Source organism: Balearica regulorum, chromosome 6, assembly GCF_011004875.1.
Source record: "Balearica regulorum gibbericeps isolate bBalReg1 chromosome 6, bBalReg1.pri, whole genome shotgun sequence".
Taxonomy (NCBI): domain Eukaryota; kingdom Metazoa; phylum Chordata; class Aves; order Gruiformes; family Gruidae; genus Balearica; species Balearica regulorum.
The window spans coordinates 34767920-35327776 of NC_046189.1; the positions used below are offsets into that span (position 1 = coordinate 34767920).

A 559857-nucleotide genomic window follows, 5' to 3' on the forward strand; every position below is an offset into this window, starting at 1 on the left:
TATGGGGCCTGGAGGTTATAGCATTAATTTTTTCTAAGGCCACTGAAGGCCTCTTCAGTTACAAGTACTGGAAGGAGTCTAAGAGTGCGTTTAAACTGTGCATGACCCTTTTGTCTTGATCACTGTGTGACTTCATTTGACTTGGGTTTTCCTTTATTTTTGTTAAAGATTGCAATGTTAAAGGCTACAAATATTAAAAATGTAGAGAAAAGGGAAGGTGACAGGATGCAAAGGGTCTTGTTAAGGATCTGTAAAACCCAGAAAGGCAGTTTCTTCCTTTTTTTTTTTTTTTTTTTTTTTTACACTGAGGTAAATGAGCAATAAGAGGTAAATTAGATGGACTTCTTGAAGTTTTATCGTACTCCTCCATTGAGTAAAAAAGCATGTGCAGAATTACAGGAATCTGGGCTCTCTGTACAAGACCTATGGAGAGCCATCATGTGAAGACAGTGTAGAAATGAATATAGGTGGTAGTCATGACCTAACTGAAAACTACCTTTTTGATTTGCAAGAGGTGGCAGTACAGATGGTAATGTTCAGATTGGAGGCTTTAATGGAATGATTTGTGCTGCATCCTTTGATGTTTGATAACAATCAACATCCTTTTATGTTTAATAATATAGAAAGAGCAGCCACAAGCTGTTATTGAATCCTGGTGAGGTCTGAGCCATAGGGCTAAGCCCATCCTCCTCCCCCTCCCTGCAGCTGTCCTGCCCTACTGAATCTCATCTGCCTGATGCCTGGTTCGTGCAGAGGCTTGTTAGCTCAGAAGAGCCCATGGGTGTATACATTTGGTCTCCCAATGGCAGTGATGTGAGCTGGAAACCCCACAATTCAATGAGTGAATTTTGTACCCCAACCAGTCCTAGAACCACTGCACTACCATGCAGAGAAATCCCTTTCTCTTCAGTGAGGCTTGGAAAAAGCTGGCACTGTTTTGTGAGGCACTGGAGGTGAGGTGCTCTCTGGAATTCACCTCCTTAGGGAATTTTTGGGGAAAGGAGGAGCCCCTTCCTGGATTCCCAAGGGACTGAGTCCATGGATATGACCCCAGTTCATTTCAGACTGGGGAGTCAAGGTAACCCTATGGTGCCCCATGTGCTCCCATGCCTGTAACATCCCACAGTGGCCTACCACGCTAGAGTTGGGCACCTGAGCTTGGAGGGGCTTTGCAGCTGCTCTGTGGCACTGGCATCAAGTGTTCCAAGCTTGAGAGGCCTTCCTAACTTTCGCTTATCCCAGGTCTTTTCAGATAAGAGTCTGCTAACCATAATCTTTGAGATTTAAAATTTTCAATTTAAATAGAGCACTTGGTTCTCATACCAAGAAAATAGAGAGGTCCATGACAAGTATGTCTGCTGTAAGCTCATGACTTACAGAGGGCAGAACTGCAGATGACCTACCTACAGCTGCAGGGGTTTCCTTCAGGCTTCTTAGCAATGAGGCAAATGTGATCCAAGATCAGCATTCCTGAGAAGTTGGGGTCATGGACACTTTTTCTGGCAGTGGGGTTTCCTCTGGAATATGGTGGGGACTTTGGGGGCATTCAAGAAAGGGACTCCAATGGAAATGATGCCAGGATGATCACAGGGACGGTGCAGTTTGGTTGGACGAGGGTATCAGAATAGCCTCCTTATTTATCCCAGCATAATGAAAGTGGAGAGTGGATGTGAATTGCTGTCTATAAATACATCGGAGAAGTAAACACCAGGGAGAGAAAGGAGCTAGTTCAGCTAGAGGACAGTGCTGGCACAAGAACAAATTGGTAATAAACTGGCTGTGAATAAATTTCAGATGGAAATTAGAAGCAGCTTTTTAATCAGTAAAAAGGTGAGGTTCTGGAAGAGCCTTTCACTGGGATTTTGGAGGCAGAAACCTAACTAGTTTGCAGATGGATCTTAATCAGTTTATTAAAGGGATTGTGTGATGTGGTTGTCTCCAATATCAAGGGACTGGGCTCCTTGACCTATACATCCCTTTAGTGCTATGTTCCTACATATTATATTTAGTAATTCTCTCTGAATTGCTGAAGTGCACTGAGGACAGAGAAATGCTGTATTCTTCTGATGCAATGTTATTTTTCAAAAACCATATCAAACTTTTTATTTAACCTACTTTAAAATGAAACCTGGGGACTAAATGGCTTTAGTCACTCAGAGGACATTGGCCATATCTCTCGCCACTTTATAACTAATTTAATTTCTGAAACTTGCACTTCCAGAAAATATTGGTTGCTTAGAATTGGAAGTGCTAGAGGATATATAATATTCAAGGTTACTGTATGATTAAGGACAGCAAGCTGCCATCATATACACTAGGTGTTAGCACAGCCTTGTCCACAAAAAGGCCAGAAACTAATCATTACTGCTTGCTGCTTCTCATAGTGGTAGACACTTCAAGTAATAGAGAAAGCAATTTCTTACCTAGAAATTGTTTTACCCTTTTTCCTTTGAACATCTAGAACCATCACTCTCAGGTCCCTCCCTTCTGATCGATTGATTGGCAGTTGCAATGGAAAAAGCAGCTGGCTGCTAAAAGAAGCCCAAACCCCTCTCTCTAGTTTTGTACTTGGGAATGTGAGTTTTAAAAAGAATCCTGTGAGACTAATTGAATGTGATTGGCATCTACTACTGGTACAGTGAGGAGAGGAAAGACCTCCATTCCCAACTGGGAGAAAACTGACACCTTGCAAAAAGCTATTCTTTTTCCTTCATTCATCATCTCTCAGAGTTCACAACAATAGCTAAATAACAGAAAAAAAAAATTCTAGATTCTGAGTCTGCTTTTTGAAATGCTAAAAAGCAAATCAACAGCCCAGTTCTTCCTAGGCTAAGAGGTCTCAGAAATTAAGTCGAACTGTGATGAATGTGCCATAATGCTGAAATTCCAGCAATGATTACTATGTAAACATTATAAACAACTAGTCTGAGGGAATAATTTGTTTTGCATTGAACAGAGTGCTCTGATTGTGACTGTCAGCAGAATCTAATACTGATCCCAAAACTCATTTTTATTTTAAAAAAGGTGTAATAAGCAGATCAAAGAATGTGAGAGAAGAAAGAAATCTAAATACAACCGCATATAAGCTCAGAAAATATCCTCTGCACGAAGGATGTGCAATAATAAAACACAATTTGTTTATGTAGGGTTTATAAGATTTTGTGCATCTTACTGACTGTTGTGTGTAACAAAGCTTTTTGCATTTGAGCACTGAATTCGGCTTTGCACCCTGGTGTGGGGCAAAGCACGGTGTGGCACAGAGCTGCTTGCATTGGCAGGTGTAAAACTGGAGGGTCTTGTTCATGCAAGTTGGATCAACTTTGTGTCTCCAGTCGATAATTGTCTCAAATTTTGACAGAGCTCTGATACATCAGATTTGTGACATTTGTGCCAATTGCCTCTGTAACACATACAGTGCAACAACTGCTCTGCACACGTGGAAAGGTTGCTGGCTTGGGGCTGTACCTCCAGTAGATGCTTGCTCAGAGCACTATGGATTAGCAGTTCAATTACTGAAAAGAAAATGGTAATCTACTGTCAAAGTACATTGAATCTCTAGGTCTCCTGCGATGACTGGAGATTAGCCCCAGATTTCCCAAATGTTCTAGTCCCTTTAACCAAGTTGTTATTTGTTGGTGCTGGAGTCTGTTTTCCTTTTAACCAAGGGAAAAGTGTTAGGAGGGGAGACCCCAGTTAAATGGTGTTTTGCAGACTTGATATTCTGAGCTCTTTTCTATCTGATCCTCTTATTCTCTGAACTGGATGGCCATCTTCTTCAAATTTAGTTTGTTGAGCATGATATGCAAATAAGGAATAAACCACTTATTTTTAATCTCAATTTTCCAGGGGAAGACAGGAAATATGGCCCAATGCGTGTTTAGGACTCAAAGTGGAAAGTAATCACTCAAACCTTAAACATTTTTTTTAATGTAGGTACAACTCATTTCGTTACCTACTAGACCAAATTAATGTATTTTGAGCATTTCTGTTTGGTGATACTAGTAACACTCTTGAGTCCTTTAGTATTTGCTCTGTGCCCTTTGCAGCCTGACCATGCTGCAGCAGTAAACTGAGCTTGTATAAGAGTGCAGCTGACGGATTTTGACGCAAGGAGTTATTTCTGAAAAACATGATGTTGGACTAATCTACCATGGAGCAATCTTCTGCTGCAATGGATTTTCCCTGTCCCCTGGCAAAGGCTTGTTAGGAATAGGGAATGAGAGGGTTTCAAAGCATTGCTTTGAGGATGCTATGGGAGAGGTGCTGCTGCAGGAGAGGGTACCACAGGGACCATAGCTCCCACCACATGAACTGTTCTGGCCCACATGTGTAAATTCCCAAGTCAGGAGTTCATCCTGGAAAGTTGTGAATGGTTGAGGCTTTATTGCGCTTTTGATTTTCGGAGTGAGAAAAAGCAGAGAGGAGCTGAGATTTCATCTGGGCACTGGCCCCTGGAAATGAGTGCTCGAGGGATGGTTAGCAAATGCTGTGAAGCTCACTGCCCTTGGAGGCACTGTCCTCTGGGTTGCTGTTGCTCTAGTTAAACCCCACTTCCTTGAAGTATATTGATTCCGTTTTCATTTCAATGGTAAAGAGTGTCAGTATTACAAATGTGCAGCACTGAAGCTCATAGCAGTCCTGGTCATCTAACCAGGTGCCATGTTATAGGTACAACAATGAGTTTTAAACCGAATGTATCCTGGGCTGCATCAAAAGAGGTGTGACCAGCAGGTCGAGGGCGGTGATTCTGCCCCTCTATTCTGCTCTTGTGAGACCCCACCTGCAGTACTGCGTCCAGCTCTGGGGGCCCCAGTACAAGAGAGACATCGAGCTGTTGGAGCGAGTCCAGAGGAGGCCACAAAGCTGATCAGAAGGCTGGAGCACCTCTCTTATGAGGACAGGCTGAGAGAGTTGGAGTTGTTCAGCCTGGAGAAGTGAAGGCTCCGGGAAGACCTTATTGCAGCCTTCCAGTACCTAAAGGGGCTTACAGGAAAGCTGGAGAGGGACTGTTTACAAGGGCATGTAGTGATAGGACAAGGGTAATGGTTTTATTGTGAAGGAGGGTAGATTTAGAGTAGATATTAGGAGGAAAGGCTTCACCATGATGGTGGTGAGGCACTGGAACAGGTTGCCCAGAGAAGTTGTGGATGCCCACTTCCTGGCAGTGTTCAAGGCCAGGTTGGATGAGGCTTTGGGCAACCTGGTCTAGTGGAAGGTGTCCCTGCCTATGGCACAGGGGTTGGAACTAGATGGTCTTTAAAGGTCCTTTCCAACCCAAACCATTCTATGATTCTATGATTCTAATGTAAGCAACCAAATACTGCAGAAATTTCTATAGGGATTTGAAATGTTTCTGGAATAAGTTAGGTTCAATTTTGCAGATGTTCACAGTGTGAGTAGACTCCTGGGACAGAATAAGAATTGCTAAATAAAACCAAGAAGAATATGAGAAAGCCTGATGCTATAGGCAGAGGACATGTGGATACCAGCGTCTCATCAGGTAGTGAGGAGTAGAAACAGGCTGCAAACTATGTCCCAACTTGGCATCCCTTCTCTTTTGTAAGGGAGAAGTGGGAGGGAGAGGGGTGAGGTGTTCATCTCAGCAGCCTGGGAAAAAGCTCTGTTAAGCACTTTGAATGGATGTGAGCAAAGCAGAGCAACATTTGCTAAGGCTGAAGAAGAAATGAGCACAATGCATGCTGTATACTGAGAGCTCAGGTCAGTCTCAGGCATTCAGTGAGGATGAAGCCCAGGTTGGCCAGCCCACCTGGAGTCAGGACAGGAGGTTGATCTGTGGGCCAGGGAGATGGGCAGTGAGGCGGCAAGGTCTGGAAAAGATCAGGAAAAGAGGTGGTGGTGAGAGGGGGACTTCAATTTGCTGTAGCCAAACTGCTCACAAGCTGACAGCTGCACATCCAGGGGTACGTCAGGGAGACAGGCTGAGCCTCTTGCTGGGACACACTGAGACAGGTCTGTAATGGAGAAGTAGATCTGAGTTGTCAGCATGGAAATGGAAGCTGAATTTGTGCTGGCAGCAGAGGGGGGGCCAATTGCACCAATCTGTGCAATCCTACAGGAAGGAGAGTGAGGAATTAATTGTTCTGGTGATTAAAAGAAGCAGAAAAAAAGTCAGAGTCTGAGCTACTTGGGGGTGTGGAATATCTTCCATTTAGCAAAACTCTGTAAGATTGAAAATATTAATTTTGCATTTTTAGTGATTTTTTGGGAATTGCATTCGCCAGATAACCAACAGTCTCACACTTGCTAGAAGGACGCAGCACCCAAAAGGAGTGTCCTAACCTGAAAATCCACCCCGCTACCAAAGAGCTCTTTCCCATCATCAGCAAAACCAATATGGCACAGCTATAAGTGCTGTGGACAAAACTTCAGAACAGAACTGCAGATGTTTTCAACATGCTGATTTGTTGGGACCAGCTCTGATGATCGGTTATCTTCAGCTCATTTGTGCAAGAGTGCCCGCAGCAAGCTCGGTGGGCTGTTTATGCCCTTGCAATAATGCAGATTTTCTTTTCGTATAGCGGGAGCTAGAAAAGTGGAGAAGAGAAAAGTAGTGTGGTTGGTAAAACACCCAGCCATCACTCTACTGCGAGTACTGTAGTCAAACATCAAAGCCTACAGATGTATTAATGGGGAGGCAAAGATCAAGGAGTACTGGCAGAGCAAATAGCATGGTGGCAGCTGTACGCAAGCAGGCAGGCTGCTCCTCTCAAAGTTGTAATCTAAAAACGAGAGAAATGCCCTTGCGTTGACAGGAGGTATATTTGTCAGCATTCAGTAGCGTGACATGGCTTTTAGCTGTGGCATGTTGTGCTTCCAGCTCTTCAAAATCCCGTGCCTTGTCTTGCCTTAGGTTATCTCTCCTTATGCCTGTACCCACAGATCCTTGTTATGTTTGGCAAGTGGAACGATGGCTAGGAGCTGGCGCCTGCTGAGCTTCTGCATACGCCGGCTGGGTGCTAAACCCCATGCTCAGCTTCCACAGTGGCTGTCAGGCTCGTACACTGTAAAGAGCCACAATAACCAATGCACTCAATAAGGAGAGGGAGTGCTCTGATGCACTATGCAAGGTCCTGCCCATGCACCAAAATTCCCAGCTAAACAGGGCAAACGGGTGGCCAGACACCCCAGGCTGAGCAGGGCTGTGGGCAGGATTCCTTGCTGAGCTATAGCTTCCTGATGCTGGGAGGGAAATTTGCCTCATATGCATCTTCTTGTGCCACTTTGCTTTGGATTTTTTAAAAACTTTTTGAATAACCTATGATAGCTGTGTATTATTAAAGCCAGTTAATGCAGAGTGCTTGCTGGTGAGAAGGCAGCATGGTGCTTTGCTTTGGAAGATGCATGAGTCTGGCAGTAACCTCGGTGAGTTCACCAGCCATGGCCAGTGGGAGGTCTGTGGTGGCAGTGACGTAGTAAGGCATGAAATGGATGCTGCTGCCTCCCTCTTCGGCACTAAGAGCTGCCTTTGGCTTCAGTATCTTGCTGTGCAACAGACCGCAGAGGAAGGGATACTGAGCTGCGTGCAGTCTGTCCCCCAAACCTGGGTAGGAAAGTCCACCAAAAGTGGAGCACAGAGACCAAGAGTGGACAGAGAGTGCAAATGAGTTTTAAGGCCAAATCCTATGACTTTAGGAGCATCATTACCTTTTCAAAGCTATTTCTTAGAAGGAATTCACAGAAACCCAGATGTTTGCATGCAAATCAGTCTGTCAGAGGAAATCAACAGGAAATAAAAGACTTGCTTAGCATTTTCCCCTCTGACCCTATTCTTCTGTCCTGGCATGATCGCTTGGAAAGGCTGTGGAGTGCTTGGGTCTCCCTAGCCACAAAACCCAGCACGGTTGCCATATAATCAGACAGAAGTGCAGCAAAAATGTTGCCAAACTACCTTGCGATCATTTGGTTTACTGGGGAGGCAGCAGAGAAAAAACTGTGAAAAGCAGTTACTTCAGCAGCGGCAAGAACGGTGCGTACAGAAAAGGGACGAAACTGTCATTATTAACCTAATGGTTGCATTGCTGGAAAATTGCAGGCAGGGTTTTCTCTATAGCAATGCCAACTGCTGGTTTTATTTACACTATCTTAATTTTTTTATGCTTCTTGTTTTGTTCTTTTTTACAAAGACACATATGAGGCTTCCAGCAGCATTAGCTCAGGGACTGTCTCTTTATATTTCCCATTGCAGTTGCAGAATGCCATGGAAACAATTCCTGGTCCAATTGAAAGGCCTTTCTTTTTAAAAAAAAAACCCAACTTTCTCCTGGGTCCTCAGTTATTTTTACTTTTAAATATTTTGATGTGTGGGAGAATTTTTTATAAAAAGTAGTAGCAATTGACTTATGGAATGTAGTTTTAATTAAATTGCAGAAACAATATCTGCTACAGTACTAACAAAGTATGTTATTAAAGTAATAAAAGTGAAAGAAACAATTTATTGAGGACAAAATAGAGGAAAGTGCGAGCAGAAAGATAGCTAATGAAAGGCAAGTAAGGGTTTGGCAGCCCTCTACAGGGCAGAGTGGAGCTGGCAAAAGTCCAGCTGGAATATGTTTCCTAATTAACTTTAATTCTCCGCTTTTAAATTCAGACTGGATTGCAATATTGTCATTTCTCTGTCATGTGCATTTCTCTTGCTGAATTCTTCTCCTGAACAGGAAGTTTACACTGAATGCCAGCGAGTAAATAAATAAATAAAATCAATTGCCATGAACCATTTCAGTTTTCAAGACTACAGGATATGCTTTTAATGCCCCTCTCAGAGCTCGGCGTTCAACTGCGGGAACTTCATTAACACGCTCATTAGCACTATCTGATTCACTGCTGCAGCCTCTCACTGGGAGCTGCGAGCAGCAGCTGGGAGAGCGGATCAGCTTGATAATGCATATGTTAATAACAGTAATGTTGTAGCATTTGGTGTTGCTGAAAGAGAGAGACAGTAAAGTATCTACGCTGTCTCCTGCTACACTTAAAAAGAAAAAAAGACCAAAGCAACATAAAATAAAGCTATCTGCTAGGAATGTTTATAGTCAGTATTTATAGATTAGTGCAGTATGTTGGAAAATCAAACACTACAATGCACACATGAAGACCCATTCAATGAATTATTCAGGAAGATCTATTGTAAAGTGCTCCACTGACAAGGAAAGCAAACTAATGTTTCAGCAAGTTGTGCTGAATCTGCCACCTCTGACCTGCCAGCCTTACACCGTCAATAGACCTCCACCAGCGTAAACTCAGTTTTCCATCTGCTCTCTACACATTGCTGGTGGAGGCACGAAAGAGGTGCCGCTGACGCAGCTGCACCTTGGGTTCGCGCTGGAGGTCCTGCAAAGAGTCAGACAAATCAGCAACTTCTCCGCGGCCAGTGGGGAAATGAGCCAGGTTGCTCCGGTCCAAAACAGACCTGTGTGGCTCTGTATTTGTAGATTTGAAAAGTATTTGGTCTAGCCCTGTGCATTTGCTGTGCTGAGTTAAATGACCAAAGTAGACAGAAAAAACAACCTGTTCATATTTCAGCAGCATTGTAGGCTTTCCAGATTTGTGGATGTGTGTTGGCCCATTTGAGTCCAGTTTGCTGTGAATTTCAGTGTTCCCACCTTGAAAGGTGAAATTAGGATCCAGGGAGCTGGGTTTTTTGATTTACACCTCCTAGGCTTCCTTGTGTGTGTCCTTTTCCTATGGCCTTAGGATGTCAACATGTGGGTCAATGACCGGTGTCTGGTGTCAGGAGAGTTCCTCTGTTCCTCTTTCCCACTCACTAAAATCACATCAGTGTCGCGTTAGCAAATTGTGCCTTTGGACAGCATGGGAGAGCTCTGTCAACAGTAAATGCTTAGGAAGGGGACCAGATTAACTGTGATTAATAGTTTAAAAAGGCAGGTTGACTTTTTAATAAAAAGATCTTGTACATGCTGCCTTATAAATGTAACTTAATTCTGGTGTGAAAGGTGGTCTTAGTGCCTCTGGACACTCATCAGGGCTGAGATACCATGTAATGTGCACCTCTCAACTCACAAATAAGTGAAACATTAATTTTGCATGAACTGCTTAAAGCTAAAATAGGTTATCACCCCTCTTTGCCTGATTGCAGTATTGCTACCTGGTTCCTCTTATTCACATGGGATAAATCTTCACTTCTGGCCTTCCGTGTATGCTTGAACTTGTGGATTTGTCATGCTATTTACTGTGGTTTCATTTTCCTGCACATAGTCTCTGCTAAATACTGATACATTTTCAATTATTTTTTTAATCTGATAAAGCTTTCAGCTAATTTTATTTGAGCTAATAAGCAATTCACCCTTCCAAACTGTGTTTTCACATCTTTTATCTGCAATCCCGATCGCCATTGCAAATGCTGCTTTCTGCTCACCCGCTGAGGCTTTGCACACCAAGATGATGTACAGCACACTTGAGTGACTCCGTGATTGTAGATTTGAAAAATATTTGGTCCAGCACTGGGTGTTTTTTTCCCCCTCCATATCTTTATATTCCACATTTGAAAGTATCATAGTGCTGTATTGATATTACAGTGATACTGCCTTTGTACCTACAAAGTCTTTTATTGCTGTACATGAAAGACGCGCTTCAAGTTGTGGTGTGGTGACAAAATCCAAGATGCTCTGTAGAGCTGCAGTATGTGAGGAGGACTGGAGTGAGAGGGATGTGGAAAGACTCAGCTCCTTCCTTCTAATAAATTCACACCTACCCTGAGTATCATTTTGGTTTTAACCTGTCAGGAGAAGGCTTAGCCAGCGGCAACTCTGAGTCAACAGCAAATTCCTCAGTGACCTGGATACGCTTTTCTTGGTACGGGGTGAATGAGTTGTGTTTAATGAAAATTATGGGGGCTTTCCTATTTACTTTACAAAGTAAAGTGCTCTGATCTTCCTCATCAGTCTTACATGGACAACTTGCCTCGCGCCATAGCTGTAAGCCTGGTTTGCGTGCTGCATGGATGGGATCTCTCGCTTACAAACAGTTGATATTTTCAATTTCTTTTCTGCACTCTGTAATTATCAAGTTAAAATAAAGGCTGGGAACTCCCACTCTGCCCCTGGAGCAGTGAGAATATTTATGGTACGAGGGTATGTATTGTGTGCGCTGAGCTTTGCTGTCAAGAGGACCTGTACGGGAGGTTAGGGTTGCAAAGCCGGGCGCAGCGGCTCCCATCCATCAGAAAGTCACTGCAGGGCCTGCTGCAAGCTGTGTGTCTGGTCTGCTGAGGTTGGTTCTCTGGGTTTTTTATTGTGCCCCATCCTACACATATAGCACTGCTATTAAAGCCAGCATGATTGTACCGTGTTATGAATTACCCACTGTTTCTGACATGTATGGGGACCTTGCATACAAAGTATCATCATGGAGCCAATTTTTACTGTTGAATCAAATCCCTTAGAAACTACTTTCTAATGGAAATGATAATGAAACTTTAATTATAACTGTGCTACTTGGTTCCCTGAGCGTACACATCCCATTAGATGGTTTCTGCTACGATAGTGACATCTTTCAAGCTCATTTCCAAGCATATTGAAAAAAAAAAAAGATGATATTTTACCTGTGACATGTTACAACTGTTGGTATTTTTTCAGGGTTCATCAAAATCTCATTAGCATTAATCAGAGATGTGACCAGAGAATAATATAGTTCCTTGCGTTATAGAATGAACAGAAATATTTGTATGAGACACAAACATATTTTTTGATGAAGTTTTAGATTTTTAATTTTTAAAGAAATTTTCAGTAGAGCAGAAAGGCTTGAAGAGATAGTTGTTTGGACAGTGTGCAATACAGGTTTTATTCAGGTGATTAAGCATATTGTTCCCATGTGACTAGTAAAGGAAAAATATAGTGTAGTCTTTCCTTTCCTCACTTATATCTGTATCATCATCCTAGGCAATAATTTTGCAAAAAGGGATATTTAACTTACTTTTAACAAATGAACCATTCCATTAGCCTCAGTTGCAGGATCTGTGGTAGGACTAGCCATTATTGCAATTCAGAAACGTGCAGCTGGAACTAGACTACATTAACCTGTTTATTAATGAGATTATTTGTAGAGCAACTGCAAAACCCCAGATCTCTTGTGCGTGAGAAACAACAGTTTGTGGATTAAATGCAGATCGCCATGTGTCTCTGGTAAGAAATAACCCAGGATTATTTCAGGTGTCAGAGTGTGTTGGAATCTGATTCTTCCTAGCATGAGCGGCTTGTGCTCAGCTGGGATGTCCCCTCGTGCCATCCTCTCCTTGGTGGCTTGGCATATTGAAGGGCTGTGTGCACGGAGGCACTAGCAGAGACATAAACAGGTCTTGAAAGGGATTTGTCTCTTCAGCCTCAGCACTTCAGGGTGTAACCAACTCATGTAACGTTGCTAGCAACAATAAGCAGCTTTTAGAGAGGCACCTCTGTGTACTGATGCTGGGATGCAAACAGGCAGATTAGCCCAAGGCACCGTCTGCTCTCAGGCATTATGTGACTCAGCTTGCCCGTCCAAGGTGGCAGATGGCATAGTCCAAGTTTTAGAACCCAAGTCTTTGTCCTTTTCTATGTGGACTTGAAAAAGAAGAGGAAAAAGAAAAAAAAAAAAGTGGTGCAATCTCTGATACTGCTGGCTAACAGGAATGGGAGATGCCTTTGCAGCATTACAGCACTGGAAAGTTAGGAGAGATTTTTCACTGTTGATTTTTGAAAAGGGAAAGAAAAAAGGCAGCTGCTTCAGTGCAGGAGAGTGTAAGAAAGGCCAGTGTTCTTAGTTTAAAATAGCCCCAGAAAGCAATTACTCTTCTTATGGGAAGTGCAGGATTCCTGGGTACTTCTTAAGCCTGTCCTGCAGGTACAAATGTGCCTTTTAAAGTTTAACCTGCTCTGTGAATCCTATTGGGAACTCTGTTTTCTCTCCTTGGCTTTGTTGCTGTATCTTCAGCTTGTCTGTGTGAGCAATGCCAGATTGCAATAAAGAAAAGTTGACATTACAACTTGGAATAAAGCCTTCTTCCCTTTGCGACGTGAGGGGCTTGCTTTTTAGAGATAAGGTTAGCACCTTCGGCTCCAGCAGTACCCTCAAGTTAATAATTATCATATCCCAAATGCAGAACTAGGGGAATGAGTATGATGCTGGTAAAGGGAAAGATACTGGAGGGATGCACTGCCTTTGACGTGACAGCATGTATCAGCTGTGAGCTGGGGGCCTCTGAGCTGGGGGCCTGATCTGTCTTCTAATGCCTGCAGTAACCTGAGTGTTACTTTGAGTGCTTTCCCTCTGCTTTCATTTCAGCTTTGTATTCCAGCTATTAATTTATATAAAATCCTGGGATCAGGAGCAGCAAGGGAAGATAATTCAGCCCAAATACCTCACTATGAGATCAGGCCTTCGCTCCTTGGTGCTAAGCAAAGTGACAGAGGAATTAACACATGAGCTGCGGGACAAGGTAGATGCAATTTTTCCAGGTGTGTATTACCTGTTCTGTGTGTACCAAACCCAGCCAGTAACAGTTTAATCTTTGTGTATTTGAAAAAAAAAAAAAAGAAAAGAAAAGAAAGAAAAAACCTCTGTGTGCTGCTCAGGAGAATATTTCAACATCTGGAATAGCCATCCTGTGTAGATCCGATTCATCATCTTCCTAACAGGCACTTTCCTTAATGAGCTAATTGTTTGCAACACAAAGTGGCTAAATGAAATTGGTATAGCTGCACAGTGGCTGCACGAACATCATGGCTATAACTGCTTAAATCACCTCACTTCACAGTGGTGCATCTTCACAGGGTCTCAGAGTGCCTGATCCGTTCCCTGTCCGTCATTGTCGTCCCCCCTGCCGCCCAGCTCCAGGAGGGCTCCTCTCCTCTGAGGAGCATGCAGGGCAGCAGTGTGGCCTTGCTCCTCACTGCCCCAGGCCTGGAAACAGGCCTCAATGCCTCTCAGTTGCACAGGCAAGATATGAGTCTACGTACCGTTATTTTAGACAGAAAAAAAATAATCTCTGCACCTGACAGTCCATGCGCAATGGATTTTATGTCTGCACCATCTCAGGGGTATGGACTTAGTCATCTCTATTGTTCCTCTGTGCACAGGGAGATGGGCGTACAAAGACCAGGAGTTCAGGGAGAAGCGGCAGCTATGGGCTCACACTGGGGTCCAGGAAAAGGAGGGGAGGTGCCTATTAAGTTTGCACACACCACAGTCCTTCTTGCTTCGCTTGTGCAGAGCCAGATCAGGAGAGGAATGATGTCGAAATAATACCAGCTGGGTCCAGAATGGAGAGACACAAAATCAGAGTGGGGGGTCAGAAAGGAAGAGGTGCAAATTCCTCCTGCCTGCACACCACGGAGTTGGGTGCAGCACAGCATGTCCCCAGCCTGGGGTGCATCCAGGGCAGCCAGCACCCCGCACAGTGTGCCCGCTGGGCCAGATGGGGAAGGTGGAGAAGCAGGGGCACTCCAGAAGAATTGGTGACCAACTTTGTGAGCCCTTAGGGCCCTCGATCCTCCCCTGCCACACATTATGGGGACAGCCCTTCACCCATGGAGTGGTGGCGCGTTGCAGTGGGGATGGCTCTGTGCAATACAGTACTTGGTATGGAGCCTGTCCTGTGCTCCACCACCACAGAGACTTTCCCCTGGGAACAGAGACTGATCCTGAATGAAAGTGCTTTGCTATTTTATATATATTGGAGGATTTCTCATTTAAGAATTTTGTCCTTAACATGGTACTGTTCATCTGTACTTCATGATCTCCCACTTTCAAATGAACATGCCCTACAAAGCACCAATTTGCATGGAAATCCTTGCGCTTTCTGTCTGTAGTGCTCTTTCTGTCTGCAGTTTGACTTTCTACTCCAGAAACTTCCTTCAAACATAAATCTGTACAATTCCAGTAAAAAAATAATACTATGACACATGAATTTTGTTTTAAATTAGACTCTAAGGCCCAAGCTTTAGAACTGAGTCAGGCCAAGATCTTCAAGGTCTCAGTACCTGATAAGCCTAAATTCACGTTTACAGATTTACCCCTCCAAACTTCCCCCCCCTGTGCCCCTTCCTGCCCCAGATGCAGGCACCAGCAGCTGAAAAGCCCTGGCACCAGCAGCCTCCCTCCTCTTGAGGCAACAGCCTGGAATACAGAAGATTGCATATTTTATTATACAACCTCTAAATTGCAATTTAGAAAACAAAGTGAAGGCCAGCTTCTTTTCTGGCTCCTTAAAGCTGCTGTGAAGAGAGATGTACTTTGTCTTAACAAAATATCTAATCTTATCTACAATGTCCCTGTTTTTAATTGCTATGATAGTATGGGAATAACGGAGAAGAATACCCACCTGTAGGTTAGGGAAGAATCAAGGCAAAGCCACCCAGCTTTCCAGGGAGGCTCTACAGAGGCTGCAGGAGCTGATTTCAGAAGTACTGTGAAAGTGAAACCTGATGAACTGGAAGGACAACCCAATTTACAATGCAGGCAGGACCAAGATTTTAAGTTAAAAGTGTGTATTGGTACACAAGCAGATACAAATAACCAAAGCCTCTTCATTTGAGGGCTTGCAGAGGAATATCGTTCTAAGGTATGCTTTTATAAGCATTAAACAGTTTTTGGCACTCATGATAATCACAAGGTCCAAAAAAACCGAAGGTAGAAAATTGCCTTTTTCTGGGAAAGAGCACTGTTAATATTGAAATCATTAAAGCAGCCAAACTGTGTGAAGGGCATCTCTATTCCCCTTTGGCACATCATGACTACACTTCGATCAATGCAAGCTATGTCTCCACGGTTTTCTTTGTCTAAACCAGCTTTGATCAACTCAATTGCACAAATTTCTTCAGGCTGCCTCTGTAGTAAGGATATGTGCACTAGGCTGGTCGCTGGTGACCTGTCTTTATCCACATGACCCTTATGATGAAGAAATAAGATTTAGAAATGAGATTTTTAGATGAAGAAATAACATTTAGATCTCAGCGGATTCAGTGAAAGGACACGATTGTGAATTGCTGCCTGTCACTGGAGCCACTGGGGTTTATTCCAGCCAGCAGCATGGGGTACCCATTCCTTCGCATGGCCACTGGCAAAATGTGGAAACTTCATGCCTTTTCAAGAGGGGAGCCATAAACTAAAGACTGATGGTTAAATGGAAATGCCTCCTGCTGTTGTGGGCTAAGCAGGCTGGGTCCAGCCAGGTTTGGCAGCCTGAGGCAGGAGGAGAGGCTTCAGGGGCTGCTGGTTTCGCCAGAGCAGAGGGTCCCTACGGCACCAGGAGAGGGGGAGAGAGGTCTGTAATGGCAGGGAGAAGACGAGGATTCAACAGGCAGAAGAAAACAGCTGCTTTTAAGAGGTGGGTAGAGAGGAGATTCAGCTGATAAAATGCTTTTGGTTTTAATCTCCTGCTTGAACTGGTGACTTTTCTTCTCTCTCCCTCGTTGCTCTCCCCAGCAGGAGCAGGGTGCCTCACGGCCGGGCAGCCGAGCCTTTCCCTCTCACCTGCCCCAGGCAAAGCAGAGAAGAAGGGAGGAAGGACACAGGAGACATACAAAACTCTGGCATGCACAGAGAGAAAATCAGGGTGTTAAACAAAACCTCTGCACTCAACTGGCTAATATTTCAAAGGAAAACATTTCAAACGCTGAGAGAGATTGTGCAGTTAGCTGGTGATGCAATTACATGGCTGTAAGCTGTAGAAACTCTTTCAATGTGGCACATATTAAACCTTTCAGAGGTAGTGCTTTGATTTTTAATTTTACGCTGTTGGCAGGCAATCAGGGTCTTTAATAGTATGGGGGCCAGAGGGAAAATGTTTCAAAACAGCAAGGATCTTATCATAGTGTGCAATTAATGAATAATTATTAAAAATCAGAAATAGCTGGAAGAGCAGGCAAGAGCTGGCAATGCAATTCTCTGGTTTCAGGCCTATAATGAAACTCAAGAGAGGGAAGTATGATACGCTGCTTCATGCAATTAAAGCTGGGATTTTGTCCCTTAGTTGAAAGATCAGTGATCTCGAAAAAATATACGTCACTTGGTTTTGTTTTCAAGTCATTTAATTGTCATGGTAAAGTATTTAACATCTAACAAGCATGGAGACATTCTTCTATAAATAATGGAATTTTGGGGTTCTTTTTTTTAAACAGTAAGATTTTGATTTTGTGTTTGGTTGGTTCTTTGAAATGTTTGAAAAGAAGTCTGTCAGCACGGTCTGAATGTGTTAACCATGGGAAGGGTCTGCAGCAATGCTTTCCCATTGCTCTGGCTAATAAGCTTGTCCAGGAAGACATCAGAGCTGAGAAGGAAAGGCTTCATGTGGACATCCAGGTCTGTTTGATGCTCTGCCACAGGATAGTGGTTTCTCTGTGATGTTGGTGAAATTCCTTAACACCTGTAGTTTCTTCCTATTTCCAGTCTATTAAAAAAAAAAAAAAAAGAGCAAGAAAAAGTACCTGTTGCATTCTCTCCTGCAGGCTGCTACAGTTCACCTGGGTATTTACCCATTTCACCTGCTTTCCAGCATTCGGCCAGGAATTACCCTTCTGCCTTGGGTCTGTATTGTACCCAGCACAGTACAGCTGTGATCTCACTGAAATAAAGCTGTTCCTTGTCCTTGGTGCCCCTGCTAGGGAGTCCTAACTGTAAAAGTTTGGATGCGAGACACACGTTCACCTGGGGACTGGTGTGGTCTCCAGCCTGGTGCAATGTCCTGGTCCCAACAACTCAAACTATGTGTGAATTAGGAGGCAAGAACTGGTGTCTAAAGGACCTCGTTGCTCTACCAATCCAGGGAGTGCTAACATGCGTTGCGCTTAGCTTCAGCATGATGTAAGAGCACTTTAAACCAAAAACTAGCTTATGGCCTAACCAAAATAGCAAGAAATGTTAAATTCCTCCACCAAGGAGGCCTTTGGAAGGAGCAACCATGATCTTCAGATTCAAGGCTTTATGTTTTCTTTTTTTTTCTAAAGTGCAGCTATGGCTGTGTGTTATCACTGGTCTTGTATTCCTAATGGAAAGTGAACTTAGGGCTTGCATTTTCACTTGAAGGGAATAGCACCTTCCTGCTTGGAAGTGGGAACAACTGTTTTGCTTTTAAAGCTGCATAACAAATCTAATAGTTAAAGGTATAACGTGTTTTGGCACTGAAATGCATTAGTCTGTGGTACAGTGAGAGTGGCTCTGGCATGCAGACTTGAAGGTGCATTTGCTTGAGCAGCCTCTTTTGAGTACTGAACCACATTTGCTCACTGCTGTTTCATTATATATAAACTAAACATGGAAGAAGTTATTTACAACTATCAGGCATTTCTACATGCAATATTAAGAGAGATTTTCCATTAACTTTGAGATAGAACAGCTTAAAGAGTGAGAGAGAGAGTGTGTGTGTGTGTGTGTGTCTGTGTACGTGTGTCCTGTTTTTTGGCTGCTAATGTCTTGCCTTCATGTCCCCGGTGTTAACTCCTGTTGCATTGGCAGGCTGCAAGAGTGTAAGATGTTGCACCCTTCTGTACCAGTACCCTCTAGTGCATGACTGGTATTGACGAAACAATCTGAACTACTTGGATCCGCACTGAATGGGGAACAAACTCTCTTGGTTGCTTGGAAGGCTTTCTAGCTTGAGCACACTTTTGTGTATTTATTTAGACACTTTGATTGCCACAGAGCACGGCAGCTCTAATGAACTTCATGACCTAGAAAGTGCTTCAAGAAACAATTAGATTTCCCAGACACATTACACTGAAAACCAATGGCACACCATCGAGGAGGATGCCAAATTGGTCGGTCAGTGCAAGCAAAAACCAGAGTGGATCAGCATAAATGGGCTGTGGTGTTTTCTTCCTCTAGGAGGCAGGAGTCAATCTTCACCACTGCGCCTGGTTTCTCTGTGCTGGTGGGTTTTTTCTGGCCTTGCAGTTTTTTCTGATTTTCTTTTCTCCCAACTGTGATGCCCGTTCTTTGCTCCAGGGCATTGGTAATACAGCATAAATGTTTGCTGGCTTGCAAGAGAAGCTCCCCAGATCCCTGTCCTGGCTGGGGGACTGGGACTTCCCAAGGACACGTGGGAGGGGAGAGGCTTGCTGAGCTTTGCCAGTCAGCAGTGCAGGAAAGCAGCTCTTTGCTATGGACAACTGCAGGCACTAGAAAATGGACCTTTTTTTGGCAGAAATTTTGCTGTCCCTGACCTTATTTCCCAGGCAGAGGAGGTGGGTGCAGCAGTGTTCCAGCCAGTGTTGTGTGCCCTTGAGTGCTGTGGTACCAAACAGGAGCAGTGTGTGCACCTCTCCACACATCACACTGGTGTTGGAGACAGTCCCCACAGTGTTTGGCTGCTGCTTTGGCCCAGCAGCCCATCATCCTGGGAAGTGCTTTGAGCCTTGCTTCCAGTTCTCACCAGGCCGTGAGGGTGGAGGCCATTGCCCTTCTCCAGGGATTTGTCCCAGGTTTGAGAGGTACCTGCAGCTTTTGGGCTTGCTGGAAATTTTCTTTACCTGAAGAAGTGCTTTAATGCCCATGAAAATCAGGTTGCTAATATTAATTTGTTCCTGAAAGACCTTCTGAAGGCAGCAGCTTGCTTTTTCTTCTCCTTAAAAACATCAAGGCAGAGTGTGCACCAATGGCGTTCATTACAGTGTCATAACTGGCTTCAGCTCCTGTCATTAGTTGATAATCTTGCCGGATCTGCTATAATGCAGTGCCAGCTCAGCAAGCTCCAAGGAACTCTTGGGTAAAGTGCTCTCCATTTTGAGACCATCGTCGGCAGCTTATCATTTGATTTATCTCCTATTTCCAGGTGTGGAACTAAAAGTAAACTGTCATAGTAAATCACTAATTCAAGCAGAGTGAGAGAACAGGGCACAGTTTGCGTATTTCGATACCACTTAATTAGAAGAAAAATAAATCCCTTTTTCCAAACAAATGTACAATGCAAATCCTTTCTCTTAATGCTTCAGATGGGTAAAATGTCCTTTTGAGTCCCAAATGTTTAATGCTGCTGCTCAGCTTGTTAGAACAGACTTTTAATTTTGCCCCTGGGACCAGATTGGGAAGTAGCTTTCTTTAAAGCCCAACCCAGTATGTTTCTCAGTTTGAGAAAGAGTCCCTGCCTGCTGCTAGCACATACACCAGCACTGACACCTCTTAAGCCAGCCTTCAGTCTGCTGACTTTATCTATCTATCTATCTATCTATCTATCTATCTATCTATCTAAAAAACCCTTTTGTGCTTGCTAATTGCGTAACTGCCATTTTACGTCCTAGTAGTCCTAGATGACGTTGAGCTATGTGCCTTCCCTAAAGGTGTTCTTGTCTTACTCTTGTTCAAAATCAGCTTCCAACTGCAAATTGTGCTTTTGCATGACTAGACCTTCTCTACCAGCCCCTTATTTCCTTGAAAAACAGAATCATTTACTGGTTCAGTGGGAATAGCATTTTCTTGTGGCACGCCACTTCAGAAAAATAAGTGATTCTTGGTATCATCACTGCCTTCAACCCTCCTCTCTTACTGCCCCGCTCTCCCCTTCTTCCATTACCCTTTACGCTCCTGCTGTGCTGCTGGATGACTGCACCTCCAGCATTTGCATCTTGTCCCTCCCTCTGCTCTTCATCTTGGCAGTATAAATTGCTCCAGCAACCTCATAATTTTGATCTGCAATCATTTTGCTCCACTAGCTTATGGCAGTGCACAAACCAAACACTCACTTTCCTTTTTAGACCGGGCTGGCTACTGGTGTACTGATCCTGGAGTAACTTTGGAGCTGAGGGGTTTATGAGGTGCCAGGTACACCAAAATGTGGATTAAAAATTAAAGCCAGAAGAGAGAACATCCCTTTATAAGAGAATATCCCTTTATAAGAGAACATCCAATGTTTCCATTCCTGTTTTTATTTTCCTTTCAGCACTTGCCAGTTGCTATTTAAACACAAACTTATAAACCCACTATCCTGTTATAAAATGAAATATCCTGCTTTAAAAAAATGAGCAAACAAACAATAACACCATCTTTTGATTTATTGGTGAGACTTTATTTTTTTCAAGCATGATCTCTAACAGGCTTTTCTATTGTGGCTAAAAACATTGCATTGTACATAAGATTTTCTTGTTCAGATCAATTTGCTAAATTTTCATTTAGTTTCAAAAAGTGGTTCATTTTGTTGAGGCTTCATTTTGTTCAGACTAGGAACTCGAGAGGTTTCCTGTAGCTTAGAGAGATTGCTTTTGAATTGGTGCATTATTCAGTCATGAATTGTTTCTTTAGTAAATGAGCAGCCGAGTGGGGTTTTTATTACAACTATGAGTTTGAGTGCAGAACAACTACTATTTTGGCCAAATAAATAATGTAAAATTAAGCATGAGTCTTCATAGTATGCTGTGATGCTTTTCTACGCTGTGTGCATTGGGGGTTTTTTTAAGTACTTCGCAAAAACCTCCTGTAGGGCATGGTAATATGATTGACTGCACAGAGAATTTAAAAAATAATACAGTGTATTGTAGAAATATGGCTACACTAGTAAGAACTGAAACCGGTTCCCTATTATCAGAAGATGCAAGTGAGTAAATTTTGGTCTTTGTGATCAGCTAATAATTAAATAGGTCTTCAGCTGCATTCAGCAGCTGATCCTACTGTGATGTTCCAAGTGAGTGTAACAGGATTTCTGCAATCACTGAGGTAATGAGGTGGCGTAGGGTAGCAGAGCAAGTGCAATCCCAGTGTTATGCACCAGCTTTTTAACATATGGTTTTCCTCTGTGTTGTTTCTTGTTGTTTACCAGTGTACATGATTGCTTTCACCTACCTTGAATTAGTTTCCACCTCTGCAGGATTTTTTTGTCCGATAAAGTTAACTTGGGTAAATGGAAAGCAGTAGGAAAGAAATGTCTGGGGTTTTGTCTCTGGATTTAGGGAGATTCTGGAGATGGAAGATTCTTGTACCAAATCAGGTGACATTATTTGCTTAGTGTGTGGCAGAGAATTAGAGTGTTCCAGCTGCCTTAGTAAAGAGATCAAGGATCCTGTCAAACCTCACAAAACTCAAGAAGAAGGTATCTAAAAATCTCTTTTCCCAAGATTTCTTAGTTGATAGGTGTCAGTAGAAAAACTGATTTCAAAGTAAGAGACCATTCTGGAAAGAGGATGAGAAATGAAAGCCTAGTGGATATAGCTATGTTAATGGGGGAAGAGCAGCTACTTAATTACGTAGCAATGTCAGAAGCAATAGGATTATCTATTTCTGTCACGGTGCTGGTCAAACTGAAGACCAGCAGTTGAACTTAAGGTGCTATATAAATGTACAGAAAAGTTCCCAAATGCTTATAATTGCCCTCTCAGTTGCTGTGAATTCTGATATTTAGTGATCTTCTTTCTCTCTTTCATAGTTATATATTTATTACATGTGAAAGGGTTATTGTAAAAGTCTTTTCTCCATCACTGTGGTCCTGTGCATCCAAAGCTGGAGCCAGCTGCATGAGGCTGGAAAAAGAAATATGTTTTGTAATTTACAGTAGGGTAGATTTAGTCCTTGCTAAAATCCCCTGCATCTTCTCTGTGCTCCAGGAAACATCATATTTATCTCCAGATTCCAGAATTTAAATTAAAAGTGGCAAAACTGAATCAAATGCATTGCCACTTCTTGATTCCTCTTCTTTGTTTATAGGATTTCCTCTAAAAAGCACTGTGTTGTTCCTGTATTTTCTAGGAGAGAGGGAGAGAGCAAGCTGTCGGGTAGTTGGAGCTCTGGCTTAATTAGTTTTCTCAGGTCTGCAGTAATATGTTATAGTTCTTAGTGTTTCTTGGAAAGGTGCTACAAAAGATAGAGCGAGCTGCATGCTCCAATTCCACCTGGAATACTCTAGTTAGCTGTAGATTCACCTCAAGGAAATAAAAGAGAGTTAAAAGGCCAGCGAAAATGTACCCTGTATGGCTTGGATAAAGAAAGGACCATGCACTGGTTTTTTTCTGAACTTAAAAATCATTATAAGGGAGTTTACTTCAAACAAATTACATATAACACAATGAACTGACATCTTTTACTAATACTGAGATACAAGACTGAAATTGCACTTGTGGAGGAGAGGAAGAAATGCTGCCTGACGTCTGCTGTGAGCTATTGCTGCGTGCCGGCTAGCTGAGACATTTTGAAAGTCCCCAGCAGCTATCTGAAAGCAAAGTGCAAATATCACAGCATAGACACAAGGCTCCCAAACCAAACGGTGCCCACGTGCTCGGCAAATCCATGCTCAGGTGTTTATTTGAATGCCATTTCACAGAGCACATTCGCCTTCTCACCTGATATGGGGAGACTTTGAGTCTCACAGACTTTGAATTAGGCTGCTGCCAGGGTTGTGGCAAGGGGGAGGAATACTCTTTATCTTGTATATCTATTCCTTGAAAAGGTTTGAGAGAGGAGGTTTTGACATGTTTGCACTCATTACGATTCTCTGGACAGCTCTGAAATGTAAATAAAAGGAGATTCAGGTGTTAGCAGAGAAGAGACTTTGCTGCAATGGAAATACTACTGGTCCCCAAATAACCTTCTTGGAGGGAAGCTGCAAACAAACAGTGTTTGGCCAGGACATTTTTCTTAGTGCGATTTCGAGTAGCTTCACCACTACCCAAGGCTTTGATCCAAATTATCAAAGATTAGGCCTAATTTAAAGAATAGAACTGCCTTGTTGTGTAATAGTTACTTTATGGTTCCCCCATGATAGCCAGGACATGCTTCAAGAGTCAGACTGGAATTTGGTCTTCATTGACCTGCAGCGCTGGAATTGCTGGTGCAGCTGTGTTGGAGGTGGCTGAGTCGGAGATTCTCCCTCTCCCCACCCTTTCCAAAATATAGCCATCTGCAGCCCCAAAATACCTCATTTCATTTCTCACAACACTGTTTCCAGGCAAGAAAGTTTTCCTTGCTCTCCTGCAGGTTATGACCCTCCTTAAACCTTAAAACGAATTGGTTCTGAAGATGTGTGAAACTGGCTTTCATTTGACTGCATTTGGTTATTGTTTTCCCTCTGAAGAGGAATCTGTTCAGAGCAGAAAAGGCTTACTGTTGTCAGAAAGAGCAGGCTGTTGGTGTGTTTAGAAGAACGTAGGAGTCCTTCAGGCAGCCTTTCACCTGCCCATGCCAGATTTGTGGTGGATAAAAAGAAATATTTGTACTGTGTAGGTGCTTTCCTGGATGATTTTACCTCAGGATTAGTTCCTGGGCACTAGTGGCTCCAATGTGCTGGGGGGGGGGGGGGGGGGGGCACCTGTTTGTACCCACAGTTTGCTGCAACAGCCTTATCCCCTCTGCTGCCCTCTTACACCACACTGTGCCCCCACGCTGCAGCCTCCGCCCGCCTTTCCTTCGGCAGAAACGTACCTTCTGATCGAGACAGCCAGCCTCCCTCATATCAATAAATAGATAAAATATATTATGTTATGATAGAAGAGTTGCAAAGGCAAGCCATATGCAGTGAGGGTTAGCTCCAGAAACAGTTTGGGTAGTGCACGTAACTGTTGTTGCTAGATTGTAAATAAGAGTGAAGGAAGAAACGGGAGGTTTGATCCAATGCAGTGCGCTCACTTGTTTTCCTCCCATCAAGGGAAACTGAGGTACCAGTGTCTTACTGGACTGACACAGTCACCTTCCTCAGGGACAGAGGAGAACAATAAATTGGCCTTCAGGCCCAAAGCTCAGCCACTGAGCTGTCAGCCATTGTGCCACTGGTGCTACACCTGCCTTCGTACAGCTTTGCTCTTCCACTCCTTGCATACCGCTGCTTCTTGCGGGTTTTGGTGTAGAATTTAGGTAACTGCATGTAATTTTTATGGCAATTATTTGCCTTGGTTTCTCTTCTCACTTGGGCTGCTGAACATAAACTCCAATAGCATTTGTTTTTTAAAGCAGCTGGCAAGCATGATCTTGCTACCATTTGTGCATCAGTAATTCCATTTTCGTCTCACTTGCTACAAAACAGCAAGTTTTCTTCCTTTGAGGGTTTTTGATACAAGAATCTGACTTGGAGATTGATGATATCTTTCTCATTTAGGAAGAGCTTTGCTGATTCCCCCATGATGATCAGTTCCATGTAACATATAGCTCAAGCTTGTCTTTCTGGCAGAGCTCACAAGTATCTTATGTATCTGCTGAGCTAATATATTGTCTTTCTGTATCTGTATTCTGCAGTTGATTGTTCAATGATTTCTTCTGCTGAATTGCAATAGATGAGCTGTTTAATGTTGCAACGGCTGATTTTGTAAAGTAAAAACAAAAAAACCCTCTCAATTCCAAATTGTGTTTGCTAGTTAGAACGCAGAATTTAAATGAGATTTATATGGAAGATGTATTTTCTTCCATCGTTTCGCCAATGCAGAAAGAAAACAAGTCTTCACTCTTTCTAAACGAAAATCAAAGCAACCATGGCAAGAATTTGTTTTGCAAGGAAGAAGCATCAATAAAAACTAACCTGTTCCACACAGGGTCCATATTAGTGTTTTTTAAAAATCCTTTCTCAATGCAGAAATACCAGTTTCCAATAAGCATGTCTTTTCTGACAGCTGGAATGTTAAAGTTTCTAAAAATAATCAGTTTAAAATATACTTATTTTACCATGGTATGTCTTCTGGTGCTGAGTCTATGTATATTTCCAAAATATTCTTGATCTGCTTTTCACCAAAGTAGCCCTGATTAAAAATTTTGTTTATGTTTTTACTGGAGAATTGTTGTAATGAATGGAACTGAATGTCTCAAATATAGATCCTGGATGGAACTGAATGTCTCAAATATTGTAGCTTTTATTGACAAACCACATGAGATGGGCACCTAAATGAAACAGAGTCGACCATTGCTTGAAATGCTAAGTTGGTAATTACTGTAAGGTGTGATGATTTCATGACTGTTTAGCCACCTATGTGGAGGAAAGCACCAAAGAGGTCACGGGAATGTATGAAATTCTCCATTTAGCTGTTATGTTTCGCAGCTGCCTTGGCTGTGCAGTGACCAACTTGCTTCATCCACAGAGTTGGGGTCCCCATACAAGTGCTGCTCATGTTCAGTAACAATACTTGTGTCATGAAACTTCCTTGAGTATTTTTAGCTTTTTACTAGTGTTTGCACGGTGAAATGGCAGTATTTAAAAATGTTTGAGAAGCCAAACTTGACCCTGCTAAGAACTGAAGATAATTGGCAGATATTTTAAATTGCTAAGAAGTAAAACTGTTAACACTTGTGTCCTCACTAATTACATTCTGCATATCTGTGTTCCCCTGACAACTTCTGATGCATGTGGTATCACTCTACCTAATGGCTGAGGGCTGTTAAGTGACAGTGTGAAGCAAAAATAGCTTATTCCTTTCAAGAGCTCTGTTTGCCATGGCTTGTGGGGAAGTATGTGTGATGGGATCCCTGGAAGCTGTGATGTTGTAGTGCTGCAGAGTCAGAAAAGATTTTGCTGTAGTGGCCTGTAAGTCCCAGCTGGATGGATCAATGATACACAGGCTTGAAACTTTGGTTCAGCTCAATGTAAGTCTGTCATAATCTTCTCCTTGTTTAATGGGAATGTTTGTGTTTCTCAACCCAATATGCTGTTTATCACTTGTAGAGGACTGAAGTACAACAGAGCATCAACACTTCAAGAAAGTGCAGGTATTCTTCTGGGCAGGTTCCTTCAGCATTAGTTTCTGTTAGAGATCAGACTGCTGGAAACACAAAATTCACCTCACCCTTTGCCACAGAGTAGCTGATGTGATACTGCTGGGCTGCATCCAGCCTAGAGCAGCTCTCTGTTGATAGTCAAGAAGGAATGTGTGTAGCAGAGCAGGGAGGCCCTGAACTGACCAAACCATTGGGTGATGTAGGGATTTCATCCAGAGACAGAAGTTGTGGGCACACTGTTGTTTTGTTGTCATTGGGCCAAAAACCTCTGACAAGCCAGTTTGGTCTCAACGATCTCATAGCAGCGTTAAGGTTATTTGAGAGGGCCAGGGTACAGGCCAATCCAAGTGAGAAGATGTACGCTTCTGCTAACACCTCCTGGGTCTAAGTGATGATTTATATTGTCATGTAGTCACCTGTGAAATGAAGTATCAAAAGCAGCTGCGGGTGGTTTTCTGGTGCCAAGGGGTGTGAAATACTTCTCAGTATGCCTGACAACCCCAGTTATCTATGGAAGCTTTTAGTAAGGATAAAGGTAAATTCCCCATGTTGTCCGTGCCCCACACTTGAATGCATTGCTGTTTTGACGAAAGAATGGCTGTTTACAGGAAGAATGCATGCATCACTTTAGCATTTGTGATTTAGCAAGACCGTTAATGGTGTCTTCAGTTGGAAGACAGACAACTTTATGTACGACAGAACAGCAACAGATTTATTAAAACCTTGCAGCTTTGGCTCATTTATTGCACCAAGAGGCAGCTTGGTTCTTCTCAGTGCCTTTCATTTACTGTACCACTTTGTGGGACAGCACTATCCTATCACCCAATGTGCTCACTAATGAGACACAGCCTCATTGTACAGCCTTGGTGAGGCCAGGAGACCATCGTGAACACTAGATGGACCCAAATCCTTCTGAAGTCTATGGGAATTACTGGTCCATTAGTTTTTTGCTGGAAGCTGTTGACAGGATCAGATGTACATGGTGCTTGTTTTCAGCTCTTTGTCCCAGGCCATATGCTTAATCCTTCCAGCAGTATTTATAAAGATAACTAGTTCGTTACTGGCTTCTGTTCAGTTTAAACCCATTCTGAGAAGGGCTGCAGGTTGTTTGCCAGAGCTTTTCTATGAGTGCTTGGAGATTTGCCTGCTTGTGCTAGTGACAAAAAATGTTTTCTTGCTGCTTCCTTTGTCCTTGGTATCTTGCAGTACCAGCACAGGTGGGAGCAGGGGCTGAATTTTATCTGTTTGGCTTTGCCAGTGGAAGCCCTGTGTATGTGGTCTATACGTGAGGTGGCTCCATAGCAAAGGCAGCAAGTCGCTGATGTGCAGCGATGAGGAAACTCCTGTTCTCTGAGGAGGCTGCACGCTTAGCAGCCAGCCCAGATTCAGTGTCAGATCCCAAAGTGAGCCTGAGATCACTGGTGGTTAGAAAAACTCTGATGGGGAAAGCACTGGGAGATATATGCTGGCCATTTCTTCTCTTGTCCCTGAGTTACTGCCTGGGTAGGGATAGTTTACTTAGTGCCTCCTTCCCTTCCAGAGAAGAATTTTTGAAAGGCAAATCTGTGATTCTTAAAGTTGAGGATAAAAGGAACAGAGTTGCTGAATAATTTGAGTTTATACAAAATGTATGTAGCGATGCACGTATTGACTTGTTTCAGTGAATATCAAAATTTATTGTCCCTTGAACTAAATATTGACACAGACAAAGCAGTATCAATATTTATCTCTCAGGTTAATACATTTTTATATTCACCTCAACATGCATCAATATGTGCTTATGATTATTATAATGTTTGTCCTTCAGCAAAAGAAACTTGCCTGTGGTTGAGAAAGAAAGGGGACGTTTATATTAGTATTCTTTTCCTGTTTCAAACTTCATCGGATGCTTTATCCCGCACATGGAGCACACTGCAGCCCTCATTCAAGCAAAACCCTTATTGATGGGTGTGACACTATGCACTGAATACAGGATTGCACGATTGATTTTTGGGAAATGTGAAGTTAACTGTCACTAGTGGAAGGGGCAGCAAACCCACCATTTCTGTTTTATAGACTAGCTGTTTGGTGGCACTTCCTGTAGTAACTGTAACTAAGAGCGAGCTCCTCAACAGCTCACAGAAATGGAGGTGTAACGTAGAGTGCAGGACACAAATTGACAAGACTTTGAGTCAGAGATCCAGCTGTGAATCGCTGCCTATGAAATGACGCCGTTAGTGTTGAGCAGAGGGACACCTGCAGATCTGTTAGGAACCTTATGGTAAGCTTATCTCATGCCAGTGCTACGTGTGGCGCTCTGCCTGCACGCCAGCTGGAACTTTATTTATGGGCAGTCTTTAATACCATAGAGAACACAGAGGCCTATTTCGGCCTTTTGCATTTGTTCCAAGCAAGTGTGTGTGGGCAAGAAGAGTATGGCCACTTCACTGTCCCTGAAGGATTATCCTTCCAATATGTCCCATCACATTTTCTTATCCTAATTCTAGATCTCAGAGAACAAGAAGACAAATGTTTCTTAGCTAGATGATGAGGGCAGGCTGCACAGAAAGGGTGCAGGCATGATGGCACTGAATGTAACAAGACTTGTTTGGGGTCTACAAAGGCCTTTTAGCAGATGAGTTATGCTAAAGGGACCCATTTATGTGGGGATACCAGCTCTGGCCATTAGGCAGAAACATGGTAAGTTCCACAGAAGAACTGAAGAAATGCTGCTGTTCCTCTCTGGCTCTTGCTTTTAAAACTGCTGATCTTAAACACAAGAGAGATGAAGGGACAGGCAATAACTGGTCTGTGAGCAGTAGTAAAAGGTGTGTTCCTCTCTCCCACCCCCCCCCACATACCCTTCTGCTCATCAACAGCTAGTTGCTGTTGGTCAGAGATAGAGAGGGGTTTGAGTCACATGTTGATCTGAATGGTGGCTGAACACCAGATACTCACCAGAAGCTGTTAAAAGCTGAAAGTTTGGATCTGAAATTCTACCCAGCTGCTGGTAGACCAGAGAAACTTCTCCAAACTCTTACCTGCCAGAAGCAGCACTGGTAGGCAATCCTTGAGGCTGGAGAGCAAAGACAGTCCCCTCCTTGAGGTGCTCCAGGCTTCCTCAGTTTAACATCAGGTCCGAGGAAGCGCAGTCTGCATCAGTCCCGCTGCAGACAGCATTGCTGAGCAGTGCCAACAGCCATTCAGTATCATTCTGGTTGGTTTCTTTGCTGCACTTACACGTCAGAGTTGCAGCAATGAAAGTAACAGCTGTTTGTAAACTGACATTTAAATGACAATTGTCAGTAGTCAATAAGCATATGGTAGCTGACTTCTCACATGCAAACAACTGCAGCAGCAGAGGCAGGGAGCAGCTGCAGATGCTGGAAGACAGCACTGCATTGATCTGCAGTTGGGAAGGTCATCTCAGTGAGTGAAGACTGCATTTTGTGGCTTGTCTTTTTTCTTAAAAGCTAGAAAGACAATAACCTAATGACTTTGGTCCCTGTTTCTAATGAAAAGCAAGATTTTTGAGTCCTGGTTAAAATAATAACATAAATACATGCTAAAACATCACCTCCTGAAAGTCACATTCTTAATTAGTACTGGAGTCTTTGCTTTTTCCTTCTCCCAAGTTAATAGTGACTGATATTATGACCGTCAAGAATCTGACTAGTGAGAAGATGTATTTGCTTGTGTTTTCAAAGCTGTTTGTAGCAGAATCAAATGGGGGCCAAGTGCTTCCCTCATGATTGTTACTGCTTTATGATGGTAAACTTAATAATGAAGGATGGTCTCAGTATTTTCCTCTTTTGGGAGGCTATACCTCTGATGCACAGTTGGAAGACTTTGTGACTAAGGCATAGGACATTAATGTCACGGTATACCTTTGAGTATAGTTGGGCCAAGTACGTGAATGTGAAATGAGCACTAAAAAAAAAAAGTCTCGCTCTGAACCAACTGCATCACTGCCTGCACTTGACTCATAACTCAGTAACCATATGCTTATATTCCACTGACAATTGCCATTTAAATGTCAGTTTACAAGCAGATGTTGAGAACCCGCCTTTGTGCCATTAATTAAATCACAGAAAAGCAAAGTCAGAGGTTTAACACTGCTTAGGCTAACTGTGATAAGAGTAGCAGCAAAGTCCAGCCAACCTTGATGCACCAGGGCAGTCAGGGTTAGGTTCCATGGGCAAAGCAGCATGTACCTGAGGTCACCGTAACAGCCTCGGTTAATGGGCTATGGCAGCCAAATAAAGTGTGGTGTTGGCATTTCCTAGTGACAATGATAATTTTGTAGACAATTCCAAGTTTTGTGGACTGCTGGCAGTGGCCAGGATAGAGGGGAAATAAAGACAGATTTAAGTGCTCAGGTGCAGGAGAAAAAAAAGACAGAAATTATTCAGTAGAAGATCAAGCAAAATCAGGAAGGGTGGAGGAGGAAGCCCTCTCTACTCCACCAGACATTTGCATGTGTGTAAACTCCTTCCCAATAAAGTTCATAATGAATTTAATTTGGTCTCCTATGGCCCAGAGGAATGTTCTGAGTAATAAAAAAGTATTGCTAAGGGACAGATGACTGCCAAACTCCTGTCCTGTGACAGCAATGCGTATTTATATTATTGGCACTCAACCATTAGGTTTATTTTACTACATAAATGATCCTTTGTCACATATTAAGAATTAATGCTGTAAGATCAACTTTTGGGAAGTTACAATGACAATTCCCAAATTTAAATCGTTGTTAAATTTGTATGCTTTATTTTTATAAGAGGTTTGAGGTGGAAGGTTTTTTTCAGATTAAAATAGTAGTTGAACATGGTAATTCCTGTTTTGGGTAAACTTTTGTGGCTGGTTTATGGCTTAGCTTTATCAAAAAGGTTTTAGTCAAGGATCTTTTCAAGTCTTTTTTTTTTTTTTTTTTTTGTACCTTGAAATATCTACACCAATGTTAAATGAATTGTAAGCTCAAACACTTACCTAAAGATTGAGACATATTCGCTTGCACACAGTCAAGTAGACAACACAAGTCCTCCTGGCTTCTAACGCACTCTTGATGATTACACTGAGTGATTCAAACACGTGTGGGAAATTTCAAGCACCAGTGATGGAGGCCACTGGACCACAGCACTAATTTGTTTATGAACACCATTATTCAATGGAAGATAAATCTCTGCTCTCATCTAGTGTGTCACTTCAGCATAATAGTCAGGGAAATGGAAAAAAAAATGGAGCTACTGATTTTTGTCACTTTAATAAAAAGGAGTGGAAGGAAAAGTTGGATATGAGATGAAATGTGAAGGAGTTTAATTCCTAGCAGGCAGCAAGCTCAAGGGAAAAATGCATCAGTCCTGGAGCAAGATGCAGGTTGGTTTACATTCAAGCTAGTACGATGTTCTTTCTGCACCCTCTGCACATTACAGTACAACGCAAACTTCTACAGCCTGTGTACAAGTTCAGATTGATGGCAGCAGCGATTCAGTCAAAATATTAAATATGCTAAGGTCTGAACATCAAGCTTTTCTTCTGATGCTCTTCAGTTTACTTCATACCTCCATGTCAAGTGTGAACAGTTGGAAAAAATATTGTGACTTTTTCAGCATGTTTATTTACACAGTGCATCTCCTTTGAATCAACAAGCATTTTTTCCAAGTGTAAGAATGAACAATTACTCATCCCTGGGAAACAACAAAATTTTACAGACGTCTCCTCGCACTCCCCGAAAGACTAGCCTCACCATGCTGTGCAAGGGCAGAAGCAGTTCATTTTTCACTTGCTGTATGCATAACAAAATATTCAGTTCTGCAGAACAAAAGAATGCAAGGGGGGGGATCTTAAGCATTCAGCAGTTTGAACTAAAAAGAAAGGTCAATGGCAAAGAATTCAGATACAAGCAAAAAATCAGACAACTCGGAGCACTGCATTTGAGCTTAAAACTGAATGCACACATTGTTTGCTCAGTTTTTCACAGCAGCATTCATAATTTAGGAAACTATTAATCAGCATGACGAAGTATCCTGTTTCTAACCATGAACAACAAAATTACACCAGAGAGCTTATTTTCTTTTCCCTTGAAAGGGATCATCTGGTAAAATTTGACAAGAATTCTGCAGCCCCAGGTTTGTGGACTTTGCACTTAAGTTGCACAGGAGAAAAAGCCACATCAGAGCAGAAGCATCCTTTCGCTGCCGTTTGATAAGGCCTGTCACAAGTCACTGCTCTGGGCCCCTTATTTTCTGTCTCATGCCAGGACTGCTATCCCTGTGTTTGTTATGCTGACCACAGAGAAAAAAACCACCGAAGGCTAGAAAATTTGTAGGACTAATACAAAATTCAGATCAGCTTATGACAGAGACACAACAGGTACTGAAAAATGAGGCAAGGCGGCAGGGGAAGAGTAGAGCAGCCAAGCAAAGGGGTATGGGATTGTGTAGGAATGGGAATGAGAATAAAGAGGTTGTGGCTGAGGAGAGTTACAGTAGTTAGAGAACAGAAAAGGGCAAAGGTAGATGCATTTATCACCTGCCTACTAAGAACAGCCCTCCAGGGCTCCTAATCTAGTGTTGTAAGTTTAAGATATGCTACTTCCTCATCCTACCAAAATTACTGGGACATCAAGTGATTGCAGAAGCAAATGATCAAAAAGACAACTTTTATTTGGTATCTCATTCAGCGAGATCATAAATTTGTTAAAAGTAATTATAGCTTTCATTAAGAAATTTAATTTAAAAAAAAAAAAAAAAAGGAGACATTTCATACCTTTTCTTTGCTTGGGGATGGTGGTGGAGAGAACTTGGACATACCCTGTTTCAGCCCTGGCAGTTTCAAACTTATGAAGAAATCTTTCTTCTCTTTTCTGCCTCCCTTCCCCATTACATTCATGTCTTCCCCTGCTGAAGTATCATTTTCCTGGCTTGAAAAATCAGTGTGCGCTATTTCAGAATTGCCTTCCTACAGTGACCTGTTCAATGGGTGCTGTCCAACTTAGCGTAGACAGGTAAGAATCAAAATGTTTCTGTGCTTCTGTTGAGAAAGGAGGCTACACGGTGGAGGAGATTAGCAATATAACAAAAGTCTACTAGAAGTGAAAACACTGCACCATCAGGATACTACTCTATTTTGTGCCTCTGCAGCAGGGAAGCCAACCTCCAACTCCTGCTCCCTTGAAGCGTTCCTATAAGGCACGTTTCCTGCAAAGAGCAAAACAAAGTGGAAGCAGTAAACTGGTGGCTGCATTGTGCTTCAGAAGTAGTGCTTGGTGAGGGGAGCACTGGGAGGAATTATTTTGTGTACCTGGTAGTTCATGCAAGAGGTCAGGATTTCCAGCGCTGACGCACACAAGAAGCAGTGGATGCCAACAAGGATTTGCGTACCCTTCCCCTGCTCCACCTCCTGCCCGGGACCAGAACCTGCTCAAGGTCACCCACGCGTTTCTTCAGGGCTGCTGTTCTGGAGCCAGCATCACCACTGCAACCCTAGTGAACACCGGTCCACAGAGGCAGGATTTTCAGACATTCAACACTTGAGTCACCCCCTTTTTAATGCCATTAGTGATGCAGCAACATGTATTTATATTTACATATAAATACGAAATGGTCAGATACCACATTTCTAAGCATAATTTATAATCTGAAACTGCTTACACTTTCATGACTAGGCTTGGGTTTTTCTTGTTTACATTCATAATTTAATTCCACTGGAATTTGATTTTTAAGAAAGCCTAACATATCTTAATTACCATAAAAAGATCCATACATATTTTTACTTAAAAATATCTTCTGTAAGAGGAAATTTACCAAAAATAACACGAAATATATTATTATGCATACTTTTTTTTTTTTGTAAAGTACAAACAAGTATCTGATCTCTTCTGGGTATTGCCTGATCTAATATGGCTATAGGTTCTATTTATTTTGTTTGTTTTTCAAAGTAAAGGGAAAGACATAAGAAGTCTAAGAACATAAACCAAATAAAAATGCATTCTTTCCAAAGATACAGATATCAATGAAAGAACACTTTGAAAACTAAGAAATGACAATAGGTACAAAGAAACACTATCCAAGCACTATGCAGTCTTTTGTCAGAGCATGTGCTACAGTGACCTTGTAACAGTTATTAAAAACAACAAACAAAAAAATGCTACTGGCAGAAAAAGCTGTCAAGCAAAACATTGAAAAATTGGTACTATTTTCTAACAAGTAAGTGCAGCACTGATACTAAGTATTTTATGTTTTTTTCCCCTCATGTATCTTTCTTTCTGTTCACAGGGCTGATTGTTGCAACTCTGGCAATATGCTGGATGCCAAACCAGGTTAGAAGGATCATGGCTGCTGCTAAACCAAAGCAGGACTGGACTGTCCCCTACTTCAGAGCGTACATCACTCTTCTTCCCATTGCCGACGTCTTCTTCTACCTCAGTTCGGTGGTGAACCCCCTGCTGTACAACATCTCTTCTCAGCAGTTCCGCAGTGTGTTTCTGCAGGTCCTCCGCTGCCGCCTGACAATACAGCATGCCAACAAAGAGAAGTTTCTCAGGGCCAACCTGAGCTCCGGAGCAAGAAGCAGCCGGTCTCTACGCTCGCTACTCTTCGCTTCGTCTAGGCGCAATTCTTCTACAAGAGGCAATAACAAAGTTTTCTTCAGTACTTTTCAGAATGATACCAAGCCTGACTGCAGTCCACAGAAACCAGGTCTTGAACCACCGGAGCACAGCTTGGAAGTAGTGCCACTAGAGACTAGCTCAGAGCTCAGTCCAGACACACAAAACAGCCTTTGTGAACATCAAGTATGACTTCATAAGGCAAAGTTAACGATTAGCAATGAACTTAAAACATGGAAATAAAAATGACTAAGGAATTGACTACATCTTAAAAGGAATAACACAGATGGATTTGTTTCCAATTATGCAAAAAGAGCAGTTCTATATCCTGCTGCTGGGATTTTTAAGTGCACACTGGAAATTCAATCTGCTAACTGAATTCATTAGCTGCCAAAAAGATCAGCCCCTCTCTCCCCACAACCACTGAACTTCCCTCGCTGTTGACAGGGATTTGGAAACAAACAGAAAATAATTGCAGTGTCTTTAAAGAAAGGGGGAGACAGAGCAAACTGTGTCAGGGCAAAAAAAATTGCTTGAAGTTTAACAATACAAAACCAAGAGAGCCAATTTAAGGGCCAGAACGGTGGTTGTCATGTGTGCCCTCGGCACCACGCCAGAATTCCCCCTCTTCTTCGGCCGGGGTCCATTGCAGAGTGGAGTGTTGCAGCAGCTGATACAAACAGAGTTCACCTTCCCTGGAGAACAAAAGGACTGGTACCCAGCAGAGGCTATCAGACACGCTGCTGATGAGGCGCAGGATTTGCGATACATAATTCCTGTGACACAGAGCAAAGGTTACTTAGTTTGATGTTTGCTTTACAACACGATTCATGCTTGAAAAACTGTTGCAAAACCAGTTTACATTTCCAAAGCAAAGCACTGCTGGTGATTAAGCCAGACACCTCAGCTGTGACACAGCTAACAGCTCTGCACTGCAGAAGCACAATCACTCTGGTTTAGATTTTTCTTTTATTTTATTCTGGTTAGAACCAAAAATATTGCAAACTTGATTTACATAATGTATATCAAATGATGCATTTTATAACCAGAGTTCTTCATCTTTTGGAATAAGCTGTTTGAATGGCTATAACTGAAATGCAGTTAGTTTGAAAATGACTTTTATTTCTGTTGCTGAACATATCTGAGTTAAGGTGTCTAAGTAATTACAGTTTTCTACACCGTTAATTTGTCATTTGAGCATTTTTTTCCCCTTTTTTTTGTTCCTTTGCCACATAGAAACAAGTAACTAAGAGTAAAAGGAGAATGACTATCAGCAAAACTTTCATTCCTTTTTTTTTTTTTTTTTAAGAAAAACTAGAAATACTTTTCCAGGTAATCTCAGTTCTTGCTGTCTTTGAAGCTTAATACTCTCAACAACAACAATTTCCATTTGCACAGAAATGGCTTTTCCGAGTTGAAAGTCTTTGCTTTTAAAATGTAATTTAAATTAATCTAATTTCAATTAATAATCTAATTAAATTTAGAAATTCTCAAATTGTTTCTATCTGAAAAAAAGTACATTCTGATGCACATAGCTGTTTTTAAAAATGGTTTATAAAGGCTTTAAAATACATAGTTGCATTTTCCCCGTCACAGTGGAAAATGGTTGTGGCAGTTCCACCTCTCATTACTCTAAAATTTTCCTGCAAGTGATACAGTAGAAATTGTGTATTGGAAATACTCATAACAGAGGTTTGCTCTTAGTGCCTTGCAGTTACAAAAAGAGGTAAATATTTCTAAGGATAATAAAAGTCAGTATTCCTTCTGAATAGGGGATTCTCAACAGGGTGGGTTTGTTGCTTTTTTTTCTTCTGAAGCGCGTGCAACAGGATTCCCTTGGAGAGCTGCATCCTGCAGCACAGTCTCAGAATGTTTTTAAATACACAGCGATCGAGACTACTTTTGGAGCAAGCAAAGCAGGAATATATTGACCCATAGGTACTGAACTTACAGTACCTGCAGATCCTTGTTCAGTCCCTGGGGACTTTGGAAATCAGCACTACAGCACCTGCACAGTCCAGTAGATACCTCTGCAGTAGTGACTGCCACTGCATTACTAAGTGCTGTGTATAGCAACAAAACACTGATTGTTTGGGTTATGCTCGGAAAGAAGGATTTCCTGTCTTCAGAGAATTTTAATTAAAGCAATTCTTTTATACTGTCACAACATTGCTGCCATCCCAACAATGCAAGGGTTTCCCTGTTTTGTGTTCTCCCTCTGCAAATCTAAACTCTGAAACGTGTTTTATGGCTATCTACTTAAAGTTATGAAGAGAAGCCCTCAAGTCAGTGTTAAATCTTCCTCTTTCTCCACTGAGCTTAAATCAATCAACACAGCAGGTAGAGCTTTTTCTCAAGAAGGAAGAGGAGCTACAGGCTGTTCTAGCTGTAGCAGCAAAGGCATAAGATCAAAAGGCACAAGCTTTATTACTGTAGTTTGCAAAAAGAAGGGAGCTCTGTCTCTGTTGACAAACCACTGCTGTCAAGGAGCCTCAACTGTGCTGCCACTGATTGGCTTACAATACTGAAATCTCAGGTGATGTTTCCCACAAAGACCTGGTGCTTTGTCCGTGTTGCTCCTGCAGTCTTCTAAGAGCTGAGGCAGATGTGACCCACCCCACTGCTACAATTAACTTTTTTCCTTCCCCTTCCCTCTTGAGAAAGGAATCCTGTATTCAATGGAACTAGGCACAGTGATTGTTCTCCCATCTCTAACCTGCGTCTCCTCATCACATATTCCTTCCCTGCAACTACAGACACCCACCAAACTCAGACATTCCTCGGTCTTCCATATAAACAGCAGTGAATCTTGACTTTCCCCTTGAAGTCCAAGCCTCTAAAAAGCTTTTAACATTGGCAGATTTTCTGTTCCCATTGTTTTATAGATTACTTTCTGCTATTTCCTTTTCACAGGATTCCTGCAAAGCCCTGTTTACAATTGGAACTAGTAAGTGATTTATTAGTTTAGGTCCCTGAAATATCATATACTTTGCACTTTTCCCTGTAGACTAGGAGACTAGAATTGTTCAGTGCTGTGAACAATTAGATAATGCCCTCTGAGGCATGGTTTTCACCAGGCAACTCTAGGAGACCTTTCCTGGAAAAAAAAAAAAAATAAAAAAAAATCATCGAAGTACTGCACCTTAACTCCATGTGTTTATAACAGCTCTGTTCTCCAGGATAAATTCCACAGAATAATCCTGAGCTCCTTTTGAAGTCAAAACACAGTATTCCTGCACAGACCAAAATTTTAGAACTCAAAGTTTCATGCACAGGTGGACCATGTTCATGCCTAAATAGAAAGAATAATCTAACTAGTAGTAAAATCCCATTGTAACTCTTCTCCTGTGGCTTTTCTGTAAAATGTCTTACAATAGGAAATTCCACTCCCAAATGATTGTTTATTCCCATTCCCAGCTCTAGTAATCTGAATTGTAACAAAATTATTTACATAAAAGTCAGCAATTTATCAGGTTTTCAGTAGCTAGTTGTCTAAAGACATGCCCTTCACACCCAAGTTTGGTTTTTTTTAAGTACTGATAGATTCTTTTGAGCTCACAAATCAACTGCTATCATACACTAACTGTGGTTTTTTACATAGCATCAGGTATGAACTAAACTTGATCAACATAGAAAGGCTGTGCTTTTTCTCTAATTCTGCAGTATCCTTATAGCAAGATACAATGAAAACAGGCATAGAAGATCGATGGAAAAGAGAGAATGTTAGCACTACAGGAGTGACATTTTTAAAACACTTTAGCCATGACTTCACTTTTTTTTTTTTTTTACCATGAATGTGAAAAAAGCAATGACACTTTAAATAGTATGAGTTAAAAGAAAGGGAAAATACTCTTAACCCTTCTTCCTATCATATTGTGACTCCAGTTTAATTGTGGTAGGAAATAATACAACCAACTTCCATGGTTTGCTGCCAGGGACACTCCTTGCTCCAGCAAACAGGTCAATGTACCCCAGTTACTGCAGTTCACCCACTGAGCCCAGCCAGCACAGCAGCATCTTTTCTGGGTTATCGCTAGAGATTTTTCCTCGGAGTCCTCTCTTGCCATGGCTCATTGTACTGTTGAGCCAGTTCTGAAACTATTTCTGAGATCCTCATGAGTCATTCGCCACCAGCAGGCTGAACTGCAGACAGTTCTTCAAAGTGGTTATCTGCTTCCTCAGACTCATACCACAGACATAACTGCTAATTACCAGATATTCTTGCTTGAGCAATCAGCTTGATACATTCATTAACACATCACCTAGAAATATAATTGCAAACCTTTCTGGGAGCTTTTCTTGTACCTCAGATTGTTCTGAGTTGCTGGCTAGGCAAGGACACTACATGTTTTACACTCTGCTTTTACTGGGATGGGGTCATTCCCAGCTACCTACCCTCAACAGTTTACACTAGCGCTCAAGTAGTGTATTTACTAACATACAATTAGTGTATTTACTGCCCAGTCTCTTGATTGATGAGTACTGAACAATTCATCCTTTTACATGGATTCAGCAGCTCCCCAACAGCAGTGTGAGTTATGCATGTGTGTAGGTACTATAATGATTATTTACTATGAAGCACCTACAACTGACCAATTGATTTTCCTTCATTTTGGCTTCAAGGTTTTTGGGGTTGGCTGAGGATGTAGTTCAAGTACTTTTAAGAAGAGAGGAGAGTACACAGGGCTAGACTATCTGTGTGATAATACATCAGCATTTGAAAGGACAGGGTGTGGAATACACCTACCACAACTTCTAAAAAACCACACAAAACCCCAACACCTTTGAGCTTAAATTGGGCATTGAAAGTTTACTCCTAGGCTAAGCAGCTTGCCCATCACTACACCTGTCTCTGCCCCACATGTGATCATACATTTAGATAGTGTCAAGGCCCAAACTACTATTTCTGCAGGATTTCTGCCTTATTCCATGCAATGAAGTAATGGTGTAAATCTCAAGGCTTTTCTGTAGTTCCTCCTTGTAATATTGATTTTCTCACCTAGATCCATTCTATACACATGCCCTGCCCAACTGCCAAGTTCAGCGTCCCCTGCTTAGCTGCAGTCTGGTCCTGTGCACCCACACCCTAGCACTGTTTCGGCCACATGCAGATGCATTCAGTCTTGATAGCAGCAAACAATTCATGCCACAATTTATTCAAATCCAAAAGTAAGAGTTCTTCCACCTACCCTGTCTGCAGAGCCCAGTACATGTTCTCTTGAATAACAGCTTAACTTGTTACTAGGACAACCAAAAAAGGTGACATCACACCTACTTCTTACACTGTGCGTATACAGAAGGCACCAGAAGATCCAAGCTTTTTCTCTTACTGCTTGAAAAGGATCTTATTAGGCACCTCTGACTCTTCTGTTATAGCACATACAGACAAAAAAAGCAAATGTAAGCGTGACTCTCCAACTTAAGAGCCAACCATAATGCAAGCAGTGTGTGACTTTAGTTTGCACTTGTACCCTCAAGACTGTCCTTCGGCAAAATACAGAGAGTCTCTGAAGCCAAAGTAGGCAACTAGGATACCACCTCTGAGATCAAGGACCTAATTTCTAAAACAACCAGTCACCTTCCCATTCTATGACCCAACTACTCTGAAACTGCTTTCTGCAATAGCACACCTCAGCAGGAAATCACAGCCCTCTGCTTCATCCCAGAGCAGCCTATGGCCTCATGGTCACAAAACTCTTAGCTGTAAGTTTGACTCCATCAAGTAGAGGCTGTCCCTTTACCCAACGCTAACTTTTCCAAACCAAATGTTCTACCTCATGGACTATGACAGACACTCCTCATTTTTAAAGAAAGCTCTTGCTACAGTGTTTTGTACTTGTCCAATTTTGTAGGCATGCATAGTCAGATTTGTCTTCTGCAACTCATTCTACAAATACTGCTTTAGCAAAATCTTGGGTAGTACATATTCTGAGTATACCTGCTGCATCAAATCTTTCAGAGCATTAGAGAACAGCCTATACACAACTAGGGCCCAGGAACAAGGCCTCTTTGAGCAGTCACAAAACCGCCTTTTCAAGACTGAACCAGGAGTTGGAGGCATACAGAGTGCCATAGTTCACACATGTAGAAAAGTTTTGTATCTTAAGGTGAGTAACTCAGAAAGGTATCAGGTAGATCAAGACAAATTTTGAGGTGTGCTGTTACAGCTTTGGCAGAATTTCTCAACTCTTTTAGATTCAGTGCTTAATCTTGCCCGTCTCTACCAAGGAAAAGGCAGAAAACTGCCCAACAGCGGACAATTCATATTGTGGCACATGCAACCCATGAGAAGTCCCTAGAAGTTGCCCTAGCTCTAGCGTTAGCATGCTTTCATGATTTGTATGTGACTTATTTTGGGTGTTCTCTTAATGTTGTTGTTCATAAAGACAAGCCCGAGGACTGTGTTTATGAACAGATACTCCCCTTTTAATACCCTGAGTAGTTTCAGTGAAATACGAGAAACCGGAACTTTCAATTTTCTGGTCTTAGTGAATCTGCAAGTTTTCCTTCATGCTGTGCTTAGACATGATGTCTTGTCTGCCTATCCATGCTTGCTTTGTGATTTCAATTATATATTTCATCCTTTATTTCTTGCCCTAAACTGTTACTTCCTTACCCTCGACTTGAGGTACTTGACATTAAGTGCTTAGTAGGAATTATAAAAGCTTTTTTTGTGATGTCTGCTGAAATCTAAAATGAGAATTTCTACTAGTGCAAGAACAACACGTAAACATTTAATTTCCTTTTCTGAGGAACATAAAATATACATATGACTATTTCTGGATTTTACTATATCAGTAACGTTCAAAATTGGGTTCAGACTACACACAAATACGTTTCTAAATTATCTTTTTTAGAATCATAGAATCTTTAAGGTTGGAAAAGACTTCTAGGATCATCAAGTCCAACCATCAACCCAACATCACCATGTCTACTAGACCATGTCCCCAAGTACCACGTCTACACGCTTTTTGAACACCTCCAGGGACGGTGACTCTACCACCTCTCTGGGGAGCCTATTCCAATGTCTGACCACCCTTTCAGTGAAGAAATTTTTCCTAATATCCAACCTAAATCTCCCCTGGAGCAATTTGAGGCCATTTCCTCTTGTCCTATCACTTGTTGCTTGGGAGAAGAGACCAACACCCACCTCACCACAACCTCCTTTCAGGTAGTTGTAGAGAGCGATAAGGTCTCCCCTCAACCTCCTCTTCTCCAAACAACCCCAGTTCCCTCGGCTGCTCCTCTTAAGACTTGTGCTCCAGACCCTTCACCAGCTTTGTTGCCCTTCTCTGGACATGCTCCAGCACCTCAATGTCCTTCTTGTAGTGAGGGGCCCAAAACTGAACACCGTACTCAAGGTGTGGCCTCACCAGAGCTAAGTACAGGGGAACAATCACTTCCCTACTCCTGCTGACCACACTATGTCTGATACAAGCCAGAATGCTGTTGGCCTTCTTGGCCACCTGGGCACACTGCTGACTCATATTCAGCTAGCTGTCAACCAGCACACCCAGGTTCTTTTCCTCCAGGCAGCTTTCCAGCCACTCTTCCCCAAGCCTGTAGCATTGCCTGGGGTTGTTGTGACCCAAGTGCAGGACCCGGCACTGAGCCTTGTTAAACCTTATACAGCTGGCCTCGGCCCATCGATCCAGCCTGTCCAGATCCCTCTGCAGAGCCCTCCTACCCTCAAGCAGATTGACGCTACCTCCCAACTTAGCATCATCCACAAACTTACTGAGGGGGCACTCAATCCCCTCATCCAGATCACTGATAAAGATATTAAACAAGACCGGCCCCAAGACTGAGCCCTGGGGAACACCGCTTGTGACCAACCGCCGACTGGATTTAACTCACCATTACTCTCTGGGCTTGGTCTTCTAGCCAGTTTTTTACCCAGCGAAGACTGCACCTGTCTAAGCCATGAGTCACCAGCTTCTCTAGGAGAATGCTGTGGGAGACCATGTCGAAGGCTTTACTGAAGTCCAGGTAGACAACATCCACAGCCTTTCCTTCATCCATTAGATGGGTCACCAGGTCATAGAAGGAGATCAGGTTGGTCATGCAGAACCTGCCTTTCATGAACCCATGCTGTCTGGTCCTGATCCCCTGGTTGTCTTGAACATGCTTGGTGAGTGCACCCAAAATCATCTGCTCCATGACCTTCCCCAGCACTGAGGTCACGTTGACAGGCCTGTAGTTTGCAGGATCCTCTTTTGGGCCCTTCCTGTAGATGGGCATCACATTGGCAAGCCTCCAGTCATCTGGGGCCTCCCTTGTTAACCATGACTGTTGATAAATGATGGAGAGTGGCTTGGCAAGCTCCTCTGCTAGCTCCCTCAGCACTCTCGGTTGGATCCCATCCGGCCCCATAGACTTGTGAGTGTCCAGGTGGCATAGTAGGTTGTGAACTGCTTCCTCCTGGATCATGGGGGGTTTATTCTGCCCTCCATCCCTGTCTTCCAGCTCAGGGGGCTGAATGCCCTGAGGGCAGGTGGTCTGCCTATTAAAGTCTGAGGCAAAGGCAGCATTAAGTACCTCAGCCTTTTCTTCATCCTTGGTGGCCCTGTTCCCCTCTGCATTGAATAAAGGATGGAGATTCCCCTTGGCCCTCCATATTAGGTTTTATGCCCATCTTTTTATGGCTTAGTGGTTTTACTATGATACTTGTCTACTCCTTAGCTAGTACCTGTTCACATACATCATACAGTGACAGACTGCAAAAGATCCTATTGTGATTTGCTCTGTTTTCTAGAGAAAGTGATTATAAATATTTTATCTAATAAGGTCCTAAATATCTTAGAAGGTGGCTGAATGTTGAAAAGCAATCATTCTTCTGACAGTATGCTTACCCAAACAGTCATTGGTTTAGTCAGATCATGTTTTTATTGGTTGAAAATATGAAATAAGCTTTCTCAACACAAATCCTTTCATCTATGATTGTAAATGCACTGCTAAAAAAAACAAACCAGTTGTAAAGTATAACCATATCCAAACATGTCCTCTGTGTTTCACTTTACACTAACTCTTCCTATTGTCTTCTCAACTTTCTCTCTGGAGCTCACAAGTGGTTTAAATAATTTGCACCTTGCCAGAAGTTTTATCATTAAATTTACTAATTGCCTTCTAAACAGCTAATTAAATATTGTAAGCATCTACAATCAGTGTTCTCCAGATTAAAAAAACTGAGGCACTGAAATTAAGTGCCTCGAAACCTATTGCAAAGCTACGTCACACACTTCCTGATTTTTAATCCTGTGTTTTAGGACTGCAGCTATTTCATCCCGAGCCCTCCCTTTGATGCATTAAGTAGACAAGATAAAAGCATATTCATGCCATTAGGCTCTTTTAGAGTATAGAATTCTGTGTAAAAAAAAAAAAAAAAGTGCACCACAACCAAAACAAAACCCCAAATACCCCCTTCCCCTCAACCCCCACCTGGCTGAATTAGCATACTTTCCTCATAATTTTCTATGAAAACTTACTCATATCATCCCAACTCCTCCATACATTTGGCAATTTTTAAAAGTTGCAATTTTTTACAGAAACTAATAGAAGGCCTTTGACAATGAAATACTGGCCTCCTCACTCTCCTGACCCTAGCTGACACAACATCTTGCAGAAATTAACTCATCTCAGAAGAAAAGTGGACAATTGTTGACCGACAGAGGACAAGGGTTTGGATTACCATGGTATCTCTTTGTAAGTCATGCCTTCTAATTCTGGTACTGGAAATATGACTCAAAACTGCATTGTTAATAAGATAAAACCCAGCACAAAGTAGTCTTTGTCACTGCTTGCAGCAACACAAAGCAGAAGCGAGGCATTAAAACTGCTTAAAAATGCATAAGCTGAGAAAGTTAAGTACAGCTGCTAATAGAGGTATTATCAAATACTTTTTTTAAAGCCACAGGACGCTACAAACCAGAAGTCAAAGCTCAACTTTCACCTGCATATCTAATTCTTCTGTTTTCTACTGTCCTTGTTTATTCCTCTGCTCACTAATGTGGACTTACAGTCAAGCACATACAGTCTTTCAAAGCTGGCTCACAGCCTTCCGTCACCTATGCTTTCCTGATACAAAGCTATCAAGATCTAAATGGCCTTGGATATCACGATGTAAATATACTTGATCTTCTAGTAAGAGAGCTGATCTTAGACTTAATTTTCAGAATCCTGTATGTGCTTTTTTCTTGACAATCCTTATCTGCTGAAATGAACTGGGAAGCCACAGTCCTTATGCCTTTGCAAATGTTAAAATGCTACACCCTTGTAATAAGTCCCATAAATAATTTTACAGGTGAGTAGTCTTGTTGCATCCTACTAATTAATGTCCTTGCCAATTTCAATGGAATGGCTCACATGTTTACACTTGCATGCCAGTACCTTTGAAATCCATTCAGCTTTTATATCTTTAGGTATTTTCATGCTTACAGTTTTACAGCCCGTTCAACTTCAGAATAGGATTTGCCTGTTTTTTATATTACTTTTTCCATATTCAAAGACTTGTTGGTAATTTGGCAAAATAGGTTATATCAAGATTTTAAAAAAAAAAATATCCAGACTATGAAGGAAAAATGGAAATGAAGAGAGATTGGATTAATTAAAACATGCTTGCTAATGTTTTGGTAAGGTCACTGGGAGCTAAGACAAGTGATAGGGTCAAGCCACAAGACATATTTGGAAGCACAGACCTATTTGTGTGTGAAATGCAATAGGAAACTCTTAAAGGAGGTTTAAAAGACACCAGGCTGTGGGCACTGTATCCTCACAAAATTCATTTGTATACCTTTTGTACAAGTCTGAGAAATAAAATAACATAAAAAGCTATTGTCCATGTCCCATGAAAAATGGGATTCACTGGACCAGATACCACAACTTCCTTAAAATAATGCAGCTCTTCATCACTTCTGCACTTGGATCTTTGTCATGACTTTCAACTCAAACTGCTTGAATTGTTAACTCTGCTGTTGCTTTTCTATATTTAGAGGCAGCCAGAACAGCGACTTACTACATACTGTCTGTAATTTCTCCTTAGCTGATGCACTTAGTTCAGTTCATCCCATATGGGGTTGGAAGTTTTCTGACTAACCCAAAAATTGGAAGGCATTTACTAGTAAGGAAACAGCTTTGGCACTGAAGAAGTGTTTCTGAATGGGAACATATCTACAGCTACAAGTTTTCAGCATACAGTACAAATTAACAACATACATTGTAAGTCTTTTATTCAGCATCAAAAATGAGCTACATGTTTCCAGTTTGGTTACTACGTCTTCGTTTCATTGGGCACCTGGTAGCATGAGCTATGATGTTACAGGTAACAACTGTTACATGTCATGTTGTTATGGTTTGGTTTTTTTAAAATTGTCAGTAAAGATTTATTATATTATGCTTTACCTTGATTAAAAAAAATAATCAAGAGTTCTTTTGAGTTATGTTGATATGCTGCGATCAAAAGAGACAGTGCAGAAGAAAATAAAAATAAATCTACCACCAGCTCAGTGGATGTTTCTTACTGTTTCTAAATGGATACTGGGGATGTAGCTATTACCTATAAAACTTTAATGTCTACAGTGATTCTGAGGACATTAAAATTTCTTTACTGTTTTAATCATTTGCAAATAAGTGTACACCAGAGTATAATCTCCCCTTGATAGGGGTATGCAATTAGTATTACTACTAATGGATGCTATACATGAAAACAGAAAAAAGTGTGTGCTTCTTTAATCCTTAACAGCCATAAATGAAGCAGCTCCATCATGGCAGCAACACAGTGGGGGGGGGGGAGCCAACCCCAACTTTAATAATCCCAGGTAAAGAATTTACTGTAGGCCAACTCATCACACAACTGAGATACTGTTTTCCTCTGCCTGATAAAACCAATGACTGGGAAAGCAATACTGAGAAGAGATAAATAAACAGAATTCAACAGTGAGATAGTGATCTTGTTCATGATGTTCCCATGCACTACTTTTAAGCTCACAATTGCAGCAATTGCTTTAATTACACTGCAGGATTATATACTATGTAAACACATTAAAATGACCATTTTAAACCAAAAAATTCTTGCAGATTAATAGAAATAATGAGGTTGTTTCCCAATTCACTTGCAAAGGAAAATTCATAAACAATCCTGCTACTGTGGATAGTTGTTTTTTCCTTGCAAAAGTAAAAGTTTGTAGAAGTACGTTCACAACTACATTAGAGCACAAGATGTTCTAAACATACACATGGGCAGGATTACTTACAGAGAGTTCTGAGATATTTAGACTGGCTACCTTTCTGGGCTGATTGTCTCATCCTTCGTGCTTTATTCCTTTCTGATCTATTCACACTGCAACTCTCGTTTTGCCTTAAGTAGGTTTTAGATCAGCCTTTACACTCCGATATCTCTTGCCTTCAGTAAAAGGTAAACTTCATTGTCAGTATGTTTGCTATGATATATGTATCAAAGCATACATACATTATACATTCATCTACATATCATCAAGATGTTTCATCTGATGCCAATGTACTGTGGAATTTCTTTGTTCCTACATATATTCTAAAAACAAAGGAGCACTGACATTTCTAAGTTAAAAGTTGGGAAGGAGAGAGGGGAGTCTGCCACAGTTATTTCCACAAAGTATCTGCAAGTAAATTATAAGAACTTTGATCCTTTGTCAAACATCTCATGTACACTGTTTTCACACACCTGCTTACACAGTTGAAGAATGCACTAGAAATGTATCCTTTATGTTAATTTCTGTGGAACAAAAATTATTTGGTATAGTCTTCGGGGCCACTTCCCATTCTCACCATTCTACCTTCTAAAGGAAGAAAGCACTGAGGTTTGGGGTTTTTTTTGTTTTGTTTTGTTTTTGTTTGTTTGTTTGTTTTTTTGTTTTTTTTTTTTTTTTTACAATTAAATTAACAAATTAGTTTGTACGATTTTGCATTGCAGGCAAAATACTGTCTTGTCCTTCTGTCTCTCTCACTGGAACAGAATGTTAACAAAACTGCACTAAACTCGTTCTAGCAAAATTTTTGAATACAACTCTGCTTAAAGTGAGAAAAGTATTTTGTCATTTACTTCACAAAGTCTCCAATTCTGTGCACTGACAGATCCCAAGTGCAACTGAAAAACTGCCATAGCAAAGCACATGTTTGCAGGGGAGGCAGAATTATACTAATTCCACATAATCACTTAATCAGATACATACTGCTCAATTCTCAATTCATTTTAAGTTGTGCAACGGAGCAAATTTCTATCTGATACTACAAACAGCTGAGATAACATGCCTGCCAATGTAATTCAAAATATTAGTGGCTAACACCTGCATTCTTAGCTACTCACAGCAGAGGCTGTCACAGTAACAGCCAGTTTTTAAACTCTAGGTTAGGAACATGCTTATGCTGCTGTTATTTCTCACCTGAAGCTGAAAAGTATTTCATAAGATTGGCTCTCCAGAAATTGAGATGTTCCTGAGAGAACACAGTGACATTTAAAGCACTAACCCTAATTTTATAGCAACTGGAGTGGTTTGTGTAACTATGATCAGACATAAGGAACATAAGTGAAAAAACTGGACAGTTGTAGTCCTCCACTGCATTGTTTATGGAAAGTTTAATACAGAAATGCAGCTGAACCAGACAGCGGTCATCACACAACTCTATGAACACCAACAAATATGTAAGAAAAAAAAAGTCACTGGCTACAAGTTGGGGACTACGCTGTAGGCACACCACAGAATGTAAGTTAGCGACCCCCTTGACAGCAAAGCCAACACGCAAATTAATGCATACTGCAGAGGAGGGGTGACTGCATCAATAGGTTACTGGTTCAGACCATGAACTTTATCTCAAAATATTGCATTTAACTTTTAAATAACGTTTAGGAGAACTTGTAACATTTTGCTCACTGACACAGCTATATTTTATTAAGGACAAAAATGGGTTAGTCTATAAAAATTAAATTATACTCCTTTGACTGTATCTAGTCAAGAGGAAAAACTCTAATTATGAGATTGTGCTGTCAAATAAATGCAAATTCACATATTTCATATTCTGGGTTAAAAATTCAAACTCAAGTGTATTATAAATTAAAATCAATATTTGAAACATTTCAGTGATAAGCAACAACCAAAAGAATCAAGTTATGAAATATACTGGTAGAAGTAGAATAAATTATTAAATAAGACTTGAGAGAATAAGGCATTTATATTACACACATTTAAATATCAATTAGGAAAAAGAAACAATAAAGGATGATGAACTGAATCATCTCTGTTTTACAACCAATCCTCTCTAGAATTGATTGAGGATAACACAGAAACTAAGATTGCAATGTAAATTTCACTCAATTTGAAATAGGTTAAAAATTTAAATTTATTCACTAGCTGAAATTTACAATCTCTAAGCTTAAAATGAATAAGAACTGCATTTATAGAAGTAAATTAAATAAAACTGAACAGTGGTACCTGCTATGCACAGCATGCTAGTTACCTCCTAAACAGAAAATCCCAGGATCTGCTCAGAGACAATATAAAATTGCACAGGGAAAAAAAAAAAAAAAAACACCCAGAAGTTTCTTTTAAGAGCTCCTTATTTACTATATTGCAAACCAATTTCTTCATAGGAGTAAGGACAAGTTATGCATCAGTGTATGTCTAAAATCTATTAAACCAGTTCCAATTCGTATTTTCAGCATGCCACAGTCACACTGGCCAGACTGCAGTCTTGCCTGCCAGTCTCAGAAAAGCTGCATGACTGACTACCCCATCCTGCACACACAGCACACAAGTGCCTGTCTCTTACATATCTGCAGGCGTGCACATCACACATGCAAGCCCACTTATCTGGAAGACATGCACTTTAATCTGTGAGGGGTTTCCTTGACTGAAAACACTTTTCTAACATTCACCTGAAGGTAAGATTACAGATATGCTTCTGGAAGGCTGATACCGTCTGAGGTTGTACTGAAAGGAAAACATGAAGGAGCCAGGGAAGATATTTAAAAAAGCCAACCAAAACCCAAAAAACCAACTACAAAAAAACCACCCCACAAACAAACACCAAACAACTGTTTAAAATTAAATGAGAACTGACTTTTTTGTCTATGTTTACATACCATGTTTAGAGCCCTTCAAATCACCACAGCATCCATTCAAACCTATTGAAAAGTACTATAGAAGCTGTGGTGTGCAGATAGCAAAGCCTTCAAACATTCATTTGAGATACTCGGACTTTAAAAGTTCCTTGCAAGTTGTAACTATCTCCCACCCCCACCAACCTTTCCCAGTAAACTTGAAATAAAATACTCCAATTTATACTAATACATAGCTTGAAAGAGACTAATCTTCCTTTAATCATATAGCTTTTTTCCTTAGCCTGGAGAGCTTCTAAATATTTTACAGAAATACAATCACTGTGGATGGTGTTACCCAGGATGAAACAAATTGCAAGCAGGTCAGCTACTTTCAATAGTAACAACAATTGTTATTATTTATCTATGACTCATTACCTACTGATCTGAAACTACCAGCACAAGTGGAAACAGCTGATTGATAAGCACTTTGAAAATACCAGTGAATAGTTTTCGAGCGCAAAGATGGCTGTGTACGTTTACTAGGTAGAGAGTGATCCTGCTGTTATTGAAGGACTCGCTCAGAAAGGACAGCCTGCAGCTTGATTTGTATCGACAGCGTAACAGTCCTTTACGCCAGCAAACTCCACACTCTAAAGCACTGCCCTCAGTTGCAAGATGTGCAATCCCAGAGAGTGGCTTCCCCTTAAATCAGGGTTCTGAGGCCCCAACCTGCCCTCTGCTGCTTTACCCTACCACTTGGTACAGAGGTCACATCTAGGTGGAGGCACACCATGAGTTACTGCTAGCTTGCCCTTTTAAACACCTCGTGTCTTACCAGCTGCCTGCAGGAAGAGCAGGATGCTACCTGAACTCCAGCACCCGCTAACACGCTACCTCACCACCCTGCCCAGCCCTGAAGTCCCTAATAAAGCTGTAGTCTTTGACTCACATACATGGGTACAGAGCAACGTGGTGGTCTAATAAACCAAGACAGTTCTCTCTAAATCTCAAATGCCTTCCATCATGCTGAATAAAAAAAAGCAATTTATAGCACAGCTCAAGAGACAATAGAGGCAAGACAGAGAATCACAGCTAGTTTCCTCTTGAACACATTTATCTCCAAATATGCTAGCTTTAATATTAATTACATTAAGGGAAAAGCCCCCTTAGACTTAGAAAATGAGTATGGCAGATACATCCATTTGTGTCCTCCTCTCCCCCCCAAACTCCCCAAAACGTTCTTTTTATCCCTCTCTCCCTTTTGCTTGATGTTTTCTTTTAATGATGAAAGCAAAGACGACTACACTTTCTTTCCCTTAAGATGAACCTTCAGAGTATATGAATTGCTGGAGTAAATAAAAGAAAGGAGGGAATACTAATTTAATGCTCTCCCATCTCTTGGGGAAAAAGCCCATGTAATTAACTGTAATGAGATTAAACTAACTTGTTGTTATTAATTTCCCAGTGCTGGGAAACTAAATCTGAGACCCATAAGACTGCGTATTAACAGCTTTATCAACATTTGGCTTGCATCCTTCAGTTTTTACACCAGTTTTAAAGGAAAATGATTAACTTTATTGAATTGCAAAGTCACTCAGAAGTATAAGAAATTGAATTTGGTCCCTTTAGGTAGGAACGCCAGATTCATCTGTAGCTGAAGACTGTGAATGGGTGGAGCCAAAAGCAACAAATGCTATCCAACACAAATAAACAGAAGTATAATTATTAAATTCTTACCAAAACTTTTTTCCATTACTTCTTTCTGACACATATCTTGAACATTCACTGTACAATTCACAATGAACTCTGGAGCAGAGCAGTCATTATTTAGCTGGAACTCCTCACACTGGTAGCACTGTATCTGCAAACCCAAACCTGGAACAGATAGAATTTTGCTCAGAATAATAGTAATAATATTTAAAAAACCCAAACAACCGAACCCAAAACCCCCACACCAAAAAACAATCAACACGTGCCAGAAATCTTCCTCATCTTTCTCTCCTCACATGTTGCTGTTCTAACTACTCAACAGCTCAGCAAAGTACGACTTCGACAAAAATAACGTAAAATAAACGTGTCGCCCACTCAGCTGAGGCTATGCCTTATGTGCTCGGCACCTGGGCAAGAAGCGGGCTCCTTTCCGCGGGGACTCCGGGGCGCACAGGCGGCTGTACCGCCGCTCCGGCCCTGCCTCCCCGGCAAGGCGCTGGGGACGCTGCCGCCAGCAGGCGGCGGGACAAGTGGCCCCGCACCGCAGCCGCTGCCCCTCGCCCATCCGCCCGGCCCCGGGGCTGCCCTCAGCGCAGCGGGCTACAAACTATCCACGCTTCGGGGAGAGCAACCCGGCTAACAGATACGCTTCGGTTCTTATCTGTGCCGACGGGTTTACATAACTACTAATTAATTACAAATGATTTAATTACTATTTTGCCATGCACAATTACAGCTGCAGAGCATCCTTCACCTCCCTCCTTTATCATGCAAACGAGGTGCTCCGCACGGCTCGCGAGGAGCCGCTCCTCCCAGCCCTCCGCTAGGCTCCGCGCTGCAGCGTGGTGGCTCCCGGACCCCCGTCGGGGAGCAGCGCCTCGTCCCGCTGCGGGGACCCCCAGCCCGCGTCTCCCCTCCCCTGGGAGCGTTGCGGCGGCAAGACCCAGCCTGCTGCCCGCAGGGACTGACCGCCAACCCACCGCCCAGGAGAGGTGTGCGCGGCGCTGGCGGTCAGCAGGCGGCATCCTCGGAGTCCGGTGCCGGCTGCTGCGTTCGAAGCGCTCCTCGCCCCGCGGGCGGCCAGCGCCGGTGACACCGGGCCGGGCTGCGCCCTCGCCGGCGGCGGGGAGCTCTCCAGGCGGGCTCCGCTGCTCCGCGCGGTGTGCGCGGCCGCGAGGCTCCCGCTGAGCGCCAGGCGCCAGCTCCGTCGAGGGGCTGCGAGGGGACGAAGTCTCCCTGCGGCCGCTGCGGGCAGCTTCGGGCAGCCCGGGCTCTCCGGAGGCGCCTCCGGGGGAGTGGCGCGGAGCCCCTTACCTGGAGCCAGGCACAATCCCCAGAAAGTTGCAGTGAGGAGGAAGAGCCGCATCCTCCCGGAGCCGCGGCTGCCGGGCTGGCGTGCAGTCGCGAAGGGGCATCAGAATGAGAGGCAGCGGAGGCGCCGCGCACTTGTGCCGCTTTTCCGCCGCCTCCGCTGGCGAGAGGCGCCCCGGGAGCAGGCGGCGGAGCCCGCCCGGCTCCCGCCCTGCCCAGCTCCCCGCCGCTCTCCAGCCTCGCCGGAGTTGAGCGCTGAGACTGGAAGAAACTGTACGAGAAACGAGAGCTGGGGGGCGGCTCCCCCCTCCCTCCCCCAGCACCATGTGATGCCGGCGGAGCGGGGCGGGGATCCCCGCCAGCCGCCCCGCACCTGGCCTCGCCGGGCGCGCTTCGGAGACGGCAAAAGAGAAAGTTCGGCGAGGGAGGAAACACCCTGCTCCTGCCCCAGCACACAGCCCGGAGCCCAGCCCGCACCGCCAACTCGACGTCCAACTCGCACGGCACTGCGGCGGGCTCCAGCGACCCTCTGCCCGCCCGGGCGGCTCGCTCATCTCTCCTCCTCCGCTCCCCGAGGAGTGGCTAGGAGGCACGGACACCCGGCCTCCTCCGTTTCCCCGCCCGCCCGAAGCCCACAGGTGGGGTGAGTTACAGGCCGGGCCCCGAATACCGCAGGGCCCCGCTGCGAGGCGTCACCCGCCTCTCACAAGCGCCCCGCAAAGCCCACCTTCCTTCCCCGGGAGGACTGAGGGAAGGCGCGGCCCCGCGCGTGGCCCCTCACTCTGACAGGCGCCGTCCTCGGTCCCCTGAAAGAGAACTCAAGCGTCAAAAGGGAGGGAAAGGGGCGCGAGCGGCCACGTACGTGCCGGTGCGACAACCCGCTGCCTCCCCCGCGGACGCCCGTCTGGGCTGGGGTTCTGCCCCTCGCTGCCTGCGGGCGGACAGGCGGCCGTTCCGGGGCGCGTTGACGCCTCTCCGCCGGCGGGGCTGGCTGCGGCGCGAGCCGCGTGCCGCGCGGGGCGGGCTGAGGCGGCGGCAGCCGTTAGCGGGGGTGAACGGGCTGGCGCGGCGCGAGCGGCGCGGAGCCGTTGGCGGGCGGGCTGAGGCGGCGCGAGCGGCGGGTGCCGTCGGGGAGAGAGGCGGGGAGAGGCAGGGGCACGGGCACGGGCAGGCCGGCGCTCTGCCGCCAGGTCGTCGGTGCTGGAACGGGCTTTTTCGCCCGGTTTTAACCCAGCCTGAGGGGGTGACTCGCTCCCCCCCTCCCGGATAACCACGTATTTCTCTCTGATCGTTTCACAGCCTCCCCTGCAAGTGAAGAGTCTCAATTACGCCCAAACTGAGTCTTAACATCCATGTCGCGTCTTCATCTAAATTACCGAATCCTACCCGCACGTGCACTCTTCGCAGCGCGGCCGGCTCGTTGACTTGGCAGCGATACCGTTTGCATGTCGTCATGTCCCGCGCCGATCCCCATCCTGTGCAGCCGCGCTGCCTGCGCCCACCCCTACACTTGGGGTGTCACAACGACAACCCCTTCCAAAAACCCCTCTTCAGGCACACGTATGCAAGAGAAGTTTTATTTACGAAAGATGCTTCAATTAAAATTTCTTCAAAGTCGAAAAAAGACGATGCAAGTTCACGGCAGAAATGACTTAAAATATAACAAATTGCACAAAATTTTAACACTGATCATACAATATTTCGAAGATTAACAGGCATGTGCTAAAGAAACTGTAGAGTCTAGAAATATCCCAAATATATCTAGTTTACAGATTGCTGTACAAAAAGCAGTTATAAATACTTCACATCTAGAAAAAATACACCGAACCTTTGAAATAGACTTTCCCTTACATATAAACAACCTTTGTAGAAAAAACAAAAACACTCCACACACGCCAATCCCCCTGCTTCTAGGTATGTCTGAACTAGTACCAGTTAGCACCGTCGTCGTCTTGAAAGTGTCACAAACAGGAGCTGAGCTTTGATTTTTAAAAATTATTTTAGCATTTACAACTGAAGTAAGACCAAATGGGGACTACAAAAGATAACACAACACAGTCCATTCAGAAATGGATAGGAAATGAGCAGGGAGGAGGTGGAAGTAGAGAACCTACGGTGCAGTCAGAAGTAAAGGTCGGGTTGTGCAGTTGTGATTCCTACAAGACTCCGGTTTGTGTCAGCAGTGAATTACTTTAACCCTGATCTTTCAAACAGTTATGCACGGGATTGATGAAGTCAACACCGGCAGTATCAGGCCTTTTCATCTCCTCGTTTTCTCGCCCTGTCAAAAGTCAAAACCCGTTCGAAATAAGACACCTGTTGTGAAGCTGTGGTAACTGAAATGCTTATTTCCCTACAACACCTGTATGGAATTGCACTAGAAATAAAAAATAAAATATGTTTTGTAAAAGGGAGTCCAAGGAAGTTTATTACAGACAATTTGGCAGGCTCAGGTTTATGGTAATGCAGTGTTTCTACATACAGCTTTAAGACTAGAACAATTATAAATCTTTTTAAAAAAATCTACTAACTTTTGTTAATATTAACATCAATTTCTTTAAGTTAGTAATCTGCCATTACAGGAGCATAGCACCAATTTAATATTTATTGCTGTCATTTATCCCTACAAATATATTTTCCCAAGATATTTACAACTGTACAAATATTCACAAAAGTGCAAAATTAAGACTTTATTCTGTGTAACTGTCCGTTGTGTTCAGCGTTGAGTCTCACGCATCACGGTGACTGCCGGCTTGCCTTTCTTATTGCTGTGTGGTGAAAAGGCAGAACACCCTGCCACGAGTACAGCGATTTGCCGTGAGAATTTTCAATATCCACCTCTTCTCCCCCCTCGCTCCACACTTGCCTTCAGCTCCGTTACGTGCTGCAGTCACAGCCCACCGGAAAGCGTCTCTATACATCGTTCGAGCCTTGGCTGGTGCAAGAGGAGAAGCTATCATATAGAGAATCGCTCAAGGATTCCAAATTGTCCATGTCGTGCCTACCCGAGCTATTTAAAGAAGCTTCTTCTTTCTTTCCATTTTCTTCCTTTTGTCCGTCAACCTTGTTCAGACAGTTCTTCTCTTTTTCTAATAAAAGTACATTATTGCTGTTAAATTTATTGAGAGACTCCAGGGAAATTTTAGATAATCTATTCTGGGAATCTTCTTTTGTTTCTTCAGTTTGCTTCAATTTCTGTAATAAGCGAGGGAAATATTAGAAACATATTTCTTATAAAATAAAGTTATCCTACTGTGCACCATTAATTATCATCTTTCCAAAGTTCACGGGATTAAAGGAAATAGATTGTTAGATGCTTAAATATCTGTTATAATTAAATAGAACATTAGTGTCCATTTTAGGATAAATCATAATTTTAATGATTCTGCTGAGACAAATAGGACCCCATTTACAAAAGAGTTAAGTGCTATTAATGCCTGAAGTAGCAGATCCTGGGTACGCATGTGTTAAGCATCTCCAGCAGCTTCACAGTAATTTTCATCTCCTTTACGAACACTTTTGGGGGTTTGCTTAGACAGATATTTGTTTAAGTAGAGTTTGGAGTCTGCTAAAAAAAAAAGGTGTATAGATATCTTCAGAGGAGAAAATAGCATTCTCCATAAAATACAGACGCAAATGAAACTTCCTGGAGAATGACCTCACATTTTGCACGTGTAAGCCTATTGATTTCCACGGACCCAAACCCTCTCTAATAGACAAGAAAGCAAAAAGACAGGAAATTATACTGAACTGGGCCAATCCCCACAGACCAGAATCAATCAGATATTGGCTAGGCCTACTTGGAGAAGTGTTGTAATTCTGCGGAAACACCGGACGATGTATTAGCACATTATATTAAAAACACAGAGTAGGATTATACAAGAGTAATTGTATCCCTTTGTTAGCTACTGGTATTTTCAATCACAGATCTGACCAAGGAATAGTTCAGTTAACTGCATAGGGAGCAGTTCAATAAAAATCACCTGCCATTCATATACAGGGTGTTTCAAAATCAGTGTAACCAACTCCTCTTCCCGATAATATTATCACAGAAATAGGAGATAACATTCATTTTACATTCAACAGTCAACAACCTCTCGGAGAGGTAAGATTGAAGAATTCTGAGATGCGCTGTCAGAGTGCAAGCCATTCCTCCTTCTTGGTATTACCATCAGATAGCAAAGACTCAATCAGTAAATTACTGTCAATCCAAGACATTAATATTTTGGTTTAAATAGAAAATGAAACGGTTATTTTAAGCACACCAAAAATATAGCATGGCCAGATGTATGGATGATGTGGGTCATTAGAATTTTTTGAAAAATTCAAGTTTCGAGTGAAATGTGCATGCTGTGCTGGTTATCCTTGGAAATCTTGGGCAAGAGGAAGACAAATTGTTTCATAGTTTGATTGTTTGTTTTTATGGCTAGTTAGATAAAAATCGAAATGCCAGTCCAATTACTGTTTATGTTGTGACCTTGTCATATTTCATAAGCTAACAATGCGTGGATTAGGTTAGTATTTTCATCAAATGTTTCAAACAAACTTAAGTAAAGCAACAGGAGGTGCTGAAGTCCTAGTAAATGAAAATTTCCTGTTTGGTTCATTAATTTGTTCGTCAGTCTAAAAGGTTTTAGGGGATGTTGTGTTAGATACTGATTTTAGATGACAGTTAAAACTAAGGTTCTCAATATCTGTAATTACAATGTTTTCTGAACTAGAGGACTATAACCCTTGCTAATGGGAACAAACACAAATTTAGGACCCTGCAATAGAAATTCTCCACAATTTCAGCGTAAAAAGTTCTTCCCTTTGCCCTCATTTAAAATATTATACAATATTACTGAAACGGTTGTTTCACTTCTCTGTAGGCCAGATGAGAAAATTCTCAGACATGGCATCAATAACATACATATTAGCACTTTTTGCTCTTCAGAGTACTAAACCTAAAATACTTCATTATATGACAGACTAAATGATTTTTCTTTGTGTGTATTTTTCCCACTTCACAGCTTTTCTGTAGATAAATTGAATGTGGCTGCTTAGCACAGACTTGGGGCTGCAGGAAGTCAATACTGGTCTTAGTAAGGCCTATGATAAAAATTTTATTGATTCAAATGGGGCCAATTTCAACTCCTGGGTAGGAGAGGCAGAGACACCTGGAGTATTTGCTGCACACAGCAGTCCAGGTGAATATCAAAGTAAGAGCAGGGTCTTTTGGCTGAAGGATGGATTTAAACCACTGGACAGACTGAGTGAATTCGGTGGTATATTCTATATAGTATCAATAATTTATTACACCCTACAAGACCAACCGAGACTACAATCCTACTTTAATCACACCCTGGTTTGCCATTTAATATAAGGCTGTTTATATTAGAGAAACTGGAGGGAACAAAAGTATTCTCTACAGATATTAAGTAAAATCATTGAATCACATGCAATTGAAGTGAATTGAGGTGAAGCCCATCAGTGAAACCCATTGGCAAGAGATAAACAAAGTAGTAACAGTTCATCTACGATACATCAAGAATTAAAGAAAAAACTAATTCTTAAAGTTGTAGCAAAAATTATTACTAAAATAGAGACAGAATTCAGAAATAAGTTATGGATATTTTTTGGACATATATTTGTCCTTATTTAGATGTCTTAATGCGCAGGTACGTCCTTTTGTAAAAAATAATAATAAATCTTTTCCTTTCTTTAACACATTACTGCAACAGTATGCAAGTACGCAAAGGTAACCCTCATGTGATGTGGAAAGTAATACTTTGCGTTTTTTCATTTGATGTAGGTGTAATCTGTTTAGCTAGAATACCCTGTTTCAGGCACAGTATTATTCTAGGAGCTAGGGCCACCTAGTTCTAATTTTACAATCATGTAAGAATGTGGGGTCATCTGGATGGGACTTTTGGTAGGGAATATTAATATGCTAGAACTGTATTCAGATATCAGATGTACAATATGTACAATATGATTTTATCTCACGATTTTATTAGTACAGCTGCACTTAAATCTGTTCAATTTTCTGTTAAATCACATATGAAAAAAATATTTGTAGTTAGAAAATTAAAATATGATATTCTACTCCTTGACACATGGAAGAAAACTCACCCTGAGCTCCATGAGCAAAAATACCCCCCCCCCCCTTTAAGCAGAGATATTAATATAAGAATCTGCATAATCAACAAATCCTTTTCTCCCACAGTAACAAAATTATGTACATTCCTGGAGTTGAAAAGTCATGGATAATTTCTTTAAACCTGGTGTGTCAGAATAAATGTTACCTCAAGTTCTTTAAGAATTTTTTTTCTAGTTACTATAGATACGATTTGGAAAAACTCACAAAGGAGTATTTATTTAAATTCATCCTTAATTAAGTTTCTTATTTTTCATGGCAGTCACAACAGCTGCTAGATGAATCAAAAGGCAAAACCAAAGCACCTCTTATTAGCATTTGTTTGATAAATTGTGTATGTGGTTAAGTAGTGTCTTTAGTTTTGTTCTTGTAGATTTGTTACTGACTTCAGCAGCCACAGATACAACAAAGAACAAGGGTTAGCCCAAAGATGGAAGTGTTGTGCATTTTCAAGTGATTACCTCATTAATGCATTTGAGAGTCACACCGATGTGAGTCAGTAGCTTTTCCTGCAGAGAGGAACACTGGGCAACAGATCAGATTTGTTTTGTATCCACGAGAACTGGGATATAATATATAATTTGGCAATAGTATAGAGAGCACCTAACCTCTAAGTCATGGGTTCAATCACATCTTTCCTAATTAGGAGTGACTTTCTGCATAAAGAACAGGTGGTTTTATCCCCACAGGAAAAAAAAAATGACTTGGCCATCTTGTTCAGTGTTGCTAGAAGAGCTAAGATGGGACCAGCAGTACATGCTTGCTCTCAGACAGGATTCTTCTCAGAAGAAACACTTAAAGCCATTTCAGCCTGAAGGTGCTGACTTTGCTGCTGACTATTCTGCATCTGTTCTATGCATAAATAAGGTGTCTGCTGCATTCGGTGTGGTCACTATATGTGTTCCTAAGTACTAACTTAAGGGAAAATATAAAGAGATGTAGTCACAGATTTTGGTCTAAGCAGAAAAAAAAAAAAAGGCTCAGTGCAGAAAAGAATTGTGATTTTCACAGTGCGTCTGTAAAAGCATTGGCCCATCACCCTAAAGCAGATCAATGTATAGCTTGTTTTACTTACACTAACTATATTTTTGTATAGAAAATCCATACCGTTATAGCCTTAGGGTATGGCGAGCATTTGTTGTTCTGCTGTGTGTAAATGGAGAGCTTCCCACCACTGGAGTTTCTTAGCTAGCCCGTGCAGCGTACTTTATACCACCTGAGAGCAGTGACTGGTTGTCAGAAGAGGAGAAACTATCTGACATAATACAGACATTCATCATGAGTCACATCACTTTGAAATAAACTCATGAGTCATGAATCAGAATAATGTTTCCTTGTTGGCAACATCCTAAAGGGAATAACTAAAACCCATTAGTGATATAATAAAATCTGGCATGTCACTTCAAGCACAGCAAATTAGCAAAACAAAACTAGCCTGCAGTTACGCTGATACATTATAAATAGGTGTTATTTCTACATTAATACATCACATTAGATTTTTTTTAAAACTTTAAAAATGAGAGGTTACATGTGGGTAGAAAGCATTTTCAGTGCTGTGTGATCAAGGACTAGTCACAAGTGCAGCTGTTCCGAGTGGCACAAAGACTCTGCAGATCTAATCGGAAGGAGCAGGGAAGGATGGGCTGGTTCACAGGTACGAAGGACCCCAGAGCTGGCGTGCAGAAAGGAACGCAACAGCAAGTCCATTTCTTCTATATGGTAACATGCAGAAGCTCTGATTGCCTGCAGGTCAGGTTATGCTTATAAGGCATGCCAGAGACCAGAATTAGCAATGAACTGTTCTGCAGGATAAATGTATTTTCCAGCTGTCTAAGTTTAGTTAACCAGCACTTTAAAGGGCTCAGAATCAGTTACACACAAGAATAAAATGAATTTTATTTATGTCTCCCATGCACTGGGCAATTTAGTTTTTAGATTAACACAAAAGCAAGAAGGGCATTGCTTCAAGTGAAGTATAACTGCGAAACACTATTGGGTAAAAACAACTAAATTGCTATGAGAATTAAATATAGATCAACAAAATCAATACTTAATTGTATAACTCAAGGTCTTTCATTTCAGATCTGATCTCTAATAGGAGATATAAAGTATTTTCACTTTTTATTTTTTTAGTTATTATTTAAAACTTTATTGTGAAGGAAAAAATTTTCTAGATTTTAACCTTTTCAAAAATTATTAGTTCCTTTGTCTGCATACATTCAAGGTAAACTTGATCTCACAATGTCACTGTTTCTTATATGAAATTCAGAGTTTAACCAATTTAGATATCCTCTAGTCCTATGACTGCTTTGTATTTTTGACACAATGGGTCTAAGTGGGATATGCAGTTGCAGCATTACCTAAGTTGGTCATATATAACCTGTTTAGTAGGACATTATTAGTATGTTCACAGCTTCTTGCAAAATAGGTGTATTGAGATACAGAACAGTATTCTGATCAGAGATATACTGGTGTAATCAGAACTAACTTCCCACTGAATTCAGTGGTGTTACATGACCAGTTTGCCATAGAAAGGTGTAACGTAACAAGGGTTGGTTTTGAACTACCAGGTAGTAGCTTTCTATCAGCTGGTCAGGACAGAATGTGATGGTAGACCCTCTGTGAACAATCTCCAGATCTCATTTAACATCAGGTGGACAGGTAACACTCTGCAGTGAAAATAGTTGTACAGTCACATCCAGGAAACTACAAAGGTGCAAGCTGTAACTGCATGACCTCTGCTGTATTAGAGCTGAGCTAAAAATGTGATGTTTGAACTTCCTTCTCTTTAAAGCATAACCTTAAATAATAAGATAAGCCTTGTTCTCCCTTGTATATTGTCAGAAGCTTTCATCTATTTTCCGGACTGACAGTAAAATAATTTTTGAAATAATGAATCATTTTTCTTTTTTCTACTTGAGCAGAAATCCCATGATTATTTTGCTGTAGCAGACAATGATGTTCTCAAAGACACACCGTCAGATTTTCAAGATAAACAGTAAGTGCCAGTTTCTTTTCTTGGGAAAAAAATGCATTGATACGAAGTATTTTTAGGTTCATTAGTCTGTTCAGCAGTTCACAGGAAAGCCAAATATACATAGATACGTATCATCCACTTATGGCATTATAGGTAATTTAACAATGACAACAGAACCAAAGCTCGCCTACTGTATTTAAGAGCATAACAATCTACAAATATATTTTATATTGTATCACAAGGACAGCATTTCAATGATCCTGAATTGTAAGTAAATTACCTCAGAGGAAATCAAGCTGATTAGCATGAACTGTGTATGATTCATAACTGCAGATCTGGACAAAACAGCTATCGCTTAATGAATAGGTGACTGAGGAGTTGAGACTTATATTGTCTACAGCTTGAATTCTTAGGAGATAAAAGATAGTTTAGTGAATTGAACTTTATGCTTTCAAAAGCATAATTTTTATAAAATGATGAGATGACTACATACATTCAGCATTCTAATGCCAAGAATATCACCCTCATAATTTACAAAGTATATGATTATTTTGTTGCTCTGACAAGACTGTTTGACCTGATTAGGTATATACCAACCCTCTTTGAACTTTTGCATAATTTAATAAACCAGGATTTTCCAGGTCAGGTAAATCTAGCTTTTTACCTTCTGCTCAGTTATTAACTGAATGCCACAAATATGGTTGCTTTCTCACAGCGCCTCAGAATGGCCACTGGATGCATTGACTATGCATGGACAGAGTTTATTTAAAACAGAATAAGAAACTATAATTCTAAGTGGCAATACTTCGGTCACAATGCAGGTGCTCAGTCAAGTGTCTCGAGGGGAGATACTAAAAAGAAAAGAAATTAAACACTGGTACTTTCTCCAGAAGGTAAAGCGGGGCCTCAACTCTGTTCACAGTGGTGGAATCACCAATTTTGCTTCTCACAGAGGGAATCTACCCACTAAAAGCAATGCTTAGTGCAATCAGAGGCTCATCACAAGCCATTAAAGAAGAAATATCCATCGTGAGAAAGGAAGTTGATGCTCATTCAGTTTTTAGAACCTGATAAAAAATGAACAAGACCTGCATAGGATACACTTTACTTTTCAGAGATCCTTTTAGCTTTACTCCTAGAGGGAGTTAAATAACAAAATTGTTCTAAATTTCTAGTGATGGGAAAAAAATCACAGTGAAAAAAATTCATACTGAAAAGATAAGATTGCTGATAAAGTTATAGAACATGACTTAACCATTTGAAGTTCAGTGCTATTCCTTGACAAAATCATGTTGAGGGTTATGTTGCCAGTGATAACCTACCGACTGGTACTGGAACTATGCAGTCTGAAGTAACTTCACTGTTTCAGTCTTCATCAGACTGTATTTCACCACACAGTGTTTAAGTACAGACTTCTACCCTACTCAATGAAAGTAGTTGTCCTTACCTTGATGAAAGTATGGCTTGTTTCAATAAAGAAGGGGCTTTATAAAAAAAGGGCTACGGTTTTATCCTAGATTAGAGGTTTGGAGGATTTTTTTTTTAATCAGGAGACTTACTCAGAACTGAATCAAGAAAGGAAAAAAAGTATAGTTCAAGAAAGATTTTTTTAAAATCTAATACAAAATGCCATTCTTAAAAAGACAGATTCTATCCCGCGTTAGACTATAGCAAAAAATTTCTTGCAAACTCAGTAAATGCAGGATCATACTCATACAACATATAATCTCACTGACATTTTCAGTAATCGGGGTCATTTTTTTGTATGGCTGAACTATTCTCAGACTACTGTTCCTAAGTATTAGCTGTGTTCTTACCTATCTTCATCTTCCACCTTTGGCTTTTTTGAACAAGACTATTTATTTTGGTAATTACAAAGACACTTATCCTCTCACTCTCCAGTGATGTCTGAGTTCCTGGCCTGCAATGTCTGTGTGTCAGTCACCCAGCATACTGATGGAAAATGGAATTGTACTTCAAGACTGTACTGCAAATGGTAATTGGTAGCGGGTAATGATTTTCCACACTAGTAATCCTCTCTTTTGAATATTGGACTAGATTCACTTCAGGTTAGCCTGTGACTATCCAAGGTCCATCAGCTGACCGAAGGGCAGAAACACAGAAGCAGCAGATAGAGGAGCAATGTTATGTGGTAGCATCAAGAGCAAATCAGCAGTATAAAGGAACCATGTAGAAATAGTTCTCCCAGCTATGAAAATTGGCTTGTTGTATGCACTAAGAAGGCTGTGCTGTCTGCAGGGGAGTTCAAAGAAGATGAATCTCTGTGGGAAGACCTGCAGAGGAAAGAAAGGGAATGCCCCTTCTCACAAGTTTTAAAGATGATTCATAGAGGTCATTTAAACAAATGAGTGAGCTCCACAGCAAACAGTTTTCTCATTTTTAGCCTTTGAGGAGGACAGTTGGGAAGAGACAAACAATCTTTCCAGACCCATCAGTCCACCTCTGCGTGACTGCACAATTAGCCACTGTGGAGGGAGCCTCCATGTTCACGTACCTGGTGCATACACATCAGAATGAAATGATACGTCTTCCAAGCTCTCACTAAGCAGAAACACAGAGGCGACAATTTTCACATTTGGAAGCAGGATTTTCTTTATTCTTAAAAAAAATCTGAATTAGCATGCTTAAACCCCACCCCAACAAAATAGTTTACTTTAGGAGCCTGAAGTTGTCATTTTCCTTTCCACTCCAGATTTTCATCAACTGTCTACATATCAGAGTTCTAATGAATGTAACCAAAACCCATTGCCCCTTCTTTCCCTTCCTGTGACATCTGGCCTCCGGAAGGCACCAAGAAACCCACCAGGTGTGCTTATAAGAATAAGTGAGCGTTAGGGGATGCGGCTGGGCAATCATGCCACGTGTTGCACTGGTAAGTGCTCCTGGAGGGAGCAGAGGAAGAGGCTGTAGTCCAGGTTGCCTTCCCAGTAAACCTGTTGCAGCCTGAACTATTTGCATACCATTTTCTGACCCTGTGCAATGAGACTACAGAAGTTCCTTTGTAATCAGAGAAAATTGGGACAGGATAGATGCAAATAATGATGCTGGTTACATGACTGCACTTGCCACCTCTTCAGCTGACATTATGATCTCCACAATTTTCAGTACTGATTCAAGCAAAGCATGAATTGCAGAATGGAAACCTATGTTTAAGTTCATCTGCCATCAAATCCTACAGAACAGTACAGCTATTTACACATACTTTCTACATTTATGCAAATGGTTTATCTTTGTCGTAGGGCAGCGTATTTTGAGGGACAGAGGCACAGCATGCACAAAAATGAGCAAGAGTTGCAGAACCAAATTAAAGTAGAAGGATAAATCCTCTCTTGCAATTTTTAGTTCATTTCGGTACACCAAGTTGTATCAATAAAGAGCCCATAGTATAAGTCAGCTAGAAAATAAATGCTATGAAGGATGTTCCATTTTATGTTGTTTGAATTTGATTAGTGATTAGTCTTGGCGGTTAAACCACATGGGAACAGTAATCAAGGTTTCTCTACTGTGGTTCTGTAACAACTGGAAAACACTGTTGGCTTATGTCCTATACCATGATGGGATATTAACCTAAAATCTAATTAATCTATGAATGAATTACGGTTCTAGAAACATACTATATTATAATCAATTTTAAGTGAGTTCCTAACAGAAGATAAGATGAAGAAAAAGCTGTAAAATTACCAGAGGTTGATAAATTCTGTTTACTATGACTGATGATTTTTATGGAGGATAATTTTACAATCCATCAAACTTTTGTCAGTTCAAGAATCATGCTGCCAAACGTATGCAGTAAATTAATTTTTAAATTTACATATTTATTAAAAATCTTATTGAAAACAGCAGGAAGTAAGCCTTGTTTGAATAATAAAATAACTTGTTATTCTACTGGAAAGAAAACAAAAAAACCCCCAACCAACCAGCCTTCTATTAAGATGATTTTATAGTAAGGCAATAATTATAAACAGCTACACGAATTAGTTAACCAAACAATGTATTAAATAGCCAACCCAAAATTAATCAAGAATTAAAAAAACTGTTGGAAGATAATCAAGTAAAAAATGTAATTTAAAAGCTGAGAAATTCATGGCTGAGTTTCAGATGTGCTTGAGGACATGTTTGTTAACTCAGGCCCATTGGCAGGAGCTCCCGGATTCCCTGTGAAATCATGGGGAGCTGCAGGTGTCGGCCTGCGTGGCTTCCCCACTCAAGGACCTGAAGAGGAAAGGAGTGTTTGCAATCTTCTCATGCACGTGGCCACAGTAACGTGCCCAGCGTGATGTGCTGCTGGCTCAGGAAATCATTCTGTGACCCAAGCCTACGTTTATTGTCACAGAACAGAAGTCCACTGAAAGAAGGCACTACAGCTGCACCCTGGGCGCCTCTTGCTAAAAGCTGAACAGGAACCATAGAAACATGTGCTGAACAAGGGAATAAACAGAGACAACAAAGGAGCAAAGACCACAGCCCGTGGTAGGATGTGGCATAATCTATAAGGAGAGCAAGGACTACTTCCCCACCATTTATACAAGGAAGGATGAAGAAGTGTGCCAAAATGGTGGAATGGGGAAGCATGGTGATATGATCTGAGGCAAGTAAGGTACCTCAGAGACCAGCTAGGCAGAGTTCTTGGCTGTGTCTACTTGCAAAGCCTCATTTCAATGTTACCCATCACTTATGTTACAAAGATTTTTCTGCATCACCTTTGATGTATTACTCCACTGCTGTGACTCCTGTGCTGTCCATATCCCACAGACATGCTCCTGGTATCAAAAAAGCACCAGAGCCAGGTCTCATGCCCTCTTTGTTTCCTTCCCTGGTCTCACCTCCACAATTGCTGCAGTTTTATTTGACGACTACCACTGCTGAGGCCAGCCATTCACACTCTTAAAATGCCTACTCTGTCCATACAAAATACATAAGCCCTCCTGCCCGCATCCATCAGAAACAAGAGTTGTGTTAACTATAACAATAGTGCTTCCTCGCTCAGCCCTCTCACTTGTCTCATGAGAGGCTGGGGTCAAGGAACAGGCCTTCTCATTTGATTTCTGGATTAGGGCATACCTGGTGTATGTTCAAGTACTGCAGTATGCCTGGTACCTGAGACAATCCATGTCATTTAGGGCATCTGCCACAGTTACCAGGAGAAAGCACTATGCCTGTACTCGTGGTGACAACAGTGAGAACAGAAACAGGCTAAGATGAGATTTAATAATTTAGCCAGTGGACTAAAATATATCTTGATAGAAAAAATATAGATTGTAACTAATATCATGTTTACCAGACAACTCAAGGATACAGTCTTGGGCTGTGACTCAGTACCCGTGTGGATTAATCCAAAAGGAAATGAGATAGACAGGGCTACATACAGGAACAGGCAATTCATGTTATAAACGCAGACTGTAGATAATATTCCTTGGCCCAGCTCTAAAGGATGATCAAAAAGCAACATTATGAATTAAGCAGAGTAATGCTGGGCACTAAGATGACCGCTGCTGGAGATACAGATGGAAGCTCCTACAGCCAGAAGATTTATGAATTGTTCAACTTGTCTTCTCACAAAATTAAAGCAGTGATATACTTTTGATTAATACACATATCATTTGGCTGTGATCCGAGGGGAATTTTAGTTAATTTATGGGTTTAGATTTGTTTGCTTCATCTTTTAGATACAAGTACATCTGTTTCTGGTGACGAGAACCTCTATCCTACTTTGTCGTTCATCCAGGCATACCAAATGTCTCTCACTTGGATCTGGTAGGACGCATTAGTGGCTGCAAACTCACTGTGAGGGGCACAGACTTGAAATGGAAAGCAGTCAAGGACAAGTGTGCTGGACAGACCTTTGCCTTCCCTGGATACCAGCCAGGTTCAGGTTAAGCAGCTAACAGGATCTAAAAGGCTGGTAAACATTTGTTCTGAGTCCACCTGGGCTATAGAAGTCCCCTCTTAGAATGCGAGGTGGTATTTTGACAGGGCTTTGGAAGTTTTATCAGAGAAAGGAAGCACAGTGAAAATACATATTTGGAAGCCCAGATCTGTGGGGGTCTGACCCCCCCTATTCGGCTGTGAGAAAAACTTTGTTGGGAATGATCAGCAAACAAATTTGGTGTGAGGAACCAGGACAGGCTCCTGTTCCCACAGTGGGCTTCCTGCAGTGACAGAATAATGTAGTATTTTTTGTATTGATTTTGCTACAATTTGTGTATAAATAAAGAAATGTGTACATGAAGTGATAGCCAGCCACATGAATGGATTTGTTGGACAAATGCTTTAGAAGATTGATTGACCTTAGCAATACATAAATGTTACTGCAGTATTAACGCTGCAAACTGTTTGAGATACCGGTAACATGTTCTATGTATTATGGAACATGTTCCTATGCCTAAAATACAGATTATAATATTGTTAATATAATAGGCCACTAGGAGGACTAAAATACAACTGGAATTCATGCAGACACACTGTAGAGCTAACACACACTTATTTTTGAATGACCAAAGATGATACAAACAGGAAACTTGGGTAAAAATACAGAATAAAGCAGTTTCCAGGCCATATTAGTGAATGAATAATTTGAAAAGTGTTGCTGAAAATAAACAGGCATTTGATATTTATTGGAATAAAAAAAAATTCTTTAAAGTGTTGATTTCTTCGATATTTCAGATTATTTGGGATTCAAATACTTGTAAGAATGGAATAAAATTTTCCTCCGTACACAGACGTTGTTAGGAGCCCTGTATGGCCAGCAGGACTGCTGAAGGCGGTATGGTTCTGCTCATGTAAAACTCTTTGCAGGATCAGGGTGTGAATTTGCTTCTGACATTCTGAAAACTTCTCAGCAGAGGGGCGATGTGTTTGTGGTTAGCTCTTGTAGTGCAAGATCTCATCTTCGGTAAGAACGCTTGATGAGAATATTAAGTGATAATGATTATTTGCTTAGCACTGCTATGGGGCCTTCAAAGCCCTCAAAGCAGCCTGCTAACAGTACTGGATTAAATTCTAAATGCAGCTGGAAGGTATTATTTATATTCTTTATTTTAAAAAGGGAATGTAATAGCAAGAGAGGTTCAGCAATTTGGACAGTCAGCCAGAACATCACCCTGATCTCCACAGTCCTGCACTCTTAACTGCAAAGCTTTTTGTCACTATTTGATTTTTTTTTTTTTCCTTTGCAGGCAGAAAATTCTCTGTGGAAAGACAGAGGCCTGTATCATTCTCCTCACTAGAGAGCATGTGAAATGCTCTTCAACATGCAGGACCTGGCACTTTATCCAGTGTATGTGGTAGTTAATCAAATGTTTTACACTGACTTCAGTAGGCTTTGGATCAGACTCTTGATGCATTAGAGAGATAAATTATTTAACTTACTGAGTTCCCCTAGAAACAAAATATTGAGCTGCAAACAGAGCTAACAAACACCAAATGGAATACCATCTGCTGCAATGAACAGAACATGACCAGTTTCCCCCATGCTTGAGATTCTTCCAAAATACAATCTGAAATAGGTTTGTTAAACTCCCAACTGTCTCACAAAATTGGCTTAGCACAGGTTAGCAAACGCTAATGCCACCACCAGTAGCAAGCCAGACTCTGATACATCAAATGGAGTTGTCTCTGATTTTATTTCTAAAAAGCTCAGGGTTTTCTGCTATCCAGAGCCTCTGGAGCCTATGGAGCCATTTCTATTTGTGCCCTCTGTCCTAGGGCCTGTGGACACTGAGTAGTTTCTGTCCCTCAGTAAATATGAATGGTAATTATCTATATAATGATGCACTTACACATCTGGATTCTTCTACCTTTGACATCCAGACTCTATGCCTTACAACGTTCTGGAGGAACAAGAAATGGAGGCAAAAGCAGCTCTATCTCACACAGGAACAGTAGGAGATAATTGAAATCCCAAGTGCATAGCATTCTCTACTTGGTATCGAAGTTTTTGGCTGTTATGGAGAATGTGTGGGTTCCCAAACTCTTTCACAGGGACAGAAGGACACTGCTGAGCTAAATGCAGTGCATGTGACGCTAGTGGGTGCCATCAACATTAGCTCCCTTTCCACTTAGAAAACATACTAATTGAGCAACCAAGTAGTTCTTCCATAATGTGAGGAAAAAATCCAATAGTATTTGTCCTGTACAACAAGACAAGAAGATAAATGTCTTCATACCTAAATTTCCTACACAGCCAGGCACCTCACCTTCTAGCATCACCACTACAAGTGATGAAACTACCACAAACAGAACCTCCAAAGACTATTCAGTCTTCAGCAGTTACCCAGAAAGGCTACAGCTCTCCACACTATGTAGCTCTTTTACATGGTGACTGCTGTTCTTTGGCTTGCTTTGCTGCCTCTGTTTTTATCACTGTGCTACTAATGATCTCATAATATAGATTCCATGTTTTTACAATGGATTTTATTTATAGAAATGCTGTATTATAAATGTTGAACTCTCTGGTACACTGGCTTGTTAAGAGTGGTTCTCAGAAACATGAAAAGAAAGGATGATGTTCCAATAATAGTAATAATAAAAATATTTTGTAAAATTATATAGATGATAGTTTTAGCATTTTACAGTTGTCCATACTCCAATGGTATGGAAAAGACAATAAACAATTGGGTTTAAAAGTACAAACAGTTTCATTATGATATGATCTTAACTGTAACATTGTAGGACCAGATTAAAAAATACACAGGATTTGGTCTTCCTTTTAACTCAGCAGAAAATCCCTGCTGAGGTTCCATGACATTGCCCACAGAGCCAACATACAGAAGTAGGATGCTACAGATCAAAATGTGGCCAGACAGAGGGAGAGTATCTAAACCAATTTTCAAGCACCTATATGAACACCATGATTTTCACAGGATCCAAATATGTGAATGTCAGATACATCAGCAATTGCTGCAGATTTCTAGCACCTTTGAAAACTGGGCAGCTGAACTGTCTAAATATGAATTTAGGCATAGCCATTAGGAAATGAAACTTCAAAAAACTGGCCTGTATTTTTACTGATTAGGGGCCACAAGCAAGACTCTGCAATTCTTTCAACAGCGATCAGGCGGTGTGTGCAGGCTGCTTAGCTACTTCTATTCCTTAGTTTCAGGCATTGTCTGAAAAGCTCTTACATTTGAAATCTGTTTTGCATCTTAGCACATGCATTACTGACAAGTTCCCCAATCTGCTAACTTTTCTGTGAATACAATGTCTTGTTGAAGTTTAGACACTCCTGTTATAAGAAATACCATAGACTATTACTGCATGGTTAACATTTTACTTTCATAGTGTTCAGCAATATAATATATTCATACTTAATTTTTTCATTCCCACCCACTTCTGCTTTACTCTTCATCCACCCAAATTCATCCAATAATGCAATCATCAGGCACAGTCAACATGGCTTCACAAAGGGAAAGTGCTGTTTAACTAATTTGATATCCTTCTATGATAAGGTCACCCACCTGGTGGATGAAGGGAAGGCAGTGGATGTAATTTTTCTGGATTTTAGTAAGGCTTTTGATACTGTCCCTCACAGCATCCTTCTGGACAAGTTGTCTGACTGTGGAATGAGTGGGTTCACAGTGTGCTGGGTGAAGACCTGGCTGAAGGGCAGAGCTCAAAGGGTTGTAGTGAACGGGGCTACATCTGGCTGGTGACCGGTCACCAGCGGTGTTCTCAATTTACAGCCAGTCCTGTTCAATATATTTATCAACGATCTGGATGCAGGAATTGAATGCACCATTAGCAAGTTTGCTGATGACACCAGTGCTGTTTAATCTCTTGAGGGACAAGAGGCCTTCCAGAGGAATCCAGACAGACTGGAGCACTGGGCTATGATTAATGGGATGAAATTTAACAAGTCGAAATGCCGGATTTGGCACCTAGGATGGAGTAATGCCAGGCACAAGTATAAATTGGGAGAGCAGTGGCTGGAGAGCTGCCCTGCAGAAAGGGATCTGGGGGTGCTGGTTGACAGTAGCTCAACAGGAGTCAGCAGTGTGCCCTGGCAGCCAAGAGAGCAAACTACATCCTGGGGTGCATCAAACACAGCAACACCAGCTGGTCAAAACAGGTGATTATCCTGGTGTATTCAGCATTGGTGCAGCCTCACCTGAAGTACTGTGTGCAGTTCTGGGTCCCACAAGTTAAGAATGATGTGAAGGTCCTTGAATGTGTCCAGAGGAGGACAACAAAGCTGGTGACAGGGCTGGAAGGAATGTCCTATGAGAAGTAGCTAAGGACTTTGGGCTTGTCTAGTTTGGAGAAAAGGAAGCTGAGGGGTGAACCTCATGGCTCTCTTCAGCTTCCTGAGGAGGTGATGTGGAGAGGGAGGTGCTAAGCTCTTCTCCCTGGGGTCCAGTGATAGGACGCATCAGAATGGTTCAAAGTTGTGCCAGGGAGGTTTAGACTGGACATTAGGAAGCATTTCTTTACTGAGGAGATGGTCAAACACTGGAACAGACTTCCTAGAGAGGTGGTTGATGCCCCAAGCCTGTCAGTGTTTAATAGGCATTTGGAAAATGCCCTTAACAACATGCTTTAACTCTTGGTCAGCCCTGAATTGGTCAGGCAGTGGGACTAGATGATTGCTGTAGGTCCCTTTCCACTGAAAGAGTCCTGTTCTGTTCTATTCTATTCTATTCCTGAATAAAAACTGAATAGCAATTCCAGCTTGCAAGCGATCTGAGGTCTTGTTTTAGACTACACTTTACAGAGCATTCAATAATCCATAGGATATGTGCATATGTAATAGGATGTCAGGAAAAATAACTTTTAAATCTTTGACTGGCAATTATTCAGATAATTCTTCAAATAATCACTTGTGGTTTTATTTGCTGAGAATAACACTAGACTAGTTAAGGGAAGTTCTTAAGGCTACAGCTTTTTATAGTATGTAAATGTTTTAGTGACCTCTATTAATGATCAGGCAAAGAATGGAGTAATCCAGAGAAGGTGGCACTAATGGGAGCGGAGTTATCAGGATGTGTCTCAGTCATTGATAGATTGATGGGCAGTTCAGGCTGGGAGGACTCTGACATGTGCTATGAAAACTTATATCATTCTTCTTAGCCTTTGTGAAAGATAATTGAACATTGAAGTTACACAGCTATATCGTAAAAACTTCCCAAACTTCCCTGTGTCACTTTATTGCTAATAAGCCTGCTAAATCCCATGTTTGTTTCTCCCACCAAACAGAAGTATTACTTTCCATAAAAATAATATGGATGCTGCACAAGGTCTGGAATTCATGTATCAGGGCGTAAAAATACAGTGAGAAGTAAAATATTTCACTTTGGGACTTGCTATAAATTAGAGTGTTTGAGTTCAGAAAAAATACTTAACCAATATTTTTCTTAAGGATTTAGACAATCTGTGTGTCATATTGCACAACATCCAGCATAACTTCTCATTTAAATAAAAGGTGAATTACTTTTGGGAGATGAAAACAGCTTGTGGAACAAACTATAAACACCTGCAAATGATTTCAATATGATTTTTGTGGATACTTGACACAGAGTGTGTTGATTAGGATATTACTGTCTGTGTACATATGAAAAGAAAAAGCATCCTCTTAAAAAAAGAAATATTTTACTAACATATTTTCAGCATACTGCTACAGTTCCTGCTACCATCAGCTGTGTAACTTATTCCTTATGTATTCTGCACAGAACAGAACTCTTATACTAAAAGATCAGTCATTTCCTACCCTTCCCTGCATAACGTTTGAGTGCTTTATGCAAAACATATCACTGCTATAGATGGGGAAGGCAAGTTTCAGCTGGAAAAACAATTCACAAAAATATTAGACCACTATTCATCTCATTTAACTCTGCTAATCAGATGCTCCTTGTGGAGTCAAAATATTTTCCAGCTTCAGAAAACAAACAGTTCACTGAATACCTCTCTGCCCTACTGCTCTTATCTTGATTGAGTCAATCCAATGTTTATTGTATCCAATTTATTTTTTAGCTTTTTCTTTTATTACTAATATAATTTCTACCATTACAACAATTACACTATCTCACAAGCTTACTAATATTTATCATTTGTTGCTGTTAATGTGCCTTGAATTCCATTTTGGCCTACAGTATTATTAAAATACTCCAATCCAACACAGAGAGAAATGAAACCTAAAGCTTTATTTCCAAAGATGGAGGACTGAAGAGTCTCTGGTTACAAATGGCAGAAACATTAGCGCACTTTGGGCCATGCTGCAAATCACAGCAGCTCCATCTGTCAAACCTCTGAAAAACAGCTCAGAACATTTTCCACTCAGGGAAATCATTAGCAACTGATACTTTTATTCAGTATGTACTTTTGGTTCTTATTAGACTAAAGGATCTACCTACTTACACCTAAGAGCCACAGTGTCCATTAAATCCTTATGTAATCTTCAGTTATATAGGCAAATAGACATTATAGTGCTCAGGGTCTATCTGCAAGGCATGGTGCAGTGTGATGGGAAGATATCGGTGAGCAAGCTGGGTGGGCTGGGACCAAATGCAGTGGGGTCTTACCAACACTCCGCTTATTTCAGCTAGCCAGCCCTGCTGAGAAATAGCCTGGAGTAACCAGGCCACAAGGAGCTGCGCTAACACTGTGCCCGAGCAGGCTCACTGTAAATTAGCTCTGTACAGCTCTGCGTTGCTCTGGGTATTTGTACATGAGCAGTTTTGGATCCTTTCTCCGGGAACTCCAGCAAACGAGCTGCAGGACTTTTTGTGTGTAATGTGGTTATGCAGCTTGTACATGCTGCAAAGACAAGGTTCTCTCTGTAATTTGAAATTACTTGCTGAGACAGTGGGATATGGGGTTTCTGCTCCAGTGATCAAGTTTTTCCACTCAAAAAAGGGCAAAGTTCTTCCCTCCTTACAGTGCCAAAGGGGTTACATTCAGTGAGCGCAACACTCCCGCTGTGGCCACAGGACAGCTCAGTGTTGCCTTAAATCAGATAAGCCCACACATCTGCATCTGGCTCTCGGCAAACCACATAGGCACACTTCACTCAGTGCTGGGAGCTATTTGGGGATTTAGCGTTACATGACACTGTGCCATAGGCCCTAGAACTGCACCTACATGCCAGTGATGCTTCAAGTCCTTAACTTTCCATAGCTACAGCTTTTCACTTCCTCCGCGTCTTCCCTTAGACTCACATCCAAACTATTCTCCCGCTAGCCTTGCACACCATGTGTTTTAAATGCCACACAGCCTGCTGTACTATGCCAAAGACTTTCTGTCCCTCACCAATATCCAAATACTCTTTTAAAATACTGTGCTAAAAGATATTGAGTTAAAATGTTGCCACCTACCCATCCCCATAAATACACTAACCAAACATAAAATAGAGACAACTTTTACACCAGCTGGAGGGCTAGTCAGAATGGGATTTGGTGGCACAGTACTAAAACTACTGAGTTCATTAGTGCTAGAAGCAGAACTGTATCAGCAGATAACAGCTTCCAGTTTTTTAGGGTATGTTTTTCCTAAAAATATCCCTTGCATACCATTATAAAGTTATTTTCTCTGGCGGACTCTGCCTTCCAAATGTCATTTTGCCTTGCCAAAGCCTTTTAAAAACTTAAAAACTTATGGAGAATGTTATCATCCTCCTTGCTGAGCCACTCTCCATTGCATGATTTTTTACTAAAACTCTCAGCAGTGTAAGAAGCCTCAGTTGTTTCACCTAGAAGGCACAGGGAGAGAAATGAGTCTCTGTATAACTGCAGCTTTTTATTGTTGCCAAGCTGGTTCCTCAGGCTAACTGTAAGAATGTTCTTCCACACTACACAACATTTCTTTTAAGTGATACACGTCAAGTGAGACTTTGGTCCCAGGAGACTGCCTAGCAGTCTTCAAATTGCTTGTTTTGCCATCTTTTCACTTTACTTTTTGGACATAACTTTGATGGCAAGATACTAGAAACAATAAGACCTGATTAGGAATATAAGGCTTGGTAGCAGATCTTGGAATGTGAAATTGCCCTATGGAGGGGAAAAAAACATGCAGAGACGTGGGATTTGTTGATGTCTAGAGACATCCTAGCCTATTTCTAATTTCACATTTCCCCACATGAGTTGAATCAGACGTGAGGCTAGAAAAAATATTTTTAATTCTGTACTACTCCCATGGGTGGTATGGTAAAATCTGTTTTCTTATCAGACCATGCTCCTGTGGTTTTTGTCACTTACGTTGTCAAATAGTCCTATAAAATTCCCCTGACAATAGATCTTACATCAACTTGGGTAATTACTCAGACAGTCTTTGCTTTGACGGAACAAGCATTGCATCATTCATCTAAGAATCAAATCCCTTTGATTAAATACAAAGGAAGTCTCGCAGCCCCAAGCCTGTCAGTGGGTAAATTCTATTGAGACAGTTTTGACAAATGGAAACACATGTAGCTTAAAGACCTCCATACATACTGTGTTTAGGGAACATGGCAGGGCTGTAGTGCAGAGACCGGCTATTTCAGTAGTGCAGTCCATGCCCAGTAAGGCCTCGTGTGAATGCTCTCAGTGACCCCTCCTGCGGTGGCGGCAGACAGACGTGACCTTGCCCGGCAGCACCAGCTCTGGAGGCAGAGGTCCAGGGCAGCTCTGAGCAAGCATGCACGAGGCAAGCGAGCTCGGGGCAGCTTAGCTCCAGCTGGGCCACTTCAGGGCTACCATGACTGGGCTGCACTCTGGCCCAAGAGGGTACATGTGTGTGGCTTTACACCACTGAAGACTTCTGGCTTGGGTCCTAGCCAATTTGAGCACAGTGCTCAGAACATGGTCCCTTTCTTTGGGTGAGGTAGTTCGCTCTGCTTTCAAAACAGAGGTGCTGAGTCCTAGATGGACATAGGAGACTGCTGGGTGGTTTACTTTCCCTTTATAACATTGCCCTTTATAAAACTGTTGCTGGATCTTCTGTATATACCCTGTGCTAACGTGATGTGAGTTTTGAAGATCTAATACAAAAGCATAAATACAGTAAATGTTATTTTCAGTTTTTGTGACAGGGAGGATGAAAGGATATCTGATCCTGACTGAATTAGAACGTCTGGCTCTAGGCTGGCATCACCTAATGTTTACATTAATAGACCACCTCCCTAAACATATGCAATTATTTGATATACTAATTCCTTACAGGAAAGAAAAGCATTGACCTTAAAACAACAAAGACAGGTGAATGAGTCTGCAGACTTACTCCCTATCTATGAATTGTACAATGGCAGTATCTTCCTTAACATCTTAGGTTCATCAGGGCTAGGAAAGGAAATATAACTGATTCCCTCCTCACATCATCGTTTTCCTCTCTCTTAAGCCTGGCAAGGAAAAAAGGAGGTGAGCTTTCTGCGCTTGATACACAGTAAATTGAATTATACAATCAGTACACAGAAATCCATAATCAACTAATTCCTGGATTTGATCCAGCCCATCCAGATACTTTCTCTTGACAAGGGACCCCTTCTATCTTCTATTACTTTCTAGTATAATTTGTAAGAGTTGCTTCAAGTTATATTTGCCATGTCACACACATTGTACGAAACAAACTAAGACATAGGTCATCTAGAGCATTTGCTGTTTTCTTTCTGGTTGTAACATGAGATAAGTATTGCTGTCCCCAATTTACAGACAGTGAAACTGAGATCCTGAGACCAAGCAACTAGCCAAATATCACCCATTGCTGCCCCAACTACAGGAATTTCTGTTATTATGAAAGTATAAGCAAGGTAATTATTTAGTGCTTACCTGAGGGTACACTGAGATGTAATTTCACTCTCTAAAATACAACCGGTAGGTACAGTAGCTGCTTTTTGCTAGTTCCCCACAGAGGAAAGCTTGGGGCAATGTTCACCTTGCTAACTTTAGGTTGAAAGTCTGGTACTCAGCATAAGCTAGCTGTGTAAGGCTGCCTTTCTCTAGTCAAGGTAAGGAAGCAAGTAGTTCCACAGGTTAATACCCCCTTCCCACTTTAAACTCTTATGATCCAGATCTTCCCAATTGCTAATCAGACCCAAATAATTATCTTAGGCTTCTTCACATGTGATAAGCAGAATCCCTCACTAAGCATATCTGATAATGTGAAAAAAATAAGTTCTCTGTGAAAGCAGAGTGCACGCGGTCTCCCCGGAACTACTTCAGACACTTAAATATGGAGAGTCCTGGAGGGGCTCCATTTAAGAGCCTAAGAGCTTCTCTCTTTCACAGAGAATAAGGCACCTTCAGAAAGTGACTCAAAGAAGCCAAATCAGGCACATAAACTATGCTGGCACGTTCTCCAAGAGCTGCCTAAACAGGTGAACAGTGCAAAGTGCCCGGTGTGCTGCCAATTCATATCCTAGCTCAAGACTTACTGATCTCTGTAGGAGACAAGATGCAAGCAGGAACAGCTCATGCCTTTCTTTCTTTTCCCCTTACTCCTGTTTAGCGTAGCCGGCAGAGCTGTCTAGGCTGCTTTAACTATTGCCGTAATTCAGGAATGCTGGAACATCCTCTATAGTATCAGCTTAATGCTCTGGGATCCTTGAGGATGGCAAGTGTTGTGCAATTACCAAACTTTCTTATTCTTGTTTCTAGTCCTTTTATGCATATTCCCCTCTGTTAATATGATGCATTAGAAGGCTTGTGAGCACAATGAGTCAATCATATAGCATTAACTCCCAATCAGCTTACTCAGCTGTAAAAAACCTTGAGTTTATCTGGGAATGCTGCCACGATGGTCCCATTTGTAAGTGCAGCCAAAACAGCAGCAACTTCTCTAATTTTTCCTTTTCCTGTATTTGCCAGCAAGCACTAATATCTACTTGAATTGCAAGACACGGTGATTTGAGCATTTGATCTCCTTCATGAATCATCTGTACAACACATACAAACTCTGTGTGTTGAGTAAGACCATAACTTCACATTGCACATACAAGCCTCTTTCGTTGAATGAGCCCCCTAGTTAAATTGCTGATGTAGATAACATTGTAACTGTGCCAGAAATGTTAGATTTCTCATGTATGTCATCATAACTGAGGGAAAACAAGATGGGTACCAACCCCTTCCATAAAGGATCTTTTCTTTAAAGCGCTCAAGTCATGCCTTGAAATACAAGCAAGCCTTGGTGGTGACTCAAATTGAGTAATACATATGGACAAAAGAAAGCAAGGGCTGTATTACAGAAAAACAGTATGTGATGGACAGTTAAGGAAATTAAGGACAGAGAAGAAAACATTTTTCATGATGCTTTGGGATCATAAAGATGATTAAGTAATAAAATCTTTGACCAATTCAGTTACTTCTCCAAAGGAACAAAGAAGGCAAAAAAAGTCTTGTGTCAGTTCTCATTTGATCATAAAATAAGTTAATAAACAATGGGCCTGGGTGAGGGAAATTTATCTTGTTTTCTGAATTCTTATAAGAAAAAATAAATCAAGTTTTTTAAAGTTTAAGGAGTAAATTATTGAAATGTGAAATAAATTTTTCATTGCAAAAATATGGTAGCAATCATGATGTCAGCAAACTGCTCAAGGTGCTACCAGTTACTGGTACAGGGAGAGAAGCAGCTGTTTAATGCAGGCCTCACTGACCTTTCACTGAATAGGTGTCTCCATGGGCTGACTGCAGTGGACTTTGGATCAGGTCTTGCTTCAGAGAAGTTACTGTTTAATTAAAATTAATTCCATTGATACATATAAAAATTATTGTTTCTAGTTCTCAAAATCCTACATGAGAAAAATACACCATGGATGTTAATTTAAGTGAGTTTCATGTCCATGATTCAATGCATTTTAGTCCTTTGAAGTTGTGATTTGTTTTTCTTGTCCAACATTTTGCAGTGTACAAAAGGATGACATTATTTCAGAATATGTTTTGCAGGTCAAAATAAATGTAATATCAATTTGGTCTTAGTGCCAAGAGAATTTTACCAGGATGCTGTTTAAGACTTGGGAGATAAGAAACTGAACAATAAATATTTCTCTTTCAATGTGTAAAAGCCTTTTTTGATTCCTCAAACTGTCCATTCAGTGTCCCTTTATCATAGTAATTGCCCGTTGGTTGTTTCCTTTCTGAAACTCCTTCTGTGCAATACGTTTTTGCTGATAAAACTTGTTGTGTATATACTTTGGGGGGTAACACTGGTGAATATGTTCAGTGAGAAGGAGACAATTCAAATGACAATAAGTCTGGGTTAGAAGAGCTTCCTGCCAGAATGTCTCATTAGAGCACCCAGTCTGAAGCCACTATCGTACTGGTGCTGTACAGTCCAATTTAATTGGGCTGAGGGACTGATACAGCACACTGCTCTTTTGACAAGCAGCATAAACTCATTCTGTCCATCACAACACTTGGTTGTTTTTTTTTAAAGGCTTTACACACACCATTTGGGAATGAAATTCAAAGCATGTAGCATTTCCTTTTTCAAAATGCCAAATATTCTGCATGAAAGCTGCATTCCCCCCCCCCCCCCCCCCCCAATTTATCTGGGTTTTTTTTAGAGTTGTTAGCCATAAGTGTCTCAGTTTCTGGTGTCCCCCCTTTTTTGTGGGTAATGTTCCAGATCACACAGTTCTAATTTAAACAGACTGTGGATCTTCTTGGATTGGACAAATTGCAGCTCCGAAAAAATTGCCGTGCTGGTTCAAACAAGGAGTTCAGGACAACCTGCTTTTCATGGTTACTGCTTCTCATTTGTCATTCTGAAAAGTTTAATACTAATAGGCAAATCTCTAGTGCTTTACTGAGCTTTCACTGTTCACCAAGAGGCAATGCTGTTTTGAGAGCTAGTTCAGATCTTCAAAAAATAATCTCAAAAGCCCCCCAACATAATGCATGAAAAATGCTAGTGCTAAGGTATACCTGTTGCCTTCTAGTTTAATGATGGAATTTTACAAGGATCCTAAGGCTATTTCAATGAGTTTTGTTTAAGTTTTGATACTGATTGGGCACAATGCAGAGATGTCACATACAAGAAATGCACAAGAAGAATGAATTAAAAGTAGATGCAACTCTGAGCCACTTTTCTATAATGGAACCAAATCTAATTGCTCTGTTAACAGCAAAAGACCTTGGCCTTCAGAAGGCAGAACTGCTTTTCTTCTTCCCAACTATGAAGTCAGATTCTTTAAAACTGTTCTTTCTAATATGACCCAAATATATTCAAATGGAATCATATTCTGGGTACTAGTGAAATTTGGCTGATTGGGAAATGAGGCAGATACATTTCAGGATTTTTCTTTTGAAGTTTGTGAGTTAATTTAATATTCAGTTAAGTGGAGCTTTCATGCCAGCAGAGTTGGAATAAACAGGGGCATTGCCAGTTTGTTTCACACATTCCTTCTGCACATTTGGCCCAGACTCCTGAAAGCTGTAAGACTCTAACTTTGGTTAATCACCTCTGAAGTTACAATGCGCAGTGATTTTCTGAAGCTGAAAACTGGGGTCTGGGAAGAGATAAAAATTCTTTTTCACTTAGGAACTACACCAGTATGCTACAAAACAGCAGCTCATTCATTCTTTTCTGCTACTACCTTTGTTTATACTGCAACACACCCAAAATGTGCTGAGTGCTACATACAGAAACAAAAGAGCTTGTATTTAAAAAGAAGAGCTGGGGAAAGAGACTGAACATGGAGGCAAAACGATTACTGTGAATCATGGCTGGGTGACTCTGTTTTCAAACAAATAGACTTTTTAGAGCAAAGGAGAGAAAAAGTGAGAAAGAACTCTGAGGGTGAGAGGAGAAGGCATGAGAAAAGTGGAGGAAAGGTGCAGGTTCAGAAGTTGCTTTTTTCAGGGTTGTTGAGAGTGCATGATGTCAGGTTCAACATTTTTAGAGACAGAAATAGCAAGTGAATTCACATTAAGTAAGGGGAGAAAACAAATTTGTTTCAGTTAGCGCCAAGATCCACCAATCGGATTAGGACTGATCTTCATCAAAATAATGAACTCAATAATAAACTCAAATTAGGAGTTCCAGAGCTAACACCAAGAGTTATTTGAAAAGGGACCAGAAGATAACTGAGTTCCATAGCATAGTTTCATTTGCATTTTCAGGAATACTACTCCAGATGATTACATCATTTACTACATGTTGTGCTGTACATATTATCTAACTATATGTGAAGGAGCAGCCTTAAAAGATAAATTCTGCGTTTTCTTGCTATCCTTCAATTACAACTCCTCTCTAATGGTAGAGTGCTAGCACTAGACTGTCTCTACTTGTCAATTTTGGAAGCCTAATTCTGTGACAGGTGAGCATCAGAATATAACATTCTGTTCTAAAAATATTTAGATCTTTGTTCTTGTGCAGGTCATGCTTTTTTTTTCAAGTCTGCCTGGTTTTTGTAATCAACACACTGAGGAAAAAACAAGAGGTAAATAAAAATAATAATGAAGAAAATGAGAGGTAATGTAAAAATCACAGTAACTCACGCTTGGGCTCTCCTTGCCCTTGCTGTCTTTACTGGAAGCTCCACTCAGCTGCTCAATTAAACTGTAATGTGTTAATTGTTCAGGTCCATCTTCTCCAAAATGGCCGTAGAGACTGTGTTGGTATAAATCCAAGATTGACATCGGGTTCCCCAGAAATGACTTTCTCTGGTTTTGTTTTTCCTGCTCAGCTGTAAGAGATGTTAAAAATAATATCATTATGGTATTTTTTATTGAGGAAATGCAGACTGCATACATCGTAATGTAATTTTACAATTTAAAAATGTATTATTTCAAATGTTTAAATACAGCTGGAATTCAATGTAATAAAAGCATTAAAATACTAGCTCCTAACTCTCCAATCAGTGCATATACAGGGGACTGTTCATACTTGATATTCAAGGTGAAGGAGACAGTATGAGACAGCCAGAATTAATTTCCTTTCTTTCATAATTATAGACGAGATGGTTAATTTGGAGGGATCGTTCTACTTAGTTATTTGCTGTAAGTTTTTGTTCTTCTCTCTTAATAGCCTTACATGGCAGATGTGCTAGGTTCCTTTAGCATGTCTTTCAGTTTGACTATATTTGATAATTCTTTCCTTTTCACTACATTTTTAGCTAATAAATACAACAGTATAAAAAATACACTAATAAGGTAAGAAACAGGTCTTACTCATTTGTTATAGATCCTACTGTAATACAAGAACATTAGGAATAAACCCTCAGTTTCCAAAGTCCAAGACTGAAAACTCATTCAGAAGAACAAAACAAAACCAAAGAAATTTTCTGCAGCTTCATTAAAACACACAGGAGACAGAGGAGACAGACAATGCATTATCATTGGCTTCTTTCCTCACACTTCTTGTTACACAAACTTCTACTCTACCTTATAACCTATAGTGTTAGAAGAGCCTCTGCCTCCAGTGCCTCAAATCACATCATGATAAAGCCTTAATGAAATTGGAAACAAAACATTTTCATGGTTGAAATGGAAGAACCTGGAATATTTGGGTTATTCCCTGCTATTCTACTGACCTTCCCTGTAACACTGGGCAATGTACTGGGAGTCTCATCCAAAGCCCACTAAATCAATGAAGGTCTTATCATCGACTTTTAATAGCCTTTGCATCGGGCACTCAGTCTTTCAAGTCTTTGTTCCCTGCTTATAAATGGAAAATGAAAATCACTCCAACATCATAATTGTGCAACCAGTGAAAGTTCATTAATGTTTTGGGGACTCATCTAATGAATATAATTATCTATACATGTAAAAATATTCTCTATGAACTGGTTTGCTGCTGCAGCCCCTGCCCCAGGCTTATGTGGATGTTTTGAGGTTTTATCACTTGTGTGCATAAAGAAGCTGATGTCTTTGAACACAGAATGGAATAAAGTATTGTTATTAATACAATGTGAGAACTACATTTATAGAGCACAAAACAGAAATCCTGACCATAAGGAATGACCACAGCAGAAGTATTTTTGCAATAATGTTTTATAATTTTCTTTCCTATTTGTCCCAGCCACAATTATGAATTTTAGTCCTGTTACTGGCCCAAAATTTAGGCATATACACGCAATTAATGATTTGCTGTGTAAAATGGTGGCTTCAAGTCATGCTTAGGTATCATTAAATGTGGAATCTGCTGCCATTTAATGCAACTGCTTACACAGGATAAAATCCTTTTTTTTGCAAATTGCGATCAATACAGAAAAAAACGCTTATCTGCCTCTCTAACAAAACACATCTTTCTTGTATTAGCATATGATTTGTAAAAAGTGAAATCTGTAAAAAGAAGTGCTTATGGGCTGAGTTAAATGACTTGCAACATTTCATACAGATTAAAAATACAAAATTACAGGAGTAATGTAAATAAATGGTCTTAGCTTCCTATTCTGCTCTCTCTGTGGTGGAATCACAAAAAATGGATTAGCTCTGAAAATGCCAAATGTTTAACTCCCAGCAGACACTAAAGAACGCAGTATGCCTGTCGACAGTGCCTAGCCGTTCACGGCATTTTTAACGCATTCATCACTGTAGGTGCTAATCTCTGCTAGGTCAAGCTCACTGCTGTGCAGAGGGTCAGCACAAATCCTATGAATCACTGAAGTACTGCTTAAGCTCTCAGGGCGTCAGTGGTGCTGAGACCTTGCACTGGCCTTTGCACTCGCCAGAATTTATCTCCTGCAGGGAAGCCATCAGCTGCGTAGGCAAGGATATGAGCCACGCTCTCCTTCTCCTTCCAGAGGGCACGCATCTGCACTGAAAGGTGGCTTCCAGTACGGGCAAGCTGGTGGTCAAGACAAGACAGCAATTTCTTGGGTTATTAAACACAAAGAAAACTATTATCTCAAGAAACCTTGCTTAATGTGCTTTTATCTAGTGGAATTCAGTAAATTCCAACTTGCCATCAGTTCTTGCAGAAAGGTTTGATAATTGAAAATGGCAATATACACACAGAGGACACTGAGACATTTCACTATGGCACCATAACCAACATCACTTTGATACAGAGGTTGGAAAACTACCGCCTTGATCATTGGGTTATTATTTCGACTGGCTAATATAATTAAAAAGAAAAAAAGGGAAGCTATTGTTATAGTCACCTTTTAAATTTTGTAGTAATGTAACAGAAGACTTCTTTTTACTCACACTGCAGGGATGTATGCATAAAAACCTACAAGTTAAGCCCCTGCTAGCAAAAACTGTGGAAGAGAGGAAAAAAAGATACATACATAGAGTAGAAAGCAAAACAGTAATAAAAAGCTAATGGAAAATTAACTGAAGTAAGATCTGGGTTTAGAAGGTGAAAATTAGAAAGTTCAGTGAAGGACACTATCTGCTGCTGTATCAGAGTGGAGATGAGGGATATACATTTTTATGTACAAATTTTCAATTACCTTGTTTGTTGTTCTTTGTTAACTCCACTAAAGTCTCCTCTGCAGTTCTAAAATAATTTGTTTCATACTCTGGCTCCGGCTCAGTGTCACTGCTGCTCGCAGAATAAGTACACACTCTGAGAGCTCTGTCCTGTACAAATAAGGGTATTGCAATCATTCAGATGATGCATATACATCAAAATAATGCCGAAGATGGTATTACAAGGGGAACATTTCATATTCATCATGCAGTATAAATGGATAGTGCAACTGGAAAAAAGTCTGCATTACCAGTTTAACCAACCACTTCTCCTTCAAGTAATTAATCATCAGTCCGACATGGGGGAAATAACACATTCTTGTCCTGGTAAGTCTTCTAAGTTAGTCTGGCAGACATAGTCCAGATTTTCCCATTTTTTTCACTGTAAAATTGTTTTCAAATCTACCAACATTTTCAGATAATTTCATCCACCAAGTTAAAATTTAAAACTTCTCAAGTATGTTTAATACAGTTTATTTGTAACATGTAAAGTTATCACACAACAAATGGTTTGCCGCAGGCAATTCTAGTGGCATTTAGGATGGCCAGTAGACAATACTCATGCTTTCTGTACCAGTAAGTCCTGAATTCTTCCTAAATTCATGCCTCTTGTCCTGGTATTTACATTACAGTACTGGTGAGCCCTTAATTCCCAGCTGATTCCTATCCCTTTTCTCTTCAGGAAGCAACGCTAAGGATTTTCCTCTGGGAGTAAAGAGGAATGCTGAACAGCTCTGGACAGCTTCTAACCATGGAAGGCCTGAAGGCTTAAACCTTTCAGAAGCAGCAGCTCAGCACAACAAAAGCCACAAAATGGGTATGGGGAAGCTAAGTTTGATACTGTTCGGTTAATGGCATCTACAGGTACAAATACCAGCTACTATCCTAACCCCAATTGCCTATTAGTGGCTCAAAAGAGTTTTTAATTCTGTTTTTCAAAGAGTGGTATTAATTTCCATGTCTTCCCACATGCACGTGCCAGCTATACCCACACTAACCTTCTGACTCATAAGGCAGACTAATTAGCAGTAACACATGTATCATGAGTTAAGACGGTTTTGGGACTGGAGATGGTCAGTCACAAGTGGCTCAAGGTGAAGACCACACTGACGTGGTTGCTACTTGGAAGCCAACACTATTACACTACAGAGGATTCACCACCAGTCTGTCAATGATATACAAGACAAGTAATTTTATCTCTCTGTTTCTGTTCTAAATATCCAGAGCACGGGCCATTTAAATGTGAGATACTCCAGTCGGTAAATACATGGATAAAACAGACATACAACAAAGTTATGCCGCAAAATGTTTTTAGCCTGTTGTAATGTAAGGCTTATTAGCTAGCAGTCTGACAATTTCCTTGCTTAACATCCACCTTCTTGATAAAGTTTTTTTTTTCTCTTTGCTAACCGGCTGACCCTGTACTTCTCGTAGGGCTTGACAGCCTGGCATTCCTGATGATGAGTAACTTGAAAACCATCAGCAGTAGCTTTTATGCAGGTGTATGCATTTGCCTGTTTGCTCTTTCTGCAGTTTTCATGAAGAGATTGAAGGACAGACAGATCATTGCAGGGATTAACCAAAACCACACAGAAACATGTAAGAAGAATATTTTCCCTTTCACAGTACTTTCATAGCATATCTGCTCAAATGCTCATACCACACAGCCATACAGACAAGGAAACCTAGGCCTGGGGAAAAAAAGATATCCGAATCTCATAGAAAGCAAATGAACAAGATCAAGTTTCTCGAAGAGAAAAACAGGGTAAAAGGTCTCCATTTCCATATCTATAAAATGCCTGTGAGGATTTTAATTAACACATTTGTAAACCATGAAGACAAAGTACCTTTGGGTGCTGTATTATTATTATTATTATTAATAATAAATAATGGGATTGTAAATGAGGGGCAAGAAAGTAAATGTAGCTGTTAGATTGTTAGTTACTTTTCCCACTGTATTAAAAACATCCACCATTTCTGATTTTTTACACCACAATGCATATCTCATTTAGTAGATGACACTTCTTAATTTCTACCTTTGTTTTAGTAGTTTTCTTAGTGGTCCACTCTGGAAGAACTTTTCTGTTTTGCACAGTTTCTTCAGTATGCTCTAATGAGGCAGAGGTCACAGAACTTGCTACTTGTTCACTTTGCTTTGCAAGGTTAATTATTCCTGGATTAAGAGAGACATTATTTAAATTGTAGGTCTCATCAGCATCTTCATGACAGTGTTTCAATTACAGTTCAGTAAAAACTGGGGGGCAAGTCATGACACTTTCATTATGTCAAATAATATCTTACTACTCAAAGGAAGAACGAACTTACTTCCTGGAATAATTCTAACAACTACAGTAGCAGAATTTGATCCAAAGCCTTTTTACCAGTTAGTAAGAGAAGAGGAAGGCATAGACTTAAATCCCTCTAATAGTTTTAAAATGTATACTCTTTCAAATAAGAAACAACATTCAGTAACTACTTCCAGGCATTGTAGGATCTGCTTTGCTACTTTATGTTCTCAGAGAGAGAACAGTCTGTTAACATAAATATAATTAGAAGTACCTTTCTAGCAGAAATTCTCAATCAGCTAGCCTTTTTATTTGCTATATTTGCACTATGCAAAGTCAGAACACCAAAGAAGATAAATGGTGCATACGAAATAAAGTGATAATTGTAATTTGGATGAGAAAGTGAGGGAGAGAAGAATCAAATGAAAATATTCCAGTAAAGAATGAGTTGACCCCACCATCTGATGTATACTACTTTTTTTTTTTAACATCTCTTCATGACAATTTAATTAAGGTACAAACCTCACAAGGTTGGTGCAGTGAGTATTAGCATTAAGATCAGAACAATCTTACTGCTACTGACTTCTTATGAAGCAATTCAATGCTTGCAGTTTCTGTTCAATTTGTTATAATGACAGTGTTTAATCATGGACTCTATAGCACACTGCTGAATTGAGGTCACACATGTGGCTATTCAAGCATGTAGCATATAATCTATAACTAAGATTTCTCTTCTGAATCCTTCTTAGCTGTACCATTAATTAACAGTACATTTATTTAAAAAAATACTGAGTATTAAAGTATCTTTTATTTAGCTTTGATTTGAAATGAGCAGGGGAGTCTGCAATGAAGCATACAATGTGCGTTTGCAGTCTATTATACCATTACAATACTGCACTGGGAATATTGCTAAATCAACTAAGTTCTAAGATGTTTAATTAGAATTCTTACTATGCATCTTATGAACATATAAAAGGGGTTTCTTTCCTCCTAGGCTCACTATACATTAGCTCATTAGCAGAACACATATTTGATAGCCTTAAACTAAGCTTAAACTTGATATTTAACCTTACATACTAATTACATGGAATCTCTCTTATAGAGTAATACAGCTTTATGCAAGTTAAACACTCACAACTTTTATAGGAGCAATAAATATGCTGGCAAAGTGCTAACAACAATAACCCCAATAAATACATGACATCATTGCATTTGGTCACAATAAAACAATACTCTTCTCCACTAAACCAATTACTTTTACTGCATTTTGTACCATATCTATCATGCTGACTGTAAAAAATTACCTGGTATAAATGCTATACGTAATGATTTCTAATGCTATTGACATATAAAAATAACTCAAATATCTTCAAAAATGTATAGAAATGGTGTGTATTTATAAAAAAATGCACAGAGTTCAATGGGACTATTTACTAATACAAAGTTATTTGTTGGTTCTTTGCTGTATTGCTAGTCCTTTTATTCCTTTGACAGCTTTTGTTTTAGAGTTTAAACTCGTAGGTAGCTGATAAGTGAAAGTAAAGTATTTTATGTTTGTATATAGAAATGTATTTGAATAATAATAGTAAAATAATGAGAGTCTTGTCTGAGGTCAAGGCCATATATTCATTGGAACAGAATTTATGCACTGTGGCCAACTGAGTCTTTAGTCCAAATCTGGTTTCAAAAGCAAGTCTTTATGAATATATCTTTTCTATGTCACAACATGGCTATGCTTTGTACTTTGCCGCAAAGTCTGATCTTGAATATTGCTGAACATCTGCATTCTTATTCAAGTCAAATTCCAAGGCTGGCATATGTTTTTTCTTCAAGTACTGTTTCTCAAGAAAAGGATTTAAGTACTTAATACATTTTTCTTCCTCAGATAAGCATTATGTGTAACAAAATTTCCATATGGCTCAGGTCACAAACTTGTTAACCTTATGCATTCATAAAAAGAATATCTTCTGCTCTGCATTTAACATTTCTGTTATCAATTGTCATTATTATAGGACTTCTGCTAATCAAAACAGATGTCAGGGCAGAAATAATGTGATTTTCAGTGTAATTGACATTTTACCTGAGGACGCTGGTTTTGGAAGGCGACTTTGAAAAGGTCGTATACCTTTGGCAGTCATGGCTGGATCAGATGTTGAGTGACTAATTATGCTTTCCACAGAATCCTGGCTCTTAGCTGTTGAAGGCACTTCTCGCTCAAGAGTTTTGGCTTTTACTGAAGGAGCTGAAAGAAGAACTTGCTCAGATGGTGCAAGGACTTCTGTTTCCAAGGCTGATTCTTGCTTAGAAACGTGTCGCCCTGTAGATCGGTTCCCTGAGTCGGGGAGGGGGAAGGTTCCAATGCCGCTGTCCAGCGTCCTCATCTGGCAGGAAGACTCTAAGATACAGGAAAACTGTGATGGGGTGGAGTGTCACTGGTATTTAAAGGTATTTAAAGGCAGTGAGAAGGTCTACGGGAAAAAAAGGCATCTTCAAGGGAAGGTTTCAAGGAAAGAAAAACATTTTGCATTTTGTGAGTATGCTGCTACCTGTCATTTGTATGCTTTTGACACAATACATCTATCTAACTGAATACAATGAAATACCATTTTGAGGTGCAATTAAACTAACTAACAGATGCCAAAACATCGAAATTGGCCTGCTTCAGAGTTATGATGTGATAATGAATAAGAAAGGCATGTCCTAGAAAGTGATTACAGCTGTAATTTTTAAATGATTTAGTTTGAAGGGCCACAGAAAATCTGGAGAGTACCAATGCGAGGGATTGAGAAGCGTAATTTATTTCTCCCTACAATAACCCACACTCCACAAAAGCTTGGCCTCTCCATACATCTGCTTTCTTCTCTGTTTCTCTTATAAGAAGGTACCAATCAAAATGTATCATTTATTCTTACACAAAATTAAGATCTACAGAATTTCCTAGAGATACCCGTCTCAGAGTGACCTGAAAAATTTGGGTAACAACACTCATGCCTTTGTTTACTTTGCTACACTCTGGTTCTGCACATCCCAGTTTGGTTAAGTGTACGCTTTCCAACACAATGCCAGACACGGATACCTTAAGTACTTGGTTTGGAAGTGGTATGGTCATACACAGCCCTCCAGCTACTTAATCTGACTGGAAAGCTGCACTACTAACCATGGAACAGAGAAAGATGCAAGGGTAGATACATGCACGTTGCTATTCTAGCAACTAGGATGTAACAGCACCACCCTGCCCTGCCATTTTCTATTGATTCCCAGAGACTTGCCTTTTGTTTGTATAATGAGCAAACAATATCAAAGGGACTGTGATGTAAAGGTCCTTCTGAGAGGTATAAACACCAAGGAGGGTACTTCAGCACTAATGGTTGGAAAATGAGCATAATTTAGTTTAAACGTCTGGAAACATCCCTTGACAGTGAGATCTTCAGTCTGTGGCAGACACTCCCAAAGGAAGTAGAGGAATTTCCTTTGCTTTGAACAATTTAAGGCTACACTGGATAAAAGATATACTGCAGTGAACAATTGTACTCTAGCAGGAGACACAGAATATGACCCAATATATCTTTGCCATCTCTATTTTCTGTCTTCTTGCGTATTGATTTTTTTTTTATGGTATGTCCATTTGTTATTTAAGTCTGTTGTAGTTAGCAGTCCTCTGTAAAATCATTTTCACAATTTCTTCCTCTGCAGCGTTTCTAATACTCTCAGAAATTTGGAAATACTTCTTCTCTATGGGCTTTGCCTATTTGTTTTTGAAATAAGAACATTAACATTGTCATTTTGCATTAATATCTTAATCTCAATGGGCCTTATTTGATACCAAGTAAGAAACTACTTACAGATAAATTAAATGTCTATTTACGTTTCCTGGTTCTTGTCAAAAGAGAAGCAGTCCATATTTACATGGTCCTCATTACCTTATCCTCGTCACTCAGGATCAAAGAGATTGCAAGTCATACTGAGCACATTAAATTCACAGGGCCCAGATGACCTGCAACAGCAAAACAAACTATGTGCTATCTTTGAAAAGGGCAACAAGTGACTGATTTCTCTCACACAAGTACTGCATCCCAATTAATTTTTTCCATAAGTAAAAGGAGATAAGGTGTGGAAGCCACGGCTAGCTGGCAACTGTATTTTCCATCACATTTTTGAGCTAATATGTGCCACAATGATTTTAGAAGTTGCTGAAGGCTATCCATGAAAAGTGAAAAAGGAGAGAATTATATTTGGTTCTGCTGCAACAAAGGGAGGTATCCCAGCCATTGAACCCTCTTGCTCTAGTTATCCTTCCCTTAAGATATTTTTTGCTTTGTTTTTGAATAGTAAAATATCTAACTAGAAGTGGGTGAACTCGGGGATATAACAGAACGCAAAAAATTAAGTTAAAATGCTAGTTGTCTGCCCTTGCCATTTACTCGGTAGATATTCAAGATTAAACAGTGTGTTAGCTCATGGACAGGCAATACTTCAACTAATGACTATTAGTGACAAAATTAGTAAATAATGGAAAATATAGAATAAGAAAGCACTTCCATGAGTTTCCTCTTGATCAGAAGAAAGACACTTCTGCAACACTGGTTATGTTGGCGAGGCAGAGCTCTTCAGCAGAGACATGGAATAAACTGGAAGCACCATAGAAAAGAATGTCCTGAAAACAAAAATTTGAAGAGTCTCCCCTCTACTGACTGTACAGTTAACGCTGGATCTGATTTTGCAACTCAGTTTCACAGGGACTCTGAATAATTTTGTAGTGTTCTTTTTTGAGCATTCTCGAAGAAATTAAAAAGTCATTGCCTCCTAATTATTACAGGAAATTAAGTAGACTCAAAATGTAAACCAAACAGCAAAGCTACATCTTTTCCTCAGGGAGAACTGGAAGATGAACACTATTTTATCTTCTAAGGTCATGTTTCTTAAAATGACATAAGGATTTGTCTTGAGCACTGTTGTGTATGTCTAGGAACAGACCATGAAAGCAACAGCGTAACATCAAGAGGAATGAATATTGAGGGCCATACTGCCAAGAAAATAGAGTTTCCTGCTGTTTCCAAAATAAATGGGAGAGTGATGGAGAACAGCAGCAGTGTCACATTTAATTAAAAGATACTAAAAAAATAGTTTTTATCGATTATAGTCTTCCTTCATAGAGACTTTATCCATAATAAAGGAAATACACCAGGTGGAAAACAGATTTTAAAACAGCTCACTAATTTTTAATTCTGAACAACCACAAAAGGGCCTGGTTTTCTGTCCTGGCTTCAGCTGAGAGGGTTAATTTTCTTCATAGTAGCTAGTATGGGGATATGTTTTGAATTTGTGCTGGAGACAGCACTGATAACATAGAGATGTTTTTGTTCTATGGACCTGTTGTTGAGCAGTGCTTACACAGAGCCAAGGCCTCTTCTGCTTCTCGCACTGCCCTGCCAGCGGGATGGCTGGGGGTGCACAAGAAGTTGGGAGGAGACAGAGACAGGACAGGTGACCCAAACTGACCAAAGGGATATTCCATACCATATGGCGTCATGCTCAGTTTATAAGGAGCTTGGGGGAACAGGAAAGGCGGGGGGTGGGGTGGCGGCGTTCGGAGTGATGGCGTTGGTCTTCCAAAGTAACCGTAACGCATGACAGAGCCCTGCTTTCCTGGAGATGGCTGAACACCTGCCTGCCCATGGGCAGTGGGGAATGAATTCCTTGGTTTGCTTTGCTTGTGCATATGGCTTTTGCTTTACCTATTAAACTGTCTTTAGCTCAACCCACGAGTTTTCTCACTTTAACTTTTCCAATTCTCTCCCCCATCCAATGGGAGGGAGCGAATGAGCGGCTGCGTGGTGCTCAGCTGCTGGCTGGGGTAAAACATGACACTTTCACAGTGCTCAACGCTCAGCAGCTCCCATTGTGACACTTAAAGATAGATTTTTGAAAAATCCTGTGACTCAACTATGTTGAGCAATCCTCAGAAAACTAGTCCTAAATCTACAGAGTACACCATAAAATTCTTTATGGATGTTAATTTTTCACTAATAATAGTAACTAATTCACCCCTAAAGCTATATTATACAAATAAAAAAGTATCTCTCAGAACAATTTGTATTACTGAATGAAAGAATATACATTATCTTGTGTTGTTTTTAAACTTTTATGAAGCAACAGCAAAATCAAAAAATATGTTATACATCCCAGTGACAGCTTTCAAACCAAACCTTTCATGGCCCATCTGATTTCATCAGTTGCACTGACACTTCAAATGACTGTTATCAGCGAGAGCTGCACAAGACTACATAATGAAAATATGGTAAAGTTAAATTCCTGATGCTGCGACAGTACTACTCAATAGATGAAAAATCATTCTGCAAAACATTGAAGTCTGAAGAGAGTTATATATGAGCTTAATTGCTTTTGCTTGTGTATTTTTCCTGGCATATAAGCCAAATTCCTTGCCTGATTGGTTTTTTTTCCCCCTCTTTCCCCACCAGGGAAGAAAGAAGATCATGCAATGGTATTGATTCTTATAGTAGACACAGATAGACTCACCATCTGGCATTTCACTGAACAGTCAGACTAGAATCAAAAGTTTAAAATACTGAAATAGCCCCTTCCCTCCCTTCCATCACATGGATTTGAGTCTGAAGTCTCTGGAAGTCCTACTGTAGAGGAACATTTCTCAAAACAGAAAACAGAAATAAGGAAGAATTCAGAGAAATTTCTTGATCAACAACCTCCTGACTGCATGGGAATCTTCTGATGACAGAGTGTTGTAAGAGCTTTGTGGACATTTTGAGGATGACCTTTAATGTTACGAAGCTTCTCAGCCACTGAGCAAAAGGACTTAAAACTGCATACAAAGTTTTCTGAAAGTTTGCTGAACTCTCTACTCCTTAATAATTTTCAGGTTTAATATTTTCACAGGCAAGATGATCATGCAGTTCATGTCCTACATTAACTGGGCGCCATGGTAAACCGTACAGTTGGACCGGCTTTGGCATGTTCCAGCATCACTGATGTTTTACAGAGTTTTCTGGTATCAGCAGACCACCAAGACCTCTTCAACATGGGATCAGCACCCAAATTAGATGGAATAAAAAGGATCTTTGAAAACTGTGTGCCATTCTGAGGGTGTGGACAAGAGGAGAACAGAAAAGAGACATACACTCAGGCTGGTAGGTATCAGGAATTCTAAAAATGAGATCATCACTGGGGAAAATTACAATAACAGCTCCCTCTGTGCGTTTTTTTATATCTTCCTCTGAAATGCAAAAATTAAAGAGTTAGAAGTAAACATAGCCCACTGACAAGAACTGACAACCTAGAATTCATTAACGTCTTTTAGAGCATTCTCCTGAGCATAGATCATTTAAAAATGCATCTTAAATACCAGCAACAGATCATTAAACCTAATTATTTTTCAACTTTTTTACTTCTTCTGAAACATTTGCCACAAAGATATGATAAACACATCGCCTCTAGCTCAGAAACTACCCTACTACAAATCATTGGAGATATTGGGAGAGAATACCCAGGGAAGCTGACTGCTGACCTTGCTTTTGTGTTCCTTCAGAGGCATTGGCATCAGTCACTCTGAGAGTGAGAGGAGCTCTCAGCCTGACCTGGTACCACGCTGTTTTACATTGTTGTATAGCACCCTTCTCTGTTCCTCTTTTTATACAACACATGTGAAAGGAAAATCAATTTGGGGGAAAAAATAAAAGAAAACATAGAACAGCTATGATGAAGGGAATTGCTTCCAGCACAACACAAGGAACATGGGTCCAGCCTCCCTCAGGCTAAGTTTTACACTGATGGTTGCAAAATAGGGTATTACTCAAAATAAGCAATGGAGCAAAATCTGTCACACTTTTAGACTAGGTACATGTTAGTCTTTCTAATGTTGAATTTCTGTAAACCTATGTTAAGTCCTAGAGATTTAATTAATTTCATACAATAGAAGACATAAGGTGATGACATAGCTTTTAAACACAGCTTCTGATACACATTTTCTCAATAACATGAAAAGATACTTTTACTAAGGGAGATATAATGCCACATGTTATTGTAAACACATCTTTAACTGAATAACAGGAGAGTGTTTTGAAATGTTTCCTCAGGTAAAGAAAAGATTCATATTCTACTAAAGTCTTTTTATGTTGTATCTGAAAAAGTTTCACAGATGCTTCGTCTATTCACAAATCACATACTAGTCTTATTTTACATAGAGACTGTTATACTTTTAAGAAGTCTGTATATTCACTTATGCTTATTTTGACCATCTAGTTAAAACAATATGTAAGTTTTATTATGATGCTTAAATCATCCATGGAAATCTTTACAGAAACCACAAGATCCAAAATTTTACCCACCGAGCTGAAATAAGGCATCAATCAGCAATTCTATTAAGCAGGTATATTGTCTTATGTGCATATATAATGTCATTCAAAATGGTCAGGCAATTTACCCACTTTGAATTAAACATAGTAAGGGGAGACATTTCTGGATGTGGGCATACAGGGAAGGACTTGAGTTTTGCCACTCTACCAACTTGTGCCATGACTGACAGAAGGCAGCCACCTCTCAGTGCTGCTTGAGGACGTTCTGAAGCAGCTCAATAACCTCACCCTTCCCTGTCAGATAGAACCTTGATGTTACTAATGAAATATTCGGATGGGTACCAGATGCAATTACTACTAAGAGCCATTGTATCTACTTCAGATGACTGACACAAACTAACAGTGTCTGTTTGGAGGTAGCAAAATTACAGAAGTGTGTATGTTACTTAACTCTGATGTCTAATCTATCCTAACATTTAAAATAAACAGCAACAAAGAGGACAACTGCACCGCAGGTCAAAAAGATCACAGGTAGTTCTGCTTACATCAGGCTTTCTATGTATAATGGCAGGAGCACAGGGACATATTTTCTTTCAAATAAGCATCCCACCTCATGAAAAATGTGGAATTCTCCCGGGTGCTCACCACTACAGCTGGTTTGAGATCTTCCTCACATAAATTTTCAAGTTTTGGCCTACAAAACTGCACATGATTGACACAAATTTCAGCTGAAACCTTTGAGTAACCACCAGAATTTTCCACAGAAAGCAGATATTTTCAGGAAAAAAAAAAATCAGTCAAAAATAGCTCTGTATCAAGAACAGTTTCACTGGGAAATTTCTAGCAAGCTGTTTTCAGACATACAGATTCACTTCAGCCTTGAAAGAAGGCTTTGAGAGAGATGTAACACTGAATGAATGGGCTTTCTTCAAGGACACTAAAATGAAAGGGCATAATTCCCATCAGTAACAAAATACACAAATTCTAACAAATTACCTGTCTTTGCATTAGAAAGTTCAAGACTTTCTACAAAGCTGACACAGGGAACCACAGAACATGTAGTTGTTTTCTGAAACACAAAGGGAGTATAATTTTTCTAGTATTTTGAAACATACCAAATTATTAATACTTTTTTCTTTTTTTCAGAATAATATTTCAAATGTAAATAGGTCTCCGAAAAATTGCTTTATCAGTTAATAAACATCTTTAAGCTACATGTGGCATTGGCAGGAAGAACTTAAACTACAGATGGCAAAACAGATCTCTTTATTTGCACATCCTTCCCTTCATCTGCAATGCTAAAGCAACCACAAAAAAATGAATGTATTTCTGCCAAATCAATGTCAATTTTAAGTAGATTATTCCTTCTGGGTTTACACCGTAATTTGATCCAATTAGTCAAAGATGAATGCATTATTGTTTTCTATCTAGATCTGAAGTATAACCAGTACACAAAATGAAAAAACCCCAAAGGCTGTCCTAGGTAACACCAGAAAAGACACAAGTTTTCACAGCCTGGATACTCCCATGGGGACTGCACTGGGCAAATGGAATTATTTCTAATGTATCCTAAGGAAGGGTAAATGGCAGGAGGACTGTGCAGTGTATTTTCAAATGATGGATCTATGAGTGAACTTCATTTGTGGCTGCTTGAATCTGGGATTACAATTTATGCTTATTTATTAGTACAATAAAAATATCAAACACAATAAATACAGACTTTATGACTTATTTAGTGTTCTATTGCTTCTTCCTAGTCAAGCTTTTTTTTTTTTTGCAAAACACACCAACTTCAATATGTCATTTGTCCAATAGTTTGACAGTTGTCTTCACAGTTTTCCATGACCACAATCCCATCTTTGAAATGTATTTTATGAGTTGAAACAGATAATTGCTGCCTCATTTTAATTCCAGTCCCACAATTCTACTACTAAGTCAAAACATTAGTTTTAATTGATAGTGAGTATTAATAATCTTGTTCTCCAATTTGGAAGTTATCTATGGGTTATTTTTTTCATCAATAAGTACTTCCCATCCCCCTCTAGGGATTTAGATCCCTTGCATGCTAGAAAGAATGGTGGCAAACTACTTGGAACTGAGAACAAAACTTCACATGAGTTAGAAAAAGAACTTGGATAATTCTTGGAATTTTCTGCTCCACATCTCTCAGTGTCTATTAAATACAAAGGTCTACATGCAGCTTCCATCTAGGAAAGTCCCACAACCAATGACATCTGAAATGATCTCTCTGTATTATAATTTCTTTCTAAAAATCTGCTCACTGTTCCCAGGAGACAGGATATTAGAAATAGATACAACTTTAGTTCTACTGGAAAAGAAACATTGTGACTTACAATTAATGCAAAGAGCAACTTTAAGCTCTGTGTAAAAGGTAATCAAACGCACTCCAGCTGCAGCCTGGCTGGTAATGAGGCCAGCCTAGAAATACTTTGGGGAGCCACTTCTCTTCTTTTTTGGCTGTATGTGTGTCCCCCTCTTGGTTATATGGCTGCACTTGCCAATCAGTCTTACAGATTTCCAACTATCTTTAAGAAATCCTTATAGATGACTAACAGCTGAGAAGAAAGAGAAGTCCTCACATCTGATGCAAGGTGTGAATCCAAGGTAAGCAACAGATCTGCTGCAATGTAGAAATGTGGCTCTTCCAGGCTTTTTCACTGACAAAGAATAGCCTTCTTTTTCCCTTGGTACCCTAAAATGTAAAGGTTGGGAGATAACAACTGCACTGTCTAGGGAACATCTTACTGGGGATTGCTCATTCAAGGTGTAGATGGATGCTTCCCTTCATTTGCCTTTCTCTAACAGAAAAGACCTATCCCAGCTCTCTGAAATTGTACCTGTATGTAGCAAAGCCCATGAAAGGAGGGTTTATTATTTACTCAGGTGCTAGCTAAGGGCTGCCGCAGCCATGCCTTTTCCATGTAACCACAGGCCTATCTCTTTCTCTCTTCATATTAAAACACAGAGCTAATCACACCTCTCTGTTAAACAGTGATATCACAAGGATAAAGAACCTAGGAGTTTGGCAACCAGTATATAACCAACCTGCAATCACTTGAATTAATAATGTTTCTGTAGAAATACCTTTACTCTAGCTTTTTTAATAGCAAGTTGCAAAATATTTGCACAAAGAATTAAGGCTGTTATTTTTGCTAGTATCATTAGAGGTAGCTTGTTTTAGTTTGGGAATAACTGCATTAGACCGCAGTTACAAAAGAGAAGAGGTCACACTTGGCATCCCAGATACCTGGGCTGCAAACAGCGCCCAAGGGAACATTTGCTGCTGGTATTTGGCTGTTCCACTGAGGGTTTCTGTTCACTGAGTAGCGCATTTGAAGCATACAAGGATAATGGGATGGAACCACTGATTTACTTACTCTTAAGCAACTGTCTTATAAATTGGAGTTTGGTTTCACTCACATAGAGATATTGTCTTTGATTTTCTATTCCCAACAGATAAGACTAGTGATAGTGCTTTAAGCATAAATGCTGTCTCTGGTAGACACAGACCTATTTATAAGTACACAGGAAGCTCTGGGTTTTGCAAATGCACAGGAGAAAATACTGTATTTATTTTAGTAACATCACTGCTTTTTGTTTATTAGTACAAAAAAAGACTGAAATTAAAGCCATATTAATATTAAATGAAGCTTTAAATATAATTTATTTTCAGTTCTGCCCTGCAGATGGCTTTAGTTAAGGGTACTACTAATAAACAGTTACAAATATGCATGCACACCTGAAACAGACTGATTTTATTTCTTAATTAAAGAAGTGAAAACTCATTAACAGAATGAGCACAGAGAGCTTTGAGTAACTTTTAGGTGAACTATAATCCTTCCATTTCAGTATTCCAGTTCAGCTCCTCCAAACGAGCTGAATCACTGGGAAATAAACTGCATGGAAGTTGGTAATAAACCATTGTGATTTAAAGCCAGAAGAATGAACAGAGATTTTTTTCAGAAGTCTATTTTTTGCAAAAAAAAGTGTATGCAACATTACATGCTGTTTCAAAAACACCGTTAGAATGACCATTTTGAAACAACATACTGGATCTCTTTGCATGTTAAACACAGCAAGTAGGGAAATCATTCATTGTAAACTTATTTGTTGATTTCTTTTCCTTTTCCTCACAGTGGATTGTTCAAACACCGAGAAATTCTCAAGTTCACCTAGTATTAAAACCAAGGCACTAATTATATATGTATTATTTCTCTATTACAGTGATTTTTTTTAAGACCCTGTTTCTCTATGATATGCTATGATGGCTAGTTGGCTAGTTGCATAATCACATGTCAACAGTTCAAGTCTCTGACTGAAGACAATTAAACCCAATTAAAAATGGCAAAGACAACTACAAAATTGGGAATAGACATCCTATTCTCAGAGTGAGAATTTTGAAAGGCATATGCCTGTACAGCTCAAAAAGAATTGATAATTCAGGTGAAAATGTCTTTTTCATAAAAATTCTGCTAGATGTCATTGTAGAAAAGGAGCACAAAGTCCATGTGAGCACAGTTGAAACAAACGTTTAAAATAACTCAACACATTCAAAATGCTTTTCAGTTTGCTCAGTTCTACTTCAGGTATATGAATTAGAGTTAATAGGAAATGCATGACTGAAGCTCCATACACACATCTACAGAAGGTCCTAGCCAGAAGCAAAAGCCATGTAAAGTCGAGAAGTTTCAAACAGAGGGACTCATACTGTTATAGAGAATGTTGGCATGCACTATTCTGTAGTAAGTATGATAATCAGGCACAGTCCTGGTTTGAGTGATAAAACTGAACACAGATTGGACCAGACCGTAAAGTAGTGTAAATCAACATAGCAGCATTAACTTCAGAGTTGAAGAACCCGGCCATCCTGTTTAATTGACATTTTAAGCCTGAACGAGACCAGCAGACTCTCAATATCTTGAATAATAATTAGACCATATCCTATATATAATGTATAAAAAAGCCACACTTCTTGTTCTAGTGATAAAATTTGGTATTTCTGGGTGAATAAATGTAATGACAAAGAAGGAAATTAACAGCAAATCATTGTGGCTAATAAGGAAGTGTTGATCCAAAATATTAATTCTCTCCACAGAAGGAAGACAAGCTAGACAGTAGGCTGTAGCAGTGCTGCAGAAGAATTGGCAATTAGACAAGTGTTATGTGTACTATCTTTTAAAGCACAAAGAAATGATTTGTCTTTGCCAGACTGTGAAGAAGGTAAACTGACATAAATTAGAAGACACTAATGGATGGTAGTTTCTTATTATTCACATTGTCAAGGTTCTCCGTCATCTCAAAGGAACGTAAGTAACAATTAGAAAAATACACAGAAAGTTTCACTCTATTATCATAGACTCCTTCAGACCATCATTTCAAAATTAATCCCTCAAGAAATACCCAAATGCCAAACGAGTCAAGAACACAGTACAGCAGACACGATTCATTCCATTTCTAGTGGCCCAAACCCACATAATACTGTTCCTCTCCATTCTGCAGAGTAGCCTGTTCACCTTCTCACTCATATGAAAAACACATGCTAATAACATTCCACTGAAAAGATGCAGAGCAACTCAGCAGAAGGAGGAGGATACTTAATCAGCTTTAAGCACCAGTATGAGTTGTTTCTGATGACCAAGTCCTAGGATGGTAAATGAGGCACTGCAGAATGCTGCTTCACACCGCCCTGGAAGGCCACTCAACAGCATGACCACACCACATCTTCAGTAACATGAATACTGCAGCTTATTGGTGCATTGGTCATGGACAGATTTAGAACAATATCCTTGAAAATATTTGAAACTCAACCAATAAAGTCCCTGAGCAGGAAGACTTCCCACCTATGCGCTTCTAGGGGTATGTTTCTACACACAAGAGTGTCAGTTGTTTTTGCAATGCCTACTGGTTATTAAACAAGATTTCCCCTCAGTGATGCCACATTTTAGCTACTCTGGTTCCGAAAAGTAAGTAAATCACAGACACAGTCATTTCAATGGTGTTGAAGGATCAGAATATGAAGATAATTGCATTAAAATGTAAACGCTTTGGAGATATTAGATGGAAGCATGAAATGACACAAACTTTGAGGAACTCACAGAGGCATTTAGGTGAGTGAAAGTACAAATATAACTGGTTTTTACCCACCCAGCTCAGTTCTGTTTGTGCACTTTCACACATGCCTCCTTGTCTGAAGTATCCTGAGGACAGTGAGACCATGATAGATAAGGACGTTGTGAGGGTCTCCCTCATATCTTCCAGGCCCCTTATAGCACTAGGTTTTGAGGCTTTTTTGTGGGTTTTGGGTTGTTTTTTTTTTTTTAACGAACAAGTTTGGATCCTGATGTTGCTAGAGGCAAGCAGCTTATTTTAGTATTTATGAATTCATCATTGTTTTAGCAGTTGGGAACCTAGTCCTTTGGATTAACATCCAAGCTGGTTAGATATAGCAAGTGAGCATGCTGTTAAGCTGCCTGTTACGCTGAAGTCCCATGTCAAAGCTCCAGCCGAGGAAGCATGCGTACGAAAGCAATACAGTCAGCACCTACAGATTTAACACCTACCTCTCAGCTTCCACATGCACACAGGGCTTTAGAAATTGTCTTTGTTACCGATGTACAAATAAATGCACACATACTTGTACCATTGCTACAAGTACGATATGGGGGATATATATAGGGGGATTAATGAAAAAACTAATACCTTGTATCAAAAGATAACATTTTTGAGCATGCAGATTCAAAATAGGAACAGACAGACCCAGGCTGGAAACGGATTTGGTGTAACTGGTTTTGTTTGATGACTTTTACAGACAGCAACCTCACATGTAGAGACTTCTAGGTACTCCACAGCTTTACTGGGTGGTGTTGGGGAAGATAAACCAAACATTTTTCCTATATCTGATCCTGTATAAATGAATGACTCAACTGCTATATCATTGATAAGGTGATTGCTAAATGGTTCTTCTCAGCTTCTATCAATGGCCTGATGAAAGGAATTAACACTGACAGTGATAAGTTGTTTTCTCAGGCATTGAGACTTCATGACAAGAAAGGATTTCTTCTGTGGTCAGAAGACATTTTATCAGTTGAATATTGTTCTTCATTAAATGCATTAGAGGTGTCCAAGGATTTGCCTGACCTTTAAGCAACTTCTGGATTATCCTTTTGCCTCTCCACACTGATGTGGATCACCTTTCTTTACTGAATGCACAGGCTGTAATGCAGATCAATTTGTTCACCATCTTTCCTCTGTCAGTTACTCTGTTACATTTATCTCAGTAATTCATTACAGACCTCACCTAATCTGTCTCCAGGTTTTGAGGGTTCTTTAATGTAAATGTTTTTGCTCAAATATGTCAGGCTTAATGGACATGTTTTAGGATGATGCATGTCAGACTTAATGTATTTACCATATTAATCAGGCTTGTTCCCTTCACATCTATTTCCATTCCCCAAGAATGAGAAAATATGAATTCAATAGCTATTTACTCCAGTAAAAATACCCAAAGTTTTAGTAGTTTACATAATGGTGGATAAAACCAAGTCTTTTGATTGGCAGAGGGGGGTGTCCAGTATTTTTTCTTCTCTTCCTGGAAGCTTGGCGCAAGCTTATTAAACAAGCAGATGAACTGCTATTGTTTTCATCAAACTTTGGAAGAGGCAATTGGATAACTTATAATTAGGCATCATGAGTATGTACACTAAATGGCACATTCAGAAATAAAATCTGAAACATACTTTTTTAGTTCATCAGATGTAGATTTCAGAAAGAAACCAAGAGAAAAAAGGTAGATGACACTGGAGCAAGGATCTGTTGATTAGAAATGGTATTGGTATGGAAACAAAAAGGCAGGCTCTGTATCATGGTCTAGATTTGTGAGGAGTCAGATAACAAGCAATACTGGGGCACCACACAAGCAGTAAAGAGTAACCACCGGTTCTAAACGATGCAGGTGAACAAACATGAGGGGAAAGGTGAGAAAATAATATCTTGGCAGTAAATGGGTATATATGTGGTAAAACCATACAGAAGAACCAGAAAGAAAAGAGGAGTCAAACAAATTTACCTGGGGTACTAGAAAGAATGCAGGCCCTTCTCCTCATAGAAAAGTCAGCTTATGAAGTGTGTTTTTTTATTATCATATATATAGTTTCATAGTATGGCTACTGGGTGCTCAATAAAACAATATCAGAATACACAGATAAGGCTATAATCTTTAGTATTTTGATACCTCAATACAAATAATTATAATGCTGACATTTCATTTTAAGTCAAACCCACTTACATCTATGACATGTTACATGCCCTGCATTTGCTATCAGTATACCTGTTAAATTGCTATCAAGTTGCTACTTATCTAAAACTTTTAAGTTGCATCTTATGTATAAAATTTGCTGTGAAGGGCATTCCTGGTTTCTACTGAATACGTAGTTTGATCACTTTGCTGCATATAAAGCTTAAAGGGGTGGGCTTTAAATCACAACACAACATATAAAATATCAACCACACTTCCTTTCTAGAACATTAGGCATCTAAGGGATTCAATCAAATGTGCTCTAAAGAAGACAAATCTCCAAAAAGTTGCTTAAAACACAGACCTTCCTTTTTCTGACCAGACTGCCTTTAAACTAAACTGCAAAATCCTTCTGCAAGGTTGTTCTTGGAAAGTAGAAAAAAAGATGATAAAGCCTGCTATAAGGCAGGTGATTATCAAGAACTTTAATAGAATTGAGCGCTGGGCTACAGCAGAGCTACAAAAGAATCCCTTGACCTCAGTGTATGTTTTTGTTCTAGCATAAAGCAGCAAAGTCTACAATGTACTTCTAATGTTGCTTTGATAGCGTGGAAGCCCAACCCTCTATCTAGCTAGAGACTTTTCAAAACCCTTTTAAGAATCTGCAGGCATTTTCTCTGTATTATAGAAATGCCAGTATCTACAAGGTTCCCATTTAATGTTAGATGAATCAATTTTGAGCAACTGACCTGGACCTCTGATGAAAATTTGACAAAAATTAGACCCAAGTCTTTCTTCAAAGTTTCAAAAATTCTGACTACATTTATCTTCATAATCTTTGCCTGGCTCTGAATTTCACCTGAAATCCTCCAAACAAACAATATGGGTCAATGCCACAGTTAGATAATTTCTTTCCAAGACCTGTGAATCTGTCTACTGTGGATTCTAACTCCAGCCTGCCTCAAAGAGTAAACTCCCCTTACAACTACAAGTATGTAGTATCTTGTGCTTCCAGTGGAGCAGATAGTACCAACAACACCCTGATCATATTCAACATTGACTCACTTCTCTAGCGAATTTGTCACCCATTAGGGGTGACAAAGAGAAAAGGAAACTGGATCCAGAGAAATTATTATGCGGCTTTCAAACACCGGGTTTGGTAAATCACCAACGTATCGATGTTTGAGAAAATGGCACACTCAATTTCCTCCTTCAGCCTCAGCATAGGTTTAGATCAGTACTGAAGAATGATATGATGAATTATGACTAACTTTTTTCTTCATTACAGGTATATATTCCTTAAAAGAAAACAAGGTCAAGAAACTTTTAATTTGGGTAGGGACCTGTATAGCCAAAAATATTTTTTGTCCTTTAAGGAGCCCATATTTTAGCCCTAACAGATAAATACTATAATCAAGGAAACTGTCTTTGGTATGACTGTTACTTACTGTATACCATAGCACTCTCATGTGAAGTTGTCTGCAAGAGTGAATTATTCAGTAATTAGCATTTGTTTTCTTGTGCCATGGATTTTTGGTTTTTCCCTTGAAGCTGTTCATCAATGAAAACTCTTAATACATTATAATTAACACAATCACACTTTTCCAGGAGTGGCTGCTAATTCAAAAAACTACTTTAAATATGAAACTTTAGACTTTCTCGTAAATGCTTTTTTCTTCTCAAGATGTCCACTTATTAACTTCTCTATGTAAAGGTTTCATTTGTAACCATTTTGTAATTTTTTTGGCCATTGTGACAATGAGGAAATTCAAGACAAACACTGACATTTCTACTCCCTTGGGGGAAACAGAATTCCTTTTCTTTGTAAAATGAAGGCTTTTTTATGTTTACATGGGAACAATACTGTCAGGAACTTAACACATCGTCTTTGCATTCAATAAAGGAATTTTTTTTTCTATAAGAATATTTGGAGACCCTGCCGTACCTGTCTGAGACGGGGAATCTCTCATGACATGACGGGAAAGTCAATCTTTTTATCATGTCCTTCCTCTTATTAGGTACTTGGCATTTCCCACTTTATCACTTTATTGCAAAGGGCTTAAGGAAGGAGCTCTGAAGATGAGTGGACCTGAAAGGGATACTCCTGGATTCTTAGGTCTCCTGTCTGTGGGAAATGGAAGCACAGGTAGCATCTGTGCTGCCAGGGCCACACTTGGCATCCTCACTGACCGTACAGCAAAAGCATCCAGGGTATAACATATTTTTGTTTTAAAAAATTTAAAAATGTTCTAAATGTACATTTAAGTACAATATAGCACAATATAAGTGACTGCTTCATGTGGAATCATGTGTTCCTGAGACACAGGTATACTAGAAGGGAGATTTTATATTACTGTGCATTCTTGTATTCTTTCAATTTAGCAAATCCAGGGAGTCAGCAAAATACTTAAATTTGTTTAGATCACCAACTGACAATAAATTAAAAACCTAGCACCTGGCATTTTACACATTTTTTGTTTAACACACCCAGGAGTACCTCATTATTAGAAAGTGATGAACCAGCATTGTCTTACATGATACCAACCTTGAAGACTGTTCAGTTATATGTATCTTGTTTATTAGCTAATGGAGCAGAAGTGATGTCAATTTAGGTATCTTACAGTGACAACTACAGCAACATGTGTTTTTCCTATTATTTCTTTACCACAGTAAAGAACATCTTCCCTGCTTAATCACAGCTTTTCTACATCTTCTATACATTCAGCTCTATTTTGTTAACAATTTAGATCAAAACTAGTGAAATAAACCCATTAAAGTATAGCTACAAAACCACAGCGAACTTCGTTTTCTTAAAACAACTGTTTATGATGGTAAAGAATGCCTCAAGAAATTAATTTACAGCCCACTGAAATTTTCAAGATTTCAAAGATGTGGCTGTTCTGGAAGAACTCCCAACACTGTGAAACTGTTCCATGAAAACAACAGACCAAATGCCTCCACCAGGACATGAACTGCTCAGGGGACTGAACAACTGCCCTCTTTGATCAGATTAAGGGCCTGGCTCACTACCATGCGCTTGATGGCAGTGAGGCATAGCATTTTCCGAGCCATCCTTCCTGTATTATTCCCTTCTGCTTCTGATAACCAGAAGCTTAAGACTTGATAACAAAGCAAGCCGAATTTGGCTCTCACATCTCAGGTAATTCTCTATACTAAGTTCTTTAAATATCCACAAGTTCTTCCTTGTGTATGGTTCTGACTATAAATCGCAAGTTGATATGGGAAATGTTCCAAATGGAAGTTTCTTAAAGCTGCATAGAGTTTCAGTCTTGAAAAACAACAGTATCTTTCTATGAAAACCTTTATATCAGAAAAATGCCAGAACGTCTATCAAGGAATTTGGTAAAAGAATCTGAACGAGACCTAGGAAAGCTTGCTATTCACAAAGAGCAATGAGGACATACAGCAGCAAAACTACCAATATAAGATAAAACACAGCCGGATAAGAGTGGTATAAAACACAGCAAGATCCTGATTTAGGAGTATTCAGGAAATGCACTTAGATCCGTGCTTCTAATTTCCCAGGCTTGGGCTTGTCCTGCTGACATAAGTAATAACCGGCACATTTGGCATTAGGACCCACTGTGCTAATGTTAACAAATTTCCTTAGACTTCTATTATTTTTACTGTGCCAACACCACATATTGCGCATAATGTCTCCCATCATCAAGGAGTTTCCTGACATTAACAACTAGATCCTCAGAGCAAACTCCTTCAGTTATTCTAGATGGTTTGACAAGGCAAACAGGGATAGCTGGCATCCTGTGTTGAGCCTTTAAGAGATAGCATTGTCTAGGGACAAGAAGACGCTTTTGTAATTTGTGTAATTCAGATGATGGAAAGGTCTTTGTACAGGCTACAGGAATTTCCCCAAGGGCAGCACTGCCTGACATCTCTGTAGCAGTACATACTGTGAACTTGTATAGACCTGGGCCACAGACCTACCTGTCAGTTTATCCATGTCATCAGCCCTGAAAAATGTGAAGGAAAAAGGTCTCTTCTTTGCAAAAAAAGGACTCTGGTGCACAGGAGGGTTGGACCCACAGCGATGACCTCTCCCAGCTAACTGAGAGGGCCTCATGAGCCCAAGGCACAACTGAAGACTGACTTTGGGGAATGTCAGTCAAACTGCTCCATAACCACTATGTCCTGTCAGAGGCTCAGATTTGGTGCCTGTGGGAGGAGCAAAATATTAATGCCCTTAAAAGCCACCTGCATGACATATTACAGGACCCAATAACAAAGTAATATATCAAAACATGTAGCAATTAGGTCTTGGCCACAACCACCAATTACACTGATGAACACCAAGGAAGAACTGGAGTCTTTTCAAAAAAAGCTCTGCAAATAGCTGGTTTTTCTTGTTCAGTATCTGGATTAAAAAATTAAACCCAAACATTTCACATCAACTCAAAGTAAAAGTTTTGAGAATTTTGGGGTGGAGGCAAAACAATTATTTCAGTCCAAGGAAAAATAATTCTGAACAGTCTTAAGTGAGTTATTCTCTACTGTGCAATTTCTAATAACAGAAAGTAAGTCCTTTATTCACAGAATGAGGAGCATGTAATTTTCTTTTCAGGGCTAGTGCCTACCCATTCACGGAATCCCCTCAGAGTCTTACACTGCATTGTTCAAAGTTCTTGTTATCTAGTTGCTGTAGTGGAGCCAAGTTATGGCTGGGTTATTAGTGACGGTAGAGTTTAGCGATCTTTTCTGCAAGTAAGACAGCCAGAGTTTATTTGGCTGAATTTGGGACTGAAAAGGATCTACAAGTCAATAAAGCATGTAAACATTTTCCTGCTACCCCAAAGAGGAATGTGTTTTGACATGATACCTCTGTTCAGCCCCACTTGCTGAGTTGACAGTATTAGTGAAATGAAAGAGCTTCTGGCTAGCAAAATCACTTACAGGGTCCTGAAAACACTGAATCAGATTTTACCTGTTGCTGCAGTCTCTGCCTGCAAAGGGAACTTGCTAAAGGAGAATCTTTTTTGTTGAGAGTCAGTTCCTTATATTGGTGACATATTGCTCTAATACAGATCCCAGACAGACTTCTGTTTTGTCCTCCATTGCCTATTAGATATTATAACAGGTACTGAAGTTAAAAATTAGTACATGCCAATGAAGAAGCAGGGTGGATGGTGCTACCCTCCTGAAAAGCGTAAAGCAAAGGCAACTTTATTTTCAGTAACAGTTTTAAGGTCTTCTGCACAGACCTGGTTTGCTGCTCCTCCTGGTTTAGAATCATAGATTCATAGAATGGTTTGGGTTGGAAGAGACCTCAAAGATCATCTAGTTCCAACCCCCCTGCTGCGGGCAGGGACACCGTCCACCAGACCACATTGCTCAAAGCCTCATCCAGCCTGGTCTTAAACACTTCCAGGGATGGGGCATCCACAGCTTCTCTGGGAAACCTGTTCCCGTGCTTCACCACCCTCACAGGGAAGAATTTCTCTCTAACATCTAATCTAAATTGACCCTCCTTCAGCTTGAACCCATTACCCCTTGTCCTGTCACTACACTCCCTCATAAACAGTCCCTCTCCATCTTTCCTGTAGGCCCCTTCAGATACTGGTAAGCTGCAATTAGATCTCCCTGGAGCTGCCTTTTCCCCAGGCTGAAGAATCCCAACTCTCTCAGCCTGTCCTCATAGGAGAGGTGCTCCAGCCCCCTGATCAGCTTCGTGGCCCTCCTCTGGACTCACTCCAACAGCTCCACGTCTCTCCTGTACTGGGGCCCCCAGAGCTGGACGCAGTACTGCAGGTGGGGTCTCACAAGAGCGGAGCAGAGGGGCAGGATCCCCTCCCTCGACCTGCTGGTCACACCTCTTTTGATGCAGCCCAGGACACAGTTGGCTTTCTGGGCTGCAAGTGCACACTGCCAGCTCATGTTGAGCTTCTCATCAATCAATACCCCCAAGTCCTTCTCCTCAGGGCTGCTTTCAATCCATTCCTCGCCCAGCCTATAGTCGTGCTTGGGATTGCGCCGATGCACGTGCAGGACCTTGCACTTGGCCTTGTTGAACTTCAGGCGGTTCACATGGGCCCACCTCTCCAGCCTGTCAAGGTCCCTCTCTGGATGGCATCCCTTCCCTCCAGCGTGTCGACCACACCACACAGCTTGGTGTCATCGGCAAACCTGCTGAGGGTGCACTCGATCCCACTGTCTATGTCACTGGCAAAGATGTTGAACAGCGCCGGTCCCAGTATCGACCCCTGAGGAATGCCACTTATCACTGTTCTCCACTTGGACATTGAGACGTTGATCACAACTCTTTGAGTACGACCATCCAGCCAACTCCTTATCCACCAAGTGGTCCATCCATCGAATCCATGTCTCTTCAATTTAGAGACAAGGATGTCGTGCGGGACAGTGTCAAATGCCTTGCACAAGTCCAGGTAGATGGTGTCAGCTGCCCTTCCCTTATCCACCAATGCTGTAACCCCACCATAGAAGGCCACCAAGTTTGTCAGGCACGATTTGCCCCTAGTGAAGCCATGTTGGCTGTCACCAATCACCTCCTTATTTTCCATGTTCCTGAGCATAGTCTCTAGGAGGGTCTGCTCCATAATCTTGCCAGGCACAGAGGTGAGACTGACCGGCCTGTAGTTCCCTGGGTCTTCCTTTTTACCCTTCTTAAAAATGGGGGTTATGTTCCCCCTTTTCCAGTCGGCAGGAACTTCGCCGGACTGCCAGGACTTCTCAAATACGATGGAGAGTGGCCTGGCCACTTCACCCGCCAGATCCCTCAAGAACTGCGGATGCATCTCATCAGGTCCCATGGACTTGTGCACCTTCAGGTTCCTTAGATTTTCTTGAACCTGATCTTCTCCTACAGTGGGTGGTTCTGCATTCTCCCAGTCCCTGCCTTCTGTGACCTGGGCACTGTGGCTCAAGCATTTGCCAGTGAAGACTGACGCAAAGAAGTCATTGAGTACCTCAGCCTTCTACATATCCTGGGTAACCAGGTCACCTGTTTCATTTCAGAGGGGACCCACATTTTCCCTCGTCCTCCTCTTATCACTGACATACCTATAGAAGCTTTTCTTGTTGTCCTTGACATGCCTGGCCAGACTAATTTTTATCAGGGCTTTGGCTTTCCTAACCTGATCCCTGGCTGCTCGGACAGTTTCTCTGTATTTCTCCCAGGCTACCTGCCCTTGCTTCCACCCTCTGTAAGGGGTGGTTTTTTTTGTTTGACTTTGCCCAGGAGCTCCTTGTTCATCCATGGGGGCCTCTTCGTGTTTTTGCTTGACTTCCTCTTTGTTGGGATGCAACAAACTTTGTTTAGTTTATCACAGTAATTATTCTGCTATTCAGACTTTTATTCAGAATTTTACTAATTCAAGGACAGACGACACAGTTACAGTGTATCTGTACTACTCCCACTGAAAGTATTATGGACAACCACCCTCAGGTTAAGCCGCCATATGTAACCCCCTAGTTTTGGAGGCTGAAATGATCTTTCATAGCCAGATTCCAAAGTCCTTCTGTCAAGCATTGCATTGATCCACAATTGGTAATGGTATGGTACTCATATTTTATACAGTCAGTGAAATCTGGCTATCCAGGACTAGGGCTAAATGAATGCTAAAGCTGACATTAGGTGGGCAAGGAAATAAAGTAATGAGAATTAAACATGGTGGTTTTTTTCCCAAGAACTGAGACAGCAATAAAATTCAGTATAAAACATAATTTTGTACCTATCACATGACTCTGACATGTAGTCCTTGTCATGGTGTCCTCTTCTTCTTCTTGCAGGTTTTCTGTGACTACTTCAGCCTGTACATAGTACAACAACAAAAGTGAAGAACATCTCTGATTCTGTTTATGTTGCTTCATGATAACTACAGAATATTTTTTCAGAAATAAATAAACCAGAGTGAAGTTACACGGCAGTTAATAGTGGAAGTATATAGCCTGTCTCATTCTATGAACAGTATCTAAGGATAGCAACTTTAACTTCCTTCAAAGTCACAATGTGCAGCAGTCAAAAGTACCCTTGGAAGATACAATTCCTCAAAACCAAAATCTTTCTCTGCATTTTAAAAAAGTTATGAGCATAAAAGTTATGCTCATGTCTTCTGACCTCTTATTTGTTTCTCTGTAAAAATACCATGTTTCAGATTCTATGCTAAAAAAAAAATGTAAACTTTATATGTGATGTGGTATCTCTCTAGTTCAGTTTGCAAATGCTGAACTTAGGCATTTTTGTTTCCACCTCTGTTTAAAAGCATTTATTAGCTAAACAGAGAAACTTCATTTAAGAATGCAGTGCACACTAAGAGCTTGTATGTGTTCAAGTATGTGTTATTCAAATCCTCTACATATTCTGTTTTTCAGATTAAGGCATATTTTTGCTCTGTTCTGCATTCCTATTTCCCAAGTGTATATATAATCTGAGTATCTTCCTAGCATACAGTGAAAACCCCCTCCATTTCATGCCATCAGCGGCCATAATTCAGATATAGGGACATATTTTTCTGCTATGCTACATAAATCAAACAGGAATGAAAATACTTTCAGCGTGATGAAAGGAGGAAAGCCAGCACTGCAGAAAAAATTACTTTCAATATCTCAGAGATCTTAAATTATTTGTTAAGCACTCTCTGCTGTTTTAAACCACTTATAGCAGATTCAAAATAACATTAAATATGTTCTGTAATCTAAACCAGTAGAATTTATCATAATTTGCATGACATATCTTTGATCATGGTATATATTCTGTTTGTCTGGCTTACACAAGTAGCCCTATTGACCTCCTGTGACTAGCCTCAGTAAGACATGAAAGACTTGCTTTGTTTATTTATAAATGTGGATTTCTAATCTCTTAATCCCAGAGATTTGATTACATTTTTTTTTCTTCTGAAATGAGGCTCTTCAGGCTATGGAAAACAAAGAGGAGAGTATGTGATCATTTGGCATCGAATTATGGGTAGAACAATTTCTTACATTTGCAGACTGCATGGCGGTCTGTGGCTTGCTGCTGATGTGACATTTCACAATATTAGGATAGATCTCTGAGTATTCCCCAAACACACAGACTGCAGACAGACAGTGCTATACAAAACTCCTGGTGTCTTGATTTTGGTGCCACACTTCCACCTACAAAGTAAAGCCCATGACTTTTCTAAATTACACTGGGCTGTAATAAAATCACAAAGATGAAATGAAGCAGTGCAGCACAAAAATGATTGTATCTCATCTTAAGCTCCAGCCAAGGACATGAAAAAAGTATTGGAGAATGTGGAATATCCTTGGTGTGGGCTAAAGGATTATGTATTTCTGTTGGCTGGCCTTTAGAGAAAAGTGCCTTTTTGATGGAACACTAACGGGAAGTGTATCCCTCTGAAGGTGAATGCACAAGGCCGCCATTGGTGGACCACTGCTTTTTCCATAAATTCAGTGGCAGTCAAGCAATAACGTTCTTTCCATGAACAGAAATCAGAGGTAACTGGTGCATATGTTAAGGCATAATAGTGCCCCAAGTCTTTACCTGGCACATCATAAGAGAAGAGATTTAATAATCAAAAATTAAATAGGCTTTAAAGGAAAAACTTTCTAGAACATTAATGTTAAAAAATGTTATGGCCAGGATTTGAAGAAGCAGTATACATATGATATGCAGTTTTGAAATACAGCAGCTTCCGCACTGAACCCGTATGACTGAATGCACTTTGCATTGTTCAGAAAATAAATCTCCTTAGTTTAGGACTTTTCAAAAGATTTATGCTGGTTTCTCAAAAAATATTTGTCTTTACAAACAAAAAAATGCTCAACAGGCCATTCTACTGCATGCGACTGTTTTCAGTCACAGCTATGTCCCAGTCCTTTGTAATCTCCTTCAAAGTAAGCAGACAGCAAAGAATAACCATAAATGATAGTAATAAGATGCATGAACTTTGAATTTAATGACTTTACATTGTTTCTCTTGTAGAAGTTTGGAGGACAAGATGAAATATCACATACTGTGGAATCTTAAGGTATAGCTCTCATAAATTAGCATTAAGCACTGTAAGCATGTTTTTAATCTCATTATTCTAGATGTTCTCAGTCTTTTGGCACTAGATACTTCTTTCAGGAATTAAGTGCCACAAAAAACACAATATGAAACTCACAAAAATGAAGCATATAACAATCTTCAAAAACAATAAAAAAATATTTTGATTCCTAGTGAACAAAAGAGTGTATGGTATAGGACTTTTCACCATGACTAACATGTCCTTAAAAACTAAACAATATAATTAGCATTTCACCATTATTTATGCATATTAAGAACAATCTTCATAGTTTGCTGATAAAATGAAGTGTGTTTCTTGAAGATATACTTGAAGTCCTAAATGACTATTATTGCTGCATTTAGAAAGACTTCACAAAATGACAGACAAAAAGCACAGCAAATTATTGCAACATTAGAAAATAGTAAGTTAGAAAGAAATTGTAGAAGCAACGCGCAGAGTTTTTTGTACTTCTGTACAGTGAAGATATACCCTAAGCTGTCAGGACCATATTAAATGGGGCATAGTTAAACTGAGTGGCTCTGATAAGGGGCTCTGCTTTGCTATCAAAGTTCTAGATCAGTTGGATTGAATTTCCTGCATATTGCACATTTCCAGACTTTCATTCTCTCTCTTTCCGTTCAGTGACACTACAAGGACAGCCTTAGATATGCTTATAATTTGTGGTTTTATAATGCAGGAGACATCTACATTTTCAAAGAAGAGATGATACCACAGGAGTCAGGAGGAAAAAGTTTTCCAACACATTCATTCTGCATATGTTCCCTGCAAGTTTTAAAAAATGACCTTGTAGATGTTCTTAGGAAAGGCATCTGCATTAAAGTAAAAAAAATCCCATTTGCCTGAAGTTGAAACCATGTATGGGATACTTTAACCTTAAGCATCCTAAATGTCAGTACTAAGCTAAGAGTTTTTCCAGTTTCCATTATGAAGCTTTTTGAAATTTGTTTTACCCTTGAAACACATCCCAAAACATTCCCATTTCAAATTCTCTCAGATGAAATAGTTGCATGTGCCATAGGTCAGTAACTCAGTTTTATCAGAACAACAATAGTAATAGCCTCAACTTCATGTTCAGTATTTTATTTGGCACAAGTTTTCAGACTATTTTGTGAAAAGTGTAATTATTGTTAATAGTCATCATAATAATATGGTCAAGACAGCTATAAGGAATGAGGAAAGAATGCTCATCAAGTTAAAGGATCTCTGTTCTCCTGGTGCTTGGACTTTAAAACATCATGGGAAAGGCCCTTGCTAGGCAAGAAATTGCTCACTAAATTGTGAGGTTAATTATTAGAAGCTTCACAAGGAAGGGCACCCATTCAGTCTGACTTTAGGCTACAATCCTAGGCTCTGTGTGTACGCTTCTCGATGTAGAAAAGTTAGCCACTTACTTACATCACCTTTCAAGAACCAGAATATAACAGCTAACAGAAAAATTTTCTTCTAAATTGCAACGTTCCTACTCTCCGGGTAAATTGAAGTATCGAGTATAGTTAGTACCTCATTGAAGCATAAAACTACAGGGCATTAACAGGGTAATTTTCCATGGTACAAAGAGAGACACAGGCCAAATGTATGTTTTCACTTTTGAAAGACTTCCTCTTAAGTGACAAATATTCCCAAACATGGTCAAATACTTTGCCTTTTCCCCACCAGCAGAGCAATTTTTAGGCTTAATGATTTCTGTAATGTTCAGAGGAATGTTCAACACTAGCACGCAATTTTCAGGGACAGGGGAAAAAAATGAAAAAAAAAAAAAAAAAAAAAGAAAAGAAAATGGTCCCATTATTTCACTCTACTACAGTATGATTATAGCATCGTGCATATATCTCCACTGGAATTGAATTGCCAGCAGAAGCAGTAGGACCTTCATGACTAGCTGTATACTCTGGCCTATAGTCAAGCTGCCAACTTTTGTATTAATTCACAATTCTCTAGCTACACAAAATCTTTCTATCATATATAAACAGTTATCATCCTGTTTGCCTGTACTGGCAATAAGGAACACATTCAGAAGTTAAAAAGAAGGTAATAATGTTTTCATGTACTAAAGCACTTACCAAGGTCTGATCCTGTATTTCCATATCAGCTTTTGTGTTGCTGTTTTTCTTGTGGTTTCCTTGAGAGCTGATAGAGTTGCCGTGAAGAGAGGAGCCCTGGGAGCTGCCCTTCGACACACTCCTGTAGGAAACATTATTTGATCCACTTTCTGTCTGCTGAGCTGCTTTCTTATCAACTCTGCAGGTAGAGAGTGATTCCTCTGATAAATTACATTGCCCTTCTTCAATCACTCTACTTTCCCATTCCTTTAATGTTTAAAGTAACCTCTCTGTATCTTTCTGTCTCTAGACCTTTGAGTGATAAATGTTTCTAACTAGCCTTGATCAAATCTGTCACTTGCAATTTCAGGTAGTATATCAATTTAGTCTTTCACATATAATGATTTATATTATATTTGGGACTGCTGTGGGGCAAACGTGAAAACACAGTACAGCAATTGCTAAGTTCTTCTGTGACTGAAGGTTGTGGTAGCTAGAAATGTAATTAATTCTGACTAGTTACCAAATATATGTTTGCTGGTTACAATACATGAAGATGGAATACATTAAAACATGTTCCTAATTATCCTCTATCTTTACACACCATCTGCCTAGATTCTTGATTTCTGGAATCATTTCAATTTCTATCAACTTGGATGTAACTTGCCATTCTTTAATTTCAAAGACCATTGGTTTGGGTAACAAAGTAACATGAACAAAATTATCACCTCATTATTAATGTTTTTCCTGCAGAGATTAAAGTCCTGATAGTGTACCTACTGATTGCTACTATGCATTTTTAGTCTAAAAAGAACATACATTGAACTTAGCAAGTGAGCATCTGTAAAGCTACAGTGTACAACACATCCTGAATTGTGTTCCAGAGTTTTACCTGTTTAAAAGCTCTTTCATAAAACTGTCTTTTGGTGAGTATGTAGCTGTGGTGGAACCTTTGACTTGTTCACACTCAATCTCACCAGACGTGTCTTGTGAAGGTTGCATAATTTTGCTCTCCATGACATCAGCTAAAATGTTACCGTAGTCTGTTTTCCTGTTAATTTCATTTTCTGCTTCACAGTGTTGTTCAGTTTTCTTTTTTTCTTTTCTTCTCTCTAATTTTGCCTGCTTAATTCCAAATCCCGAAACTTTTGCATCTTTTTTTTCTACCTTTGTTTTAGGAACATCGGTTTTCCTGCTACTCAGTGCTGGGAGCTTACTCTTTCGAAAGCCAAACCAACTAGCTATAGAGGGCCCAGTCTTTTGTTTAGTCTCTGCAGTTGGAGATTTGGTTTGTCCCTGGCCCTTCTGCACATTTTCTTGGATGCATAACATGACTTTCTCCTCTATTGTAGGTTGTAGAGCTGGTGAACTCAAAACAGTGGTAACCTTCTCAGAAGCTTCTGTTAACTTTAAAGACATCTGCTGTCTTCGTGACTTTGTTGCTTCCAGTTTATGAGGACACTTTATTCCATCTGAGCTTTGAAAGGATGAAACTTGTTTGGAAGATACAGTAGCTGATGCTTCTAACTCCAATTCTGCTGGCAGAACACTTTTTTTACTTAGAACTTCGTGTTTACAACTTTCAGTGCTTTTCTCACTCTGGACAGATAGACTGTGTGCATCTTTCTGAGAAAATGGTTTGTTTCCATCACATTTTGAAGTGTTGTGAAACAAGTCTACTTTGGGAGATGATCTGAAGGGCAGTTTGCTTGGGCTTCCATGCTGGCTATTGCAACTACTCGTATTTCCAAGAGAGCCTTGCCTAGAATAGGAACTTTCTGTGGTTTTAGGAGTATATGAAAGAGTCTCTGGTGTCCCTGCTGACCCAGGAATAGCCTTGATTTGAAGTCCTTCCATGGCTGAATTCTGCCTTGTTAGAGAATTTCCTCTATCAGAAGTGTTTGTAATAATCTGAGTTCGTACTTTTCCAAGACCTTCTGTCACAGGGGCAGATGGCTTTTCGCCTGTATGAATGCTAAAACTCTGACTACGAGCTTTTGCTCCATTCATGCCCAGAGCGGGCTTCAAGTGCGACTTGTTGCTAGAAGAAACAGATTTCTTAACTAATTTGTTTTCTAATCCATCTACTCTGTCTACCACCAAGTTGCAGTTTTCATGTGAATGAGGTGATGCTGTATCCATACCAAGTCCCACAGTAAAATTATTTTTTACTTCGGTATCAGACTTAGAGTCTTTTAATTCAGCATCCGTTGCATCTCTGGTGGTTACACATATAGATTCATTTTGCTTGTACTTACTCGAACTCACATTACTTTTGGAAGCTGCATTTATACTGTCTTTTTCCTGCTTCCCTGGTACAGTGGAGCTCTTTCGGAGAAGTTGGGGAGATTTGACAAATAATTTCAGTCCTACAGGAAGACGGGTTTTCATTCCTTTCTCATTAGCGTTTTGGGTAGCATGTGCAGTGTCACTACCATGAAACAGTGTTGACAACGGGGAATTGTTTACCTGAGATAGTAAAGGCTCACTTGTGCTTGTTGTATGACAGTGAGGAGTTGCGGGGAGAATGTTTGGCATCTTTTGTGGCTGATTTGCCCCACTGTCACTAGAAACATCTTTTTTGCTGGAATATGCATCTTGTGAAGAAGTTGTTTCCAATGACGGACTACCTACAGAAAAGGACCTGGCTGTTTGAAAATCTGTGTTGGAAAATTCATGATTCCTGTGGAGACCCAGCTGATTAGGGTTTTTTGGGGAAACTTGCTTCGTGGAAACTTTGGAAAGTCCTCGGCATGCACTATGGGGTTGCTGAGATATGCATTTATTTTGCATAATTGCTTCTGCATTTTCTTGAAGGTAAGATAATTCAATTTTGGCCCCAGAAGATACATTTTTTGCTTGCATTTCATGACTAGATTGATTATGAAAGCCAGAGTTCACAGTTCCTTTTAATGGTGATGATTTCAGTATATTTTTTGCTGTTTCACTGGGACCAGCTCCTCCTACTTTTACTGCTACAGGTGGTGAATGAGCATAATTAGGCCGAATCAAGAGGGATGTTGACCTGCCTGGAGGAAGAGGTGGGGACGGTGATCGGGCTTCTACAGTTGCTAAATCACAATGAAAGTCTCTGGTTGGAGGTTCTCCATAGTCGCTGGGCTCTATAAGGTGCTGAGGCAACAGTGGTGATGCTGGACTCTGACTCTTTGGATGCTTTGACCCATTGCCTCTGAGTGGCCGTTTCAAGCCGGGCAGGGGGTTAGCAGGGGGCTTTGGAACCTGGAAGTCAACTTTTGAGTCAAAATGATGAGGTGGACTTTGTGCCTTTTTGAATCTTGAAATCTTTACAGGTGGCAGAGCAGGCGATTTTTCAAGGGTTGCGGGGCCCACTGATTGAGCTACAAGTGTCTCCTCACTCTCCGTCATTGCAGTTTTTTGTGGAGAAAATTTACCTCTGCTGGGTATTTTAGTCAAGTTTGGCTTTTGATTGATTCCTGCATGCACAGTGGAGCTTGAGTTGGCCTTGTATGATACATCATACACTGGCTTCACCAGTTTGTGTTGTGGAGTATTCTGCAATGTCACTCTTTCACAGCGTGAAGATTCACTGCAGGTCATGGGGACAACTGTATTTTTATTCCCTGTATTATCTTCAAGAGTCTTTTTCTTGGTTTCATCTTCAGGCCCTTCTAAAGCAGTGTAGTTTCTAGCATTGGTTCCTGTCTGCAAATCAGTTATTCCCTGAGGTATAAGTTGAGTATATTCTGCATTGGACCTAGTTTGTGGCTGATTGATTGAAATTTCATTTCTTGTTACAGTGACAACTCCAGTTTGATGTGAGCTGAATTCAATAGGCTCACCATCCTCAGCATCAAATATTACCGTAATGCACTCTTCAGAAGAGGTCTTTTTTATAACCTTTTGTTGTTTAATGAAATTACATGTCTTTGGTCTAATGTCCGAGTGAGCAGATATCTGTTTTTCCTCTTTGTCAGTAGATACAAACTGAGAATTCTCCATGACTTTGAGCATGCCAGAGGTCTTTGCATACTTCTCAGTAAAAGGAGTTGCTAGTAAATCTGATGGACTCTTCTCATCACTGCTTTCTATATGCAATTCATCCAAGACTTCATTGTCATCAGTATCTGAAAGCTGAAAATTAAGGTCCTTCCAGCCTATATTAGCATGGCTTTGATTTATCTGTAACTCGGGCAGCTTTGCTCTGGTGCATGATTTTACTTCTGCCTGAAAGCCACTGACAAAACTAGTCAATTTTTCAGGTCTTTCCTTTGAATTAAAATATGAACTTCTTTCTGGCAAATGTTTCCTGTTAGGATCCCAGTCAAAGAGACTGTCAGAAATGCTGTGAGTTAATTTGTTACAATAGGTCCTGCAGTCTTTGCTTGGTACTTCCTGCAGCAACAGTAAGGATGAAGAGTCATCATCTGCATCATCATGTGAATCTGAATCATAAGAGAAAGTTTTGTTATGTTCAATGCAAATATTTCCCATTTCCATGGGCTTACAATGAGTCTGTTCATTATGGCTGCCACATTTAACTCCAGGGGAATATATTCCTTCATTAGAGTTCATGCAATCTTTGTAACCCCATTTTGATATTACTGAAGGTGATTCAAGTAATATTTTTTGCTTCTGTAATTTCTTCAGCCCTTCTAAGATATGGTTTTCCTTGATACGAGTTGGAGGTAGATCATCTGCAGGACTTGAGAGGTTGCTTGGGAGTGAAGAACCAATGCTTATTCTTTTATCCCAGCTCACGGATGACTGTTAAAACAAAATAAACCTCACATATTACTCACAAGTACTGTTAATAAAAAGTGTTACCATTTTAGTAGATATTTAGGAGTTGCATAGGGCATTACATTTCATCCATTGCTATTAATAGCAACGTTCTTTTTTAATAGAGGATTTCGTAGTGGTGTGAAGGCTGCAGTGCATTTAAAACCTGTAGGAAGAACAATATGAATGGAAGGATTAAGATAAAGAAGAAGAACAATTTGGACTGTGAAAGACAGAATAAATATCAGAATAAATGAGGCAACTGTGAGCAAATGAGAGTGATAAAGGAATTGGTAAAAAAAAAAAATTAAAAGGGGGGAGAGTGAAAGGCAGGGAGACATCGGAGAGAGAACCCTGACTGAGTTTAGTGACAACTGTTTTAGATATAAAAGAGAGAAGAAAGTGGGAAAAAAAATCTGAAATAGCTTTTCAATTAATCTTATTTCAGATTAATGTAAGCTAATAAATGAAGAAAATTAATTTCATTTACCCCTTTGCTGCATGTCTTTCCATCATTCCAAGTGTAGGAGGAACCACTGGAATATTCACTGCAAGCACTTGAGAGGGAGAGTTCACTGCTACTGCAGCTGCTCCGGGGATACAGGCGGCTAGGACCTGTCATATTTAATTGACTCTGGCATTTCAAGACAGGTATACTGGATTTCACATTCTGCTGGCACTCCTAAAATATGAGAAGAAATAGAAATATCTTATGGGTGGAAAAAGATCATTTAACTTCCCTTTGATTAAAAAGGACAAAGCAAAAGCAAGTAAGCTACTTATACCTTCCTGTTATGCCATTAGCATCTGGTGAATTTAATACAGAGAACTAAATTAAAAATTGCTAACATTTTCATTTGTTGGGGAAAAAATCCACAGTCCCCTATGTGTTCTTCTTTATTCTCGAACCAGTATTCTGTTCTTCTTTTGCTAAAGATTATTCTGAGTCTACTTGAATTATGCTTTGTACATAAGCAGTGTGCTCCAGTAAGATACAGAAAACAAAGTTATAAGAATACAAGTACATCTTGACAACTGCGTTATAGCCCTACAATGTAACAGATGAGGCTGTACACCTTGGACAAGGTAAATTAATTTAGTATCCCACCAGAATGTCCACTGAGAATGGAATCTCTCCATTACAGTCTAATTTTGGTTTCCTATCTAGTTCAAAGCTTTGTCTAAGAAACTCTCTGACGTAGGACAATCCATCTTTGTGTCGCTCGCAGACAGCTGAAGCCTCTTGCTTATGCAATTTATTGACACTTTATGGCTGCCTTTAGTACTTGTGTAGTTATCGCCCTTCTCCAAATGCAATTTCAGCTGACTGTGACTAAGTGCCAGCTTTGAGGAAGAGAGTAATGAAGAGCAGATAGCACTTTAGGTAAAATATTAAACCTCTGTAGGAGTATCTAGGATGCCTTTAATTTGTTTTCAAACTAATACTCTTGTGCCTAACAGTGTTAGAGCTTCTTTAATGTTAAGTGCCTCCACCATTCTGTTATGCTATTCTCCAGTTTCCTTACGGATTCAGACATCTTTTTAATTACGTGGAACACCAGGCAGAATGACATGACTCTGTGACTCTGTTTCATAAAACTTTGCCTTGGATTTCATTAAGGCAAGCTGAAACAATATTTATTGATTTTTGTATGTAGATATACCCCAAATTAATTTTGCTTAGATGAAAATTTAACCTTTATGGTCATGAAGACACAAGAAATGTAAAGTTATTGAATCCACAAAGCAATTATCAAAACTGTATATATAGTAGACACAGCTTCTTCATGCAAATCTCTGGAAAAACACTCAGTTTGTAGGCACTTCTCATACACTAACATGTTTGTTGGCATTCTGTTAATTTCTACCATTTATTCCCCCATGTCCTTCCATTTACTACTACTAGGGTTGAACCTTTTTCAGTTAAATGGAAGAGAGCAGAATTTTTACTGCTGAGGAGTTCATCACTACAGCTGTTCATTGCTCAACTGGCATAATAATGTTCTGGTTTTGACAAACGTAACTACAGGGCAAATCATTACTCTCTGTCATAGGCAAAGCCTATGAATGGGAAAATCATTTAGAGGTAGCAAGAGCACATTTCACCTCTGGGAGTTATTGGTACATGTTCTCCTAGGAAGTCAAATGGATGTAGGAGGAATAAGCTTTAAATCCACTGGCTCTGGCAAGCACACATCTTTCAGCATCAGAGGCAGGCTGATGCCTGTGGTTTTGGCTCTGAAACAGACTTTCTCGCTTTGTTGAGACAAATTACTCTTTATTTCTGACATCGTGGTTCCCATGGGAGGCCTTCTCTCATCAGCTTCCTCAGCTATGACAGCGTCACTCCCTGTAAGGTTGACTGCAGAGAGGCCAATGGCAGCATCTGCTTGTTCTGGCTATTTCATTGCCTTTCAGCTGTGGCTTTGGGAAAACATGTCATGTCAAATTTCTGCCCTTTATACTAGGCTATGTCCCAGTCACCATAGTGTTTAAGGGAAGGATGCCTGTAAAATCCTTTCCTATAAGAACCTCCTGTAAGAGAAAAGAGGAGATCACAGCATACTGACAAGAACTGCCTTCCCTTCCTGTCATCTTCAGCTAGTCTGAGCGCCTTTCCAGGAAAAAGGCATTTGGTCCTACAGTTTTAGCAATGGGAAAAATGGCGATATCTAAGGAAAGCAAAAGAACAGTATATTACTGTAATCATCTTTATTGTTTAAGAGATGAGAAAATGTGCAAAAATTATCATGCCATTACAGATTCTGAAGTAGGATATCTGCTCAATTTCTAGATTGCATTCACATCACTGAAGAGAAAGTGGAATTTTCTCCTGCAATTTGCCTTTATTCTCTAAATTATCAAAGAAAGTACTTTGAATAGTATGTTTATGATGCATTAATTAAATATATTTAACTTGCATATGGGTCTGTTAACTGACATGGTGAAATTTTAATTTTTTGTAATCATGACTCTTAAGTCATTACCTTTAATGAAGTTAGAGTAAAAAGGCCTGAATGTACTATTACAATTTAAATACATAATTTTTGCTAGAAATCACAGAAAATGGAAAGAATCATGTTACTAAAGACACAAAACTCTATATTAGAAAAACCTAACCTGAAGGTTTAATTACATATAATGCAAAGGGTCATTAGCATTTTTTGAACCTTTGAAACAATGCCTTTTCATTAAAGTATGTATTACAAAGGAGATTACATTTGTGTTGACACTACTATACTTCAAGATCAAAGGCACACACAGATTCAATGTTCTGTTCTTGTCCTTTTTGTTTCCCTCTATCTTTATGTGGCATTTGTTTTTTAAGCTCCTTTTCTCTTTGACAATGAAACATGAAAGCCACACTGGCTAACGTTTTGCCAAATAAGCACAAAGCTAACCCCATCTGAAAAAAAAAAACGCAGAGCCCATGAATTTTTAAAAGTTCATACATAATATATCATAAAAGTAGGATGAATAATATGGTGTATGGGCTTTAATAAAAAGCTCCTTGACCATTTCTCAGAGATTCTGAGATGTAATCAATACCCAAAAAGGTATCTTGGGGACATTGCTAAGATTTACGCTTTTTTGCACAGAGTGACGCTATCTGCTTACTACATCAACTGAGGACACAATATTGAATTTCAGAGAACAGAAAGAAGAAGAAGTATTGTTATCTGCCTCAACAGTGTTTCAATTCAGAGATCAGCTTTATGGCTCATCCCTGACATCAGACTTCAGAGGCGAAAAGGAGGGTTCCAAATGAGGGGTACAAGGACAGCACAAAAACTCACATGAATCTGAGCATCAGCAGTTCGAGATTGCATCAGGCTTCTGTTTCGTTCTATTTCTGAAAGCAAATCCCCAGATGAGAGGTCTAAGATGCGTGAATGGAGTTTCTGGGGGGGGGCAGAAGGGAATGAGCAAAGCATAAGCATTTGTCAAATATGCAGCAGATCAGCATTTTTAAAATTCCAAACTCTGCTGTTAAATTTCAAGGGAAATGAAGACCCCGCGGTAAAAGAGGATTTGTTCTAATTCAAAATGTTGCTCTTTGTGCTTACTTTGTCCAAGATTTCCTGTTTGCAGAACAGATCATTCTTCATCCAAAACAAACTCTACTTTTTCTTCTAGTCACTGTTTTGCAACTTATCATTACTTCACATGCAACAATGACAAATGAACGCGAGTCCCACCATTATCCACAGAGTTTGACAGGTTTCAGGAAAAAAGCATAAAAATGAACTACAAAATTAACATTTATAAATCAATCAACATGTTAATGTTGTTTTATTTACGAGCTGTTACACCTTGAGTGAATGATTGCAGAAGTGACCCTATTTTTAAACAGCATTGATCTGCTGAAGGCCTCCTTTGCACACATTTTAACTCAAAGTCATTAATGTCATCTGTTAGGAACAATTAATGTGAATAGAAAATAATTGCATTGGGGAACTAGGGACTCAGAGGATTTGTGCATTAATATTCACATGCTGTTCGATTATATACACACTTCTTTTTTCTGTTTTGCTTGGAAGGATGGCTAAGCTTGTGCCTTTTTCTTCATGCTCACCTGTATACTAATTACTAAGGCTTTCAGTGTGCATTAAGCCTGATTTGTTTTAATTGCAGTTTCAATAAAATCTGTGATTTATGTGAATGCCTTGGACGATGACTTCAAAAGAAGAAATATCTGCAGTCTTGTCAGTCATTGGACCAACATATCATGTAACAGGCAGTATGGATCTGACTCACAGCCTACTGAAATCAATGAAAAAGGACTTAAAAAACCCCAACAAACAAAAGGACTTTGGATCAGGCTCTTGTCATTTTCCCATTAATTCTCCAGGCTCGCAACCTGAGAGACCACATCTACCCCCTCCTCAGCATCAGGGTGCTCAGCTTGGAGGAACAAATGGTGCAGATTCTGCCAGGGCTCTTTGCCAGGGGGACCCTGCAAAGGATGCAAACCATGGAGACGTGTTGAGGCTGCCTGAGTGGCCCATCACCCTGTCCATCCAAAGAGCCTGGTCAAAGAGGGAAAAAGAATCTGTAGGCACAAAAGCCATTCCACACTGTGCGGTACTAGTAATGCAAGACAGTTCTCTGCAGGGCCCTGAAACATCAGTCACGCAGTATCTTATGCCCAGCTACTCTGCAGCCCGTTCTCCTGGTACCCACTGCAGAAATTCATCTCCTAGAGAAAAAAGCAGGTGGCCATTCCTACAGTCTGCTATCTGCATGCCGTGCTTCAGGCATCTATTCCAGACAATCTGGATATTTTTTTTAAAAAAACCCTACTAATCATAAATTTGAGAGTAATTTCTCAAGAGTTACATATTCACCCAGGTTTCCTCAGGAGATACTATCTGTTTCAGACAGATTATGGAAAATATTTTCAATGATCAATATTCTGTATAAGCATATCTTGTCCAATATAGCGTTGAATAGATTAAAATGCTACAAGCACTCAGTATCCAGTATACTTTTAATTATAAATATTAACTACATGGAGGCTGTGTGTTTTTTAACATTGGTGATGCCTATCGTCTAGTTATTCAGCATGCATCTTTTAAAGTGTTACTACTAGAGTTACTGTCAGGTGTTTGTTCAAGATTTAAGCTCCAGGTAAAATGCCTTCCCAAACTCACAGATTTACTGACTTAGTACATGTGTTATTCTTGAAAATAATTCCAACTGCATCGCTGAACACCCAGAGAGTTCCACTGTTTTCAGAATGAAGAGCCACTGATGTTATTAACAAGTTGTGTACGTGCTCTTTGCAGAGGAATTACTTACTTTCTCCAGTGGAATCAGTCACCTGATTTTTGCTTCCAGAGATATTTTAGTGGAAGTTAATATAGCCAGATCTGTGCATTAGAGATGATGACCGGGGATATCTGAGATGGATGAACATTTATATTTGAATGTCTATTTTCCCAGCAAAATTATCCTAGAAATGGCGCTATAGGAGTTTTACAGTTGTAAAACTGTCTTTCCATTTTTCCAGCAAGGCATTTGAAATAACTTAAATGGGAACATCTATGCATCTCAATAAGGGAAACTAAATATAACCCTATAATGTCATTCAATGGAATTTAGTGTGTTGCTGTTATTGTCCGTATTAGACATAAGAGCAGAGATTAGCTGAAGTGGAACAGGCAGAAAACAGAAATGATTTTTGGCCAGCGATAAGACATAACCCAGCAGAGCAGCTTGTAAATGGCTCAGAGTTACGGGGGTCCCTCCACGCTGGCTCAGTGATCAGAAGGGCTGGGCTGCACATGGGTAATGCTGTGTTTGAATCATCTTTGCTAGCATTAAACTCTGACTCTATAAAACTATAATAACAAAGGTGAATCAGCAGACTAAAATGATTAACAAAGAACTAAAGTGTGTTCTCAAGATGTATAATGTGATTATATTTCTGTATCCAACAAAAGATCATCACATTGGGAATATTCTCCCCCCACACACATATGCAAATAAGCTAACAGACACACAGCCAGCACAATGACTAGCATTAACAAACAGCATAACAAAGTTTGAGATCATTAATTAAATATAGTCACACGGCACTGAAGCAAATCATTCAATTACAAAAGAAAAATGGTAAGAAAATTGTTTTTCTTTCATTTATTTTTTCTTTTTACTTCTCCATTTTCTAATTCAAAAATGGAAAAGACTACTAGTTGTTAAAAGAAACTCATCAATGATCCATTTAAAATCAAGTAACAGATTGTGCTATCTATCTTGATTCTGATTTCTTCTCAGATACGCAAAATGTACTGTGTCCTTTATGGTTATTTTCACATGACAGTCACATAACTAGATCAAGGAGTTACTGCTGCTTTGAAAACTGTACAATATTAAAATCACTGTTGATGCTATCATGATGCAATGCAACAAACGGTAGACCACAGCCCAGAATGACTTCCACAGAGAAGATCACATCAGTTTAAATGAATACTTAAATATGAAACTGAAGAGTTACAATTATAAATTCAAGTCACCTGCCTCATTTGTTGGTGCCCTATATAACAGTAAGGGGAAACTGGGCAATATTTGTACATGGTGGGGAACATCTGGGCCCCTCTGAGCACAGGAAACCACCAGGAGCACTGGATTGCAGAAAAGGAAACTCTTATGGAAGTGAATACGGCATGGGCTGGGCCAACTTGCTTGGAAATGACCCTGTACTGAGTACTGCCAGGGCAGGTGCAGACAAATGTTCATAGCATCTTGGCTGGATGGGACCCATGTCTCTACAGAAAGTGGGAGCTGAGAGGTACAGAGGCCAGGGCAGAGCAGAAAGGGCCTCCCTGGTGCTGCCTGTGACCAGCAGCAGCAAAGCTCCTCCTTCACCTGTGAGATTGATGCAGAAAAGGCCGTGCCCTTTGTGACTCAATGTCAAGATTAACTCATGTAACTCACATAAAAAATAAAACCCAAGCAATTGATAATTTAGGTGGAAACCTATTATATCAAGCGCAATAGGAAATACAATTATCTGGCAGGCAGATAACCAATCCATCAAATAGTAGGCCAGTTCCCCCTCACCCCAGCAGCATCCTTATTAAGGCTTTCTAGGAAGATAAAAGAAGGCTACTACCTGCTGGCACGAGGCAATATTACAGAGAGACTCTCCGAACTATTGTGCCTCTTGACTGTATCTGTGCAGAATATCTATCAGTTCCTATCTCCTTTTTGAAACGTCTAATGGCCTGCAGCATTGCCAGAACAATTTTCAATGAATTATGCCAAACTGTACACGGTTCTCCAATATTGGATGAGTTAATTGCTATTAAATCAATTGGCTTTGTTTTTCTCACATGAGCCAAAGTCCATCATTCACAAGAAAGAAATTCTCTCTCTAGGTTCCAAGGAGACATTTTCATCCTGGCACTCTGCGCCAGAGCTGTAAATGTTTGTTTGGTGCACATGGCCTCCTCCCGTCTTTGCTGTTATCTGGGGCATCACAAACCTGAAAAGGCATCCTCTGAACTGCTCTCCTATATAACTCGGCCATTGTCACTGGACTGGCAGGGAATACCTTTTCTGCAGCCTTCACACCACTCATTTTTAATAATCCTCTGCACAAAGAAGATTCCCCTCCAGTCCACAGGCAGCGACATCACCACTCTGATTCTGCCCCTGTTAATAAGTCTTAGTAACTCTACCAAAAACATGCAAAAATATGTATAACACAAGAAGAGTGCTGATATGCTGATCTCTTTATAGGTGTGAAAGAGGCTCATGAAAGACAAGAGCTCTTTCTAGCTGACTTTTTTTCACAGTCATCTGACCTGTCTCACTCTTCCTCTTCCCTTGTTCGTCTTTAAATGCTACATCCCTCAGAAGCAGAGAGCAGCTATGAATTAATCACATCTAGGATGAGCTTTAGTTTCAAGGGTCTTACAGAAATAGTATTCTATACTACATTTCCAACACATTAGAAGACAGAAGCCCAACAAAAGAAAAAAAATATGATTAGGTATGCAATTTATGTACTACTAGTTTATGCAGAAATATAATATGCCATGAAACTAAATCTTTATTCTTTTAGTCCCTAGATACACTGCAGAGGGGATGTTCAGCTGGAGATGAGAAACCATCCTTCACCTATTCCATCAGAAGTTACCTAGATTAAGAATATGCAGTATTCAAAGAATGAAGCGTGAACTTCTCATACACTAAATAGTCTGAAATAAAGGAGAAAGTTAAGTATAAGGAAAAAATAATAAACCCTCTGAAAGTAGAAACAGATTTTTCTTTTAGACAAATCAGAGTTTGTAACACATATGCTTTTGACATATAGTAATTCTGCTTTCTAAAGAGAGCAGAACAAGTGGTTGTCAACAGAAAACAGCCAGATATGAACCAGAAGTGAAGGCTGCAAAAAGATGCTTCCATTTTATTCAATTCTAGTAATCACTAACATAGGAAATGTACTTGCAATTATGCTTTCCATTTTCACAGTTTGTAATGGCAATAGCAATTGTTATACTGAGCACTTTCCACTAGTTAACCAGCTTGCTAAGGAATTTGCCTTCATCGTTCCAGCTGCTTGTGAAGAAAGGCAGCTTCCCAGTAGATTTCTTGTGCATGGTATATGCCATCCCAGATTCCTTTTTATCCTTCTATCCTTTAGGGTAAATTCAAGGACATTTCACAGTGGAAATAGCCATGCTTTTTTCCTTGTAATTCTCTAATAATTTGCTTTGCAATCATCATTTATCCTAACAGTGTGAAGTTACTTCTGACTGTGGCTATTTCTTATAAATATTTTATATGAAGTCCAGCATTACGGTGGTTCAGCTGCAGAATACAGTGTGCCTTTAAGAAGCATTCCTGTCCTTTTTACCACTTTTCACCAGTGCCTTTACATGAAATAAGGTCCACTATGCACAATCATATTTCTGTATTTCTGCCTAGAAATAAATGGTTAATAATGTGGTTTTTTTTTGTTTTTTTTTTTTTTTTTTTTTTGTGCCAGTTCTGGGAATAAAACATGGCCTTATCTATAAGCTACATAAGAACATCCATATAGGTGTATGTCTCTAGATTTTCACAAGTGTGTTAAAAAGAGAACAAGTTTTAAAGGATGAGGAAATAAGAAAACAACTGTTATTCCTAGGGGAAAAAAAAAAAAAGTTCAGCATTTTCAAAGGAAGAAACACTAGGTTCAGATACTAACTTTTCTTGCTCTCAGCATTAGAGGAGCATTCTGAGTCCATGTTCACATTCACTGATAGTAACATGACAACAATTTTTCTGGATTTATATCTTTTGTTTATAAAATTTGTTACACGTTTACAGGTTTGACTATATGATATTATTTCACAATGAATATTTAGATTCATATTTTCACCTGTACATATAGCAACCATGATCAATCGATCTGTACCAAAATTTTGCATCAAGCAGCCAGGGAAAAGAAAATGGCAAAGTATCAGTGAAGCATAGGAGCAAATAGAGGTTCACCACAGTCCTCTTCTGGCCCTGCTCTTTTGCTGCAGAACATCCCCTAGAGAAAGTGAATGAAGCTCTGCAAGATGGATAACGGGAGTTTGTCACAGGAGCCACCTAGGAGAACATGTGATATGCAGTCAACTTATCAAGTAACGCCTTTCTCCTACTGTTGAGCCATGTTTAACCATGTACAGGAATGGGGCTAAAATTGGAGTGAGAAACTAACAGCCTTTGACTGTTTAAAATACTCCTCCCTTGCCCAAAATACTTATATGCTCATCACTTCTTAGACCTCTAGAAGCTATTAATACACCTGGGGGCAGGCAAGAACATCTAACTTCTGATTATAAAGCTAATGCATCACACTAAACTATTTTCTATTTCTGTGTTGCTACAGGCACCATTTCCAACAGACCAAGCCATTAATGAAGATACTTGATATTTGGCAAAAGCGTGTAACATGAAACGTTATGCAGCTCAGTCTGGAATAGGCAAAGCAACTCAGAGCTGGAGTATTGTATTTAGTAGGAACACGTATGCTGTCTTTCATATTTAATATTCTGTTCTTTCTTCAGGTCTGTCTCACAGGTTAGCTAAAATTAGTTTGCCCTATATGTTGCTGCTAGAGTTCTCGATAGCTGTATTGCAGGAGACTTAGTACTATAGCTGGTTGGATTTATTTTTGGTGGGAGGAGGGTGTTAGTACACGGTAAGTGAACCCCAGGATAACTCTTACAGTGGTATGAGCACGCAGTTGGAGACTGTTATTTATTGGTCTTACCTACAGCTGTGTAAAATATAGGAAACAATTGCAAATGTGCAGTATTGCTCAGTGGTAATAGGAGGGAGAGTTATACATAAAATGGATATTAAAGGATTAACTGTACAATACATTTCAGTAAGATAAATAAGTTCTTAGTACAAAAAAAGGAAGTTTCCAGGTATTCCAGAAATTTCAAGTGCAGTGGATTTGAATTTTCCATTAATCTAATAAAAATACTTCCATGAAAGTTCTAATTTGGTATTTTCCATTTGTTTTTGTTGGTTTTCCCTCCTACTAGGCTGACTTTGCTAAAAAACCTCGAAGCCTGGTGATACAGAAGGTGCTAGACTTTAAATTCAAACTCAGTATTAATAGTGGTTTGTCAATTTTGCTGGCAAATCCTCCAGGCGAGTTTACTGAGACTTAACTGACAACATCCAAGACAACGTACAAGGGTATGATATTACAAACATTTGTATGGAAGATTAGGGTGCTAAAACTACATCAGAAAATCCTGTTAACAAGGCAAATCCAGCACAAAAAATAAAACAAAGGTTTCACTCGTGTCTGCTTCAGATTTTCCAGGCTTGCTGCTCTCTGTTATTATCGAGCCATCCAGAGATGGCAAAACCCAGTGAATTAGATTCCAAAGTAACTCAGAAGGTTGGAAACTTATATCCTAGGGTATAAATTGGGAAGTATTAAGCAGAAATTTGATGCATAAACATAAATAACATAATCTCTCTGTATTCTTCAGAGAATTGACAACATTAATGTAAGCCTAAAATTACTCCTGTTCCAAATCCCTTAGTTTTATTAATTTTTATAAACTGCTTGAAATAAAAGTTACACTGAAAGACACAAAGTAATCCTCTCTGATCCTAGTTTTCATTTTATAGCTCTATCAGTGTTTTCAAGCTCTGAGACTCCGAAGTGTTAGTTCTCATTTTAATAGCACTACGGTAGGAGTCTGTAAATATTACAGTAATGACAAAACGAGCTAATTTAATTTCTGAGGAAAATGTATGTATAAAGTTCCCTGTGGTTTGTAATTATTGTAAAGTCAACAGTTTACATCAATGACCTGGTAATCAGCTAGTCAGAATGTAAATAATTAATGAAATAAATGTTTTCAATGAGCATGCTCATGGAAGACTTGTTGGAGCATGGTAAAACAGCAGTTTTGTAAGAATAGTACTGTAGAAGAGTCGAGCCTCATATTAAGTACATATTTGCATTTTGTTTCTTATTAATTTGATACAAAACAATAAATGCTTTTTGTATATACCTTTCTATTGACCTCATACTAATATGTTACTTCCACTTTGCTACGTGAATGCCAACATCATGTAGGTGCTATGAATCATGGGAACATCACAGAGCGAAAGGCAGAACCCTGCACACCCTGACACCTTCTCTTGTTACATTGCTCGCAAACAAACCCATTTCTTCTTACCAGTTCAGCATGGTTAGAATCAGTCTGGGAAACAACTTTATACTGAACTCCTGTGACAAGGAAGAACTACACCATTAATCTTTTACAGCATGCCCTACACATGCTATCTATGCTTCTGCAGTAAAAAGGTGGGCTGTTTTTTATTATTTCACTGTATTTAAGAAATCCTTTAACCTGAAAACACAGAGAAAAAGTACTGATGTTTTGGTCTCACTTATACAACAAGCATTGCATTATCAATCATTATCTGATTAAATGCTACTCACTAATTTCAACATGCTGCTAAATTGCTGATACTATGACAGTCAGTGATATTCCTGGTAGCACAACATAATTTTGGTCTTTGTCTTTGTGATTCCTACAGTTTAAAATTCATTTTCACATTCACTTTCTGACTATGCCCCAAAATCATCTAAAGGAATTAGGCAGACCTCAGTACGATCTTGTTATTGACATTTATGTTGATCGATGTTGGCTCTTACAGAATTGGAATCTACAGATCAATTCCCTTATTAGATTCGTTCTCAGTGCTGCCATGATCATTTTATCACAGAAGCTGCTGCCATCAAATGCTGCTTTATCACTTTATAATGGGATAAGCTGAAGCTTTCCTCTAGCATATAGTTCGAATTGAAAACTGAGCTTTAAATATTTCGTTCACAGATTTTAAAAAATACCCTTATTAACTGCATATGTCTATTTTAAAAGCTATTTTAAACTCGATTTACCTAACCAGTAATAATTTTTGCCCACAAGAAAATTCCAGTTCTCAGGGTGGTAAAAAAAAAAAAAGGCTAACACTGGAGACTGCCCTGGATATATTAATCACTTTCTTCCAGCTGAGTGTACAAGTCAGATGCGAGAAAAAAATAAGGCTAAGAATGAAGATATGACAGAAAAAAAGAAATGGTCTCAGGAATGGTAAGTAGCATTAAGTGAACACACCAACACACCTGCAAGCACTCAGAAAGCACACAGAACAAATACATACACGAGTTTTCTCGCAAGTGTTTTATCTGGTTTTGAAAATATGCAGGGCCATGGTATTTTTGTAAGAGTGGTGTTACAGCTCCTGTTGAGAGAGGAGTTCATCACATTAATTTAAATCTCCGATAAAATAAATTAGCTTTTTTATTGCCAGGTTGAACTACAGGGCTATGATTGTTATGTATTGCTACAATCTAAGTCTTAATGGCATTTTAGCCCTGTGGTGGTCAAACAGAAACCATTTCAAACCTTCTAAAGGCTATTAAAACATGTGCAGATGTCTGGAAAATTAATACTATTATCTAAGTCTAACCTTTTGCCTGTAGGAGGAAAAGGAGAGAGAAGGCTCAGGGAAGATGTTTTAGATCAATACATGGCAACTGAGGAGGGTAAGCACTGTTTCACGTGGAAGTTCATTGGCTGTAAGCAGGTGATTCAAGTGAGCAGATTCATCCTTATTTGGATTTCATTGAAATCATTCATTTACTCAGAAAAATAATTTAAGAGAGATGAGCATAATTTTTACAGTCCTTCCTCACTGCTGTTTCCAAGGTCCAGCAAGCTAGGCACCGGAAAGGTTCATTCATTTAAATGACAAGAGCACGAATTTGTCAAGGTTAATGTTGAACAAGCCATATTTTCCTTGCCTCAGTATTATGCATTTAAAAGGTTTCTCCATCCCTCCACTCTTTTTTTTTTTTTTGTGTGTGTGTAATATTGTTGAAATGTCACATGAACTGAAAGGAGTTTAAAAGTAGGAGGGGGGTTTCAAGAAACACTTTTATCATTAGTTTAAGGCTTTTACATACATATTTTCTCCCCAATTCTACTGCATTGTTTGTGGCTCTGACAGAATAATTTCAAATAAGGAGATGCTTTTTAGGAAGGTTTTCTTGAATACCTTTATACAAGGTACTTTATTCTATCCTTACTTGATAGTACTTACTTGAGGTATGGTTTAGAAAGAATAAATGGGCAGATTCCCAGCTGGTAAGAATGATTGACTCCACTTCTTGTAACAAAATTAAAAGAATTTCTGCCAGGTCCAGGAATTGTCCCATAGACTTCCCAAACTTTTGCTGCTTTTCAGAAACAAAGCTTCTAGAGTGTCACAGTATGCCTATGTTGTGGTATTTCATTCTTAAGTCTCAAATCTGACCACAAGATCTCCAAATGGCAGTTGAAGTTCTGCAACATTTATTCTGATATAGAAAAATCACAGGGCAGGACCGAGTACAACTCTGTAGACCTGATGATCTGAATAAGCATCTCAAATCCTGGCTTCAGATCTCTGTAATTCCACTGACCTACTCTGGAGCAGTGAGAAACCGCAGAATGGTCTCACAATCAGTCTGGCCATGCAAGCCAAGAAATCTTAGTAAGGCTGAAACCCAGGTGAGGTGGGAGAGGCAGCGCGGGTACCAACAAGAAGGGCGCACCATACTGGACAATGAGGATACAGACCTGCACTGCCTGTGTTCATCTGCACCTCACTCCTATTGCTGCAGCCAGCAGGAATACCAGGAAATGAAAAACTAGAAATGTCAGTCATTGCTCCTGGGCCAAACCGTGCTCTTACAAGGGAAGGCACAGTGCCCTCTAAGCTCTATTTCGGACCTGGAATGGCCTTGGGAGTCCCAGGCCATGCCATACGATGACATTGAAGAGAGTCCCCTCTCCCATCCTGTGACTGGGATCAAAAAAGCAGCTGTGAGTGCTCAGAAGTAGCGGTGCCAACACTTGATCAGAAATCTGTGCCCTTGTGAATTGATTGTTTTTTCATAGTAGATAAAAGCAGGGCTTAGGAGGTATTATAAAGGAATTTCAAAAGGGGTCAGCTCCCAGTTTGGCACCAAATAAGTAGCCAGACTTTTAGAAGAGCTCAGTACAATGCCTGAACACCTGAAAGTCTGGTCCCATGGGCATGAAGGACCTAAAGACCTAAATTAAAGGTTAATTCCATTTGTTATTCCCTCATGAACCGGTGTAGACTGGTAACAGAGCTGTGAGTACCCATACTTCTAATTATTGTCAAGATCTCCTAAGGATCATTTAGTGGAATAAATTTAAGTGAGCCTCTAAAATACAGTGCTCATCTCTGATTCATGTTCACACTTGCAGTATCTATAATGCATAATAATTGTGCCTAGTCCTGTGCCTGTATCTACTGTACAGGAAAAATATGCAAGGCTTGTTTAGAGAAAAAAACTGAGTTAAGAGTAAGTGATAGGAAACTTAAAAAAAATTAATAGATGGAGCATTTCTGCTTTTAAAATATGACTGAATATAAAAATTTAGAATCAAAACACCACAAAATTAAGTAGTTCATCTCTGAAACTGTATACCAGAAAGATGAACTGAAGAGTGGGTGTATATTCAAGATTTTTAAAGCACTGATATTAATTCAAGATGCCATTACTTTGGCAGTCTGGTTTCCATACTTCTAATGCAGCAAGATGGAGTTTAATTCATAATGTTGAAGATGCCCTTGTAATGCACACAGGACACAGACAAATCACTGCTCCTCCCTGCACCCAGACATTGGTTAGTGACTAATGAAACACAGCTTGCTCACATCCAGAAGAAGAAATGAGCATGAATGCAATCTAAAAATGCTAAAAATACAGAAAGACTCGAATCTGTCAATATCACATTGTTAAAGATTTAATGACAAAGGTACCTTTTCCTTTTAGCTTGTCCTTATCAAGAGGATGGTAATTTAAGAGTTAAGGCACTAATGGACTCTTCAGTTTCACTGAGCACCTACGTGCTGATTTTATCTTGCAATACAGTATTTCACATTCTCAGCGAAGTCAACAGAGATTTAGTCAATAGTGTCATGGCCTTTGGATGAGGATTTGAATCTTACCAGTATCCAAACCATCATTAAAGAAGATAGGTCATTTGGGAAACAAAGGAGAGCATTAGTAAAATTCAATACTAAAAGATGGGGTTGGTTCAGTAGGTGTTTTATGATTCATTATGAATAGCATTTTATTCTAATTACCACTCCTTTCTTCTATGAGCAGTATCCAAAGAGTATACAAAACATACAAAGTATATCACAGGAGAATAACAGATGGCAACAGAAAATACCTATTGAGTAATCTTATGTGCTATAAACCACTTAGAACAATGTTAGTTTGATGCATTTGATGGAATGTATAATTTAAAATTACTAGCAAATTACACTGACCTGATATAATCTGAACAGCTTAAATGTTACCAAGTAGAGTACTTATTGGCACACCTGTTTTTAAGTAAAAGAGCCATAATTCTATATTGCTTCAGGTCTGCAAAGAGTCACTACACTTAAATAAGAGTAACAAAACAAGTTATAAAGTAAAATATAAATGAAGTTTTATATCACAGATGAAATTAATGCTTTATCTATTGTTTTTGTTTCACATACACACAATTTTGCAGTTATCCTTCATTTAAGTTTCAAGGTCTTAAGAAAACAAAACTGAACTACATACTTAGCTCCATTAGTGCAATAAGAAGAAAATGACACATCTGTAATAATAATGGTTATATTTCTATACTGCTTTAGAATTTTAATAGATTCCCACTTTACCACAACAAGAAGCAGTCCTCTAAATATTTGAATCATTTAGTTTTATGCATTCTTTTGGTATTTCATTTGGGAGTTATGGAGTGTGAAATATGCACCATGATGAGAAAACAATTATCTAGCACACCTGTTGTTTGTGCATATTGTATTTAAGCAGGGCTTGCAGTGGCTACTGTTTTATTCCACTGTGAAATCCAAAATGGGGAGGCTTTAAAAGTTGACTTGATGACATGAACTTACACTTTTATATGTAACACATGGCTTGTACTTACCACTTCCCATACTGTGATAACATTAGAACAAATCCATGCTAATTTTTGCTACCAGAATGTTAGTGAGAAAGATTTCTCCATTTAGAAAGTAAATCTGAATGAATGACTCTTGAGTTGAATACACCAAATGTATTAAAAAAAAATAACTGTAAACTTCAAAACCAGAAACATATCAGAAAAAAAAATTGATCTGTTGGTCCCACAAAACATAAACACATGAGTAACTCATAGAGTTTTCACAAAGTTCACAATCTAGAATAAAGGCTGCCTCTACCCAGTCTCTATACTTAGACTTGACCATTTACGCAGGGCTTTACATGAGAAGTTGCTAATACATCTTGCTAATACATTCAGCAAACAGAGCAGGCTGAAACAGCACCCAACAGGTTAAGCATTGTTATAGGTTAAATATAACTGCATGAAATAAAAAAAAAAAAGCTTATCTTTTTGATGCTTAGAAGCTTGAAGCACAGGGCAAGTTTGGAAAGAATATAGCGATTCTATTTTGTGGAACTCCTTCCTTTTTTCTTAAATTTATTCCCATAGTGAACATACAGAATAGTAGGAAAATTCATGAAAAACATTCTTGTACTTAAAGACTCTGCCCACATACTTGCTTAGGGTTTCAAATGCCTTATTGGATTCCTGCCATCATGTGTATCATCACTGATAATAAAAATCTATGCACAAAATAAAGAGAAATCTATGGTTCACCCAGTGTCAGCTGCGTATTTTTCTTTGTCTAAAAATTAGGCAGTAAAATCTTACTTTTGTTGTTAAGGCCTGTCACACCAGGACAGCCCCACAGTTTTCTTGACACATGCTTAGTCTGAAAAACTGTCTGTGCTCCTCAGAACAATGACTATATATTTCTTCAAAACTTAAAAAATATTGCTGTCCTCAGTCAAAATCATTCATAAATATTTCAACAAAGATCACTTGTGGCTTTCCTGAAGATTATTTGCTCATTTGATTTACTGTTTTTGGTATCTCCGTAGCAATTTATTATCATAGGAAAATAGAAAAAGCTCATTTTTAGATTTGGTATCTGAAAATTATATATTTAAAATTGTATCACAAAATGTCATGTTTGTGATATGGAAAGCCTTTCAGTGCTTTTCTTTGGAACCTCTCAAGGCTAGTTAAAGTACTGGGACACAGAAAATTATAGCAGTTGGGGGTAATTTTCTCTTAAAAGCATTATCATTCTCATCAGATCTACATGCCTATTGAGTTTTAGTTAATATTTTCTTTTCGTTTGAAAGCAAATTGGTAAGAATTTAGGTGCGAAATAAGGGACAACAGTCTAACAAGAAGGGATACCACCAAACACAAATTACAGATGGAGCAGACCTGTCAGGTCAGTTGATCTAGCGCCCTCATAATAAAACACTGTTCTCCACTGAACCTTCTAGCTGTGCTTTGTTTGCTTTAGTTTTAAATGTTGTGAGAGGTAATGCCCTACCTCTCCTCTCAGATATCATGCCACAAAATCTGTAACAAAAAATTTTGTGACGTTCCTTTATCAGCCTGGATTAGATTTAGATCCAGCAAATCATTTTGGCAAATGTTTTATTTTAAGAATGAAAGTTTTATAGTCTCTCTAGTCAGAAAACAGCACATCAGGATTCCCCCATGTTATAGACTGGTGTTCTTGAGGGACAAGAACAGCCACCTCAGCCGTTTTGCTGAAGGGATCTCACAAAGCTTCTTGGAGGTCTACACATCACGGCATGATTTACCTGCTTACAAGCATAAGTCCCTGAAACTAGAGATTGCCTGTAGAGAGCCACTGCTGCAGATGACATCAAGTGATTCTCAGCGCGCTCCCAAAAATCTGCTTATCTCAGAGCAGACCTTCCAGAGCTGGCTGGATATCAGATATCAGCCTAATTCTTCCAGGTATTAGGCTGCTGCCATTCATTCAGGCTACTTCCTTTTCTTCTCTCATCACTGACTTTGGTCATCTATTCATCTAACCAGTAGGCTATCATGAACACTTTATTTCTGTAATCTTTCTTTCGCATATACTTGGAGCTGCAAACAGGGCAAGTAAGAAATATGGTTTATAATGTATTATTACATGTTGATGATTTAAGCTGAGATGAAATAGATATTTGAAGCTTTATTTTTCAGTCTTCTCAGCTGTTAGTGGTGAGTGAGCACGATAGAAATAGAAAGTAGGCACCAGTTTACTAAGATAATGCAAGACTGGAAATAATGATATCAGCATCTTCACACGAAGAAATGTTCCTTTAATTTGTTCTTGAAAGTCTCAAAAATCTTTGAGTGTTCCTTACTAGAGCACTATCTTGATTCCTGATACACAGAAGCATTCTTACCATTTCTAACTGCTACAAGACTGGATGCTCTTTCTTGGGACAGGATCTTCATGACAGTAATTGTGCACCTGTGGTGGCCTTCATCTGGAGAAAGCACTCCAGCACAGCTATGGCCTGAAATGTTTTCAGAACTGCAAATGGTGTAAAAACCACTACCTCACTTCTTAGTAGGTGATCTACTGGCAACGTAATTCTTGGACTAAGTTTAATGTACTAGTTTAAACATAATATATCTCAAACATTTAAATTTAGGTGACTACCTTTTTGTTTGTTGATACAGCCCTTGAGATTGTCATAACTTTTTAAGCAGTTTTCCATTACTTCTGAAACCAGTAGCAGATCTGAAATTAATTTCTCCTTCAAGCCACCAGTCCTGATGCCTAAGTAAGTAAATATTACTACAGAGACTGCAACACCTAATTTATACTTATATGTTTACTGAAGAGAAAAGGACAGAGTTTGTTCTGGAGCTGGAATTTTTCAGAAGATTTGCAGATAAGAGTACCCTGACAATCTGATGGATACAAAGGATCAAATGTGAAGTAAGAAAATAAGTAGGTCAGCTGCAGGAGTTCGAAAACTTCAAATACAATTTGCTGATCTTGGTCTCAAGGCTGCCCACTCTCTGAAGAGCCCAGAGGCACAAGGCAGGACCAGTAGCTGGCATCTGTCAGCTGGGAATTATGCCGCTGCTCAGCATATAATGATCCAGTTATTTAAATATACTTTGGACTGGTGACAAACTGTTTTCTAATGGTGTATGATGATCTTTAGGTTTAATTTCAAACCCTCAGATACTTACTTTCTGAAATACTTAAAACATTTCATATATTTGACTGCTGTAAAGCAATGCAACTTCACTTTTAACCTTCTGCATTCAGACGACATCATGTCTAACAATGTCTGAACCTGAGGTCAGATTCTGAGGCCAGATATTCCATCTCCTTTTGTCAGGTGTTAGGGCAATTAATTGTCCTCTGTTTCTTCCCATATATAATAATGTCATTGGTGCAATTTACCCGTTCCTGCTAAGCTGTACAACTGTTTCCATCCAAGTATGCACAGCTATACTCTATCTCATATGTCAGGGCATAGTTGTCAGGTTATTAACAGAGCTAATATCAATGCAGTTATAACAGAGTGGTTATTATTTAAATTGACTTTCTGAGAATTCAGTGGACTGTGTTGTAGTATTCTAGACAAAATTTTAGACATAAAATTAAACAATATGTGGATGGTCCATGAGCAATAAATGAAAGTCATCTAGCTGGAGAAGAAACACAAGGAGAAAATAGATGCTTCAAGAGTGCTCCCTGATAAAGCAGAATTTTTATAATGGAAATAAAATGGCAATGAAAATATAGGATCAGAGATACTGTAAATCTTATGATTATAGAATCATAGAATCATAGGATGGCCTGGGTTGGAAGGGACCTTAAAGATCATCTAGTTCCAACTCCCCTGCCATAGGCAGGGACACCCTCCACCAGACCAGGTTACTCAAAGCCCCATCCAACCTGGTCTTGAACACTTTCAGGGAAGGGACATCCACAACTTCCCTGGGCAACCTGTGCCAATGCCTCACCACCCTCATAGAGAAGAATTTCTTCCTAATCTAAATCTACCATCTTTCACTTTAATGATGTCATGGTCTAACCCCAGCCAGCAACTAAGCACCACACAACCACTCGCTCACTTCCCCCCCTGGTGGGATGGGGGACAGAATCAGAAGAGTAGAAGTGAGAAAACTTGTGGGTTGAGATAAAGACAGTTTAATAGGTAAAGCAAAGGCCGCACACACAAGCAAAGCAAAACAAGGAATTCATTCACCACTTCCCACCAGCAGGCAGGTGTTCAGCCATCCCCAGCTAAGCAGGGCTCCATCAGCATAATGGTTACTTAGGAAGACAAACACTATTGCTCCAAACGTCCCCTCCTTCCTTCTTCTTCCCTCAGCTTTACATACTGAGCATGATGCCATATGGTATGGAATATCTCTTTGGTCACTTGGGGTCAGCTATCCTGGCTGTCCCCCCTCCGAACTTCTTGTGCACCCCCAGCCTACTTGCTGGTGGGGTTGGGTGGTGTGAGAAGCAGAAACGGCCTTGACTCTGTGCAAGCATGGCTCAGCAATAACAAAAACATCTCTGTGTTATAAACACTGTTTTCAGCACAAATCCAAAATACAGCCCCATACTAGCAACTATGAAGAAAATTAACTCTATCCCAGCCAAAATCAGCACATATGATTAGAAATATTATTTTATATTTTCCCAACTATGAAAATTTTATTACTAATTTAATCAAATAAATCAACTCAATAAGTATTGCTTGCCACTTTTTAACACATTTCACTGAAGGTTCCCTGCACACTTTATTGTCTGGGTTTCAGCTGAGATAATTTTCTTTCTAGTAGCTGGTATAGTGCTGTGTTTTGGATTTAGTATGAGAATAATGTTGATGACAGCCTAATGTTTTTAGTTGTTGCCAAGCAGTCAAGGATTTTTCAGCTTTTCATACTGGCCTGCAAATGAGAAGGCAGGGGGTGCCCAAGAAGCTGGGAGGGGACACGGCCAGGACAGCTGACCCAAACTGGCCAAAGGGATATTCTGTACCTTATGACATCATGCTCCATACAGAACTGGGGGGGGTGGGCTGGGAGGCAGTTCGGCTTGAGAACTATCGGCTTCAATTGGAGAGTAGGTCTGCTGTGCATCACTAGTTCTGTATATTCTATTATTATTATTATTGTTGTTGTTGTCGTCTTCCTTCTCTGTCCTATTAAACTGTCTTTATCTCAACTCATGAGTTTTACTTTTTTTTCTTTTTGATTGTCTCCCTCATCCCACTGGGGGAGGGGAGTGAGCTGTGTGGTTGTTTTAGCTGCCCGCCAGGTTAAACCATGACATTTATAAAAAACTGTGACAACAAACTCCTGGGTGAAAAATGAAAGCAAGTCTTCATCCATGGGAAGAATTCAGCCAAAAAAAATGTTGAATATATGTAAACAGAGATATGTAATACAAACAAGTTACTGCGATACCTATCAGAGGGCAAACCCTGACCTCTCTTATTTTCAGCAACTTTATACAAGTCATCATTGTTGTAAAAGGAGGATATGTAATATCAGAATCAGGTTCAATGTCATTAGTTACATTTTCAGGTAGGAGTAGAAAAAGAGGGCTAACTAGAAGGAAAAAATCTGTGTCTTAAGACTGAGCAGCCTATACCTGATAAAATAAGTCTGTGAAACAACATAGCTAAGAAGTGGAACAACTCTGTAATTTGGTGATTTTAGTAGTTTAAAGTTTCTTTGAAGGAAGCAATGCATCACTTAGCAAAAGCAAGGCAAAGAGAAATATAGTGATATTGACATTTACATTTAAAAATATTTCATAGATGCTATACATGGCCATGGGCAAAGCCGAAGTGTTAAGTTTCATCTAAGGCTTCTTACTCCTAGTCTTGTATCCTCTCTTTGGATTTATCTTATCCCTTCAGCAACCTGCTGTATATCACCTCCACAAATTTCCCTCTTCACTTCCAATCAGTTTCTCTCTACCCCGTTTTAAATCTTAAGTCTATTATTCCCACTATTTCTTCCACTGCCAGATGAAATACAGTGTGGCTCACTAAAATGGAGTTCCTGGGTTTCTTTTCCCAAACCCCTTTTGCTATGACAGGCAGAATTCATCTCTTTTCAGAAACCACATTGAGGAAAATGAAGGCAACTTGGGCAGAAGCTACTCTTGAGCTAGTTTTAACTAAAACTATTGCTCTTCTTCAGATGGTACTGAGACAGAAACACTTTTCCAAGGCTTCTTCATTTTAAGAAGAGAGATTGGCTGAATAAAATAAAATCTTTAAAAAATAAGCGTTCAGACTCCTCTTTATTTATCTACCTTAAAACCAGCTCTGTAAAACACACCCTTCAGCTAGAAAGAATATCCGCAGAGAGATAGGATAGCTCTTAAAATCATCTACAATACGAAAGAGGTGACAAAAAAAAAGAAAAAGCTTGAGTTATATATCTCTTTTTCCTCCTTACATTTTGCATCAGCATTATTTAATCTTTTCATGACAGGAGTGGCATATCCTCTGTGGGACTCCCTCTACAAGCAGTAAGCACACCAAAATTTCTAGCAGCAAAGAACTTACATGGCAAAATACATAATCACATACTTCAAGAAAACATGCATATTTCTTTTAAAACACTATTAGGCTCTTCAATTTCATGAGTACTTGCAGTTCTTGTAAATGCATGAAAGTGTAATACTTTTAGCAATAGTTTTACAGTGAAGGATTCCTGAAGCAGTGATGAATTTTTTTTTTTAAATTGGTAGCCATCAGTTTTTCTTTTGATCTGTGTGAGAAGCACGAGGAAAAACAACAGTGCAATTGGTACAGTATATGAGCCATTATTCTGCAATCAAATTCAGAACACTGGTACCAATCCTTTCACTGAAAAAAATGTGGATGAACTGATTTTTAAGAAGACATTCGAATCATGTATTATTTGCTTAAAATCAAATATACAAAAAAACTGGGCAATGGTGATTTTTTTTTTTTAAGAAATCAATGTTTCTCTTAAAATCTAAGATGTCAAGAATGTTTATGGTTTAAAAATAAACCTGATTTTTAATACAAGAGTCTTCTAATGTCAACTACAGAATAATTTGATGGTACTATACAATCAAATTGCAGAGTTCATATGCAGAAAAAATATATACTATTATTTATTTTTAGCTTACTCCCTCTTCTGCAGCATTCTTCAAGATTTTTAACTGTACTAAGCGTTAATACTCCTAGGATGAGATCAGCATGTAAATAAAATTGAACTGTACTGTATCAGACAGTACAGGAAAGGTGAAATTACACCACACACCCCCTCTCCGTTAGCAGTATTTGCCCATTCACTTTGATTTAACAGGAATGTCCTTAACCACTTATTTAGTACTCTTCTGTAGAGTGACAGATTTAAACAAATATTTAGCTACTGCTCTAAATCTGGGATGTATGCATTTCCAAGAAGACATAATCCAAACTGTGCTTCAATTCTATGCAGGCACACAACAATATTTGCTTAATTTCAGTCCTAAGGAAACACCCTTCTTCAGATTTTACATCTCAGACTGCAAGATCACAGACTACACTCCATTTATTTAACTCTGGAGTAAAGTTAGAGGATAAATAAGATTCTGGAAACTCACAAATTTACTTTTTTTGTAAAAATGACATATGAAGTGTTTTAACAGAAGCTCTTCATTTTCTTGTTCTCCGCTTTTTCCCCCCCAAGGGGGTTAAAAATTTGTTGATAGCAAGCACAGGGACATAACAGCAAATTTTTCTGCTGTCTGGGAGACCTGGACTTTGTGAATGATCTCAATTTTCTTTTTTCTTCAGCCAATAAAGACAAAGCAAGTGAAAAGGGGGTAAAAAAATCTATACACATTAGTTCCTGCCAAACTGTGCAGGGACAATGATGTAAACTACTTTGAATCCCTCAGGAAAACCTGCTAGATCATTTGGTTCTTTCACTTGATGCAGGTTCATCTCTTTCAGCTTCTTTCACTGCAGTGACACAATCCAGTTTCAAGAAACTCGAGTCAAAGCATTGATCCCACTTTTCAGATGCTATCTAACACTTCTATAACATTCCCAGAATAACCTGGCTTTATTGTTGCCACACAAGGAATTGGGAAGAAGAGCCATAGCTGTAATAAAGAATGCAATATATCATTTCTGCGGAATCTACCCCAATACTAACATAGACTAGAGTCAGACACTTTGGAAAACGAAAGAAAAGAAAGAAAAGAAAGAAAAGAAAGAAAAGAAAGAAAAGAAAGAAAAGAAAGAAAGAAAAGAAAGAAAAGAAAGAAAGAAAGAAAGAAAGAAAGAAAGAAAGAAAGAAAGAAAGAAAGAAAGAAAGAAAGAAAGAAAGAAAGAAAGAAACAGGAAGAAGGAGCAGGTGATGTGACTGTCAAAACCAGAAGATGTCAACAATAAAGGTCTGTGCTGTGGTAGATGTGTCAGAAACTCTGAATGGATAAAGATAAATCAGTCCTACCCAGGAGTCTATGAAGGATGAACAAACAGGAAAGCAAGAAGGGGGCAAGGGAGAAGAAATCAGAAGAGAAGGTCCTGCCCTAGCAATACCTAAATCAACACAAAATCAAGAGAGAGAACAAGAACCTGAGGATAACGCAAGAACCCAGATCCCTATGATGGTGACCTGGTACCATGCTGCCTGTGCTGTAGAGTTTCACAGTAAGTCAGTATAGCTATTTGTCCTCTCCATGGGGATTCCCTTGACTTTAAGCACCAGTTGGTGAGCAGACCATGTTTCCTCAATAAACAGCCCAAGCTGATGAGAGTTAGCAGCCCTCAGCTGTCGAACAACAGTGCAAGGGCCAAATTTTACTTTGAGATACAGATGCACAGCATCAGAGGATTTAAATAAGATACACATTTAGTATAATCTACCTAGCTGACATGAACCAAATTCCTCCTCCAAAATGAATGAATTTCTCTCTAATAAGAAATAACACACTGCTAAAACCAAAATTTGCCCTCTTGTTAGAAATATGCAAAGTTTTAATTAGTCCAAATTTACTGTTCTCCTAGGTCATGGTCAGATTTGTTGGAACTTCTGCAAAGCAATTCTACTTCTTCAAAAGGATGACAAAGTGATGGATTCATTCACAATAATGCACTTTGCCAAATGAAAAGGGATACTGAAACATCTCTTATTATTCCAGAACAGCAAAGGAATGGAAGACGGGTCAATTGGTTTCTCAGCTATATCCTCCCATAAAATATTGGGAAAAAAAATTCACTCTAAGCCTGTGAAGATGTACTTAAGTCCTTGTAACACATATGGCAAAAGTTAAACAAATGGGCTGTCTTCTCACAGGAAATTACACTGTTCACCATCAAGCAGAATGTTAAGGAATCTGAGCTTCTCCCCTGCAGAGGGATAATGAACCCATATCATTCCATTTATCATAGTGAAAAAGCACCTAAAAAATAAGTTACTCTGCAGGTGTGCTCCTTTCTCCACATTTGCACATAGTATGTAGTCATAGCTCACTGGTGTACACTTTCAGTTTCAATGGTATCAGATTACAGATAACAGATATTCTTCTAATATATTAAATCTATCAACTGTCATTTCCTGCTTATTGACATAACCTTAAAAAGAAAAAAAAATAATTGTGAGAAATATAAAGCTCATAGCTTGCTTTCTTCATTCCTACCTGAAGAAGGAGATCAGAAGCTGGTTTGACTTTCTGCTGGAAAAGCACACTTAATGTTCGATTCTGTTGTTCCAAATCAAAAACTCTTGTTTTTAGCTTTATACATTCCTCCCTCAGATCCTGCAGCACAAGGGAAAATAGAAAGATTAGAAAGCAGGTAACAGAAGCACTTAAAAAGCTTTAAGTAATGTCAGACACTAAGAAGAAATACATATACAACTTTTAAAATAGCACAAATCAGAAAAATGTGATACTTCATTTCCTCTGGTTGTTTGACCATCACAGGATAACATGAAAAAAATCTTGTAATGAGAAACAGTAGTTACCTGACACATCCTTTTGGAGTTGTCTGTTAGTATAAAAAGTGACTTTGCTAGCAGCGTGTTTTGTTTTGCAGCCAACACAAAGCAGAAAGCACCAATTAAGATATGAATATTGTAATAAGCATAAGCTAAGAAAAAAGCATAAGCTATGCCAAACCAGGAAGGAGTTCAAAGTGGTACTGTGCCTTCAAGGTACTCTTCTGAAGTCTGATCCCCTCCTTGCTTTTTCTGGAATAACCAAGTCAGCATTGCTGGCTGGCATATTGTGGATGGTCTGTATCTTCTCCACTTAAGTTGCTATTGCGGAGCTGGCTAGGCCACAGTGAGATGTTGGTGTACCAGCCACACGTGGTAATATGATCCTGCCTGACATTTCCAACATGAGGTACCAAAAAGCTTTAAAATAGGCCATTAGAAGCAGAGGTGGAGTTATAACCTCTGCATCTTAAAGCACAGGATGTTACTGTTGAAATTGAAAGATGCGGGTCTTTTAGCCAAGGCTGAATCAGGTTCATCATGAACAAGCTATTAATGGCTTTCAGATACACCAAATATCTATCTATCTATCTATCTACCTACCTACCTACCTACCTACCTTCAAGGCCACTTGAAGGAATACAGGATTTGATCAGAAAGGATTTTGGAGAGAGAGCAGAATCTGACACTAAGCCTTTCAGCATAATTCATGCAGTTTTCCATTTTGAGGTGTGAGAGCTTCATAAATCAGGAAGAGCTGTCTCCTAATAAAGATTACATATAAAAATAATAAGCTGCAGCCATATTTTTATTTAAAAAAAAATTTAAACCTCCAAAACACTTTCCCATATTCCTTTAAATTTAGGACAGTTGCTGCCCTGTGGTATTGCCTAGCTGATACTACTTTCCACCATATGAAGGTGGAGATATGGGCCTCTGGATCCCCATATGCTGTCCTGTCAATACCATTATCAACGTGATGACCTAGCCTTATGAGAGAACAACTCTGCAGAGAAAATTGTAGTCAGATGTAGCATAAATTCTTGCCTGCAGTTGCTCCAATCTCCACTGTAACCAGCACTGAGGTTATAAGAGGTGAACACACAATAAAATAAGCTCAAGACTTTCAGAAAATTGTAAACATCTTTTTATGCATATAGTATGTATCAGATTTTATGATACTACTGGATGAATGCAGTTCTTTTCTCTTGATAGTTTCTTAATATTTGTTTTAGGTGGCTGTCAAGTGGCCATTCAAGTAAAATTGCTACAGTCTTCCAACATGACACCCAAAAAATCTTGAGTTTGATGTTTTGTAAAGCCTTAAAGCTTTGATTTCTGTCAGTGACACCTCTTAACTCTGGTCTTACCCAAAGCACTCTCTATTGGGAAACTGCAAGCATCAAGACCCATCATTATCTGCCTTTCACAAATAATCAGAGAATTTAAAAAGGAGCCTTAGCTGTTACAACAGTGTTTAACATTTCAACACTGCTAAGTGCACTGAAAGGGAAAAATGATTCACAGAAACTGACAATGTAGAAAAAATTTAAATCTTAGCAATGCCTCTGCTCAAAACCTTCCTATGTTATAGTTTTAAAACCGTAAGATTTATGTTTCAAACTTTAGACTTTCTGTAAAAAGTGAAATATAAGACAGTAGATTACCTGCCCAGATGCTATAAACTGTGCCAATGGTAATGCCACACATAGTCCAGAGGACAAATGAGACACATTAAAGTAGTAGTCTGGTAAAATAAAGTCTGAGTTTAGAAAGCTGAAGTCCTAACGTTACCAATTAATACAACTACCAAACGTCTGAAGCATGTAATGCCTCTCCTGTGGGCAAAATGACCAGCTATTAAGATAGTAATCTTCCAAATATCTAAGGTATTCCTATGGTCTCACTATAGTAATAACCAAGCATCTCTCTATTCTTACTTTTCCTCTTCAGCACGAGACTCACTCTTCTCCAAAATGGGGTTCAATGTCCTCATTAGAGGTTCCAGAAATACACTGCTCTTCTTCTGAAGATGTTTCTTCTGTTTTAACACTTTATTCACTTCTTTTTTATTTCATTGATGAAAATGAGGAAGAAATAACTTTCATACAGAACCCAGAGTAAAAAAGTATTCTCCTGAACACACTCCTGTGGAGGAGGGTAATACGCAAAGAGCAGATACACAGATCACAGAACAATTTCATTAAGTGGTGTAACTCAAATTTCAAAGTGCTGATTCAGGTCTTACAAAGACAAAAACCCATCCAGTTCCTAGCACTACTATCACCTCATGTGATATGAGAAGTCTTTGGGTGGAAGGAGAAAGAATGGATGCTTCCAGCAAGTATAAGAGCATACAGGCTTGTCTGAAATAATTTTGTTGTTTTTCTGACTTCTTAAATTTCCCAGAGGTGAAATTTTCCATTAGTAGAAAATCCATATAATTTTGCTTCATAGAATTGTGAAATTTTGCTGTGTGGCTAATTCAGCACGAATCTCAATTTAATATAGTTTTTCCATACTCGCAGTAAAAAAACCCCCTCTCATATTAGAGAAATTCTATATGTATTGTAACACATTATATACTTCAAAAGTGCACATTTAAGACTGTAATTCCATTTCAAGGTTTCAGTGACATTGATAAATCACTCAAGCTTTGCTCACTCAATTTGTGTTACCAGAACCTCTCGGTGGAATCACAGTCTTTCCACATACTGGCGAGTACACAGTGCTTTATTCGTTACATTACAGCATGTACTTAATTTAAACAAAAATTAGTCCTTGAGGGACAATTTCAAATTCACAGCAAAGCCTACGCAGTGTGCGTTACTGTACAAAATCACTCTTCTCCATTTTCTGAAAGCTCTCAGCTTTTCTCCATGTCTCACGATGCCCCAGAGGTGTGTTATCTCACTGTGGCATGACTGGCCCTGTCTCACTGCTTAGCTGCACGACAGTAGATTTATCTGTTTACTAGTTACTATTTGGATTCCGATATCTACCTATTTGGGACTGGTGTGAGGAGTCCAATTTCCTCTTTATTGTATGCTATTGTGTTCCTGTCTTTTCTTACAAAAGGACTTGTATGAATGGAGTCAGGAGCACTGTAACAGTTAATAATCATTAGCATTTAGAAGAGTACCCTCTTTCCTCTTTCTATGGATATTAAATTAGCTGTTATTACTCAGTAATAGGCAAGCAGCTGTTAAATCCCATCAATACTAAGTAAATCACTTTATTAAATGTATTCAAATCTGTTTTTATTGTATCCATGTGAACTCCTTGGTTCCTATGGGTTTGGGAGGATTCATTACTGAGAAAGTATGTAGTCATCAAAATGTCTGACGCTTTTGCAAAGGGACTCAGGAAGCTCCGCTCTTCATTTCAGAAACAACCATAATATTCCCAAACTAAAGACTAATATATTGAGATTAACCCTCTGGTAAATATTTAATCACATGTAGTTTTATATTACAAAATGTGGAGGAGGTTTTTTTGTGTATTAATATGAGCAAATGCCTCAATTTCCACTCAAGCTGTATTGAAACACAGATGTGTTGTTTTGTGGGTTTTTTTTTTAAATAGCTTAAGTTATGTTTCTAAAAGATGTTACAGCAATAGCTCTGCAGACTGCTGTCCTCTGATGATACAGAGACCATACAGCATATGTGTATACAGAATACAGGAAGAGTAATACAGCACAGATAGCAAGACTGCAAGCTTCCCCATATGTTGTGGTTTGCACAAATCACCTCCAAGCTACAGTACTTCCAATTGCTCTTCTAGAGTAAAAGGCTTTGTTGTGCATCAAGAAACCACGGGATTGAACAATGATACTTTCAACTCTAACCTGTGGTAATAGCTGTGTGGCTGTTTTGTGGCCACAGCTGTCGGGTGAAGAGATTTAGGGAACGTTATTACTTCCAGATTCCCAATGCTAGCTTGGGCCACAGGAATGTGTTATCTATATAACGGGCAACTGCACCCTCCAGAGTCTTGCATCACTCACCTACAGGTCACCTGGACATCTCTGTCTTCAGGGCAAGATACCCAAGAGCAGACTTAATGGGGTCAAAACATCTCCCTGCAAATGTTTAGATCTATCCAGAATGTCATAAAATCGATTCACAAAAAATCTGCCCAGAAAGGAGGTGAGAAGGGTATCTAGCCTTCTCCCTGCTGTGCAGATGGCCAGATCCAACCTTCTGCACCTATTTGATGGGTGTTGGTCTCTTCTCACAAGTAATAAGCAATAGAACAAGAGGAAATGGCCTCAAGTTGCACCAGAGGAGGTTTAGATTGGGTATTAGGAAAAATCTCTTCACCAAAAGGGTTATCAAGCACTGGAACAGGCTGCCCAAGAAACTGGTTGAGTCACCATCCCTGGAGGTATTTAAAAGATGTGTAGATATGGCGCTTAGGGACATGGTTTAGTGGTCGGACTTGGCAGTGCTAGGTTAACGGTTGGACTCGATGATCTTAAAGGTCTTTTCCAACCTAAACTATTCTATGATTCTATATTTACCATGCACTTATGGTTATGGATGCAGATGTTTGTCTATCCAGCTGTCAGGGCACACTCCCCAGTTTTAGGAGTTTAGTTGCCAGAGTTCAAGGTCATCCCATCTTATTCACATCTGAGCAGCGCAGCAGCCACCTTGCAGCTACACCTGCACTCAGCCTCCTGCCTCCTTGATCCTGAACTGTGTCCTGACCCCCTGGCTTGGCTTTGCTCACACCTGCCTCCTCCCCATGGACTTGCCCAGCGAACACAGGACTGAGGCTGACTCTGGTCACTGCCTGACCCTGACACTTGGTGCTCAGCATCCTGCCTGCGCTGCTGTCACCCTGGGTCCCTGCTCACCCCCTTTGCAAAGGACATTCTGAATGATGTCCGTAATGGCGGCTTTGGAGCCAGTTCTCAAAATCTTTTCCAGTACTTTGCTATATTTGCATCTAGAAAGCTTTTGGGCACGTGACAGAGGTTTTTGATTATCTTGTTTTTTCTTGCTGCATTTTAAGAACATTATTTCTTGTCCTGTCATACAGTGTAGACAAAACAGTTTATATTCCTCTTTGTACTATCTGCACTAAAAGACTATTTATGTCTCTTTCAGACTCGTCTTTTTAAAGCTAAATGATCCAAAGCATTTTAATAACGCCACATTCATCAAGTGGTCCAGATTTCACAAAGGATCATTTCTTGAATATTGAAGGGTTCATAGCTTATTATTATAGATCTTTATATTTTGTTTGTCTTCCCCCCAACCCCCCAACAAAATGACATCATGGAATCATGTTCAACTCTTTTGTAGAATTGTCCTACCAGTTATTCCCTACCATCTCTAGGCAGCTGATTATTTCTGCTTGTATGTATTACCTTGTTTTTCTCTCTGTTTAATTTTTTTTTTCCCCAGATCACTTCTTCATTTTAGCAATTTAATTATTAATTTTACTTCTCCTACTAGGTTCTATCTGAAACAACCATACTTCATATCCAACCATTTGGAGTGTGAACAGAAACCTCAGACATGACTTGCTCCATAACAGACCTTTATAGAAGCCATAGTAAATCTTTTCATTCTGCCAGGTTGGCAATCACCCTGCAAGAATGTTGCCTGTGCAGTAGTCCCGTGGCTAATCCAGGAGAATGGAGTAGGAGGACATCAAAAGGTTTTTTTAAGACAAAACACACATTCTCTATTGTTGGTCCTCAGCCCACAAGTAGAGTAGCTGAATCCCCATTCTATACACGGAGCCTTCTCTTTTACTCAGGGTAGCACAGGCCCACATCAAGTTGTCTTTCCTTCCACTGAATGTGAGTGACTGTGCCACCTACTGACACGCACTCTAATTTATCTGTTTACATTCCAAAGGAAAGGACTGTGGGAATGACATGTCATTATGGATAGGCAATAAAAAAATCACCATCTGGAGGAAGGATTTTCAGATGCTGTTGTCTCAATATAGGTAAACAATAGAAACTGGATATGGGTCCTATATGATCAAGCCTTAAAGATGTACAGTCCCACGGATTTTTGTTCACTTGGAGTACAAAAACTTGACTTTGGGCTTGGCATGTAGCAGCCTTGGTAATTGTCCTGGTTTCAGCTGGGATAGAGTTAATTTTCTTCCTAGTAGCTGGTATAGTGCTGTGCTTTGGATTTAGGATGAGAATAATGTTGATAACACGCTCTCTCAAATGAACAATGAACATCTGTAAGCTTTAAGTTATACCGCAATACCCAAATCACAACTTACCTTTTGAGTAAGTAGAGCCTGAACAACTTGATTAGCTACCTGAAATAAATAAATAAAACAATTTCAGTATGTTATCATGTGTGTTTATGCACAACAGTACCTTCTTTTGTGGCTTCACACTCCACTTTCCATCTACAACCACTGCCAATTCTAGTATTTCATTATTTACTAGTATTTTCATCAGATAAGATGAGGAAGAATACATGAAATACACGTTAACTACTTCTGCGCTAGTCCTCATTATAAACAAATGTGTATTGTATTAATTGCAGTATGACATGATGGACATTTGGTTAACTTCTGTCATCTCTTCTTTGGACTAGATTAAAATTTCACAGTTCTATATGCAGCTGGTGTGCATCAGCATGGATTGACTGCATTCATTAGAGCTGATTTTTACCAGCCGAGGATGGAGTCCTGAATGTTTTCATGAAGTTTAATTGTTTCTTGATTCAATATTGACAAAATGGTACATCTATCATGACAAGTAGAAACCATAAAGTGCCACAGAAAATTAAAGTACCTCCTGTCATCAGAATGTGGTTGGAAGGCATTCACACCACATAGCATAATTGACTTGAATGAGATCACACACCATTGATTAGTAGAACTATATATTCAACAGGGAATTTTTGAAGTTATTTATTTTATACATCCTTTCTAATTTAGATTTACCACCAGGCACAGGGGCAGGGAAGGGGAAGGAGGGACAGAAAGAGGGACTGACATAAGATTTTCTGCTGATGTCGTCTAACTTGGATGTTACATTTCTAATGTAATTTAAAACTATATATGCGTATGTTATTGCACAACGTGTTTGCCTACATTTTTGCTCTTGCATTTAGGCAGAGCAACTAGAGATCCCACTCTGTGCAAAAAGAGACAGTAGTTATGATTTCTGGTTTGGTTTTGGCTTTCAGAAATTACAGTACAGCATATGCAGACATCACCAAATCTGCACTGATTCTTCTTACTCTTGGCAAATTAAAGAAAAGAAGCCACACCATTGATGTGAACTGAGTTGTGAGGAAAGAGTTGAAGCTAGTTCATTTCTGTAAATAATTCAATTTTGTTAGATCCAAAAGTTACATTTGATTCATACTCTCATAAATTGCCTAGTATCAATTTTTTTTTTCCAAACTGATCCCTAACTTAAGGCAGCCCCTGGAACAATGGTCCCATTAAATAGCTCTATACATGATTTAACAGAAGACACAGACTAATATTGGAACAGTAATAACCAACAGAAGTAAATATGTTACAGCTTTGAAAAACCATGTCCCTTGCCCTATAGGCTTTCAGGATCTACATCCGACAGTGTTCCTTCCGGCATGTACTTTTAACATCTGTTTGCTCTACCTGAAAATTGAACAAGCCATATCAAATACATTATTCCTTTACTTTCTGACATGGAGTTACTTTACCAAGGAAGAACTAAAACGTTCTTTGAAGTCTGTACAAGTCACTCACAATGGAATAGCCTACAAAATTACTCCTATAGCTTTATATATTGCATAGAGGACTGTAAATGGCATAATCTTCCAAATGGGAAAAAACTGAACTTGCCGATGCACATGTGACAAATTTTCCAACTTTGAGTGTATAAAGTTAGGTATCTAAATGAAAGTACCTGCCAGTGATCCATAGCTCCCACAGATCTCAATAACAGAGATATGTAACTAGTTTCTTTACAAAAGGACGTCATTTTATTCCAGTATCTAGCAACTTGGCATGTTTTGCTATTATCATTCAAAGATTTTCAGGTCTGTATTCTTGGTTTTCAGTGGGAACAGAGGTGGGAAGCCTTCAGTGAAATGTTCTGCAGTTACTAAAATTAATTTAGCAGTCAGGAAGTGGAATCATATCCATAGTTTTGCATTTCAAATGAGGTTGCCATTCCACTCCTACAGCAGCGCGAGTGTCCAGATGGAAATAAACTAAGCCAGCAGGTCTACTTCATTTTTACTTACAGGTATTAAGAGGCACTATGGATATGAACGACATAAGCCAGCACTACAAAACTGATAGCCACAACTACCAAAAATGAGGAAACTGAGACCACTGAAGGCAGAGGGACTGACTTCTGAGATGCATAATATGTGAAATTCCCACTGATATGAAGCAGAACTGTGACTCAATCCCAGTGAAAACCAGTCTGTAAAATTATTTGACCTGTGATTCATGTAGTTAATCAAGGCGAAACAAGAAATAGAATAGAGATGACCAATTCCTTATCTGCTATTATGTAGTAGATGACATTGCTTGCCTTCACACTGCCTGCCTTTCCTTTGAAATAGTCAAGATCTTTAGGTGAGGTCTCCTTTTGTGGATTGCAATAAAAGAGATAAAAGCTTCCCTTTTTCCTTACACAATTATGTTTACATATACATGTTATAAAGTGGTCTTAATAGAAAAGGTATAAAAGAATGAATCAGAGAAAAGACATCCTATTGTAACATCTATTATACCTTTTACAAGTACTGAGATTTACACATATGGTTTCATATGCACAAAGATATTTCAGTGCACTAAAATGAAAGGTCTTATATTTTATTCAAATCTTAAAAATAGAATGCCTTTTTAAGAAAACTTTGCATTTTTGATTCTCTAATTCTTAAAACATCAGCAATAATATCATCTACCCTAAGTTGCACAATTTCCTGCATGTAAGTATGGTGAATCTCAACAGAAATCTCAGCTGGCACAGTGATAGAAATAAACATGACATTACCACTTACCAATAAACTGACAGCTGAATTCCAGGATAGGAAACTAGGATTAAGCATGTTAACCTCAAACCCCAAAGGTACAAGAAGACAATCCTGGGTTTTGCATGAAATTTTTTAGAGACAGAAAGATACATTTATAGAGTATTTCTGAAATTAAATGAGCTCTTTTCTTATTTATCAAGTACTGGAACATTTCAATGACACCTTCTTCCAAATACTGTTCTAAAGTTGTTTATATGTACATTTCAGAGATGAACAATTACCTTAAAAATCAGTGAATATTTATTAAAATTCACAAAGGACTCACTTCAGCTTGACCTGCATTATTTTCAGATTTCATCTCTATCAACGTTTGAGTTTCATTGAATTTTACCATGAAAATGATTACAGAGCATGCATTTTTAAGTCACAGGTGCAAACATTCATACAATATTAAATGTGGGACATTTTATGAATGAAAAGCACTATATAAAATAATTGATTAAAAAAAAGAAAAAGGAGAGAAAATAATGGCAGGCATAGCTTTAAAAACTCATCTCTGGTATCTTTTTGTCACACATCATAGACAGAAAAATCACGGTGGTTATTTTTACTTCCTTCATGTGCTGCTTAATGGCCACCAACACCTCAGCAGAAAGCTCACTGCGCACAGTAAGTGTCCTTATCACATTGCTGCAGAGGCCTGAGGGACCAAGCAGGGACACTATTGGCAGGGTGGTCAGATTAAATGATGCTTGAGTGCCTTGAGTGGAGTTTGCCTGTGTCTAGGGGAGAGAAGCTGCAATTTGAGGATGCTCGATGATGAGTGAAAGATGGCAGAATTCTCCCAATAGTTATCAAACAATGTTCCCAACCTTCATTACCTCAAGGGCCTGTCCAGCATCTAAAACATGTAACTAGCCAGAATGGCTAGGTATTAGCTTTGGAGGTAAGCACTCCTTGTGTATCAGCCCAGGAGAAGTTCAGTATACTCAAAACTAATTGGACCGCAGAAGCAAAATTAAAATAATGGTTGTAACAGGCACTCAAATTTTTTGGTGGCAGGCTTAGCTGCCTCAGGTTGGGGTGAGATCACAGCCTTGTGTTCTCAGGAACATCTGTGTCTCTCCCTTTAAACCCATCAGGTCTCCCTGGGGCAAAATGGAGCTGCAGCACAGGCAGATACATAGCTGGAGAGGATACGTCTGCTCCTAAAAATTGCTGAAGAAGCCCTGAAGCCCAAACTAAAAAAGGAAGAGATTTACACCTTCAGGAAGGGGGTTTGGTGTAACGTGAGTTATGAACAGAGGACTCATCAGACTTAAAGTCTTAGAGGAAAGAAATTTTTAAGAAGTGGAAACTTTTTTTTTTTTTTCTCCCATAAAAATATTTATGGAAAGTGTTTTATTTTCTTAGGATCTCCAGCAAGAATCCCTGTTTGGAAAGGACCTTGTCACATACAACACATCCTCAGAAGACTCTGGCTGGAAGTCAAAGTTCTCACAATTATTGATTGGCTTATTCACTAATTACATGTATGTCTCATCTTCTATTCTCTTTATTGTTGCTATAATGAAGTAGGGTGAGAACATGCAATTTCTTGTGAAGCTTCACCAAGGAAATGTACTCAGGTGGGTGCTAACCTGTGACTCCTGCAGAACTTGCAATTATTATATATGGTTTTGCTGCCTGAGTCACTGGCAGCAACTTATTCACCTCAGTGATCAGAAAGGATAGGTCCAAGTTTGTGTCAGCTAAAACAATGCTGGTTACAGTGCCACTGCCAAAGCATTGTGGGGGCTAAAAGGGCCAGGAGAAGAAAAAAGTGATACCAAGCCATGGGGAAGGACAAGAGAGGTCACTGCACACAAAACAGAAGACAAAAAAAGGAAGACTATAAGCAAACAAAAAATAAAGCAGGCAAGCACAAAACCACAGGTGATGAGAAGCACTTTCTCCTGAAAAAGTTGACACAGTGGGAGAAGATGGATACAGCTGTGATAATGTGGAAGAACTGAAAACAGCCAGTATAATATTGAAGATAATAAAGTTCAGAGCATAGTCTGATAAAATTATTTGTTCTTTAAACTGCAACAGTGTGTAAAAACCACAACCTTGGATCAGAAATCCATCATGTTACTGCAAACCGAATAAAAACCTATCTTCTGTCCTTATAATCCGTATGCAGTGTTTTGCTGGAATGGACAGTTACGGTGCTTTACTTATTTCCAAAATTAATTATGCAGGCAGATTTTGTCCTAGACAATCAGAAAATAATTTTAAGTTAAGCTAGGTAATTTAAACTAAAGTTAGTAATTATATGGTAATTTCATCCTTATCACCAAGATATCCAAATATCATTCAAGTGTGCACTGAATACAGTGACTCAGGCTAATGCAGACCAAGGCTCTGCTGGTATCCCAGTACCACAGAACAGACAGAGCATAACCTGGTGGGAAAGTGTATCTGCAAGTCTTTTATTCCAGCTCCCTGATAAAAATATGCTATAGTGGCAAAAGTGTCAATTTGCTGATGAAAATATACACTAAACTGGAGGCTTCTTGAACTATGCTCATGCCAGTAACACTTCGGCAAATGCTGATTAAAAATTTAAAAAGCTGGTATGAAGACATGAATTGTCACCTGCTACATGTGGTTTGCACACTCACGCACTCTTTTCTCAGCTGAGAAACTGGTGTAGGTTTTGTTTTGCTTTGTTTCCATGTTAGCTAACTACTTATGCTACTATGCATTCTTACCATGGGACAGGTAAATGATTTCTACTAAGCAACTCTTCGAATTACTGGAAGTCTTAAAACTATTTTAAGCTCTTGTATATGCTGAAGAGCCTTACTTCAGGATAAATGGGAGGAAGAAGTAAGCATCAGTAAATATATGGAGAAAGCTGCATGCAATAGGAGATACTAGACACTTCTGGAATAGTAAGCATTGCTGGAGTGCTCAGACAGTAACTGATGGCTGAATTATATTGTAGCTGTAACTGGAAGGTCTGATCAGAAGCTCAGTAGTAGAAGTAAGCCAACAGCTAGAACAAACTCAGCATAAAAAGCTATATATGTAACCCTAAGGGGGAGCTGAGAGACTAAATTCCCTGCTTACAGAATATATTACATAGGAAAGCTGAGGGATTTTTGACGGAAGAAGCCACTGCCACCTGTGTTCCACTCTACAGAAAAAAGGAGTACACAAAACCTAATAGGCAAATTATCATTTTCTCCTCCTAATGAAACCAAACCAGTTCCAAATATTGATCACAGGGATATCAACTTTTCAGTGAAGAGATGTGGTCAAAACAGGATTTACAACAGAGGTCAGGGAGAACAATATCTATGACTGCCAGACACATGTTCTTGGAATTAATTAGAATGAGGTAATACTAGAAAATTGCAGAACAATGTCAACCTTGTAAGTGAGGGAAAGATTCATTTCTATTCATTTAATTATAGTACCAGGTAAGAACAACTTTTTAATCTACCTTACCTCATCAAGACATCTTTCATACTGTTCTCTCTGATTTTCATTTTCCAGAGCCAGCGCTGAATTCTCTGCCTAGAGTAAAATAGAATAAATAAATAAATATGTAAATTAATCAAAGGGTATCTGTACTACATGACAATTCATAAAAATTCTCAGGGTGCTTACTTTGTGTACTTCTTTAAGATCCAGAATAAAAAGCACCATATAATTTATTTTGCTACAAGTTGCTATTTTGAGTAAAACCAGAAGTGACATTCGTTTATGAGATTATTCACACCATACGTTACAATTTAGAACAATATCAGAGAAGATATTCCAAGTATGCGCACAATCTCATCTTGTCAGGTGCAATAGAGTTGGCAATGAAACATTATAGAAGATGGTATATCTTTTCTTCCTCCCCCTTTTCTGCTTAGAGTGGACTTGCTATCTGAGAAAGTCACTTGGAAGCAAGCAGAAGCAGCTACTATCAAAAGGCAACAAAAGGCAATCATCTTGTGTAAACTTTTAACTGTGGCAGCTCTTCATAAGCCTGGTTTCTGCAGTGGGTAACTCCAGATGCACTGGTCATACTATAGGTAATTGGTGAATTACACCCCTTAACTGAACCAGACAGACTTATTAGTCTTTATTTAGAAAACAATTCCTAGCATTTCAAGAGTGAGAGAGGTATTTTACTACATGTAAATGCAATCTTAGAGTCAGAAAATTTTTCTCTCACATATGTCAGTTTAAATATGATAAAGTTTCCCATATAGTAGTGCCTTTCATCTATCTTTAATTTCCATTACACTCTGCTTTTTGCATAGTGCAAACTTCAAAATGGCACAATCTGGTATGTAAATTACAGCAAATCAATGTATTTTTCTACATATTATGACTTGACTTTAGGAATTCTTTCAGTATTAGAAAAGGAAAATCTCTAAAGTGTGCTGTATACAGTTGCATTAGAGCAAGTTTCAACTAGTTTTCTCTTGAAGACTGATAAACTAAAACAATATATCAAAATATGAGTTAAAACTGGCTCTTGAAAACTCTCTGCCTCCCATGCATAACTTCACATCACGTAACCATAACACCAAAATCAATGTGTTCACATAATTACAACTACTATACAATTTACATGACTTGCTTCACTTTAACCTTCTGTCAATCTATAAAAGTTAAACAAATGCTGTTTCAAAAGAATTGTGGTTATACAAAACAACAGTCATAAATACAGTTAAAATTTGTAATTTTAAAAAAAATTTAATCTACTATTTAATGTACTGTATGGAAAGATTCTCTGGAAAGATGCAGTTGTCTCTTCCTTGTTAAGAAAAGTCAATGATTCAACAAAATGAAAATCCTGAAGTTCAATAAATTGATTTATTAACAAGAATTTCAAATTCAGCTAAATCCTAAAAATAAGATTAGCAAGAAAAAGTAAACATACATAATTATCCAGTATATTGAAAGAGAGTAAAGAATAAAAGGGAAGTAAGAAACAAGGGCATATAAAGTTTACTTGTTTACAAGTCTAAATAAACAACTGTATGGAAACAGTGCTTTATCTTGAGGGTACAATTATCAGAGCCAGCAAAGGTGGTAAAATGCTCTGCATCATATTTTCACAATGTCACCTACCAATGGATTCAACATACGGCTATAAAAAGTCTATGGGTGATCCTGCAGAGAGCACTGTGAGATGAAGCAGCAAAAAGAAGTAAGAAAAAAGCAGATGCAGAAGTAAGTAGCAAAGTAGAAGCAGAAGCTGCAAAAGCAGCAGTAAGAAATCAGAAGCTGGAGGGTAAATAGTCCCCCATACCAAAGAGGCTATCATATACAGTTATCAGTTTGCTTTTACAAACACATTCTTGCAGATTGATTGATAAAAATAAAGAGATCATTGCTACATAAAACCGTATTTCTATGGGTTAAAGATTTTCAGATGTTTTCTCTATGAATATCACCCTAAAATGCCATCCAAAATAAATTCTTCTTACTGTTTTGAAGCAATCATTAAAGGATTAGTCTGCACAGCCTTTAACTCATGCATGTTGCCATACCTACAGGTTTAATTTTTTTAATTTTCATTTTCACTAACATAAAAATATATTGCATGATTTTATCCTAAAATAGTTAGGGCAGACTGCTCCCATATAGAGATGTCTAAAAGAACTACAACATATAGTTGTACTATTAAAAATACCCAGAGAGCTCCCCATATTTCTTTTACTCCATTTTTTTGGAATGCTGTGAGGCTGTAAAATGGAAGCTAAGTCTTCCTGGATCTGTTAGCTGAATCTCTGATTTCAGTGAGCTATTCCTTTACAAATACGCTACCAAAATTAGGAAATCTGAACTTGACAGCATTATAAATAAATGACACATTGTCCCTCTTATCAAGCCACAGTGGAAACATCTGTATAATAAAACCCTTTTTCACACCACTGGCTTCAAAAGTGTAGTGAAAGATGCAATGCAGTCAATGTTAGCTTGACTTTTGTGCTTCTTGATTGCTGAGCAGATCATGCCTATTTATTTGGCATTTTTGTTATGAGGACTGGACTAGAAGGCAACACATGACTGACTTTGCTTAAGGTCCTGTGCCAGTTCCCACAACATGGGAAAACCAGTACTTGATATACTAAATCACTCTATATTGCAACTGAATACTTGATAATAATCCTCATTCCCCCAAAAGTATTCATTTGGAAAATCTGTAATAGCACTTGTGGTCTCAAAACCCTCTTCCTAATCCAAACCTTCATTTATTTAACAGAAACCACTGGGTTTTGATGTTATTGTAAGTCTGCTCAATTTTTGCTCAGAGGGATCTGACTACCACCAGTATTGCATATTCTAGGCGTCTTTTGCCAGTTAAGCAAAGTAGGTGTCCTTGGAGGAAACCACTATTACGTTTTATTTGCATGTTTATTTTCAGGCCATATGTACACAAGGCTAAGCTGCAATAAGAAGTCCATGCTTCTCACAGCATGAAAGCTATTGCACACTTGTAGGCACTCAGAGGCAGTGGTAGAGAAGGACTGATCCCTAATGCAGTCACTTCTCCATACATAACCTAGCAGGGGACTCAGCAGGAAAAAACCTAGATTACTGAGGACGGTGCTCTCTTATATATCAACTGACTTCTATGGCAATTTCTAGTTTTAGGTATAGCTGTCCTCTAGGATTTTATGTATATTTTGTTACACATAGAAACAAACCACCATCTCTGTCCCTCAGCCTCACAAACAGTAAAAGTGATGCAGCCCAGCAAACTGCTGCAGACAAGTGACATTCAACACCTGCCACCAGCACCTACAGGCTTGTAGGCATGTCTTTTCTTGGGGGTCAGCTCTCAAAGCACAGTATCAGTCAGTCAGCCAAAAATAACCGTGGCATAACTCATCATTAAATACTACATGTTGCATTTTGATCGTTATAGATTCTACAAATGTCAAAACAGAGGTACTTCCTAGTTCTGATTTGGAAGAAAGTATTTTGCACAAAAGTCTCTCCAAACATAGGAAAATGTAAAGATTTCAATCATGACTTGGATAATGCTAAACAGCCTTCAACTGTCTTAATTAGAGACAACTTTGTTCTGAATTGTGAGACTGAGTTGATGGAAAATCAATTTGAAAGTGAAAACTTCAGACTACTTTATAAAACAGAGGTTGCCTTGTATTGATACCATTGCTAAGATACAGTCATTATGACAGACTTTGTCAACTCTAATTTTAATCCCTTTCTCAGGATAGAAAATATAGCCCTAGTAATGAAGATTATCTTCAGCTCAGCTAAGGGCTTTCCCTCTCCTTCATAGAAGCTGAAGAACATTCTGTATTTTCTCCTCTGCGACAGCTGTTTGCACTGTTTCATTTGAGACTAGTAACAGGCTACACACCTGATGCAGTGAGGTCTAGTCCTGTTCCTGCTGAAGGCAGGAAGAATCTGCCATTTATTTGCCATGAGTATAGATGCAAGTCAGGTGCAAAGAAATAAACCATATTTGTTTTCACATTACACAATTTTTCCTTAAAATTAATTAATTTTACTTTGGGACAAGAGGAATTTCCTTGGTTCACAACGATTTGTTGTTTGTGATGATACAGAAGAAACAAGGAGACAGATGACAGCCTTAGCATTTTCCATGTTTCTAAAAACATGTTATACACTGGATCAGTAAGGGCAAGCTGTGGTGGGTTGACCCAGGCTAGAGGCCAGGTGCCCCCCCCCAAATCCGCTCTATCGCTCCCCTCCTCGGCTGGACAGGGGAGAGAAAATATAACAAAAGGCTCCTGGGTCGAGATAAGGACAGGGAGAAATCACACACCCATTACTGTCATGGGCGACAGACTCAACTCAGGAAAATTAGTTTCATTTCTTACCTATCAAAGCAGAGTCAAGAAATGAGAACTAAAACCAAATCTTAAAATCATCTTCCCCCCACCCCTCCCTTTTTCCTGGGCTCAACTTCACTCCTGATCTCTGTACCTCCTCCCCACCAGCGGCACAGGGGCACGGGGAATGGGGGTTGTGGTCAGTTCATTGCACGTTATCTCTGCCGCTCCTTCCTCCTCAGGGGGAGGACTCCTCACACTCTTCCTCTGCTCCAGCGTGATCTCCCTCCCATGGGAGACAGTCCTCCACGAACTTGTCCAACATGAGCCCTTCCCACAGGCTGTAGTTCTTCATTAACTGCTTCAGTGTGGGTTCCTTCCATGGGGTGCAGACCTTCAGGACCAGACTGCTCCAGTGTGGGTCCCCCATGGGGTCACAGCTTCCTTCGGGCATCCGCCTGCTCCAGCGTGGGGTCCTCCACGGGCTGCAGGTAGATATCTGCACCATCCTCCATGGGCTGGAGGGGAACCGCCTGCCTCACCATGGTCTTCACCATGGGCTGCAGGGGAATCTCTGCTCCAGCACCTGGAGTACGTCTTCCCCCTCCTTCTTCACTGACCTTGGTGTCTGCAGAGTTGTTCCTCTCACATAGTCTCACTCCTCTCTCTGGCTGCAATTGCTCTGTTGGGTTTTTTTTTTCCTCTTCTTAACTCTGTTACCCCAGAGGCGCTACAACCGTTGCTGATGCGTTTGGCTTTGGCCAGCGGCAGGTCTGTCTTGGAGCCGACTAGCATTGGCTCTACTGGACATGGGGGAAGCTTCTGGCAGCTTCTCACAGAAGCCACCCCTGTAGCTCACCCACTACCAAAACCCTGCCACATAAACCCAATACACAAGCCAATTAATTACATTTCTTAAAAAAAATCTATAATTATCATGATAATTAGCTTTAGGATACCCTTAACACCAAAACACAAGAAGCATCCATTCAGGCAGTTTTACATGCTCAAAGCATGGTGAGATCTCTCACCAGTCTCACTGGCCAAATTTGAGATATTTTTTGGGTTCAGTCCTCACCTACACTGATAGAACACGGCACCTTTCAGCTAAGTAACAGCACCAGACTACAAATAGATGAAAGAAATATACACTTGATAAATATATTCTTACATTGATACAGACATTTAGGATGACTTCTTCACTCTCTCCTCTTCCCTTTTAACGATTTTAGAGAGGATTATTACAACATGTTAAGGATTGTCGACTAAATATACTTTGTTCAACGTTTACCTGTGTTTGGTAGAAGTGGCAGACTCATTCTCATGTCTGAGAATGGCAGGAGACATCCATGTCTCCTCCAGATTTGCCTCTCTAGTGGTACTTGAGAGGACAACTTTCACTTAACATTCAGCAAAAGCCATTTCTGGGTGCTTCTTGAAAGAGGAGCAAACCAAAGTGCTTAAATCATGTTTGAAAACAGGATTTGGATTTAAGTCCCTGAAGTGTTTTTCAAAAAGTTTAAACTTTTCCTTTCTGTGCCTTGATTTATTAAGTCAGGAGAAAGGAACAACAACATTTTGTTATCTACCTAGCCCGTTCCAATGCATTAGGATATATTTGGTGCATTGGGGTCTTTACGTGAAGAATTAGTTCATGTACATATTAGGAGGTCTTCAAAAGAAAATCCTCTACACTTTCATTACCACAATGAAATGAATTAAAACACTCGATTTTCTTCTAGAAAGCATGAATAAAAGAGAAGCACATACAAAACAATTTTCCTTACTCAACCATTGTAGAGTTGACACAAAACAAAAGGATTGTAGGTGGAAGAGAGAAGAGGAGAGTATTTATTTTGCACCAAGGGAAAAGGAGATCACAGAATCATAGAATGGTTTGGGTCAGAAGGGACCTTTAAAGATCATCTGGTCCACCCCCCTTGCCATGGGCAGGAGATGTGGGTCTAAAGGTTGTACGTCAAGTTAGCAGTTCAACATGCTTTGAAGGTATCATCAATAAAGGTCAAGAAGAACAAAGTTATGACAGTGAACTTTAAAATCCCTGACAGAATGCTACAACACCGGTTACCATGTGCACTTCTTTGTTATTCATACTAAACCATTTGTCCGTTTATAGAAAGCTTTATTGATTTACACAGACACTCATTTGTCATGCCCTGCGCAGTGTACTAATAGCTGTCCAAGCACTTCAAATGTGCTCAGCAATTTTTTTCCTGCTTTTAGCCTCTGATTTTGTATATTTTTGTGGTCACAGCCTCATACAGCGCACATAAGAGGTCAAAACCTAGGTCAAAGCCTGTTGTTGGTAAAGTAAGAAGTAATGTTGTTGTAATCTTTCCTTAGGTCCTTATGGCATTTTTTTTGGTAAGCTGCCGTCCTAGGAAGGGTTTACCACTTGAACCATTTCTGTATCTTTTGTTGCAGAAAACTCTTTTTTTTGTTTGCTCTGTCCATGTTACACAAAAAATTTGTCCTTTGAAGGACTAACCCAACAAATTGTCAGAGAAAATTTTAACTGTATAGATATGCTAGTTAGACATACTGATAATTACATTTGTAATTTTAAATCAACATAATTATAGCAACAAAAGCCTTAATTTAACTCTAGCACTATGAAAGCATCTCCACTGGCCACTTTCCAGTGCCTTTTATATTGCTACAGACAGCTCTTTGCTATGAGTAAAATGGGAACTGCACCTCATGACCTGCCTGACAACATTGGGATATTTCCACCTCCTGCTTTACGCTTTCCACAACAGAGTAACACCAGAGCAACCATGAAGCATGTCCCTGCTGAATTGCAGCAGTGCTACAGCTCTGCTCCTTGGTCTCCCATCTGCAGGACAGTAACAGAGGCTGGAGAATGCTGGGTACTGATGAAGTAAGCAGTGAATTTAGTGGACTAATACTTAACAAATATTACTGTATGTTTTTTCAAAAGTCCTAGCCTTAACTATTTCTCCTGCCTCATGGAGATGGGGGAAAAAAAACCCAAAAGGAAAAATTACTGATATGATGACAGCCAGGCTTCTCATCCTTGCTTCAAAACACATGGGCCTATAGCCTTCTCAGTTGCATCATCTTCCGATATTTTTTTTAGCATGATCAAACAGCATATTCTCTTTAACCACACTTAAAACATTTGACATTTTATCTGAAATACTCAGCACTGTTCAATTCACATTCAAGTAAACATGGCATGAAAGCAACACATGTGATGTTAAATAATAAAATACAGAATGATACAAGCATTAATGATAATTCTGTCTATTAAAAGGCCACATTAAAACTTACTTGGCAGTACTGGTAGGGATCATTCTTGCAATTAAAAATTTTTTTAATCCTTTACTCACACAAAAACATAGTAACATTAGAACAAGCCACCAACAGATCTCAAAAGTGGTCTATCATCTCACAGACCATGCTATGCTGTAGCTGTGCTACCAATAAAATGGGTTTGTAGCCTCATAGAGAGCAGTATAACCTTCTTCTAACGCATGCTAGAAATCAGAAGATATTTATTCAACATCAGAAAGCTAACCACTTAAGATTACATAAAAACTTGGGTTTAAATGCTCCTAACAAAAAGCAGCCCAAGGTCTGTGCAGCTGCGTATGGTGTTTTAACAATTATTGATGAGCTGATTCATGTATTTAAACATGAATTTACACCATAAATTATGTAACAGCTTTAAAAATTGTATGGATTTCATGCTGCCAGAGATCAGAAAACAGACCTTGCTCATTTATCTGCAGATCTGCAGCAGATCGCAGGGAGACTCCCACCCAGGGCTCATAACTACAGAGCTCTTTTCCTGCCTGTCGAGTGTTTCCTAGTTCCCAGGAGAGGAAACAATGGGTGTTCGACCTAAATGATGAAGCCTCCTTTTTGAAAGAAGGGGATAACTAGAATTTAATCCTTCAAATCTACTTATACTGGATAAACATATGAACTTCAGGAGTTGAATCAAACCAAAACCAAATGAGATTCATACAATGCTGATGAGACTGCCTCCTAAAAATGACTAAAAGTAAACCTCATAATCGTGGGAATTCCTCTGTGAAATACCTTTACTTTTTTTTAATTAATTTTTCAGAAGTCGGGGCTGGAAATTTTTAACCAGTTCAAGAATGGTAGTATTTGTCTTTTTTATTTCGGTTAATTCTAAAGTAGTTAAGAATGACAAGCCTTTAAAGCCTTCAACATTTTCCCTTCTGACACCACAGAAATGTCTGGAGTTGACATTTTAAAGAGAAGGTTACGAATAGATCTACCAAAACAGACTGCATTATAAGCCCAGGCTTATCTTCCAGCAAATAAATATCTAGGCTACTAACAGATATATCAATAACAGCTTTGTATGTTTACCTGCATGCAAATTGAGGAAACCAGCAAATTCTATCACTATTTACAGAGAATATAATAGACTTACAATATATCCACAGGTAAAGCACTGTCAATACAGGTCTTTGAACAAATAGGTTAAAATCATGAAGGATGATTTTTTTTTTTCCCCAAAAAATTCTTCCAGCTGATCACACACACACACACAACATTTTTTGAGGACAAGGAGTAAAAGAGATCTAAATAAGCAGAGACAGGCAGCATAAAGCTGTACGTATTTCCTGAAGTTGAAGACATACATACTACACATGATGGCCTATATAATGCATAGACACTTGATAAAGCATAGAAGTACAAGCACGGAAAACCAGAAGTCCCGGCAAGACTCCTTTTTTTAATCACTAATCCTCTGAATAAAGCCCTGAGCTGTGTGTCAGTGCAACACTGCTCTGCACAGAGACCAAGGCACTACCTTTCATAAACACTATTCCTGGGCTACCTAAACAGAAGCAGCTGCTATGAATAAGAGGTAACATGACAGCCAAGACAAAGCAAGCCCTCTCACTCCGTCAGGCAGACCCATGAAGCTATGTGATGCCACTCCTGTCACACAGCAACACTGTCTTAGGCAGTCAGGAAGGAGGAATGCTGAAACTCCTTCACTCTTCCCAAAACTGCTACTGTTCTAACAGCACAAGGGTGTCTCCCTAGAAGCGTGCTCCCAGGCGCAACGGTACAGGCCATGATGTCATCACACAAATGTCAGCTATAAGACTGAATTTTTATGCAAGGAACAGTGTGTGTGTGTGTGTGTGTTGTGAAATTTGTTTATTTTCTGATTTTTCAATATTTAGACTTGGTGATCCTTCCCCTTGCAAACTGTGAACCAGAGGCAGCTGTTCCACTTCCTTTTTTCTTTTTTTCTCTTAAGTGATTTGTTTCCTTATGGAATGGTTCTCCCTTAAGAACTGAGAGCATTTCACTCTGATAGACTTACTGTGCTTCCCTATGTAATATTAACAGGCAGTTATTTCCTCTATCAAAGAACTAAAAATAAAATCCCTGGTCCATGAAAAAAGTATGAGATCCTGAAATTGTAAGTGAAACTAATATTCTTACAACTAACACAGGCAGATAAAGGCAAGTGGTGTGGACCTGATCAATCTTAAAGGGCATTTTGTATTTAATATCAACTGGTATTTAACACATACATAAATATCTTTGCATTGAAAACTCTTGTATGAATTAATCATATCACATTTGGTCAGTTGCATTTGTTTCAATTTTTCTTGCAAAAAGACCAAACTCTTCAGGGAAAATTCTAATTCTTGGAAATTAGTAAACACTAGTTGAAAACCACTGACTATCTATACATCCAACGCTGAAGCTCGATTAAAAACTTTCAGTGCAGCCATTTTCAAAGAAAATATTTGCTTTGATTTGAAAGGAAACATTTTGCAGAAGATTTTTATCAAATTTAAAAGTGACATTGAAACGAGTACAAATATTTCCAAGGCTTTGGGTCCTTCTGAAATGATACATATGGCAACCACTTTTAAAAAAAGTTCAGTTGCCTAATCACAGAACAGAAGTTTTTTTTCGTTTTTTAAAGAATTCAGATCTTGAGGAAAACTTACATACTTTCAGGACAGTTTTTCAAGCAATAAGAAAGGCAACTTTAGAATTTACTTTAAATGAGTTATCCTTCAAATTTTTGCAATTTGGACCATGAGGTTACTGACACAGTGAGAGTTTTCTACTTTCTGTGATTCCATTATCCACATCTTCCTCAGTAGCACCCTGAACTTCAGAGTTAATCTAATGTAGAGTTTGAAAAGAATAGGGCATTTCAGATCTAGGTATGAAAATCAATCTTTGGTCAACTTTATTCTACCAGAACTCACTTCTTATTTCCCCCCACTTGCCTAGCTGAGATGTTCATAGTAAATGCAGGCAATACTACTACCAATTCACGGCATGGGGAAGCGGGTATGGAAAAAGAAGCCAGAGAGACAAACAGTTTGTCTTCACAGGACACACCTCAATATCTAAGTATAGGAATAAGATACAAAGGCCTTAAGCTCATTTAGCAAATTTAATTTACCTTTTCAAGTTTTGGCAGGTCACACTAAAATATTAAATTCAGGAATAGAATGAAATTATAGAATCTAATTAATTAAAAAATTACTTATTTTTCTTTACAAACTAGGACGAATTTAAAATTATAGTTGATGGAATTAAGTAGAAAAGTTTGAAATTAAGTACCAGGAAGCCAAGGATTACACATATGTATGTACAGGATTTTTTTTTTAATGTCTAGAAATTCTATCTGTCAAGAGCAGCTGTTCTCCATTGAAGAGGCTTTTATATATTTTTTCTAATATCATTGGAATGAACATGAAATATAATTTCATAGTTCAATGCAAAAAAATGGCCCTAATGCTGTAACTGGTACTTCCAGACTGCACCTGAACTGAAGGGCTGTTATTAAATGATAGTAAACAGTTCAAATTTGGCACTGTCTTCAAGGAACACCACAGCAATCTCCTCCCTACTCACCTACTCCCCCCACTCCAAGGAAATTAAGCAATTGAGTGTGCTTGGGGTTGATGACAGAAAGAGAAGATTCAAAACTTAATGCATTCCTGCTTTTTTCCCCCACATGTCTTTTAATGTCTAATCAACAACACTATTAATTGTCTCCCACAACCAGTTCTTTTGGCTCTCACTGGAAGATGAAACAACAGATGACTGATGCTGAATTTTTATCAAGAAATATTTTTCCCCAATTATTTATCCTAAGTTTCTTCATTTAGTTCAAACAAAAATAATTATGAAATAAAGTGATTTAAAGTTTTAGCCTGGAAAACAATGATCCCATATGCTTAAATGTCACATTCACTGGCTGTGTGATGGGAAACTCCTATCAGTTCCCTGTTATCCAATGATTCTTTAAGTGGGGAAAAACCTGATTTTTTTCTTCTCCAAAGAAACATGTATGATTTTTTATGGAATGGAAAAAAATATAAAACCAGTTTTCCTTTTTAAAAATATCTTTTGAGCTTATTTTTATTTGAGTTCTGAGAAAAAGAATGACTTTGCTTTACTATACTATGCAAGAGATTTAAAGTATTACATGATGTTATAATTGACATTGTCACAAAATATTTTTAAACATAGTAAAATATAAAATGCATTATTTTCCTTCTCCTATGGTGAATCATTTCACTCTATTCCTTTAAAGACTTGGAGTTAAAAGGTTTCCACCACAATAAGCTATTAATGTCAACCGCTTCACAATTCATAACATAAATTTATAACAAGTTTCTCTGTTTTTAACTACAGGGGAGCATTGAGTTATTTCTGAAGGCGATGTTTCCTGCAATTTCACTTTCTTCATCAGAAGTCACCCATAAGTCAACTGCCCCAGGTATTTCAAAATGAACTTCTTTTGATGGCTTCAGTTATTTCTCTCCCTTCCAGCTAAGGAATTTTGAAGCAAAGTGAAGCAGAACAGGTATTGGTGCGCTGTACTACAAATAGGATCAAATGCCATGTAACGTGCAGCAATTGTTTTGTAGCCAATAGCTAACTTCTAATAACTGAATCACAAAATTACTGTTCATTTCTTGCTAACAGAAATAAAACTCTATTTGCAAACATCACCTTGCTTCTCCTGAAAGCTTTGAACATTTTTCTCTTTTGTTTTTATAGGCACAGTAAATAGCAAACAATGCCTCTCGCTCCACACAGCAATAGGTGGTACATTGACTTCTGCACTGACATTTGTTAAATTAAAAGTTCTGATTCATTTCATTTTTAATCTTTTAGACTGGAATAGTGAATTTGCAGAGTAATTGTATTTTGCTCAAAACAACCACCACCCAGACTCCGACTCTCTCTCTTTTAAAAGCTTCAACAGTTTGGAGTTGCACCTGTTTCTTCTACCCTGTTCAGAGAAGATGGATGTAGAGGGATGAGGATCCTACCTAGTCATATGAAATTTCTCCTACTGTGTTGGCTGACATCAGGTGCATCTACATTGGCGTTTTGGCTTGGATGAGCAGTGAGTGTCCTTCTCAAGTGATTTTTCTGATCATCACACTGACCAGGCCACAGTTCACACCGCAGTGTGGCCTTGGAGTCAACGGATGGGGTTTCTTTCATGTGAAATTGGATGACAAACTCCAATTGCTGCTGGGCTTAACTACAGTTCAGCCAAAGTCAACTCCCCAAAATGTATAAAATGTCTCTGCCCGCAGCAGGGGGGTTGGAACTAGATGATCTTTAAGGTCCCTTCCAACCCAAACCATTCTATGACTCTGTGATTCTGTGTCAGGCCCTTAGCAGAAACAGCTTAGCTCTGAGGATCTGCTCCTGTTATGCTGCACTACTTGCTAAGGTAGACATAAAATTCTAACAGGCTATCTTCAGATCCTAAATTAATAGTGATAGACCTAAGAAAGTCATCTGCCAGGACAAGAGTGTATTCCGTAACACCGAAGTAAAAGGACTGTTCAGGCGGCTTTTTCCTACATACAACAGAGATGTACCAGAGGCATTTTTTTACTTGGATAATTTTACAGTTTTGTACTTTATGAAAATAGAACATATGAAACTGTAGAGAAACATATACATTAAAGCCAGCTACATGGAGAGTAAATTCTATTTTAATTGCATATTATTAAGTGTTACTGTGCAAAACAGAAGGACTTGGGGGTATTGATTGATGAGAAGCTCAACATGAGCCAGCAATGTGCACTTGCAGCCCAGAAAGCCAGCTGTGTCCTGGGCTGCATCAAAAGAGGTGTGACCAGCAGGTCGAGGGAGGGGATCCTGCCCCTCTGCTCCGCTCTTGTGAGACCCCACCTGCAGTACTGCGTCCAGCTCTGGGGGCCCCAGTACAGGAGAGACATGGAGCTGTTGGAGTGAGTCCAGAGGAGGGCCACGAAGCTGATCAGAGGGATGGAGCACCTCTCCTATGAGGACAGGCTGAGAGAGTTGGGATTGTTCAGCCTGCAGAAAAGGCGGCTCCGGGGAGATCTAATTGTGGCTTACCAGTATCTGAAGGGGCCTACAGGAAAGATGGAGAGGGACTGTTTATGAGGGAGTGTAGTGACAGGACAAGGGGTAATGGGTTCAAGCTGAAGGAAGGTCGATTTAGATTAGATGTTAGAAAGAAATTCTTCCCTGTGAGGGTGGTGAGGTACTGGAACAGGTTGCCCAGAGAGGCTGTGGATGCCCCATCCCTGGAAGTGTTTAAAACCAGGTTGGATGAGGCTTTGGGCAACGTGGTCTAGTGGAGGGTGTCCCTGCCCGCAGCAGGGGGGTTGGACCTAGATGATCTTTGAGGTCCCTTCCGACCCAAACCATTCTATGATATGATTCTATAAAACTAAATACTTCCCAATTATTTACTTAAATTTGCTCTTCAGGATATAAAATTTATCTCATATTTTGTTCTTTGTACTTATATTTTTTGGTAAACTACATCCGTATGACGTCCAAGAAAAGCCTTAGATTACACACACTTTGGGAGAATGTAGCAACTCTGTAAAAGTTCTTAAGAAAACAGGCTTTGGATGACAATAACAGTCTCATAGGGAACACACATTAAGTCAAAGTCAATGGGATTCAGTGGTGCTCCAGTAAGAGGCTCAGGCATGAAAAGCACAGCAGCAACAGCCCAAAAGCCCGGCTTTCATCTACATAATGAGCCAAATTCACATCATCATACATAAGTAAGGACAACTCAAGCGCAGCCACCGGAACTGCACCCACCTTCATGTGTCCAAATTTGATAACAACATACACTAACACTAGTATCAAACGTGAGGAAATGTTGCTGTTATCTTATTCCAAGCTGCTGTTCAAGAGCAGTATCAGTGATTAATCGATTGGCCTAAAGGGAAAATGTGGAGAAAAGAACAAAAATAGATCAATGTATGAAATACTATGTAATGTAATACATACCTAGAATCGATGACATTACTGCTCTGTCAGATTGACCTGCAGTTGGGAAATCTTCCTGCCTGGCAGAGGTCACTAGCAGGGCAAATCAGCTGCTTAAAAACATGAGAAGTTCTCATCTCTTATTTCTATTTGATTTCTCTGTGAAAAATACAGTTTTTGTCTAATACTAGCAAGTTCTTTTTTACAATGAATTAAGAATACCTGGGTTTACCCATCTAATTGGGTAAAATTTTGAATAGTTATGTTTGATAAAAAGAGTACAGAAAAGACCACCACTAGAATAGAAAAAAAAATATATTCTCCCACACCAAGAGGAAGACAAGTTGTTTCCTTAGCAGTGAAGTTATGTCAACAGTACACCAAGCAGCCCTGTGAAGATCTACTAAAGTTGGCTCACGTTGGTAATGCATTGTTCTACTGGGGCTAATACCCTGGTTTTCAAGAAGAATTAATAATTTTCAATTGAAAACTATGCTATGCAGCTACACTGTTTATGCTACCTGAACTATCTTGCATGGCAGGGCAACATTGGTAATAGCAGTTAAAGTATAATGACATCAAATTCAATATAGGACTGAAGGAAATTATCAGGGAGGAGGCAGCATGCTTTTCTCTGGCAAGTCTAAGGCCTAAAGAAGCAAACTCCATAAGGTTTAAAAGAAGAAAAAGAAGGAGCTATTAGGAGGCAAGTAAGGAGAAACTTTAGCTGTTTCAGCCATTTGACCTCTTCACTGAAAAGCCTGTCTCCACTCATCTCCAGCTTACCATAAACTGTTAAGAGAAATATTAACCAAGTATTTCAGTGGCAGAGATAAAATACAAGAGAAAAAGAGTTTAGCTTCTTCTGTCTAAACGCACAACAGTCTCACATAATGTGCAGCCCTCAAACCCATTGCTTCAGTTGACCTGAAACTGTTGCTGCAGTAACTTTACAGAGGATTTTGTCTAGCAAAGTAACCAATTTGTAAGTACTCTTTTTCTTACAGTTTACCAAAAAACTGAATGACAAACCTAGGTCTTGCTTGCTTCCTCTTTTCAAAAGAACTTTTTCCTAAAGAACTTAAACATTAAGACCCAGAGCATTTAAAATCAGAAGGATTATTCTGGAGAAACAGACCAGAACTGACTGAAGGCAAGGAAATCTGCAGGCTTATTAAAGGGAAACAGTTGTAATTACTAACTGAGCATTCCTTTTCCCCTAAATAATTTCCAAGTCTTGGCCTTGTATGAGTATGTACTAACCAGCAGAGGAATAGGAAAATGCATGAATCACAAAGAGGAATGAGCAGTGTCACCACATGTGATGGAAGGCCAGCAGTTACCACAGGTATTCCTGTGGGAAGGGAAGAAACTCAGCCCTCTAGATGGCATTATGTGCCTGCATATCCCAGATGTAACTGGAGAGCCCTGCCAGGCAATCTAATCATTTCTCCACCTGCACAGGAAACATGGGCACATACGTCAAAAAGATCAGATGGCAGTTCTGGATCTCAATGGGAAGGTGACAGCTGCATGCTGCTGAATGGCCGAACAGAGGCTATCCTGGGACAGAGACCCAGGGAAGCAGAGGAAAGATACTCAACCTGAGATGAAACAGAATGGAGGATCTCTCTGACCACACATGGGGAAAGGCAACTTAGCACTGGCAGGCATGGGCAATACGTGAAAGCATATAATTAAAAAGAAAAAAAAAAGAGGGGAAAAAAAAAAGATTGTCTTTATGAAAAAGCAAACCTCTCCTTCTACTTGGCATTTAATTGTACTGCAGATCTTAACCAGACAAATGTACATTAAAACACGTATGTATGCATGTAGGTATACGTGTCCACACATACAAGGTTATACTGCACCCATGTATAGCTGTTCTGACAATACACTGAAATTAAATAATTAGTTAGTGAGTAATCGGGTATCTACGGAACAATCAGTGAAAATCAGAGTTGTGCATAATGGACCAAAGTCAGACTATTCCACATTTGATTTATCTATTCTCTTTATATATTTATAACTAATCTTAAAATCTGTGCTTGTCACCATGACAGATTAAGCAGACTTAAAAGTAATCGTTTGAGTATTTTCTGCTGTGGATTATTAAAGTGGCTGCATAATAAAACCAGTGAATATTGAATTTCATGAGTATGTTAATTGTATAGATTTCACATGTGTAGTTAAACGTATGGCCAACAAAGGAGCCAAGATCCTTATATGCTACAAGTCAGCACAGCTCCAGGAATTCTAGTAATATGAGTGGTAACTATACCTGCCCAGAATCCCAGCTATAATCTCCAATTCTGTATTTCTACAAGAGGAACAAAGAATTACGAAAAAGTGCATCACCATGCAGACGTCATTACTGTTTCACCATTTTCCAAGGTCAGTAAAGAGAAATGAAAGAGAGAAATTATTTTGGTTTGTAAGAGTTGTAAGGGATTCAGCTCTAACAGCTGAGGTAAATTAATTGGGATTTCCTATGCAGCCAGTGGAGAATGTCCACAGAGTAGCAAGATTTTCTTAATAATGTTAGTTTGACATGAACTGCAGCTATTTATTTTGTTTATGAACTATACAACTGTCATTACTGCCAGCCAAATTGCATGCATTAGTATGTAAATTAAAAATATAAGCCGTGATTCTAAAATCTCTGTCACATAGAATCTTTCCTCTGAAAGAAGTGCTACTGTGAGCTATGCGAAGGCTCACAGAAAGTGCTTGTGTAGAACCAGGCCAGGAGTGCATACCTCAGAGAAACTATTTAAAAAATATACTGAGCCTCACTCTCCAAAATGATAGATGTGTTGGGATAAACACAGTCACCTAAATCTATAACATAGTGCTGGAAAATCTCATTTCATTCAGCGGGGAAAGTGAATTTTCAATTGCACCACATGCCTGATTGCTAAAAAAGGTAAGTTACATTATCTACTGATTATGTGCAAGAAGGCACTATACATGGAGAGAAGGGCACTGAAAAAACTGTCATTATTTAAATTATAAAAGTCAGACTGAAATATCAGATTCCTTCACTGCAACCTAGCAAGGACTCTTTGCAGAAAACGGTTAACATTTATTTCAACAGAGAAAATCTGACAGGTTTAATAAAACCAAGACGATTTTCCTTGACTTCCGTGACTTACCTTTTCTTCACTGACTACATCTATTTCTCAGACCTTCTGGCACCAAATCATTATTCTTGTAGCCATATTCAATACTTTGAACTATTTAAAGAGCATTTGTTATGTCAGCCAAGTAAGTATCACAGAGCTTTCTCTGTGGTACATAACTAAGAAAAGAGCCATTGTACTGGAATTTGGAATATCATAGAAAAAATGGATTTATAATCTGTTTTTACAATAAATATATGCAACTACATTTGGTTGTGCTAAAATGAACACTAAATGCTTATCTATGTTCTTATTTTTTTGTAAAAATTACAGAACTCAATACACTATTTTGTGGATCCTTTAGTTTACCTATAATTTTCACAACTGCATGCACCATAATTTAGGCAAAAAATCAAGACTATAGCTAAACTAAAGGATCTTTTAAATGATATCCTGACTAAAATATTGATGTGAATTAAAAACTGCATATAAGAAATGTTTCTTCCACCTGGAAGATGTTGGATTCACTGCCTTGGAAAAGGATATTTTATGTCATTCTACCTTGAGAAGGCAAACTCAGGAACAGCATAAGTTACTTACTCTGCCTTTCCAATGTGCCTTGTACCTCACTTGGATAGACTGACGTGTGTGATGAGAGCACTGAAATATCTGATGCCAGAAAGCTAGTAACTTTATTAAAACCTAAGTTGACTGCATGAGCAAGCTAAAGGAGAAAAATTCTGATATGCAGCAAAATTCCCTTTATACAAGTAGTTGATGGGGTATGACACGAGGTCACACTTAAAACAATTAAACACTGGTTTAAAACGTAACAAAACAGGAACACTAGTTGGAGCATGTTCTGTTGAGCACTTCGCTGAATTAGCGAATTTTGACACATTACTGCTTCGTGGGTATCTCACAGTAGAAAGCAGAGTTGATTTGAAAGTTTTTACCTTTTCAACATGTGCCAAAAACTCCGAAGCTCTGCATGTTGTGACCCAAAACATTTAACTTCTGAACCACTGCTGTTGAAGATGCAATTCAATATTCTTTTTTTTTTCTCTAGACTTAGTTAGAAAAGAAAACAATAGCATCTGTTACTCAGACTAAAATTCCTAGGAGGCACCACGGTTGATTTTAGAAACCATGTATTTAAAGTTTTCATTGAACTGAATAGTCAGAAAAATGCAGATATGCATGGCCTCCTCCATGACTCTTCAACCAGTTATGGAGGCAATGACTTAATGTACAGACTTATTTATATTAAGGCACTCTCCCATTTCAGAAGATGGGACTGTTTGGTGGAACAGTGGATCAGCAGTCTTTCTCTAATGATAGCAGCAAATGGTTACAGCAATGAAAAAGAGAGCAAATCTGAACAGCTCTTCCTACATCTAGTAGGCAGAGCTGTTTTCAATATCCCTGTGTAAATTCATATCCCTACTAGATCACCTTGATTCTTGCATGTCAAAAAAGAAATTGCCATGAATTTTGTCTGGCTTAGAAAAATAGTGTAAAAGGAGAGAGAAAAAGAGAAAGTCCTTTTAGATCCTCAATATTTTATATGTCTGCAAGAAGTACATTCTTTTGTCTTAAATACTCATCACTACACATAGAGTTTTCTATTAGTCTTCATCTTCTACATGAAGGTTTTATGTCTATTAACATCCCAGCTGATAAGGTGCTTCAACCACTGAAAGCCTGTGCCAGCTACGGAGAATGCAGCTTCACGCACTCATGGGCAGCATGTAGGATGGATGGGAAAGCCACAGTGGAAGATCTGAACAGCAGGAGGGCATGACCTGGCAGGAGGGAGGGTACCAACATCTGGGAAGGAGGTGTGTTTAAAGGAGTCGGTGAGGACAGATGGTGAAGAGGAAAGCACCCCAGAAAACAAAGGCAAGGAGAAACAGGTAGCAGACATGAGATCATCTGCTACTCAAAGTCTAGGAACAACTGAGCCACGGAAGACCTACAGTAGAGGAGTTCAAGCATCAACAGATTATAGAATACATTCAGCTTGAAAGTACTTGCTTGGTTTTAATTTAAAATTTACTCAGCTATTGGGAAGCTTAAACAGTTTGCCAATACTATTACCAGCAAAGAGTTGGAATAAACTGGGCTGTTTTTGAAACCAGTGATGCAAGTCAATGCTGACTCATTATCAGCCACCGGGTAAATTTGGAAATAAGACTTTCCCTGCGTCATTGTCTGATCCCTGGCTATTAAAAAAAGAATTCTTAGGCACAGTTCATAAAACTAATTCTAAAATTCTCCCACTGAAAAGATTTAAAAGTAAAATAATCCAATAATTAGGATTAAGTAGGTTGGCCCTTGGTGACTAATCAGCATAATGAATCTAGTTACGTGGATAGCCAAGGCACAGAGCTAAGAAGAGGCTTCTGGCTGGATCAGATTAAATGCATTGGCTGGAACAAAACTGGTTGCTACAAAATATTTAGAACATTGCTAAAAAATATTTTAAAGTTTCATGATTTTTCTATGCATCTAAGTATAGTGATTCAAATTTCGTTTCTAGACTAGAAACCAAAGTAAAGCAGCTGACTTTCGATAAACAAAAAATTTTTCCTCACAATTATTTTCAGAAATTCAGGCTTTTGCCCCTGTGTACTGTATGTTTCTTTCCATGGAAAATAATAGAATTATTAATTCTCTTACCATTTTACATTGTAGTACATGGAAAATTAGGAAAAAAAAAAAAGGAAAAATAATGTAAGGGCAAAACAAAACCCACCAGCACTACACTCAAAATAAAGTTATCTTCTCAATCCACTCAAAGGAAATATGTACCCCTCTCATATTTCTTTTTTATCTTTTTCATAGTTCCTTGATATCATGTCTTTCTTCCTCTGCAGGGTAGTAAAAACAATACGAGAAATACTTGACATACTTCCTCATTTGTTTAATGGTGATGATACAAGGGAAATTACCCCTCTAATATATTTGAACATTTAGCTTATTATCCTGAGTGAGTTTTCTCCCAAAGCTCAATTTATTAAAACAAAACACATCTTTCTATGATGAACTGCAAAGGGCAAGAGGGCAAAATTCTATAATTAAAATTAGAGTGGTTTCATGACTCTTCCCTAGCAGATACTGCTTCTACTGCAGCTTAGTTTACTGAAACTTTCATTCAGTCTCACTCACCTGCAAGCAATGAGATTTTCACACATGAATTAGGCTTTTCATTTGATAACGTCAAGGTTACAATTTAATGTTACTCCAGTGGCTTGCTGTTTGGTGAAAAATGCAAGGTTGTGAGCAGCCTTCAATCATTATTTTTTGAGGCCAATGGAACTTGTGCTGATTGCAGAACTTCTAGGAGGGAAGGGGGACACTCAGGTAACCAAGGGAACCACTTCCTTGTTGACAATGTTTATTTTAATTTGAATGTAAATACTGTGTTTTTAGCAAGGTGTTAGTTGTGCACCATCATAGGCTAAGGTGGGCAAATCATCTCTTCCAAAGAGTGGAAACTGCCCCCACATAACCAAAACCCATGAATTCCTCTTAACAAGGTGATGCTATGAAACAGAACAGGTGCTAGCAAAAATATGATGTCCTATCCTAAAGGCAGGCACGACTGATCCCATAACAGATGGACATCTTGTCACAAGACAAGCATGGTGCACCATATGATGCAGTGTACATGCTGACTCCTGCCAGACAGATCAACTCACAAGCCTCACAGGAAGAAGCATGCCTGCACTTCGCTTACATGAAAGACTTCTAGTGATCTCTGTGAGGAAGGGCTGTAGGCTCTTCAGAAATGCAGATAAGAAGTCAGTCCTGTGCCTACCTTCATAGGGAAACAGCACAGAGAGGGTTGGAGTGAGTAGGGGAAATTCATATTCTTTTTTTCCTCCAGAGTGGATCTAGTTTAGATGTTCTTTATACGTGGTAACTCAGCATCTAAGAGTTGGATAGATACATCTAGAATTGAAACCTTAATTCTGCCTCTTCTGTAATCTGTTTTCCTCTTTGCTTCCGGTGTAAAACATGTTACCCTACCAGACCAAACCAGGGCATTACGGCCTTCTCCTCTGAGTTGTTTCCAGTTCCATGTCTTTGAGTCTAAGAATACATTCAGATGGAAGAAATGAGAAGAAACTAGCCAGCTTCCCAAGGTATTTGACCGTATGCCACATTCTCACTCTTTACCTCTACAAATGTTTACCAAGGCAGAAATAAATGAAATAGATTGTAGAGGATGCAGGAAATCTGCAGCTGAGATAGGAAATGAATCCAGTTTTCTTGAGTTTTCATCCAATATCTACTCACACTCCTCTTTCTTTCTGAGGAATTGAGAGGACATGCAGTGTGTGAAACGATGTAACACCGCAAAAAAAGGACTTTATCTTCCAGAATCCCTTTTTTTCACTGGCAAAGCAGAGGATTGTCCAAATCAGCCTTCATTAAGTACTCTTTGGTCAGTTAGTTCAGAGCAATCCCAGTCAGCTTACTTTCTTCATTACCAACCAAAAGCAAATACTTTCTAAGAAAGTTGCACTACTGCAGTTGCAAAAAAGGAAGTCTGGAAGACCTGGAACATATCATACAGTTAGACATAGTTAATTCATACTGAATTATCCTCACTGCATAAATGTCTGTGCAAATGACAGACTTTAATAAGCCTTCAAAGCTGACACAGTATCACTGATTAAATTTTTAAAATCAAAGTAACTATGGCTTTTACAGGCATGTTTAGATTAAGACTGACACTAACTCAGTGTATCAGTTTAATTCATTTGCAATTATGCAGGTGCTCGGGCAGCCTGTATTTCAGTCATTTAAGGCTAAATTGGGGCAGAGACCCCATAGCTCCATATTGGATAATGAAGCCCTGTGACAGTCTTCAGGTCTTTACAGACACTGTTTTTCAAATCTAGAATATTCTCAAAGCTTTCCTCTGTGCACTGTGACTGTGTAAACTGTTCTTGCTGGAAAAAAGAAATAGTAGACAATCTTGTAGTGAGACTCTGTATAATATCTAGCATACCCAGGAGGGCAAATTAAGGTTTTGTGAAAAATTTCCAACTTAATGCATATGACTTTGGAAATATAACATTATTGTTTTACTGTAATTCTGTATATACCTACATATAGCTGAAATTGCTGCATAGGGGTTGATGCATGTACAGAATAAATTATATTTTTTCTATATTTCTGTCTACTATTTAAAAAAAAATTTGCAATTCTTCTGGTGATGAAAGCAGATTAAAAAAATGAAATTCCAGCAAGGAGTCGATATGTTATTCACCATACTTCATTAATATTTCTTTTTTTGCAGCACTCCAAATGCACAGAGAAGTTATCACAGAATTTTTTTTTTCTTTTTTTTCCTTTGGAAGAGTTAGAAGGCATTTGATCATAACTGCTGAAGTAAATTGGCATTTCAACAGCAGCCAACTAAAAATGCTGAAGGCACAAGCGAGTTTTGATATCCTGGAAATCACAATTAATTTCAACTACATAAAATAGGATACAAGACGGTATGAACCATTTGTTATTTGTCACCTATTGCATTTGATTAGAAACGTATGGTATTTATCAGTCAGTAGAGTGGAAACAGAATTCGCTGTAAATGATAAAGGATGTAAAAAGATTATAGGTAAAAGGAGCAATGGGAGAATAAGTATATATATTTCTTATCAAAGTATATGATAGCTTTCACTTGGGCTGGCTACAAAGACACTTTATTATACTGATTTGTATTCTTCAGTCAGAAAATTTCTAGGTTAAACAGAAGTTAGTAAAAGCCAAAAAGTAATACAGAAATTTATTTGGCAATACATTTGACAGCACTCAAGTGTAAGAAAAAAATGTTAAACACAACTCCACTGATATGGAAGCCACTTAAAGAAAGTTTTCTGTGAAAATGAAGCCTCATCCCTTTTTTTCACACTTAGATTTGATAATTTGCTGGTCCATATCCAATAGTTGAAGATGACTACAGCTTTCTTCACATTGCCAGAAATTCCTGAAGAAAACCACCACTCACCTCATATCTACCACTACTCCAGAAAGAGCAGAAACAATTTATTTCATGTTGGAGCAGGGATGTTTTTCCCATACAGATATTCAAAAGAAAAGAAACTAAATAATCTATTATATTGTGTATGTACTGGCTACTACCATTTATCCCTGTGGTGGTGGATAGCTTTTCTCTTTTGGTACTTCATTCACTTGAAACTTAACTTGGACTTATCAAACCTTTTTTGGTTTACTGTGACCAGTCAAGAGAAGTTATTAACCAGAAAAAAACCTTACCTGCTGAATGTAAACTTTTATATAATAAAAACTTTACATCACTTGCTCAAACTTTTCCCTCAATGTACACTATAATATACATTTATATACACGTAAATACATACATACATACAGTCCCTCATTTCAAGAGAAGCTCATACTAGCAACAGGACAATGGTAGGAAGGAAAGATGGAATAATTTTACAATGCTCTAACAGACTAGGCCACATCTTGTCATGAGCTACACTTGAGTAACAAACAAAAAAATCTGAAGAAATATTAAAAGATTACTTAAAAGCACTGATATTAATGAAATTACATTAATAGGCATTAATGGATTAGGTCCTACATTATGACTATTACTTTTACTAGGTTCTGTTTATAGCCAGTCTTCAGATTCTACAGTGCACAGATGGAGGACCAACTTTAGAAAGTACTTTATTATCCTTGCCGATTTTACTAATTGTGTATGATACTGTAACATCTAATCATATAAAGTAAGATTAAAGATTCTGACGTCCACAGCACAGGAACTAACAAACAGCAATTTTTCATTTCTTTCTATATAGACTAATAAAATATGTAGAATAATTACTCTGCAAATAATAAAGGATTAGAACTGTTAATTGCATATAACTTAAAAAAAGTATGTCTCAATTAATAAACCATAGAGTCTTTCACACTACAGATTATATTCTTCAAGAGAAAAATCAAGTGTAAGAATGTATAAGATTAAACAACACACAATTAACAACACTTTGTTTTAATTATCTTGGGCCACAATTAATGATGGCCCTGCAGTTCATCTTTCTACTTTGATAGCTCCTTAGACTATTTATGTAGACTAATTCTTGAAGTATTGGCATCCCCTGTTATGTGTTTTTGAACAAGCCACTACACAACACTGACATCAATGAGGAAATCTATTCACAGACCTCCCAGAACTAGATTCTGTCTGTCCATAATGTTACGTTATGTATCTGGGCAATTTGCCACAACTGATAAAGGTTGTGACATTATTGAACACCTTCCTATCAACTGAGGACATAAAGAACTGCAACTGCCATGCAGATTGATTAAGAACGAGGCGAAGTAAACACAAATCATGCATCTTTGGAAATAAAAGACCGCAAGGAACATACAGTCATTCTCTATCGACAGACTATAGTAAACTGTACATTTAAATGTACATTTATCAGAGTTTTATGGGCCTTAAAAATTTAGTATCGTGTGGTTTATTTTCCCAGGGCAAAATTAGAGTTAATTAATATTAAAAGTGCTTATTTTACAAGCAGCCTAAGATTTTAAAAGAAAGAAAAACTGCAGACACTGCTTATACCTTTCAGATTCTGTATTTAGATCCAAACATGATTATAACTGTTCATGTTTTACTTTTAACTAAGTTGTCAAGAACAAAAATCTAGAGTTCTCATTTGATCAGAGTTCACCTCAAAATAAAAATTATGATGCAAAAGAGCCTTCACACTTAACCAAAAATGTACAGGCTGAATGATGAAGTCTTTGTTTACCAAGACCCTACACAGGCAAAAGGCCACTAATATCATTCTAAGGCATTCATTTATCCATACATACAACACTACATAGATACCTGAACAGAAGACAATGGAGGAAACACTTGATAAGTTAAGTACCTGATAAGTTAAGTTCTTAACACTTGATAAGTTAAGTTCTGTACTTGTTCAGAATTGTATTAAAATATGCACAGACTTATTTTTTTATACACATTGAAACCCATGCTTATATCAATGAGCACAATATAAGTTCATACACATAGCAGTTACAGTCTTACCTGCACCTTGTCCATGGTTGCCTAACAAAATATTAAAACTTTTCCTCTAATTAGGAGTTACCACAAGGTACACTATTTTGCACATCTTAATTTTCCAGAAATGCACTCAAAATGTAGAGTATGTGGTTCTCCATGTGGTCTACAAAGAAACAGATTTTCCACAATCTAACAGTAAAAAGACCTGAGCTGAATCTTCAAGCAAGTAGTCCAGCAGTTAAAAGTTGAGCAATAAACTACAATGAAGCAACACCAGTAGTTGTTAAACCACCCATAATAATTGACACAAAACCAGAAACAACAATTTTTCTTATTAAATGGCCTCAACTGCATTAAAATAATGTACGAAGTTCTTTTTAAGGATACCTGATGCCCAACATTAGAGAGAGATCCTTTCAGTGGTTCTAAGACTAAGTTTCTTGTTCATCCTTGGTAAATGAATCATAAAAAAAATAGCCCATAACACAAGTACAGGTGAACTGTGAAAGATTAGATTTATACTAGAAGGTGATTCAGTGCCAATAAATGAATGAGGCAGGGGGCAGGGTGGGTTTTTATGTGTGAAACCATCATACTTCTTACCTCCAGAGCCTTCAAACGCTCCAATAGCAATTTTGTCTTTTCTTTTTCCTCTTCAGTGCTGCTGCTTTCACTTCTCGAATCTTCATCCACTGGCGTGTGAATTTTTTCCATGCCTTCTTTACATTTCCTACTATCTTCTGACAGCTTTTCCTGAAATGATTTTTTTAAAATGTCATTACTTATAGGTGGAAATGAAGTTAACTATGCAAATGTCTTCAAATCTCCCCTGTATATGAATGAAAAAAAGACAGAGCAAGTTGCTAGTTACGTGATTACTGTACAAAATAAGTGGAGTCATGAAGGGTCTAGGAAACATGCTGCTATGCCAATTCTGCAAAAGTGTATGCACAATTGAACTGCTACATCTACTTAAGTTTTTTAAAAGTGGAACTCACAGTCTTTTTAATAAATTACTTGCATTTTCTTCTTTAGAAGTTGTAATGAAAATTGAGCACACCAGCTTTCAATGGAAGCATTTTGCCATTGATATATAAAGCAGTTTATAGAGGAAAAGCTAACACATGTTCATGCCTAATGTATTTCACCTTTCTTCATCTAGAGCTAATATTTGAATTACTAAATAATGGGCTGAGAACCAAGCTACAACTTGAATACCGATTTACGATCCACACTAATATATAACTGGAGAGAATACAGCAAAATTTTCAGAAGTGCCCCAGTCTATTACAAGTGAGTCAGACTGGGTTATTATTAGCTGCTGTTGCTGAGTGAACTATGGCTGCTGAGTTTTACAAGAGGTCTATAAAAATCATAGGATTGAACAGTGAATCCTACTAACTCCATTAATTATGTGTCCAAGTTCTCTGTTGAGACAGATAATGAGATGGAGCAAGCAAAACATCGAGACTACAAGCAGGCAATGTAAAATAGTGCCCAAAACGACGAGGCAAGTATAAGGTGAAGAAATAGAACTACACAGATGTACAGAGTGAATTAACATCTGAGTACAACACAGGGTGGAAAGCCTCTACCTTGTAAACCATGTTCTCTAACTATGTAAGTAGATACAGTGTGACAACCAATGAGAAGATTAAGAATGGAAAATGTGAGGTAAATCAACATTAAATAATGGGTGTCAACAGAAATCTAGAGAAGTCCTTTAATGAGCATTTAGTTTTCTTTGTGTGCCTTTTTGATAATTCTTATATACAAAGGCACATACTTTCATCATCTTTGGGTCAGTCTATAAGTGAGATGTACTTCTTGTAACTACTACAGAACACAAACTCTGTCTAAGCATAAAAATATGTATTTTCATGAAGAACTGATCCACCTTGAATAACTGTGCAAATATAACTCGAGAGTTAACAGCAAGACATTATCTTAATTAAAACCCATAAACACAACTGAATTAAAAATCAGCACTGTGAATCACATTTCTAACAATGTCTTTTTTAAATATTAATTAGCTCAGAAATTGACTATTACTATGTTAAAACTTTAATCAAGAATCAATTTTGTAAGCTATGGGCTTAATCACTGAATACTCTTACGCAAACCATGAGGCACAGATCTCATTCCAAGCCTCAAACCATAGACGTCAAAGAGCCATTCCATCAGGTTTCCAGCATTAGCGCTATCCTGATCACAAAGAAACCATAAATATAGTAGTTGGTTTTCGGGTTTTTTTTCCTTGCTTGCTACTCACTGGTGCAACTATCAAGCATCTGTAAAAGAGCCACTAAACCATTTTTCCTTCAAGTTGCCCTGATGAGCGCATTGACATAAAACACTTCGTAGAGCAGCTTATTCCCTTTTTTTCCTAGATTCCTATACTTCTTGTGTTACCTCAACTAAAGAACACATTTTGAATCTTCTAAACAGTCTCTGTTTTATGCCTCATGTATTGCACAATTGAAGGCAGGCTGGGTTTTCAACCTGAATAGCAAAATACTCTCCAGGTCAGAAGTCCAGCAAAGGCAGAGTAAGTGCTATCCTGCTGATCAATGCAGTTTCATTTCTGTGAAAAGGTGGCATGGAAATGGTGCTCCAGAAGTAAGCTGGACAGGTAAAAAAAAAAAAAAAAAAAAAAAGGAAAAAAAAGCAACAACCCAGCTCTTCGTCTCCCCAGACCAGTAAGAGTTTAAGACACATGCCTGTACCACGAGAGGATGCAAACATAGCAGCTTGATGAGAATTCTACAGTAAAGGCTCATCTACATCTCTAATGCTGTGTGTCAACAAAGAGACAATAAAAATATTAAATATTCAAATTTTACTAAACAGAAACTAGGATTATGCTGCTCACTGTAAACCCGTTCCCACAGAATTAATGAGAAACTTACAATCAAGTCCCACATTGTGTAAGTTTCTCAAGCTGCTTTAAACTGTCATTGCTCTGCTGAAACCAACAGTATTTTGCAAATCTAAAATGACATCCTGCCCTGACCATTATTTCTAAGTATTCAGTTTGTTCTATAAATCAAACAAATAGTACACTGATGATGAACCCTTTGATCAAACACTATAGGCCCTATAGCCAAGAGAAAACAACAGATAAAAACAGATCCCGCAGTCTGGAAATGGCAAGCTTTCTAGAATCAATGAGAAGATGCAAATCACTGAAGACATTGATCCATGATGCTGTACAATGCAGCGACCTGACTGAGACTTATCAAAAAGCTGGTTTTCAGTTAGATGAAGCAGGAAGGAACAGTATAATACTCCCTTTTTCCACTAATAAATAAAAGTAAGAACAATAAATTAAAGAGAGCAGAAAATCCACCTGAAATTCCAAATGATAATTTACTGGAACTTGTAGAATATAAAGAAATATGTAGAATATAAAGCCAATTTTCTCCCTTCCACCCGCCTTTCAGAACAGTGAACAACAAAGTGTTTCACTGTTTATAAACAAAAGAAGTAACTATAGTGATAGAAAAGATCATATGGAAGCTTTCAAAACATGAGACCAAACTGCCTATTTCAGAAATTACCTCCTCCTTCATCCCAAGAAAGACAAAAAGCTGCTGACCCTCTGGGCACAGCGTTACTCACTGTGATGCCTTTCCTCTAAGACTCCTCACCTTTTCAAGGAACAGACAAGTGTCAAAGGGACACTTAGTCAGCTATTTTTTAACCATTATTATTTCAGAAATTGTTGTACTTTTAAAGTTCTACTGGTAGTACCATGACGTTGTCTGTTCTTTGCCCTTTCTTCTTTCTTAAGATGCTTTCTAGGAATTATATGCACACAGGAAAAAAAATGGAAAAAAATGAACTTACTTTAAAATATTTCAACATGTAACTATGGAATTTCAAACCAAGAAGAGTAAATGCCAGATGATAGAAAGAAAAAAAAAGGTAGCTAGCAAAAATCTATTCTAGATTTTCTTTTTTACAGTGAAAACCATAGTTAGGCACTAATTGGAGTAAGGGCTCTTCTCTGGTAGTAATGACAAATACATGATATGAAATGATCATACAGTTCCCCAGGTAACTCATCTTCCAGTTTTTCCTAATTTGATGTTTTACAATGCAGGAACTACCTACCCAAGGAAGAAGCCTTTAAGAAAACAGAAATCATTAACACTGTTAACCAGCAGACAGGCTTCCATGGGAGGAGGCCGAACAGAACCAGCACAGCACAGCACCTGCCACAGCTCTCAGCAATGGGAAATTTGGAGTCCTGCACCAGGGAAGGAATCACCCCGTGTACCAGTAGAGGCTGGGAGCCAACTGCATAGGAAGGTATCTGTTGCAGGGAAGAGAGAAGGTGGAGCCAGACTCTTCTTGGAAGTGGCATGATGAAAAAAACAGATACACAGCTTGGAACATGAGAAATTGCAATTACATATTAGGAAAACTTTTTTTTTCCCCTCCTGTGAGAGTGGTCATATGGTCACTGAACAGGTTACCCAAGGAGGTTCCAGAGTCACAGAAACATCGCAAAGTTCACTAGACAAGTGGCAATAATAAAACACAGCATAATCTAATCCTGATATAACTGCATCTGGACTCTACAGTACTGATTATAAGCACAGATCTTTCACAAGGACATGTGACAAAATTCTGCTTGAATCAAACAAGAATTAAAAAAGATCAAGATCTTTGAAATGCTGATTTCTCCCAGTAAGCATTGGATGACATGAATTACTTGTCCGGAAACTGATAAGCAATAATTAGAGATGACATCTTTGCTTATAGAAGCTAAAGATCATTTTCATGTGATAAACACAAGTCCTCCAGAGAAGCGAAGTGTTTCAGATGCAATGCAGTAAAGATCCCTCAGACACAAACGATCTCTATTTCAATTTTGGGTGTCAGATTGTGATGCCTGAGTGTTGGGTTTTTTCTGAATTCCTTTAATCTTCAGCTTCCAAAATTTATTAGACAATGGTTTTATAATGGTTACAAATTCAAATTCTTCTGAAAGTCATGCCTGCAATTTTCCAAAAACACACTAATCACATATTTAACCCAAGAATAAAATATATGTAGGATATATAATTAAATAGTGCTTATGATTGCTCATAACCACTTATTTGAGAAAAGAACTTGAAATGATTCACAATGTAGTTATTAACAGACCGTATAAAAAAGGCAATGGTAACAGGCACCCAAGAATCCAGTCAATACTGAACCCAAGCTGAGCAGCTAACTCAGCATCTCAAACATTTAACACTTTCCACGGTATCTCAGGAGCTTCCACAGGACTTCCTAAATATAAGATATTCACTAAATAGACATACACTACACTAACACTCCTTCCTGCTATAATAAAGACAGACTCTTAACCTCCAAACCCAAGCTACAATTTACAAATCCATATGCAGAATTGTTTATGTAATAATAATATGTGAATGTTTTTTTCTTGCAAGGCCATTCTATAGTCTTGATATATACTTAGATGATGTACTTTCAGCGTTATTTCCACTGCAGGCCTCCTAGTGTTCAGCACTATTCTTCACCGCAAGTGAGCGATAGGAAACAAGAATTTTCAGACTATTGATGTAGATAAAAACTGTAGATGAAAAAAACAGCCCCAAGCTATGCACAAGTAGCTCAGTCTGACTGCACAAGCTGAAAAAAGGCAGCAATTGCTCCAAGGACTACTGACTTAAAATTCCAACAAGGTTAAAATTGTTTTCCAGTGGCACCTTGCTCCCCTTTCTCCCCTCACCATGACCTTTTTTTCCTTAATCATAATTAACAGTTGTTTACTGTGGCTCAATCTCTCTTAAATATACCCTTTGAAACTTTGCAGTATCTTCTGATATGCTTTATAACCTATTTCATTAGGTGAAACCTGAGATGTCTAAAAGATACTTGTACGTTAAGTCAGAGCAATGTAATGTAAGACTGATGAAATCACAAAGCGTTTCCTGCAAGATGCTTGGTACAGGACTAGTCACTGATATCACTGTGACCTGAATATGGCTGTTCCATCTGCAACTTTTTTTTTTTTAAATTTTATATATTTGCAAATGGGAATCCCATTAAATGCCATGATTCAGGTCTGAAAAAACCCATAACTGAGCAAACAAGTTAGAATGAAAAAAAAAACCACAAAAACATGCAACTAGACAGTGCAATTTACATTATCTCTGAGTATAAGGCTACAAATATGACTTCTGGTTTTACCTTGCTACTTCTAAGTACATATTCAGCTGTTTTCTCTTGCTTTATTTTCTCCCAGTGGAAGGATGGACTAAAATATAGCTTTGCCTTAGATAGCACATCAACAAGTGCAATAATAATATATTTTTGTTTAGCTAACGGCTTTTGTTCAGAACAAGCTGACCAAAATTGAAGGAAAATAAAGAAATGCACATATATCACAAAATTTTACAGAAACATCCCAAATTGTTCACCCTTTACCATTGTTAGAAAAAACATATAAAATTCTTCGTTTTCATCTCTGGATTTCACTTACAAAGTGAACAGAGTGAACAGTAACATTCCCTAGATTAAATACACGTGATGGGTAAGAGAACAAAGTACTTTCTTTATGTTTCTGATATGAGCCTCCTACCACTCACATATCAATCTAAATGTACTACATATTATTCTTCACTCAAAACACTTCCCACTAGTACAAGCTATTGAACAGTAACATTAATAAATTTCCAGATGATGCTTTTATTGGCTGTTCCATGCATCAGAAACATCTATTTCTTTTGAAAAAGTTCAGATCAAAAAGACTGTAAAAGAAGAAAACCTTCACACTGAAGTTCACTATTAAGGGTACTTAACAGATCAGTAAGAGTAGAGTGTTTTGTCTTCAGGTCCCCAGCTGAACGTCAGTCTGCAGTGTCAAAGTGAACTACACTAACCTGGTGACCAAATATTGCCATTGACACCATTCTGTCTTTAGTGAATGGACATTCACATTACCAACAGCACCCTCACCCCTGGCATTTTGTCTGTCAGAAGCAAAATCAAAGACTATTATTCTGGAGGTGACTCTTCCAAGCCAGGTTCCAGGCACAGTGGTGGCAGGGCAGTGTGGCAGTAACTCATCGGGTTCTTTGCTCTAGTGCCTTTTCAAAATGGAAGACTTCAGCTACACTGAATAGCAAAGTTATCAGCAGAAAAAAAAAAATTGTTCTAGAACCTAAGCTGTTCCTCCTTAATATGTGTATATACAATACGATGGCAAGAATATGCAGTGTGATTTTTCATGCACATATTCTCTCACAAATTGGTTCATTATAGTACCATAATTAAAGCCATCATCTTTCCTCCCAAGAAACCTTTATGCACCATTTAAACTTTCCTGAAGGAGTTTGTAAGTATTAAAGTAACTACATTTGACTAAAATGACAGTATTAAAATACGTACCTTTGACTGAAGTACAAACAAGCCAAAATATTCTGAAAATTAAATTACGTAAATTTTATGTAACAGCAATTAAGGTAATAAAATTACTCTGGATTTAAATTGCTAGAAATAAGCCAATTTTTCTTCCCTACGCAGCTCTTCTTTTTTTTTTTGGTAATGTCTTTTCACTACTTGGATGAAGGCCAAATTACTCTTTTTAATGAAATTAAAAGCTTTGAGTGGTTTTGTTTTTTTTTTTTGCCACCAGAAAGTCTCCTAAGTGCTTATACTTGTTGATCCTGTTTTCCATAGATGGTTTCTTTAGAGAATACCACAAAGAAGCTGTAAAGGACACACCTGAAGATGAGTATTAACTAGTATTTTGGAATGACAGCAATATACTAACTCACTAGTTCTCACCATAAGCACAATTGCAGAAGCTGACCTAAGAAGTTACCCATAGGATTAGAACAAAAAAATAGTGTATTTTTACACAACCAGGTAATTTTTTGCAAGTGCCAGGGAGTAGTTGGTTTGTCTCTCAATCTTGTCAGGAAAACTTCTGAAAGAAGCTCAGAATGCATCTTCACACAAAAATAAAATGTAGGAATTATCCTTCTGGATCATATCAAAACTTCAACTTTTCAAATATGTTATTATAGTTTAGATTAAATATATTTAACTGAAATTAAAAATACTTTTCTTGTTCAGCAGTGCACGTTCTTTCCAAAATAAATATACTGGTATACTGGTAAGTGCATTCTTCTGTTAAAATAATTTTCAAAGAGAGAATGTTTGTGAATACAGCATAATCTCCTTTTTTTTTCTCAGAAAATAAGCAATTTTTTTCCCCAGTTTTTTAAAATTTTAGAAAAAGCTTTGCTTTCTGCTGGTTTGAAAATATAAATGAATCACAGTTCAAAATGCAGAGTGAACAATATCTTTTATGGAGATGTGAAAATAGGGAGAGAGTAAGTGGCTTGGCCACATGTAAGACTCAACCTTGGGACATCAAGGAATACAAAGTGTTTTTTCAACTTTTCTACCCAAACACTTCTGTCACTAGACAGATGATTGCAGTAAATGGTCTCTATTTATCATTTCTTATTCATTATCCTTAGAAAACACCAAAGGTTAGAAAGATAAAAATGCTTCTTATTTACTTGCCAGATCCTCTTGCCCAACCAGAACCTCTTCAATACCAGCCCAGGATGGGCAATGCTGTGTCAGGTCAGCAAAGCACGTCTGGATCCTGGCAGGGATCTGGATAGGCTAAAAAATCTAAAATCTTCTTTTCGTCAGGAATCAGGAGTCACACTACAGACCTGGGGAGCTCTAAAAGCAGTTGCCAGATGGGGGATGACAACAACTCCCTGGGGACCTCATTGCTCTGCTGAGAAAGAGAGCGGGTCTGGAAGTGGCGCTGGGTCCCACGGCAAGCGTGCCACAGCAGCCCCGCAGTCTTGTGTTCTCACACAGCCACAGCATGGGCTGCCCTCAGCTTGCGTGTCAGCACAGCCCTGTGGCTGGTAGCCCTCATTTGACCCGCATGAGGAATACATGCAGATGAGAAGCAACAAGTTGGCCTTCACATACAAAGACACCGGCATCTCTCCAAGCAGCAGATAGATTATCTTAAAACTGATATTTGCTATAAGCTCCAGGAGGTTATGCCAGTCCCTTAGGACTACCAAGCAGAGGGATGTTAGAGCCATACTCTTTTTCTCTCAAATACATCCCCTGAATTAGAAAAAAGGCAACCAGAAGAACACCACTAAGGGCAAGATTAAGGCTGCAGACAACCTGCTGTGCATAAATGGGAAGTCCCTGTATGCATTGGGATGACCTGTGTCAGTCGGGCTGTGAACCACATCATCATCTTGCTTTCCAAAGAGTGTCTCTGACAGTCCGTTATGCCTGTTTTATATGTATAGGGTTCAGGCAATGTATATGGGCTGATTTTTGTGGATACATTCCGAAAGTAAGAACTAGAAGAAAGATATAGCAAAAGATAGAAACACTGTATTGTAGAGGAAAATCTAAATGTAGAGTTACAGTCAGTATAACACATAATAGTATCATCAAATCTGTCAGTCTTCACCTCTTGTTACTGTAGATATATAGAGGATTGTCGGAAGGAAAGAACAGCTTGTTTTCTGAGAGACAGGCACACAAATGGCACATTTCAGTTATGAGACTTTGTTGTGTTAAACATAACTCCATTGCTTTGTTTCTGTATTACAATCAAAACTGGAAAACACACAAGTTGTTTGCAACACAAGTTGTATTTGCACACAAGTTCCTTGCAACAAAACTGTAATTTTTAACAGTGTCTAAGGAGCACCATCACTCTCCTTTGGGGGTAAGAATCCAACCTTAATTTAGTTAAATACGGCAACAAATATTTATCAGAATCTTTGCACAGTGGTGGAAAACTACCAGAAGAAAAGCCATAAGGAATTAGTTGTTAGTGAGCTAGCCCTGTATTCCTCTGTATGGAAAAGCAGTCCAACAGCAAATGCTTGTGTCCTTGACAGCCTGGGATTTCCAGTGGAGTCCTACGAGTGCGGGTGGCTCTTCTTCTGTCCTTCTCTGGGAGACACAAAACAGCTAAAATATTCTCCTTAGCAGCTTAGGAGACCTGGTTGATGCAGTCTCCTGCGTGCACTTCCAATCCAGAGATACAAGTTTAATTTTAATGATGTATTTCCTCTTTCTGCAATAAAAGTTAGCATTAAATATCCTATGTGGATTTCAGCTAGGGAATTCAACTAGTGCCTTTTTTTCAATTCAGAGCCATGCCCCATCTATAAAATGTTACATATCAGTGGCCTGAACATTAGGCTTGTATAATTTTGTGTTAAGATAAAATTATATTGCCAATAGATACAGTTTTTCTTCTCATGAAAGAGCTGTTGACACCAATGGCTGTGCAAATTAGAATTGACAGTCACAACAACTGTTCCATATTTGAGTCTCACAAAGCACGCAGAGAAAAAATCAGGTTGATCTGGCCAACAACGCCACCTGAAATGTGCCAGTATCACTTATGTAGTCACACTTCTCTGACACCTGCTTCGGAAAGCAATTGGCAAAACACTCTAGACTTCATGACTGAGAGCTAGAAGTCTTGTAGGACTGGAATGATTTTATCTTTGTATTGCAGTTATCAGTATTGAGTCTTTAAAGACAAATCTTCTTTCTTAGCTTTGGATAAAGCAGGCACACACATTTATATCCAGCAAGAGAGTAGGAATGGAACTGAACTTTCTGATGTTCAAAGCCACTCCTCCCATGAAGCTGCAGTGTGAGTTAATGATTGCACTGGTGGTGATGCCCTGCAAATGGGACAGATGTCCCCCATGGAGCTGTGTGCCACTGTTCTCATGGTGCACACTAAAGCTTGAGAAATCTCTTCTGAAGTCATTATTTCTCATAATCTTGTCATACTTCCAGAGGGAGAAAAAGAACAGAGCTGAACCACAGTCACAGCTCTCACTCGGCGAGAAGAGCCCATTCCAATGCTTGGGCTGCAATTGCTCAAACTGTCTGCCACCACTTTGATGTCAGTGTAATTAGATGGGTGCCAAAAGGAGCAGTGAAGCAAAAATGAGACAGGATACATACCACTTTCAGAAAGAAATGGAAGGAATCAAGGTGCTCTTCTCCATTGCACCCAGGGCCAAAGAAACCTGAAAAAGTGCCCTACTATTAAGGCTACCTGTAATCCCCATTGAATCTTTGACCTAGACTTGGTGTAGACTCAACAGCACTGACCTCAGCACAGGGATTGTTCTCCTGGACAAACCCCTATCGTGTTACTCATATCTTTCCCCTGCTGAATCTGTATAGTCAATCTCTCTCCGCACGTTCCACCATCATGAAAATCCCTTCTGCTAAAACAGTTTAGATCACGTCAGCTGGTGAACAAGCGCAGTAAGAGACACTCTGCTCTAGCAGAGAAGTTGAGGGATGACTGGGCCTGTGAAACTGGATGGGGTGGGCTTCAGGTTGTCTAAAACCCAGGATTTCAGTTCCTGCTGATCAAAAGAACATGCCTGGCTCCCACAGCAGTATTTGTATGGAGTGCAAATCTCAAAGCAGCACAGTAGGGTTCTGAAAAGGTTACAACCCCTGCAGTCATGAGTTTTTACTTCCCTAAGTTTTCATAGGAATTCATATCTCAAAATGCCCAAATTCCCAACAGTAAAAACTCACTTCCGTATTTTTTAATACAAGACAGGATAGTTGCTGCTTGAAGACCAGCCAAGCTCCACTCTGAAACTGAGTCCTTTTCTATTAAAAGTATTCATATGTTAAGCAAACTCCTTGGAGGAAATAAGCCCTTTTCCAAGTTTACAAGGAAATATGAGAAGCCTTTTTGTTTTAATCTCTTCATTATCTGGCTCAGTACTTACAACAGTTCTTGTTACCACAGAATCAGCAGTTCATATATATTGATGACATCTTAAATATACCTGAGATTAAATGGTATCTTGTTATCCTCTTTTTACAGACAAAGGTTAAAGATGGACAGATAAAGTGAACTTGTCCAAGGAGATGGAGAAATTTGTAGCAAATGAAAGAATCAAAATCTGGTCTCCCAAACACAGTCTTTGAACAGCAGACCGTCCTTCCTCTCTGATGTGACTGCACCATGTTTTTCCTGAGCTTTAGTGCACACGTTGACAATTTCAAAATTATAACAAATTGTGAACTTACAACAAACTCTCTTCGTCATCTATTTTGATCACTGTACACTGACACAAAGTCAAAAGGAGTTAAAAAAAACCCTGAAAGACCTTGGGTGATTTATAATCAGGTAAGACTCTATCTAGATTACAGAATTGTGATCAAACAGGAAAGAGACGCTAGGTTTTCATATCCAAATCACAATGACAAACTTAGAATCATAGAATGGAATCACAGAATTATTTAGGTTGGAAAAGACCTTTAAGATCATTGAGTCCAAGTGTAAACTGTAGGAAGGAAAGTCTGTGGGGTGCTTGTTTTAATGTCTTGGGTTCAAGTACAGCACACAATTATTTCTGGGGATCACTCTCCCTCTTAGATAAAGTACTTGTGTCTTGAATGAGAATAACAGTAATATATGAGGTATTGGTTTGGCCTTTCATGGTCTTACTTTTAGGAGGACAATGCCTCCTAGAAACATCATAAAAGCTCTTACATACTAGAGCCTTTTAGTCAAGTAAACTTTTTAGCAAGAAATACGATGGTTCACAGCAATTCAAATCACACATATTCTTGTCTACATCTACGTGAGCATTCATTATAAATCTTCCCTCAGTTATTATTATTATGTAAAATGATAACAGAGGAGAATTTTATTCACAATCCTGCTTCTAAATTCATTTACCCTAAAGAAATCACATCATCCATCTGTAAGTCCAGCAAATTAAATTTCCATAGGGCAGCTATCTCTATGGAAAGGGTTAGAATATTTTGCTTCAAGTAAGAATGCCAGCAAGACCTAATACAATATTGCAATAATACAGCACACTCTGGGCCCCATCTTATTATTATTCTTCTAACATGATCACTATGCAACATTTAATGTTCATTAGCAAGAATATTTATTCTGGAGTCAGGCATATTGATATTATAATAAGAACTCAATTTCATACATCCCAGAACAATAATTAGATTTGTAAAAAACAAATATGTAGACAATGGTCAATAGATCAAAAGCGTTTATTGCACAGAGGTATCTTTTATGACTATTCAGATATTAATTTGTACAGGCTTCACACACTAAAACCAACTTACCGTGGTGTCAGAGAATATGGGACATATGTTGATAAGTCACACTGGAGATCGTCTAGGTCATGTCCTTGTTTGTTATGAAATACATGGTTGTGAAACCGCAGTAAAATCTGATACTCAGTTGTACCTGGTACTTATCATATTGTTCTGATCATATCATAGTAACGACAGAGAACAGGTATGATTCAGAATATGTTCTATAAGGTAACTTCGATTGTAGAGGATGGTTTTCAAAACAATGTTAGTATTTATACATTCAATATTTTTTGTGTGTATATATGAAGAGAGAGAGAGAGAGAGATACCCCATTTGTAATTCAGATGATAAAAATCTTTTTTTCATGTGTTTCCTCACATCTATACTTCATTTACAAACACAGGATGATAATATGGTTATCATGTTCCCAAAAACCTGACTACATCAGTGTTTTCAAGAAACATTATCCATGTTGTACATTCAAGTTCTATTCCCACTGGTGAATTACCCTTACAAATATATCAAAAACTTGTTTGAGTGCATCTGGAAAGATATAAATGAAATGCTTCTGTTGCCATATTGATGCCTCTTGCCAAACCTGGACACAGTATTTACAATAAAATTCATCGTATATTTAGATTACATGTTTTCCATGATTTCCACAGTTGGTTTCAAGAACATATTAATGATTCATATAATGCTTTATTAGTATATTTTCAATGTTAAAATACTTTGTAAACATTTCAGATCACAGATTTTTTGCCAACTATTTGTTTTGAAGAGCCTTCCAGGTATTAGCTTTTATTACTACATGCGATTGTTGCCTATACAACACTGCATAGTTTTTACCGTGTGACTGAATAACAAACACGCATCAAGTGAACCCATCTCTGACCTACATAGCAGGTAGCCATAGGAGGGCAGGAATGCGCTGTTTTGCATGTGGAGAGAGCCATTCCTTGAAATTCCCAGAAAACAAACTATTTGTTCAGAAGTTCGTCATAAAAGTGAACAAAAGGGATGTGAGGACGAACGAGTCAAATAATAGACATTGAAAAAAACCACAAAGTTCATGGAAATGTTGCATATTTTTGACCTAGTTTACCAATCATAGACTGGTATATGATGCAGTGGCCTAGCTATTCCTCCAGGAAATGACAAATACATTGCTTTTGAGTCATGACTTACTTAAGAAAAGAAATTCATAAGCAAATAAAATTGCATATTGGCAATACGGAAGAAATGAAAATTGCTAAAAAAATCAAGCTGACTTTGATATCATGAGCGAAAGCATTCCCAAGAACCAGAAGAGAACAGGAAGAGAAGGAAGCTGTTATGCAAAGTGGAGTACAAAATTTAAAATAATCCTAGAGTAACACATATATGGGTGGTTTAAGGTCCTGGGACAGAGATGGCTTCACTCTATAAGAGACCTAGGCTCAGGTTTGGGGAATCAGCCCTGACTACCACCTAGCAGATTCAAACAAAACCCCATGTCCAGAAAGAAGGGAAAAAAGGATTAGACAGCAGTTTGCTAGGTGGAGGGGGCTGTTTGCTAGAGCTTGTTATTAACTGGGCAGAACTGGCTTGTTCTTTTGTTGCTGAGAAAATAAACCCAAGAGATTTTACAATAAACACACCACAGTACCCATTCTCTTGGCTGGCAGGATACAACAAACACCTATGTCGGAATGCCCCCAAAGGAAAAAACCAGAACACAACAAAACAAGAAAATTCTCTCTTTTTTCCCCTAAAAATAAGAAACAAAACATGGAGGAAAAACCACACAGAATTGCGCAACCACTGAAATTGGAATGGCTAGTTTATTTCCCCCTCTAGGGCAGCAGCACACAAAATTTCAAATTTAAAAAAGACTCCATAGCTCATTTTTTTCCATCTCAAAAGAAAAATAAGTAACACCCAAACCCTCAGTTCAACTGAAACCAAAATACTTTATAACTTTTCTTGTTGAAAGTGCAAAAACAAAACCCAAAGAAGCTAAAACCTAACTGTGGTACCACCTTACTGTGGTAAGAATGCTAAAAAATGTGGAAAGAAGCTAAAACCTAACTGTGGTACCACCTTACTGGGGTAAGAATGCTAAAAAATGTGGAAAGAAGCTAAAACCTAACTGTGGTACCACCTTACTGTGGTAAGACAGCACACAGAAAAGCAGGTAATAAAATCGTCCCAGCTGCCTGTGATAAACAGAGAGATAAGCAATCCACCCAAAGGAGAGACGGACACCAAACTCACTTCAGAACATCCACTGTATGGTGGCAGAAGTGAGCAGAAGTACAGATTTAAACTCTGAACCAAAAGGAGGGAACTGAATTTCATTTTTGCATCCTAAAAGGATAGTGGGTAAAATACAGACATTTTGATCACCAGTTTCTAAAAGCACAATGTTCTATTGTAACTTCAACAAAAAGTTTAATTTGTCCTGAAATTAAATTTTACTGGATATAATTTTAACAAGAAGAATTGATTATTTTGGAAGGTTAATCTAAAAGATTCTTTCCCTTCAATCCAAGCTTAAAATGAAAATTTAATTACAGTGATAAATAGTCTTTAATATACTTTTTTTTTTAGCAACATTGCTGTATTTTTGATCCATGGATTGTAACAACGGAGTAATATAACTAGAATTTTTAAGAAGTGTCTTATCTGAAGAATTGCTACCTAGTATAGACTTTAATAGATTATTTCAGCATTTTATAGCTTTATAAGGAATGCTTATTCTGTTTAAAAATATACAGGGTAGGACTGACTTAATTAAGTGTTTTTTTTAAGAATTCATGTGCAGAATATCTGATTAACAGGGATGTATCTCATTCCTGTTTCCAGACACTTAAAAAGGCTTTCCACCACCTCAGGTTCACTGGTTCTAGAATATAGCAGTACATTAAGAAAATGTAAAACTCTCCTTTCTTATAAACAGCATAAACAGACTTGGTTCCCTCTGAAAAACCTCTAAAGTCTTTGGTCTCCTAAAGTCTGTCCTGAGACACTCTCACTCTACCCCACGTGAGGCTGATAAAACACACCTGCCACAAGCAGCGATAAGAAACTATGGAGCTTGATATGGAAATCTCACACCCAGTAAGAATATGAGTGGATAAAATTATCCATCACAATCGGAAGGTCAAGTTGTCAAAAGCGTCTGTGTTTTCTAGAGATGCTGGCATATATTACTTAATATTTTAAGTGCTTTAATAGTCAAAACTAGTTTCTCTGTCCCATGTTAACTGTGAGAAACAACAACTGCAGGTAACACAATGACAATAAAAATGAAAAACCTTAAACTGTGGTGAGAGAACATCTGCAAAAATGTACATGGTACCAAACACCACTGACAAGTATTCGCAACTAATAAACAAATAGAGGAAACAATGCCAGACACATTTACCTCGGCAATTTTTGTTTTAAAGAACTTTTCTATCACAAGAAAACAGGTAATAAGTCACTAATACCTGATATACCTTCATGATATTGACAGTTCCTTCTCCGTTCTGGCCTGGGGATCCTTGGCTCTGTAGCAGATTTCTCACTGTCTCCTCCATTCTAGAGAATGAAAATATTTATAAAAGTCAACTGTATGGAAAAAAATTAAGAGTTGCATTCAGTGGTTTTGTTCTTTACAAGAGCCTAATGCATCCATGGCTACCATGAAATTAATATTTAAAGACTGTCCTGGCCATATAATGTTCTCATAGTTCATGTTATGAATAACACATTAAGGGCACTCTTTTATCTTTTGAATATGCACAGTAATTAGTTGTAATGTTAAAATCCTATTGGAGCTCAGTTGAAAAAATTAAAAAACAACTGTGTGCAAAAGACATCACCTTGTCAACAGTGTAACCAAACACCATGATAAAATTACTGTCATTTAGGAACAAAATCAGCCAGATTAAAAAAGAAAACAACCTGCTGCATTTCTAGCCAATTGTCAGTTTTGTGCGATTTAGACAGACTGTCAAATACATTACTAGTATTTACGCTCTATGTTATAGGTGCAGCAGTGTGTGCCAGCACATTTGTTTACAGAGGCACAGCTGCTGAACACACTCACCCTTCTCTGCCCTTTCAAAGGGATGTAAAAAGCAAGTGTAGGCTACAATCTGGTACTACCATCTCATGAAAACGTAATCAACCTCAGTGCCACCAGTGAAAGAAGGAAGGTTTGCACTTTCATTTTAAAAGGTGTTAATAGACACCATCAAAAGTTGTCTTTGATCTACACGCATTCATCAAGCATGTTAAAACTGATAATAATGCTAAGCCTCCTGAATGCAGGCTGAGCAGAATAAAGAATTCTGCTCTTTCACACACTAAGATGGCTGGGGATAATGGAAGCCACCTACAAAACACTGGTCCCATTCAAGGTAGATCAGAAATTAAATCCATGAGCTTAGGAGATGTCACAGAGGCTGACCACAAATAGAGGGTCTGGGACTACAGCTGGTTTCAGCTCTGTGAGTACCGGTAAGAAGAGGAAAGGGATCAAAAGCCAGAGAAGCAGTGATGGACACAGCAACAAAGACGCTGGGTTTTACAACAAAAAATGCTGACTGCCAATTCCAGCTGAAGGTCCTCACACTTCTCCCCATTCCCCATCTCCTCATGCAAGTCCTCACTCCTGTACAGCTTCTTCAGCTGTGCAGATGCAACAGTTTTTCTCACCCTCTCCTTCACGTTTTCTGTTCTTTTCCTTTGAAGCTGTCTCCATCCCTTGAGAGAGCTGGAAGACCAGCCAGGCTGGAAAGGGGCTGGAGAAAGTAAACTGCTGTGGCATGGGTACGTGGGTGACACGAAGGCAGGAGAGAGAGAAGAATACCTTAACCCATATTGCCAGATACACCGTATATTAAAACTGTGACCTTGAAAAAAGAGCCAGTATTCCTAGGCATATCAGACCAGAAACTGCCTGCTGTTGTTTATTTCTGCTGTGTTTAGGGAGACGTGACTTTCGTGTACCATTCTTTGCAAATGCAATTGAGCAGAAGAAGTATTCACAGCATATCAATTTTTTTTAATTTCTAAGGTAACAATCCAGTGAGACAGCAAATATTAGCTAACTGGCCTGGCCAAAGGCCAAGAACATTATCTTTTATATAAGCCTCATATTCTTTCTGTTCTTTCAGTCTTATCAGAATGAATGCTATTGGCTAATTTAGCAGTAATATGATGTTTTGCTAGGTTTTCTCCTTTCATGTCAGCCAGCTATGCTACTTTTTGAGAAGCCGGTACTGGGTATTCATTCTACTCAGATGAACACTGACATTTTACTTATTCGTATGATGCTTTTTTGTCATTGATGTGCAGACTTCTACATTGCCAGAATGCCCACAGAATAGCTGGACCATCTGTTGACCAAATGTGAATAAAAACAAGCCAGCTCTAATCTCTAGTGCAGACAGTGGTGTGGTTTTTCAGTTGCAGATTGGAACCATTTCTGCTCATAGGCTGACCTTAATCAGATGCCTTTTACACACAAAAGAAGAAATCATTTTGGTTTATAATATAAATTCCTGTGCAGTCCTCATCAAAATATTTCCTTTCTTAATGTGCTCACCATTTCATTTTTAAATTAATGATGTAATAGGATTCTTAATTATTGTGCTTATATATGGATACACAGCTCCAACTCTAGTCCTCCATATAGTTATTACAGATTAATAAACAAGCAAAGATGGGAGAAAGAACAAATTCAACTATCACTAAAATCAGAGATTTTCAATTTAGGCCTAATTGTATTAATGAAAATATAGTCTAGTTGCATATTAGTATCATCAGTTAAACCAGCTCAGAAAATTCATTAAGAATTCTGAAATTCAACAGGCCATTTTATCTTCAATCAAATTCAGACAGTCTATTTTGGACAACAGGTCCATCTTGTCGAACAGCCTTATAGGGACTGGTGAGCACACAGGTTCATGTGACAATTAGAAACACCTCCCATCAGCACTCAGATTTCTATTCAAAAGAATAATCTTTGCAACATAACGAAGAGCTCAGCTAAATACAGTTTAAACTTTTGTTGTTTTCTTGTTTGCAGCTATTATAAAAGTTTGTAAGAGTCGACAGCCATAAAGCTGAACTGCAGGCATAAAAGAGACACTGTCTGTGTGGTCATGTCACTATAAAACCAGCACTGAGAGGATCTTACAAGCTTTGGGTACCCATGGAATATCTGAAAAAGGAAAGAGAAAACTACTTTCTGTCAAACAAGGAGGTGAAATATGCTTACAGTCGATTTTACTGCAATGCTCTGATGGCCAGTGCTCTTGTAGTTTATAAGCTGCTGCTTCTTCACTAGCATCCCAGTTGTCCACTTTTAGGAAGGGCTGCTTAACCAAATATGGCACAGGATAATAATCGAGACTTGTTTCTTATAAATTAGAATCTTTGAAGGATGAATTAATGGCACCTTAATTGAAAAGCAATTGTTACATTATGATCTATAATACTGTCCACAGTGACAGTACATGCCAGAAAGACTTAGTATAAATTCTTTTAAAGAATGCAAGAATGTTTGAGCCTCTATAAATTTAACCTAAAATCCTATGTTTTGCTCCCTGAACAAGGCTTCCAAAGGACATGTAAATTTTGGAATTGAAGCAGAAAAATTAGGTGCTTTATGGAAGGCTATTTCTACACATCAGTCTATATTTGTCCCCCTTCTGGTAACCACGAAAGATTATCTTCTCTTGGTCATGATTCTAATATCCTAGATGGACCCACTCCAACATCATGCGCTTGCCGATTACATCTAGAATAGCTATTCCCCACACGTGTATTCTGCCTGCTTGCTGGCCTAGGCTAAAAAACCTGTTTTGCCAAGGATTCTGTGCTTCTTATGTAACTATCAAGCTGTTAACAATCTGCCAAAACAGTCTCTAAAGCTCACCATTCCCAAGTCTACATTCTTCAATCACTATTTAAGAATATTTATTTTCCCCTCTTTTCAGTGTTCTATTTACTGTCTATTCATATGAAGCATCTCAGTTAGTACCATTAAATTTTTTGTTACATCTATTATTTGAATAGAAAATTGAAGTTTTCTTAAAACTGAAGTGATCCTTTCAATTTTTCTTTTTTGAAAAAGCTATTTTCTTTAGGGCAAAAATAAATGAAACACATGTTTGATAGAAGCTTCTTCAGTTTCTTGACAAAATGTCAGTTTAGAGTACGGAAACAGTCCTCTATCAGTCCTAACCTAAGGATAAATTTCTCAAAGCATTAAACAGAAGAAGAAATGAGGCACTCTGAGACCAGAATCTGCTCATGGAATCTAAGAGTTTAAGGAACATAAAATATTAATGCTACTGCGGAAAGCACTGTCAAGATTTCATCTGGAATATTATCTGCAGTTACATCACCAGCATTCAGAGAGGATTTGGTGAAGAGACAGCTCTGAGGTTGTTTAGAGGAATCGAGAGTCTGTGTTACGAGAAGAGACTAAACAACTTCTCTTGCTACACTTAAGAGATCAAGGGCTTACACAGGTATGACTACTACGAAAGAATCAGTGAGAAAAAGTAAAATAGGAAAGAAAACTACATCGACCTAAGGCAAATGACTGACAAAACAAGATGGGGATACAGTGGTTAGAAATACATTTAGGCTGGAATGAGGATGTTTTTAATTACTGAAAAAATGAGACACTGAACCAGTCTGCCAGGTAGAGTAATGGGATGAGAAACCTAAACAGTTTTAAGCCAGAGTCAAGCAGTTTATGAAATTAATTACACAGCAGGGTCAAGAGCGGAGGACTTGAATTTATGATCCAAGGGTCCTTTCTGTTATTCCTCCTGAAACAAAATCAGTCATTCCTACATTTAAAAAATGTCATTTGTGCCGTGCTGTTGAGAGAACACCAGGAAATCAATCCAACTGCAACATACAGTTATTTATTTTGGTTTTGTTTCTGTGTGTGTTTCCGGGTAAGGGGGGCAGGTGAATCTGGAAAGGAGGAAACATCATTCCCTGCCCAGGGATCAGCATGTAGGGCACAGATGCTCAGGCATCCAAGATGGCAGAAGGAAGCTTCCTCCACAATTTTGCTGCAACTCAAATCTTGTCTGCAAGCCAGAACCTGCCTGCAAGGACCCACCGAGTTGTAGGAGACTTGCTTTTGAAGTTTCTTGATGTTATGTTTCTGATAGCTCTGCTGCCTCCACCTCCTGCCTGGCCCCGCTGCTGCAACTCATGGCACATGCCAGAGCAGAGTTTCATCCAGGCCAGGCAAGACAGACCCTGCTGGGGTTGATGCATCACTGGTAGGCAGTCAGGTTCCTGACTTTCCTCCCAATTTTCTCAGGATCATCACCTTCATAAATGGGCACCTCCTTTGTGCCATCCCCCAGCAATGCTGTGCCCCCCCCCCGAAGGTCAGAAAACCTGCCTGTTTTGTGCGTCTCCCAGTGATGTCATTTCAAGTGGACTAAAGCCATAGGCTATTTCGTTGGGGGTCTCCCCAAGAACAGATTTTAAGACCACACAGGAATTAATCTTTCCTCAAATACACTAATGCAAGGAGGCACAAGAGTTCTCTCAGCCCTCCAACTCTGCAGAACCTTCCTCATATATTTCTGACTTCGCAAAAAGGTCTTCCAGACCCCTTTCAGTTAGGTTTATTGATTCCCTTCCTTGAGAGAGGTGCCTCTCACAGTCTGCCACTGTAATTTGACACATAAAAAGGATTTTCTCTGACCAACCTCTCAACTGTGTAGGACATGCCTTAATGTCCTGTCTCACTGCAGAGGAAACCTGTTCTCTTCTCTGGTCCTCTGTAGGATACCCCTTAGAGAGGTTTGATCTCCACAGACCTAAACACTTTCCTTGACAGAACAAGCTTTCCTTGAAAAACAATCCTTCCCATATATCCTGATCTTTCATTCCCTTTATAGCATAGGGAATAAATACTCTCTGTAGCCTGTGCTCTGTTCAGTTGTGTCCCACACAGCCCATTTATGATTCTGCCTCCAAGGGGCAGATAGCATGTAGTTGTTCCAGCTCTAGAAGGTGCATGACAGTTTCAACCCCTTCTCCATTGACCTAATTCCTTCAAGATTCCCACAGGCTGGCAGCTACCTTTTGCTAGGTGCTATCACCTTCCCTTTTCATCACCCTCAAGCTGAGGTGACAGTACTGGGTGGCTATTTCAAATGCATGTCACAAGAATTCCTTCAACTTGATACTGACTTACAGTCTCACAGAGACGTGTCCAAAGGTTTCTAGAGAATCTTACTGCAGCAGTTCAGGTTTGTATTTCAGCTTTTCCCAGCTCCTCATGTCATGCAGCAGACACAGGATTTAAAGTCTTAAGAGAAAAAATATCAATAACAGATATTTCTCCATCTTTAGTTTAACTTAATTCTGTGTAACCAAAATTCTCAGGTGGGTATTTTCTTCCAGCTCGTATCTGTGGGATGGTGAAGCTTCCTGCCTCTCTCCTAGGCAGTCTCTGGCTTAGGTCTCTCAACTTGTATTTTTAGTTATAGCCTTCCTGGAGATGTGGCCTGGGTTTCAGCTCCTTGAACTGTGTGACCCCTCCCTACCACCTGATCATGGACCGAGTAACAGGTTCCCATGTGCTTTCTCAGCTCTTTCAGCTCTTGGTTCACCTGTGAACCAGCCAGCACTTTTGCCAGCTGGAGTTTGGTGGTCTCTTTGGAGACCGCAATCTGCCTGGCTTTGGTGGCAGACTTCTGTGCCTCTGTCCAAGCCTTGCAGCTCTCTCCCCAAACCCACAATTCAACCAAACAAAAAGCCTCTGTCTGACACAGCTCCCAGATAAATTTGTTTGCTTACTCATATGTAGTTTCAAACTTCAGGTTTGGGGTTGCCTGCATTTCACTTCCCTCACCACGCCATTCAAAGCACCAGATTTTTTTAAACAGGGAAAATATCAAAGTGGCAAAGTTACAAGACATAAAAGAAACCAAAAAAGCTCATCAAAGAGCACGTCCTGTTCACTGCATCCTTGCAGGACTGTCCTTCCTTCTACCTGGTTTCAATTCAATTAGTGGCTCTCTGAACTGCAAACTCTGCTACCTCCCCTCCGGCCCCAAGGATTTCCGTTAGCTCTAGACATGGCTACCTGCTCTCCTCAGCTCTCTCCCTGATCTGCAGGCTCATCTTCACACTGTGTGGTGGCCTGCCAGCCACAATGACAGCCCTGAGACCCTCTGCTGTTCTCTATGAGCATCCTCCATTGTGATCCCCAGGAAGAAGGCCTCTTCTTCCCAGGGCTGTGTCCAAGCCTGCCGTTCTCCGTGCACCCACTGCAGAGAGCCTGCAGCGCACTGTTAGGCCTTTGCTTCAAATGGGTAGGTAGCCAGAAGACAGACACAAGCTTCTCCAAAGAATTTAGGTATTGAAAATGGATTAAAAAAGCAAAGAGAGAAGTGAAAACAGATACATGATAAACTTAAAAGACAACTGACAGATGGGAAATGCTGAGGCTTTAAACCCCAAGGGATTTTCTCTGCATTCTCAGTTCTGCTCAGGATACGACACTGGCACATGCCTTATAGCAGTGTGCTGGGCAAAGCCTACAGAATGCACAATATCCATCCTTAATATTTCAGTTGGAAAATAAAGTAATAATATCCTTTATAATAACAACAGAAAGACACACGTATAATGTATAATTTATGTTTACTCTTTCTGTTCATCAGTACAGGTGCTTATCAATCCAGAAATACCAAGGCAAATTCTCCTCCTGTGGTACTATCACGACCATTTCCCCACCATGGGCTATGAGCAGCCAGTTCAACCCTGCAGCATTCACTAGTGGCAAATCCAAACTGCACAAGCCATGCTCTTTTCACACATTCATGCTAAACCCTCCTTCTAAAAACATACTCAAACTTTCGCCTGAAGGGCAAGCTATCTAAATAAAAGTAGCACATAAAGAATCTTGTGCATGATGAGGGCAACTATCGCAAGGCCGTGCTGGAATGAAACAGGTTTCAAACTCTATTTACACAAGTGGAGAAGGATTCTTCTTTTGAGTAGGCAACCTAATCAGGTGCTCTGTCCACTAGACCATACCACCCCTTGAAAATTACACAGAATTGAATGACTGAGCACAACATTTACTTAGTTGACCCACTGACCATTGAACCTACTGGAAATTTTCAAGGTATCCTTAAAATAACCTGAGTATGTGCCTTGAGCCTCAGATAAGTAGGGTAGGATTTTGAAAGACCTCAGCATTGGCATATCACTGTTCTCACACAAGTCTGAATTCAGTTATCACACAATGGCAGACCTGACATTTCTCTGAAACTGCTCTAGCTACCATCTGAGCCAGGAAATGTCGGAAATGTTTCCATCGTCTCTTTCAGCCATACAGATTTCACTCATCAAACTTATACCTACAGCAAAAAGTTTCTGAACTGCAATAGAAACCAGTGGTAATGTTTATTTCTGTGTTGACAGAGAGACAAATGCCATATGGACTGTATGGGTGTCTTCCATCACCAGCCCTGTATATGATTTTGTAAGTTACAGGCAAAAAACCAGTCTAAGACTAAGCCTCAAAGAAAAGCTTCTCACAGGCAATTCAAAAGGATTTTTCAAATGGAAGGACTCTCCCTACTACAATTCCCCAGTAACATATTTGGGACCTTAGGACAGGAGATATGTTCATTAACTATAAGTGGATAAAACCAGACACATACAGCAAGCTAATACTTGTGTCAGCTTAAACATATGCTCATAAGTTCAAACTTTATTCATGCTGCAGGCACCAGAAATAGTCACAGTGTTTCAGCGTAACTAAAAGCATCAGAAAAATTACAACTATACCATCAGACTGCAAATATTTCCAATTTCAAATAATGGAGTTTTTACTTTTTTCTTGTTCTCTACATTTTAAACAAATACTTGGTTTTCCATATTTGCAAATATATAGATAGATGGATAGATATATCTACCAGCTCCTCCAAATACACATATTTAGTTTTATCTATAAGCACCCTAATACAGACAAACCACTATTGCTATAAGTTACTTATGGAAATGTAAAGCCATCCAAAATTAAAAAACTCTTGTTCTATTTTTAGTTACAGTTTCAAGGCGGTACCAAGACCACCTTGACATAGCTACATAAATTTCTATATGTTTTCCATGAATAGCAAAGATGCTATGTGGAGGGAGGAAGTTTTTGTGGGGTTGAAGTAGGTACAAGGGACATGCAAGATGAAAATGAGGTCTGTCATCAGTCTGTCATCAACATGCATTTGCAGAACCCTCCACAATGCAAACAAACTGTTCTTAGGCATTTTCACGCTACTCAGCCCATCATGAAGCTTTCAGGCTCAGACTGCACAGTGCTGTGGTAGACACCAACCCATGCTGTCCACAGTACAGACAGCAGCTAGAAGAAAGCTAAAAAGAGGAGGGACAGAAATTATCATGATTTGTTTTCAGCCTCTCTGACACCTCAGTGAAGGCTTTCTTAGGCCATTGGATTCTGGACTCCCATCTTAAGCTTTGCATAATATAAAGTTATTTCATTTTCCTCATAGCTCCACCTCTTTGCATATCTTAGAGGAGTTTTGAGATGGTTCCACTGTTGTGAGCAATACTCTGTGAAGATGGGTGGATATGGTTTTCTATAAGTACAATCCCAGGTTCATGGAACCAATAAATAATAGTATTTTCTTTAGTGTAGCATGTTCCACTTTTTTAATTTACCAAATGACTGGGAAATCCATTGCAGAGTACTGACATTTTCCAATTAGTGAACAATGCAGTAAAAGTCCAAGGATGATCCATCACGAAGTTTAGTTTGTTCTTCTAACTGACAAATCACACTAGCTTTAATTGTCATAACTCAGCATGTGCTAATAAACATGATTATTATATTAGAAAGATCACTGATTTGAGGCCTCATCCCAGGATATACTAAGTCCTTGCTCATAAGAGGTCTGAGGTCCACAGCTTTTGTGCTGTGAATATGCAGGTTAAGATAATACATTGTGTTTTCATCTTACAGGTGAAAAAACTGAGGCACAGCAAGGTTAACCAACACGGCCAATATCAGTGATTGTTAGAACCCAGGATGCCAAGTGTTCACCCTGCTGGGACTAAGCAGCAGATGACAGGTCCTCTCTCTATCATTTTGTTGGTATGACTATACAAATCTTCAGCTCTTTCCATCAGTGATCTGAGCTCTGTATCTTAAAAAAGATTTCAGGAACTTCAAGTAAATCAGCAGTTTTGCTATCTCTTTGCTGATATGTTAATGTTTCACACATTTCATATGAATAGCTTATGCTAGTGCTTGCATAACCTTAAACAAGCCGTTCGATCTGGAATGAAGCATGGTATCAAAAGCTTTGCTCTGTCTTTTTATCATTCCGATGTTTCTGCTCTTCTGCACTAAAAGGAAACCTGGAGGATTTGTGGGAGGATATAGAGAGATATTTATACCTCACCATTCTACAATTGTTCAGCATTAAAAAATTGCAAAACACTTAAAATATATAATTCTTCTGATTTAGTGGCTAGTGAGTATGCATATTGTTGCTGAACAGAAAGATATAGAGTTCTTTTGACTAAATGGCTACTAAGTATGCATACCGTTAAAGTTGTTCAGAAAGTTTCATTATACTGAACAGCATACAACAAGCCCTGATGCCTTCAGAGGCAAAGACTGTAAACTATATTAAATTCTTGCATTCTTTTTCTCTTAAGATATTATTTGTGAATTTAATACCTTTAAAAAACTACTAATGGAGTTAATGGGACTCTAAATAAACATTCAAGAAAGCACGCCTGGTTTGGTTCAATAACCTAAATCTTACATCTAAAATCAAATTCACAAGACAGCACCAGCCCCTTCCTGCCACTGTACAGCCAGCTCCAAAGGCCCAAAGGCCAAACTCCTGTACATATAACTACAGAGGACTCAAGTATGCCAGGAAAATTTCCCACTTTGAACCCGGATCCCCCCCAAAATGTGTCACCTCAGATGTTCACAAATATAAAGAACAGCAAGAATCAATGACTCTGGTTCCCAACCACGAGATTCACTTAAAAATACTTTTAAAGACAACATGGATTCTTAATAAATATAATTTCTTTTGACTTTCTGGACTTAAGCCTTTCCAAACTTCAGCTCATAAAGACTACAAAAACAAAAGAAAAAAAAGGAGATTTTCAATTCAGCTGTGACTTCCTGAACGCCTCTACACTGAAGATCAGCAAAGATGGATGAAATGTGTAGGAATATTCCAAGTGACGTCTGTGCTACAAATAATGATATGATAATATTTCAATTCCTAAGGGGGATAATACGCTGCTTTAGGTACATCTATAATTTGCCTTTCCTTACTCCTCCTCAGCAGAGAGCTTACTTTGGATGTTCGAACAGCCATTCAAAAACAGAGGATATAAGACAGCTCTTGGCTGATCTGCTATGATCATGTGTTTTCTCTGTACCCTTCATGAACAGGTGATTCCCTGATGCCCCCTCTGTGTGACTAGGACCTTCTCACACAACAAACCCTCCACATTAGCCTCCAAATGACCAACTTAAGGAATGCAAAACATATAAACAAAATGCCTCAATGTGTTTTTCCCCAAAGTAGGTCTGGAATGACTGCCAGGATAGTGAACTACAATTATCTTCTCCTGAGCCTGAATGCTTCCTTCCATGTGGGCTTCCTGCATCGCTACCCTGGAACAACAGTTTCTTGTTCTAATGGTGCCCAGCTCAAAAGGAGTTTACCCTTCTGGAGGACAGATTCAGTAAACAGCAATACATATCTATGACCAAAGAAACCTAAGATGTAGAAGTAATTACTCTTCCAGCCTTAAATTTCAGGTGGTTAGAAAACAACCACAAAAACAAGTCATGTCAAAGACATAAGAGCGAAAGCTTACTGGTTGTAGCTTTCCAAATCCTAGTAGCATAGCAAAATGGCCTAAACAAGTAATATATGGTTAGAATAATGGTCTCCAAGGGCTTAATTACCTGTATCATTAGGTAGCAGTAGTCTCTCTAAAATTATATTGACAGCTCTTCTACAACCAAGCAGTTGATAATGAGGCAATAAAAATACATGACAATGCACACAGAAGAGGGCTGCAATAGCATCATATAGAGCACCATCAGCTTCGATGCCTACAAGGACTGAATTAAACTCCTCGTGAATTGGTCACAAAAAAATCAAGAAGGACCCAGATACATTTTGTCACTAATAACTTTTAATGTTCTCTCTTTCTGTATGTGTGCAAGCCTAACAAAAGCAAAAGAAGGTAAGAAAAAGCAAAGAAGAAAAAGAATATCAAGGTGCAAATGAGATGCAAGAAGAAAGAAAGAACAGCTGTATTTGAAAAAAAAAGAAAAGGGCAGGGACACTTTCATGCTTCTATGTTAAGTGCCATAAAGCATTCCCCATATCTTTCCAAACACATTATTCTGTCACAACCATTATTCATTGTATGAAGTAACAATGGGAAAAAACCACACCAGAAAACACAGGCTCAAAATGCCAAATTCGTCACTATTGAAACCCATCTCTTTAAATTGCATCATCTTGGAGACAAACTGATTAAAAACAGGGGAAAGTTTCTGTATGTGAGAGTATTTGAAATTCCTCTCACCTCATAGATTCAGGAGGCAAGTTGTATGATGCAAGAAATCCAGTGAGAAGAGTAAAGGACACTTTGGAGGGATGGCCAGCTGTCAAAATGAAAAAAAAAAAAGGAACAGAGGGGAGAGTAAAGGGGTCTGGAAAGGCATATCACATTACTTTGCCCCATAAAGTAAAGCAACTGGAAAAACTAAGAGTTAGATTAGAAGAGAGAAGAAGGAAATACTTATTAACAGAGAAGGAAAGCAGAGGAAACAGTTTTGAGAAAGCATCTTAAGGAGAAAACAGAGAGGAAGAAAAGAGCACAAGACATGAGGATGAGAAATTAAGGCAACAGTAGCATAAAAGATGTAAGAGAACTTTGAAGAGAAGAAGAAAAAAGGAAATTAAAATGTTAGCAAGATAGAACAGAAAAAGAATAAAGTAGAACAGCAACAAAAAAGGTAAGCATAAAGAGAAGTGAAAGAATACATAGACATCTCTAAGGTGCAAACATTTATTGTAATTATTTGTAATGTATTGGCAGTTCTTTTGCAGAAACAGGAGAGCTATTAGCTAGGGCTGCCAAAAGAAGACCATTTAAGAAGGGTTTAGAGAAGGATTTTTAGTGTTAACTACAGCCCTAAATGGAGAATCACACCACCACTCCCTCCTCCCTATGCAGGCACTCATTCTTTAATCATCTATCTTCAGCACAGCACGGGATACATTTGCAAACTGCTCTGCAGGATTTTAGCCACACGGGTCCCATTGTGTTTAATGGGAATCCTGTGGACAGAGCTCTGTACGAGGCTTTCAAAAAGTACTCAAAAAATCTCTAAATAATGCACTAGTTGAACATCACCCTGTTTACTTCTCATAGGACATGACTAAAATGCAACAAAGGTTAGGTCATTTATAAAAGTAGTATTTAGTGGGAAGCTCATCAGTGTTTCCTATAGGGATATTTTTCCTCTGTAAAAATATTTAACATGACTATTTAGGATTTATTGCTTTCGTAATATCTAAAACAGAGAACAAAATCAGCTCAAACCACATTTGCTTCAGAGAGGAAGATCCAGCAGTTAACACATCAGCCTAAGATCCAAGAACCCCCTCTTCAAGGCTTTGCACTGTCATAGGATACCTTTGTGGCTTTGTTTCAGATTTTCCTCTGAAAATTGATTTAACAGTTTCTATTTTCTAACAGCTTTATGATGATAATAAATACCAGTGAAGCATTAATCAAAGATTCATCAGATACAGAAAAAATGCTCCAATATTAACTTCCTCTCTCCCTTCAAGAGGAGGGTTGTTTCCATCATCAGGGCTGAGATAACATGGAAGTTTTGAGAAATGTAAATCCTTGCCATCCGTGCTCTATGAAGAAAAGACCTTCGTTTCTGTGCTTTCACTTTTCAGAAGCAGTATTCAGAATAATTATATGAAGATGCAATTTTAATCAGCTTTCATGCACCCAAACAGTAGATCATATTCCATCACACTTTGGAATATGAACCAAACAGGCTCAGCGACATAAAAAGCTTCAGGGATTTCAATTTCAGGGGACAGATCCTCAACTTCTTCAACCTGTGCAAATCAGAACAGCATTACTACAGAGAAAAGAAGGCTGGTACATTCACTAGGCAAAAGTTTAGCCAAGGAACAGCATATATAACATACAGAGCCTACATTTCTGGCTTCAGAAATTAACATTAGATGTAATATTAATATCAACAGTTTACTATAAACTATTACCTTATCCATGCAGTTTGTGCTACGGTGAAAGTGGAAGATCCCCTTAGGAATATATCCATTTATATTAAGATATCTCAGAGAATTGGGTTGGCAAATAAAATTCTTCAGTAGTGAACTAGTTAAGCACTTTTTATCCTGGACTTAAGAGAACAGACATGAAGGTCTGCTATGAAAACCCTGGGAAATACCTGTAACACCAGAAGTTCAGCATTTTGCAAGATTCTGAGTTTATATCAGTGCAATGCTGAAAAATTAGATGACTCTAGAAACTACTATGTCTACCAGCTTCAAACTGTACCAGCATGAATTATTGCAAAATTGAATAACTTTGGGTAGAAGTCACTCCATTGAACTTAACAGTTCATTTCATAGAATCAGGGCCTTTGCGACTTAAGTGAACAGGCAGCATGCATTTTAGCTAATCTGGTGGAAACAAAGCCTCACAAGCCTGCCTTACTAAGAAATAATTTACTAGTTCTCCTGAGGGACTTTTTTCCCCTCTAAGCAAGAATCAACAGAAAGAAAAAGATCCTTTTGAATCCTTAATTAAATATTATAAAAAGTTGAAAGAAAACAATCATTATCTTATAATACACCATTACAATGCAGGAGACCGATTTCTGAAAAACCAATTTAGATATCCGTGTCCAGGAGGGGAAAAGGGCAATAACAAAAAAGATGGAATGACACATGAAAGAGAGGCTGGGTTGGACATGCTGGGAATGCAGGGTAAGTGCTGAACAGCAGTGTCTCATAGTACCAAAGCGTTAAAAATTCCATTTGTTCTTCACAAAGGAAGGACAGTTTACCTTCATCATGAGCAAAAACGCTACATAGGGCAGGAAATCTTGCACATGACAGGGGATTCTATTAATGTGAGAAGAAGCTATGTCAGGTCCTTTTATATTCATAGCTGCGCAGCAGGAAAGGCAGGACTCTTAGTTATACAAACGCAACATAACCTGTGGGTATAGGAGACATCAAAGACTCCTGCTCACTTGGTTACAAAGTTAAGCTAAGTTTTATGACATGATTATAATAATTCACTAAGGTTTTAATGTGCAGTTATAAGGCAAAAAGATCACGTTTATTACAGATGTGAGAAGCCAAGTCAGCACTGTGCCCTCCTGCTGCCACCAGCAAGCTGGACAGAGGCACGCAGGGTGTGCGCTGGTTAACAGAAACCGGCACAGGCCCAACCTCCCACTATGGGAGCCGCATAGTTCTTGCCAGCCTAGTTAGGTGGCAAGATCGGCAGTAGGAGGCAGAATGAAGAATAAAGCAAAAGGGCAAAAGTCATATCCATGCTAAAAAAATTCATTGGGACCAGACTCTGTTTTTCCACACCAGTGCAGTGCTATAGTGTAGATCTATCTGCTGGTTATCTTCACAGCAAAGACAATCCTACCTGACACAAATGGAAGTAATGTCATCTTGCAGAAAAATCTAATGCTGGCACTGACTGCAAAATGAAACTAAAATAAAAATGAATTATTTTAGATCATCCATGTTCACTTTATTTTTAAAATAACTGTTATAATAGTAATTTGTAAATTATCTATATTTGCCTGTTTTATTAGTGTCTTCTAAACAGCATTTTTATTTCAAGATTATTATAAAATAAAGATGCTGGCAGTCTTTTTATTAGCACAGTGCTAACACAGTATTTTTATACCTTTGTTAAGCTCATTGCTAATGATTCATTTCAAAGTAATTTCAGATTACTAAAAGGAAGTGTAATAGATTTCTTTAATCTTCATCATCTTAAACCCTCATTCGCTGTTCATGCTGCTAAGCACATTGTATGTTTTGAGAAATCTCTTGGCCTACAAATGGCATAAACTAAACCTGCAGAAAAAATAAACTTATTGTTTGGAGATGTAAAAATTATAAATCAAATAATATTTGGAATTGCTGAAAGAATATGGTAATTCATTTTGCAATAAAGGCCACATTCTTCTGTAAAACACAGGCTTTTTTTTTGGTTTGATATTTACACTGATGCATCTCCAAATGGAAAACAGTCTAGTGGGAGGAAGAGAGAGAAATCTCTATCTGGTGGGGTGATCACGTCCAGTATTTGACTCCTAACACTGTTTGCTGAAGACAAATCTTTTAAAATTTGAGCAAATATATCTTGATTTTATAGATTATATCCACACGTCTTTGAGCAATTGGAAAGCTTCTGTATTTTGAACTCATTTGGGAGCAAATCTTGCAATCTATCACTCATGAAAAATTACAGAGAGAGAAAAAAGCTATTGTTAACTTGAAATGTAAGCTATCATCTACTCATTTTATTATTATTATTTATTAATCAGAGGCTGCTGTTGCTAAAAGAGTTGTTTTTTCAGGACCTGCTTACAAACAATATAAAGCCAAACAGGAGGAACCCAAGTGTTAGCAAGCATTAAGGGCTGAAAAAGGGTTAATTCCCCTAAAAGATTGTATATTATCAGTAGATCTAAAGAACGTACCTCTAGTACAAACATGCCTTGTAATAAACAACGGGTTTCATTTGTGAATATAAAAATCACATATTCCTATATCCTGTAGAATACCTGATGATACAAAGATATCCAATATTCCTTTACTCTTATAACTTCACTATTACAATCACGCAATTAAAAAGTCAAACATGATTTTGAGTTGTTCTAGGCACCAAGAGCTAATGATGAGAATCTGCGCTTGAACAGTATCTTACACTTATACAAATATCTGCCCATTACAAAAGTTTTTCAAAACTAGCAAGTGAACTGTATATGCTGTCTTTTCTGACTCTACTTTAAACAGGCATAGGTTCTACAGCAATAAATGTCCACCTTGGGAAACCAAGGACATTTTAGCAATCCTTACGTTGGGCAAACAAGACATCCAAAATCATTCAGCACTTCTTACACTGTTTTGTCGTAAAAGCTTTCACATTTTGATAAAAAATAAAAGGCACAGGAAAAGTTAGGTAACTTGCCTAGAGTCAGTCAGTCAGAAGGGTTCAAACTTCCTTTCAGTTTTCAGTGACAGCAATATCTGGCTGGGTTAATAATTTAGTCAAGAACAAAACCCAGCAGCCCAGCTTAGTCCTTTATTACCAAACCACACCGACTCTACTTTGACTCCTATTTTCTTTAATAATATAAAGGCATTCTTTTACATTTTAGTCCTTTATGTAGACACAATATGAACTCTATGGTTTGGTTTCATCTTTGTTCTGTAATCGCAATATTTAAAGAGTAATGCAAAGGCAAATTATAAGGTATTTTTGTCTAAGCATTGATTTTTATTTTATGACTTTCCCTAGCATATGAACAGCACATGCAGAACAGAAACAGAAATAATAAACAAGTAAGAGTTAATTATTCGTACTGTCTTAGTACAGCTACAGATACAATCACAGTATGAGAGGAATGTACATTAAGAATTACAGGGAAATTGAATAACAAAAAAGCATGTTTATTCTAAAGTTTGGAGATTAAATTAAATTTGCAAGTAAGTGTGAGAATCATAATAAAGTCAGATGCATGCATGACTGGCTATTTACCAACTGTCTAAGATTTACCTCAGTCAAAGCAACCAGCCAGGCACTACACAGAGGCAGGAAAAGCTATGGATGGATATGAGCTGCACCAACAGATTTAACTGCTAGAATATTCACAGACCTACTATATTTGTCATACTCAGCATTTAACATGTATGCCTGAATATTACTCCTGAGAGTTTGTTTTGAGTTGAGAAACCACTCAGATTCCATGAAGGATAGCAATATAAAACCAGGACAGGCAGGTAATATCTCCCAAAATATCCTCTAAGGGTGACTTGTCTTTAACACTGAGTCAGACAGACAGTGTCATTCCTTACATTGAGCTACTCATGCCGTCTAACTTAGATACACATTCAGAGCACTTAAAACTTGTGCATGTCTCTACATTATGGCTAGATCACTGCAAACCACAGTGCCAGCATCAGCACTGGATGTGTAATGTCAGTAGTGTGAGCACCTTCCCTCTCCACTCCCAGCAATGCCAGACACAGTCATTGTTGGCATGACTGGGCTTTACGTGCTTTAGATAAATGTCCCTTTAGATGCCGTCCCTACAACACACAACTGGATTAAGACAGCAGTTGGCATCGCGAGTCCAGACTCCTCACCTGAACTTTTCAAAGGCAGCATTATTTACAGCAGGTCAAAACCGTAAAACAGGCTCATGGATCGTGGTCAGTGGAGAATAAGACCCCACTCTACCCAGTGAGGTATGAAACAGACTGTTTCAGAAAGCTTTAAAAAAAAAATAAATCAAAAACTCAAGCTCATGAGGATGTAAGGTGATAGATGGTGTAGATGGCACCTGGTAGGAAAAACTCTGAATTCCATCAAAATTTTACAGGATTAGCACATACAAATAGACAATCTGAAAGGCTCTTCTGTTCAAAGAGTGAGAACCAGAGCTTACACATCCCTCTCCAACAGGTACTTAAGGAAGAACAAGGAGAAATCCTGACTGGAAATTTGCTTTGATACTAGCAGCCTGGTCGGATAGGATTTTCATATAAATTCCAGCAGAATGCCAGGTACTTAGTTCCTAAACAGAAACAGACAGTTTAGAGAAGTGATGCAAACTTACTTAGATTAATCACACTTAAATAGGATTTTGTGGAACCTTCAGAAGTGGAAGGAAAACTGAAACAGCTCACCTAACATAAATCCGTGCCTGTGAGTCCCTTTTCTAGTAATGCTCAAGAGGAAAGTATCATCTACAGTACCCATGTAAGTTAATGTAGAACCGCCAACTATAATCATTTGGGGGAAAAAAAAGTATCATCTCCTTTTGAACTGGGCTTTGAAAACTTACATTTGGTATAGATCTAGGATAATGAGTATTTTATTACATAATATTGTGCTGGGTTAAAAGCACTTTCTTTTTAAATATAAGGGGAAAAAAGTTTCATTTTTTTATCATTTAAAAAGATACTTCATTTACCAGTAGAAATGAATCGGTTACCCTCAGAGTCTAAACATACATAAACACTGGGAATCCATATATAAAACCTGTTTTTTAAAAAATTGTTATTATCCATGCTATACGAATGTGTAGTAATACATGAACGTGAAAGTACTGTAAATGTGAAAGGCTGGTTTTGAAGAAAAATATTTCAAAAATTGCAATTCAAATTATGGAAGTTGAACTTAAACTTTGCTAAAGAACAGCCAGTTACAACAATTCATTATTTTTAAAATACCATGGGAAAAATTTTATCCATATTTTTTCACCCATATTTACTTTGAGATGCAAAATTTTGCTTGAGGTTTTCAAGCCATGTAGACTGCACAGATTATACTGCATTATAACACTCATGCTTTATTAAAACTTGCAAATATATATACTAATGAATGGTCACCTCATATAAAATTTATATTGCACACACTGCACAAAATTAAGATAAAATACAACATATATAAATGAATGATAGCTAGTTTTATGAAGTATAAACACAAGGTCAGCAGCGCTTCACTTCTGCAAGATAAATTTGACATTTGCACAGCTTTGCGGATCCCAACCAGAAATGCAATGAGCAAGGAATATAAGCTGCCCATTAACAAAATAAACAAAAAATACAGTAAATCACTCTCACATGGATTTCTCAAAAGATTGAACCACCAAAAACTAATGCTTCTTTCAGCTACTGCTGAAACTGCACCATTCTCCAAAGAATGATGAAATCATCTTCTGAACCAAGGTCTTTTAATACCATTTTCAGTACCACTTGTATACAGACTTTTTATGTGATCTAGTAATAAAAACAAACAAGTCTTTGCTTTAACCTAGTGGTGCCCATTTTTGCTGCTTTTCTTTTTTCAGGAGGTGTCTGTGCTCAATACCATAAGAAGGCATGTCTTCCTGTGGCATGATATAACAATTCTGCCAAAGATTGCATGCATAAATATTGACAGGAAAATACAGACAGAAAAATTGTTGTATTTTAAATAAAAAGATATGTGCATTAAAAGTAGATTTAATTACACTAAATATATCTAATATTTTGTTTGAGATTTTTTGGTGACTGTGCCTGCATTTAGGTCTTTGTATTTCATGATGCAACAGGAATGACAGACAGAGGAAGCCACTCAGGTATGTTTTTAAAATAATTGCCTAATTCAGGCCATCTCCTAGAACACAAGTCTTTAAGTAAAGTTCAAAACAGGTCCTCAACTTTCTTCAGTGAAAAAAAGTTCAAAGCTATAATTGGATGATTGAATAGCTAGATTCACACAATGACTACTGGAAAAAAAGACAACATTCACCAATACACCGCATTTGCTATGTTAAAGATCTGCCTAAGTTTGTACTTGTGAAAGACACAGAGGTGAGGCGAGATACTACATGGTTCAAGTTTTGTGGCATTTCAGCAGGGTTAGGAAATGCTGGGGTTTTGTTGGTTTGATTTTGTTAGTTTTGGGGTTTTTTTTAAAGGGGAATCTTTTAAAGAAGATCTTTTAATTCTACCTTTGCTACTTTAGAGTTTCATTGTCATTTTGATTGAATGTTGTTTACACCATTACATGTGCACATTATCCATCTGGCTCCAGGGCTTCCTTCTTGGTGCCCTATTTTGAAATCTCTATAGAAGCTCTGTCCCTGTGCTACATTACCATGTCTAGTGCTGATACTGCTACAGATATGATATGCAGATTTAATTTACTGAAATCCTGAGCTACCCTGAATTTTCAGATGAACTTAATGTTTAATTAAAGGAAAAATTGGCAAAGAAGAAAGAATTCCCATGAATATAATAAAAAAAAATTCTGCTGGACAGTTTTCCTTAAATATTGTGACTCCTTTTACTTCTACAGTTAAGAAAATGGTTTATCAGAGAATTAGTGTTACTTTTACAAAACCTTATGATTGTACTTTCTTTTTATCTAAGAGTTACTGACTGAGTATATCCACCACTATAAAAAGCAAGCTTGGGGATCTTAATGCAATATTTTTCTAACTTCTGAACTAGATAATACATGCATACTTTACTTAGGAACACTTAATAAAAATCTATTCATGAACTTCAATAACACATTCTCCAGGAGATGCTCTGACAGCCTATTCTGCATTATCCTGAAGATTTACTTTGATTATCACTTTGTTGAGCAATGTATTATTATAGGTCCAGTGCAACAAACAGTGGAGTACAAATTTTCAAAGTTTACACATTCACACCAATTTAACCAACAATTCACACCAGTTTAACAGCAATTTACAACTTTTTCTTTTTAAACAGAGACTCTTCTTTTATTGCCGACTTGTTTGGTTCTATAGGTTCCATTATGAACAGAAACACTCAGCTATTACCCGTAAGGAGCACCGCAGAAGTGATCACCAAAACATAAATGCTCTAGGAGGCTGCTACCTTTTCTTCTATGTTCAGCTTTGACTTTTATAAGCAAATATTGAGTTATTGAATGTTAAAAAGAATTACTAATAATGTTTTAAAAGCTTGAATGCAAGAGGAAAAAATTGTCCCACTTTTGGTCCATCCCCAGCCTGTGGTCACAGAGTGTTAGCCAACCTTCCCCATGCCCACTGCACACAACCATCCTTAGAAAAGGATAAATGGGAGCTGGAAATAAGTGGATATTGTTGAAAACTATGATAAAAGATGACATAAGCACTCCAGAAATACTTCAAATGTCATTAACTCTTCAAAACTGACAATTAACAGAGACATAACATCTACAAACTGCAAGAAGCTTTAAAATTACTGAAACCTTTTGTCTCTACCCTCCTTGTGGGGAATATAATCAAATAAATTCAGTTGTAATTACAGGGGACTCAGATTCAATTTAATTTTAATTATTTGAAATGTGTACACACTCCAGGAAAACCTCATTAAGATGGCTCAGCCAGTTTGTTTTCAAATGAGACCGGTAAGTCAACATTTACCATTATCCGTCACAACAGCCATTCATTCACTCTAACGGTTCAGATTAATCAGTCATTACAGTCAATTCAAACAGGTAAGTAATAATGAATAGAATTGTTCTCCAGTTGTGTAAGGAAGATCTGATCTTCCAAACACGAGAAGGACACTGTTGGAAATTTTTGTCTCCCTTGCTGCCTACTACTTTTTAATTAGGATAGCACACTATGTTGTGGGGATGCTATCCCCACTGTTTTCCTCAAACAAAACAGACTTTAAGTTCTTTGGATTCCTACCAGAGGCAGAGTATTGCAATAACGAGGAGAAAGACGTTTTGACCTCAACTTCAACAGCAATAGGTTGATTTTAGTATACTGCCTATCTGTAATAACATTAAACAGCAATGTCTTTCTGGTTTGCCCTAAGCAAGAGTACAATCAAATGTTGTTCAGAAAAAAATTCTTCATGCATGGCTGTTACATTTTTCTTTTTCTCCCCTTCCATGTCTGCCTCTCCCCATCTTAAACACTTTTTCTCTCTTTCTGTGAGTAATGCTTGGAACATAAGACTAAACTGCTGCAGAATAAACAGCAAGTGTTTGTGACACATTACTGTGATTAAGGGAAATTTTGGGGCAATGAAGTAGATTTTTCTTTTAATCTTGGCATCTGAAGAGGCAAAATATGCTTCTTTTCCCACTACCTGGGACATTTTTGTAACATCAAAATCATTAGCATATTAAATCTGCTGATTTGATGACAACAAATGTAACAAGACCTCAGGCATGAACAGGAGCCCATTGTACAAAAGCACTTCTGTGAAGTCAGCCAAAGCTAAATCCTGGGGTTCAGCAGTAGGTCAGTACATAGCTCTTTCCAGTCCAAGTAAACAATTGAAAAAGAAATCAGCAATATCTGAAAACCTTGTCTGAAATCCTTATTTAAAACATACTGTTAGTAAACCCAACCCTTTTTTTAAGGGATCCCTCTCTCAAAAGTATCACCAGTCATACTGTCCATGTATCATCCTTTCATGTATTAGTCACAACAGACACTTCCAAAAAATTATTCATATATTCATTTCCCCAATTATAATGAATTTATGTTCTAAAAAAAAAAAGTAGTTATTTTATTCTCAGTCTAAAATTCACATAGCGTTAAGATGAAAGAATCATAGAACACTTCACTCTCATTAGCTGGTCATTAGCTTCTCCAAATCATCAACATCCAAATGCTGTATAACCAACTTCCTAGATGTCATTTTGGCCTGTTCTTGTCTGGAAGCTCCCAGCTCATTTTTCTATGCTCAGTTTTCACTTTTCATTAATAGAGTCATTGGCTGGAAGCCATTACAAAAGTTCTTTTTTTGCCATTCCCTGCAAAGTGTCAAGGAGGTCATTTAGTTTCTGCAAGAGTAGCTGCCCTGACGAGAAACGATGCTGACAACAGGTGAAGAAACTGTGGAGGGTCTGACTGAGTTCAGTGGAACACAACCAGATTTAGGTTGATGTTTTGGGTGATGTAACTTTACTACCAAGGCAAGTATCTTGCAACAGCAGTAACTTCTATCTCAAAGAAGAGAAAAAGAATATGAGTTTATGTCTTCCAAATTACAACAATCAAAAAAAGTATTTTAGAAAGGCAAAATAGTTACAGCAATTTTTCCACCGCTTATACATATAAGCTCAAACATTGCATCTTCCCCAATGACATGGGGAGTTATGACAAGCAATCACAGACCATAAGTTCAATAAATGTTCACACATCTGCATTGCTGCTACACATGAAAAATTTTGTAATATGTTTAGAAAGCAACATTCTGTAAAGTAGGAATACAATAGCTTTAGTTTTGTTTCATTACTAAGTGTGCGCAAGTAATGTTTTTGTGAAGCACTAACATTACCCCACAGTAACAAACAGTTAAAAATAAATAGATGTTAACTGAGTATTTGAACTAAATATACTGTAACATATATAGTTAATGAGCTTCAGTGGTTAACCAAGAATACTTATCTCTTCACTGCACCTATCATCTCTTGTTACTATTCACGTCATTACTTAGCCGTAGGTCACTCAAATTCGTTTTCCCAGGGTAATATTATAACCTTGCAGATATTTGAAGCAGGCATAATAAAACAAAAAGGTTAATTGCGCATTCTGTCAGGACCATGTGGCATCAGGCCATGACCATCATTTGCCTGGTAAATCTTATCTCAGTTTTCTTTGCTAGTTAAAGTCTCTCTGGCTGAATGATAATTTTTCATTGTCTAAGCTGCCTAAAGTGTAGGTTTCGAAATAAAGGTTCAGGTTCTTTTGCTTATACCTTGGTTTAACTTTCTAAAATCCCTAATTTTGGCAATGCTTAGTATACTCTTACAGTTCTCACACCTCCTACTTATTTAATATTATTTGCTTTGTAATTTATTATTACGTAGCTTAAACGTATTATGACACTAGTCCCCTTAGTACATAGTTACAAGTGAATGCATAAACCAACTTAATAATATATACTTAACAAATTGTATTCCTTGCTGTCAGCAATCAAGACACAATGAGGTTTGTGTACAATATAAATAAAGTTGAAACATTAAGCACTGTAGCAAATTTTGATTCTTTTGGCCAAATTCAACTCTTACAGGAGAAAGCCCAGTCATGCCAAGGACAATTTAGGACTTCATCACTAAGATCACTGTGAGTTGGATCTGTAAGTGAAATTGTGCATCTGAGACAGAGAGCTGAGTCTTGAGGAATCAGAATGGAGGAGAGCAGCACTAAAGTCATAGAATCATAGAATGGTTTGGGTTGGAAGGTACCTTAAAGATCATCTAGTTCCAACCCCCCTGCCATGGGCAGGGACACCCTCCACTAGACCAGGTTGCCCAAAGCCCCGTCCAACCTGGTCTTAAACACTTCCAGGGATGGGGCATCCACAGCTTCTCTGGGCAACCTCTTCCAGTACCTCACCACCCTCACAGTAAAGAATTTCTTCCTCATATCTAATCTAAATTTACCCTTCTTCAGCTTAAGGCCCTTGTCCTATCACTATACTCCCCGATAAATGATCCCTCTCCAGCTTTCCTGTAGACCCCTTCAGGTACTGCAAGGCCACAATTAGATCTCCCTGGAGCCTTCTCTTCTCCAGGCTGAACAACCCCAACTCTCTCACCCTGTCTTCACAGGAGAGGTGCTTCAGCCCTCTGGTCATCTTCATGGCCCTCTAGACTCGCTCTAAGTCATTGAAGAGCACCAGATGTGGTACAGCTATCACTTATGCTAAGGACTGAAACTGTCTTAAAACATTGCCATAATCACCATATTCTGTGGGGAGAGAAAGGTGATGTTCTCCTTTTATGTTACAGCTCTGGAGTTAGAAGACACATTCAACAACAGGCTGTGGCCAGTGTGAAAAATGGCATGAAGGGTCTCTAAACTAATGGTTGGGACACTCACCTAGGAGACGTGGGCAATTTTTATCCAGTGGCTGCATTAGCTGTATGGATCCATGTAAAATTAACTAATTCCAGAACGAGTCTAGCTTTAGGGGAAAAGAGGAGAATATTGCCATGAGGAGGCCATCCATTTCCCAGTTAGGGGACACTTTCCGGAAAGACAGGATAAAGCAGCTAGACTCCCTCAGTCTAAGCAGTGCATATATACCATGTCTTCAAGTTCTGGTTCAAGTGCTGCCTTCATTAAGCAGTTGGAAGAGAGGACCCCTCCACCATCATATCTTCTTCCAACCAGTTTAAAGACAAATTCTGAGCAGTTCGCCTGTAGCATTGGTTTACGAGCATGAGCTCTATGAAGGGATATACTCTTTCCCTCAGCTCTCACTGGTTTCTCACTCAGCATGAACGCTTTATGAATCACCCTTCAGAAGCACCTTTCTCTGTGCATTATAAAGGGAACCTGAGCACCTAATTTTGGCTTTTCTATTTCCTCTGCAGGTAGGTTTTTATTTCACTTGAAAGTCCTTTACTTTTTCATATTATATTCCAACTATACAACAGGCAGACAAAGCCCAGAGAAAGTGTAACTAATTTATGTCTGTATTCCTTAAAGACAGCAAACACTTTCTTACTCCGTTTAATATGATACTGTGTGTACAGGAGCAGCCGGGCAAGGATATTAATATTATCACTCTGCTCCAGTAATTAATAGCAACTCCCCTCATAGCTTTGATAAGCTAGAAAACACATTTCATTTCTTGTCCTTTCCTGCTTGTGAAATACTAATGGCAGAAAAATATCTACAAGACTCTTGCAGTGACCTTGTATTAGGTCTGCAACTCCTTTAAACTAACCTAGAATCAGTATGGAGCCATTACAAGTTTCCAGCAGTAAATTGTACGGGACACCCACTAAAAATTTAGAGAGCATGCAGCTCAACGAGGCATTTCAGTTCTATCACAACACATTATCAATGCCAATTACAGCATGGAAGATGCTAATGCAAGGTACTTTGGAGACTAAGCAAAACACCGATGAATTTTGAAGATAAGGTTTGTCTTAGTTACCAGTTTCCCCTCCCAAGCACAGATTAATCTGTTGAAATTTTGCAGTCTGCTTCTTTCCCTGTCACTTTCAGAGGTACCTAGAGCTGTAGAAAGGAAAGCTAGGAACAAGCTTCCCTCTCCAGAGGAAGAAATAACTGATAAACAGGATAAACACTTAACATTACTATTGTAGCCACATTTTCTGAGGAAATTTCCATAAAATTTCCTCTTCTCCTCTTCCTCTCTATGGAAAAGTGACACAGACATCCATGTATGGCTTGGGGAGGGGTGTGGAACAGGCAAGACAGACATTGCCTCAGTTACATTTCTTCAGTGAGTGATGCTTAGACACTGCTGACTGGAGAGATACTAATACAGTTTCATAAACCAGAAAGACAGTGTATGTGGACAGCAAGGTTCATCTATGAGAGCCAAAGGAATAAAACTCTCTTTAGACCCTGACAAAGCTCTTATAAAAAAATTTATTTGTCAAATGCTAGACCTTAAGATCCTCAGAAGACAGTACGTGAAATTTTTGGGTACTTTAAGAAAACTGTCATTGAAAATCATAAAGTAACAAGCATGTTCAGTAGTAAAAAATTAATAAAGAAGCAGAATTTTGTTTTATGCTTCCAGTGGGTTATTATTAAACAACATCATATGAAATTATGAGTTTAAAATTAAAGTTCTCCCAGGAGTGTATTTTTAAGCTTTATTTTTTTTTAATTAGAAACAAAGGCATATAGATGTTGATCACCAGCATGCAACTTAAGGGAAATGCATTACAAGTTCTTGGGAAAAAACCTCAGGATTTTAAAAGAAAAAGCTAAATATACCTTTTAAGAAAGAAATATGATATTACCAAAGAACATGCTGAGTGAAAACACATTTGACTGCCACATGTTCTCTCGGTATTTATTTTGCTTGTGATTTCTGCTGTATGAGAGCCATCACTAGCAAATCACTAAGATTTCTAAAGGGAATAAAGTGGCCTCTTCTGATAAAAACAAACAGAAGTTCTCATTAAAAAATAAAACAGGACAATAGGGCTTGACCTTCTCTCTCTATAACTCCCCTACCCAGTTCCTGCCATGCCATGACATAAGTTTAATGGCATTAGCATTGGGCTGGGGCTACACTGAGCAAATCCAGGTAACAGGAAGAGATCTTACTTGCCATCACTATCTTGGCAATCATAAGGAACGTGAGATCAACAAGCTGCTGAAAACAATTTAAATGGTCAATAAGGTTTAAGTAAAATAATTTTAAGTAATTTTAACAGCATCTATCTTACAAGTGTAACTAGCCATGGGGAAGGACTTGCCTCACAGAAGTATGAAGCTCTGCTGAAATCAGTGGAAAGTTTTTCTCAATAGAATAAAAATTTAATAAGAATATCAAATTTAATAAGAATATCAGGCTCATATGCAAAATCACAAGAAGCATCTGAGATATAATTTTCTTGTATGTGGCAAAGCTTTTGCTTAAGAATTTCTAACAAAGATGACAGTGGGCAGCAAATTAACCATGTATTTACATAACTTACTCCAACATCAGCCACCAGATTCATCCTCAGCAGGAAGACATTTAGTTTCCTCACTTGCAACTTCCTTTCTTTAGCAATAGCAACAGGAATTGTTACAATCTATATTCACATATATATTTCAGTACAAAGACAAGATTCTGAAGTATTCTGAAAGGCTGGTTTATATGCATGTTAATGTATGCCTATGAATTATGTAAGTGCAAGGGGAGCCAAAAAATGTATCATAGAATATCTACTTTGAGCAAACTGGTCTAGTGCAGGGTGTCCCTGCCCATGGCAGGGGGATTCAAATAGACGATCTTTAAAGTCCTTTCCAACCCAAACCTTACCTCTATTTACATAATGCCTAACAGTATGGCTTCACAGCAGACAGGTGACAGCCACAAATCACATATTTTACGTTTTGAATGCTTTTAAGTAGCTTCATGTCTTTTTGCTTCTACACACCTGTTGGCAGAAGAGGTCTGTACTCCACTATAGGGAGATTTTCAATCTAAATGAATTACATATCAGATCCATAAAAGCAAAATACCAAAAAGAAAGCTCCTATGTGAAATGTGAGATAGCAGTGTTTGTTCTTTCTTGTTAAGTATCTTGGTTTATATTTTCTCCAGATGGCCACAGTGGTGCTCAATTTCTCCATCAACAAATACTTTCCCTATATGTTTCTTCTGCATCCACTGAGATAACTTTTCGAAGCTATAAATGAAACAAATGCCATTTTTACTCTCATGTAGTTTTAGTAACAGATGCAGGCACGTATCTGTCTTTGGACAAGTTGATAATCCTCCACAACATCTGAGTATGATAGGACTGCTCATCTAGACTGCACAAAGCTTCAGCTTCACAGTTTAGAATAACCGCTAGAATATTCAACTGCAGAACATTGCAACAAAGACTTTTTATTCATTTTTACTATATTTGTAAGACATTTGATACAATCAACAAACTTCATAGCAGTTACATAAAATATTTTTACTTTTTTCACTTGCAAGTGGAAGTTGGGAATTATATGAACAAAAGATATAGTCGTGTTTTTTCCTTTTTTCTCATGTGCATATTTCAGCAATTACAAGTTACAGGTGTCATATACCCAGCTATGGAAAAAATATGTGAAATTTTCTTTTGGTTTGTGGGTTTTACCCTTTCAATTAAAATAGTTCTCTAAAAATGTCTCAACTTGCTATGCCTTTTACAGACATAGAAGCAGATTTCCTGATTAGGTGGAAAAGATTTTGTATGACTAATTGGATAAATTTGGATTTCCCCTATATAGGCTCTTCATTTTTGGAGCTGAACACCATCAATTATGTTTTGACAGAGGCGTATGGTCAACAAAGAATCTCCTAAGCACACTGTAGTATGGAATGCTTAAACACCAGATTTTATACCGGCTAACTTCCCTGCAAGAACAAAAGATGTTCATGATATTTTAAGCACATGAGAATTCATCATCAATAGAATTTGGTTTAACAAAGGAGTGCCTTTAACTCAGGCTCAAATTATGATTCAGAAGACATGAAAACTGAAATGCAAACTTAAACCACTGAAGAACAGAAAATTCATAAAATAATCTTAGAATGGCGATATCAGAAACTGTCCTATTTATAATTCTTTGAGTTGTAAATACAGATAAGTTCTTCCAAGTCCAACATGTGAAAGCTTAACACATGAGAGCTCAAACTGAGGAAAACAAGCCTACATAGTGATTCCTGTCAGAAACCATTAACTTCACCTGCCAAAAAAGGCACTGCTGTAGCTGAAACAATCCCCCAGACTACAGTTCACCAGTTAGAAAGAAAAGCTGCACACTTGTCACAGAATTCCTCTGCTAGGATTTTAGGCAGTGCTGAGACATACAGAAATGCCTATAGATAAATTTTCCCATTTCACTGCTGCATTACACTAAGTGGGTGGAACATACCCATGTAAGCAGCACTGTTAGAGCTGCTATATGACCAAAATTGCTTTTTTTTATTAATGTAACTGCAGAAGTTGAACTTAAAGGGACTGATGGGGAAGCACATAATTCCTGGAATTAGAACATCTTATGATATATTTCTACATCAAAAACTGCCTAGCAAAAGGAACGAAAATCCCAGCTGTAAAGAGCCTGTAGTCTAAATAAACCTCTCACCAACTCACCTCAACTATTTTTACATAGGGTAACACTATAGATAAAAGACCTAGACTATTTTCGATATCCCTAGGTATTACATATTGCCAAAGTTTTTTAAAACTTTTTTTTTATTACAAGAATCTTCTCAGAGAGTTGCCTGTCCTAACTACACAAAGAAAGGAAACACCCAAAACTTCTACATCAATCTTGTCCTCCCAGAGTACTGGCAGTAGGCTGAAAGGAGGATAACGAGACAATGTTTTCCCACAAACGTGTGGAAAACAGACTCCTGATGACATCACCAGGAAACGCATCCATCTACTGAAAGATAGATGGGAGTCTTCAGCTGGCTGATCTAACCAGAAAGAAATTTCACTGTTGAAGAATCATTGCAATCAAGCTGATCCATACCAAACAAGCAGTCTAGAAAATATTAGATTGGCCTAAAAATTAATTACACTCAGCATGAAGATTTTGATTCATCCAGATTAGTTACTAAAATGCCTGCAGGGGGTAGATATAATCTTTCCTTAGAAATTAAGTAGAGATATGATTCCAAGTGTCATGCTTTGAACATATAATCGGTATTCACATTACCAAAACTTCCATAGTAAACTTCCTTAAAATATTATCAACCAGTATAATTTTGTGAGGTATCTGAAAGAAGAGTTGGCAAGAGGAAAACCTACTTTTATATGTGACAAAAGTATTCAGTGAACCTGGCTGGGTATGGCTAATTTCATTACAGTATGCACACATTTTCCAGCAACTTACTCGGAGTTACATGTATGAAAACACACTAAAACATCTACAGGCTTAGCAAGGTTTATCACCTGCAAATACACACTTATGCTTGATGGGCATAATGTTCTACAATCAAAAATGCCCATAAGAAATCTTCAAAGATGTTTAAGCTACTGCTTTTCCAACAACAATATCAATGCACAAATAATTTGATTAGGAAACTGAAATAATACAATCCACTACTCTTAATTCTTAAAGTTTTTTGAAATTCAGCCACTCTTGTCTTTTTCATGAGGCATCCACTCAAAAGACACTAGAGAAGCCAAATAAGGAAAACGATAATGATGATTTCATTATCTGATCCTGACTATGGTTTCAATTCATCTTGAAATTTAAGACTGACAGCATACTGGCAAATTAAGTTGCTGATACTTGAAAAATAAGTAAGTCGCAAACTGACAAATTTTCTGCTTCTTACACAGACTGCACAGTACTGTGTCAAGAACTTTTCATTTTCTAGCAATCTTGCTGTACAATTTACAAACCTGTGCACTGTTTGTTTCTAGACACCAAGGGTCCTTCTTGATATCAAAGCTTAAAACCTCAGGGACTTAACAGCATAGAAACAATCCTCTATTTTTATTCTACAACTTTGATGACTAAACTGAGCAACTTCAGACAGTGGAAGCAAGAAATTAAAAAAAAAAAAAAAAAGATGCCTAGTATTTGGTTTATTAGTGTGGGGTTTTTTAAACTGTTTACAACTATACTCTGGTTTTGATCATATTTCTAATAACCAGCCCTTAAAAGAACAACACGTAATTGAGCAGCAAAAATCTAAAAAAAAAGTGTTAACTGTATGAGTGAAAACATCTAAAAAATTATGAATAGGATAGATGCTTAATGACAACTGTAGATTTGTCTATAAAGAAGGCAATACTTCTAAAGATCCACAGTCAGAGAAGCAAATGAGACTAAGCTGGTTTATGTGCAGTCAGTTCTCAGAAGTCATTGTGATGACAGGTTTTTAAATAATAGGAATTTTAAAATTCAAACTAAAAATGGAGAGGAAGGAGAAGACAGAAGACAACTAAAATTTGGAAATTCATTTCGAAGTCAACGATAGCATTATCACAACTTGAAAATGAGATTAAGAAAGACTTCTGAACATTTCTGCTGCAATGGAATTAGCCCATGACAAATCTATGAAACTATTTTAAATATAATAGAAGTATCTAAACCATGGGTAAATGAATTGTGGCTTGCATAAATCACACATTGCTACACATCAGAGTTATATGCTTTCCATGGCATGAAAAATGGAGAGATTTCACAGAAACTGCTGAAAGAAGAAACAGTTCTTCAGACCAACATTTAAAGTGCTGTAAAAGAGGTCTTAAGACCTCTTCAAATTGATTGCACACAAGTGTGAACTCTAACTATTAGTATATAATCAGCTTTATGAATTTCACTGTATCATTCATCTTAAATTCTCTCAGACTTAACACAATCAATAAGAAAAGTTTCTCCAGAAAGATGCAGTACCTGCAAACAGCCTCTCTTAGCATGAAATTAAAGTCAGGCTCCTGTGAATAGGCTCTCCTGGGGATACTCCTCTTGTGCATGTTCCGGGACATTGCTAGTTCCTTTTTCTGACTTGGACAAATGACTTCTCACAAAAGGCTACTCAGGAACTGAGCTGCTTTTTAAAAAAGCATTAACGTGGCCCCACACTGTGCAGTCACAGACTCTTCCGCATGAAGCCTTCATTACTCATACATTTCAAATCTGTTGCATAGCACATGGGACACCAAAACTAATCATTCTGTCTGGTCCTCTGTTTCAAAGTCCGCAGAGCTACTGTTTCCACTTGCTACTGGGAAAAACAGGCTTTTTCTTCACCACATGTTTGCTAGTGTCTGACCTACATCATGAAGAAGAATGAATCTTCCACTAATCCACATCCTAATAGCCAGACTTTCTTAAACCCCAAACAGGAAAGCCAGGCATGTGACAAGAAGCATTATTCCTGCCCCCACCTTTTACTTAATATTCTTGCTCCTCAACTTTTTTTCATATCCTTTTGTTCTCTTTGCTAAAAAATCAGTGAATTAATGACATTTACAATAATCTACAATGTTCATAAATTACAAAGATATGATCTGCCAGCACTCCATTTATCAGAAAGCTAGGTATCTCTGTTGTAGTTTTTAATACAATAAACCTTCTAAATCAGCTTTAACAGAACTCAATCAGAATGTGCTTACAGTAAGTAATATTCTGCACTGAACCTGCAACTTGTTTATCGAAATACCATCATCTATGCCACACTGAATTTTGAAACACAAAATTATACGGTGGATTTTTTTTTCTTTCCAAAGATTTACTTAAGCTGATTTGGGAGCCTACAGACTTAGAGAACCAGGTATCTGCAGCTTTCATCTTCTCAATTAGCAAGAAGACTTGTGGTGACTGAAAACTTCATTACACTGGACAGGCATCTTTGGAAATGTGTATCAGGTATTTTTTGAATTCAGGGGTTTTCTCCCCCTCCTTTAGAAAATGTATTCGTAAAAGGCCTTGCATTATCAGTCACATACTGGTGGTTAGACCACGCAGCTTGGGAAATCAGATAGGAAAACAGTTTCCTGACATCCAGCAACACTGTTCTCTCCCATCTACCCCATTTTTCGTGTATAATTTTAATCCTTTAGGGTTGGTTTTTTTTTATTAATCCAATGCTGCTTAATAGGCTTGATCAACTATTATCTCGCTATGCTTTTCAGGTAAGCATTCAATGCCTGATGAAGAACTCAACCCTATTATTCACCTTATGAAGTTCATCACAGAGTCAAACCCAGGATTTTTAGTCTCAGGTATGACATTGTTTTACTGAATAAACAAAGATTTACTTTGCAAAACACCATGAATTCTACAAATGAGAAATCTCATGTATAAAAAATTTGCATATATGTATAACAAACAAATTTGCTTTTTTTTCATAGTATTTTCTCCTGCTGTCTCCACAGGATACATGAAGATGGGGACTGAAATCGCCATCTCAGAGGTCTGCTGGGTTATTTAGCTCTCAACTCCCACAGCTCACCACCCAGAATAGCTCCTGATGATGCCCCAGGTGCACCTGCTGCATCAGAAACCCATGCAAGTGAGACCCATGTGAATACTGTAATGAAATCAAGACTTTTCCCTCTCAACCCTTCACTCCACTCCTAAAAAAAGGGTGACAAAATGAAGCCTTCTGCTCTCCCACCCCCACACCCCCTGAAAAAAAACACAGACATTTATCAGGTGGCAAGTGTAGTCTGTTTATGAGGTTAGTTCCTCAAAGGAGAGGAGACCTAGCTGTAAGACCCTTTTCTACCCATATCCCATTGGGGAATTTAATTTTGTTGTTGTAAAACTCCTGGGGAAGTTAGTAAATTGTTCAGAATTTCTCTGCTTGCTTAGCTGTAAAGCATCACTATTTTCATTTAGCAGCCAACAGAGGAAATAAATCCTAAGTGATTTTGAATCATTTTCATAATCTTTCTTTAAAGCCAACTGATTTAGCTATGGAAAAACAGAGTGAAGCATGTTTACACAAGTACTTCTTCAGGTCAGAAACAGAAAATTTCAAGCTAAGTACAGACTGAATTATTAGGAAGAGATCATACTGTTTATTAGACTTGTATCAGCTTCTGTAACAAAAGACAATACCAATCTTTACAAATCTTCTCTATTTCCATGGACCAGGAAGGCAATGACACTATTACTACCATGAGATAATCCTTCTTCCATTTTTTAAATGAATGTATTTTTCAAATGTAGATTTTAAATTTCTGAAAGTGTGATTATTTCTCCTCCAAAGCACTGCTTATCTTCCTAACGCAATTTGCCGTATGTTATTTCTGCAAGAGATGTACGCTCTTCATCAAAACCATTGCTGCAGCTCAAATAACCAAGCTAACTTTAAATGAGCTGGCTTAGATCCTGACCAACAGCACTGAATCAAGGAGCTCGGTGCAGGGCAGTCACCAGAATATTCATCTGGCAGGTTTAGAGAATGCACTGATAAACACACTATTTCTGGTGCTGTGTTACTCACTGAATGCTAGCTCAGATACTTGCATGTTAGCTACCATCACAATTTGGACCTATCTAAATATTCTGGTGGGAGGAGGAGTGCTATTTACTTTTTTAATTTATCTCTGTTGTATTACAGGTTATTAGTTAACTGTAAAACCAACACTTGTCTTGGAAAATCATAAAAGAGTAGGTAAATCAAGTAAGCAGTCAGAATGTCTAAAATGTGCTGTTGAGCATTCTTACTAGCTTGAGCAATAGCATATACACACAACACACAGCGGCAGATGCATTTAGAGCTTTTACTGAACAGTGTTAAAACAAAACATTAAGAAATAAAAGATAGAGAATATGATATTCATCTTTTTTATTTAATCTCCATGCGTTTATGAAATTGACAGCGATACCATTTACAGAAAAATCAGCAATGTTTTGGTTTTGTCTATATAGCAGAAATAAACACAATTAGCAGAGGAATTGGCTAGCACTTTTTAAACACTAATTTAAGCTCAATACTGCAAACATCAATTTCTGTTAGAATTACATAAGAATATATGGAGATTAAACAAGATGCTTAAAATAAAATATATTCTCATCTATTATATTTATGGAATTGCAAAATCACTGGCCCACTTCAATTTAAGCATGATAGAATGAAATCACATCCTCAAAAGAATTAGTTAAACAGTTCTAATCCTTCATCTTCTAAATCCAGCCCTACCTCTCAGCCTTCATATTGTTTAATCTGAAGAGTAAAGAGGACTTGCATCTAGTTCTCTGAACTCCATGATGATTAACCCTTCAAAATGAAGATTCAAAGTGATTAAGATTCCACATCCAACTCAGTATTTTTAACTAGAAATGTGCCTGGCCATATAAGCTTTGCTAAACAGCAGCAAAATATCAGTCTCTCCTGGATGCAAGAATTATAATATTGCCCATTCAGAAACTCAGCTGGGTGTTTTAAGTGAAAGAGAATCCAGATAAACAGAGACTGAAGGAAGAACAGGTAAGAGAAGATAGACAGGAAAGGGTTCAGGACAGCAGCAAAAGACATAGACCAGATCAGGAAGGAAGATATGTGGGGGCTGTGTGAACACCAAGAGTTTGGGGAACTTAGCCAGTGCTTCCACTACCTATAAGGGTATTGCTAAAGAAACTCCAGGCATTTACTCTCAAACAGGGCACCTATAGATGCCTACAGGCACCTTACTGGGTACCAGCTATAATTTCCTGGCAATCTTCTCCTCCCATCAATACCGAGCAACTAAGTTCCATGTGAGGAAAAGCACCTGCTCTAGGAAGATGGCAGTAACAGACAGACAATACCTGTGAAATTGGTAAGACAAATCTGAAATACATGTTCAGACCACATTATCTTCAAGAAAAATTAACTTATGTTGCACATGAATGAGGCTAAAAAAGCTGGGCAAGTTTAGTCTGGTAAAGCAAAGGTTCAGCGGGAACAGGATTAGTCAGTATGTATCTATAAAATGAACCTGATATAAGAACAAATATGTATAAACTGAGCAGTATTTTATGAACTGCAAGTAAAAGCAGTTCAGTATGCAACAGGCGCGCAATAGCAACAGTCGAACAGAACTATTTTATAGTGGGTGTGATCAGATTATGGAAGGATTACGTGCTATGATTGCTTCTGGTAAAGTGGGGGATGAAGCCTCTTGGCCTGATTTTAGACCCTAAAATTTCTGGGCAATAAATACCTGTCATATAAGTACAGCAAGTCAAGAACACTGAGAATGAGCTAAATTGCCTGATTATAGTATGAATTACAAATTATTCTCTACCACATGCATGTTGTTTTGTATTTATAACTATATTAATATCCATATTAAAATGCCAGATTATTGTAAATAAAGACTCTGTGTCTTTTAGATTTAAAACATTATTAAGTACTCAATAAACTTCATAAATTGGAGGGGAGGGTTCTGAAGAACCTAGACAATATAATGAAGCAGTGAGTTCTTTTCAGTGCATAGTATTTCAATTTGCTAGAACTTCATCAATGCCAATACTGCTCCAGTAGCATGTGCCAACCTAATGATAAAAGGTTATTTCACATTTTTATATACTCCAGATGGCAATGATTCAGAAAGCATCTCACTCCTTAGTTCACGAGGATTAGGAAACCTCTTACAACAACCTCAGTTGACATTTCTCATCCTGCCAGCACTACAATGGATCATGACACATGTGTTTCACATTGCAGTTGCCAGTGTAAGTGTCCTATTACAAACACACTCATTGAGAAAATAGACATAGCACTGCAATAAACACTAAATATGTCACAAAATATGCAACAGAGGGCTCACAATGAAATGCAGGCAAGTCTGGAATGGGAAAATATTGCTTGTTATTTTGCAATGCTATAAATTTCAGCAATTCAGTACATGACTACAAGAGCTGAACAAAACCCAGAATATTTAAAGTATTTTTACAACAAGAATACTCACTGAAGTATGAAACTAGTGAAACCAGTGACCCATTGTTCTTCCCTGTATACACTAAAATTGTCTTCAACAAATATCTCAGAATATCCAAATGGCTTCTGTGAAATTCAATTTTTTTTTTTTAAAAAGTAAGTTTCCCTAATTCTTTCTTGAACAGGTTCTACAATAAATTCATACCAATATAACATACTCCCCTGCTATTCACTACTGTCTTAGACAAAATGAGCTGTTTTCTCTGTGAAGGGTTGAGACTAAGATATAAGAACTGAATTTGATAGATATTTGTCTTTTAAGGAAGACACTGATAGTTGGATTGGGTTTTTGGTTTATTTCTCTTCAACTTAAGAATACACATGTAGTAGCAGCAGACATTTACAGTATTTGAGAAGATTAAGAAATACTTTATCTTAAACAGAATTCATATTCTGAGATACACAGGCTTACTGTTATTTGCTTATCATCTATACATGATCAGCTTTCTTATGGTTAGTAGATACAAGCTAGAAGGAAACTGCCAACTGAAGACAAATGGAACACAGCAATAAAACCACAATCAACTCAGTGCCTCTAAAAAGGCCTTAGGATGAAAGATGAAATCTATAGCTAAAGACAGGAAAAGGTTGCCTTCTGATCAAGTGAGACAGTGTATCAACCCACGCCACATTCATTCAATTAACAGACTCTGCAGCTTGCAAACACCAATAAGGGCACTACAACTTACTTAATGATTTAATCTGTATTCCCAGAGAATGAAAACTTAGTTCAAAACACACAGTTTACTTGGATTTCCAATGCAGGCACAATGTATGGCAAAATGTGCTTTCTCTGCTATGTACTGGCAGGAAAAATTGGACAACTAAATCCCACAAATGTAGAAGAAAAAGGAGGATTAAAAACGCTTCCAGAAAAAGGTATGTCAAGTTTCAAAATGCAGCACAACTTCCTCTGCCAAAACAAGAGACTACAGAAATCTCTGCTCCCTTGCAGTGTTAAGCCTCATCGTCTCACATTTCCTCCTAACCACTTTTCTCATGACAAATGCAGCTCTCCCTTGGCATACCACTTCTTCCTTCCTATCTGGAATGGTGGTGAAAACCAAGAAGAGTAAAATTCCTTATCTTGAAGAAAGCAATTGAACTGGGATTCATTTATCATGAAACAGAATGATGCAAAAGAAAAATCTTCTCCAAGGTATATGTAAATTAAGAGTGTGTATCAACAACCTAAAATACTCAGTGTTCTCTACGATGTGACTTGTTCTGAACAGGATTTGTACTTTCTCTGCATCCTTTTGTAGCATATCCTTAGTTATCTGATTGTCAGAAGGGGAGCTCATTGTTTTATGCAATACAATATTCTATTGACGTGCGTCAGACCAACGTTTTCAGAATAACCAATCCATAGTTCTTATACTGCATGCTTGGAAGATAATACTGCATGCTTGGAAGATAATGGATGTTTTGTGGAATACATATTTAATTAATGGTATTTAATACACAATTCAACTGAAGGGCAGTAGTACCCGATTCATAAAATTTGAGAATATGAGGCAGGCATTACTCATGGAATTAAAATCATGTTACACTGAACAATCATTCAAATCAATCTACATTTTCTTACAGTATCTGCAAACTGAAGCACACATTATGACCAAAGATAATCACATTAAGATTTTTGGAAATGCTTTACAATAAAATCTATCTGCAATAGTAGACAGTAATTGTTACTAAATTGTAACAGAATCCCTATGGAGTTAGGAATTATAACCATATTAGTTACATAAGTTCAGCATGATTAATGGCACTGCAAAAAATATCATGATTTTAAGCAATAAACCCCTTATGGGCAAAGCCCATGGTAACTACTTAGGTCCATTCCTGCCATAAGCCAGATGTAGTCGACTCTCATCGTTGCACTTTTAGTGCAGTCATCCAGCACCTTTCAGGAGCTGGTGAGAATCTGGCCCACCAATTTTCCATATTTATTTGAATAGTTTGATTCATGTCAGATGCCTTAAAACTGTAGCATTTGTCCTTCAATACTTTCTTAATCCTTAAAAAGGGAAATAATTGTCCATTCTTTTCCTGGTGACATTCCCTCTGCTAAGTCTAGATCCAAACTCAGTGAGAATCCTAAGCCTTTCCTTCAAACAGAAGTGAAGAAAGACCTCACAGCTGTCTTTACTGATACTGATGGACTAAAACCAAGCATCTTTTCTTTTTTAAACCCATTTTTCCTCTAAGCAAGTTCCATTACATACATCAAGAAAATGCACAAGCAACATTCATGCAGCTGAAACAAACTTATGCCTTCAGGTCATCAATCCCTGAGGATGCACCCGTAGAGTATCAAGCAAAATGTAGTAACAGAGTAAGGAATGAATAATTAGAAGAACTAGGTCTATAAGCCTACACAAGAAAAAATAATCCCATCCTGTTCTCTTAATGTTTATTATATACTCTGAGAAGCAAAACTGCAAAACAGCTTGCATCTAATCGCTTTTCAGCTTTAAATATACTCACTGCAACTTTTAATAATCATATTTGAAAGGTGCTCATAGAGGAAAATACACACCCAAAACATTTTGATAAAAGAAAAAGATTAAAACTAAATTTTTTAGATGCCCTGTCCAATTTTGAGCACTGACAAACAAATGAACTGCTGCATGGCCTGTTACATTAGAACAATACTGTGGAATAATTACAAGTTCTAAGATAAAATTAAAATTACCATAATAATTCTCCTGTGAAACAATCCAATCTATGCAGACTACAAATTGCTACTAGGTTGAAAAAATATACTACCACCTCAAGTCAGGCAGATAAATTATTCTATTTCTATTAGTTAGTGTAGGTACTTAAGAGGTTATGCAGAGCAGGATGACAAACTGATTATATTTACAATTATGTATTGGTCACATTTAAAGACCAGCTCTTTGCTTGCACACCAGCATTAGAAAGCCAGCTATGCAAACTATGAGGAAAGATATGATTCTACAACAGCCCTAATATATAGTGCCTGCCTTCGGATACAACAGGCGATATCAAGTTGAGTACATCTCTGTGCCTGTTTTCTTATACTATTGCCTGTACCATTTCCTTTAGAGTACTTTACAGAAAGCCCTTTCTCCTCCCTGCCTCATACACACATGAAAACCAGAAAACCTTGCTTTGGAATCTAGACAAGACAAAGGATTCACCTATTATTCTACTCAGATAACATTCAGGATTTCATGTTCTTATCCACTGTACCACAAATCTGTACATCTGTGCTATTTAAGGCACCAAACTCCTCAAAGGTACCTGAAGCACTCCTTTCCTTCTGCCCTTAATGAGAGCAGAAGGCACACCAGTATCTTAAAAAGGCTGAGCACTTTTCTGGATAAGATTTTATCTGCTTGCAATTATAATGGGAGTGTAGGTTCCCTGTTTTAGTTTGTTGGAAAATTGTAAAGGTAAAATTTAGACTCAGTCAACCAATGATCCTTTGAAGATTCCAATCATGCTCATAAAAGAGAAGTATCACTATCAAGATCACTTGGTTTTATGTCAGCTTTTGAATCATAATATTCCCTCATGGTTTAATTTGCTCTGTACCTACCACCATCAATCTGAATATACACCACTGCCCATTAATGATACATTTACAGTTTATAGCACAAGTTTTATAGTACAGAAAAATTATTAATACAACCACCTCAAGCATCTAACAGGAAAACAACCACGAAAATCGTGATCATAAACGCACTTTCTCTCTGACCCATTAGTAAAGATAAACACGCTATAATCCGAAAATCGCATATCACATATAGCTTTTAAGTATAGGTTTACAGTCATATGACAAAAAGGAACCACAATGTGATAGGATCAGTAAATTAAAATGGGACAAATCCATGTCTTAAATCTAATCATGGAATCAGAGGATCAGTCTTAACTAACATTATACATACTGATTTTAAAAATGTGTGTTGTCTTCACTCTCCAAAAGAACTGCTTGCTTTCCAGAAATGAGTCTCAAACCATGGACAGCACATATATGCCTGGCGTGAGCATGCATAAGACTGCCAGTTGTGGAAGGCATATGCAATCAAGGTTTCAAAACATTCCTGTCATTTGCATTTCATATCCTCTCCCTTCCTAGGAAGGAGCAATTAATAAAAGGTACCATTGTACAGCATTACGGGGAAACAGAAGACTTTAAAGAGAGACTGAGTCATTGTTTTGGTGTAGAAAACAACTCTAGTAGACAATCCTGCAGCTCAAACCAGATTAATGCTTTTAAAAAGACAGTCTTTACCACAGTCATCCATTACAGACCCTAAGGTAATATCTGTTCTTTGCCAGCTTTCTTCTTGCCTGTTCTCCTTACCTAGTTTAACTTCTCTGTAGTTTATTTTAGTGTAAGGATTCAAGATCTTTATCACCACTTTGTCCTCCTTTCATAGGTATTCCCTCCATTTCCTCTTTAATATTATTTCATTATACAGATATTATGCAATGAAGATAATATTTTAAAAGACAAAGGTACACATACTATCTGAAGTAGAGAATTTTTCCATGTTCAGGTTCAGAAGGATGGATCTGGCTTTTACATGAAAAAATTAAACTGTTGAAGAGTTCTATTCCACCAAAATTAAAAAGAAAACACTCTCTTATTTGTTTTGGTAGGAAACGCAGCTGAAAGAATTACTGATATTTTTAAAAGCACTTAGTTATACGAAAGGCCTTTTTTTTTTTTTTGAAACAGAAGAATTTTCAGATTATATGGAGCCATTACTATATGTCTCTTCAAAGCATGTCAATAGTAAAGGCCATTAACAACGAGAGGAATAGTGTATAGAATTGACAAAATTAGGTGGTCTTATAAATAAAGGCAATCTTCCATTTTAGTACTTTTGAAGCACACGTGAATTTTCAATACATATACAAAAGTGATTTACAGTTTTATGATTGCAATCCAGGCAGAAGTCTGTCATATTTAAATTCATTGCCTATTATCACATTTTCTGCAAAATATTCTAAAACTATTCTAATACATCTGGTTGGAAAGAGTTCCTAATGGGTGAAGTAAGGGATTAACCTCAAATTGCAGGACATGGGAATATCACCATTTTTTTCCATCATGAAAAAGTCTTTCCAAAGCAGATCATCTGTAGCTGCCACTAAGGATGTAGCATCTGATTCTAGCCATGCTCTAACTTCAAAAGCACTTCAAGAGAGATACTACAGAGTATTGTTAACCACAGCAGTTCTTCTCTGAGTACATTAAATTTAATAAAAAATTTCCTGGAAGAGTTTCTCTGAAGCTACTTATTAGAGCACAGGCAACTGAACTGAGCACTGGGACCATAATTGTTTAGTCTTCTTCATGAAGACTACTGTAGAACCATATCTAAATTTTATTAACAGCAAATTGGTCTAATCTTCCTTGCACAATTTCCTAGTTATATATAAGTAAATAGCACTCCTTTGGGACTTCACTCATTCTTCAACTGCCTACATATATAATTGTCAGTGGTTGTCTGACTACAGTTGGCGCCTGTGAGTATGATCCGGTTGAATCTACTTATCTTAATTCTTTAACTGGTTACCTTTCACATTTTATATTGTGATTTCAGATCATCCTTGTCAATGTTTATTGTATATGTATGCTATTATTTTCCTTTAGGGAAGACTTAAGACAGAGCACCTGTTAAGCACTCCTAATTTCTCATCTATTATATGCCTTTCTATCCTCCTAGCTTCCATATTATTTTCTGTTTAAAACCACTTTTCATCCTTTTAAAATCTTTGTAAAAATGCCTTAGTTATATATATAAATATATATATATATAAAAGTATCTCATACTTCCAAATAAAAAGGTAACCTAAGTATGAAGGAGTTTGTTTTTTCACAGAGGGTGTAATCATGTATGGGGGCATCAAGGCAAGCTATGAAGAAAAAGTGATGGCGATCTTCCAGTGTAATCAGGGCAGGCTCTTTCCTGAAAAATGGCTCACAATTAAGAATGTTAAAAGCAAGCATTTAAAAAGATGTTCTTTTAGACCACACCTGATTAATATCAAATGGCTCGACTGAAGGGAAAAAATAAACTAAAGAAAACCAAATTATTTTCTGTTGATCTTTGTAGATCTTTTTTCTGGTAGATCTGCTGGTCCTTGGAATTAAGGTATCTATCATGTCTAGCAAAGGAATCTTTTTATTAAATATGTGAAGGAATGTGTTGGTTTTGAATAGTCTCTTTACCTTATATAGCATCAAGGAATTGCAGAATAGCACCTGACACAGATGTGACTTTCCTGATTTCCCAAAGTTTGAAAGAAACCAAACTATGGCAGGTTCCACAGGAAAGAAACAGTCAGCTCTTTAACTTTGCATGTTCCAATTCAATTTTAAAAATACATCTATAAGAACAGCAAACCAGCAATAAGTAACAAAAGTCCTCCTGACAACCACAGGTCCTATCTATCTTGGAAACATCTTACAGTACATCACTGCAGCGCTCTTAGGCAGCTACATTACTCAGTAATAGAACTCAGCTCCAATATCAGTACTGTCCTTTCATAAATCTAAACATGTTTTACAATGGAGAATTATCTGTAACTAGAAATACCTGCAAAACTATGCCTATTATTGTGCAAAATAAAATGCACACAGCTGTGAACTTCGACAGGTACAGGATTTCACAGTACATAAACACTAAACATGAACCTCAGTCTCTTTAAACAGCAGTAGCAAGAGAATCTGCAATTTTGACAAAAGGAGGTTTTCACTGTCCTCTGACATAAAAAGGTTTGTAAACCAAATCACTACATCTGCACAGGAATTCCTCCTCTTACTCTCGAGCACAGTATTATTTGGCACATGCTTCCAGGAGCATCCTTCAACATCAGTGGAGATCTCTCACTTCGGGAATGAAACAGCCATATAACAAGAGAGATGATGGACACATACCACACACTATCTAATATAGATAGGTTCTGCTTGGTCAGGACCATGGTATGGGAGGGCAGAAAATATTCAAAACATCTTTCTATTACAAAAATTAATGCGTGGAGGGGATTATATGTTGTGTGTAGACCTGTATATGGGCATTGATAACCTACTGTTAAATTGTGTGAAAATGTTGATATATTGTTTTTATGTTAGGCTCTGTCTTGTATGTTTTAAAAGAAAGGGTAAACCAAAGAATTACACTGCAACCTAGTACTACTTTGGTGCTAATCTATTACATTATGCAAAGGAAAAAACCACTATATCCTATTAAATTGTAGTGCTAGCTAGAACAGAGGAAGCAGAGTATCATTTCATGCTCTGATAAATCAGTAAAAGGCAATAGATGCAACCTTCCAGAAACACAAGTATGATGCATACTGTCAGCATATAAATAAATACAAACCAAACCCGGGATTGTCTGAGCACACTGATAGCCATGTTTTTGTCTGTGGAACATAAATTTACCTATTTCCCTGGACCCCTTGAAAGCAGCTTTCAGCAACTAAGAGCTGCCATGAAACACCACCACATGATTTACTAGTGCATTGGGGTACTGAAACAGGGCTGGCTCTTAATGTAGCTTCAGCGCCTGAAGAGTCCACAGAAGATCGGGAACTGCATGTACCTCTACGTGATCTTTAATAATGCCTGAAGCAAAGCAATTCATTGCTCTCTAAAAGTGTTATGTAAGTCAATATACGTCATGCAAAATAGTCTGCTATAACTTCTGGTCCTTGCATGACTTCTGTGTTTTGAGCTTACACTGGGTCTTCAGTCCTCTGCAGTTACTCATTGCTTTTGTTGTTTCTCAATTTCTATATGAAATACCTATTTCAACCTGATCGTTTCTAACATCAGAATGAGAATTGTAGTTAAGGAAAGTGAGGTAACATATTCTTTGAAGGCATTTCTCATGTGTATGTACCTTCAAAACCACCGTATTCATATACTCAACAGAAGAGTGGAAAAAATGAAGCCTGGTATGAAAAATCATGAAATTCTTTTTTTCTTTGTGTTCAGTAACAGGAAATCATCCTGTTTCATCCAAACTAGCCTGTGAATTGAGCAGGATCAAACTCCATACATAACTTGGGGCAACCTCCTCTTTGGGCTTAAGTTCACAGGTTTAGTAAAACCATTCCTTTATTTTCTGCCAGATGAAAACTATTCACAAAAAGCTCCTTGATCTTACTTAAAACAGTGCTCGACACTTCTGAGCAAGGATTAGAGATGAAATATGTACCTAAGTTTCATACATGCACATAAATAAAAATAGTAATATACTCACCCCATCAGTGTTAATCAAAAAGAAACGTCATTCTTTTACTCTGTCAATTATAATCAAATGACAGGATCAATATCCTAAGTATTAGGTCAACGCCCTAATAAAATAGTATTCACACCACGTTCTGAGGCTCAGCAAGTCCTGCCAGAGCTAAGCAGTCCTCCAGTGAAAGCACTCTGCCCAGCACACTGAGAATGGCAGCCCCAGAACTAGTGCCTGTGAAGCAGACATCAATCCCACCTCCCTGACACCATACACAGGAGAGGCCCCTCAGCACTTGAAGACTCTGGTGGGAGGGACCTCACACTGGACCAGGGGAAAAGTGTGAGGAGGAAAGAGTGGCAGAGACAAAGTATTTTGAACTGATCGCAGCAGCTTTCCCCCCTTGACCCTGCTAAGGGGAGGAGGTAGAAGAGGCGGGAACAAAGGAATGAAGTTGGGCCTGGGAAAAGGGAGGGGTGAGAGAAGGTGTTATTAGTTTTGTCTTTGTTTCTCACTATCCTACACTATTTTTAATTGGCAATAAATTAAATTAATGTTCCTCAAGTTGAGTCTGCTCTCCCCTTGATGGTAATTGGTAATTTCTTTTCTTATTTTCTCCTCCAATCCTGTTGAGGAGGTGGAGTGAGAGAGCGGCTGGGTGGGCACCTGGCAACCAGCCAAGGTCAACCTACCAGAACATGTGTGAAGATGGACATCTTATATTCAGCAGCAAAGGAGGCGGCAAGTGTACAAGTGAGATGATACACATCAGACATGGAGCACTTTCAAGTCGGCAAGTTGTGCTATATACTTATTCACTAGTTTTCTTTGTAACATTTCACACAGACACATCTATTAAAATCTGGCAGTCGCTAAAACCATAGGTCAGGATAACAAGGTCAGCCTTTTATATAAACTCTATGACATTCTGCCTCCTCCAAAAACCCTACATACAGGCCGCTCAGGGAGGATGATAAGAGATTACTGCAGAACTACAGAAAACAGAAGAGGAAAACTGTAGACATCTTCTGTAATCTTCTGAGTCAAGGAGTGACTTCCCGCATAGTATTTTACTCATCTCTGCTATGACAAAATCAAAGGAATACCATCAATGGCTGCCACGAGAGCATTTTAATATCCCCAGAAACTAGATTCAAAGGTTATTAATGGTTTAAATTGGCATTCAATGGGTATTAGACAAACTGATCACAGGGCCTACAGAGGCATCCTACTGGTGTATACTTTTCAGATGGTCTCTGTTGTATGTGGATTACCTGTCATGGCAGTAAGGCCACTGAAATGCAAGCAGGTGGTGACCTCTAGACCAAGCAGGTGTGATAGCATTAGAAATTACAATGTGATGATGCAACATCAAATGCTGATGCAATGAAAAAAATCTCTTTATCACAGCTGCTAGGAAAACAGTTACCATTCCCACTCACCTGCTGACAAGCCAGAATGGAACAAGGGGAATTAACAATAATTGGAGAAAAACAAGTAGGATGTGCTTAAACCAACATCCACACAGTCCTTTTATGTGAAGTGTTATCAGATTTGCAGTAGTCATTTTTCCCCTTGCCAGAAGTGACAGGCTTAACCCTACGGTCAGTATTAATGTGAGGGGAATGCTGAAATACAATCTAATGAGAACTGCACTCATCCCATTCACAGGACCCTGACAGATCAAACATGGACCATTTCCTACTTTTTCAGTAACATCCATTCTTAAAAGCCTGAGGCAGCTTTCCAGTCACAGACATTGATACCTATAAACAACATCATCTTAACTGAAAGAATTTTTGAAATTTACCCAAAGGGAATTTTAAGATTTGATACTAGCCTCTTCAATTACTGTTTACAGATATACAATAGTGTGTTTTATTGAACTTGTTTCATTTAGACCAAAATAGTAACCAAAATAACTTAAATAAAGCTACCTCTTTTACTGCTTTAACATTTAATTCCAGTTTGGAGTCACACGTACTGTATGCTCTCAGCAGACAACAATTTCTATCACTTACTGATGTACAGCAGAGAAATGTAATCAATTTATATTGTGTGTATTAGTGTGCTTTTTAGAGTGATACTATAAATCACACCTACTGCTTCGGGCAGAGTTGTTGCATTTCTGTTCCTACTGTTGTAGGAAGATGCTGAAAGTAGGAAAAGCACAGCTGAAGCCAAGAACAAGTAGGTACATGAGAGACCATGTATTTTCTTCTCTAATGTCCAAGATGTAGCAAGTTCAGGAAGGAACTAATGTTAAACTGTGAGCAATCAAAAAAACCCAAAAAAACCCTAAAATGAACAAACAAACAAACAAACAAACAATAAAAGAAATAACCTCATTTCATCCAGAACTGTATAAAGAGGCAGCAGGCATAATACTAACCAAAACGGTGACCCGCCAGTACATACATGACAGTTGCCAACAATCAAAATGGAAAAGTCAGACTGCATGAACTGTCTTACAGGGTTAGTCTTCATGCATTTGAGCAACATTCATCTGTACATTATCATGCCAAAAAGGGCCTTATAGAATTTCACAGAACAGCTGCAGCAAGGCAACAGATCTCAGTGGTTCGAGAAAGAAAATATCAAGGATTTCCCCTCAAGGTGAGATTATACTAAGGCAACACAAAAATAACTGCATGCAACTACAGTGTAAAACTCTAGCTTTAGCATTAAATTATTTTCCTGCAAGATCTTTCCACACCTTAAATATATTCACTTCCAATAAAATTAGAAAAAAATTTAAAACTACATGTATACAACACAGTACAATTCTGGAAAAGAAATTTGGTTTTAAAAGCTCTTTCTTCTTCTACAGCAACAATCACATATTTATCAAACTAACCACTGTGTCACTTTAAAGCTCTGGCAGATTTATACAGATGTTAAGAAAGAGAACTTCAATTTATTTCAGAGTCCTAGACTGGAATATTGCTTACTTGGTAAGAACAGAAACGTCAATCAATAAAAAAACCCCTTGCCTTCTGAACTCTTCAATCTCAAACTATATGCTTATATGACATTAAAGTTTTCACACAATTTCAGATAGCAATAGGCTGCTTTCCTCGCCTGATTACAAAGGTCAACTTACAGCTTTCCACAAGCTATCATGTTTCATTCTTTCAAAGATGCAAAGAAAATATTTTCAGATGCAAAGAAACCTCTTCCAAATCACAGTTTAACCTACTGCACTGCATCTATATGTAGGAATGTCTATGTAAATCCACTCAGTTCAAGAATTACAGAGATTTAAATGATTTATGCTATAATATACGTTCTTATTTCAGTCTATCTGCATGTGAAATCCAGAACATTTGGACCCAAAGTATTACTCTCTAGCCATCTTCTTCCAAAGTACTTCTAATTTGCTTGATTTTAACATCTCCTCCCATCACCACCTGTCTTGTCCCATTTAATTGTTCTCAAATTGAGAAAAAAGTCTCAAATCCTTCAAACAATACAGAATCTCTAAGCAGCACAAGATTATCCAGTTGTCAGTTTCATTATTTGCTCAAGCAGGGTAAGAAAAAACATGCTCATTTAGAGAGAAAGTCTGTTTGTGTAAGCAAATATCTTAATATTCTACTAAACATAAGAAAAAATAGCCTCCAATATTCATCATAATAAACATAATGTTTTAAAAGCAAATGAAGTATTTAAGTGATGCATTCTCTTCCTAGCATCTGTTCTACACTAAAATAAAATTATAGCCAATGAAGCCAATGGCAGTTTTCATCACTGGTAATAACAGGGCCAATCTCAGGTGCCATTAATGAAAAGCGATATTTAAGTTTGACTTCAAACAGTATAGCTAATGTGCGTACAGCCTTACAAAGAACATAATACTGATTTAGATGGCATTCACCTTTATCTAAATCAGAGGTACAAAAATAAAGAGACAAACAACTTTAATCCAAAGAACTTGCATCCCTCTGCTTCTTGATAGCTCAGAGTAAGCCAGACTGAAAATAGTAACGGAAGAAAAAGAATGGATTAATTTGAAAAGAGTGGACTTCGGGAATCCTAACTAATAATACAGTTATTCTTTTCAGAAACACTGTAGAACTGAATCAGACTGTTGCAGTTTCACAGGAATAATGAAAGTTTATGCTGAAAAGATCTGAATATGCAACAGTTAAAATTTTACCCAGTTACTGGGCACGTTACTGTGGAGACTGGCTTCCCCTCACCCCTTTTTTTTTTAATCATGGCTGCATCATCTTCAAAGTTTATTTCAAAGGCTCCTAGTTATTGTAACAGTAATACCATGCTGTAATCAGGACCTCAGGAAATTCTTCCATAAACAAAGATTAACATATAACAGAGCAAAATATTTAAAGAATACTCATAGCATGGATATATTTTGTGTATATTACTCAGGGAATCTCATCAGAATAAGTAAAAATTGAAAACAAAGATCGTAGAATAAAAGCAACAATAAAAAACTAAAAAAGAAATATCCTTAGCATTTTTAGCGAAAGAATTTCAATTTATCTGAACACTTTGATAGTTTTGTAAAATCTAGAGACCATTAATGGAAATTTTCCAAAAACCAAAATAACAGATCAGAACCATTTTTTTAATTGTTGTTAATTGCTTTTGCAGCGTCACCTAGAAACTCCATGTCAGATCAGAGAAGCAGCATGGCAGACACTGAGGACAACAAAGTCACAAAAAATGCCCAACACAGAAAACCCTAAAAACTCCAACAAAAATAACCAAAGAAAAAACCCACCCCACAGCTTGTTTTCACCATATTAAACTGAACTTGGAACTTTTCAGTGATTCAAGGCCCTAAGGGAATGAGTTAATATTCAGTCTTGATGGAAAATATACAACATGAAATTCGATTGTCTCTTTTGGTTTTGATTGTTTTGTTTCTGTTCATTTGACAAAAACAATAAAAAATTCTATTTGATGTACAAGATCTCATCATGCATCATGAAAATAATAAATAACTCAAATCCTTACTGTGGTCATATGAATGCATGGTTTGTCTTAAACCCCACTTCTAAGATGTTTCCTTGTAAGTGGAGCTCTGTTCTAGCACAAAGCTCTGGTCCAGTCAATGCAGGAAGAGATCGGAAGTATGTCCTAGCAGGATGATTACCCAGCTGGTAAAAGCCAACACTTTTTTTTTTTTTCCTTTATTCAGATTGATCAAACCCATTCTTGTTGGTTAACAGAAACAAACAACCAAGTACTGACTTATCAATGACATGCACATTTTGAGACATGAAGACCTGTACTTAGAAATTCATTGGGAATTCTAACAAATGCAAAATCTCTAGAAATGAACATTTTCACCACTACATAGAATGATGGTATAGGCCTTTTAAGTTTTACAGGATGCTAAGAATCATTTAGCCAAAAGCCCATCATGTTCACAGAATTTCAGAGGGAGAGCAGGTTTTGCCTTAGATTCCATCCATTCAAGCTATCAACAGGTTTGAGCAACCTTTTTGCACCAAAGTATGTTCTTCACATATTTTGAACATAGTTTACTTATGCAACACACCTGGAAAACTGTTCTTGCAGTCCACGCATCTGAGCTCTGCTACGCTCCGACTCCAGTGTCACCTCCCGTAATCTTTTTTCACTTTCAAGTCTTAAATGTCTTTCTTCCTCCAACTCATGTATCAGCTTCTCACGCTGAAAGACCATAAAAAGTTATTTATTAATTGTACACATAAAACATACTTTTAGCAAAAAACTAGGATTTAATTTGGGAAAAATCATCAAACAATCAAAATAATTACCCTAACTATCCAGTGCCATCATTTTTTGTACAGCAATGTTACATAGAATAACAAACTAGAGATGTAAAGCCTTTCAGAATATCCCATCACGCTGAGCTACTCTTTCTCAGCTCAGACTCACTGAAGTCAGTATTTTTAAAACTAAACACCCACCCTCTCATTCAAAGCTCTTTTTCTGCACCTCCACTCATATAAATGTAAAAAATTTTATTTGAGATCTGTGATCTATCTTGCTTCAATGCAGACATGGTAAGAGTGAAGCAAGTCAAGAGGACAACTTGTCACCCATCACTTAATGTTTCAATCTCATGAGCAGAGAAGGACCTGATTCTGCAGCCACTGGTTTTCTTGTTTTGGCTGAGAGGAGGATCACTATCAGTAGGACAGAGTCTATTTGAATCTATTTACTGAAATACTATGACAAAGAATATGTTTTTAAAAACTGAGTACCAAACAAATATGAGAGAAATAAAATGTCATGTCAAAGGGTACGTAATGATTTAAAACCCCTATTTAAAAGTAGCTAAACATAATTTAGGAGGAGCAGGGGAATGAACTGAAAAGTTACAAAAAATGTTATTGGAATTTAAAAAATGTATATACAGCCTTTCCCTTGTGACCCAGTCACACAGATATTAAATTAAATTAAATTTTTCCTTGTGCATTTAAGAGAGATAACAAATCAATAAAAAACCCCAAGTAATTTACAGGGTACTACATTATACTCTGTCAGTTGTATAAGAAAAAGCTAAGTCATTGTAAAGCTACAGAGGGTTCGCCACGTATATGCTTTGGAAAATCTCTGTGCCTGTGGTGCAGTGCGATTTGTAGCCTGTCAGTCTGATGTAGTTCCATTGCTGACCTAAATTTTCATTACATATCTGCAAAAATTTATCTAGAAATTATACATATAGTTTCATTAGAAAATAACAAAGGTATCTTAGTGTTAAGCCATTAAACGGGGAAGACAGAATATTTGTACAAGTGTCACAGCTATAAATCTTACTGGATGATAATTTACAATAGCAGTAACCAAGGGACCAAAAATATTAACATTACCAAGGAGAAAAGGGATCTTAAAGACAATGATAAATAAGTAGATGCCACAAAGGGAGGCTGCAAAGGATTACATGAAATATCTATATGCTTGTGAAAAAATAGGAGGAATTACTCAGAGGACAGGGGGCTTCTGTCTAGTTGGTCATGTGAAATATCTGGAAAATGGAAAACTGCAAAACAAGAAACAAATTACTAGAAAATAAATACATTGTTCTAACTAAAGTATCTAATTACTGTCCTTACTGTTACATAACCAAGTTCAGCCAGGTGCTCAGTAATCCTTCGTTTCTGCCAAGCTAAGAAGAGCAGAAAGTGCTCAGCACCAGGCAGAAGATACACAGCAGCTGTAGAGAGAGTAGGGCTCACGAAGGACAACTCAGGCTAACGATACGGGAAAAATATTCAAAGCAGTTGTTAGTATTTCTCCAGCTTAGAGGCCATCAACGCCAGCTTCAAAATTATACTGTTCCAGAGGCCCTTGCTGAATACTGTTAGCATCTTCTCTTACAGATGCCTTTCACTGCTGCTAAAGAGACATCTAGAGCTTCCAGAGAGTCAGAGGGTAGCAAGGAAAATGACATAATGAAATACATAGTTACCACCCAGAGCTTAAGACAAGCTTTCAGAAGATACTGGTCTCTACATAAATTCGGCTTAAAACCAAGCATGTAACTGTCCCTACAGTATCAGATAAGCCACACTGGAGGAAAATCAGGTACTGCTATGAACCCCTGAGTGCCCAAGTTGACTCAAAGCACCAGGCTGTGCCTGAGCTACCTTACGCAGTAACAGCTTAAGTATGATAATGGCCTGAAGACCAGAGATACCATGCCTTCAACACTCATTCAGCACCATTACTGCCATGATGATCTTAACCTGATACAGCAGTTACCTCGATGTGTCTGCTACACTGACCATGCTCTGGTCCTCAAATAAACGTTCTTTCTATATTAAGTACAATCCTAAGATCTCTATGCGGGGGAGAGACAAAACTTCAAAAAGCAGATGAATATCCTGTCCTCCAAGTCACTGCCTGGATGTTTTGCGGCGTGCACACAGTTCCACCGACTGTCCTGCAGAATGAGCACGCCGTATCTACATGCGTGGCCATGCTGCTGCTAATCATAAACCCACATTTTCTAGTAAAGCACAGAATATACAGCAGAGATTCACAAATCCAAACTTTCCCCTACAGGTCAAAGAGCTGCATAAGCTATTTCTAGGTTTCATTCACCTCTTGCTGGTAGGTCAGAGAATGCTGCTGCTACCATTTACTCCTGCTATTCATGTGGGGAAGTCTGTATTATCATCCTACATAAAAAGATCAGCACATTCACAAGATTATTTTTTTTTTAAGAAGAAGGAAGGACCTGGGAGTTACCTTAAGAAAAGTACCCATAAACCAACAACAAATTCACATTACAAGAACAATAATGTTACAGGAATTAAATGTCTAAACATTCAGAACTTCTAGAATGAGTTAAATGTCCAGTTCCAATTCAGCCACCTCATGGGCAAGCATAATGACACAGAATATATTACATCATATTGTATGAGCACATACTATTGCTGTACAAAACTTATGCTTCTTTCAGAGTATGAGATGACCAACAAACAACTCACAAGGCTACAAGACCAGAAACAAAAGCACTAACCTATGGCTCTAAAATTCTGGGTTCTCTTCCCAGCTATCAAAAACTTCCTGTCTGAACAGGCAGACTGCCCACAGGATGGCTGCACAGCAGTAACACCATCAGCCTTCATTCATGTGCTTCTTCACAAGAATTTACTGGCAATCTTGAGGCACTTCTGCCATTTCTTGCAGAAAGCAGATCTACTTTCAGCCAGATCACAAACACTAAATGGGGGGAGAAGGAGTAAGAGACCACCCGCACTTGGAAAGTTTTCAGTCTCCAGGACACAAAACACTCATGTATACTACACACAGAAACTAGGTCCCAGCAGTAGTGATCTTATCTACAAGAAATGAGAACTACATTTTTATTCAAACCCAGAAAAGCCATAATGAAGTGTCAGAAGAGAGAAGTGAGCCTAACATACAGAATGGCCAGGATTAAACACAGATTTTTTTTTTTTTTTTTTTTTTTGTCTCCTGGAAGCAGATAACATATTCCTGAATTCTCCAGAAATTTTGTGCTGTCATAACCTCCTTTATAAGCTTCTCTGTGCTAACCCTACTTTATTCCTGGCAAAATAAAGATGTGTGAAAGGAAATGAACTAGCCAGAAATGGTTCAAGGTTTTATAGTGACTATAAGCTTACTGGAAAGGGATACAATTACCATGCCCTGTGAAGAAAAGGTTAAATAAAAAAAGAAAGTACCATGTGAAATGCATCAGCATGTTTTAACACCAGGAAAATCACTGCCATCTTCCAATGAAGTTATGTGTTCCACTTGCCAATTCCTCTTTAATTGCAGCTTCTTCTCTCCATAAGTTCTGCTCAAACTATTTTTCCTTGCTTCCTCTTCTTGCCTTCCGCAGCACAGCTATAACCTTCTCCTCTTAGAAGAATAACCCTTACTTCACTCTTGCTTTCCTTTTTCAGCCTCTTCAGATACCCTGACTTTCATCACATCACTCTGTCAAATTTCTGGTAACTTTCCAAATATGCAAAAAAATTTTATGTGAACAAACTAGAGTGAAAGACAGGGTTAGCAAACTCCACCAATACTTTCATGCAAGTACTGGAATATTTTAACACTTGAACAAATACTGTTTGCAATTACTTTTTCATGAACATTTCAGCAATCAAGTTTCACTAGCTGCTCATTATGCTCGTGAGCCAGCGTTTGCACTTCAACGAGTTCTTTTTTGTGTAGCTGTAGAAATGTTCGTGTCAAAATGTTTCATTTCTCATCCAGTCAGGGACATGTACCACACATTAACTTGTCTTCTCAAAGTTAAAGAAGGAATCCAATTTGAGATACTCATGATCAAAACAAAACGCATGAAAACTATTTATAGCCAGGCTCAAAATAGTGCATGTATTGAACAGAAAAATCTGAATCGCTCCTCTGTACTCCATGAAGAGACCAAGACACAACGCTTATTTCAGAGTTACTGGTTAATAGCCATGGTCTTGGTCTAAAGACTGACCCAGTGCAGCCATGTGACGAGTGTCTCCTAAGAGGTGCTCACCCATTTATGTCTCCTTTAATTCACTTGGGATGTGTTGCAAACATCAGCATCTGGTTCTTTCGTGTTCTACCAAACTGCAAAAGTCTCCTCTCTTGAGTGACCCTGACACCAACAGAAAACGCAGAAGTGACAAAACATGAAAGGGGATGTGGCGAGCAGCAGCCACAGAGGACAGATGACAGTGCATGGTGCTGCGGGGCCAGGAGCTACACAATGGGCCCTTAATTTCTAGCCAGAGGTTGACACCTAGAACGCAGAGTAAACAGCTAGCACGTTAAGGTTTTGTACGGAAAGGCTGCCTTCTTACCTCTTTTTCCTTTCTGGGCTATTTCACTGTCAACTTTAAATTTAGACATGGATGACACTCAAGCCTTCCAAGTCAGGGACATTGCACATAAAATCAGCAGATATCTCTTGAATGACAGGACCAACTCCATGACAATACCTTCTGTGCTGGTTTTGGCTGGGATAGTTAATTTTCTTCATAGTAGCTAGTACAGGGCTATGTTTTGGATTTGTGCTGAAAACACTGTTGATCACACAGGGATGTTTTCATCATCATTGAGCAGTGCTTACACAGAGTCAAGGCCTTTCCTGCTTCTCACACCACTCCACCAGTGATGGGTGGTGCATCACTTGTTTTGTATATTCTATTATTATTATTATTATCATCTTCCTTTCATGTCCTATTAAACTGCCTTTATGTCAACCCTAGAGTTTTACCTTTTTTTTTCTTTTTGATTCTCTCCCCCATTGCACTGGGGTGAGTGAGCGAATGGCTATGTGGTGGTTTTAGCGGCCAGCCAAGTTAAACCACCACACCTTCTCAGAGAAGTACTGAGGGACTTCTCTCCACCAGGGTCTAGCATTTGACTAACTCAAGCAGATTTATTATGCCAAAACCCTCTAGTCTAATCCCACCCTTTTTGTAGTGATACCTGTGAATACTGAAATATTAAGATCAATTCAAGCAATTAGAGCCATTGCTCAATAGATGTAACCAAACAAAAGGGAAACCACTGTAACTTAGAAAAAAATTAGTTGTAAGATAAGAAGCTCTGGAACAATCTCATTTTAAACAGCTTGGCCTTGGAAAAATAGATGAGCAAAGAAAAGAAAGTTACAAGGTGATCACAAAACCAGCCTTGAGGGATAAGTTATATGTGATACAGGACTGAGTCTGAAGACCCCCGACGACCACCTGGAGGTGCCAACAAACATGTGTGAAATACATTAGCATATGCTAATGAGATCCTGGAAGATCCATGACTGTGATAAGCACTACTCGGAAATATACTGAATATGTATATTAACATAGTAGAAATACTTGCTAGTTTTGTCTTTTGGGTGTGCACATTAGGTGGAGTTATCCCCCGTGCACCCAGCCCTGCAATAAAGAATGCCTGCTTTCTAAAACTTCAAAATAAGTCTTAGAGTGAATTATTTTGCCGCTTTCCGGTAACAGCAGGACCTGCTTCTCTCCCCTCCTCAGTGCTGATGATCTTGCACTCTCCATGTTAAAAATGCTTAGTTGACAGCTCATTCCTCCTTTCCTCTCCACCTAAAACCATTTTCCCCTCCCCTCCATAATGTGCTACCCAAATAATCTTACTTTTTCTTAATGTCAGTGGATCAGATGGACTGTGTGTCTGTGGCTGCATGTTGGCAGCAGAAGGCTGTGAAGGCTCCTCTGTGAGGAGAGGCTGGGGCTCAGCCAGTCTCAGCCGGTTCCAGCCGGTTCCAGCCAGCTCCACTGCAGGGCATAGCTGAGCCCATCAGCGATGTAGGTGGTACCTCTGGGAAAATGTATGTAAGAAGGGCAACACACCACAGAAATGACAAGGAGTGAGGAAAAAAGTGTGAGAAACAGCCCAGCGAGTGCCCAGGTCTGGGGAGGAGGAGAGGGAGGAAGCAATCCCAGCGCTGGGGTGGGTATTTCCCTGCAGCCCATGGAGGGACCACAGGGGACATTTCCTGAAGGGCTGCAGCCTGTGGAGAGCCCATGCTGGGGGCTGAGGAAACTTGTGAGGAGGAAGGTCCAGCAGAGAGGGGCTGTCATGGACTGACCTCAGCCTGCATCCTCATCCCCCTGCACCGCTCAGTGGGGGAAGCTAGGGAATCAAACGTCCCAAATTGCACTTTTGTTGTTTTACATTTGTCTTTGCCATTATCCAAATCTATTTTAATTTGCAATAATTAAATTAAATTAATTAAAATTAATTAAAGCCAAGGGTTTTTTGCCTGTGAGGATAAACGGTAAGTGATTTCCCTGTCTTCATCTTGACCCAAAAGCTTTTTCATCTTTCTTACTCCCCTGGTCCTGCTGAGGAGAGGGAGTGAGAGAGTGGCTGGGTGGACACCTGGCAGCCAGCCAAGCCCAACCCACCACACCAGAGTATTTTATTTTTAACTTTTTAATTTATCTTTCACATAAAAATCATACTACCCCTTTGATCAATAATATGTTATCTGTATGTTAAACAAAAACGTAACTGCAAGTGGAAAATTAAAGGGATTCGGTATACGCATGCCATGCATACTATACAGGCTGCTGCAATTCATAAGGGAGCCAGCCCAACACCTACATAGGAACTGGTCCCTCCTTTTTCTGTTCAGCTTGTGTTTTTATGAAAAGCAAACTGGACTGATTAGTTCAAATATCAAAAATGTCTTAAAAGGGGCACAAATGTAATCTCATCTTTAAGGTTACCTCATAAGTAGTGAAAAGGGCTACTGTTTTAATAGAAATAAGATTCTTCTATATTCTTGAATTTGTTCTTTACTTCCCCAGTGCATCGTAAGAAGGGTTTTACTATGGTGCTACTAATTACGCTAACATGGGAGCACTATTTTGTCAAAAAAAGTCTACATGAGAATATTTAACACAGGCTTAATGTTGCTCAAAATCAGGCTAATAACCTTCACATTAATTTTTTAACAACTGTTTTAAAGCATTTGCTAAAGAGGGTCACAATTTCTGTGTAATTAATATTGATTTCAAACAGATACTTTGCAATGAATTTAAATGAGGGGAAGAAAAGAATACAAAATTTTTTGTTTACAGTTTGAAGTACCCTTCAGTCATTGCTAACCTAAACTGAGTATTTATGTGTTTATTTTTAATGCATTTTCTGATGCTATGCATCTGATACCTTGCCATAAAAGTCATAATTTAACAGAATCACAGCCTGGTCTATAATACAACATCCTATGAGACAGAGAGAATCAACTGGCCACAAAAGTAGACAACAAAAACAACAAAAAAGTAGACAACAACAACGGTGACAGAATTAAGCAAACAAATAGCAGCTACTAGAAGCACATTAAAATCAGTTTTTCTAGCAAGTCAATGCCCAATACTGTTATGAATAAATAAATGCATATTTAAAGTACTCAAAACCACTACTTTATCACCCTTGTACATCAGTTTTGAAAGACTGCTGCAGGCAGGAGCCATAGAACAGCCTGGGATAAGGGATGAGAGAGGGATGACGAAACAGTTCCATTTTTCAAGAATTAATTATGAAATATTAATTGAAATAGAAACTGGAATTTGCAACTTGGTCTCCCAGTTGGTTACTTTAAAAAGTAACTCATTTTTTCCGATGCAATGAATATTTAATTCCCCCAACATAATGCATGGTGATCAAATGGTATTTGTTCAGGTGCCACACAGTACACCTGAGCCCCAGCTGGCCACAGCCCAAGCTGTTGGTTAAAGGCAAATACAAGTGGTTTCTATGTTACAGGTATTTTGTGAGAGCTTGTGTTTGGGTCCTGCAAAAAAAAATAGGTCAGGGAGTACAAGGTGGTTCCCCCTCATCCGTCTTACACAGAAGGTGGGTGAAATCTCTTTGGCGTGGTCACCTCCAGAGGCAGATGGACCTGCTTGTCACCCTCCTGCAAAGCCCAGGGCTGTCACGCAAGGTAGGAGCTCTCCCTCCGAACTCCCCTTGTGCAACCTGGTCCCAAATCCGGCGCACAGGAGACTACAGTCCTCTCTCTGTCTAAACTTATTTCACTCACAGATGACAGAAAAGAAATGTGATTACAAAAAGAGAGAGCAGATATAATTTTTTATTTCATCATCAATTGCACCAGGTACTGTATTTTCATTCAAATTAAAATGAGTCAAACTTCAGAGTGTCCTTTGTTTGCTCCTCATCGATTGCTGTTAAACCAAATGTTTCTCATTCTGTAATCAATACTTCTCTGCAAAAATAAACCGAGGCAGTGACAAACAATTTTGCAGCACATTGCAACGTTCCTTGTAGTGGACTTTGACAACATGAAAAAACACTACCCCAAAGAGTAGAAAAAAGACGTGCATTGCTTATTGTGCTTATTACAATTTTTACAGGCTGCTTACAACTGAATCATTTTACTGTAACAAGACTTGATTAAATTAGCCAGCTATTGAAACCAGAGCTTTCCAACAGTGGCAGTTAATATGCCATTGTCCCTCGTTACTGTTTCCAGCTATACTGGGAATACTGACAAATATCCTTAAACACTCAAAGCTTTCCCAGGGATGAAGTTATAGGTGTTTTTAAAGCATAGTGGAGCATTAAGGTATAACAGCAATAACTTAAGCACTTGGAGGGTTCAGGGAGGGAGAGGTAGCTTTATTTTTACATCTCTTCAAAGAAAGAAAGTTAAGGGCGAAGTTGTGTGGCTGTTTTGTAATCAAAATTAATTACCCTTTCCCCAGATACAGATTTGTACTACAGAGGCTAAAGAAGAAATTTCCTTGATTTCTATTAGGCTTCTAATTTTTTCCCCAATTATTTTATGATGTAATCATTCTTCCTAAACTTATTCCCACTAAAGCTCTGCAACAGCAAGATATAAATAGAACAAAAGGCAGTATCCTAATTTTAGGGTGGTATCTTCTAGCTTTTTCATTCGAGTAAGAAAAAGTGATGGTTCTTTAGAACAAGATTCTGCTCCCAAAATGACAGGCTGCCTGAAAAAACCAGGACAATCTAATTGACGCTAAAGAATTTGTATTAGCATTTTCTAAAACTGCCTTGAAAACAGTTAAAGTAAATAATTTGAAGCAATTAATTTATTTTTCACTGTGAAATTTTAATATGCTTTTACATCTCTCTCTTTGGCCTCGTATCAGACTAGCACATCTATCCCATGACTACCAGATGTAAACTTCAAGCTTTTCTTGGCTCTGAGATGAATACCAAGATAGGAAACCTTTATTATTATTTGTGCTATTTTAGTGACAGTGGTTTACACACTTTATATTTGTGGGTGACACACTGCTCCACAGCAATTCAAGTAAATTAGAAACTCCTTCTTGGTGTAGTTACTCCTTCTGAATAAAATAAGATGCTAGCTTCCATTGTGCACTAGCTCAAAATTGCCACCATGTGGCAGGACAGCAACTTAATTTAGCATTATTTATACAGCACTGATATGGTTTTAATTGCATCTGCATGACAGAATAACTGCTGTGCTGAAGCTCCTTTATCATTGCAAGCCTACAATTAATCTGAATTAGGCAGGCTATTATATGAGCAGTACTGTATATATAGTTGGAGTTGTGACAACATTTATTTTACAGAAAAAAAAACCCTAAATAATTCATAAAACCTTTCTAGCACAGAGCTGGATGGCTAGCAGCACTGTCTGCCCATGGCTTTCAACAGCTATGGTGCATGGCCAGCCCTCTGCAGAGAGTTCTAACTGCCCAACAGCTCTTCAATCCTGTGCAACACGCAATGACAGGCCACGCAAAATTGGAGTAATTTAAAAAAAAACAAAAACAAAAAAACCAAACCACTCAGAGACTTCCAGAAACCAATAAACTCAAGTCAGCTATGTGGACCTCGATTAGCACCTTTTCTGGAGACACACCTATCGAGACCTTGATTATACACAATCCAGGACAGCAATTTATGCGCAGGCGTGCTTTCTGCCAGTGAAACTTCTGCATCCCTGGTAGCCGTCACTCCCTCAACTTCTTAGTCATCTCTGTATTGTACTTTCAATGTTGAATGAAGGCAAGCAATACATATTTTGATAATCCTGTCTCCCTAATAAAACAATTGCTGTTCATTCAAATTCACAATTGATAGCCCAATTTCAAAGACTGGTATTGATTTTCAGTTCTTAGGATAATTAATTTTTCCATTTTAGACATTATTTCCTTATAGGGGGAGGGGGTAGAGAGAATACTGTTAGTGAGCTTGAAAATCCCACATAGTCAGATAATGTATTTTTTTTAATTATTAATCTTAAAATGATAATGCTTTTAAAAAATGAATTTGCAAATGTAATTGAGCTTCTAATAGCTTCTACAGACAATAATTAAAGAAATCTCATTTCTCTAAATTAAACATAATGAAATGTTTTTCAAGATCAAATAAAAACTTGGAAACAATATTAAGACAGACACAATTCATATGAATACCTAGCATTCAGAAATGTGAGAAAAAACCTCTGTCAATACCAAAATGAGAAAGCGCAATTAATTAGTAATATAATGTAATTTTTTTTCCCCATGAAACATCTTAGATTATAATGGCTAATTATAATTCCAAGCCCTTTGCTACATGGTTTTTTTTTGTAAGGTGACTTGCATTGTATTAAGATGTCTAGCCAAGCATAAAGGTGTGTGTTTTGTTTTTTACACCAGGTATATAAAATCTTATTAGAAACAAAGCTTTATAACCGATGTAACTTGTTTACAATGAACCTTTGTTAATTCAGCTGCAAACAAGCAAAAATCCCCAGTCTGCGCCAGTTTATGTTTTCTACTTGTTTGATTCAAGAAAATTTATAATAATGGTGTTTGAACTATAAAACAGCACAAAAGTCTGTGCAGACAACAACTAGCATGAGAATACAGCCAACCCACCTGGCCCAGCAAAGTGTCAATTGTTTGATTCACCTACAATTTGCTATCAATCAGATCTGCAATTCTTGACCACTTCCTAAAGGGATATCAACGGAGCAATATATGGAACACAGAAGGTAAGGTTGGCTGGCGAAACAAAAGCTCCTGCTGACAGAAATACAACTGAGGTTTTGCAATTTTATTTTTTTCATTGGAACAAAACTAAATCTTTGAATAAATGTCACACCAAAACATTAAGTAGTAACACAGATACAGCCTGCATTTACACATCTAAAGATGTCACAGACTTGAAGAGCTACATCCATAGAGTTGGATGCTTTACTGATGACTGACTACAAGTGTCTCTGTCATTCTCTAGCAGTTTTATTTAAATAAACGGGCCATGGGACTGAACTCCCACCGACAGCACCGAGATTAGGAATAAATAAACCCATGTGATTTATAAAAGGATCCAGGTTCAAATGCTTTATCCCATGGGCTGTTGCCTATATTTAGTTATCAGAAATTCCACCTTGGATCAGAAGAGAAGTCTCAGGAATTTATCTTTAATAAAAGGGGTTGGTCAGCAAATCAATCATCCCAAAGGAACAAAAATAACTTTAAAAACCCCACAACTCAAACCCACAAACCCTAACGCTACGTGCACAGGAGAAGGGCGCATTAACAGTATGGCATTCCACTGAAGAAACCTGCTCTGGGTACACTTTTACCCTTTTTGGTAAGAGCAGATTATTAGGACATCTTTCATGATCTCCCCTGCCTAAACATCCCTCTGCTGTTTAACAGCATCTCTAAGACTTTAGAACTTACTTTGACTTGTAGTGAGGGCCAGAAGATTTGCCCGAAGTTCTCTCAAGTGCATTACGCATTCTTTGGACTTTTTGTGACCTACAGCAACGCTTTCAAAACAACTGTATACTGTATAGGTGCATGAGATGAGGTCTAGGCCATACAATTTAAGGTTGTTTCCACATTTGCACTTGCTGAGATTACATTTAAATTTTGATATGGCATAGTTTTGTTTTGTAGTTAAGCACTAGATATTTGCTGTCAGTTTGGATGGAATTCCAGCCTAGGCACAGACTTGAAGAGGGAAGAGATTCCTCGAGCTCTGTAAACCAGTGTGGTCCCACAGCTGATACTCTTTCAAAATTTAAAAAAAGATTTTCAAAGGGGGTTTTAAAAGGCAGACAGTTTCCGGATCTTGTCTGCATTGTTGGCGTGTCTATAAAAGATAATACCATGAACTATGGCAGCCTGTGGTCAGCTCTGACTCAGAAGATTTATTCAAGTTCCTTTTAACCAGGTAACAATATTTTGATAAGCCACTATGTAAACATTACCACAAAACAGTATTTTTGGCATACTTGCAAATGGCTGTAGTCTAGACAGAGTGGGGAGAATTAAGCCGTGAATTTGTAGTCATGCTGGATTTTGATTTCTGAAGCAATGGTGCCTATCCATTCAAGAGGACTTGCTGCAGTGGGATAGTGCCCCACCAAAAATAAAGTATAGTCTGTAGAAAGGATCGAAGACAAGGAACGGGTAAAAAGACAATGAAAGGTGACATGTCACTCAAGCTACACTGTTTATACCTGGTATTGATTTTAACCTATGGAATTCACATGAAGCATTACAGTATCTGCAGTTTTTATTCCCATGCTTTCCAAAGTAGGCAATGAAGGGACACAGTCCCAGAGTACCAGTGACAAGGAGGGTGCAGCCACGTGCTTTCTGCTAGATCCAGCTGTAATGGTAGAAGAGGTCACTGCCCAGTCTGATCACTCCTGATCACCAGCTGGAGGTCACCAGCCTTTCAAGTCAGCAGAGCGTTGCTTGATGCTCAGGAAAGGCAGCTGGTTTAACAGAACCGACCACCAGATGTGCTTTGAAGTAACCTGGCAGGCTGTGCAATGGAGAAGGCTGCGGAGCACAACCATAATCCCCCCACTCTGCTGTGGTGACAGTAACCCCCAGCAGGGAGACAGTGACGTCCTAAATGACTCTTCCTTATCTGCAATGCCTGTGTGCCTGCATGCAAAGAGAATGGGTTTTCTCCTCTGTCACTGACCAACATGTTCTTTAGATGATATAAATGGTTTCTTTTCTAAAGGACTGGATGCTCACAGAACAAATGGGCATGTGGCTGAATCAAGCGTTTCCCATTTGGATCTGTATTCGTGAGATAGGAATTAGGCAGCGGGACACACGTAGGATAAGCATTAGAAAAAAACACACTTCTAAGAGTTTTATTTGACTTTAAAGGATTGGCCAGCAGAACTCCACTTTGTTGCTCTAGGGAGCTCTGGGATTTACTCACAAGCTAGGAGTAGCATGTGTTTCTTGCCCTGATGCTGGGGAGAGTTAGGCCTTCTTCACTTTCTGGACTTCTCAGGAATGTATTTGCGTTTCCTGCTAATAAACAGGATATCGAGAAGTTAACTGAAATAGATGTAAGGCTAAACAAAAATTGGGAGGATGGGGAAAGTAGAACTTAACCATGCCAGTTGCAAGAAGTGGCTCAGAATGGCTTGTGGTGCCAGACCCCCATGGATCTGGGCTATGCCAGTATTTTACGTTTTCACACAAACACTTCTATTTGCCTTTCTCAGCTGACACACTCAACACCTCTGGCATCACCATTTTGCTGCTAGCTACCTTTCCACACAGCATTTCTTTTTCCCAGGCTCTTTGCAGTATTGCTCATGAACATGTCAGACCTTACTACAATTTTTCTGTGTTCGCTTGTAAAGTCCATTTATGGTCGGCAAATGACTGCAACAAAAGATACCTTATTTACTTAGCTGTTCCTTGCATGTATTACAGAGCCCTATCGCTTTAGTTTTCTGAAAGATGTACCTCTTCATTATATTCACTCCTTTAGCAGTGAAGGCACTGCTATAGGCAACAGGGAAATGAGGTGGGGGTTTTTGTTGGCTGGCACATCTTCAATGGTATTTTTAACAGAGCTGCCACTGCAAAATCTTTATTAGTGCTGAGGACGCACACATGCAAAAGAACTGGCTCGACTTTCAGGGGTCAGATTGAGTTTGCAAGCCTGGTACCTGGGAGAACTTGAAAAAATAAAATAACAAGTTTTTAATTCATTCACTGGTTAAACTGGAGCAATTGAAAGACTGTGTCTCCACCTCATATCATTTTGCAGAATGACTTTTCAGTAATAGGTTCACTTGAATGTCTGTTCAGGTTTCCAGAGACTGAATTCAGCTCAACTCTAAGCGCCAGCCAGGCTCCACTCCCGTAGTCCCCTTTCCTTAATAGTACAGGTAGGCTAGATACACTTCTACAGCAGAAGATCAAAACAGATATAAAAACTCTGACACTTAGTTCTCTGGTGTTCGCTTCCATGTCTATCTTTTTACATAGGATGTATCTTTTATTGTATCTAACCATAGTTTGTTCCAATTATTAATTGCACGTAGTCCCATACATATCTCTCATTTAAGGCATGACCAAAACCTTTTTCTTTTTTTTCAACAGCAAGTGTTGACAATTACAAGTGTTAGTTTGATTTTCTTGAAGAGAAAAAAGAAAAGATGTTTCTTTCTCTACTGAGAATACCAACTACTACAACCAAAGAGTGCAGCTGTCCTCTCTTCTGCCTCTTCCACCTTCAGCACTAGTTGAAAGAAATCCGACAAAGTAGTTGCAGCTATTAGGCTGAGCAGAAGTTCTGTTCCCGGACAATAAAACATGTAATCACCTAATTAACATGCAGGACTTTCCATGTGCATTCTCTACTGCGTAAAGCACTAGAACAGGAGTTAGGAGAGTCATTCGAAATTTCTGGTACATTTTGGCCAGCACACCAAGGTGTCACATCACTTCCACACACGGTCCCCTTGTCTTTCACAGGGGCAGATGCTCTGTAAAAGCAAGAGAGTGACCTCCTCAAACCAGGACAGCTCGGCAATGCTTTAGAGGCTTTCTGCATCACAGCCATCCCCGTTTGTATGTCCACTGGGTACAAGGAGTATGAAGAGTAGGTTAGCAAACCCTTTGTAATTATATAGTTTTTAAGCTTTGGCAAGAAAGAAATTTTGCTGTGCATCTGCAGAACAGGAAATTTGCTCTTCGCTAGTGGACTGCTGTAATATATTACTACAACAAACAACTTCCTATCACTTGCTCAAGACATCAAGTTTGGTATCAAATTCAACACAGGTGAAATTGGAACAGTCTTTGTCCAAACGGGGCTGAAAAGAAACACCCTAGCTGCACTGACCATGCAAGGCAAGTCAAGCAGAGCTGGGTTGGTGGGAATCAGGGTGCACAAGCATTTAGTTCAACTCTTCAGCTCTTGTCAGGGTAGGGGACGAACCTCATTGCGTACCGCTGGTCCTGCTCCTGCCGCACGTCTAGATGTAAGGCAGTAGCTACATGAAAAGAACAAAGTTAAGAAAAGTTTCTCCTTCTCGTCTCTGTTGGATTAAACACATTTCCAGACTCTGATATTCTTGTTTCCTGGGGGTTCACAAGGATATTTCTACTAACCTGTTTATGTTCCTTCTAAAGTTCTTCCTTTTGAAATGCATTCGATTGATTGCACATGTTCTTCACACCCTCACGACTTCCACTTGCCTCCCCTACGTATTTCAGTTTGTGAACAGGTTTCCCTTATCAACTGATGGAAGATACAACCACGGGAAACCTGCCCTCAGACTATCACAGCCAACAACTCTCAAAGTCTAGTTTTGGTATGAAATTATTTTTCAGCTTCTCATTTAAGACATGTATTTTCCTATGATAACTCCAACATCACAAGTTTTCCCTTCTGAGGTGGTTTATTATCAATGACATAGGGAAATCATATGTAATGTGAGATTTCCAACAACAACCTGGGAATTCTCACCTGCTCCTGTCACGATGGCCATGGAAAAAGTTTCTTAAATGGAAAACTCTGCCAGTCACTGCTGCAGGGCACTTGTTAATAGATACTACCAGGAACGGGATGTTCCCAAGAGATAATAATTTTTCTCTAGCACTCAGAAATAATTTCTAAATAAGCAGTGTCACCATGGATGCTGATCACAAATGCGTAGCGTAAAGATGTAATTACAAAATGTCAGTCACGTGGACTGTGCATACTGAGCCAAATACCCTCTCAGTATTCAAGTCGCGGGGCTGTGATTCTTCACGGCACATCAGCACCCCAGGCTCCAGCACTATTTAGACACCCAGTAAGACCCTGCCTCTTCCCCCAAGAGTTCACTACCTACACAGGCAAGCAGATCAACAGTGGAAGAGTCAGGATAAAGCCTGTTTTACAAATAAGCAATTTAGATCAGAAATTAAATATTTTCCAAGATTATGAAGGATTTAGGTGGCAAAGGTAGTAACAGGCCTTGTAGGACACCAAAGTTAGAGTATACAACCCTTAATGAATATACTGAAGAGGGATTTTAAGCACCTGGTTATTTGAAATCACACAACAGGGTACTGAGCAGAAAGCACAACTTACCAGTACAGTTTGGAGAATGAAGGAAATTCACTTCACAGCCAGGTAAGGTCCTGTATCAGGCCTGGTACTTTCATTAGTTTCCAGAGTAACTACAGAGTGCATGATGCCAAGCGGCATGGAAGTAACACAATCCAAACATCACAGTCATTCCCACAGTCTAGACAGTCTCCTCTCGCAGGACATGCAAGCAAGTCTGATCACCAGTTCCAGACTTGGAAAACTATGTCATGAGATCTTCATTATGAAAGATCCCGTAGAATATCAAAAGATGCCTTATCACAATGCAACGGGGACAGAGCCAAAACAAACAGAAAGTATGTAAAAGCAAATTCCTGACAAAGCAAAAACTGAACGAAAGTTGATGAGATTGGAGTAGGGAGGGAAGGAAAGGAAGAATCACAGTTGCTAGCTCAAGCTATATGAATCTATATAAAGCTGCCTAAGTTTAGTATAGGAAGACATTATATCCTTACTACGTTTTAGTATTTCTTTTAAATCTTGAACAGAAGTTGCAGAGAGGGGAGTGATTATGCTCTGCCAAGAGAAAAAAAACAGCAAAGCAAATGGGGCTTAATGGCACAAAGAATATTCACAAGTTCAAATCTTGCACGGATGAGCTGCGACTAGTTTTCACATCTACCTGCAAAGCACTCTGTGTTCGGAAATAGGCCAACACAACAGTTTTTCCCAGTTTCTGCCATCTCGTTTATTCACTTCTGACAGATCACCTTCTGCGTACACGTTTGGTCATTGCCCAAAGGGAACTGGACAAGACAACAGTACCTCATCATGCTGCCTCGGTGCCGTGGAGCTTCTGTTATGGATCAGGGCTCCATTGTGCTAGACGTTGAACAATACTTATTGCAGTAAAGAGTTTTTACTCTAAAGCGCTGCTTGAGCTGACTCGTTCCAAGGGGCAGCACTGACTTCATGGTACAAGTTCTGCGAGCACTGCATTCATTTCAATAAACGGGCATTTAATGGAAGCAGCACAACTGAGCAATACTCTTGGTACAAAAACTTTGTCCTTCCTTATCCAGGAACTTTCTCTCCCTCCCAATAACCTTTTCTGTCCCATTTGGGGAAAAAAGCTCATTCTTCTGGAACCAGACAAAAAAACACCCTTGGTTTGTGCAGGGCCTAGTGCCACATATCACAAAAAAAAAATATCACTGGAGCGATATTTAAGTTCACCTTTAGATGACGACGACGACGAAGAAATTAAAGACCGTACTCCCTGTCCAGCAGTGAAAATGCTCACCTATGCTGATTGGGTTAATTAGACTGAGCGAATTTGCGGAATCAGTATTTCTGCACCATCTTATCCTCTCTGCCTTGCCTTAGCTACGCTCTACAAAAGAAATCAGTAATGAGCCCAAATCACCACGAGGGCGACTGTAATGCGCCCCACAGAACCCCTGGAAGAGCTGACACAAATAGGGAAACAACAGGAAAAGGTTGGAATTGTTGCAATCGATATGGAGAACAGATTTGAATCAACATACTCAAACCAGTAAGACGAGATTTTATTTGGTCTTACAAGCAGGCCTACAAGATTTAAGAACAAAATCTGAAAATACTAGAAAAGAGGTTTATTTTTAAAAAATAAATATGAACAAAGGCTTAAGAAGATGAATTAATGGATTCTTCTCTGTTCCCAGAACTAACACTGCAAACAGACCTTTTAGATCAAAGTTACAGTTGCTGGTAAGTACTATAAATTCTGCACTAACAGTTTAACTACTGGCCACAAAAAAACCCCCAAAAAACCGCAAACACAAAAATCTAGTCACTTCTTTTACTTGTAATATGCTAATTTCCCTAGCTCATTTAAGAAAAAGTTGCAACACCAAGTATATCACAGCCATTTCACTACTATTAATCTGTATAAATTTACCTTCCTAGGTTGCATAAAATTCAAATTGTTGGCCCAGTGCATACATTCATCTTTCCTCTTCAGAGCCTCAGACGTTGTGACTAATTCTGTCCTAGCTGAGATCCCTTTCTTGCATGAGATAGAACACAACCATAAATGTTCTGCCTCTTCAGCCTGCACATCGGTGCCTCTATTCAGGTCATCCTTGCAAAAATATTAATCCAGTGAGTGTGCGGCTTCCTCGAGTCAACTCCTGCCATTGCCTGGAGGAGCTCAGGATTGCTGAGCTTAACCTTTGATATGAAAATGGCTGCAATTCACTGTTATTAGTGCATGAGCACATCACCCCTATTAGGCGGTGAGGTATTGCCTAGAGCAGGATACATCTGTTTCTAGTCATAAAGCGGGATTTGCTTCACGCTGAAGCCAACTGCCATTCCAATATTACATACACCCATCGATGCTATGAGACTGCATGTGCCCTTTCTGTACTTCAACATCCCCTGCCTTTGTTATCTAATGTATAAATGGCAATTTCTACTTCAGGGCAATTTAGCTGATATGACATACTTTCTACAGATTGCCTCTGTTTTACTTTCAGACCTTATATAAATGCATTTTTACGTATTTTTTTCTGTGTTCAGTGATTCTTACATAATTCTATTTGACTCTTTTTTATGTCGACTAAATACTTGCAGAAACTTATTGAAGAGACAGACCACTTTGGTGATTTCCAGCTGGAGGGGCAAAACTTATTTCTCCTCCTTTGGATATAGCAACGGCCTTCCTTGCAGTGCTGCTGCCTACACCAACATCCTTAGCAAGCTGAGCCAGAAAACACCAAAACTGAGGTCGCAGCATCGCTGCCTTTGCAACGGCAAGTACCAAGCGCCCCTTCAAAATCAAAAAATTTTAAAATATTGTGGCTAATACCTTCCAACGCCACAAAACCTAAATCCAGGTGAAGCCAGAAAGGGCTGCACATGCCTCAGTGTGAGTTTTTCACCAGGGCTGTGGAGGTGGGTGTTGTTTCCAATGGCTGCAGCTCCCTCTCCTGGTAGAAAGCCAGAACCAGGGGGGCCACCAGCCTGGAGAGTGTCCGGCACCTTCCCAGGCACGCTCACACAACCTCTGTTACGCTTTAAACATCAGCGGAAGGAAAGTAAATTGATTTTAATAATTTATTGGGATATTTGGTGAATAAACCGGACTCTGAAATTAATTAACCAGGAAAAAGTAACACGGGTTCTGAGAAGGAGCAATCAGGCTCTCAGTACTTCTGTTTCAGGAAGAGTGAGCAACCAGCTTTATTTTTTTCATTGGAAAATGACTGTGGAAAGGTCTTAGCAATTTTAAGTCATAAGAATCCTTAGATTCATAAAAGCCTGAAAATACAAAACCTGGAAATATCTACATATTTTCAAATTTGAAGCAAACAACAAAAAAAAGGACACAAGAAGAACTAAAAAATCTTTTATTTTAAAACCATTGAAGATAATACTGCAAAGTTGTGAATGAGGACATTTGGCCTAACGCAGTATGAACAATTAATGAGGTCCAGGAGCATTATACTCAGCTTGTAAAGAATTTCAATAACCATTATTGATGCTAACTACTACTAATGTCACTGAGTTTCCGTGAGGGCCATATGATGAAGTTTCTAAGAAAAAGGAGCTAGACAGCACGGCTAGCTGTGTATTTATGCACAGAGAGGATGGCACAAGGGTCAGATTGCTTCTTGCCAGTTTGGGATGTTCAATATTCAAAGAGACATTTTAGAATGGTGACTTTGCCCCTCTCTCTCTCTCTCTCTCTGCTACTTTCTAATTAAAGCACAGATAGATGTTTTTGTAGACCCAGAATTTGGGAAAGACAATTTAGCCTTTTGTATCTCATCTTTAACACTTCATTTATTACTAAATATCATCTATTTTTGAATGACCCGGGTGCTTCTGCAACAACAGCCTTCCCAGCTGCTGGAGGCGATCGCAGAGATTCATCACGCCGATGACACAAAGCGCCTCCGCGCTAGCGGCACTACATTGTGCTGCCATCTGTAAGACCCCAGCTCAAGAGCAATCTCAGGATTGCCCCTGCTCCGTAAAAACAAGGTACATAGTGCAGATGTTAGGAGCTGGGCCTCTGAACGTGCTGACCGTGCTCCTTTTCAGAGGGCTCCCTGCTAGCTGATTAATGGCGCAGCGTTAGTATCAGCTGTGGTGCTGACCACAGAGCCAAGATGGTGGCCTGAGACAGAGTCTCCTGGCAGCGCTGGGAGCCAGGAGAGGTAAATGTAGCTGCTGGGAGAGGTGCGGAAAAAGCACAATTTCCTACAATCATGCGCTACCCCTGTAACTGTGCATTTTCAGCTTCCTACAAAAAAAGATGGAGATTTGGCTTTCTATTTTCAACTTCATTTCACTCAGCTCGACAAAGCTCATCAAGCCGGGTCTTATCTCCTCTTTCTTCTCAACCAAAAACTAGCACCCACATTAAAAGTCTAAATTTGAGCAAAAGAGCAAAAACAACTAAAATTACATACAAAACAGCCTGGAGTTTGGAAAAGCAGAGAATATGGTCAGACTTTCTATTGATTTTAATATGATTTCAATCAAGACCTTTCTGCACCTCAGCACGTCCATCTCCACGTGAATGCTCCAGTTCGGCAGTGCACGATGAGAAGAGGCAGAGATCTTTTCAAAGCTGATTACTTTAGAAGTTTGGTTTTAATCCGGGAAAAAGACTGGTTTGAACTTCCTGTGGTTTTGTACGAGGCTGTTACGTACATCTAAACACATTACATTCACGAAAGTTGTAACAAGCAGAAGTGACCCAGTTCCTAGTAATAAGGGGATATCTTACTGACGGTGCGATTTTTTTCTTCTCACTTTCCTTTTTAGTTCTTTAGTCTTTATTTAAAAACTTGCAGTCTCTACTGTTTTATAGCAAAAACTGTTTGTAAAGCAAGAATTGTGCTGATCGCATCAAAACTCATTAATATAACTTGTTTTTCCATTATTAGCACCATCTGAGCCTGTTGAAATCCTTAACCAGGGCTTTAATTTTTCCACAGAGAGCTTTAAATTAATTAGCGGTTTACATGCTAACAAAGAATCTGATACATTCATAAATCAATCTAATGCAGAAGGATTACCAGAGGGTGGAAACCTATTCAGTGGGGACCTCACATTCACTTAACATGGTGGGTTTTTAACAAAAGGGTGCAGGTGTGGAATAGACGGGTACCGGGAAGAGCCCATGATAATCACTTTGCATCACTTAAAGACGCAGCAGGACACATGGTAAATCAGAGCCGAGGGCCCACCCTAAGTGAAACCCATGTAGATATAAAAGGCAGTATCATCCCACTTTAACCTTCACAGCTAAATTGCCAGAGTGGTACAATTTCTTTTGTGGAGGTGACAGGCCACCGAACTAATGGATAATGGAGTAGAATTAAAGGACTTGGATGCATAAGTATAAACTAACAAAACTGTGTAACATATATATAATAAAGGTATCAAATTTAAAAATTATCATATTTTTCTGGGTAATTATTAAATGAATCCAAGTTATTAAAACACAACATAATTGTGTATACTTTTAGTTCCTTTAGGCTTTTAATCTAGGTTTCTGCTAACATGATACTTTGCCACGAGAACTCTGCTACGTAACTGTGGCAGCATTTTTCTCGTATTTTTCCTAACCTGGCACTGTTCACTGTTAAGAAAATTCTACAAAAATGAACAATTTTCCTGATCTTGTTGTGTCCTAAAGGTCGAAAGTCATGGACTTAAAAAAAAAAAAAAAAGACTTTGATGACTAAAGCAGTTTTCAGTCTTTACTATGTTTTGAAATAAACTTGTGATCTATTTTGAAAGCTGTTCATTTTAATAATGGCATCTTTGCCACTACAAACACCTGCACAGCCTCCGTCAAATGCAGTAAGAACTGTTCACATATGATCATCATCTTCTTTTCCTTTACAAAAAAAGTTAAAATATCCTTGATGAGTCAGAAGAAACATGACTAAGAAAACTGCGAACATGCACATTAAGAAATTAAAGGCCATAAGCGACAGGAGAGCCACCCGGCAATCGAGGCTCAGTGCTGCTGAAACTTTCAGTAGATGGATTGGCAGCAGAGTAATTGTGCATTTTGATAATGAATAATCAATAATTACTGATGGTGGTTCATAAAATAAAGAAACCTGAGCAATTGTCAGGTATTCACAGCCTGAATTTATTCAGTTCTCCTATTCATGTAATTTATAAATACATATTCACTCAATCCTACATATGAGGTATCAGATTTTCCACACAACCATATGGAAAAAACATATGACAGGTTATTCATACATTTTTGGTGATAAACATTTATCTTGAAATGAAGTATCTTCTTTTAATCGTCTATAGTACCTTCCAGTAATTATCTACTTCCAATAAAAAATCAGTCATGAAAAATGCAACTCTGGGACATATTAAAAAACCACATTTCTTACAGGGAGCGCAGACACACTGGTGTATACAGTACACACTGCCTGATCTTCAACCTCAGCTGAGGTCTCCTCAGAAAAAGGCGTTTCATCATCACTCACCATGTTATCCACAAGATGTGCAAACCCATTTTTGAGCAAAGATACCACAGCTTAAATAGTTTCTACAGCACATGCTCCATGTCTATTTTTCGTTATTGATTGTATGTACACGTCTGCCTCACTGCAGCGGTTCCTGTGACAGCGGGCAAACCTGAGCACCAGGAAGGAGCCTTTCCCACCCATCGCTTCTGAGGACCACATGCAAAAAGGCAGCAGCTGGTTGCAGGTCACAGCAAACACTGACTGACAACCCCCCCGTGCAGGAAAGCAAATCCTCCATAGCATAGTCTCCCCTTGATTTGTGCTGGGAAGGCAGTAGGGAAGAGTACCCACAGCTTTCTCACACTGTGATCAAACGGGTGCCAAAGGGGGAGCAGGAAGGACAGGGCAAACCCACCCCACCACGTGTCCCTCCAGCACGCACGGGGCCAGGGCACACGCTCCCCGCTCACTGACTCCGCTCACCCTAAGAACAGATGTGGCTTGACATAACGTGGTCACCTCTTACCCCCATGACCTATCTGTGACTGCAAAAACAAACAAAACAAAACAAAACAAAAAAGAGTATTTTTGGGAAAGAAGCAAGAAACATTAGTGCAGTATTACATGAGGTGCCACCCTGCAAGCGGCTTGCGTGACGTTTTGCACAGTTCTCGGGCCGCGGGGCAGCGGTGTGGCAGCACGGCTCCTCAGCTCTCTGCCCTCCGCCCCGCTGCGCGCCTGGTATAAAAATGCTCTCCACAAGACTGAGCGAGGCGTTAAAGGTGCATTAAAGGTGGCGTGTGCTGTTCCTCTGCTCTTCCCAAACGAAGGAGTTGGACTGGCACAACGGTTTTCAGTGGACTAAGTGGCACACCAAACAAAAAAGAAAAGGGGGGTAAGCAAGGGCGATTAGCTAATTAGTGATTAAATAAAGCTGTGGCCTGTCACTGACTGTGTTGGCAGGAGGGCTGCGGGGGGTGCCATCCCTTTTATCCAGTGTCTCAGCCGGTGACAGCACGGCAAAACCCCTCGGGCGCCCTGCGGCTGGCTGGTACCGCTGCCCGGCATCCTCGCCGCCAGCCCCAGAGGACTCTCTGCTGTCTCCAGGGGGATGTCCATCACGCCAAAAAGAGCAGCACATGCGACTCAGTACCCTGTGGGCACACTGCTGGCTGCCAGCACCTCTCCAGAGGAAGCCCTGCCATTTGCCAAAGGCTTGCTTGCTCAGAATCCCTCACCGAAATTTTGCTGTTAATCTTTCTAAAGTATTTGCCCTGAAACTGGTACGTGCTGCAGGCTCCTTGCTGTATGGCCTGAGAACGCAGCCGGCACAAGTTACTTCAGCTCTGGCCTCCCCTGTGTTCAAATACTCCATCTCCTGGATCCTCATTGCTCTCGTACTGCTCACAGCCAAGCAAGTTCATTAATGTTAATTAATGACTGCTGTGTTTCATATTAAAATCACCGGTTCTGAGCTCTGAGACACAAAGAAGTTTCCATACATCAACAGCTTCAAAGCAATTGTCTCTACGGGTGCACTCATCCTCAGCCACGGTTGCAGGGTAATTGTGGAAATTACCCCTCGGGGAAGAGGGGAAAAACTACCTAGTATTTACCTTGGGGGAAGATTGCACCCCTGGAGAGCTACCTATCAGCTCCTAATGGGCTACAACACTCGGCCTCTCAACAAATTATACAAAATTACCCTCTGGTTAGCAGGGCTATGTGATTAATCCCATAAACCCATGGTAAAGAGCACAAGAAATGTCTGACTCACGAGACGAAGCTACAAGGTGGGCGCACATACCAAAAGCCTTACCAGGTCTAGAAGGTTAATCAATATTGCTCATTTCATAAAGTCTTGAATTATTCCTCTAAGTATATTTTAGACTCAATATATTATACTACTTCTATGCCTCCAAGGGAAAGCAGTTTAAAAAAAAAAAAAAGGAAACATTTCAAATAGAGTAAACAGCTCTTCCCTGATTTTGAAAATTGTTTACACTGAAAACTAAGATACAATTGCAAAACCAATGCCTGATCTTTGTCATTCTTCCTCAGGCCAAATTCCTCCCGGAGGCAGCAGGAGTTTTATCTCAGTCGCTGACTCCTGGATTATGGTTTAACTTGATAAAGTTTGTTTCTCAGTTCCTCCAGGACTTGTGCCCCAATACACCCAACATTACGCAGTGGCCAGTGCTCCCGACTGCTTAAACCCCATCTCAAAGCCTTCTCGTGGCCAACCCAGCCATGCCGCACACCCCAGGGCAGGCGCGCTGGGATGGGAGAGGGCAGCGGCTCCCACAGCTGAGCTGGGCACCAGTGGGGGCTCGAGGAGAATCGGCAATACCTGCGTGAGCAAACCCCACTCGTCTCCTTCCCTTTGCACACCAGGCAGTCGGAGCCCAGAAGCCGCTGTCCCAGTGCAGCCCCCCATGAGGCACCACCAGCTCTTCCGGAGCTGCACATGGCCAGGATGAGATCCACAGATTCTGTGCTGGTTTCTCCTGCCTACCACTTACATCCCTCCAGATCTCATTTCATTGTATTAATCACTCATAATGATTTATAAAATGCACTCACTGGAGGCAGGTGGGATTTAAAGGACCCAGCATCCCACAGCTAATGGAACACTCGCTCCCCAGGGACCCTCTAACTGCTTCTCTCCACTAAGTTAAACAAACTTTCGACCAAATTCTTTCACAGCCAACTATGCGACTCACTCAAATCAGTAGCAACTTCATAAGTACGTTCAAGGGGACTGGTTTGGGTTTTAAGGTTTTTGAACAGGTTTGCTTTATCCCAAGGAAGCCTAAGACATTTCATCTGAAGACAGGGACAAACAAACTCCTTATCAGATGGGCATTGTTCCTTAGACATTAAGTAATTAAGCACACTCAGCACATGCTGGCTCCTAAAGAAAATTGTTTTGAAGAGATAAGGCAGTCTATAAATTGAGATTTGCAGTTAACCAAAAATCTGCCATTTCAACTTCTGCTTACAAGCCTAATCTCATAAATTGCTACATGAGAAATGAAGATATAAGGAACATTACATGATTTACAAAATTATCAGACTGAGGGTTTTTTAAGCTCCCATGCTTGTATTCTTCCATTTTTCTGCAGTTGGCTAAGATTTAACAAGCAAGTAAATCAAGGCATTTTGATCTGAAATTGCCTTTCTGTGCTTGCCTTGCTTCCACTTCCAGTAAGCATCATCAGCAGGGAAACAGCTTTTCTCCACTGCATCTCTTGCAAGGAAGCCAAAATAGAGTCTTGAGTTTCCTCAGATTTATGAATACACCGTTGGCCACCTATCATTATGTCCAAGACACTCTTAATGCTCCGGTGACCATCTTCAGCAAGACAAAACGCACCTAAGGCCTGAAGCAGTAAGACAAGAATTGCAAAGCGGCTTACCATTGCTCCTTCACTCTTACTTTGTGCAACTTCTCGCTGCAGCCGAGCCACAGACAGCTTCTCCCTACGGAAAGAAAAGCACGTGAATAGCAGTTCATTTTTCATTTTTCACAGGCGGAGAGAACGCATCGCTTCCCCATCGGGGTGGCATTCCTGCACATCGCTCGGGTAACCTTCCCGGCAGATCCCACTCTCCTCACTGTGCTCCTCTGCAATATCTAGCGGCTGCGTTATTGTTTCATTTTGTGGCAGTTTGACAGAACTGTCAATAAATCAACTGAATCTAAACATCATTTGCTCCATTCAAACAACAAAGTAGCTCATCATGGTGGCGATATGGAAACAGACTGTACAAATCAGATTGTGTTATTTATTTTCCTACAGCCTTGCACATCAGCTTTAGTCTGTACTATGTTAACACAAGTTAGAAGGCTGCTAGTTTATCAATAGATGTATGCATAAAAATGAAATTTGAAAGATCTAATCTATTTCTAAACCTACAGCGCTGCATTTTGTAACTACTGAATTATTAGACTATTTTTTTAATTAGCCTTTTACATATAAGATCCTCACCCAAATATTTGGCTTGACTCAAGTAGCAATTAATTTGCTTAATTAAGGATTTGGCGGTAACAACACGCTTTCACCCGAAAAGTTGTAAGAAAGGAACGAAAGTAGGGGTTTAGAATACATAGAAAAGGAAGGAGATTTTCACAGTGCATGGCCTGGGAGAATGGAGCATATACCACGTAGGTGAACTGCAAAACCTTGACAGTGGCAGGTGGTGCAGGGACCGACCACTGCAGGAACGGTATGAGAAGAGAATTTGCTCTGGAAGCTCAGAAAAGCAAAAAACATTTTACAGAACAAGTGGGACTTAAGCAACCCACCATAATTTTTAAGGGATTTAAGAAAAAAAACAAAGACTTTTTTCAAGTAAGCTATTTTTAAAGAAGAGTATCTATTTTTGAAATAAAAGCACCCTGTGGAAACATCAGAGGAATTTATCAGCACATGAAGAATTTACCAGTACACAACAAAACATAAATTTGCACACGAATAAATTATTTTCAGAAGATGATCAGCTTTGAAAACTTCCAGCAAAAGCATTTTAAATCAGAAAATATCCATTTCATGTTTGAAATTTTCCATTTACTCCTGTTTTGCCCAGAAACTCTACTTGGTCTAATTGGAAAGAAAGACCTGAACCATCCCAGTGCAGCATCCCGGCATTCACCTGTGACACTTAAAATCTCTGCCCCAGTGACTACCCAGTGTAACGTAAACGTACGAGTGCCAACGGCTCAGGCTCGCTGAGGGCTCGTGCCGCCCGCGAAGGGCTCCAGCCACAGCTCCGCTGGCCACGCCACCCGGCCTTCCTGAGATGTTTTGAGCTCAGAAAAGAAAAACTTCCGCTGTGCACTGCATATACCATACAAAGTCTTCAAAACACAGAGATGCATCTCCCAGCTCTCTGGCAAAGAGCAGGGGCTGGACACCCCCGTCCCCCAAAACCTGCAAAGGTGCCCGGCCGGGGCTGAGGGAGGACCCTGCAGCCAACGATCTCCCTGGGCTCTGTAACCGCTCCTGTCGTTGACTGGGTCACTCTCATCCAGCAGGAAAAGCTAAATGCTCTACGATATTCTATTCCTGATCTTGCAATAAAAGCAGCCCCTACACCACTTCCGCCAGCCATTTCTCAGGAACCATTTCTGCCGAGGAAGGAAGATCTGCGTGTACCTGCCCAATTCCTGCGGGAATGACAGCGCTCACGTCACCCAGGCGTAACTCAGCATATGCTTGGGTCACCCGAGCAGTCCTCCCTCTCCCTCTCAGTAGAAGACGTGGTATTTAAGTCTCCCTAACAGTCACCTGCCCCCACACGCTTCCTGCACCCCCACCACACTCCCCACGCAGCTGGCCGCTGGGCACCCTGCAAGCACGGTTACCAAATTAATACTAGGCATTGCTAATATTGTGATTTGTAAACACATACGATGTCAAAACCACGGAATATTGGCAAAACGTAAAGATGATACAGTCAGAGCCCAGCGGGAGCTGCATTTGTGTTACTCCAGCACGGTATCAAGATCCTCTTTTGCGTGTCTGAAAAATTACTGGCAATTGAGAAGTGGCATTGGTACAGCATTGATAGTGTTGATGCAAGTATCCTAAAAACAGCTTCCAAAAGACATGTACTGCCCTCCCTCTTCCTTGCTCGGATACTATCACAGGCAAATTACAAAATTGGTTAATCCTATTTTAAGGATTTAGTTCATCTGCTGAAAATAGCCCATTGCATTTTTGCACTGCTTCAGTGCCCTAATATGTTTTAGTGGAAAAAGTGAGTATACCCTTTGAGGGGATTTTGACTTTTTAATTGCCAAACAAATGCCTGAAGATATTTTATGAGAAAAGATGCAGGGGAAAAAAATAAACAAACAAAAACCCCCACAAATCACTCCTCCATACACTTCCTGCCAGTGGTCTGCAGAGATTTATTTAGTTATTCCTCCTGCATGAGGAATACTCCTACTTTCCTCTCCCTGTGTTACCTCCAACATGGAATCAGTTCCACACTTCTGGAATCCTGGAATTTTATCAGAGTAAATTCCATTCAAACTCCATCCGCAAAGAGGGCTCCTCCTAACTCTTCCCTCTCTGGGTGAGGACACTGGCTGAGGTTCAGAAAGCGCCTCCTTAGCCATTTTGCCAGTGAAGGAGAGCTAAGACTGGCATTCTCATGCTGTCTTTAGAACATTGCTGCTATTAGAAACAGAACCACTTTTCAACAGAAGCAAATCAAAAAGAAACTTGACTATCATGTATGAGAAAAAACCCTGAAATAGCAGATACTGAAGAGCCATCTGTTCCAACGGTGCCTATAAATAAGTCAACTTGGAAGCAAGCAAACTCTGTGCCCCCACTTCAAATAGGTCCCAGAGCACCTTCTCCCTCCTGCCGGCATTCCCCAGGTGAAGGAGCTGTGTGCTCACAGCCAGACCTCCGCAGATGGTTACCTTCATCCAGGCAGGACGTGCAGCAGAGGCTCAGCGTGCCTCTGGACCACAGTCATCCCCGAGATCATTCCAGGGAGCTTCATTTGTGATGCGCTTGGCCCACTGCCCACAGTGAGCCATTATATCCACCTCTGTTCAAACGTACGCCGGCGTAACGGGTGAGAAATGTGGTCAGAATCCTGTTAGGAGCCAGCAGCATTTAACACCGATTTGCAGTGTTGGAAGTTTTCATGTAAGATGCGTGACACGAGAGACCAAGGACCTTCGTTTCTAAGCACAACCAAATAAACCTGTTCGGTAGTACCCGCCATCGCAGGCAGTTTTGATTAAGACAGCAACTTCAGTGACTATTCTCAGCCCCCATTTTTTGACACAGTGTTACAATTGGATAAGCATTTTACTATGACTGAGCTGCAAAAATAAGCTTTTAGCTGCTTTAGTCTTTCAGATGTTTCAAATGCAAAGAACATTTGACATGCAGCTTAGAAGTTAATCTTGGGTTTTTTTAATCTTTGCTTTTAAATAAGAAAAATCAGTAGCATTACTTTGTTGCTATACGGTTTTATTTACTTTTAATCAAGCATGTTTCATCCCTATAGCATGATTAATTAACAAAGTTAATTAGCAACTACAGCCAACCTGCAAGAAAACAAAATCTTCTCTGAGGATTTAAAAAACTAAAACATGTTCATTGAGAAGTTCTCATGTTTGCTTTTGAAAAACCACCAAATGATAAAAGGTTTACAAAAACGCTCTTTGAAAGCACAGTTTATGCTCTTACGTTTGAATATTTGCATTGTAAGTAAGTGGCAAAATTCCCAGCCAAGGACTTTGCAAAGAGATAACTAAAGGAGCCAAACAAGGATTCCATTATATCCTTTCCAGATGGATCCAAGCACACAAGTATTCACTGTGTGGATGGAAGAAAGATACATTTCAAGTCTCAGTATCACGAGTGGATATTGCAGTAGCTTGTTCTAAAAAACAAGTTTGAGGAAAGCCCATTTAGTCTAAGCAAAACATAAATGTGCTAAATAATCCCGCAGATTCTGAACCCTCCTTAAACTAAAATTGCTCCTTCATTCCCCCTTCCCATGAGTTCAACTCATTCAACTACCAGACAAAAAAACCCGTTATCATGTGAGTGACAGCTAATACACACAGCACAGGGCTTCACCACAAAAGTGCACTACTTGAACTTCTCCCAGTCCCCATCGATGAAGGTAGGTATATCGATGCAACCACAAGCCCCCACCTATCAAATAATTTTGAACAAATGCTGATCCTCTTCCTGATCTGGGAATAGGTATCCTCAGATCAACAACACAATGAAAGTTACACTGGATGCGTGAAAGACTCCCTTTTTCTTAGTTCTCCTCCTTTATATCGCTATTTTCCATCAATGCAACAAAACAAAAAACTCTAGCAGTGAACTTCAGCTTCCCAAATTTTGAAATAAAATTTGAATTTTTATTTTGAAACCTCAGATTCAGAAGCTCTTAGATACAGAGCTTTGCTTTTTCCATCTAACACAGAAAGATATCACTTAAAATAGTTTCTGAATAAAGTTATGAAATAAAGATTCCCTTAAAATGTGCTGAGTTATATCCGTTTACCAAGATCTCAGCCATACGGAATCAGGGTATGTTTTCAGTGGTAAATCATAATTTCACAGTTTTAATGAAGAGAAATAATTTTATTGTTTTAATGAAGAAAAAGAACATGATCAAAACTCAAAAAAAATGGAAAATGTCTTAATAACATCATCCAAAACATACAGTAATGCTTTGGCGAACCTTAATCCCCATGATCCACTGGGAAGACAAGGGCTCTATCGAACCCTGACATCGTCCTTTCCTGTCTTGATCGTTCACCAGCAGCCCCACGACCTGCCAGCGTGTATCGCCAGGTCTTGCATTTTCAACATTCAAATGAAAGCCAGAAAACAGGCACTTGACCCATTGAAAAAGTCAAGCTTTGAAAATACATTTTCAACATTGGTTTTATTTCTGGTGATTGTGTCTAATTAGAGCGGCCAAGCTATATGCCAGCGAGTCCTTCTGAACCTTCTGCAGGATATTCTGGAGCAGAGAAATTCAAACCGAGTTTCCCACTCTATTGCTGTGAGACTCAGAAGGTGAATAAATACTGCATTCATGCCTGGAAAAAGCCAACAGAAAAAAGACAGAGACTCAGAATCTGAATTTGCAAGGCATCCCTAACCACTGTGCCTTGGATCCACTCCTTATTTATCACCTACCAAAATTATTTCTCTTTAACTTTTCCCCTCCTATATCATCACTTGGCACCACGGCATTGTTTTTGAAATGAACCTGAAAAACTGCCACTAAAATCCATTAAACATGGATTAAAGGCAGCATGGTGGTAACAACTGGGGCAGGGTGCTAGTCTGTGTGGAGAGCCGCAAGCCTGGCTTCTTTCAGCTCCTGGTTTTCCAGGGAGGTTTCCCATCCGAACGCTGACCAGGCTTGACCCCGTCGAGTCTATGAGATCTGACAAGGGAACAGCCGAGGGTGGAACGGCTGCAGTGAACTAATGTGCCTCTTTCAGCTCCTATTGCGATCGCAGCGGTTAGCGATGCTGCAACCTTTCTTCCTGCTGAAGATCACGTACGACAAAGGCATTTGGCGCTTTATAAACGTCAGCGTCGTGTGCATTTTGAAACTGGTCTTTTAGAGTCGCAACTGTTTAACTAGATCTGGCAATAAAAGAGTCATCTTGCAAAGAAATATTTGCTGCAAATTTAAAGCTGAGCAGAGTACGAGCTTTATTTAATTATTTTTACAATAATTGCAAAGACTGGAGTTACAATAACAGAAGTACTAATGCTGTCAAGCAGAATAGATAGGATGAGCCACCAGCAAGGCACAGCCTATTTATTGCTAATTTATTTGTAATAAAAGATAAGCATACAGAAAACATAATTTACATTAAACTTCTCTTCTACAAGACATGATATTGCCAAATCCAGACAAGCAAAACAGGTAGTAACTTAAACTTTATTTTCTTTGGGTGGCACTAATAGTAAGGAGAAAAAAAACAACTCAGAATTATAACTATAATCTAAAATAGGTATCAGCAATCCCCAGGGGCTCCTCACCAATTTCCAGTGGATTTTAACGTATATGAAATCTGAAGCAGAAGTTGAAAAACTATCCAGTTACTTTCCAGAAGCATCCAAACAAGACATCCAATACAAAGGAAGAAGATCACGGGGTAACACAGGGCTGAGTCACGTACCCTCGTCAGAAAGGAGGAGGCAAAGCGAGAACATCGTGGGGGCAGAGCCTTCATTACAAAAGCGAAAAGGCTGCCTTTGGCTAGGAAAGGGGGGCAGAGCCATGGCAGAGAAATCAGAAAAGGAAAGGTTATTAGGAGTCTGTGGCAGATTATGACGGGATTGTTTTCATGACAAATTACTCTCTCGGCACCGGCACGGCAGCCGAGGTCGGCTGGGCACTTGATCATGGTAATTCCCCTGTCCTAAGCACGCACGTGGGGACGGACAGCGATGCACTTTCAACAGAGGCATCTTCTCTCACATTGCTAATCTTTATATCTTTATTGACATTTATTGTTTTCAGCACTGAAATTATGGATGCAAGACTGCACACTTTAATGATATACTGGTATTTCAGACAACATTTCAAATACAACATTTCAAATGTATTTTTTAATGTTGGGGGGGACAGCCTCCTTCCTCTATTAGTGCTGACTCCACAATGCAGCTCACCTCTCACATTCTGTATAAATTTTGGCCAACAGTATCAGACATAGTTAGGGAGGTCTAGACCCAAAGTTTAAAACGTTGGAGGTTTTTTGTGTCAAGCTTTGTGATGCCTTTTAACCTTGATAATGTAGAAAAACCAGAAAAGCCATCAAGTGAAGAGCAAAAGCTTTTTAAATAGAGACATTTAAATAATGCTCATTAGTAACTACTAAATAATTAGAATGACAATAAATACAGCTACCAACCCCTCTTTCAATTCCTTGACAAGACATGGAGACAGTACCAACCATCACAATCAATGCAGTTTCTTGATTAAGAAAAAAAGAAAAAAAGGCAAAAAAAGTGATTCCTTACCCATGACACACACATTCAGTTGTAGGATAAAAGATTAATGTCTGTATGACACAATGCCAAATCATCAGGATAATTATGAATTATACCAAGCAATCATTTTACAAATCTCCTGGAACATCTCACTTATGACCATTATTCATGAGATAATGCATTTGGTTGCAATTTTTTTTTTCAGATATATTCCTCTGGAGCCTTGCTTTTGGGCTGAGATTCCAGGTGGAAGAGAATAGGTGAGAAAAGAAAGCTGATTTTTTAATGAAACAGAAAAATGAAAGAAAAAAAACCCCAAACACATTTTCCTAATAATTTCTGAAGTCTGTGGACAGTAGTGAGAGATATCTAAAGATTTTTTTTTAAAACCAGCCCAAGCACAAAACAGTAAAGTGCAGCAGGCAATGGAGTTACACCTGGCTATCAACTTTAATGCAACATCAAGTATGAAACATCAAACACCTAAGTGCCAAGAAACACCAAGTAAACAGAATTACAGTATTGAACTCTGAAATACATCTAAAGTAGAGGTTTTCACATTAAATTAAATAGTCCATGCATTATGAAAACCTTGCATTTATTGAAAAACATAGTTTTAGCAGGGCCAAATTCTGCGCAGATTTGCTCCCTGTTTAAACATATTGATTCGATATATCCCATAAACTAGTAAAATGCACTACTACAAATAAATGAGCAGAGGATCTGTCCCACAAAAAATTATTACTATTAAAAGTGGTATATTAACCACTGTTACTGTTAACCATTGTCTCTGTTCTGCAATCCACACCATTAAATACCTAGCAAAAGCAATTTGACAAATTCACACTGTTGTAGTTCGGAATTTCTTGACATAAATGACTGATTTATCAATTTTAATGTCACATTAACAGTAAAATTTGGATTTAATGCTGTATTATTTCTGCCAATAAGCTGCAATCCAAGAAGCATACAGTGGGAATTTGTATGATTAGGCAAGCGGCCAAGTTCTCAAAGACTTATCATCATGGAAAACCTCAGTGTTCAAACAGAAAAAAAAGTAAAACACGAATAGAAGTCAGTTTGGAATATTAATTCTGCAAAAGAAACTTGTCTAATATAGGCACCTGCTGCACACAGATCCCCATCATTCGCAAGAAAGACTGCTTGCTCTTCTTTTCAGGCGCTAGTTTAAAATACCTTATCCAAATGAAAGCATCTGTTTAACGAATGCCCTAAAATGTCCCAAAATGGTACCAAATTTCTTTCTGAGAACTCTTTCATGGCCTTCAAGGCCTACAGTTAGCACTTTTCTAATTAAAACAAACTAGTAGTGTTTATCTTCTTTTTGACAGCATCCTCAGAGCCACTGCATCATTCTTACGACCTTCTCCAGCACAGGCCGGTGTGGAAAGCAAATGTTACACTCCCAGCTTTCCCCTCCCGTACACTTCCACTTCACCTCATCCTCCTGTACTAGCGTACGGTCCAGCAGCTCCACTTCTTTAATTGGGACGGTAAGACTGTAAGACAGGTTGCTAGAAACCTCCCAGTTTAGCCTGATAGTGCAGCTGGGTTTGAAGTGGGTAATGAGAGGCAGAGGGTCATTGCTACATGACAGTTCGGCCCATGGGAGAAAGGCAACAGCTTAAGCCACCACCTTTACCCCCTCTTATTTCCAACATACGCAACTGCCACTCTTCATTTCACATGCCCATAAGATGCTGGAGAGAATTAGCTGTGAATCCTGAACCTCTTCAGCCATTTCTAGCGAAAGAGAATTCCTTTTTTTCCACTAAGCCTGGTCTCAAGAAGACCTTGAGAAAAGAAAAACAAAGGAAGAAACAAGCAAACAAGATTTTCTCTTTGCAAAAGACTTGCAAGTTGAGCTTACAAATCCCCCAATCACTGGTTGCTCATATATAGTTTTTCTCTGGAGATTTGTCACATGGAGATGATCTGCTGTGGAAATTCTTTTGAAAGGATATGCATTTCCCTAAAGGATTTTTAATGAGAATTTATTGCTCATGAAAAATTCAGGATTGGCAGCACTTCAGCCCTCAGTTAATGATCTTTGTTTATTAACATAAAATGCATCATGCTTAACAGGAGTGTAACTTTCCCAACCAATGCATCAAAGTACAAAAGAATTCTCACTCCTTCAGTCTTATCCCCTGAGGCTGTCTGAGAGGGTGCTAGCTGAAATTTCTATGGTTGTCCTCTACACAAATGAAGTCAGAACCCTTGTTTCACATAAGGCTGAAAATCCTGGAAACATTTTTTCATAACCAAAATTACTCAGACATAAACTAACAGCAAGAAATGGCAACAGACTGCTATTACTTCTCATAGTGTCCATTCCTTCCATGCAAACCTTTTATCTGTAACAGAAGATCTTTACTTAGCCCTAATCCTAATCGCTCTTAAATTCCGTGGGTACCATTCATGCAAAGTGCTGATTCCACATGCAGTTAGTAACCTACCACCTTTTGAAACTCAATGAATTTGCAAGAGGCTATAGACGACTGGGTCTGTAAAGCAGACATCCCAGAAACACCACTAAGCCAACTCTTGTATTTCTATGGAAATGAAACGGCAGAAGTGTATTTCTTCAGAAAAAAAAGGACCAAATGCACAACTGAAGAAAAATGGTGTCTAAGGCACAAAACCCAAATACATTGTCTTGGACACTAAGCCTAACGTGATTTGGACACTAAACTCAACCCAACTCTTAGAGCCCAATGCTTTCTTCATCACTAGCTTTCCTTCTGTGCTGCCCAAATGAGATCCAGTTCTCTCTTTGTGAGAACGTTTAGAAAGATTTTCTCCCTGTTCCCTACAGAGCTTTTCAGTTTTGCTCTTACAATTCAAAGATATCTGATTTTGCTTCATTACTGGTTGACCTCTTACCTCTGTTTTCCACTCCTTTGTTCCCAGACCATCACAACCCATTCTTGGTACTCTCTGTAACCTCTTCTTTTGGGGTGGTGTTACACAGTGTGATGTGTTTTATCCATCCAGAAATGTGTTTTTATCCATCCAGAAAGCCCACAGCATCGGGACTTCTGTTTTTCTTAACAGGCTGCACTTATAAATACCATGTCTTTTCTCTCTCCTAGTTACATTTATTCATTTATTGCATACTCCACAACCTTCATCACTCATGTCCTGTTCTAATTGAACAGTAAAATACCTTGGAAATAGCTCCCCCCCTTTTTTTTTTTTTTTTGGACAAGGAAAAAAATCAAAGTGATTTTACCCTGTTTCATTCACTGGATGTCTTTCTCTGGACTTTTTTTCTTTAGATCATTGTTCAATACTTTTAAGTATTCTGCCACAAATTGCTACCAAATCTACAATAACCTTCTACTCAAAGAGAAAATACGAAAGAGAATAAAAGTTGCTCAGAAAGATTCCTTTTCTTTACTGCTTAATTTGTTGGGGTTTTTTGTTGTTTCTTGTAATTTCATTTTGCACCGTCAATAATAATAATACCCTTCTATTAAAACCTAGACATAACTTCAGTCATGGCGACACACTTCTGCTGGGGACTATCTCCATTTTAAGGCCAGAGGCAGCTGAAACTCGGAGTAGCGTTTTGTGTGGCAACCCATCTTTTCTTTCCTCTACCAACTCACCTGAGAGATGAGAGAATTTCTTCTCACATCACTTTACAGGAAAGCAAATAAATGGAAGAGTGAGATGCCATAAACACCTCTGGGTACAGCAGAAGAACAGCAGCACCAATTTCCACGAGTATTAACCTGTGTGCCATGCGATGGGGCACTGAGCATTAGGATTGCAGAGCAGTAACACGGAAATCAGAAAATCATCACAATGGGTCAAAATATATGCCAAACCAGTCTAGCAGATTTATACATATATAGAGAGATGCTTTCTATACAAGGGAAAATATATACATGTAAACCACATAGCTCCTATATTTGTGCTTCTAAATTTCCATTCCATGACACAGTGCATAGAAACCACACACAGGAGGCTGCGGGTGCCCACAAGAAGTAGCAAAAGGAGCGAGTTAAAAACTGTATTAATACATACGAGACAAGTAATAATTATTTTTTTAATGCGCATTGAAGCAACAACCAATAGGAGGGAAAAAAAGGCTACTAAAATGATAGAAATGTGGTTTGCAGCACACAATTTACTAATTGGTCAATACTGAGCATATATGCTGAAAGTCGTGGTATTTGCAATATTTACAACATTGCTGTGAAATCAGCTATTTCATTTCACATGTGTGTATCTATTATCAAAAGCATTAGTGCATCTATTCAATCATTTTAACTTACATTGCAGTAGTGGGAAAAAATTAAACCAATTATGAAAATAATTTCAGATGTCCATCCATTTTTCATAACTCTGAAAGTCAAAAGTACATTGCACAGTTAAAGGACATTTCAGATAAATTCTGCCAAGATCACTTTTTGTAAAATTATCCTTTGGTAAAAAATGTAAAATGGATGATTTGGACACTAAGAGCAACAGGTCATTTAATGACGTGCAACAGTTGGTTCTTGGGCCACCAAACAGTCACCAGCATGAAGACTTCACTCACGGCACACATTTAGCATCAATACAAACCCTAGAGGGGCCTTCCAGTAGGACTCAAATGTCTACATAACATATATTTGGGATGTACTAATAGACAATAGTTGTCACGTAGTTTTCTGATTCAGGAACATGATCCCCTTTACTGACTTTACTGACAGATTTGGAGAGAGAAGGTAATTCAGAGTTTTCTATAAATCTCTGTGAACTTCAGTAATCTGCTGGTTTTGTGAAGAGAAAAAAAGTAGGAATGCTAATAACAGGGAATTTAAAAATTTTTTTTAAATGATACCATAACAAATTTCCTTGCAAAAACTTATAAACTGCTGGGCTTCCCTCAGTCCTCCCCCAGGCTAGGGAACATGCTTCAGTATGCCTTAAACAAAACAATGTTCTCCAAACCACATCTCACTATGCCAGAAAGAAAAAGAACAATGTGTTGAAAATCACTTTGAAGTATCCTTCAGTAAGCCAACACACAAATTCATATTCATGCCGCCTTACAGCAATAAAATCAGTTCCATGCTAATGATGTAATTGTTTCTTCTATCATTTTGTCTACAAAAGAAGACTAGATAAGTCAAAGGCAGTGGCCTCTGGCTGATTATGTGTTTTGACAAATTAGATGATTAACTGGAACCTCAAACTTGAGCTTCGTTGTCTCAGCAGACCTAAAAGAGGAGATGAAAAGACTTGATTTTGAATGGACATGGATCTAGAGGGACCCCAGCCCAGACTGAGAGCCACTCAAAGAGCATTATTTGTACTGAACCCAACAAATAATGCACACAGGCTAATTTTAATATAAAAATTATAGTTGTCACTTTCAATAATGGATGCAGCATACGGTAATAAATGCAAAACACTTTCCAACATGTTCAAGTCGAGATGGAGAAACTAAGTTACCAATGACAGTTTTACCACATAATATATCAGTCTAACACTTAACAGCACTGAAAAGGAAATCCAGAGCACATCGGAAATATTAGTAAAGCAATGACAATATTTTTGTGTGTATTTATGAAGCCATTTAAATTCACACATAGTCAATTCACAACCTCACTGGTTGCCTAGGGATGAAACAGAGAGGACCGAATAGCAATAGGCACAAAATCCGCCTGTGTTACTCAAGTTGTTTTTTTACTGAGCTCGGTTTCAACACTCACCTGAACTTGCTTCAGTACATCTTCAAAACGTGCTCTCTGAATATTAAATGAAAAAATGTTATCAGATGAAACCAGGGTACTGTCTATCCTTTCAGCTACTACAGCTCAACAAAGTTGGGATAAACCTTTTCCAGTTATTCATGGTGTGACTGAAAATCCTATTATGAAAAAGTGTACTGCCATCATTTTACAAGTAAATACAATCTAAAAAAAAAGAGCTTTCTGTTTAAAATGGGAGTCAGGGAAACAAACACCTTCAAGAAACCCCAGACAAATTAAACCCTCTTGGGGCATTTTCAATGATTTTCCCCAAAGACATCAGCCAGATCAGCTTTGTGAATGAGGCCAGCTTCTGAAAGCTGAAATAGCATCAATTTCAATGGAAGCTCAACTTTAGCAAACAAAAGAAGTAATTTAAAAGATACAGGTGAATAAGGGTTAAGATGTATTAGCGTTCAGGCATTTCCAAACATATTAAATGTATATTAAAAATACTTAAAATATTAACTGTCTTAAGGGCAAGATTTTCAGCACTTCAAATGTCAATCAGACACTTATGCAAATCTGCATTTCTCCAGTTTCCACAACAAATAGCAAGTTTTGAAACCAATTTGATGTGTGAATAAAGCCCCTTGCCATTTTTCACAGCAGAAAGATTCCAGTATTGTAGCTGGGTAATGAACTGTGCCCTGAAATGACTAACTATAGTCATCACCACAGCCAGCTACATCACCTTTGGTAGGAAGCGAAATAAAAATCACACACGGTGCTCATGTAGCATGACCACAAGTATTACCTCATTTACAGAATCAGGAAAAAGTCACTTTCAAATCAAGGTATTGATTGTTTCAAAATGTAATTCCCCAGTCAAAAGCTATACCAAGAAAATAAATCCAGTAAAGGAAATTTGCCAATTAAGTAAGTGAACCTAATCTTGATTTTAAGTTACTTTGATATCAGAGATCATAAAAATAGAACCACAGTTTAAGTACCCATGTTAATAAAGTAGGAAAAAAAACAGCTAGGTATAAAATCGGTGATAAACTTTGTAGATAAATCTCCTTTGTCATTACATGGCCATGCCTATAGTTTATATGAGAACAAAACTGCTGACAGAAAATATATACATGGGCATTTTGAATTTTTGCTGCTTAAACCTGAGGTACACATTCACCTTGAATTCAAAGGATCAGAATGAGGCTGCAATAAGCACCTACTTCAACATCCACCTCCAATAATTACCAATTTCCTTAGAAAAAGCCAACAGAAGCAATCTCCTTGATACCCAGGGTTCGTTAGCAAAATTGTAACAGTGGCTCTTAACAGTATTTTACAAGACTGCAAGAAGAACTGAAAGTACTTTTATATACAGAGTGTGTGTTATTAACGGTCTCAGTTGCTATACAGATGTTCAGAGCTTTTCTGAACTCAGGGGATCAATATCTAAGAGATATTTGCGTTCTCTTTCCTTTCCGAAAGTCCCCAAAGCAGAACAGAATAGCTTCTCCTTTTTCATCACGCTGCAAGAACAAGCATATTTTGATGCGCTAAGATACTTTTGTGTTGACATATTTTTCTTAACAAGATATAGTCTTAATTAGTTTTATCTATCATTTGGAGGTTATCTAGAAGACATGTTAAGGATTTTTTTTAGTGAAGCAGAAAAAAAAAGTATGTTTTTAGATTGCATATTATACCTTACTATAAAACCAGTACCTGCTCATTACTGCACATCGCATAAAAACAGTTTTCAAAGTTGACACCGAAAACTGTTATCATCTAGTATCACGTGGAAATTAAATGCTAGGATTTGATTCTGCACAAAATACCCACGTATTCATCCCTTCATTAAACATGGTGGGTGAGGACGTGTGACCAAGACACAGAAGGTCTTGCTTTGCCCCACAGCGGGATCTCACAATAAGGTACAGCTCTGCACCAGCAGCTCCTCTGCTGGCCTCTGTCCACAAAGTTCTCAATCGGCATCAATACAACGTCCCAGTGTCTTAAATGATTATACGGCTACTTGCTAAATTCAAAATTGTTTTTGTTAATTGCTTTTTTTTGCAATCTCAGGTGTAGGAAAAGATAAACTCTCAAGGTACGTGAGGTCTATCCACAGGTACTCCCCCCCAGTACTGTCTTATGAAAACATTATGAAAAAACTTTATTTATTTATAGACACTACTTCTGCATGCACCTATAAAAACTATTGCTTTACTTAAAAATCCAAAGCTTCCAATCTCTCAGAATTGCAAGTGACAGATAGAGAAAACTATTTATTTTCTAGATAGGTACTGAATAACTTCCATTTTCCCCTATATACAGGTCATATTTTACAAGGTTTCCTAAAGTCATGTTTTCTTTAAAAACAGTGGTATCTTTTAGAACTGCAAAACTTATAATAAAACATCAATCACCTTTCCTTTTATAGGGAAAACGTTTCTAAGTAAACGCACCCCAATACCTCAAAGCATCAAAGGTATCAATGTAGAAAAGTATTAAAAAACCCTGGAAGATTATGCCCATCATACCAAGCAGCCATTCAACACTTTAAACAGGCAGCCAGATGGCTGGCTTCAGTCAGCCCATTTCCACCGATGTGTATTTAATCAGCTGAGTTACCCCAGACAAGTAACTAGCCCGGATTTTTAAGTGATAGACAATGACGGAGCGGGACAGCTAGAGCTGGAGATCAGCAGGGTTTAGAAATTACTTAAGGCTGGAGCTCGCCAGCCCTTGGCAGGCCGGAGGCGGCAGGGCTCAGCCCTGCTCCCTGGGCCAGCGGGATGATTGGGGAACCTGCTGGAAGCCCCAGCAGCTCAGCAGGACCTGTGGGACATTCCTGCAGCCTGGGCTGCAATCCTCCAGCTGGGCTCTTAATTACTGCCCCGACACCCAGCCGCCTCGGGAAAGCCTGCGATCCTTGCAGCGAGAGCGCCAGTAGCCTTGGGCATGTAAAATCTCTTTTGCTAGGGCCTAGCTGGCCAGCCAAAAATCAGACAGATGGAGTTTTACTAGAGAGGAAGGGAACAAAATGCTCTCGCTGCTACACAGCAAAATGCCCCTCTGATCCTTCAGACCTGTAGATTATTTATCTCCCCTTCAGTACGGGCCTCCAGACACCGTCCCACTCTAGCTGGAGTTTTTCATTTTTAGGTTATAAATCTGCTCCCTCCTTAATGGTCAGAGGATTTTCCCAGTAGTTCACTGGCCAACCACCCCATGGCCACACTGAAGGGCCCAGCCACGCTTTTACCTATTTAACTGTACTCCCTCTCTACACCTGTATTTTATTCCCCCCACATCCTCTCTTTCTCTAGTTCTCCAAAGCACACTGCTTTTTCACTACTATTTTTTATATTGCTGAAGCCAACAAGTTTTCACCAATTCCGACATACGTGCTTCAGTGATGGTTCTCCTAAGCAAACCTGGTTTGACCCTGAAGTCGATGATGGGCAAAGCCATTTAGTGACGTGTGCGTACTGTCCCTAGACAAACCTGGGGAGCGAGAGCTGACACTAAAATCTCTGAAGAGGTTATAGCGCGGAGGCTGCTTGGGAGCTGGATCCATAACTACAGAGAGCAGACAGAGCCCCTTCCATTACTTTATATAGAGAGAATGAGAAAAGGTGTCATGAATTTACACAAATTGCTCAAATATTATGATCTGAGTACTCAAACACTTATTTCTTGTCTGCGATCTACGGGAAATGTGCAGTTTGAGCTGGTAATACAACCACATGTTAATGACTCCCAGAACCAGCCCCAACTTTGAAACGGCGTGCCCTGAAGCCTCATTGCAGAGCGAAATGAGGACATTACCCATGCTAACCTCACGAAATAATCTCATACTCAACACTTGCTTTTACACAACATACTGCCGTAGTATTTACTGCCCTTTTTATGATCTTCTATACACAAGAGGCATTAAAAAAAGTTTTTATTTTAAACCCGTGAAAGTTCAAGAGGTTTTCTGACACGTTTGGGGGTTTTATTCATTTCATTTTTAAAAGGAATTAAAAATCTAGATTGCAACATCCAACATGAAGCAGCATTGAAAGTCAGTGCCTGGCTTGCTTATTCTGAGAAATAAAGTTGAGCGGTTTCAGGACCTCGTCTTTTGAGCATAGATTGCATTCTAGCGTATCAGATGCTGCAGTAATGGGATTTTGTAAATCTGAAACGCATTCATATTGTGTACATAAAGAAATCTCTTGATGTTTTACTTAGTTTAATGCTTTTTTTTTCATCGTATGTACCCGCCCATGCCCCCCTGCTTTCAACAGCTAATAACCAATACATCTGATGAAAATTAATTGTCTTGACAGCTTGCATAAAAACTATAAAGGTCCAAAGGAAAAATGCTGTGGCAGCATTTTCTTTCTCTGTAGGACAGTAGCTATGGAAACTATCTTTAGAGGCCAACTGGCCTTCATCCCAGTACAACACCAAAAAAACATCAAAATGCTACTTTCACTGGGTTAGTGAGTGGCACCAGTCTTAATTGTCAACCTCTACAACATTGCTGTATGTTAGCTAAAGCAAAATATTCATTGATTTTGTTGGGAGCAAAGCCGATATGACATTATAGTACTATTACAGGCTTAGATAAAACAGAGCCTTATGAACTGTGCTCATATTGATAATTACTATGATAACCTGTTACGAAGAACCTATGAAACATTTAAAACTAGACAGCTAAAATATCAATGTGCAAATTATCCATTTTCTTAATAGAAAATATTTTCTGAATTATTATGATAGAAATAATTTAGTCTTATCCTCAGGTAAATACTTGCAGCCAAAGAAGAAATCTCTAATCTTATTTAACTGTCACATTTCACTAACTGAAACGCCTAAACTTTCAGAAGGGTTTTATCCCACACAGCTAGCCTGAACAAAAGCTGTGATGTCTAATACAGTCTGACAAAATCATCATTTTTTATGAATGCTGAAAGATTATGAAGGGTTTTTTCCTCAAAAGGTAAGACACAAATGAGCATGAGTTGACTATTGCAAATGCATGTGGCAACTTTTATCACCAACCACAGAAGAGCAATCATAGGTCATTAACGAGGCGCTCAAACTTTTGAAGAAATATGTTTGTCATCCAGAATGGTATTCAAAAAGTAGTGAAAGATTTCAGTCGTTAAGAAACCCAGCTAGAAGGAAAGAAGCTGGAGTATACATATACGTCAAGTATACATACATTTCCATCTTTGCAGAGGTTGGTATTTCACTCAACGGTACCATTTTGCGACACTGAGGTACTCCGATACCTTTCTCCAGTTTTTCTGGAAAACTTCTGCCCACACCAGCAATTCTTATTTAAATGGCTTATGGGGACTATCCAGGCAGGACAGAATTATACACATCAGCTTTATGTTTACTCAAGACCCAAATTCTCCCCAGTACCACATGACACTATCTGGGTCTACTGGCAGCTATGGAAATGCAACATCTTGAAGAATCTGGCTTGAAACATGGGTACTTGGAAGTGCACTAGTTCAAAAAACAAACGCGAATGTATGATTCACAGGCTACTGTACCAAAAGAGGCACTGGGCTAGCTCTTAGCCAACTATCCGGGTAACCACTGAGCATCCACAAATCAATTACGGTTGCATTCAAAAAAGTCTATGCCTATGGGCAGAAGACAACTAAAAAGCAAAGCATGTGCCTAAAATGCCGGATATCTATGAAACTTTAAACTTTAATTCAGCTCGCAGATCACAATCACTGTTATTCATGAACGTCTAAATCTCCATCCTGCTGCTTCCACAGAGAAATTATGTTTCATCTCCGCCTTACCTCAAGAGGATCTGCTTGTAAGAGTTGAGACACAACACAGGCTGGATTCGCAGCAAGCCTGTGCTGGTGTAGCTCCATTTTGCCCGTTGGAGATACGCTCCTCTAAAAAAACTACTACACTGGCCAACTCATTTTAAACTGAGGCCAAGCATGCTATTTTGAGGCCATTAAACCAACAGGGATTATTATAAATATCAAAGCAGGTCAAGACCACATTCGTTGCTGCACTTTCTCTCACTCACAACTAATGATCAGATTATGAGCCCTGCAGGTACCTCGTCAGGGTGGTACAGCCATCCCGTTGGGGTGGACGGCGAGAGGTGCCAGAGCTTCCCAGGGGCAGCCCCAGGGACAGCCCACACAGGTTGCTCAGCCACCCCAGTCTGTCTCCTCGTAACCATAGCCACGACCTTCACTGATCTTTCAGTGCTGTATCATTTTCCACAGAGGAAAGCTTCTTTCTCTTACTAGAGGAAAGAAAATCTTTGAGCTGTATTTATTAAAGATCTAGCAACGAATGTCCACTCCTTCTTTTTAATGAATTAGCACCGTGTCAAGCAGCTTTCTCTGTAAAGCAGCACATGCAGTCTGTCAGAAATATGTATTTAGTTGCACTGCGTATTAGACAGTCAAAGGAATAAATTAAGACCTTCAATGAAGTCTTAATCCAAATTGTTTCACTGGTTGACTGCTCATCTCACCATATGGGAAAGGAGCTTTCACATTTCCTACCCAGACCTCACTGGTGGGATATTTCATATCACTGTAAAAAAAAAAAAGGGGGGGGGGGAGCAACTTTTCTGAAGGCAGCAAGAAATTCAGTACTGATCCAAATGGGAAGAGCATGCAGACACCCAGCTGTAGAGCTGTGATTTCATCCTGTCATGTAGGAACTCTGCATCTGAAATATTGACTGGGGGGGACTGGAAGGAAGAGGGCCATGCCACGCTTAGATCCCTTCGGTGCCATCAATAAATCCATGCCTGCCTGAAATTACAGGTAATATTTTAGATCTAACAACAGTTCTCTTTAATTTACCTGTTACCTTTAAATAGATTTTTCAGCGTATGATTGCAGCAAAACACACCAGAACTATTTATTACATGTTTCACACTGAGGTTTGATCCAATGCCACTAAACAAACCAAGTATGTTTCAACCAACTTGGATCTGACTCCAAAACACGTGGTCCATGCTGCCATCATAAAAAAGAGGAGATTAACAGAACTGAAAGGATAGACAATAGGGCTTATGTGCCAAAAGCCTGACTTATTTTCCCGTGTTAATCTCATAAGAGACACCCGTGACTGAAAACCTGGTCTTGCTTGCCATCCTTAAGACTATCACAGCTACACTACTGCCAAGTGAAGATGTTAAGGAGATTAATCCAGACTCTAACAATATTTATCTAAGTATTGTCATAAATACCTTTCTTAGAAAAGCTTTGACATGACAAGGGAGAGATAAACTCACATTTTGATGCATCCCAACCTAGCCAGTCTTCACCCTAGCACAAACCCCAAAATCAGCCAACAAAATGCACAAAAAAATACCCAAGCATGTTTTCATTACTCTATGAAGTAAATCCATCGGGGACCACTACCGTCATTTGCTTTATGTTAAGTGCATACTATAGCAATGAGTTACAGCATTAGCTTTTATGAAAAATATTTTTAACTAGCTATGAAAAATTTGATCCTTTCTTTGATGCACGTATCTCCACCCCAGAAAAGAACCGCCAGTAAAATAGAAGATTTCTAACATCTGTTAATACCACACTTGCTCTCCTCCAGTTTTACAACTTGGCTTTCTCCCTCACTGAAATACATGCTGTTGCAAATCCCAGTATCTTTCTCCACTCCTGCTTTCACACTTCTGTATTGGGTTTGCGTGGCAAGGTTTTGGTAGTGGGGCTACAGGGGTGGCTTCTGTGAGAAGCTGCTAGAAGCTTCCCCTGTGTCTGACAGAGCCAATGCCAGCCGGCTCCAAGACAGACCCGCCACTGGCCAAGGCCAAGCCAATCAGCGCCTCTGTGATAACATATTTAAGAAGGAAAAAAAAACAACTTAGGGAGAGAGGAGTGAGAAGATGTAAGAAACTCTGCAGACACCAAGGTCAGTGAAGAAGGAGGAGGAGGAGGTGCTCCAGGCGCCGGACCAGAGATCCCCCTGCAGCCCGTGGTGAAGACCATGGTGAAGCAGGCTGTCCCCCTGCAGCCCATGGAGGGAGGATGAGGGGGTGTAGAGATTCCACCCCACGCTGGAGCAGGTGGAGACACCTGAAGGAGACTGTGGCCCCATGGGAAGCCTGCACTGGAGCAAGTTCCTGGCAGGACCTGTGGCCCCGTGGAGAGAGGAGCCCACGCCAGAGCAGGTTTGCTGGCAGGACTTGTGACCCCATGGGGGACCCCACACTGGAGCAGTTTGCTCCTGAATGTTTGCACCCCATGGAAGAGACCACGCTGGAACAGTTCATGAAGGACTGTAGCCCATGGGAAGGACTCACGTTGGAGAAGTTCGTGAAGGACTGTCTCCCGTGAGAGGGACCCCATGCTGGAGCAGGGGTATGATGAGAGGAGTCCTCCCCCTGAGGATGAAGGAGCAGAAGAAACACCGTGTGATGAACTGACCGTAACCACCACTCCCCGTCCCCCTGTGCCGCTGAGGGGGGGAAGAGACCATGCTGGAACAGTTCATGAAGGACTGTAGCCCATGGGAAGGACTCACATTGGAGAAGTTCGTGAAGGACTGTCTCCCGTGAGAGGGACCCCATGCTGGAGCAGGGGTATGATGAGAGGAGTCCTCCCCCTGAGGATGAAGGAGCAGAAGAAACACCGCGTGATGAACTGACCGTAACCCCCACTCCCCGTCCCCCTGTGCCGCTGGGGAGGGGAGTAGGTTAAAACCGGGAGTGAAGTTGAGCCCGGGAAGATGGGAGGGGTGGGGGGAGGTGTTTTTAAGATTTGGTTTTATTTCTCATTCCTCTGCTCTGTTTTGCTTAGTAATAAATTAGATGAATTCCCTCTCTAAGTTCAGTCTGTTTTGCTCATGACGATAATTAGTGAGTGATCTCTCCCTGTCCTTATCTCGACCCACAAGCGTTTTGTTATACTTTTTCTCCCCTGTCTAGTGAAAGAGGGGAGTGATAGAGCAGCTCTGGTGGGCACCTGGCCCCCAGCCAGGGTCAACCCACCACAACTTCGTAACATCTGTATCACGAATCTCAAGATCTGACAGACTGTTCCACTGCAGGTTTTTTTTCCTTTAGTTGTGACACTTTCCTAACACTGCTTTTCAATCTTAATAGAATATCCCTTTGCAGCTAAGTACTTTCTACCTTTGATTAATTCCTGCTGCAAACCTGCAGTTCTCTTCCTGAACACAATTTGTCACCATTTTCTTCCAAGAGGAAGTAAATCAAAATCCAACATGGCCATTTTCTCCCTTCTCACTTGCCAAGATGGTGTTTGTCATGGCATCTCTCACTCGTTCACAACACCTGCCTTGCTCTTCCTTAGGGTCCTGCTGCCCTGGGTTCCTGTTCCTTGCCATACAGATCTATTACAGCCTTTCCCGGCTTAAAACATCAATGGAGTCATCCTTGGTCCTATTTGCCCCATTTTTTTCCTCTTCACTCTGTGGGATCATTGAACACTGTCTAGACTGCCACCCATCCTCACCTTTTGTCATCCATGCCTTTCCTAGCAAAATACCAGAACAACTCTTCAACCCTCTGTGAGGCTGGCCTCCAGGAACCAATTCCCAGCTCTTTATCGGGGAACCATAAAGTCCCACAAATCCCAGCTCCTTTCCATGGAGTCTGGAGCTGGAAATCTTGCAATGTTTTGAGACTTTCAGGTTTTCAGATACAGAGTTTGGACAGAGGCAGTCCATGTCTACAAGTAGGAGACACCAGAGTTTGTAGACTCCTGTTACCTAGTAGTCAGATATGGACCTGTAAGACACAGTGCCATCCATGAATATTCTTAGCAGTTTTGAAGTAACTCTTCAGAAATCTGATCATGTGAGAATGTCCAACTTTGAGAACAAATAGAAGTTGATTTCAAAAGAAAGCTACTCCTGCCCTCTGACCAATGTTTCCTCATTTTTCCTTGTACTCCATAGTCTACTTCTCTGATCGTTTGCTGACCTTTGTTTCACATGTACATTGTGGGGTTTGGGGCCACATTCTTTCTTATCATATTTTAACCCACTAGGTGCATTTGCACTCATCATTTAATGTGTGATGGGGTACTTTTTAGGTGAAAACTTGTCTTGCATCAACATTTAAAGTCTTGAGCTCACCATTCATAAGCTTGTAGATTCCCTCCTGCAGCTATGCACCAGGACCACAACCAGAGTACCTCGGGTGTAATATAGACACAAGGTTCCCAGCAGCTGATCCCCTGGTGCATGCCCAGGACCAGCAGCTGGTGCAACCTCTAGGGTCAACTGCAAGACAAAGTGGAGGTGTGGTCCCGGACCCACAAAGGATTGCAGCAAATAATAAAGTTCTTTTCTTAGTTGTGCCATGTCAGTTGATAATAGCGATGCACCTATTGAGTCCTTGGCTAGGCCTTACTTCAATGCCAATGCAAATGTAAATGTACTTCTTTTAACAAGAGGGAGCATTAAAAAGAAATAAAATCAAACCATAGCAGCATACTACAATACTGTAATTACTCATTTTCATTAGGTAACTCTGAAAATGGTAATTGGATACTGATACCAACTTACTCATCTACAAGAGACAAGCAATAGCATTAGTAGTTAAGCCAATGATGTTACATGGGAGAGAACTCTGCAGTAAAACATACAGCAAATTGTTCCTAGCTCATGAACTACAAATACCCATCTAGGGCTTAGAAGCTAGAGACATTCCCTGCAGTCCCCTGTATTACCACCTGTGCTATTTACATGAAAAAATATTTTTCTGTGTAGTAAATTGTTTGAAAGTTGGCACGTCAGATTCCCATTAACACCAACAGGAATTACAGATTATGGCTCAATCTCATTTTCAGTAGCCACCACAAATCCCTTTACTGCAGATGTCAAGAAGGCCAAGACATTCACATGGTGAGTATGGCTTTGGTTGGAGTTGGTAGCTTTGGACTTCATCCAAAGTCAACAGAAAGATGCATTTACAGCACTAGGTTTGGTCTACACTCTCCACTTACTGCATTTTACACAATTACATTTTTATTAAGGATATAGCTGCCCTTCAGGATGTCAGCAAGTTCATCATTTTACAAACTCAAGTTGGCTTTTACACCTGAGGCTAAGCACATACATTGGAACGCAGACATACACAGTGGGGATGGAGAAGAGGAACACAGGCAATTAGTTGAAAGAAGGAGGAAGGGAAAGAAAGAGCAGAAAAACTCTGTAAAGGTCAGCTTCTGTTGCCACAGAAATGACTGTGCGTATGGTAATGAAACCTGGAAGTATTCTAAAAGCTTAAAGCATATAGCTCATCTTCAGAAAAAAAGAACCGCTGAGAATAAGGAAGTGGTATACTCCGTCACAAGTAACTTTATTATCAGCAAATACACAATGGGATAAAGATTTTTAGCTTCCTGTAGTGGCTTAGACCAAAAACATGGGCAAAATCTTGGCACAGAGAAGAACTGAAAAGTCTGAAGGATTCAAGTGAACATAATGAGAGAGCAGCTGCATTGTGCATTTAGAACAACACAGGCCACCAGGAGCCAAGAGTCTATTTAAAGGGGTTTATACACAATGCAAGGGAAGTTATTAGAAGATGGAACAAAGATGTACATGGAAAGCAACTGGTAAATGTTTGGCTCAGATACTCAGAACCACATGGATTTAAGAGAAATCTTAAGGAGAGAGATGGCTAAAAGAAGAATGTTTCTTTTTTGTTCTTTCACAGCATACAACAGTGTTGAAAACTTTGTTTCTGTGATATATCAAACTTTTTTTTCCACGTCTTGGTTTTTCCTTCCTGATCTTACTTGCATTCTGATTTTTCTGGAGGATAATTTATGTTTCAGATGCGAACTGTCAGTGCACACACCATAGCAAAAGAGGTAGAAGTACCCGACTCTCCTTTATGAGCCATTAATTTCTGTATTTTAAAGATTTTTCTTTCTGAATAAAAAAACCTTCCCATTTTAATTTCAAGGTATAAATTCTCAAAGAACTAGAGAACTCCAGGGTATCTGACTTTTAGAAGAATTTTGCATATGTGAGCCTTGCTGGCAGAACACCCAGTCTTTCTCTTAATGTTTAAATAATTTGAATATATTTTTAAATAAAAAAGAAATAAATTGCCTGATTTTTTTTTTTTTAAATTTCATCCACATCAGCTTGGGTCTGTATCCATCACCTAATATCCTAGTACTATCAATTCTTTGGTCATTCCTAGGAGTTTCCATTACAAAATGTAAATGAGATCTAGATATCAAAGAGTTAGAAACAATAAACAGAATTTTGCTGTAGTAATCCCTCCAGACCTTCTTCAGAATGGAAGCATAAAAGTAAAATCAACCAGGCTTCTGGTTGATGTTTTCACATGAGTATTATTAAAATTGCCTTTTCAACATCCGAACAGTGGCAATTCTGCGTTAGCACTCCAACAACCTCAACTTCACCACGGGGCAGTTTCAGGTGGAAGAGTGGCCTCAAATCTTCACGGAAACATAAGCCGAAAGCAGAAACACAATTCCTGTATCTTAAATACCAGTCCCAGCTCCATCACACTACACGATTACATTTTAACCACATAACCAAACTAATAGCGGCTACCTATCATAATGCTTGAGAATCAGAGTAGAGCAAAAGCGGTTTGGGTTGTTTGGGGATTTCTTGTACGCCACCTCTGTGCAAGCTTTAATGCTGTGAACAACTACTACACACATGCTTAACTTCACACACAGAGTAGCCTTTCTATTTCAATGCTGTAACACTAAGGTTAAGCAGGTGTCTAATTGGTTGCAAAATCAGGGTCTTAAATGGAAAATTAATCAGTGTAAGAAGTGGATTTATGCACAACACCTGGCTGCTGCTGAGCTTATCTGCACAGGGATTTATCTGGCCAAGTCAAGCAGTGGGGTAGCAGTAACACTCTACAACAGTTGTAACTAACCCTACATAGCACAGAAGTGGAGAAGTTAACTATTACTAATTATTACAGAAAGGGAGCTTCTTTGCTTAAGAAAGAAGGTGGTACCAAGCACCTACAAAGCATACATTTACACTTAAGTCCAGCAAGAAAAATTTGTCAATAAGTAAGCGCAACATGCAATTAACAGCAAAAATGCAGATGAGAAAAAGCTGAAGCAGGAGAAAGTTTCCTAGGAAACACTCTAAAAACACCAAGGTACAAAGAGACTAGATTGAAAAAGCCAAAAAGTACAACATACAATATTTCTGAGCTAAAGGATATAATATTCCTATCCACGATGTTCAGTAAAAGAGGAAACTATAAGAGAGATGATGAAACCATCCCTAATTTTTGATCTTTCTCATTTTTGCATTAGAGCTCTGCGCTGAACTTCCAATTCATCCTTAATGATCAGCACACCACTGCGCTGGGGGGGACACACCATATGGCTCACTTTAACGGCGTAAATTGTACGCTGTGACATGAATGGAACTGCTCCTCGTGTACAGTCAATCACCAGTTTCAAGGATTCGGTGGAACGGGGATTACACCGCACACCACAGCCACGCCAGGGAAAAGCAGGGCTTCGGAGCAGGGGGCACACAGTCAGGCTCAGGCTTCTGTTCTGCACCTCCGAAACGTGCTGGGTCACAGCAAGTTCTGGGAGCGCTTTAACCTGGATGACTCAAAATTTTATCAGAGCATTTTTACCGCAACAGCAATCTAATAATGTACTTTTTCATACTGTTTTCCTGCACAGCACAATAATTTTCAAGTTTTAAAAGGAACACTTAAATCTACAACAGCAGGGACGTGATGACATTTTTATTCTTGCCACTGGCAAGCCTCATCTAATGCCAGTGACATTAATCCCAGTGTTCACTGGCCAAAGGAGCGAAGTCTTGGTAAATTCAGCTAAAGCTTGGTCGCTTTATCCTGAAAGGGCATACTGTATTTAGCTTGTATGATTTGTTTCCTCTTTTAACAAGAAATGGAAAAACATTTTCAGTACTCACAGCAAAAAAAGTTATGGTTCATCACCAATGACCAGCATCAAAATTTACAGAAAAAAATTCCTTAGTGTTGTGATTACTGCCCAATTATTCCCCAACCACATCTAAAAATCTAACCTGCCCATTCCAGCGTTTCAGAGCAATTTTTATTGACCTACTAACCTGTAACTCTGGGAAGCCTGGAGCTAAGAATGCAATAATGGCTAGCAAATACAAGTCTCCAAACAGAGTGTAATAACCTTAAGTAAACTACTGCCAAGCAAAAGTCCTGCAGATCAAACAGTTCCCACGAAGCCTTATGCTATTAACTAGCAAAAAAGTCCCATGATATCTCCATAGCCATGCACAATAACAGAGCACTGCGCTTCTGTTTACTTACATAGCTTATCTGCAATCCAGTAATGTATACAGTCAATCCCTCAGATGTAAATCACTTGTCTATTTAATGTTACTTCACTTGTTAAAAACTTTGCTAGCTTTCTAATGATAAACAAGGGGTTTATCTGGAATATCAATTTTTAAGGGATGTAAAAATTTACAGTGGATGTTTATAAACCATTTCAATTTGGGAGTCAATTTTCTATCATTACATGGAGAAAAATTATTGCAAATACATAAAGTTAGAAACAATGTGATACTTATGTGGCTCTGCTTTTTTCCTAAAGGAAAACACAAGGCCCAGTCACACCTATTCTACCTTATTTCAGCCATTTTCTCGGTAAAGCCACCTCAGAAGATGGATAGTGGATCTAACACCCTACCAAAGCCAACAGAACGAACAACTGGAAGCTGGTCGGACAGCAGTGGGTCACTTTGCACTCTGCATTTACTTTGCCCCCTATCGCTCTGTGTACTTGAACTCATTTCAAAAAGATCTCTTTTCAGCCTGATGTACTTCTTCCATCAGTACAATCTCCCCGCGGTGATTTGTGCACCGTGAAGGAGTCAATGTTTAAACCAACGGGAATTAAAACAGAAAAGAAATAAAGCCCGTTAGGATGCTCCTGCCAGAGTCGCAGCGCAAGGAGAAAATCCGCTGCCTCTGAAGCAACAGGGCTCAAACGCGGACCCCGCCGTCTTCCCCCTGCAACTCAAGAACGAAAAGAGAAGAAGAAAAAGCGGACTGCATTTTCCCCCCGGCGGGGGAGAGCCCGAGCCCCCGCGGCAGGGCCGGGCGCGCACAGGCGCGGTGCGGGGCTCCCGGCCGGGCAGGGGCCGCGGGGGGGCCGGCCCGGGGTGCCCGCTCTCCGCGGCCGCGGGGTTTCGGGGCTTCTTCGGCCCGCGGGCGGCTCCGCGGACGCGGAGGGCGGCCGGTCGGCGGCCGCAGGGAGCCCGGCCTTCCGCACGGCGCTGCGGCGGGCGCGGCCGCCTCGGGCTTGCGTGGCCGGCGGGGCGGGGAGGAGGCCGGGCCGGCGGCGGGGAGCGGCGGCAGGTGCCTCCCCCCGCCCGCGGGCCGCGCCCGTCCCCGCGCAGCCCCGCGCAACCCCCGGGCGGGGGAGCGGCGGGCGCCGCCGGGGCCGGCGAGGGGGAGCCGGGGAAGGGGAGGAGACGGCGGCGGGGCGGGCAGGAGGCGCGGCGGGCAGGTGAGGGAGGGGAGGCGCGGCCGGCTTCTTACCTGCTCGGCGGTGGGGCATGCTGCGGCGGGCGGGGGCAGCGCGTCCCGGCGGGCCGGGGAGCCCGCCGCCGCCGCCCCCCGCCTCGGCAGAGCGGCTGCCGCCCCCCGGGCCGGCCGCCCCGCCGCCGCCGCTCTCCTCTTCCGCTTTGTTCCGCCGCGGCGGCTTCTCCTCCCGCTCCCGCCGCAGCCGCGGGACGCGTAACATGTGCCTGGGGCGGGCGGGCGGGCGCCCGGGGTGGCACTTTCGGCGGGGCGGGGAGCGCGGCGGCCGGGCCCCTCCGCCCCCGGCCCCGCGGAGGAGCGGGGCTGTCAGATCCAGCCCATCTGCCGCGATCGCAATCGGTCGCAACTGAATGGCTCCGGCAAATCTGCGCCGGCAGCAGGGGCTCGCCGCGGCAGGGGGGAGGGCCGGGCGGGGGCGGCCATTGTCTGCGGCGGCGGGGCCGGGGCCGCCGGGCTCCCCCGGGCAGGGGGCGGCGGGCGGGAGCTGCCCGGGGACGGGGTGTCCGGGGACGGGGTGTCCGGGGACGGGGTGTCCGGCCGCGGGCGCCGCGCAGCGTTGTCCCGGCGGCATCGGGGCAGCAGCCCTCGGGCCGCCGTTCTGCGCGGTCTGGGCAGCTCTGCCCCGCTGGCGTGCCCGGCGCGAAGCAAGCCCTCGTTCTGCATACCCCCAAATGGGATGCTACTCTCAAGTTGGTACCGTTTCGGCCGTCTTCGAAAGTTGGGGGAGAAGGGACCCGGCGTGGCAGAGCCGCCCGCCCCCTGGTGCCGGGGTGACTTGGGAAGTGCCCAGTGGCTGCGGCTCTGCCCGGCGAGGTCCCTGCCAGGGAGGCTGCTGGGGCCTGGTTGTGCCACACGGAGGTAGAAGACTCCGGATGGATGGAGGCTTGCAGGCATGCACAACACGCTTTTAAAACTTCGTGTTTTATGGAAAAACCCCAGTTCCTAAAGAATCACTGAAAGCTCTGTCATCCGGTAGTCAATAAATTGCAAGTCAAAAAAAAAAAAATCTCAATTAAAATAGATCACATTCAGGTTATTTTTGGAGGTCATCAAATCATTTCTAGCCACAATACACGTAAGAGAACCTGAGTGTAGAGCAAGCAAGAACTCCGGCAGGATTTTCTGGTTTCATTAAAGAAAGTGTGAGATAAAAGTCTTGGAAACAAAGCGAGAAAACCTGAGATGATGCGAACAAGAGCTGGGTATGCTGGAGTAAAGAGACTGCAGGAAACAGAGGGTGCAAAGTCAATCCTCATTATGCTGAGACAAGAATTAAAGGATAGAGCTGTATCTGAGAATCAGAGGTGAGAAGAAGTACTGGAGAAATAAAGCTTCAAAAATGAAGGTGGGCAGGAGTTTTTCTGGATTTTGAATTTGGAGGTTTCTGAACAGAGGAGCGATACACTCTCAAGAATGAATAAATCATTGGAATTAAATATACCACCTGAAGTAATGCTCAGATTTTACTTAACAGATTGGCTGTAGCTGAAAACAGTGTATTTTGCAGAAGGAACCTCTTCCTGTGGCGGTACAATCTTTGCAGCCAAATATGTAACTTAGGTACACTGGTAGCCAGCTCTGTTAATGCAGATTTTCTTCCAAATTGAGAATTCCTTTTTCCATTGTAGAATGGGAACTTCCAAAATTACTTGAATCTGTCAAGCACAAAGTGTCCGTTCCAGGAGAGCAGCTTACACAGCACCTTGGTCTCTCCTGATGAGACAGAATGGTTCAGTTTTGTGAGGGCTGATCTACAGTCCTGGGTTAGTCAAAGTCCTTGGGTTTAGTTCCGTGTAATTGGGTGAAGTATAAAGCCTGTACTGTGCTGCAAATCACAGTAGGTGATACAGTGACGTTCTTAAATACTACAAAACTCCATGAAAGAAAGCTGCAAAGAAGCATGAGAAGGGAGCTAGGCAGAATGGCAACTAAGATGTCCAAGTCTCCAAATCCAATAGAATTTGGGGTCTTCAAATGGATTCTTATTCTCCATTAGAACAGGGTTCTATTGTTTAGAACAGTGATTTGTAGCAGTCACATAGTACTGAAGTAATGTCTGCTGGCATGTTTAATTGCTTTGTTGAGCAGAGAAATACCTTGAGCAACCCTCTTAAGAGCTAATTTTAATAACTGGGTTTAAAATATGTTCATTTTCTTATTAAATAGGAATAATAACATCCCAATAAAATGTAATCACATTATAATGCCTGTTGCTTTAGTCAACCTAAATCACTTATCCAGATTCCTTTATAGTTATTGATTGCAACTGCAAGGGCTAAATGGTTTTCGAGACCGGAGTAACATAAGAGTGGCTGCACTGGATCTGCCCCAAAGATCTGCATAGCTCAGTATCATTTCTCTAACGAGCGCAAAACACAAATGTCTGGGGAAAGGTACAACACTTCTACTTTCCAGCCATCTGGGAGCTCAGGGATGTCCTGAGCCAAGCTTGCGCTCTCCGTGTCTGGTACTTCTCCCTAGATCTTGTCCATGACTTTGTCCAGTCTCCAACTGAACCCACATATGCTTTTAAAATCTATGACACCCTGCTGCAGATGCTCTGAACCTTCCTTACATATTGCATGGAAAATCTTTTCCTGTCATTTGTTTTTCAATGTGCCACCTGTTAGTTTCATCCGATACCCTGTATTTTTTGCATTGGAGGAAGCAGCGGACAATCTGCTCCTCTCCATGCTACTCACGTTTTTAGCTCTGTCATTCCCCTGCCCGAGTTACTGCTTTTTCAAACACAAGAGTCCTAGTTGTTCCATAAACAAAAGCCATCTCATGCTTCTGATTACCTTTTTCTGCCATCCTCTCAACTTTTCCAGTTCTGTTGCACCTTTTCGGAACTGGGGGACCAGAACGCAACTGGTATTCAAGATGCAGTAAAATTACCAGCATAATTATGACCCTTTCATCAGTGTGATACCGCAGATCTTAAAATACTGTGCTAGTCTAGTCAACAAATCTTCCTATAAGTTGTTACACAGAAAGCTTTTATTTAAAGACCACATCTATCCACAATGCTCCTTTCCCAAGTTCCTAGTGAAATCATGGAATGATTCCACCAAATGTGCTAGATTAAACAGGACTACGGAAATGAAAAAATGTATTGCCAGTTCTTTAATTATTTTCAGGCCCGGGCTTACATCCACTGAAATCAAGAGCAATGGAATTGGCCTCCTACTCCGTAACTAGAAGTGATTTAGAATTAAAAAGAACCAGTATTTATCTACAATGTAAAGCTATAATTACAATTTGGAAGTGTTTTTTATGCATATTGAGCTGTACTGTTCCTGACAGCTGAGATACTGTTCTTCTGTGTCTCTTCAAGATTAATAGTATCTCAGTTTCATACACAGCAATAAGTACATATTCCAAATCATTAATTATTTCTTGTCCCCAGGCTTGTGCAATTTTATCTTGCATAGACATTTATAAGACAATACACTAGTTTTCAAACAAAATTCATTACTTCTTTGCTTACCATTGCTCTGGAGTGATACTAAAAACACAGTGCTCATACTTCAAAACGCTAAAATGAAGTAGATGATAGCATTAGCTCAATACATTAATGGTAGCTGTAGTTTTAAATATAGAACCCCAACAGCTGGCACTGACAAATGCAGTAATTGCCCAGTATAGGAATTTTGTCATTTTCTCAGAGACGTGAAGCTACTGGTGAAGAGACAGATGCTTCTTAAACTGACTTCTGATTCTCGACTGGCATAATGTACATGCGGACGTGATTTACCTCTGCTCACTGTTGCATTCTGCAGCTCTTTCAAATGGGAGATACTTGGGAAAGAACAGGTACATTCACAGGGTGGAGGTGACCGATTTGCACAGTAATCAATAATGCCAAAATAACTATGTAATCTGTGCTTCTGGGAGAAACTTCATACTTAAAAATCTGGGGGGGGGGGAACCTCCAGAAATGTACAGTTACGTTTAGCTCACTTCTTGTCCTTTTGTTAGTAGTGTTTTATTTACTTACATAGGACTGAAGCTATACATAGGTGATGTAATACTAGATTTTCAGATATTCTACCTAAAGGTTACTAGCACTTAACACTAGCAGTGTTCCAAAACTCTGTTAAACATGAGTAAGGTAGAAATCGCATGTACTGACGTCATTTATAGAAACAGTTGCTCTTTCAGCCTGACACAGGCCACTGTTCAGTGAGACCTGAGGCAGCGCTGCCCTTTTGGGGACTCCAATTCAAATATCGGGACAATTGCCTGCGCATCTGGGAAAACTGCCAGGCGGGCTATTACACAAAAAGCTGCGCAATAGTAGCCGACGGGGACACTCGCTGAACGCCCTGCACTGGCAGAAAAAAATCACAGATCAGTCGCTCGAGGAGAGGTTCTAGCACAAACTGGTCCCTAATAACCATGTCGATATTTCCCAGTACAGACTGGTAGGCAGGATTACAGGAAGACTTCGCGGTCTGGTATCTGTTACTACTGCTGATGGTTAAGTTCAGCCTAAAAGTTTTCTTTTGATCTCAGTGGAAATTTAGAATTTAGATCCTTTGTGGGAGTTCCGAGTGTCTTTGGAATTGGCTGAAGCAAAGGTCAAGTGCTGCCGTTGGCACATTTCCACATTGCAGAACAGAAGCAACAAGAAATCCTGACATTCCTGTCACTGGGAGAAGGACAGCATTTGGCCATTTTTTCAAGTATTTATAACGGTGTTACTAGAGAAAAGGAGAAGAGGGATTGAGAGTGCTTACAACTTTTGATCTGTGTTTCTGGACCAGTCTCTCCCAGGGCTCTGCAGGAAGGTAGGTACTTCCTCTGCGTTTGATCTCTCTTCCTCAACTGGGAAGAGTGGAAGATCATAAAAATACAGGAAGCCTTACAGGAACCACGCCATACATACTTGTTTCTCTCAGAAGGGCTTAAGAGGCTCTAGACTTGCCTGGTAGAGGACTAAGAATCTCCTGAATGAAAAACAATAATGGATTTATTACAGCATATCAAGAACTGAACTGGGAAGAATTTGAGAGGTAGCATCAAACTAGCGCCAGACCTCCTCAAGTACTGAGTGGTACAAGCATGTGCCTGTCCTGGCAGCACACGGAAGCAGATAGGCTTATCCCTCTGCCATCTTTAAAGGTGCTACATGAATTACAGCAAACGAAATATCTTGCAAAAGCTATCTCCGTCCTGCCAAGCATTTGCTGGAGATTAATCTAGGTTTTCTATTTTTTGCTTATTTAAGTTACATTTTCTAGACTGCTTAGCTAATCAAGTGGTAATAAAACTAAGAAGTCTCTCTTTTGCAAGCTTTTATTCATTTTTTAAAATCTCAGGGGGATATCTACACAAGCAAGATTTTGCAAATTCTGAGCTATGCTGATTTAAGTAGGAAAAAAATATGCTCAGGTCTTTAATATCTGATGAATGCTGCTTTATATTTGAAACCTTGTCCCTAGTGGAACCCATTACAATAATGTTTATACAGGTTTACGCTATAAATGCATGATATTTTCTCTACAGCAGAATATGTTGGAATTTACTCCTGATGAATAAAAATAATGTGCGAATGGGCCATATCCCAGAATATGATTTGCTATAGACATAATTATGCCCTTTTATTAACAACTAAGCAATGGAAAATATAATCTGTTATAACATAAAAAGGGGTTCACATCACAGGCAGAATTGATAGGAAGCACCCCCTGGATCTCCTGCAATATGTATAGACGGGAAACCACCCAAATCCTGCAGAATTAAAGGAAACTTTCAGAAAGCTGTGAAGTATCTCCCCAAACTCTTCCAGCCTGATTACAGTCAGCATTGGAGCTAAACGGGAGACCAGGTGAGCCTCCTGGATAAGGCTAGCTGTGGATCTAAATTCCACTTCTGCAGAACTGCACTCCAGTACGGCTGGATCTTTAGCTGCCAAGTGCACACAAAGCCTGGAGAGCAGTGCCGACTGTCGCGGTAGAAAGCAAGATGACAGTGATGGATCAGCCCACGCTTAACATAAATAGCAGGAAGAAGTGATGACACAGCAATATTTTGGTTGCACACGTATCCTGCTTTCAACTCAAGCGGTATTTGTCCTGTACCAAGCGGTAATAGGCCCAGCCAGGTGACAGAGGTATCTACATCCATGGTTTTCTCTATATTAGAAACCTTTGCACCAGCACAGCAACACCAATATACGTTAAACTGCCTCAAGAGAACAGACTAGAGCTCTTCTCTCCTTCTCCCCTTGCCCTACCCATCTCCTGGCAGAGGAGATCATTGACATGGGCTTTTCTACTGTGGAATGACAAGGGCCAAGGACAGGAGTTGGAGAGGATGCTTCCAAACAGAGGTCTCTTCCACAGCTCATCATGCTATGAACTGTAGACACAAGAAATAGCTCTCCTGTCATGGAGCACAGGATAAGATTGTCACCAAGCTTGCTTTAAGCCATAAAACCTTTTAAAGATTCAAGCAGTGATGTGGGAACTTCATTCCCCAGATAGGAGGGAACAGGCTGACAACACACAAGGGCTGTGACATGAGAAATACACAACCTTATTAATACTCTGAGCTGGAACACAGAAAAACTCTGGTTTAGACACAGATCTCTTGTAGAAGCTCCATTACTTAATATAGTCACAACTTTATTTTTCCCTGTAAAAAGAGAATTATGTTACTTCTTGTTTCATCCTTGGAGCCAAGGAGATGAAAACCATTTCTCACTTTGTGTGGAACAATGAGGTCCTGTTCTCACTTAGGGCCTTAAAGTCTTACTTTTTAATGTAATTTTGAAAAAATAAAAATGGTTGAGCATTAAAGAATGAAGTAGAAATGCTAAACTTGATTATTTAACTTCTCTTTCATGAGTGAAACTGATTTACAGGGAAAGGCGCTAACCCAACTTGCATGACTTCATACACATTTTCTCACTGGCGTCCTCTACAGCTGCCATCAGCACTGCCCTGTTTGTAGACATTATTAGTGAAACCAGTCAGTGACGTGCCATTCCTCTAAAAATAACAAATTCATAAATTCTCCATTTCTCCTTCCTTAAACCCACCATCCCATGTAAAACCCCATCTCACAGCCTGTGTCTGTGCACTACTCATTTCTATAATAGATTTCAATACGCTGTTTTCATAAGAACCCAAATTCTCACTCGTTGCCTTGATGTAAATCCATGGGTTTTCCAATGCCAAATAGGAAACAGAGGCTCCATGTAAAGATACAGTTGTTCAGTCTTTGAGAAGACTTCAGGGCAATGTCACTGTTATTCATAGGAATTATTCTTTGCTCTGTGAATAATTCCAATAAAATCATTGGAATTATCTGAGGAGTGAAATATGATTCAACATGAATAAGCGTGGCTGTGCCTTGACATTAGTGGGATGGAAGACTAAATTCAATGCCAAATAGTAAATAAAAAGAGACTACAGAGAAGCTTCCACTTGGAAATGTTTGATTTTTTAAAAAGGACTAGATAAACTCTGAGCACCAGCAACAGATAATTGCATATTTACTTCTTGTAGCTTGTTATGTTGACCTGTTGTTTGGATTCATATCTGAAAACTGGGGTGCCATTGCAGGTGAGTAGGGGTATGACATTTCCCCACGTGCCGGTCCTTTTGGGTTGGCCTGTGTTTCCCCTGTGCAGCGATGCAGCAGTTGTGCAGTGTGTCTGTGGTGTGCCTGCTGCCTGCTACCTGAACCACAGCCTGCGCTTCAGGAGACACAGACAAAAAACCTGCCATACACACTTAGCTTCAGATAAAATCTGCTCAAAGCTTATTTTTTTCCAGCCTTAAATAGCCACTACAGTAATATGTGTATCTGCATACACAAAAGAGTTTGTTCTTACAAAAAATCTAAACCAAACAGAGAACCATGCCAAGATTATACATTTCATTTCCCAGCATACAAATGAGGATCTAATTTACTCTGGGCTGTTCATGCATTTTGCTTTTAACAAACATCCATATGTCAAATAGACCTTCCACATACTTCCCTGCTGGAGTTTTTTTCCTTTCAACTTGGTAGGGAACATTTGTGATCCTTACTCTACCAAATATATCTAAAGAATATATTTTGCTCAAGGCCTTCTATTTTTTAATTTAAGAGAAACAAATCAATTCACGGCTCTGCCAGTCTCACTATTATGACAAGCATACATCTGTGCAAAAATACCCCAATCTCTAATTAATTACAGGATGTTATTAACATTTTTAAATTTAGTATTGGTTAATTTATTTAATTTTATAAACATGACCATATGAAGTTACTTTTTCCATCTTTTGTCTGCAGTTTTAAAATCTGAGTAGCTTAGTATAGATATGGAGATACTTGCTTGTATCAAAATTATTTTATATTCAGATGGTTCCAAATCCTTTATGTAATGACTTCAATAACTGAGGCTTCATATTTCACTCCTGACTCATGTGGTACCGATGGCCAGTGTTAATGGGAGTTTTCTCTGATTAAAAGAAACAGGCTGAGAGCCATGTTCTTTAAAATTAATACTTGTTATGAATGTATAATGCCAAAATCATCCCAGGTCATATTTCTTATATACCACAGCACATCAAATTGAGCTTAATTGTAAGTCAGCTTAGCAAATACTCCAGAAAAATATGTGCAATTAGAGTTAAAATGACTCACTGTTGAAGGAGATTTACTTATTGATCAGGTAAAGAGTTGCACATAAAACAACTATCAACTTTAATCAGTTGAGGTCAGTTATTTGATTTGACTAATTAGTGGAAGTGATAAATTTTTAACAGCTGTAAATTTTTGTAAGATGCCTATTTTACTTATTATTTGTTTAAAAGACAGTGATCAGTCTTTAACAATGAGATAAATTATACTACAATATGCACTACTTTACTGCAACTTGCAACAAGCAGCTGTCCAGTCTCTTCCCTTGGTTACAAGTTCAGTATTTATAGTGGACTTACATAGGCCATAAGGTTCGTTTGTAATCTGTAACCTATTCTCTTATACTTTTCTGTGATCCTATCAAAAATATGATTTATAAGGCAAACAGTAAAACACTTGCTTTTCTATATACTTGTTATTCACACTACTCTTATCCAGTTCAGTCTAACAACTGTGGTGTGAGATAGGCATTGTACCGGGGAGTCAAAGGAAGCGAGAGGTTTTCATTCACAGATAATACAATGGCAGTGCTTTTTGTGGCCGGTAACTACATCTGCACTGCTCACTGAACCATCCAAATTTACACTCAGCTAAAGAAAAGCACATTTGGCCCAAAATCAGATACATTTTTAATTGGTGTCCTAATGCGCATATTCAAATACTAATCCTTGGTAGAAATGTGTATCTGAAGCAGCTTTGTCAACTCTGTTAGACAACTTGGTAGCCTTATGTGTTTTTTATCTTCATTTTTGTGCGGATTTTTTCACACATAAAGTCACAAATCAGAAGCCCCAGCTTTAGAGAGACATATATGCTGTTATAATGTTAGTTGGAAACATCTGAGTACCTGTGGTGGCTGAATGACTCCTAACTGCCGAGCTCAGTTCTGCTCTGCCTTGGCTAGCCTCACCTCCATACGCTAAGGAATACATCAGTGTTTTCATGGATTTTACAAATTTATCATGTATATCCACTGCTATATCCAGCAGTGTTGTAGAGATGTAGCAAAAAAAACCCCAAAATCACCAGCACCCCCAAAAACCCCAGTAAAACAAACCACTAAGAAAGAGATGAGAGGCAGGTGTTAGTGGCTGATAACACAAAACACCTTTTCCCTGGCTTTATCCATTGCCGAGATGGTGTGACAAGAAGGTGGATCAAGAAGCAAAGAAGGAAGCCTCGTGCTCTTACAAACCAAACCAAACCAAACCACACCAATCTCTGCCTGCTGATCATGGGATACAACAACAGTTTTGGTAGGTAATTCATTTAATTCGAAATACAGTCTATAACTCACATTAGCATCATAGACCAGAGGCAACTTTTGTTATCAGAAACTTCCAGAAAGGGTTAAAATGGGGTTTCAACCCCAAGACTTGGCTGCTTTGACCTTAATTCCCCTCGGGCCAAGTTACTAAGCCCCTGACAAGAAAAAGATACTTGTGCAAAGCATGACCTTATTTAGCTGGAGTAGCATTTGTGTTTTTTTCACAGCCTTCATTACTGTAAAATCATACATAGGGTTTTTCATTTGTTTGCCATGCAACTTATTCCCCTAAGATTAGTCCTTTTCTAGTCAAGCAGTTTAAAGCTAATCACAGTTGTTATTTTAATCTGTGCTCACCATTAAGAATTCTTGCAGAGCTATTTTGCTTGTTAGCAATTATGGTCTCCCAATGGAAGTTTATGATTACAGCAAAAGCAACCTGTTTAATACTTGGCACCTCTTTAGTATACAAGCATTAGACCCAGGAGCATAGAAGCATGCTAATGCTGGTGATGAAAGTATAGCAAATCTACTTAACAAACTCTGTTTTTAAAATACAGCGTTGGAGAAATGCCATGCCGTCCTAATGCACATTTGTGGGCCTCCCACTCTGTGTTTTTCATTACCGTAATAAGGTGTTGTTGATCCTTCATTCGTTTTATGATTGTCATGTCTGAAATTCAGGCTATCCTAACGCTTTCACCAAGACAGACTAAAGGTTTGGTTTTGGTTCCAGTAGCACTAATAATAAAATTCCCTTGAAAGGTCTTAAGAACAGAGTCTGACCCCTGCATATTTAGACAAGCATCCCATGCTGAAATACGAATTCTTTCTTCTGTTAAGGGAACTAGTAATTGCTGTCACTGATCTCTGTGTCAAGACTTAGAAATTATGATCTATGGTCAAGGTCAATGAGCAAAGACTGCAGGAGCAAATTTCTGCTTCTCACGTTGATTGTCCATGTGATTCTGCCATAAAAATTACACATAGTAATACACAGTAGCTGAATCAGAGTAATAAATGACTATGTGAGAAACACCACTGCCGGGGGATCCCCACAATTCTGTCTTGTTTAAAGTTATTTCCATACAGGATAGGACAGAGAAATCTACAGTAATCCAGTGTTCTGCTTCAAGCTGATTGATACACTGAGATGCAGAATCACTACTGTGCATCATCTCCAGTGATAAATGTTGGTGATTTACATCAACATAGGTCAAATAGAGAAGAAATAGAAATTCTGCACTATCAAGAGTACTGCAAAATTTCAGAACTGTGTTTATTTTAGTTTCAAAACTTCCACTTTGGATAAATGTATTTCATTTAAGCTTGAGAAATGGGGGAACCGCTGACAAGTCAAATACGCTATCATTTTTATCATTCTTCGTGTGAAAATAATTATCATAAAATGTTCAGTATAAGAAAAGCTGTAGTAGTAAAGTCTGCGTCTCCACATACTAGTGAGGTACTGTCATTCCTTGTTGTAAAGGTTATAAAGAACAGAACATCTGAAGCTGGGCTAGAGGTCTATTTTAGTAGAAAGCTATAAAACGTGACCTAACCATAGTCAGTCCTCCTGGGATGGCAATTACAGCAATAAATGTTCCACAGCAGATGCTAATACTGTGTATAAACAGTCGTCCTCTAAAATGAAAAGAAATTTTTGCCCCCACATGTCTTTTAGGGTCCCATTGTACGTGTGGAAATGTAAAGGAAATGTAAAATTGATATGCGCACCATGACATCGGCTTTAGTCTCCTCTGTCTTAGCCTGGCCACTATAAATCTGTCCCAGCTGTAAGTAAAGCTGAAGGAGCTAAATGGTCAGAATTTGTGTCTGTCTTTTTTATTAGCTCGCCTAGAGTAAAGTAGGGGTTATCGGTCAATGTCAGGTTCAGCGCCCAGTGACCCACTAGGTTAAAATTGTGGTAGTCACAAATCAGGAGCATAATGAAGTCTGAGAAGAGGGCTATGCTGATTTATTAGGACATCTGTCTGGCTATAGACAGCCTAGCACTGCCCCTGCGTAGTGCGAGCTATTAGCATAATCCTCATCATGAAACATCTTAGAGATTTAAAAGAGAGAAATGAAGTGTTCAAAGACAACTGGCAAAACCAGAAGGGTTTATCTTGTAGTGCTCATTGTAAGTCTTAACTTTTTATGCCAATACCCCATAAAAATAATATTAAAAATAAATCAATATTAAAAATAAATTGCTGTCCTCAGTTTTCCAAAACCATAGAATTTTCAGAATGCATATGAATCTCTGTTCATAATAAAATAAAGTCACTACCCCTGCTACTTCTCAAAGACTTTTTCATCTTTTAATTTTTTATTATTCATTTATATTTAACCACAGTAGTGTCATCCACATATAATGTTATCACCTTCATTCTTACAAAAATTATCATCTCCCAAATTCTATAATCTTAAACGTAAGCTTCAATTTTTTTTTTGTGCCTGTTATTTTGGCAACTTTTAAAGGAAAGCAGGAATTACACAAAAACTGAGTTTTGCCTATAAATAAGACTAAGTCCATATCATAAATGCTGTATGCTGTAAATGCTGCAATACTACTTTATATCCCATGGGCCAGGATGTTTGTGAGATGCATACCAACTAGTACTGTCATGTGCAAAGCTACTTTTCTTGTACATGAGAGGCATTCAACTGAAAAATCAGCAGATCTTTATTTCTTCCTTGATCAGAACTAAGGTGAAATAGGTTTTAATATATGAAAATTAAATTGTTCTCTGAAATTTACTTTATATTTGACTATGTATTATTAAAGATTGTCACCACTCATATGCCTTCAGAAAAAAAAAAGTTAAATATTGCATTGAAAAAAACTTGTGGCTGTGAATGTTGAATGAGTTTCATCACTGGAATTATTCCATTTCCTCTGTATTAAATGTTATTCCTGATAGGAATTTAGCTGGTAACTACAAAAATATGAGATAATGAGTATTTAATAAATAGACACTAAATACTTAAGAAAATGCAAAGTAAAAGCAAATACTGCGAAGTGCTGTCATGCAGACCTTTTTCGACCAGCTGTGATAATAACAATTCTATACAAATGAAAAGTCTGAAAGAATTAATTTAAAAATCATCAAGAGATAATTAACTCATTAAGGGTGTGAGACTTCTGAGGCTTCTGCAGATTAGGTAATTTCTTGGCTATCTGTACGATTTCACATCAGAACAGCCCTGAAACAACACCTAGAGAACAGTACTGCTGAAATACAAATCTGCAACATTTTTGCCATCATGTCCCAGTTACAAATGGCACTTGATAAATTTTGGAAAGATGCAAAGAGTGCACAGCCTCTCCTCCTACCTAATGAAGGCATCAACGGCAACACAGCAGCAAAACCACTGAAGTACAATATGTATTAAAACTGCTGTTGTAAAGAGGAAACTGTCTCTCGCTCCTTTTTGCGAGAGCTGTGAGCAGATGACAGACGAGACGAATGCATGGAGGTTTGCAAGGTCCTATAGCCATCTTACCAGAGGGATGCAAAGTTTGAGGAGATCTTCAGAGGTGCTCGTGCAGTTATCACATCTGCTGTACGGCAGAGTAGAAACACCCACTAGCTGCACACTAGCATGTGGAAATCACTGCTTTTCTTAAACCAGAGTTAAGTCTGGGCAGCCTGCACTGAGCAACATGAACAGAGAAGAAATACAAATTTTGCACTATCAAGAGTACTGCAAAATTTTAAAATCGTGTTTATTTTAGTTTCAAAACTCTCCATTTCTCATGCTGCTATGCTGGTTTTTTGGCTACAATTTGTGTGCCATTCAGTGAAAACACTTATACTCAAGAATATAAGACCGTTTCTTAAATTCAGTCCAGCTGAAAGAATCTGAAATAGACTTAGCACCCACTGCTTAGAAAATTGAACATGAGGAAACCTGTGCATGTGCATAACTGCCCTGAATAGCAAAGGCAAGATTCAGCTCGTGTGTGACGCCCTACTTATTTCACTTAGGTAAGATTTGCTAGTCTGCAAAGAATTAGAAAGTGGAGAAACTGAATACCCAATCATTTATTTGAACTCACGAATGAAAACTATGGAGTGCAGTATTTTTTCCAAAATAGCAACATAAATAAATGTGTATGTGCATAGTACTTGCCTCCATAAATTCCAGCGTTGTTCTTCCAGCTGAGTCACTAAATGCTCTATGTATTTGTTTGAGTCCATATATTCCTAAAAGAAAAATGATTAATAGGTTAGTTTTTCAATGTTCAAAGCATTTGTAAAGTTTTGAGTGAAAGACAGTCAGAGTCAGTTTGTGGAGTCCACTTTCATTTTGCACCCAAGGTTATCCCATGTACACAGAAATCACAAGGATGTAAAAATCTAGATTAAAGCCAAATTTGGATTAATTCCAAGTGCACAGGGCAGTAGCCCAATACACTTTTCAGAGATTGAGGGGAAGACAAAAGGCAGTGAGGATATGCAGGCAGCACAAATAAATTAGAGTACATATAAATACATATCCATATTCTAAGCCCAGAATTATCTTCCCTGGATCCAGATTGAAAAATAACTTCTCAACAGTGCAGTCACGGTTATGGTGCACATTTTGTTTACTTTAGGTATGAATCAAACTGAACTGAATATTTGACTCAAATATTTATTTCATGGATGGTATGAAAATTATTATAGCATGTACCCTATTTGAAAATGAAACTGTAACTCAGCTCCTATATAATTTTCCAGTTCAACTTTTGCAGATGCTATAACTTGCAATATCAGCTATATGAAAGCTACTGTATTTGTGTCTAGACAGAATTTCTGATAAATAATCACGATCAGATGAACAATTCAGATTTTTTTCTTATTGAAGCCTATTCTTTAAACTCGGTGCAAAGAGATGATGTTTATTCTCAGCAGAGAAATACATCAGTAATAGAAATATACCACTTCATTTCCAGGAGGAAGGTAACTTCAGTGTTATTTATATAAAATATTTCTGAGTGAGCCCACAGAATAACATGTGATATAATATGATATATTCGTATGACAGCGGTACCAACACAACCACATTACTATTATTCTGAAAACCTATCAGTAATAATATAACTCTCTTGAAATGTCTCACCAAAGCAAAAATATGTTTCAAACCTCATACTTCAGGAAATGACAAGTATTGGAGTACTATATGGAAAAGAATCCATCTTCACTTTCTGGAGACAAAAACTCTGCTTTTATAGCCTCACTGTTTTAGCTTTGGACTCATCACAAAACCACTTTGTTGGGTTCTTGTTTATATTAGGAGTTGTTTCTTTACTATTATTATTTATTTTGTGTACAAATATGGATTTTTGTTGGAAAGTAGTTGGTTCTTCAGAGCCATTTATCTTCATGACCAGGAATATGAGACAGCTACCACAGGGACAGTACATCATCATGTCTTCTCAAGGTGAAGATAAATGTTAGCTGATTTTAATGATCATAATTTATATATAAATGTACATTTTTATTTTTCTGGACTGGAATTGTTCTGAGTGAGTCCGTGTTTCTGCCCACAGTAATTATTTTCTTGTTCTGATTGAGAGAGAGGGAGAGAGTGGGTCCTCAAAGGCTAGTGTGACACACAGAAATGGTCCCCGGCACAGACAGGAAGGAAGAGTAAGACGCTGCTCCCCAGGAGCCTGTGCAAACGCATCTCGGCCGTATCCTGTTCAAACTGCGTTGCCTGAAAACCTGTGGGTATTGTGAAACTTTCCATTAAACTCTGTGGTTGCCCCAAGCTTATATTTTAATCTAACTGCTGTAGATAGATGTATCTTGTAGATGTTACTTTCAGAAAACATTAAATAATGTAAATCCTGAGAAACGCCATGAACTTCAGTGGCATTAATATAGCTTTTATATCAGTGCTGTTTAGATTACATGCTGGCTTCAGCATCGGCTCTTACTCTTCCTGTTACTCGACTGAGTTGAATTTTACTTGGAGTACACCATGTCAATTAAGCAGCAAGCTGCTTCTATGCCAATACAAGTCAAATCATTCTTTAATACGCATATATTACAGTTCAGAAAAAATATACTGTACAATTGTATAATGATGATTAGTTGCAGTACCAAGTTCTTTAAAACAAGCTTTTTTTTCACTTAGTATTTTTTACTACAATGAACCTGGTATAAATTAGTATTAATACCTTTATATCTTTTTAATGTAATATTAAACAATATTCCTGATTTATTCATCAGTGCGCTTTGCCCTACAGGCAAGGATAGGATCAGCAGTTCTATTCTGCATAATTCTACCATGATAATATAAAAAAGTCATTCTGAAGCAATTTTCTCAAAAAAATGTCTAGAAATAAAGACAAGGGGGGAAAAGAAGGCAATGTGTTTATCCTGTATGACTGCTGCCTGGTTAAGTTTTTCCTGTGGCAAATCAGAAATATTATTCTATTTCTCTTTTAAGACCTGCAACTCAGGAGTATGTAATCTGTCAGTGTGCAAAAGTGATGGGAAAAAAAAAAATCAACCATGATTTGATAGAAACATCGTGATTAGAAGTGCCTCCTTTCTTCTATGCTGCTATGGCACGTTCGTGTGTCAGCCGCGTCCAAAGCAAGCCATCTGCTTCAGACAAGGTCTCTGTTCCCAAGCCCAGGTTTCTGCTCTTTTCTGTTACCAGCTATCCCAATGAGCCAAATTCTGCAAACCCTGGATCAGAACCCAGTAATATCATTTTGTCAACGTGAAGCAAATAACAAACAGTGATTTGAGATTTAGAGGAACTCTATGATTTAGAATACCTTGGCACATTCAATGAAAGCATAAAATCTGGGAAAAAAACCCAACTATAGTAATCATACTTTTCCACAAAGACTATATATACGGTTTAGTAAAGTACTGACATTTTTCAGTACCCAATAGATCACATCAAGAGGAGTAATACAGGCATTTTGTAGCTTCCTTGGAGCTCTGTCATACAAATACTTGTACCATGTAGGCTTTGAGTAGCACAGCTAACTATCGAGTCTGAAAAATTACATGGAGCATCATTTTCTGATGTGAGCATTCATCTTCAGGAGTTTGCATTATTGGAAGGAGGATCCAAGTGACCCAGAGATACAGAAGAAAAATACCTTTTCCTTATGAAAACAGAGACAAGATCCAATAACTGAGAAAGGATAAGAATCATTTAAGGAGACACAACTGGTACTTAGACACTAATAAGACAGATCAATCAAAGAGGAGAGAAAGGCTGTGAAAGCACAGTGGCCCCAGGGTTTCAGAAGTGGCTCCCAATGCTGCCTGCTCCCTCTTTCCTACCAAAAGACTGAAGTGTAGAAAGGCTGAGCACCGAGCACTTGCAAAGCCGGGGTAGGGTTGTGTAAGGCCAAGTCAACATTTCTGAAATTATGAAGCATTTTGAATCTGAAGTTGGAGACTCCAAATTAATGTATTTGTATAAATCTAGTGATATTATGTAGCAATTCTGGAATCACCATCCATGCCGTTATTCACAACTGGGCGAGACCTCGGCAGCTTGAGCTGCATTGGCCCCGCTTTGAGGCTCAGTCTGACCTCCAGCTATTTAAAAACTCCCAACCTGCAGGATTACTAAGAAGTCCATGATTAAAAAAAAGGTGATATTTTAAAATCCTTTTAGGAATAATGGGTGAAACCTGTCTCCTTTCTTCTCAATTAATTAGCTTCCAGACAGCAGGATTTCATCTTTCCGCCTGTGATGGCATATAACTGCACTGTTTTAAGGAAAAAACCATCTGTAATATGTTTGAATGCAATAGAAAATCTTTCTAACAGCTGCATAGATTCTGGCATCCAGGAGGAGTTGGTATGCAAATGTCACATACCAGCTCATCTAATTTAGAGAGCATTGGAGAATAGCTTTACCAAAATTGTCACTGTTTTGAGCTGAAGCTCAAGCCTACAAATATACCTAAGTATGTTTTTTGGCAGAAATAAATATCTAACTTTGTAATGTTTAATTGTTTTGGTTTGTTTTTTTTTTTTTTTTTTCTTTCTTCTTTTCTTTGTTAGCTGGACAGCTGTCAGAAAAAAAAGGAGAAGAGAAAGGAAATGAAGTGCCTCCACTGAGGCCCAGGATCCACTGCTCGGTATTTTGGTTGGTTACGTGGGTATTTGTTCTGGCATATCCCTGTTGTTGTGCTGGGCAGGGTATCAAAAATTATACAGCACAGAACATTTTCCCATCCATTGTTACAGAGCAAACCCTAAGGGCAACCTTAGGCTTGTAACACAGGAGTCCCTCGCTAGAAGCTGGAGGTGATAAATTTAAGCTAAAGAAATAGCACATAGTCACTGCCTCTCTTAAGGAACTTGCACAGCTTGGTATCAAAGAGAGTTTAATGAGCTTAGCAATATGTGAAAAGGATTAAGAAAACAGTCGTTGATCCAGCAAATCACTTGATTACATACTTAATTCAATAGGGCTACTCATGTGCTAAAAGTTAAGCATGTGCTTTGGAGCTTTTACTGGGCAGCGGTCACTGGGAGGTGGGTGGCGTTGCGGTGGGACTGGGCTATCCTGTGGCTGTGAAACCTACCCCAGCTCCTGGAGCCCGTCCCGCACCTCTGACTCCTAAACCCACGCTCCTCAACCGGGCACACGGGGACACGGCAGCTGCCCTGCCTGCCACTGCTTTGTCTGTCCTGAACAAGCTCCCAGCGTATGACCTGGGCACGTAGCTGAGATGCCGGAGTTATGCAGAAAATAGGGAAACTGGGATAGAGCCCAGGCCAGCACTCGTCTTCCTGCAGACCGGCTTTGAGCAGGGCTGGGAGGTAAAAGTCATACTCAGCCCTGCAGAGCCCAAAGGGTCCCTTTCTCCCTCTGGCACATCTAACACGGCTCCTGGTTCAGCTGGGACGGACACTGAGCAGACAGCCCTAACGCAGTTTTTTGCAAAACTACCCCTTGACTCTGCTAGTATTTGTGTTTGAAACCAGACAGGAAAACATCAGCGTGGATTCAGGCTCTTGTGCTTGGGGAGGAGAGAAAAATACCGAAGGCACAACCTGATAAACGTACAGACAAGTTCCTGCGAGTATCTGGAGCCGTCCAGCCCTGGAGACAGGGAACCACACAGAGAGCCCACGATCGTCTGCAACAATGCGGAAAGTAGTATTTTCACAGGGAAAGGTTATTATAAATCAAACAACAACAAAGCTGGCTGCAGCCAAACAGCAAACTGTTGCAATTGGGAAATGATGTTAGCAAAGCAAAGAGTGGATGGGATTGACCTGTGAGGGGGAGATCTAAGCTGTTACACTAAGTGCAGAGACACAAGTCATCTTGGAAGGATCTTGGAGGAGTGCCTTGGGATAAAGCTTTAGATCTAGGGAGAACACCTTCAGAGAACATTATAACTTCTGTAAAATATTTAATTTTTGTTATCATCCTGCTGCATAAACCTTTGATAGAAAATAGGCTTTTTTCCAGCAGTCCAAGAGGATATATATATATATATGTATTCTTGTCTGGACTATGTTTTTCGCATGTCTAAAAGCATTATAATTGAGGATTTGAGAGAGCTGTCTGTTATACAACATTACTCAGCTGCACCCTAAAAATAAATCAGGTATAAATAAAGATAAAACCTCTTTGCATTAGATATTTTAGTCACTCCCTTCAATACCACACCTGGCTAGACTGCTCACCTGTGGTGCTAAATAGCAATAAAAGCTAAACTGGGCAGCTTAAGAAAAGATGATCTTTTAAAACTGCCATTATTGTTGATTTATTATTTTCCTACCTGATTTCAACATGTTATTTTAATTGTCAGTTTTATTAACAACTGACATGAAAGTGTACATTTAGAGCATCTGCAATGGAGCAGAAGGCTGGCAAGAGCTCTCGTGCACATACTGTGGAATTACACCATTATGGTAAAACCAGTAAGGATTATTTTAATAAATATGTTGAGCAAATTTCTTAATTGTTCAAATTCACTTAAGCCTCAGTGAACAGTTCATATTACATCTCAGTTGCAGTGATTAAAACTGATTTACTGGCTCATCTGAAGCCAGTTGTTTTCGTAAAAAGTCAGCTGGGTTTTCCTCCTGCTGCTGCTGCTTGGCTTCCGCTTCTCACCCTATTAAATGGCACTATCCACAGAGGACAGCGGAGTTTAGTAAAGCCTGAAATAGCACAAGCTCGTTAGCTAATGGGCAGATTCTGCACCCCTGTGCACTCTGAATACAGGGATGCAGAGAGAGTTCGCAGAGGAACGCTATCCAGATTCACAGCCGGCATCCAGAGCCCCGCTGCATTTGGATTTTTGCCAGTTTGTCCCCAAAAAAGTACAAGCTCTGGGATAATGACGTGGGTACTCTGCTACTCAGTGACACCTGATTTTCAAGTTCTTCCCACACAGGGCCACGGAGAATGCTGCAGTTTTACATTCTCTTCCACCAGCTTATTAAACCTTCTATTTTCCAGTAAGACATTTTCTACAAGGAAATCTCATGGCTGAGGCAGGCACATGCAGGAGAGATGTACGGACCGGTATGGTGCGAGGGCTCTTCCCTGGCTTAGTAGACCGTAGCTGGAAAGTGAAGAACACATTTGGTGAAAACCACTGTCATTTACATGCCAGTTATACAACCTACATGGGCCTTGACATGAAGGATAAATCATAGCAGGTAGGAGGATAGCAATGATGCTGGACTTGACTTAAATTCTGAAAGAGAAAAAGCTAAAAAGTTGACCTAATTGAGGTTAATTACCTTAAAGCATATTTGCAGTAAATCAATGAAGTATTTTGGTATTGGAGATGAAGGAAAGAATCCCAGAGCTTCCCAGCTGCTACCCCATGATGCTGAGGAGCGAAACTAAAAAGACACAAACATATGTTTCGGCTTTCCAAAGGTAAGCCTGATGACAGATTCAGGCAGAAAAATAGCAGAGCAGTTTTCAGCTGGACTGAATCAGCGTGGCTCTGCTGAATTCAGCCTTTTTTGATACAAGTGAGTGCTGTAATCGCATAGGATGCTGCAAAATTCATAGCAAAACAATATTGCATCTCCCTTGTAAGACCTTTCCTTCTAAGGAATGCCTGCTGTCCCCTAGCAAGAACACACAGCTTCAGTTCAAAGGAACATGATTTCTCAGTGTCCTGATTCCTCACCAAAACCCGATGACAAAGCAGAGGCCACAGCAATCCTTGCAACGTCTCTTAGAGGCTGTGTGTCTGTAACACAAGCCTTGTAAAAGGTAAAAATAAAGGAGAAGCTCCAGCAGATGCCCATGTTTTCCTTGGCCCTAGAAAATCTCTGGCAGTGGTAAAACCCCCGTACTGGATCTCATGTCAGTTTAATACTCCAGCCCCTAACTTTCAAAGCAGTTAATGGTTTAAGCAACAGCTGGGTTAAACGACAAATGTTTGACGGCTGTCCTCTTTCAGGGCAATGAAACAGAGCCCAAGATAAAGTAGGTGAGTGTTAGGATAAATTCCTAAGATGAAACAGATGAAAATTGTATTTTATAGAAAATAGGCACTTGGACAGACATTTTCAAACTGGGATCCATTAAAAAAATATGTGCTTATTTGACAGACTGGAATATTTATCAAAATAAGATAGGATATAAAGTAAGCTGGTGGGGAGTAAAGTCAGAAAGCAAGGAGATGGATGAAATACAAGAGGAAGACATAACTAAAACCAGAAAGGCGGACAGCAGGAGTAAGTACAGTGAACATGTCTAGAATTTGACAGATTTTTTTGTACAAATATCTTATACTCCAAAATTTTAGCATTCTCTGGGCCCAAAAATCTCTATTCAAATACCAGGCTATGGAAGTTTTGTCATTTCTACTAATTACTGAGCAAATCATTCTGTTTGGCTGTGTAAGTAAAGGAAACTGGACATTTTGTCCAACAGGCAAAGCCATGCTATTTTTAGCTGATTTTCTTTCCCTGAAAGAAATATAAATCAGTAAAAGCAAATACAAAGCATTACCTGGAATTTCCTAGAATTATCTTGAACTAGAAAAGGATGATATCATACCAGAAAGGTTTGAATTTATTAGACATCCTCTAAGTCATGGAGCTTTTAACACCAGTTAACAGCTTCACTGAACAATACATCAGAGATACACGCTGTTACTGCAGGAACAAACCCCAAGATGATACAGAAGTGTGTCCTACAGCATCAACAGGTGGATGCCCTTGATTTGTGTTTGGGATCAAATCAGGAGATCCTTTTGGTAATCAGTCTGCATAAAGGCCGAGTGTCCACAGATACGCGTCTATCCTGAGCGTAGCTCACGGGGAATGAAGTTCAAACAGGCTAGTTAGGGCCTGGCCCCATGGAGCAGGCGAAGAGCAGGAGCTGCAGCAGATGCAGATGATCGTGCAGATTATGGGCTGTGCTGACCTGCATGAGTCCCAGAGGAAGGAAGAGAACTGAGAACTCTTTGAGCTTCCAAACTACTAAAAAAAAATCAACTAGGCAATTGCAGTGGTCAAGGATTTCAGCAGGAAATGGGAAAAACCTGCTTTTTTTTGCCAGGAAAAGGAACAGATGTGGACAAGCAGGTTGTATCACAGTGCCCTGACCATGTCTCCTGGGCAGGTTTGGGGCTGCTCTCCCTGATACCTCAGCATATGGAAAGTTCTTGTCCTCAGTCAGTATAAACCATCTCTATATAGTGAAATACAAACCGAACATACAAAGTGAAGCTTAGCATAATGGTACATGTGACAGATCCCGGTTGTTCAAATTTATTGATGACCATGTGTAAGTTAAGGAGGTGTCAGAATGACAGAAATGTTTAGAGCCCAGAAATTCCACAAATGAAAAGGGCAATAGGAATTTGCTATATAGCTAAACCAGACATTCAGAGTCAAGAAAAATGAGTGCAAGAAGATGTGCAGATTTTATGAGTTTGCTGCTACACAATGTGCATATTTACATGAAATAATTAGCTGTAGTCTTGTTTATGTCAAATCCAATTTACATTAATAAACTTCACCCAGCAAAGACACTGATGCTTTAAGAAAATGCCCAGAAATGTTAGCAGCCATAAAGATGCAGAGTAAACACTGGAGCATTTAATTAATCAGTTTCTGACATTACCAGGTAATTACAATTTCTGAATCATTTCTTGGATCTTTTTTTATGAATATAAATCAACCACAACACACAGAAGAACTGCTGGTTGGAGGCATTTGACTTGCGTAGAGATATGGCACTTGCATGTGGCTCACTGACTGAAGAAGGCAAGGAGTTACAACAAGGACAGAAAAACATTCATGGGATCTACTGCAAAGTTGGGGAAATCTAATTCTAAGGTTATTACAGATGTTTGGGATCCACAGATAAAGATGCTTCATTCTCAGTATACATCAGACTTGTTAACTCATTTGGAATAACGACTATCATCCATCCTAATGCCAAATACCTCAGAACTGGAAGTTTTCTACCATTTTCTTTTCTTCCAAGCATCAGTGGGCAAAACAAGGTGAGAAAAAGTTCTGAGGATTTCCAGCTTCCATCCCCTGCTCTAAGTACCAGGATAATCCAGAGTTTAGCAAAACCCAAATTATTGACCCTTTAGGGTCTGTACGGATGGAAAACAGAGAAACTGGAGATAAGCAGAGAGAAGGTGATGTGTAGCCCCAGAGGCTGAGACCTCCTTTCCAGACAGGTCTCACTTGTTGTCTCCTGCCACCCTTCTTTCCCCCCTCTGCCGCCACGCTCTGCTCTAGCCATAAACTTTTTCAAACAGAGGAGGGAACTTGTTATGGCACATTTTGGAAATTAATCTCTGTGTCAATGGCTCTGCTTACAATTTATAGTCAAGGAAAATTAATCTCAGGGTTAAAAATGTAGCAATGCTCAGGAAATCTCAGAAGCTCCTTCTAGCACTCTGCCTCTTCCTGGTACGCTGCATTCAGTGGAACTGCCCTGACTTCCATCCATCCATCTCATCTATACCATACACAAACATATACACACAGAAAAATGACAGAACGTGCTCCTTAACATCCTCTGTTCATCAGTTTCCTTTTCCACTCTGTGTTTGTATAGAGAAAAAAGAAATTAATCAGAAGCTAACACACAAATATCCCTTTGCGTTTTTATAGTCTCATAAACAAAACCAGCCGCCATGCTGGCTGGAGCACTGTCAGCTCCTGCTCTACCTGAAGCTCATTTATTGTCAGCTGTCATTACCAGGGCTTGCAGCTGGTTCAACTTAGGGCATTGATTGATTATAGCACACAAGGGACTCTGAGGCATGAATCACTGGTAAACTGTTGCCCAAATCACACCCTTTCTTCAATCAAAATTTCCACTAATTTCCATGAAACGTGCAAGAATATAAAAACATTCCTAAATGCGACAGGATTGGCCCTGCTTGTATTTATCTGTGCAAATGAAAAGAAAAAAAATTCTCTAAAACTTTCAATATATTTTCTTGTAGGTAACAATTCAATTCAATGTGTGTGAGGAAGCTAACCTTCCCCTGGCAGTTTTGCAAAGCAGGTTTCCCATAAGGAGCTCTGATCCCAACTGCTGCAAGCTCTCTGACAGCCACCGACGGTCGCCGCTTATAAGAGGAGCTCAAGTCGAGGGGTCTGGGGATTAATAATCAGTTTGGCATTTCCTAAGTGGTGTATAGGCTAGACGGCATCATGTGATACTGGTTGGAGATAAACTTTAAGTAAATCAGGGATTTAGTGAAAGTGGATTTAGTGGAAGGAAAATGTTTCACTTAATGGTAAGCTATAAGCAGAAAGTTCAGTAACGTCCCAGAAAGAGAATAAGAACTGGAACATTTGTGTCAGCAAACAGCATACAAGCATGAATTTATGTTGTGCAGGCCCATTAAATACTTAAGCCAAAGCCAAAGTTATATGTATTAATTCTCAGTAAATTCTGGGTGGAAGAGAAAGCACAAAAGCACTGAAAGCACAATCTCTTGCTAGGCCGCAACTCCAACCCTGTTGTTCCTAGAAATGCTACAAACACTTACAGACATACCTACCAGTCTGGGACAGTAACGGCAATGAAATGCATTGCAGCATAGGAGCCTGTGTGGACTAAATGGGATGCAAAATGACACAACAGAGTGCTGCTGGGGTGCAGGTCCCTGCAGGCATGGGTTTTTATGTGCATGTAATGCTCCAGCTCTTGAGTTGGCCTCAGTGACAGGCATGTTGCAAGCTGCTGTGCGGCAGCCTCTGCGTCCTCCTGAAAGCCAGCGAGAGAGCTGTGCACCGGCCGCAGCAGGCGAGCGTAAAAGGTTGCTTTGATGGAATGCTGAGAGCTAGAGCCGTGCTCCTGGAGCAGCTGCAAGGCATGGAGAAGGGATCTTGAGGGACAGCCTTTATTGACCTCTAGTCAGGAGTGGAGCAGGGAGATGGTGCACTTGGGAGAATATAGATACAAATTGTTGAGTTTAACGTGTAGGAGTAACTGAGCATAACATAAAGGTTTTCATAAAGTAGAAATTGGTAGTTTTTTCTCCTCACTTATGTTCCAAACAAAGCAAAGAACTCCCCCTTCAATTCCTGCATATAACAATTGTATTAATAATCATTATTATCTTGTGCGTTTATAAGAGGTCTAAAGCATTATTAATGTTTTGTCTTCTGAATGCTCGTAACTTCAGTATGCCATGTGCAGTAGATGCTAAACAAATATAATGACACTACTCAATTTAAAGAGAATCTATTTCCTTTTCATAAAAATTAAAATGAACCTTTAATTTCATTCAGTGTGTTAGAATTCACAGGTACTATGCAGTACGAGTGAAATCAAAGCTGTAATTTAGCTCCTGGTTAAAGCTAATAATTTTTCTGCAGTTGAATATTGCTGCACTGAATTGCAGATCCATCTCAAATGTTATGTGCCTAGAGATATTAGCTACAGTTATTGCAAAACATTCTGTTTATTCAAATAAGACTGAAGCAAACACAAACTAGCTTGAGAGGCTTGAAAATACTTGTTTAGATAAATATTCATTGTTGGCTGCTATGCAGGATATATAGTGACAATTCAGATTACATAATAGCTTTTTGTTTTATACACTATCTTGCCAGTTAGCATTCAAAAATGTAACTTTAAAAATGCCCTTAATTTTATGTGTGAGGTAGCAAGTGAAATACTTGGCTGTCCATTTTGCTTAAACATGAATCTTTCAATCCACAGGGAACTTAATGTGAATTAACAACGAGAACATAAGCATAAACCTTTATATTTCTGCTAATCTAATTCTTGTCATTATCTGCGGCTTCCTGGAAAAGTTTTACAATATTTAACTGAATTACATTTTTAAGATCTTTATCATCAGCAGCTGGAAAATCTATGGCAACAAGCGATGAGTCATGTCAGTGTACCTTCTGCTCTACTGCCCACCTTGTGACGTTTAGATACTGCGTCTCTCTCATGGGAAACAGAGACACCTACACAATTTTCTGCAGAAGCCTTGGTTCTCACTGGTCTAAGACACAGAGGACAAATTAAAACAAAATACGTATCAATCCATTACGTACGTACGTACAAGCATTCTTTTTTCATGTGAAGGTGACATCCCATTTCCTGTGTGTACGGGTGTTTACGGGACAGCTTCAGCTGGAGTTGTGTCGACCTTGATGTAATGAACTGAAGGCATGTCAGTCCAAAATGAAGACAGACAAGAGATACGCAAAGTAATCAGTTTTTCCTCTCTACTGTTAATGGGTGATTTTTAGAATAATTGGACAACAAGATTTTTAAACACTGGTTTAAAAAAACGTGTCATTTGGGGATACTAATTGTTTTACATAAACACTCTGATACATACTGACCTCTTGCTGTCATGTAGCATTTGTTAAGCATCTCATGTTTCTGAGTATTCAAAACTAGTGGCAATAATTTATATAAAACAGAAGGGTTGAAATACTGCATCTCAACTGTGTAGGTGCTCCACGCGTGAATCACAGACAATTTATTGTATGATCCTTGCAAGGGCTGATGATTTAGATTAATTTCCATAAAACTTAAGATGTTTGCATGCATATTCTAGATCAGAAATATTGAACTTATATTAAATCATGGGATGAAAAAAAATACCACCTTTAAGAAACTTTAGAAGTTAAGAGAGATTCCAGCCCAGAAAGTGCTAAAGAATTAGGTATTTGTCCCCTTTCAAATCTTGATCGTCTATGCTAACATGCATTTCATACCTATTATTATGGAAAAGGTTGATTAGCCTTGAAGGCTGTGCCCTGTCTCACAGGTTAGGCAGTGCCAGGCAGCATGTACAGCAGTGGTGGGACAGGTCTCGCAGGTGTCCAGCTCCCACGCAAAGTCTGCAGAAACGGTAGGAACTTCTGAGATTGCACTTCTCACATGGAAGAAGAAGAAACCTACCACATAAGCATGGGTTGAAGGTGTTGCAGACATCAAGGTAGTCATAAAACTGAACCGTGGAACCCACTCAGCCATACTCATATAATCTTGCGTGGCCTCACTGTGAAAAGTGCTGAGCATCTGCAAGTCTCATTGATACTATAGAATTAAACTTATTCAGGGGAGGAAAAGCAATTTTCAAACTTTAGATACAGTCCTTAATCATTCATTTAAAAAGCATTTCCATAGCCATCAACTTGACAGTATTTAAATGAAAAGACTGTGAAAATCTCTTGTTTTCCAACAGGAAATGTTTTCAGGGATTGGCATTTCACATGTATAGAGAAATTTACAGTAATCATATCCTGATGACAAGTCTAGGAGAGGATTTACATCTAATGGGAACGATCTAATTTATCTTTCATACAGTAATACCCAGTGGCTATTGTGAACATTTCATTATCAAGGAAATTAAAGACAACACAAGAAAATTAATGTTTTAAGAGAAAGTCGAATGGTCCATTTAACTCTTCTTTTGACTGTCCACATAATGTAATAAGATAATTTGCTTCTTTTCATATACCTGAGTAATAGAAATAACACTTTTCATAAATCACCTACAAAAGCTGTAAGAACAAAAGCAAGCTACTCAATATAAAGCTTTTAAATTACTTCTATATAAATGCATATCATGTGTGCTTCAGCAATCCCCCTCTGAAAGGAAAAGCCCTTGCACTGAATAATAACCTTCCTCCTCTTCTTCTTTCCAACTGTTTCTGTTTGGAAACCAAACATCCTCACTGTACAACAGTACTATCTTCTGGTCATATGGGACTTGACAGAACTTTTGACACAAACTCAAGTGTCACAAACTCACTATTTGGATGCCAAGACATGGCACACTGTGAAAGCACGACAAACACTCCTCAAAGCTTCATGGTGGGAGGCGTGTAGGGAAGCACTCAAAAGTTTTGCTGGTGAGCAGAGCCATTTCTCTTGTCTCACCTCCCTTTCTTCCAAGCACCCTTTATAATTTTGAGTCTTGTTAAAAAAATTGTTCGACCAAAAGGTTTTTGCAGTAGCAGTGAAGGAATAGGGCTGTAAAAGAGAATGCCTCCTCCATGCACCTGGGATGTGGCTAAAACAGCCTCCCTGCAGAACAGGCCCCAGACCTGACGTCCCAATGAGTTCTCCTGCTGTAGTCTCTCCTGATGAAGATGCTCGGGGAGGATTTCAGATTATGCCCAACCTTGCAGCGCTTACTTAAAGAAGCATATCTCAGAGCTTGGTATGGCCTGGCCAAGAGTCCAGCCACTCTTGCCTGTGTCACTCCAGTTGTTGAAGGGACAGGCACAAATCACAAAGGAATCAAACCAGCATGGGGTTAGATGGGTCATTTAACCATCTGAAGATGCAGATAGCCACCTAGCAAGATTTTAATGAGAATGTGTTCATTCTGCTCCCTTGGTGATTTCTGAAATGCCTCTAGACTTTTGGTAAATTTTGAAATGTCTCCTCATTTGTATCCAACAGCTTTGCTTTTCTGTTTCTGAGAGGGGGAGGGCAAGGAAGCCCAGCATATAAATTCCTTTCCTTCGATACTTGCATTCATACCACATAAGGTTAAAAAAACCCTCCTCTGTACATATTTGAAAGACACAATCATTTATGTGGATAGCTGAATTCCCCCTTGTATTACTTTGCATTCACGCATCAGATGCCTGAGGCCAGAAGGACATTGCTGAATATCAGAGTATCTGTCTAGCCACAAAGTAAATATGGGGCAAGGGGAGGATTAAGACAAGGCAAATGAGTCTGCCATTTCAGACTGCAAAACTTTGCAGGCTCTCCTGCAATGCCAAGGAGTGAAGAATTTCACAGAGATGATTGGACTGATCTCCATGATGGGGGAAACTGAGTCACTGAACAAGTCCTGTTCTCTGAGTCATCGTGGCAAGACCATGGCTGAAGGCAAGATGTCCTCAGCCCTTCCAGTCCTTTAGTCTGATTCCATCCATCTCCCTCACCTGGCAGCAGAAACATGCCAAGTATGTATGTGCGTTATGCATACTCGCACGCACATGTACAAAAAATAAGCTAATTCAAAAAGTGTGTGTTCAGTTAGGATCCAGTGACTTAATCTTACAGTCTTGAAAATTGGAGAGGCCCTTTCCAAAAGAGAGTTATGCAGTCAGCTCTAGCAACCTCTCAGGGACAAGTGCTTTTTGCTGCTTTGACAGATTTTACTGCCTATGCTAATAGGTATTAGCTGATAGATCTCAAGCCATATTGAATAGTTTTATCTTTTAAATTTTGATGGAAAAAGACGTTTAGATTATTGGTCTCCTAAAATGCTCCTGATTAGAGCTGCTTCTTTCAAATCTAATACTAAGTTACTAATCAAGGCAGAGTTTTGTGCTTTCCACAAATCAGTAGTTATTCTGTAAGCTATGATTAGTGCTACACAGGGAAAATCTTTGTTTTAAAAAAGGCAGCATTCAACTCTTAACAGATATAGTACATCATAAATGTAGCTTGGAGTTGGAATAATGTGGAGACATACTATTCTCCAGGGAGATCTGAGGATTTCCTCCTCATCTAATTTTAATTTATAGCATTCATATGCTATAACTGCTTTACCTGAAAGGTACACCAAAGATATGAGACACATTCTAATATCCACCAAGAGGAAATTCTCGAGCATGACCGCAAACTTCAAAAGTATTTACTAACTTATATTCTATATGGGAACACTAGTTAGTTCCACAATGATTATTTGCATCCCCTCAAAGCTTTGGGAAAGTTTGCAAAACAGGCTGCTTTCCAGTGGATAGCACTGCAATTCCAGTGACACAGGAGTACAATATTAGGCTAGATTTCACCATTTCTACCACCAATTTACATTATTATTTTCATCAGCATCAGTGCTCCCAGAGAGACAGTCAGACATGGAGCCCCGCTGTACTGGCGTACAAAGGCACCGTTCCCATCTTGGCCACCCCGAGGCTGGAGGAAAACCTCAGCCTAACTGAGTTTACAGATAGGACCGACTTTTGAAATGAACTCCAGGTTCAGGGTTCTCTGAACAATGACAGAGACAGGGATGCAGTCAGATATCGGTATCAGATATTCAGTAAGAGAGGTAAAATATTTTTGCTATCAATTAAAATGATAGGACAGCATGTGTCTGCATTGCTAAATGTGAAGAGCAGCATCAGAGCCCTTTCCATGCTCATCCTCTCTCTGGACCAGCCTGTGGAGCTGCTGTCTGTACTCACACCCCCCGGGGCACGCACATTCTCCCTGCTCAGTCGAGGTGTGCTACCCAGGGCAAAAAAAGCAAGGAAAAGGAACAATAAAGAGCTCACACTATTCTCTGAGCTTGGAAAATTTCAGTTAAGTTTTAAATAACATCATTTGGGGGCTTATTGGACAATAAACTAGAACTTAGACCTGTCAATGTTTTAATTTTGTGTACTTAGAGGCTTGCTCATGCCTGCAAATGGCTTTTCCAAGACACGACTGGTGACATTTCCCACTTCCCCTTCTATTTTTCTCCTGTTGCTCCTGTTATGACTAAAAGCAGCAGGATTATATTTTTCTCAGTGGGAAATGTGTCACCTGCTGTTGAAAGGAAAGCAATTATTGTGTCCTCGCTAAATCTTGGCCCTATTTGTGTAGAGCTTTAGAGCTTAAAAATATAAACATCCCGCTCTGTGCCAGTGTAAGTGGTTAGGCACTTTGGAACCCCAGCTGGGATCCCCCTGGATGTCACCTTCGGAGCCTGTTAAGCACAGGGAACGATGCCAAACCCGAGTGCCTTTCCCGTAACTGTGTCTAATCACTGGAAAGTAAAAGTGAATGATGTGCTCTTAGTTCCTGCACAGGACACCACAAAACATTACATTCTACCTCTCCCCCCTTATTCCAGGAGTCAGATTATACTCTTCAGCTTTATTCAAACAAGATTTATGTCTGCCCTGCATTTGTGCGGTTTTTTTCACTCCTTTTGAGTGTTTTTATGTGACTGTAAACCTGTCTGATAAAGGGACAGGTATTTTATTTGCACATTGTCAGATGGTATTTCTCTGTGCAATCTCCTGTTATCAAACAGAAAAAGTCTTATAATCAAAATGTGTGTATTTCTATATATATGTATACATACACACATGAAAGGATGTATAGGTGCATGCTAAGAGATGGTAGCTTTTAATACACAAGATTTGTTTCTCATGAGTCTATTCCTATTTAGATATAATTTTTTTCCATAGAAGTGAAGAAAATGCCTCTAAATACTTGAAATGGAAAGAGCACAAGTATGACGGAATTTAAGAAAAAAATAATCTTACAGTAATTACGAAAGGAACTTTCTAACACTACTGATCAGTACCCTAAGATCTAGGGAAGTGGTTCTAGAATCACTCCTAGGGAAAGGATCAGCAGCCTCAGTATCAGGCATCATTTCATCTAATAAAAGAAAAGTGTTCTCAATTTTTACTACTGCATGTTCCCAACCAATAATAATAACAGTCATGTAAATCTATTTTCCATGAAATAAATTTAACAGTTACTTAATATTTAAAATAGGAATAATATACAAACTCATTTAGGAGGTACTGTCTATGTAACTGTGGTATTTTGGAAGAAAATACACCTTCATACATATTCTGATTTCTAACAAAGCATGCCAATACAAGCTGGAAAGCCATTTTTTCATATGAAGCACTACATGTGGTGACCATATTTATAGAGAACTGTCTATTTATAGGCATTTTTAAAGTATCTGTCTTATGTTAACCGTGTTGTTAACCGCAAATGTCTAGTATCTGTTTACTCAGATAATAATTATACTCATACTTTGCCATCTTCTGTATCTTAATAAAAACAGATATCTGAGATTTACTGAACCCAATTTGTCTACTCAATTCGTCCTGTCTCTGATAATGGCTAGGCTCAGCTATTTCAGATGAAGGTATGTGAGCCTCAGGAACGGAATAGAATAATTTAGGTTGGAAGGGACCTCTGAGTTATCTGGTCGAACCTTGCCGTGCAAAGCAGGGTCAACTTCAGAGTTAGACCATGTTAGAGAAGGTCATATCCAGCCAAGTTTTGAATGTCTCCAAGAGTCCAAAGCCTCTCTGGGCAACCTGTTTCAGTGTTCAATCACCCCGATGGTAAAATTTTCCCCCTAATATCAAACCAGAATTTCCCTTCAATCAACTGTTGCCCACTGCTCATTCTCTCACTGCGCACCTCCAAGGAGAGACTAGCTCCATCTGTCCCATTACCCTTCCCTTAGGTAGATGTAGACAGCAATTAAATCTCCCCTCAGCCTTCTCTTTGTACTCCTGAACAAACCAACTCTCACCTCTCCATCTGCTGTCTCAGGCTCATCTTGGTGGGAAGCTCTGGGCCAGCTCCAGCATGTCCAGAATGGACCAGTAAGGAACCACTGTGCAAGACGGGTCTGGGACATCTAGGCAGCTCCCGCTCTGAAGCACAGCTTCCTATTTATTCTTCAAAATGCCTACTTTATGTTAAGTAGATGTGGATATACTTAGAGACATATGAATGTCTCAATCTTAAATCTACATAGCTTCTGAAATCTGTGGTAAGTAATGTCACAGACGAATTATGTATTAAAATCTATAGTGTTTACAATACATTTTCTATCACATTTTTGTAAATCTTGGATAGAGCCAGTTGACATAAAAACACACACACGCAAATTTTCAATGAATATACATTAGGGAAATTTTACCCCTATGCAAGCTAGCGCCGAATAGAGAGATTCAGAGACTAGTATTCATATAATAAATTAAACATCTTCCCCAGTTCAGATAAAGTATGCAGGCTGTTCCTTCAACAGCAACTGAGAACTTTAACTATTAACTTTGCTGTTGAAATGCAATTAGCTGTGGAGATACAAACACTGCTTGCTTGCTGATAGTGTTTGGCAGGATTCAGAACAGACCTGAAGCGCTACAATCCTTCTCCAGTTTTGAAGGCTGCAGGACACGTGTTATCCTGCTGCACAGTGTACAGCATAGATAGCATGCTGCAACTTACAGTTCAATTAAAATATGTACCATTAAATAACTACATGAAGAACACTAGATTTGTTTGTTTGTTTAAAAAATATCCCGAATTCTATTATTTGCAGTGTTTTGTATTACTGACAGCCTTTTCTCTGTTTTGTTTTACCATGAATGTACATGGTGCTCCATGTACATTCAACGTATACTTTCCCAAAGATACCAATTCTTGCCAGCCAAGAATTAAGTTGAGGTGAAGAAAGAACATTTATAACAGAGTAAATACAATATTGCCCCAGCATTTACCTTTCTGTACCACAAAACACTTTTCTAAAACAATTGTTTTATCACAAAATTGTGCTTTAACAGAGTTTATTATTAGGACAAAGGAAAATTGCCATGCTGAAGAGCAACTTTCTGTTCACCTAACTTCGATGATCCTCATCTGTTTTACTGTAGAATTTCTGAGCAGAAGCCCAGAAACAGCTCAGTAAAAACCAGGGGGCTACACATCACAGATCATGTTTGCCTTCACATGATCTGCTAGAAACAAGAGCTTTTAGCATTTGGCCAAATTCAAACACTCTGGCATATGCATAGGTAACTGTTCAAAATTGCAGCCCATGAAATAACATGGTATTTAACAGCTTGACCTATAAAATCTTTCCTAAACTGTGACTTTGAAAATAAATACAGCATATGGTCTTTGCTGAGACATACCAAAAGATTCAGTGATAATATAAACACAACAAGGCTGGGTGCTTCCTTTCCAAATTATTTTGTATATGAGTTGCCAAAATCTATAGCATATGGATGTATTTTATTTTATTTTATTTTATTTCATTTCATTTCATTTCATTTCATTTCATTTCATTTCATTTCATTTCATTGTTTCATTTCATTGTTTCATTTCATTGTTTCATTTCATTTCATTTCTCTTCTGTTTCTCTTTTCTTAAAACACTCTGAAAAAAACTGACTTTTAATTCCAGATTCATTATTACTCCTGTTTTGATCAGGGAATCACAACCATCTCAGTATGCCTTGTGAAAGTTCATGAGGTTCACTATGGGTCTTAAATAGCACTTTGTATCCTCTGCCTTCTAACGTTGTATGGCCATAACTAGTATCACAGTCATATCTACAACAGATTTGTACTGGAGACTACTGAAGAGAAATACTTTATTTCTTTTCTTTACTCATCTGTGGATAAAAGTGGTACCAGACCATTAATCCTTTCTATATGGGCAGATGGCCATTTGATGTATGTACTCATCTACAAACAAAATTCAGAAATTAATTTGGCTTTATCTCCATTCATTATGTATTATAGGTCTCTCTTCATTTACCATCAAAAATGCAAGTAAGAGGACTGCCATTCGTTATGTTAATTGTTCAGTTGATTACTCATGAATAATAACACTTAGCATTTATATAGTTCTTTACATCTCCAAATTACTTTATAAATCTTAGTTCATCAAAAAGCTTTAGACTTCTTACCAGAACTTACCTACTAGGAATAATATCTAACGAAAAGGAAAAAAAAAATCCAGTGTCACAGTGTTATTTGTGAAATATTTAGTGGTTGCGGTACCAAAGCAACTGAATGCATGAGCTTTGACAAGGTTTTGCATTTCAGTCTCATGTCATAAATTCTTCTCTTCTGTGTACATGGAAACAATTAGGCTACAAAGGGGATGAGAAACAAGAGAAAGAGTAGGGAAGCATTATGCCACTGAAGATTAATTTATTGAAGGATTTTATACCACACCTACTGTTACCTGACTGCCCAGTACAGGTCAAATATCAGAATAAACTTCACCTGCATGGTGGTCCTATCTTAAGCTAACTTCACCCACTTGTGAGGGTGAAGACTAGTTATGGATAAACGGCATCTCTGTGGCTCTCCATAGCCATGCTGCTTGCTAAGAACCTGTTGATGGTGTTTGGCAGATTTTTGTTAACAGATTCAGGGTAATAATCTTCCAAATCAATGCCCCCCCCCCCTTCAATTTATAGAGCTTCTTGCACCCGTTTTCTTTTTATACAGCAGCTAAATTACCCAACAGAATGGCCACAAGTAATGAGACTAGGGTCTCAAATGAGTACACTCACAAAGTTACAGATGTCAATAGAATGTCCTTGTAATAAGAAGGGGAAAAAATGAAGCAGAAGACTGATGTAACGTAACTCAGTGGCCACGTAATTCAAGGCAAGTGTTCCTTGCTGGATGCAGGCATGCAGCTGGCAGCCTGGGTGCATGTTATGCCTGATACAGGTGTGGAGAACTTTCCTTCTGCATTATTTCAAGTAAACGAAAAAGTTTCTATCAATCACCTCAGTGTATTCTGTAGGAAGTTTTAAGCATGGAGTTTATCGAAGATGCTGCAAAACCAAATTTCTATTTAAAGCAACCTATTATCCTCTGGGCAGAGCAAAATAAATACAGGTTGTGTGTCTAAATGAAAGATGGTTTACATATAGATTTGTATGAGAATAGATTTTGCTGCATAAAATAGGACTATCCTGGAAGTAGACACTATGTCACAGAGCAGTGCATGGAAATATGTTCATGAAAGAATCTAGCCTTTTCTGGAGGGAATTAAACACACCTCCGTGCCAAGAGCAGAGGCACACACAGACACATAAAGGGGCCAATGCCTTTTTCAGTCGCTGGCCCACCACAGTGGCTAGGGCTGCCTTAGGTATATGTTGGTGGCTCTTTGTGTTGTGTTGTGACACGTGTCAGAACCAGCTGTGCTCCTGCCAGCTCACATTAAGTACTAGGCGACTCTGCAGCTATGCTCTACCTCTGCACTGCATAAGAAAATTGACTATTAAAATTCGTCTTCCGTGGGACAGCTCACTTCAATGTTACTTATTGTTCAAGCATCTGCCAGGCTGAAAATTCAAGAAGTGTAAACCAGAAATCATTTCTTGATATTAGTTGTACAACCAATGTTTTAACAATCGTAAAAACTATTGCAGGCTTCAAAATGTGCTATTTAAGTGAGGCAATTAAAAGCAATGGTCCAGTGTCAATGATAGCTTCTAGGGGTTGAACGAAATAAATAAACCTATTAAAATAAGTGGATGCTTAACCTCAAATCATCACACGATGTTGGGTATTATCTAGAACATTTCTGCTAGTTTGTAAATGACAATGTCATTGCAGTATAATTTTGGTCATTAACTGTCCAGCAGGCAAGAACACTCCAGCAATGTAAGGCAAAATGCAGCCTCATACTTGTAAGAGTAGTCAGCCCCGCGCTGCAGTTACATTATTTTATACAACCTTTCAACCCAGTGAATCTAGTCAGAATTTGAATTAAATGCAGATGCCACAATGTCATCATACCAGAATTTTCACATGGTGACAAGCACAGGTATAGTGTGTTATTACTGAGTTAAAAGCAAACTGGAGGACGAATACTAAGACACTTCCTTACCTAACCTTCTTCCATATTCCTTTTGTGTTTGCTTAGGACCAGCTCGACAGGAAACCTGTTGGAAACTACTACCAGCCCCCCAAAAAGCAGCAGTATGTCCTTGGGGAACAGCTGTGAGCTAATTTATATTATTCAAATATGTAATACAAACCATTGGCTAGGTTTTTTTTACTTGGGCAACAAATTTACCAGTGTATCCAACTGCTTTCAGAAATTCTTACATTATAAGTAATCTTGTTATTTTATGATGCAGTTCAGTATGTGCAAACATATGAATTTGCATGCATCAGTAGAAGAATTTGCTCATACAAATTTATAATTTTACAGCACCCCCCAAAATCGTGCAGGACAAAAAGTCACCAACTGAATTTTGCGTAAACAGCGAGCGATACTGATACTGAAGTTTTCATGCTGGGAATGGCAACTTGGAACATTTTAAATTAATCTGATCTTCTGTTTCCTCTATATGTTATGAAAGGCAGGGCTCATAAAGGCATCTCCAGTCAGATACTTAACCTTTGGAATTATGGAATGGTCACTTCCTTGAGATTAAAAACTCATTTCTTTCATGGCAATGATCGTATAAGGAGGAAGGAGTTAGGGGACCACAGCAATTGGAGATGCCTGCAATTTTAGGGCCATTTTTAGACCATGCAGGCAGATTCTTGTCCCATGTTGGCAGGAAACTGCAGAAACAGAAAGACAAGTATGTGCAATCATTTGTAAGATCAGGACTCAATACAGTTTTCTAAAGGAATGTTTGATTTCCTAAAACTTTAAGTCTTTCATTTTTTGATATATTTCTGATCTTCTCTGTTTTAAGGTTTTATTGCTGCAGTAGTTAGAGATGTAAGTCTTCTTGTGAGGTTCTGAAGCACGTTAGCCAAAAGCTGAGTACTGTGAATGTTTCATTTCATCCTGCTGGCTGTTAGTGTTAGGTTAAATATTAATACATAATAAACCCCTATGTTTAAAACAAATAATAACAATTTAGTTGACAAGAAACAATTCAAGTGTCTAATTTCTGTTTGGCTTGATGGAAAATTTAGTCATTGACTCCACTACAGTAAAATGGTTGAAACAGCAAGAATAGTAGCAATAGTCAGGCAATCTATCCAGACCATAAACACTTTTAAAAATCTACTTTACTGAAAATGTTTTGATTAAATAAAAGTGGTTTTCTTTTTTAAATAATTATGCATTTCATCCTTATTATAGTTAAAGTGAATGTATTAGATCCTTGACAACACAGAAAAGGATATAAATGAATTAACATCCCATTTTAGCCATCTTGACATGATTAGTTTGTAGCATAAATTGTGCAACATATCAATTGCATTACGACTTGCTGGAGAGTCTTGTACATGACAAAAATGACAGATATTTAGGCTCCTGTGCATTTTTTAGTTTCATTTAAAAACTGATCTCATGAGCTTTTGCTTAATAAAAACCAAATACATTGCTCTAGTTGTAAGCCATAAATAAGCCTGGGCTTGGGTGAAGGCTAGCAGAGGGATCCTGGACTCCAGAGGCAATGAAGAAATGCCAACGACATTTGACATCCTGCAATTTTTGTGCATGACTTCATGGGGATGGGCGGGTGGGTTGGTGTGATTGCAAACAGTTGAACAAATTTCACTGGGAGCCCTGGGAGCTTCATAGGAGGTAATAAAGTGCAGGCATTCTGAAAGAAACACTGAAGGCAGATCATTAAGATCTCAGGAGGAACTTTAAATTACTCAAGAGAACCCCATTACAAGTGAGCACAGCCTCCAAAACTGACCTCTTCTGAAAGGCTTTTAACCTCAGGCTGTCCCCAGACTTCTATGTGGGATAACCTGACAGCTTTCCATCTTCCTATATTCCCTAGGTATTAAGTGCCAGATGATCTCTTCTCATTTCTTTGAACTAAAATGCATAAAAGATCATGATGACGAGAGGACAGAGCTGGAGAATTCTGGGTCCTCTGTTTTCAGTAGTACTGACTACAGTTCTTTCAGAACTGGGAAATTTTAGTGCAGGAGTTAGGGAAATCCCCGCGTCCCTTAAACAGCCATTCCATTCCTTGTTTGTGATAATTAAAAAGTAGCACTGAACCCAGCTGAATTTTACCTGGCAAAGAGTTGGTGGCTCATTTCTATAAGCTCTGTTGCTGGTAATGGTGTGGGGTAGGTTTAGACTTCAGGCGGGAGGTGTCAGCACTCCTGGGCACTGGTTCATGCAGCCCTGTCACTGAAGGTTCAAGATTTCAAGAAGCCCAAAAAGGCCTCAGGTTTCAGGGAAGAAATATGACCTTTCATAAAATAGGTGGGAAAAATGCAGGGACCAGCGTTTGCCTGAGGATTACCTCAATCCCTGCTGTCAGTTCCAGAAGCAAAGTCCATTATTACACTTCTGCTGCTGCCTTGAACAAGTTTCTACAGTGTAAATGAAATGATTCTTATTATCTGCCCACGATGGTGATAAGTTTGCACTTTACAGGAGCAGCTCACTGCTCTCAATTGCCTCATCATTGATTTTCTCCAGGCCATGCCTCTCCTGTCATACCGCAGACAGAAAGCCTCCTTCCGCGAGGTTAGTCCAGACGCAATGAATTTTACTGCTGCTGAAACTCACTTTATCCCAGTGGAAATTTGCAGAGATGGAGCTAATGGAAAATCCCGTTACCTTCTCCTTGCCAGCTCTGCCATTTGCCTCCTGCCATCCACCCCACTGTGTTCCTACTGAGGGCTTGATTTTTCATCAGGAAGGTAAAAGCCCATCGCAGAGGACAGAGCAGAGAGAGGATGAGATGGTGCAAGTCCCTCCGCTGATGAGAGATCAGCGTATCATAACTGCACGCCTGCTCAGTGAGAGGTTGCTGAGTGTGTGTCGTCCTGGGTCTTACAAGATAGGAGTCAGTAGAAAATTAAGACTGAGAGGACCTGAAGAGCTCACAGGATAAATGTGATTATATTTTTAAAAGCCACTAAAATTCGAGAGCCTGAACCCTATATATATATATATATTAAAAAGTAAAACATTTCACTCCATCCCACTTAGGCTCAGAATTTCTTTCCCACTGATATGCCAGAATTAGAAACACATTTTCAGAGAAGGCCTAAGTCCCAAATAGATGCGTGGCCTTCAGAAAGCAGCTCTGTACCTACAGCCTTCTCATTTTCCTCTGAGCAGCCATCTGTTTGGCCAATTAGATATCTGCCTATTAAAAATCCAATCACAAGAAAAATGGTATGATTCATATACAGTGCCTATACAATTTTTCTCTCTCTCGCAGAGCGAAATGCACACGCTGATACCAATCCATCTGCCTTAGCACACAGATATACAGCCATCAGTTCCTCTATCAAGCTCCAACTGAACTCTGCTTCCCTCTGAGTTGAAGCGCGGTGATAATAAGAGCATGACAAATTGATCTTCTGCTGTGGCGAGTCCTTTGACGCTGCTCTAAGAGCAGTTTGAATTTGTTGAGAACATGAGATTAAAGCAAATCTGAAGTTTAAAGATCAGATTGAATCACTTGCTGCATCTGCAATAACTGAGTGGTAAATGTGGGCCATTGTTTTCTTTAGCTACTTCCACAAAATATCTAAAATAGATCATAAAGATGATAAACTCACAAAATAGTTATGGTTAATCAACATATGAAAGGTTCACATCGTACTGTGATCACTAATTACCCATTATTTCAGATTCACTCTTGTGACTGCTACTTGTCTGTGACTTATTTATGTGTGGTAAGTTGATTTATCATAGGGTAATAACGATGCTTCAGAAGTGGCTCAGAGACTATTTCTGGGCTTAAACATTATCTGTTGGCCCTATTGTGCCTCAGAAAATAAAATTTTTTTTTAAGTTTCGGTTGTTTTTTTGTTTTTTTTTTCACAAGGCTCCATACACAACTTGCATTGGTGTTAAAGGGAACTGAGTGCATAGACTTGAGAGCCCATTTCACAGCAATATAGTGGTTTAAGCAAATCCTTTGTTGACTACTGACTTCTGTGACTTCTGATTCTTTTTTAAAAGTTATTTTATTTTTAATCTTATGTCAAAATAGGTACGCATGTAAACTCAGGTAGCTTTGACTGCCACCCCTATGTTTTCTCACACAGCCTCTGCCTATTTACCTATTTATCACCCCCTGTTAGTAAGCTGTGTACTTGGCACAGGGGCATTGCCCCTTGCGGAGTGAATGGCCCACATTTTGGAAGCTCCAACAGCAGCAGAACTGAACTGGAGGGTTTTTCTCTGAAATTCTCAAAGATCATGCATAACGAGTGGCAGTGGACTGTACTGAACTTTCGGCGACCTCCTTGCAAAAGCACGTGGGTTTGGCCCTTGTTCTCACGTCTGCTGGAAACCAAAAGCAGAAGAGAGAGGATGTGCTCAGCCTGCAAAGGGAGAGATATGTGTCTTCCAGTTCAGAGAGCGAGCGTGCTGGGTGAACTACAGATATTCTGACCCATTCTCCTGGAATATGAATTACTTTATGACTGTAACTATAGGGCTGGAGTTATGGAACTGGGCCAGAAGGTTTAAATCATATCCCAGTGCAAAACACTGTTCTCCAGAGTAAATGTGGTAACTAGAGTATAGGAAAAATAAAACAGATTTGGATCTCATTTATGCCCATACAAATCTGGCTCTATGTACTGATTCCCTCTGTACGTGATTTGCAATCAATATGAACTCTCCTCCCACCTCAAGTTAATGTGCACTCCATGAAGAGGACAGGAGAGTCCTGCATGGTACTACAAGTGGGTGGAAGACTGCAGCAGACCAGAGTGTTCCCTTACACACTGTCCAATTCCCTCCTCGCTTCCTCCTCTTCAATCCAGGTAACTTTTGAAAAAATTTATAAAATTTTGAAACAAGTTTATAAAACAAAGTATCAAGACCCTCAACAAGAAGTAGCATGAAAATGTATTTGGAAAATGCCTTCTCTTTTGGCAGACCTGCTGAAAACCTTTTATCATTAGACCTGCTGAGTAGCTTTGTAACTAGTTTCCATATAAGGCAGTCATAATATTTGAAAATTCTCAAAATTCCTGCATTCTTTTTGAGCTCTGACATAAAACAATGGGAAACACAATACATGTATCATTTAAGCACACTATGCAACAGAACGTAGCATCAACACAAAGCCAAACATAAAAAATATAGAGGGATTTTTTGTTAAATCACAAAATGTGTGTAAGACAAACATAAACACTTCCTTGGAATAAAATGACAACATTCTGTCTATCTTCAGCTTTGCCAGCTCACTCTAACGTATTTTAGTAATGTGCATGAATGATTATGAAGGTTGTCTTAGGTGGTTGCCCATTGCCCTGAAGAAAATGTTTATGACCTGAATAGATTAATTATATTCTCCTCTTAAATATCATTCCTTCAGGACTAGTTATTGTTGAGTGTAAATGTGCCACTTTATATGCAAATAAAATGGACTGAGAGTGGAATAAAAAGTTCGGCATATATCTACTGACAAATCATCTTATTATGTTTTATATTAGCAGACGGAACATCTTGTGGTATGAAATGTTAATAGAGTTCAACAGGATGCAGTACTTGCTTCCTTGTTTCTAGAAAATCTTAGTCAAACTTTCAATTATTTTCTGTTAGTCACCTTTGCTTCATTTGGAAAGGATTTTAGCAGAACAGTAAGAAAAAGTGATACATAGAATGCAGGAAAAATATCTAAAACTCATTAATACTTAATATTAGTAAACCTATTTAATAGAATTGACATAAATTAAAAATAGAAGCTAATGTAATCTTGAATGCTCTATAAAAGAGGATTCAAACCAACTAATTCATAGTAGTGCAAGTCAATAGAACCGAACCCCAGAGAATCCTGGGATAAACCTTGCTTATAGTTAGCAAAGCTCATCATTAGACTGCCAAGGCTATTCCATTTCAGCACTACACACTTCAGTCATGTTTAGATATTCATGAGAGGAAGGAATTGCAAGACATAGAATTTAAATTTTGTCCTTAGTCTTAGTTGTATGTCTGAGTATTGGCCGCCATCTTGCTACATGGCAACATACAATTGGTGATAATTTTCAGATATTTTAAACAAAAAAGGAAGTTGCTTGCAACTGCATTCATGATTCTTCAGCAGTCCAAGCAACTCTTTTATTACTACCTATCTACCTATAATATTTGTTTAGCTTGTTACTCGTTTTTATAGAAAAAGATGCTTTGGAGTTTGCCATGCTGTGACATTTGTTTCGGAGGTGCCCAAAGTGACAGCCCACTGCCATCGGCCGTAAGGACGGTGAAGATATTTACCAGCTCTTGGAAGACACGACCTTTGGTTTTTAAATAAAGAAAAGATCCAGGAGACCTGAAGAGGAAAAGATGATGTCTCTAGAAGATGGGAAAGTGTAAGGGCAGAGAAATGTCTTGGTTTGAGTCTCATCTGGGAGTTTCACATAGGATTAAAAATTATTCAAATGAAAAAATATTATTGCTCAGGGACAAGAAAAACATGGATTAGGAATCATGATCAGTTCTTGGTTTAACTTTTCTCATCTATGAACAAAACTTCAATAAGGCAAAGTAGCAATGTGAATGCATTAATGGGGTGACATACCAAAACCACCTCTGCTATCCCTGTGATCTGCTATTTGAGGAAGACAAGCTTGGAATGAAGTTGCACTGTTGCATAAAAAATTAAATGTAAGAAGTTGTCAATTCCTACTTTTGTTCTGGATTGAAATAAATCTTTGAATTTAAATAAAGCACGTAACAGTAGTTCAATGGAAATAGTTGAATGAAATTTTATGGATCAGTTTAGTGTATCTCCTCTCATATTTTTTAGCCAAAATTTTAATTGAAGTGATTATACCATTTTTTATATGGCATTAGTCAAAATCAGCTGAAGTCAATGTCAAAGTACCTGAATGAGTTCAGAAGAGCCAGGTTAGATGTAGAGCTCTGGATCAGGCCATGATAATTAAAAGAAAATCACCATCAGAATGATTTAATCATAGATATGTCTTGACACAGGATTATTGCCCTTGAAGCGTGAACTTAATTATTGAATATGCTACTGAGAATCCTCAAATACTATTGAAGCTGAAAGTACTCACGGCCTCTGAGATGCCCCCACTTCTAAGATGGACCTGCTCCAACAATGGGATCATTGGGTTCATCAGCACAGATTATATCAGAATATATAATCTATATGTGTTGCATTTGCACTGCTAATGTGTTTGCTAATGATAGAGAATGATTACACTCACAAGTGGGTTGGTTGGTAGTCTCGGATGCCCTGGAAAATACTATGAGCATAGTAAGAAAGAAAAACCACTGCAGTATGAATAAACAAATATTTTCCCTTGTTCTCTCATCTTCTCCCTAAAAACATGTGCAGTTTTGAAAAGAAAAACTATGAAAAGGCCCTTCTTTCACTAGCAGTCTGCTCATGTGGAAGGTATCAGCAATCTTTGAATTTCAAAGAACAGATAGATAAGTAGACAGACAGACAGAAATAAATGAATGAATTAATAAATAAATAAAAAAAGGATGATGACAAAACTCTGCATAATACTTTTAAGCTCCTGTTAATCAATCTGTCCAAAAAGACTGAAATAAAATTTAGAAAAAAGAAACCCAAACAAACAAACCCAAACCCTGCTGCATTTCAATCTTGCATGCCAAGTTACAACTCAGAGATCATTTTTACAGCTGTAATAATACTATGAAAGTGGGGTGAAACTGCTGCTGGCATTCCTCAAACTGTTGTCGCACTATCAGGAACCTCTACACTATGAAGAGATATTTGAGCCCATCATCTCCAATTTCCAGATAATGTACTGACTTAACCACCACTTTCCACAATACAAAACAGGCAATCTTTCTGTCTTTCGTTCATTTTTTTACATCTTGGAACAGTGGCATTTCAATCTTCTATACACCATCTACTCCCACATCTGTCTCACGCTATATAGCTATTCTTTACAATTCCTACCATGCTTATTTTTGTTGCTACATTGAAATCTTGTGCATAATTATGTGAGGTTGCTATGGAGATTATGTGTGATTTATCATGAGGAAAATCTATTGTGTTTGAGATAATTCTGCATGCTAATGACTGCTGAATCTTTCTTCTTCTCCGCCCTGGGGATTAGGAGAAACTACCTGCCTGGATGTTCACAGCTACAAACCAAACAGATTTTATAAACAGAAAAGTTTGTGTTCTGCACAGAGGGCAAGAACTTTCCCTTTTTTAGGCAGATGGATATGAACTGGTACAAAGTGATGGTCCCACAAAGTCGTGACGTCCATGTTTTTGAAGAATGCATCAGAGGTAGTTTTAAAGTGTCTATATATTTTTTTTTTTTTCCATTGGTGAAAAGGTCTTTAGTCAATGCTGACGATTTCCCATGAAGAAGATATGGTGCAGTATCAATTCAGACCAGATACAATTGAGTGGATAGAACTTTGAAAATGATGTAGACAACAGTACTTTGAAACGTTAACTTCTCCATCCCTAGCTCTGTATCCTTTTCAGAGCTGGGAAAGCTTGCAGTGTGATCGATTACTGTACATCAGTCACAAGCAATTCAGACCATCCAGCTTGGGATGAACAATAGCTAGAGGCTTACACACAGCTTTCAACCAAAGTCATGGGTTAGTCCTTCCTCACCTCAGCTTGCAACTTCCCTCCTTCCTCAGGCTGGGACTAGCTCAGAAAGCATACGTATTTACATAGCAAGTGGACAGGAAAACAGAAACACACCAGACGTTTCCACCATGGAAGATCCGACTAAAGCAATCACAGGGGTTGGGTAGGAAATTCCCTCCCATTTCAGGCAGAGGAGGTAGAGCACAAAGACAGCAAGTTTCTGCAAGTGAAGAAATGTATTCATAGAAATAGGGCTTTCATAGGGAAAGTGCAATTCAAGGAGCTGTTTTAAAAAAAACCCTGTTCATGTGACAACTCTAAAGTAAAATCTAAAGCCTCAGACAGTCACAGACTCTGCAGTTCAGGTCATCGTCATGTGGTTGCCATTAAGTTTGCAGGTTCGATATCCTTTACTACCCTGGTAATGCTGGATGGAAGGGAAGGAGCAAATGTATAGATTCAGAAAAATAATGAGGTATTTTAAAACTTCAAAACATTTACCATCTTCTGCCATTCTTTCATTCCTCATAAGTGACCCTCATCATTTTTACTGCCCTCCTACAGATCACCTTGTAATTTTTACTTTTATGTAATTAGTGATGACTGTTTGCTGGCCTAAGCATTTCTCAAATCACCAGTAACAGAGAGGAACATTAACATGCAGCTTGTAACAGAAGGACAAACACACCCTGAGGTGTATGTATCTTTATGCAGAGCAACTGCTGTCTTTTACCCACATAATCTTACATTAACCTACTGCTCAGAATTGCTGACTATAAGCATGGGAATACATCTGAAATGGAGAGACTCCTTAATTAAAACCTGACTTTTGATATAAAATAAACTCCTACAGCCAAGTCTTTGAAAAAAAAAAAAATCCATATGACACCCTTTCACTCAGTGATTGAGACTTCAGAAGCAACAGGGCTTTGAATGATTCTTTTGTATCTTCCATCCACTACATTGCACGCTTACGACACAGCCTGGCTGATGTTTGCAATACTTTGATTGCTGCCCTGGCATGCTCTGAAGGGGTAATCTGCTTCAAAAGCAGGCCAACTGATTGGCCCGACTTTGGTGGCAATACAAAAAAAATGGAGTTTGCTCTGGTGGTTCGTAATGTTGCCAGAATCCTCGAAGGAATTTACAACCTCATTATGCACAAATGGGAATATGTTATTATATATATTGCTAATCATAGAATCGTAGAATCATAGAATGGTTTGGGTTGGAAAGGACCTTTAAAGGCCATCCAGTTCCAACCCCCCTGCCATAGGCAGGGACACCCTCCACCAGACCAGGTTGCCCAAAGCCTCATCCAACCTGGCCTTGAACACTTCCAGGGATGGGGCATCCACAACCTCTCTGGGCAACCTGTTCCAGTGCCTCACCACCCTCACAGTAAAGAACTTCTTCCTAATATCTAATCTAAATCGACCCTCCTTCAGCTTAAGGCCATTCCCCCCTTGTCCTATCACTCCATGCCCTCTTGTAGGCCCCTTCAGGTACTGAAAGGCCACAATAAGATCTCTCCAGAGCCACCTTTTCTCCAGGCTGAACAACCCCTACTCTCTCAGCCTGTCTTCACAGGAGAGGTGCTCCATCCCTCTGATCAGCTTCATGGCCCTCCTCCGGACTCACTCCAACAGCTCCATGTCTCTCCTGTACTGGGGCCCCCAGAGCCGGACGCAGTACTGCAGGTGGGGTCTCACAAGAGCGGAGTAGAGGGGCAGGATCCCCTCCCTCGACCTGCTGGTCATGCCTCTTTTGATGCAGCCCAGGACACAGTTGGCTTTCTGGGCTGCCAGTGCACACTGCCAGCTCATGTTGCTAATGTTACAATAGTGTTGAATAATAGAGCTTCTCAGTATTTGAAAAGCTCTTCTACAGCATCTTTTGAAGGTAGTTGATAAAATACAGGCAGGTAAAGTCAATTTAACAAAGCTGTTATACTAATCTATGCATTTTTAAGCACATTTTTTGTGGTTAGAATTAACACAGAAGTCTGGAAAAGTTCTTTTAGAATAAGAATCAATGAGATTTACAATGGTTAAACACTCAGCTGCATGCCTTCGTTATACAGCTCAGGCATACAGGTTTTGAAATGCTGCATACAAGAAAATTGTGCAATTCATTGCGTCCCACATATACGCCAAAGATGCTCTCCAAAAGAAAGGGTGAATAGAGGTGATCTGGAAAAAGCTTTTAATCTGTGTGATAAATTGCCAAATGTCATTCCATTTAATGAGTCCCATCAATGCAGTGCTGGAATAGCAGAAATAAATAAATAAATAAACAAACATACAAAGCCCTATCAAAAAATAAGTATAAACAATTACATGAATTAATAATAAGAAGTCTATTAATACCTGCATAATTCAGAGAAGTTAATGAAGCCAATTTTAAGTTTTAGTAATGTGTATTTGGTGCTTTGAAGTCTAATTTTCTAAAGAGGTCTTAATGCCCCTTTTCCCTATTTATTCCCCCCCCCACCTCCATCCTGCCCCCCATTTAAGGAATAAGCTCTTCTGGAAAAAAAGCATGAAAATTAATGGAAAATTGTATTTTCTGCAGGATTTCAGAACTATATTGTTTAGCTCTCTTTCCTGTAGAATACCCAGGCTTAAACAAACAAACCTGTGAGAAGCACAGAGCCATCATTTACATCTGCAACAATTGAGAAAAATGTCCACAAGACCTTTGGAAGGCCAGTAGAAGAATCAATTGTTTCCAGTATTCAGATCCTATTACTGTCATTTTATTGAAATAAAAAACCCTTGAGGAAAAGCTTCATATTGGGCCAAATGTTAAAGAAATATTCAAAGGGAAACCACCATGTATATACATATTTTTAGGAGAAGATTTTTACAACTTAGCACCTTCATATAGGAAAACAGACCCATCTTGACCTGCAATGAAGAAATGAGGTTATGAGTTAAAGGAGGTTAAAATTCTCCTACACATCTTTCTAAGCAGCAGACACTATTTGTGTATTTCTTGGTCACTTGATGGTTAAAAAAATTAAGAGTGTAAGTTGTGAGAAGAAAATCAGAGTAATGAACAAGAGGCATCTACACATCATTAGAAATAATGAAACCCAAGTCTTGGGTAGTTCTACAGTAGAGAAATGAGAAAAATGTGTTGTTTGGCATCAACATCTGTTTGCAGAAAATATTTGTTGTGATTTTCAGGTACTGACTGTGGCAAATCCAGAAATTACTTCTGTAGTCAGCAATTGCAAATTACTGGAAGTTAACAGACTGATTAGTGTCTGGGATGAAATTTTGATCCCTACATAGATCAATGTCTAAAGCTTGCATTGGCCTCAGCAAGGTCACAATGCTGTAACCTGTCCTCACCTCCCGTAAACAGGGTTTATTTGGCTGATCATAAGTCTCCCTATAAAATTCATTTACTGAAATAGTTTCCAGATTACAGTGAAAGGGACAGTCTCACCCTCTGCTTTAACTAGCTAAGCTGAGATCCAGGCTCCTACGTTTGTTCCACCTCTAGTGAGGACAGAAAGGCAGATACCTTCAGGCCAAAACCGAAATCTGCAGGTAGGTAATGTGCAGTTAGGTAATGTGAGGACCTTGCAGGATACCATTTGCTCTGTGGCTCTGTGAAGTGTTTGCCCACTGTCTATAAATAAGTCTTTAAAACCGGTTGTTTACAGCTGACACCCAGGTTGTCAGAAACTAGAGGTTTAACTTCAGCTCTGGTAGCAAGTGGGCTTTTTATTAAGGGTCTGCACTGAGGCAGTGTTGAGTCAATCTGGGAAATGTTCCTGAACGTCACCTTTAATCATCCTAGTATTTATGGTATATTTATAACCTCAGTTTTTCACCTCATCTCTGAATAGGGGGATTCAGGTTTTTTGGGCCATCCTCTTGGCATGTCTCACCAGGCAGCACATTTGCAGGACGTCACTGTTGTTTTGCCCAATTAATTTGGGGCTCTTTTACCTGAGAATATTCTTGCATATGGCACAAGATTCTTTTGTTTAGCTTAAGTAAACTATGGTCTGAAATAAAAAAGATTGAATTTGAACTGCCAAAGATTTCCAATAGCTATGCTGGAAGAGTGCCAGAGACAAGGGAAGAGGGCAACATGCTATCCTGTAAGGCACTGGGCTTTGTGATATGACTCTGCAGAAATAAAATGACATTTAAAAGCTCCTGGTGATGTCTGTGTTAAGTTGCAGTGCAACTGACAGTGATGTTACCAGCTGACATCAATCACAGACTTACACTTTAACAAGGAAAGAATTCACAGACATGTACTCTCTTGAAAGCACAGAGCAGTGATATTGTTTGCTGTTCTTTTCTCCTCCTCAAGTGGTATACTCAGTTATGCTTTGAAATTCTTATCTTCCTTTCGGTAAGCATATCAGATCCTTCCCATTTTGCTGTGCAGCAAATGGTAATTATTTATTTGCTATGAGAATGTATTTAAGAAAATATAAGATATGAGAAATTGCTGATGAGCAACCCATCTATGGCGAGGGCTGTATACTTACATCGAGATTTACACTTCAAGCTAAAGTAATAAAAGAAGGCAAATAAAAGTAAGGTAGAACCTGTTTTATGTGCTCAATACATTGAACACAAAAAAGCTCCAGCTCACCTCAAAAGCTATGCTTCACATGAGCAACCTGATCTAGTTGATCATTTAGTAGCTCATTGCGGGGGGGATGGACTAGATGGCTTTTAAAGGTTCCTTCCAACCCAAACTATTCTATGATTCTATGATTCTGTGTTCAGTCCAATCACAAAAGAAAGGAAACATTTTAGGTTTAAGTGATTTTCATCAAAGATAGTAAATACTACAGAGAAATATCTGAGAAATATTTCAATGAAACTTGTTTTTAAATGAGATATTTCAACGTTCTGTCCTGCAAGGCCAATGGAGAGAAAGCCCAACCATAAAGCTGGTATAAGAGAGTAGCGAGCACCAAGTGCCTTAAGAAGTTGACTCTGCAGCTGGATACTGGTGAACCATTTGTATTTCTGCCTGGAGTGAGAAAATTAAAGTCTATCTTTCAGTGTCCAGCATTTCCAATTAGCTCTGTTTGCAGAGGTGTTAGGCCAGAAGAGTTTACATCATTGCACTTATAGCTCTATTCTTATCTCAGTCTGAGGGGGTACAGCACTCTAGTATTGTTTCAAGTCAAAATACCTACTCCTGATCACCTCTATTCAACCCCAGTTCCCTAAAAACTGAACATACCTTTCCAAAGAGTCACAACGCTACTTACCTTGTTCAACTGCAAACCAGATACTAGAGCTCTACGTATCTCATCTCAGCTGTCCTCCTTCATTTCAGCAATATTTTTCTCACTCAGTTGCTTGCAAAAGCATAGGCTCATTATGCACTGTCCAACACTCATCAGAAGATTATCAGGTATTAATTTTCAAACCTAATATTTCATTTCTTCCTTGTGATAAAGTTTCTCAGAACAGAGAGCCAGAAAATACTTTACAGTGGCAATTTGTAAAGATTAGTCTAGCAAAGTGAAGAGTTTGTTTCTAATTACTTCCATAAATGAGCTTTACAGGAAATTCTAATAGGAAGTTCCAATAATCAAGCAATTTATGCCAAAATAAGCTCTAGTATTCTCCACCTTCAGATACTGCATTTATTCCATTATGACCTATAGACATTTGTGAATAACACTAGAGTCCTAAAGTAACAATGAACATTTATTTTATTATCCAATTTATAAAGTACACACATCGTGTGCTTGTGTTTGGATTCTGTGTAATTGTGCCTTATACCACAAGGAGTTTTATCACATTAGGTGGACTGTGTTATGCATCTGTGATGAATTCTAAGCATTATTTCACAGCTCGGTGCTTTGAGCACAATAAGGAGAAGCTAAAGGCTTTGGCTATCATTTTGCATATGCATTAAAGTTGACCTGGAAAAGAGTGCAGCCTTTAATAATGTTCTGCAGCTTTTAGGCTGCTCATGACAGAACAAACAATCATTCTGGGATGCATCATCCTCGCTCAGCATCAGCTTTCCAAACCTCAGAATTACAAGGTCAAAGTGACAGCAAAGAAAACTTTGCACATGTCATGCAGGCTGGGCCAGGACCCTGAACCACACATGTACCCTACTTTCAAAATGTACGGGCATTCACTATCTCCATTTGGATCTGAATTATGCAAAGTTCTAACACAACAAACCAAAAATGAACATTTGAACACCACTGAACCCATCACATCCTTCATATATGGGCTCCAACATTGCTTTTTGAGATCATCCATTTGTGTTCCTATCTTACAAAGCTATATATACACCAAATAGAAAGATCTCTGTGAACAGCCACCCTGCCCGTCTTTGACCAGCCCTTATCCCAAAGCAGAAGAACTCTAAGACTGACACTTCTGAAGCAAGGTTCATGTTGAAATTCTGGCTGCAATGCAGCACTAAGCATCTGGTGATAGGCAGTGCTGTTATTCTGGAGGTGACAGCCCTGCTGATTCCTGCCAGACGTGAGGATCTGAGGGGACTGATCTCATTGAGGATGGCACGTTAAATATTTTCTAACTAAACATGAGATTTTTTGCCAGTCAGGACCATAGTCATCTTCTTTGTTCAATGTCACTAGGATTTTCACATTTCAGTCTTTTGGGTTAATTCATAAAAATCAGTGATTACATCTTTATGTGTTTGCAAGGCTTAATATTTTTGTCTTCAATGATGCAGCCCAGTGAAGCAAGCATGAAAGAACAATAAACAAGTAAGAACTGCTGGGAATTGTTAGTGAAGTATCCCCTATTCACACTCCATACATGCACTTATGCCCACTGATGGGTAAGAATTGGAAATCATGGAAAAAACAAACACTCAACTGCAGCTCTTTCCGGCCTATTTCATACATCTTTCCTCAGCTGCAATCATGGTCCCCTCCACCAGCTTATGCAAGAAGCTCAGGGCATCTAAAAGGAGAAAGAATAAACCATCCATTGTATCTTTCCCTTCTCATTCTACAGGAAATAGCCTAATTTACTGTTTGCCCATTTGTGTACTCAACTGAGCCAGCTAAGTAGGTTACATGTGGGATGAAATTACTGATGTAAATCTAAAACTGAAGAAACAAATTTGACCTTTAATTCTGGGAAGAGTTGATATTATCTTTATTTTACATGGCTTCTGGAAAAAAAAAATTATTTCCTACGGTCTCAAACTTTCCACAGTAAACAAGTAGCTTCTCTGCTCTTTAGGATGAAGCTGTTTGTTAGTCATGAAAGGAGAAGTGACCTCAAAGGTAGCAGGGACCAGTCAATAGATGGCTTTTAAAGATGAGAGGCTGAGAGCTTGGACTGATCTGTCTACTCAACAGAGAGTCAGCACAGGGAATGGAGAACCAAGGTGACGTCCATAATGATGTATGTGGCTATGTGGACTGGCACTCTACTTGGAGAGTTTTCAGGCTATTCGGCTTCATTTCTCTATATATAATGCTCTGTAATAATCAATATTATGAATCATGAATGTGTTCATCAGGTTGGCAAGGTGTACATCCAATAGCTTGGGTTGCAACCTATCAACTGGTTGCAGATGAAGCTTAAAAATTAGCTGCCAGAGAGCACTTCCCACAAGTGCACAAAGCAACTGCACTCAGTGGAGTGCAATTAAAAGAAGAGGCCATCATGCTGTTGTAGAAAGCGCCAATTGTGCATTCACAAGTCCTCCAGCAGAGTCCCTTCATTCCTGCCAAGGCTCCCTCTGTGCCTCTCTGTTTGCTTGGATTGCGGCGCGGGAATGTAAGTCAGCTAACAAACAACGAATTTAAAGGCTAACGAGTAATGCTTTGTTGAATGCTCCTTTTGATATAGGTTCAACCATGGTCAAATTTGTTCACAAAGCAAGCTGAAGGGCTAGTAAACACACTGGAGAAAAGAAGAAAATTGTAGTGACCTATAATATCAGGACACATTGAAACTTGCAATTATTTCATGCTTTGGAGTGAATGAACAGAGAGAAAATTAGTGTAAGAGGGTACCTAGGGAATTTTGATTACACAGAAGTCTGGTGATATTATTCTGATACTTCACACAAGTGTGACATAACTGTGTTGTCATTGCCAGGAAGTGTTTTATGGGATTTTAGGACCAAAAAAATCCCCAAAACATAGGGAAAGGAGCAAGAATTTCAGTAGGACACTTCAACTTCTGCTGTTTGTAGAATGACACCTGATCTTTGATTTTGATATTTATTTTAATGCCATATGGCAACCATCAACACAGCTGGTAGGTTCAATATGTAATTCAAGCATCTTCTAAAAAACTGAAAGGAACAAATACAGAACCTTGCCCAGAACTTTATAAGAAGTTGAGGAACTGAAAATCTTCATTTTCTGTAGTTCACAGGAAAGTTTGGGGTTTTTTTTATCATGGAGTTCTCTTGTAATAAATTCAACCTTACACTGCTGAAAGGGTGTTAAATCTTGGTTTTCAGCAGGAATTCAAGAACCAGCTACTGACCACTTGTTTTATTTATTTAACCTTCATAGGAAGACATGTAGGGCTGAAGCCACCGCAGCTGTGCCTACAAAGGTACATCATTCATGAGCATTCTGTATCTGACACTAGTACAAAGTGCACAGAGTATCATGGATGTTAGAGATAGTGAGAAAAGGACTGAGCTGATTTTAAAATTAATTCTCTCCATTTCATCATGGAGACAGACTAATCATTTTCTTTCCCTTTCGCATACTGAAAATAAGTTTTCATAAGAGTTTTTAGCAGCTAATCCACATTTTATTACTCTCTTCACTGACTCTGAGGAAATATGTAGCTTATTTTAGTGAAAATTCACTATAGATTACAGTAGCTTGAAAGTTATGTGATGAAACCCAAAAGCAGACTCAGTGCTGGAGATTTTCTGCTTCATTTCAAATGAAAGGTATGCCAAGCTCACACATATTCCTATGAAGGCAGCCAAGCAAGAGCAGGATAATACAGCATCTGAGTTTTGGTTGTCACAAATAACTAAAACCCCAAGCCAAGCAAACTTTTGTTCATGTAAAAATCCAAACCGCAGTTGGAAAGAAGCTCATAAAACCTCCGTTACACTTCTGATTTGACTACCTGCTTTCCCAGAGCATCTTTCAGGGTACAAAGAACAGCCGAAGTAATGTATCTCCTATGTCCTGCACTGAAATGAGTTGGATGAAACACGTACACAGCATTTTAAAAATAATTAAATGCCTATTCAGTGTAGCTGCATTCTTGGTCACATTCATTCAGATTAAATAAGAAATATGAAAGTAAGTAAAGCTACTGTGCTTCTCTGGAGATCACATCTTGTGTGCAGACTGCAACACACTTCAGGATATATTCGTTGTAGCTTTTGCTTAAGACTGGCCCCACTATGATTATTCATCTGCAGAGCAGCATAGTCTAATTTATTTACTCTAGAAAATAATCTACCAAGTCTGACCCAGTAATAGAGATTACAGCTGTTTACCTGTGTTTGAAATACTACTTAAAAAGGGAAAGAGATAACCTAGTGAGTCTCTCTATAGCATGTAATCAGTAGAGTATGTATTGATAGAGATACTCTGCAGATACTCTGCTGATACTCATAATCTACAGTATGAGGAGAGAGAATCCATTCATCATGGAGTAGATTATTTTTTCATATGAAACAGTCTAATTCTGTAACCTCTCATTATCCAGGTTAGAACAGATCAGTGAACCGATAAACATGGCTGGGGAATCCAGATGTGCCTTTCTTTGCCAGAGCAAAGCCTGCCTGCTCTGCACCCTCAGATATACAGCCAAGCCCCTTCCTGAATAAAGACAAGCTCAATAGATGTAGGGAAGCTACTGACCACTTGTTAGGGCCTTTGGTAGTATTTAAATGTGCCAACTTCTAAAGTTGGATTGATACATCCCTAGCTATAATAAAAAAGATGTTAGAAATAATTAACATAATAGTCATGTAAATGCACATTCCAAACAGTCTGCAGTACAAAAGAGTTTCTTCATTATTACCTAACTATTTTAACAAATGAAGATTTTTATATTTAATCTGAATCACATGGTATGTATTTTTCATTATTATGGTCACATACTACTTGGTATTTGCCTCCTTCGCTGTATCACTGAAGCACTGTCAGCGTCAGTGTTCACTGAGGATCTATGGCCTTTCAACCAAAGCAACACACTGTACTGGTGAGATGATTTAAATACATGACAGTACGTACTGGGGTATCCAAACTGTCCGGTCTAACCAATCTGAAGATGTAAGCTGTGCTGAAGGGCAGAATCCCAGGTGGGAGCCCCAGTCTCCAGGAGGCAGACCGGACACTTCCTCATTAGGTAACTTCTAAGTTATCGCTTGTCTTTTACTTTTGTTTTTCAGACAGAAAACCTGCAACTTATTTCAGGCTAAAAAAATATTCAAGCACTGCAAAGCACTTCAGAAGTGTAATACAAGCTATGAAGAGAAATATGACAAGCACTAATTGTTTTTCTGTGTAGCATTTCTTTTGTTTCTGAGGACATGCTCACATCATGACACACTACCACAATTTTTTTAGCTAAGACTTAGGAGATGGCCATGTTGCACCTGATTTTGTATTTGCAAAGAAAGCACAGGGCCCAACAGTGAGGTCCTTACCTCAGCTAACCTGCAAGAGGCTGATGACTTCCAGATCGAGGAACAGCACACCAAAACCAGAAATCATTTTCAAGTTGTCCTTTTAGTCCGGTGCCCTTTGTGAGCTTGATACCACTTAGAGTTTCCTTTCACATGCTTTTAAAATGTAAGGGTTCTCTTGGTAAAAACGAACAACGAAGTTTCTCTAAAGCATGCAGGGATGCAGAGTTCCAGGACTGCTCTGTATGCAGAGCTTCTCACTGAGATGGGCAGGGAAGATGGGTCAGACTCAGGGCTCCCATCCCACCCTCACCCTTCTCCCCATGGGAACTTGTGTCCACTGACACACTGCACTCATCTGCCCCCTCTCCATCTCTTTCCTCTTTTAATGCTCTTTATAAATACTGTCATTTCCTGGTAACTCACCGTGCTATTTGCGTTGGTTTTACTATTTTGTTTACATTTAAACTTCCTCTTCTTTTTAACTCCCTGGACATATTTACAGTCACATCGAAGAGTAGCCCCCCTGGCTGCAAAGCAGCACACTGGGAAGCTCTGGAGGGCTTCCTGACCCGTGGGGAGCAGCTCGTTCCCATTCTATTTTAAACTCCATGTTTGTTAGTTATCTCCAAGATAACATCAGACGCTGACTTACAAGGATCAAGGAGAAAAATCCAGTTCTCCTTCATTAAAAGTGTTTGCCCTATTCTGCCTGAAGCAAATCTACAGTAGACATAAATTTCGGAGCTAATGAATGGTATCTCAAGAAGCTGAGCTTTAGCGGGGAGCATTACTAGAGTTCTGTCATGAAAGTCATTTCTGTCCTTGCTGAATCCTGGATAAACAGAGGTTTTAAATGCTGGAACAGTGTCAAGGGTTTTATAAAACTGCCACCTTTTATTTACTTGTGGAGCAGAGTTTGAAAGAGTCTAAAAGAGTATGCTTGTAAATTATTCTGTGGAGTGGGGCACCAGAAGATGTATGAATGTTTTATGTAATTAAGAGTGATCCAAGGAAACTATTAGAGACCTGTGTTATTAATACCCCATGTTATTTCTGGTGTTAAACAGGCAGTGTCTTCAACTTCACATCTTCAACTCCACAGATCCATTTGTGGCCTTAGCTCTGCTCACTGGAGATACCTCTGAGCAGATCACATGGCTTCGTGCACAGCACAGAGAGACTAACCAGTGCATCTGTCTGCCAGAATGAATTCTGATTTTTAAACACTGTTTGTCTCATTTAATTCCAGGTTAGGAGCACAAAAAGTAACTGAAAACCAATAACTGGAGTGTAAAGAAAGCACAGATTAATGTCAGGCGAGAACAGAAAACCCTAGTGATGCTAGCAAGATTTTCTATTCCTGGTCTGTCTTTTTACAGTATATAACTGACTATGTAAGATGTCTGAAACACAGAGCTTTGGCAAATATAAGACTTTCCACTTATAATTTTCCCACTTTCTCTTCTCCTTGTAGTTATATGTCCCATAAAAGGAAGATTTATTGAGGCATGTTCCAATAAATGCTGTGCATTAGCTATAGCTATATATATCCTTAACATGTCAATCCTTGAAGTTCTGTACTTAACACAAATTTTTATTACAGGAGCCCAACTCCACAGTTCTTACACTAATTGTTCCCACACTACAACCCATGAAGCATTTGCCAGGGTTAAAACTTACAGGTAAAACCACAAACTATCAATCTCTGTGGGAGCTTCAGTCAGACAATAGACAGAAAGTTTGTTGTACAACATGGTCCTCTTGGCAGGACCCTAGCTAGAGCATGCTCTGCTACAAAGGATGAGCCAGAGTCTTTGCTTTAGGTAATCACTGAAGTAAAAAAAACTCTAAAGCCAAACTAGAATGTACCTATCTATTATGTACTGGCAGGGATTAGTAAATATTTTGCCAAACATGTTTGTTTGATTATTATTGTAAGGAGAATAGCTGTCTAGAGACAGCTCTGGACTCTTGATTACAAGATTTGGATGGTGCTTGCCTGCAGCCTCCGAATCGGGCACCCGACACGCAGTGAGTAGAGCAAGGCACCTCTGTACTCTGCATGCTGGCTACCGTGCCGCCCCATTTGAGGCACCTGCCCCCCTTATTCTGTGAAGGCTCTGAATGCATCAGAAATGCAGCACCCCACACCTGATGCCAGGCTCTGGGCCCCATAGCCATGGAGGTCAGGCATTACAACACCCCAGAATTTATGGACCCCAGTCTTAAATGCTGTCTTGGAGACCGGAGCAGAGTTCACCCAATAGAGTTTCCCCCTTCCCTCATGAAGCTCAGTGTGAGCTGATCCTTGTTGTTGCAGTCTCGGCTCAGGGGCAACAGGAGTTGAACAAGGGCTTTCCCTACCTAAGACATGAGCCTTTACTGAGCCTTGAGGATGAGGTTTTGACCCCAGCTGCTCACACTTAGGAACCAACGGCATCCGTACGTCATCCCTGGGCTGGTCACAGAAAGGTGACACAAAGTGCTGAGAGCCAGCTGAAAGGTACGGCTCTAGCTCAGCCTTTGATTTATCCTGGCCCAGCAGAAGCACTGAGGAGCACTGCACAGCATGGCAGGATACTTCTTATCTTAAATTTTCTCATGGGCTGGTGAGTTTGGAGAACTTAGGGGGAAAAAAAAAACCAGCTACCTGATAGATTGTCCTCAGGATTATAAAATTCTAATTAAGATTTTCAATGAAGTTATTAAAAGTATGGGTTAAGCTGAAGTCCTTGTCACCAAATATGACAGAGTATTAAAACATTACACAATGAAGCATAAACAACAATGTGCTTCATTTGTCCATTTACTTTACAGTCAGCTGAAAGAGTATTTAGGTCATTACATTTAAAATGCCATTGCATTAACTCATCTCTCAAACAACACGATATCCAGACATTAGCAGATCTGCTAGGTTTCCTAATGCCTCCCTGGAAAGATAAAGAAGTTCTGATTACTATGACAAAACATTTCATAGAAGACTTGTTCATAGATATTTTGGTGGCTTCTAAATAAATCTCTTATGTCAAGCCACAGTTGAGCTCTGTGCGATGTAGAGAATTGATGTAAAGTGATACGAGTTAAGGAAGAGGCGGACCAATGCTGGGAGCACAGCTGTCTCTGTTGGTGACTGATAGTGAGGATAGTGATGAGGGGCAAAGAGGTTTGGCTGATGTCAGAAATGTGATTTCAGGATGTCAAATTTGAAAAACGATCCCACAGGAAACACAGCCAAGACCTGGAATAAGAGAGGAAAGATTACAGAAGAGCATGAGAGATAAAAGATAACAAATGCCAAGCATGAAAGAGAGAGAGGTGCCTGCACAGAGCCTCTCCAGCACGAGCTGGAAGTGCAGTCCAGTGCCGGGAGCTACACCCAGGAACCCAACGGTGTGTATGTATGGCCTTGACAACACTCTGAAATTTAGATTGCAAGGGAAAAAACCATAAAAATAATGAAGTTCTTGAAAACACATTTTATAAAACAGAGACAAATCCAGGATTTAGATGTATGTCAGGATTGGAGCGGAAAATAATTCAGAAGAGATTTCCCTGTCTGCATTACACTTGTCTACTTTTGAGTACTGGTCCATCAAACATGCCAGCAAGGATTCTTACTCCTTGTTCAAAAATGTTTTAAATTGGTGGATTTCTTTGTCCAGATCGGGTCTCTCCTCCTGCCCCGTTTCCTCAGGACTTCCAAGCTGCTGCAGAACAGACTTGTATCTCACACTACTTCAGTTTACAATATACACAAGTGAAAACCACTGCTACTAGTAAATGGAGTGAGAAAATGAATAATATCAGTACTGACTTCCATGAATATGTGTACATATAGTATGCGAAGCAAATTTCAGTTTTGAGAAAAAAGATGTAACATACTTAAATGCAGGTAAAGCTGGGGCATGGAACATGGAGAACCACCATCCTTGATGTTCACAGGCACCTGCCATGTCATACAGTCCAGTCCACCAGCTGTACAGCAAAGCCACCAAAACATCTTTAAAATCATGTCCCCAACCATCAGTAGCAGTTACAGGGAATATCCACCTTTTCGCAGTTGCATTCACTGACTTTTTTTTCCCTGTTTTTTCTTTCATTCCTTCAATCAGTGTTTTCTGTATGTGCCTTCTTAGGTACTGGCATTGACTAAAATATTTTGCCAAACAGATCTTTTTTTGATTAAAATTATGAGGGAACTAGATTGATTCTGTGCCTGTGAATATATACTGTAAATAAGTCTCCTTTTGATTACCTATGAATTAGGAGATGTGCAGTAATAAGTCAATAAGGCTAGAAATGTCTGTAGTAACTCACCTGACAATCAGCACGTCCAAATGTGATATGGAGAAAAACAAACCCTTTGAGCCAACCGGACCTTACTGAAGAATATCTGAAGGCTTTAGCTGGCCTCTCATCGTATGTGCAATCCAAGTTTTTCTTTTCCCATATGTCTGGCAGTCTGCAGATAGACCATATGGAATCACAGCAAACTGTGGTAACAGAGGGACCATCACTATCTAGGATGATACGCTGAAGGGTCAGACAGGCTTTGCCTGCTGTTTGTGACAAGTTTTACCTCTAAGGTGCTACTTGATTGTTTTCCATAAAACAGATGATAATTCACAAAGCTATTCTTTACTCTCATATAGAACATAAAGAGTTCTTAGTACAAGTTAAGATTTATTTACAAATAAATAAATAAAATCTTCCATCCTTTTTATTTTTAGAAGTAAATTTCTTTTGCTGTACACTGCTGACACACTGCATTTCTGCTCTTGCTTCTAAAAACACATAGCTATTTCCAGAGTTTATTTTCCTATTAAGCTTTGAAGATATTCAACATATTCCATATAATACATCTTTAAAAATATCATTTTATGTCGTATTTTGAAGCCTGAAGAGTGGATTACATAGGAGAAATGAACACAGAAGATGGAGAAGTTTGAGAAGGATTCAAGTCACATTTCAAAACTAAAATCCCCAAATTGGATTTTAAAGCCCCAGTCTCAGGGAGGAGTTGCCATGCAATTTTATTTCTGTCCTAGGCAGGGCCAAGGATTAGAACACAATCCAAAGAAAATACAAGTTGCAAGGTTCTTTCCTCAAAACTCAGCCTGAGTTGAAACTATATCTTATGCCGAGATACTATCATTAGGGAGAACTACAGAGTACTGGAATATCAAGAAAGCGCAGCAACTGGATCAGTGTTATATTACTGCCACAGAACCAGAGACATCCCTGTTTATTTACAGGAAGGTGGCTGGTTCTGCATGAGGATAACATACTGCATTAATGGACAAATCCATGTTTCTTTCCATGGCAAAATTCCTTCCGATGCTTTCCGAACTTTACCAGTTTAAGAAACACAAAATTGTAACTGAAGAACACTGGGGTTTGTAGCATTTGCAGGGAGAGCCTGATGAAACCCCTTGTGTCCTACCCGAAATGTGATTACATTATATTGCTTGCTTATGTTGAGTGGTTATTAATCACTTTTAAAGCCAATTTGTGAACTTGGCTTAGAAATCTTTCTTACAACATCTTTGCTGTTCTCCTTGGCTTTGTTTAAATTGATAAAGAATACAATAAAAAACATTACCAAAACAGATGTTGCATTCTTTTTCAAACTAGCATGAAAACTGAAACTACGTTGCTTCATATAGGAAATTTTACATGCAATTTTATTTCCACCCATTTAATCACAAGGTAAAATTTTGTTCCTTTCAAGCTTCTGTTTCCACAGTTAAATAAAACCAGACACCAAAAGGAGCATCTTCTAATTTTGAAAATCCCCACTCTCCTGCCAAACATTTGGTTTAGCTCAATCACACAGAATAGCTCCAGGGTTTTGACAGCATAAATAGGAGCATGATATTAAGTGACAACTGACTAAAAAATAATATGTCAAGCCTGATCATTCAAAGTTAAGTTTCCCCCGAACTGCAATACTTTCTTCCAAATTTCTGAGATGCAGATTAACGGTATTTCTGCATTTGTTCAAAGTGTTTCATATGCTTCCATAAGCAAACATTTTCTCTGACTACAGTGAAATAAACAGGAGAATCAAATCAACTTCATTACATTTATTTTATTTTGTAACCTCTGGGCCAGTTTCAATAAAAGCTCTATCTGATTTTAGTCTGTGTGACAGAACATTAAAAAGACATGGTATTTATTTAATTTAGCACTCACTACTTTTTGAGCAACAAATGATAACTTCCTGCTGACTCTTGTTTACTATGACTTATTCATGGGAATTGTGCTCTAAATAGCTGAAGTCCATAGGATGTCAAAATCTGGAGCTTGGACTGGAATGCACACAGATCTTATTAATTAACGAGGCCTGGGAAAATAAATGGGATAGAGAAAATATATTTGGGCTCTGGATTCAGCATGAGAATGGAGTCAGCATTCAGACTGAAAGCCAAATCAGAGCTAACATTCAAGTATGCACGGAATGAGGTCCCTAGCAGTGGTTATTGTAAGTTTCCTACTCTGAGAGAAATCTCCTGATATTTCCTTTATTTCTTGCCAACTCAGAACAATTTCTGGATTTCTTTGTCTCTCTACTCACCTGGCTTTAGACCCAGGGACTGATATCCCAACCCTGCAAATTTGAACCATTCCGCTAAGATGATCAGCTCTCTTTGGGAAGAATATTACCAAGGAGAAGAGGTGCTACAGCAAGTTGTCTGCACATCAGTAAGTGTTGTGCTTCTACTGGAGCTAGACACGAAGCAAAGAGCTTGTCTCATGATAGGCAGCTCTCTGCTACTTGAGCTCATGAGAGGTAAAACTGAGCACACTTTGTCCACTTGCAGCAATGAAAAATGAGAAAGCCTTGAATCCTGCCTCAACGTCATCTTAAACTCTGTTTTGTCCACCTGCGCATGTACTTCCTCCTGGTTAATGCTTACTGCAACATTTTGCAAGAACTGCCAAACATATGAGTAAAGGATATCTTACACTCATGATATGGCTGGGCTTTGTTTGCAAAATAAATCATTATTCCTTCAATAAAAGCCAAAAGAAAATGTAACTGCTCATTGTACTGACTGTCCTGCTAGGCCTTCATGACTCTTCCCTAGAGAATGGGCTGATTATCTTTGTTTTCTTAAAATCAGATTTCCAAAGTATTTGCACAGCTTTGCTGCAAGGGAACGCATGTGGAAGCTTGGTGCATTGCTCCCAGCAGACAGTCCTCTATGTCCACACTTCTCCCATTAATTGATTTTTCTGCGTTTTAGCTTGTGCTCTGGAAAAGAACATGCCTGAGAACATCCATTTCCACTTCAACCTCCGCCTACAGGTTTTCTTTCCTAGTTTTGCCCATACCCAAAATTTGAGCGATATTTCTTTTCTTTGCTCTTCTACATGAAGTTTTAGTTTAGAGAAAGTTGTTGTCCTTTTGAAAGCTTGAGGGAGCACGAACGCAATCTCTCTATATTAAGAATCCCTGGTGGGAAATCCATAGTTGCATTTCCTTCTGCATCAGCACCAGGAAAGCAGGAACATGAGGTCACCACCAGCAGCACAGAGCAGATAGAACCCACGGTCAGACACCTGCCCCAAGAGGGTCAAATTCAACCCAAGTGATCGCAGTAAACACTCTGAATACAAAAGTTATATGAGGATTTGTATAGTATCTCAGAGTATTTTCCTTAAACCACATGAGAAATTAAAGATCTCCAGAAAAAGTCTTAAAAGATCTCTTTCAAGTTCTCAGAAATATTGTGACTCGAATTCATCAGTGTCTGCCTTTCCCCATGCCCATACATATTGTTGTATCTTTCTGTTTCAGCATTCTTTTATATTCTTGATCATTCTTTGAAGTAGGTTGTTTGAACTGTATCACAATATTGTTTGTAGAAAAGATACCAGTCCATTATTTGCTATATATAATAATGTCAGTTCCTTATATTGGATAGGATTCCCAGCTCCATTTTTCCTTTCTGAAAAACTATATTCAGCTTGGAAGACTTTCCATGTGCAGAATTCCCTCCTGGATTAACAAAGCTGATGTCACCACTGTGCAATTCTGGGTTAAGCCGCAGTAACTCCCCTGATCTCAATAAAGCTGGAACAGCAGAAAACACCAGTAACGCAACAGTGAGTCACACCCAGGCAGCTCTACATGTGGAAGGATTCTGGATGTGTCCAAAGAGTAATCAACGAATGCTTTCCATTTTTTTACCAAGTGCTGGCTGCATTACACTGCGAAACATGGATTCAGTATGCCAATGTACACTTAGAAATCTTACACAAAAAACCAAAGAGCTGACTTTGATGTTAGTGAGCTATACACATCAGTGACCTGAAGCTATCTGAGATACCAAAGGTTATCATTATCATGTTATAAGGCAGCAAAATTGATTAAATGTTCCTGATTAGGTGAAGTCACGGCATATTACTCCTTAATCAAATAGGGTCACATATGGCTTTCTTCTCAGTTTGGTACCTTGGCTGTAGCACCATGGGACAGGCTCCAAGTTTTTTATCAAGAACATGCTTGTGATTTCAGCCTAAGAACAAAACAGGCATTAAGTGTTGTGCCCAGTGTTTGCAGAAGCAGGCGATGTCGATTGTACATCAGTTTGCATATATATATATATGAGACCTTCCTCTTTCCATACCCCTTGTCTTTTCATGTAACAAGTCATACTGAGGGACTGCTAACAAAAAAGAGTGCAGGGAATTTCCCAGCTTTAGAAGCAACAAACATCAAATTTAATGTGTCCAGCATCGTTCTATTTAAAGCACTGGTAAATGAGCCAACAAACTATTGTCCATGAGCATTACATCACATGTTGCCACGTTTCTCTGAGGCTATATAAAGCTGTAATATGTTCACTAATGAATTGCATGGTATGTTCAGGCCATATGGCACACTGGAATTGTACAGTACAATGCTCTAGTTATGGGGGTATGTAACAATCACTAGCTGACATCCATATCTTCACGTGTTTATGAAACATCTCCCAGGGACACTACATGTTAAAATAAACAGGGAATATTTTATTGCTCACTCTCTTGTGTCCTTGTTACAATTAGAGTTATATATTATTTGTTTATAAAGTCATTTGTGCTAATAACCCAAAATCCAACGTATTTTTTATTTTCCTGTGTGTCCTAATTTCACTGCTGCTGTGGGAATAGAGAGAAGGTGATTGGCTCCTGTTATTTTGTTTCAAAAGTTCCAGCTGCTGACTAATTACCCTGTCGGAAAAGTAAACATGGCTGTTTCCCATATCTATGCTACATTTTCTTATTTCCAAATATGAAACTACAGGAATCCAAGGCAGTTAATATGTCAGGTTTTATTTACATAGCTCTTCAGTTATCATGTGGAGCAGCATCTCTGCCCAACCTTTTGGATTATAAAAGGATTTTGTTGAAAGATAAAATGCTACGGAATGGGTTAAAGTATGTAAATAGATTTAAACAAACACATAAACAAAAAAGCAGAACACTTGGACTATCTCTGTGCATTATGGCAAATGAAGCCATAATCTCCTAATACCCCTGACAACGAGGTCTCTCCATTAGCTAATAGCCAGTTTTAAACACAGTCTTATAATAATTCTACCAACTAAATAAACATTTTAAAATGAACACACACGCATGTACATAATCATTCTGATTTACAAGGCAGAAAATGTGCGACATTATGTTTCACTGACTATTTTTCATTCATTAAATTTTGAACAGTATAAGCCTGCATGCAACTGTGCAACCCATGATAAAAATACCCCCTTGAAGTTAAACGAGCTTTGAGTTATCCACCCAGCTTCCTCACAGGGTGCTGCACCTACAGGAACTGCCTTTCTGGGAGAGCAGACCTACCTTTAACAACTGAAGAAACGATAAGCCACGCAGGTCATTATACTGGGCTGGATCATTCGGGTTCCTGCAGCCATTCATTCTGGGGATGAAAATCCTGGATGTGCTCAATCAGAAAAGCAAGAGCACGCTTTTCTCTTCAGCCCGAGCGCTGCTGCTCTTCCGCTTCTTGTCAATATTTAACTAGTTTGTCAAGTTGGATTATATCGCCTGTCCTAAATCCTACTCCTTTAATTCCAACTAAGTGGGTGTGCTTCCAACGCGGCCTCTTAGTCAAATATTGATAGCTTATCAAACTCATTTGTTTGACCCGAAAGGTTTCTTCCTGAGTGCATTATCATATATAGGTGATACGGTTGCCAAACCAATGCACCAGAGAAGCCAACATGGTAAATAAACAGCCATGATTTCTGTGTTCCATAGCAACACGCACAGAAAACAAGGACTTTGGTGGATTTTCAGCATTTCTTGATGATTATTTGCTGCAGAATGAGGACTATATGAAAACATCATTCACAGCAATAAGGGGAATCCCAATATATACGTACTTTTTAACAGACTAGTATAAAATAACATGTTTTGTCAGACTTTTTCTTTAAATGAGGCTGAAGGAAGTGTTTCTGCAGGGCTGATCCCACCCTCCGACATGGCCTGCAGCCGCCCTCTCCCTGTAACTACCCCACCACGACCAGAGCTATTTCTGCTGACTGCAAACAAACCATTTCTGTTTGACTTGCTGAAGATGCAACTACACACTACTATGAACAGGCTCGTATGAATTCATTTTTTGTTCCACTTATGTACACTTATTTGCAGGCTTAGTGTGTCTCTTAGGCACAGGCAATTTGCCAACACTATCCTCAATGGAACAAAATTTTGCTCTCCAAATTTAAAGGCACTAATAATATCAAGCAGCAAAAACAATGACGCAAAGCCCATATGCTGTTTCAAGCTACAGTAGTTAACATTAAAAACTGAATTATTACCAGCCCACTGCAATATTTTGTCTCAGGAGGTAGAATTTTTTAAAGAAACATTACAATGTCTTAGTTAGTTATTGGGGGAAATACTGACTTTTAACAACAAACTTCGCTTATTCCAGAAAGGGATTGGTTGCAAAAAGGCTAAGAGATTCAGAATAATATATATAGATAAATGTTCCTCTCAGACCTCTTCTTGTCCTGTCCTCCCTCTAAGCTTTTTCACCAAAAAAGAGGATATTTGGAGCCAAAGAGCTTAGTCCAACCAAATCATTGAAGAAAAGATATTCATATTGCTTGCAAGGAGCAGGGAAGGTACAAGAAGGTGGAGTTGTATTTCCCAGCAAAACTTCTGGAATTTTGTGGCTTCTGGGCATTTTTCCATGCCCTTGATAATACAGAACATTTACATCCCTGTGAAGTTATCTAAAGTTATCTAGCCATTATTAATGATGAAGTCAGGTCTGAAAATTTCTATCTACACATGGACATACATGTTGAGTTCCCAAAATAAGTTATCAGGTCAAGATCATTATAACTGTGCCTGAGCCAAAGGCTGCTGAAGCAACTGGAGGTTCTCCTGCTCATTCTCCGGGCTTTGGGCTGGGCCAGGCTTCATCCGCACACCTACACCAGAGGCACTCAGGGTGGCTTACATCCATTCCCCTACCTCTGGCTCTGAGACAACAAACTCTCTGTGTCCAAAAACATCTCAAGACAGTTGAGGTTTGAGGTATAGGATCTTGTCCTGCATTACATGATTTCAGATCACCAAAACCTGGTAGGACCTCACATCTGCCATTCAGGCCACTAACCTTCAGGTTACAGTGAAATCATCTCTCCAATACAGACGGTTATTCTAGATACAAAGGGATTCTTAACCCAGATACAATCTCTTGAGCAACTGAATTCCCCACCCCCTTCCCCGGTGCTTCTCTGAAACCCACAGCCTGCCCTGAAATAGATGCTAAGCCTCAAACAGTCAAAACCGATTTTGTAGTTCTGAATCCAAACCATGCACAATTGGTCTCTGAAACTAGTGGAACAAATGCTACTCTCTTGCAGCAAGATATTTTTGTCTTTGATAAATATTAACTGACGTGCAACAGTCATAGCAAAAGCAGATGACACCATATCTCATAACTAGTGGAGCTGGGCAATGGGGAAGTTTTCTTTAATGCTACCATTAGATGCACTCAGTTGCTGGGGGCTGTGAGACGGATCCCGCTGCAAAACTCCTTCTCAGATCACTGAGTACAAGATCACTGCATGTGGCTTCAACAGGAGGAAATGCATGGGAGGTCACTTGACACAAGATTTTACATCTTCTTTACATCTTTTTAATTGGTTTAAAAAAGAAAAACAAAGGGGGGGATATATTCCAGTTAGGTCTTATTAAATGTTATTTTTCACTGGGGAAACTCTGTGGACTCATCAGCATATGAATCATGGGGAAGAAGCAGATAAAGGGGGGAGTTTTGTCACAGGGATATTGTATGATAGAGCTCACCTAGCTGCTGGGATTACAAGATAGCATACATCAATTTGCCATGAGGGCTTTTTCAGTGTAATTGAATTGCTGTTTTCAAAAAAATATCATTGAATGCAACTGGTGGAAATTATTTAATACCTGAAATGTGCAGATCTGAAGAAGAATCTTTAGTAACTTCCTATTTTTATAAAACTCAAGAAAATGCCAAAAATGCTAGACATGAAAAAGTCTATAGAAAAGACTACATTCTTGAGCCTATAATGATTTTTATTATGAAGCTGAAGCACTGCTAATGTTTTCAGGGTTGGGTTGACGTTGGGGTGTTTTGTGCTTTTTTGCAAATAAATAATTTGATTCAAAGTTTGCAAACAAAAAGAGGAGTGCAGAAAACCTGAAAATAGTCAAATTTGGCCTAATATTTTAAGTAATAGAAAATACCACAAACCTCAGAAGAAAAGACTACAAATTTGGTACAGGAAGCTCTTTGTTTACTTAATGCAATTCTGACTGCTTATTTATTATTTATTTATTTAAGTATTGCATGAGTTCCCCAGCCAAGCTATTCAGGTTGCCAACATGAATAGCTTTCCACATCTGCTGCCAAGTGATGTCTCCCGACGGTATTCAGAGCTGAAGATCAAAAATTTCACATAGAGCAGAATTAGCTCTTTAATAAATGGGTCTGTGGAGCAGTTCAGCCTAGTATAACACAGCTGTTTCAGCGGTCATATGGCTTCTGGCAAATGTCTCCAAAACTTGCCTTTGCCACAGCATCCATGTCAAGGAGTTACCTGGTGCTTCCATTGCAAGTCCCCACTTCTGCATTGTTAAAAAATATTTTAAGTGAAATGGGGACCTTGAAGGCTATATTTATGTTGCTTGACGTTCTGTGTTGTTTGAGGAACGAGATTAAATTCTGACCTTTAGATCTCACTGAAGATTTTTCATCCGTTTCTTGAGACCCATTTACACATGTTAATGGTTTTGCATGTGCATAGAGGCAACTTTTTCCTGGTACACACTGCAACAACTGTAACTCACAGATTCACTTATGCATCTTAGACACATCAATTGAGGTCTTACCATCTTAAAATGACTGCTGAGCTCATTCTGTCAAGCTCCCATCACCCCCACTGGAAATTTGTCCCAATTGAAGTGAAAAAAGCCTGGACTATGCTCCGTGTTTGGAGAAAAATGAGCTATCTTGGTAGCTGCCACATTTGTGTGCTAGAAATTGTGTAGGATTTTAAAAGGTGCTTATTTTTGGCCTCTGTTCCCACCAAAATCAGTCAGTGATTAAACCTCCATTGACCTCAGTGGGAATAGACTTAAACTCACATTAAGCATTTTAAAATTCAAGTGTGCAGGTTTTATGTATTGGACAACATACCTTTCTGAGCACTGTTATAAACCTTTTTCTCCCATCAAATCTATTGGCAATGCATCTTTTGCAGTAGATGTTGGAAGAGACTGAATAAGTGCAATTATTTTTCAATGTCACTTAAATAAATTGCATGTAGTGCCACAGGCTGAATAAGAAGACACAATTTTTGATAAGCTCATAATGTTTTTCTTTGTCTTAGAATGTGCTCATTAAACATTGAACAGCGCACACCATGCAGCATCCGACATAACTGCCATTCTAACACTGCCATGTCTGCCCCATCACACAACAAACTGAGCATGACTTTTTCATGAGAAACAATAAAAAATGTTCATCAATTATTAAAGTTTTCTTTTCAGTATGTATGGTTGAAACATATAAATGAAAATGAAATATCTCTTCCTACATGTCATCTACGCACACACTAAATACTTCGGTTTTCTTATAGAAAGCCCAGCCACCCCGATATCTTGTTTAGAGCATTGTCTGACATTTATAGTTCGTGGTTTTAGGCATGAAGGAATTCAAGACCCTCACTGCTGTCCTGTACACAGCTATGGCCTTGGGCTAAAAATTAAATGCCTGCTTTTCACAGAATGCAGCAGGCAGTTCAGCATTTCCAGAAATAATACTTTCTCCATATCCTCTATTTTCATCTTTTCAGAAAGAATCAATTAGGCAAAAAATATCTGAAACATTCAGTATTTTTGAATCCAGCAATGTAAATAAAATTGATTGGAAGAAGGTAATTAGTCCTGCAGTCCAGTGTTCCCTCGCACGAGTGGGAACACTCTGCCTGTGCAGCTTTCAGTGACCTGAAGGTCATTTTTCTGTATAAGGACATTTGCTAGAAGGAGGTCACTAAGCCTTTTTTAAACCTACAGAGAAAACAAGGAAACTGCTTTCCTCCTCTGCCAACTTCTCTGCAGAGTATCACCATGTCCTTCCAAAACTTCTGCTGCCTTCTTGCCCCCACACTATAACTTGAGCAGTGGACACTTCTATTCTTTGCCCTTCCTTGAAAAAGCATCTTAACTTTCTTGAGGTGCAAAAGACCCTCTTTTGACCTCACTCTTCTCAGTTTTTCTGTATTCAGGGATGAGAATGGAGAACAATGAGGAAATTGGCTGTTTCCCTCCCTCCCACCCCCCGTTTCCACTCATGTCTCCCTATTTCCCAAGAGCAGTCGCAGCAGTGCTTGTAAAAGGTTATGTCCTCAGTGCCTCACCCTATACATGCTATACTTCCCTTATCTCATCCAAGAGATAGCACCTCAGCTAGTACAGTAACTATTATCTCATTCTGGGGTTCTGTAGTGGATCTGAGGTGAGTGTGTCACCCAAGAGCTACAAACACCCTTTCCCATGGCATCCATATATTGGAAAAAAAAAATCTAACATCCAAATATTGGCCAGCCAAATTTGGCTTAATGCGAGATTGAAAGAGATCACAGCCCAGGGAAGGATGGCTGCAGGCCATAAATGCAAATAGCTGTGCGATTAACAACATGTTATACCCATAAAATTTAAATCAAACATTGGTCAGCTGAAGGTCATTAATGAAAGAAAGTCCCTTAGTTCTCCTTTACTCTGCTCTGAAAGACTGATACTCACCAGTGGGAGGTACAGGGGACTGAGAGGAAAACCACACAGATTTAAAAAGATTTTGTTTCAAAAAAAGAAAATGGATTTGATGAATATTACGGTGAGCCTAATCTGTGCAAGAAAAGCAGTAATAAACTATAAATTACCAGGAACAACAACAAAAAAAAATCCTTGTTCATTTGAGTGACTATTTTCAATACATATCACCTACCTAGCACCTGGAGAGAGCACTCAGCACAAATATTATAAAAAGGCCAAACTTTCTGGAGTGCTCTGGATACTCTGCCAGCTTTTGTAAGCAGAGTTCAAGAAATGTGAAACTACTTACTGTCAAATGGCTGCCTGCTGCCTGTGAATAGTCACCTTTTACAAGAGCCAGAGGGGATTTGAATGTTGTTTCTACAAGACTTTAACTCAGAGTTCCTGAAAGCAGTGGAGGAGGCTTTGTATACCTAAGTGCAGGTACCGTCAGCTGTGTAATACATCAGGTCACTGTAGTATGAAATAACTTCTGAATAAACAGGATCTGCTTAATTTGACCACTATCTCCTGTATGAATCAAACCATGCTTGCTGGCAGTACAAACACCAGCCTTTCTTTCATCTCCACTGCTGGACCAAGTAGAAATTTGCTGGATTTAAACCAAATGGAGAAAGTCTTTTAATTCTTGATGAAAATGCCTGTGACCAAGGTCTTCTGTATCTATAGTAGACAGAAGATTATAAACATTTAACTGGTAAGTTCCTTTAAGAATTACAGGCTAGTGGAACAAACTCAGGGAAGTTGAACCTTTCAGTAGGAATTGCACATCACCAGGGTAGCTACAGAAACTGAAATGCTGATGTGCACTGAAATAGCTGGGGACAAATTAGCTTCTTTGGAAGGTGTTTCAGCTTGTGACTTTTTCAAACTTTATCAAGGGATTAATTTTCCTCAGCAGCTACCAAACAATAGGAAAGATCAGTAAAAGACCCAAACTGGCCAGCTGAGAAGCATCTATTACACCTGGCCCAGGATATGATGGCAGAATGTGTGAAAAAGTCTGAAGAGCAATGAGCCTCTACACTGGAATTACCGCATTCAGTACATTCATGTAAACACTGATTTAAGTATGTTTACAGCTGTTTATATTTATGAACATATTACTATTGCATTATCTTTCCTGGCTTCTTTGTAAAGTTAAAAGGAAAACAAAATCCTTCCGGTCTTCGCCTGGGAAGTTTTTCTGATGCTGACTTTATTTGTTTATTGCCAAGTAGAAGCCTTAAGGATGTGTAAACTATCTGTTGTGACACACAGTGCTTTCTTACTAGATCAAATCTACGTCTCCATAGACAGCAGATAATAGCAGAAAAGGGGAAGTATGAGATGAACTCACACTAGAATTAGAAAAAGAAAGGATTTAAAGCTGAAGGATTTGAGGTAAAACATCCATTATGGTACACTTCACATTCACCATTAGGCTGCCCTTGGGAGGGAGAGAATCAAGAAGCTGTAAAACAGGGTTTCAAATGGGCTTCCGGGGACTTGAGGAACCAGTAGACCTCCATTAGACGGACTTTTGACAAGTCTCTAAGTTAGGATATCCTATATATAAAAATAAATATGGCTTTAGCTGACAGAGTATTGTTTCTACAGCAGTGTAGATCAAGACAACTCAGAACTCTTTGAAGACTTTGAAACCAAACTATTTTCTAAAACCACAGTAAGCACACGGTACAGATAAGGCATTATTCGTAGCTTGGGGCTGGTTAGTGACAGCTGCCTTATTTCTTAAAGCCCATGTTCCTGGGGCTGGGCAGGACGCACGGGCTGCTCTGTTTGCTTTCCTGGGGAGGCATGGGAGTATCTGGGACTCTCAGTACTCAGCAAATGTGAAACTATCAATGCACAAACCAAAAGGTCTAAGCCAACAAGGCAAACACAACAAATCTCAAATATATGTTTTCATTCTCCTGTTTTATGAATCAGTTTTATAATTTTTGGCATGGTAATGTTAATTATTGCTTTTCCTCATTCTGACTATGCAGATACAGAGTAGAAAACTGATGAATCCATTCAATTCTGCTAAATTTGAACCTAGTTTCTTAGTTACTTCAGCTTCTGTCGTTCTCTTCCCTTATGGGACTCTACTCTGATTTTTTTGCAAATCTCTGGAGAACATTTGCAGCAGGACAGCTTCCACCATTTGAAGAAATGGGTGTTGGAATATTTCTTGGTAAAGGCAAAGAAAAGGACTGATTTGAAAGTGATTAAAGACTGAGAGCTAGAGAAGCTCTGGAGATGGAATATATTGTTTTACACAAAAAAGCTCTCTTATTACTTTAGCAGATTACAAAGGGTTTTACCAATGGGAAACAAAAGCAGAAGGGGTGAGTTGAGCTCAGGGCAGTGGTTTTAAATGAGGCTGTATTCTCTTAATCTCTTGTTTCTAGAAGAAAATCCAGCAGAAGAGAGATAAATCCATGGCAATGAAAATATGTCATAGAATGGTTTGGGTTGGAAGGGACCTTAAAGATCATCTAGTTCCAACCTCCCTGCCATGGGTAGGGACACCTTGCACTAGTCCAGGTTGCTCAAATATATGCATTATAACAGTATCGGTAAAGTATATATTTATTTTGGGATGCCCTTAGCAAGCTTAATATGAACTGACTAAATTTAATAAAGGAAATATGTGCTTTCTTGTTGATCATTCATGTATGGTACTGCATCCTTTGCTTTCCACGTTTCAGCCTCAGAAACTAAGCAGAATCACTGACTTCTCCTCTGCATGTTTTTTAAACAGAAGATTATTTACAACATCCAAGTTAAACAGCAGAAGGCAGCCACGTAAGACAGCTGGATAATGCATCATCTTCCCCAGTGGGTCCTACCAATAACTAATAAATAGATGAGACCAGACATAGGACCTTAGGTCAGAAGCAAACCATTGATTCCTGCAGCACCCAGGTCTCTGGTAGGTAGTCCACAGAAGAGCATGGAGCAAATACCTACTTGTACTGAACTCCTGCAGAGTAGAAGGGGGATGTGTAAGGGAATGGGAATTGAGTAGAGCGTTTCAAGAGCAGTGATAAGCAGGGATTCAGTTAGCTGGCTGCCTCCTGGACTCTGAGTCATACAAATCTTAGCTACAGGAGCATCCTCTGAGTTCAGCAAAAGCATTTCAGTACATTCACGATTTGTCAGTATTGTAACACAGGGTTCAAATAGGGAGATTTGTTTGTAAGTAAGTAAATTCTTCTCCCACTACTACAGCTGTGACAAGGCTTATGCCAACTGGCACTTGAAGCTGTTCTACTGCCAAAATTTGCTGTCTCCAAAGCAAATGGGAATGAGCCAACGTCCTGTGGATCTCCATTGTAAGTAGCCATCTAAGACGGAATATAAGATGAGCTTGCAGAAGAAACTGGCAATCTCCATAGGAACAGTCAACTCAGAGGCACAGAAAGAGTGAGAAAGAGAGAGGGAGGTTATATATGTTGGATAAATAGAGCTCATTTTTGTCTCCTGACTAATACTTAGGATCATATTCTCCGCTGGGATAAATTAGAGCATCTTTAGCCCTATGTTTGCAAAAATATTGACATCATTGTATAAACCGTATTATTTGAGACGATAGATCTGGGGTCTGTTTTCTTTGCCTTATAGTTTAAGGGCCTCTAGGCTATTGTTTTCAAAGCTCTTTCCAACATCAGACAGGCAAGACACTTAGTCACACTTCATCTTCATGCAAATGGAGACTGCATGTAGTTCCCTGAGTCTGGGTTTCAGGGAATGAAAGAAAAACCTGGAACCAAACACCACAAGGCAAGTAACAAAACCATGAGAGCCAGTGGCTGCAAAATCTGTCCAGCTCCAGCTCACATCAGTGGAAGTATGTGATTTTGTGCCAGCTGAGGACCCAGCCCTTAGTCTAAATATTGACTCAGTGTTTGGTCTCGTGGACTAAACAAGAAGTTTCATGAGGCATTTCCCAACCCAGTTGAGTGTGGAGAGCGTGAAAAGCTCCACTTCAGCCTTTATGTGATCAAAGTTGAGAGCTCTGAGTTTGGTCCTGAATACAGTCAAAAGAGTTTTCAGCTGCTTTAAGATTTGGTTTTTACATATGCTTGCTGCAGCACCTACAATCTAATAAGTATTCTCCACAAATACAAGAAAAAAAATTGCTGTTCCTGTAGTCATACTTAAATCTGGACAAAATATTTAAGAATTATTTTTTCCCTCAAAAACCAAGTGATTTATCTGACTCAGGAAAAGGAAATAAATCTTTACTGCTACACCTGAAGTGAAAATTATCTTCCACCCTACTGAGAGCTTTGTGTTTTATTTGGCCAACTAAGTATATTCCATAGGAACTTAGGAAAAAAGGCAAATTACAAGCATTCAAACATCTATCACATTCTTTCAAAATATGGCAATATTTACAAGATTTATATATTTTAAACATTAAAATGGTAAAAGGATTTTTCTCTAACCAAGGAGAAGGCATCAAATATCTTCTGCATTAGGTGTGTAAGATCAATCTTACCCCAGGACCACAAGCACAGTAGAGTACATATCTTTGCTTAAGAATTTCATTTCTTCAATCCATTTTCATCTCCACAGCCACTAGAAATCTGAATTTTCTTTGACACTTGTTCTCTCTTGAGCCTGATCCTCCATTCTCAGCATACCGACTGTACTGCCAATTTTGGAAAAAGAATGAATCCTTATCCTGAGCAAGTGCCTATTTTTCTCTGATACTGAATTTGTTGGCTCTGAATTTCTATAAACTGCTTTTCTAGACTGGACCCTGCTCTTTTATTGGCTCTGTCAGTGCTATGCTGCCACATACACTGAAGTAGATCTCATCATCAATGTACCATCCTCTGTTCTCATCACGTTTTACTAACTGCCGTAATCAAGGTAAAAGGTCTTAGTTAATTATTTGCTTCCTTAAAGGGTTATTGGGAGATTATAGAAAGAAGACAGGTACGTTATTGTTAGCTATAATACCACTGCCTCACTCAAAGGCCATGAAAAGCTCTCTCAGATCAAAGTTCCTTATGGAAAATTTACACTGTGCCAATGAGTATAGACTGGGATCACGAGTTCTCAGGGCTCAGAAAAGAAAATCACCTCTTTTTATCTGTAACCTTTTATTGTTCCTGTTTTCCTTGACTACTTAACTCTGGCCTTAAGTGTTCTTGTGCACCGGATTCCAGCCTCCATTTACAAAGGGGTCACCCCACCAAAGGGACAAAAGCTACATTACCCCCAGCTTTGAAAGCAGCCACATACACTGGAAATTTTTTCCAATAGAAAATAGAAATGCTTCTCGCTACTCACGTTTTCAATTTGCCACATCTGCCTAAGATGGGATCCTTTCTGTTCACCTAGCAATGACAACAGCAAAAGCAAGTGTATGTTCGTCCCCCATTCACATCGCCGGTGGGGACACTCTCGGGTGAGTGCCATCTGTGCTGAGGGAAATTGCCTACGTATAAATGGATGGGGCAAAACACATGTCATGAAGAGGAGAAGAAAATTATATCTGTTTTGAAAGGCTATCAAGGATTTCAATAAAGGGCAATAGATGCATTGCCTTTGATTAGCTCATAAACCCCCATATTACCAGTCTGGGGAAGTAAAGCTCTACTTAACAGTCTCTGCTCTTTCTCATAGAGATGGGTGGAATTTATCTCTGATGGCTCTTCACTGAAAACAAATCATTATTCATATCCCAAGAAATAGTAGGATAATGAAAACTGCTGTACACAGTGTAGATACTTCCCCCAATTTCTTTTTGGAAGCTTATGAATTATCAGAACTTTATGAGAGGTTTGTAAATCAGGACAGAATCTGCTTAAATCACCTATGAATGTGTGATAATGCTCATTATTTTCAGAGTTTGGAAAAACAGTTTCATTCCTACCCAAAAGCCCACTAAACCAGGCAATCCCATCACCACAGCACCTGAAGGTCTTTATTTTATAATATCTGTGTCCTTTTAAGCCACTTGTTTGCATTTGTCTTAGGAGAAGTGCTACCTTGTAAGAAAAACACACAATGGCAACAGATGCCTGGAGAAGACTCACATCACAAGAAAAGGCTGAAGTCTGCGTAGGAAAAGGGATCAGACAGGCACACCCATACAATAAACAGAAAAAATCTGCAGCCTGTGCCTGATCCCCTGCCTTCCCGCAGCTCCTCCTGCCCACAAGCCCGTGCTGACCCACCACAGGGGAAGGAACAGGTTTACAGGGCTGTCACCACTTTTCCCTCTCCATCTCGATCCAGCTGGGGACATGAGGTTCCCCACACGCAGGTGCACAGAGATGCAGGTGCACACAGACCCGTGAACCAGTTGGAAAGCATACAGTCCAATGATTCCACAGGGAGTTTGGTCGGAGGAGGCCCACGGAGCTCATTCACTTCGGAAACACAGAAAAGCAGGACTGACTTCTGCGATGCAAGTATTTACACAGGCAGATCATAAATCCAGTGGTTTTAGCTGATCAGTCAAGGGGAATGACTTGGTAAGGCCAGAACAAAAAACAACACTTGGGAAGAGCTTAATTTCATTGTCTGAAGATTTTTCCGCTGAGTTTAACCAGCCCTGCCCTCCGCTTGTTTAGGCGGCTTTTCTTAGTAACAAAAGACTTTCACACTCCAGCATACATAGAGATACAATTTTCAGATGCAGTGACGTGACGCAGGCTTGGCGCTGGCCTCACTTTGCACAGACTGAATGTAATTAGGTTCTGGTCACTGGTCTGTGGGCAAACACCAGCTTCCAGTCCACCAATTAATTCATCTTTAGCCAGCACGGTGACATCCAAAATTGACACACTTCACACCGGCGAAGGGGGATATTTGGAGGTTAGAAAATTATATTTTATGATTTTTAGAAAATCCTGTGGTACGATATTGGATGCCACAAATACCCAGAATGTGCATCCCAAACCGAGGTGCCGCAGAATAGCACTATTCTCCGTTCTGTACCGTACCAACAAGTGTATAGAGAGTAACTCGCCCTATTTTTAGGTTTGTCAGACATTCATCTCTCACTTCCCTCTATCCCTATCTCTGCTGGCACCACTTCCTGAGTTTTGCTAATTAGTGCATTAAGCCATACACATGGATATATAAATATAGATTGATATAAAGACCTTGTGTTTCTGAGTTTTAAGAATACCCCTAAAAATAGATGGTAATTGTGTCTAATACGCAGCACTGTTCTCCGTATTTCCTTCCTTGCCTCCATTTTGTGAGCACAGTATAAACAATGATTTTACCATCATAAATAATTCAAGTCATTCCACAAGCTATCAGTAATGTCAATTAGACATATTTCTTCCTATCAATGAGAATTTCCTGTTTTCTACTATGCTTTGGGAAAAACACTTTTAGCCTTGATGCACAGGGAATTGAAGAAATGTCCTTTGTTTCTCATTCACCTTGTACACCGTGAGCCCAGATTCACAGGTTTGTGCTTCCTAAAGTTTGTATCCTCATTTCAAAGTGCCGTCCTGCAATTCATGCAGGGCTGGACAACTTACAGTACTTGTTATGAAAGCACCATAATGCAAGTTTATTGGGTCCATAAATGACAATGTCCTCATATCACCGGCCCTGAAAAATATGTAATCCATATTAAATAAAACCCTGAACTATTTTCAATAATATTTGCTCAATTTTAAAAGGTCATTAGAAGGTGAGCAAAGGTTGAGGGAGAACTTTATGCCACGGATAAGAATAACACAGCACAGATGCAACATTTCTGGTGGATGATCCACCAGGTTTTACAAACATTAATTAAGCCTCACATTTTCCATATGAGGTAGGCAAACACTGTCACTCCCTTGCTCTCGGATCTGTGAAACAAGGCCAGTAAAAGACTTGTGACTCATAAGACATGAGAAGAGCCAAGAGCAAAATTAAAAAAGAATTAGCAGCCAGCCCACATTCTCACAACTTGAATTAATTCAGCCAGTGATGGGATCCTGTGCTCTACTCATGCAGGGTCAGGTCCCGTTTCCCTTGCCAATGACAGCAGATTCCTGGCTGTATTAAACTTCCAGTTTTGCATAACTATAAATAATCTGCTACATCTCATTCTTCCAGAGTCCAGTCATCTATAATTTCCAATATGACTTCTTTTTGTCCTCCTCCTTCTCTACTCCACTGCTTTGATGCTTAACCCTTCAGTTCTTTTCTTTGCAGCACGGTATTATGAGAAACCTCTGCAGAAAGGGAAGCTGTGAACCAAATGATGAACACGCTCAGTGTAGAGTCCACAGCTGTGAGAAATTCAATGTTAACAAAAGCCAGCAGGAAAGTGTTTAAATTCTCCCTTCTGTCCTCAGACCTGAATATCAGCAGGGTGTAAGTGGTTCATGGACATTGTACCTCTCATGTTCACCATGGGATGAATTTCACTTAAACACCACAGTCATAGCTCACAGCTTTGGTCTCCATTCCTACCTATTTTCAGTTCTGAGATATAACCAGCAGAAACTGTATCTAATAATAAATAATAAAGCATACTGGCGCTAACTTTCAAGCACAGCTGTGTACCTGTAAATCCTAAGTGCTGCACCAGGCGCGTGAAATCAGATGCCACAAGACTCCAGGTGAATACATAATGAAAAGAAGCAGCAAGTTCATATATCGCTACTCCAAATTTTCTACACTGCTGGGCTTTATATATTATACAAAATAGATAACCAAAATTTCTCTTCCTATAGTTGGTCAAAGATGTTCAAAACTCTGTCCTCAGGAGGACTTTTGAAATGAATTCACTAGCAAGTTGCTTAGGACAGAAGTTTGAGTAAGAAAGATGTGCAGGTTCATAATCAGAATTACAATAAGGGTAATTGCATATCCAATTATTTTATCTGAGGTCTGGTTTACCTTAAGTTATTGAGAAAAGCATATTTTATTATTTCTAACACTTTGAGCCAACAATCCTGCAGGAAAGAACTCCACTCTGTTTTCTTTCAAACACTAACAAAACAATTGCCAGAAAATGTAGGATTTGTCCCTGATGCAAACACATATTTATTTGTCAGCTCTGAAATTAGATTAATTGTGCTGGTAGTCAAAAGAATCAAAATGATGGTGGAAAATAGTGATGAAATAGATCCTTTACCTGAGTATCTGGGCATGATGAGCTCTAGAAGCACCACTGCCTTACTTTCACAACCAGATGCATTACAATTAGCAGTATTTTTGTCATTTTTTGAACTATTATATTAATATCTACATTGCAGCATGGAGTTCCCATTTGATTCTACATGAATTCAGTGTGTACTGCTGAGGGCAAAAGAGGGTCAAGTCACTTCTTGACCTGTGGATGAAAGTCCTGCATCATTAATGAGATGAAAAAGGAAGGACCACACTTAGGCAGGTGATCCAGCAGAATGAGTCTCTTGAGCTGGAACCACGTAGTTAATTCCACTGCATCAGTATTTCAAATGTATCAGGTTCGGACGAAAATACACTTGCCAAAAACAACAACAGTTTGGCTTAAAATCAAAACCTGTAACCTGCAACGTATTAAGTGCCAATGTTCTTGAAATGCTTCCTGTTTTTATAAATACAACCTGCAATTCAAGTGCTATCATGTAACCGGGATAAGAAGACATTGAAAAAATAAAGGTATAAAATGCAGCATACCAGACGGATTGTGGCTTAAGAACATAAATAAATATAGAGTCAAGCCATTGCTCATAAAGTATCATTTCAATAACCTGAGTGAGTGACCTAGACAAAGAGATGGCTTGTATGTGGTAGTAAATATGCTGCTATTTTAAAAGCTCACAGGCTCCTTTAAGACTGACAGCACTGGAAATCCTGAGCTATACCATGCCAAGCAGCTTTCAGTTTATTCAGACATAACATGTTCTGGGATTTCAGGAGGTGTGTTCAGTCTTTTAGTACAGCGTTGACCAAGCCTAACTTGCTTTGTCAGTTGAACATTCACCAAATATTACATTTTACTCAGGTTCTTCTTATACTGATGTGACAGTGCACTGCAGCTGCCTACCAATGTCAGCATCTCATTTCTCTGAACAGTGAGGCCACAAATTAATTTCAACACCCTGAGAAAAAAATAATAGAAAGTGTATGACCCAGAATGCTGGGGACCAAACTGTGGTTTGGACAAAAATGATGAAGTAAGGAGATGCCACTGGAACTGATAATTTGAGTAAGCCTGAGATAAGTGATTCTTGAACGGGTCTCTCCCTCCCTTTGTGTTCAAGCTTCCCCACTTTGCACAGAATACTTAATTAGCCAGAAAGATTTTCTTGTCCTGTAGTGGGAGATTTAGATTCCTGTTCCTGTACCAGTGAACAGTCAATTATTTATACAAAGTAGAAGAGAGTCAACAGAAGGAACTGTGAATACCCTGTGCAACATAATGACCTATCGCTCGGAGGCTACAATGCTCTCAGGGCAGAGGAGAGAACTGAACCTTATAAAAGCAAGACAAAATCATCTCCTTCTCCCTGGATAATAGAGCTCATTTGCTGTTTTGTGGGGTTTTTTTCTGAAATGAGAAGGAAAATTTGACCCAAATTCACAAGCAGTTTCCAGGCAACTGAACTTTGCCAGAACATGTAACGAAGCTCTGAAATGCTATTTGCCATCCTGCTGTAAAAACTTAATGGACTGCAGTGCTACCACGAGGTAAACTAAGGACAGCCAGCTACTTCTGAAAGGAAGGGAGGAGAATTTTCTGTCACTGAGGAAACACTAAATAGTTATCACCAGGATGTATTTTCATCTCCAAAGGATAATGATCCAGATCTTGAAAGTGATGGGAATCCTCCCCCCCCTCCCCGCATCAAGAATCTTGTTTCCATTTCTGCTCTATGAAATTACTATTAATTCCTTATCTTAAGATCTAGAAGAGCCACGTATTATCCAGAATCCTCACTGTTTTGATGCTGTGTAAACTGTGGATTTGGGGCAACAGAATAAGCAGGGATTTCAGAATAGGGGCTACTCTAACCAGTTTTTTCAATACATGGGGCAGTAAAGTTGAGTTTTAAAGGTTTTTGAAGGAGACCGGTGAAGTATCTTCTGGCTATTGATGGAGAGTTTTTCTGAAGCGTGAAGAAGGCCTGCGAAGTAATACGAATGCCCTTCAATACCTCTTCAAGCAGAGTGGGGAGTTGAGCTTTACACTAATGGCGGGCCAGAGAGCCAAGTCAACTCTTCACAAGAGGCCTCGAGAGGTAAATTTCCTTAAAATGCGTTTAGGGAAAGGCAAGCTAATGAAGGACCCCAAAGAGAGAGATGATCTGACTGAGTGAGCAGACAGGAAAATGAGTGTCTCCCTTTGACAAACTTAAAATAGATTCCATGATTATATGATAATAGATTACTGACAAAAAACCAAATCGACCTCTATTGCACTCTCTGACTAGCTTAGAGAAAACTGTGTTCCAGTCAAGTTCACACATTTCACTCCCTCATATTGGGTGACCACCATCATATATGCTGATAGTCTCCTACGATGGCTCAGCCTTGCGTACCAATGAAGGTCCTCAGGACATCCAGTGAGACTGCTCCTGTTGGAAGGTAGACTCAGGTTGCTGACAAGTTAATGCTGAGATTGTCTTCTGGAGACAAGCTGTGCAGTTTTAGCACAAGGTTGAATGTCACCGCAGAAAGTAGAAGCCTGAAATCTTTTCAAATCTTAAAATTTAACCAATTTATTTAGTAACAGACTTCTATCCATTTTTAATTCTGGATAAAGCCATGTTAATTAGCCCTTGAGTTAAGCAATATGCCAAGTACTACCAACTGTCTTTTCCCTATTCTTCCTAGATACATGGGTATGAAGACACTGATACATAAGAGGATAATTGCACCCCAGCTCTTTGTTCACAGAAGAAATCCCGTTTGAGCTTGTGCTTCCTTCTTGCACTGAGAAACCCAACAGGGCAGCTCATTGCAGAACTGGGTAGGAGCATAAATAATCTGTACAATTTATTTTGTTCGCCTCATTTTTTTTTTAATTACTGCTAGTAGTCCAGTCCTTAAACGATATTCTTTGTCTTGGAGAACCATACTTTTAGAGAGATGCACTAGTCAGTACTTATCTACTGTGCAACTGTGCACATTGACAAGATATTTTAATGACTCAGGTAACTTATTATACTATTGCAATCATAAATCAAATCAAGGGGGAAAAAGCTAAAGAAATGTATATGCTGAACAAAGACAAAAGAATGATACTTTCTCAATTTGGCCAATAAATACAGATTATATTGTTCAATAAAATATCAAAAAAAAAAAAGAATTATATACTGTTTTGGATAAAAACACTTCAGCAAAAAATATTTCCTCCAACTTTTTTTTACTTTGTGGTTTGAATGATCATATTCCATATTAATATAACTTCACACCGTTTTCATTTTAGTTATTCTACTGACACTGGTAAAGTGCATCACTGTTAAGATGAATATCGTCTAACACTATGTCAGTTTTGTACTTTTATTGCCCCCTGCCATTCAGCATGGAGGGCATAGGAGGGGAGGAGATCTTTCTTCAATTAAATATACAGCTATTTATTTCTTCTGCAGTCAGTATTTTCTTTATGGTCTCTCAGAAAAAGATGTGGGAAACAGTTTGCGTCTAGATTTGCAAGGGAAAAGAAAACACAGTACGACTACTGCCGAGTATTGCATTCTTCTGTATGTCACTGTGAGTGAATTTAATTACAGTTCATTAACCCCAAATCCAGTTTCTCATTCACGTACCCAACAGTGTGGTATAAAGTCATCTCTCATAACTTCAGCATGATGCTCTTAAATCAATGTGGACTTTTTTAATATTAACATGCCCTATAGTCCTTGCATTTTTCCTGATATTTATAAATGGTAACGCAGCACATTATAATTAATAATTTCAGAAGCTAGTTTTGAAGAGAAATAAACTGGGATTTTCAAATCTCTTCCCTGAGGATGGAGACAGTCTGATTAACTGCTTCAAAAAGTTCCTTTTAGATATCTTTTGCAGAAAATGCCCCTGCTGCGTCTGCCCTCTGGTTATTAGTTTCACCTGTAAACAGTTCACTGCCACTGCTGACTCCACTAAACATCTTCTTTGTACTTCAATCTGCATTTTATGTGAACTCTGGAGCTATTAGCCACTAATACCAACAGCATTGCACAGTCTAGGAACATTTATTGCTCCCCTGCTTAGTTTAATGCTTCTGCCTTAGTACCGTAATATTATTAATAGTCACAAAGTACAATAAAAGAAAATTAAGTGTTTATTTTGTTTAGGCTTTCGCCACTTTACCTGCAGCCTTTTTCCATTACATTTGCACATAAATGAGCATACACTACATTTTTTAGATGCAAATCAGAGTTTAACTCCCCTAATCATATTCTATTTTCAGTCATCTTCCAGGTCACTTTATTTGTTATTGCAAATGCAAGTATGTTATGGTAAATTTATACATATGTATATTATATAAATGCATAGCATGCATTTGGTAGCTATTCGCCTTGCTAATAGACTTCATATGTATATTTTTCTTTCTTTTAAAACAAATATTTTGTAAAATATGGTCTTCAGTAGAGGCATGACATAGTTTGCAGAGCATGCTCACATCACATGCATGCCAAAATAGCCTATTTGCTGCTTTGTATTTCCCTTCAGTTTCATAGACGTAAAACCAAAATTAAGGCTTTGATGCCTATTAAGACAGGCATTGATTCAGACATATTTCAAACCGATGTGTATGAGACCTGGAGACAGTCGCCTTCAAATAAACAATGAAATTCTGAAGTGTCCACTTTCTCAAGAAGCATTGGCCTCCACAGACAACGTGCTGATAGAAAGCGAGCCAAGTCATATCTGGCCACAAGAATATAAACCAAGTGCTTCCCACGGATATACACAATTATGCGTAAGAATAGCATTACCCGCATTCTTTCCAAAGACCAGCTCAAGTACATATTCCTATTAAAGAAACTAGACAGTGGATAAAATTAAAGGTTACGTGGTTAATGAGTATGTAAAACTGCAGCTGCAAAAAGCCTCTTTCTGTATGGCGCAGGCTTTGTGTGGCACCGTGGTGGGCACAGCCCAGGCAGCTCCACTCCCGCTGCGTGGCAGAGGCTGCCAGCGTCTGAACAGCCGCTCTGAGAGGTGCCTGTAGGGAAATGGGATATAAAATAATGCTTTCTGGGGCCCACATACTAACAGAGTTAAAATTTAACCAGGTCCATAATCTCTTTAGTAGAGAGAAGTTAGTCATTTTCCCTGTCTAGATAATTTAGCTACTCACGTGTCCCAGCCAGCTCTGCAGAACTTGCACAACCTAGTACAACGGGAGCACGAATTACCTAAACCACATGCAATTTTGGTTGTGAAAGTGCAGGTCCAGGGAAGTCTGATGAGCCCTGACTTCCCAAATGGTCCTTGGAGTGGCCTCCCGCCAGCCTGGCACGAGTGTCCAATATTATTGGACTCTGCATCTCGGATTCAACTCTGCGGTTAAAGCTTCACACTTCTAAGCAGTTTATGAAAGACAATTTTTTTTTGACCTGTCTCTAATTTGACAGTATTTTTCCAGTATTCAGGGGCTTAGATTATATGCCAGGAGTCCTGGGACCACAGGAAAATATTAGGTTCTCTATTCTTTCACTATGAATCTAGATTAATAGCCCCAAATTTCTGGACTGAAAAGAAATGCTTTGAAATGTACACATTTGTTGGGCTATATTCGTTTGTACACATAACTAATTATAAAGTAATTAGTATTATCTCAATACATCTAAATAGGCAAGATAGGGAAGACAGAACCATTTATTATAGTGACAAAGGGAATCAGCATTTTCTTATCACAAAAATCCAAGTTATCTTGTTTTCTTGTACGTCAGTGTAATTAATCACTGTATTTAGCATTCATAGATAATAACACCCAGTATCTGCTTTGATGAGATACAAACAAGCATATTATGAATCACTTCACATCCAGACCATCTTAATTGCTAAAATTACTGTCTTCATGTCTGCTGCTTCTGTAACAGCAGTTAACTCAATGAAACAACTGAAACACCCGCGTGCTTTGGCAACCAGTTTAGCTACCGAGCTAATATGGCATTTGTCATTCTTATTATGAAGCCATTTTCTTCCTTCATTTACATTGCATCAAGCCAGAGAAGTCCATGGGGTGATGCAGGGCATAAACAAGGGCATAATCAGACTTCCCGTAGTTGGTGACTGAAGGAGTGAAAAACACTGTCAAATTCACTAATTCACTAATCCCATCTAAATAAACCTCTTAACTGGATGGAACACAAAGTGAAATCTTACTTTTAGCTTTAACTGAGTAATAAAATAAAATTAAAAAATTTAAAAAACCCACCTTATCAGTTAATTGAGATTGTCCTCAATTATATAAATACGACTGACTAACCTTTAGGGCTTTTCATTAACCAAGGTTCATCAATTCTAATCATCTGACACTCAAATAATCTAATGGCCATGCCAATGTAATTAAAGTTGCCAATTCTGCTGACAAAGTTCTTAGGTTACAAGCACAGTTATCAATGTAGGATAAGTAATCTTGTACCACACTGATTTCACAGATACTGTCCTATCCCATTAATGTCTTAACTGGTGACAGATTTTATTAATGAAATTAATCTTCAAATATGTATTCGTTACTTTCTGTTCAGAACCGGAAGTAGCCATCGGTTCATAATCCCGTGTGATATTTTATCACAGTTAATAAACACAGTAGGAGTCCTGGTAGAATTCATCATCATCTTTAATCAAAATAATTAAGGTTTTAATCTTCTAAGGGTAATTTGTTTGACCCCATCCTACCAAATACATTCTCAAACATTCTGCTACATGGATTGTGACTGCGGGCAAGAGGAGAGTCAGGGTGTAAGAAACAAATCCAACAGCTGCTTTCCAGTGTCTTTCGTACAGCACTAACATCCACATGCAAGGTATAAAGATTTCTCACAGCTAAAAGATATAACTTTTCAGTTAAATGATGTATTTGCTGCCTTACAAAATGTGTATAAATTAAACAGCATATAACACTGTCTATTAGAATAACTGAAAAGCATTCTACAAGCTACTATGCAGCTGCAGACATCCAAGCAACTGCCAGACATTACACACTGGAAAAGTTTCATTGAATTTTATCGGGCTGATCACAAGAGCAAAATTATGCCCTAGTTCAGATGTGGTTTTCCTCTTCCAGAATCGCTACAGGATATTTAGGAATGAGTTTTCAACAAGAGGTATCCCTTTTCTTCCTTACCTTCAGCATTGTTTGATTTATCATTTTTTTTAATAGATCAAGAAGAAAAGAATCAGAGGAAATCTTACCCAGTATGATAAAAACACCTTACAGCAATGTGATTTATGACAAAACACAGTCTGAGTTTCCAGTAGCAGAAAAGGAAAGGACAGCCGAACTGGCTCAGACCAAGGGTTCTGAAACTGGCCAGCAGAAGATGGCAAAGGCAGAATGTAAGAGGATAGCAAGCATATTGTCATACATTCATGGGACACTTTCAGACACTTCTGGTCTCAATTTCTTCTCTAATAATTCATAAATTCAATTTTCTTTTTTGACTGCTACTGAACATTGAGCTGACATTTTCATTAAACTATCTATAGTAACTATAATGCCTCATTCATGAACAATAGTACTTAGTTCACCTTTGAATATATTGAATACTTTCATCTAATCAATCCCTATAGCAATCGTAATTTTTTAAAATTAAAATACACTTGTGGAATATACCTGAGCAAAAAATACATCCAATGATCTCTTAGTTGCTTTCAGACATTAAAAAGCAGAAAGAAAGCAATGTTCTAAGAATTTTGAGAGTTTGGTTTTGGTTTCTTGGGTTTTTGCTTTTTTCCACCAAAATTACGAAGTCAGCATTAGAGTTATTAACTCACAGGTATGTCCTGATGTTCTGACTCAAGCAATCCCTGGCTTTTTGACAGTATACCATAAATAGTTATGAGATAACTAAAAGGAAAGTAAAAAAAAAAAAAAAAATTAAGACATGCTAAATATTGTTGCTCATGAGCCATTGAAAGTTACAGGTCATTGTTTTCCTGTTCTGCTTGCAGAATTTCTTCTGACAGAATTGCAGGATTGTGCCTATAGTACAAGGAAGAAGAATAATACTAATTATATCTTGTAAGAGTTGCTAAGCAAACATACTGAAAATTTGCATCAGTACTTCAGCTAGCCACGAGTGCACATAAAGCTGAAACCAGGAAAGGGTTTGGTTTGGGGCTTGGGTTTGGATTTTTTTATTTTCACAAATAAATTACTGCAGTAACTACACATGCATCTACCTACGCTAGCTTGAGGCTGCGTCAGCTGAGGTCTTAGCTTACAATGAATTACTTTGTATATTCTTTGACCTGGAGCCAATCCCTTCAGAACATGATCCCTACAACTATGCTGGAGTCAGTTAAGCCTAGAACTTGCAGACTTAAGCACATGGTTTTTTATGTACTGCAACTAGGCTGGCCGATGTCGATGAGAAAAGGCACAATGAAAAAGAAGTGAAACATATATAAGAGTTTGTAGGAGGAGAGCCTACAGAAACATCATTCAACTCATGGATTTTTGGTATTTGCTAGAAACGTACATTCCCACACGTATTTCAAGAACATTTGACACTTTGTAAACCACATTGCTCAGAAAGAAAGTGTAAAAGCTACACTGACAGCTTAGCACAAGTTCATGGCACAACTGCATCACTTCATTAGTTATATGCAACTGTCCTCATATACCATGTGTGGTTTTAAGCCATACACTCACACAAGGGTGTATGAAAGAGCTGTCTTTACTCAGTCTGAGCAGTGGGGCAAGAGGTGGCAGTGAAGTGCAGTATTGTCTCAGAGAAATGACTAAGAGGTTCAGCAAGCTACCTGAAGAAGTACATGGCAAATTCAGGAATGCAAGTCTGCTCTCAAAATACAGCCTCATTTTTTTCCACATGACCGCCAAGTTGATGCGCATGCCAAACACAGTGAAAAATACTAGAGAGTCATAGTATTTCCTTGACGTTCCATCATTCGCAGCTGGGCTGTCAGAAAATGCACGGCAGCAGTGCTAGGCACTGAATTTGTCAGCAGTGGAAAGAAAATCAGAAGCAATTAGAGAGCAATATTGGTTAAAATTATCTCAATTCTTAGAATTATTTCTTCCCACAAACCATATCTAAGGACAAATTCTGGAAACTCCATTCAGTTCTTATTCAGCTTAACAGACTCTCACCCTCTGAAGTGCCTGGGAATTGTTTTTGAAAGGGGCCTGAACAACAATGTCAACTTTTGGCCCAAAGTCAGCTGGAAACAAGCCACAACTTAGGCACAGTTGGCCCTCAGGATATGCTTCCAAAGACCTTGACAAACTTAGAATTAAATTTTAATTATCCCTGTTCAGCTTGATTTATAATAATTGTCAATATCTGTGGTTTGAAATAACACATTTTACAACATGATCAGTCAGAGAAAATATTTTCCTAATGACTAAAGGGAGGAAGAGTCTGCAGTGAGTCCAAGAATTATATTATCAATCTTATTTATTATTTTTTTAAACCATAACACACAAACATTTAGGAGACATTGGTCTGAAATTGGAGTGAAAGGCTGAAAACTACTATGTTTTCCTGATTTTCCAGCAGTCAGATTTAGGAGTCTAATCCTGCAGACACACAAGACCAGCTGAGGTCCCACAGGTTCACAGAGATAATTAATGGCATTTGAAATGCTCAGAAATTTTGAGGAGTCCATAGAAACATAAAAATTTTACTTGCCAATTATTTTTTAAAAATAATTATTATGTGCCAAGCATTGATAATTCATTCATTTGGACAAAGATTCTTGTGATGTTCTTCACAGCAAGTAAACCCACAACCATTTTGTACCAACAACAAGTCTCATTAAAATATTCAGCTCTTTTCATTCCTATAGACTTGCACGGGAAAGGTCACTTTTAACACTGAGCCTTCAAGCTTATCAGCTTCTGGGCAATATTTCTGATATAAACTGATATGACTTAAAGGATACCAGGCAAAAACAACAAATAAACTCTCTTTCTTAACTGGTGTCAGTGTTTCTTGCCTTTGAGCAATGGCCACTCGCAGAACCATGGGCTCAAGCTGTGGTTGTGCCGGGAATTTTCTAAATCAATACTTCAAGTTGCTCAGAAATCATCTGCTTTCCTGCTTTGAATCTATTTACAAAGAAATTATTGTGCATGGCTTTAAACAAGATGAGTAAAAGGGTAGATTAAAAAAATAAGAGCAACTCAGTTCATGTGAAATAACTGCTAAGCTACAGTGCAAAGTAGATCCCAATAATCTCAGCAGAGGAGCATTCAGAGGCCATAAACCACAGAAAGATTGCAGTTACTGTCCCTGTCCTGAGTAAATGGCTCACCAGAAACAAATCCCACCATTTGCAACTATTGTATTGGCAGGTCAGTGTAACAGATGATGTACATATCCTCAATGATTTTTCTTCCCTGTATAAAATGCATAAAACTAATATACGTTTCCATTTTGATTTTTTTGCAACTTGATTCTGAAATTGCTTCTGCCATGGGTCTGTGAATTCCTGGCCATTCCTTGATTCATTCTTACCAGCAGTCACTTCAGCCGAAAAAGATATAAGCTTTTGCAATTTCATTTTCTTTTTGAAGGTAGCCTCCTGTAACAACTTCTTCCTAATATGCTATTTGTTTTTCATAATACAAATTGAATGAAATATTTTACTTCATGCCTCAAATCTTGCCTCATTTACAACATTCATCCATTTGGTCTATAAATATAGTTACCATCGCCTTTCTTTTATATAACTAATGTGGGTAAAACTTGCCGACCCTGAACCTCATATACAATGGAAAAAAAAGGACTTACCAGCTTTGCTGCATTTTACTCCTCAAAAATACAATTTCTAACCCAACAGGCTTCCTCACATAAGTTCTTTGCTTATGTACCAACACAAGCCCAAAACCTCCTCATATCATCTGGAAGAATATATATTAAACCTATTGATTATCTCATTCCCTGCCCTAAAGCAAAATTTCTCCTTTATTAATTACAGCGCATTATTCTACAACAATATTTTTCCTCTCCTGTCACCCAGGCAGCAGAAACACGAGAAGGTGAAGAAAACCTCGGTGGGAGCTCACTGAAAGCCACAGGAGGGTGAAGTCTACGGTTCAGCTCAGGTCCAGACTTCTAGCTGAAGTCTGACGCCTCTGAGAGTAATACAGCTTTAAAATGTTTTTTGACAGCTTCTTCTAAAGTTAGAACATCAGTTACTGTCCATGTATCTGTAACACTGGCAACTGTGATGGGCTGCACAGAGGCCTCAAGTAATTCTGCTCAGAACCTGTCCTCCCAGACAGGAGGAGGAAATTATGCCCAAGATTACAAATTTTGAGCACAGACTCTTCTACAGCCTCACAAACCATGAAAATCCTCCTGGTTTCTAGGCTGCTAGCCAAATCGATGTTTAGGAGGATGAGCAGACAAGACTTAGACAGCTATTCAAGGCAACAGAAGTAACTGTTGCTCCAGAGGAAGAAGTCTTCAATAGCAAAAGTATAGAAATATTATTGAATATTGAAATTCCATTAGAAGTTTTGCAGGAAGGGATCAGTAGGGCTTTAGAGGACTGTAGGCAGGGGAAGACACACTCAGTTTGTGTTTCCTAGCCTGTGTGATCTTAGGATAGGGAGGCAGGGTCCTACCCCTGAATAAATTTTCCCTGTGCTGGAGGTCACAGTATTTGCCTCTTCTTTGGTCACCTGGAGGAAAGGCCTCTTCATGGCCTCATCCAGAACTGACAGATCTCACCTCTGCCAGAGCTCTGCCTTGGTGCAGTGCTGGGGTGTCGGAGGAAAAGAAAAAGCACAATGTTTCCATGGTGGAGCAGGCATGCAGCTAGCTGGCATCCCCCAGTTTGGGACACAAGGTCATCTGTGCAGGTCTGGATTACCAGGTCTGCAAACCTGGCAATGCAGATAACACAATACCATGGTATTATTAACATCTAATAATTTTTCTATCATTTGATATTGAATATTTCTAGAATTCTGATAATACCATGAAACCTGCATATCACCCATTATTACAGGGAAGCTTTGCGACAATTACCTTTTAAAGTAGGAGGTTTCTATAGAATTGTGTCTTTACCTGTATGTTCTCAAAAAGTCCCACGTTCATTAATTCAACAGTCAATTTATTCTTTTGTAAAAATGATATTCCTGAAGCTACTATTTGAATAGAAATAGCATTTCATGAGAAGCAAACTCCACAGGGAGGAGAGTAACTAGCAGATAGTTTGTATTCATTTGATAAAATTATGAAGTTGTGGGCTTGATTGAAAAGAAATCTAAGAGATAAAAATCTGTTTGGAAAACAAATTTTGCCTTCTTATAGCTGTTTATCAACACCAACAAGCCAGCCATACAGTACAGAGTTTAAAACTTCAACTAGGTAACATTGCCCAAGCAAAGATGGTGGTATAATGGAGCAGTGATCTCAGGATCTGTATCCAGAGTTGAGAATAAATTATAAAAAAGTAAGGGTTTTTCAACTATAAGTTAAGTTGAAAGTTTTTTAACCACAAGTTAAAAGCATCTTTCATCAAATCATTATTGCGGCTTTGGGCAACCTGGTCCAGTGGAAGGTGTCCCTGCCCATGGCACTGGGGTTGGAACTAGATGATCTTTAAGGTCCCTTCCAACCCAGGCCATTCTATGATTCTATGATTCTATGATTATTCCTCTTCCATGGGCAATAATGAACTTTTTCCAAAACAATTTCCTAAAGGTGAGCTGTGTCTTGTAGAAGTCAATGCGATGTGTGCTGTGCTGACACCATATTTATTAATACAGAGCATGAATGCCATAGGAGCTGGAGTTCCAGGGACAGCTTCACCCTAACACACAGCACCCTTGCTCCATTCATTTCCTTTTCCTCGAGGGAGTACCCCACTACAGGATACTTAACTACAGAGAAGAAACTGGAGAGTTCTGATACACCCCATTGCAAAGCCTTCAACCCCATGTAAGGGCTTCTGTGGGGTTTATTTCTGTGGGAACTGAATTTATCAGTCAAAGAACAAGTCAACTTCATGACTCCTGCCCTGAGCCTGTGAATCACTTGGACAACTTAGCACAGAGAGGCAGCATGCCATTGCAACAGCATGTACACAACACACACATGCATGAATAAGACTTCTTTTGGCCTTGAAGTATCTAGTCCAGATTTAAACTCCCAGGCTATTGGCTTGGCATCAGGCTGTCAGTTGTACAGCCTCAGATGGCAGCCCATGTTTTTCTGCTAACTCAGTGCCTTCTGTTCCCAAGCAATGGACATTGGATCTTTACGGGAGTTACAAATTACTGGATGCATGTCAGGAAGTTTTTTAAAGGAACTTCAGGAGATGGATGGGAGGTAATCATAAAGAAAAAAAAATTGATTTAAGATTATTTCAAAACTTATCTCTCTCAATTAGACTTTCTGCTGTTTTCAATGGATTTACATCCTATAAATACATCAAATGCAATTGCAGACATTTTCAGCACAAATATGAAGCGATCTAAGTAATGTTAAATTAGTTTTTAAAGTTCTGTTAAATAAATTGGACAGGTCAAGATAAACCCATAAGATTCCACACTCCCTTCTTACTCCCCAGGAAGAAGAACTTCTCTCTCTCACAAAGCTACACTGATAAGTTCCACAAGTGTCTGGAGCAAACAGTGTAACCGGGAGACAGACACATGCAGGGAACAGCATCTCTGAGTCCCTGGCATCGCCTACACCTGTGAGCTGAATCCCATTTGAGCAAACAGGATTGCTTAATGCCAAAACAGCTTTTCTGAGTCCCAGCACCTCTTGAATCACTGCTCTAGCCTGCACAAATATAAAAGGTAGCATGCCCAAACACAGAAGTTGTGCTGAACACTATATTGGGACTGTAACTATCACAGGACGATAACAGCTGAAGCTATCCAGTCCCAGAGTGACCAAGATTTCCCTTGGTTTCCTCCCCTTTCCCCCATCCTGTGTATCTTCCATCCTTGCAGGTGAAAGTGGGAAACCCGCAGGGACATGGGGAACCCAGCATCCACATAGATACATCCCCACGATCTTGGGATGCCAGCCCTACGAGAGCACAGAGATTGTAGAATGCAAGAGGGTTTTCCAGTCTGTCGTTTCTAAGGTCTTTTACTATACACAGTAACACATGGTGCATGAAGGGTACCAGAAATGACACTGCTGTGTATCTTCCTCAGTGTGTGGAGAATCACACTTATAACACACACAGAGGAACAGATCTGTAGAGTGGCTCCACATACCGCACTTTCATTTGATTTTCATTTCACTCTTAGATATTCAATATTTAAGCACTGCCAGTCTAACACATAAGCTTTTTGAGTGATCGTATCTCTTCAAATGAGACAATGATGTCAAGGATTTGGTGCCAAAACTAATTTTGCCAGTAAAATTAAGTCCTTTGCCACTTTCATGCATACCTTGTATATATACAAGACCTTTAACCAAAAGCTATGCCCCTTCTTTTGTGGAGTGATTTCTTCTTTTGTCAACAGTACCTGCACTGACTGCTGAGTGGAAGATAATCTAAAACTTTTAACTTCAGCTTTCAGTTTTCCTAACCTTATCCAATCACTACAGTCATGTCTCACTTGTTATCAGTTGACTATAAATGTTTTTGCTTACCTAGAGGGCAAAAAAAATAGAAGACAGAATATAGCATTTCAAAAGAAATATTATAGCCATTAGTTCCACAAACACACTGTACCTAACTCAGAACCAAATTCTGCCCTCAAAAAATGATGTGTCATTTACAATTATGTTTGTGTGTGTACATTCAGAAAGTGAAGGGGACAGACAGAATATGAGAGGACAATCTAGCCCCTGAATTTTATAAAGAAATGTCTGTCTCAGGTGTCTGAATGTTGTGGAGATCTATTATACTGTTATCTTTGTTTAACAAGACTTAGAGTGTAGTGCAAATGGAGTTCATCAACAAAATTAATAAATTATTTTACAGAAAAACTTAGTGTTTATTTTTAATTTTAATTTTGACTTTTTATTTTAATTCAGAATGCTTCTATGAGCTCCAGCCGTCAACATTGGTTAAAATGAAACAGGCAAGCAGGAGATCTGGACCAATTTTAGCATACTTTATATTATAAAAAATGTTTAACTTCAAAATAGCTAATAGAAATCTGCTACAATATTCACACAGTGCAATTGCATTTGAATATGATTCACAAATCCTTGTGGGTTAAGTATTACTACTTCCATGATATGGAAAGACTAGCTAGAAAGTCAGTGTTAGAATAAGCTTCTAGCTTGTGTTTCGGTGCTCACCCCACTCATGTCCTCTAGCTCCTCTTTGAAGAAATGTCCCATTTCAGCATATGTTTGCACCATTTATACCAGCTCTCCTAGGAAAAGGTAATTTTCGTGTGATGTGTCAATGGCACAACCTAAAATATCACACAGTGGATGCGAATACTGCAAATAGAGTTTGGCAAGAAATGTCTCAGCACACAACATTTTAGAATTTTCCTATGCTGAACTGGGAAATGACAAAGACTGTTATAAATAAAAATCTGATATATTTCAGCAATAAATTTCATAATTTTTAAACTACCATTTTACAACAGAAAGAAAAAAATAAAAGAATTACATTCCTTTTATTCTACTGGATGCAAAACAAAGTGATAAAGGCATCTATCTTAGAATTATCACATGGTCTGCACTGGTTGGGATAGTTCTCAAAACCAGTCTCCCAGGTCTTCTTTGGAATGCTTCTCTGTGTTGGAAAATCCATAGTTAAACATCAAGCTGTGGATTTTCCCCGTCTTCCCCTCTTGAGTATTGGCCCTAATGTGAAGAACATCATGCAACAAGTTGGCATGTTTCAAACATCCCACTTTCCTTCTTCTTCTTCCTTTTTTCTTTTATTCATACCAGATCACCTTAGTCTTTGATAGACCAGTTTGAAAATTCCATTGGAATTCTAAAAGCAAAAGCAAAGCACATGCAATGCATGGCAAAGATAAAACAACTAGCTCTAAAAGTTGCTGGAGGATCAGCACAGTGCTCATAGAGTAGTGAATCAAAAGACACACATTCTTTAAGGTTTCATTGTGACAGTCCTGCACTGAAGGCATGAGAACACTCAGATGAGTCACACTGTGTTATAACATTTATCATAAACCAATGCTATTAATGCAAGCAGACAAGACAAATCACAATCTGATACGTTAGTCCAGAGAGAAGAGCAACAGACAGATTTTCTACAAACCAGCTTAACACAAAATAAATATAAAAGCGTCTTTGTTCTTTGAAATGTCCCTGTCATTGGTGAAAAAAATTCACCCACTATTCATACTTCTTTTTGGAAATTCTTGGTTCTAAATTAATGTTTTGAGTACAGCATTTTCCTCCGGCCAAAAGGTCTAAGGAATTTTAAAGCTGGTACGTTTCTATTAAAAGTACAGCAGCTCTGCCCTCTGTCCCCAAAGTCAGGGAAAGAAGAGGAGCTCAAGCCAATCAGCTGCTGCATTGGATGGTGAAACAATTCTGCCTTGGTTCCTGCCTTAACTACCCTTGCTTCCCTTCACACAACTTCCCTTGCTACTTTTCAGACACTGCTTCCAGCTACTCTTCATGTGCTGCTTCCACTGGGGATGATGAAGGTTTGTCCATGTGTCAAATTATTGGTAGTCGCTTCTACCCATAAAATAAAAGTGACATATCATAATGATACCCTGTCCCACTCTCACAAGATTGCAAAGCACTTCAGAAAAGGTATAAACTATCAGCCTCACGTTACTAGTGATGAAACTGAGACACGGCACTAGCCACAGTAAAAAGCCATTACTGGAAGCAGCTACTAATTACTGGTTTCTCTTTTTCAGCACCATTTTGCCCATCATCTTTGAAAAGTTATAAGTTATGCCAGATCTTGCTTTCCCTGGCTGATGGCTTACAAAGAATAAACTCCTGCAAATCTCTTTTCCCTTTGAGAATTGCACTAGTGATATTGTGGCTTCATAGCATTACAGAGCTGAATAACAAGGAAAGGTAATACCAGGGCATGACACCAAAATCCAGTTCCTGATCCTTAACCCTCTAGAACTGCAGAAGTACTAGATTTCATAGGCAGCAGGACCATCATTATCTTCCAGTCTGACCTCCTGCATAATGAAGGCCACAGAATTTCATTCAGACATTCAGTCAGTGGAGAGAACTAATAAGGGATGCTTGATTCTGCCTGCAAAAGCAGCTCTTGAGACTACTGAGGTAGTGGTGAGGTTCAAAGGAGGGTAAGGTTATCTGTTGGGTGCTCCGTTTCAGACAGTAAAAGTTAGGTTAACTCTGTACTGTCCAACTATAAAAATTGGCAGACTTTGTTTATAAGCCTTTATCCTCATTTATCTGCTCATTTATCAACTCTTCCACCCTGAAGCCCTGAGCTACTGGCCAGCTATACAGCAGATTTGCTTAAATCTAACCACAGTCCAGCCCAATCCTGGAGCCTTCAGCAAGGCACCCTTTCACCATCTCCCTTCTAATATACACTTTTCTATGGTCTATTTTATATTTGTTTGCACAAACATATCCCAAGAGCCCAGAAAGTCTGTCAGCAATTCACAGATGGCCACAATCATATAAGCAGCTTTGGTAGGGCTACGAGGTCTGACTAGAGATGTTAGCCATCTCCAATATGACTTGGAGCATCTCAGTTTGGTAATGTTGAATCAGGGTTAGCCTTGTTGACCTGGTTTCGGCTGGGATAGAGTTAATTTTCTTCCTAGTAGCTGGTATAGTGCTGTGCTTTGGATTTAGTATGAGAGTAATGTTGATAACAAACTGCTGTTTTAGTCATTGCTAAGTAGCACTTACTCTAAGTCAAGGACTTTTCAGCTTCTCATGCCCTGCCAGTGAGAAGACAAGAAGCTGGGAGGGGACACAGCCAGGACAGCTGACCCAAACTGGTCAAAGGGATGTTCCATACCATATGATGTCATGCTCGGTATATAAACTTGGCTGGGGGGTGGTGATTGCTGCTGGGGGTGGTGATCGCTGCTCAGAGACTGGCAGGGCGTCGGTAGACAGGTGGTGAGTAATTGTGTTTTCATTTGTATCACTTGTTTTTCTTTGCATTTGTTTCTTTCCCTTTTTGTTATTTTCCTTTTCCCTACTACTACTACTACTACTACTACTACTATTATTATCTCAACCCACAAGTTTTCTCACTTTTAGTTACTTAAGAAGCCCTTACTTTTTCTCACTTTTACCCTTCCAATTCTCTCCCCCATCCCAACCCATGGGGGAGTGAGCAAGCGGCTGCTTGGTGCTTAGTTGCCAGCTGGGGTTAAACCATGACACTTGTGCAGAGACAAAGGGCAGCTGCCCTGTGAATTTAGCTTTACATTCTAAATTACTTTAGCTCCTGACATTGTTTGGGAATTTGGGACTGATAGAATATGCAAGAATAGTGCCTGAAAATTGCATTTGAATTTAACGTTGTTGCCATGTCTAATAGAAAATGCAACTTAAAGAGGAACATTTAACCAAGACAGAGTTCTGAGGCTAGACCCAACACCCATCTTTTCTCCAGGGTAGCAAACATTGCCTGTTTGTCATGAACAAAAAGTAAAGTGTGTGTTATTCACAGTTACAGAAAGAGCAAAAGATCAAAACATTGCTGGGGTTGCACCACACCCTGCCTTTTCTTACTGCTGTTTTCCAGTTCTGTATTGCCCAGAAACCTCAGTAGGGAAGGGAGAGAAAATGGAGGAAAACAGTCTTTGAAAAGAAGTTTGGCAAGGCTTTTGTATCTCAAATACTAGAAAAATATACTAAAAAACATTATATAAACATTGCTTCGAGGATCATTTTTATCCTTATTTTATAGGGATAAAACAATGGCAAATGAGCAGAATGAAAAACAAGAAAACACTAACAGCATCAAATTCACAGGAGAGAAATCACAGTAAAAAACACAGCAGTACCTCCTTCCTTTAAGCAAGTACATAGACAGAAGTGCCCATGCTAAAGAGTCCAGAACATGGGCCAATTTCTCAAATAAGAAGATTCACCAGGAGCTGGAAGTTGTCTGCATTGTGAGCAAATGAACAGTAGCCCATTGCAACAGATGCCACCCCAACATGAGGCCTCTCTCGCAGAGCTTTCCTAATTCCTACTTGGGGAGCTTCTCCTCAATCACTTCACTGTGGCCAGGCTGGGGACATTTGCTGGCTTCAGGAACAGCAGGAAAGTCCATTCCCCAAACACCCTGTGTGTCCCAAAGCTGCAGTGAGGACATCCACAAGAAAACAACTCCCTTGCAGAGCTCTGACCTTTCCTTTTCTGCCAGGGCAGCAAAATCCTCCAAAAGGCATGCCTGTGCCTGCACCCACAACCATCTTCCTAAAGCACTCTGTGATGGTGGTGGTGGTTCCTTTGACAGCCTTACTTTTTCAGGGGGTTCCTGTGAATACATAATTTCACTTCTTTTCAGAGAGGCCTTGATGATAACTGGTCATGCCTCAGGCCTCCTAATTTGACCAAATGTTATATTCTACCATATCAAATGTGCCTCCCATGTAACTCACAGGCTTGTACTCGTCCAGAAAATTGTAAGTTAATGATATTTAAAATACTTGAGTTACTTCCTTCTTTATACATGGGGAAATGCTGCAACTTTACAAAGGTGGCTTTCCTCTATCCATACTGTGATACATTGGCTGCACTCTGTGCATGCCCATTTGGCAGGAATTGGCTTGGGTCAATGGTTTATTAGCCATTTGTTTGTCATTTGGGGTTTGAAAGCCCCCACACAGACGCTGGATGTTTTGTTTTCTTTTCCTGATTGCTTTCACACATGAAGCTGTAAGGACCATGTCGATTAATCAGATGAAACTATTGCACACTTAAATTCACATTGAGCATGCCAGGTAAAGAGTCCGTGTAATTGCTTGCTTTGGTCAGTGCTGCTTGTGGCAACCTGTCATCTCTGTGGCTTCCTCCACTTGCTAAATAGTTCAAGTGTTTGAAAACTCCAGTCCCATCCCATTTGTGCACCCCAGAACAAAGCTTCCTTTCCAAATAAACCCCCCTTAATTTATATTTTGCAAACTTTTAAGAAGATAGGAAAAATTTGCAATACAAGAAGTCTTGTCACATGAAACTAGTGGAATTACTCGCAAATAAGCATCATCGACTCTACTGGATGGATTTAGACCCAATTTTAACCATCTGGCTCTTATTGACAGCATGGCAAAAGTCTCCCTTAACCTCATCAGTTCTGGTTTAATTATAGGCACTCTGAATCCAAAGACTAATTTCCATCAAGCGTTCCATTGTTTCAGCTATAACACATTAATATGTTAAATGAATACATCAAATAAATGAAAAAAGTTTCAGATTTTTAAACTATGGTCATTGACTTATTTTATCATTAGAGGAAAATTATTGTCAAGTATTGTACTTGTTACATACACTTTGTCAAAACATAAGGTTTAAAATACAAGTGCTTACAGAATCATATTATGAGTGTAATTTCTTTTCCTGCAGTTTCATCTTTTGTGAAGCTGAAGATACAGCTTTTGTAGCAAGGACAGTCATTATATTTTGGAACAAACAGAATTCATTCAGTGACAGGTTTATTGCTTGTTTATCTCAAAAATATTTGCTAGAATGGACATTGTAGAAAATTGCAAGAAACCGAAATATTGAATGTGTTTTGAATTGCATTATATGGAATTCTACATCTAGAGTGGTATTTGATAAACAATGTTCTCAACTCACATCATCACATCCAAGAAGGATGTTTGGGTTCACTAGAAAAAGACGCTTGGGTTCACTAGAAAAAGCTGAATCTTATTTGTTTTGTGTCGGTATTTTCGGCTGACTAAAGAAAGGCTTGAATCTTCTTGACATCATAATTTCATTGTACCCAGGATCTGCACAGAACTGAATAACTCTGCTTGCTTGAACTGCCAATGTTATTGCTTTAAAAGTTTACAGAAGCAAGGAGTGAACTGTAAATTTGACAATGCTGTAGGATATAGAAATGTTGCATTTAAAAATATCCCCCAAAATGTTTTTTCAAAATGGCAGGATTAGGGACAAAGGTCGCATTTTTGACATTATTTACAGTCAAGTTGCTCAGATTACTTACGGAAAAAGCAGCCATGAGACTTATTATACCCACAACCACCCATCATTGTGATATATGTTATGGTGAAAAGATAAGACCAGCTCCAATGGGGGGAACGACTGAGATGAGAAATGCTGGATACTACATGTGGCAGCATTTCAACCTGCAAACTCCCCAAACATGAAGAGTTAAGAGTCAATCTAAGGTCTCTCCCTAAATACTGTAATCTCCGGGACACAACTGGAGAAGAACTGCAGCTTGCGGGAGCACTAAATCAGGGAAGAGACAATACAAACTTTAAATGAACAAGAGATTTCAAGAGGTCTTAGAGAAGTTAATTCTGTTTCCCACTAGAAAATGAAATTTCTTACCTGACTGGAATACAAAAAAGCAAACTCTGAATGGTCTGTCCTTGTACTTTAACTAAATATAAGTCACCTTATAATTTCTCTGGCGTTCCATAAAACAGATTTCAATGGGTGCCTAAGCAGCACTGCTACACAAGCTCTTGAGAAGTAAAACAAAGCATGCTAATGCAATGCTACACTAACCACTGTACTGTCAAAGCTTTTGGCTCAAATTTAAAAAAAACTTTCTCTGCCCTGGATCCTTCCTTACCTCTCCTCCCTGCCCCAAAGATGAGCTTCAGTAAATGAACATGGTATGTGAATTCCTTAGACAATCACCTGCATTTAAAAGTTACAGATGAGCAAATCCTCTCCCCCATCCACTCCACAGTGTTTTGAGAAGCTGAACTTCCATGGCAGCAAGTCACCCCCAAGAAAGAGCCGCACACTCAAATGCAGCACAGGATCCCTGTCAACAGCACCGTGTTTGAAGGAAGAGCTGAAGGCAATGCTTAGATTGAAAAAAAGCCGAGGCTGAGCTGGAGATGTTTAGGCGGGGTGAGTCAAACTCCATTCAAAGTCACAGAGTAACAAATTGTAACAGTATCTGACTTGAAAGGATTTTTTTTTTTACATTATTTTGTTCTGGAACTTGTAATAACCTGACATTTCTTAAAATATAAAAATTGAAGTACAAAGAGTCCAATTAAGTAATCCTGAGACTATGAAACAAGCCAGGTGTGGCAAGAAAATTCAAATTAACACTCATCTCAAGCTTCAAATCAACTGTCAGTTTGTTCCTTTTTATTTTAATTTATTGTAGTCAACATTAGTTAAAGCTGGAGACATTTGTTCTTTTGCTAATGATATACACATAACTCCCACTTACATCCCCTTGCTCCTTCCAATTAAGAACTTCTGAAATTTCAGCTAGAAGGCTTATCTGGCACAGATTATTCACTGTATCATATGGATTCAGGCTCTTATGTCTGCAAGCTCTTTAGAGCAGCAATTTGTTCTTTGTTTAGCATATTTTGCAGTGTACAGTGCTAAATAAGCTTAGGGAGTGCTATTCACTGAGGCATGTTTGTGCTCACTGGAGTCGGTGTTGCCTTGTGCTGTGTCGTTTCAGTCTGTGCAAAACCCCTCTCCAATGCACTGCATCAAATCCAGGCCGCCTGTAAGGCAATCTGTTTCTTAAGGAAATCTTCAGACTAAACACACAGAAATTAGTGGGTCTGAGAAACACTGTAGGTGGAAATGTAGCATGCATTGTATTACCTTGCTATTCCCTAAGTATACAAAACGAGCACCAGCTCACTGCTTAGCTTCTCTGCACAACTAATTGCCTTCCTTACCACCTGGTTTTGACACATCTTGCGTGCTCAGTGGGAATATTTAACACCAACTGAGCAACAGAACACCACCAGTTTCTTGACTTGTTAAATTCGACACAGCTTGTGCAAGTTAACTGTGTCATTGTTGCATTCTTTCTTTACTTTTCAGTCCTATTGAAATAAACTTTGGAAAATATAAAGACAGGGTATTATTCCTCCGAGAACCAGGGAACAGGCTCCTCCCGTTGACACAGAACACGTGATATTTTATGAAAGCAACACATCTTTTTAGCTCCCAGCTCCGTCCTGTGCAATCTCAGACTCTCCGAACAAATGAAACAGATACAAGGTAGATGCTCCCAATCACCACAGAGTCCGTGGGATGGGAGAGAGCTACAGAGCTGGCTCTTTTCCCCTTCAGGAGTCTCAGAAGGCCTTACTAGCAAACTGCGTGTGAACCAGGCTTTGTCAGGTCAAGCTTATGGTCAAATAAAACAGCCCCATCTGACATGGTACGTGTCCTTCCAACACAGACAAATATCAGGTAGCTATTACACTTAGCATCACTAATCTTGACACCTTTTACTTTGTCCTGTGTCAAGCTAGTGAGTAGCACCACGGCTCTGGACCGGATGGGGCATGGACACCAGAGGGATGGCCAAGCCCCGTGGCTGCAACACACAGTCTTGGAATTCATTTCCTATCGAGTAGCAAAAATTTTGGTCTTTGAAAATCATATGTCCTCTGGGAGAAAGAAATACTTTCCTCCAAGAAAATATAGGGAATCTCTTCAGTTTTATTTAAGTAAAGCTTTCTAATCATTGCCGTTGTTAAGTGACTTGGAAATGGGTAATTAGTAATTTTCACTCTTTGTAAGTTTTCCCTGAAGGAAAGGGAAATTTAATGTGATGCATCTTATATCTTGTGTGACACTTGTCCTCCTGACTCATACATCAGAGACAGAGCAAGGGATGTTTAGATAAGACACCATAAGTTGTTACAATGACTGTGTAGCCAAGGGATGAAAATATTCATGCTCTCAGTTGACTGATACAGGAGAGGACTTGTAATACCTACAGGTTATAAGACATTTGAACCCATACTGAATCCCTAGGATGACTGGAAGGATACTTACACTGAACACTTGATTTCTGAAGTTGCTATACAAGCCAAGCAATTTGTTCAAAACAATGAAAAAGGCTTAAGTGCTTAAGCTATCGAGACTTCTTTCTCTGATAGAGATCCATGAAAACCAGAGACAAGAGTATGCTGATGAGATTTCCAGTGAGGAAACAAAGTGATTTCAAGAGCTACAGGGCCAGGCTCCTGCCTTACCTCAGACCAGCATCAATCTCTAGAAACGTCACCAGCCTGTCCTTCGTGGAACAGCATCAAACCATAAACAGCTTTAGCTAAAGGAAATATTTCAGATTTCTAGTCTACTGACCTGATTTTAGTCACACTTGCTTGACTGTTAAGCTCTTAATTGCAGATGATTCTAACTTGGTATAACCTGAAATAGCTTAATTATCATCAGTGTCGATTTATATCCCATAAGGGCTTGGTCCACTGACTTTCTTCAAATTATTCTTCATTTACTCGGAAGCTTATGGGGGTGAAATCAGGACTTGTTTCTTCTTTACATTGAAGTTTCAAGCTGCAAGCCTAATTTTGAAAAGGAGGTTGACAGAAAAGTTCTTCTGTAATATGTAGATTAGCAAGGCAGAAAGTGTGCCAGTTAACATTAAACTTAACTGCCCTCCCCTCGTTCTGCCTGTCTTAACCTACCGTATCATTTAGCCTACTCTTTAAATAAATGAGAACTGGTTCAGGTTGCATATTTTATCTCACAATTGCTTCTGGTGCTCCAAGATCACATTAAAAGTGATTTTAAACATATATATTTTATATACGTTTATATGTTCCCTGTATTGCCTATAGGGATTGATACTTTCCTAAAATTTTACATATGATTGTATATGAATGAAAATAAGAGCAAGTTCAAAGCCCAAGTAGTGTGCTTAGGACTTTGTATTTTAATAAGCATAACTGGCAATGATAAAAAGACCTATCAGTCTCTAGTCCTAAAGGAAGAAAAACACTGAAATTACAAACCCAAACAGTCAAAACAAGGTAAACAAGTTAGAAGGTTTCCCCTTATTTATTTGCAAGAAAATTGGATATTTTTTCTGCCGCTTTCAAATATGGTACATCTCTGTTTTGAAATTGGAAACCTGTATCTCCAAACTTCTACATATCAAGACATCTCCCAATATAATAAGTTTTAACAATGTGAGAAAAAGGAACTTAATATTGGTTGTAGTATTAAACTTACTTCTATTTCACACATATTAAACCATTGAACTCTAGCTCTTGAATGTTTGTTTATCATTTAATCCTATAGGAGCACACATGACAAAACACAGATCCAACCAGCCACCTATTGAGTCGGCTACCTGCAGTACCGGGATCTTAGTGAAAGGTAAGTACCAGGAAAGGACAAACTCTCTCCTGACTTTACAGGAGATTGTGTTATAACCTGCAGCAAGAGATCCAATTACGGTTACTACCATTAGCTGAGGTCAGAAAATTATTGAATACTATTAAAAGTTCATCTACAGTATTTACCTCAGCAACCTCCAGCAATCTTGAATTCCACTGGGGGACAATGTATTGGCTTAGTTATTGCCTCTTATTTGAGGTGGGTCATAAGCTAAGCATATTAAGAAATGTTTGGATCCAAGGATTTGGGTCAACACAGTTTTAATTTGCAGTAGTTCTTTCATTTCAGAAAATGTCTTATTTCCTTCTCTCAGGCATCTGTCTGAGCACATGTAAAGCATGTTGAGCACACCTGACTAAAGGCCCATCAAACACTATCATTAACCTCGGCTGATTACACTTACTGCCTCGGGACTGCAGACCATCACAGAGATAACTACTGGAGGCTAGTTTTACAAAAGGATTGGACACATTTATGGTTGTTAATAATATATGTATCTCTGCAAGGTAAGTTGAGACTTACAGATAAGAGTTTAAAATGCACCTCATGAGTTAAGCACAACAAGCACATTCAAATCATTACATTGACTCAGCACCAGATTATAAGAGACCTCATCTCCATCCCTCCTGTACAGCCTGTGTCGACTGAGCGTTCTGTTGAGGGCAGACCTGACAGCATGTCTGCACAGAGTCTCAGATCTGAACTAACTAAATTGTCAGTGTAAAAGGGCTAAAACTAGAGTTGACACTATCAGCAGAAGGCTACAGGCAAACGCATTGCAAGGATATTTTAATTATTTTGAAAAGCAAACATTACAAAATTAGAGTCAAAGATTTGAGGAGATATATGCATTTAGGGTATAAAACTCACAGGCACAGAGGTTAGCTCTGGTAATAAAAAGCATTTGGCATATAATTGTGATCAGCAGTAGTGCTGTCTACAGCTCTTTATTGGGTTATTTTAATTTTTAAAACCTTTTTTTCCCCCCTGGCTGCATTGTATTATCAAAGGACAGGGTATTACAATTATTTCACGACTATCTTGAATTCAAGCTCAAAGTGGTAAAACTCTGCGACAGAAGCCCACACCTATGGGTGCCACTGGAGATACAGTGGGTAAGAAAGCTGCAGGCTGTGTTGGACTTCCCTTTCCATGGCCTAAAACTGGTCCCAACCAGCAGTGTGGAGTTGTGAGGGACACTGTCCTTGGTCCAAATATCAACACCACCTATAGTCAACAAAGGGCAGACAAGTCAGTCACAGTATCCTTCTTAGAAAGGCCCGATGTTGTTACACGTGAGATGGGCTGATCTAATACACATCATGCCTTAACTCAGTCTGCCTTTAAACCACTGTGAGCTCTACGAGTGCTGGAATTGACCTCCTGCCTTGCCCATCCTCTGCGGGTAGCAGAGACACAGTGCACATGGATAAACAGCGAGCATCTTTCCAGTCTTGTCCATCCCAATAGGATGTAACGGTTATTCTGAATAGTGCATTTTTCAAAAAGCAGCTATGACCTCTGCTTTATGCAAATGGCAGAACATGGAGTATGAATTTACCATTTGGAAGGAAAAAGAATATTGCACATGACTCTCTGCTGAAGAAGTAACTTTTACCCATGAAGAACAATGTGGAAAAGTTTTAAATATACTTCCTGTAAGCCTGACTTTTTTTGGAAGTTTAAAGAGTTGGTACTATTCCTCTATTAATATAATTTTGAAAATTATCTCATAGTCCTGAAATACTTAAAGGATTTATTTTTAATTAATCTTAATGTATAAATGAATTAACTAATATAATTGCTCATTTCAGAAAGTTAATTCTGTACTCAAAAGACTAGATGCTGTAATTTTGGTGCCACATAAACTATTCTTTATAGATAATAAAGTAGTTTTAATTGTCAAATTTGGATTAGCAAAGTTTTGGCAGATGAAGAATACTTTGATCTGTGCATAATTACAAATCTTTACCTTGGCATGGTAGGTAAGGCTTGCATTTCTGCAGCTAGCAACTCCCTCTCAAACACATCTTTGTAAATGTAATTTCTGGAGAGGTGAAGGCTTACTGGTTTGGGCTTTCAAAGGAACTGGTGACTTAAGGTGTCTAAAAGTTTACAGTGTCCCACTTAATGGGGACCCATGTTTCCAGATTTCCAACATTTCTGTAAATGAAGTATCCGAAGTTGAATGCCCAAAGCAATATACCTGCCATCAACTGAAAATCAGAACTAAGCAATTATAAATCAAAATTTAATTTGGTTGCTAAACAGTAGTTATAAAACTGGTGAATGCAAAAAAGCTTAATTACTTTGAATCACATAGCCTCCGTCAAAGGAGATTCCCAGGTCACCTAGGACTGACTTTGAAAGGAAACAGAGTTCCTGTACCAGAGGGAAACAGCAACCTGGTGACACCAGCCATGTCTGACTCCCTCGAGGACAGTAAGTGAACGAAGGTTGCGAGACAACCCTCTTCAATGATGTATGTTATGTTCATAAAATTCATTCATACGGCATACAAATACTGGGATAGTCCAAGAGGCAGGCACATGAGAAGGGAAGCATATTTAAAATTTTCTAGGTTTAAACAATGCCACATTCAAAAATAATTCACTGCCTTGTATAGGTGTGGTGTGCTAATTTCTGGCCATGTTTAACTGTACGTCCTTTAAGCACATATAGTGAACTTTGCACAAACTTCAGAATACCATGTAGCAGCCAATCTGGGAGGCTGTGAGCCAGCTACTGCAATAATTCAACTTGTGCTGTTATCCAGACATAAATCAAACCCTCTGCGTCCTGCTGAGACAGCAAGACCTGAGCTTTTGCTGAATTCCTACACTGGTAAAAAAAAAAAAAAGCCTTGACAATGTAGTTGATGTGGTACTCAAAGGAAAGCTTGAAGTCGCAGATGAAAGTGAGATTACAAGGTGGTTGGAAAGTAAATAACAATCCCATCAAACAGAGCTGTACACGGAAGGGGGTTAGGAGGAACCTGCTGCTTAGCTGGCAACAACCAGCATATTTCAGTATCACAAGATGATCCAATTTACAAAGACAAAACATGAGAGAAAATTCCTATCCAACCCTTAGTAGCAGCAGGAGAACCACATATAAGATACTAGTTGATAACTAAAAAAAAATGAAAACAGCTGTAGATTAAACAGAAGATCTTAGCGTGATTCTTGTCTAACTTAGACAGATGTACATCAGGAAAAAGTCCATTGAGGTTCCAGGTGTTTAAGGGATGTAAAAGACACGAATGAATAAGACACAAACACTTGCAATGCCAGATTCTGTCACCTTAAGCTATATTCTGTTCGAGATATCTAATCAGTGCCACTCAGTTTCTACTTAGTAGAATAAGGCAATAGATAGATTGGCTAAAGGCAAAAGCATGATCTCCTATGGCTTTAGTAAAGCTGTTCAGGAATTTTCTATTGACTACTCTAGAGGAGACTGCAGTTTCCACAAGAAAAATCAAAATATTTGAAGGAAAATGCCAATATCATGCTTAAAAAACAGATTTCCTTTAGGATAACAGCAAATGTTTAATTTCTGGGGACATTTTACATGAATTTAATGCACACATGCATGCCTACACACCCTTTCTTACTGAGTCAGAAGGGTTTTGTTTGTACTCACAAGTATGGTGTGTTTAAGGTCACAAAGAGCACTGTAGTTCACCTACTGAGTTACCCCCACTTTCTCCCTCTTGTGTACCAGGTAGAGTCTGTGGCTGTTTCCCCTCCAGAGACACCGCTTCAGAGGATGAAAGTGTTCAAGGCCAGGTTGGATGGGGCTTTGGGCAACCTGCTCTGGTGGAGGGTGTCCCTGCCCACAGCAAGGGGGGTTGGAACTAGATGGGCTTTAAGGTCCCTTCCAACCCAAACCATTCTATGATCCTATGACAGCTCTGTAACCTGGGGCTCCACATGTGCCGTAGGGTATCTGGGCAGCAGGGGCACGCAAGGCATATGAATGATGACTTTCTGAAGGCACTGCAGTAAAAATGAAAAGAAAGTAAATTCAGTTTAAGAGGAGAGATTTTCAATGTTTTTAAGTAAAAAATACTTTTAGTTGAAAACACAATGTCAAAATAATTAATCGAATTTCCCAGGATGAAAATACCCACTCTGTCCGAGCCTAATGCTTAAATTAGAGAGGAATTCTGTGTTACACCTCATGGAGTCACTTGATTCAAGCACTTGTCTTTCAGGAAAGCTCTTTGCTAAACAGGTATCATCTTTGAACCTACTTACAAAACAATACAAACAAAAGAATTTTCATTAAGAGCCAAATCTTGCTCTTTTTGACTAGGACTGCAATTTATGCTGCAAAAACTTTGAAAGAAGTTGGGAAGTAAATAGCAGTTCAAAAAACTGTTTCAATACACTATGCAGTGAATAATACACGAGGCAAAAACAGATTGGTAGGATTGTGGAGAGCCACGTCCCATATGTGTACATCACCAAAGACACATAGGAGCCTTCTGAACAGTTACACGTTGGTTTGGGATTCAGTGCAAGCAACCACTACCCTGAAACACGATCATATCGTGAGTTAGCTTTGCCAAAACTCATAAATTCAAGCAAAGCGAAAACATATTGGCTGTCTGGAAACAGTGGGGGTAATTTTTCCCTTCAGACCTGCTGGAGATTTTCACTATAATGAAAAACTCTAAGGTATTATTATAGAAATAAGTTGGGAAACTGCTTCCCAGCCAAAATTACTTGGATCCGCTTTGTACACTAGAAAAAATATCCATGGAAATCATAAAAACTCTCTGGATTTACACTGTTAGCTTCCCATAAAGCCAGCTGTTGATACCCAATTATTTTAAATGCTTTGCAATGATCCCAGCTCACTTCCTATCTGGGTCAAACCAGGCCCTAAAAGCAAAAGCAGACAGGCAAGCTCAGAGGCACAAGAACAGAAGTAGGTAGAAATTAACTCCTAGCACAGCCATTCACAGCAATTAGAGCTCGACAAGCACTTACAGACTCCCTAGAAAAGAAAAATGTCTGGTATCGGAGTATCTACCCTTGAATGTCCCTGCCTCCAGGGGTGCTGAGCAAAAGACATATTTACACAGCACAGTTTTGTGTAGCTCTGTTGACAGCATGAAGCAGAATATTTTCCACGTGAAAGATTTAGCCAGTTCTTTGGCAGCTTGGTTTTTAACCAGAAAACACTATTCCATAAAGGCAAAACTTAGAGTGATTTAACAAATTTTCAGTAAGACACACTTTATCTAAAGATCAAAATGGTAAACTCATGGAGTAAAACAGTATATATTATCTCTTTTAGCGTTCATCACCTATTATAGCTGTAGAATTAAATGAGCAAGAGGACCAAAAGTATTTGCAGTTGTTTTGAGAACAAAACCAGGATTTTCCAGCTGGGGGAATGGGCCTAAACCACACATCAAAATCTCAGAATTTTTAACACAGGCTAGAAATTCTGGTTTACAAACAGCTCAGAACTATCACTTTGATTCGATGCTATCCCACATTCACTTCAAGTAAGTCAACAAAATAAGCAAAACTCAAGAACACCAGGGAAAGTTGACCACAGCTATTTATAAAATAAATTTATCTGGATGTGCCTGCACACCTCATTGCAAAGATGCTTTTCCCTTTGTACATTTACATGCACACAAGTCCGTGAGAGAAATGTAGATTCTTCTAGGGATGCAACAATATTCAAAATAGGACATTTGAGAGGATGCCATGACTGAACTAGCAGGAGGTAGATTCACTATTTATTCTCGGTCTTGCAGGGTAGGGAATTATATCAACAGTATAAAACAACACAGGACATAATTTCTCTCTCTCTTCTCCCCAGGACTGTATTCAAGCAGAATCAGGCAACTGTGAGAGACAGAGGAAACCTGTCCTTCTCAGGGTGTGTGCTATGTTTAATTGCTGAAGGCATGAAGCATTTTAAAAGGTTTGTCAATAAAATCCCTATTTAGTTAACCCCAATCTCCTCAGATCTCTTGTTACAGGCAGCCTTCTGGTCTTAACATCTGGGCAGGCAAAGCCTCCAATTACACTGCTGCGTTTGGTAGCTTAATAGACCTAGATAAGGGTCCCCAGTATATCCATTTCCCTTGGTAACTGCTTATCTCTGGCTAGTCCGATGATACGCAGCCTTTAAGTCACAGCGAGGCACATAATCACGTGGCAGGCCACGCAGCGTGTGTGCATATTCACATTAAATCCAAAGCTTTCCGTGACCTTTCCTCTTCTGCGGCTGGACTTACATCTGTCACAGCTACACTTTGTAACTGATGGGGAAGCGGCAGGGGGAAAGGGAGAGAGCAGCTCCAGATCACAGCCAGGAGCAGGCTTGCACCACTCGAGCTCTTCTGCCCTGCGTGCAGCCTGTTCCTTGCTGGCATCTTTGGGGAAGAGGGCAGGAGCGGGCAGGAGCGGGCAGGAGGCTGCCGAGCTGGCTGTGGACCAGATGGCAGGCACCCGCCAGCTACACCCGCAGGCCCCGGGGAACAGAGCCTGGCACGCATCTTGCAAATCACCAAAACTCCTCTGAATCATGATGTGAGGTTCCATCCAAAATATCTACCATCAGTCAAATAATAGTTCCACAGCAAGATTTCTCCTTAATATGGCCCTAATTGGAAGATATTGAAGAAAACCTGTAAACATCAGCTCTCAGCACAGTTGTCTCCTCTGCACTGAGATGAATCTATGGTTCTAAGCCTTACTATTTGGAACTGTAAGTTATCACAAACTTCTCATAGTTCAGTCTCTGGAGTTCATCCACTTGAATATTTGACACTCGTTTCTTTTTGTCCACCCAAATTTTGTATTGTACCATGCTGAGGTTTCCTTCCTGAATAACTCTCGATATACACACAGACACTTGCCCTACTTTTTCCTTCATTTTCATTTTTAGTTCCCCCTCTGCAGTGAAGTCAGTGTCTTTCAAAGCTTTTTAGCAATAGCTTTGGATTTAATATTTTGATATTGAAAGGGAATTTGCTGAGATTCTGTATGAACACAGACTGATTTTCCTGCTTTTTTTAAAGGCAACAATATTATTGTCCTCTGTTTTTCTCAGTCCATCTGCCAGTTAATTTGCAGGCACTAGTAAAATCATCTTTACTGTTCTCTGTACTTAGTTTTCCTCTGCTTTTGCATCAAGTTCTGTGACGATGAACAAGGGCAGATCAGCTACAGAAACTTCTCTTAAAGCTTTTCTTTTAACCTTCAAGTCGGATGTTTGTCGCTTTAAGTTTATGTGCCAAAGACATGAGAAAGCAAAAGCCAGCAGTTTGTCAAAGCATGCTCTCTAGGGATTTGGGTTCTGTTTCAGCTGTCACCCTGTCACCATATATACCTATTGATGCAACTTCTGATGTGCAGCAACAAATGGTAAATAATTCCTCTCTCAGAGTGCGCTTCTGCCTGTGTTGGTGTCAGTGCTTTTGATCAATAAACCATTGACGCGTCTTCCAGCAGGAATATTGTTCCAACTGTTGCTCAGGAACAACACGCTCCATGCACTATTCCCTTGTTTTCAATGCAATATACGAGCGTTTTACTTTTATTCTCTCTTCAGGTAGTATCCTCCCTGGCTTGCTATGCAGCTACTTCTCATTGTTTATCCACATCTCCAGTTCTTGAAAAGGCTCACTGGTTCCTATTTGTATAAACTAGCTTCAGTCAAAGTAATAGGTCACTCTCTGTATTACTCCAAGCAAGGGTTTCGGGTCTTTCTGTGCCATTGGCACCTAATATAGCCATTTCTTCACATTAGACCCGACACTTACTTCTTCTAACGTAATTCCCTGGATTCACTGAGTCCTTTGGAACTTGCAGCCCCTGTATTTTTAAGTTATGATGTTAGGTTTTGCCAGGCTGCTCTAAAGTCCAAGAACGGCACTTGCAGTAACTGACTGCTAGCAGTACATGCAGTGCTTTACACATTTCTTTATTTTTTAATCTCTTTCCTGCAAATGAAATCCAAACCACGTATCCACCACTGCTACATGGAAGTGCCACAGTCCATCTCACTTGGCGAAACGGGTGACTTGGTGCTGCCTTTATCCAAGCTGATGTAGACTGTACTTCTAAAAGCCTAGATGCACTGCTGTGCTCATAAACAATGCCTTTAAACCCATGCAGACCACAGTGTTTCCCACAATATTAGCATTAGTGATAGGCCAATATCATTAAAGCCTAAGTACTCCTGTCCCACCTGTGGGACAGGAGTAAAACCCTGTGTGGTTTCTCCTTTCTCCTCATCTCTCCCCAGTCTCTGCTGTGAACTGACACCCATTCGGATGATTCTTTTCTTGTGTGTTTTCTAGTGTCTCACATACCCGAGCTCGTGTTCTGATTTACACTTTAAGTGGTTTGGGGTTTGGTTGGGTTTTTTGGGGTTTTTTTTTTTTTTGGGGGGGGATGTGTTGTGGTGGGGTTTTTTGTTTGTTGGGGGGGGTGTGTTTGGTTTTGGGGTTTTTTTGGGTTTGGTTGGTTTTGTTTTTTTTTTAACAAATTCTGTCCTCACTGGTATTTTCCTTTTCCACAAGTTTCAGGCAGATTTCAGGGCTCTCTATTGTATAGACAGCTGATAGCACTTCATTTGCCCAGTCTGTGGAATAGATGTCCTTCTGTCAGATTTGCAGAATAGTGCAAGCAATACTAAGCAATACTTACAACTGCAATGTTGCCATAAGGAACAGACTTTTCCAATATTCCCTTACTAATTCGGTTTACTGAGTACTTATGGCAATTCTGTATTTTAGGGTTTTCCCTGTGAATGTGCAAACAATAACCTATTAAATTAGTAACAGTACATGTATTCCAGTGCTGTTCTTTCCTGTATTCTGTCTTCTACCTCAAAACACCACACGTCACCTTTTTTTAAACCGTTCTCCTTGACTTATGCTCCCATTACATGGACTGAATGTTACAGATGTTTTCACTTGCCTCTGCAGCACACTGTGAAAGCTGTTTGTTTGAGGCTCATATTCTGCATGTCTTCCCCAGTGCTGCACGATATTATTGCAGTGCCTGATTATGCTCTTGGTACACGTTGGGGGTTTTTTCTGATGCTGTATCCAAGCAGAACTGAATAAAATTCTAAATTATAAATTCACACACAAATAAAAATCTGAGTTTTGAGAGGACTGAAAATATTTGCAGATTCATAAGGAATTTGGCAACAGTTTTAGGTGGCAAAAAAAAATAATCAGGCTACAAACATTAGAATATTAGCCAACATCTGACTAGGCAATATTTTTAATGCCACCGTTCATTTCAAAATGCTGAATTACAGTATGTTGCATAGTGATGTTAGACACATTGTGAATGTCACAGTCAACTAGCAAAGAGTCAGGGCTATTCCCTTCACTGCCTTTAATTCCCCCATACGAAGAGTACCCCTCCTGCCTTGCTGGCACAGCACTCTTCACAGCTTTGCTATAATGTCGCTTTCTCAGTGACACCTTTCATCTGAAGATATCAAAGCAAGCTACAGACACATGTTAATAACAGACCATTCTCAGAATACTTATGAGATAAGAAATTATTATAATCTCATTTATTGATGAGAAAACTGAATTAGAAATTTATTAAACTGAGTTAGAAATTGATTACAGGTCACAGCTGCTGGACTTAACCCCCAAACGCCTGGCTCCTAGCCCCGTGCATTACTCATGGATAACACACGCACACTTCTCAACAAAGGTCTCCGATTCAACTTAGTGTTTTTACACACGATGCCAAAACCATCGCAGGTAGACTAGATGAAGGCATTACTCCCACGCCCCAGTACAATTCATTATATTACACAGCTACCCTTATTACAACAAAGTGGTGTCATTAAAGCTAATCCTACGGAGCCCCACAGGAGCGTGTGACCAGAATGAAAGCAGCAGGGCACAGTTCACAAGCCACCAGAGAAGCACTTTACTGCAGCTTGCTTTCAGAAGCAAAAGCCTCATTTTAAATAAAACAAAAACTTTTACTTTGATAAATGCTGGCTGCTTCAAAAAGATACTCTGTTCTCAAATCTCCCCAGCTAAATGCCACCACAGCTGTAAGGGCCAACCACGTGTGACGTGAGGCTGGGAATTATCCACACAAATAAAGAGCACAGCTTGAAACATTGACTTTTTCGTGATCAAAAGGGTCTGGGGGACAACTGGATAGTTTGGATCAGGCAAAGGATAGGGCTTTTATTATGTTCAAAGAGCACCCCAGTGAATAGAGGAGCCGATGTGGCCCTGGTGGCAGGGCTACGTTCTAACACTCTCCTCATCCCACACAAGTTACTTAAAAGCTTGGCTTTGGGTCTGCTTAGGGTTTGGGTTTTTTTTCATTTTTCTTTTTCTTGGAGAACTTCTGTAGGGAAAACCTGAAATACAATCAATCCTTTCATTAGCCTTTTTAATAGCATTCCCCATCTAAGCTGCCTCCCCCACATACCAAATAATAAATTGCAAGTATTACCAAAGAAACCTTATCACATCAAAAACATCTTCATTATAACATGTTAAAGAAATATGTGCTTTAATTTTATTAAAGTACAATTTTTATTTTTGTATATGTGTTCATGTTAATTTTCTTCATTTATTTCAATCTGAAGTGAAAAAGACTACATAAAAATCCCTTTCCATCCCGTTTTTACCTAGCTTCAGTCACTAGTTATTTTCAACTACATATGCTGAAATGAAAGATTTAACATAAAAAAATTATTCATGAAAAAATTTAAAATCATGAAATATTCACACTATTTCACTCTGTAAAGCTGTACTTTTTAACAAAACCTAAAGGATTTAAGCCACATGAGAAAGCAGATTGTTCTTCAGAAAGATCTGTTTTGCTTTTAATAGCCATATATCCCAGTCTGAACAGAAAACAATCTGACATGGAGGTATGTGACAGCTAAGTAATTATTACAAATAAATATATTCCATCGACATTATGAATTTTGCAGTTTATTTTAATTCTAAACAGAAGTACTGTGGCAATAACAGCAATGGCTTTGGTCTCGATTGCTTACACAGCAATCCAGGAGGACATAGAGTTCCACCTTGTTCTCCAGTTATTGTCTATCTTATCATCTTATAACCACATATGCGATAAAATACCTTTACTAATGTCATAACAATATGAGATGGACATCTGTTATCTAGAACCAAAAAAGAATCACAGATCTTCTTTAGTCCTCCTATATCATACCAGTTTGATTTTCAGAGGTGTGGTGTTTTGACTGTAATCAATTTGCAGAAGAAAACTTCATAAAATCAAAATACAGTAGCAACACTTGTACAACAGATGAAACAATACAGTAGTACAAAATTATATTGAAACTGCAAAAAGTATATCCTTCTTGGGTGGTTTGTTTTGGGGTTTAAATATCATGCAGAAATTACAAAATATTATTTTAACTGATTTCATAGGATTACCTGTAAGAATTGTTATAAAGTTAATATTTTGTAATTGTTTCACCTGAATATAAAGCTATAAAACATCATTGCCACTGCAGGCTTACCTGCTTTGTCTGCAAATGTAAATGAGTGTCTGGAGATACAAAAGATCTCCAACCTGTTGCCAATATTGGAAACCTACACAGCAATAGAAGCCATTGGCTATATTAGAGATTCCTGGAATAATACCTGTCATATTATGACTAAAAGCTGATAGGGATCTAATTTCATTGAAATGAAGAGCAAGATCCCCCTTTGACCTGGGCAGCAGTTGTAGCGATTCCTCTGTTGCAAATTTGGCATTTCTTAACAGCGGTCAGATTCTGAATCTTGTTAAAATACATGCTTAAAACTACTAACTTCCAGTAAAGCATTAATTCAAATATTCATGGGGCCCATAATCATTCACTAAAAAATATGTCCTACAAAGCACATTCTATCAGTATATTTGTGCATTTATATTTTTTAATTTTAAAAAAAGGTTTATTTGCCCTCATTGTAAAGGTTATTCCCCCAAGACACCAGCTGGAAAGGGGTAGAGTAATACATGAAACACTGAATTCTTCTCATTTATCTGAGGTGATCGAAAAGTAGTTACTGTGCCTGTGGTATAAGGAAGAGTGTTTTAATGTCTATGAAATTTCTCACTGGCATGTTGTTTGAAGGATGTTTCTGAAATGGATCCTCCTCATCTGAAGCCTGAAACTCATTGTTTGATGGGACAGGGCTGAATACAAAACACTTTAATGAAATTTATGGTCATATTTTGAAGGCCCAGATCCATATTCTAAAGAGTTTGAAACCATGTCTTTTTCTTCAGAAACAACTCTTTCCTTTTCTTGCTCTTCCATCAAATACCATCATAGCCTAGAGATTCAGGCTCTAAGAGATATGGAAGGAAGAAGGAATTTTTTTGTTTTAAACATCACTGTGCAATACTCATAGATTAAATCATGGAAAAAACATTCCAGAAGAAGATTACAATCTGATGCAGATGGGAAAAGCAGCACAGCCAGGCAGGGTGAGGAATGTTATCAGAAACGCCTATTTGTATCTCATGGTCCAGAGTACAAAAGTAGAAACATGTTTCCTTTAAACACACAGAAATCAGAATTCTTTCTGAGATACGATAATGCTGGAAGACGCCACCAAACAAGGAGATGATGTTTTTGAGCAAATCAAGGCCAGATTTTCCAAGCAGAGTGTCCAGTCCTGAATGCCTGAGAGGTTAAACACAAAACCTTTGGGAAGAGATACGGGAGCAGAGATGTAAGGACTTGCACAGGCAGGGGACTGGACTAAAACATAGCACTCAGAATTTGGTAACAGAGTGGATACAGGGGTAATGAGGAGGTAGGAGAGAATAGGAATGTGGGGAAAACAAGAGGAACAAAGTGCTTTGTTTTGCCCGGATGAATTTCATGGAGTCTCAGGGCATCCAGTGTGATTTACGAACAGGCGGATGAAGGCACTCGAATCTCAAAACGTCTCTCCCAATTTGTTATGAAATAATAGCTAGCAGTAAACAATGAACAGTGCTCACATGTTTCTAATTAAATGTATGGATGACACTCTTTAATCTAGCTATACATATTCTACTCAACATAAAGCTTCAATAGACGTTGACCTGTAATATACAAGCACTGAAAAGGGATGTATGCACTGAGAACTCTACAGGCAAGCATAACCCATAAATGCCATCTGTAGAAGACATTGTTTTAAAACTGTGTCAGCCTGATGGTATGATGGGTTTATATGTTCAAAACAGTGAAATATGCAATATTTCATCTTTCCCTTATGTGTTTCCTTCAACTCCTTCTCAACAACATGGGCTAATCAGAGACAGATCTTGAGCTGTCATATATTGGCATAAATTCATAAACTCATTGACCTCAAGCCAGTGCCTGAAGATGGTTTTTCATCTGTGTACAGCCTCCCACCATACTTACCACTTGCTGAAGAGCAGGGAGGGAGCATCCCCTTCTCACACAACAACATTTTTTATTTCTCCTCTAATTAAGTCCTTATAGGCACATTAATATGCAAGTAGCACTGATTATTACAAAGCACTTTTGATGCTGTTACACACACAATATTCCCTATGAAATTGGCAAACGTCTCTCTCTACTCCCCCTTCCTGCTGCGAAAGGGTAAGAATTAAGCATAGTGCACTACCTTGGCTGTAAAATAAGTCCAAACTAGCAGTAGGTCGGACTGGAGGCCAGAAATACCTAGTTCCTTGTTCCCATCCACACAGCAGACCACGTTGCCACCTCAGGGAAAACAAAATGTCTATCTTAATGCATTATGTAAAGGCTGAATCTAGTCCATTGCATCAGTGAAAATATTTAGGGAAAAACAGCACTGGTTTGCCATGCTAAGCAACATCTTCGTGCAAAATTCGCAATTGCTAGCACTTCCCTCAGCTTCTAGCACCCAGTTTCCATGAGCATTCTTCTTTTCTGCAGATAACTATTGATAGGTCTTGGCCAATTGTTTGGATTGCAGAAGTACATTTTAGCAGCAGGATTTAGGTTGGAGTCTGTTTCAGGGCGGGGAGGGGACCATGCCTAGAACTAATAACAGAGGTTGGCCCTGGGAATAAACATACTTCAGAGCATACAAACCGTGCCAGATTTTGTTTGACCCAGTGTATTAGATAAAATTTTGAGTTCATACTAGACCTACCTTCTCTGCCCACAAGCTAGAAGACAACTGAAATAGTTTTAATAGCGCTGGAAGCATGACATGGCCTGCTAAGTGCATGCAAGCTGAGAAGGCAGGTTTTGTTGCAGGCTGAACAACCTGGAAATGGCTTCCTCTCGCCATCAGAGCACTGAGCAGCAAGGCCTGAACAGTTCGGAGTTTAAACAGCTTCTCATTTGGGTCCTGAGCTCAGCTCAGAGTCTGGGCGAGGACTCACTACTCTTCACTACTTTTATTTCTCTCTATTTTTATTTTTCAAAATAGAAATTTAATTCATCATCATAAGAAACAGCTATTTCAAAGCTAAGGAGAAGGACACACCCCTTTTGAAAAGTGCTCTGCACATTTCTTCACTGGTCAACTAACACCACCTGAGAAGTGTTGCCCTGCTAGCTAAGGCCTACAGGAGAAGACCAGAGTCCTCAAAGAACCTTCAGAGCAGGGGAAACCTGGGAGGGAGGGAGGGAGGGACTGCTCTGCTGCCCCCTGCTAAAGAGCACAGCAGATGAATGAAAAGCATCAGTGGACAGACTGAAACCTGCTCAGTCCATATTCACTGCTTTTAGCATGTCAGTGGGCTTTTTACTTTGGGAAAAAAAAACAAAACAAAACAAAACCCACGGAAACACAGGTATTGCATAAGATGAAAGAAATGACATCTTTGTAACAATGTATAAAATTCAAGGTAGACTAACCATCGCAAATTTGCCTGAGATAAATGAACACCAAACACAAATTAGGGCAACACATGACAGCATGGGGATACAGAAGTCAGACCAAAGAGATGGGACAGGAGAGTTTCTATTTTGTAGGAGGTCTTTGTGGCCTTTTGGTTGAAGAAAATCTCAACAGCAAGCTGCAGTGTGGGTGAGGCAGGAGTGGTTGGCAAGAGTGGGCTGTGGGCAGCTCACACAATGGGGTTTGCACAGGTGTGGATCAGGCCTTGCTACCCAGGATAGAGGCAAATGGGGCTTTGGGGTCCCACAGTCACTACTGGTGTGTAAGGAGATGTTACAGGAGATGAGAAATATCTGCACAAGAGGTCATCAGAGATGAGGATGTCAAATGATTATTGGTACATTTTGGGAAGGGAGTGTTTGGTTATTCTCTAATGTCCTGTTACCTTGCTGCTGTCCTTTCCTCCCGTTAAGTACTGTTTCGTGAATCATTTGACTTGTTATTTATGAGTGAAGAAGTACAGTTCATTGGGCAAAGTTTAATATTTGTGGCTTTCGTGTGAGGAGCCAAAATGGTGCTCATCAGTGACCCCTAGAACCTGACTGAACCCAGCCCTTGTGGCTGCCGATGCCAAATCCACCTGCTCCCAGCATTTCCCAGCATCAGTCCCAGCAATACAAGTACTCGAAAAAAAGAGGCAGCTCTATTATTAACACCCAGAAACAAATTTCTTCCTCAGAAGACAACCTCTGTGAATGCCAAAGAGATGGCACAGGTTTCCTTGGTGCTCTCAGCTTTGCTTGTTCCAGTATGTGTTACACTAGTATGCTGCGTACTTGACGTTCGTTTGTTTATCCTCTTACACAACTGTTCAACATCTATGAGCACTTTCCGGTCATGTATCCATAGTACAGCTATAAAAACTCCTTGTTAATCTCAGTCATCACTTGAAAACATTAACTAAAGATAAATCTAGAATACAATCTCAATTAAGTCAAATCCGGTGTATAGCAAAAACAATTATTTTACAGCATGTGGCATTTACATTTCTCTTTCAGGTGATATTACAGTAGTTTATACATTCACCATGGTCAACAAATTTTTCTAGTATCCTCAATAGTAAAACAAGCATTTCTGATTAGATGACCTCACTACCTACAGCTCTCATACCCTAAATATAAAGGAATACAGAGTGATCCCACAGCGCCTGAGTAGGATTTTAATTGCAAGTTTGGTGTATTTGTCTGGATTCCTTTCTTGTGTAAATCCAGTAAATTCAGGGACATGCTTCTATATGATAATATGTTTCTATTTAGGATGCTGTAAAATTCCTCCAGCACTTTTGCTCTGGAGAACCTTAAAAATCACGAAAGGCTATGATATTGTGATGAATAGATAAACACCTTTAAAGTGTACATCATTATGAGTATTGCCTCTTAGCAACCATATCTTTATGGCAGAAGTAAATTTTATTCAGTAAATTCAGTAAATATTCATTCTTACCACAAGACTGCTGTCCAGAGAAAGTCTTTTCCCAAATTCCCTTTTCTGTAGCTGTCTCTTTCTCTCCATAGCTGAGGTTATTTGTTTTCCTTTTGATCAACTAGAAATGTCAGGCTGTTTCCAGAATCACTGCAAAAAAAAATTAAACACACATTTCAATACCCTACTTAACAGTTTCTGTCTTTCATCATTAACTTTGTAATAACCCAGCAGCTAATGACTTTGTGTCTATAGTAGGCTGTGTTCCAGGAACAAATTTTCTGTGCCAAAAAAGCTAACCTCTCCAGATAGAAATATTACCAATATGTTTGGGTCACCTCTCAAAGAAAAAAAAAATCTGCTACTATTGTCTTTATCAGTACACCCCATGTTTTCATAGTCTCTGTTGAAGTGGGCTGGGAGCTGGATCTGCAAAGCCAATGAAGTACCTGGGGCTGGGGAGGGGAGGCGGGGAGGGAAGCAGTTCATTTCACATTAATTGCACTCCTCAGTAAGCCCCGCTTGTTTGCACATCTGTGCTGCTACTATGCTGTGCAAATTTTGGACCTAATCCTGAAGAGTTCTAAAAGCTTTCAACTCACATTACCCTTAATGAGAGACAACTGCCCTCAGCACTTTCATTATGTTTTTAACATCAAAGATTCTGCTGTGATAATCAGACAGTCCCACTGCCTGTACAGAATAGCCAGGGAACTTCACCCAGCAAAGCTCTCACAGAGGGTTTGTAGGGTTTGGTTATTCCTGGCTGATGGTTTCCACTAAAACCAAGGCACAGCTTACAAGTAACAACTACCAACTCTCTTTTCCTAAATGTTCCCGATGATATACATGTTTGAAAGTTTTAGCTTGTTATTTTAAGGTAATATTTAATGTGTGTGATTCAGGAACATGGGCAAAGCTAATGAATTTATTCAGGATTTACAGAAAGTAGTAGAATAATAACAGAAATCGGACTCTAGCCTAAATTAAGGCAGGCAGATACGCTATAAATACAGAACCAAATACAGGAATTTTCTCCTGCATCTCATAGTGACTGCCTTTACTGTATCAGAGGGCAACATCCTGTAACTCTTAAGCTGAGCTAATTCCCATTAAGGACAAAGAGCTTTCACTACAAGAATTTCTCCATATTTTTTAATCAAAATTTGATGTGGAAGCCTACTTAAAAACATAATTCTAGCATGGTTGAGATATTCATACAGTGCTACTTAATGCTAAAGCTAGAGAAATTCATTGCATTTGACTGAAAAACAAGAGTGAGCAAAAGACAAATCTGTCTGTTTATGATCTTTTTTACTAATTGCGAACAGCACCTTCAGTCACAAACAGCCAGGTGATGCGTGAATACCACTGGACTGGGCTGTAGGGTACCGCTGCTGGCATTCCCAAGAGGAGTCTCGCATGTGCCCTCCAGAGGCATGTGCATGCCTATGGATAGACTTGACTTCTTCAGCATCACCACCATCCCATCTGTCACTGTGGTGATACCAAGCAGATAAAGCCACTGCAACTCTTTCCCCAAGTTGTCCCCGAGTGCTCTGCCTCGAGGGCACGCAGGAGCCTGACTGTGGGCCAAGCATAGGCTGCCTGCAAGGAGAGCAGGACGCCCCAGGCATTGCCTCCGAAGCCAGCTGGAGTTCAGAGGGTTCCCATAGGCATGCAAACTGGGATCAGCAGGTACAATGTGGGCATCACAACTGGGACTGCTCTTTTTCCCATGGGGAAACCGTAACTGGTCCAGCTACCAAGCCATCCAGTGGTAAATTCAGCTTTCTATTGAACAGCACCTGGTGTCTCCCACGCTTGCTTTATACTTCTGGTTTACACTAATGCAAGACCAGAATTCAGGCCATTTTCTCCAAAATGGATAAAAATTAGCCTCTACACACATTCATCTGCAGAACACATGCAATGACAACACGTACACACGATGGTAGGAAAATCTCAGTTATTGCACTGTGATCGTTTCAGCCTTGTATTTTCCAGGTTTACCTGTAAGCCCTTGCTTCCTTTTTTGCAGTACCAATCCTAAAGCTACACACACTGTTTAATTCAGCTAATAAGGAATCTCAATGGTGTGCTATCACATAATTACCATTGTTTCCTGATTAGCTATCATGTCTGAAAAGAAATACCACAATAGATTTGAACAAATACAGAGGCAATGTATTACACTGTTCTTGTGATTATGCCAGAAATCACAAAAGAAAGATCTTACGTAATCTTTATATCATTCTTCTACGCATTCATCGTGCCTGGAGAGCATGACTTCCACCGAGGGAAGTGAGCACAGAACCACTCAGGAGTGTGCTAGTGAGAGCTACAGTTGGAGCCAATTATCCCCATAGAAGTTCAAGTATTTAAGATGAATAAGTGTCTGAAGTTTCTGTCTGCAGGTATTTGGTGGAACCACCCCAAATTCTAGTTTAGAAGTAAAAGAAGAAAGGATTATTATTAATTATTCCTACAGCTTATATGCTATGCTGCCTTGGGCACTTCAAGGAGTGCATTTACTGTAGCCCTACCTAGCACAGCACGTGGACCTACTCATGTACTGGTGAAGCAGCCTCAGACCTGTAGACTCCACTCCTCCCCACAAACACACATCATGGAAGCTCAGATCTCTGGGCATGTTACCATTAGCAGGCTGTCACAGATCTCTCCTGAAGAGTTAACAACCTAAGGCTGAACCCACTTAGAGTTTTGAATCAAAGGTAATTATCAGACAAGATAATACAATACATCGCCTGTACCAACATACGCTGGTGCCTCAAAGTACCCAACTCAGGAGGCCTTTAAAGAAAACTGATCATCAGAGTGAAGTACTTAACAAAAACAGAACAAGTTTCCATCTTGGAACAGTCATTTTTGTGCATCATACTGCTTGTCACAGAGAAAAAAAATGACCCTCCCAGGCAAATCTCTCTTCCTCTGAGACCAACCAAAAGACACAACAATTCAAAATGGAGCTAACGCATCCACTGGTAAGCTCAGCAGAGGAGAATAGTTGTCCAGATGCAACAGTCTTGAAATGTAAAAGCACTGAGAATCAGTTTGCCCTATCATCGGAAATACTATTTTTGTTTTACCAAGAGAACCAACCGTAGAAATTTATCCGCCTTCCCTGACCAATTTGCTTGTCAATATCTTTACAGCAGAGACCCCAGTGATCAGCATTCAGCCCTTGACTGTCCCATTTAGCTGAACTGCGAACTACTGCAAAGTCACTTCTGATTTATGGTGTCTTTGCTGATACTGCACTCCCACATGTATGTTGCCAAATCTTTGGGGGTACATCTTAGAGTTCTTTGTGCTGCAGGAAATTTTTCTGCTGTAGGACTCTTCTCTAAGGGACTATAGAATTCATCTATGCTGAGCATATTGGGGAAGCACTGAAGTTAGAGGCACTTGGCGATTAATCTTCTATCCTCAAGAAGTGTATGAGGATCAGTCTAAGAGAATGTAGGTCCCAGGTGTTTGCTTACTGTCTTCTCAGTTTTGCATTCAGGGAAGAAGTTTTGTACAGGCACAGAAAAAACTCTCAAGGGAATACCTAAGTGGGATCTTGCTTCACTATGGTATACCCTCACTGTTCATAAAGCCAGCAAGCCAGAGGCATCAGCTTGATTACATATCCTAAAGCACCATATTTTTAGTACTCAATACAAGAATGTTCATTACTTCAGGAGATGGCTCTAAAACTCTGCCCTGCAGAAATGCTGTGATTAACATAGAAAAGCACTCTCTAAAATCTATGCAAGAAATTTCTTGGATTATAATACCTTCTTCATTTCTAGGAGTAACAAAGGATGATTGATGTATATTCCTTTAGCTGATGAAAACATATAACATTATATTCCTCAGATAAGCATCCAAGATATTTTCACACACTTTAAAACTGCATTTACATTTCAACAGAGCTATGCCAACATATGCCAGCTGGGAACCAGCACACAGTGTATCTCTTTGGTAACTGGAAATGGATTGTATTTATTTTTCTGTCTCTTACAAATTAGTATAAATGTAGCAGTTATGACACACGACAAAAATGACAGCTCTGCAAACTAGTGTCCATTCATGCAAATTCAGGATAGATATAATGCAGCCTCCCTACCCTCTGCTTTGCACACCTCACTGCTGCCAGAGGGCAAAGCACCCGTCAGGCAGCAAGGAATTTCCTCTGCTTGTCTTTCTGAGGTGTTAACGAGAGGGCAGGTTTGGTGATGTGGACATCAAACTGTTGGGTAACGGAATGAGGCCAAAGTTATACAGTCATCACCTTTAAGCACGTTTTTCTACTCTGATAGTCCTGCTTGTTCGATAGCCATACTTTAAGACTGAGAGGGAATAACCAGAACTAGTATTATCCCTTGGCAATGAAATGAGAAGGAAAATAATATCACTAGCATAGGTCAGGAAGCAGCTATGAGAAAGTAAAGATTGTCATCAATGCAAATGTTAGTTAGAATGAACATGTGACCTAAAGGTGAAAGATTTTCCATCTCATTACCAATCTCTGGAGTGATTCAGTTTCCTGAGAACCTAATTAAATTGAATCGAATCTGTCATTGTCCGGCTGTGTTTCTTTTGCCAACTCTGGTGCTAACACCAATGTGCACATGCTTGCTTTTGCTGTCGTATTTGTAGGAAAAAGAGTAGAAATAAGTACAGTACACTTTGTCTGGGCCTTCTCACAACTGGAAGAGAAGAAGATTCCAGAATTATGCACTTGATATATATTCAACAGATCAAAGATTCTGTGGTTGACAGGAAGATAAATCACATTTATCTTCCCAGGCCAGTCAAAAATGCTAAGTTTGTACTAAGCTTTTTGAGTATTATTTCCCTTGTTTTTTTAAAATGGTAGAGTGTTCAAACCACCAGAGCAGTAACAGCAGAAAACCCCACCTTCACAAAAGATGAGAAAATTCTGCCTAGTGGTTAAAAGTGAGCCATGAAAATGGTTTCATTACCACACCCCTATCTCTCCCTGCCATGGTATTTAGCCTGGTCATGACTTTAAGTGATGAAGTGGAAAATAATTCCAAAATTCTCTTTTGAGCTGATGTTTCAAACTTCAACATTTGGGAAATAGAAAACTACAGCGACATCTGCATTGATGCAACCTGAAACTTAGCTAAATGTTTTTTGTTTCACCCACAGTATCTTTCATAGCAATGCTGGAGGCAGGGCCTGCCTGCCTAATGCCCAATACTCCCAGGTATTTGCTTAGACTGGTCAGCAGTTTGTTAGCGCTAATATATGCATTGTACGTTCACACCCACTGGATTAGCTTGCTATTTAGATAAGCAAGCTGCATTTTTGCAGAGAGGGAAGGAGAATGTGCCATGTGCCAGCATTAATGAGTTAATTAAATTAGAAAAATTCCAATGCAGGAACCTAAAATGCTTAGATAAGTAGAATACTATGGGAATTACAAGGCAGTAAACATAGCACTGCTGTACCATTCTGCCTACATATCTAGATATTCTGACTGGGTTTGGAAAATTATATTAAAATAACATACGTCAAGTCAGTCAGAAAATATCTAGATAGAGACTCTTTCCTAGTCCTCTTTTTTTTTTCCTGTGCCATAATTCATTTTGATATACTCCGAATTTCTTACAATCTCTAAAACTGATCCAAAGGATGTTGGAAGCGTACAGGCAGCGCACAGAGCCAGCCGTGCCCTGCAAGTTATTTTGTGATCCAACCCACTCCTTAATCCAGTAGTCCCCTAATTCTGGTTGAAAACTGTCCAGTGGTCATCCACAAGGCCATGATAAAGTAGCCTCAAGGAAGTGTGTGAAGGGCCAGAGGTAGACAAGGAACCTTCTCGTCTTTGTTGTGATTTTAATTATATATGTTGACACTGACACATGGCAGTCCACAAAGAAACTGAAGGTTGACTAATTTGAAAGCCAAATGCTGTGAATCTCTCCTGCCCTTACCCCATTCCTTGAAAGGGAATCGGTAGAACACAGAGGGTGGTCTCATGCAATTTTGGCTGGTGATCACTCACCAGCAAAGAACAGGCTCTTAATACAATGTTCTAGAAACACAGCATTTAAAATAAAGCATCTCAGCTACTAAATTCCACCCTGTTTCAATCACAGTTTTCAATATACATTTATGCTTTCTTCATGCAAGATAATCTTCCATTTATTCAGCAAACTAAACAACCAGTAAAGCTTTCTATACAGCATTGCTTCTAGGATTTAAACAAGTTAAGATTAAGGGCTAAAATCTAGCAAACCTATCAGCGTGCTCAAAATAATACCAGGAATTTCAATAAATCAGAAAATAAAGAATACGGCATTAAAGATGTTATTACCATGACAGCTGTCAAGATGAATTGCATGAGAAGCATTTAAAAGATTTATATCTCAGAATATCACCAGGTTAATTAAATGGATGCATGCATTCATTTAAGAGGATAAGGTGGGTTGCAGTAACATAAAATGAGAGGGCACAAGATTACGTTCTTTCAGCATTAACATGAATGGGTTGAACCGATATCATTTCCGTATTCTGTAATAAGCATGATTCATCCATTGCCATTTTCAGCTCTCATCTTCTTTCTGGGAAAAAAAAAACCCAACACTACGAACATTTATAGACTAGCATAATCAAAGCTTTAACCTTTTCAGCATTTTCTGTTTGGATTGGCTGTCCATTTTTATCATGGGGTTCCAGGGCCATGCTGCAGGGAGGAGAAGAATCGCCAGTAAATTACACCAAAGAATGCTGGAAAGGTCAAAGCATTACCCTCCCCTGTTTGCTTTTATGGGACATATGAAGCATTCATATCAGGCAATAAAATTATTGAGACAAAAATGATGAAAGATAAGCAGACAGAAAGCATGAATCTGTTGTCAGGATAGCAACTGATCAGCATAGAAGAAAAGGATATATTACAGTGTTATCATCAATAAAAAATAGATTATGACAATGGTGTTTGTGTATCCTTAGTTTCTGCACTGAAATCAAATCCGTCTGAATGTTGTAAGGCCTGCAGCCAAGAAAAGGATATCCAAGGAAAACTAAGACTATTCAGGCTCAAGAAAACATTAGATCCAAAGCTCCCATTTCCTGGGTGAGTTTCTAACCACTCATTATTATATATTATTTATTACTATATACTATAATAAACTGTATGATATAGGTCATTATATGGTAAAGATGGATTCCCTTAACCACTGAGCATCCCTCTAGCAAAGTTTTGCAATCATCGAGGCTGTTCATCTGCAAAGGCATGGTCTGAACACAGCTACAGCATCACCTACCTCTGCGGGCTTCAACACACATTTGCCTCCCTTGACAACCACAGCTGAGCTTAGGTCAGAAACAGGCAGTTTCAGGCACCTGGAGAAGCTGAACTCCAGGACCTGAGGAAATTTCGTTCAAAGAACTGCTACTATTCACACACCTAAAGGGTTATGTCGACATTTTGAGTTCAAAAATAAATGCCCTATTTATATCCCAATAATGATGACTCTGGCATTTTCTGGCTTAAGGCTCCTAAATATGAAATGCTAGATGCAACTTCTGTCATCTAGTACATCATTATTAGAGCTAGTTGTTTCTCATGGTAAAATGGCTGGCTGGCACAGAGAGCTAAATGGGAATCTCATTAGGTTTCAAAAACTGAATTACAAATCTTCATCAGAGGGAAGAACATCCAGTTTAGGAGACCAAGAAGGATAATGTACCAAATTCATACATGTTCATCTGATATGTTGCAACATTCAGAAAAATGCATGCAATTAAATCAACATCTGAATTGATCTGACAGACAACTAACTGGAAGGAAGAATTTAAAATATACAGTCAAGTTTCCTACACATTGCTCAGTTTGATTTGTGTTTCCTTCTCATTTTTCTTTCATTGGTGTAAATCAAGGGACTATTCAAGTCTAAATCTACATGTAAGACCTGTATTGGGGTCTCTGCTGGAAGCGGTGGTAGATTACCAACTCAATTTTTGAAACTAGAACTAGAAGCTTATGAAATGTGCCTAAACATCCCTTCTTTGAGACAGATGCATTTCAGTTAGCATCCCTTTTGCCTGCCCATCTGTCCTAATATCAGTCCAGAGGGACCAATAAAAGTCTTTGGTTCTTTGTGCACGCTCCACCCCTTCCACCTGCACTGCTAAAAGGGGTGATGGCTGTAACAGGCACAGGATCGCTCTGTGATCCAAACACAAGCCCGTCAGACCCAGAGACTGAATAGACTTTGGAGCTTTTTGTCACTATCGCCTCTTTTGTTTCTCCTTCGCTCATTTTGCAGTTTGTACACAATATTTTGCTACACTTTTTAACAGCACATTTTGGTAAAGGAAAGCAGTTTTGTGGGATGAAGTGTCGCAAATGAATGCTACTCACTTTGGTCTTCCCTGGTAGCAGAGATGAAAGGAATGAAAGATCATTTATTTACTGATGTATACCAGCTCACGGATATGAGGAGTTATTAAAATCATCTTAACTTAGTGATAGTGTGCAGACATCTGGTTTTACTCCACAGAGCACTGGGTAACACTTCAAAATGTTCATGTGGCTCAAAGGAAAACTCTGAATATAAAATAAGTACTGTAAAAAATTTTCGTCAGTTACCAGGAACATCTTCAGCACCCAGCTCCGCACATCTTCCTTAGATAACCAAAGTCATTTGCATCAGAGGGAATATTTCAATGTCTAGACTGCAGAATTTGTTTCTAATGAATCTGGGGCTTTGGGGGTTGTAACATGGTGTCTCACATTTCACCTTGCTGTACAGGCACTCCCAGTGGACCAGGGCCTATCCTTACATTACAGGCAATAACTTTATAATGAAGTTATTAGTTCAGTAACAGCCCAGAAAAGAAGCTGAATCAACTCGTAATCCCTTTCTGTCATATGAAAAAATAAGGGAGGATATGGTACAGTGAAATATATGTCCATGATCCAGGAAGAAGGTAACTGAGAAAGGGCTCAACTCACCTATTGCATAACTTGAAAATAGCCTCTCCACCCCACCATGACTAAAGACCACCCTGGGGAAGAACAAGAGGGGAAAGACAACGCTGATCTCTTCCTGTGCCAGTTAAAACAGCACTGAGCCCCTGGTCTGAAAGAATGGATTGTAGCAGAGGCACAAAGCAAGAACATGCAGCCTCATGAGGCTGAGCAGCTCCAGGTGCTTCCCACACAGGACACTGCATATTTTTATGAGAAAAAATATATTACTCATTTTGCTGTGCCAATAACTTCACTGAGTCCTGTAAATGTGTACAGTTAGGCCATCTATAACTACAGCTGCAGCTTCTTGGACTCTGCAGTCACCTCTGTTCACTGCTACAGATAAGACGCATAAAAGAGATGTGGCACTGGAGCCGAATTTGGAGGTGACAGAACTAACTTAGGTCCTGTAAGTGTGGGCACTAAAATCCTTCAGCTGGCTCCCCAGCTGTTCAGCCTTTGCAGAAGTTAGAAGTCTACTCTCATTTCAGCTGACCTAACATCATCCAAGGATTTGACCCAAAGGAATTCAGCTCCAGCATTCCCAAACACACTGCAGTGGCTTCTCTCTTTCATGCTCATGCTCACAACAGAAAGGCGACAGGGTACAACTCAGCTCTACCACCTCCAGTTTTGTCGTGGGATGTATTTCCTATACATCAATGAGCATACATAAAAGAAAAACTCCAGAGAGATTTCCCCGGCCAATTCAAATTCACTTTATTCTTACACAACAGAGCATGTGGGACTTTGGGATATCAAGACCACAAAATTAAAAGGAATACACATTGATTAAACTCCATCTTCAGCTTATGGCCAAGAAAACTATTATGAAAAAATTTAAAAGTGAAAGATATTCTGTCCTCATCCATATTTCCTTACAGTGACAGAACAGTCCCGGCATACCGAAGCCCTTCAGCTCTTTTTTTCTCTGCAATTCTAGAGCAACCTCGTCTCAAATGCCGAATTCAGTTCTGGGCCAAAAGGATATAGACAAACTTGATGGAATTCAGACAATAGCAGCAAAGACAATTAAAGTATTGACTTGGTGGGAAACGATTAACAAGTCCCTTCATAGTAATTTCAAACAATGACAAAGAGACTAAAATGGGAAGGAATGACCATCTACACAAGTTTGAGGGACGTATACTAACACTAGAGACAGTGAAGAATTGATTAGGTTATTGACAATAGGCTGAAAAGAAATAAAGAGGGGGAAATGATGCTGAATATCTGAAGAAATTACCTAAAGTGAAATCCAATACAGATTGATTCCCAGAGAATCAAAGGAACACTTGTCATAAAAAAAATAAGGCAGGACAAACTACAATAAAATACACTCAAAGTGAGGATGCTGCCAGGAATGAGTTGTCTGAAGACCTTGATGGGGAAGAAAAGAGCCCTCTCTCCCTTTCTTCTCAGAGTATCTCTTTATACACTGCAGTGGTTGATCCACATTAGAGGCTATTAGAGTGATAGGCTTTTGCTTTGGGGGGGGGGGAGAAGAGCCACTCCATCCTTCCCCCCATGCAGTCAGTTGCTGGCAGTGCTTGCTCCAGTTTCTCAGTGTGAAGATTGGCTGTCACACACTGATTTCTAATTTTTCCATCTGCCAGAAACTTAATAAAATGTAAATTAAAAAACATTTATGATTTTCCTACTTAAAAGGTTCATAACTCTCCTATGTTTTATGTCATTCTACCAGTCTTTAACTCGTCTGCACTCAGCTCTACCAAGTGAAATGGGAGAGAACATACATCTGCCATCACAGGAAATAATCCGACACATTGGGATTATGGATACAAGTACTACCCAGAAAATGCTAGAAAGAAAGGAGGCATACTATTAAAAGTCTCTAGTCTGTCTATCTCTCAAGCATCTGTCCATTTAGAATGCAAAATAAAAATCATTAAACTACCAAAAGTGGCACAAAAGAAAAAAGAAAAGAAAAGAAAACTACTGGCATTTCAGAAGTTCGTCATTCACTAAAATCTGAAAGATATTTCTGCTTGCAGTACCAACAGTTTGGTTGGCACAGGATTATTCTTCCACTTTTTTCTGCCACTTTTTCTTATAGAATTCATGTTAATGCGTCAAATGGGATTTTTTTTTCCCCCTAGATTATTTCTTGGAAGTAATGCCATGCACGTTTAGATAAAGCTTTTAAGATTATAGTTTATGCACCTCCAGTCTTGGGATAACTAAAGTTATTCAACATTACTGTTTGTCTTGAATTTCAGCTAAAAAAAAAAAAAAATAGTATTTTTAGTGGGGAAGGGGAAAGCGTTAATACACTTGCATGTTCTAAAGGATGCACTTTGAATTTTAAAGTGCATTTTAAGACTAAATATAACCTTTTTAAGTATTTTGTTCTGCATAAGGTTTATTGGGGGGGCAGGGCATAAGCAAGGAAGAAAGAAAGTATACTTGGTTCATTTCAGGCAAGCTCTAAGTTTGCCCATATTTTAAGTTGGATCCCTGCTCTTGAGTGGGTGGTTTAAGTTGATTCACTAACTTCCACTGTCTCAGTTTCTCTGCTATACTGTGAAGATAATAATATATAGTATATATACGTGCCATTTACAGAATAATTCCTCTTTGTCAGAGACTGTAAGAGTAAAACTTTCTATTCGTGCTGCTGCTTTGTGTCATTACTCTTCTCTGTCTACCACATGTGTACATCACTACACACCCAAACAGGGGAATGAGTCTTTCTCTAAATTCTGCACGAGGCAGCAGAAGACACTCAGTTCTCATTCGCCTCTTGGCTATTCTGTCAAAATAAATCTGATTGTAGAAATGCAGCTAGGACAGAATTAAACCAAACAAAGAGGCAGAGAAGAGTCTGCCACCAACCAACAGAAAGCAGCTATGCAGGCAACAAGCCAGATATCCTCGACTCCCTCCACAGATTTAAACCCAGCTCCCCTGCAGGGCAAACCAGGAAGCATAAAAGCAGCATTTTTATTTTTATTTTTAATTAGAACAGGACCCTTTTTTTCTGTAATAGTTGGTGGTCTTAAGCAGAATGCTGCAGCCTTTAGAATGCTGCAGCCTTTAGTGCTGTTCACCTTTGGTTTTCCCTGTTGGCTCACAGTGATGTTACCTGGAGCTACCGGAGAGAAGAGAAAGTCTGAACAGGACTCCAGGAAGGGGAAGAGGAAAGAAAGGAGAAAGCCAGGTGGGGTCTTCATGGCACTTCTTCCCAAGGGGGTCTCCTAAACCCACAAGAAGGAGTCATATCCTTCCTGTCTTCTTGGGTGAGGATTCTTTGAGTTAAATCTTAAACTTTCCTTTGCCTCATGCTGGGTGAGCCACGCCATCTTAGCTGAGTATGTTAGGAGCTAAGGGGATCTAGCCTCCTCCTGCTGCTGGTTAAGTTAGATACCTAAGGGGTGGGGGATCTCAAATATGCTCCCAGGATTCATAAGCTCTTAAACTATGCACCCAAGCTCAGAATCCCCCTGTAACACACAGGATGCAAACCTGGAGTTCAGGCAGAGAGAAATAAGTAAAAGAAGTAAAACATAACTTGCTTCTACAACAGGCAATAGCCAGTGGGTGAAAGTGAGACTTCAGTGCTTTACAAGGGAGAAAGAAAGATTACCTCCCTGCCAAGAACAAGAAAAACATTGCCTAGGGTTTGTGCTATACGCCTCCTCTGCGTTGTCATGCTGCCCATGGCTGTGTACCTTATGAACCATTCCTTTCTCAGGGCTGTGCTGAAAACTATCATCCAGTCAATAAATTCTTATCCATGTCTGTTCAAAGCTTTTTCTGGTGACAGGAGATTTTTGTGGTAATCGAGAAGAAAAGCAATTCACTTGATTAAATATAAATGACAGAAATAGTTTCCTATGAACATTGTGATGTATTCCCAATCAATAACACCATGACAGAATTGCAGCTTAAGGGAAGGAAGTTATTAGTTTTAGGAAAGGCACATAATTAAATACAAGTCTACAGATTCTCAAGCAGAGAGACAACGAGAATGGCCAGCCTGAGACTTTGTAGATTGTGCTATTGTTGTCTCTTCAGTTCATTTGGTGCTGTCTTTCATTTACCTGTGCAACCTTAAAACAAAAATGAAGATTTTAGTTTCAAATGTTAGGGCTAACAGCCAGCGACATAACAGAAAGCATTTATTAAAATGTTAAACCAGGTTTCACTTTAAAACTTTCCTTCAGTAGCAGCTACTAGCAGATGTTAAAAAATCCTTAATGATTTAGCTGAACTTTTAGTAATTTCTAAATGTTTCTCTTGTGTAACTGCAAAGAACACCTAGGCCTTTTACCACCAGCATAATACGGGGATTGGATAGATCTGATTATTTGTAATTGGGTTTTTAGCCTTTCAGCTCTGGATCAATGTTTCAAACTCTGAGCAGGTTGGTGTTGAATAAAAGTCATTTCCATCGGCTGGCTGTTCAGTGACCTCTATGAAATATTACAAGTTGGTAGTGGACAGGTGTCTATATAATTAAAATATACTTCGCAAGCACAGTTGGCACCCTGGAATTTTCTTATTATGAATCTATAATTTGCTACCCCCAGCTTATAAATGGAAAGTATTCAGGAGCACTGAGATGTCATTGAAAAACAAGGAGGATACAGTGTTCTTTGTTAATCCCACAAAGTACCTCTGTTTCTAGAGCAGTTTTGAATCCCCAGACAAATGCTTTTGTGCACTGCAAAGATTATTATTCAGGCTATTAAAACTCATGAATTAGAAGTAAAAGATCAACTTTAAAAGCTGATAAAAACCTAGAGCTCTGTAGGTTATATTGCAAATCTCACAGCCAGCACTATGTATGGTGTTCACTGTAAAGAGAATATATTTCCACACAGTATCAACAAAGCAGAATCACTGAGGATGTCCCACATATCCATGAATCTGCATTAATTGCATTAGTATTCCTAGACATCCACACAGAACTTGAGGGGTTTTGATAGAAGAAGGTATGCCCAATTTCAACACGATGTGGTTTTTCTGACTAGAAATCAAGGCAACATTTTTACATTTGAGTAGGATTTGGGGGATGGGCAGGGGGAACAGCACAATATTTTATGGCTTTTGAATAACCAAGCCCATAATTCAAGCCTCAAGCCTTTAATCTGTTTCTCTTCTTTAACCCATTCAGAGGTTTTGTCAGAGACCATGTGAGAAAATGCTCTCCATTGACTTCGCTTTCTTCTCACCCTAATTCTGAACTAAGCAAGGCTGAGCACTTCAGGCTGAGGCCCTGCGACAGATGCAGCTTCCTAGAACTGTGGGACACTCAGAGACTATCACGGAAATCTTTGTGGACTTGCCAATGACTCACATCTGTGTCAATGAAAGATGTAAGGAAAATGTTATATGGAATCCCAACAACAGGGAAGGACATTTAAGTACCAGTAAATCCCCAGTAGCGAAAATATATGTGCAAGATGTTTCACCTCTCTGAAAAGAAACATTGTTTGGTCTGACCTAGTTCAAGATGCTAAAAGATTTAGAAGAACATAAGACAACAGTTGTTAAGCTTGGCACTGTTGTGCTGTAGAAGAAGGGCCATGGATCCACTCGAGAAAAGAGCCCTCAGATCAATGTGGGAACACAACAGAGAAGAGATTAGTTAGCTCAAGAATCAAGTAAACTTAATTTTGTGGGAAGGTGAAAAGAACCACACGAAAAAACCAAGCAAACCCAAAGTTTTCTAATGGTCCTACTAGAAAAGTTGTACTAGAAATTTTCTCCTTAAACTGGTTTCCTCAGCCACAAATTTCCTCTGCAAGTGGCAACTGAAGTACGGGGACAAAACTACTGCTAAGCAAATCTCAGCATTTGCCCCTCCAGTCTCCAATTTATATGCATTAAAATTAGTCTGCTTTTTATATACATTTCAGACGGAATGGTTAAAAGGAAGAGGAAAAACAGGAACATCTGGAATCAAAGCAGGTATCCACGCACCCATTTTTAACACGTTTCTGTCATGTTGTCCAGAACAACATCTATAACACGCTCAAACTGAACCACAAACCCAAAAAGTTAAGAACTGAAGACAGCCACTGTTAACAAATTGCAGATGCATGAGACTCATTCGGAAAGACCTTACAAATCAGCAACGAGGGGAAGAGAGAGCAAATCATGCAGAAACTATTTAATCAATGAGTAAAGACAATTATAACATCTGTTAATCTTTTGTGTAGGTTATAATTAGATGCTGTGGAGGAGTAGCCTTTAAGGGGGAGGCAGGGAATCCTTTAACATCTGCTAGAAGGGCAAACACTGTGCAATAAATGACTTTAAATGCAATCAGCAAAATGAGAGCTGTGCAGAGTTCACAAAAGGCCTGTATAAAAGATTGAGGATAACAAAATATTTTGCCAAAGGTCAACTCCTGCAGCACTAGAGCCTGAATAATGACTGCTAGTTTAGAGGCCACATCAAAAAACAAACGTGATTGTACCTCTGAAAAACAATTCTTTTCTCATTTGTGTCATTACAGCAAAAGCACATGCTGCTGCTGTATATCACGTCAGCTTAATGACTTATTAGGGCTGTATCTATCAACCTTGAACAGTTTAGAATAAACAGGTAGATATGATGTATTTTAAAGACCAGAATTCAGTCTAATTAGACTGACACAGAACTGTGCTGTACTGTAAAAGTGATGTGATTCTGATTTTAAATAATTAATCATTCAGCAGCTTCTAAAAAATCCAATTATTTACTCATTTTGCCCTTGAAAACAACCATATGCTTTAAGCTGTTACTCACTGAAAATGTGAGACCAAGAGGGAGTTATTTTACCCAGTTTAACATGGCCCTCTACTGGCAAAATAACCCCCCAAGATCTTATCACTATGAACCATTTTGTCAGATCATTTCAGAGCTGCTGAAAAGATCCTACATTTTACAGCTAAGTTACACCAAATCTTAGAAGGTTGCAGCCTAGATCGGAGCTTTAGGAATTTGCATAAATTAAGCCATCGCTTAATCTCCCTAGACCTCCTGCGCCGAGAGCACTACATCCTTTTACCCAGCAGATCCAGTTCTGGACATCACCAGAGTACTAAAGAAAAAAGCCAAGTGCTCATATCTAGTGGCGTGAGTCATTTTAGCAGCAAATGCAATCCTTTTACTCCTGTCAAGTTGTGCTATATTCCTCAAGGAGTGCCATTGATTCCCAACAGGATCAATGCACACATGCAATTTCAGTTTGCACAATTAGGTAATACTTAGTGTAGGCGAAGCAAGCACGATATAGTCCAGCTGCAAAAAGAATACTACTGAAAATACAAATGCTAACGACCACCAAAAAGCAACTTCACTGCAAAAGAATTCCTGCTTCCTTCTTTTCTCTACCATTACTGAAAATCCACAGTGGTGATTCAACACAGCTTCAATCAAAGTGAGGCAGACAATGAAATTCGCCTCTGTTGTTGCATGCAGTAATTAACTCTTCCTATTTGTATTATGTCTGAGCAACAAAGAAACAAAAGGATACGGCAAACTGTTGAATTTAACAATTTAGATAATGATGAATTATAATAATCAATTAGCGCTGTCAAAGAAAATAATTTGTGACATGCATGTGATTCTGCAGAGACCTATTGTGTGCACGCACTATCCAAGGCTAGTTTGGCTCTGGAAAACAAATAGCGTTGTCCTGTGGAAAGCTTATCAAACGTGCAGCTTAACAGTAGCATTTGTTCTTGCTATGTGTCAATACTAATAGACCATTTTTTAGCAACATAATTTCTATCCACTGCTTTATATTCCAACCTGCTTTTCAGGGTCTGCATCATTCATAGCCCATAGACAATGCTACTGCCAGTTTCCAGGAGCCACTGCTGCTGTACAAACCACATTTATGTGATTCACCTGAATGCCAGTCAATGGAATCATAAAAGATTCCAAGTACTTTTCACATAATAGCTATCTAACTTTTCATCCCCAAAACATCATGACTAATTTATGTAACCATCAGGGAATACTTAACGTAATTCAGGTTTCTGCATGCTACAGGAACGGTATCATTAGCCAGTACAGAACAGAGTATTACAAGTGTTAATGGTTCATGTTCTATTTACATTGTACATTTATCCTGGTTTTGTAATAAAACTGCATATTAGAGGCTATAACTTCCAAAGGTGTTCTGGTAGCTTTGGCATGGATTTTTCTTAAGCCTAACTCCAATCCTGCCAGGAGCTGAACACACGCAGAACCACACAGGAGCTGCAGAGCATCGGGCCGCATCTGGCCCTGGCTGCGCTGTGCTAAGCCCCTCAGCCAACTGTGCTTCCCTTTGGCACCTTTGTTCTGTGGCTTTTATCCCAACCTCAGTCCCACTTGTCAGATGATGACAGGCTGGAGTCTGCACTTATTCCGTTTCTTTTCAGATGGTGAGAAGGCCCAAAGAATTGACATTCTGTTGGCGATTGTCCCCTTTACTGCCATCCCAGAATGTTATCAGATTATAGGCGGTATCCTTGGGCAGATTTCTCAGAGCCAGGGAAAATTCAACCAGGGGATCCCTCTGGTGAAAAGTGAGCTGGCTCTGTATCCTAATTTGCTACACTGGAATATAAGAAAGAAAATGTAAATGTGAGAAGGGAAATATAAGGGAGGAAAATTAAAATCAAATGCCCCTGGGCTCATCAGGTTTTGAGAGTCTGCTTCTGCTCTTAAGGTAATTAGCAGAAGATTTGCTCTTGACTGAAGTGGAAGTGGAATTGTACCCTACCACTTTACATTTACTTTTTTAAATTTAAGCCTCTAAACACTTATACACAACTTATGCACAGGGACAATAGCAGAGAAGTCCATGAAGTTTTCTTGAAAAGGAGTGAAATTCACATTTGTAAGATTGGGACTTGAACTTAAAATTAAGTGACAAAGATAAGTGGGACTTAAGCATTTTTCAATCAATTTTTGTTCTAATTATTTTGAAGACATTTGCCAACATGACACCTTTTGCACACATTTGCAAGTGTAAATACCATCATCAGTTCATAGCAGTAGATCATGGTTATTGGCCACAAGGTGACAGAGGGAAGGAAAGATTGGCCTAGAGGAGTCAGTGTAGCAGGGATTAAACCCCCTAACCTTAAACCTATTCCTTCTCCCCGGGGAAAGGCACTATCACAATTCTCTGTTCTTCACCTTGCATTCAGTGGAAGTTTCCAAGTTACAAAAAGGTCTTTTAAAGAACCTATAAACTTTTTGTTTATACTATTTCTGAAGGAAGATGAACACCTAAAGAATAAAACTGTGCTTTTATTTAAGCGCCTATTTAAAACCCCAAAAGCCTTTTCCATTCACGTGGCATCAATGCACAGCTAAATTTAGGGCTTCCCCCCCGCCCCCAGGAGAATATGCTTCAATTCCAAAGACAGAACAACAGCTCCTAAGCTGCACAATATCTCGACATGTCAAACCACATTATAACATCAAAAAGAGACAGACAGGTTTTGATCTGCTGTAGAAACAGGGTCACTTGAGAGAGGCATCTGCAGTTGTAGCCACGCAAACCTTAATAGGAAGCCCCAAAAATCTGTTGCGGTGTAGGACTGAGAGGCCTTGTAAACAAAAAGTCAGAAGCAAGAAAAGCAAAACAAAATCGATAGTGCTAATAATTCAGGAGGGATCCTCCAATACCTATTTGATTTATTTGTACTGACTTACCCTCATATACATGCCAATCACAGTGTTCTGATTTCATTCTTCAGAAATGCGCTTTGTCTCCACAAAAACAGATCATTAAATAGAGGTAAACAGTAATAAAAGAGTTCCTCATACAGAGTACTGTGATCAGGTTACTCCCTGGAAAAGCCACTGCAACTGAAATTGCAGCAATTTAGAACGGGCTTCTGGCGAGGTATTGAAATGAGAAGCAGGATACCTGGGGTTTGTTACCAGCTTTTGAAGCAAGTAAACCAAGTTTTAATAAATCACATCCATGGGCCAGTTTCCCCTTTTGTAAAATAGGAATAATTCCATGACAATCACAGCTAGTTGTCCTGAAAATGAGTTAACCCGTGGTCAGAAACAGTTCTGTCCCACAAACAGCAAGCAGTACAGAAACAGTTTTTTCACAGCAGTTACTAGTGTACTAGGGTTAGTACACTTCTGCTCTGATGTTCCAGGATTTATTGCATTTCTAACATAAATACTCAACCCAAAAATTACTGTTTCTTACATAATTGACAACTCATTTTATCCAAAAGTTGTCAGATTTCAAAGCACTATATGATTCTTTCTTTTAAACTTATATACCTCCAGAACTTGAAGAGAGGCTAAAAGTAAAAATAGACAAGTTTCGCTTTAAATCAATACCTGCATAAGGAGCAAAATATTTTTTAAAGAAGACTGTATTAAAAAATGTAGGGGAATTGTATGAAAAATACAAATTAATTTTTACCATTCAAATAAATATCATGAAATGATAAAAGAACAATCTTAAGACAGGCTAGGTTTTGTTCAGTTGATGACAGTACTCATGAGATTTTAAGAATCTTAGAGTTTCATCACTTACATTAAAAGAGAACCACTTCAGTGTAATCTCAGCAAACAAAAGCCAGAATCAAGTTTTCATTTGTCCTTTAATCTGTTGCTGAACCACACTCAGATGCATGGCTGTAATTACTCCTAACAACTATATACTTGCCTCTCTTTTAATTAAAGCAAAACTACAAATAGCAATGCTGACACACTCCTAGAGAAAATAAGCTTTACAGAGATGATAAAAACACCAAAACAGCAAAAGTCTTACTTGCAGCAGTTCAGTCAAAACATGCCAGCCCTGGAGAACTCAGAACCGTAAGAAGTCTTTGCAGTCCAGAAATTCTCTTGAGTTTATCCAGTGTTTATTTACCAAGCTTTAAAAATCTGTGGTTAGAAGAACAGAGTTAGCTTTCTACACCATCCACAGCACTCCTGAAGTCCTCTAGTAACAGCAGACATGAAGTTTGCTGATAGTTGGGTTTGCTGCTGCTATGTAGTTGCTCAGTACTTGTAAATACAAGCTCTGTGGACAAAGTCCCAAATGACATCACAGGCAGCTGCTTATTGTTGAGTCTTTATTAACCGACTGTCAAAAAAGAAAAGCAAAGAGGAAAGAAAAGCACAAACTATCTTCCCTGCAGCACAATTTGCATCTTAGTAGGAGTTGCAGTGCTGCACATATAAATACTTCTGTTTACCCAACTGATGTTTTCTTAGAATGAATAAACAGTGTTTGCAGGGAAAGCAGAAAAGTAAGAACAACTTAAACAGCTTCAACATGGAAAGAGCACAGGGAGAAAAAGAAAAATTAAAAATTCCAGCGGTGCCTTTTCCTAATTTACTTCTGCATTCTCCTATTTCTTTTGTTTATTTAAAAATATGTAACTAGGGGTGCAAATCCACATGGATTTTAAAGCATAGAGCACAGGACTTTAATAGGTTGGAGTGAAAGTTTCAACACATTCCAAATTTTAAAAGTTACAGAATTACAAACTACGATCTTTGCAAGATTTAAGACAGCTCAACTTCAGTGACAACGTGTTTTGAAGAAAACTCTGTCACTTTCCAAAGATGAAAATATAAGAAAGCAAGAAACAGCATCAAACATAGTTATTCACTAGGTGCTAAGGGCATAAATACTGACCTTTCCTTCTCAGAGGTGGAGGTCCAAGACCAAGTAGCATTTTGGAGCTGAAACACACACTCAGTTCCCAACAAGGCGCAGGGTACTCACTTGAGAACTAGTTCAGCTACTAATCTGAATCTATCCTCTGTCATTGAGAGTTCGGGCTGAAAGAGAGGGGCTGGAACTCTGTGCCTTGATTTCTCAGAAGTCAGTCCTTTCAAGTCAGAACTTCAAACGCTGGAAGGGCACCACCAAGGGTTGTGACAGACAGAGCTCTGTTATCTGTGCATGCTTCCACACAAAGAGCTTCAATATTGGGAAACACCTGGCCACTCACATCCAAACACCCAAGACTGCACGTTCCACAAACAATAAAACAACCGAAACTTGAGCTCAGTGATGAGCTGAAGCCAAGTTTTCACATTTTTAATTGCTACGCATAGGAGCATCAACCCAAATTCTGCCTGTATTTACAGAGAGCAAATCAATCTTGGGTCACATCCTCAGCTGATGTAAGTCAAGGTAGATGCAGTAACACACCTGAACAACAGCAGTCAGCATTAGCTGAAGATCTTGCTTTTGCCTGCAAGAGTGTCATTAAAAAAAAATAAATTGTGTGGTCTTAATGACAGAGTGCCTGATTTTATTGGTGCTTGCCCTGAGTGGCAGCAATACCCTATGGACATAGAGGCGCTGAGCTCGCTGGAACTGCTTGCATGGGCTATCACTACCTCTGCCACTTGCTGCCTCTCAAACATAAGTTTGTGCTTTTGAAGGAGATCTGTTATAAATCCCCCTTCATTTATTCCTGTGGCTAATCAGCCTGTAGCACACAAGAAACACCACACTGTGTAGCTATGAGTTATATTTACCACCCTGACTCAAGCATACAGGGTTGCGTTCCTCTTCCATTGCAGTCAGCAAGGTTTTATATCTTGCTCATTAAAACCTTGCTAGTTTGATCCAGGAAGCCTTCAAAATACTTTGAAGATGAAGTGGGCTATGGGAGTAATAAGTACCAACATATAATATTCAATAACATTAAATTCAAAACATACAGCTTTAGACCCAGCTTTGCAAGTGCCATAGTGCAGCTACTTGATTTAAGCAAACATGAATGAGGCCGTGTGCTCGCATATACAGCTTCATGAGGCTTCGTCTCATTCTAGCAAGAACAAGCCCATCCATAAGATCAGTAGAAGAGTAAGATTTTGTTTAAACCTGATGCTGATTTACAGTGTGCTTTCTCAGACCAAGTATAAGATTTGGTTTTTCACCAGTCATTAGAAGTATTTATAAACATTAAATAACTGCAAAACACAGGTTATACTCCAGCTCTCTTGATAACAAAACTGGCTTGTCCTGTGACACTAATGCAGACACACACATGTAGAAGACAGGAAGAGTATATAGATTCATAAAATAAGGAAACCACTGATTTAATCAAAAAAGCCAAATATTTAATTAAATATTTTTTCTTTAAAAAAAAAAGGACAAGCCTTAAGGAAAACTGCAGCCTGCTCCCAGGAAGTATTTGTACTATTTAGCAAAATTTAGCACTTTCTAAACATTCTAGAGAATGTTAATGCATTTCCAGGCTAAGCACACCTAGGTGAGCAGGATCAGGGCAGCAGACACACTGCTCACATCTCTCCAGTCAGGCAACACTGCAGAGGCAGGTACTTCGATTGCCTGAAAGTAATTTTTTGGAGACTTCCATCTAAGTAAGTTCTACCTTAATCCTTACCTGAACTGGTGGATCTTGTAAAAATAAATGTGCAAAGAAACAAGTATTGAGATTTGTGGGTTTAACCAGCAAGTTATTTTTCCCAGGAGGAGAATTCCCATGCGGGTGGACATAACAGATACAGCATTCTTCAAATTACAACCCTTATTAAGGGAGTGGCCATTAGCTCACCCTGTCAGTGCATTTATCCATCTAATTTCTATTCTAAGTCATCATAAGATATAGCTACTGGCTGTGCAGATACAGATTATTTTTGGCAGGAATGCTGTGGCTTTTGTTAGAACAAAATTCATGACAGAATTCAGTCCTTGACTAGCTACAGGTTGAGGGAAAAGATAAAGAAGTTGAAGTCATGAGCTGCAGTAGTTGCTCCTGGACTGATGTGCAGTAAGCCATGCATCCAAGGAAATAATTCAGCTTCATACCGCCTCATATTTGATGGGCAAACAGGTAAGATGAGCCATAATGAACTGATCTAAGTAGACATGGATATTAGTAAAGCTTGTCAATTAACCTACCGCAGTATAGCCAGGATCTGTTCAAGACCCATCTTATCTTCAGGTTCACTGTCCACATTTGATTTTTCTTTATTATTAACGTAAAAAGTTCTTCCTCACTGAAGGCGCCAAAACAAAGCTCTGATCTTCTTACAAAATGCAGTAAGCCCATGGGATCGAGTCACTTAAACCACACCACCCTTTCCCTGAAGCACTGCAGAAGTCCCTGCAGTCGCACATGCCCAATGTGCATGTTCGCTTCTTACCAGCACAAGAGCAGAAAACGGCTCGAACTCAGGTGCCTCTGGGTCCACTCTCTCATTACAGACCCATAAAGCTGCGGCACAAGGTGATCAGCCTCACAGCCCAGCAAGTTAAAAGGGAGATGGTAAGAGCTGAGAGTATTTCCCCCGAGGGATGTCTAACTATGTCGCGAGTCCTGTGGGGTACAGTACAGCTTCAGATGGTGAGCCTGCGGGCCACATAAAAGCCTTGTTTTACCCTCTGGTACTACTCCTGGAGCAAGGACAGACAAGCTGACAGACACAGAGCAGTTCAGTCTAGAAGGACTAAATTGCAGGACATTAAAATCCCAACAGATTGTAATATAATATAATATCATATCACCCTAAACTGTTATATTTTTATCCCACAATAAATACTCAGATCACTGGAGGGCAAATTTAAAAAATAGTAAAATAAATCACAGGCTGCAGAATTTGCCCTCCTTGGAGCTGCACATGGTTGGAAGTCTTGAGCTGGTTCCTAAAATATCATGGAAATGTCTCTCGAATGACACCAGGGTACCGAAGAGCAAAATGCTCCTGGAAATTACTATCATTCTCACTTTTACCAACACAGCTAAGTATGTCTCACAAAAGAAATACCTCCAAGCATGTGAGATTGTCACAAGTTAGCACAGTAAATGCTTTTCTAAGCCTGGGGTAGCTGGCAGAAAGGATAAACAAATGAACCAAGAAAAAATATGTGGAGAGAATATAAGGAAACGTATGGGGGCGATGCATGCACCTCCTCAGATACTCAGTATCAAAAAAGGGCCTTCAGTTGAAGTGGTTTGATCGGGCTGGTAAGCTTTTGATCACGAAGATAGTTTGAGTTTTAACCTTACTAGATTATTTTTCCAAGCTTTTTACCTCCCCTGCATGTCAAGAGTAGGGGAAAGGTCTTTAGCAAAGGCAAGTTTTACCACTGGAACAAACAATAGCTCTCTCTTCTGTCGTATTTATGAATTTAAGCTTCAGAGAAAGCAGCAAATAGCATATAACAACAACAACTGCCTTCTGACCAGCATTCCGCTACATACAGGGATCATGGATATTATCAGTCTGGTTTGTCCTTTTCAGTTGTGCTCGACACCTGGCACTGCCATGCTCCCCCCTCCAAGAGCTCCTGGACAGCATTCTGTATTGACCTGTGTGCTCCCCAGTGCCTGTCACTCCAGCAGCTAAAAAGATGATATTCTACCTCCTGGAAGAGGGCATTTATAGAGAAACATTTACTCTAACTCGCATCCTACAGGAAATCCTGTCCTTAAGTGTCAGGATGAAGCCTTGACACCCTATTCTGACACATAAGAAAAAGAATGGCTAAACCGAAATGTTTTATCTAACCTTTTCAGATGAGCTGACCTAAAATGATCATATACAATTTTTCCAGCCATAGCAGTGATTTGCAATCAATTTCTAAATCTTTTTCAGTTCCGTAATTTTTGCTTCAGTAGAATTCTATGAAAAGCATTCATTGGAGAAAATTGATGGGATGTCTTTAAAGGACATTGGCTTTCACTATAAATTGCCTCATTGTAAAATACGACGTTAAGCAAATCATACAAAGTCTATTTTGAGTGTTGCCACTTCAAACTGGAAGGGGTAGGCAGAAGCTGGATTTTTGACTTACAGGAGAACTCAGAAATGTTTTAAATGTGATTACTAAATGTAAGTACATAGGACTGGCTCTCATTAATTCCATGGGTTAAGCCATTATTCCTGCTTTGCCTTTCCTGTTGTTTCTGGAATCAAGCAATTGATTCAGCCACCAGTGACCTTATCCAGAGTTAATTGAAATCAATGGCATTAGTGGATTCTGGAGCAGGCCCAAAACCAACGTGCATTCAAGGGCTTTTGTATATCCTTAATCATATGGGTAAGCCTCTGCAAATTTAGATTCCAGTGGATCCAATGATTAAATCAGTTATGCAGTGTTTAACTTTACATATGGACAGTGGTCCCCCGCTGGTTATTGGAAGTGGTTTCTATTAAGAGGAGAAAGTTGTTTCCATAATCTGTTCCTGATGAAAACGTGTATTTCTGCAGGTGTCAGTGTTCCAGCAGGGTTAGCACCTAATGGGAAGGCTGACTAATTTGTGCTCTCCTCCTGCCTTTTTGGACATGTCGCTGTGTGTCAGAAAGCAGAGGTATCAGCTTGTGAAACACGCATTCCTCTGATGCAAGCATCTGGCTTCTTGGCAGCCAAGTCGTGACAGGTTCTGCAGCAGCTGTGATGGCTCCACGCTCTTTCAGATGGTTAAATAGTCTTGTTTTTAAGCCTAGCTGTTTGTTTTCTGCTGCACTCCTGGATGAAAGCCCATTTGCCCTTTTAATCAATGAACTGGCCGTTGGATTGATCAGTTACATTTTTGTACATGTCTGAGCAGAGATTATTGCCCAGAGACTGCCAGCTGTACAGCCCTGCACTCTCGACTCAATGCTTAACCTCGTCCTACTCCGTCCTGACACCTTTACACACCAAAGGAAGGGTCATCTTCCCAAAGTGAGAGCAAGCACTAGAATAGCTTTCTTCATCCCTCAGTCATAGAATTTCATAGCTCCTGCTTTGTTACAGGAGATGGTAATCAGATCAAACAGAGCAAATAAGGAATACAATTTATTTATTTCAGATGGCTTTATAAACTGTCCTCCCATGTGCACACACCAGATGGAGATAAGAATCTGGCTGGAAGCTTCAGCCTTACGCTGTGCGGCAGAGAGGTAACAGCACATCAACTTATTAAGAGAAAAAATTCTTCAGAGAAGGTTACATAAATTGGAATTAAATTTTATTTAAATTGCCTTTAAACATATTATGCAAATCCACAATATAACAAGCAGTTCCAAGTAGTTCTCTTGAACAAACGAGCACATGGCACTCCTAACACTGAATGTGATAACACAGTATTAAAAAGGAGTTCTCAAAGGGATACCATGAAGATCAAAAGCTGCCATTTACCTCTCAGCCATTTGAAAGCCCATCTCCACCTTTTCACTCCAAATGATAATCTGTTTCCCTCTGTGATAGATATCCTTCCTCCTTTTTCCCCACGTATTGCTGCTTGTGGAGGAAAAATAACTAATGAACTCGCTCAGGCAGGCTACGTTCTCCCTTGCCAGGCTTTTACTCTACGTTCTTCTTGTGCTTGCCATATGAAGGTCTTCTTGGGGGTGCAAATACGTTTATTTCTATCTGTGCCAGAACAGGGAAATAGCACAAAAAGGCCAATTCCTGCTCCTGATGCAGAGAGGTCTTGAGAAGCAAACAAACCTTCCCCGCTATTTACCTTCACACGTTTCATCGATCCCCTGATGAGGACCTAGTAACAACCCGATGAGTCCTATCATCCACTCTATTTGCCAAAGCACACATACATGCAGTTAATCAGTACCCACAAGGAGCTGCGGTCACTGGCCAAAATGCCGCCTGTGAAAACAATGCATCAGTGTCACCATGGGTCCCAACCACACCGAGTCATGCGTAGCCAGAGTGACCAAAATTGGCACTCAGCACCATGCTTTCCCAAAGACCAGAAGAAAACAACAATCTTAAAACTGATTGAGATATATTAGTATCATTTAAAATTCTTTCTGGGTCTTTCAATTCCATCTTCAAAGCAGGACAGGGAGGAACCACTAACAGTATATGACTTATTAAATAAGAGCTGCAACAACATGCCTCGTTTTAATACCATATAATTCCGTATTGTGGCATACAATATAAAAATCAGCATGTGGCATGCTGATAAAAGCATCCCATTTTAATGAATGACTGTTATCAACAAGAAACGCATTGCCAGTATTCTGGTCTCTTGACACCGCTAAGAGCCACAGAAAGTTCATCCATGTCCCAGGTAAAATACTCAGGGAGGTAAGTAAGTGGAGCCACCAACCAATTAAAGTCTAGGAATTACTGCTGCCCATACTGTCCACAGAGCCCTGGACAGTACCATGAAGTCTTACCCAATGCAAATCCTCAGGCCTCTCTCTGCTACCCTCTCGGAAAATCCTGGGTTGTTGTAGAAAGCAGTAATAAACTGTACACACACTAGGATTTTGACAATATGCTATGATTACTTTAAATCTGTGAAATACAGCAACTCCTAACAGCTAGCTAGACACCTTCCAGGAAAAGAGACCGAAGTGTGTCTTTGCAAAAAGGATGATGAAACAGCCTGAAATTATTTTTGTGAGTAGAAAGGTTTCTTAGTCTTCCTGCAAGAAAAAAACCTCGATTCTGTTTGTCTGGATAGAAAAGGGCAGGTATATCAAACGAAGGCTGTTCTGGTTTATCACACTGCTTTCTCTACTATAGTACTGAAAATTTTATTGCATGCTATAAAGAGAGGAAAAACTCATCTTGTAATCATATAAACACAGTGAACAACATAGAATAAGTATCAATTACTTTTGCAAGTTTCAGTGATAGCCTCAGCCCCTGAGGATAATTTCAAATGGTATGATAAAGACTTCAGTTAGATTAAAAGCATCAAAAGCAAACTAGCATTCAAAACCAAACAATTCCATCTCTGCTATGTAAGTTACAATAAATTTTCTGAACTGGCAGATTTCCCTCCTAGCTGTTCAGCTGTTCCTTCCCCACAGGTAAAACAAGTCAATCTGTTTGAAAAGACAATTTGCCACCCATCTTACTTAATGCCACACATTAAAATAAAATGACTGAATAATTTTGATGTCAAAGAGCTGTTTTAATGGGAATCCATGGTTAAAATAAACAACCACAGCAGAGAAACGCAATCAGACGCTGCTGACTTCCATGTGAATTAGATCTAAATAAAATAACTGTCCAACTTTTAGTCTCATATTTTACTTGGAACTTTTCTCAAATCCTTCAGCAGGTCCCTGACTATATGCTATTCACTGTTTACTTTAATCCCACAATCCAAATTTTGCTCAGTGATGTTTAGTATAAACACAAACGTGACTAACAGACAATAGAAGATCTGTGATAAATTTTTATTCATCTGGAATTAAACATGATAAAGTCCTGTAGTATACTAGCAAGTCAATGTAGCTGCATTTTCCATTCCTTTTGTGCCACCATAGGTGACTATGGAAAGTGCACAGAAGAGCAGAAGACTGGTGCTAGGTGATATTTACACAGTGTGGTGCAATGACTTGCAGAGATGTTTGAAGGAGTTTGAATAAGCCACTTTGGTTCTGGGAAGCAGCTTGGCCATGTTAGCTCCACAGCGTGGAGCAGAACACAGGAAATACCCTCAGCAGAGCCCTACGCAAACATGGCTACAGTTCTGCCCCAGCCCAGCATGCAGGTTCAGAGCCGGCTCGGTTATCTCCGTGTGGCACTGGCGACCATCAGAAGTGTCAAAAGTGTTCATTTTGCTTTCAGAAAGAGAAAGCAGGAAAATGCTTTATCTTCACAGTGTAAGTAAGTCACAACCTGAAAAGGCTTTCCTAGTCATGGTGTGAAATAAATAAGATACCTCTGGTCTGTGTGTATATTGGTGTACTGCACACCGGGTAAACGATCCCACTTTTGGGACAACAGTTTGATTTGTCCTAAAACACTATTCTTAGCTGAAAGAAAAAAAGCAGCTCTGAGGTTGAGCACCAACTTTGAAATGGTCTGTGATAATATGAGGCAAGACTCACCCTTGCTTTCTGATCAAATGAAGGGCTAGGGCTCAGGCCAGTTAACTGTCTTATTATACCTGCTAAAGATCAAGAAACTCAGGTGCAAACTGACCAGCGCTGCTAGTGCCTGCTCCATGTTCCCTTGATTTCATATAGAATCTTAGCAATTCAGATGAGCAACTCCAACCTGCATTCAAAGGTTGAGTGACATACACTTAGTTTTCATACACTCGTGGATATATGTATTAATTATACGTTATTATATGTATATGTATACACATATAATACACTCACATACTATATGTATTAGCTGTCACTAGCCACACCCACCTGCTTAGTATATTTGGTACAACCTGAAAATACGAAGCCTTTACAGTTTTAACCCGGATATTCTTGCTCTACTTTATGTTCTAGGTTGCTTTACTGAATGAGTTGGATCCAGTCTTGTGTGTTGACCAAGAGGTCAGCCATCACAGACACCTGGAACAGCTTCTGTGATGTCTCTCCTGCCCTGTTGCTGCTTCCTTACCCCTCCCAACATTACAGATACAGCAGTTCCCAGCATGCAGAAGTGTATCTTACTCTGTATAAATGAACATTATCAGTTCGTACTGTTTATACAATGCCACAGGTAAATGGACAATGTCTAAGAATTTTAAATAAGGCCCATCCTGCTCATTGTCCACAATATTGACAACTTCCCTTCAGAGCTCTTCCAAACATCCCAGAAGCTTGGACATGAATAATTTCTACAGTGCTCTAATTTTGGCATTGTCTTTAAGCAGATGGAAATTATTGTTATGTAGCCTTAGGACATATCAAGATCTCTTTTTGTTTCTGTAATGAGGCCCAATTAATACTTAGGACTTTGTGCCACTCAAAGGATTTCAAAATATCAGGATTTCAGCCAGAACTGTAATGCTGATGTGTGCTTTCATGATATAATCTAACTATAATTACCTAAACCAATATCAACATAAGTAATGATAGTCATTCTTATTCTATAGGAAACTTAGGTATTCTACTATATTCAAAAAATATCGACTGTAAAAGACTTTTTCTTTCCCAGTGCAGGGTCAGAATTACATCTTAGTGTGGTTTCAAATTAGGGTAATTTTATTGAGTTAGACAGCCTTTGGGCTAGCCTCCATGAGAGTTTTGCTGCAAAATAAGATAGGACAGTACAGTTGTCACTCTGTGCAATCTTACCAAGGAGCGGGCATTAGAAATATCTGCACAGAGAATTGGTGTAGAATAGCTATTTTGTAGTGATTTACTGCTAATTTTGCAGTAACTTCTCCATGTAGCCAAAGTCCTAAAACCAGGTTTCTATTTTTAAGGCTTATGCATTTCAGAAACTTTTACGTAAAATGATACCAATGAAAAACAGTATTTCTAAAACATCACAGATTAATAACTTAATTATAGCTTATTCACCTGGCAGGACTTCCAGGGTTACCACTCCCCCCTGAAAAAGTAAGTTTATGAATGCTTGAAATTCCTAAGATAATTTTTGAACTTTGTCTTGTTCATCGGAAGTTTGCTCTGATTTTTTGCCAGTTTTGGGCAAATGATGACACTTCCTCCTAATTAACTTTACAGTTCACTTCCCCCCCCCCCCCCCCCCCCCCACCTGCAGCACTAGGAATCGCCTGAATTAAATCTCAGCATCTTTGCTGGATCCAGTAGGTCTGTTCACTAACTGTGCTTTTCAGCTGCTACCTAAGATACCTGAAAATTTCCACCAAATTCAGAATCCTGGCCATCATCCTCTGAACAGATTGAGATTGGATTAGTATACTCAGATGCATTATAAAACAGAAATTTACAACCAGGACTAAACTGAACCAATGTTATTCAAATATAGCAGAACTGAATGCAAGCAAGCTTGGTATCTTCTTTCCTTCCCTCCTCTCCTCAGAAAGATTCAATGACCAGATAGTTGGCAAGATAAACAGTAAATGCCACGGTAACTTAACAGGGACTATGTACCAGCAATGGTAAATATAATGACAGGAGTTGGTTTAATATTATATGTTATGATTTTTAAAAATATATTTAATTACTACTGTCAGAAACTGTGTTAAAAATAGGTTATTGAGTTGCATTTTTTCTAAATGACAGATAACTGCAGGAATGCAGCATTCACAAGGAACTGTTTGTACTAGGCCCTGTATTTTCACTCCACCCAGCAGAACTTCCAGAAGAACATCATATGAATTTTGCAAATATATCAAGGAGAGAATAGACACCAAAGGCTGTAAAAACTAGAAGATCATAGACATGCAAGTATATGCAGGTGCAATAAGCAAACTACATTTTCTTCCTGCCAAAAAGGCCTCTCTAATCTCCAAGTTACTGAGAATGTCCTCATTGCTCCAATATTTTCCCTGCAGCCACAATTTTTTAAATACATATGAAGCCATTTGGTTTTATCACCTAGAATGACAAACTTAGCAAGTGACAGTGTCCATCAAGTCCCTTGAAAGGTACATCATACATTTTATATACATTGTGCAAATTAGTCTACATATTCAGGCTCTCTGTACAGTTATTAAAATACTATCATCAGTTTTCAAGAAAGAGAAGGAAGAATTTGGATGTTAGCTATTCTTATAGCCCTGACTCAGGCATAATTCTCCCTAAATTGAGTGGAGAGTCAAACCTTATGGGGAGATTAAATGACTTCAGCTCACTGCTTCACTACATCATCCCTAGAGCTGGTTTTGTTCGGAAATGTTTGGTGTCAGGAACTGAAACCACAATTGCTCATTATTCAAGGAGCTGCTTAGGTTGAGATGCCCCACGCTGCACTAGGCAATGGGTAGGGCAGGGCAGTGCGCTGGAGCGGGGCTGTATGGCACCAGGCACTTGTGACCCCCTCACAAGGGAGACCTGTCTCTCAAGCCACTCAAGCCAGCACAACTTTAATTGTGCTCAAAATAAGGGCATGGTCATGCCTTATATACTTATAGGAATGCTCCTGCTTCCACAGGAAACAGCAGCCTAGTCTGGTGCTATGAACTAGAAAAATGATTGATCCAAACAATGCCAAAGCAGAGAATGAGCGCAGCTCCCGTGCCGACCCTCCGGCGGCTGCCTCTGCTATTCAACAGCTCCTGGCCTGGCTGGGGAGCAGGTAGCACCTGGCTTCTCCAGCAAATGCCAAGAAACCACCTCAAAATGATTACTGCCACATTTTCCAAGTATTCATTTTCTATGGATACCTATGGAAAATACTTGTCCTCAAGATGGTGTATTCTGGACGAATATTTTTGAGGAAAACAACACAGGTGTTGGGAGCAAGGCAGCAGCAGAGACACTTCTCAGAGCAGATGTTCACCTGAGTATGTGTGAGTGCTCGAGTAGTCTAACCGGCCACCTCAGCTGCCTACTGACTGCGTCTTACCACAGCACTTACCCCTTGCTTTAGAATTTAAGCTTTAATTAAAAGTTTCTACACCTTATGCCTGAAAGGAAGATTTACCAAAACATGGGCAGAACATAAACTTTCAACCTATATAAAGCCTGAGACGACAGCTTAGAAATTCTGTTATTCTTCTTGACACAATGCTGAAATGAAATAACAGCATTTCCTAGAGGCAGCTTCACTGAGAACACCAGCTTTTTAATAAACATTAAAGTGCAGTTCTTGGTGGTTTTTTGCCACCCTTCCTGAAGCAGCCTAACAGATTTTGCCTTCAGCCCTACTACTTCCCTTTCAACAATCCCAAATGGAAACCTATACTTTTTTCCTACTTAAAACATATTTAAAAACCAGATATTAACAGACTACAATAAACCAAATTGAACAATAGTATAAAGGATATTTTTAGTAGAGCTTTCCTAAAGGCATGTATTTACCCATTTGCTTAGGTGAAATCTCCCTCCTTTCAAATAAACTTGAGCTGCAACCGAGTTTCAGAAAATGCTGCAAAATGGCAGGGCAGGGCAAGGCCCCTCCACAGGGCATACAGGCTTGTTTCATTAGTGCCTGCATCACAGCCATTCAGAAACTGCCTTTTGACCATATATTTAACACCATGATTAAGAGCCTGATCCAAAGCCCATTGATGTCAATGGGAATCCTTTACTTTCTGCGGGATTTGGGTAAGTGTACCGCGAGCTGCCCCGTGCCAAGCCCTGCCAAAAGGAGGAGCGCTCCGCAAAGAGCGTTCCCAAAAAGACCCAAAACCACAAGGGCAAGTCACACCCTGCCTGTGGCTGATCCCTATCGTGCAGTTCTGTCTCAGACAGCAAATCTCCCAGCCTCCAGGGAACAGCAGACAAACACTTTAGTCATGGCACACTGTGGAGGGCATACAAAACCAGTTTTGTCTCAGGACAAAACCACAGAAACAATGAGGCACCGCAGCAGTTTCACCAATCTGCAGTCAGTCATGTCGCAGTTTCATATTACGTCAGGCCCACTGCTGCACGGGGAGCTGCCAAAAGCCATGGTCCCTCTCCCCAGACCAGGAATGCTCTCCCACCGCCTCTCCTGTGCCCTGTCACACAGTGAAGGGTGACTCAGCTCAGCTCCCGGATGGAAATTGTCCCCGCTGCTCACGCACATGAAATCTATCTGTCCGTGGAGATACATACACACTTTTGCTGAACTGAGTCACAATGACAGGACACTGAAAAGAAGGGGAGGAAGAGAAACCTGTGGTGAACGGTGTGGCAGAGCTGGATTGGCACGCACAGCCACAGCTATCCTAGAATAAAATGAAGTTAGATTCAGGTGGGTTTCCAGGAAAAAGGCTGCTATGTGATCTTCTATTGCACATCATTCAGCACAGTGAGGTGTGCTGTGCCTGCACAACATACCCTCAACCTCTTGCATATTGGTTTTATTCCCTACTGTAATGAAAGAGATAAAGCTATTAAACTTTCCCCATACAAAAATCAAATTTGTCATTTATACTAAGTCAAGCATATGGATGTTGCAACCCCACCAACGTCCACTGAAGAAAGTTATAGTAGGCAATTCTTTTGCAAACATTGGCTTTAAAGTCTCGGGCACCTGTGCACTGTCAGAAATCTATGCAGTACTTAACGGCTTTCAGTCACATAATTACTATACAAGTGCCGTCACAGGATTATATGGGGGAAGAGAGGAAAACAAGGGGAAACCCAACAGTTCGTCCCCCCTCCTACCTTAACTGAATGCCAGAGATTGTCCTCTGTTCCCATTTCTCTTTCTTCATTCCTGCTCCAGTATGAATGATACCATGCAGCAGACATACTTGCGGGAAGAATGGAACTTCCTTCACCGTAGAAATGCTGCTCTATTAAAATCCTTCAAGCTGCTAAGTATCCTTAAAAGAAACAGGTTCAAAAGGTAGGTCCTCTGCCTCCATAGCACTCAGCAACCATACTGATGCTAGAAAGATGAATTAAGCTCAGCTCTACCTACACACTATGCCAGACAAAAAAAAAAAAAACCAAAAAGCCACTGGTCCTCTTTCATTTCAGTGTAAAAACATTTTCTAATCTCACGTTCCCAATCACACATTCATAGGCTGGTTGTGTGCAGACACTGATAAATACTGAGCCAGTTCAAGCTGAACATACACTGCTAAAAGATCAGTCTACAGAAGTGAAAGATTTGGACAAGTGGGAACAACTTCAGTTTGTTCTTAGGGCAGTGTTTTGTTGCACCATAGAGACCTGAACAGCTCCAGGACCAAGGTTGGTACAAAGACAGGAACTGAGCTGAAACATGAGGATGCTCTTCCCATTGCTACTGGCACTTGTTTGTGTAGCTGCAATCAAAGAATGCCTCTCACCTGAATTTTGTCAAGACACAAAAATAAATTATTGTATGAGTCACCATTTCTAAGTTTCTTACTGAACAAGAGCACATGCAAAAATTTTACAAACCACTTTGCGCAACACAATTTCCAGTACATTGCCAAAGACCTAAATTATTAAAAACCCGCAGGCCTGGGCGACACTGCATGGCAGGGAAACATTTGTGTTTTGAGCTCTTCCAATTCTATTCACCAAGATATACTACTGTAACCACCGAGCACCTCAGGGGATTAAAGAGTTAATAAAAACATAAGAAAATGCAGGATTACATAAAATACAATCTGTCAATCAAATATTGGAAATGGACTATGAAGATGCCAGTATAAGTGTATGTACTTATACCCAGAGAACATTTCAAACAGTTGACCGTGATTTATACCTGCTGCAGCTGTCACACACACTATTTCTGACGTTCAAGAGCCTATGCATACTGTCAGTTGAAGAAATTTCTAGTTATTTGCTATTTTGTAGATCTGTAAATCACATAAATGCTCATATTATTACTATGTGCTCTGACAGTTTGCATCAACAGACCATCTCGGAAGAACTACAGTGATGAATTATTGATAGTATCTCACATAGCTGGCAAACATTTATTTGAAATGCTGGGATACAGAACCTGCGTCTTTCCAGTCTCAAGATTGACCCTAATGTAAACTATAGCGTAGAAGAGATCAAAAAATATATAGCCTAGCTCTCAATTCATGATCTCATTTTTATCATTCGATGGTTCCCATAAAGATTGTTTATTATTGATGTGAAATGCTGGAACCAAAATATCCTGTAGCTTGAAGCTGGAAGTCTCAGTAACTGAGTCAGTGTGAGTCTTTTGGCCTCCTCTCAATATGCTTTATTTCTTCTATTGAATAAACAAACAGTCCCATTCTGTAATGACAAAGCAAGCCAGGATTTTCCCATATTGTTTTGACAGATGTTGTCAGGGATTGATTACAAAAACCTGTACACCTAGTAGATATTTACTGCTGTGATTTTCCATAATGTAACTGAACTACATGCAGAATAAACTAATGTCATAGTAAGCTGTGCTAATGAAAAGCCTCTGACTATGGAAATTAAACTGCAAAATAACTTTTCTAACTGCAGAAAAATCTATTTTTAAAGGCACTGGAAGAAAAAATATGTTATTTGTTACATTGTACTAATGGCACACAAGACTATGATGGAGATGAAAGGACTGATTATCAAAACACCTCAATGTCTGATTCAGGTACCTTGTGGAGGTGGGAGAAGATCAGATCTTTTTCCAAAGGTCTCATTACTCAAAAGCTCTCAGGGAGAACAAGCAGGTTGGTCTCTTTAGTCTACTAATAATGGGTTTGTGCTCTGTTTTTGCAGGTAATTGGAAAATGCAGCAAAGCTGGTTGGGTTCAATTACAACAAATTATTTTACGAGGTCTTCTGGGGGTTGTGTAGCAGGAGGGTTGGGAGAGGATGCTGTTTAACTGACCACACCTGAGTGTTATTTTAAAAAACAGTAAATAAAAGTAGACCAATTCCTCATTGCAGTTATATGTGGAATTGTGAAACAGAATGATTTTCCATTATCAGGTGTTAATGTGCCCTTTATAACTGCTAAAAGGAGGACCCTAGACATTGCAACATCATCAGCCTTCCTCTTGAATATTATTTTTCAGGTCTGTAGCCCCCGCTGGCTCTGACAGTTACTTGTTAGATAGTAAATCACAAGTGAGTACCAAGAGGACAATATACTTTTGAAGCTAAGGGAAAATGAGACCTATAGGATAGGGGGCATCACGGCAAGGGTATTTTCATCACAGCAAGAGTATTTTCATCACAGCAAGAGTATTTGGACCAGCAGGTTTACACAGCCAACAGGTGTTTTTGCAAGCTCAGGTGGCTAATAATTCTGGAAATGAGAAACCTGTTGCCCTGTATGACTGACAAAAGAGATATTTCATTATGTCATTTTGTCTGTGCAGAATGAAGCACTACACAATTGATCTGTAAAAGTATATCTCCCCAGTATTTCTCTAGATTCTGCACAGCCACAGAAATAGATCTGCATGTATGTACACATACACACTACAGGTAGGATTGAAAGAATAAATATAAATAAAAGGACATCAACAACACATTGCACATTTACAACAACTGAATCCTTGTGTGGTTGGTTGGAGTAAGATCCTAACATAATATGAGGCAAAAGGTCTAAAAAGTTTCAGTGATCAAAAGTTTTCACTGCTGTCTCTAATAAAATACTTCCTTCAGTGAAAAAAAAGCCATTTTAATTATCTGTGGAAATGTATCATTTGATGGCTTTTCTTACGTTGTTTGTCTTCAGGTGTGTTTTAACAAGCCCAAACCTGAGAACTTTGCAGTTTTTCAATTTAGAAGTAACTTTCAATGAAAACTATGGCTGAAAAAAAGGCTTAACTCTTCACCAGTGCAAAGGAAAGCTGAAATGTATTCATGCAATTCAGTGCATTTAGCATCCAGGAGATAAAGTATTTAGATGGGAATTAGGATATGTTAGTCTTTCCAAGGATATGAGCCTAAGTGACTTAGGCTTTCCTGGATATCAAGGATAAGATTGAAAACCCATTTTAAAATCTATAAAATTTTCTAATAATTTATATTACCATTAGACTACAGACCTGATTTGACAGAAATCCCACAAAAGTAGAAATTACCTTCTTAGTTATCGTGTCTCTTTTCTTAAAACCTTAACTTTCTTCACTAAAAATTTATAAAAATCATTTGTTCAATAAACATAATACCACCAAGCTGAAAGCAATGCAGCTGCCTGGTTAGGCCAGAGTCGTGTCTGTTGCCATACTCTGGGAAGGATTATAAACTGCCTATTATCCCTCTGTGCCATAAGTGGGGTCAATATGTCATTCTTTCCATGCAGAGTATTATACAAGAAATTACAAAAAGGCCCTATTTTGATAACATTCCTTTTTATTTCATATACTAATTGCCCAGGAATGGCAAGGTAAAAAGAACATGTTCCCCTGGTGGAACTTTTAGGAATAGCACTGAGATGGACATACAGTAACACTTTGCACATACATTCTGACCTCTCTTGACACTGCAGATCCTTTTCCAGTTTCCACAAGTTTCCAAGAGGAAGCAAACGGAGTCATCTTCGTCTATCTGATGTCTCAGTGACATTTCGCTGAGATGATAGTTCACTGGGATTTGCACATCTAAAACTCCCTCCAGGGAAGCTTATGAAAAATATCAGTCTAACCTACTTTCAGGACTCGGTTGAGTCATCCTCTTTCAAGTGCCAATGAGTGCTGATGTCAATGGGAAGATGCAAGGGAGTGCAAAGGGATTTGGTTCAGCTCAGCCTGTCTCCCTCTCTTTTCCAGACTTCCCAAACCATGTGAGAGGACTAGTCCCCTGAAATTCACTTCATTATGCCTTAACTAATAGGCCTGACCACGGGGCTACAGGAAAATGCCATTTCCCTCCTGCTCTGGGAGTTCCTACAGCCAGCACTGCCCACCAGCTATGCCTGGTATGTAGCTGAGGCATTGCAAAAGAAGCCACGCTCATGGATAACCACAAGTTACAACACCAAAAGATGTACAAGCCCATGCATAAAGAGGAAGACTTCACACGGCTGCTCTCTTATGATCTCCCTAGATAAGTGTGTCCCGCTGCTGCTTCTTGGCTGGTAAATTAAGGTGTGGGCTTTGCCTTGCAGCTGTCTAGGAAGACTTTTAAGAAATTTGAATCCTCATTCTGTGGGAAGAGAAACCCTTAAGGCACTACAAATATAAAGCAAAAAAGTGCTGTTGGCCACAACTACTGCAATCTAATTGATCCAAATAAGAAACACTTGTAACTATCCAAGGGTGTGAATAATTCTAGAAAAAGTTTTGCTTAGTTGAATCCACACAGCTGATGCCTCTTCCATTAAAATTTCCTGTGCTTTATACACAGAGCTCTACGGATTTATTTCATATCCATGTTATGTTACTCATAAAAATTTGTCATTTGAAATTATTTTAGGCATAATATTTACAAAATTAAGTCAGTAAGAAAGCTTATTGCAGAGGGATTCCAGTTTTGACTGCTGAAACCACTTGGTCCAATCATTTGTGGTAGTAAATAAATGTTATGAAACTTCATGGAGAAACTATTATCCAAATTACTGAACAACAACAGAAAAGCCTTTATTATGTTCCAGGAATGCATTTCTGGCAGAGAAAATAACATTCGTATACAATGTCTTTTTATAGATTAGTCGGGGGAAGAATGACTGCATTGATGTACGGCAAACTGTAGGGAATTTTTTCTTTCCTGAGGAATTACAAGTGACATCAGTTTTCATATAATCTGAGAAGAAGACAATATACTTTGTTGAAAGAATTCCAGCTTTTTGATTCTGCTAAGTTGTGTTACTGAGACAAACTTTGCATTGTTTATTATTTGCCAAGTTGTGGCTCTGGTGTACATAAAGAAAAAGTGTTTCAAGCTCTCACATATTTTTCCTGAATAATTATTTCATTGTTTTCTCTCAAGCAGAGCAGCAAAATGACCCTACTGAGCTCTGTGACAGCATTTGCCAGGCGCTTGAAGACTCCACCTCCAGTGCATAAAATAGAATTGTCTGTGAGGTCTCAGCAGACTGTTCTCAGGACAGTTATTCCTGGATCATGTCAGTTCAAGCAATCCTCTTCAATGGTCAAAAATGTTGTTCAAAAAACTAAGAAGTAAGTACTGGGGTTCTGCAGAGGAAAACAATTTACAAGATTTTTCCCAAGGTGGTAAGGAAAATACAAAATGTAAAGGGGGGGAAAAAAAAAGCCAAGATGATGGGATTTTATGGTAAATCTCTAGGGAAGTCCACTCGTTCTCCCCTTCATCACTGTCTAACAGGCAGAGCTTTGGGCCACACTAGTGAAGCTCTCCGATCCATCAAACAAATCTTCGCTCTGAATTCAACCTGAAGATCTATCACGTGGGATGTGTGTCTGTCCCAGCACAAGACTCTTTATGTAACATTTCTTCCCATGTAGAAATAAGAAGGATGAACTTCCACTCCCCAAGTTAAACCTCTCATATAAATGATTCATTATGCCATATGTCGATAGCAAGGCAATCAATAGGTTGACTATGCTGTTGACTCAAACTTCAGCAGTTCAAGAATTCTTTTAGCCATTTCAATGGGAAAAGGATAAAAATCACGTGTGTGACATTGGTGAGCTACTCAAATCACCACATTGCCACCAGTTACTACCATCGTCCACATCTGCATCACAAAACCTTTTTTTTTTTCAATACAAGTTGACTCATATGAAGAATGGACATTTTTTCCAGTCCTGTACTCCTATCACTCACTTGGCAGGAAAGAAGTTAGATTTTGCAGATAAGGAGATCCCAATATTCTTTACAGATAATTCTGTGACAAGCCAAGAAAAATCACATTTGGTAATTACAGTCACAAAGGAAGAGTTTCTTAGCATACATATCTCATTGAGAAAAAAGAGCTTTATTTTTAAGCAGCATCTATTAGATGTATTTCTTTGTCTTCAGCGTGTGCTTTTTTTTAAAAAAAACACTCTAGATATATAGGTGCCAGGTCCTTTCTGGTCTAAATTGTCTCCCCTGACACAAATGGACTGAAAAAGTTTGTGCCAGTATAATATGTCCTCTATTTCTTAATGCATCCAGATATGTCATTCAAGAGTATTTTCCCTTTTTTTTTTTTTCACTGATAATACCTTATATTTTGTGTTTGCATAATTAATTTTGGCATGGCATACTTTCCTCATAATGAGTGACCCCAAAAGATTTGTTGTGTCAATTGTAGTCCCAGCATATCTTAGCATCTCTGTTTTGCAAAACACATACCTAGTGCGGTGCAGTGACTGTCCCATATGTCAAAAGCAGGAGCTCTCACATGGTTTTTGATTCAGGGGAGAAATTGGGTCAAGCATCTGAATGTATCTGGTTTTGCACAGATTGTTGATCTTTAGCTTGTGATGGAATCCTGATCTCACAAAAGTCATCAGAAGTTTATTTCTCCCCCTATCATGGACATCCTTACTGTCATCCTCTAAAATCAAAACCACTAAAATCTTTGATGAACTTAGTCCCACTGCAGCAGGTCATTTTTAGGCCCTTAAGACCAAATGCATAACCTAAGTACTCAACTATGGAATATCAGCAGGATTTCACAGCAGAATGTGTTATGTAGCTGTCTGTCTAGTGAGCGATGTCACACAAAATGACTTTCTATTCCCTTTTCTTTAATAAGAGGGACACTTTGCAAATGACAAATTATGCTGTTGACCTAAACTTCAGCAGGTGTTTCACAAGACACTGCTCTACGGGAGGCACAGAGCAGCAGCTTCATACAATCAGCATTCATTTCTGGAATTTCTTCTTTTGCAAAGTAAAGATTATAATAGTTCAAAGAAAATAACCTGTGTGACTGCCAATAGGCAAGGACATGCTCATCTTTTGAAAAAGTTCTATGACAAAGACTGTCATTGCAATGAATAAACTTCGTTAAGAGCTTCATAGTCAGAGGAAGGGTGATGTGGTTGCTGAAGTACAAGCACTTAATTAAGATGATTTGCGTCTGCTTTTTTCTTCTTTTTTTAACTTTGCCACTGTCACCTCTGTGACTTTTGGCCAACCACTTGTCTGCATTTCTGCCCCACTCTGTACCTCTGTCACTTTGAAATAGCCCTTTTTCCAACTTTGTTGATTCTGACTGTCAAAATATTGGTGCAGGCAGCAGCAGGAGCAGCAGTGAGGCTGAAGGAAATGTCCTAGGGAGTAAAAGACATTAACCAAGCACCTGGAGTACCACCCCAGGAGTTCTTGTGCTGTCCAGCAACTGCTGCATGAAGCTAGATCCTCTCAGTATTAACAAGGTCCAAATGAAGATGCACCTAGATTCTGATGTCTTAAATCATACTGAAGAATAAGTTACTTTCTAAAGCCACCTCGATCTGTCAATAAAGCATATTCTTGGATGACACCAATTGTCACAGCTGCACTGAGGCTCAGCAAGCAAGTTCAATATAGCAATGACAATAAATCCCATCTTAGGATCCATTCCAATGATAAAAAATAAAGTATTTCCTCATGTTTGCTCTGCTCTTTTCTTTCTTCCTCTCCCTCCTTACTTTTTTTTCTTGTGTATGAAGGAAATAGCTTTGTAGGGGGGGAAAAAATCCCTCCAATTAAATGTCCTGGCACATAGATCAGCCTGCTGCCTTGCAGAAAGATCAACAGTTTTACCGTTACAGAAAATGTCTTTGCTCACAGTACAACCTGTGTGAAATTCTTAGTAATCAATGAAAGAAACACCTCATTAGCAGATCCTCCATGATTGAGGAGAGGTTAGCTCAGAAGAAGAGATGGAAGGCAATCTCAAAGAGCTAATACAAACTTCAGGGTTATAAATTGGGTTCTGGAGAAATTGTAGTACATGCCTCACTTTGCTAGAAAAGATCTTGCTAGAAGTACCCACATCTTGATTCGAAAACAGTCTTTGTGTTGCACAACAAAGCCATAACATTCCCCAGAGAAGCCTCCATACTCTTCCCTCTATCTCCTTTAAACGAACAAAGAATCCATTTACAGATATTTAGTTTCAAAATTACTCAGTATTGGCACTCCATCGCAGTCTCCTGAGGGGACCAACAGCAGTACAGGGGACTTGTTTTCTGTTCTGATAAAGCTCTGTTGTTGAGAGCTAGTCAATAAAATACTCTTTCAGATTTTACTGTCAATAGTGATACATCATGTTTGCATCACGTACGTCAAGCCAGGCAATCACAAAGCACTTCACAATACCTTATTTCACAGAACAGCTGTAAATGCAGATCCCACCTGTACAAAGCTAACCTTGCAGCACTGCCTTAGAGCAGGGCATGCACTGTCTGATCACCGTAGCTGTTACCTGCGCAGTCTGGATAATTCTTCAAACCTCTCAGTCAAGTGCTTACCCACCCCAATATGATTTAGATTGCAAAAGAAAGCAGGATTACATCATTCTCTACAGAATTCTGTAAACCATGAAATTTTACACTTAAATATTCCTTGTAACATGTATTCCTATGTTACAAGAGTGCATAACAATTCTTGCATTTCTGAAAAGCTAAATATACATTGCAGTATTGAAAGTAAGATGTTAGCAACAGAAATGGCAAAAGAAAAAAAAATCAGCTCTATGTTTCTCCACAGGAGCATTGAGGTATAAAACGATTTTTAAAAATTAACCCGTGCTAACAAGCATTGCAATAGTTGTTCCTTGCATGTTGCAATGTCAGAGAGTGTTGCCGAAGTTAAAAGTGTTGCTTTGAATGTGAACATGGTTCCAGGAATGCATTTTGTGCCCCATACAATCTTTTGCAGTGGGTCAGGTTTGGTTTTTTTTTAGCTGTGCACAGCCCTTCTAGACTGAAAAAAGAGGAAGGCTATAAATACAGGTAGTATTTTGATACTGTCTCTGCATATATCTCCCACAGGCATAGAGGGGATGGAGTGGAAAGAGTAGGAACTACACAGCTACTGTTATTTTCTCTGGAAGGGTGATTTGGAAAGAATAAAGAATTGGCTTTTCCTTTAGGACCAGCCACAAAACTGAGCCAGTGTGGGTGAGAGGCTGGAAAATAGAAGTAAATTACTTTTCTTCCAACAAATGAAGGAAATAAAGGCAGTTCCTTCCTTGGAGCAATCACATTTATACAAATCGGTGTCTAGAGACTCAGCCTAACCCTACAGAAACAAAGCTCACAGTAATGAGTCCAGCTGCTTATCCAGGCGAAGTTCTCCTGGGTTGATGTGACAAAGACAACATTCATGTGGGCTAGCACAGAAGAAGCCATATAAAAATTACCCTGAACTCCTGCTTAGTGGTTCCTACCACAGAAGACAGGAAGGGGACAACTCCTTGACTTTGGACAGGAAAATTACTTTGGTCCTGTAGGCAGGGTGCATGTCTGAAACAATAATTTCATTAAGGCCCAGGATCCATTTTGTGAACCACAGCTACCCGCACTGATCACCAAGGCCTTAAAATCTCATTTAAGTGTGATGTCCTCATTTATCAACTCTAGTTACCACAAAAAGATTAAGGTTCTGGACTACTGCCCTGAACTGTCCAACTCCAGATAACTAAAATACTATTTTCATTAGAATTGCTTTCTAGAGAGGAAAGGATCGTCAGCAACTTCACTGTATGCATGATGATTTTATTGCTTAGGTGAGAGGCTGGGGAGTTGCCTGTTCTGCCACCAACAAACTGCATAAGCAACTTTGAGAAGGTTAATCTTCTCAGTTTATCCATAGGCTCTCTGACAGGTAGTGTGAGATTTGAAATGATCACTTTAAAGATTATAGATTAAGAGACAGTCACCATGGTGGTGAAGTTCTGCAGAGAGAGGGCTGCCAGAGGTTTTACAGCTTCCAGATTTTGAAGGACAACCTAAACCAGTATTGCCAGTCCCATGGTTTGGGTAATTAAAGGATAGCTCTAAGTTTATGCTTTGTCATTGACAATTGATCATTTGTCATTGACTAGTCAATGACTATTGATCACCTCCCTTATCCTTATGACATAAAACTGCAACATGAGGAATAAAGAAGTTTACCAAAGAACCAGCTCCTGAAATACTAACAAGTGCTCACAGAGCCCTGCCAGTAAGAGATCTCCTGCAATACATTCTGACTTGCCCTACTTACCTCCTACTATTTCCTACTGGAAATCATTCCTACCAAAATTATATTCCTTGTGATATACACATCTGGTATACATTACTCTTTTGTTTAGGTTTTCCACCAACTATGTTAGAGGGTGTAACCATTTATACTACTTTAGTATTTCTTCTCTTCCTCTACATGTTACACAACTTTTGTGCTTGGTAATAATTATCTGTCCTCCGAAGAATTTGTCCTCCAACTTTCCTACATGTGATCCATAGAAAATACTAGCCAAATCAATGACTGACCAAACAAAGTGGAAAAATTATTTTAAAAAATCCCACAAAATCAAAAATCCCAGAACTGAAGCCCCAATGGGCTTGATTTTGTAATAACAAACATGCCCAAAGTGCAGCAGCAATCCATGGTGTGGCTTTATGATACCACCAGCAAGGGACATGGAATGTTCTTTTGTTGTCCTTTACAAGTAAATTACTAGTAAGAGAAGGAGGAGGAAAGAATTGGTCACCTTGCTGAGGACGAAAACTTACTGTTTGATGAAGCTGAAGAAACATGAGTACTATTCTAGTTTCCTCCCTCAATCGCTCTAAATACACAGTGCAGCAGTTGCACTTGCTTTCAGTTCACAGGTCACAAGATTATGAGCAAACTATCAGACACAACTTTGGTGTAAATGACAAATGCTACTTTGTAATCAACATCAGAGACTTTCACTTTTAATCTGGAAAACAAACACCATGTTTTTGGCTTTTTTTAAAGATATTTTGTTCCAAGCTGTTCATGCTCTGAACATCACTCTCAACTCCCTTGTAAGTCTCAAGTCTCAAAAGATGTTTCCGCCACCGTGTTGCACATTGCTGCAGGGGTATTTATCTGGCTAGCGCTGATCAGTAGAAGACATAATGATACAGGGTTTAGCATGGAACATCATCCAAACCAGCCCATGCAGAACCCTGCAATTACCTTTCATAGAGACTATCAGCCCAAAAGGTCCTATCAGAGCTTTCCAGGACACTGGAATGGTCATGGATATTTAATGTTCACCATGTTTATTAGAAAAGGTTGTCACCATGTTTACCAATTACTCTGAAGTTATTGGAATCTGAGTCTGTGGTAAGACTGAGGAAAAATGAAGAATTCATCTGCAAAATTCAAAATAAGGCAACATAATTCCAGTTACAGAAATGAACACAAAAATCAAGCATATAGCTGCTTATTTCTTTCATCTTTCTGACCCTGCATAATCCACCTGATGTCCTGCTAGATATTCACAGCTGAAGATTCATTTTTACGGAAACATTTGTGTTCTTACACTGCATTCATGGAAAAGAATCTAGACTTGAAGATCTCACTTCCCTTTATTCTCTGCCACTCTTTGAAAAAGCCACAATTACATTTTCAATCTCTTTCCTCCTGCATCCCCCCCAAGATTTCCTCATCCCTACCTGACCTGAGAATAGATTTTCATCCTTCCCAGGCTCCAGTTCTGGCATCAGCATGGCCAGGTGTGATTATCACTCAAGAGAGTTCCAGTGTTTGGCAAATCCCTGTAAAGACTGTTAGACCATTGCGAGGCAAAATGCTAACATTCAAATGCCAGGTCAATGTGAGCAGTATGTTACTGCCTCACATTTGAGGACAGACCAAGTGTGCTGGAGTGATAATGAATTTAGGAAGGAACTGTGAAAGATGCACCAAATGTACTCCAAGCTAACACACTCCTCCCACAGCCTCCCATCATATACAGCCTCCTTCCAACCCTTTGTCCCTGTGCCAGGAGGACTGTGGACCCCAGGACCAGCTCCGATGACCATGGTGGAAGATAGACTAGCAGTGGGGAAGCACAGGTCATGCAGCTCCTGTCACAGAAACCAGTGCCCAACGTGGAAGTTATCAGGGCTGACACAGGGCAATGGCTCCATTAGGCCAATATCTTCACTTGTACCTGAACATCATACCTGAGTCATTATCAAGGATTTGACTGCAGCACAACATAAAAAGCAGAGGCGTCTATCCTCACAGCTACTGGAGAATACTACACAGGAAAAATCCACCTTCTGCCCAGGTAGGAGTTTTGCTACTAGCTAGGCTTCAGGTTGGGTGACACTTTATCCACTAATTAGCTTGACATCCCTCTGCTGCTGTACCATTTCCCATAAGTATGGGGTCAGGTTCTGTTCTCCAGAATTCTCTAAAACACCAGCAAAATTATAAGAGAACCAACTGTAAATCCAACCTAAAATGAATAGATCTTTTAATGTAGAAACCAAAGAGCACTTTGCTTTTCAGAAAACCAGCAGAATAGCCATTCTCCAGTCCTATGGGCAGTATAAGCATTACAGACTCCATTTGAGTCTTTAATAAAGGAGAGTATATGCTCCGATACCCAAAGATTTCAGAGTTTGACCTGCCAAAGACATGAAGTAGTAGTGGCTTTTACTGTAGCAGAATCACTGAGTAATACCACCCAGGGGAAAACTCCAGGAAAGTTCTCATCTGTTTGCCATTATAAATTATGCCGACCCTTCAGTTGGACTTATGTAATTTTCCCTGTGGAGACACACCGAAGTTGTACAACTTTTCAGCAAGTCATTCTGGGGAAAAGCCCAATAGAAACCTGCCTAAGTTTTGGCAGAATTTAAGGGCTAATATCCAAGGAAACAATCCAGAAAGCCAGCTTTCCAAAGGATATTTAACCTTGGGGACACCTAAAAATTTTTAAGTGTTCCCAAACTATTTCCTCAACACCTGTGCAGAAGTGCACTACAGTTTGGAAAGTTTCATACGTAGCTCCACTTAAGCTCCACCAACCTCCAGAGACCAAGCAGCAGTGTGCCTACAGGTCAGTGAGTTCCCTGAAGAGACACTTGCTCACTGTTTAATTGTGCAGCAAATGAGACCCTGATTTGCAAACAGTTAAGCCCCAGCCAAATGCTGGTACAATGAGATCAAGAGGGAAATACAGACGTGCTAATGCATCCTCTTCACCTGCTTGTTTGTATACTTTCTTAGCACCTCTCTCACTTTCCTTAAGGTAACTGGTATATTAGATGAATCACTGGACCTAGGGGATGCATCTATCATTGCACATATGCATAAAGAAAAAGTAAATTACATGAAAAATGTTACTATGCAGGAGGACCTAGATTCATCTTTTGATTTATAGTGAATGAGTCAAGTTTGCTTAAGACAGAGGCTTAGTTTGAAATAAGTTTTGTCATTGTTAGCCCTGAGGTTACACCAAAAAAAAGACAACTAACAGCCTGCTTTTTGGTGGGTCTACACTCAGTTATCAGCTTCCTCATTTACCAAATTTAGAAAGGGGTTATTTGGTGTTTTGTAATAAAAAATTACTTATATTGCACTGTTCTTCTGCAGCTCTCAAAAATACCCTGAACTGGCAGTTTATTAGACATCAGCATACAAAAGACATTTCTGTTAGTATTAGCAAACTATCGCAGTTTTAGCTGTTTGGGTCAATCCCATTTCCTTATGATCAGCTAACTATTCTTTGCACTCTTCTGTACCCCTATTGCGTTTAGGTTTGTATCAAATCTTTAATGCTATCATAGACTAGGTGCTGCTAAAACTTATGTACATTATTATTATTTTATGTATACAACATATTGCATAAACAGACAGACATCTCTATTTCCATAATACTTACTGAAATTAGATACACATTGACCCAAATTTGGTAGCAGTGGCTGGTGAGTAGGACTTACCCCAACAAAGCAGTTTCATTCTATTTAATAGATTTCCCTCTGTGAATAACTGCCAATCAATAACGGTATTTGGAAAAGAATACCAACCCCTCTATTTAGAGATTTTTAGTGTTGATTGTCTTGAATTTTCTTGGGTTTAACTGCATTACAGTTATTTTCATTGCATATGTGTACGCATATTTATGTTTCTTGACAAATGCCTTTAAAACTTGATTTTATAATTTAATTGACATTTATTTTGGCAATAAACTTATTTCTTACAAGCATCCCTTTGGCACGTGCTCTGTGATACTTACAGATTAACAATTAACAAGGCACATTTAACTGAACCCCTACTGCTGCAATATGATCTGTCACTATGAAATGTGCGGGAGTCTTTACTCACAGTTAACAAAAGTGAAGCCAAAACAGACTGACTGACCATGATATGCTGGAAGAGGAAGCAATCAGGAATTTCAAATGATTTCACATGAATTTCATATGTTAAGATACAACAACAGGTAAAAACCAATACTTGTTAATTCTGGAAGACATTTTTCTGATTTCATTTATGACTTCCTGATACAATTAAGAAAAACCTGAGATAACATAGGAAACTCTTTTCATTCACCTAATTTCAACTGTTTGTTTAATACCAAAGGGGTAAAGACAGTATTCTCAGATAAAATGTTACAGAGGAAAAAACCCCACTCTGAACTGTCTATAAAAATCTTTGTTTCCATTTCTAAAATCAGCACAACAATCTACTAAACAGATTAAGATTAAAATAAAATTTTACAAAGGCATATTAAAAGCAGAAAAATTTGAAATCTCACTTTTAGGCAGATGCAGGCATGACTCTAACACGTCTGGAAAGTACCAACATTCAAATATAATTGTGTATTAAAAAGTCTGTAAAGGTTCGTGCATCTATCGGACACAGTATCAGCAGTGACTTCCTGGGTAATGTCTTTCACCTATTTATACAGTCTGTGTTATCATCTGAGCTTTTTCCAAAACATGAGGTTAAATAAAAAGTGTTAATGGCAACTTTCAGTGCTACTAACTGTAAACTTCTTTTATAATAACATTTAAAGCAGTAAACAAAAAAATCTCTCCTTACTTACAAGGCAAAGCAGAAAAGGAAGGTCATTCATTACACCCCATTCACTATTTTCTGTTTTATTCTGTAAATATTATAGTGCTACTGAGAAAAAATATAATGTCTGAGGTTCTCAGATCTTCCTTCAGAGTTTTAATCATTTGCTTCCCAAGAAGGGGTTTAACAAATACCACACTGTTCTGTCAATATTTGTATGCAGCACCACATAGGGCAAGCTGCCAAACTTGCATGGCTTAAAGAGCCAAGGGTAGAAAACTGACACCCTAACAAACACACTCCCGCTTTGTCTCTTTTAAGGTGGTGGTAAAAGTGTCATCTTTGCTTCTGACTGCAGTTTCGAAAGCTCTTTGTTTGATTGCTTTACTTCTACAGAAATGCATTCTTTAATAAACTTCCTTCACCAAACTTCAGAGATTTGTTTCATGCCCAAACGTTTCTTACGCAATTATAAGCCTTTTGCTCTCCACCAGCTGCACTTTAAATGTATTTTAATTGGCTGGAATTTAGAAGGAATCCATTTGGCAGTCATTTACATTTGAAGCACGCCCCTAGCAGCTGAAACAGGCCCCAGAAGCAGCCCGATTACTTCATCAAAAGAAACTGCTTGAATACTGTTGACTCCTACATAACTACAGTGAACTCTGTTATATAGGTGTGGTGATGTAATTAATAATTCTCTACTCAATTTTTGCTTACACTGGGAGCAGAACGCATTACCAACTGATACATTTACAGAGCGCTCTGCAGAGTTACAGTGCCCAGCATTCGTTTTCGAACATCACCGTGTTTCCAGAGAGAGGCCTTTCTTGTGTTTTTTCTCTATCTGATCTAAACAGTGATGTGGCTCTCACGCTGCTATTATAGTTTCTATACTTGCAGCACATCAAGAATGTTACCAGCTGGATTTTTGTATATAACATTTTTTTAAAAGCTTCTAACGTGCTAGATATTCAAGGATCAAAGTATAAACTAAGTTTAGTACATTACATTAGGAATGGCTCAGTTTTCCATTTCTCTCTATTTTTGGGTTCCTGATGTGTATTGTAAGCCAACTTCGCAGAGCCGTAATTTAATGTAGTAAGATCACCCTACTCTGCAGTTTGTTATGCAGAGGTTTAAGAGTTGACAGCAGTAGGGAGAGCTACCAACAGCTGCTCAGAAAAAAAGAATGAGAAGACATTAAGGAGAGAACCACAAGAATTCACACTGTAAAATGAAATATTTAGGATGAATGTAGCGACATTAACAAGTCAGATTTAAAAACAGAGAGACATTCCAAGTGATGCTGATTGAACGCATGGTATCTGAAAAAGCCAGAGCTCTGCAATCCATGAAAGCTCCTGTGAAATTGTAACTGCTTGAGAGTTCACTTATCATCAGTGTACCACAGAGGATGAAGGAGTGAAAGAAAAGGGATTATTCTCTAGCTGAAGTACAATGAGAACTGTTTTCTACATTTAAAAGGTGAATAGTTCTTGAAGTGAAGTTATGACAATACTTGCCGCCTACAGAGAAAAGCAGCATTTCAAGTGCATTGTATGAAAAGGAGAAGGATTAATGCCACAGAGAGAGACCATTATACTATAGAAGAGCTGCATATTTTAATAATTTGACTCCATCTAACTCTGGAAATTTCCATAGTTAACTGGCTTATACTCCTAAGTAGAAATCCTCAGTGTACTGAAGTCTTAAGGGAACTGGAAGTAGCACTTAAAAAAAAAAAAAAAAAAAAAAAAAACCAAAAAAACAAACCCAAACCCAAACATGCAGAAATAGCCAAAGCAGATGACAAATTATGAGAAGACCAAACTTGTTACCTTTTAATTACCATATGATACTTCACTGAGACAGGGCCAAGCAGCTGCCCGGACTCTCTCTGCCTTGTTACGGTAACCCAGTGTATTGCACTCACTTCATGTATTTCATCCTCAAATACTTTAATTACAGATAGAAATATTCTTGCCTTCCTTCTTTTGAAGGCACAATGCCTGTGACCAAGCTGGGACATGAACCCAGCTCCTCAAAGCCTTCCTACCTTCATTAGGTCACGTATATATAATTGTCCCACATAGAGACATTTGCGGCTACAACCCAGAGCAGAGCTGACTCATGGTAACAGCTGAAAAGCACAAGGAAGCATCTTAGATCTTTGAAAGTCAAAAGAAACAGAAGTGGAGGCTTAAATCCAGACTTCTCTCACCCTCATCCAAGCAGAAACGGAAGATTAGAAGCTGCTCACCTTTATCTCATCTGTAGCCTACCAAAACAAATGACAAAACTCCCACTGAGTTCAAAAGGTGATATGGATGGGAGAAGAAGATGAATTGCAGAACTATTTGCGATCTCAGCTATAAATGAAAAGAAAATCCTGGATCATTACAAGCAACCAAAATACACCACATTTGAATTCTTACCCATGCATCATTGAAAACTTTACACTTTTCCCACCTGACTTTATGTGTTTATTTAAAAAAATAAAAAATCTTCCTGATAGAAGTACTATAGAGTAAATATGCAGGGAAGTATCAGTATGAACTGCATGGTGGTTGAAGAGGAGTTCTAGACAGGAGGGCAAACAGCAGCATGCATAACAGCCTGCTCCTGTCCTCCTGCCTCTGCCAAGTGGGAAGCAGCAAACTTTGGAAAGAGAAAGGTCAGCGCTCTATTGATGCTGTCACTCTGGGAATCCCCTGCGTTGTCATGGGCTGCATGATGACAGCCATGAAGCCTTGATGTGCCATTGATTGTTATAGGACGTTAAAGACAATTGGCCATTATTTAGCTTCAATATCTATCTTCACAATTATTTAAATGTGAGACACTGGCAAATGTTTCCAAAGAAAGAGTACCAGTGTGATTTTCAAAAGAGGAGGACTGATTTATTTTCAAGCCTCATGTGAGATTCAAGTCACAGCCACAACAAGCCCCAGAAAAGCTGTACACTAAACTGATTTTCTGGTAGCAGTTCTGCAAGAAAACCCTTGCATTGACAAAACTTAAGCACATGAAACATTTACTATTAAGACAGTTAGTAGCCCTAAGCACAGTGAAAAGAAAAAACATTACTTTGAAATTTCAGAAACTATTAAAAAAAGAAGACAGAGAGAGAAATATGGGTGCTATCAAAGGGAAGATAATCAATCCTTCAAAAGCAGAGACATCAAGCAGTAAAGAATACTTCCACCATGCCTAATGGCAATTCTTCGCTGCCTTCCTTCCCTAACTACTGTTGGCATTCAGCTGGACAAGAGGGGGAAAAAAAATACAGTAGTACACACAAGCAAAAATGAACTATGGCAAAGGAGAAACCCCACAGTGAATGAAAAGCTGGTTTTCTCTTATGCAAATGCTATGCATCAATGAACCAGTTTCCAGTCTAACAGAACCATCTTCAGGAGATATATAAGGCTAATAGTGTAACTGATACCTGGTTAAAAATGAAGGAGGTAAGGGGGATGAGAATGCAAGCATGTAGGATTTATTAAAACAGGAGCCCAGCAGAGTCCTAGTGAAACATGACAAAAGACAAGAAGAATGATGTCTCTGAAAAGGACACTAGAAAGAATATGTCACCTAGCTGGTATGCCAGAAACCAGGAGGTTGAAGTATTAAAATAAGGCTTATTGCGGGCTTTAAAACTAAGTGGAAACACCGACCACTCAGTTATTTTTCTTTTAACTGGAGACTACTCATGTGAAATGCTGTGAAGGCAAATAATTGGACGATCAGACTCTCCCTGGTCCTAACTGAGGTGGGCAGGCAGAAGGAAAGCAGAGGAGAAATTGCAGCCTTTGAGCTCACAAAGTGGGATTACCTCCATACATTTTACATCACTTTCTGCCTCCCCATCTTCCTTCTGTACATTTCAAGATTTCCAGATCTGGGCAGGCAAATGTAGGATAACAGCAGACTTAAGCTCCACTGGCCTATGATATTTTCTTAAGCATCACTCAAAAGGTGTCATAGCACACGCACAACTCCACCATGCTGTGGTGTATGAGAAGACGTATATTTACGAAAATACATTTCCTTCTCTCACCTTCTTTTGAAATCTGGTTCTGCATCCCTTGCTCCCTTCCCTGAAGAAACTGCAGCCAATTCAGGCCTACATACATATAGGGCATATCTTCATGAAGACTGTATAAAAAACTTCTGAAACTCACGGTATGGATGCCAGGTCTTTGGCATGATTATACTCCACTACACCCCTCCTGCTGCATTGTACTGCATACTCATGTTGACATATCCCCAGTGGAAACAAGGCTCAACGAAAGCAAGATGCCCAGTTACTGTGTTATGCTTCTGAATAGCAAAGTCAAGGCCTTGTAAACAAAAGAATGTATACAAAAGATATCTGATTTTTTTTGGATGGCAGTGACTTGATTACAAGACCTTGATACTGTGCAGTAGTGGAATGGGTAGGGAGGACAATCACATTCCTTGTGCATTAACACCTCACCTTCTTGAAAGCAACAGCAAGGGATTTGGGGATGTTAGAAACCAACTCCCTCCTTTGCAAGAAGCAGCACTCTGAGAAATGCTTCCATGTCAGCAGTCTATGGGGAGTTCAAATGTCATCTGCCTGTACCTACTTTGTAGGAACAAAAATCTCTGATACTGAAACTGGAACACAGGGCATAGTACGGAAATACCAAGAGCTGAGATGATAGACACCTTTTGACAGATCAGTTCCCTAAAGCTGTGTGTATTGTTGGTCTATTATTTGCTACACACACTCCTGCGACAAGGTATTTGCAGCACTAATACATTCTTCTAAGCAGGCCCCAAACAGTGCTAAATACAGAAAAGATTTTTCAAACAATAACAACTGGTTTGTGTCCAAGGCCAAATTCATACCTTCAGCAAATCTGGCTAGGCACAAAGTCGTATTACTCAGCAGTAACATCAATTTGGAAGCTTATTGTAATATCAGTATTCATGGACTTCTTACCATCACTTTCAATTTTTCTCTGCAAAATATTATCACTTTCTTGCTGCCTCAGATCACTTGAAAAGGGAAAAGATATTGTAAATATGAGTTTGTATTCAGAATTGCTGGAATGATATGCCTTGCCAATCACAGCTGTCAGAGAAGATAGTAATTTGCTCATGAAGAGGAGAATAAGACCAAACATGGTCGATATGAAAAACTTCAGACCATTCCTTTGCAAGAACATGGTCTGAGAGTTCAGGTTTTCAAGGCAGAAGACAGGCGTGTGCAGAAGACACCAAAGGCTGTGGGATAATGCAACAGACTACAAACAGGTCTGGACAACATAACTGACTGGAGGGCAAAAGTAAACAGGGGTGGAGCAAAATCAATCCAAATTGTGCATCCCGTGCGGATGCACGTTCGCCTTTAGGGGAGTCAGTCTGCTGCCCTGGAGAGATGAACAATATTTACTTGGATGCATTAAGACAAATGTAATTTTTGGGTGCTGCATGCTGGCTTACCTTGTAACCAAGCAGATTCACATGTCAAGCTGTGACAACTTGAAAAGAAATATAAAAGAATATAGAGTAACTATATATATATATATATATATATGTAAAGTATCAATGTGTCACTCTTCCCTTGTAGATAACATGTAACACCCCATCGTAGACATTTAAAAATATTTAAAACATCTACTGCTATTCTAAGACTTCTCACTGAGGATTAAGTTACAGAAGTCAGGAGAGACAGAGAGGAGTCCATGGCTGCTCATTCTTATTACCTTTATCAGCTTAAATGTCTATTAAGTGAACAGTTAGGTTGAGGAAGGCCAATGGATACTCAGCATAGGGGATTAAGGACCTCTAGAAAAGCTGAATGTTTTGTTTATACACATTCCTATCAATCTCTTGGTCATAAGCACTCACACCTTGTAATAAAATAATGCCTGAAAGTTCATTTCAAGGATGTTATTTTCAATAAATATTAGAAATTCTGATATTCTCATTAACTTAATTAAGATAAGACAACCTGCAAAAATTGGGGGGGCGGGGGCGGGAAGGCGGGTGTTATTTAAACTGTGTGTTGGAACAGCACAGAATAGTAATGCAGTGTTTACCAATGAGACTGGTAAAATACTGATTTTTGTGAAATAGATCTCTTATCCAGGACACCAGCCATACTAGTAGATCATTAGGACCACCAGTGCTGAGGAATTTCTATATGAACACAGAATTCTATTATTTCAGAAGACAGTTTCAGATCATACCTTAATCACTCAGGTTTTCACCACTACTTAGCAATTATTATAACAATGCATGTATTAAGAATCTTGTTTCACATATTCTTTTAATAATAGCACTTGGAACTTCATACAGTATTAGAGGATTTAGCATCTGAACCTGCTCAGAAGGCAGCCAAATAGCAAATGTCATACTCTCATAATGCATTTAGGTGCTGTATAGATGGGACATAATTAAAGTAAGACTTAATTAAAGCTTTTCTTCTCCAGAGACGGACAGATAAAACATAACTTACTGTATTCTTGAGTACAAAAGAGTCTAAAATTGTCTTCATGATTACACAACTATAGACTGTCAGTACAGAAAAGGAGAAATACAGTAACACTTGGGATTAAATTTTGCTTCCACCTGTTCTCAGTTCAGTCTGAACTAATTTTTAATCCCTTGAAACAAAGCAGTCAGGATCTAGTCTGCTTAGTATAGAAAACTTGACATTTGTACCATACTGCTAAAAGATTGTATAGGTGATGCCTTCTGCTTGTGCTGAACTGTACCGCTTTCAGTGGTGCACCACAAAAATTCACCTGGGTGGAACCAGCCACTTCAAAGTGTGTCCTTGGGCAAGTTACTTAACTTTCTTGGTGAACAACTGTGTTTCTTTATGGCAGTACTCACCACTTACTATCTGTAGGTATAGAAAGTACATGCGAAAAAGGAGTACCAGTCAGAACATTACTGAACACTATATAAAGTTAGTGTTGGTTGCTTTATGTTTGGAGCGAGATCTCTGAGACAATGGCTGGCCTCTGTGTTCAGTATGATGCATGGGGAGAGACTGGAAAGAAAAAAAACAAACCCAAACAAAAACCAGCAGCACATGCTGAAGTCAAGATTTTAATATGAAGTCACATATTAAACCTCAGTCCCTCTTGTATCTGAAGCACTGATTCAGGGCTGTATAGAAATCTTTCTGCCTACCTCTATTCTACTCTGTGGCTCCATCTCTTAAAGGTATTTGGCAGTAACAGTTCTCTGAAAAGCCTTACATATAAAGCTACTACTACTCTGTGTTTTCCAAAGAGCAGCTAAAGGTAAAACGTGTTGAGGAAAGGTGCCACCAGTCAGTATTTTCTGTGCAAGCAGCAAGCCAGCAACAGACACACACCCCAACAGCATGGTTCTTACTGGAGAGACCCTCACAGTTAGCTGTGATGAATGGGACATCTGTGCTTCAGGCACAAGTCTCTCCTAAAGGCTAAATTTCCGGCTAAGTGCTCAGATGAAGCCCTGTGAGGGGTGAACAGAGACCCTCCTACAGACCTGCCCCTCCACTGCAGGTGGGTGAGGAAGGGCAGGCTGCTTGCTCAGTGCCCTGGCCCAACCTGGCTGCTGTGGACCAGCAGTGTGTTTTGCCAAGGGAATATAACCAAGAAGGTTGGCCTGCATTAGTATGGAGAGCTGATTATTTTACATCCACTTTAGGGCTTCTGTAGAGTTATTCCCTTGGACTAAATAAGGGCCTAAAACAAGGTGAAAAAACTCCTTTTGAAAGCTAGCCTGATTGCGTTAAAATATGAACCTAAATAGTGAAGTTACAGGTGGCGTTAGGCTTGGTAGGAATAGCTTTAACGGATATTGCATGAACGTGGGTGACTGGACCTCTGCGCAGAGGACTTGTGCTCCCAGCAGCTGTTGGCATCGTTGTTGGTTTGAGTTTCAGGTGATGCAGAGGCAAAACCCAGTTTGGAAGGGTAGAGCTGGGCCAGGAATCACAGCCACCAGGTGGAAACAAGAGAACTGACATCTGAATTTAAGATTTTCTTTGTTTATAGAGGCGTTGGAAAGGCAGTGGGACAAAGTGTTACATCATGACTCGTAAACAAGTCCAAATTTTCTGAGGTCATAAAAATAAAGCAGGATACAGAGCTCTGTGTAATAGCTGTAAGATCTTCCACTTGCTTTACTCCTTCTCCAAAAGGCGGTGAAGCTTTCTGCACACAGCAGAGAATGATATGGTCAGTCCTCCTGCACCAAGTAATTATGTGGTTGAGTTCTGAACAAACTGAGAGCACTGTAAGATAGTGGTATTTACAATTACTCAAATTAGTGGACATGAGCATATATAAACACTCCAGCCAGAATGAGAGCATTTTGGTCAATGAACCAGCAAATGACAGAAAGAAAAAGGCAAAAGAGTTGACAAAAAAAATGATGAGAATAAAACAGCCACAGTCTGGGAAGAAGCAGCAAGTTTGGCATTGCAATTTGCCAGACCTGAAATTCAAGATTAAGGAATTTTTTTCCTTCACATCACTCCTGCATTTTCTGAGGCCCTTAGGTGCTATAGTACAGGCAGCTGAATTTTCTATTCTGTTTCTATTTCCAAGATGACAATAAGCATTCACCAGATCAAATGAGATTTGTGCCAGGACAGTTTTTGCCCCATGTCTTCTTGACCACACAGCCCACATACAATTTTTCACAGATGGTTTTTATCTAAGTTCAAGATAATACAATGGATTACTTAAAGCATCTCCTGATGACAAAGTACTTTTAAGCATATTAATAGTGCAGGACTGAGAAAGGACAGCTGGATGTCTGCAGGAACAAATGTGGGGTTTGTTTATAGCTGGAGTTTCCAGAGCCTCAGCAGTGATGCTCTGAGTCAATGCATCCTCTAGCTACCCAGGTCAGTACCATGTATGTCGAGGTCACATTAACCCTTCTCCACTTGCAACACTGATTCAAACACACACTGTTCCTGCAAATGATTGCTTACATCAGCTTTCTACTCCAGAAATCCTGTTTAAGGGTCTTGTGTTGATACACACTGATAGTGAATCAGGCCCTGAGTATTTTGACAGTAGAACAGCACTTTTAAATATACTGCGCAGCTGTGGACTTATTAAATCTAAATAAACTGCATGTCTAAGACAATTTTCTTCCTTGCCTGACAAACCTAGGTTGCTTTTATTCTGATCCCTAAATAGACCTCTCCCATTTGTATTTAGCCAAATATTTTGCTGTAAAACTTTAACAAGGGGAATGATGATTCACCTGAATTATAGCTATACATCTGCTGTAACTGTTTGCAAGGGTGCTTGGATGCTCAACACACCCATGGGATGGCTTGCAAAATAATCCACAGGAATGTACATTAGAAAAAAACAGCCATAAACTGTTGATGAAGGCTTGACTGGGATTTAGTCAGCTAAAACAAATATTTTTGCATTAAGCAATTAGAATCACAATTAAAAGGTGTTCTCTTCACTATGTGGTACATGCATATGGTTCACATAAAAGAAATTACTAGCTCTTAGGTCAGTCAAGTGCATTCTTAACAATTGCAAGCAGAAGGGGCAGATAAAGAGCCCGAGACCAGGTTGGCCTTGTATCACGCATGAAGATTGATTGAGCCAGAGCAATTGCAATAACAAGCATTTCAATCATGCCCTAGGCCTCGCTAGAAAAGCTCTTTTAAAAGGCAACAATAGAGACACTACTGCTGATACAGGAAAACTACAGTGTGTATCATCTGGATCTCCCAGATGCTAGGCTGTGCACTCATGATGGATTGACTTGTCTATACCATGAGAGCACGTGGGGAGCATTTCATTGTTTTGTTCTTCTGCCACTATTCTTTGGACTTACTCCCCACACTAATTGGGCACTGGGCTGCATGGGGCCTCAATGGCATCACATTACTTCTTCCCTGCACTATCATCGCTATGTTCTGGTTATTACTTTTCTAAAAAAAAAAAAAAAAAAAAAAAAAAAAAGTGCAAGTTCTGTTTTTCATTGCCCAGAAAGCAGTTGAAAATGAAGACCCAGACGATGAGCCTTAACAACTCTAGCAGATATAACATATTTGATATCCTATTTTTATTCTACTGTCATGTGGCAATTAAAAGGAAAGATTTGCCACCTCCTTCTTCCCAATTAAAAATCTCCAGATGGAAGTTGACTGGGCATGCCAGAAAGCATTTGGAAAAAAAGAGGGGAAAAAAAAAAAAAAAAGCTGTAATGAAATGAAGAGAGAATTTATCTTGATATTGTTAACATGTCAAGTCATAGGGGAATAAGGAGTGACATTCATCCAGGAAAATAGCAATACTGTTTGTCTACAGCACCAAAGCAGTAGCCTGCAGCTGCACAGTGGGAATTTACAGGGATTCAGCAGCCTTTCTATATGGAAAAGTTACACATTGGATAGAAAATGTAATAGAAGGAGGATATATTCATTTGGTCAATGATCAGAGAAATCCCAGGACCACAAATCACTGCACAAGTGATGCCACAGCTTTGCAGCACAGGAGCTGTATTGGTCTTTGAGGATCTTCAGGTTGTCTGAGTTGTTTCCATTCTGTGTTGTGGGATGGATTCTATCTGCCAAGGAGTTGCTGCCATAATTTCTATTCACTCTGACTGTACAAGAAGAAAGCACTGGACATCTGTGGGCTTGGTGTCATTTCATAGAAGAAAAAGATGTAGAAAAGTTGACTAAACCATAGAATAGTAAAATTGATTTGGGAGAGCAGAGAGGATAAAAAGCAATGTTTTATAGAAAAAGATCTTGGAGCACCAGAAGACTGCTGTAGCAAAAAACAATGACCTGAGTGGAAACTAGACCTCTGATAGACGAACAAGAGGGAGGATGGGCTCCTCAGAGCTGCATGACGAAGGGTTCTGCAACTTCTGCTCCATCACCTACTCATGTCATCTCCTAGTGCAGAAAGCAGTCTCAGGGTCACTGCTGATTCAAAGATAGATCTGCTAATCTGTGGTTTAATAATTATAGGCAAAGAGTGTACAATTTGTTAAGTTTCAGGCCAAGTTTAGTCATATTTCCCCAGCACAGCAAATCCACCTACCCCTCTGGCAAGAAAATGAAAGATGTAAGAATCAAGAACAAACATGTACTACTGGAGGACACACATTTCATTTTTAAGCTCAGACGCTTAGAAGCTTTCACTAAAAAGAAGTTAATGATGGGCCAAAACCCCAAAGGTTTTTATTCTCCTTCACCAGCTGTCAGCTTCAGCTGCAGATAAAACAGGATCCTGATTTAAGCTTTGCAGATAAATCCAGCAAAGCATGCAAAGTTTAGATCATCCCCACAAACACTGGTAAATACCTTACACGCAAGACCATGGTGCTTCTCAGTGTGTCTTTTTCTTTTCTTCCATTTTACAATTAACAAAAGCATCAACTTTAAATTTTTGTGTTTGGGAAATTCAGTTGTCTCCATAAACCTCTGAACTTGGCCCAAGAGTCAAAGACCTTAAAGCAGTTGTGGCAAATCGAGACAAAAGTCAGTGTTGCAGTGCATGTCTGATGGAGATGAAGCAGCCCCAAGTGCACAGAGAGGTGCCACTAGGGATCTTTCCAGTAAGTGGACTGGTATTGTTTCCTTCTAGTGACTTCATTACCTGTTTGATTTTAAACAACGTGCTGTAATTCAGCTCTATAAGCAAAATGCTTGTATTCAGATTGACGGAGCCTGTGAAATCTGTGGAAACAATGATTTTTACTAAAAAGCAGAAGTAAGAAAACCAAATTCCTGGCTTCCTCAAATCATGAAGTTTGCACCAAAACCAAGATGATAAAATTAATCTGCAGTTATTTTATGGATCTCTAGAGAAGGTCTGATAGCTGATTTACTGATTAGCACTGAGGGAGCATACCTAGAGAGGAAAATCACTTCACAGAAATAAGAACATGAAGAGCTTCAGACAATGACAAGTGTATCAGTTATACATTTCTCTGAAATAAGTGTCATTCATCTTCATATACCTTCCTGTCTTCTTGCTTTGAGTCGGAAAAGAAACTGGTATATAAACTAAGCAGTGAAAGAATTATTTGATGTGAGTATTACTTAAGGCTGAATATGTAGTCATTTTTTAAAAATGTGGATAAGGATGAATAGTTTTTTTTTTCATTTTGCACGTATCAGATCTACAAAGAAAATATAACATAGTTTTAGATGTCCAGTGAAACTACAGAGTACTTTTTAAAATCTACATCTATATGAATGCTAGTGTTCTTCATATTTGAAAAAGAAACATTACCAAAAAAAGAGACAGGATATTAAGTGATTTAAATCACAGTAGAGTCTATAGAACTGACTCAACAACCAGCTGTGAAAAAAGCCAGATTCTAGATTAAATGGACTGTAACATATTTACAAAAGAAAGCAAGGAACATAACCTTCGACTTTCCCTTAGGCCTCATAAAAGAGATTCAGCTATGATTTAAGAGATCTGAGACAGGAAGGTATCACAGAGCATAGCAGGCTCATTTGGTGGAAATAAAACCCAACCCCAAATTTAGTTACTTCAAATGTTATAGACAAGATTATTTGCAATTAATTATATAAATTTTTATCCTTTTTTCTTCTCCCATCCTGAAGAGTGTAAAAATCTATTACTATATTTATGTGATTCCATGCAAAGTATTCTTAAGGAAGAACACTTTCCCTCTTCCAGTGAAAGGAAGTTCAGACCTGCACCACAACCCTAATTTTTCCCTCACTGTACAGGCTGAGCAACTGAGGCTAAATTAGAGAGGAATTCAGAATTTATTTCATTATTATTTAGCCACTTCACCATAGTATTCATCAGCTTCCTAGTGCCTTACATGTATGCAGAGAGCCATTGTCCCAAGGCACTAGCAGCTGAGGCTATGCACCAGAAAGCACTAAAACGTGCAGGCTTCAATCAGGTTTCACTGAAGATGATCCTTGCAGCCTTTCCTTTACAGGAAAAAAGGCGCTGCTTGCCCTCCCATCTCACCACACAGTTTCGTTTCAGGTGGAGCTTCCATAGCTCTGTTTCAGTTTATGTTAACCTAATGTCACCGACTCCTTTTCTGCTCCACTTACACAACATTTGAGCAGACATGCTACCCAAAGAATCCTCCCCTGTGCTTCCCGTCTGTCAGACACCAACACAAGCCTTCTGGTAAACCAGTGGTATAGTATCAGTCAGATGATACATAATTAGAGGAAATATGCCCCATAAGACATTTTCATATTTAGTGAGGAGGAAAAAACAAATTGAGAAGAAAGAAAAAAATGTCAGGTGTTCTGTGAATCATGATGTGGTTTGAAGTCTGAATTCCTTAATAATAATGTTTTTGCTGACACATGTTGTTTGTATTTCCCTTCAGAACTGTCTGTGTTAATAATCAGTAATACCATTGGAAAATATTTACGTAGAAGTATTTATTCTTATGTCACAGGCATAGATAGTATCTTCTTTAAAGGGAAAGAGCAGCCAGGAAATGACTAATACTGCAGTCAGTTTTCATGTGCTGCCCTGGGATATCCCACCAGAAATCTATACAAACACAAGGGCTACAACTCCAACCTCACTCACCACTGCTTGGAAGAAGCAAGGCTGCACTGGCCCTCAGGTTTTGGACACTGCGCTGCATTCTGCCAGTCAGACACAAACTTCAGAAGTTCCCATCACTGATGGTTTTCAAAGCCACTCCAATGTGGCCTGCAACCACAATTTAGATACATGGGTATAACATTTACAGGATGAATTAATACTATTTGTCATATTTCACTAAAACCACATCATTTTCCTGTACTAATCCTAAATTCAGTCTACATAGACATTTTCATGATAGGGGGAATGCTATGCACTGTAAAGCGGGTGGAAGGGATTAATGCTCTCTTCTAGGAAGACTGTGGAGAACAAAAAGAATAATTCAGAGCTATGCTGATAGATTTTATATGTGAGGAAATAAGGACCACAGTGATGCTGAACTCAGAACTACGAAGGCCAGTAAAAAGCTGTACTGGACATCAGCCATTAATAATTCAACCATCATCCTTCTCCAGGAACAGTTAAGTTTGGAACCCAAAATCAAGTTTTCAGACTAACTTTTACACCCAGTAGGAAAACCATCTGAGAGAGCAGGACAATGAAGGTAAAACAGAAGGATCCTTACAGAATGCTGTTCCTACTTATTATTGTCTGTAATTTTCACTAAACAATTAATATCTAATCACACTTTTTAAACAACAGTTTGTATTTGCACTAAAGAGTTTGTAAATTATGTAGTAAGGATAAGATTAGAAAGATGTTTACTGATACTTTTGTTTTTCAAAGCATCAAAGATGCTTTTGCTTTTATTTTGCATCATTTTTAAAGATATTCAGTTGTAGGTAAGAAATATAACAGCTTATGTTTCTGTTAGGTTTAACATTTAAAATGTAAATCATGTACCGCGGTTTCAAAGCCATCAACTGCAATTGAATATATCCTTCTGAAAACAAAGATGTTGCCCCTATAAAAAATCTTGCCCGGAAAATTTCTCCACTTGGTGTTTGTTGTAAAAGGGCTGCTCAGTTCAGGCAGAAACAAACTCTGCTAAGAAGCTGCGAAATCATCATTAAATAACATAAAAAATGGACTGGAAGGGAACTTCTCATTAATTAAAACAGGGAGTAAAGACAATGCAAAATGCTGCTGAGCACCAAGATCAAAAGATTTCCCAGAGGTATCAAAGTAGACTATAGGTAAACCACTCCATCTATTCTAAGATGCAGAATGTGGCTGTGCCTATAATACTCATTTGAAATCAAGAACAGAGAAATAAAACTAAAAGAAAAACAATAAAACATTACCCACATCATGTGTTTTTCTTCACAGCTGTATGCAAAGCTGAACATCTCAGGAATTCTGCAGATGTCTCCCTTAAATTCCTAGCAGAAGATAAACATCTGCTGGGGCTGAAACAGAACCAAGTGGATAAATATCTCAGGTTGAAAATGCCCAAAGGACTTGGCACGTCTTCAATATCTTCTTGGGCTCTTTGACCGTGGGAGACAGTGGTGAAATACAGTGTGAAAAAAGCCATTTAACAGAGGCACGATTAAGATATGCCCTAGTCTCTAAAAAGTCTACCTTCCAAACTCAGCAGGTTCTGTTTGCTTTGCATGACTGAAGGAGAAAATCCAAACATGATACATTACTTTCCCTTTTGAACTTGCACTTTTAAACATTTCCAACAGCCTGTGCAGGAGGCAATCAAGAAACTAATGAGATCAGTACATATGGCCTTTGGATGTTGCAGCCATTGTAAGCACCACAAGCCACACTGCCTGCTGTATATCATTCGTTAATGACATCTGTCTCTTTGGAGGACAATTCACCCCAGCAGTACCTATACGTGGGAGAGCCAGTTGTCTCTGTTGTGGCGGGGGACAAAAGGCTGACGCGGGCACTATTCATCCACTTCAGTGACAGATTGTACGACACAGCATGGCTCCTTGCACTGTCTTCTGCTCAAAGTATCATACTGAATGGAGTGGGTCATAAGCAAAATATTTTCCAAAAAGCTATTATCATTTCTAAATTATGAATGGATAAACAGTGCAAAAGGCTTGCAAACATTTTGTCGGTGTTCCTAACCATAAGCCGTCCTAAGTTTTCCAGATTGCTTTGCAGATACAGAGCCAGCTGGTGATTGCGCATAACCCGTAGAATGGACTGTTTAATACCTTGGTTGTCTGGCAGGTTCTATATCTGATGACTTATCCATGGTTACGAATCACACCATTATATTGTGCTACTTTTATAAATGTTTCTAGGCCTGCTTTTAAAAAATGGCCACGATTTCCAAAAAGTGAGCAGTCCACAGTCCTCTTAGGTGAACCAGAGCTAACAATAGTGCAGCTCTGGTTCTCTAAATCTCTGACAGTTTGCTCAAGAGATGGATGAATTTAGCAAAGCTGGAAAGCATTACTTCCAAGAAAGGTGACATGAGACAGATGCTAGTCATATTCCCTTATTTTTTCCCTGAGACACACAAATATGAGATTAAATTTACCTCCACCATGAAATAATATGCGAAGTCTTGTTTCCCTGCCTTGAAAAAAAAGCTATTTATTTTTTCCAGGGCAAAATACACAAAGACGTGCCTCAATATCGCCACAGGCATCTTTAATGAAGATTTAAAAGACATTACAAATGAAAACCTTGGCAAATCTCCCCTCCTACCCAAAAAATCAACTGCCAACAGCAAATATTTCTGCTGGCAAACACTTTTCTGCTCTATAAAATTCTTCCTCATTAGGAAACTCCTTCCCCAAAGGCCTGGTAAAAAGGGTTTGAGAGAGCTCCATGAATATTGTCAAGTGGAGGTTGCACTTTGCCTTAGGGCCAGAAGGGACCATTAGATCATCTCATCTAACACCTGCATTTAAAAAAAAAAAACAAAACCCAAACCAAACAACAAAACAACAAAAAAAACCCCAGAATTTCACCCACTCACTTCTATTTAGTCAGCAAAATGTGTTTAGTTAGCAAATATCTTCCAGAAAGTCATTCCTCCACCCTCAATTCATCAAGAAATGGAGAGTCCATTCTGCAGTTCCCATATTTTTATCTCTGTGGAAAAACTACGTTATCCATTCTCAAGAAATAGTTCCCCGTAAAGAGCTACCCCTGTTCTGGTACTAGGATCTGTGTTTGTATTTCTCAAATCCCTCTCTCTGAACATAGATTCTACATCTCACTGGGATGTAGTCGAATGTTAGGTGAATGTTATTGTGCAATATTGAATGCATAAGTCATTTAGGAGCCAACTTGTTATAAAGTTTACAGTATGCCCATCTGTAACTGTACTGTGCTGAATGTATAAAACGGACATATGTTCTAGCGGTATTGAGCCTAAGAGTGAATTTGGAGATATGTCTTGATTGATGCTGAACTACATTGATCTACCCTCACCTGTAAGGTAAAAGGACTCCACGTATTAGAGCTTCTGGGTGTGGTTTCTATGCTAGCCAGTTAATTTACCTGCTTATGCAGAAGTCTGCATTTGTAATTACACAAAAAATGTCTTAAACACAAATTCAGAGAGAAAATGTTTGACTACATTTTTGTTTTAAAAATGTTTATAAAACATTTTAAATTTCTAATCAATTCATATCTTACTGTATCCATATTGAAAATCATGGCACTGGCATATATCTTTCAAATAAAATTTACGCTAATATCTTACGTGTTTAACATTATAGCACATTACTGAACAGTTTGCTAGCACTTCATATTTATAATTCATTACATGATTTTTGCCTACCCTCACTGGCTGGAACATTTCCCATTTGGGGGAAAAAAATCCAGATTGGAGTTATTTGTCCATGAGGTAGTTTAGGTCTCTATTTATCAGCATATGATTCTCTTGGCTCTGGGTTTGTATAACTATGTTGGTTTCCCGCAGTATAAAGAAGAGAAGACATTTCTGCCTTTTTGAGACAAAGTGTAACGATGATACAAAATGACATCCATTGTTCTCATAAACAGATAAAAGATAATGAGGTAGAGAATAAAAGGAGAAGCAGACGTTTAACCAGGAATAAATCAAACAAAAATGGAGGAATGTAATTTTTTGAAATGGTAGGTATTGTGCAATAGATTTCAAAGTCAGCACAATTAAAGCTTGTGTTTGGGTATAGACATGACATAGTACTGCATCATTGTCCAGCCAGGGTTACTGGGAAGTATCATGCTCGACAGTAACCGTTTGTGGGATTGCTCTTCACATGGTCAGATCTGACACCTAGTAAACAGCTTTAACATGGAAAATCTGTTTTGTCTTCTGTGACTGGTTTTGCCAAGAGGAGAACTAAATGATGACATCATCTGAAAAAAAATCTTCCCAAATTACATTCTTACCTAAATGATAGTCCCACTCACTGTTTTATGCTGTTTGCGTACAATAGCTGTAAGTATTTCAAAGCACTCACTGCCAGTACTCTTAAATTTGCATCGTTGCCCATCCAAAGATAATGAAGTGCTTTGCAAACGCTGTTTCTTAATCATTTGGGGAAATACATTCATCCTCAAACACCACCCTTCTGATGCGCATATGGGAAATTGCTTTCTCCGACACTGATGCATATAGACTTTCTTAAGTAGAAATATAGAAGTAGTTTTCTACCACGCAGTCCTCTTATCTCTGCATAGCATCATTGTAAGCTTTCTCCTGTGTCAAAAACTATGGTAACCATCTGCAATAGGCAGATGTTTTTTTTCTCTGGGTGAAAAAACAAGGAAAAAAAAGATTTATTGGTTTACTATAATTTATGGAAGAAACTTCATCATTATAGAAGAGACTTCATCTTTCACAGCTAGGAAAAAACCCATCATGCTCTGTTTTCAGATGCCTCCACTGGGAGGCATCCCTCAAATGCTAGATAACACTGGCAGACATAAGACTGGAACTCCGGTCTCCTCCAGGAGTGGAAGTGGAATTGAAGCTCAGACTTCAGGATTTATAAAGTTGCTTAAGGAAAGCAACTGCAATTAGAAGGTCTATGTTTAAAACAAATCTTAGAATTTGTGAAAATCTGCAGGACTCAGGCACCTACCTAAGATGAAATATATGCTCGAGTACTTTATTGATTTAGGACCACAGCTGGGAGGGATGAGTTTCTCATGGGAGTCAGCTCAGGCTCCCAAATATCTGTCAATGGGGAAATTAGAAAGCAGATACCCATTTGCTCCCATTCAGTTTCTATGCTAAACAGCTTGCACTGACTGGACGTTTACACCAAATCTTGCTTAAAATCATGTGCCAGTTGGGGAAAGAAGGAAGTCACTAGGATAAAATCAGGGAATCAACATTATGAACACATGTGTGAAAACCTACAAGAAGAGACTGCTTTCTTATAGGACTCAAATGGATCATTTCTGTAGCTCCTATGTAAGAACTCTGTACAGAAAGTTCAGTGTTTTGCACACAGTATAATAATAATAAATCCCCACAAACAGCTACAAGATTAAATAGATCACACTAACTCATTTACATGCACAACAGTTTAAATCACCATGGATATCAAAGTATTTAATAAATTATAGTCTATGATAAGCAAACAGAATAGATGGTGAACTATGTTGTAGGTTCCTGGACACTGCAGAAAATCTCCCACAGCCTCTTCCAGGAAGATAAAATAGCAGGTAGGTAGTTAATTCCCTGCAGTACAGTATCAGCTAATTATCCAAATTAATGAATAACTTCATTTTCATTTCAGCCCTGTTGCAAACGTACATACATGGATCATCAATATGAAATTGTTTCCAGGTTGCAGAGTAGTAATCAATTATCTGATATTGTATAAAAGCAGAATAATCTCCTCTCCTTAGCTACAGAACTTTTTCCCTTCTGGCTGGAAGTTTGGGGGTTACATGAGGTTATATTTCCTCTGAGATATAACCACACAGAGAAGGATTTTGTTATTGTTGGGGACACAAACAATGAGCGCATTTTAGGATCCCGACATAGGTGAGGAAAGTGGTCTGTTCTGAAGTTCAAGTAATTACAAAAAGCCCCTATCCATGAAGGGCTGTATTCAGCCTAAGAATTAAGACAGTATTGTCTTCATTCTGTCTTAACTTGTTACATTTTCTTATACTGTCCTCTTAGAAATATTATAGTTCAAGCATGATCAGAGCCCACTAAGCACAGATCAGCTATGGATTAAAGATGAATTAAAGTCTTAATTTAATTAAAGGCTAATTAAAGACCGTGCATAAAAAACCTCCAGACCGAGTGCCTGTCATCTTATCTGAGCATGGCTATTAAAGTCATTTCTACAGCTGTACTTGCAAACCTTTACACATAACATCAGTGTTGCAATTCCTCTTCAAGTCTTTCCAAAGTGCCAATCCACTGTCTCATTTTTACTGCTTTTCTCCATTTCCAGATTTGTCACACACAATTTATTCCTTATGAATTAGAAATAGCTAGCTTTTGTCAGCTGATATTTCTCCAGATGTTTTGTGATCTCACATCTTATTAATGTCTCCAGGATATTGCCTGCCAGTAAGGTTAGGCACATAAACCTGTAATTGTTTGTCTCTTGCCCTTCCAAATGGCTCCCATGCTGAGTAACAGGTCTTGCCAGCAAGGTCAGCCAGAGAAAGCATGCTTATAGCCTGCTCACTAGTCACACACAGTGTATTTTTCATTCATTCAGTGACCAAGGTATTTTCAATGGTATATATCTAAAATACATATCTACTGGCACAAAGCCTGCAAATCCAATGGTGAAATGGCAATGAAACAGTTATAAATAAAATAAAAAAAAAAAAAAAAAAAAGAGGGGAAGATGTTTCCCACACCTATCATTTGAAATCTCATCATTGAAAGAAAATCTCTCTCTGTGTCTTACAAATGCTCTTTTGTGTCTGGTGTATTTCAAGTTGCTACTAGCCTTCAGGTTATGCCCTGAAAAGAGCCGAAACACTAGAAAGAGCAAGATATGACAAGAGAGCTGGCAGGAATCCAGAAGACATAATTTGCACAGTATAGATTTGAGACAGCCTTAATATTGGGGATAAGCTACGGGGGGCTTAGAGGTTGAAATCTCAGACATTCAAATTCTATTTAGGCTAAGATCTAATGAGTGTTTCTGTAAGGGTGGTGTCATTGCCGTCTTTACAATTGGCTTAGACTAGGTAATGGTGAAACAGCAATAATGTTAGCTACACAACAGTTGTTAATCCTTGTGTCCTTTGAACTAAGTGACCTCAAATACATTTAGAGACAACATGGATGTAGCAGAAAGTTAAGTACAAATGATCACCTTATAAAAACATTGCTGGCACTAGACAGCTACACAAAATCTTCTAACTGCTTCTGCTGCTATTCCAAATTCAAGTTTGCTTCCATGTCATTAAATAGCTTTCATTCAAAATCCAAGACTTTGCATAGTTTTAGAGTACAAACCAGCATGTCTGTGCTTGTGCAGATGCTTCCCTCCTCTCCATGCTTCCCTCCTCTCCTCTTCTGAATGTAAGAAAACTCCAGACAAAGATATTTCCCTATTTACACATTGATTAAACATCCTTGTTACTGGCCACACAATTCAATCTGTTAGTTCATTCCATATGCTACAATGCAGATTATTTAGATTATCCTAAAGGATGTCATCAACATTTTTGAAAATTATGATGTCAAATGGTCATTCAGAATTGGACTTTACCTAGATTACCCTTGAGCTTCTTTACACAACAGGCTGTCTTGGCTCTTTTGATGAGCCAAGTAATCTCATATCTGTAATGAGATTCTCTGTGCAAGATCCAGTTCAACCAGGTTTTCAGGCCTTCTCCTTTCTTTGCATATTCCTAATGTCCATCTTTAAGTTCTCGCTCACTGAGAGACACTTGCCCCATTCATCAATTCTTCCTTTTTGTCTGCCTGGATTTAAAGCTTCAGACTGTGTCTGTATTTTTAGTTGGAAGTGGTTCCAGGCTGTATCTGGATTGCTATCTTTGTGCTCCTTAGTTTTGTGAACACCACTAACACCATAAGCATCACCACACTCAACCTCAGGTTTATACCTGCATTTTTCTGGCTTAAAACTGAACAAAACTCATTTGTGATGATTCAGCCCAGTTGATGTCAATGGCCAGCCAAAATTCGTACTTCTTGTTGGATTACTAACTATTCAATCTTAAAAACTAATTCCCATCAAGTCCAGTAGTATCTCAGCCCTGCCTTTTATTTCTGGGAAATTAAATTCTTCCATTATTGCACAGCTAGTAACTTTACTGATTTTCCTTGAAATCTAATAGATTACTGTACTACCTGACACCACATCCAACTCCACCATCAGCTCTGGTATATTCCACAGATACTTTCTTTCAGAAACTCCTTCATTCCTTCCTCTTGTTCTCAGACAGGGTGGCTGTTCCTTGTTGACACTCCATCACCTACTCCTGGTAGCCTTTCCCCCTCACATCCTATTTACCTCTGTTTTCTTGCACTAGTTGAACACTCCATCATCCTTCCTCACATTCACTTTCTTCCATTTATTAACCTCCTCACAAAAGTGTCTGCTATTTAGATCCTCTTGGGCATTAGCCATCTGCAACTTCCAGGCTTATGACCAGGCTCATCCCCCTCAATAGTCTCTCAAAATTGAAGTGGAAGTCCCAAGACTTTCTTTGATTGTGTTTCTACTCCATAGATTTTTCTGTCCATGAGGTTTATTAAGTGCTCTTTCACACCAGCTGCACAATTCCATAAATCCTGTACCCTGTAGGCTTGTTTGCCTATGTCATGTTTTCATATTTGATATTTCCTAGAGCTGCCATTTCAATCTTCCTTATCCTTACCAAGAAAAGAGGGGGAGATGGCCCCTCTTTACTTACATAGGCACTAAAAAGCTCATATAAAGTCTCATATACAAAAAATTGCTAGCTTGCACTACTTACTGGACTTCCAGTGAACAGAGGCTGTTGTGCTTTCAAAGCCTTCTTCCTCAGACAGCTCTTGAATAAATATAATCTGTGACCACAGGCAGGTAAGAGGTGCCAAGCCTGTCAGCAACAAAGCCTCCTGTAATGTACCCCTGAGAAGGACTCCACAGACAACCAACTGCTACAGGTTGATGGCACCATACAACATAAAAATTCTGCTCCACAGACAGCCTTTGTGCAAACTCTACTTCCTAATGCTCTGCTCCCTGTTTTCCACTGGTCAGCTGGATTAAACATTTTTCTGTTCCTCGTACTAAAATATTCTACATCTATTAGGAAGGATCATACTCCAAGGTGAAATCTTGGCATCAGGCAAGCCAAGTGGCCATTAACATCAAAGGAGGCTTTGCCCAAAAGTTCCAGTGCCCAAAGGAGCCAGCACAGTCATCTTGTCAAGTTTCTACATGCAGAGCTGGATTAACTCTGTAGATTAACGTGCTCTATCATCTTCTGAGTATTTACACTTTATTTCATCTAATACCAAGTATGAATTTTGTAACTAGCTATTTCATATTAGGCTGCTTCATTTTCATGATTTATGTTGCTAGTCTCTTGGCATCCATCTCAGAATATAAATCAAACAACATATAAAAATCATTGCCAAAACAAAATAAGATTTATGCACAACTCACAGTGGTCATGCAGCATCTCTAACTGTAAAAGATGTTCTCTCATCAATTTAAGATACATCATCTTTCTCATCTCAGAGCTTTAAAATTATACACTATATTGAAAACCTATTCACAGTACTCCTCAAATGTTGCAGTTTAAACCCTCAGTCAATTTCTGCAGCCAAATAATGCAGAACACATCTTACAGAATCACATTGTATAAATGGTCAGACGCAAACTTGAGACTCCTAGTATTAAGAGTAGCACTACTTTTGTCCTAATTTTTAGCAAAGAATTATTAGTAATGAAATTCAAGTGTTCTTGAGGCATAAATGAAAGGTAACACCTAATAATAACTATTTCCATCATCCATTATGTGATTCAGAAAGTTTTTTTCTGTTACTATTGTTGTCATTATGAGAATTACTTTAAGAACAACAGTTGTTAGCATAGTCTGTATCTATTGTAGAAATTATTACAGAAAAGTCAGTGCTGCTGCTCTGTAAATATTTTTCACAGAAGAGTTGCATATATAAAGGGTAAACTTACTTATCTTCACTAAGAGTTTTGAAGTGTGAAAACATTACTTTTTACATTTCCAAAATAGGTCATTACATTTTTTAACTTGTGTCAAATTTTTTCTGTAGTTTTTCTATTAAAGTTGCTTTAAAGTTTTCTAAAACCAAATACAAATCCATACAAAATCTGTAAAAAAATTACAACTTTTAAAGTTATATTCTTATGATATTTGTAGAAATACAGAAAAGTGCATTTTTCATGCTCAGAAATTAGGATGAAGTCACAGATATACAAGATCAACAGTTTTCAGCAAAATCATCTTTCGCGTAAAAAAAATTATCGCCCACTAAATAAACATAGCTTCAAATATTTTTGTCAGTCCTGTCAACTAATACATGGATGGAAACTCATTGCACCCCTCCTCTAGATACTTCAATGCTATTAAAAATGTAATTCAAGAGGCATAAAAGCCCAAGGAAAATTATCAAGACAGACCTCCCATTTATCATAATCATTAATTAAAATAAAAATAATTGCATTTATATAGATCTCTAGATCCTGGATGAAAGATACAGATTCTTTGACACAATTTCCACCCAAATTGGTAAGAGCCCTCTTCCAGGGTGAGAGAATAGATGGTAGCCACCTCCCTGCATAGCACTTTCTCAATTTAGTAGAATGCTACTACATACAATTATAGATCTCTTGGGGAACTATGCCTGCATCATTTTCACTTCACAAACCTTTCCCTATCCTAGAACAAATTATCAGAGATGTCTATCCTCCTTTGGCTTGACTGGTCTGTCTGGACCCAAACCCAGAGAGTGAGCAGCACTTTCTCTGTAGACAGAGACCAGGACAAAGCTGCACCCAGAGAACCACAGAGCCCCATCTGGATAATAACTCCAGCTCCAAGAGCTCTAACACAGCAATAACCCTAACAGCACTAAGCCCAGATTGCCTACTTGGAAAACCCAAGGAAACCCTGGTCCCTGAGTTCAAAGAGTTAATATGCCTTCACCTGCACGAACTGATCTCTCCCTCACAGAGGGGAGTTTCATTCCATGGGTTTCAGTCTAACCTAGACACCTTAAAAGCCCAGCTGTCCAGTTCAGCCCAAATACCTTGCAAGTCTGTGCGTAGTTCCCCATATATTTCTTTGTGTGGCTCATTGAAGGCCTGCAGGGTTGAGGACTGAATAGGGATCTCTCTCCAGTTGATTTCCAGCTCTTGTTCCTAAGCAAATGTCTGGTGGTTTTAAAAATAAGACACTCATGTTTTATGGCCTTGACCAGGCATTTGATTTTCACAAGGGAAATAATACAGAAATGATGATAAATTGTCCAATAATTCCTCCGGTAAGAATCCAGAGAGAGAAGACATTGAAGAATTTAAAACTGAAAGTAGGAGATGCAATTTAACAGCACAATGGTTTTGTTATGGAAGAGTGTGTATGAAATGTTACTGTTGACTGTTTTTTTTTTTTAACTAGGCTACTTCTGCTGAGAATATTTGTTCAAAGTGACCATGACAGGTGAAACTCGTTCTGGGAACATTGCTGTAGTTTTCTGTAGCTCAGTGTGGCATGCCCCTGAAAGCAGGGATTACAATCTTGCACTGCAACTGCAGAAATAAATATTTGCTTATTTAGTATGCCCTTTAATCACCATGTGAATCTCAGCAGTCTGCTGCAGTACTTGCCAAGAGTCATACTCTGACCAAACTCATCGTGCAAGTGGAAAAAGACACACCCTCTTCTAGTTTCTCATTCAGGATACAAGAATTATGACAGCTCTTGGTGACCTCGATAACAATTTACACAGGTAGTAAAGCTGTCTGTGTGTATGCATACAGCAGCACATGCATAGCACTGTATAGCCATGTCTTTCCTTGTAAAGGAAAATAATAGGTAGCCCTAACAGCTGAAACATTATCATCCTTCTCGACTTGAAAATCATACTACTAAACTCCAGAAGAGCTAACTCTGTGATGAGATCTGGCTGTGCCTCGTGACATTTAGGTGTAATGAGAGGACAGTCATAAAACACCATGCGAAAATCTTGGATATACTGACGTCAATGCCAAACCTCCCATTTCACTTCAGAAGGGCCAGAATTTTAGCTTGAATCTCACTTCAATACTCACACAAAGCCAATGTCATCCCCCCCAAAATCAGAGATAACTAAAAGTAGTTGCTTCATAGCATTAAAAATGAATATGATAAATGCCCTCCAGATGAAAGCAGAATGAATCAGACCAAAATATCCAATCCATACAAGACACAGATGTCAGGAAAGTTTCAGAAAAGTTTAGCAATGATCTTTGCAGCACTCTTTTTCATTCCTGTTACTTTGCAATTGTAAAAGACATTTCCATTCATTCATTCATAGCCAGCTTGAAACACATCCCACTAAGAGCTCTTTGCCATGGTTCTGCATAATGCTGGGAAAAGAAAACTAATTGAAAGAAATACTGTAAATGGCTTAACTTAGACAATATAAGTATTAATTTCACCCTGTGGTATATGTGCACCCAACAGCGCAAAACCAAATAAAACTCAACTAAAAACCTAAAGAGATCAGAGACGCTATTTGTCTGCATGACAAGAGTTATTTCAGGATACAGGGAGCCAGGTACTGTAGCATTGGGAGAAAGACTGCTCGTCCTTTTCAGTCACCCAAACATTTAATTCCTTATGTTCTCATCCACCTTAACAGAGGGCACAGAAAAGATGCAGATGACGCTTTCACAAATTCTCCCTCTTTGAACACTGAATGCTCCCTCACTGAAATACTACCTAGTTTTAAACCTGTTTTCACATCTTCATGTAAGGCAATGGGGCTGGGGCACTCGCATCCTGTTGTAGACAAAGAGAAATGTGAGCACCCTTTGTGAGCCTCTTCTCAATAACTCCCTCTGATCTTTTATAGTTTTATATTGATGCAAATTCCCTAGGAATAATCTAAATTGTTACTTATGCTTAATGCCTTCATGCAATTCAGCTCCAGATATGCCTCCATTATGCATTCAGAGCCTATCGTTCATTACTGAGTGTTATTTACCTCAGAAATAAAGACACTAGACAGACTTATTACCTGGTGTGAGTTTTTCTGCAAGGTACTTATCTATGTGCAGGAAAGCAAGCAGACATTTTTCAGTGTCCCTTATCAGTATCACTGACACTGCGTGGTCTGTTTAGGCTTTAGCAGGTGGAGGGCTATGCCTCTGTGCCAGGCTTCCCATGCATATTATAGGAATAACCACTGCAGTGATGTCATGACAACAGGTATAAGAAACTATTACTGACTTCTTAACTCTTGCTTTTGTCTTGGGTCAAAGAGAGCACTCTTAGTAACAACACTAACATTTCATATTTACAGTTTAAGGTGGTGAATCCATTTTTCTGTATTCAGTCATTAACATACCGTATCTTTTGATTATAAATTACATGTATAAAAGACACCAAAATGAAACTGCTGCAAGAAATACCTATTAAATGAGAGATGTTCTTGCTGTTTTTTCAGGACCATTGTATGATGTTTTGGTGCACTGCAGCAATATCATTTCTGACTCAAAAGCTCTGTGCAGGGGATTTAGGAAGATAGGATAGACTGCAAATGGTCTAAAAAAACCCTGAGAAATTTGGGACAACTTCATTGTGAAGAAACTTCTATTCATCCACTGATTGTAATACAGTGAGTGACAGCTTATGCAGAACTTGGCAGGCTTCACAGAACGAGAAATAAAAGAAAACTTTTAGCCTGTGATAAGCTTTATGACAGGGCAGTAAAATCTTAATTGAGATACACTGAACCATACAAAGAAGTTTGTATAATACAATACAGGTTTAAAGGAATAGACATAGTCAGAAGAAGATGAAAAAAACCTCCTTTAATGATAGATCCTCTGATTTTTTTTTAGATTATTAATTTTTCTAATTCCTACATTTGCTGATTTTCTTACCTATTCTTGTAATTGATATTATGCATAAGCAGATAAATTCCCATATTTCCTATCATCATTGCAATTATTTTGACAAGCTTTAATTGCACTAGTCATTTTTTATTCCCCTTTTCATAGGAATACATAGCATGGCCTCAAAACTTGTATCATCTTGCCTTAAAAATTGTGTTACCCCAAATACAATTCTAAACCTCCTGAAATCCAACAGATGTTTAGTTCATTACTACATATGTAGTGTGGGAATAGCTTTTACCATAGTTCTATTTCAATGCACTCTCACTGCAGGATTTGGTATGGCAGGATGATTTTTATAGAAATTTAATCAGCTGTAACTATAGAACTGGAGATACTCAAGCTGAAATCAATAGGTTTCAACACAGCTCAGATGTTCATGCAGACATACCACCTGAAATGGTCACGTTGCAATTAAAAGATTCACAAAGGAAATAAATACCTGATGTCCTCTTTTGCAGCATCATGACAAGGCAGCTATGAGGACATGATCTATTGAATTTTAATCTCTCTCAGAAGGTCCCACATGACTTGGTCCAAGTCCAGAGGAGGGCCACGAAGCTGATCAGAGGGCTGGAGCACCTCTCCTGTGAGGACAGGCTGAGAGAGTTGGGATTGTTCAGCCTGGAGAAAAGGCGGCTCCAGGGAGATCTAATTGCAGCTTACCAGTGTCTGAAGGGGCCTACAGGAAAGCTGGAGAGGGACTGTTTATCAGGGAGTGTAGTGACAGGACAAGGGGTAAGGGGTTCAAGCTGAAGGAGGGTCGATTTAGATTAGATGTTAGAAAGAAATTCTTTACTGTTAGAGTGGTGAGGCACTGGAACAGGTTGCCCAAGGAGGTTGTGGATGCCCCATCCCTGGAAGTGTTTAAGACCAGGTTGGATGAGGCTTTGGGCAACGTGGTCTAGTGGAGGGTGTCCCCGTCCATGGCAGGGGGGTTGGAACTAGATGATCTTTGAGGTCCCTTCCAACCCAAACCATTCTATGATTCTATGATAAATAATGCCTACATAAAAGGCTGCATGAGCTAAAGATTTTTAACTCAGACTAGCAGCATTTCTGAACCCACTAACAAACCTAGCCCCAACCCCAGACCCAGCCCAAGTTTTGCCTCTTTCTATCCCAGTAATTCTTGCTGACCCAGATCTAGACCTGTGGTCCAGATGGACAAGCAACAGCCCTAAAATCAGGCCAGATGCCCATCCCTGACCACCAGTAATGCATGCCACAACCCAAGAACCCTAGAAGTTCTAGGTCCCTTTTAGACCCATCAATAAATTTATCTTATCAGACTCTGCCAGTTGATATTCTGTCCTTAATGCTATCCCAGTGCTAAAAGGTAATTCCTGAAGTCTCTGTATTTATCTCAGCAACCCATTTTGACTTTCAGCTCTGTCCCCTACTCTTAATTCATATTTGTTCTACATATACTCTAGACCATGTTCTGTACTCTGAGCCCATATTTGTATCAACCATTCATCTTTAAAGGTGCTAGAAAATGATTTCTGAAATAAAAGGAGATTTAGTCAAATTTGCTTTGCTCCACTTTCTGTTAAGCCATGTAGTAGCTGCACGAAGTACTATTTTGGAATCATATTGGTACAGTACCTGGCCACTATTAGATAAATTCGAAACAAACAGGGCAACAACTATATTCCAAAAACTAACTAGCATGCCACCACTGCCTGATCAGAAAACACGAGACAAGGATATTGGTCCTCCTGAGACTGGACACAGACTGAACAAATGGCTGAGATTTTCTGTTTGGTTACCTTGACTACAGTTCTTTCTGTCAAATAGTCCTTAAATTTAGGAGTTTATTTGCAAACATATAATTCTAATATTTTGTTGGGGTATTGCTGTGCCTCTTTCATCAGACACTGAAAAACATTCTCCTACAAGATAAAGGACCACATGAATACTGGCTTTCTTGATTCTTTCATTTTAGCCCCCACTTCCTTAATGAAATCTGAGCTTTAAGGATGAGACAAGCCACTTCCCCTTCCATGTGTTTTGCTCTGTATAATTGCTTTGATGTCTACAAATTATAAACCCATGTTTCTGACACATTTTTCAATTTAGTGAGTGACCTTCATACCTGGTTGCCATGTGGAATTCATACACATATGCCAGTACTTAAATTCTACCCAAGTGGAACATCTTTGTTTTGAAGACTTCATTGAAAACTTTTCCAAATTTAAAATCATTAACACTTTCTGTCAGTTATGTTTGCATAAACCATTGCCATTACCCAGGAACAGTAACAGGATGAAGAATATGTACCTACCACAGTTGAAAAGAGCCCATTTATCACTTGGAAAACTTTTACCTCACAAATACCTGGCTCTGACCTCAAAGCAGCTTTATATTTAATTCTGAAGAAAAAGAGGAGAGGAAGGGTTGAAAATCCAGGGATAGATTCTCACCTTGTCATTTGACACTGCTTCTCTGATTTCAACAAATTTATTTGCTCAATAGTAGCTGGTGAGGTAACTCAGTATTTAATTATTAGGATTTTACTTCCATTTTAGCATGGCCCCAGTTTTAAAGAGACAGATACTGTCTGAGAGAAACAAAATGAAAAGGAAGGAGAGTGTAAAGCTGTTTCCATGGCAACTCTTAAGATAACAGTAACAGCCTACCTAGCCTAGAGGGATAGGTAAGTGAGACTAAAATATGTATGTAAGAAAGAGAAATACTTTCAAGGTCCTTTTTCAGTTTAAATACATAAATTTGAATTAGGTACTGCCTGAAAACCCTAGATATTATGAATCCTATATGTTCAATATAAACAGTAAAAGAATATCTGTTTTACACTGTACAGAATGATTTAGGTGAGAAAATGTTTTCTGAGAAAAGTCTCGGATTTTTCCATGGAAAAAAATCAAGACGTGACTGTATCTTCCCTAAGTAAGTTGCACAGGCTTTGTGTCATTTAAAAGTCCCACCAAAGTGGCAATGAAATGGAGCTCTATACTATTTTGCATGTTGTTTCAGCATGCAAGTGGTTGACTTAGAAGGTCTATACAATTATTTTGTCATCATTAGTGAGAAAACATTTTCTGGCTTCCCACACCAACACCCTTTGCACTAGCATCATGAGAAAGCCTTGTGGTTGCAAGAATTTGAACAGCAAGGAAAGGCCAGTAGCATGGCTGGCAAAACCAGAGCAAGCAAAAAAACTAGAAAGAAATGGAGGAAAGAAAGGTATTACTGGAGAGAGTCAAATGGCAATAGAAGGGTATTAAAAAAATAGAGAACACTTGGAGGAAAAAACTCTGAATACATCACGGATAAGGCCAACATAATTCCCAATGGGAATGTGCTCCATGTCTCATGATAAGAGGCAGGAACTGTGGTGGTGAGGCCAGTCGAGGCAATTCCCCCAGCCACACTACAGGATGGCTTAGGAAGTGACTCTGGACTGCAGAAACTTCAGCCCAGTGTATTTAGACAAACTAACACCAATCACAATTTTCTTAAAAGCATGTTGAAAGTTACCCCATGAGGGGTTTAGCTGTTCTGCAGTGAGGCTGTGGCTACACCTCCACCACCTCACCTCTGCCTGAAAACACCTTTGCTCAGACAGCAATTAGAAATCCAATTAGAAACCTCAAATCCTGTGCAAATCTTTGCTGCAAGTTAAGTGATTCCTTTTTTCTTTGAGGTGGAAGAAATAATCCTCATTTATCTCCAATCTCATGTCTTCTAAACCACCTGCTGGTCTCATTACTCTTCTCTCACCTCTTTCTAACTCTTTCTGGAAGTGTGGTGCTCAGAGCTGAAGGCAGGATTCCAGCTGAGCCTTCACCAGCACCGAGGTGAGCAGAGTAATTACATCTGACACTCCTTCTACAACATTCTGGAATGGTATTTGCCTTTTTACAACTGCATCATGTAGTTGGCACACAGCTGAGTAGCCAAAGCCTTGTGGTACATATGTATTTTATTTCCAGAAATAGAACTTTATTTCCAGTTTAGCCTCTGTTCTGATGCCATCCTTCAGAGTGTTTTGTTCCTCTCCTCTTCTTCATTTTGAGTCAGATTTTGTAACTGCATTTGCTGCTTCATTATCCAAGTTGTTAAAGGAAAATGCTGACCAGAACTGAGTATACAACAGATGTGGTCTGTTCCAACTTCAGAATCCCTCCCAGTTCTGTACTAAGCCACTGCTCACCACTCAGACAGGTGAACAATTGGCTTTAAAAAAAATTTAAAAAGCTATTGTGTTATGGCAATGACCTCTAGAGGAGCTTACCTAGCTGGCTTATGAGAAATGGCATTTGGGACTGTCAAAAAAATCTTCACCTAAAAAGTACGTAAAAACTCTCAGATATATCAAAGATATTGCTTCCACTCTGTCAGTAGTTCAGTTATTCTACCACAATTACATTATTTGTCAAGATAAAAGTCTTGATTGTCTTAGCTCAGAATCCATAAGGAATCAAAATTTGACTGACTGCTCTAGTATCTAGTAGATCTTCCACATTTTTTCACTGTAAAGGTAATTGCTATGCTCATTTTCCTCCTCTCCCTTGGGATATAATTCATGAAATCTTACAGATAGCCACTAATAGTTTGGAAATCACTCCAGCGAACTCCTTAGATACTCCAGACCAAGCCTGAGGTTTACTGAGCCCTTGAACTAGACAACACAAAACTTCTTCTTTCCTTGTATTGGCCTGCACACCTATCCCTTTATTAAAATTAATTTCATTAAGCATCTGATCACAATTAACTGTTTGGTGGAGACGGAAACAAAGGTGGCATTGACTGCTCCAGTCCTGTCTGCCTCACCCTTTATTTCCTCTCTTTCCCTATTAAGCAGAGAATCTACATTTTTCCTTTGTTTGTTTTTTTTCTTTGTTTTTATTTCTAATATATTCATAGAACCCACTGGTTAGCTTTTACACCCTTCCTCAAGCAAAACATTCAGAACTCATCTCACTAAATAACACTAACATGACTGAGACTCATATAACTGGGTAGTTCTCATTTTAATCCATACAACCTTTTTTGAGACATGTCCCAAACGAATGCTCACTCGCTCTCATGCTACTGATAAATATCAGCTGTGGATGAGATCGATTCAAGCAGATTTCAGAGGAAGAGCAGTTTATCAGCTACCAAATGTAATTTCCCACACACAGAACCCACTGCAGAGACCTCAAAGGAGACATTTGTACTGGGCTTCAAATGTTACTCTAATCTGCACTGTGTTGGTAAAAGTCAAAGGTCAGACTTAGCATTCCCTTCCCTGCACTTCAAAATGCACCATGTTCTCTAGAACCAATGTGATGAGTGATTTCTACTACAGACCTGTAGGGAGTGTAAAAGTATTTCAACTGCTATTTCAGGGTTAGTCTTTTCTAAGTTCTTGCCTTCTAGGATCATTATGAACTTCCTTCAATTTTTTCAAATACTCAGCTACTACCATAGGGCTTCTCGTTTGTACCCAGCTCCCTCTTCATAAATTGTCAAGTAACTGCTTAAACAGTTTTTAAAAAAACATAAATTCCCTGCAGAGTTTTAAATTATTTATCATTGGCAGGTATCTGGAAATTAGCCTACACATGTCTATCCAAGAGATAGAGAGACATAACATTTTACCGACTGCTAGAGAAAGGCTAGCAGTACTAAAGAGGGAGATGGCAATAGTAATGCAGGGAAAAAGGGGGAAAAAATCTGCTCTTTTCTTGCTTCTTTCCTCCTCTTACTCCTCTGGTAACTTTGGTGTGATTTGCTAGCAGCCCGTCTTCTCCAACCTGGCTGGAGAATCACTGCCCTTTTGAACCCAGCCAACAATCTTATTTGAAGCACCTACAGCACTACAAGTGTGACAAACACAAAGTAGCAGAACACTAACAGCATTTATCAAGTACTTACAACTCCCTCTGTAAACTTCTATAATCGATATTCTACATTCTCTCTCTGTTCAAATGGAGAACCCGAAACAGTAATGCTATTCCTCATTTAAAATGCTCGTACCAGCAGATCCTGCAGACTAGGTTAAAAAGCTATGAATTGGGTCTCATTTGAAATATGAATGTACTCAAAGATTACTCCTCTATTCTTCACTCTTGTGGTAGGTTTTAAAAGGGAAAAGAAAAAAAAAACCACTACTAGGTAAGAATACATACATTCATACAGTTTTGATAGATTTTATCATACACTCAGAAATTCTTTAGCAATTAAGTATTGTGCAGTCAAGAATACAAGTACTGCAATTTCTTCAGGAGGCCTCATTTTGCCTCAATTTGTGCCTCACTCTCTCCTGAATCTGCCGTGCTTAACAAGAAGTAATTACTATACTACAGAAGAATTACATTTGAAAGCTTTATTCTAGTAACATAGGGTCTGATTTAGCATTCCAGAACTAGAAACCAACCTCAAAATGAACAAAAAAATTAGGCAGGACATTAAATTTTTGCACCAGTAAACAATAACTGAATACAAAGCGTTATGAGAAGTCTTACAAGAAAGTCCTGCGCAATGACATGTAGTGTTATATTGGGTTACATTGTACCAACGTATATACCTGAACTAACTGAATCATCTCACACACGCTTGAGTTGGCAGCACAGCTATGTGAGCATGACACCCTGCCTATGCTATTTATCCCAACCCAAACCATCACACCCAACTGCACTTAATGCAGTTATGTTGCTTCTGGGACCAAACTAGCTCAAAACCTACATTGTGCCATGTAGACATACACAGAACAGTGGCAAAAGTGCAGTTTGAATGGATAAACTGTGCCATTTTTCAATTAAGTGACTTAATGGATGCAGCACTTCAAATCTGTTCCCATGGCAATGTAGAAACAGCAATGGAAATACAGGCAGTTTCCTCTTATACTCACAGTACAAGAAGGAGAACAAAAACCTTTTCTCCATTTGAATGAACAAAAGCAGGAGCGTTTTCCAGTGCAAACATGTAAAGCCAAAATCTTTCCCATGTCCTGACCACAGTAAAATTCATGAATAAACAGAAAAGACTTGCCAACAAGGTCAAAAAACGTAGGGTTTGCTTTGTCAGACCAACAGGGGTTACGGCTGATTCACAGAGAACATCCTGCTCCCATTCCTCCTGAGCTAAAAATCAAAGCACTGCTGGAAGAAGAGTCCCAGATGTTCTTTCAAGAGGGTGAATAAAGGGAGAGACAGTCTGTAAGGTAGTCTCAGCTTCACTGATTAGTCATAATTTTCCATTGTGTTTGGAAACAGACAGCTAGTGCAGTAGAGGAAGCACCACACAAAATGTGATATCCCAGAATATCCCCAATCCTGAAGTCAAACAAAACACAGGCAGCTATCACATGGTCTACATCAAAAAAATAGCAAATTCCAAGACAACCAAATAAATTCAAATAAATTCTTCCAGTTGCCTCTGTTGCTGTAAGAGTCTGCACCCTCCCATCACTCCCAAACAGAAAATACCTCTTAAGCTGCTAAACTCATTAATCAAGGGAATTTCCTCTGGAAAAAAAATATCCCTTTCACCACATTGCACTACTGTCTCACATCATGTCGGTCTAGTCTAACTTAATCTTTGGAAAAGCTTGCTTTTAGGCCGTCCCTTAAACCAAGTGCTGAGAAAGCAACAAGACTGCATTATTGCTCTGTGATTGAAGGAAATGCTATGGATCAGCATACCCAGCTGTCCAGATAGGTATCTGATTGTCTATCATAGCAGCCTGTTATGAATATTTGCATTCCAGTTGTACCTAGAAACACCAGTCGGCAGCAAGAACTCCATTCTGCCAGACTTCTTGTGCTTACATCTACCTACAACTGTCTCATGCACACATAGCAGACACACTAAAGTAGTACAACAGGCTGTCCTGCCTGCTGTACTGAAAAACTAAACTAGAAGGTAATGTTTTTGCTAACTTTCTAAGCTCAAACACCTGAAAAACTAATGCAAAGATTACCTTAATAAAGTAGCACTAGTGGTAAGTTCTTAGGAAGATTCCTTAACTGCTTCAAATGAAACTGCAGATCCTGAATTTAATCAGAAACCTGACCAAAGAACACAGACATTTTATAGCATTTTCCTTAAGGAAATATAGATATTCAAAATGAAACAGATGGAGTCTCAGAATAAGCATCCTGACCTTTAATGCTATGTAAAACATTGTTATCATGCCACATGCCATTCATCACCTACTGTCTATCTTCAGAGGCCTACGTCAAGTTCCCCTGTTTCTCTTGTAAAGTGTGGGGAACCAGTTTCTTTTTTTTTTTTTTTCCTAATGGATTTGTCATTAATAGCTTAAGTTAGGCCTTGCTGCAGCTATCATTTCAGATCTAGAGCTGGCAGTAAATCTGGATCAAGGCATAGCTTAAGTTTAGAAAAGGAAAGTGAGAGCAGAAATTTTCGAAAGCCACCCTCTAGTACAAATACCCTTCTGATTACATTGTCTGTCCACCTTATCGAAAAGTCCTTTGTCTGCCTGCCTTATTTTCTTCTCCTGAGCATTAGTTATGAAGCAACAAGATGCAGTAATATACATCCTTTCAATGAACATGCAGCAGTGTCGCTGTGCCCGAAATCCAGGACACTGCTTGGGCAGCTGCTTTCCACCTCATACTGCCTGACACAAAGCTGAGCACTAAGAAGTGAAGGGCTCCAACAGAGGAGATGCAGGTCTCCCGCTACCCTGCCTTTTAATTAAATAATAAACAGGATTAAATGGCACTTAATTTAATTCCATGGGAAACTCACACCCACTCCATGGGAGTGCATCACTTGCTAGCAGTCAGCACTGTATGGACGACTCTTTTTATTAATAAACGCTCCTTCATCCCAGACACTGTGTTTGCATGTCTGTCTCCTTGTCACTCCGACATGTGGCTTTTCTAATCTCTATAAACCCTCAAAAATCCATCATTGGGGTATTCTGAAAGAATTAGCACTGGATGTCTTTGCACATGTAAGCTGCAATATATTCAAACATTCACAATACAGTCTTGAATTTAACCAGATGAATGCGGCTGGGTATTTTTTGTTAATATTAATGAGACAATTATTTTCTTTATAAAGGACACAGAGGCAGCTTCTCTTTGTTGACTGTACTGTGACAGCCCATACTCCTCAGCCACAAGGAATAGTGTTTATACCCACCGTGAACCCTGAGTGATGAGAGTTTGCATTGGTTTTTTTTGCAATGGTTTCCTAACTGTATGAGATGAACATGGTTTGGAGACACATTGTATTTGGTTTCTCACAGAAAACACTCATACCTTATGCCACTTCATCCCTGGTGTAATGTTAGCTGAGTCAGTGGAACTTAGCTGGCCCAGATATGAGTTATATATATGCTGTACAGACTATACAGTAATTTCAGAACAAGAATATCACAGTGACCTTGACATGCCTTCTGTTCTTTGTTGTTTTCAGCAGTTTTAATGAATACATCTTTCTTGAGCAAAGGATCAAGATGTGGTCCCTTAGATTATCCACAAAGATGATGGCTTCTAAATTAATTTTAAAATCACAGCAAATGGATTTAAGAGTTATTATGAACAATTCAGAGATGGTGCCTGCCAAAAGCCTGATTATGCTCCCAGCCATCATTTTTCAGACATGGGGAAATCTGTTAAAGTAAATCTTCAATTAAGATGCTTGTGTTCTTTTAAATTAATGTTTCATTTCAATTTTGTTTCCTAGTTCCTCCTGTCATTTTCTGAGGAATACATGTGCTGAAATCATTCCTTTGATGAGGTGCAGACAAGAAGCTTAGTGTGCTTTGATGTGGAAAAGGAAAATGGATCCTCTTTGTTTCTATGGGACCAGCTTGCAAATCAAGGAATGATCATGATCGCTGTAGTTAATGTAGGGTAAGCCCAAATTTTTTTTCAGCCAATAAAGAAGGTTGGCAGAAACCACTTTTTCAAAGGGTTATAAGCAACCAAGTAAGGACGAGACCTTCCATAATTACCCAAGCTTCCATTCTCTTTTTTCTTCAAAGAATCATGAAGCAGTGAACTGGGAAAACAAACTATGTTTGGATGGAGAACTCCAGAGGACAAAGCCATGCCAGCTAGACATCAAAGAGCTACGAATCTCTAGCGTATCACTCCATAGATGTGCAATCTTTGCATTTCTTAACCAGCAAGTAGCAGAACTGAATCACAGTGAGAAGTCCATCTTTGGCTGTATGTGTTATTCTCACTTCCCCATACCTCCCAAAGACAGGAGGAAATGACTAAGGACATGCAGAAGCACTCATACTGGACATATCTCAACTGAGCAGACAGCGGGAGCAGACTTTGACTACAGATGAACTACAGTTACATAAGGCTGTAAATGTACTTTGGTGTGTGAACAAAAGAGGTCCAACTGTACAACCACAATCTTCCCCTATAAATACATGTCCCTTGATTCCATGTTTTAGAAAAATCAGCGGCAAGGGTCAAAATTGCCCCAGTAAATTCAAGAACTAAAGTATTTTTTATGTCAGTGTAAGAAGGGTCGAGTCTACTCTCTGCTGATGGGGGAGACACCCAGTTATTGCAAACTGGAAATGTGAATATTTCAAGCTACATTAACATGCTGAAAATTGTGAAACAACTTTATCTTGCTAACTTCTACAGCTGTCAATCTAGAGTCAGAGCAGGTAGATGCTGTAAGACTTTGTACTTTCTGACCTCGCTGCATCTAGAAACATTAGCAATAACATCACAGTGCTCTATCTGGTTTTCCTATACAGCATGATGCTTCAAAGTGAAAGTCACATTAAAAATGGATAAGATTAGATGTGCTAAGTGCCTACCGAAAAGTGAAGCATGCCTTCAACTCCCATGGACTTCTGTGAGAAAGGAAAGTACCAAGTGCTTTGCAAGAGTTGGTCAGTTATGACAGGCATGTCTCTTCTTATTGTTTCAGCACTTTCCCATATGCATTCTGTATCAGTAAAAGGGATAACTTCTCCTGTAGTTATTATGATCTAGATCATATATAACACATAAAACATTTATTCCTCACATACCTTATTCATTAAAAACTACACTGTTAATCTTAGAATGAGAAATATGCAGTTCTGCTAAGTTTTATGTTTCCTTTGCACTGATTGCACACAGCAGAGAGAAGGCTGCCTTTATGCTACTAGAGAATTTGTGATGCTCTTTTGAGCAAGTTTCTTCCAGGTTGGTTCCACGTACAAAGTAGGCTGAGAATTAATAATGTTAATAAAAAAGTGCATTAATCAACTAATTCATTTTAAAAAGAAAGACGCTCTTAGTCAGCAAAGGTGTCATAATGAATGATATATTGTCACTCTGATTCCACAAGCCACCTGCAGCTCATCATGAAGCTATGAAGTAAACTCTTCAAAGAGAAACTAACAATCTTCAGATCCAAAAATACAGAAAGAATGAAAGGAGAAAACACATTCCCTTCACTCTGGGTCAGCTCCCCTGCAAAAAGAGAAACCTGGAGCAGTTACATTTGGGGAGCTGTCATGTTCCTACTTCTATATTCTTTTCCATTTCTTTGATCTAAAAAAATCTCAGCCACTGGGGGCTAAAGCAATCCAGGAGATTTACATGGCTTCTCTCTTCACTCTTGGGTACTTATCGCATTCTCTACTGCAGGCACTTTTTAACAATTCATTTTAATTTTAATTTCAATTTGGAAAACACAGACACTATTATGGAACAGACATTAGCAGGGAACACTGCCTGTCTTAAACCCCCACTGACCTTTGGATTAAGAAACTGAGATTCTGTTCCTGGCTGTGCCATGGATCCATGCAAATGACCTTGGTGCCGGGTTCCTCACTCTTACACAAGTGCATACCATTTTTTCACACTATGTTTCATGCTGAAAAGGGTCCAAAGTAGTAATACTGTGCTTTGATCAAATTTTTTTCTGAAGACAATTCCTTTTCTGAGAGAAAGTGTCACTGCCTCTAGCTAAAGATTGATATGTTGTCATTTTAACACCTGTAAGTACTCTGCAGTGGGAAAGATATGGATACCTGCAGAAAGAAGGAGACTACACCGCTAACAGAGGGCTAAAATCTGAGCTCCTTGCCTCATATTAAATTACACTTTCTGGTAAAACACTCCCAGGCAAAGTAGCAACAGAGTGATAGCTGTTGTTGGCAGCCATAGAGCAAACACAGCCCTTCGTCCTTCCTTGCCAGGCAACCCATGAAGGAGCACCTTAGATCCCAGCGACACCAATGAATGACATGCCTGTGACAATCATTTATGTGCTGGTAGATGCATAATGCAGAGCCACACAAAGGAAAGGTGTTAGCAGGAGTAAGCCTAAGTGTACATGCCATAGAAACATAAAACATGTATTTTACCTATCTGGAATCAGAAAATCCTTCCAATATACTATCAGACAAACTTCTGAGAGTGACAAACAAATTGTGATACACATTTTAGCCTGCCATTTTGCTGTCTCCTACATGTACACAGAGACCCCTAGCTGCAATTTTGCTTAGGACAAGTATTTGCCTGAAAATACCATTTAATATTTTAATTGAATAGTCAGGTTTCATTTTTAGCAACCACCACATGAAGCTGCAAGACTGTATAATGCCATTGCCCTATAGAGCACACCTGGCACGGTCTCACAAACTTCCAGTGCCACAAGTTTGTCAGTCATCTATGCAGCTTTCCATTGAAACTTTTTGGTGCAAGGGTAGCTAAAATGTACGTTATTCCCTACAGAAGTAATCAGAACAGTCCGTCTCTGAGCAATATGATATTTATCTCAAAACCCTGTGAAAACTGATGTATCATCAGGCATTATTTGATTCTTATGAGAGATACATTGGGAAGCCCTTTAAAAGTTGGTTACATGACCTTTTATACTTAGACTAAGTGCTGACTCCCCATTACTTTCAAGTTACTCAGCTCACAGGCAGTCCCAAAGATGGGATGCATGTAGCTCTGGAAGCACAACAGGAACAGATCTGAGACTGCCTGCACAAGGCAGACTCCGGAACAGCTGTAGGTATGTCTGCCCTCAGAGCCAATCTCCTGCATGTAGAGCTGCCAGACAAGCCTAACTGTGCAGAAGCCTAACTACACATGCCAGATGCCTACAATGTCAGATGTGCCAGGGCATACAGGTCCTTAAATGCTCTGACCACCTTCCTCCTGAGGGCTTCCCTGAGGCCAGACACAACAAATGACAGATGTGGCCAGAGCCAGGCACAAGCTGGGCCATGTCTGGTTTGGGGATAGTTCACTTGTCCCCTTGTTGTTCCAACTTAACTCTGTGTTCACACCTCACAGTACCACTAGTAAGATTCCCCCTTATCTCTGTGTTCTTGGAAGAGTATTTGTTGTTGTTCCTCTCCTCCTCCCTTGACATGAACAGGTACTGTTACTGATTCAGCAAGGAAGTGAACGCTGTACTTGCCCTTACACTTTCATTTGTAAACTGATTTGCGTGAACCCCCAAGAAATGCATGATCCCACAGAAGTGATATATGCTTCCTTATTTCTCTGGCTAAAACAAAACAAAACAAAACAAAACAAAACAAAAAGATTTAAAATCTCCTATAGCTTCACAGGAACAGCACATTTAGCAGGAGAACTGCTGACTCAGTTAACACAGTAATGAGCTTTTGGCCAGGTGATAGGTTATGTGGAACCCTACTGGATCAATGTGAAGGGGAAAAAGCTCAGCTTATTTGAGTACTCCATCCTCCAAATGTACACAGCTAGATGCCAGGATGGCCCACATATGCTATACAAAAGAAATTCAAACTGATTCTACAACATTATATTACCTTTTCCTATCCATCTTGCTTTGTCTCACTTATGCTTAAGCTATTAGGATTTTAGCAAACAAAACCTGAGAGGGAGAAAAAAGTCCGAGACCTCATTACATCTTGTTTCAAAATCTTCTGCCACTTCAGTTAAATTTAATCAACTTTCACTGGTAAAAAATCTTTTGGAGAAGATCAATAGAATGATCAGTTGCAGTACTGACTCTTTGAATGCAAATATTGCTAAGTAAACAATACTGAAAAATATATACACAAGGCAAATGAGATTGTGCTTGAGTGTGCCGCTGAAGTGGAATAGACATGGAAGCTAGACAAGGGAATGGGAGACTACAGTTCTGTTTCTGTTGCTCACATAAAGATGATAATATTCTTTTTTTGCCCTAATTTAACGCAAAATCTCAGTATCAAAGCAATTTCTGACATGTTCCCCACAGAAAACAAGCCCTGCAGGGAGGGCAGGAGCACCTGGACAAGGGCAGCACATCAGCTGCTCTACATTTATCCCAGGTGCCTGCTTTCACCTGCGGTAATCGCAGAGGAGCTCTCTGAACGACTCTCTATGTAGAGACACACAGCTGTGTACCACATTGCAATGCATTGACCCATATGTGAAGATAACTGGGCAAGCAGGAAAAGGAGAGCAATGCATTGTAAGGGCCAAGAGCTGTGCTGAATTCTTCCACAGTGCTCTCATTAGGGTAAGGAGAAGCTCTACCTCTCACAAGCCAGGTCTGAGCTAATCCTAAATGAACTAGTGTTGGGACCAGCTGTGGCTGGTTTGTGCTTAGGCTGATGAGCACAGCTCAGAGTGTCAGCACCACGCTCCTGCTGCCACACAGCCTCCAGTTGCCTGCCCAGTAACTCTGTACAGAAACCAGCTGGCCTATGTAGATGTGCCAACCCACTAACTCGTATGTATGTTATAGGCATATCCGATATAGTCTTGCCACCAAAATATTTAGAAACACATTACAGTACAATACCAAAGAGCACTGGTTTGGACAGTCATGGTGTGGTGGGTTGACCCTGGCTGGGGGCCAGGTGCCCACCAGAGCCACTCTATCACTCCCCTCCTTCACTAGACAGGGGAGAAAAAGTATAACAAAACGCTTGTGGGTCGAGATAAGGACAGGGAGAGATCACTCACTAATTATCGTCACGAGCAAAACAGACTGAACTTAGAGAGGGAATTCATCTAATTTATTACTAAGCAAAACAGAGTAGAGGAATGAGAAATAAAATCAAATCTTAAAACACCTCCCCCCACCCCTCCCATCTTCCCAGGCTTAACTTCACTCCCAGCTTCAACCTCTGCCCCCCCCCCCGCCCAGCGGCACAGGGGGACGGGGAATGGGGGTTACGGTCAGTTCATCACACGGTGTTTCTTCTGCTCCTTCATCCTCAGGGGGAGGACTCCTCTCATCATACCCCTGCTCCAGCGTGGGGTCCCTCTCACGGGAGACAGTCCTTCACGAACTGCTCCAACATGGGTCTCTCCCACAGGGTGCAGACATTCAGGAGCAAACTGCTCCAGCGTGGGGTCCCCCACGGGGTCACAAGTCCTGCCAGCAAACCTGCTCTGGCGTGGGCTCCTCTCTCCACGGGGCCACAGGTCCTGCCAGGAACTCACTCCAGCGTGGGCTTCCCATGGGCCACAGCCTCCTTCAGGTGTCTCCACCTGCTCCAGCGTGGGGTCCTCCACGGGCTGCAGGTGGAATCGCTACACCCCCTCATCCTCCCTCCATGGGCTGCAGGGGGACAGCCTGCTTCACCATGGTCTTCACCACGGGCTGCTGGGGGATCTTGCTCCGGCGCCTGGAGCACCTCCTCCCCCTCCTTCTGCACTGACCTTGGTGTCTGCAGATGTTCTTACACCTTCTCACTCCTCTCTCTGGCTGCAAAAGCGCTCTCTAACTGTTTTTTCTCTTTCTTAAATATGTTATCACAGAGGCGCTGATTGGCTTGGCCTTGGCCAGCGGCGGGTCCGTCTTGGAGCCGGCTGGCATTGCTCTATCAGACACAGGGGAAGCTTCTAGCAGCTTCCCACAGAAGCCACCCTCCTAGACCCCCCCGCTAGCAAAACCTTGCCATGCAAACCCAACACACATGGCTGGGAACACTCTCTTGGAAACAGACATCGTAGTGAAGTCTGACTCACTTGGTTCACCTGCATCTCAACATCATTCTTCTGGCCCAGAGTCTGTCATACAATATTTGGGCTGAAAAACAATAGGCACATAGGAACAACCTGATCTAATGATCTCAAATAAAGGTTTCTAACTATGTCAGTGAGCAAGCAACTCCTCCCTCTGCTCATTGAAAATAAATTAATTTACAGTATGTGAACACTTTCAAAGAAGAAATCTCCCATTAAGGACAATGGTAAGATGCATTTTCATTTCAAAGGAGATAAATTTGTCTTTCTAAACTCTAAAGTGTCATGAGGGGGATTTCCTACTACCTCTGCCAGTTACTGACAAGAAGTCACTCATCTGACACAACTGTCTATAAAAGAGACGGATCACGAAAGTGCCTGAGTTGCTGAAAAGAAAGCATTTTGAGATCTGCGAATGCAAAGTGCTATGGCACAAAAGTAGATATGCAGGACAGTGGTTATTAATCATCCTTGCCTTCTAATAAGACAGCTTTCCAGACACCTGAGCAATTTCTTAAAATAGTTTCAACAGTTTTGATTAATATCTACAGAAATTATTGCTTTCCTTGTTAAAAAAAAAAGCTATATTTTTAAAACCATCTATAACTGTGTGATCCAGATGTATGTTAGAACACCTCTTAAAACAAAGCATTTCTTAGTTTCAGATCAGCCTCCAAAAAATGCTCTCATCAGATCGGAGAAAGTGAATAGGCACCTTTAGGCTAATACATAACTATCTATGCAACTTTTGAAAAGAAAAGCATGGGCTGATATATAAGGATTAAAGGGCTGTAAGACAGCACATCTTACCCATGGTTAAAAAAGGGAGATTTAGAACTCTCATAAATTCTTTAATGTAGAAGTATAAAAATCACATGTAAGTAGGGTAACATGAGGTCTTGGGAAGCAGCTGACTGTTGCTAGAAATTCATTGTAAAGCATATGAATTTTGACCTTCCCTTTACAACCAACCAAGTTATCAGCAAAGGCCAAGTATTTGCCATTCTACTTTTTCCTGCTTTAGGCTAAAACTCTTAATGTTATCTCAATATGCATTATGAATTCATGCACTTCATTAGGAATAACTAGGCAGGGAAACATGAAATAGGCACTTTAAAGACTTTACAGAATTTCTCATACTGTGAGGAAGAATGCCAAGGAATTTTAGAGAGCTCATTTACAGTGGGTATACATGAGCAATGAAGTAAGGGTCACTCCAGAAACGCAACTCATCAACACCTGATCTGTAGAATACAAAAATGCATTTGAAGAAATGTTGGGGTTTTTTTTAAAAAAAATACAGATTACAATTATTTATGCCACTGCAATTCTTCAGTGTTGCATTGACTGCGTATTCCTTTTTAACTCCTGCAGCACCAGACAGAGCTCATCCAAGAAACATCAGCCGCCTACCCACCCATGCAAGCCATTCAGCGCTTCCACGGTCGCAGATAGGTACTTTCGTCCCCAAGAAGGCCTGTGGTTGGGCTGGTGCCCGCAGGCTCCGTCCCCCTCCCGGCACCCACGGCACCCAGTGCACGCCCCACGGCGGGCGCGGGGCCGGCAGCTTTCCCGGCCCTTTGCTGCCACCTGGCGGGCAACGGCCGCTACGGCCCGGCCAGCCCGGCCCGGGCCCCTCCGGTTTGGGGAGGGGGTGTCCTTCCCGGCTGGGAAACTGCGGCCTCACACTGGGCCTGTCTTCCTCTGCCAGAGTGCCTGGGGTGACCGTCAGCTCTGGGGAGAGGTGCGCAAAGCTGGAGCAGTTTACAGACAAGAAGCCATGGGCCCTAATCCAGCTGGGGGGAATGGCACTGAAATGGCTCAGGTACAAACGCACCAGCGATGAATCTCTCTCTCTCTCTCATCCTTTGTCTAGATTATTTAACAAGTGAAGAATGGGCACTATAGGCTATTTTTCACCCAGCCCGCCCCTTTTCTCATGCATGCAAATCAGCGCACAGGGGATTTTATGTCCATTTTTCATTTAGAAGGGAGCTGGAAGAGTATAAATTCGTCTCAGTCCTTCACGCTTCTCCTGTTCACAACTGGTCATAATTTTCATTTATTGTTTGTGCTATCCTTTAAAACTAATCACACTTTGCTTTTCTAGCTTTCTATTCTGCTGCCTTCTGTTACTGCATGAGAAATGGCAGCACTTTTCCAAGCAGTGACTCAGGAAGCAACCCAGAGGAATAATGTGGTGGGTACCCTCCGGCTGACCTGCAGCCCTGGCACTGCTGTCCCACGTAAGCGTACAGCAGCTCCCGCAGTGTCAGGGCAAGGGAAAGGAGTCTTGTCTTTCTTTTCTATTATTTTTAGGTGTATAAAACAAACCAAAGCAGCAAAGGATTTTCCTAAACACTGAAAGAATAAGAAAGACCTGTAATAATCTATTACTGTGGGTTTGGTATTGGAAGGGTTAAATAACTGAAAGCAATAAAAGGCAGCAAATTTATTAATAATGCCAGCAAAGCACTGAGAATTTTCTACGGGACTAATTTTCTTGTTTCTAACAGGAGATTTTTATTATATTAAAATAAAACTGCTCCAATCCAGTTTTTTTCTTCAGATTATCCCTAACTATATTGTTTCAGATCAGGAAGCTGCCGCGGCACTGCCAACACGCAGCTCTCCAGGATCGGTACTTTCAGCCGCCCTGCCTCTCAGCCAGATTCCTGCAAAACTGCAACTCCCACAGTTTGCCTGAGAAAAGTCTCATGGATGGATGCAGCAGCTCGAAGCTTGGTGGGAAGAGAAATCTGCTATCTCTTTCTGGGAACCCCAGATTAGGTGGGTACACAGGGAGAGACACCAGACCACAGTCCCAGTCAGTCTGTCCTTGCACTTCTGCCACTTGGCTAATGCTCTCCAGCTATCCCACAGCCTGATGGGCACCACGGCTGACGCCCTCATCCAAGGCATATTTGATGTTATGGGAATCTGCTGATTAATTTTTTGTAGACTGACCCACTAGGACAAAAGGCAGCAATAGGCTATTAATGGCAATTTTGCTAGGGCAAAGTACAGATCAGGGCTGAAATGAAGCATTTTGCAACACTCAAAACAGAAAAAAAAAATTCCAAATCCAAACATATTCTTTTCAAGAAAAATCCAATGCTGTGCAGGTGCACAAGAGAAAGGGGACAAACAAGGAGTTTCAACTTTTTAAAATTCATTTAACAGAAGAATGCATTAAAATAAGAGGTTCTTTCCCATGCATCTCATTGGGGGAAAAGGGATGCCGAACAAAGTGAATGCTCTCTGGAAAGATTTTAAAAGGCATTTTCTGTCAAAAGAGAGGTTTGATGTGTTCCATCTTCTAGTGCTGTTAGTGCACCCATACAGGAAGGACTTGGATAACATTGTGTCAAAACAGCAATGCCAGAACAAAAGAGGGCTGTCTGCAGAAAGCATAAATAGCACCTGAAGTGTAGATAAGTCTCTTACCTAATCTATTACTTACTGGTGCTTCTACTGTGGAACAAGTGGCCAACCAACCTGGAAGGTGGCATCATATTGTTACCCAAGACGGCAATGATTGACCTTAACTGACTCAGCTGAGGTTTCCAATTAGAGGTGAAAACAGCCATCTTGGTTTGAGTTCAGGTGGCTTTGTAACCAAGAAACAAAAAGGTGATGAGAGTCCCCTTGTAGCAAAGTCTGTGTTCATTTTTGGCACTTCATCAAAGACACCTTCAAAATTAGTCAAAACAAGCTTATGAAGAATGACCAGACTCATACGGCTGGGCCAGCTGGTCATGTTTCACTATAAAGTGTATTGCTCATTTTAGGATTGTAGTTACCACTGCTGCCACATAAATTTTGTACCTTTCTTACTGTTGTGAAAATTCTTAACATTATTAAAAAAAAATGGATAGAAAAGTGCTGCAACAGAAGTACAAAACAGCTGCTAAGAGCAAAGAGACATATTCAACAGGAAACAGGATGTGGGCTTCTGTGTATTAGCATTCTGTGAATCTTGTTTGAGATATTCAGAAAAGCCAACTGCAAAGTCCAAACTTACATGCTGATTTCCCTGCCAGAGGAAGTGGCAATCACTGTGAAGACATTAAAAAAAAAAAAAAAGTTATTGTTTCAAATGCCAGATTTGTCAAATAATAGGTAATTTCTGAAACCTCATCTGAAAGGAATAACTAGAGCTGAGCCAGGTCATGCCCAGAGGATCCCAGTAATTCACCATAAAGACCAACATGCATCACAATCATTTTAGTTGCTGCAATTACATGTGTTAGCAGAAAATTAAGTAGAAAGACGTCTAGTACTTAACAGATCTTTTTTACTTATTTTGTTCATACTGCCCTTTGCTGCATTTTGGCTCTCTACATAAAGAGTACAATGTGTCCAAGTGGTGCAGTGCAGAGCAGAACGATACCTTTTCCAGAAGTTGGCACACTCTTGGAGACAGAGGACCAAGGGATTTCTAAAACTGGACTATCCATTATAATGCAGCACCTCACTTACAGCCTTTAAGAGGTGCACACACCCTCGCTGGAGCATGGAGAAACAATCTTTGTCATAGGCCTCAGACTGCTTCCCAGTTCTTTGACAGGGCTTGTGAAAAGACGTACCTGGTACTATAATCTGTCCCTGGGGGCAGACCATAGTTTGCTTTTACTTTACAGTTTCTTCACAGAAAAGATCTTAGACCAAAAAGACAAAGGCCACTAAAGTTATCTTTAAGTTTTGCCATGGATATTAGCTGGCCAAAAAATTTCCCCTTTTTTGCAATAGTTCTGTACTGGGACTAGTCCTTCCTGCTGAGTGAACAGGCTTACCTGTGAGTGAAAAGGCTGGTGAGCCTCAGGAAGGAAAGGAACCTTGTAGTTACATGCAATAAAGGGGACTGCAGGAAAGGCAGGAAACCTCAGCCTGATTTGGAACAGGATGCATATATTTGTAATCCAAAATCACTTGCGTGGTGTCATCTAGTGAGGTTTTTCTGCTGCAGAGTGATTGCATGGAGACCAATCTCAGAACCTATTCGCTAGATAAGAAACCTAGGCCAACTAACTTTTCTCTGGAATATCAGCATTCATTACACTTCATTTAGCTGGGGGGGGGGGGGGGAAAAACCAAAAAAGCCAAAAAACAAACAAAATACAATGAGAAACGGTTTCAGTATAACTGAAGAAACTCTAAAATTATCATTCAGAGGCTAAATGGTGTCTCACATGATTTTAAATGAGTGATTGGGGTTGATCATGCTAAGAATTAAACATTCAAATCTGAGAAGTATCATTTTAATTAAGTCTAGCCCAGTACACAACAGGAATAGGAGTCACAGCTTCTTTCAAGCTAGGTAGCAAATGGCTCCAAGCTTCTCCTAAAACTCCTTAACCTTGGATGGAGTCTCCCGAGTGAGGAAACACATTTCAAAATCAGCAAAGCATTTTGGGGAAAGAAAGCTCTTTAGGCATTGATGTGGCTTCAAAACATTTATATTGAATCACTACAGTGAGAGAGACAAAGGGGAGTTAGATTGACACCTTGTTGGGAAGGCACCCACAAACTGCCTTTTGATTGCTCTCACAGCTGAACTATACAGAGAAAGACAATCAATTGTTGAGAGGAACAAGGTGACAGCAAGAAGATTATGACTAATGCAACAGACAGTACTTAGAGCAGCTCTAGCACTCAGAAGTGCTTCAGCTTTCCAGATAATACAGTGAAAAACTCTTTAGAAAGAACAGTGGTACTGAGCACTGGAATGAGAATGTACAGATGAGATGTCTCTATAACACCTGCCTCCATCCAAAAATTGTCCATTAGTAGGCACCAGCAATAGTCACTTTTCATGATTTGTGATCTCTTCCTCTCTTCTGTTTTCGTACAAACTACAAATGGTTAAAGCAACCAGTTTTTCTTTGAACTGGAAGAGAACAGAGTGGCTTATAGATGCAGCAGCAACTGAAAGGTATTTAAAGAAATTATAGACTTTGATCTGAGACCACTTCCTGACTAATATTGCAGACAGACTAATACACATTATCATCAAACACGTAGGTATGCTGATAAGTATGTGTGACAGAGCTTCCAATCACTACATCTTTTGTGTAATCATACCAGCGTACCGTAGTGCTATTCTAGAGATAAATTTTAAATGCAGGAAACACAAACTAATGATATATGTTTGGCATAAAGAGAAGCTGGATCAAAGCCAGGTGTCAAAGCTGAAGGCTTTTGATGATTGGAGGGAGGAAATATCAGGACAGTCTGAACAGTGCAGACTTTTGAGTCATGTACGTCCCCCTACTCCACATTGGCACTAAGTCCTTCTGGTGAGAGGAGGTAAAAAGGAGTATCTTGCCACAAAACAAACCTGACATCCAAAAACTTTCAAGTCAGTGTTTCACAAAGCTCTGAGAAGCCCATCAACACAGCAGCATTACAGACAACCAAGGCCCACAGAGATCATGGCCAAGCCTGGACTATGGTGAGGAGAGTCTGATATTCTCCATGCTCATTTTCTTATTAAAGAGTTGACAGAACGATGTCATCTGGACTTACAGGGAAGCTGTAAGTGCAGAACTTAACATCTGTGGAGAAATTTTGACATTGCAGGATGTAATTTCATACCACACAAGTTAAGTGAGAATTTCAGAATTCTGTGCTAAATGTTTTATTTCATTGAGACAAATATTTTTAGAATTCCTGTGCTGGTTTTGCGTGGCAAGGATTTGGTAGCGGGGGGGCTACAGGGGTGGCTTCCGTGAGAAGCTGCTAGAAGCTTCCCCTGTGTCTGACAGAGCCAATGCCAGCCGGCTCCAAGACGGACCCGCCGCTGGCCAAGGCCAAGCCAATCAGCGCCTCTGTGATAACATATTTAAGAAGGAGAAAAACAGTTAGAGCTTTTGCAGCCAGAGAGAGGAGTGAGAAGGTGTAAGAACATCTGCAGACACCAAGGTCAGTGCAGAAGGAGGGGGAGGAGGTGCTCCAGGCGCCGGAGCAGAGATCCCCCTGCAGCCCGTGGTGAAGACCATGGTGAAGCAGGCTGTCCCCCTGCAGCCCCTGGAGGGAGGATGAGGGGGTGTAGCGATTCCACCTGCAGCCCGTGGAGGACCCTATGCCGGAGCAGGTGGAGACACCTGAAGGAGGCTGTGGCCCCGTGGGAAGCCCGCGCTGGAGTGAGTTCCTGGCAGGACCTGTGGATCCGTGGAGAGAGGAGCCCACGCCAGAGCAGGTTTGCTGGCAGGACTTGTGACCCCGTGGGGGACCCCATGCTGGAGCAGTTTGCTCCTGAATGTCTGCACCCCGTGGAGGAGACTCATGTTGGAGCAGTTCGTGAAGGACTGTAGCCCATGGGAGAGACTCACGTTGGAGAAGGTCGTGAAGGACTGTCTCCCGACAGAGAGGGACTCCATGCTGGAGCAGGGGAACGATGAGAGGAGTCCTCCCCTTGAGGATGAAGGAGCAGAAGAAACACCGCATGATGAACTGACTGTAACTGCCACTCCCTGTCCCCCTGTGCTGCTGAGCCGGGGAGTAGGTTAAAACCGGGAGTGAAGTTGAGCCTGGGAAGATGGGAGGGGTGGGGGGAGGTGCTTTAAGATTTGATTTTATTTCTCATTCCTCTACTCTGTTTTGCTTAGTAATGAATTAGATGAATTTCCTGTCTAAGTTCAGTCTGTTTTGCTCGTGACGATAATCAGTGAGTGATCTCTCCCTGTCCTTATCTTGACCCATAAGCTTTTCGTTGCACCTTTTCTCCCCTGTCTAGTGAAGGAGGGGAGTGATAGAGCGGCTCTGGTGGGCACCTGGCCCTTAGCCAGGGTCAACCCACCACAATTCCTAATATTCCACAGAAAATATCTGTATTCCAACAGCTAAATAACTTTGTTTCATGTTTCCAATCTTATCAAAATCAGTAACCTCAAAAAATTTTCACAGACAAGTTTACAAGCAGAGATATACCTTCATTTTTGAAATCAACATTTTTCAGTGGCAAAACTGGTGTTCCTCAGGGGTCGGTACTGGGACCGGCACTGTTCAACATCTTTGTCGGCGACATGGACAGTGGGATCGAGTGCACCCTCAGCAAGTTTGCCAACAACACCAAGCTGTGTGGTGTGGTTGACACGCTGGAGGGAAGGGATGCCATCCAGAGGGACCTGGACAGGCTGGAGAGGTGGGCCCATGCGAACCGCATGAAGTTCAACAAGGCCAAGTGCAAGGTCCTGCACTTGGGTCGGCGCAATCCCAAGCACGACTATAGGCTGGGCGAGGAATGGATTGAAAGCAGCCCTGAGGAGAAGGACTTGGGGGTATTGATTGATGAGAAGCTCAACATGAGCTGGCAGTGTGCACTGGCAGCCCAGAAAGCCAACTGTGTCCTGGGCTGCATCAAAAGAGGTGTGACCAGCAGGTCGAGGGAGGGGATCCTGCCCCTCTGCTCCACTCTTGTGAGACCCCACCTGCAATACTGCGTCCAGCTCTGGGGGCCCCAGTACAGGAGAGACATGGAGCTGTTGGAGCGAGTCCAGAGGAGGCCACGAAGCTGATCAGAGGGATGGAGCACCTCTCCTGTGAGGACAGGCTGAGAGAGTTGGGATTGTTCAGCCTGGAGAAAAGGCGGCTCCAGGGAGATCTAATTGCGGCTTACCAGTATCTGAAGGGGCCTACAGGAAAGATGGAGAGGGACTGTTTATCAGGGAGTGACAGGACAAGGGGTAATGGGTTCAAGCTGAAGGAAGGTCGATTTAGATTAAATATTAGAAAGAAATTCTTCCCTGTGAGGGTGGTGAGGTACTGGAACAGGTTGCCCAAGGAGGTTGTGGATGCCCCATCCCTGGAAGTGTTTAAGACCAGGTTGGATGAGGCTTTGGGCAACGTGGTCTAGTGGAGGGTGTCCCTGCCCGATGCAGGGGGGTTGGAACTAGATGATCTTTGAGGTCCCTTCCAACCCAAACCATTCTATGATTCTATGATTCTATGAAAACATTACAATGGGATGAATGTTCAACAGCTCTAGTTCACAGAAATTATAAGAACATCACAGAAGAGGAATTCTCTAAGCTGCCATAAATGTTTTAGAAAAGAATTCCTTCACCGCTCATTTGTTGCCTTCCTTGGCAATCCAGGAAACATGTCCAAATCATGCATAAGCACACTCTCTCACATTCATTTGCTCTGAAGTAACAACACACTTTACCCGTCCCTGCACAGCACAACTCAGTCTTCCAACACAAAGCAATACCAGTGCAGCAGGATGCAGAATAGTTCACTGTGACAGCTGTGTGATTGTAGCTAATCTTTTGATTCATAGCACTTTTCAGCCCTTTATTACCAGTGAAAAAGACAAACGGGAAAACCTGTAGGTATTCTGTTGTCTCTACAGATTGTTGCAGGTAAGAGCTGCAGGAGTCCAGAACACAGTGCTCCTTCAGTGCAAATCAGTACATTGCTGGCAACTCGCACTCTGCAAGGGATGCTCGATTTGAGGAGGAGTTCTCTGATTTGAATCAGCACCAGCTGCAGAGGTGCTAATCTTCTGGGTGCACCTTCCCCAGAAGCTCTTGAAGGAGATAGCTACAGGATGATTTTCTTCCATCGAGGTAGCATGGGGCACCAGTTAGACCAAGCCTAACACAAGAAATTTAGGCTCAACTACCTGTTTAATCACAAGTTCTTGTATGACCTTGTACAATTCTCTCAGTTTCTCAGCACTTTGGTTCCTTCACTGGAAAGTGTCACTCGCGGTAAAAGTGGTGCTTAGGCACCTAGAACCTAAGCATGTTGGAATAGAAATGGATGAGATGCACATGCAGTGCAAGGAATGATAACCCTCTGACATGCATTTCTGCATTATACAGTCTGTTGTTGTTTCTTTCTCCTCAGATTTTACCAGCAATAAAACCTTCTACCACATCCTGCACTTCCTAGCATTGCATGTAAAGTAGGTGACATGGCAGTGAGACAAGCACTCCTTGCCTGGCAGCCCATCCTTCATCCACATCACAGTGGCATCCAGCCCTGTCTGCAAATGTATTTTCCCAGTGCACCCACAATTTTCCCAATGCACCCAAGATTTGAGTTTGATTCTAGTGCACTGAAATATAGGTATAATAGGTATTATATTTTGTTGGCAGGGGTAATTTACTCTTCCAATCATTTCAAAGTATATGGAAGGAAAGTAAATAGGAATCTTTCTCCCCTCAGAAAGAAAAGTTTACAGCAACACTGTTAGAAGGAGGGGTACCCAAGAGAGCTCGTTTCCTCCTTTCTCCCACTCACAAGTGGTTCCTAAAATAGATTTCCTTCCCATAAACTATCTGGACCTTTAATGAAAGTTGTTTTAACAAAAGGTAGAACTTTCATTCATGCATTACAGGGAGATTGTAAATGCAGGACACTTTTGCTACATGCTCCGAATACTACCATCCCACTTTAGCAAATGGAAAATAGAAACAGAGATCAAGTGCGTGTCTGTTTGACCACTCAAAACCAAATGGGTACTTGCCCACAACATCTAGGATTTTCTATCCTGGACACTGAACAACAGTTAATTTTTGCTATCATAAAACAGAAAGCTTCCAAATACAGTAATACTTGAGAGCTCACATAGAAACAAAATATCCCCACCATTATGGACACATCTCTCTAAAGGACTACAAATAAAGACAGAACTTCTGTTTTTCAAAATCTTGCGCTAAAGAATCCATCTGGAAAGTTCACCCTGTCTCTGGCTCTGAATATGTCTGCCCAATTCAATAAGCAGTGGCTGACAGAAGAACCTCAGTGCTGTAAGAAATTGCCAATTCTGGAGCACATTCTGCTTGTTTCAAATTCCACATATTGCAATAATGAGTGAAACACACATCATAAGCTTATATACATACTGAAGTGTTAGAGGTTCGCTTCAACAATGAGCACATTCCATTCTCTTGCATGATAAGTAGCATTTTTCTTTTAATCTTCTTTAATTAATATCCTTCAGCTAATTTTTAATTTGCCTGTATATTATGACCAATGGGCAGATGATTCATAAACTGATACAGCATTTCAAAAACTCTTTAATCAGTAGTTTGCATTCTTAATTATTTTGAAACTTCTATATTTGTCAAAACTCACAGTGCTCACCTTGTCAAAACTCACCTTCATTTGTATTATGCCTGAAGGTTTCAGTGAAGAGTCCATAGTAAGTAAATTAAGTTTTGATGGAGCCTGAGAAGTTGTGAATATGTCCTTCTCCTTTGCTTGCTTTGTATGTTTATGTTTCACAAACATAGCTGTCTAAAGAAACATGGATTTGGCATGATGCCTATGGATTGAACTGCTGCAGATAACCCTAGGTGGTTAAAAATGTAACTGAATGGAATCTATATATACAATATATATACCTTAAATAAAGCAAGTGGTGAGATTTTAGTCTATAAAAGATGGATTTTACCTGCTCAAATGAAAAACTCCAGGACTCAACAATCAGAAACACAAAATACCTTTTTAAGCAATAATTTGTTGACTGTCTAGGGTTCTGTGCAAATCAAATGTTCAGGACTAACCTCCCCTACACATCTCTGCTTTGAGCTTGCAGGACTGAGCAAAGAGCAGGACAGAAGAAAACAGCTTCCATATGATTCTAGTCTCAGCTCTCAATACTGCACAAACAAATTACATTAAACAATCATTAGATAAAAAACCAAATACACCACAGAACAGAGTCTAGACCCAGGAGCTTCCCATCCCAGCCAAGCACTTTGAACACTAGATGCCACAATGATTTTCATTGCTGTTTGATCTCCTCTGGGCTCCAGGAGCCCACTTTTTAAATGTGGAAAATCAGACTGGGCATGAGATTTCTCCCTCCATTTTTAGCCTAATGCTGAGAGACTCTTTTGTGGAAAAGAGATGGGAAATGACAGCCATTCAAGTCACTGGCAGCTGTATTTGGGAGCAGGTTGTGAACTCTGGAGCATCACCTCTCTTCAGATGTCATAATCTCCCTAAACAAGGGGAAAGATCTCAGATATACAGAGCACTTAGCATTTCTTATGGGCTACTTCATGTCTCTCTGCATTCAGCACACATCTGAGATACCATGCTGAATTATACTTTTATCGTGGCTGTTGTCTCTCACTCCCTTTTTCTTTCATAACACTTCTCACTCCTAAACGTGCAGTATGCCTCATGATCACTACACTGCTTCTATAGCATTGCAAGACTTTAAGCCAGTCCTTGTGAGCTGTGACATACATGGTGCATGATATCCAAGGGGGAGAAGCCTGAGCAGATCTGTCTGTTATCCTTGACCTGAAAATGCAAACTATAAAATCTAGTTCTAATAAGGAATGAATTCTCCATGCATAATTGAAAAGCATTTTCAGGAAAATGGTTCTGTTTTCAGGTGTATGCACATTCCTTTAAAATAGAGCAATCATGAGCTGCTTCAACTTAAAATTTCAATATTGACAAAAATAGATCTATTATTACATTTTTGTCTCTGAAATGCAAACCATGAGAAACTGAGGAAACTAATTAGCAAGGTTATCCAGAGTAACTCAAGTGTGTAAATAATGAAAAAAACTGAAATCAAATCTCAAAGGAAAGGAAAACTCATCAAAACAGACACCTCAACATAAAATATGACTGAGTAGAGAGCTGGTACAGGAATGGAGAGGGCATTCCTTGACAAAGAGCATTCTTCAGATGCGAAAGGTACAGAAATACACACAGAAAGGTTTAGATGGACTTAAAAATAAAACAGAACCCTGGCTCTTAAGTTCATAAATAGAGAAAGGCTAAAGAGGGTAGAAGTGAGGCATTTACCCAGTCACAATGCGGTGGAGTCAAAGGGTAATTTAGGTTTGGCCTAGCAATTAAATATGGCTTTTCTTCTGTTTTCAGTAGGGATGATTACATTCATGAGAATAAGAGTAGGGCATCTCATGGGAGTGAAGCATTTGCTACATCCTATGAATTACCAAAATTTGGACAATCAATCACAACAAAACTGAAAATAAAGGGATAAATAGTCTGCATCCAAAGGTGTAAAGAAATCACCGCTACAGCAGATAGGATATTTGTTCCTGCAATTTGACAGCAATACCCTATGATCCAGAGCAAAAAAAACCATGCTATGTGCATTTTTAAAAGGAGCAAGTGAGGAGATAGAACCGGTATTTTGCAAGACTTTATTACCATTACTGTAGAATGAGTATAGCTAGGACAGAGAGGTAAATGAAAACTGTGATAAAATGCCACATGGTTTTATCAAGCTAGATTGTGGCAGTCTATAGTGTACCTGGTTTTTCAGACAAGCTCAGTGCATTGGAACTAATCTCTATAGACTTAAACCAAGAATTGTTTTCACTGCCTCAAGGGAGATTAATTATTAAAGTGAAAAAAATGGAGATTAAAATAATAACTCTTAGGTAGGTAAAGAGAAGAGATTATAACTGTTTATACTATTGGGAAGAAAAGGGGTCACTCTCTGAAATCAGTGCCAGTCCCAGTTCTGCTTAGTATTTTAATAAAAATATTGGTCTGAGGAAAAGAAGATGGTCCAAGAAGCTGCATGGTACTGAAGCTCCAGGTAACACAGAGCAGGAAGGTAATGCCAATAACTGAGAACAATTTTTCATGCAAAAAGAATTGCACAGCCCTATGATGTAGAGTCACAGAGACAGAAAGAAATTCAACAATGCAAAGGTCTGCATTTATAAGCAAGCATTTTGCTGCTGGAGTCTGAGCCGTATTACAGGAAGGTGACAGGAAACTAAAAAAGCAAAAGCTGTATGGTTAAGGGTAAGATAACAACATGGTGCCAAACCAAGTTACCTCCACGGATCACCAGGGCTGCTCATGGGTAACACTCCTCTGTTTATTTACTTCTAGAAGAGTCAAAATGTACCCAAAGTTGCTGGGTTTAAGTCCTCAGCCCTATCCCTGTTAAAGTGCAAAAGAAATAAACGATATCAAATTAACAGTTTGCAAACTAGAGTACCAGTTGACAAGGAGACATAGACTAAAATCTTGATTTGCAGAATAAACTCATGTTCATATTGGGATGAATTTAAACTTTAGGAATGCCTCACTTTAAGCCCAGATCTCAAACTCAGGAACATTCAGATCTGATGCTGGAGTCAAGAGTTCCACCTCCGACACCGTTTGCTTCATCTCATAAAATGAGAAGCAACAAAAGTAGGTCATAAAGGGCATGCTGCTCCATTCCTGCAGTGTGTGAACAGATTACTTTACTGATTAAGCTTAGAGAATGGCAAGATTCCCCTCCCACCCTTACTTGAGGAACAGGCAAGATGAGTCAGCGAGCAGAGAAGGGTCTAGGCAGCTACTGCACGCATGCTCTGAACAGCCTGGAAAGGGATGTCCACTCCTCATTGAATGAGAATTCTGCTTATAACCTAGGTGTGTCTTGATCCACGTTCTCCCTCTCCTGCGAAAAGCCCTTCTGTAAGAAACATCTGTATATCAGATAGTAATGTTGGGACACTGTTCTCCCAGTCTACTCACTTGAATTTTCTTCATCCTTTTCATGAGACTTGTTTTTGAGTTTAGAAATTAGGAATAGCCGTCTCTATCATGCTTACCAGAACAAGAGATGAGCAGGTTCCTACTGCCAAGCATCCAAGTATAAACAAAAAGTAAGTAGGAGGATTATTACAAACGCTCAAGGATTTTCCTCTGCTCCTTAGATGTATTTACACTAGACAGGTATTACAGGGGATGAAGGTAGAACGTAGAGACTTCAGTAAAGGCTATGAAAAACCTGAAGCAGCTCTAGCCCAGTTTCCTACATCCATTTTGCAAGGCATCCAGTTGTGGACAGGACAGGAAGAAGGCGGCACCAAGAGTCCAGAAATGGAGAAATTACAGTGCTTTGCCAAGTCCTTGGCTTCAGATTATGGACTGTTTACCACAGTGTAGGTAAAGTAGAGCTAACAAGGGGAAACGAGATCTGAAGTACATACCTGCATTTAACTAAATTAGTCACTAGATGTCACTGTAAAATGTGTTGAACACAACACAGATTAAAATATACCTGTCAGTAAACACGGTCAACACCACTCAGGATCTCCCAGCTACAACAGTGCATTCTTCATGGAGAACCAGGAAATCTCAAAGTCTTAGTCGAAATGGTAAAAATCTTGCAGAATCAGATATCCATTTAAAAGTTTGGCCATTGAATGTCCCTGGCGCTGAATGCAGATCTCAGACTTGGTGGAGCATTAATGGGAAACAAAATGGTGGGTCAAAGGTGGCTCATACGTGTTGTACTAAAGTTTGAGTTTCACTCTACACCTAGAAAATGTCTACCTTGGACCTTTTCCCAAGGTTATCTCATTCTAAGCACCACAAAAGCCACTGTTGAAACTGGATCTTTTTAAATGACTAAACTGTCTCCTAACAGGAATGCTCAGTAGCAGCTACAACATAACTATTTGCGTCATACGCACTTCATGGGAAGTCATGGCAATTAAACTTCTTTCCTCCCTGAGAGAGCATTCCGGACAACTCTCTTGCAAAAGTGAGTTTTTAATGCCATCATGTTTACAGTTCTAGTTACTGCTTTTTACTCTGCATTACTAGCTGCAAATTTTCATTTCTTGATTATGAATATGATTCCCATGGTACTCTCTTTCTAGCAACCAATTTCTTGTGGGCCTGATCCAACTGGAAAAAGTAGTAATTTAGGTTTTTTCACTTTAATAAACCAAACATGAAACTTCTTGTGGTTTTGGTTTTTTTTCCCTAATAAAAGAAAGATAAAATCTTGGTTATTTTATATGAAGCATTCTTTGATGACTTGCTGATATAAATACATAACAGACAGAAATTCAGCCTTCCGTAGCTCTGTTCCCCACAGAACATTTAACCATTGTCTGTGTAACACTGGAGTTCCTTTTCTGTCTTTTTGTCTTTTTTTTTTTTTTTTTTTACTTCTAACGAATTTATAATATACTATCCCTTCCTCTACTTCTCTCTCCACACTTTCACTTCTTCCCTTTCCATAGAGGCTGTGAATTAGTGCTGGTTCCTCTTTCTTACAAACCTGTTCTTCCTATTTTCCCATGTACAGTGGATGAGGCTCAGTTCTTGTGAAAATGCATTTATTTCTCCATCCCATCTCAAGCATGGCATCTACTCAATGTAACAGCTGCCCGTTTCTATGTCTGTCTTTCCTCCTTGTTGAGTGCTTATCCAACTACTCAGTTTCCAGAAATTCTCTTACAGTTGCTGCAGTCTGGGCAGTTCCAGCATCCAGACTCACTGATATTCCTTTCACAGCAGCAAGAATCAGGGGTAAATCCATAACCTTGCTGCAATCAACAGTAAAATTCTCACTGGTCTCAAGAAGATTAGGAGTTTTTAGGATTTTTTTACAGATTTATACCACTAGAGAAAAAGGAAGTAGGGTTACATTTCTGGATTCATCTGTCTAAATTATTAAACAAAATCATCTGCAATAATTTTAGGTTAGTTGTGATTTAGCGGCTCATTCACAGTGGATTTGATGAATGAATGATGTTGTGATTCCTGCTCGGTGACTGTATATTTGACAGGTCTCATGATGTTACAGAACCCACACGGTTATTTATTTCCATGATTAGAGATCATAATTCTCTATATAAATTTGAGTATCTTTTAATGATCTGTACTTTAAGTACTTTTATGTGATTTTAAATTTTAATGAACATTTTAATTTTCTTTTTACCTGCTCTTTCCTAAGTCACTTCAAAATACCATTAAAAGTCATTTAAGTTTGCAGCAGCTGTACCAAACAGAACAGTGGGAAAGGTGTTATTGTTTCCCTCAAAAAACTGAATTAACTTTATATTGCAGGAAAATTTTAACTTCGGTGAACTTGAATTCCCACTTATGAACAAAGAACTCTAGAAGTTTGCCTGCATGAGAGCTTCAGACTTCTTTCCCAGAACTGGAAAAACATAAGTGACAATTCATGCAGTATTTCTTAGTTCTTATCTCTATATTATACATGCAAAAATGTTTTAAAAGTAGATTTTAGAAGACTTCAGAAATAATCTGAATTGCAGACCTTTCTACTGAGCTCAGCAGATTATGCCTTTGCAATTCATATGCATTAAGGGATATAGTCTCCAAAACATAAATAAAATCTCCATGAAGTGTATATGTCTCCATAACTAGGGAGCTCAGATTGCTGGAGTGCCTAATTTAAGCACCATGGCTGGCTGGCTTAGTTTTGGTGTCAGGACTATTTCTCACCACAGATTGTATAGGAAGTCTGACTCTGACAGCTGAGGAAAACTGGCAGACTAAATCTTTTGTTGCTCTTTTGAACTATGTATCATAACACCCAATGCAGCCTTGTATATTAAGCAGACTGAATTCCACTCTTCAGTGTTGTACCTCCACAGAAGCCCAGGAACAGCCAGCTTTAAGACACAGACTCTAGCTTGTTACCAGCAACCTTTGTCAGACCTTCAGGGCTAGTGCAGCAACTTATATTCAGTTTTGGTTTACTATTTTCAGTAGAATCACTGATGATGCGTGAGTTCAGAAAAAAAACCAAGCTGACAGTTTTGGATCCCAGGGTGAGTTTGCAGTGCTTATTGTCAAGGAGGAGGGTAGAAAAGAAAGACATTATTGTCCACAAGAGAAAGCTACAGATTTTAAATCAAAGGGATCATAAAGCAACCACTTTCATGAGGTCACTGATCAGCATTTAGCCCTTTGGTACTAAATTAAATAGATTTTTTAAATGTAAGCATTCCAAGCTTAAGACACTGAAAAAAACCCCAACCACTAAGCATTTAATCAAAAATCTGAAAAAATAAATGTATATCTAGCTTGAATGATGCAACTGATTAGTGACAGGAGATTTTAGACTTAGGCAGCACAGCTGTATTTCCTTCCAAAGCAAAACAGAGCAGGTTGAAAAGGAGAGTTTCTGTTACACACAAAGTTTTAGGATGAGTTTGGTTTCCGAAACAACATTCCAGTTCGCTGGGACCAAATCCAAGAATCTTCAAGGGTGGAAATTTGGCAGTAATTTTGTTTCAGAAATAATATAAAACATACTTCACACATGAAATAAGCAATCTGCCCCCAATAGCACTGTGTTACCAGCTACTTAGATCTGGGCTTTTATACTTCCCAATGCAAATCTTGAGATCTCTGGAAAAACTCCCTGCTTGGATTCTCAGGGTTGCCAAGCCTGAAGCAGTTTAGCTGCCAGGTCTGCCTTAGAGCTACTGATCTTGGAAAATTTAGGTTTCACTGCCAGTATTCCTGGGAACTTTGTTTTGATTTGGTGGAATGAAAAATCTTGCCATATATTGCCACAACAGCAGAAGAGACAAACAACGGTCCTTAAGTATGTGTTACATGTATTGTTAATGCATGGGAAAATGAATACTGTGAAATTACTCTCAGACAATTAAGTTTGTTGTGAATATAAAAGTTACAGAAACTGTTCAAATGCTTAACTCTTAATGCTTTTGTGACCAAGATCTTAAAAGAAAACACATTACTTCTATTTAAAACATCAGAAAAAGCTCTTTCCCTTTGGAAATATGAACGAGAGATGATTAACTTTGAGTCCTAGAACAATGTGACATGGTCATGTATCTCTATTATGGTTTTTTATATATATATACACACTACATGATCTAAAATAGTTTATTGACATAGACACAAAAGTATTGATTTCTTTTCAGTCATTGGTACATAAACAATCTTGGGAAAAGTTAGAAGCAGCAGCTCTCAGTATTACTCAATGTGGCAGCTGGTTACAAGTAAAAGACCTTTTTTTGTTATGACTAACACAGATAAACTTTTATTAAATATTCCCAAAGGCAATTGAAAGAGATTTTTCTATTTGCAGAAGGCACTGTTATTGTTTTATTTATAAAGTTAATAAAATTACTTCTAAATTATTTAATAAGGTAGGGAGTAATCACAAAGTTAATACTTGTCTGCTTTGTTAGTGGTATGAATCATACACCAGACTGAAACATTCTGGTCATGAAATAAACAAGTATAAAATTTTCAGTTTAAATAAAAAATACTTAGAAAGCAAAATGATTTAGCTTTACTGTTTTGCAAAGAGGGAAGCAGGTCTTGTGCCAGGGCAATGTTTTTTTATTAGATATAAGAACTTTTTACTACATTTTTTCTTTCAATACATGCATTTTTACATCCCTTATGCTTTATTATCATAATGTATCACTAATTTATAGCATTATTGAATACAATATCTCAGGCTTTTGTGAGTTGCCACAGTACTTCTAGGGCAGGGTGATCTGAGGGCAAAAAGAAACCACTTATGGTTCAATTCTGAATATACATCCTTGGAAAGAGGCAGACAGAAGAGAGGGGAAAAGAGAGGAGAAACAAAAGATAATTTTAATTCCTTCCTTTCTCAGTCTAAAGATCAAGCCTTTCAAATCCCTTATAATACACTTTTTAAAAGATTGAAGTTCCTACAAGTAGCAGAGCATCTCATTGTAGGTTCAGCCCTGCTCTGACTCTAGTTGAGAGAGAGATATAACATCATACAATCTGTTAAGGATTAGGACTGACCATGTAAATAAGACTGTACAAGTCTAAAATAGATGGAGAGCTTTGTATTTTTCATTTGACTAGTGCCTGATGTTGCTGTTTGTAATGTGCAGAGCTATTACTGAAACTTACCTGCAATCAAAACCTTTGTTCAAAGGTTTAGAAATATCTGGGGAATATTAAGGAAAAAACCAAATAATTGTGTCAAATAGCCAAGAGTCTTGCATTTTAAAAAAAAATTAAATCCTTTTGTCCTGTTGTTAAGTAGAAAACAATTAATATCTCCTCTTTTTCAGCATTTTTAGTTTCCCAGTCAAGACTGCAGATGGAAGAGGAGAAGTTTTCATTTGTGTCTTGAATTCATATATTTAATTAACAACAACTGGTATTATCTACCTCAGTCTATAGCTTCAGGATGTGCACGGCTTCCACCAGAACTTCTGAGTAAATCCACAAGGAATCACTCAAATTCATGTCTCAGTGTAACAACATCCTATTACAATTACAGTCAAGCATTCAGCAAGTACAAGCGGAGCAAAGCAGAACTAAAAAGAATCTCAGAAACGAAGGGAGAGATGTCTCTAAGTGGTGTGGGCTCTTCCTTCCAGAAACCATTCTGGCAGTTGAGTCTCCTAGCCTGGCCACATTGTAGTAAAGTAAGAAGCATGAAAAATCAATTGTGCAGAATCAAATCCTTGATTCCCACTGATTTCATATAGGTTGTGCACAGAGGGGCAGCTCCATTGCCTTTACTTAACCAGTGGTTATACAAAGGCAAAGTTCATTCCAGACTTACCTCCTGGAGCTTCTTTTCACTTGTGAAGATTGTTAGTCTGGCAGGCCCATGTGATGCAAGAGAAGGAGGAAAATGACACTGTCTCCTCAGGCACATTTGGCAGGATACTGCAGAGAGCATTCCAGCCTTCAGCTCTACTGTGGCCAGGTGAAGGCTTTGGGAAGGAAGACTCTCCTCTTCCCACCTACCTATCTGCAGACATGTCTCTCTCTGTTCTCCACCAAAATCCACTACCTCCCCAGCCCTCCTAGCAGCGATCGCCAAATGCACTCTCCCGTTTGGGCCACAGCCTCACCCAGAGAGTCAGGGTTAAACTTGTCAGTCCTCCACCTTTACCAACACCAACAGCCACCACTGCCTGTCTCTCTGTGGTGGGCACAGGAGGGCTGATTCAGCCATGTGGGCTACCTTCATCCCTTGAACAGCTGCTCCCTGTCTCCTCCAGGGAAGTGCTGGTAAGCCAGATGAAAGCATCACACAGACCATGAGCTGAGCCACATTCACCTAGAAGTATTCCAAGGGCCTTAGCTCTGATCCTAGGGACAAAACTTCTCAGGAAGCTTATATCCCACAGCCCAACAACTGGCTTTGCTACCGGTACACACTGGGGCCAATCACATCTTCTTCCTTCCTTCCCTGCCCCACTGGCACACACAGAACAGCAGATGTCAATGGCTTGTAGATAAAAAAGTAACTAACTCACATATTCTTTCTTCCCAAACTCTTTTTTCTTACTTCAACTAATTCGTCAGTCACTACAGCAAACTGCATATACCAACTCTTTCTGCAACAAAGACTTCTACATACCCCTGACAAAACTGCTGCTATGATTGTTGTTAATGTGTTGGTGCTAAAAAAAATATAATCTTATGCCAATGTTTGTTTTTATAAAAGAACTGTAATATGAAGCTGCTGTTCAAACTAGGAATATGGAAAGGGCTGGAAGGTAGCTCCTGAGTCACACAGAGCTTGCTTTTCATGATAAGAGACTGGATATCACTTAATTCCTTTGATCCACATGTCCCAAAACACATACATGCACATGCATACATACTTTTACATTGTTCCTCTTACTATTAAAAACTTTCCTCTAAAGGTATTACACTTGGCTGACTTATAATACAGTTTTCAGAGGTCAGGGTGACATGTGAGAGCTAAGGATAGACCATGGTTAGTCAGAAGGACCTAGCTATGAATGTTGCAGAGGAGATTAGATGATTTCAGAGTCCAGGCATCTTTAGAGAAGATGGCAAGACAAGCTTTCCTTTAAATAAAAGTCCACCCATGACAAGAACAACTCCCACAATAATGACCAATCCTTGTTTCCCAGACACAAACACATCTATAGCAAGGGGCAATGAAGCAGGGAGTTGGGGGTGAGGGGGCAGGAATAAATATGTTTTCAATGGAAACCTTAGAATATTGCAGTAAAGCACATACACTAAATGAAATAATTAAAAACTGAAAGTAAAATCATATCCCACATTAATTTCTCAAGCAGAGCTTTGGCCCCAAAAAGGGCAGAAAAAAGGAAGATATTATGTAGTCCTCTTAGGGACTTCTTGTGCTGGGTAAATTACAAGATGTTATTCTGAGACTATGGTGTTCAGGGGCAACCTGGAACTCCAGGGTATGCAGCCAGATATTACTTACCCCAACTTATTCTGAAGATGTAGCAATGTAAGTACACTGTTTTCCGCCAACTTTAGGCACAGACATCATTTGTACTAGGATGTGTGTACTAATTTTAGTTACACGGATGTTCCCCAAGGACTTCTGACAGGTGATTTATCATCAGTGAATGTCATGAAGGCATGCCGCACCTCTCCAAATCAATCCTTGTATCAGAGTCTTGATAAGCTAACCAATAAATGCGTTTTGTACTATCGTTTTCTAGTAACTGGTTCTCAAAGCCTGCTTTTTTCAAACTGCTCCTTTGATATTCTGTAATGCCATAGACTGTCTTTGAAGAGTGAATAATAATGGAGGGCTTTAAAGAGACTTGTAAAAGTTATGAAGTCATAAAACTCTATTTGATTCCTCCTTCAGTCTGTTTTCTGAAAGTGTGCAGAATTTTAATAGTGAGGAGATCTTATGGGCTTTGAATGAACGATTCTTTTTCCTCTCAAGCCACAGTTTCTACTGCACTGTCCTCATTGATATTTCATTGCCTTCAGGATGACAGGATGTCTATAGGATTTTTCTTTCCAAGTCTCTTATCAAGAGTGTTTTGTGACATTTGGCCAAGAAAAATGTATACCTACTTTCCAGGGTTTTCTTTTCAAATGTATGGTGTAAATAAATTCTATATGGAGCTACAGTCATTGTGATACAGAAGGTACGCCAAAACACACTTTTGCAAATAGGAGTTGTCCTTGTTTTCCTTTCTCTCCTCAATCCTGGCAACCACGTATAGCAGCTTCTCATAAATTGAGTCCATTTCTCTTCCTCTTTTCCTAAGGTGCGACTATGTTATGAATAATTGACGCTTCTGCAAAGAAAAATAGCTTTCTTAATCATGTTGCACAGTTTTGACTTCCACCAGCTCATTAACTCAAAATAAACTACTAAGCATCCTAACTGTCTGCTCAGCGTCTGCACAGTGACATTTACCAGGAGGGAGGCAGACAAGAAATAGTCAGTGAGTCAAGATTTTTACAGACCAGAATAGTGACACTGTAATCTTGCTCTTTCCCTCTCTATACCTATTACCCCCTTTTCCAATCTCTATGGCCTTTTCTAGACACAGCAAAAATGACCACTAGAAGTGCCCCTTGACATGTTCAAATCCAAAATACAGGTATTAGAATTCACTTGAAATTGAAAAGAAAAGAAAAGAAAAGAAAAGAAAAGAAAAGAAAAGAAAAGAAAAGAAAAGAAAAGAAAAGAAAAGAAAAGAAAAGAAAAGAAAAGAAAAGAAAAGAAAAGAAAAGAAAAGAAAAGAAAAGAAAAGAAAAGAAAAAAGAAACAGAAACAGAAAAGCAATTTAAGCATTTGCTGGTTCCAGGACACATAGCAGAAAAGACATTACTGTTACTAAGCTCATTTCTGAAGTCAACAGATGGTCTTGCTACATTTAGAGCACTTGGAAGTTGTTTGCTCTGTTCTTTGTTTGTTACAGGAAAAACCTTGGAAGTAGTTTCAAAAGACTGTATCCAGAAGGCTTTATGCCAATCCTACTTAAACCAGCATTTCTGATATAGCTGAAAACAACTTTTACAGTTGTGGGTAGGTATAAATGTCACAGGACATTTGTAAGTACACATTAGCCAAATTAGAAACAACAAAAGAAAGTCTGATGTTATCACCCCAGTACAATTCATACAGCCAGGCAGTGACAGCAGCACACAGATTATGAGGCCAGAGATGCTTTGGTAAATAGAACAATTTGCAGCATTGTATGAGCCATCAGGATGGCAAAATAAACTTCTTGGAGGCATGTGGTAATGCCTCTTCCTGAAAAAAAAAAAGTGAAAAGCACAAAATAACTTCTTATCTGCAAGAGCTGATTAGCAACTGCCAACTATGTATCATGTAAGTGGAAGCAAGAGATCTTTAAATGGGAACTTACAGAGGTACTATGGCACTCGAGTAATTAATACCTTGCCCTTGTATCAGTTATCTTTGTGTCTTGTTTTAGGGAAAAAAAAACCTACACCGCTTTCTCATCATGGTCTTATACTGCCATCAAAAACTGATACACAAATGATCAATATTCAATATTGCTCCCTACCCTGGTCACATCTAGTGACATCTAGTAATTGATGTTTCATTGACAGTAACTCCTTGCAATTATCATGGCAAAAATTGGGAAAAGATAGGCATACATTGTACTAAAATGGAATAACCGCAAAGTATTTCACACATGCATTCTCCATTTGCTGCCTCCATTTATGGATAAAAGCACTATTTGCAGACAACGGCAGCAAAACTTCTCTCCAGGGATTTATTTATATCACTGTATTTCTTGGATTATGGTTCATATTTTCTAGTGCAATAAGTGCCCCAGAGAATCACTTAAGTGCAGCAATCAAAAGAGGAGTTCATTTTCCTGCCCAATTATCCCTGCATCCTAAGCTATTCAACAGAATGACTGCATTAATGCCACACTGTACTGTGAATTGCAGTCACCCTTCCCCAGCCTCCAGTACTACTAACAGAAGACAGAGGGATTGTAGTCTTGCTTACTCAAATGTAAATAATTAAGTAACTCACCTGAACCATGCCCATAGTCTGGTGAAAGGGTGGATATAGCTTCTGTGTCTTAGTAGTGTTTATATTTTCAAACTATGACTCAAAGCTACTGTTAAAGTCCATTAACAGAAAGAGATGGTGAGTGAAAGACTGGGTTATTGACGTGCCTTTCCTGTGAAAAACCTGAGGCAAGCTGAAATAGTGGTCTACTTCTTTGTAATTTCTCCTGTATTAATTAGTATAGATAGAATGTATGCTTGCTGATGCCCTATGGTTCTTATGTAGATTATCTATTGTCCATTGTCATATGTCCTAAATTAGAAGTCCCTACTGCCTAGGCTGAATAATAAGGTACTTGTAAGAGCAGCTGAAAGGAATAAAAACAAGCGACCAAACCCAGAGCTTTTACCTCCTTTCAGTCTTATTTTTCCCTATCCTTTTAACATCCAGCAGGCCACAAAATTAATGACAAGGATTAAATTATTTGGCCGCCAGATTATCTCAGTGGCTGTTCTTAGCAGAATATCCATGCAAATCATTGAGAGAGCAGGATATGAGCAGGTGAATCAGATTCTGCAGGGTCACTGCACATCCGACTCTCATTGTATTAGCTGCTCCCTGGTATTAGAAAAAAATCAGGAAAAAAAAAAAGATAACCCATCTAAATGAATGAAAAATATTGAACTAAATCAAAGCCAATAGATGTGGACTTTATTTAACAAATCTGACCTAAAAGGAATAGGAATTCTGCAGATTATCCACCTGAAAACTCCCATCGTCCTTGCACCTGCCCATCCTTTGAGGTACATTTTGTTTAGTTCCCGTAAAATAAAGACATGCCTCCCTAACAGAACATATCAAATGCTAAAGCGTATAAACTAAAATTCCAAAGATACCATCTTGTCTTCAGAAACCTTAAACTATGATTTCAGAATGCTCATTGTTATGGTGCAGTCCCATTGTTTCTTTGTTGCATATATTTTCTCATTAGCTTGAAAGGTGGTTGGGAAAGAGGACACCCCCCCCCACCCCGTATTTTACCTGTGCAGTGCCTTGCACAATGAAATATTTATCTCCAAATGGAGATTCCAGGCTTTATTGCTACATGAATAATATATGTAACTTGAGTTAAAACCTCCCAAAGACCTATTTACAAGTCAATTTTTCTGTCTGTTCAGCATTGTGCTTCCTGACTACAGCCACTGATATTTTCTTGCTTTACAATAAAGCTTGTATCTTAAATAACCTCACCAGTCTATGTATCTGTTAACTGTTCTTTCTCCCCATATCTAAAGCACACCACTTATTTAAATTAGACTATCTTTTAAAAAAAAAAAAATCTCTCTTGACTCAAGAAAAGTTGCCATTAGCAACTTAACCTAATGAGCAAGTTATCCCAGTGGATGAGACATCCAAATGTTCAACTTAAATAAAGAACAAAAGGATTTGCTCTGATCATAGGGGATTGCTTGGTGGGGAAAACCAGATGAAAAATATTGTAGATTCTCATGACAAGCACCTACAAAGACAATGCCTTCTATGTTCCTCAGATACACACTCCACTTTCTATAAACCACTCTAGGATAGTGGACTGTGCTTCCACTCAGAACATCTTAATAGAAGAGAAAAACATTGTATTAAAAATCTGTCTTGATAATTTTTGCTAAGGAGAAAGAATTGAGACAACACAATTTGCTTGCCTAGTCACTCGTAAGTTTTCCCTGATTCCTCTATATAACAGAAGAGAAGATAATTTCTAAGGATATTCAAAGTACTACTGAACATTTCTAAGGATATTCAAAGTGTTACTTGACTAAGACCTTAGCCCAGGCATACTGTCAGTTTTGGAACACTCTCATGCTAAAGATGCCTAGCATCGGCTGCCCTCTAAAAGGCATTCCGTAAAAATAACTGAACATAGTAAACATGTAATAGAGTAAGTCAAGAGCATTTGTGTTTAGTCACCTTGGAATTTTAGGTATTTTTAGGTAAATCCATCTCTGTATATTTAAGCAGATGTTGCTTTGGGAACGTTACTAAGCAGTGGTGTTACAGGGAAGAGTCTACTACATGAAAATGAGAAGAAAAATAAAGTTCCTCAGCCATTATATGCACTTATCTGGGGCTTTCTAAGATGGACTGCACCTTGCAAGCAAAATTCTGACTAAAACACTAACAGGAAAAGCTGCAGTTGCCTCCTCAGTTATATGGGCTTTACATCTCCTGTTGTGTCTTTCAGACTCTAAAAGAGTTGAAACGTCCAACGGACCAGAAAAATGGAAAAACTGAAAAAGGAATTAAACTTTACTTAAGCCAGTTGATTAGGCTAAAAGCTTCCAAATGCTAAGTACTCTAGATAAGGCACACTTCCCAGCAGTGGAAAATTGAATATTGAGATATAACAATTACAATTGCCATTTCTGAGCCTTCTAAGTGACAAGTGGTTTCATTACAGATAATGTTGACAGCATGACAGCTCTCTGTGAGACAGTATAAATACCTGCCACACAGCTAATAATGCAGTATGCTTACCTAGTTCTGGCAGCCAGAAGAAACTATCAATACTTATGACAAGATACTAGAATGGACTTCCTAAATTAACAAATTTAGCCCCTGCTATCAGCCAGCTATGTCACACCACCTTTTTCATAAGCTAGTTAAAGAATATCCCCAAAACTAGTTGGGGTGAGAGGGATTTTTACTCCCAGTACTTTTTCTGGAATGACATTGCAGAACCTCAAACATCTGATGTTAGAAACTTTTGATTTCCTGACTAAATGTAATTATGACCCAATTTGTTATCTTATTCTTTCTTTCTTAGGATAAAAAGACTTCATCCTAGACTGTTTGCCTTTGTAGGTTTTTTCTGGCTTGTATTCCAATATTAATTAAACCTTCTCAAACAGGAGCACCTGTACATAGTGAGAACAGTATATAGTATTGTATCTAGATCTTACAGGATGGATCCACGCATCCTCATCTATACCCACCCAACTGATCGAAGATTTTTTTTTGTCATGGCTGCATCATACAGTCAGGTCTGTCGTATTATTACTAATATTTGAGTCTTCTCTGCTACTGTCATTTGGAACAGTTAATCTCCTAGTTGATAGCAAACATTCTTGGTTTTATCTACTTAAATTAGGACATTGCATTTTATATCACTAAATCCAAATCCTTTTCTACAATTGAGATAGTTTAGCTCTTCTCATACATTTGTTAAGTCCCTTTAAGGAATTCAATCTTTTCCATCTTTGAGGCATCATTTTATCCCTTAGTTCTTAGCAAAAATGCAAAATAAAACTGGTTACTACCGCAACTGAGAAGCTTCATATTATTCCCTCTCCAGATTATATTTCTCCTTGCAGCATAACCTCCTTTTAATACTACTTGTGCTCCTTTACACCATTCCTCAAGTCTGTTTATTATTATTACAGTATTACCAATTTTTAAATTATCTAATAGGTAAGTTTATGTAAATATAACATGCTCTATCTCTAGCCTCGTCCTGATCCACAACTATGGTTTTCATGTACTTTTCTTACTACAAGATACTACTGCTTTTCCTAGGAGACACTGCCAGAACCCAAACCACAAAAATGGTGGTTTCCAGCACATTAAGAAGATTTCTTAAGAAGTTCTTCTGGTAAATAATACAATCAAGAGCTTCTAATGTTTTGTCATGGTAGACTATCCATACAGATATTTCCACACAGTAGACAGAGTCTAAAATTTTGCAATGAGGGTCCTCCTTTTCTTCCCCATTCCCACCTCCTTCTTCTTGTGGTGGGTTGACCCCTGCCAGCACCTGCCCAACACAGCTGCCTGCTCACTTGCCCCAGGAGGAGGATGGAGGAGAGATTAGGAAAAGAAGTGAGAAAACTCGCAGGTCCAGGTAAAGTCAGTTTAGTAAGTGAAAGTGGAAGAAAAAAACCAAAACAAGTGATGCAGAGGTCATCACTCACCACTTCTCTCAAATACACTGATGCCCAGCTATTCTCTGAGTAATGGCCACCTCTACAAAGCCCCCTTCCCATAGTTTTTATTGCTGAGCATGATGTCATCTGGCATGGAATACCCCTTTGGTCATTTTGGTCAGCTGTCCAGGTTGTGTCCCCGCCCAACTTCTTGCCCACCCCAGCCTACTTGCTGAGGGAGCAGAGTGGGAAAAAGAGAAAGCCTTACCACTGTGCAAGGACTGCTCACAATAGCCAGACACTGGTGTGTTATCAACACTGCTTTAGTCACAGATCAAAACCACAGCACCATATGGGCTGCTATGAAGAAAATTAACTCTGTCCCAGCCAGACCCAGTACGCCTCCAAAGCCGCAGCCAAAGCTTTCAAACTGTAGGCAGAGAAGGAGCCACATGCACTTTCAGTTGACGAAAAGAATCTTGTTTTTCAGAGTTGTCATACTAATTTACATGTTGTGTACAGTTTCAAGGACAGCACGTCAGTGCTGCCAGCATGTGAAGGGAAAACATGAAAGTTGTCAGGGTTTAATTAATTGAAGGATTTTTATAAATCCAAAGTGCATTTTTGAAAATTCACAATGGTGATGATTAGCCTCAGAAACACAGAAAGCAAAAGAAATTGGGGCTGTCAAGCAAAATTTAATCTTATTTGAGACATTGCTTGGTTTAAAAAAAACAAGACAGACAATGACTGGTTAGGACATGGTACTCCATATATGCGGGGCCTAATCGAACCATCAACATCCATGGAATAGTGCCATGCTGATTCAACAGTACTTCCTAGATTGATCATGGCTTGGGGGAATCTTCACAAGACAAAGAATACCTTTCTTTGTATGGTCAACAAGGCTGCTCAGTTAGAAGGCGCTAATAACAATACTATGATTTTAGAGCACTCCTAGGAGCTCAGGATGTTGTTTCATATCTTAGTTTATGCCAAAGGGCTGTGTAGTAGGGGACCAAAGTAGGGATACCAAATAAACAGCAGTTAAGGGTTTGATCCAAACTGTAAGACTGAAGATATAACTCGCATCAGTGCTATCTTTAAGCATAGTTGATTCATTAGCAGATCCCTAGAAATAGGTTAATTTTTAAAATAAAATTACCATAGTAAGTAATAGTCCAGCACATATATCTTTATATACAGAGCCCTGAAGATACAGAGGCAGAGCGCTTGCTGCTGTCATCTCTGACCAAGGTATATATTTATATAGCAGTTTGAGGGAATGATGCAATCTTCCCTCGACTTCATTTCCCTCCATTTTTATACTCTTCTTTTATACTCTTTCCCATATTTTTAACTCTTTCTTGAACCATTTGTTTCTATAAATTGCTCAGTTCAGATGCTTAACTTTCTCCACTGGAACTGTGGTTTTATGTTTAAAGGGAAAGGATGCAGGCCATTGATGTACAGCAGTTCTTGGGGGACTATTCATACTCTCTTCTACAAACCCTGTTGGAGGAACATTCACTCACCTTCTTCTCCATCTTCCTCTGCAGGTGTACTTCCTTCAGCACATCCCACCCAGAAGCACTGCCTTGTCCCCATGCCCTTGGCATGGTGACTTATCTGGCTCAGGAAGCCAAAGAACAATTTATGCAAGGCAATTCCCCTCTGCAGAACAGACACTGCTATTTCAACTAAGTATCTGTCCTATTACAGAATGTGTTACAAAGGGGTCCAAGAGAAAAGCATGAAACTGGAGTGCTGGTGCACAAAGGCAAATTATTTGCTGAGGTGTAAAGAATTTGTTTCTTGTTCTCACCTAGTCTAATTTCATACATTTCTTTTGTCTCATTATTTTTCCAAAGGCATAAATATATATAAACGAACAGGGATTTGCATGTCTGTAAGTGTATAAATGATTTTTACTAATGGGCACTTACAGCTGTGATAAGCTTTCACTATAGAATGGGACTGCACCAAATTCAGGCATGTTCTTAAGAGAGGCTTTTAGTATAAGTAGTTAAAAAATACAGAAACCATTAAAAGAATTCAGGTTTGTAAATAAGAATTGTGAAAATTTCATTGATAATTTGGACGACCTGTCATTTTAACTGAGCTTTAAACTGTTTTGAACTTCTTGATTTTTCCTCTGGTTTATATTTACAAAAATACTTCATAGCACATCGATAACATTTTATGGTACATGCTCAAACAACATATTCACTCATTCTTTAATAACTGATACTTTAAGGGTTACAGAGGTCTGAACTGCACATACATTCATAATCAAAGAAAGTACTAAAACAATGTATTTGTTGAGATAATGAGGCAGGAAAAATAAACAAAAAAGACATCACTGCTGTAGCTGATTTTACTTTTAAAACAGTCTATTAGATGCCATTTGGCAAATCGCTTACACATTTAAGCCAATGGACAGCTCAGGGAATTGTTTCCGTGGCTTCTAATAGAATTCTAAATTTCTTTATTTGACTTCTTTTATCACCATTGGTTGCATCAGACATCTGGGAACAAGTTAAAGAAAACCCAACAACAAAAAAGAAGCTTTTTGACACTGAGGTCAGAGAATAAAAAGCTACACTGAGAGATCAAACCTACCACAATGAAGGCAGCGTATCCGGCAAGGAAAGGAGGACCCATTCTTTTTTCCCAGGGCAATACCATTTTCCTATGTGAATATATACAAAAAGCTCAAATTATTCATGCAAACATTTCCATTAGGGTCAACGGGAGTGCAGTGAGCAGGATGTGTAATAGCATTTCCTTGAAATCAGCAGGGACCAGGAACTCTGTTGTGCTAGATATACTTTATACACACTGAAAGGTCTTTTGAGATTTTACTGAATAAACTATAAAAAACTAAGAGGAAGAGAGAAACAGAGGCACAGTGCAATTAACACCCCAATGTACCTTCAAGTTTATAAATGTTAGTTTCTCATTGCACAAATGTTTAAATTTTTGCTGGACCAGGGCCAAACTGAATTGACACATAATTTCTGTGGAAGAGTTAAGCATTGAATTCCATTATTTTAAAATCCAAGGTACATCAGCATTCAGCCCCATAAAAGTAATCCTGTTATGCCAAATCCAGGCAATAACATGCTATGCACATTTACTTCTGTAACAGCAGTTTAACTGTATCTTTGTTAAAGTGATAAAAAAGATTAAGCATAATAAAAAAGATCTAACAATACATGAAAAGAAATTTTCCCTTAATTTAAATGATGTAAAAAACCTAGAAAGAATAAAAGCAATCAGATCAGATTCCTCGATAGCACCTGCTATATATTATTCATGTACCTAAAGCATTTACAATGTGTAAACCCATTCATTTTAAAATAAATATTGTAAAACTGCCTCATTTACTATCATTTAAAATGTACTTGCCTGTAAGAAATATGATAATATTCTCTATGACAGAAGAGAGCTATCTTTTTTTTTCTTAATCAAGCCAAATATCTGCTAGAGCAAGTAAAAATCAAATCCTTCTCCTAAGTAGTATTTTCCATACATAGTCTTCCCAGAAGAGGCGGTTGCATGTTGCATTTATTAAGTGTCTGAAGTCATGGTTGGACAACATGACAGGACATAGCATGAACAGTTTGAATAAAGCAACTACAACGCAAAAGGAAATAACGAACTGTCACATCAAACAGGAGCTATCTGATGGAAACCTCTTGTGACAAATTAGAACCTCTTTGGTCTCTGAAAAGTGAGTAACAAAGTAAAGCCCTAAATAAGATTCACTTTTCATCAGTCCTTGTATTTGCAATGTTTTTCAGTCATTTATTTTTGTTGTTTCTTCATTCCTCCTCAGATCATGTAGTTAGCAGGAGCTGCCAGTCCTTAAGGAATGTGCTATCTGATGCAGTATCTGATGCTGGATTTATTTTGCTTTGTTCATAATAAAAATGGATCACTGCAAAAGTAAAATCAGCTACAATAGTCATGCCTTTTGTTTTGTTTAACAGTTAGAGCCCTTGTAAAACTCTGTTCTAAGAGTTGACAGGACTTTACAGCACTCAGCATCTCACAGAGCTGAAGTCTTCATATAGACAAGTCATCTATGCATACATTTATGCAATTACATTCCAATTAAAAAGAATTTTAACAGTTCTTAAATAGAGAAAAACAGCCATGTCCATCAGACACCACCTACATGACCAACTTCCATAAATATCTATATCCAATTGCCTCAGGAAATGCATTATTAAGGACCTGCCAATCAATTTTTCTGGATTTTAAATATTTTTCTATGAAGTACTGAGAATTTTTTACCACTTGCATGACTGCAGCAAATCTGTGAATTACTTCATCCCCAAACAATTTCCCAGTTTAAGTTTTGTCTCCCTAAAAGAGCTGCCCTATCTTTATTTAATATAGCAGTGCTTTCTCACATAACTAAGTAAATAAAAATAAATATCTGAACTCTAGTGGTTATGGTAAATTGTTCTATGTAGAATGCTGCCATGTATTGCTTCATTTCCACAATGGTGGTTCACTACATACTGACAACTGAAAACTGTTCCTTTAGAAATCTCTTTCCACATGCCTTAGTCTCCACTCACCAATAGCTTAATTTTTTATCTTTTCAGTATAGACACTGACAGGTCACATGTATCAGAACATAAAGAGTTGTCAAGGCAAATCAGACTACTGGTCCATCAAGCCTGGTATTCTGTCTTTACTATATCTCAGAGGAAGGTGCAAATCCTCATAATGCGATAAGCAATTATGCAATGGTAGCCATAAGGGCAACATTCCTTTTCCACTTTGGCAATCAGCTCATACCCAGAAGCAAAAGATGCTATTATCCTTTAAATAGTTTCCTGTGCTGTGCATGACAGACTCTCTTCCCTTATGATTGATATTAAACAGGGCACTGTCACAGCTAATAGGCTCAAAATCTAATTTGGCCAAAGAAGAAAAGACTGAAAAGCAAGGTTAACAGTACAACTGTTTTTCAAAATGAAGACTGAAACATAGAGAAAAAGTTGGATTCTGTAGCATTAACTTTGTTAAAGTTTTTTGTGCAAGCTGTCCAATAATTTCATATTCACACATGACTAATGAGGAAGACAAAGTAAATTTTGAGATCAAATGTTAAGAGCCATTTGGAACAGTCATGGAGTCCATGAGCTGGATTTACCAGCTCTCCTGTAGTAAATTCTTAATACTAGCCATTAATGACAACAATTGCTCATATAAAGATACTGCTTTTATTTGTGTTTCCTGGTGGTATTTTGCATGTCAGCTCCCCTGAAAAGGACTGTCCAAAAGAGTAGCAGTGATGTTTTACTGAAATTAATCAAAGCTTATAATCCCATTATCCTGTGATTCTAAGCATTTCTGGACCTACTGCTCAACAATCTGCTGAGCTTGGAATTACTCAATTTACGTGATTTCCAGTCTACTTTGTAATTATTTTCCATAATTTATAGCAGATTATGCAGAAGTCCCACAGAGATCAGCAAACCATCTAAATTCTCTCTAGCTGTGACAAAAATCATTGAGATGTCAGATGACTGTGAGTTCAGATTTCCTCTCTATTAATGGGTAGTCATATTTCCATTCTTTAGAATCCTTATTTTTATCCAAAATCTGACATCTTCTTGCTGGAAGGGAGTCAGCTGTTAATCCCTGCTGGCATTTGAACTTAATCAGTGGGAAGAAAGAGCAGCAGAAGTAGAAAAATGAGAAAGAATATCCACACAACAGTTAAGAAAAAGTCATTTGTATAGAAATTTGTAATAGAAAGGAAAAAAAAGTATGTTTTCGGGGGAGAAATCAGCAACCTATTGAAGGTTACTAGCTTTGTATTTCATACTAAAACATGTTATTTCCCAAAACATTTGAAAGATCAAAAAATACAGGAGAGGAATTTTTCTGAGTTCTGTAAATGGAAACAACTGGAAGCAATTACCTTGAACTGAAAACAAAGGAATTAATGAGATAAGAGCAAAGAGAGCTGTTAGTTTCCAGAATATCAGTTAAATATGATTACGTCAAGCTCTAAAAAGGGTAAGAATTTGGAAAGTTCTTAAAAACAGATAAAACAAAACATTACCAAATACACTGTGTGGCAGAAGGAGAATCTACATTTGTAGCAGGATAGACATGCCCTGACCGGTCTTTTCTATTTACAACTGTTGTAAGTCTGTACATGTAAGTAACAGAATAGGAGAATGAAAAAGTTTCTGACTTTTTTGAATAAGTAGTTTGCTGTTAAATTAGTCTATTTTACCAGCTGTTTTCATACAGGACATTTTCAGCAGAGACGGTTGTGTGTGGGATTTTCAGTGATATGAAAATCTAGGAATGTTGATATAAAATAGACAACTAAAAGTTGCGTGTATGTTTTCAGAAGAGACTTCACTGGTTTTAGGCACCTTTACAATAACCAATCTAGAGCTCTCCAGAAAATTGTCAATGACCCACTGATACATCACAGAGCATCTAAGCCTATAGGCTAGAACTGTGGTCACTTCACAAGTTCTTTCTGAAGGAAGAGCTGTTTGAAACTTGCTTTATGTCTGCCACAGTCATCTGCAGTTACACCTATCTGAGCTGATAGGATGGGTCTGTTAATTACTACACTATTGGTACCATCCTTGCTTTTCAACCCCAGCTTCAGCAGGCAAGGGCAAGATTAGATTTACTAAAGTAAACATTTCATCTACCTGATCTGACAGACTGATGTAAATTGATCTGCAGTATTTTTAGGCAATGACTAACAGTAAATTAGCCAGCATATGAAAAATACCTTCTTTCCTGCTAGCATCCTATATCTCATTGATCTACCTTCCTGTAATACACATAAAAAGATGACATTTCTTTAAACACTGGCTCACCTGTTTGAATATTTGCCTTTGTCACTTGTCAGTAGTCCTAGCTCCTAATGACTTTAAAAAAAACAAGTCTTCAAACCACTAACTTGTATATTATCTAGCCAGATTTACTTAAACTGCAGGCATGTCCTAAATCACCTACTAGTCTCCTAAACTACATCAGTGACCTAAAAATATATAATGTGATTACGCACAGGAAGTTAATGGTAATCCATTGCCACCCCTAAACAGACATATTTTACAGCTTGCTAAGATCTAAATGATTCCCTCTAGGGCCTCTACCATGTGCAAATGTGAGGCTGCTAAGGGTCAATGGGATGTAACCTGAAACTCTGTCACACCTCTCCAACCTGGGCTAATGGAGTCTATATTAAAAGATTTTGTCCAATGATCCTTCTCTAGCAACAAATAACAAAAGATATTTAGAAGTTAGATCCTGAAGTAGTGTCTCAGCTATAAATCTGGTCAATATTCAGTTCAACATGTTTGGATGAAGCCACTGAATCTTTCCTTGT

The 559857-nt window shown here is 39.4% G+C and overlaps 2 protein-coding genes and 1 long non-coding RNA gene across 9 annotated transcripts; 1 reads left to right on the forward strand and 2 right to left on the reverse strand.

The window, feature by feature from the left end:
• Positions 1 to 32192: 32192 nt before the first annotated feature.
• On the reverse strand, positions 32193 to 53433 carry LYPD1 (LY6/PLAUR domain containing 1). Its single transcript, XM_075757177.1, has 3 exons — positions 53295 to 53433; positions 52008 to 52145; positions 32193 to 35979 (listed from the first exon to the last, which is right to left on the reverse strand). Exons 1-3 carry the CDS (start codon positions 53344 to 53346, stop codon positions 35744 to 35746), a joined length of 426 nt encoding a protein of 141 aa, XP_075613292.1. The 5' UTR covers positions 53347 to 53433; the 3' UTR covers positions 32193 to 35743.
• A 123-nt stretch (positions 53434 to 53556) lies between these two features.
• Positions 53557 to 56551, forward strand: LOC142602388 (uncharacterized). Its single transcript, XR_012836177.1, has 2 exons — positions 53557 to 53929; positions 54591 to 56551. It is a non-coding gene; the product is annotated as an uncharacterized LOC142602388 (long non-coding RNA).
• Positions 56205 to 451483, reverse strand: NCKAP5 (NCK associated protein 5). Of its 7 annotated transcripts, none has more exons than XM_075757171.1 (20): positions 451240 to 451482; positions 431486 to 431614; positions 323464 to 323537; positions 281022 to 281085; positions 254331 to 254464; positions 203298 to 203379; positions 187273 to 187422; positions 160847 to 160915; positions 154638 to 154676; positions 148078 to 148197; positions 125250 to 125354; positions 121943 to 122134; positions 117584 to 121437; positions 116713 to 116890; positions 112334 to 112412; positions 90109 to 90423; positions 87780 to 87916; positions 85725 to 85854; positions 82825 to 83012; positions 56205 to 56486 (listed from the first exon to the last, which is right to left on the reverse strand). In XM_075757171.1, exons 2-20 carry the CDS (start codon positions 431552 to 431554, stop codon positions 56205 to 56207), a joined length of 6261 nt encoding a protein of 2086 aa, XP_075613286.1. In that variant the 5' UTR covers positions 431555 to 431614; positions 451240 to 451482. The 7 variants fall into 7 exon arrangements, 6 of the variants coding, with proteins under 6 accessions (XP_075613286.1, XP_075613287.1, XP_075613284.1 ...); XM_075757172.1 differs by having other exon boundaries at positions 116713 to 116833; positions 203289 to 203379; XM_075757169.1 differs by having other exon boundaries at positions 203289 to 203379.
• Positions 451484 to 559857: the final 108374 nt, after the last annotated feature.

Bases quoted from the DNA above. Each gene is read 5' to 3' on its own strand.
- NCKAP5 (XM_075757169.1), bottom strand. From the start codon at position 431,554: ATGGAGAGAAAGAGACAGCTACAGAAAAGGGAATTTGGGAAAAGACTT. The intron at 148,198-154,637 runs GTAAGTTGTGAT...CTTGTGCTGCAG, and splicing joins AGGCTCTACTTACTCAAAAG to GATCTGAGGGAGGAATGTAT. The intron at 112,413-116,712 runs GTAAGTGCTTTA...TACTATGTACAG, and splicing joins AAATACAGGATCAGACCTTG to GCTGAAGTAGTCACAGAAAA.
- LYPD1 (XM_075757177.1), bottom strand. From the start codon at position 53,346: ATGCGGCTCTTCCTCCTCACTGCAACTTTCTGGGGATTGTGCCTGGCT. The intron at 52,146-53,294 runs GTAAGGGGCTCC...TATCTGTTCCAG, and splicing joins GGGATTGTGCCTGGCTCCAG to GTTTGGGTTTGCAGATACAG. The intron at 35,980-52,007 runs GTAAGAATTTAA...TCTGTGTCACAG, and splicing joins AGTAATGGAAAAAAGTTTTG to GAATTATGTATCGCAAATCC.